Source organism: Ursus americanus, chromosome 11 (genome assembly GCF_024610735.1).
Source record: "Ursus americanus isolate L20-20 chromosome 11, mUrsAme1.1.p, whole genome shotgun sequence".
NCBI classification, from domain to species: Eukaryota; Metazoa; Chordata; class Mammalia; order Carnivora; family Ursidae; genus Ursus; species Ursus americanus.
The window spans coordinates 58,265,034-58,841,749 of NC_142137.1; the positions used below are offsets into that span (position 1 = coordinate 58,265,034).

General features: G+C 40.1%; 1 protein-coding gene and 1 pseudogene across 2 annotated transcripts; both read left to right on the forward strand.

Annotated features, from left to right (window-relative positions):
• The first annotated feature begins 64,996 nt into the window (after nucleotides 1-64,996).
• SAMD5 (sterile alpha motif domain containing 5) lies at nucleotides 64,997-469,340 on the forward strand. 2 transcript variants are annotated; one of them, XM_087865571.1, is made up of 2 exons: nucleotides 64,997-67,042; nucleotides 448,546-469,340. In XM_087865571.1, exons 1-2 carry the CDS (start codon nucleotides 66,587-66,589, stop codon nucleotides 448,723-448,725), a joined length of 636 nt encoding a protein of 211 aa, XP_087721697.1. In that variant the 5' UTR covers nucleotides 64,997-66,586; the 3' UTR covers nucleotides 448,726-469,340. The 2 variants fall into 2 exon arrangements, with proteins under 2 accessions (XP_087721697.1, XP_045661265.1); XM_045805309.2 differs by lacking the exon at nucleotides 448,546-469,340 and adding an exon at nucleotides 116,209-121,017 and having other exon boundaries at nucleotides 65,007-67,042.
• Nucleotides 469,341-506,592: 37,252 nt separating this feature from the next.
• LOC123797425 (pre-mRNA-splicing regulator WTAP pseudogene) lies at nucleotides 506,593-553,847 on the forward strand (annotated as a pseudogene).
• The last annotated feature ends 22,869 nt before the right edge of the window (nucleotides 553,848-576,716 follow it).

Genomic DNA, 576,716 nt, shown 5'->3' on the forward strand with positions numbered 1-576,716 from the left:
AATATACTTACCTATACATGTAATCTTTTAAAATCGATATAATGTTCTAATACACTAAAGATATGAAATGAATGCGGTTTATAATTTTTAAACTGGATTTCAATATGTAAATCCCAAGGTTACACACTAGAACAAAAACAACAAAACTTCCCACAAATGTACAAAACACTACCAATAGGATGATCCCCAGCACTCGCCTCCACCAGCTACCATGTGAGCTAGTGGTCCAGAGAGTAAGACCAGCAGTAGGACACATCCTTATTCATATCTGTTGACATCCAGAGGGGCTGTCAGAAAAATGTTCATCAAGGTTATGCCATGATGTATATAAGAAAGTATAGAAAAGAAGTCTTGACTTAAATGCTAGTTTGGATTTTTTGTATATTTGCATTAATCGCTCTTGTAAATTCATGTTCCCTTTCCCTTACTTAATCGATGCTTTTGAACTGGTCAGAGTGGATAGGAGAATAGGACTTCATAAATTTGTGCCTGAAATTCACAAATCTCAATATCTTAACTGGTGTGGTTCTCCTAACAAAAACTCCTCTTGATAAAATAGATTACGAATCCATACAGAAGATTCTATTACATAACCTTACTAATGGTTAGTCTATTGGAAACGTTACTCCTGATAACCAAAGCTCAACGAGCGATTATTGGTTAGTTGTTAGACAAGTAGAACTGCCTTGTATTTTATTCCAGGTTCATTAAAAGGGGGCATTATCTACAGCCCCTTTCAACTGCCAAGCCTGAAGGCCAGGACTCCACCCTTGAGTTTCCTAGGAGTCACTCAGCCTCTACTTGCCTGTTTCCGTGAGTGTAAAACTAGGGTCTGAATACTGGTCTTATCTACCTCACAGACTTGGAGGGATATAATACAATAACCTCTGAAACTCATAGAAAACAGAATTAGCCCACAGACACAAGGCTTTATGATCTAAAGAATAATAGTCTCTCAGAAGCTCTGTGAATCAGAAATATATTTGGGTAAGAAAAAACAAGTAGGAAATCTTGTATCAGGATCAGCATATCAGGGAGTATTAAAAGTGCTATAATGAGCATAAAACTCAGAGCTATATTTACTAAAGTAATTAATGGAGATCAATGAATTTAAAATGTGTTGGAATTTAATAAGCACCTTTAGTTTCAACCTAATTTCTTCTTCGTGGCATGTTACTTCATGATGATTTATTGCCAACAATCATCAAGATATAAGATCTTATTAAAATTAATATGCAGTTGCCTTTCAAATAGAACAACCAGAATCCCAGTGCCTGGCAATTTTTAAAAAAATAAATACAAATTTATAAATGTTCATTTCTTCTCTCTGGTATAGAAAATAAATATTTTTTTTTGGTGTTTAGTCATAGCATAGTTGATATTTCTCAAAGGTCAGTGATATACTATCTCTCTAAATAAATATAAAAGTTGTCTGAATTTAGGATGTCACTTTCCTGTTCTTTTACAGAGCACATTACCTTTGAAAGACTTTGTTTCTGTTTAGCCAGTAAAAGATAGACTGGATCAGGCCAAGGTCCAAGTCCTTTACTGCTGTGTACCAGCAGTATGAACCTAAGTTACTTAACCTTTTTAAAACACTTCTCTCAAATATTAAATAGAAATAAGAGCAGTACCAATTCTGTAAGACTGTTTAAAGGATGCTGTGAAACTCAGCAGAGGGACCTCCAGCCTGAGAGGCAACAGAGCACGGGCTCCGGGGGGAGATGCGAGCAGTCCCTGCTCCTTGCTGGGCGTGTTGATCAACTTCGGCAGGTTATTAAGCTTTCCTTGCTTCAGTCTCCTTGTCTGTCAAATGGCGGTGATCAAGTGAGTACATGTAAAATGCCCAGCGTCCTGTCTGATGCATGCAGCTCCTCTTAAACTCAGTCCGCCGATAGTAACATACCATTACTGGTGCCACTAACAAAAATGCGGATGACTGTAAGACATCCTGATTTTCAAGATGTAAACTACGTGAAAATGGGAATAAGAATTGTTGAAATAGAGAAGTAAACACTCAAATGTTTACCATTATTAGGAGAGCTAGGCAATATGACCCTCCTCCACCTACCTGTAATCACATGTAATTCCCAGATCAACCACCGTGGGGTGCAGGACAGAACTTCTAAAACTCCCCCTCTTCAGTATTTTCCCAGGCACTGGTCTTGTTCATGCGAAGCTCCTGAAGTTAGGACTCACGTGGCTCCATCAGAGGTAAGGTGGTGTTTCAGGAAGCGTAAAACAGCATAATACAATACAACATAGTACAATACAACGTAATACAATACAACATAATTCAATGCAACATAATACAATACAACGTAATACAACAATACAAGATGAAAAATAATTTTAGAAGAATCTCATTCTTTATTTGACTCTCTCAGAAGATGCTAAAAGAAACCCAATTCCTATCCCCAAAACACTTCTCATAGCTATTCACGCTTTTGAATTTTTAATCCCCTCATACTCTCTAAAGACTTTCAGATGCCAAAACCTTCAGTATGCTCTCTCCCTCTCTTCCCTTAGACTCTGATGCCCAGATATGCATGAAGAAGAGTGCCCAAAGTCCTCTCTCCCCATCCTGAGTCTCAGGTAAGATCTCTGGACACATGGGGAGCTCTCTCAGGCCCCCTGCCAAGCCATGGCATCTGGGCATCCCTGGTATCATGCCATCACAGGGTGGGCAAGTCCTCTGAATGATGAAGGGAGATGGAACCTCAGCCCTTCCAACTCTTAGACCCCCAAACTTTTCAGAGAGTTCTATTATTACTCTACCCTCCCTGAAGCAAATCCCTGGTGGGTGTCAGGCTCAGAGTCCTGTCTTCTCCACTCCAGCCTTGGACAGACAAGAGAAAGTCATTCTGCATGCTTCCTGTTTTGACCAGTCCTCAGCTCTTAGGTTTAAGCCCAAGCTGTCATTTAGTCAAATTCTTTTTTCTTTTTTTGCCTCAGCTATTATCTCTACCGTGAGCTCAAAAATTCCATTTTCAGGGGCGCCCAGGTGGTACAGTCGGTTAAGTGTCCGACTCTTTTTTTTTTTTAAAGATTTTATTTATTTATTTGACAGAGAAAGAGACAGCCAGCGAGAGAGGGAACACAAGCAGGGGGAGTGGGAGAGGAAGAAGCAGGCTCCCAGCGGAGGAGCTCGTTGCGGGGCTCGATCCCAGGACCCTGGGATCGCACCCTGAGCCGAAGGCAGACGCTTAACGACTGAGCCACCCAGGCGCCCCAAGTGTCGACTCTTGATTTCAGCTCAGGTCATGATCTCAGAGTTGTGAGATCAAGCCCCATGTCAGGTTCCATCCTCAGTGGGGAGTCTGCTTGAGATTCTCTCTCTCCCTCTCCCTCTGTCCACCCCCCTACTCTCTCTCTCTCTCTCAAATAAGTAAATAAACCTTTTAAAAATACTCCATCTTGAAATTCAAATAGAGACTTAAAAAAAGAACTCAACAGATATTTATTAGATACCAAGACGTGTCAGATTCTGTTTTCAAATACTGGAAATAGAAAAGCAAACAGCACCAAGACCCCACCCTGGGTTTACATCCAGTGGCAGTGACACTTTTGTTTCTCTCTCTTTCTTCAGTAGAAGTCCTAACTTGAGGACAAGGAGGGTGATGTGACTTTGCCACCTGAGCAAGGGAAAACAGGAATTTTATATGTGGGGTGAGCAAATATATCATTTAAAACATAGCAACATTATCCCACCAAAACATTTATTAAGCACCTAATCTTCTCCCTCCCTCAACACCCGCGTCTAATCAGTCACGCATGTGTCCTATTACCTCACAAATGATTCTCCAACATGGCCACTTGCTTTCCTCCCTGCTCTGTGGCAGCCTCAGCTTCCGCTTCCTGGTGTTGATTATCCTCCTCGCTCATCTCCCTTTTCAGGCTCCTCCCTCTCTAGTATGTTCTGTCCCAGCTCCAATTAAGCTATTCTCTTTTTAAACTTTTCTGAAGCTCCTCTGATGACCTATAGTGATTTGCAATGCTTTACTGTGGCGCTGTGGCTCTGTAACAGTCTACCTGCAACATGCCGTGATCCTGGTACCCTTTACGATTCCATCCCATTTCCTGCAATTACCTCCTGCCCTAACAACACGTGCTGTCAATTCTCTGTACTCTTGTTCATGCTTGGAATACCCTTCCTTTCTTTCTCGGCCTGGAAAAATCCTACTAATCCTTTATGGCCAAGCTGCAATGTCATTTTCTCTTGGAAGCCTTCCATGCCCCCAGGAATGATTAATTACTCTCTTCTCTCTGCTACAATAACCATTTCCTCATACCACTAGTTGGATCCTTATCACAATGGGGCCAAGTTACATGCATCCATCTCTTTAGATCATAAGCTCCTTGAGTAAAGAGATGGTCTTATCCAGATCCTGGAGATAAGTCTGGCATACTACCTGTTAAGTAGGAGATGATAATTAATGTTTGATCCTACCTTGACATAACCTAAGAGCTTATGTAAACATACATAAATAATATTTATACATATGCATAAGCTTTCATATAAACCCACATGCACATATATTTTTATGTATTTCATATTTTATCCAAATTTTAATATCTCTGTATTCTGCCACAAATGTTTAGTAGCTGCTATTTCCTTTGAAATTTCCCAATAAATATAAAATTGCCTTTATTTTAAATGCACTAGTATTCTATTTGAAGGCTTTTATGGTTTTGACAGTTCTGAAAACCTGACTGGTTTCTGAAAGCTTATTATTAATTCTATAATACTTTATATTCTGTACTGTGTATCTATATTTAATACTCTGTTTAACTTAAATAAGATTTCCTACATGGTTAATAAGACACAAGTCAAATGTACGAGTCAGAGGCAGGAATCTATGCGATGTCTAGTCAAGTGATATGATGGTTTGAAGTAAGCAATCAGACACTCATTGCATTTCATAATCACTATTTAGTTCTCAGAGAAGAACATTTAAATTTAGCTTTTTAGATGAAAAAATTAGAACAGTATAATCCACAGGAGAATCATTTTAGTCTTATTTCTCTTATTGTCTTTCTTTCTCATTAGTCTGTGAAATACTTTCATGTGGAAACAATCAAGATCCTCATTTGAAACTATAATCCGAAGAAAGGTAGAAATGTAACTAAGTAAACTAATAAAAATGGGTATGATGTGCTGGGTTAAAGATACCTCGTTTTTAAGAAACGACAACTTCCCAAGTGACTAAATTCACCTCTAATTGCTGGGTTGGGAGTGGGGGGTCATAATATAAGGTAACTTAGGCTGACTAGAGAAATTTTCATAATCCTGGATGTCTAAAATCTGGGTGGTAACACAGCTCCTTAAGAAATTCGTGTTTTGTCTCCATACGTAAAACTGACTTGTTACTATGATTAATATTAATACTATTTTTTAAGCTGTAACTTAGATGTCATTACGACTAATGCAAGAGGAACAAAATCACTCTGCAGCCATGTAAATGTAGGATCCCAAACCTCACACTTGGTAAAACCTTATGTCAAAAGAATTCAGAGTAATATGCCCAGAGCCACAGGGCTAGTTGGTGGCAAAGCTAAGATTAGAATTTCTCAGAACAAAATCCAAACTCCCCATGGCCTACAAGGCTCTCCAGACCAGCCTCTTCTTGCTCCAATACCCCTTGCGCTTCAACCACTAAGCTCATTTCCACTTCAGTGCTTCTGAGCCTGCTGTTCCTTCACCCAAAACATTCTTTTCCTGCCTTTTCACAGGGCTGGCCCTTTCTTATCTTTCAGGTCTCGGTTTAAATGTCACCTCTTCAAACAGGCCTTTCCTGAATTCTATGTCTGAACTTGAGATGCTAAAATAACCTCACCCTGCACCACCCTCCACCCCCTTATCAAGTCACCCTCTATCAGGGAACCTATTCAATTTCTTCAAACACTGACCACAGTCAAAATTACCTTGTTTGTTCATTTCTTAGCTTGTTTACCTGCTTCTTCTAATAGAACATAAGCCCCATGACAGCAGGAGTTTGGACCATATTACTCCTTGCTGTATTCCTAACCCCAGAATGGGGCCATCTTATTTATTGATGAACTCAGATCTCTTTGGTCCTGTTTAACTGGAAGAGGGAAAGAACACTGAGCTTAGAATTAGAAGAAGGAGTTTTGTGTTCTGGGCAAGTCACAAATGGTATCATCCTTGCTGTTCTCATTTTTGGAACAGGGACAACAATGGCCTCCTATTACAGGGCTGTTGAGAGCAAAAAGCAAATCATATATGTAAAAGTGCTTTAAATAGAAGTATATCTGTATACAGATAAGTCACTTCTCCCATGCTAGACTTACTCACAGTTCTTTAAATCTTCTGGACCCCAAGTGCTATGGTCCTCAGTGATCCTTTAAGATCACACACACTTACTTTCCCTGAGGCTTGTGTAAAGCAAGCAGGTGGATGGATCCAGTGAGATTCCAGCATCAACTCACATTTGCCTAGAAACTTCTATCCTCTTCAGTTGCAGAGGGTCAATGCTTCCTTTGTGTCTAAAGATGATTATTACCTCACTTCTCTTGTCATTGCTTGAGGAAAGAAAAAAAAAAAAAGGAAGCTTATTGATATCACTTACTTCTGGTCTATGTCTATATGGCTAGGGAAGCTTACCTCACTGTGAGAACTGTTCATTCTGAAAGTTGAGGTACAAAGATGGAATCAAGTCCCTCTCTCCCCCTCTCCATTTTTGCCCTTTCATTTCCCCATCCCCTAATTTTCTGGCCCTTAGGTTACAGAAGACCCTTGAACAATGCAGGGGTTAGGGACCCCAACTCCCATGCAGCTGAAAATCCACATGTAACCTTTGACTCCCCCCAAAACATAACCTACTAATAGCCCGCGGTTGACTGGAAGTCTTCTTGATAACATAAACAGTCCATGAACACATGTTCTGTATATTACATGTATTATGTACTATGTTCTTATAATAAATAGGCTATAGAAAAGAAATGTTCTTAAGAACATCATAAGAGAAAATACATTTACAGTACTGTAAAAAAATCTGCATCTAAGTGGACCCATGCTGTTCATACCTGTGCTGTTCAAAGGGTCAGCTGTAATTAATCCCCAGAATGACTGAAATGGGAGCATCTTTACCTTCAGGGAAAAACTCTACTATCATCGGGGTACACTCTAATCCCCATGGCTTCAATAATCCCCAATGTCCCCCATCTTTTTTTCAATTTATTGAGATCTGGGCCATAAAGTCTTATCCCCAGTGATATAATTACAAAAGTAAGAGTAAATTACTATAGAACTTAATACATCTTAGAAAACTTAATAGATCTTAGAAAACAAAAGAGAACAAATGAGGAGATGGTAATTAGCAATGATCATAAAAAAATGGGTATGTGCTTATTTATTCTTTACAGTATGCTAAGTAACTTAAAAGGTCTTTCCAAAATACATTTAAAATAACAATCGTGTTTTTTGAAGTGTAGAAATTCAAACAAGTGTCAGGTTTTAATATCATTTGGAAGGATGACATGCGCTATGAACAGCCCAAGGAGAAGATCGTCACAGTGAACAAGATTAAATTGTATGTAGAGAGACGAAAGGAAAGAAAGTAGACTTGTGTGGTCTATGCTGGGAGCTTGGCAAAGGCAGATTGCAAGATGCGCCCCTGGGCTGGGAGGTACTGCTCTGGCAAAGAGTTCAGGGCATTCAGATGCAAAAATGCCCTGGACTGTCTCCTACCACTCATGCCTGTCCTGCTTTTCTTTGTTCTCATTTTTACCTATTTCACTATTGTCTTGAATCTTTTTTCTCTTGCCATTTAGAGTACTGTGGATTGGGTTTGGGTTTTGCTCCATTTTTAGCTATTTCTACTTGCTTAAAGGCTCATAAATTTTCAGGCCAGAATCCAAAGGTATTGGAGGGAAAGACAGTACATAAATCTGGAGATAAAGCATAGAAAACGCCTAGGTGGTTGTAAAGCGTGCAGTAAGCAGAAGGAAGTGCGTTCACAAAAGACTGGAGTTTAAATTAAGTCCTCACCCTGGATAGTTTGTGGATATTGTGCAGCTTACATTCATTCAATTATTTATTCACTCGCCAATTCATTCTATAAGTACCGAAGCATGTAATATGTACCAAACAAACCACTCAACCATAAACACATAAAGATGGTTAATTAGAGCTCCTGAACACATGGAGATCACAGTCCAGGTGAACAAAGTACAATCAGTGTCCGAGGTGAATTGATAAGGATAAGAACAAATACAGAGGAGAGGCACCAACTTGGCCTTAAGATGTAAGGTAGTGGGAGCCAGTATGAAGAGAATCCAGGAGATGAATAGAACTGAACTAAGCAAAACCTGGAGTGTCATAATTTTTTCCAAACATTTAGGGTCAGTTTGGAAACTGCAAATAGTTTGGAGAGACTGGAATGCATGGAAGGAGGGAAATGGCAAACATTGAGTCTTTGGAAGATAGATCATGAATTTGGAATTAGCCTAAGAGGGATGGGAAGCCACTGAAGGTTTTAATTTGGAGAGAAAGGAGATGACATGATGGGTGAGAAAGATTGCCCAGTGAATTCAATACAGAAGAAAATAATATCTACTCTGGTATCAATATGAAACTCTAGCCTATATTATAAGCTGTGTATAAAATGTGCTGTGTGGCTTTCACTTAGGATGTAGAAAACTGGAAAGAGTATGTCTCCCACCCTAACAACAAGAAAAGACACATAATCTACAAACTCATAACTTCTCTTAAACCCACCAGAGAGCTAAGGTCACAGGGCAACCCTCTTGTCTGAAATCTGAGTAAACACAGTTACCTTCAAGGAGAGATGGGAATCACACACCAGCTTTCCTGGAGCAGAATGTGGATGAAAGACAGGGCTGATATACATGTAGGCAAGAAGACTTTAGCTAAAACTTTTAAGGAATTGCTAAAGGCCAAGTGTGACCTGCCCGCAGAGTATAGAAGCCCTGGAAGCAGAGAAACACAGGGAGTTCACACCCTCTTACAGCCTCTTCTCCACAGACCCCATCATCTGAGCACAAGAAAGGCTGGGGGTAGAGGAAAGAGACATGAAAAAGGGTTCCTCCTAGGACAGAGCTGGGGGTGGGGTGAGGAGAAGTCATCGCTATGAGAAAGCACAAAGCTTCACCTGGATCCTTATTTTCTATGGTACATAAGCCTTAAGCAAGTGTGGAAAGGTCATCCAATCCTAACCAGGAGATAGATGAAAACACTGCATCTGGGAGAAGGAAACAGAAAAAAACCTCTGTCTCTGGAAGAGGGGCAAGAAACCGTTTTGGGCCCCAGACATTTGATGTTCTCTACAGCTGCAGAAGGATCAGAAGCCCTAGGAAAGCTCTACCCCAGAGACTGAGAGACACAAAGTCTACCAAATTCTGCCGTCGAACCGGTACAGGAGAGAATAGAAACCACTCCCACAATACAACCATCAAGTAAAAAATAACCTCAGTCTACTACTGAGAGAGAAGCAAGAACATGGAGAGAAACACTCATCTGATAAAGACTTGAAAGCAGCTGTTACACAAATGCTTCAACAAACAATCGTGAACGCTTAAAATTAATAGAAAGTTTAAAAAGTTCAACAAAAAATTTACAGAGGAAAAAAGGACAGTTAAAGAACTAAAGAATTTAATAGCAAAAAACTCATTGAATGGAATGAATAGGAGAATTATAATAATAAAGCAAAGAATCAGTGAAGTTGAACGTAGATCAAGAGAAATAATCCAGGCCAGTTGGTAAGTACACTCGTGGTGAACATAGCATAATATGCAACCTTGTCAATCACTAAGGTGTACATCTGAAACTAAGATAACATTGTGTAGCAACTCTACTCAGATTTTTTTAAAAATAGTAATTTTTAAAGTAGAAATAATCCAATAAGGAATTCACAATAAGGAATATTCTGCACAATAAGGAATTCAGTCTAGATTTCAATATCTAGGAAAAATATCTTTCAGGACTGAAAGTGAAATAAAAAACATTCCAAAACCAAACAAAGACATTAAACGAAAACTATAGAAGAATATCTCTCATGAGCATAGACACAAAAGTTAGGACGGAATAAGGAACAATCCAGTTGTTGTTTCCAACGTTCCCTGAAGGACAAGGAACTCATCAAAGGACAGGTCATTTGTGTGGGCAATCTGCTGCTTCCACTTACAGAAGGGAAGAAACTGAACTAGACCCCCATACTTCCGTACGCACTATCTCCCTTCCTCTCACTTAATCAGAGGAATGTCCAAGAGGATCACAGAAGATTTCTGCTTAGCCCCAAACCCAGAAAAACCGGGCAGTGAAGACATATTTCTGAGAACTGCAGTCCTGTTCGATATGGATGTTTTAACTTGAGGAAATCACCAATCTGGGAAACATAAGTGAACCTGTCTGTAGCCCTGGTCATCTTCTCTGTGAGTGCATTCCATCTCTGGACAGCTTTAAGCAAGGCCAGTCGTGAAGGCTTTAGACTTATGCCATAACTGTTGGTATTTATTCAGTACTCGTTATGTGCCGAGCACTGTGCTAAGCATTTCAAATACACAATTTTACTTAGTTGTTCACAATAACCCTACTGGGTCGGTAATATTACTATTCCCATTTCAGGGACAAAGAAACTGAGGCTCAGAATATTTAAGGAGGAAGGGTGTTGACTCCAGATCTTCCAGTAGCTTAACTCTGAGAGCCACTAATGCTTTTCCTGTACCATCCCCCACAACTGAATTGTACCCTTTACAATTTTAATGAGATGAAATTCTGACGGTCCTTACAAATCTTAGTTAACAAAACACAATACTTCTCTCATTCTAAGACTGTCTATAGCTTTTGTCTGGATCAAGAGTAAAATTGAGCTTCTTTTCATAGCTTTATTTTTTTTTTTTACAAGTGTGGACATTTCTGTGCACTGGCAACAAACAAATCACTATGGACTTAGCTTAAGGACTGAAGTTGCATTCAATAAGAATTTTGATCGGTAAATAAACGTCTCAAGCATTGTGATGTCTTTGGCATGGACCACATAGCCCAGGGTTCCAAAAGAAAATATAGCTTAAAAACAAAACGGGACAAATTTTAAAAATAAACTCACTGAAACTTGCCTCTGAGCAGTGTTTTGGGACATCCAGGCCCCTATAAAATCGACTCTTCCTCTCCCCAGTTTTCCTTTGAACTGTCCAGTGGTATCTCAAAAGCAAGTTATGAGACCTCCTTCAAGCACCCGTCATTTTCTTTCCTTCCAGCTTGGGCCAATTTGATAACATGTGGAACCATCCCCAATGCTAGCGCCCCCTAGAGTCTGTGCAGAAGTCTGCTTTTCTTGCTGCCTTTTGGGCGCTAGATGCTGAAATGGGGGCCACATGTTGCCGGTTCCCCAAAGTCTTACAGAATTTGTGGTAGCAACAGCTCCTTTCTTTTCTATTTGCAGCCCTGGAGCGCAGGTTCAAACACAGTCCTGTGGGGATGAGCGAAGGTCATTCCTTGAATTTGACATCTCATTGGCCTCCCCACGTTCTCCTCTTGGCACACCCTTCCCTTCTTCCGTGGAAATCTAAATACTCTTCTTGCCTGTTAGCCACCTGCTCTAGAATTTCATGGTCAACTATTTGACGTGAACGTTGTGCTTCATTTTGAAGCTACCCTGCATAAGTGTGTAAGTCCGGATGCTTTCCTTGGGACCTGAGACCCAGAATGGAGAGGGAAATGTCCTCGCTGTGTGCCCAAGAAGGGAAGTACTGGTCTTTCAGATGGACTAGTTATCTTTTCCTTAAAGTCATCTTTCTCTTAAAGGCACATGATCACAGCACGTGTCTTCCCACGAAGGATCTCCTGGTGGGGTGCACCGTGGAGACCCTGGGTGTCTGCAGGACACTGAAGCCTGGTCTCTCAGTCAGTGACGTTGCTAGTTCCAGCAGGTATTTCTGGACAGCTGGGGGAAAACGCATCCGTGTGCATTCTCTAGGGTGTGGAGGGGGCAGGTCTTAATGTGTGCAGGCCTGCTCAGCTTCCGGCTTCGGGCCTGTGGGCTGAGAGTACCCCTCCCCCAGGCTGGCACTCTTTTTTCAACTCCCCAACTATGACAACAGCGGAACTATGCTACTGTTTTGACTGGGAAAAATCCAAGAGCAATAGTGATCAGCTTTACCTGTCAGCGTTATAGATAAACAAGAAATAATGTTCCAATCCTACAATTCAGATCAATTACTAATACATTTACCTAGACTTAGACATCATAAGTTCAATGCATCATAGCAGCTCCACTGGAACCACCTAAAGCCCCTTGTCTTTCTTTGGTCTGGCCTCAGCCATGCATCTTCAAACACATGGGGAGTCCGGCTCTCCTAATTCTCCACACCTTGCAGGGGTCACTCTGACTTTGAACATAAGCATGTATCCTGATCAGACCTCCCTTTCTCGCTTGGGTCACTCCAGCCTTAATGCCTTGTATGGGTCCTGCTTCAATTTCACTTTCCCAAATGCATTGCCGTGGTTTGAAATCTATGTGTGTGTTTAGCTTCCTCTGCACAATTACCTCTTCAGTGCCTCTTCCTTCATGCTTCCCTGGGCCTATTACTCATCCTCCCACCTCTGTGCTGCCAGCAGCCCTGAGAGCTCCACCTCCCCCCTTCTAAGCTCATTTCAGAATATTCCAACAGCTTCTCTTGAGAAAAGTTACTCCTTCTGTGCGACTTCTTTATTTCTTTCCTGCTTTTACAAATCTCTCTTCCAACGTCCACATTCAGAACAGAGAAGAAAAGCCAACTCGCCTTTATTATAGGCCAGGTGTTTGCCGAGGTCCTCATTTTATACTCTATTCTACCAGAAAGAAATTATTGAACAGATGAAGAGGCTTAGGTTTTACAAGAAGAGATTTAGTAGCTTGTCCGGAGTTGTATAGCTGGGCCCAGAAGATGGATATAAACACAGACTCTGTGATCCCAAAGCTCCTGTCACCTCGCCCTCCGATGACACTGCCTCCACAACATTCCTTTAGATTAACAAAGTTGAATTGTAGGTACGAGGATCCAAAGACATGGATGTGTTCAAATTCTACTGGTGGTCCTCTAGGAGACTCAGTGCAGTATTTCCAACTACACCTAGGTGATCTCTTGGCAAACAATTTCTTAAAATCTAGAATTCCAGAAGTGGAAAGCACCCAAGGGTATTCAAGCTCATTGTGTGTGAGGAACACAGAACCCCTGGGAGGCTGCATGACCCGTGCTGTGAGCAAAGCCAAGCTTTTAAAAGTATAGAGAGGAACACATATGTGCAACCCATATGACAAGAAAAAGGTGGTATTTCTTTTTTTTTTAAAGGTTATATTTATTGGGGCGCCTGGGTGGCTCAGTCCATTAAGTGTCTGTCTTCAGCTCAGGTCATGATTCCAGGTCCTGGGATCAAGCCCCACATTGGCTTTCTGCTCAGCGGGAGCCTCCCTCTCCCTCTCCCTGCCACTCCCCCTGCTTGTGCTCTCCGTCTGTCAAATAAATAAATAAAATTAAAAAAAAAATTTAAAGATTTTATTTATTTATTTGGGGTGGGGGAGGGGCAGGGGAGAAGGACAAACAGACTCCCCGGTGAGCAGGGAGCCCAACGCAGGACACTCAATCCCAGGACCCTGAGACCATGACCTGAGCCGACGGCAGACACTTAACCGACTGAACCACCCAATGCCCCCAAAACTGGTATTTCTAATATGTAAGAACCTCCTCCTAATTATTAAGGAAATGACAAACAACTCAAAACAAGCTAATATACGAACAGGCATCTCATAGAAGAGGGGGCGATTCGAGTAGCCCACAACCATACAAGATGTTCGTCTTTGCCTATATTCACAGAACTACAAACGAAACAGTGATTTGCCTGTTTTTAACTCTCAAAATTGACAAAACTTTTAAAGAACAAGATCCAGGCTGGGAAAGATTGGAGAACAGATACTCTGTCCACTGTCTATGAGATGTGTGGTCCCCTGCATCCGGGCTCGTCTTCCGTGACTTGCTTGACAAGCAGAAGATGAGAGAGTGACTGAAAGTTAGAGCAACTGCTCGGTAAAAGCCTGCAGGTTCCTCCTGAGCCCCAAGACTGCCCCTTTGGAGAGATCTTTAACTTGGAGATGGTATGGAGAGGAGTTGAGACTATCTGGAGAGAGAGGGAGAGAGAGATCCGGGGAGCCCCCAGCTGATTAGCTCTGCAAGCCATCCCAGCTGTGGGCCTGGACACTTGTGGAGCCAAAAACCAAATCATCCCCCACCCGATTCTGCTCAAATTAAAGCTTCACGAGGAAAGGAACTGGTGGTGTTTTTGGCCACTAGGACTGTAGGTGTCTTGCTGGGCAGCAACAGAAAACCAGAACAGGAGCGGATGGCTGCTACCATTATGTAATCTGGTAACGCTACTAGAATAAAAAATATAACACCCTTCAAACCAGATATACCACTCTTTGGAATCTATCCCAAAGCAATCAAAGCCCCAGCACCTAGGATATATGAACAGGAATAGTTATTGAAGCATTTTTGTTGCAGGATTTAAACAAACAAAAAAACTAGGAAATAGAGGCCCATCGCTAGAGAAATATCAAACATATTATAGGATGTTTAAAAGGATGAGAGTCTTACCATTTTCCTTTGAGGGATTTCTACCAGGTAAAAGAGAAGTATGCAGAACATGATCGTGTTTTTTATAAAGCAAACAATGAGGGGACAGGCTCTCAAATATTCAAACGCATACCGTATTTCATGAAAGCTAGGACTGTAAGTCGTCGCAGTTTCCGGAGATGTTAAAATGTGCAGAAAGCATTGCCTCTCAGACCCGACTTGGTACAGCGTGTGCACACCGTACGGGAACGGAGTGACAGCAGAAAGAGACACACTGGTTTGTTGACACAGCTCAGAGGCCTTGTGTTTGGAGTAAGGGATGAGGAAGGGGTAGGGAGACATGCAAAAAGAAAAACAAAGGCTTAAAAGAAAAAAGCACACATGATAATATCCCATTTAAATAAAATATGTGCGTTAACAGAAGAAACTAACTTGTGGGAATGCCCATGAAATATTGTCAAGCTGAAAGACCAAACTATGGAGTAATGAACATAGTATGTTTCTATTTTGGCAAAAAGAAAACACCCGCATATGCTCACGTCTCTACGGGCGTGGAGAAGCTTGTGGATATTTCAGATTGGGAATGATTGTTCTTTACATTGTTCCACTTATGACAAGCATTATTACTTTGTGGTTTTTTGAAAACTAAACAAAATTAAAAGGCACACAAATCAAGGGGGGAAAGCACATCGTGTGGCCATATAGCTAAAAATAAACCCGGTGCTTTCATGCACATTTCAAGGGTCCTTGTTAACAACCATCATCGTCATCTGTGATTCATCAGAAAGGAGCAGACCACCTGTCGATTACTCCGTGATCCATTCCGAAATTTAGCCAAGCCGTCACACGGTTTGAGCATCTTAGTCCATTGTCAACACTCTTGTCACCATAATTACTTGGTTCGAACATTTGAAAAACTAGCCTTGATCATGCAAAAATTAAAGGTTTATTCCTATCTTAACACTGGAAAAAATTAATGTCATGTTACCATTAAGAAGAGAGAAAGTAAAACTAAATCTGTCCCTGAGTACAACTTAATTTGTTGTTGTTGTTGTTGTTGTTGCACTCTTGAAAGGTGACTAAAAGACTACTCGAACTAGAGTCAAGAGGATGGTCTGCACCCTAGTTCTCTGTCTTTCTGGGCTAAACGTGCCCAGAAACAAGTCATTCCTCTCTTGGTTGTCAGTTTGCTTATTTATAAAGGGAGGAGGAAAATCCTCCCCACGCCAATTTCAAGGATTGTTATGAAGACTAAGTGAGAAAATGTGTGTGATCACATCCCGTTCGTGTCTGCCCCAGGAGAGTACGTGCCAGATTCCAAAGGTCTTATTAAAGATACAGTAGAAAGAGAAAAGGAGTTTCAGAATCAGAGACCAAGGGCTTTTTCTGTCACTGTCTAGCTGGGCCACTCTGGCCGTTCCAGGTCGCCACTCAGGGACCTAATTTTTATAAATGCATAAATTCGTATGTCTTTTTGGGAAAAGAGAAATTCCTAAATTCTCTGTCCCCATAAAGCTACATGTTATTTTACTTCAACGTCCCTCATGCACATGGAAGCACCAAAACTATTTCTTTAGCACGAATGATAATGAAAAGTATTGCCCTAAGTCCAGATAACAAATGAAGACGAATGTTTTCTAGAATCCTCTTTCCATAGAAGTACACAATCTTCATTTACCTTCAGGGATGACATCTGTTCCTTGAAAAATATTTCCTTTATGAGATGCATTTTCGTGCCTGAGCCTCTCCGCGATTCCTACAACTGCTGTGAACTGTCGAGCCCTCCCATCTCTCGCCGAGACGCTTCTGCTGACCTCCTACATTCCGCCCGCTGACTCACGGCCTTCTTCCTAACGGAGCTGCCGAAGAGCAAAATGCACAAACTGTACTTTGCCCCTGTTACGACGACGGTCCCACACAACGCTTGTCAAATACTGTATTTCACTTCCACTCATTGTCATGCATGATTAATTGTATTATTAATAGTTTTTTTTAATGAATATAAAGTATCATTGCATTCGAGTGAACGTTTGAGGGTTTTGTTCTTAACGAATTCAACATCTTTCTCGACACAGGATGCTAACACTCAGCTGCCCCAGATAGCCAGTGGCTCAGATCAGACGCCTCTTCGATGGTTCATTTTCTGTGTCAGCTTCATTGGACCATGGGCTGCCCAGATACTTGGTCAACTTTATTCTGGGTGTGTCTACAAGGGTGTTTCTGGATGAGATTATTATTTGAATCGGGAGACAGAGGAAAGCAGGTGGGCCTCCCCAGGGTGGATAGGCCTCAGATTAATTAAAAACCTGAGCTGAACCAACACTGAGACAGAGGGAATCTTGCCTGCCTGTTTGAGCCCAAACGACGGTCTCCTCCTGTCCTCAGACTGGAATTTAAACCATCAGCTCTCGTGGTTCTCATACTTTCGGGCTTGGACTAGAACTTATACCACTGATTCTCCTGGATTTCAGGTCTTCCGATGCAGACTGGAACCATCTCAGCAGCTCTCCTGGGGCTCGAGCTTGCCAACTTCAGATCTTAGGACTTCTCAGCCTCCAGAATCACGTGAGCCAATTCCTTACAATGAATCTCTTTATATATATTTATATAAAAATATATCCTATTGGTTGTGTTTCTCTGAGAGCCCTAATACAACCTCCACCTAGCTTTCAAAGTCTTCCTTAATTTGACCCCACCCTCACATGCAGGCTCATTACATTACTATAAGAACAGTTGAGACCACAGCACGCCAAGCACTGGCGAAGAGCTCTGTATGCATTACCTCAATTAATCTTTATAACAATGCCTTGAGGTAGGCCTATTTTTATTTCCATTTTGTAGATAAGGACGCTTAGATTTAGAGTAATTCTGGGATTCTTTTAGTTGACTTTTCTTAAATAAACTCTTCCAACATGAGCTCAAACTCAGGACCCCGAGATCAAGAGTCACACGCTCTGCCGAACGAAGCAGCCAGGTGGCCCTGATCCTGGGACTTAGGCCCATGCCCCTCTGACTCCTAAACCCGTACTCTTAGACTGGCTCTATGCTATCTCCACAACTGGCTAAATGAGCCTTTCTATAATGAGGTCAAATCTTTCCATTCATTTTGACCCCAGTGTCTTAGAAAGATAATCATTTCTAAACTTTGATGAATAACAGAATCACTGGGAAATTTTCTTAAAAGTCTGAATCGTTCAGCGCTAACCTTCAGAGCTATAAATTTTCTGTGGTGTGGTTCAGGAATCTGCCTTTTGTGGATTCTAGGGGAGTCTGGTAGGCCAGTATTTGGCAATAAGGGCCTTAGGTTAAGCCAGGGGCTCTCAATATCCTCTCAGAACCACTGGGAGGGCCTATTAGAACACAGACTGCTGGGCCCCATCCCCAGTGTTTCTAATTCAGTAGATTTGGAGTAGGGGCCAACCGTCTGCATTTCGAACAAGTTCCCAGGGGATGCTTCTGCCGCTGGCCCAGGGAGAACTACCGGGTTTGGCTATTCTTGCTTTGACTATTCTCGTTTGTCCCTTCCTCTGATCAAAATGTCTACCCATTCTCCAGAGCCACCTTCTTCAGGACACCTGCCTGCTCTCACCTTCCTTCTTCTGCTTCCCGGGTCAGCCAGGCTTGGCAGGTGCTGGCAGCTCCAGGGAACTCTGGGATAAGAAGAAAGCATTCTTTGTCTCTGTTCTTTCCTTCTTTTTAAAAAGCCCAACAGAGGTGTTTGGGGGTTGCCTGGGATCTCCCGCCTGTGCACGTGCTCTGAGCCACCGGCCACCCCCCCACCCTGACCTCTCCCCCGTTCGTCCGCCCCAGTTCCCTTTGCTGTGGTTACTGAGGAGGCTCCACGGAGAGGCCGCCCAGGGAAGGCTCTGGGAGCTGCTGTGAAGTTATCAGCCACCCGGAGACTGTCAGTCCTCGCAGCTGCCCCACCTGCTGGCCACACTTCGCTCTCAGCACCTCTCAGAAGTTTCCGTAAGATGGCCCTCAGCTGTCATCCCACCCGCTCATCCCCTTGCTTGGAACCAGGGCCCTCGCCCTGGGTCCCAGCTATGAATCCCGGGCAGGATCACTCCTGGGACAGAAAGTGGTGTCCTCTGACCCCCGGCCTCCGGTCTGTAGGCCGTGACTGATGCCTCCCTCGGGATGAGTTCATTCTTACCGGGCACCTCGGTGCCTCTGGGTAACGGAATCCCTACAGAGCTGCCTCGCCGGCCTCCCACACACGCCCAGACAGCACGTCTGAAGCAGGATTGAGCAGAGCCTGAGCTCCCAGGGGGATTCGAACCACACTTTCAATGCTTAACGGTGAGTGAGTATTTTATAAGAAGTCCTTGAAGTCAGGGATGATTCTTTCAAGTATAAACTTGTTGCTACTTACGTGTGACCCCCAATGCCTAGAGTAGGTATTAAGATGCACACAGTTACCTCTTAACACGTTCCCAACCCAACCTCTCCCAACACCTGCTGTGGCCGTCCCGCCCCTGCTCCCCCAACACACTTGACGCTTTTCACCCCTTCTCTTCCCAGACCCGCTCAAACGCTTTTCTTTTATGAACCTGTCCTTCTGCCCACCGCACCCACTCCAGAATTCCTTGCTTCTTGGTAGTAAGTTTCTCTTTCTTTTTCTTTTTTCCTTTTTCAAGTTTTTGCTTAAAATCCAGTCAGTTAACATGCAGAGTAATATTAGTTTCTGGAGCCGAACTTAGCGATTCATCACGTACACCCAGCACCCAGGGCTCATCACAGCAAGTGCCTCCCGTAATGCCCATCCCCCGGTGACCGGCCCCCCACCTTCCCTCCAGCAACCCTCAGTTTGCTCTCTGTAGTTAAGAGTCTGTTTTATGGTTTGCCTCTCTTTTTTCTTTTTTCCCCTAAGTTCATCTGGTTTGTTTCTTAAATTCCACACATGAGTGAGATCATATGGTATTTGTCTTTCTCTGACTGACTTATTTCACTTAGCATAATACACTCTAGTTCCATCCACACCATTGTAAATGGCAGGATTTCATTCTTTTTGATGGCTGAGGAATAGTCCATTGTGTTTATATACCACTTCCTTTTTACCCGTTCATCAGTCGATGGACACGTGGGCTCTTCTCATAAGTTGGCTATTGTTGATAAGGCCGCTGTAAGCGTCAGGGTGCACGTATCCCGTCGAAACAGTGCTCTTGTATCCTTTCGGTAAATACCTCATAGTGCAATTTCTGGGTCCTAGGGGAGCTCTATTTTTAACTTTTTGAGGAAACTCCATACTGTTCTTCAGAGTGGCTGCACCAGCTTGCATTCCCCCCAACAGTGGAAGAGGGCTCCCCTCTCTCCGCATCCTCGCCAACACCTGTTGTTTTTTGTATTGTTGATTTTAGCCACTCTAAAAGGCAACATTGGGAATGGGAGAAGTTTCTCTTTCTTTACATTTAGAATTGCCAGAGGGAAGTTTCAGGGCCTCTTCTAGCACCTGGAGTCCAGCCACCCCAATCCCCCATCTCCCCACCCCCACTTTCACCCCCTGAGGCTCCAGCTGGGAGCAGGCCAAACCTTCACAGTTGCTCCCCTGTTCCTGCCCCCGAGGGAGCCAGCTCCAGGCTGGTCAGCTCAGGGACAGCTCTGCCCCTCATCTCCAGCCTTCTGGACTGATCCTGGATCCCAGAGCCTCCGGAACATGGTGGGAGGATGCAAGTCCCGTTAGACTCCATTCTCTCACTTTACCATTCATTCCTTCAGACAGTCTCTCTGGCTCCGCTGACGCGTTAGCAGCCCCCAGAGGCCGCACTGTCACTCTGGGCCAGACAGATGTTTTGCCATCCATACATTCTTCAGACTCTTCTTTGGTCTCACAAATATTGGTACTTTAATTTCTCTTCCGTCAGGACCCCCAAGCCCTCACACCATGGGTCAGCTCTGCCAGCTCTGTGCTCCTCGCCACAGACTCCAAAAGCACTTTTACAACTTTAACTTCGTTTCATAATCAAAAATATTTAAAATAGTTTTGCCCTAATCTTACCAGACGCTCTGTGTGCCTACATATGACGTATACATAGGCGTAAATGTGTCTGTGTATCCAACGGCCAAGAGCTTAGTGCACTTGGTTATGCGTACTAGCAGTAGACAGAGATGTCATTCTTTTCTTCAAATAGAATTGGATTTGCTTGGGGCGCCTGGATGGCACAGTCATTAAGCGTCTGCCTTTGGCTCAGGGCTTGATCCCAGTGTTCTGGGATCGAGCCCCACATCAGGCTCCTCCGCTGGGAGCCTGCTTCTTCCTCTCCCACTCCCCCTGCTTGTGTTCCCTCTCTCGCTGGCTGTCTCTATCTCGGTCAAATAAATAAATAAAATCTTAAAAAAAAGAAAGAATTAGATTTGCTTAACTTGTGAACATCCTTCCTTTACATCATCCTTCTGGACACAAATGTTACCATTTTATTCCTGGCTAGTATTTGTATCCAATCATCAGACTTCAGTTGTATATTTTTCTGCTCGATTATCAAGCTTTGGTGTCTCTTTAGACTTTAGAATTCTATTTGTTCTGTAATTATGTTTAATTCAGTTTCATTATTTTCACTCATCATGTTCAGGACTCCTATACCCTAAAACTTACCAAAAAAGACTAAAAAGATATCCAAGGGTTACTTTGTTTTTCTTTACGTTCATTTCACTTGACTGCATCAGAGATGGGATGGAGAATGACAGCAGGTCTCCCTCATAAAACAGGCTAGAAATTCAGACTGAATTCTGGCTACGGTTTGCCATTCACATATTTATAACCCCAGGGAAATTATTTAAGCTTTTTCTCTGGTCCATGACACACTTGTCAAATCATGTAGGATCTATGATAAATGTCGTGTGTGATCTATGATCTATGCTGAAAACAAAACATGGGCTCATCTCTTCAGCCAGATACAATAATTAGCAAATCCATTTATTACAACAGTAGTGTCCAAACCCTAAAGATGAACAGAAGTGCCTTTCTGACTTTTAAAAAATATGCAAGTATCTGAAGTCCATCCAATCCTGCTGCATCTGATTTTTAAGCAGTTCCCTGATGCAGAAGTGACCTGGAAGTGCTCTAGAACTCCAGGCCAGACTTCTGAATGCTTGTGCAGTGGACACTCACCATGCATCTTTTGGAGAAATTTGTTCAAAATTTTGTCATCCTGCCTAATTTATCAGTAACTAATGAAACATGACCATGCTTGAATAATTGCGGACAGGCCAAATTTTGAACCCATGCTGTTCACGGTAAGATCTAGGCTGTCAGGATGTTCACACACGTTTTTGTGGAACCAGACACAGGATTGCACTTAAACCAACTAATGAGAGTCTTTATTTAAAATAAAACAATAAATAACTGGAGAGAGGAGGATGGAGTCAGTGTTTCCTACTGCATCAGCTTCTGTTGTAAATGTCAAGGCCTCGAAATCTTTGCAAGATTAGCAAATTATTACACCACTCAAAAGGAGAGTCCGTCAAGAAGAACCTCAGATGTGGAAATGTGCCTTTGGGTATTAGGATATAATGAGGCCCCTCAGCAATTTCACCACCTCTTGGATAACTTTGTGCAGAAAAAAACAAACAAAACAAAAATAACACCCCCCAAAGCAAAATATTTCCCCAAAAAGAAGTGTGAAATTTTGAGTTTGGAAAGTATGCCACCCTCCCCAGTCCTGCCCTTCCGTGTCTATTCTTTTTTCTGCTACTTCAAAATAATACTGTGAGCTACTGGTTTAAAAGTCACCAGGATTTTTATTTCTTCTAATACAATAGACTCGTGGGTTGTAAAGAATACTTAGAACAGACAAGTTGAGCTGAGTCAGCTCTCTTAGCTCCCCCAGTTCCAAGTCAAGGACTTGCAGGAACTGTGTTTCTCTTCTATCTGTATCAGTTAAAACTGGGACTTCAATGTGTCTCTTGGCCTATGGACAGAACAGTGTCTTAGGGTCCTAAGAATCTCGATTGCAGTGTTTCCTTGGGTTCTGGTTTGCAGGTTGTTTCCCAAGCCCCTTCATCTCTTTCCCCAAAGCACCACCTTTGCTTCAGACCCTCCGCCTGGCTTATTACAGCAGATCTCTATTATCTCACTGTTATCTCTAGTCCGTTCTGTCTGTAACCGCTAAAGTGTTCTACCATCGTCTGTACAAATCTAGCTGGGCTAGTCCTTCCTTAAAAATCATCTTAAATAAGGTCCCAGAACACCTAAGGAAATGCATGCGCCCTTGCTAATAAGGGGGACATTTTCAGTAACAAGAATCAGAACAATGTGCCCACCTTCCAACACACAGCAAGTAGGGTTTGAAAGCTACACCCATCTCAAGAATTTGGAACGTGACCCCTGTGATTCCATCCAGTACTCATTATCTTCTACTCTTCCCTGTCACCCCACCCCCTCACCAAGGGGTACAGACACATTCAGTGTTTACGGGGACGTCCCTGACAAAAGGCAGGCCCTTTCACACCTCTGCAGTTCTGGAAGGGCATTCTGTTCCCTGGAACAGCCTGTGGGGCTCCATGGTCAAGGGCATAGGGTACAATCTGCTTGCTGTCCCCAGGCAGGTGCTCATTGTCACAGCCGTCCTTCCCAGTCCTTCGTGGGATTTATTTAGCCACTGAGTGCTGACAGATTTCAGGCTCTAGGGACGAGGCTTGCCTCTATATGGGGCTTTGCAGGAACAGTGCCTTGGGTTTGCAGCTGGAAATCTTTCCTATAGAGACTTCTTTAAGGTCAACAGATGGAGTTGGAAGATTTATTTTGGGATCTGTTTAGGGTGTCAGTGAGCTGAGGGCTGCCAGGGAAAGAAGGACATATAGGTTTTATTTGGAAATTGTTCTTTTTATACCAACTTGCATTAAAATAAAGGATTTAAAAATAAGATAAAATACTAAAATGAAAAATGAAAGAAAAACAAATACAGCAAAAGGATAAAGAAGATAAAATAGTGTATGTATAAGTCTATACATGAGATCATGTCAAGCAATATCCTTGAGCTGATTTAAATAGCTTTAAGTTACCAACAAGTGGGGGTGCCTGGCTGGCTCAGTTGATACAGCATGCGACTCTTGATCTCAGGGTTGTAAATTCAGGCCACACATTGGTTGTAGAAATTACTTAAAAATAAAATCTTTAAAAACAAAAGTTACCACCAATTACTCTGAGGAAGAGAGGTTACTGAGTTGAGTGTATATTTTCAAGGGAGAGGTTGTGTAGTCTGGAAAGCGTGTGCTCCTTGTTCCTTTGGGTTTCATATTTGGTGTTGCCATTCGGCATCTGCATTCAAATGGCACAGGCAGTCGGACCTGGCTCCTTCTGTGTTGAGCTAAAACGCCTGAGGGCACTAGAATCATCCTGGCCTCTTCTTCTTTCCAGCTCACCTGGACACAACCTTTAGAAATGAGGACAGCATCCTTTGAAAGGAATGGAAGCAGGTTGGCAGCAGGCAGTGGAGAGCTCCTAACTTATTGAGTTAAATGAGAGTAATTGAATCCAAACATTAGCCTAAAACTATGAGCTATGGGGCACATTGAAAGTTGGTGTCAATCATCCCTATTCTTTGCATCTACAAGCTGAGATCTTTTTACTTGTATATTAAAATGAAAAGTACAGAACATAGGACCCTAAGTAGATATGTGCTATGATCTAACGGCTGCACGTCATATTACTGTCAAAATCCAGACAACAGACTCAAAATGGAGTCACTTGTCCCATGTCCCCAAAACAATTTATTACAAATTCAGCTCTCCCAAAAATGGAATCTTACACCAGTCGACCAGGAATCACCTGATCAGCAATAGTTAGGTAATGTGCCAGAGTCCTGCCGTTCCCTAAAGGAAGCTAATCTTGCAATAACCAGCCCGCTTTTTTGCCTCATTCAACTTCCTTGTTCCTGCCCTCTTCTGCCTATAAAGTCTTTCAGTTTGTACAGCTCTTCAGGGCTCCTTTCTATCTGCTAGACCGAATGCTGCCTGATTCATTAATTATTGAATGAAGCCAATAATATCTTTAGAATTTACTCAGTTGAATTTTGTTTTTTAACATTACGTATTCTCATTCAGTAATACTGCACTTAATGAAAGTATTTTGCATCAATACAACCACTCCTTGTTATCAGATTAGCATCTCACAAACAGAGAAAGAGGGCAAAGCATTTCAACACTGTAAACCTGAAGACTCTTCGGTTGCTAGATATATCGTAGTATTGCACTGTTTGTGGAGCTCATGACAATACACCCCAGTGACACACCTCCTGCCAGAACTAAATTTAACCTCTTAAGTCAAGAAGTGACCCTATCCATTGACATTTTCTTCCTTAAAATCTTAAAAATCCCAACTACATGTTAAAAATAAATTCTTTCCCCCAACACTGAAAACATTCTTCATTGAGACAGCAGAACCCAAAACAGGTGCATGAGATCCTGTGAAAGAGTCCCCTTTAGACAAGACCACTCCATTCCCGTTATATTTGACATACGAGTGTGGGTTGAGTTTTAGCAGAACTTTTCCAGAGGACTGGTGGTTGTTAAAGAAAAAAATTTCATGACACTTGTTAAAGTCAGAAAGAAAGACTTTATTCAAGAAAGGGCTACGACAATGGGGTTTTGGGCAGAGGTGAAATTAGGCAATAGGTAAGGCTCAACTCTGAATACAACAGAGTTGAGCCTGAGTTCTGACAGCAAGTAGGGATTAGCCAAGGGGCAGGGTGGGGTCAGTGGATGGAAAATTACTAACAGGAAACATCAAGAATAGGGGGATTCTTTTATTTTTCAAGATTTATTTATTATTTTGGAGAGAGAGAGAGTGAGAGAGCATGAGCAGGAGAGGCAGAGGGAGAGAGAATCTGAAGCAGACTCTGCACTGAGTGTGGAGCTCGATGTGGGGCTTGACCTCATGACCCTGAGATCATGATGCTGAGATCATGACCTGAACCGAAACCAAGAGTCGGGATCCTTAACTGCCTGCACCACCCCGGTATCCCGGGTAGGAGGATTCTTACTGGGAAGGCCAAGGTGATGAGAAGTGGAAGGTGGGAGATTTTCACTAAACCAGCCCAGCAGGGTTCTTGCTAAGACCAGACTGAGTGGCCCAAGGACAGAGCCTGAGGTCAGGGCTTAGTTGAGAAGAGGGCTCAGAGAAGCCTGACTCATGTTTGGTCAGGGAGAAAGTGTCTTGTTTACTAGTTACTTGCATATAACACAGCTCCTGGTGGGTTTGCTCTCAATGAGAACAGACACATGCCTGGGCTACTCTCCTAAAATGGAGGGCTCCATGGCGGTCCTCTCCCCCCCACCCAGGGGAGCCTGAGGGAGCAGGATGAGCCCCGGGCCACATTGTGGCTGCTTCTGGGAGCCCATGGGGAGAACGTGACCTAGACCTGACCCCCAGAGACTCAACTTCTCAGACCCCACAGGCTCCTGGCAGGACCCCTATGTCACCTCTGGCAGTGTGTGCCCTCTGGCCTGAGTGGTGAGAAATGAAGCCTCGGCTCCCATTCACTGCCCCCAGGCCCAAGGAGGATGGGAGGCAGCCTCCACAATCACTTCAGTTTTGCACATGCCTTGTGAGTCAACATTCTCATTGTAAAGGCCCATTGTTCATGATTTTAAAAAAGAAATCTGTGCTTAGTTCCACTTTTGGAAGGAGAAAGTTAATTTTAATCAGGCTAAAAATAAAGGTGCAGGTCTGTTAACTGTGGTCACGAGGAGGCCACATTTTCACATGGAATTGGATGAACTAGACCAAAGGCTAAAAAAAAAAATCAGAATCATCTGGAATCTGACACCATTCTCAAGGCCTTTTTTAGGCCTTATTTATATTTGTATGACTTTCTTGTAGTTCGTGTTTGCCGCCAGCTAATAGCTTTAGAATATCAATTTTATTTTGTCCTTTGTAATTTCCTGAAGCTTGTAGAGCCCAGTCCTTTGATATGTAAATGGAATCCTAAAGGCAGGAGGTGGGAAGTGAAGCCTGGCCTGGCAGCGCAGTGTGGGAGGACCAGAGTCTGCAAGAACAGACTCCATAAATACCTGGAGTTTTCCCTTTAGACCTTTCTGGTTAATATCACAAGGGGAGGAGCTGGGAGGAGGTGGGGGTGGGGAGTTTGGAGGGAACTGGAACATGTAACTTCTTTCTATGTAAATGTTCTGCTCTTCATCAAACTTCCCCCTGCCATTTTATTTTATTTTTAAGATTTTATGTATTTGAGAGAGAGAGAGAGAGTGTGTGTGTACAAGCAGGGGGAGGAGCAGAGGGAGAGGGAGAAGCAGACCCCTACTGAGCTGTAAGTCAGTCTGATGCGGGGCTCCATCCCAGGACCCTGGGATCATGACCTGAGCCAAAGTCAGACACTTAACTGACTGAGCCACCCAGGTGTCCCATGAGAGACTCTTAACTCTAGGAAACAAACTGAGGGTTGCTGGAGGGGAGGGGAGGGGGGAGGGGGTAACTGGGTGATGGGCATTAAGGAGGGCAAGTGATGTGATGAGCACTGGGTATTACATGCAACTGATAAATTATTGAACACTACATCTGAAACTAAAAGTAAATAAATAAATGCAATAAAAATAAAAAATAAAAAAACCTAAAAAAACACATACTTTCCCATAGGGTTGAGTGCTCAAAAACTCTTTTTTAATAAAGTTGAGTGATAACAAAGATTAGAGCTAAAGACTGGAAAGACATTCAAATTAATAAGATGTGCTTGCAATTTCAAAAACCTGACCACATTCAACTTACTTATACTTTCAGATTCCCACCCTTGGGGGGTTCCTGGGCTGTCTGTTGCACTCCGCATGAGCTCCCAGCACCACCCCCCCCCCCCAGATGCACCCAGTGCAGGGGAGATGTGGCCCTAAGGAACAGACGCGCTCTAAAGCACTGACACAGCCTCATGGTTTCAGGATCATTAAGAAATCATTAGCGAGGAGGGATTGCTGGTTTAAATTAGAATGACACTGATAGACCTATAATTAGCAGAAATGAAAATTGTTAATTAAAAGTGTATCTTATTTCCCCCTGGTGTGATCTCTATTTGCCACTTGGTTTTAATAAAAAATGAAACCATTTGGTAGATTTTGTGAACCCAAAACAAACATTAAAAAAATAGAAAAAAAGCCTAACTACCTTTCTAAGGCTTAAACCATGTCCACTCAGAGCTCATGTTTAAATTAGATTGTTGCATGTGGATTCTGAAAAAAATTTTAAAAACATTTTGTTGCCAATTGTTTTGGGCTAAGTTGTGTCCGTTCAAAATCCATAAGGGGCCAAAAACCAGGGGGTGAAAAAAACCCACAGTTGGGTTAGGGAAGGCTCAGCAAATGGCATTTATCATAGTAGCCAGAGGAAACTCACAATTCCAACTTGATCTATCACTAAAGTGACCCATAATTTACTGCAAAATTGCTTCTGATATGGAAAGGGGTTCAGTTACTAATCACTCCAGGAAAGAGGTGTGATTTGTGGATATTCTATCCATCACCACCCCTGGCCCCGAGCACACCTTGTCTATACCCTCACATGCACCCACCACTGTCCTTGAATCCCTTGATCTTTTCACTGGATCTGACCCTTTGCATCCTCAGACTTCAATATTGAAATCGGGCTCTGCAGCACCAGAATGCTTATGTGTATTTTTTTGTAGTTAATTCTATGCTGAATTGTCAAGAGTTGTCTGAATGAATCATAGACCAAAAGCTTTACTCTCAATAATAAAAATGCTGGTCAGACAATATATTCAGTGATAGCTATAAAAAACTTCATAAAATGAAGACATCCTGAGGTCAAATAGAAATTGTGTTCTTCAGAGTAAGCACTTAGAGATCTCTGCACTGAGATTAAGGCTTTCTGAGAAAGGGGACCGGGATGTAGGATCATCCATTAAACTCATTAAATTAAACCCAAGTCTCTTTGGCTCAGTGGGCTCTGAATGCGTGGCTTTGTTTGATTTTTTTTCAGAAACTCCTGGCACTCACTTAGTAATATAATAAGTGTGATTTTTTTTTGATGCCTTTCATATTGCTTCCAAGAGAAATTTTCAAATATTTTTCCCCAACAACAACAAAAGCCCATTTCTTGAGGGTTCCCATTTTATTTATTCTCTTGCTTGCCATCTACAACCTCAGGTTTATGTGGAACAAAACCATTCTCCTCCTAGGTTCCAGAACTTGTGATTTCAAAGTTTCATATAAGGAAATATAATCTGATTATTTCATCTGGAATAAACTGCAAATTACTTCATATAAATAATGATTTCCTAATTTTGATAAGCTTTCAATTTTACAATGGGTTTTAGTATGTGTTATCTCACTTAATTTTTCCAACAAACCCACAATATGAGTTACTTTTACTCCATTTTAGGGCTGAGAAAAACAAAGCTCAGACAGGTCGGGGGAATTTGCCCCCGACTACAGAGTGTGCAAATGGCCGAGGCAGACTCACACCCAGTGGATCTGTACCCACTCCACTTCCACGATCACCATTGCCTCCTGCCATTTCATCTCAAGACAGATTTCAACCCCTGAATTCAGAATGAGCCGATCCACTTCGACCTGCACAGTGGAAATCTCTCTAATTTCTGGATTAGGCTCAAATTAACCTACTATCTTCTCTCTAATTCCTCTGTCTCTTCTTCCTTTTGAATCATGTCATTTTTTTTCCTGGCCTTTTCATAACTATTCCTGATTTTCATCTCATCTCCACAACCACAGAGAAGTGTTACATCTGGATCTTATCAAACAGGGCGGTGGGCAGAGCCTAGGACGCACGTCTGCTGGTTTGGAGAAGCCCTGATCCAGGATTAAACGGGGGGGGGGGGCGCCTGGGGGGCGCGGTGGCTTGAGCATCGGGCTCTTGGTTTAGGCTCAGGTCCTAATCTCAGGGTTATGGGATCATTATGGGATCGTTAGGGGGGGATCGTTAGCTCAGGCTCTGCGCTCAGCCAGGCGTCTGCTTGAGATTTTCCCTCTCCTGCTCCTCCTGCTCCTGTTCTCTCTCTCTCTTTCAAATAAGTCAATAAACCTTAAAACACACACACACACACACACACACACACACACACACGTTAGGGAAAATCTATTTAGAGAGAACATCCTTTCTCTATCCAAACTCTTCCCCTGAAATTCCTTTTTAAAAAGAATTTAGACTTAAAATTCCTTGCATAGAACTTTGCAGAAACTGGGGATGTACTGTATGGTGACTAACATAATATAATAAAAAATCATTAAAAAAAAAAAAGAACTTTGCTTTGATTGTTTGTTTCTTTTTCTCCAAAGGACACAGAGACGTGGTGCGGTCGCTCGTCGGCAGGACATTAATACAGTCTGTGGTTTTATTAACCTTGATAGTTCAGCATATTTCAAACACATCAGCTGCATCAGAATGACCTAGAATGTTTGTTTAAGGTGCAATTCTTGGGCTCCATTCAAGACTTACAAAATCAAAATATCTGGCAGAGCATCTGTGGAATCTGCATTGTAAACATGGACCTGGGGGATCGGCCGGTGGAAAGTCTAAGAAGTGCTGTGGAAGGAACCCAGGCCCCCCATACATGCTGTAGCCACAGGCATTCTCCTCGAGCTGGGAAATCACGGCACTGAGATTCCCACCTTCTGAGAAAGGTGCCTGAGATGTTGGACCATCCCTTAAGCTCGTTACAGTAGGACAGACCTCAGTGGGATGATAGTTCAAACCCAGAAGGCAGATAAGGAAGCTGAAGCCCAGGGGAAGAAGTGATTAAGGAAAAATCCTTCTCAATATTATTCACAGTTCTAAACAAAACAACAAATCAAGTTTCTGTTGTGTTTACAGGTCTGTGGGCCCTAGGCTCTCTTCCAAGGGGGTCTCCCCCAATCCCCCCCCCCCCCGCCCAATCTCATCTGCTTCAAAATATGAAGTCTCCCTTTTTTAAAAACAATCACAAACATTTCATGGTATAGAAAAAAGGTCATTGGCCCCCAATACAATGGATTAAAGAGCTCTGGCCTTCAAGGTGACCTTGGAGACCAGTGGGTTAGGACAGTATACCTGGCTGTCAGTCCTTGTAGGCTGGTTCTCAAATTTTCATGCTTAGAAATGGCTTAATCTGTTCCCCTAAAAGTGTTCAGGTAAATGGTACTGACAAGAAATGGAGTGGTAAACTGGAAACATGATGGGATAATTTACAAAAAGCACAATAATCAAAAATTCCCAATGTTTATGTCATCACTGTAGCATAGAATCATCTCTGGGAAGAAAATATCTCAATGAAAATGAGTTGGGAAGTCAGTCTCCAGGTTCTTCCTATGCAGCTGAGTCTGAAGCCCTTCTTGGTTACCTGTCCTTACTAGAGAGCGTTTGGCTGTTTGATTGCATGTTTGTCATCTAGAACAGTGCTTTACAACAGTTCACTTGGCATTGCTGGGTTGTATAATAAGTGTTGAGTGTTTTAAAAAAAACTACCAACTTGTTTTCCAAAGTGGCTGTAAAATTTGGCGTTGTTCTCAGCAATGTAGAGAGAGTTCCAGGTGTTCCCCATCTTTGTCAGCACTTGGAGTTGTCAGTTATCTCAAATTATAGCCATTCTGGTACGTGTGTGATGCTGCCTCATTTTTATTTTAATTTGCATGTCCCTAATCACTAACGAGGTTGAATAGGTTCTTATGTGCGAACTTGCCATTTGTATCTCTTCTATGATGAAGTCCTATTTACCCAGTGTTTTGTGGTGGTCAGCAAGCTGATTCTGTGTCAGTTTTGCTAGATCTACAGCGGAAATTTTCTTTTTTTGCTTTTTGGAGCTATTGTAAATGGTCATTTGAAAAAGTTTTCAATATGATTCCGTTGTGTGTGTGTGTGTGTGTGTGTGTGTGTGTGCGTGTGTGTTGACCTTGTATGCTATCCTGTGACTTGCTGATCTCCCATATTAGTATTAGAAGTGTTGTACATTTATTGGGTTTTTTTTTATGTAGGTAATCATGCTTTCTGCAATTACAGATGGTTTTATTTCTTCATTTCCAATTGGTATTCTATGTATGTGTATATGCATCTATCCATCCATCCATCCATCCATCCATGTCTTGTCTCATTGCACTGGCAGACTTCTAGTACCATGGTCAATAGGAATGGCAAGAGTGGACATCCTTGCCTTGTTCTTGATCTCAGTTATTTTTTCAGTTTAAAAATGTCAGCTTGGTTCTTCTTTATATCTTCTGTTTATTTGCTGAGGCTTTCCATGTTTCTATTTGTTTCCAGAATGTTCATAATTCCTGACTGGAATATTTGCTTAGTAGCTGCTCAAGTCCTGGTCACATCCTTCCAACGTCTGTGTCATCCCAGTCTTGACATCTGTTGTTCCTCCTTTCCTGTGAAAGTTGAAATTGTCCTGGTTCTTCATATACTGAGCAATTTTGGGTTGTGTCCTGGACATTCTAATATTATCTTATGAGACTTTGGGTCTCATTTAAATCCTACGGAGAATGTGGACATTTTTGTTGCAGTAAGCAGTCGACCTGGTTAAGTTCAGGTGACAAGGTCCAATCTGCCTCCCGAGGGGTGGGTTCCGATGTCAGCTCTATCTTCAAAGCTCTTGCAGTTCTGTTCACATCAATCCCAGCTATATGCCACCTCGTTGTCAGTTTGGGATGTGAACCTGATTGAATGAAGTGAAGAAAAACAAATAAATATGGCTGCCCCCTGAGACAGAAGTAGAAGGTTTCTCCTGGAGTTCTCCACTGGAACCTCAGTTCCCGATTCTGGTTTTCATGCTGCATCGCATTCAGGCTGGAAGGTACCAGAGGAAAAAAAGTTATAAACTAACTGTCAGTTTGGTGACACCTTGATTCTGTGTTTTTCTCGTACCACCTGGCACTCTTTCCTTTTTGGAGTCCTCAAATAGAGTCTTCATGCATTTGTCCAATTATTTTAGTTCCGTTTAGTGCACGACAGAGAGCGGCATGTTCTTCCTTCATCTTGTCTGGAGTTAGATCTTCTTCGCCTTTCCACATCCATTGGATCTTTTAAACAACTTTATCGATAAATAAGTTGCATACTGTAAAACTCACCTAGTCAAAGTGTCCAGTCCAATAGATTTTTATATTTAGAGTTGGCAATCACCACCACCATTGATTTTAAAACATTTTTATCATCTCCCAAAGTAAACCCATACCCATTAGCAATTATTTGCTATTTCCTCTCATCTTTCCATCCCTGGCCCTAGGCAATAACTAATCTAGTTTCTGTATCTGTAAGTTTTCCTATTCTAAACATTTCATAGAAATAGAATCATACAATATGATCTTCTGTTATTGGCTTCCTTCAATTAGCATAATGTTTTTAAAAACTCATCCATGTCGTAACATGTATCAGTACATCATCCTCTTAGTGCTGTGTCATTTGCCAGTGTATGGATATAACCCATTTTATTTATTCATTCATTGCTGATGGACATATGGGTTTCCACTTATTGGTTCTTATGAATAATGCTGCTATGAACATTCTTATACAATTTTTGGTGTGAACATGTTTTCATTTCTCTTGGTTATATACCAATGAGTGGAATTGTTAGGTTGTATGATAAATGTATGTTAATATTTTAAGGAACTTCCAAACTCATTTCCAAAGCAAGGGCATTATTTTGCAATCTCATGAGCACTGTACAAGTATTTGGATTTCTCCACATTCTCACCAACACTTGTTGTTATCTACCTTTTTAAAAAATATGTAGCATCATATTGGGTATATAAAGTTGTATATCACTGTTTTGATTTCCATTCCCTTGATGCCTAATGTTTTTTATGGAGGATCTTTTCACGTGCTTATAGGCCGTCATACACCTTCTTTTGAGGAAACGCCTATTTAAATCTTTTGCCCATTGTCATATGTTTTTTTTATTATAGAGTTGTGAGTATTCTTTATATATTCTAGATACAAATCGCTTACCAGATAAGTGGTTAGCAAATATATTTTTCACATTTCTTAGGTTGTCTTTTCATTTTTGTGGTATCCTTTGAAGCACAAAAAATTAATTTTGATGAACATATCTATTTTTCCAACTTATCCAACTTATTTATTGTTTTCTTTGGTTAGTTATATTTTTAATGTCGTATGTAAGAAATCATTACCTAAATTAAGGTCATGAAGCATTTACACCTATGTTTCATTCTAAGACTTGTATGGTTTTAGCTTTCACGTTAAGGTCATTCAACAATTTTGAGTTAATTTTTGTATGTAGCATAAAGCAGGGGTCTAATTTTATCCCTTGGCATTGGGTATTTAGTTGTCCCAGCGCTATTGTTGAAAGGGCTATTCTTTCCCCCACTTTCTGAAAAGCCTTGGCATTCTTACTAAATGTAAATGCGTGGATTTATTTCTGGACTTCTAAGTCTAGTCTATTGATCTCTGTGTCCATCCTTATGTCAGTCCCACCATCTTTATTAATGTAGCTTTGTAATGAGTTTTGAAATCAGAAAATGAGATTTCTCCAATGTTCTTTTTCAATTTTTTTCCCCTATTCTAGGTTCCTTGAACATACCTACCAATTTTAGGATCATCTTGTTAATTCCTACAAAGAAGCCAGTCATAACTGTAGTTGTGTTGAGTCTGTAGCTCAGTTTGTAGATCTTGGCAGCATTGTCTTCTGAACCATGTACATGGGATGTCTTTCCATTTATTGAGGTCTTCTTTAGCTTCTTCAAGCAATCATCTATAGTTTTCAGAGTAAAGGTTTTACACTTCTTATATTAAATGTATTGCTATTTTTTCTTTTGCTATTGCAAATGCGACTTCTTAATTCCAATGTTGCATTGTTTCTTTGCAGCCGTTGAATTTTAACTTCAAGCACTATATTTTTAATGACTAGAAGTCCTGTTTGTGTCTTTTTTCATATTGGCCTAGCTATTCATGATTTAATATTTATAGCTTTTAATTTTTTTAACTTTAATTCCAGTTAGTTAACGTAGAGTGTTATATTACGTTCAGGTGTACAATATAGTGATCCAACACTTTCATACATCACCTGGTGCTCATCACAAGTGTGCTCCTTAATCCCCATCACCTTATTTCACACATCCCCCGCCCACCTTCCCTCTGGTAACTATCAGTTTTTCCTCTATAGGTAAGAGTCTGTTTCTTGATTTCTCTCTCTCTCCCCCTGCCTTTGCTCATTTGTTTTGTTTCTTAAATCCTACATATGAGTGAAATCATATAATATTTGTCTTTCTCTAACTTATCTCACTTAGCACTATACTCTTTAGCTCCATCCATGTTGCAAAAAAGCAAGATTTCATTATTTATTATGGCTGAGTAATATTCCATTGTATATAGATACCACTTCTTTCTCCATTCATCAATCAATGGACACTTGGGTTGCTTCCATATCTTAGGTATTGTAAATAATGCTGCAATAAACACACGGGTGCATGTATCCCTTTGAATTAGTGTTTTTGTATTCTTTGGGTAAATAACCAGTAGTGTGATTGTTGGATCCTAGGGCAGTTCTATTTTTAACTTTTTGAGGAGCCTCCATACTGTTTGCTGCAGTGGCTGCACCAGTTTGCATTCCCACCAACAATGCACAACTGTTCCTTTTTCTCCACATCCTCTCCAACACCTGTTGTTTCTTGTGTTGTTGTTTTTGCCATTCTGACAGGTGTGTAATATATTTTTAAACACAAAAAATGATCAGATCCAGAACCATCAGATCCAGAACTTACTCTGTGTCTGATTATTTCACTACCTGAAGTCTCCAGGTTATGTTTTCTCACCTTGTTCTCTTCCATGTCTCTCTCATGAAGATTTCTTTCTTCCTTTGCTTAGTTTTTTTTAATTTCACTTGCAGAAATGGTATAAGACTTAGACTGGAGCTGGTCAGAGAGCATGAGGGTTTGCTTCTGCCAGATCCCATGATGACTTGGAACTGAATTTTCAGATGGAGTTTTATCACACCGAAAGTATGGTTCCTGTTCCCACCTACCTGAATGTTAGGAATCTTCTGAGAGACAGCTCTGCTTTCTTTGTCACTCAGACAAATTTGAGATAAGCTTGCTAATTCTCTTCCTTCACATGAAGATAGCTTTCTATTTTACCCTATTACAGAGGTCATCATCTTTTGTAAGTTGCCACTTTATATGGGGTCAACCGTCCAAATCCCCACTCTGCTCAAGCTTTAGATTTTGTACGTGGATCTTTAAATCACAAGTTCTTAGCCCCCAGGAATGGCAAATACCATGGGCAAACAGCACTCCAGAATTGACATGCCACTTTAAAATGTGTACTTTCTTATCATTTTAACCCCTTGTTATTTGTACTTTTCTGCCAGCTCAACCATGCATTATAAAATATTTCAAACAAAATTATACAGCAATTTTCCTTTCTTCTGAGCATTTAATCAGCCATATTGCTTGCAATGGAACTTAATTAATGTCTTTTTAATTTCACTCCAACCAAAGTTAGAAGGTGTGGAATTTGATCCTTGTTCTAGCAGCATGACCTTTGGTAAGTCTTTCATTTTCTCTGTGCTTTAGTGACTCCATTTGTGAAAAATGAGGAGATTGGACTAAATTATTTTTATGGATCCTTTCAGCTGTAAATGCCCATGCCTCTCATGTGCAATAATTCCTAATTGTACAGAAACTTCGATAGTTATTAATCATATTCAGGGAGTTCTTTTATATCAGCAAGGATGAGATAGTTCTATTCAAAAGTATAATTTTTCTGTAACCTGAGTGGCTTATTCATTTTCTCTCAGATAGTGGGAGTTCTTCTAGTGGGGCCTGTATACTTGATTGATTACTACCATAATTCCACTTTAAAATAAGAGTTAGACAAAATGTACCAAAGTAAAATTTTGTTATTTTTCTTCACATGAATTTTAATAGTACCAAGAAAAGGTAAAATAACAGTGTTGTACCCTTGGAAGCAAGATATTTCAAAACTACTACTAGTTTTGTTGTTTTGCTTTTAAGATACAGTTTGGAATTTTTTAAAAATTCTTTACAATTTCTGATAAAATTCAGGGATAACTGTATTTTTAGCAGATTCAATATTTTCAAACCCTTTCAGGAAAACAAAGCATAAATCGGCAGCAGGCATTGAAAAGGAAAAATCCTCTGAAGCAAGCACTCTGTTTACCGCTGAGAACCCATGAATCACAGAGAGCAACATAACCCATGAGTGTGTTTTCCTTCTGCTATTTGAAGTTGTGGGAGCAAGTCTGTGGCCTTAAAGTAATGAAATGCACTGAGATAGTACAAAAATACATTATTCAGTTGCTTGCTACATAATGTGATTTAAATTGTTTTTCGTTCCATTATCCTCGGCTCTTGGACACTTAAGTTGAGGCAGATTTATGAGTATTTCATAATTAACAAGTGTTCCTCTCTGACAAAGAAAGTAATTTGGGGGAGGGTGGGAGTCCTTGTTCTCTGTCCCTGCTAAGCTTCTCCTTCAACACCTTTGTTTCCTACCAGTCTAAGACTCCATTAACTTTAAAAGCAAATTAGAAGCTAGCTTCTTTAACTGTTCTCACTTTACTCAAATCAAAAGGCATTTAATTAGTTTGCTTCTAGGATATATTAGTGCAATCACAGCATCTGATATAAAGAGTTTAACATGATGGCCTAATACTACTAAGTGTCAGTGAAAGACTTTGAAGCTGAATTATGGCCAACGCCCTAAGGACATCCTGGACAAAGTCCATGACTCTATCCTACATTTGTAAGACTGCCACCCATATATAAAGCCTTGAAAGACCCATTTCACCATGTTGGGATGGCAGCGAGCCCCTTGACAAAAGTAAAAGTTTGAAAGCTCTTTTTTCCAACGTGGTTTTGGCAGAGCCTGTCTATTCTCAACAAATATGAGGGCCTCTGGAAGGAAAGTGATTTATCTACTTTTCCTGCTCTCGCTCTAACACACCGACCACTACACCTTTGAGGACCCCTTGGGGTTGCTGGCGGGGCCATGCCTGGTTCACTGAGCTACTCAAGAGCTGGCACAACCTTCAAAATCTGAGGACGAGATATAGGAGGGCGTCTGTCGATGTACTGGTTCCTACACCCCGTGATCACTTGAGAGGAAGTGACACGGACATTTCTTAAATTGTATCCCTCTTTGCCCGGATTTGGAAAGCACAATGTACATTCTACTTTATACATTCTACTCTATATTTCCCGGATGATTTAGTGATACAGAAACCAAGAAAAGAAAGTACAATTGACCCTTGAACAACACAGGTTTGAACTACTACGGGTCCACTTATGTGCAGATATTTTTCAATAAATACAGAACACTACTGTACATGTATTTTCTCTTCTTTATGATTTTCTTAATCCTTTGGATTTGACAGTGAAAGTCACCGGTGACCATTCAAAAAAGTAGAGAGAAAAGATGTTTGACCGCAAGGAGCTGAGGAAAGATGAAGTGGAGACCATGCATAAAGATAACCGGTAAGTTTGCTGTAAAGAATAATAGGAAATAGGGAAGTACCTAGAGAGGGCCATAGGGTCAAGGAAGTGTTCTTAAGAAGGGAAATAGCAGGGGCGCCTGGGTGGCACAGCGGTTAAGCGTCTGCCTTCGGCTCAGGGCGTGATCCTAGCGTTGTGGGATCGAGCCCCACATCAGGCTCCTCCGCTGCGAGCCTGCTTCTTCCTCTCCCACTCCCCCTGCTTGTGTTCCCTCTCTCGCTGGCTGTCTCTATCTCTGTCAAGTAAATAAATAAAAAATCTTTAAAAAAAAAAAAAGAAGGGAAATAGCAGAGAGGTGTGTGTGCAGATGAGAATCCTGTGGCGGTGGGGAGACTGATACAGGAGGAAGAAGGGACACTTGCAGGATCAAAATCACAGAGAAAGTGGAGGACAGGGCTGCCATTGCTCCTGTGGAAAGGTGGGTGGAGTTCCAGGCATGACCGACAGGGGCAGCTAGGTAGTTGGGTACATTTTGTTACATGAGGAGGTTCTCAGCTAATTGTATCTATTTTCACAAGGAACTAATGGGAGCAAGGAAGACACCTACACTATTCTAAGCTTTAGTACGTGAGGCTTATAAGAGAAAAAGCAGCAACTACTTAAGAAGGAGGAATTAATTTATAGTATTATAGATTATATATTATTATAGGTTAATATATTATTATAGATTAATATTATATAATATTAAATAAGTAATTGGTTAATATAATTGACAAGAACTCCTTTTCTATATGTAAATATTAGGGGCAAATGAATGAATGAATTTGAGATAACATAGTGAGATGAATTAAACAGTGTTTGAGGGTTAATATTTTAGGGAGGTCAGTTTTGCTGACCACAGAGAAAAATGGCAAGATGGTAAGATCAATTCATTCCAGAAATTTTAGGGAGCCATATGGAAAAATATATTAAAATGTTACTGAAAATGACTAAAAGAAAAAGTGAGATAGACATTCTTTTCCTGAATTACAAGACTGATTTAAGGCAATCATATTCAGAAATCTTAGTTTTTAAAGGAATTTAACAAAATGATTATAAAATGCATTGGGAAGAATAGATAGGCTTGGTTAAAATTTTTATTCAAAAAAAGAGGCCAGATTCTAAACTTCTTGAAAAATTATGAAAATTAAGTTGGTGTTGTATTGGCATAGGAAGAGATAAACTGATAAATGGAACAGAAAAGTGTAGAAACAGACCCCCAGATTTGGAAGTGTTGGCATCACAAACTAGTGGAGAAGGAAGGATCATTCAATATGTGAACTAAGAAACTGGCTAGTTGTTTCTTTTGAAATTCATATTCCCACTTAATAGTATATTATAAATAAATTAAAAATGAATTATAAATAAATTAAAAAATCAACCCATATAAAAAGTAGAAGAGATTCTTTACCTGATTAGCTCATCTTTGATTAGTAAATTACTTCTTAATCTTAAAGCAAAGGAGAATGAAAGATTTGAGAACATAAAATGTCAAATTTTCTGTTTAAAAAAAATTACAAACAAAATTAAAAGAAAATGGAGAAACACTATTGTAAACAAAGTACTCATTAAAATCAGTAAGAAAATATTAAGTCCTAATAGGTTAATGAACCAAGTATATGAAAAGATAGTTTACCATGAAAAAACACAAATTATTATGAAATATCTGGAAAAATATAACTTTAGTAAAGAGATAAAAATGTAACATTGATATGCTAATTTCAGTTGTCAAAATAGGAAAAAATCTTTATAGTGAAGGGGGAGTTGGTAGAATCTTCATGGGAAGTAATTACAGCAGTACATATCGACCACTTTGGCAGTGGGTTGCCTCTTCTTGGAACGTGACCTAAGAAAAGGTGAACAAAGAGGAAGACATAAAAATGTTCATTGTATGCCTGTTTATACTAATGAAAAAATTTTATATGTACATATAAAAGTGGGAAGGAAATGTATCAAAGTGTTCACAGCTGTTGTTAGATTGTTGATGAGCTTATAAAAAGTACTATTTTCTTCTTCGTTATCTAATTTTCTAAATTTTCAATGTGCATGTATATTTCTCTTAAAATAAATTTAAGAAAAACCATTTTTTTAGATAGGTGAATGTGTCAAAAGCCCCATCAAACGTGTGTAGATATTATTTCTCATAATAATCATCTCCTAAATATAGCTTAAGGAAAACGATATTCTTTTTTTGTGGTTGAAAGCACAGTATAGCCAAATAGCCAAAAAAGATATCTGTCTATAAGATGTACTATTTTTTAGATTCATCATTTTAAGACAAGAATATTTATTCTCAGGGGCGCCTGGGTGGCACAGCGGTTAAGCGTCTGCCTTCGGCTCAGGGCGTGATCCTGGCGTTCTGGGATCGAGCCCCACATCAGGCTTCTCGCTATGAGCCTGCTTCTTCCTCTCCCACTCCCCCTGCTTGTGTTCCCTCTCTCGCTGGCTGTCTCTATCTCTGTCGAATAAATAAATAAAATCTTTAAAAAAAAAAAAAAAAAGAATATTTATTCTCAGACTTAGTGTATAATTTTAAAAATTTTTAAATAAAATTTACAGGCTATATTTATTATTTTTTTTAAAAAGGAACTTTTTACCTCTCTGCCAGACCTGCAAGCATTACATATGAATACACAATTCAATCAAGTGAATTTATGCACATTTACAAAAATTGCATTAGGTGTATGAATTATGATCAAATAAGATTCCTCGTAGTAAGTTAAGTGTGTAAGCCAAATGTTTAAGAATACCTCTTTTTATATCTTAAATGTAATAATTCTACCATATGCAGTTTGTCCAGCTTAAAATTCATAATTAGAATCTAGTCAAGCAGATGACAAAATAGATGCATAGAATACAAATGTCCAATTTATCCTTGTATATAATTAATTTATGATATTCTCTGCTTTGCAAATTTTGAAAGAAGCCTATATATATATATCTCAAAAACTTATTTGTATTATAAATGCTTTTACAAACAACACAACGATTTTATATTTAATTTAATTTTCATTATTATCTCCTAGAACAACTGTTTTTTCCCTGAAATATTGAAGAAAAAAGATGTTATATTGGGTATGTAACTTACTACAACGGCAAGATCTGCTACTTTATTTTTTGTAAGATATTTATTTTCTTTATTTTTAAAAATTCACATGACATCAATTCATGAATGAAATATTATCACATCTTCAAAGCACTGGCTTTATTTTTTAAAATCTGGTTATGTCCCAATTTATAACATGTCCATTGTTTTTCTGAGCCTTGGTTTCAAGCATGATAGCCAAAAAAGAAGCAAAAATTTTTCTAACGTTAAAAAGTACCTGAAATATGTCATAAGACTGCTGTAAAGAAATCGCACAATAGATTGCGACATTATTAAGACTGCTTCACATCCAACCACGTGAGGGTGTCCCTGAGCGGAAAGCTGTTTCTTACGCCCTTCGTAGTAACCACAGTCAGTTTTGAGCGGTCTGGAGGTCGTTCAGCCCAGCATCCCACCTGTTCCCAGTGGTTCCCCACTCACAGTGGCTCACAGCACATGGAGGGGCCATTTAGCCAGTGACTCCTTTTTTAATTTTATTTTGACATTTCCTTTTCCTTTTAAAGATTTATGTACTATATGGGAGAGAGAGAGAAGAAAGAGAGGCTGGTGGGGAGGGGCAGAAGGAGGGAAACTCCAACCAGGCTCTGCGCTGAGCACGGGGTTGATCTAAGGACCCTGTGATCAGAATCACTCGGAGCCAAAACCAAGAGTCCAACGCTTAACCAGCTGCCACTCAGGCGCCCCTTGACATTTCCTTTGAAGCATCCTGACCGCTGGCTTACCGCCTGCTGATTATGGGAGACTGACTCCGAGCAAGGTTGCATGCCATTTCTTTGATACAGGTGCCTCAGCGATGTTTTAAAAAAATCCATTTATTTCAGGCACTCTGATAATTTTTGATCAAGGACCAATTAATATGTTCACCTGATGTGGTGAAAAGACCATCTAATTTAGAGCTGTGAGATGTGGCGTTGGTAATCCTTTGTCTGTCACTTAATAGTTATGTGACTAAATGACCCACAGCCTCTCCAAGCCCTGGTTGCCATATCCTTAAAGCGATTTAAAAAAAAAAAAATCATTTCAAGGCTTGTCGTGAATGAGGTTCACAAAAGATAAAGTTCTCAACGCACTTTGTACATTTTAAGACTCTCATGTTTCTGACTTTGTCTTCCTTTTCCTCCTAGTGTCTCAGAGGCTTTCCACATCTATAATTGAATCTGCTATTTTCTCTTTGTTAATATTCTAAGTTTATGCAAAAACCTAAATGCCATCATGCTCTGGAGCCCACACATCAGTGCCCCATTCTTTCCCGGTTTATCTGTAGGTACAGGCACTGTTCTAGGCAAGGAGTGTGCAATGTACGCGCGAAACTTCCAACAATGGAAGGACCGAGATAAATTAGAAAAGTTTTAGGAAGAGCAAGTACGGATAAGACCAATTTTCATTTGATTGCAAAGTTCTTTGAGACTGCTATAATCATTGTGCTATAAATCTGTAAACACAGTAGACACTGGATATTTCAAAATAATCCAGAGGAACAGCCCAGGGGAAACAGATAACTTAAATAGAGGCCTTTAAAAATCCTAATAAGTGTCTTTGAATTTCACTGTGCATGTATTTCCAAATACCAGTAATGTATATAATTCCAGTTTTGCATGTAATGAAAAGATTTTCTTTACCAAAAATCAGCAGAAATGATGCAGACTCTTGAAGAAAAGCTTGCTAGGTCTAGAAGTGCCTTGTGGATTTTTCCACCAAGCATGTCTTTACTGATCTTTTTAAGAACATCTACCACTGTTTATCATTTCTTCATTCATTCCAAAAATACTCACCCAACACCCACCATGTGCCAAGCAGTCTAGGCAATGAGCAGCACACCAAACAGTCACCACCCAGCTCTGCTCTCATTGGATCGACACTAAATGTTACGTGTGACGGTAGTAAGTTCCAGGGAGAAAAATAAAAGCAGGGAAAGGAGCAAACTGTGTGTGGGAGGGAGGAGGCTTATCTTCTTGGTCAGCAATTAATTTTCAATAAAACTTGTTACAAATAATTGTTTAATGAATAAGAAAAAATAAACTATTTTAGTCTCTTTCTTTCTTTCTTTCTTTTTCTTTTTCTTTTTTTATTTGTGGCAACAATGTGCTTATCTTTATGTAGCGATCCAACACTTCCATACATCACCCGGGGCTCATCCCAGGAAGTGCCCTCCTTCATCCCCAACACCTATTTCACCCCCCACCCCCACCTCCCTTCTGGTCTGGTTGTCAGCAGTTTGTTGTCTATAGTTAAAAGTCTGTTTCTTGGTTTGACTCTCTCTTTCTCTTTTTTTCCCCTTTGCTCAATTTTTTTGTTTTTTCTTAAATTCCACATACGAGTAAAATCAAATCGTATTTATCTTTCTCTGTCTTATTTCACTAAGCATTATACTCTCTAGTTCCATCCGTGTCATTGCAAATGGCAAGATTTCATTCTTTTTTATGGCTGAATTATATATATATACACCACTTCTTTCTCCATTCATCAGTCAGGTGCTCGGGCAGCTTCCGTATCTTAGCTATTGTAAATAATGCGGCTGTAAACCCAGGGGTGCATGTATCCCTTTGGATTAGTGTTTTTATATTCTTTGGGTAAATACCCAGTACTGTGATTGCTGGATCATAGGGTAGCTCCATTTTTAACTCTTTGAGGTACCGCCACACTGTTTTCCCACCATGGTCCACCAACGGTGCACAAGTGTTCCTTTTTCTCCACATCCCTATCAACACCTGTTGTTTCTTGAGTTTTTTATTTTCGCCATTCTGACAGGTGTGAGCTGATAGCTCATTGTTGTTTGGATTTGCATCTCCCTGATGATCAGTGATGTTTAGCATCTTTTCATGTGTCTGCTGTCCATCTGTACGTCTTCTCTGGAGAAGTATCTGTTTGGGTCTTCTGCCCATTTTTCAACTGGATTATTTGTTTTTGGGTATTGAGTCCTATCAGTTCTTTTTATATTTTGGATATTGACCCTTTGTCAGATATGTCATTTTCAAATATCTTCTCCTTCTCTGTAGGTTACCTTTTAGTTTTGTTGACTGTTTCCTTCACTGTGCAAAAGATTTTTATTTTGATGTAGTCCCAATAGTTTATTTTTGCTTTTGTTTCCCTTGCCCTAGGAAAACCTATCTAGAAAAAACTTGCTGCAGCCAATGTCAGAAAAGCTACTGCCTATGTTTTCTTCTAGGATTTTGATGGTTTCGGGTCTCACGTTAAGGTCTTTAATCCATTTTGCATTCATTTCTATGTAGAGTGTAAGAAAGTGGTCCAGTTTCATTCTTCTACTCGTGGCTGTCCAGTTTTCCCAACACCATTTGTTAGAGACTGTCTTTTCCCCATTGGATATTCTTTCCTGCTTTGTTGAAGACTAGTTGACCATATAGTTGTGGGCTTATTTCTGGGTTTTCTATTCTGTTCCATTGATCTATATGCCTCTTTTGTGCCAGTATCATACTGTTTTGATTACGACAGCTTAGTAATACAACTTAAAATTCAGATGCGATACCTCCAGCTTTGCTTTAATTTTTCAAGATTATTTTGGCTATTTGGGGTCTTTTTGTGGTTCCACATAAATTTTAGGATTGTTTGTTGTAGTTCTGTGAAAAATGCCATTGGTGTTTTGATAGGGATTGTGTTAAATGTATAGATTGTTTTAGGAAGTATAGACATTTTAACAATATTTGTTCTTCCAATCCAGGAGCATGGAATGTCTTTCCATTTCTTCGTATCTTTGTCAATTTGTTTCATCAGTGTTTTACAGTTTTCAGAGTACAGGCCTTTCACCCCTTTGGTTAGGTTTATTTCTAGGTATCTTATCAATTTTGGTGCAGTTGTAAATGGGATTGTTTTCCTAATTTCTTTTTCTGCTGCTTCCTTACTAGTGTATAGAAATGCAACAGATTGCTGTACATTGATTTTGTATCCTGCAACTTGACCGAATTCATTGATCCGTTCCACAAGTTTTTTGGTGGAGTCTTTGACTTTTCCAAATGAAGCATCATATCATTTACAAATAGTGAAAGTTTTCATTTTTCCTTGCCAATTCTTATGCCTTCCCCCCCTTTTTGTTCTGTGATTGTTGTGGCTGGGCCTTCCAGTACCACGTTGAATAAAAGTGGTGGGGGTGGACATCCTTGTCCGTTGTTTCTGACCTGAGGGAAAAGCTCTCAGTTTTTCCCCATTGAGCATGATGTTTGCTGTGGGTTTTTTATATATGGCCTTTATTATGTTGAGATATTTTCTCTCTAAATCTACCTTGTTGACGGTTTATTTTTTTAATTTTTATTTAATTGAGAGAGAGAGAGAGTGTGTGCGCACAAGCAGGGGGAGCGACAGAAGGAGAGGGAGAAGCAGACTCCCTGCTGAGCAGGGAGCCCCATGTGGGCTCGATCCCAGTACTGTGGTATCATGACCTGAGGCAAATGCAGACACTTAACTGACTGAGCCGCCCAGGTGCCCCTTGAGGGTTTTTATCATGAATGAATTGTGTCCTTTGTCAAATGTTTTTCCTGAGTCTATTGAAATGACCACAGGGTTCTTATCCTTTCTCTTATTGTTGTAATGCATCAATGTTGATTGATTTGCAACATTGAACCACCCTTGCAGCCCAGGAATAAATTCCACTTGATTGTGGTGAATATTGGATTTGGTTTACTAGTGTTTTACTGAGGATTTTTGAGTCTATGTTCGTCAGGGATATTGGCTTGTAGTTCTCTCTCTCTTTCTTTCTCTCTTTTTTGTGATATCTATATCAGTTCTAGTATCAGGGTAATGTTGGCCTCATAGAATGAATTTGCACGTTTTCCTTCCTTTCCTATTTTTGGAATAGTTTGAGAAGAATAGGTATTAATTATTCTTTTAATGTGTGGTAGAATTAACCTGTGAAGCCATCTGGTCCTGGATTTTTGTTTGTTGGGAGTTTTTTTGGTTAGTATTTCAATTTCTTTATTGGTTATTGGTCTGTGCAAATTTTCTATTTCTTCCTGCTTCATTTTTGGTAGATTATGTGTTTCTAGGAATTTATCCATTTCTTCTAGGTTGTCCAATTTGTTGGCATATAGTTTTCATAGTCTTCTCGTATAATTGTTTGTATTTCTGTGGTATTGGGTGTTTTTTTTCCCTTCTCTTATTTGTGGTTTTATTTATTTGAATCTTTTATCTTTTTTTTCTTGATAAATCTGGCTAGAAGTTTATCAATTTTATTGATTTTTTTCAAAGACGCAGCTCCTGGTTTCATTGATCCATTCTTTTTTTTTTTTCTATATCATTTATTTCTGCTCTAACCTTTATTATTTCCTTTCTCTTACTAGTTTTAGGGGGTTTTTTGTTATTCTTTTTCTAGTCCTCTAGGTGTAAGGTTAGGTTGTTTTTGAGATTTCTCTTCCTTCTTGAGGTCGGCCTGTGTTGCTATAAGCTTTGCTCTTAGAATCACTTTTACTGCATCCCAAAGGTTTTGGACTGTTGTGTGTTCATTGTCATTTGTTTCCATGAACTTTTTAATTTCTTCTTTGATTTCCTAGTTGGCCCATTCGTTGTTCAGCAATATGTTATTTAACCTCCAGATATCTGTGGTCTTTTAAGATTTTTTCTTGCGGTTGTCTTCTAATTTCATAGCCTTATGGTCCAAAAAGATGCATAGTATGACTTCCCTCTTACTGAATTTTTTTTTAAGATTTTATTTATTTATTTGACAGAGAGAGAGACAGCCAGTGAGAGAGGGAACACAAGCAGGGGGAGTGGGAGAGGAAGAAGCAGGCTCATAGCGGAAGAGCCTGATGTGGGGCTCGATCCCAGGACCCTGGGATCAGGCCCTGAGCCAAAGGCAGATGCTTAACGACTGAGCCACCCAGGCGCCCCCTTCTTAATGAATTTTTGAGGCTTGTTTTGTGACCTAACATGTGATCGATTCTGTAGAATGTTCCAGGTGCACTTGAAAAGAATGTGTGTTCTGCCCTTTTAGGTTGGAATGTTCTGAATATTTCCGTCAAGTCCATCTGGTCCCCTGTGTCATTGGAAGCCATTGTTTCCTTGTTGATTTTCTGTTTAGATGATCTGGGCATTGATGTAAGTAGGGTGTTGTAGTCTCTTACTATTATCGTATTATTGATTAGTTCCCTTTTGTTTGTTACTAGCTGTTTTATGTGTTTGGTTAACGACTTACATTTCTTAACCCAGTCTAAGTTTCTGCTTTTAGGGCTGCCATAGTAGAAAGAAAAGATAGGATCCTTTATTGTGATAAGTGGTATCTTTTAGGCCAACGTTTGCTATTTTGCTTTATATATTGGAAGGGTTTTCTTTCTGTTTCAATTTTTAAACATAGCTTTATTCAGGTATAATTTATGTCCAGCGACATTCACTCACCAGAATTGTCTAGTTCTATGAATTTCATTATACATATACCATCCTTAAGCTTGCACCATGATTAAGGTATGGAACATTTCTCTCACCCCAAAACGTGCCTCCTTCTTCCTTCGTTGTCGAGCTCTGGTCCTATCCCAGCCCCAGCCCACCACTGCTGTGCCCTGTATCATGATTTTGCCTTTTGTACAATTTCATGTAAATGGCTTGAGAGAGCAAGGGAAAAAGGCTGGCTCTAGGTTTTTATTGTGGTTCTGGGATGGGGCTGTTTTGAGGATTCTTGCCGGCGGGCAGAGGTTTGTGTGGTTTAAATCTTGCGCTGGATCCAAAGGCAGGGGCACCTGCTCTTTCTTACCAGCTTGCCGGGATGCGGCACGCGAAGGAAGGAGGGGTGAGGCCTAAAAGCTGTGGGCAAACATCAGAACTGGAGCCTGACTATTATAGCTACAAATGCAGCTTTGGAGGAGTAGGGCGCTCTAAAGGCTTGGAAGCTTCCCTGGAAAGAGTAATACCAGAGATAACAGGATAATTAAGAAAGAAGAATTTCTTTATTCATTTATTATTTATTATTTGTGTTTGCTCATAAAGATATTGTAATTGTAAAAAATGGAAAAAATACAGGAAAGCATAAAACAGAAATTAAAGTTTGCTTATAACCTCATCATCCTAAAATAATCTTGGTTAATAGGTTAACGCTTTTGCTGTCCCTTCCTCTGTGGATCGTTTTGATAATTAGAAAAACCAAATTATCCAAAAAATTAAAACATGAATTTTTTTTTCTGGTGTACTTTTCAGTACATTTACCCTTTTCTCATCTAAGTCTTGGTATAATTGTTATTTTCAAACTTTTTTTATAGGAGAGTTAACATTTCTTTTTTTTAAGATGTATTTATTTTAGAGAGAGAGAGAGTACGCACGTGCATGCAAGGAGGGGGAGGGGCAGAGGGAGAGGGAAGGAAAAGGGGATCTAGAGAGGTAGTGAAGCAGACTCCCCGCTGAGCGTGGAGCCTGACACAAGGTTCCATCTCAGGACCCTGAGATCATGACCTGAGCTGACGTCAAGACTTGGCTGCTTAACTGTCTGAGCCACTCAGGTGCCTCAAAAAGTTAACATTTCTATTCAAGTTTGCTTACTGTCTCTGGTGATGCTTTTATCCTATTTTCCTATTTTTACAAACATGGAAGATCTGAACCTACCGTATTTTTTCGAAGTTTGCAAATCTATGTTTCTTCGTTAGAAAAGTGTTAATTTTACCATATCTATTTTCATTTTGCTGTCAAGAAACTGCTGGGATCCCAACTTGGCCCTTCCCATTCAGTGCCTCTGCTGGAGCTTAGACTCACCAAAGGACCCAAGAGTTCTGCACAGCGCCCCAAGGAAAACACTCTGCATTTGGATCTCCGCATTCTCTCACCACTTTCATCTTTCAGGTACGTAAAGACCTTGTCAGATTTGAAGGGAAAACCGCAAACTTTCATGTTTCAAAGATTTCAAACAGGCTAAGGGATGGTGCTTCTAATGGCTGACAGGGTAGGCTCTGTTTATCCCTATTAATTCTCCCCTTTTCACATTCTTTCCTGGTATACCTCAAGTTATTTTCACTGCCACCACTCAGCGGCAGATAGGAAAAAGAATCCTCTGTCCCATCTTGCCTGTCACTTATCCTTCCTTCATCGTATCTATTTTGCTGTAATCTATTTAGTGAATAACAAGCCACATAGTTCAACTGTAAAATGAATGAAGTCAGCTCTATCATAAGACAAAAGCAGGCATGGCCTTGGGTTTTGCAAAGAGAAACATGAAATGTGCAAGGACCCCAGTTCTCCAGGTGGTGCCCAGTAAATCCCCTTGCGGCTTGTCAGATGAAGGCCGACTGTGGTCATGGGGACTATGTGACATGTTGCCTCTTTGTATACATCAGAGATACCTGTTTAAGGTATATAGTATAAATGTATGCAGAATGACTTTTTTTTTTTAAAGGGGAAATCATGGACTCTGTGGAATCATGGAGCTGAGTATTTTGGGGTATTTATGTAGCACGCAAAGCCTAAAACATGTGCTATTGGCCTTTTACAGAAAAAGTTTGGTAACTCCTGCCCTCCTCATCCATGTTCACATAGAGAGAACTGTTGACGCCAGTATTTGTTAAAAATCGATGGTTAATGTGACATTATAAGTAAATTTTTGGTAGTTATGGACTCATAAAATAATAAGATTATACCCATTGCAAAAATGTCTAGGAATGGGGAATGTCATTCCAGGGCAGGACACTGAAATTACATGGTACAAAAAACAAAACAGGTGACTTTGGAAGAGGCATGGGGTCTTGATGTTTAACTTATTCTTAAGGCCTCCTGTACCTAAACTATATTGTGAGAAAAATAAGCATAAGTTCTATATACCATTGGGGAAATACACAAATAAGTTTAAATTCGTCAACGGATGTTAAGTGACCTTGGCTTTGTGCTACGTATACAAAGCTATATATAAAATAATATTCACCAACATTTATGGAACTCTCACTATGTGCCAAATGCTATCCTAAGCACTTTCTCTGATTTATCTAATTTAATTCTGTAGCAGCCCTGTGACACGGGTACTATAAGCATTATCTCATTTTAAGAAGGAAATCCCATGGCTTCAAGAGGTTCGATAACTTGCCCAGACCATGCAACCGTGGAGATTCAGGGTCAGGGTATGAAACCAGGCAGTGTAACTAAAAGCTCAGAGACTTAACCACTCTGTATACCACTTCCCCAGAGATTCCAGTCCTGTGGGATAAGTGCTCTGATCAGGGACCCAAAATAAAACACCGTGGGGAGGGTGGGCAAGGGCTTTCCAGAGAGCTGAGTCTGGAATGACAAGATTTGGTGGTAATGGGAAGACACATTCTCAAGTAATTCCTAGCTTCAGACCTAAAGGTTTTGGGGCCACAGATTTATCTCTACCTAACCTCTGAACAAGTCCTGTTCAAATTGGAGGGTATATTGGGAGCACAGTAGGCTCCTTCTCCCCACCCTTTCTGTCGTAAGCCCGTGTTAGAGATGCCTCATCCTCCCCCACTTCTCAAGTGTGCCTTCCATTCTGAAGAGGGCTGCATCCCTACTTCCTTGTTTTGTGTCTCCATTATATGCTGTTGCACCCACCATGTTTTACCTTTCCCCCCTCCCAATATGAATCACAGGTTGCTCCCAAGGCCCTATCATCACAAATCACATTGCAAGGAACATCCTTATAGACCGTTGTGAGAGTTTTTTGGGGATACACACAGTGGAGTAGAATTGCTGAATGTTTGACGCAATCTGTGCCCTGCCCCCAGCAAAGCATGAAGACTTCTATATACCAGTGAATAGCAATATGTAGTATAGGTCTCATACTTTTTATTTACTTGGCGAGGTAATACTTGGCATTTTCCAGCTGATTCTTCACTGTGTCATCAATGTATCCAAACCTGAAACCACAAGTCAGGTAGCTCGTCATTACCTAGGCTGCAGGCCCAGCTGCTCTGCTTGGAACTGGCTAGACACCTGCTTCTCTTCATTCATACAATCAGTTGAGCACTTACTTATTATGTTAACGTCAGCGTTTAGGCCTCTGTGCTCACCACTGTGCAGTGAATCTTTTTACTTCCCTAGGGCTTTTCACCACCCCTGACGTAGGGGTACTTAGTACAAGGTTGTTGACTCAGAGAACAGAGGACAAAGAACTAACTTGCGAAGAAAGATGATTCTATTTGTAAAGCAGTTGGAATTAAAGATCAATTAATTGCTAGTGAGACATTATTTACTCTTGTCCTTCGGGGGATCTAGAACTTTGGATTTAAAGCAAAAGAGATAGTTTGGGAACAGAGCCAAGGGTCAGTGAGTCGCGTGGGATAGAAGTATATTGAGTGGGCGATGGAGCACAGGTTTATTTCGCAATCAGGGGAGGATGGTGGCTGCCGAATTGGGGCCGGAGGGGAGGCTCAGTGAGACAGGGTTGCCAGTGGGAAGGGAATCAGTGCAGTGTTATCAAAGCCGCAGGACGTATGGATGAGAGGAGAGACCAGTGTCCCGTAAGGCAGGCAGTAGCCTTGGAATGAGATGAAGCACGGGCTGCTGGGTCTGAAAATTCATATTTCACTGGTATCTTTGATAAGGCCCATTAATTTGTACTAATATTAAGAAACGTATGACGTATTTTTCCTACTTATCTACAGAGAATATTTTGAACTTCCTTTTGTCTTAACTATTGTATGACACTTGAGAGAGCTATATAAAAGGGAAATTTGGAATGCAATATTATTACAGGGAAAATGGAATTTTACTAAAAGAAGTCATGTTAAAATATTGGGCTTAGCGATTACTCTGTACTTTGCGAGGCCCTTTTTTTTAAAAAAAAATTAACCATTTCCCTATTTCATAACAGCACATAAGAGTTCCTTTGAAAGTATAGGAGTTCTGTGTGTTTTAAAGAAAGGCATAGTGCTGTCTTTCTAGCACAGTGTAACACTGATACCACTTAACTTCAGAGAAATCTGCCCTTACCTGAAATTCTGTAGGAGCTAGAAGATACACAGACATAAGTTCCTGTAAGGTTGCATTATTTATTGTTGTATTCTTATTTATCATCTAGTATTCTCCTCATAGACTTTCCATTTTTTAATGGGCATGCTAAGATTTTTGTCAAAAAAATTGAAACACTGTCTCCATTAATCTCATAGAACTTGTTGGAGAACATAGTTTTTTCAAAGATCCTAAATTTCAGTGTCTTCGGAAAAAGCCCACTTTATAGCTTTTATGTTTTATAAATTTTTCATGGTATTTTTTGTTAAGTTATTCCCCTTCTACCTATCAAAAGCATGATCTTTCAGAATTTTCTGGAAAGAAAAAAAATTGCCTTAAGTCATTTTCACTATTTCTAGATATAGAATTAAATTAATGCAATAAAATTTAAAGAAGAAACTCTTCCTTTCATGTAGCTTTGGTGCTCATTTCTTTTATTTCCTTTGTACCTGAAATTTATGTTTCTCTGTGTTCACAGTGACTTGTAAATTGTCTTTACTCATCTACACCACTAATCTCAGGACATGGAAAAAGATGTTTGAGTCCTGTGATTTTCTTTCCTGCAGCACTTTTCAGGGTGGTAGGTTATTTTAAGGAATTTCAGTCAGAATGTAAGTTGGGTTATCTGGAGTTCTATCAAGTATACCGTCTTTTCCTTGCCTCTCTAACATCAAGACTAATACTTCTTTTACTAATACAGTAATGCTCATAGTTAGAACCCCACGGTACCACATTGCCCTCTGAATCAAGAAGGTTGTCAGTATGGTTGTAGTAGGTATTTTATTTATAATTATCCATTAAAAATTTCTAATCCTATATTACAGAGTTTTTTATTAGTCAGGTCATTTGATTAACTAGATTAATTCTTCTTTTGCTTTATACCAGGTAACAGAAAGACTGTCAAACTTCTAAGTTTGATTGTCTCAGTTTCTCATTTCTTATATGTAAACGCCGTCTTGCAGTTTACTCTGTGTGTTTCTCTAAGTCCAGGTTCGGTCAAAGCAAACCCTCCGCCAGCTCTGCGCCTGCGCTCGAGCATCTGGACGCAGCTGAAGGAGAACACACAATCCCGCTGACCGGTCTCCTTACGTTTATGACCATCAGCCTCAAATAGCGCCCCAGGAGAGCCGGCATCCCTGCGGTATTTCTCCCTGCGAAATGCTCTAGCATGACTGAGTCTACACCATTTCTTATCTCCCCTGCCTTCCTCCTCTTGCTCATTGGATGGCCCTGCCTTCCATCACCAATCAGAATAGAACTTCCACATCCCCTCATCACCAAATCTACTCGCCTCCCTGCGTCTGTCCCCACAGATGCTGCTTTCGCCCCTGTAACAACTAAAGTGAACCATCTGGGCTTCTTCCAAGGCCAGACTCTCCACTCATGACCTGGATTCCTTCCCTTCCCTCCCAGCCACCCAAGGGCTCTGTTCCTGCATCACCTGCTTTCCCTCTTGTTGGACCATTTTCTTTGTAGCCCCACATGTAGCAATTTCTCCCGTCACAGAGCAAGACCTTCCTTTACCAGCTATCCTTCTCTAGCGCTAGCCCCATTTGTCAGATCCCTTACAGGTACACTTCTGAAGCCCTTGTCTACTTTGCCACCTCCACTTTCTTCCCTCGGTCTCTCCGGAGCCCGCTCTGGCTGACACTCTTCCCAACAAGACCAGGAACTGGCTTCCCAATCTGCAGTCGGTTTCGGTTCCCACATCTCCGGATCCCTCGGCAGCAGTGGACACAGTTGCTCATTCCCCTCTCACGATGGCTTTAGTCACACTTCCCAGATTCCCACTTTCTGCTTCTCTCCTGTGGCTCCTCAGAGTCTGTTCCAGATTCTCCATGTTGTGCTGCCCTCAGTTTTCCTCTCCGGCTTTCCTTACTCCAGGCTCATTTCGTCTTACGACTTTAAATACCAACTACATGCTGAAATGGCCCGTTTGCATTGCTTCCCTACCATTCTCCCCCAGCTACAACCCCCCCTTGACAACTCCCCCTAGATGCGTTAGGCATCTGAAACTCCGTTGTGTCCAGATGAAGACTTGCTTCCTCTCCACCGCCACTCCCAAGCTCACTGCTCTCTTCCATCTTCTCCATTTCAGAACATGGCAACTCATTCGTTCTCTTAGTTGCTCATGTCAAAAATTTAGGAGTCAACCTTGGTTCCTCTCCTTTTCAGAGTCCACATCCACCAAGTACTACTGGTATATCACAAAATCTGAACACGTCTGACCATGTCTGCCGTGGTAGTGGCCTAGCCCAAGACCTTGCTGGACCCCCCGAAGTGGCTTCCTGCATGGCCTCACCTCCTCTGCTCTTGGCCCCTGTGGTCTCTACTCCACGGAGCAGCCAGAGTGGTCCTGTTAAATCACTGATCAGCTCCAGGTCCCCTGCTCAGAACCCTCCAATGGTCTCCATCACATTTGAAACAAGCTCCAATGTCCTTGTGGTATTTGGTCCTGTCTCCCTTTCTATTCCAATGGCCACCACTCTCCTCCACTTTCACTTTGCCCTAGTACACAGCCCTTCTTGCTTCTCGCCAAATCCAGCATGCTTGTCTGCCTCCGTTCCTTGGCATTGGTGGTGCCCTCTACCCTGAATGCTCCTTCCTCCAGGTATTTCAGGATATTTTTTCTTCCTTTCTATATTTTTCTTCATAGTATTTATCTTCATCTGAAATACAGAGCTACTGATATAATCTTCGTGAGGACAGATACTCTGTCTCTCTTGGGCCCTGCAGTTTCTCCAAGCTTAGACTGGTGCTTGATACATGACAGACACTTAAGAAATATTAAATGACAAGTGAAATAGTGTCATAAGGTATTTTTCTAATTTTTAAACTCTAGTTCCACCCTATGGGTACACTGAACAGGGACTGTATATAAGGCTCCTTTCAACAGCTCCTGCTCTGGCCCTCGACAAATCTGACCTCTACATAATACCTCTGATCTCTGTCAGTGTCATTGTCAATTGCACCCTCTGAGAGATGGTGAGTGTTGTGTTTCAATTGCAATAGGCCATCTCGGGTCTGTCTGCAGGGTTATAGGCCATCCCACAGGACAGTGTGGAGTCTGCACCCCCTAGGTATTTGTTTAACTTGTTACTATGGACATTTGAGAAAATGTAAAATAGAAAAGAAAGTAATACAATGAGCTAAACTTACTATCACCCAGTGTCAACAATGAACTCGTGGCTAGTCTTGTTTCATGTCTTATCACCTCTTACCTATCCAGATTATTTTGAAACAAATTCCAGGCTTAATATCATTTTATCTCTAAAATTTTCATCTCTATAGGATGTCTACATTTAAAAATAAAAGGAAAACACACATAACTATAGTACTGATATCACACCTAAAAATTATCAATAATTTCTTAATATCAACAGATTTTTAGTCAGTGTTCACATTTTTTTTTCCATTTCCATACAGCAGTATTTAACTGTGCTTCCTTGAATCAGGTTCCAGGAAAAAAAAAATGCCATATTTTAAAAGTGGTTGATCTGCTTCTGATTTCTCTTGTCAAATCCTCTCTCTCTTTCTCTGTCTTTCTCTCTCTCAATTCCTCTCCCTGCCCCAACCCTACCCCACCATTTTTGTTGAAGGGAACTGGTCATTTTTTTCTGCAGATTCTCCCTCAGCCTGAATTTTACTGATTGCATCTCCCACATTTTCATCTGGTGCATTTCTTATAAATCGGTAGATGTAGAGCTCTGATCAGAATCAGGCTCCACATCACTTTTGGCAAGACTATTTCATAGATAGTGTCTACTTCCAATAGGAAGTAATCCTAATGTCTGAATGTCACTCTTTTACTGATGCTGTCCGCCATTAACATCACAGAACTTCTATTTCTGTGGATTTTATCTACTGATATTTCACATTAGAAATTAAAGCTAAGAATACTTTAAAATATTTATTTGTTTAAAATAATAGTAATAAATACATGTTAGCACAAATAATATAATTTCAAGGAAAATAACTGTATTTTCCAAAATAAAAATTCATAAGAAGGAGAGCATTGTTTTACATTTTTACAAGTCTCTTTAATGTCTAGCTTAATAAAATAGAAGACAATATTCTTCTATCTGCCTCTGTAGTCAATCGGTTACAAGATGTTGTTTTAGTTGAAGTACATAAAAAAATCTAACATCACAAAGATGCGTTGATGGAAGCAGAAGGATTATTTTAATACCCTTTTCAGGTAATTGTAGATATTCTTCTTGAATACTATACCAAAACTTGACATGGGGCGTCTGGGTGGCACAGCAGTTAAGCGTCTGCCTTCGGCTCAGGGCGTGATCCCCGCGTTCTGGGATCGAGCCCCACATCAGGCTCCTCCACTATGAGCCTGCTTCTTCCTCTCCCACTCCCCCTGCTTGTGTTCCCTCTCTCGCTGGCTGTCTCTATCTCTGTCAAATAAATAAATAAAATCTTTAAAAAAAAAAAAACTTGACAAATGGCCGTTTTCCAAAGTTTAGTTACAGTGTGAAATCTGAAACCATGTCAATGAGCTTTTCATGTTCTGTTATTAAAATCCATTGGTTTATCTTGTTCTTTTCATAGATCACATACCATGCATGATTTTGTGACAGTATTTGGAAAATATGGAATCACTGATGTATGTAGGTCTTCTAAATGTGGACATATTTCATTATTCAATATAAAAAAATTCATTAATAACCATTGATGTTATATTTTTAGAAACCTGTAAGTATTGGGAAGCTGTCAAACTTGTAGCAAATTCAAGTTTCCCAAATTTAAATTTTTATTGGAAAACTGGAGGCTTACCACTGGCAACAGAGTCATTGTCTTGACAACCCCTTGTTATTCCTTAAAGTGAAAATTGTGTTCCACGAAGCAAGTGGCTAGTTCAGCTGGCAACTCAAACTATCACACAAGTGGTTTTCAAGGTGATGACCATCAGAGATGATATTGAGCCTAACTGCTTTATGTGTGTTTCCCATTTTATTACACGGAATAACTTTTTTAAATACTCGAAGTCAAGATTTAATACAATTAATAATTTCTACTGCTTCATTAGGAAATTCTTAAATGAAACTGGCTTATTTTCTTCTTGTAGTGTGTGGTAGCAGAGAATGAAATGACTATAAGTAGTAGAGCTGGTGCCACTTCCTTGATAGGTGGGTGCTGAGGCACCAATAGTTTTGCCTACTGTTACATTTGGTACCATTAATGTAAGTATTAAGACAGTGAAAAAGGCCAATAATGTCTTTATATTGCCATGAAAATAATATTGAATTTTTGGTGCCCCTTAAAGAGTCTCAGGGAATAATTGAGATTTACTGGTAAATACGTTACTTTATTAGTAGTTACATTAGTGATATTCTAAATTTTCATAGCTGGGATGCTCCAAGAAGAAATTTCCCCCATCAGTTATTTTGTTTCCTGAGGGACCGATCCCATAAGAAAAGCAGGAAACTAGATTCATTCCCTTTATGTACCAGTTTTTAAGATAATAAAGTGGTGCTCTGACATCCTCTAAAAGCTACCAACTAGGGTTTTATTAAAATATCATTGGAACTTATGAATTTAAACATATTTGATTAGTTTCAATTCATTACACTTACGGTCATGATTGGTAATGCTCAAATTATTCTGTCTTTGTCAGGTGTGAGCTTATTCAGTTGGTCCCTGGGTCCTTTTGGCATGTCTAGCAGTCTTTGATAGATACTTTGCCTTCTGATATGACAAAATTCTCCAGAATAATCTTGATCATTTCCTGTCCTAAATCTGGAGTCAGGCTTTTTTGTTGTTGCTGTTGTTGTTGTTGTTTTGTTTTGATTTTCAGGCATTTCTTTAAAGAACCATAATTCGTTTTAGTGAGAAACAGTATTAGAAAACATAGTTTGGGTTTTAGAGGTCTCATTACTATAGGGTCAGTTTTTTTTCTAAACTATTTTGTAGACAGAACTAAGAAAATATTTTGGTTTTTCTTTTTAAGATAAAATACATCATGAGTTCACATTGACATTGTAGATTAAAATTTAGGACTACAGAGTTCTTTTTTTTTTTTAATTTGTTGATCTTATAACTCTGTCTCCTTTCAGTTGTGCCAAAAATAGTGGATCTCAACACCAGAAATTACTCATTTGATTTATACCACATTATACACATAACAATCTCTGCATAATAATTCAAATACTACCCACAACAGTCTCATAACTGAAAACAGTTTACTATCTGTTGCTGTTCCTTTTTCCTCAGGGTAACCCCATCAGATGTGTATGGTCAAATTACTACTTGTAAAAGACTCCTGGATAGCTCCTGTCTATGTAGTTAGGCCACTACAAAACAATTTCATTTATTTTGTTTTATTTCTAATTTGGGGAGGTTACCTTTTAAAATTTTATTTTATGATTATGGTTCACAGTTTCACAGTCAAGTCTATGGAACAAAATTAAAGTCTAAGTCCTATCCCCATCCCTTCTACCATTTCCATCCATTTCTACTTGGGTAACCATTTCTGAAATTATAGGGCATATATTCATGCCTCCTCTTCCTTAAATAAAGAGTAGCATGCTATAAGTACTTTCCTCCATCTTGCTTTTGTTTTTCTTTTTTCCTTTTTCCAAATAGCTATATATCCTGACTATCACTCCGTGCTAGTGTATGGAGATAGCCTTCATTCCTCTTAAAAGTTGCCAACTACTTTTGTGTTAACTTACTCCATAGCTTATCCCATCAGCCATTTATTGATGACATCTGAGCTGGTTCCAATATTTAGCTAATAAAAACAGTGCTGGGATGAATAGTCTTATCCATACTTAATTAAAAACATTTTTTCGCTAGTATTATTTTTAGGACAGATTCATAAAAGTAGGATTGCTAAATTGAAGGGTAAATGAACATGAGATTTGCTGGATATTGCCAAATCCCCCTCCATCAGGGTTGTGCTGGTTATTTAGTTTTTTCATCTCTCCACCCACCATTTTATTCTCCACTTTGAGATGCTGGCGCTGGGACTCGGCACATCGCATATCTGCTGTACCAGCAGGCACCCTGTCCAGTCTTGGTAACAGTGTGGTAGAAATAGACTGCAAGGCAGGAAAAAGAGGGAGGGACTTGCAGGCTCTTCCTGTCATGGTCACCCTCACAATAGTTTTTCATCCAGTAAGAGTAAGACACAGTTTCTAACTTTCTATATTCCTAGAAACCTCTCTGAGGTTTCCGCCCCAGCCAGTCACTAACCCATCCTAGAAACCTCGGCGCTGTGGGGCCTCCTTTGAACTCCTGGGGTACCTGCACCAGCCAGACAGTGCCCTTCCCTCAAATGACTGATCCTAGCTCACGGGGTCCTTTCTCCTAACAAGTCAGGTAGCACATCTTTCTCTTAACCAATCAGGCAGCTCGCCTTTCTCCTAACCAATCAGGCAGCTCGCCTTTCTCCTAACCAATCAGGCAGCTCACCTTTCTCCTAACCAATCAGGCAGCACGCCTTTCTCAGGATTCTGGGTCCCAGTTCAGCAGCGCTTCGCCTCCGAGTTTCTGCATTCTAACAATCCGGAGCTCTTTCTTCGGTTTCCTCAGGGTTTAAGGATAATAGCTACTTCCTGGAGTTACTACATAATGATACTGCAGGGTTTAATTTTTGTCTTTTAGATTCAATACTTGGTTAACAGTTCTCTTTTAATTAGAGAATGTGAACTTTATTTTTCTGAGTCCGACTAACAGTCTTTATCATCTTGCATTTTTATTTTGAATCTGTGAGAATGTTTGTTTCTCTACAGTCTTGGCAACAGAGTTTGTTGCTGAACTTTTAGATTTTTGCTGATCTGCTAGGTAAGCCATGGTTTCTCAGTATAGCACAAATGTCCTTTTTTTTTTTTTTTTTTTGAGAAAGGTAGAGAATGGGCCAAATGAATATCCATTTGCATTATTACTCAGAATTGTCTGGCCCATTTTCTCATAGGTCTTCTACCTTTTTCCTTCTCTCTTTTTAGATGCTTTTTTCGATATTAACTATATCAGTCCTTGATTGTCATATATTTTCCCACAGGGTATCATTGTCTTTTTACTTTGCTAATGACAGTTGATTTTTAAAATTTTTATTTTGTTTGCTATGCAAGTTTTTTTATATTTATGCAAACTAAGGTATCAATTTTCCCCCCATTGCTTCTGGAAATTAAAGCAAAATTAAGAAAGTCTTCCTCATGCCTGAGTTATGGAGGAATATACTTATGTTTTCTTTTAATGAGTATATTGTTTCATTTTTAAGTTTCTGGTCCATTTGGAATTTATCCTGGCATACAATATAAAGAATGTATCGTTTATAGGGCAGTTCCCTGAAGACCCCCTTTCCTTGCCCATGATCCTAGCAAGCTCTCTGAGGTCAGAACACCCTAAGAGCATGCTGCCGAAACTGTGACCATCCAAGGGGGTCTGGGCTCACTCAGACAGGATAGGTGAAGAACCCAAAGGGAGAGTCTGAAATTTGACTTTGGTGAAACTGATAAACTGAAAAGTTTTAAATTTGTAGTCAGAACATCTACTACCCCCAGATTTGTCTACCATTCTTTTAGGAATGGGGCTTTGCTATTCTAAGGATCTGATACTCTAGTCAGGTTTTATGTTGACACATTCATAAATAAAAGTCTGAGATTTCTTACATGTGTCAAAAGTGATCTCAAAAGTCAGAATTTCAAAACTGCAGTGAACCCTATGTGCCTCCAAAGCTGGAAAAGTGACAAGAAGTCCTATTATGTGCCAATTTCTTATAAGTCAAGGATTTAAAAGTTTTAGAGTATATATTCCAATAGCAAAATTTTTAAAAAAATATTTTATTTTTGATAATCTCTACACTTGACATGAGGCTCAAACTCACAACCCCAAGATCAAGAGTCACATGCTCTAATGACTGAGCCAGCCAGGTGCCCCCAATAGCAAATTTAAATCAAATAAGAAGGAATAAAGATTTCGAAAAAACACACACGAAATTATTTTGCCTCAAAACAGATGACCTACAACCTCCCAGTCATCTGGAGCCAGGTAGATCTCAGGAAGTAATCTCCATCAACTTGTTTGTCCTAGCTCCTGAATGGAAGTCACCTGTTCGATGGGAACAACTACTATTTATTCAGTTTGTACAGCTGGTCATAAATTGAGTGATTTCACTGTTGTGATTACATGAATCACTTGCACTTGTCTGAAATAGCTTTTGTCAATATCATTTCACTTGTATGAGATTCTCCAACCTAACTTTAAGGTAATTTTGCTGACTTAGATTAAAAAAAAAAAAAAAAGGAAGAAGAAGAAGAAAGAAAGTCCTAAGAGCTGCCCATTGTTATTTAACAAAATACTACACCTATCATTTTTACCTTAGGAGACACTGAACTAATACTTTCCCCCACTTTGTGGGTGCATTAAAAAAAAAAAAGAGACTGGGGATTGCCAGAGATAAGAGGATAATAATTTTTAAAAGTGAATCTCATTTTATTGTCTATCACTATGAGCTTCTTGCTTGGCTTTCTTTCCGTGAGTGACCCTCCCGGTCCCTGACTTCTTGGACATTTTTTCTTTTTGCCCTTTGTTCCTTCCTTAAAGAAAGAAAGGCCTGTTATAATAGAAATGAGTAATCTGATGGTGTCCCGCTGCTGCTCCCTACTGCTCCCTGTCTCTCCTTCTTGCATATGCATGTTGTCACACACAAGCAGAATGTACACAGCTCAGACATTCTAACAGCCGCCTCCACCCAGCCTGCCCGTCATGTAGCTGCCAACCCAAGGCCTCGCTCCCAGCCACTGGAGAACAGATTGCCCGTTACGTCACTCAAGCGTATTGTTCTCATTTCTCCTTATGGCATATGGTCCTTCTAGATGCTTTTTAGCTCATAGTTGGGGAGAGGCGAAACATATTCTGCATTTTAAGATTAATATCATATATACTTGGCTTTTACAAGCCTAGACACCCTAGCGACTGACGTTTAATAGATGTTAATGGAATTTAATTTTGACACACCCTATGTGAGAGCATTTATCTTTGAAATAAAATGCTATGAAACCTTACATGGCACCAAGAATATTTTGAAGCACATTATTTTTCACTCTATATCCTTAAATCAAGTTACAGAGTCTGAGCAAAGTGGAAAAGCTGTTTCTTGATATTTAGAATTTAAAACCTGAATATAATTATCATTAACTTATTACACTGAGAGTATCAATACGCATTTTGCCAGAGTCATTACCAGCATAAAACAATTCTAAAATGGTGCCTAGAAAGAAACTTTTTTCACAACCTACTTTTCCACGATTTTCATTAGGCAAGAAGTTCTTTCTGCAATAAATAAATGATTAAATAAATAAATCTGGCCCCAAACATGCTAAATAATAAACAGCATGATAAACATTGCATAAATTCTTATGTAAGGAGAAAAGCTCTACTAAAGCAATACCACTCAGAAGTACTTGTAAAATTATAGGTCCTTGACAGTGCGTGTTAAGTAAATTAATTTGTTCTAAGTCTATGCCTAGGAGCATAATAGCCACTTGTTTTTATAAGTACATTTTTGTCTGGACGTGAAATATAGTTTAATTTTAGATTTTGGTTAATGTTATGATTCTTAGAATTTGGATAATTAGGGATATTAGAAAATATCACCTTTGTAATCTTCTTAATTCATGAACTAATATATAAAAAATTTATCTCTTTATTCTCTACATATTTAAAATGCTGAAATCTCTCCAGTACCAATTAATGAAGAAAACTCTTCTCTTTTTACTTCAGTGACTGGCACTGGGATGCCAACCTAATAAACATTTGATGAGTAAATGAATGATTTGACAGTGGTCAGGCACGTACAGAAAAAAAGAGGTAATACAGCAACCTTGCAAAGAGCCTATGAGGAAACAGATCTGGTTCTTATCCTGGTTCTGTCATGGGCTAGCTGTGTAATCTTAGAGCAGTAACTTGACCTTCTTGAGCCTTGACCTCCTTCGTGTAAATGTGGATGTCAGATAATCTCGAAGGGTCTCCAATCTCTCAAATCCTAGGTCCAAATCTTAAAATTAGCCAATCATTCTTGCCAGTTTGACTTTGGACTTTAGCCATAGGTAGAGACACATTAAGGCTAGAAAACTTCTGCATTTGAAATCGCATGTAGTAGTCTCTAGAACTAAATCTATTTAGGCTCACTACGATAAGGCAAGCAATAGAAAGACAACAGCCTGGGTGCCCGGGTGGCTCAGTAGGTTAAGTAAGGGTCTGCCCTTGGCTTTGATCATGATCTCAAGGTCCTAGAATCGAGTCCCACATCAGGCACTCTGTTCAGCAGGGAGTCTGCTTTTCACTCTCCCTCTATGCTCTCCCTCTCTCTAATTAACAAATAAAATCCTAAAAATAAATAAATAAATAAATAAATAAATAAATAAATAAAAGCAGCCTGAGGGTTCACACATAAAAGATGTGAGCAAGTGTAGGAGGTAAGAGAGGTAGAAGGATATCTAGAAAAGGCATCTCTAGTTCACAAGTCTCCAGATAGCTGGTTTTCTCTAGAGGTAACAGTAAGTTTTATTTATGACTGATTAACAACTGATTAATTTATAAAAGGCTTCCCTTCTGAAGAGAGCGCCAGAATGCTTTATTTCCTAATTGGATGGTGACTTTGCACATAAATAAAAGAGAGTCACTGCTGCATGCTGGGGAGACAGTTTGACATGGCAGGTTTGTTCTTGTCTGCGTCCTGATTTACTGTATGACCTTGGGCCAGTCATTTATCTTCCCCCAAACCAGTTTCACTAATTATAAAATGGAAATAAAAATACTTGCTGCCTTCACAGAGGATTAATGAGACAAGGCGAATGTCTAAGCTCCCAGGGGTAAAAGGCTGTATATTAGTAAGCGGAGAACTGCTAAGTAGAAGTGCAGGACTTTCCACACAACTTGGGAAAGAAAAACTCCACAACGATAAAACCCTGGAGCTTTAAGTTTCCTAGTCTTAAAAAAAAAGGGACTCCCCTCCTACAAACAGTCCAATTTTTCCTCCAGCATACGCTGGAGCCTGGGAAGGTCAGCAGCTAGGAGACGGGCACTGAATTTATTCCTCCAGAGTTCTAACCCTTGTTTCATCGTGAACAGTGACATCCTGGGGGGCAAATTAGTGTTCTGCTTCCTCAATTTCTTCTTCTGTAAGATCCTGGTTATAATGCTACTTCGTCATAGACATGGAGACGCAAGTATAGATACCTGATATACAGTGAGCTCCAAATAAATATCTAGGTCTTTAGCAGCATAATTCAAACTGCTGGAATAGTTTCCTCCTAAAAATCAAAGGTTCTTGTGAAAGAGCGTTGGAGGATAAAGGTAGACGTGATGTAACATTTGTGATTTAAAAGGGGCGCAGGGAACTAATATAAAGCTTTGATTCATCTGTTTTAATGCTGAATAAAAGGTATTTGGACAACGCCTTAAAATTCGCCAGCGCGACCGCAAGGGGGCACTGTGAGTCTGCTTTGGCTTGGGAGAGGCGGCAGCAGCGCGGGGAGGAAAGGGCTGGACGCTTCGAGCATCCCAGCGCCGGGGAGAAACGCATCCCTAACTCGGGCTCCGGAAGGAGTGGCCTTGATGACCCAGCGGGGGCGGGAGGGGGAGAGCTACAGGTGGCCCAATAACTCTACGCGCTCGTTGCCCCCCCTCCCCCCGCAACAGGTTCCTTTCCGGCAGGTTCTTTCTGGCGGTTAGCTGTTCTTAACGTGGGATCCGCTAGTGCCTGAGCTTGGGAACCCAGACACCCTTCCTCAGCCACCCCCAAAACTGTAGGGAACATTGGGTTGTGCCTGCGTCGGGTGTTTTGCTGGGCAAAAGGGTCAAAGCTGTCGTTTGGTTCTTTAAGGTGTCTGTGTCCCTAAAGGGGTTAAGCTCTTCTGATTTAGGAAAAGAGGACCTCCTTCCCCTACAACCAGAAAAAAAAAAAAAAAAAAAAAGCCAAATGCGCGTTTCTGGAAACGACTCTGAAATCACCAGTTGTCCGTCTCCAAGGTCCAGGCCAGCGGATGGCACTCCCCACCGGGACTACTTCAGGAACAGCGCCCAGTTTAGGTCCTGAAATACCTCAGGTGCGAATTTGAACCGCCCTTCTGAGAAAAGGGAGAAGACAGTGAACTTGCCCCACCGAGTACTCGGACCAAAATTCTCTTAGCCCCAAGAAGAGGTCAAACGATTAAGGAAATTTAGGCGATGTACTCGATCTGTTCCCCCTGCCGCTCGGGTCCCCTCCCCCAGGCATTGCGTAGGCAAGGGCAAGACAGGGAAACTCGATTGATGCTGTTCTCTAGAGAGAAAGTGCCGCGGGCGGAGAAGTCGGAGCGTCTCCTCTAAAGCGAGCTGGGTGGTGGCGTTTCAATGTCCCCGCGATCCCAGTCGGGGCGAGTGAGCTCTGCTTCCCCAGGCTCCAGGGCGGAGCGCCAGGAAGCGACCCTGGGAACAGCTGCCCGGGGAGCTCGGGACCGGAGTGCAAGCACAGTGCAGACTAGGGTGTAAGAACCCGGAAGAAAGTAGGGTGGGGGGCCGGGTGGAACGCGCCAGCCGGGGGGAAAGTACGACCCACCCCAAACTTTCGCAGACTCGGGGACCTAGGGAGGGAGAGCCAGGCAGAAGCACCAGCTTCGTCCACCGCCCCGCGCGCCCAGCTGCAGCGAGAAGGGGCTGCACACAGCGCCGGCTGGACGCAGGCGGCCCCGTGGTCGCGCCCACCCGCCGGGCTAAAGTGTCACCGCGCGGGGCTCTGGGCCGGCGTCCACAGAAGAAGCCAGACCGCCGGGCTCCGGACTGCGCGCCAGCTCCGAGGAAGGGGCAGTAACTCGGCTTGCGCCAGGAGGAGGGAAACTTGGCCTCACAGCCTCGCCCGACCAGGTCGGGCTGCGGGGACGTGCCCTTGGGCGGCGGGCGAGCCCGCCGGCTGAAGTCGCGGAGGCTCGGGGAGAAGTGAGCTCGGAGATATCCTCGAGCTGGAGAAATCGGATTAAAAATAAATGTACAAAACGATCCAAGGCAACCGCATGAGCCCGGCAGCTTAGAAGCCACCGCCTGCGCACCAGGAGGACGGCAGCGACTCGCACTCGCGAAGACGAGGCGCTCCTGGGCGGCCGCGGGTCTGCGCGGAGGAGCCGCCTGCCCAGCGTGGGGCGCGCATTCAGACGCCGGCGGCGGCCAGAAGCCGAGATGCGGCGCGCGGCTCCCGGCCGGTCCCGGCCCAGCAAACTCCGGGGCGGCACCGTGCGCCGCTGACCCCGCGCGTGTCCGAGGGCTGTGCCGGCCCCGCCCGCCTCCGCCCCCTCCCGCGCCCGCCGCGCGCCCCTCCCCACGGCAGCGGCGGCGGCGGCGGCGGCGGCGCATGCAGGGGCGGTGCGGAGCGGCTCGCCCAGCCGCCAGTGCCTGCGAGCTCCAGGTTGCTTGGGGAATTCACTTTGCCGCTTTTAAACGCTTTTCCCTCCTAGGGCTTCTCCTGGTGGCTCTCTGGCTCCGGCCCTCTCCTTTCCTTTACACGAAAAAACTTCGCTGTTATTTCTTTTTCCCCTTGGAGGAGAGGATTAAAAGTTCCGAGAACTGGTGCCGCCCGTGCCGCCCGGGCGCTGGGACGGTGCTTGACGGTGGGGTTCCGGTCCCACCATGTGCACCAACATAGTTTACGAGTGGCTGAAAGCGCTGCAGCTCCCGCAGTACGCGGAGTCCTTCGTGGATAACGGCTACGATGATCTGGAGGTGTGCAAGCAGATCGGGGACCCGGACCTGGATGCCATAGGGGTGCTGGCGCCCGCGCACCGCCGCCGCATCCTGGAGGCCGTGCGCCGGCTGCGGGAGCAGGACGCCGCCGCCGCTGGCCTCTACTTCACGCTAGAGCCGCAGCCGCCGCCCGTGCCGCCCTCGGTCGCGGTCCCCACCGGCCGCCGGGGGGAGCCGTGTGGTGGCCCGGCCCCGGGCACCCGCAGGGACCCCCGCGGCCAGACGACCGCCCCCCGCAGCAGGGAGCTGGTGAGCTACCCCAAACTGAAGCTGAAGATCATGATCAGGGATAAGCTCGTCCGCGATGGCATCCACCTGAGCAAGCCACCGTACTCCCGCAAGGTAAGGAGGCGCCTCCCGGACCGCGCGGAGCGCGCGGCGGGAGGGGACCCGGCCCAGCCGCTGCAGCCCATTCCAGGTGACGACAGGGAGGCAAGGATGCTCTGGGTATTTGGGGTTCTCTTCTCTGTTCTTTCTGTATTCGCTCTTTATTCCTCCTTTTCCTGGTGTCACCAGCGGTTGGTAAGACAAGATCCCGCACCCAGGCGTCAATTTTAAACTAGGACCAAATCTCCACTTAGTGGCTGATGCTCTCCTGCCTGTCGAGAACTGGATGAGAGGTACTTCTCCAGGAGCAAAGGGCAACCACTGATACCCTCCGTAGCAGTGCTTAGGTCTGAAGGGAATCATAATGGTTACTACCACATGGGTTCCCTATCGGAGAAACTTCCAAAGGGAAATTGGCTAACTCTTGAAAGAGTGGGAAGTCACGCGGTGTTGCTCTCAGTTCCATACAGTCGAATCCCTGCACTGCTGCAGCTTTGAGAAATGAACCACTGACATGGACATTCTGGAGGCAAAATGAAATGTCACTCCACTTGGGATGAGTTTCTTCAACTTAAGTATAGGGAGGGAATCTTGCTAAAGACGTTGGAGATAATGGGGCAAGTGAGGGTGTCCTGCCGAGCTCTTTGCTGGGCCATCAGTTTAGTTTACTGTTAATCCAGAGGAGACAAGGAGGTACAACCATGAGATCTAGAAAGTCTGAGTGAACTCCCGTTTGGGAGGAGAGAGCACAGCCCAAGGAAGTGAGATTTGTAGCAGCCAGTGAGGAATCCCTAGGGAGGAATCACGGGGCAGGAGCTGGGAGGTTGTGGAAACTACTGTGTGAGGAAGGCTGAAATTTGGACTTGGGCATGGACTAATTAAGTAACAGAAAGTCTTGTTTTCATACAAGATCTGTCCATCCAGCTGAATGTTCAGTTTAGGTTTCTGAAGCCATCCAAGTAGAGGGTCCTGCCTGGAAAGGAAGAAGTAGGAAGCACAGGTAATCCCCAAGCCTGCTTGGAGTTACACAGGAAAAGGAGCCCCTTAGCTGGAAATCATGTAGAGAAGGCCAGGGGGCAATGGTGGTGAAGAAGCTGCAGCTGGGGGTGGGGGGACAGCTGAGAACACAGCACCCCAACAGGGAAATAAGGATTATCTAAATGCTTTCTGCTCCTCTTAGTCACTTGAGTTACTTTATATTCTTAAGTAAAGGTCATAAGGTCTGGATTTAAGGAAGGGCAAGCGACAACTTTCTAATTCCTGGAGAGGGTAGATAGGAATAAAGGGTTTAATGCTGTTCACATGTTATCTTGCAAGAAAGATAGGCAATTCTGATAGCGTGCTTGGTAGTATAAATTTGTTTTATAAAAATAAATAAGGCGGGTCTGAAGGACAGTTGGCCTCAAGTTAAACACATATTTCGGTTACCCACTCTGTGTTACCGATGTGTACCCCCAAACAAGGGAGTAGAGAGGAAAGCACACTTTTCCCAAGCAAGTAGTGTTAGTTATGTCTGGCGTGGATAGACGGATTGGACCATTAGTCTAAAGGCTCATTCCCGGAGATAGAAGGTCAAAGGAGTTCAGGCTGGGTCAGACTCTTGTGATTTACATCCCAGGAAGTGATATGGGTGTGAGCCGAGATGTGAGCACGTGGGCTCGCGGTGAGGGCACAGGTCAAGGTCTGGCCAGAAAGGGATACAGAGAATAAGGTGTGTTCCTAGGGCTTGCTTTATCTTCAGGAACAGAGCTGTGTCCAGGCAAGAGGGCAGAGGAGAGGGTGGGCTGGAGGGGAGAGTGATGTGTAGGAAATACCACATTTTGGTTCTGATACTTAAAACCACAGGCATAGATATCAAACTTTAGAAGCTGAGAAAGATTCTTGTACGGACATGAAACGTGTGGGTGTAGGCTTCGGACTGTACCCTCCTGCCTAGATCAGTGTGTGATACGGTGGTGCGTTTGAACAAGTGTGATTTACAGAAGACAATTTCACCTTGTGTCGTAATACTGTTTACTTTCCATGTAAATGATTACTTCAGTCAACTTCTATATACATCCTATAACAATGTTTGATTATAAAGATACACCCCGTTCACTTTCCATACACATTTAATTCTGGTTCTTGAACTGATGAAAGAACAGAGTGGGGGCAGAAGGGTTTTTGTACCTCCATTGATACTCCGCCTACAGACCAAAAAAACAGATGACAAATTAAGTTGTAAAAAGAAAGTTCTATTCCTGTATTTTTAATATATTTGTTACAAGAAAAACCCAATTTGTTACAAGAAAAACACACAATAGGAACTGAAATATAATTAATGTATCCCAAACTGAGCATACAAGTGTATAGTCCCAGATCACGTTGGCCATGCTGAATTCGTTGCTTATGTGTGCATTGCCTCTAAAGTTTGGGGGTTTAAATTATTTGAGAATTGTCTTCTGACACAGCTTGCTTCTGTGCAAATAGCGCTAGGACTTTTCTTTAAAATGTGATCCACGTTATAATATCTCCAAGTTCCTTGGCTCTGTCGTGATCAGATCAGAATGCATAGGTGTTCATTATGTGCATTTGGGATTCTGCTTATTCGAGGGAGCCTTACTTTTCCCCAACCGTCATTTGCATCATTGATCCCTGTGATTTTTTTTTTTTTTTTTTTTTTTTTTTTTTTTTGGTGAGAATATTAGATGGCTTGAAAGTGGGTTGGTGGATGGTCAAGGCGGGAATAGCAAATCTTTTTGGAGGAAGGTAAATTGAGTTTTCCCAAGAATCAGCAGAAAGGACTCTAGGATTGTAGGATTTGCTTCAGGAACAGTTAATGTTTGGGGTCCAGTGCTGCTGGCCTCTCACCAACTGCTGCCACTTGCCCCTCTTAGGTGAGTTGCAGTGTAAGTCAAAGGTAAGTTTCTCTTTGTTTTCCAAAGACAGTAATTAAAATGTAAGTTCAAAGGTAAGTTTCTCTTTGTTTGCCAAAGCAAGTCTGCAGCTTTGGATAAACCAGGAGCCTGGAAAGAACACTGCTTGAAATTGGAAAGCACTGGATGGGTCCCTTTTGTGTCCTGCATGTAGCTTCTATGACTGCTGCGTTTTCTGCCTTAGTGGGATGGGGGCATGTTTTCATAGGGTAGGAATTAGAGATAGCTCTATACATAGGATCTCAGTGCTTCACCAGGTTCCCCACAAGCCTCTAGGCTCCAGGGTGCTGTGCTTGGCAGGATGCAGAAGCCCTGCCTCAAAGAACTTGGGGTGAAGCAGGGAAGACCTAAAATGGAATGAACAGTCACACTAAAGCGTGATGATTGCTCTGGTGGGTAGCACGCGATGCCATGGACACGTGCCTCCAACTTCATTCGCAGGGAGGTGGGTCGGGACAGGCTTTCCAGAACTGGCATTTGGTCAGAGAACTGAAGGTTGGGAGGGTTTGGCCTGAGCAAGAGTAGGGTCCTAAGGGGAAGAGTGTTCTAGACAGAACAGTATGTGCAAAGGCCCAGAAGGCAGAAAGTGGAGCATGCCCCAGGGCAACAGAAATTGAAGGGAATTCAGTCTGGCTGGAGCACAGAATGCTTGGAGGAAAGGGCAGGAGATGGAGAGACAGGCTGGTCCTGAGTGGCCTTGACCTCATCGTTAGCAATTTGGAGTGTATCTGGAGGGGGGCCTATTGATGGATCCTGAGCAGAGGCCGGGTGAACTATCAGGTTGTTGAAGAGTTGGGGGAGATTCCCTGGCGGCCGGGACTGGGGGATGAGAGCGGGGGAGGAGCAGTGGAGGTAATTGAGAGGTGGAATGGACAGAACTTGAGGACTGTTTGGATGCCAGGGGTGCGAGGGAAAAGGTCAGGGTGACATGCAGATTTCTGGGTTAGGATTACGATGCTATTCCCTGACGAGGCAGGGGACCCAAAAGAAGAGCACGTTTGGGGAGAAAGATGTTGCCTTCAGGTCTAAACATACAGAGTATTTTCACTCCCTTAAAAATCTTCTTGTGCTTCACCCCTTTATCCTCCCCCAGGACCCCTGGCAACCACTGATCTTTCTCCTGTTTCGATAGTTTTGTCTTTTCTAGAACATCCCACAGTTGGAAGCATTCAGTATGTGGTTCTTTCGGATTAGCTTCTTTGCCTTAGTTATGTGCATTTAAGCTTCCTGCTCGTTTCCCTCTGGCTTGGCAGCTCATTTCTCTCTAGCGCTGAATGGCATTCCATTGTCTGGATGTGCCGCTGACCACCTTCTAACGACGTCTGGCTGCGAAGACAGAACTAAGGCTACAGCTGGAGAAGAAGAGAGACTAAGTCAAGGGAAAGGTTTTGCGGGGTTATGTTTTTTTTTAAGGAGGAGAGGAGCTGGAACACGTCTAAGTGTTGGTGGTAGGGAGCCAGAGAAAGGGAGACGTCCCACAGGTCAAGGTCTTGGAGGAGGTGGGAGGGTATTGTGCCCAAAGCACTGGGAGGAGAAGCTGGATTTGCTTCTGGGGGAGAGGGCTGCCTCCTCCATGGTAGGAGAAAGCAGAGGAAGGATGGCTGAGGTGGGGGTGACGTTGAGGAGCCCTCACTTGTCTGTTTGACTCTCTGATACCGGTGAGGGGGGGAGTGGAAGGTTTAGAGGTTTATGGAGAAGGTTGTGTTCATATACTGGGTGCTGTGACCTGGTGCTTATTGTTGTGCCTAAACGTAAACATTACACAGTGGTGTTTATGGGATGTATGTAAGTACACATATGTAGACGACGCCCTGGTCGTTCGTGTGTATGGCATGCAGGGGGCTGGCAGTGCATGAGGCTGTATCGAGTCCCGCGCAGTTTGGCGGTGCTGGGAATGCGGTGTGGTAGGTGGGAACGCCATGGGGCTATAAAGGTGTCCTGTTTGCGAGCAGACTTGGAAAAGCAGAAAGCAGGCCTGAGGGTGGGTAGTGGATGGGGCAGGCTGCTCGACTTTTTCCCCTGAAACATATCTCCTTGCCAAAGATTACCAGTTAAAACCGTATTTAATAACTGCAGTAGCTGTAGGAGTGTTAGGCTTCATTCCCACCTCTGCGTGAATCTAATTCTGTAACAGGACTCCCGTGGTAATAGGTCTGTTAATGGGCGTTTGGGAGACGTGGCTGTGGATGAAGGAATATGGAGACGAGGAGACACGAGGGCTTCTGTATCTGCACCAGGGTGAGGATATAGAAGCATTTAGAAAGAAGTTGAGGAAGATAACCTTGGAGTTTTGCCTTGGGTCCTGCAGAGCTGAAATGACAATAAATAGTCCTCCCCCAGAATTCCTCTGCCTTCGTGGAGTTACCAGGGACAGACTGGAAGCTGGCAAAGTTCAGTTCTCCCAACTCAAATCAGTATCCTCACGTATCCTCAGCCCAGGCAAATGGAGATCGTTCTAGGCTTTCGTGTTCTCTTAGTCCCTGATTGGAGCATGGTGGAAAGAAAGGGCCCGGAAGGAGGCGACTTCCTCATGCTCTTTGTAGTTGACTTTCTGGAGAGTTTCCAACATGCGGGCTCTTAGTCCACCGTCCGTCTGCCCGTCCCCCTACTTCAGGGACACTGAGCACCACGTGCCCACGCTGGTCCACAGCCTCCAGAGTCCCCAGGTGAAATCGGAAACGGGCCCCTGTCCACCGAGGGCAGAGAGAGACCAGGGAGAGAGGTGGACCAGCCCAGGTTGGCAGGCGGCAGGTTGGATAAGAAGGGGAACTGACGTGGAAGGCTTGTCTCGGGCGGCTGTGCAGCGAGGAGCTCTCTGCACCTGCCTGCCAGAATCTTGAAGGTTTATAGAGAGGTTTTAACCGGGTGTAGTCCCGTATGTCATTCAGATGATCTCAGTAACACATTACGCTCTCAAGGCTGTGTTCTCGAAGTGCTTCCCAGTGTGGAAACAGTGGAAGTAATATTCCAAGGACGGGGAGGAGGTGAGGGGGCCTCCCATGTCTGGGGTCCCGCTCTTGGGTCAACTGGTGGTCATGTTCCCTCACTGACCTTCTTCAACAGCTAGGCTCTAAGGTTACCGCAGTGAACCAGACAGACGCGGTTCCTGCTTACGGTTATGGACGTGTATGCGGAGGGCCTAACCCAGTATCTGATGTTTGGGAGGAGTGCCGTATAAAAGGGGAATATAGGATGTGAAGGCGATCTGTCACCCCATTGATCACCAGGGTTGATTCGGCTGATCTGGCTGGCTAGGCGGGTGTCCTCCCCCCCACTGCTCCCTGTGTGTCCCTCTGGGTATGACCCTCCATGTGCGTCCCTCCCTGACTGTGCGCACTCAGTCTAAGAGGATGACCTTCCCTGATAGATAAGGAAGACCGTTCTTTGGTCAAAAGTATACAAAAAGCTGTGCTCCCCTGCTAGAACCTCCCAACAAGGTCCATTTGTCAGAGAAGGTGGGGTAGTCAAGCTTCCAAGACTCCAGACACACCCAAACGAGGCGCTGTGCATGGCAGTCTGCCCTTCGAAACAGCTGAACGTTGTTCCTTCAAAGGCCGAGGGTTGGTGAATTTTGCACCTGTGTATGTTTCATATGATAAAAAAAGATCAACTTCTGTCCAAACTGGGATGAAGATTATCAGTGATGAAATTTAAAATCACAGGATGTTTATTCATTAAGTATTATCGAAGAACTGGGAATGAAAATGCTAGTTGGGCAGGTCATTTACAAAGCAGACCTCTGGGAGCGCCTGGGTGACTCAGTTGGTTAAGCCTCTGCCTTCAGCTCAGGTCAGGATCCCAGGGTCTTGGGATCGAGCCGTGTATCAGGCTCCCTGATCAGCAGAGAGCCTGTTTCTCCCTCTCCCTCTGCTGCTCCCCCTGCTTGTGCTCTTTCTCTCTCTCCCTCCGCCTCTCTCTCTGTCAAATAAATAAATCAGTAAAATCTTTAAAAAAAAAAAAAAAAAAAGCAGACCTCTGAAGCAGGGCCAGGACTGGGGTGCAAAATTGAAGAAGGTGCTCATCATCGGGGGTGTGCAAGTCTGGGCCCTGCTCGTGGGCCGGCTGCCATTAGCGAAATAAATCCATCATCATGAAATATCAGGTACTCGTGGGCATTGCCGGAGGCCTCCAACCACACACCCGCAGTCCCTTGCTCTTCCCACGCTGCAAGCGGGTCCGCAGCAGCAGTGAGCGGTGGGTGGAGGTGTGCCAAGCCCCCCCGCGAGGCCGGCATGCTTTCTGCCCGTGATGGCAGCTCGTGGAGCTCCTCCGGGCGATAGCTCTGTGCATCCCGACGAGTCCTCTGTGCCGACACCGTGCTGTGGTGAAGAGCCCAGGCTCCGAACCAGACTGCGGAGTTCAGGTCCCAGCTCTGCACCATGTGAGGGCACCTCGGCCCCTTTGCAAAGAGTGGGCAACGCTAGTGACTGCTTTATAAGGTCCTTATGGAGATTAAATGAGCTAAGAACTTACTAGGCTATAATTTGTATGGGATCCCTAGGGCTGCTGACATCAGGTACCCCGAAGTAGGATTAGAAAACAACGGGAACGTATTCTCTCACAGTTCTGGAGCCTACAGGTTCACACTTAAGGTGTTAGTAGGGTCTTGCTCTAAAATCCCAAGGGTCTGCACTGCAATTTACCTAAACGGGCCACCCAAATCTCCAAAGGCCGTCTCTGTATCTGCACCTGGCACTTCAGGCACCCCGGGATCTGCTGGGGCGTATGGCCCACTTGGCAGCACAGCTGTTACAGAGCCTTCTCTGGTTCCGGGCCGCACTCAAAACTAGCAGCTTTTCTAGCGTCTCGGTGGGTGGGCTGGGGTAGCACATCCCGATGAGGGATACGTTGCCTCCAAAGTCCAAAGAGGCCCATTTAGGCGTTGTGCCTCTTTTTTGGTTTTAGGGGGGCCAGATTCAACAACTTATCCTCACTTAAGAAAGGATATTTCAATATGCCCCCCACTGCAGGACCCCTGAAAAGTTCATCGAGGTAGAAGGCCCCCCAGTTTGTGTCGTGTCTCACCTTCTGACACGGAAATTTCTTACCATTAAGTCTACTTCTTGTTCACTAGGTCCAAGCAGCCTAATGTTGTCAGTGTAACAGACCAGTGCAAGGGAAAGGTGATCAAGAACCCTGTGAACTAAATTATAACAGGCTGGAGAGTAGATATACCCCCTGGAGGTAGGACAATGAGGGTATAACTGCTTGCCTTGCTTGATGCATACTGAGACATTGAGAAAATAGCGTTGGCCAGATGCATAACCTGGCTCATGGTTAAGTGCTCAGCTATGTTAGCTCCTATTTATGCCTTACCTAACCTTGTTGGGATAATTCAGCCTCTGTCAGAGTGGTCTTACGTCAGCTTTGTGCAGAAAAGTCCACTGGCTCAGGTTTCATTCCTGATGAGAGGGGTGTTTGGTAATTAATCAGTGGCAGATTTTCACTACAAATGATGCCCAGTCATTTCTTGCCTGAGGATACAATAATGAAAATAATTTTTAAAAATAAAAAAAAGAAATAAATATATAAACACTTCAGAATTTAGATATTCAAAATTAGGTTGTAATCTTCAAAACAGTCACTTGGTAGATCACAGAAAACATTTCTGAAGGTCTAGTCCCTGCAGAACTCTCTAGAACATAGTCAGTGGGGGCAAGCCTTCATTCTTCTAAGATGGTTCTGGTTTGGGGTAAACACCTAAAGTGATTTGGAATCAAATCTGACAGTTATGAGTAATGACAGTCAATAAAATATGAAATGGAAGACAGAATCTGACAACACCATGAATATTTTTTTCTTGGTATGACTTCTAAGGTGGTTTTAAATTTTATGATATTTATAATTCTTTTCCTGCTTTTGAATCCTTAAACATATGCTCTTACTGCGTATCCCTGTTGTAAGTATGGAATGCCTCAACAAAGCTTTGCAAAACACGAAAGTCAATTCCCCGTTTTTGCGAAGGGCAAGGCTCTAGTCGTGGACTCTCCCAGTAGATGATTAGTGTAAAGATGCTTGTGGCCCTAAAGGGGAGGAGTTAAGTAAATTGTACATAGATATTAGTAAACTGCAGCACTCGATCGGTTAATCCGGATTTGGGTGGTCTCCTAGTGTTCTTATGGCTTTTCCTTTGCTTGTCCTGCTGTTCTAAGAAAGCTCAGCGGTATGCTGCCTTCTCAAGTCCCACAGAAGTCAAGAGTTCTCATTTCCCCTCTCACTCGTGAGTGCCAAAAAGATGCTAAAGGGAGAGACACGAGTGTTAAGAATGCCCTCGTGAGCCATGTATGCTCTTAGGTAGTTGTCTAAGGTGTACTGTGACAAATAAAGAAGAATTAAGTTTTGACAAAAATGCCGTTCTTTTTCGATAATATAATTGCTCAAATTTCAGTTCACTGGAAGTATGTTCCGAAATGAATTTTCTTAAAGTAAGGTGAGTCAGATGACATGGACTTGACCAGGGCCGGTCCTTGAAATAGTCAAGGATCTCCTAAGGTATTTGGAAGAACACTGCCCAGAGCGAGGGAAAACTCACCCAAACCACCATAGTCGGAGCCGCTCAAGGTTATAGCCTGTTTAGAGTGAGAAGCAACACGGAGTCCTTGGGTTTTTACTGTTACTGCCTGAGCTTGAGCGGATGATTTTTTAACAGTTATTTTCTAAGTTTTATGAAAAAAATGTTATTTCAGATCAACTGCTGATTCGGACTTGGGAGGCCTGGGAGGGATAGGAAGGAAATTCTTGTTTTCAGTCAATATAAAAACTATTAAGGGTAAATAATTGTGGATCATGCCAAAAGGCATTAAGGATACAATCTGTCTTACATAGAGACTAAGTGACATCTAATAGTTTAAAGAGATTTCATTACTGCTGCTAATTGAAATAAATGGTCTGATGGGCTCCAAAAACCTTACTGGTAAGTTTCCATAAAGTTATAAATACAAACAGAATAAGACTACTGTATTTGGAACATGTCCGAAAGATAAGGAAAACAATTGGTATGTATTTTTTGTTTACCCGAATCATAACAAACAGCAGTTCCAAGTTTTAAGATGTTTTCCCTAGAACTTATAACTCTATAATAAGACTAGAGGTCTACCTACTATATTTGACACCCAGAGTGTGTAATTTTTTTAATACCCCCCCTTCTGGTTGACAAAATTATCTTAAGTCACGATCATGGGATAAAATACAATAAATATTTTCTTGATTTCTTCTTTAATTTTAAGGCAATTCGCAATTAAGGAATACCTTTTAATTTTAAAGTATTCAAACCTAGTAACCGTATCTTATCTATTTATCTATGACATAAAATTTGCACTTCACCAAACTGAAGTCTTCTACTTTGCAGTTTGTGCTGTCTCACAGTTTTTGAATTTTCAACACAAAGTTCGAAGTGGTCGCAAAAGAATAATAGAATTGAAGTACTTAAAGTTTTGTTTCTTTGTTTTCGCGAATCATGGTTCTATCATTGTTTATTTCAAGCCTACTGTTTACTTTAGGAGTATATCATCGTACTAGAAGAAAGACGTGACAACTTTTACAAACTTATTCTAGGAAAGGAGTCTTGTAAACCCAGCCTGTGGGTTGGTGCCAATTGTATAACCAGGAGTTCTCTGAATTAACTCTCACGCAGAACACAGCGCTTATTGAAAGGACAGGTGATAACAAGATGCTAATTAGAAGTGAATACACATGCCATTAAACCTCAACAGTCAGTAAGGGCAGCTACTACAATTTAGACCAAAGTTTTTTTAGGGAGGAGTGTTTTACCACTCACATTGTTTAGAATTGTCTGTAGGGCATGTTTATAATTAAAAGGTTTATTTTGTTTTTAGGGACTTTTTATTGTCTACAACCAGGGTGAACCCTTTCCTCTGCCCTGCTCTGGAAGACATAAAGAAATGTGATCATTTTAGTTTAAGAGGAGCTATTTCTTCTGTAAAGTGGTGCTCGTTGTAGGTTGCAGAATGAATGAAATGGGATAATATTCGTCAAGTTGTTTTGTAAGTTCTACAACAACTTTATAGATTTAAGGTATTCTTCTTGATAATAGATAAGTCCTTATGTTTATCATAAAACTTTGAAAATATTTCTGACTGAAAAACAATCATACTGCATTGAGAAAATTTGGAGACCACTGAGGCAGATCTAGAAGAAATTGAAAATGGTCTGCATTACAATTTCTAATGCTACAATGTATTTCTTTCTTTTTTTTTTTTTTAAGATTTTATTTATTTATTTGACAGAGAGAGAGAGACAGCCAGTGAGAGAGGGAACACAAGCAGGGGGAGTGGGAGAGGAAGAAGCAGGCTCCCAGTGGAGGAGCCTGATGGGGGACTCGATCCCAGAACGCGGGGATCACGCCCTGAGCTGAAGGCAGACGCTTAACAACTGAGCCACCCAGGAGCCCCTACAATGTATTTCTTAAAAATAATTTATATGTAAGAATATTTGTTTTGTACATGTGCACAAAACTGGTAGTACACTGTTAGTGAATAAGGGGAAGGCTGTTCCACTGTCTCAGGTATGATTTGAAAAATGATTTTAATACTAAGGCATAGTTTATCTTAGTTTAGCACCATAATTTAATTTCTAATCATTTCTTACTGGGTTGAAAACTTACCCATATTATTATTGATTATTATAATTTTTTTTATCATTTGAAAATGCCATGTTTGAGAAATAGTATTTCATCATTCTTTGAATTAGATTTCTTAGATTACCAGGTTACATAATTTCATATTTGTGGCTTTTAATATTTATAATTATGTGTCACCTGTTCATGGTGCTTGCTTGTTTTTTCCTGTGGTCTCAGACTACTTCTAGTTGCTTTGCAAGAGCTTTTTATATGTTAAAGAAAATAATCATGATTGCATAGAGGTTGCACAGATTTTTCTGAGAATGTGGTTTACCTTAGAATTTTATGGCTTCTTTTTTTGCATGCACTGAATTTTAAAACTCTTATATATTCTACCTTACCAATAATTTTAGCCATTTCTTTCAGACTAGAGGAATAAAAATGTACAAACTCAGATAGAATTGAGTTTGAATTATTTTTTACCATTTACTTGGACAAGTTATTTAATCTTGTCTCATCTATAAAATTATTTATCTCATCTATAAAATGGATATAATATTACCTACTTCTTAACCTTATGATTATTATGTTCTTCTCAGGATGAAGACCTTATCTTAAATTGTTAGTTCACATCTTTACCATTCTGTTGTGGCTAAGTATTCTTTTTTAATTTAAAAAAAACTCTGGAAATCACTGCAATAGAGGTAATTTGTTTGCCTGCTATCACCATCAAGAATATTTTGCTCAATTTATCATTTGCTTTTTAGGTTTTCCTTTTTTTTTTTAAGTAAGAAATATAGTTAATCTCTATTTTTGTGATCACTTTTATCCTTATAAATCCCTTTCTTGAGTCCACAGTCAGTTCATATTTACCTATTCTCCCATTCTTCTTCTCTTGTTTGTTTCATTTCTGCATTTCGTTCTCTCATCCGCCTGAAATTTATTTTGGCACGTGGCATAAGGTAAAGCTCTAATGTTCTGCGTAATCATACAGACATGACAGTTGTATCATGTGCTTTACAGGAATTCTATCTTCTATGTCTCTGTTCTCGTCTTATTCCAGAATTTAACAGAAATGCTGCAAGTATTTTGCGGTTCCTCTGTCACTGGCTGTCAGTCTAAGATACTCCTCATGATGTTAAAAAAAACCATCTTCGTTTTTCTAATTTTGTGGGACTTTTTACTGGGAACGGATATCTGATTTTAGTAAATATCTTTTCAGCAACTTAAAAGTAACCGAGAGCGCTTTCCTTACTGGGCTTAATGTCGCGGTGCAGTATTCCATTTAGAGATTTCCTAACAGTGCACCGTCCTTACACCGCCGAGGTGAAGTAAATCATGAAGCGATGGCTTCTGAAGCAACCACAGTTTGAGAGGACAGATCATGTCATCTTACTCCCAGCTTATTAGGACATTCTTTTACATTCCATATTTTTTCTCTCATGAACAATGGTTGATATTTACCTTCAGTTTGGTAACCCCTCTGACGGTTATTGTCATGACATTATTACAGTTGACTTTGTGCCCGTAGCTTTGTGGGAGTTGTGGTCTCTGGCCACGTAAGCGCAGGAGACGGCCGCAGTGGGGAGACGTGGAACGAGCCACCGCAGCCTTGTGGCTCAGAAGGTCACAGCCACATAGTTCCACAACTTCATCTTCTGTTTGTGCAGACATTTTGTGTTTGAACCACTGGGTAGAGACCCTGAGGAGGGTGGGGGGTGGGGTTTAACTCGAATCCCTATTGATTTTACTGTTTTTGAAGAGTTCTCCCCCTTGTCTACTCACCAGCCCCCCCACCCCCCAAAAGGCATCTGCTCCCTTCCCTCCCACCCCTGCCCAACCAGGCCTTTTAGCGGAAAATACAAATGAAGGCTACTTGCCATATGCCATGTAAAATTGAAAACCCTTATAAAAGAAATTGATGTGACATTCATTTTAATTTGAGTCTTTGACTTTGCATAGAAACAACAGCCCCATGTGTAACAAAGATACAATGGGAAGATGCAATAAGAAATATTGTAACAAGTCCTTGATTTACATTTAAACATTCCTTGACTGGTCAAATAGAAGGATTTTTTTTTAAAAGGTCATTGAGGCAAGAATTAACAATGGGGTACAAGAATGTTATGCTTCTGGAGAAAATACCTCTATCAGGTGCTGAATTCAGCTGGGTTTGCAGAAATGGATGCACCCAGCGCTTCCCAAGCTAGCCATCAATCTTGCAATAAAGATATAGCCACTTTAAAGTAACCATGTATCAACACAGAGTGGAACACCGCTAGGTTATGAAACGCTCCTCTGGGAAATTCTTGATTGACAAAAGTAGTGCTGCATTAAGTAGTAGCAATATTTTCATGGCCAGAAAGTAATAAAGCTATAGATAATCTTTATGAAGAGAAGATATGTTACAGAAAGAACCACCACGCAATCTGAAGACTTGCTTCCTACGGTATCCTATTCAGGTGAAAAGTAGCTCTATCTGAATGTGAACGAAAAAACTGATCATTTGATAAGTTGTTAATTGCATCCAAGGTTGGTTCTCCAGTCAGTGTCATCCGTAAGGCATCTCAAGAAAAGGTGATATTAGGTGCTATCTGGGATCACACAGATCCCCTCTATCTCTGGCTTGATTGGGCTTATATAGTGGGAGAAAATTCAAGATATGCATATGGCATCCGTTATAGATTAGAGTTGTGCCAGAGGGTATGCAAGGTAATTGTCCTCTTTTGAGATCTTCTTCATTACGGAGAGGTGGTAGAGTTGGAGTTAGGTGAGTGGCATTAACTTTGAGTTTTATTGCTGTGTCATCTGAAAGCAGAGTTTTTGCTGCCACTTCTGGGCACAGCAGTTTGGGCCAGTGTATTTATCTCTGTTAATATGACCCCTTATATTGATAGACTTATCTCGAAAATGGAGGTGAACCGAATCCTCTGATCTTTTTCTGATCATTTATTGAAACATTGGGACAATAACATGCTTTGACTACTGAACCATGTTAGTCCTGCTCTCAGACAGGAAGTACAGCTTTCTGTGTCATCCCCAGTATTGCTCTTTGGAACGAACATGCTAAATGATATTAAAAATGATTTGCGAGGAAAGAGGGAGTGATGTTGTTCTTTGGAAGGCAGGAAAATGGAAAAAGCAAGAGTGCCTAGGGTAGTGAACTCAGTCCGTACTCCGAAAACCTTTTCATTGTGCTTTGATTTCATTAATTGGGAAAATTAGATTTATTCTTAATCCAACCATATGGTCGTTAGTTACGGGTATTTTGATTTTATTTTTCACATCTGGAGGGGACTTCTCTTCCTCCTCCTTCATTCTCACCGTGGAGTTTAGAAAACTAAAATATGATCTTCCATCCTACCTAGATTTACTTGTTCGGTCAGACTTCCCCGAGTTAGGATCAGCTTCTTGCTGTTGGTAACTTTTTCAGATAGAACATAAGGAAATAGCTTTGAAATATGCAGACTAATAATAATAACTGATCATGGTCGATAATTATTATTTGTTGAGTGCTTTACCATAACATTTCATTCAGTCCTCATTACAACCCTCTGTGGTCATGTTTTTGTCATCCCTGTTTTATAGATGAGGAAAATGGGGACTAAAGAGCTTATGTAGCTTGTCCAAAGTCACACAATTAGCAGATCCCATCTGGAAACCAGGTGTACTGACCCCAGAGCCCATGATCACCATTACTGTGCCATTCTGCCTCAAACCTTGCTTTGGGGATTTGGCAGCTGCCTTTCAGTTGGTGAAAAACAGCTGTGGGGGAGGGAGTGGGTATGTCTTGAGATTTTTATTGTTTTAAACTTAATAGCATACTAATTAGTGTAGATTTCAAAGACGTTATGCTAGAATAAATCCATGTTTTATATTTGATTTAAGTCAAAGAGAATTCCTTCATTCTTTCAGCACATATTACAAATCATCATCAACAGAAGGAGATTGGAAAGAAGGTCACATGTAGATTAAGTCACACCAATTTGGTGAAAAAAGTTCCTGTTAAACTTGAGCGTCCAGTGTCTTGTCCGTATTCTACGATAGGGTGACAGAGTGATGAGCGACCCTCTACTGTGTGTGATTGCTGCTCTGTTACAAAGTGCAAACCTGGCTTCTCTTTGGTTCAGCTCTTCAGGAGTTTTTACCATTTTAATGTCTTTGCTAAATCCATACCTTGCAATTTTAGTTTAAGATAACTTCTTAAGATCTAAGGCTTGCTTTCTTTTAGATCAAGGGGAGAACAATACGGGAACCAGGCATTTACCTGAGTGGTTCTTTTCTTACACAGAATACTTCTAGAAGCTAATTGGAGTTGTTTCCTTAGCCTCCAGCAGATTTTCAGGATCCGTAATGGCAGATTTGGTGTTTGAGGTAAGATTTGGAAACAGTTGAAAGCCGCTGTGGTCGATGAGATAGCTCGTGTGTAGTCCTGTTTTTAGTGCCACATCCCAAAGAATCGAATAAAAATAAAACAAATGTGATTACAAAGTGATAAGGCTGGTTTTCTTAGAAATAGGCATTTCCAGGGGGATATGGTTCATTAATATCTTGACTGTGTAGGTGGTTCCAGTGTTATAATTAAGTATAGACTCCCAACAAAAAGTACTTTTAAAGATACTTTTTTTGGCATATAAGTCTTGATTTGTTTGCTTAAAAAAACTACTTAACCTTTTGTAATATCCCCTTTGAATGGTCTCATTTCACTATTAAAATTAAGAATAAATATTTGAAATTCTGTGGCAGGCAAATATAAACCTGGGAAACACGTTCCCTTCTAGGCCTTAATTGTGAAGGGGAAGTAAGCCCGTTCTGAAGAATTAGTTGCCATACTGTACGGTTCCAATAAGGCTGAGGCTCCCGTTCCATCTCTGAACATCGTGTGGGTTTTAGTGGAACTCTGTCCGCTAGATCATCTGAGCGTGAACGAAAAAGTCACATGCTGAAGAGTGGCTTCATTGTGTTGGGAAGAAAGGAAAGGGGGTTTCAAAATAATGAGAAAGTATTTGGTTATACTGTAATGTTCTATAGAATCAATAATTCTTATAGGATCATTGTTTTAAATAATCTTGAATTCTATAATTCTCCTTTCACGAAGGGTGTAGAAAGCCATAACAGGCCATTGCTCCCACTTTAACCTTGAGAAAAGGACGGATAACCTACCATATCTTGCCTTTTTTCATCCCATCAAAGACCTGAGGTCTAAAAGGAGGCAGGTGATCCAAATTCCAAGGAGAGAAGGGACACATCATTGTTTTGTCTTTGGCAGAGCCCAGGTGAGGGAGGGTTAGCAACCATTAAAGCAAATATAAGGAAAACAGCTAAAATTTTTGTGAAGTTTTAAAGGCCAAGTATGGGCTGGCATGATCATTTCAGATTTTCAGGAACCCCAGACGTAAGGAGGGTCTGTATCCACGTGTCAGCTCCTGACTACAGTCCTCCATGAGATGCTCATGAGAAAGATTAGGAGTGGAGTAGGAAGCCAGACGGAGCCCCTCAGTGGCACAGACTGACTCATGATGACAGCTACCTTTGGGAGGTAGGCACAGAGTCCACTAGTGTCCCAGAACTTCTATCATAGGACACAGAGGCTGTCACAGGCAAGGGGCAGGCAAGAAACCTGCCCAAGCACCTGGATCCAGGCAAAGATTGGCAGCTGTTGGGACAGCAATAGAAAACTTGCTCTTGTATCTTGCATTGACACTAGATAAATCCCACCTTTACCAAGGGAGGGATGGGAAATCCCTTGTGCCTGGGATCTGAACTGATATACACAGTGATTTGCCAGAACTGGGGAGGAGTGGGCTTGAACCAACCCCCACCAACAATACTAGATAGAGACTGGCTGTCATTGATGTTCCAGTGAGGTAAGAATGCTGAGAAAGGCTTACTGTGGATGCTCAGGTCCACGAGGTCTATCAAAGACAGAAGCTGCAATAGAATAAAGAAAACCTCTCTGACCCAACCACGAGCCTTGCATGGAGTGACAATCTAAAGCTGAGGGAAGGACATGGGCACAGGGAGAGGCCCCCTCTGTGCTATATGCCCGGAGGAGGAACACTAGGAAAATCCCTCTGTCACTCCAGGCTTCACACGAAGCACAAGGTGGCTGATATCCACTGCTGGAGGAATTCCTGGCCTTCGCTGAACTGAAGGTTACTATAGCAACCATAAAATCCCAAAGCTACCCCAACTACTTTTTATTGTGACTCAACCACTCACAGAAATAGCCTGACAGCAGAAGGGATATGCTCATTCCAGAAGTAAATTCAGTTTACCTCAGTCTTGGCTGTTCACTGACGTTTCTGGTGTTTTGCATTTAATAAAAAAATTACAAGACATGCAAAAGAAAAAGGAAAAAAAAAAAATTGACCTACCAAGAGAAACAGCAGTTGATAGAACTAGACCCAGGAATGGCTAGGATGTGGAAACAGCCAGATAGAAAGTTAAAGAATGGGGGCGTCTGGGTGGCGCAGTCGTTAAGCATCTGCCTTCAGCTCAGGGCGTTATCCCAGCGTTCTGGGATCAAGCCCCACATCAGGCTTCTCCGCTAGGAGCCTGCTTCTTCCTCTCCCACTCCCCCTGCTTGTGTTCCCTCTCTCTCTGGCTGTCTCTCTCTGTCAAATAAATAAATAAAATCTTAAAAAAAAAAAAAAAGGAAAGTTAAAGAATGGCTATGAATTATAAAGAAGTATACCCTACTAATGTGAGATGTTGATAATAGGGGAAGATGGATGAGGGATTATAAAAGAATCCTCTGTACTATCTTTTCAGTTAAATCTAAAATTGCTTTGAAAAATAAAGTTTATTTCAAAATTGTATTGTTAAGGGATACATTTAAAATATATTGTTAAGGAAATAAAAGGTCAACCCAGAGACTAGGAGAACGAATTTGCTAAAGCATATATCTGATAAAGGACTGGTAACTAAACTATATAAAGAACTCTTACCATTTACTAAGAAGAAGAAAACCAGGTCCACAGGAAAATGGACAAACATTTGAACCTTCATCAAAGAAGATTCATGGATTTCAGTTGTGCACATGACACTCAACATCATTAGTCATTAGAGAAATGTAAATTAAAGGCACAATGAGATGTCGTTAGGGTCACTAGAAAAAAGCCTGTTAAAACCAAGTGCTGTGAAGAATAGGAAGCAAGTGGAACTCTCACATTTCTGGCGTAGTTACAGGATGATCCAACCACTTTGGCAAACAGTTTGGTACTTTCTTATAAAGGTGAACATAAACTTACCAGGCAATCAAGCTGTCCCACTCATAGCCGTCTACCCAAGAGACACTAAGATAGATGTCACCACAAAGACTTGATGTGTATATACATAGCAGTTTTACTTAAAACAGCCCCAAACTGCAAAGAGCTCCAACTTCCATCCACTTGTGAATGGAAAAACAGATCGTCATATAACCATACCATGAAATACTATTAAAAAAAGGGAACAAATCACTGATACTTACCTAATGTGGATAAACCTCAAAAGCATTATGCAAAATGAAAGAAGCTAGACACAAAAGAATACGTAAGGTATGAGTCCAGTTATATGATACTCCAGAAAAGACAAAATTAAAATAACAGAAAAGATCCGTGATTGCCATGGGCTAGGCTAGAGAGAGGGGACTGACTGCAGAAGGGCAGGTGGAAAATTTTTGTGATGCGAATGTCATATATCTTGATTGTGGTTATGGTTACATGAATATATACATTTGTCAAAACTCATTGAGCTGTATAGATAAAACCAGCAAATTATTATATGCAAATTATATCAATAAACCTGTCCAAACATGCTATGAAACTCTAGAAGAACATATAGTAGGTTTACAGAAATTGATTCAAAATGGAATTTTAAAAACTTTGGCAATCTCTGATAATGCTCTGCTGAGTGGCCTTGAATAAGTTCCTTGTGAGTAACTTCATTTTCCTAATTTATAAAATGAGATACCAGTCCTACAGATCTTGGTTGAAGTTTTTTGTGAGCATTAATGAAATAGTACACATAAAGGGCTTCAAAAAATTCTCAGCCTTTGGTAAGTACGCAAATGGTGCTCTCCGTGCTGATGTTGATGTTGCCTTAGCTTGTGTGTACGAGCGGTGCCAGAGCTCCGTGCGTTGCTGATGACCTGAACTAAAAACTTAGCTGAATGTTAGTATTTTACTTCAAAATCGATGTTTGCTTGTACCATCGCCTAGAATCGCTTTTGCATTCATTCGAAGTTATTTTTTATTATTTTTTTTAATTGAGTGCTCTCTGTATGTCAGACGGTGTGTTAAGTAGTGGAATTACCTTGAATAAAACTCCATCCGTGCCCTTAGGAACTTATTGTGAAACAGACCAATCAGTGGGGATTACAAGGCATTGACTGTGATAAGCAGCGTGAGTGGGCGTGGGAGCCTGTTCTGGGAGTCTCTGAAACGGGCATCTCATCTGGAGGGAAGAAAGATTTTACGGAGGAGGTGATGATGTGGCTGAACCCTGAAGAGTGTGTGTTGAAGGCAAGTTGGCTATCAGTTTGGCCTGTTGGGAATGGGAATACATTTTTTAAAGTCCATGGAACACTAAAATAAAAGGAAAAAAAAAAACCCTAAAGAAGCCCCCTGAATCTGTGTAAATAGTATTTGAGCTCTTAAAAAATAAATAAATAAATAAATAAAAATAAAAAAATAAAAAAAAATAGTATTTGAGTTCTTAATCAATTGCTCTACAAAGTACAGGTAGCTAGAGGTTCCAAGGGATAGCACTCTGACTTTTTCCCATTTGTGACTTCACATTGTTAGTCACAGTGGAAAGGTCAAACTTAAACCACAGCCATCAGCCTCCTAAAGAGAGCCGTTAAGATTTTAATTGAGGTGTGAACCATGGTGATTCCTTCCTATGGAGGCAAAATCAGCCAATGCCTGTGTCACAGTCTGATGAAGACAGAAACATCTGCCAGCCTACGTGAGAGAGAAGCGCTGGTGACTGTCAGTGTCCCTGAATGTGCTCCGCACATTCTGCTTCTTGGCAGGACCCGTCTGTTGATATGCTTATCTATAGGTGGAAAACAACACGATGGAGAAAGCCAGCATGCCTTCTGGAAAGCTAGATGGTTTTATGATGGCGATAAGACATCCATCTCTAAACCCATCTTAAGTTCCCAACAAGCAGATACAGGTCCAACCTTCCGGCCATTATCCTTGCATGTGCCAGAGACCGCACCTGGCTGTTTTTTGACATTTTATTGGTGTCACCTACACACCACACTCTTCAAATGGCCTGCTAGAAATGAATTCCTGGGGCAGAGTTCAAGCGTGATGCTACAGGCTTGTCATAATTCAGCTGAAAAGCATGAACAATTGCAGAGGGAATAGGGGACAGTGTTTTGCAGAGAAAACATTGTAAACTTAGAAATACTTAGTCTGGGGCATCTGGGTGGCTTAGTCGGTTAAGTGTCTGCCTTCGGCTCCCAGGGTCCTGGAATCGAGTCCTGCATCGGGCTCTCTGTTCAGCAGGGATCCTGCATATCCCTCTCCCTCTGCCTCTCCCCCTGCTCGTGCTCTCTCTCAAATAAATAAATAAAATCTTAAAAAAAAAAAAAAAAGAATTGTTTAGGCTTAGGGGCCCCTGGGTAGCTCAGTTGGTTAAGTGTTTACCTTCCACTCAGGTCATGATACCAGGGGATTCTGCTTCTCCCTCTCCCTCTGCCCCTACCTCCTGCTCAGTGGGGAGTCTGCTTCTCCCTCTCCCTCTGCCCTTACCTCCTGCTCGTGTTCTCTCTGTCTTTCAAAGAAATAAATAAAATCTTAAAATAAAAAAAAAAGAAATGTTTAGGTTTAGATTTGGTGAGTTTCATATTTTTGTTTAGTTCTGCACCTTAGCATTCACCTTAAATATTACTAATTACATTCAGCAAATACTGACCACAAAGGTTAGGTGTTATGTAGGGAATTCAAAGATAACAAAAGTATAATTGTGTCCTAATGGAATTTATAATCTGGACGGAGTTCTCTATCAGTTTCACTATCTGTCTCTAGCCACATGGGCTCACACATACAAAGACATTCACAGATCCATACATAATAAATATGTAATTAAGTAAGGATGCATAACATTTCAATATGATGTGAACACCAAAGTGAGATATAGACAGAATTCTATGGGAGCTCCAATGAGAAAACTGTTCATTTTGATTGGGGGTTTCGAGGAACTTTGGAGAACAGCTGGAATGGGAGGGATCAGTAGGATTTCACTAGGCAGAGCCACAGTGTGGCTAGGAACGGGAAGCTGAGGGAACTGGATTGAGTTCTACAAGGATCTTGTCTATTTTTTTTTTTTGATGTTGTCTATTTTTATAAACTTTTGTATATTCAGTACCTTGCTGCAAGTATTTGTTGATCGAATGAATGTAGGAGACATCATAAGCAGGTCTCAGAGTAGAGAAAGTACATGCTATGGATTGGTGAGTGGTCCATCGTGGGTGGTGGTAGGTTGGGGGCCAGTGATTATATGGTGTAGGGTGAAGCATAAGGTTGGGCTAAATTGTTGAGGAACATTCCTGTAGTGCTAGGGGTTTTAGAATTTACTCCACTCACTGGGACCTCTCAGATATATTTGACCTAGAGAATTACTTAAACCTACTTATTTTACCAAGCTCCTTCATACTTTTACTCTTCTTTGATTTTTTCCCGTTCTCAGGAGTTCCTAATCTCTTTTTCCACAGATACACCATTTATTGTGTCCCACCCAACCCACTATCTTCCAGCTTTGGCTTATAAAACTTTGGTACATGGCTCCAGTGGTCTTCAATTTTCCTGTTTTTATTGGTCAAGAGCATGTACTCAGGAACAGGGTATCCGGCAAAGGTTGAATGTGGATTTACTTGCTGACCATATTAGTTTGCTGGGGCAGCCATAACAAAATACCATAGTCTAGGTGGCATAAGCAACAGAAATTTATTGTCTCACAGTTCTGGAGGCTGGAAGTCTGAGGTATCAGCAGATTTGTTTCTTGTGGTCTCTCTGCTCTGTTATGAATGACCATTTTCTTGCTGTGTTCTCACATGGTTGCCCATCAGTCTGTGTGGTCTGTGTCCTAATCTCCTAATTTCTTCTTCTTATAAGGACACTAGACATATTGTATTAGGACCTACCCATATGACCTTATTTTACCATAAGTACCTTTTTAAAGGCCTTATCTCCAATACAGTCACAGTCTGAGGCACTGGGTCTTAAGATCTCAACCTATTAATTTTGGAGGGGACACAATTCAGCCCATCACAGTGACCTAAGGTGTTAATTTCATGCTGTATCACCTGGCAGGAAGTCATGATGTTGGGTTTTAAGCCAATGGGGGTTACATATGGTTGGAATCTGAGCTTGAATCGAAGACTTAAGGGGGTTGTTTGCTCAGAAGGTGATAAAACTAGATTGTTGCCTGGGGAAGGTGGTCCTTTCTGAAGACCCCAGTCTCTACCAAATCCATGAACAGTCTGTATTATACTAGTATGAAGTAAGTTTGGAAATGATGAACATAAATCCGTAGCATGGTTGTATGACGTCTGCTAGAGAATAACCCACTAGACAAGTATGGTTGATGGGATCTCAGGCTCTCCAGTCAGATGCCCCCGACTCCATCACTTTTGATCTGTGTGACCTCAGGCAGGTGGCTTAACCCTTCTCTGCCACTCTTTACTTACCTATAAATCGAAGATTTTCTACCTCATAGGATTGTTCTGAAGAGTAAATGAGAAAATCCACAGTGCATAATACATAGTAAGTACTCAGTAAGCTAACGAATCTACTATGTATTCAGTGTTGGCCATTCAAGACAAAATGGTAGCTCAGTTCACAGTCATGTTAGCTATAGAACTGTAGCAAAGGGTCAATCTTTGGCAGTTACGTGGATGCAAATTGAAGCAATACTTTTTCTCAAGTTGTCAATCATATATTCCAGGTGTTTTCAAAATATCGTAACTATTCTCGTAGCCTTATCAAACAAAGTATACTTTTTATTCCTGTGTATACCCCGGTAATATTCAAGAATACATTCCTTGGCCTTAATCCAACAACTTGATGAATACCAACTTAAATGTAATTTAGGTGGATTTGTCTTCTAGACTTGAACATTTTATTCTCTTAATGGTATAAACGTGAACCGTCTGATGAGGTATACACACAAAGAAGTGATTTCTTGGTGTCAAGACTTGAGTGTTTGGATGCCAGTATTGCTTCACTGTAATAACTCTCAGGAAGCCTGACGAGAATGTCCTCATAAAGAAGGGGTAGCGGTCCTAGAAAATGCTGAATAAATTCTTCAGTAATGATTTTCTTGGACCTTTGGTACTTTCTGCCTACTCCATCTCTACCTTGAGTAAAGCAATTCATTATTAATGCTTTCCGTAGCGCTTATTTTGCTAGTACTAACGCTCATTTTGGAATATTTTGAAGTATCTAATAAAACCGAATTGGGCACTTAGAAACACTTCGTGATATAAGACTGTTTGCATTTGTCGTAAACTAATTCCTTCAGGGTTTGCAGTCTATACAATGCACATGGTAGCTGAAATACGATTTGTCTCGACTCTTTAAAGGAATCAAGTTAGTAAAAAAAGGTTTATTAGTTAGAGTTGGGTGGTGAGAACATTTAAAAATATATACCGTTGGGATTTTTCAGCACTTTTCCTTATTGTAGACTTTCTCTTTTTCTTTAAAGTGGGTTAGTTTTTACATATATGGGGAAGATATTTTTCTGATATTTAGGTTCTCTTCAAAAAAAAACTATAGACGGACCTATCAAGCGTATTAAGAAGTTTTGCTGCAGGAAGGGAAATATTTATCGTTTGTATTTGAGAGTTCTCTCTTGTAATAATTAACCTTAGAATTTTAATTATACACAGCGGCGTCACGGACAGGAATCGCATTAATACTCGCGGGGGAACGCTTGTCAGCGATCCCGTCACTTCCCACCCTGCCGTGTGCACACGCGCACACACGCACACTTGACTTGTTGGCATTTATCTGGGAGCAGAGCCTGTGTGCAGTAGCAGGAGGCAGGTGTAGACAGCTTTTTCTAAGCGAGAGGGCACGTCAGCTCTCATTTCCTTTCCGTAGGGAAGTACAAAATGAAGCAGCCCGCGGTGCCCTCTGGGGCCGGCCAGCGCCTTCCTCTAGCTGGAATCTTCGACACATGCCATGGAGCCCCGGCCCCTGCCTTCTCAACCACAACTGGCTTGTGGCTTTGTTTTTGTTTTGTTTTGAAACCCTTGTGGTTATTATTGAGGATTGTGTAATGAATTAAGTAAGCAGAACCTCCGGTGAGATGCTAACCTTGCAGACGAGACCGGGCTGTAAATGCTGAGAATGACCAACGGGAGGGCAGAGAGTAGGCGAGCCAAGGGCGTGGGTGGAGGTGAGGTCTGCGTGAGGTGCGGGCCAGCCCAGTGGCTCCCAGACGCTGGGAGAAGCCTCAGGTTCTGGGTTCGGGGCCCTGGGCGTTTTTGCATAATCAGCCTTCTTTGCAGTTTCTGCTATGTGATGTCTTAATCTGTTATTCTGAGAACTACGAAGTCATGGTACACAGATCCAAGTTAATCCAAGTTAACCTCTGAACTTGGCCTACTTTCATCTAGAATGAGTCTTACTTAAAATTGTAAACTGTCTTGACTACAGCACATTAAATAGTGCTCTGATTATAAAGCATAGGCCCTTTTTCTTTTGCTGCCGTAGATCATTTCTGGCTTGAAAAGTCTATATAAGAAAACCAGAATGTGTATTTCAATTATCCCAGACATTTAAACTTTGAGGGATTTAAAATTCTTTCTTTCTTTCTCTTTCTTTCTCCCTTCCTTCCTTTTCTTTTCTTTCTCTTCTCTCTCCCCCTTCCTGTCTTTCTTTTCTTTTCTTTCAATTTTATTTTTTATTTTTATTTTTTTTTAAAGATTTTATTTATTTATTCGACACAGAGAGAGAGACAGCCAGCGAGAGAGGGAACACAAGCTGGGGGAGTGGGAGAGGAAGAAGCAGGCTCCCAGTGGAGGAGCCTTATGTGGGGCTCGATCCCAGAACTCTGGGATCACACCCTGAGCCGAAGGCAGACGCTTAACGACTGCGCCATCGAGGCGCCCCTTTCTTTCAGTTTTAGAGCTCAAAGAGGATCTTTAGGCTCTAAAATGCTCAATTCATTTTGTTCTAATGTCTTAGAAAAATACTTTAATACTTGTTTATGTGAATAAATTTCAGTCCACATGTGAAATCTACACTAAAGTCATAATAGTCAGTTATGATCATGTCAATTGTAAAAGTGAATTTGGCCAAACATTCATAATATTCTGCCTAAAATTGCCGGTAAGTGTAATCTTAGATTATTAGCAGGATAATTGCTGTTTTAAGTCTTCTTGGTTCCTTAGATGTGAAGGCAGGCCCATGTCTTCTTCATCTCTTCAGTCGCAAGGCCAGACACCATGCCTGATACTTGGCAGACACCCCGGGAGTGTCACACTGAGTGCAGTGTGTGCTAAGAGGACACTTGTGTCCATTTTCATCTTGCTCGTTAGTGTGAACAAACATATCAACCAACATTCATATCACAACTATTCTCATTATCATAGAGGTTGGCTTTAATACAAGAGTGCTGCCCAGATGAACAAAAGCACTCTGTGGGAATCAGTTGGAGATGTGGAATTCACAATAATGGGTATTCTATAGTTTATTATTTCTGTCAGTTGTGTGTTACACATGCTTTATATCAGTAAAATTTATGGTAACTATATGAACGTGTGTGCGTGCATACATCCCCCCTGCCCTGAGAATCAGTTTTCAAATATTTCACAGTGAGGAGGTCTTACTATTATAGTTACTTCTAGGATTTTGGGTAGTCAAAGTTAACTTTCATTCTTCTGAGTTGAAATTTGACGGAGTGGTCTTACTTTCTCCTTGCTGTATGTGTCTGCAGTAGAGCCTGGCCCCGGGAACGGTCAGGCCTTGGGCAGGGAAGGAGTCTCGCAGCACTGCCGGAGGCAAGTTGGTCACAGTCACGGCTCAGACGCCAGTGTAAGAGCCCACATCAAGCCACTGAGCTCAGCGGTGGAGCCAGGTTGTGCGGAGATGAAGCTTATAAAATTGAGGGAGCCGTGTTTAAGGAACAGAGTAGCAGTGAGGTGAAAGGCCTGGGAAAAGCCCAGGTAAGAGCCCTGAGGCTGCAACTTCATGGCAGACCTGCCTTTGATCAAGGAAACAGAGCATTTAAGAGATCAAACAAGCTTGTAGACGGAGATGGGAAGACAGACCAGCAGGATTCTCAGGAACGTCAGTGGTGGCAAAGGACTGTGAGGGAGTCACAGTGAATCCAGCAGGGGAAGAGCCCTGTGTTACAGAAACACAACCAGTGGGGGGGGGGGGGGGGGATGTGTGGAGAGAGAGAGAAAAGTAGAAAGAGATTGAATGATTGGTTTTAAGAAATAGGTTCACACAACTGTGGGGGCTGGCAAGTCTGAAATCTGCTGGACAGGCCAGCAGGCTGGAGGCCCAGGGAAGAGGTGATATTGAAGTTTTGATTCTGAAGGCTGTCCAGAGGTAGAATCCCTCCCTTCTTCCCTCTTCAGTCTTTGCGCCTCAGGCCTTCAACTGATTGGATAAGGCCCACCCAGATGATGCAGGATAATCTGCTTTATTGAAAATCTGATTTAAATGTTAATCACATGTAAAAAATATCTTCACAGCAACATCTCAACGATTTTTTGATCAAAAACCTGGGCACCATAGTCAAGCCAAGTTGATACGTAGAATTAACCATTACAAGCCCAAGGGCAAGTTCTTACCTAGACCGTGACAAAGGGCTGGGGGGAAGCTCAGATCCTGCCACACTGTGGAGATGGCCTGCTGCACCCAGAATGGAGGAGGAAGACTGTAGGCGGAATATGGCGGCCAGGTCTCTGCTCTGCCATTGGCTACTTTAATTTGGGACCTGAGGGAGATGAGCTCTTTTACTTCTCCAGCCTGTGTTTTCTGCTATGTAAAATGAGAGCATTTGCAGAGACATGCATGTCAGAGGTGAAAAGACTAAAGTTTTCAGGTTTTTTGTTTTTTTCCATAGATACGTTTTTTGAGGCAGATTCTCACGAGGAATCTCAAACTTGAAAATAGAGTTAGAAGGAGCTTGTCTGAGTGATTGGTGAGGACAGGCAGCAGGAACCACCCTCTCTCCCCCTTTACATCCCCCCCCCAGCAGGTGTGAGAACCAATGATTTTGATTCTAACCCTGCTTTCCCATCTGGGTTCTTTAAGCCAGTGAACCAGTGTCCCAAGATCATAGAAAGACAAAAGCAAGATCTTAAGTCACATTCCTTCTGGCTGCAAAATTCTTTTTCTCCATCGAGAGGTATATGGTTTGCCCTTGCTTGCACTGCTTTTCTTCAACACAGGCATGCATTTCAACATCTAGAAACATGTTTACAGTTCAAATGAGAGCTCATGGCAGACAAGACTGCTCTGGAGAAAGTTCTAATGGCACGAAATCTGAATTAAAGACATTAATTGAACCTATATAGAAACAATAACGTTTTACTTTTAAAAAAAGGTTACTCTCTGAATCTTTGTATTGGTGTTTGTGCATTTGATTTCTTTGGAGCCAAATTGGGTGTAATAGTTCGGTCTAAATAACTTGAGAAAGGACATTTAGTTCTGAAATTAAGCAAGTGTTAAATAGTCAGAATTATGGATCGTTTTTTTTTTTGAATACTTTGACACAGAGATATGGTCTCTGTTGATGAACTTATAATTGACAAGGAAAGACAGAAATTTGTGAAATATTAAATGCATAAGTTAAAAGAGAGCTTAAGGCAGCAAAGATGGGGGATCAGGATGGTTGTTAAAAGAACAAAGAGTTTAGAATAAGAATGGGGGGCATCTGACTGTCAGTTGGTAGAGCGTGTAACTCTTGATCTTGGAGTTGTGAGTTCAAGCCCCATGTTGGGTGTGGAGATAACTTAAACGATAAAATATTTAGAATAAGAAGAATGAATTCTTCAGGATGGGGCGATCTGGGCATTTATAACAGAAGGGATAGAACTCGAGTCAGGTGGAGATGTGAGTGGGGAGGAGCAGCGGGCAGTCTGCGGAGTGTAAAATATAAGCACACATGCAGAGTGGGATAGGAATGTTCAAAGGAGCGAAATCCTCTTTTTAAAGGTAGTAGAAAAGGCATCTTTAAAATTCAGATCCTTAAAGGAGATTAAGGCCCTTAAGATGCCAGCATACTGTGAATAGAAAATTATAAGATGCATAATTTACAAAAAGACTCCCTGTGGTAGCACAACCTTACTATAAGAAAATTGTTGGTTTTGCAGGGCTGTAACCTCTATTGTGGACATCAGGCAAATTAGTAAGAGTCAATATGTAGAAAATTTGATTTTAATCGGATGATTCCATTGCGAGCTCAGCCAGGTGATATAAATAGTAGATATCTACATACCTCTATTCACGTGAACTCGAGTACATAGGGAATATGTGAGAGGCAGTTACCACGTCATTAGCCATTAACCTTGGACAGTTACGTGCATAGTATTTTCACCCCTCAAAATGGCTTGTGGTCCAACTTGTCTTCATTTCTCTTATGCACACAAATAATGTTGCCATTATTACCCTTTCATGAATTTAGTGACATACCTTTGTCATTTTTAATAAGGAGATTAACGCTGATGGTGTGGGGTCTGTTATAATCTCCGTTGCCCCATTGGGGGAGAGTTTCATTGGCTGATGGTGGGTGTAGCAATGATTCAGGAAGGGATGTGCTAATTATTTCTTTGTGGGTGGTATATCCTATTTTCCTCTTTCTTTCTTTCTTTCTTTCTTCTTTCTTTCTTTCTTTCTTTCTTTCTTTCTTTCTTTCTTTCTTTCTTTCTTTCTTTCTTTCTTTCTTTCTTTCTTTCTTCTTTTCATGTTATGGTTTGCTCGAGAAATGTAAAATCCTGAATGACTAAGAACCCATCCACATAGTTTTGCTTCAGAACCGACTTCCCAGACTTGGCAGTATAAAATGTTCTTACTTATTGCTCTGGATAAAGCAAATGCTTTCAAAGTTAATTCTGAATAGCTGAAATTCTTTGGCAACAAAATAATTCTGAATACTAGTAGAGAATTTATGGATTTCAATTAGAGTTTGTAGGGTATCATAATTCCAGTTTTATATTCCATGCAGTTCAGTGTTTTGGATTTTTAATGGGGCCAGTGCAGTAATAATAAAAGTGATTCAAAATGCACCCAGTAATTACAGAGATTTGCTGTTGCCTTTGCATTAAAAATGATGATGATTTATGCTCAGTGAAATTGCGGTCTGTGGTTCTATTTAGGGTATCCTTGCTATTAAGCTGCTTATTAGTTATGGTCAGTGATTTAAGGCTCGAGAACTATATTAGAGGGCTGTAAAATTATTTATTCTTTAATAGATAATAGTAAATTTGAAACAGACGTTAGGTTAATTATAATCTTGTACATTAAAGAATATGTATGAGCTCTTTGTCACTTCCTAGGTCTTTTGAAATTCATTTCAAGTAAGTGGAGAAATGGGTGATTGGGTTGGACAGCCTGGTGTATTCACTTCTTCCTGGTTTATAGATAGTCAACACTTTTCTGAATGTTCAGAAAGATAATTTTTACTTCTCATTGTGTGTCCTCCCTGCTAAACAAATGCTTGTGTTCCTTTTAAACTCGTCCTTGTTCCTGGTTCACATTGCTGAAATTAGGCTGAAAAGACCAAAGAGGTAGGCTCATCTCCTGCCTCGGGGGTGGGAGCCATGGAAGACCAGGAGGTAGTTAAGGATGAGCTCACTTTCAGTTGGCATTGCAAGGAGTTCATCATTGTTTCTATTGTTATGCCATTATTCCTATCATTAATAATTACTATGTATGTGTAAATTTATGTATGTGTATACACATACGTCTATATACGCATATATATACACAAAGGATCAGGATTTATATGCTTCTCATTATAGTTTTATGTAAGACAGAAATCATCCAGTGTAAATATCAGATGTGTCAGAAAATGAATTTCTTGTTACAGTAATTAAATGTGATATTCACATTCCTGTGTTAACATTCTTGTGTAATGCTTGAGTGTTGTACCGAATCAAGAAAAAGTCTAAGATAAAGAGACTCTGTCTAGACCTGTTAAATCAAATCAAAAGAGAAAATAAAGGTTTTTATTCAGGATAAGTGAAGACAGTAGTCTTCCCCTCATCTGCGGCTTTGCTTCCTGCGGTTTCAGTCACCCGCGGTTAACCGCGGTCGGAAGGCAGACAGTCCTCCTTCTGACATAGCTTCAGGAGGTCAGTAGCAACTTAACGCTGTGTCGCAGTGCCTGCCTCATCACGCAGGCATTTTACCATCTCACTTCATCACAAGAAGGGTGAGCACAGTAGAATAAGGTACTAAGAGAGAGGGGAAGACCACATTCACATAATGGATAGAGGGACTGCTGGATTGTTAACCCATGCACTAATAAGAAAATACCCCTCCCCCCAATCTCAAACCCTGAATTTGACCAATACTTATTTCTGGCTCCTGCAAAGTCTGGTATGTTGGTGGAGACTTTCTTCCGTCCAGTGATTCCGAGATCCAGGCCGTCCAACTCCTGACCTCTCACCTCAACACGTGGCCTCTTCAGGGACGAGAGAACTGAATATTGACTCATGATAGTTTCTTAAAAGTGTGGCCTGGAGATGACTTCTGTTATCTCTACTTCCATCCCGTTGGCCAGAATGCCATCAAATGCCCCCCGCCTATTTGTAGGGGAGCCTGAACACCATAGCCTTCCTTTGTGCCAAGAAAAAGGAAAATAAGAGGATATTAGGTGAACACTCAGTGTTTCCCCTGCTGCGTTATGTAAATGCTTTTGGACTCTTTGCATGTAATCATGTGAATTTATAATGGGAAAAATGCCATCAAGGCATGACAAAGATGTCATGGTAAACAGTGTCAAGGTCTCCCCCCCCCCCCACCCCATGTGCTAAGTAAGAATTGGGAAGAAAATCAGTTGTATCCAAATCCGTAGCCCTCGTGGCTCGGTGCATTTTAGTTTATTCTAGTTGCTCTAACCCTTTCCTTCCTTGAGAGGGATCCGGGGTCGGCACAAGTGTAACAGCAACTGGGCAGGTAAATGATACAGTGTTTCCCATTGGTCTGTTTGCTTTGGGTCTTGGTTTTCCATCACTGACCCTCCTCCTCTTTTCTCCCCGAAAATTCCCTTCCCTTCAGTAGAATGAACTGCTCCCATCCTGAAGGCCAGACGACTCACGCAGCTGGTTATCAGTAGAACATGTCAGCTGATAAATCTGGAAATTAGTTTCCTATTGCTGCGTGACAAATTACCACAAACTTAAAGGCTAAAAATAACACTCCTTTATTATCCCAGAGTTTCGTAGGTCAACATTCTGGGCAGGCCGCAATGGGCTCTCTGCTCAGGATCTTAAAAGGCCAGTCAAGGTAGCAGCCAGCCTGGGCTCTTCTCTGGAAGATTTGGGGGAGAATCTGTTTCTTTTTGTTGTTGTTGTTGTTGTTGTTGTTAAGATTTTTATTTATTTATTGGACAGAGAGAGAGAGAGAGTGGGAAGGGAGAGGGAGAAGCCAAGGAGCCCGATGTGAGGCTCGATCCCAGGACCCTGGGATCATGACCTGAGCAGAAGGCAGATGCTTAACTGACTGAGCCACCCAGGTGCCCCAAGAATCTGTTTCTAAGCTTAATTAAGTTGTTGATAGAATTCAGTTCCTTATAGCAGTAGATCCAAAGTCCCCGTTTTTTCTTTCTTTTTTCTTTTTTTTTTTTTGCTGGCCGTTAAGTGTGGACCACTCTGCATCGAGAGGCTAACTGCATTTCTTCTCAGGTAGCCTCTCCCTCTTCAAGGCAGTGGTGGAGGCCCAGGGCCCTCTTGTGCTCTCAATCTCTCTGACTTCCTGTCTTCTGGCCAGAAAGATACTCTGCTTTGAAAACACTAAGATTAGATTAGGTCCACCCGAAGCATCTGCCTTTTGTCTTACAATGTAACCTCATCATGGGAGTGACCTCTCATGTATGCACCCGGTGCACCCACACTTGGAAGGGAGGGCATTGGACAAAGGCATGGGTCCTCGGAGTCATTCTTAGAATTCTGTGTCCTTTATGTGTTCTGCCCAGGAGAGGTTAGAAAGGACGTTTTTGTGTAGCGGAACCTGTGTTCTTACCCAACAACCGTTTTGAAAGGTAAGAAATCTTTCTACAACAAGAATTAAACACAGGTAGAGGCAGGGGGTAGCTGGGGTTTGTGACGAGAGCAGATGAATTTTCTTTCAAAGGCTTTGTGATATACAGAAAATACTTAAAATGCAACTTAATTTAGATAATGGGCATATAAAAAGCTCACTTGCTTGATTTTTAAATTAAGAACTATAATCATAAAATTGCATTTAATAAATACAACAAGAAAAAAATAGAGTAATGGCCAATTAAGTGAGAGCTTTGGTGGGGAATGGGAGGTGAAGAGAAAGCACAGAAGGTAAAATTCATTCAAGGATCTTAATAGAGTAACAATAGCCCTTATGGGCTAATGCTGCTAACTACTTCTGAAAACCATGTTGCGATTTTACGTAAATGATCTCATAATTTCCTTACATATTGCCTGCTCAGAGAGGACACCATTTAGTAGCTTGCCACCTCACCTCTCACTACCACGTCACTGCTTTACTGTATTTACGGGCCTGTCGCAATTTGTAATTATCTTGGTTCTTTGCACGTCGAATTGTCTCTCCTCTGCACTCCCTACCCCTCCTTAAAGGGCACCCTTCGGTAGGGGTGGGGGGGACGTTGGCTGCCTCGGGTTTCCCAGCCCAGGGGCTAGAACTGTGCCGTGCAGGGGGTGGGCACTCAGTGAGCGGGGACTGAATACACAGGAATGCTGTCGTTTGCCACCCTTTCCTCACTGGCCTGTGAGGCAGATCGAGTTAGATGAAGGCCTGGAGGGTTACATTTTTCTTTCCCGAATATGGACTCCCTTTATTTCAGTGAGGCCCTTCTAACCTTTTCCCTCTTGGTCATTTCGTCTGACACAGTTCTGATGCTTCTTAAGTGTCTGCCAAGAACTCGACATCTCTGGTCAGCAGGCTAAGCGCTCTGACTGTAAGACGTGTACTCGCAGTAATACTTACTCATAAAGTAAGCTGGGCTTTGTCTTGTCAGGGTAGTGCTAACGTAGCTATTTAAAATTGTTTCATTGTTTAGGCTAAGTTGTTCAATTTGGGAAAAAAAGATACTTTCTTTGAAATATATATACTTTTCAGGTAACTTGAATATAAAGTTATAACCATAACTTACCAACTTTGCCCTGAAATGGGAATATGGAGACTTAAAGCCTAGTCCCAGCTCTATCATTAACCTGCTCAGAAGTCACTTCATTTGTGATTTCTGAGAGCTGACCCATCTCAACATCTATGAAATGAAAAAAAATTATGGCATAAGAAGTTAAAGACTTCTAATGCTTCCCCCTGAGGAATCACCCATCCTCCCCCCCGCCCCATTGGTAGTAGATCTGCTTTCTTTGATTGGGACTTAGTATTTCTAAATCCTGGCTGGCTGTATGCTCAAAGAAAAGATGGTGCTGTAAGAGAATTTGCACAGGGCTCCCTGAAGTGATTTGTTCCTCCTACCCCTGGCTTTTCTCCCATGAAAATGAAAGCAGAGTATGAGAGATTGTATAACTCTACCCTAAATCTACCCTCCTGCATTGCCCCCTCCCAGGGGTATTTCAGATTCCAGCCTTCTGAACCGAGCACAGGCATATGGCCTGTTTGGGTCAGTGAAAGGTGAGTAGAAGGTGGCTCTCTTTCACACAAAAGCTTTGCAAAACTGCGTATGGTTCACAAATTTAATCTTTTCTCTCAAGTCACTGTGACTGGCAGTGTTCCTCATGGAGACTGTTTCAATTTTGGTCCTGGAGCAAAGAACATGGCACGGAACTGTAGCAGCCCCACACTGGATTTGTGGCACGACTGAAAAATAAACCTTTGTTGTTGTAAGCCATTGAAATTGTGGGGTCATTTGTTACCGTGGCATAACTGGCCCCACCTGACTGATACACATGCCTGATACTTGTGTATGCCAGTTCCTGTCATCTGGGCTGGAGTTCACAGTCCAGCCACTGCTATGCAAGGAGTTCTGCCCAAGCTTCTTCTAGCAGATGTGGGTGCAGCCTGACAGCTCGTTGGCCGAAGCCTGCGTGCCTTGCTTTATGTCCAGGGGCTCCTCTGGTTTTGTCGGGCACTGCTGTGGGAGCTAAGGACTCACGTGTGTATACAGGAATTGCAGGGACATTAACACCCACGAAGCAAACCTTGACAAATGGCCAAGAAACTCTGCGGGATGAATGTTTCCCTCTTTCTTTTCAACATGCATGGTTCTGAGATGCATTTCCATTGCAGGATTGAGCCTAAGTGGCCAGCTCCATGATGATTCCTCCTGTTGGCTTTCCTTCCTTTGTTTCCCTTTCCCTGGCCCTTCTACTCACCAGAACCACATTCCTAAATAAACTACCCGCTCACAAGCCTTTGTGTTGGGCTCTGTTTGGTGGGGGAACAGGACTCCTCACCCATCGGACCTTCATTTAATCGAACCAATCAGAACACTGTCCACCACCAGAGTGAATTATTTAAGTAATTCAGCAATGTAAAGGATTGTACTGCGCATTTATAGAAACTTACAAGGCATAAACACTTTGTTACTCAGCTGGAAGTTATTGTTAGATTTGCTGATCCAAAAATAAGACCTTCCCCTCCCCCCAGATTAACCTCTTGTTATTAGTTCTCAGTCCATCCCAGTGCTGCAATAGGTCTGGGTTGGGAGGAATCCGTGGGTTTTTTTGGGATTTGGTGATTTGTGGAATAGCATATCGTGAGGCATATGTTTAAGTGTGAAAGCAGAGTTAAGGTTTGGGTTTCTCTGTGGTTCTTTGGTGCCCTGTTTCCCTTCAGCCTGGGTTCAGTCCCCTGACGGTGCCCTGCGGGACATTTGTCTGGCATCATGGGAAATATCACCTTGTTTCGGAATCAGATGGGCCAGGTTCCCATAGCATGTTGGCTCTGTTTCCTCTTTGCCTCCTCATCAGTCTATTCCTTAGAAATCTTAAAATCGCAGCGTGATAGAAGCAGAGGCTATCTTAAAATCATCTAACCAAATGCCTATTTCATAGGTCAGAAAACAAGTCCAATAGAGGTTAAGGGAAATGAAGCATTTTGGGGAGGAGGGAGAAATTGAGGGGGATATAATCTTGCCTGTTAAGAAGATACCATTCTTTTTTTGACATAATTAAATTCTTGATTGTGATGCTCTTAAATGAACCATGAAAATCTAAGCACTTACAATGCAAGTGTGATTTTTAACTAAGGCTTTTTTTCCCCCCAATCTGAATGTTAAGGTGGCAGATGCATAACTAATCTTAGCCGAATCTATATTAAGAAATCAGCAAGGTGTCTTTATTTAACTTTCATGATCTGTGAATATAACGTAGTGTTAAATAGCATTATTTTGCACATTATGTCCTAAAATAAAAACAATTCCTCCTTTAAAGTGCAGCAATGTGAAAGGTTATTTTCCATTTGGTCTCAAAGAGAATGAGAAGCACACAAGAAAAGAAGTTGTTCGTAAACATGATTTCAGCAGATGTGTATGTTTATTTTAAATCCTGTTTTATCTGGGGGGCAAGATTCAGCTCTTGGACTTGCATTCCGGGTCATGTAGGGGAAACTCCTATCAGCAGAAGGGGAGGGGGAGTACTAAAATATAAAATCCCTTGTTATCCTGGTTTTGAATTTTCTGAAAAATATCCAACCCATTGAGCCTCTGTGTTTTTGCTTGGGGATGTTTCCATGGAACTGCATTAGTTCCAGGAAATTTGGGTCCTCTCTATTATCTCTGGAAACAGGCACGGTTCCTGCAGAAACTACATGGGATTATCTGTTTCTCTGTTGAACGTCTTTGCTGCAGTGGGTTGGATTCCTGAAGGAGTAAACAATGAAATATTGTAAGGCCCAACTGTGGAAGATTGTGTGGAGAGTAAAAGCAAGCTATTCTGATTTAAGACCTAAAAAATGCTGCCCTTTTCCCTTCTTGAAATATTGCTCTCTAGTCTTGCCTGGCATATGGTAACCAAGGCCAGAATGTGTCGGCCACCAGTGTTACACTGAAGTGGAGTTTCTGGGGTTTGACTTTCATTTGGTTAACCAATTTTCATTTTAATATATTTGAATGTTTTCAAGAATGTGATTTCAGTATCTGGGGATTCTAAGGGGCTCTTGATCCAAAGAACGCAGACCCTTGAGGAATTAATACAAGAGTCTTGGGACCTCTCCGGGTACCAAACATTCTCAGTGGATCTCTACATAAATCATATGTTTTGTTTAAATGCATTTGAAGGTGCTCTTAAATTCTTGGTCACTTTTAAAGCAATATTTTTTCTCAATCAAAGGGTAGTAGGAAAGTAAGAAAAATATAACAGTAAGATTACTCTTTTTTATTCAAATGCCCTGTGTGTGTGTGTTGGGGGGGGGTATGATGTTTTTAAAATAATTAAAGATGTCTTTATGCTTGAACAAGCCGAGAACTACTATGGTAGTTACGTTCTATAGGACATGCTTCACGAATCTAAATGAAATATTTAAAAGTTAATGGCTAGACAGTGCTTAAAGCATACACATTATTCATGATTCATTCAATAACATTTGTGGATGACTAACTTAATGCCTCCACACATCCCTTCTGGTTTTTTCCTGAAGATGTGCCTAAGGATCTGTTCCTCCTTAGGGGTGGGTTAATATGACTCAGTCATTAAACAGAGAAATAGAATTCCATGCCTTTGATGGGGTAGGTGTTAGAAAAAACACCCAGGCACTTAGATGGGCTTACATCATGCCAGATACTGCTCTGAAATCGTCTTAAAATATTAGCTTGTTTAATGCTCAGAACAACACTCTGAGATGACGTACTACTGTTGTTCCCATTTTATAGATGGGAACTGAAGCACAGAGCAGTTAGGTTCAGTGCCCAAGGCCACCCATCCAGGACGCGGTTCACCTGGGGTTTCATTTCAGGTTCTGAGCCTGGATCTCTGGTCCTGCACTACCTCGCACCCCTCCCATACCTGACCCCTCAGAGGGTGCAACTTCTTTCCTGGAAGAAAGGGGGAGATGGCTACTGAGGAATACCCTGAAAGGTAGACTGGTTTGGTGTGAGGTAGGATACCCTCACGTGTTCTCCATTCCCTGTCCCTAACCCTCAGCATCTCTCTCTCTCTCTCTCTCTCACACACACACACACACACACACACACACACACACAGTGCCACCCAGACTTACTCTGGACACAGTGACATTAGGCTACTTTGTACTATAACTGTGAGGTTTTTTGTTTTTTTTTTTTAAAGATTTTATTTATTTATTTGACAGAGAGAGAGAGACAGCCAGTGAGAGAGGGAACACAAGCAGGGGGAGTGAGAGAGGAAGAAGCAGGCTCCCATAAGAGCGTGGAGCCCGATATGGGGCTCGATCCCAGAACCCTGGAATCATGCCCTGAGCCGAAGGCAGACGCTTAACAACTGAGCCACCCAGGCGGCCCATGTGAGGTCTTTTGATCTGGGATTTGTTCCCAAACCTTCTGGAACTATCACTTCATATAACAAGTATGTTGTGGTAAAGACCTCCTGTGTATGATGAAATTCAGGCCTGTTGATCTATTTTGCTGTATCAGGTAACCCATTTATGCGTGTCTTCAGAGTTCATTTGGACAAGGCCCCTGTCTTGAGGGTTATTCCGATGACTTTACTAGTCCTGTTCCTTTAAAGCGATCAGCTGGTGGTCATGGAGACTCTGAATGATGGCATCAGAGCATGTGGCCTTTGTGAGACACTTGAGAGCATCCCTCTTTTCCCTTGCCAGAACCAGAGGAGAGCTAGAGCGAGAGCAAACAGCACAGATGCCCTGGACAGTCCTGCATTCTGGCTGCCACGAAACATGCAAATTCGCTTTGCAAGGAATTGCTACAGAGGATTATGACAGTTGCCTTGCTTCCCTGCCCATTCCAGTTTGGCAGGTGAGGTCAAGGCCCAGTGGAGGGCACGCTTCAGTGTTCGGGAAGCCGGGATGGGATGCCAGGAGACCGCAGTTATTTCGATGCGGCAGGCTGGCTATGTTCACAATTGCCGGAGTCACTTCAAAAGCTCTTGTGGTGAAAGCTGGCAGGCACAGTCCCTTAGAGACACCCCCGCCCCCTTGGACCAGCTATCTTTGCAATCTCTCTCACCAGACAGGAGAGGAAAGTCAACCTGCTTTCATGGCAGGAAGGCTCCATCCAGTCTTTCCAGTTTCATGGGGCTGAAGCAAGTGGGGAGCCAGGAGGGTAAATATGGAGCAATTACTAGGAAGGAGCTTTTATTTCAAAGGGCGGACTTCTATTCCGGACTGCTGAGCTGGCCAGCGATTTGCTGGTGCTGATTTTGTGATATCTACCTTGCCTCTTGCATCTGTAAGTGTTACAGAGCAGTGGTTCTCAAAGTATGGCCCACAGACCCCAGGGGCTCTCCGAGACCCTTTGAAGGGTCTGCGAGTTAATAATTATTTCCTAGCAACACTGTGACCATCTTTGCCCTTTTCACCTTGTACCAGTAGCACACAAGCAAGGGTGAGTAAAAATGCTGGCACATTAGTGCCCATCAAGGCAGGGGCACCAAACCGTATTATTAGGGTTTATTGTGTTCCTTGCTTGTACGTGCCCAAAAAAGCCCTTTTCCTTAAAATATCTTTGATGAAGCCATAGAAATTAGCAAGCTTATTAAATCACAATCTCTGAGTACATTTAAAAAAAATATTCTGGGTAACAAAAGGAGAACTGTTTGATGGCAGGGTGCCCCAAAATAGTACCATGTTGGTATATTGATTACTTTGAATTAAAGTTCCATAAGAAACAGCTGATACCAAGAAGGATGCTCTGAGTGTCCTTTGTCTCTCTGAAAGCAGAAACTCAATTTCCATGTGAATGGTCTCCTCTTTGTGCCAGAAGGAAAGGAGCCATCCTTATCACCAGAGATGCGGAGTTCAAGGCCAAGAGGCTCTATAAACAAACCTTGTTACTTCTTTACTAAGTTTCTACCCTAAGCCCAAACTTCTTTGCCAAACATTTATTGCTTATCTAAAAGGCATAAAAGCTGCCTGCTTTTGTCACTTCTTTGGGTCTCATATCTTTGGGGCCTTAATACACACAAAATTAAGTTAAATTAGTTTTTCTCTTGTTTGTCTCTCTTTTATTACAGGGGGTTTTCAGCCAGGAACCTGGAGGAGGAAATTTATTTTCTCTCCCCTACGTACCCATAAAGGCTTCCTCAGCAAATGAAAGTGTGCGTGGACCTTGTCCCTTTGCAAACTACGGCTGCTGTTGGAGCTGCTAGCCTAACTGGCTGGTTTATTTATAGAACATCATTTTCAGTTGAAAGAGTAACTAAGAAACAAACCATGGGTATCCGAACTTGGGTGTTTAGCAGACAGCTTCCGAAAGTGAATGAAGAATATTTGTTGTTAGTGATAAAATTTGAATATTCAAGTAAGAATTCCATTTAGGAAAACTTGTGTCTGTCGGAGTGAGATTGACAGTTTCCCAATACTTGAAGGCTTTTTTGATGAGATGGGCAATGACATTAACAAATTTACTTTTTTGATATTGAATAATGCTATGTGTTAATGTTTAGAAGACCTGCGTAACCCAGGAACCCGCCATTTTCCAAATGACCAGTGCATGGTGGGAAAATCATATATGGGAAGAGACCCATTAATAGGAAATGGACCAGGGGTTTTTTAATGTAGTAGACAGAGTATGAAAAATTCGTCGATGTGGTTTTAGATTTCACATTGCAGCTGACTTTTAAGAAGTTGCTTGACAATTATGTGTTGTCAGGTTTTGGCATGTCATCAAAAATAATACTACAATTATCTAAAACTATGAAAATAATCTTCCTTTTTCTGATGACACATCTGTGTGAGGCCAGATTTTGTTTAGATACTTCACGTAAAAAAACATTGCCGCAGATCAAATGTGGAAAATGTGAGAAACCAGTCGTCTGTCAAACCAGCCCTTAAAGAAATATCCCAAAATGCAAAAGAATGCCACGCTTCTTATTAACTTGGGGGGAGGGGAATGTATTTTTCATAAAAAATCTTAATGAGGTTAACATGTAATGCATTTACTGTTTTTATTTTTTAAATGAATCAAATATTTTAAACATTTCTCAGTTGTTATCTCAAATACAATAAACATCAATAATTAAAACCCACAAAAACAAAAGCTCTTTGGAATCCTCAAGTGGTTTTTAAAAATGCAAATGGATCTTGGAACCAAGTGTTTGAGGGCTGCGTAATATAGAATATTATAGGGTTTTCCAGCTGTCGGAGGAGTCAGAAGAGTCTTCTATGTTAGGAATAGTGATTGTTTCATTATATATCTTTAAACGTATCGATGAAAATTATTTAAATATTTTCCTCTTTAAAATGAAAACCTCACAGAGATTGAATATGCTTACCTTGCACATTAAATTCTCATTTGTCAATAACTGATATCAAAAACAGAAAAATATGGGCAATTATATTGAATTTGAACTTATTAGAAATACAAATATCCACATACATAGTGTGTTATTAGTAGAGAAATGGTTGCAAATAGCCACTGAAACCTTCTCTTGTCCTGTAATTTAGAGCAAATCATAAATATTCAAATAAATAATAAATAAGCTTTGGACATTAAGCAGAAGAAAAGCAACCACTTCAAATTCTGATTATTTTCTATTTTTGATGCTGGGGCAAATGATGGTTAAATCTCAGTCTTCTTTTTAATATACACAGAGTTCATGTATAAACCCAGTGTATAGTTTTTAATGTATTTTTTATAAGTCCTATTTTTCTTACATAATTAAAATACTTTGCATCATTTATTTAATATGAAGAAGCAAAACTTTCTTTATATATTATGAATGACGTTAAATATAATATCTAAGTAAGCATTCTGCACAGCGTGTAATATGCTGACTAAAAATACCTTTTGCCTAAAGTCATATTTGCATGTAATGCCAAAAACAATGAAGTGATTAAAAATATTCTGGAGAGCATTTGAGAAATTATCAATTTCTGCGAAAGGGTTCTCTATTGCTATGATAAAGTGCCACCAACAGAGTGGCTTAGGTCAACAGAAGTTTATCCTCTCATTGTTCTGAGTCCAGAAGTCTGACTTCGAGGTCTTGGTGGGGCCATGCTCCCTGCAAAGCCTCTAGGAGAGAATCTGTCCTCGCCCCTTCCGGTGACTTGGTTTATGGCTGCGTATCTCTGTTCCTCTGCCGTCCTATGAGCTTCTCCTTTGTGATATCTCTGTGTGTACTGTCCTCATCTTATATGGACACTGTGCCTGGATGTAGGGCCCACCCTGAATCCAGGATGATTTTGTCTTGAGAGCCTGAACTTTCTGCAAAGGCCGTATTTCTTAGTTCACTTTCCAAGTGATGTGAACTTTGGGGAACACTATTCATATGTTATATATTCCCAATCAAAAGTGATGGTGAGTTCAGACATATTTTGATAAGGTCGGCTTTGCTGTTGGACCGACCCCGTCTGCCACCAATAGCCCATTGGCCCTGCCAGGTTATCTACACTTTAAAGCCTCAGATTCCTCATCTATAAAACTGGGTCCGTGTTGGGCATCACACTGGCTTAAATGGGGAGAAGTAATGGAGATTGTGCATAATGTTCTCAGCACAATGTCTGGCATGGAGGAGGGTCACTTAATAAATATTGCTGGTTGCTCACTGTTGCCAGGACAGGAAGGTAATAATAATCATAGTATTTACTATAAATGTACTGCTAAGGGCAACTATGTTTGTGGTAATTGTCGTAAGGGTTAGTGTATTAGTGCTAATGGTGTATTCAGAGACCATCGGTACATAATCATGGATGATTTTACGGTGACATGGTAGATGAGAGAGAGGGAGAGACAGAGATGAGAACCCTTAGGTGAGCAGCCCATGAGCTTGGTTAGAGACAGACATTACTGTAGACTGAATGAGTTCTCCAGAATTCCTATGTTGAAACCTAATACCCAGTATGATGGTATTTGGAGGTGGGGCCTTTGGGAGGTGGTTGGGTGATGAGGGTAAAGCACCTATGATGGGACGGGTGCCTTTATAAAAGGTCCCCCAGAAATCTCCCTCACCCCTTCTGCCATGTGAGGCCAGGGTGAGAAGATGGTGTATATGAACCAAGAAGAGGGCCTTTACCAGACACCGAATCTGTGGGCACCTTGATCTTGAACTTTCTAGCCTCCAGAAGCGTGAGAAATTTCTTTTGTTGATGAACCACCCGGTCTCTGATACTCTGTTCTGTCAGCTTGCACGGACTGAGACAGTCATCAACGGGACTTTCATCAAGAGACCCACCAAATGGGCGCCTGGGTGGCTTAGGCGGTTAAGCGTCTGCATTCAGCCCAAGTCGTGATCTCAGAGTCCTGGGATCTGGCATTGGGCTCTCTGCTCAGCAGGGAGCCTGCTTCTCCCTCTCCGGTGCATGCAGCTCCTCCTGCTTGTGGTCTTCCTCTTTCTCTCCCTCTCTCTCTCTAATGAATAAAATCTTAAAAAAAAAAAAAAAAAAAAAACCCACCAAATGTGTTTGGATGAACTGCACGGGAGAACAGAACACTGATATTCAGCACATTCTAGCATTTATCCTTATTCCTGTTCTGGATCTGTATCACTCATTTCTAGGCCTGTGTCTTGATCACTATTTGGGGTGTTTTTGGAGACTTCCAAGCACAAACAGAAAAATTCTAAAAGCCCGTTTTACTCTAATTCTATATGTAGTCCAATTCAGCCGAGCCTGCCCTCCTGCAGCTCTCAGGCTGATCTCCTGTCACAGTCCCCCCTGGTGGCTGTCTCAGACTTCTCCCCTCTCCTTCAAGTCCTGCCCTTGCCCCTCTCACCCCTCGATCTGCAGATAGCCTTGGCTTGGTCCTTCCTGAGAACTAGTAGTCCGTCTCCACATGAGCTCCTTCCCTATCTGTCCTTCCCATCAGAATGTACTGGCATCTTTGCCCATCTGTTCTTTCCCTCTATTTCTGATGAGGAATGACCCCTCTCCCCTCTAAGACGAATCCCTCCCTGGGTATCTGCTCTTATCCCAAGTAATAATTTTGATCCGTAATTATCCTTTTGTTTTCTGGCATTTGGTCTCTCTCCATGGAATCCTTCCACTCAGTCTGTAAATATGCCTAAGCTCCCTCTTTGTTCTTAAAAACACTGTCCCCTCCAGCTACCATTTTTCCTTCTTTAACTGTGCTATTCAACTTCTTCAAAGTGCGGTGACCTAGCCCCAGCTTCATGTTGTGACAGCTGTTAATTATTATAAAATTATCGGAAGAACAATACAGAATTCCCAATAGTTAAATCTTGATCATTTCTTCCTGGCGGAGATAAGTTGTGGCTCTAACCCCAGGCAGTGAGGAGGTCCAGGGCCTCTGAACCTGGTCTCCCCGAGCTTGCTACCACTCACAGACCACAGCCCTGTGGGTTGCTCTCAGTGTGTGGGAATTTAGCACATTCAGAATATTCAGTGATGGGTCTCACAAAGTGCTTTTAAGAAATCGGGAATTTACATAGCTATTCTGTTGGGAAAATTACAAAATCAGTTAATGCCCTGAGGACAGTATAAACAAAGACGCTTTTGTGTTTTAACCTCTGAATTTGTTCCTGAGAGTTTGCTGAATAATAAGTGGGTAAGAAAATTTCCAGCCGCTCAGGTCTACTTTCCATTTGCTGAAAACCTGCAGATAAGTCCCGAGTGAAGTTTGCTTCGGCAGTTTATTATATTCCACTGAATTTTTTCCAGGGACTAGATTGTAAAGCAGTACCTCGCAAGGACACACCACAGATGAAGACAGGAGCACTGTACCAAAGAGTTTATATAGCATTTGGGTGTTTGTGTTTAAAGTCAAAAAGAGAAATACACGTAGATCATTCTGGAGTAGGTCAAACATTGTTTAGTCTTGGACAAAATCCCTGGGAAATCTGCCCTGTAACTCTCAGAAAAAGGACATGGATGCTAGCTAATTTTATAACATAAGAGGCATCCTCCAGCTTATTGGGGTCTGGGAGGCGGCTTCGGCCTTCCCCAGGGGACCCTTAGAAGCCTTTTGAGGAACTCAGAGGTGACCATTAAGGTACATACTGGTAAAGTGGGTATATATTGAAAATTTTTTCTCTGTTGTATAGGCAAAGGAAAATATACTCCCAGCTGACTTGCTCGACTAATATTTCCCAATAGGAACTTAGTTGACTGAGAAATTATACATAAAAATTATACTGTGGATGATTCAATCAATCATCAGTAGTAGTGTATGTCACTACACACACACACACACACACACACACACACACACACACACACAAGTATGAAATGTGGTTTCTGCCCCCAGAGAAGTTTACAGTTAAAACGAGACTATATTTAAGCCCCCTCTCTCTAAAGCAAATTCTAACCATCCTGGGTTCTGTAATGAGAGACACTGAATGTTGGTAAACTTGGCTTGAGAAAGTCATGACGTAAAAAAACCTTTTTATCTTGTCACTGGACCACCCAAAGATTCAGCTTCGTGCCCCTTGTGTCATCCAGAAGGAGAGAAGGTGGTATTTGTACCATGAATCTTAATTTTTCCCTATGAGATGGTTGTCACCATTGCCCCCCCCATTGTAAGGAATTATATTGGCTATTAATATACACTCACTAGTTTTGTGTGTTTGTGCCAGCCATCAAATGTAGAGATTTTCTGTCTCTTGATTCTACAACTGCAATGGGGCTATAGCCTTTAGAATAATAACACAACAGAGAAATAATTTTTACATCGGGTAGCCTCCGTATAACTCTGGTTGTCTTTAATTAGGGGGGAAAATCAGAAGCTAAAAAGAGTACCAGACTTGAAATCAGTAAAAATTCAGAATAATCAACTGAGAAAAAATGTAATCTCATAAATCTTCATTTTTAAGCACAGGACAATAGTCTCTTTATTCATTCAGTAACTTTTGTTGCCCCTCTCTGTTTCTCAGATTGGAACTCTAGCATGGATTAGAATTGCCAAATATCTGTGAAATGAAAGACTTTCCCCCCCCACCCCTCCCATTCCCCCTAATAGCCTAGAACAAATAAAACTGAGAAAGTCGCAATTCATTTCAAGAATTAGGTTCGTGTGGCCCTAATGTAAGAACTCTGAGAGTGGTCTTGATCAAAGGTGGGTAGGGGGAGAATTAGACCAACTGGGGTAAGAAACTTTTTTTTTTTTTTTTAATCAGTGTTGCCCTGGAAATGGGGAGCTATAATTTGGCACGTTACAAGCAAGCTACTAGCATTCATTTTTCACAGACTGTCCTTAAAAATAGCAAAACTCCAGGACCATTAATAGAACCAAAAATATAACCTGCTATTTATCGTACCTGAGGTTGGCTTTCATGATTTTCGAGGAAGGACTGAGAGTCGAGACAATTCCATGCGTGACTTTTTGTCAACCTAGTAATCCAAAGAAGCCAATAGATGCTTATAAACAGATTATTATTTTCCCTGGCGGAGTGAAGAAAGAGATTCTCTCTTGGTAGGCGTATGCCAGATAATTTAGGGGGAAAGGGAAATATGAAAAAAGCGTGGCAGGGGGAGAGCAGCTCTGTGAGATGAGGCTGGACTAGCGATGCCTGTCTGCTCCTAAGGCTTACTGACAGCCCTTTTCTCCCGAAAGCTGGCCAGAACTTGAAAAATCTGTTCATTTCTATTCCACCCCAAGAGCGGGATCTAGCAGGAGCGAGAGCAGGGGTGTCCCGGTGCATGTCGGCGGCCAGAGCAGGAAGCCGCGTTTGTAACGGGGAAATGAGCGATGTTTCCTTGCGATCTTGAAGCCACGTGTGCTGGGCTAATTACCGCTCTCTGCGACTGTTCTGGAGCCCTGCGACTCTTCCTGACCCAGCTGCGGAAATCCCGTTCCTCCGGCTCCTGCCTTCTCCCCCAAAGAACGGAAAACAGCAAAATGCAAGGCCGGGCTTGTTCAATGAATGCGATTTGGTTTTGTTGAAGCAGAGGTCCAGGAGGTTTCGAGGCTGTCAGCTTGATGCTGCCTTTGTCGATGATTCTGAGGTCCCCATCTTTAGAGGAGTTTAATACGGAGGGGGTCTGCACTTGCTGCTGATAGCCTGTCCAAAGGCATTTTCTTTACTTTCAGGGGTTCCTGGAATAAAAATGACCTTTAAAGGTAGGTGAGGACATCTCTCTGACTTCCAGGACTGTATCTAGCATGGGCAGGGATCTGAGAATCTTCTGTTTTAATAAGATTGTCCTCGGGATGAGGCTTCTTCCTTCCCTCTGTGACTCTTCCTTGATCCTAGCTGCATTCCTCCTGCTCGCTCAGAAACCCCTAATGCTGCAACCGGACGCGCTTTCTGCTTTTTCTGTTCGAAATGCATTTGGTTGCACTATATAGTCAATATAGTTTTGGGGGGGAAGGCCTTTTCATTCCTTCACCTATTACAGCGGTAGAAACCAAACTCTCTTGGGGCGCCTGAGTGGCTCAGTCAGTGAAGCCTCTGACTCTTGGTTTTGGCTCAGGTCATGATCTCAAGGCCGTGGATCGAGCCCCGCATCAGGCTCTGCACTCAGCTTAGGATTCTCTCTCTTTCACCGTCTTCCTCTGGCTCTCCCCCTGCTCATATGCCCTTTCTGTTTCTCTCAAATAAATAAATAAATCTTCAAACAAACAGTCTTGCCTCTTTTATATATGGGTGACTTCCCTCCTCTACTAACTTCCCCTCATTCACCGCCAAAAAAGTTAGTCTGTCAAGACAGATTGAACATTACTTTTCCACAATTTGTAACAGAAGGAGGTTTTAATAGAGACATTGGCTTAGATATGAGTTTATTTGAGTGACTATTTGAATTTAGTAATTAGTGGTATGATATTATTACTTAGTAATATAGGAAAAAAAAAAAAGGCTCAGAAAGAGCTTGAGTCCCTGGAGAAAGAAACTTCCTAAGCATGGATAGTAACACTTTTTCTCCATTTGGAGGTAATTGGTGGATGATATTACCCAAACTAATTAATAATGACATATTAGTTAACATATTGCCATCAGCAGGTGGCTGTTTGAGCAGGGGTGAGAATGGCATGTGCTAAAACAAATTGTTGTACCCTAGAGAAATGTGCAGAATTATTTTTTAAAAGAGTCTTTTAATGATGTGTGCAACATGATTTTTTTTTTTTTTCTTAACACAGCTTTACGAGATGAAACTGGGGGTAAGGCTGGAGAGGTAGAGAGTAGAAAAACAAAACAAAAGACCACAAAATCGATTCAACCTTTACCAAAACCTTTTCGAATTGGAAAACAAAACGAAACAAGTCAACAGTGGAATCCAAGTGGCACAGTCCTCCTGTCGGATCAGAAATCACACAGAAGACTCCGGGGTCCTCCTTCTTCCTCTGCGCTCTCTCTCTTTCTTCCTCCCCTCTGTCTATTCTAGATCTGTCAGGGGATTTGGGGCAGACGGTGACATATGGGCAGGAAACTGTAATCTGTGGCTGGCTTTCAGTGTTCTGAGGCATCACTGTGACAAGGAAGGGGTTAAAACTGTCAACACCTATCAGAGCTGGGCGATAATTAGTGTAAGAGCAGTCCCGGAGCATTGGCACAGATGACCACACCGCAACAGATGCGTCCTACCAGGGTCCTGCTTTGTAGGGAATCCTGCTTCATCGCTTCCGGCTTGTACACAACTATGCTTTTTAAATGCCTATGTGAAAAAGTTGCTGTTTATGCGTACAGATGATCCTGGTTAAAGATGATTGAGAATCTCTTTTATTTCAGAAAGTGCTTTTTGCATTAGCACTGGCAGATACAAGTTGCATAGATCCGTCTCCTCTGAGCACGAGATGGGTGGCCTTTAGAACAGCTCCAGGTGTGTCGACTGTGATTCTGTTATGAAGGATGCTCAGGTGGGGTAGGCTGTAATCCAGGGAGACAAACTGTTGCAAGATAATACTTTCATTAATTTTTTTTTTTTTTACTTTCTTGTTCTTACAAAAAACATAAAAGGAAATACCGAATATTTTTAAACAAGACAGGCTGGAGAAAAATAAAATACATTTTTTATTTAGTAGCTTCAAAGAGAAAATAGATAAAAAGCAGAGACTTAAAGCTATTTTTTCAGGGACCCCTGGGTGGCTCAGTCAGTTAAGCATCTGCCTTCAGCTCTGATCATGATCCCAGGGTCCTGGGATCGAGTCCTGCATTGGGCTTCTTCCTCAGCAGGGAGCCTGCTTCTCCCTCTGCCTGCCGCTCTCCGTGCTTTTCTCACTCTCTCTCTCTCTCTCTCTCTGACACATAAGTAAATAAAATCTTTAAAAAAAGAGCTATTTTTTCAGAAGTCCATGTGATAACCCAAAAGGGACAATTGTGACTTAAGACTAGGGGCAGCAGCTGGTAGAGCGTGTGACACTTGATCTCAGGGTCGTGAGTTCGAGCCCCACACTGGGCATCGAGTTTACTTAAAGAAAAATAGGAGCAGGAATCCATGATGGACTAGGGGAAGAATGCGTAAAGGAGAACCTCAATAACCCCGATATGTTCAAATCCACAGGTCCCAATGGCTGGCATCCTAGAGTACTTAATGAATTGGCCGAAGTCATCACAGAACCGCTAGATATCATTTTTGAGAACTCGTGGAGGACTCATGAGGTGCCTGAAGACTGGAAATGGGCATATTTAGAACCTTCTTTCAAAAAGGGAAATGGATGATGACCCTGGAAATACTCATCAGCTTAACTTTTTGCTTGGAAAAATTCTGGAATAATCAACTTAGTACGCTGGGTAACTAACTTATAATAGCTAGAAACGAGGCAGTGAAACATCATACATAACCAAGTACTGAGTTTGGTTCTGAGATCAGGTCTCGTGCCTGTTTTGGGGAGCCTCCCCTCCACTGTCTGAATTCTTGATGAAAACAAATGAGGTTGGCTGAGGCATTTGGGTGATAACTAATTTTAAGCGAAATATGAGACAAAAAGCAGGTTTCTGGCATTAGCCCATCATTACATCATTTCCGCATGAGCCTTTAACTTGAGAATTAGGAGCTTTAATTTTATATTTTAGCATACATCTTTTTTTCACTTCATATAGGACCATGTTTTTATGGGTTGAGGTATTTTATATAATTCTCTATAGAATAGTCTGGTGACGGAATTCTTATTTTAAGGTGGTTTTCATAGTTATTTCGTATATAGGTAGGATCATAAAGCTGATGAATTGAGGAACACCGGCAAGGGGAGACAGTTTTTTCTAACTCCTCATGTTTAATTTAACCTGGCTGAAGCGTAATGTTAGGACCTGGCCCGGCGTCTTGCTCTCACAGACCACTGAGCAAGATCAGCTGTGTAACTTGATCTCTAGTTCTCCTCACTCCCTGGGGACTGCCATGGCCATTGCTGGGCCTGACCCCACCTCACCCCCAGACTTCTGATGTCAGGCCCCATGGGGACAGGGAGGTTGGCGGTGGCACTGGCTATGAAAACCCTGCATAACCACAACCCTACAGGAGAGTAGAATAGAGTGGGGGAAGGAAATCATGACACATCTGGAGTCTTTCTCATTCTTGCTGTTCTTGCCTTTGGCTGTGGGTAGTTTTATTTCCTGCTTAGAAAATACAACCATGTTGATGCGACCAAAAACTTCATTGAAAGGAAATTATCAACAAAGGTCTAGGTATGCCCCAGGCTGCCAGGGCAGGCAGCTTCGGAGAGCCCATGAGCCATCAGTCCTGTTACAGAATCTTCCCTGCACGAATTGGGAGTACACACGATCTGTTAAAGTTTGCATCAGCATCGTGGGGCTCAAGAGTAGGAAACTCTCAAAGGAAAACCGGCTTACGTTCATTTTCTTCCTGGTGCATGCTGGCCCCTAGGTGAGCAGTTAAGGTCCCCAAGGGCAATTTTATCACAATACTGCTTTAAAAATCTAAGGTTTACATAGTTTATCTCCTTCTAGAGATTAATTTTGATGCTGTAAAATCAGTCTCATTCCTAAATGCAAATGCAAGGAAATTAAGCTTGCAGGCGTGTATAAATTGTCCTTTAAACTATATGTGGCTTGCAGATAAGTGAGGGTTAGACTCCAATCAACCTTTCATCATTTTTTTCCCCAAGTGAACCAGAGTCTTTCAAATTTCCAAGCTAGATTTTTCTTAAGGAGTGGGAGGTCTGGATAGCTTACAGATATAATTTATTGTGATAATAAATGGTTTCCTGTTCAAGACCTCATTTCCAGGTGCAGCATCTGTGGCAGATTTATTTCAGATGTGCATTTACATGCATTTGTTGAACTGTTGCTAGAAAGAACCCAGTATCTGAAAAATCTATTATTTTCACCATTGGCATTATGAAGCAATCTGCAACCAAGAAAAAAAGGGGGGGGGGACTCTGGTCATTTCAAGTTTTCTTTTGTAGTTGTGTGATGTCTAACTTCAGTTAGCTTGCTGAATTTAAATTTCTTGATGTCTGCTATTGGAATTTGAAAATAATGATCTCCTTACCTAAATTAAGAGTCACAATCGAGAATGGTGCGATAGCCAAGGGACTTGAAAGATGTCTTACCTAAGCCAGAGAGAGAAAGCTTTAAGCAGAGATAGTAAAGGAATCCCTTATTTCTTTTGCCTTGAATCAAGGTCAGGTTAGAGTTTAGAACACAAGAGAAAGGAGGTAGTCTTACCATGCATTGTATCTGAAGACAATTACTCTTAGGATGAGTCATTTTTTATAGCATTTTAAATTTTATCTAACATTCATGTGATATCCTTTGTAGCTAAAGGAAGTAGCCGAGGGACAAATACGTTGTCAGATCTGGAGGAATATCTTGATTTGTATTTCCTAGAACATCAAGTGACATTAATTAGAGACTTCATAACATAGAGGAATTTGGAGGAGTATAGCAAAATTTTGTTCAGTTCATCTTTTAACAAAATTTTGGGGGTGAGGAAAGAAAGATTTTATTTATAGAAACTATTTCTTGGTTCAGGCAATGTAAGGGCTCCTTCCCACCAAAGGAGTGGAAGCAAATTAGAATAGCTGTACTCAAGCAGTTTCTCAGTCCCGAGAGGTTTACAGCATCTTGATGGTGTGAAACCAACAACGAAAACAGTAAGCCTTGAGTTTTGACTTTGGAGCTCCTCGGATCTTAGTTCAAATTTTGGAATCACGTTGATTGCCTCTTGAGGAAGTGAATCTGTTTAGAACATATAGTGTAGCATGGGGAATGGTCTTGAACAGTTGTCAAACTCATCAAAAGCTTTTTATCCTTGTCCTTAAACAGGGAATATAAATACCTCTTCTAGTTCTGCATCAAACTATATCAAACAGCCACAGAGTTCTTGGCCTGGTGCTTGACACATAGTAGGTGCTGAGAGCCTTCCTCCCTTCCCTTCTTTACTGTGACCTTCCTTCTTTCCTTCTACGTGAAAGAGGCTAGAAAACTGAACCGTAAATTGATGTGTCCTTATTGCTGCCTTAAGCCCACTAAATAAAAGCCCCTTTGCTTTCTTTTAGAAAGGATAAAAAGGTTACAGTGGCCACTCACAGCAGGAGTTTGCGAAACATTTATTGATTGAATGAAAGGAATGTGATTTTTAAAAACAATGAGCAAAGACGTAAGGCCAGCACTTTTCAAGGCTGGGGAAATAATCACATGGATACCTATGAAGGTATTTCTTCCACTTTCTTCTTTTTGACAGCTTCAGATTGATAAATTTGGTGTACAAATTAGTGAGTAGAATATGTGTGCATTTTCATCCGATTTTATGACTGTGATTTACAAACTAGGAATGCAAGTCAGCATCCCCCATAGGTTCTTTTGGGATAAATCCAGCCAAGATACCAAGCAGATGATGATGGATCAGCAAACTTTTCTGTGTGAAGAGAAACCAGATATACTAGTGACTAGGAAGCACCTGCCAGAAAACTGAGATGAGCATATCTGGATTGTTCTCCGTGAAGAGTCTGAATACCGTAAACAGGTTCCTTGCATGGACATTGACGAATAACAAAAAGAGAGGTTAAAGAAAATTACATTTTTAGACAAAATATTGGATTGATAGAACTTTTTACATGTGATATTAAATTAGGTATCAAAACATCATGTTCAGGCAGGTAGATTTCTGAATTTCAAAGTAAATGAAGGATAAAGAGTAAAATAATATGTTCAGAGACCTAGACAAGACATGAGCAAGAACCTGACCTGAACTGGCCAGTTCTGTGTTCAGACCAAGGGCCAAGTACAGAGAAGGCTTAGAAGTCAGCCGACAACTTGTTTTCCAAATAAAGCTATAATAGATGCTGTATTAAACAAAATAAGTTGCGCAGAGTAGAGCATATCAGCTAGGTTTTCTCTTTTTGAATTTTCTAATTTTACTCTCAGTAGTCTCAGGGGTTATCAGTTAGGTATTCCTGCGGCAGGTGTTTTATACTATCAGATTCCATGTTTGCAAAATAACTCTGTAGCTTCATATTAATAATCTCTAAGGTATAAAAATCAAATTTCTACTCCATGATCACTGTTTTAGATATGTCCAGGAAAGGCAAAAAAAAATCCACAAAAAAAAACAAAAACCCCAAAAAAACAAAAAACACGGTAGTACAGAAAAATGAATACTATAACATTTTTTTTCTTACCAACATAGATATTTTCCTTTAAATTGTTTAAATGCCTGGCAATGAAGTTTTGTTTTTTATTGTTGCTGTTAAAAAATAACTTTTAGAGGAAAATGGGAGGTTAAATTCCACATTAAAATCTGGGTAAGATATATATATTTCAATTTTTTTTTTTTAGACAATTTGGCCAACATTTCTTCCACTGGAACAAAAGAAAGTCAGCTTTTCTATGTTAAGATGAGAAGTGTCTTTTATAGAAGCATTCTGTATCATGACCTTTGTCAGATGAATTTTCCTTTGTTACTCCAAAAATAAAATGCTGAATTGAATATCTTGAGGGCAAAGTGGTATAGTAATTGGGGCGAATGATAGAAATTCTATTGTGGCTGCTGCCCTGTTCTCTAAGCTTGACACTATTCTGAGATACTCTTTGGGTTCCTAAAGCCATTATTCATGGGAAAGTTCTGCCTTACAGAAATGTGTGCGTCGGTCCAAATAATCAACACGTGTACATCTAAGTAGCCGAGCACAGATTCATTCTAAATAAAAAGCTGCAGTTTGGTTTTTGTAAATGTAATTGCAACTGACACTTTTTTTTTAACCCTTTCATTAATTGTTTTTAAAAGGGGCTATATGAGAAGGCTCTATTAAAAGCTTCCTTGGAGCAGAATTACGAACCACAGATTGTATGCCCATGCAGTGCTGTGATTTGCAAACATATGTCTGCTCTTCAATAAATGTTATGGCTTTCACAGCGGTTCTGCCTTGGCCTCTTTTGTGATCGTTTTCCATTCCGATGCATGGCATAGAGTGTGTGTGTTGTTTAAATTGATGACGTATGAACATTTACAGTAATGGAGCATTATGGTTAGCATGGGAAATCCGAGTTCCAACTTGAAAGAAAGGAGAAAGCAAGGCTCCCCACACTCCGTGCAAAATGCAAATAAATCATTACGATGTGTGCTTGGATGCTTTTGTGTGATTGTTACATGTGTATACATTGTGGCTTTCTCCCGCCCCCCTCTCATCCCACTTCCGACTAAAAAGTTCTCCCGGGGGTGATAGGCTGTAATTTTGTGCCAGTAATTGCTGCTCCCCAGAGCAGAAGGTGGGGTGCTGGGATATGTTAGGTAATAGGCAGGGTCACATGCGGAGTTTCTGCAGTGGCTCCCGCAGCCTTGACTACCCATCACGTGAACGTGACTGTTGTGGCATCTCAGTGGTCACTAGACCTGGAGACTACTGGATTCAAATCCCAGCCTCACCGCTTTCTGGCTTCAGGACCTTGAGCATACGGACTAAATAAATAGAGACTCTAGCACAATAATTAGCCCAGGCTAAGCAGCCCTCAAACATTAATTCAAAAAAGTTTTGTAGTTGTGTTGTGGGTCCTGCATAAATAGCATCACGCGTGATCTGTTGGGTGATGACGAATGGCTGTCTTTATCCCCACTGAATTCCAGGTGAGCAGAACGTGAATTTAAAGCAAAAAGATGTAGAGTACGTATTAGGAAGAAATATGTAAAAATGAGGATTTTAGAAGTAAAAGGGTATCCTGGATAACATAGTCTGATTTGGAAAATGTGTAGTTAAGACACCGAGCAGCCAAGAGTTTGTGTCGTGCCTGCAATCACATGCTGGATTGTGACAGACCCTCTAAATCCCGGCTTTTTGTCTCATTCTAGAAAGTGTACCTAACGAGAACTTGATGCTTCAGGTCTTCCTTGACCTATCAACATGTTTAGAAAAGTCAGTGATATTGGCAGGCAGCACTAAAATGTATTTTTTGAAATGGGGAGTTGCATGCATGAAGTGGAAATCCCAAGAAAGGAGTGTTTGATAAGGAACGGGATGGTTTATATCATTAATAATATCACTTCACATAAGGCAGCTTTTAAAGTCTTTCATCTGAATCTGGAAAATGAATACCTTCTAGTCTCATTCCAGGCCATATGCTGCTCCACCGAGGATTTTTTAATTTAAAAGAGGACTCTTGAACAATTTTAAATGAAAAGCTTCACTTTCCCCCCTCCTAGAGTTACCCTGAGGACAGAGTGTATTCGTGTAATTACGGACACTTTTTGGCCAACCTCCTCCACTTTAAAACAGATCCATGTACCATTAACGGGATGTCTGCACAATGTCATCTGGTTCTCGGTTGAATAATGGGCGCCGATTGCGAACTGTATATAAGCAGCGTGCGTTCTTTCACATCCGTTGAGCTCAATCCATTTAACTTCAACTTCATTTTGGAAATTAATCAATCTACATAACCACATTTACAAAAATAGCCATTTTGAGTGAAGAATATACACTTGATTTTTTCTAAATTCTAAACTATAAATCAGAAGCCCTCAAGGCAGGCTTGGTTTTCCTGGTGAGTCTTATCCAGTCATATACTTTTATACTTTGTCGCTCTCCCGTCTGTGAAAGTGTCCAGTGCACAGCATTGCCTAGACACACCCGCGAAGGGCAACCGTAGCTGAGTAACATCACCTTCTCCAGAAGAAAGTCACAGAGTGCTAAGGTCTGGTTTTTACTGTGACTTGCATGAGGCCATGAGCCCATGTGGCTTGCCCCCTCTCATGTGGTTCCACACTTAGTCCTTCCCTTGTTCCTGGTGCATTTTCTGGCACATTGCAGATGCTCTGTGGTATTATCGAATGAGTGAAGGACTGAATGAACTTTCTCGCATGCCTGAGGAAACCGAACCCTGAAGTTGTGTGAGTGGGATCGTGGTTTCAGAGAACCGGGAGGCACACTGTGTGTGGCCTTTGTGTTTGGGGGCGAGCATGCCTCTCACCCCAAAACCCTGCCAGCCAAGTTTCTCTTGATCAGAAGTTCACCTTGGGACGCGGTTGTGTTGTTATTCAGGTCCTCTACTTTCCTGTTGTGTTTTGTATAAAACTATAAAGGGCAATAATTTATAAAATAAAATTTTACACACTCATGCAGGTTTTCTTTTACAGCAATGTATTAAATGTTGTAATTTGTGAAGGCACATGAAAATACTAAAATGACACACTTATTTGAATTACAGTTTCCTTTTGGCCATACTTTCTTCATCTGAATTGTGAGAGGGATATCATCTATTCCTGCAATTAAAGCTAATAAAATAGCAATCAATTCCTGCAATTAAAACTAATCAAATGATGATTAATGTATTTATGGCATACATGCTAGCGCATGGTAATGCTGCCAGACAAAATATAAACATATTTGGATGCCCTCCCTACCCAAACATTAACTTCTCTCTTAGATTCCATTTTAGACACCCTCTCTTTTAGATATTTTTAATGTAAATATATGAACCCATGATTTGGTCCCTGGAAATACTTATTTCTTCTTAAAGAAATAATTCCACTTGCTAACCAATGCAATGGCAAAAAAAGAGTGGAGGAATTAAGAAGTGTCCCTCCGAGGTGTTCAGACCCGGGTCGGAATTCCACAGGGCTGCCGGTGTTGCCATGAGGCCTTGTCTTTCTTTAATTCTGCCGATATGCATGCCTTGTGTGCAAGGGAGGGAAGAACGTGAATGGTTTGGACTCCCAAAATCCAGAATGCAAATCCCAACCTCCAGCACCTGGCTGAGTGACCTTAGACAGGTTACTAAAGCCTTTCCACTCTGTTTCACCACCAGAAACGTGAGGTTGATAACGCCCCCTTGAAGAAGTCTTGTGGAAGTTGAACACGCTGCCAAGTAGGGTAACCCATAGAGGGTCTTGTGTTGGGGCAACAGGAGTTCTTCCCACGTATCAGCTAGGCAGTGTGGGCAGGTTGGAAGAGGAGGGAAGGGGCAGAGGGGACAGGTTTGGGACTCATGAGCTCGAATGGTTTTCAAGGTACTTAGAAAAAAAAGTTTACATTCCTGAATGGGTTACAAAACAACAACATTAAGAAGTAGAGTTGCCAACACTTAAAAAGACATTTAATGTGTATCCAGGGCAGTTCAAGGCACTTTACATGTATTTTTCTCATTTAATCTTCAAAGCAGCCCTTTGAGGAAGAGGCCATCATTCTTTCCATTCTACAGTTGAGGAAGCTGAGGTAAAGATAGGTTTTGTTGATTGACCCAAGGCCATGCAGCCATTAATCAGGGAAGCTAGAATTTGAATCTCAACAGTGTAACTTTAAGCCTGTCCTCTTTCTTTTTTTGAGATTTTGTTTATTTATTTGTGAGAGAGAGGGACAGAGAGAGTGAGAGCGAGCAGAAGGGGGGAGGGGCAGATCGAGAGGGAGAAGCAGACTCTCCACTGAGCAGGGAGCCCATGTGGGGCTCCATCCCCAGACCCTGAGGTCACGACCTGAACAGAAGGCAGATGCTTAATCTATGGAGCCACCAAGGTGCCCCAAGCCTGTTCTCTTAACTTGTATTTCTGTTTTATGGGGCCAAATTCAATAAGGGGCCAAACATAAGGATCACAAATTAAGAAGTAGGAGAGGGCAGACTGACAAGAATACGGTTTGTCTTAAAAGAGGGTTTGAGAGGTCAGCAGACCAGGTGAAGAAGGTATGAAATATATTGCATTCCATCAAGTTTAAGAGACACTAGAGGGCAAGACAACCAGTGAACATGAGGAATGCTTCCAGTTCAACTCTTATACAACGTGGTTTTCAATTAGGATTCTTGTTTTCAACTTCTTGAAAGAACTTAGACATATTTGTACACAGGTGTTTATGATTTATCACTCAGACGTACATAAAAATAAAAGAACACTAAGTAAACGTGAGGTAATCCTATGACTTTTTTTAGGCAGAGTCTTCTGAATCACTTTTGACTCTGGTCCCTCCCATCCCTGCTCCCATGGTCCCCAAGGTGTCACCATCTGGCCAGCAGGAGCACTGCTAACGCAGCGGTCCCAGAGGGCCTCGTCATCTCTGCATCTCATCCAAACCATTCTATGAGTTTGGATGCTGGTGTTTTCTGGGTCTTACCTAAAGTTGTCTGCAGGTTTTCAGGCAGGAATTCATTCTTTCTTCAAATGGTCATGACGTGGTTTGTTGACTGAAATGTTGTGGGCTCGCAGCTTGGACATCCCGCCACCAGAAATGGCAGCCATGTTAGCACACGTGCCTGCACCGCAACGACATCGCGAGCTCTCAGTCAAAGTCAACTATAGTTCTCCACCTATTGTTCTCCACCCCTTTCACATGTGTTTAAATGTAAAAATGTGTGCATTCAAATCCATGAAATATGCTTGCCTGTCAAGTTACAAGGGAATTGTGGCCACCCATCTCATTTTACCTTCTGTCCTTCTATTTTGTTGATAATTATGTAGTAGTAATTTTGTCTCTAACCACCTTGGACTCAGAATAAGAATTTCTTTTGTTTCTTTTTGTGGGTGAGTCTGTGCTAGCATTATTCTCCAGTGGGTCTCTGATATGATTTATCCCTTAGACACATATTACATATCAGTAATACTTGGCTCACTGTGTTCTGTATTTCATGAAGATCCCTGGCTGGTGGAAAGTCTTTAAACCATGATTAAATTATTATTTTATAGAATTTAGCACTTTGCCCCAGGAAATGGTAATAATTTATTTTGGTATTTTAATTTAAAAAAATTATATTTGAGTATAGTGGACACGTGGTGTTACATGAGTTTCAGGTGATTCCACATAGTGATTCAGTTTCTCTATATGTACGCAGTGCTCACCACCGTGTAGCTGCCACCTGTCACCAAACAGAGGTATCATAATATCACTGACTGTATTCCTTATTCCGTGCCTTTATTCCTGTGCCTTACTCATTCTGTTACTGGAAGCCTGTATCTCTCACTCTCCTCTAGCCGTTTTGCCCATTCCCCCACTCCCTTCCCTTTGGCAATCATCTGTTTGTTCTTTATCTATAGGCCTGATTCTGCTTTTTATTTATTTATTTGTTTTGTTTTTTAGATTCTACATATGAGTGAAATCATATGGTATTTGTCTTTCTCAGTATGACTTATTTCATTTAGCATGATACCCTCTAAGTCTAGCCATATTGTAAATGTCAAGATCTCGTTTTTACGGCTGTGTAATATTCCAGCGTGTGCACACACGTGCATGCGTTAGGTGTTTTAATTTTTAATAATGATGCCTGATTACAGGGCACCAGTATACCTGCCCACTGTTGGAAGCAGGAGTTAATTGTCATTAGCGCTTTAGGGTAAGAGAAACTCTATATTGTAATTAGAATTCCAAGTGACAGCTAAAAATTTATTATTGGGCCTTTAAATGTTGGAATCCTTGTTAAGGGGTTTGAAGTTTCTCAATGTCTTCAGGAGTTGAGGCTCCCATTCCTTGTGCTCAGAGTGTGTGTGGTATAGTGGGGGGTGGGGGGGTGGCAGGGAAGGGGGGAGCCTTGAGACCAGGAAGAAAGAAATGCTAAACTCCTTACTACTGGGTGACCTTGGTAAAAAAAAAAAAATAAATAAATAAATAAATAATAATAATTAATTAAAAATTAAAAAAAAATACCAAGTACATTCACAAGTCAGAGCAAGTTCTATACAAATTTCATTTGAGCCTCATAATAACCCAGTGAAATAATTACTGTTACTGCTCCATTTTACAGATAAGGAACTAAGGCTTAAAGTATAAATACCGAATAAGTTCACTTCCCCTCTGTTACCCTGGGCATCTTTATAACTGCAGGAGCTGGACTTGCCATGGGTATCAGCGATACTATAGATAAAGCATATGGCACAGATCGGGTGCTTGATACGGAAACTGATTTTTATCACACAGATTTTAAATGGCTTTCTCTTCTTCCATTCTCTAAAGAGTATTAAATTGCTATTTGAAATTGCCTTATAGATTCCAAGAGGAAAGTTAGCATTTTGGAATTTTTGACACCCCCCCAACCACCAATCAGTATGTTACACAAATTGATTCTCCCTGTTTTGTCTTAAGCGAATGATAATGTTTAAAAGATTTTTGTTTTTGTTTTTTTTTGTTTTGTTTTTAGTTAGAAAAACCAGTAGGCAGCTTTATACCAATGCCTAATACATCCTACTGTCTGGAAGTATTCTCCATGATGACTAAACTGAAGGAATTTAGTGGCCAAATATTTTTTAGTGGACCTCTGGGTGAGACAATCTAATATCTTCTGTACTTTTAAGAATCATAACCACCCAGTTGGAAAAAATAACAAACCATAACTTCTAATGGTCTGATCTGAATAAAATCCCGGTGTCTGCATTAGAAATGTTCCCTTTGGAAGATTATTACATTGCCTTCACCAAATACAAAACAGGGTAATACTTATATATGTGTTTAGACAAAGAAGTTTATTCAATAATTTGATGGATATAATTGATTAAGGTATAGTTTTGAGAAACATTAAAATTGCTGCCTCAAATTATGGAGCCCTTCCTCCCTCCCTCCCTCCTTTCCTTCCTTCCTTCCTTCCTTCCTTCCTCCCTCCCTCCCTCCCTCCCTCCCTCCCTCCCTCCCTCTCTCCCTCTCTCCCTTCCTCCCTCTGTCCCTCTCTTCCTTCCTTTCCTTCCTTCCTTCCTTCCTTCCTTCCTTCCTTCCTTCCTTCCTTCCTTCCTTCCTTTCTTGGATCTGACAACAAAATGAATTGACTATATCTCTTTTAGCCCATAAGTCCTATTTATCTGCTTTTATTTTTCCATGCTTTAATCTCCTTCCAAGTACATTCCAAGAATAAGTAAATATATTTTCTGAAAAACTTGGCAATTTCTTGGATTTGGGAGGTGTGAGGAAAGGGTTGGCACAAAAGTGATTTTTGAATAAAAAATTAAATTTGTACTTACATTTAAAATCCCCAGAGACATCATTGATATAAATCAAAGTAGCCATTTTCAGTAAAGAAAATAACCAGGTTGTATGTAATTTTGTTGAATGAGTTAGAAAACAAGCATGTAACAACCGAATATATATATATATATCTAGTGGTTTGTGTTTTTGTATCATAAACCATAGTCTAATCTCAACTAATAATTAGAAAAAAATAAACCACTGAGGGCTATATTCTAACATCAAGTACATTATTACGGAAGTCCAGTCTACCAGAATCATAGAGCCATTAAATGCTGTGTTAGGAATAAGGCAAAGCCTTTGTGTCGTACAATTGGGAGAAGTTGAAACACTTGTACAAAGCCTGCTCCATGGAGTAAATTTATATACAAACGAGAGAATAAGAAAGGACAAGAAAGAGCCATGCCTGTCAGACGTTTATTACCCCACTGCTTCATAGGATATTATTTTTAAGTAATCTTTACACCCAGTGTGGGGCTCGAACTTACAGCTCTGAGGTCAAGAGTCTTATGCTCTACTGACTGAGCCAGCCAGATGCTCCAAGTTTTTAAAATCTTTCCTTTGGATCTTTTGAAGATTTTATTTATTTATTTGACAGAGAGTGAAAGAGAGAGAGAGAGCGAGCATGAGCAGGGGGAGGGGCAGACTCCTCCACTGAGCAGGAAGCTTGACGTGGGGTTCAATCCCTGGACCCTGGGACCTTTGGATCTTTTGACTTTAAATAGCTGCTTAAGGTTTAATTTTTTTTTTTTTTTTTTTTTAAGAGAGAGACAGTGAGTGGGGTGGGAGAGGGGCAGGAGGAGACAGAGAATCCCAAGCAGCTTCCACACCCGCGTGGAATCGGACGAGGAGCTTGGTCTCACCACCCTGAGATCATTACCTGAGTGGAAATCAAGAGGCAGACGCTTAACCAACGGAGCCACTCAGGCACCCCACGGTTTAATTATTTTGATACTGTGCTGCTCAGTTGTGTTGTTAGCATAATGTTTTGGGTCTATTTATACATAATTTATGTGGCTTCATAAATAGTAAATAATACTGAGCCACAAATATACTGGGCACATTTCCGTTCCCAGTTTCCCAAAGAAGGCTTTTAAGTTCGGAGGGTAACTTACTCTGGGCAATGTTCCTCTTTGCCCACCTTGGAGATGCTGAGGGAGCTTTTAAAGCATATCGGTTATAAAAAATTATATGAGAATAAATGTATAATAAAGGATGAGTTTATTCTTTGCATGATTCGAAAATAATTCTGAGGCATTATCGAGTTATAGAAAAAAATCTAGTCTAATCTTTCCCTTGACGGTAAAGCTGGTTGTAGTACACACGGCAAATGATGAAGTACTAATAGGTTGTAGCCCACATTTTGCAGTAAAAATGCTTCCAAAAATTTGGGAGTTAATAATCATAGGAAAACATATGGCAGAGATTGAAAGTTATTTGTGGGTAATAATCATTCATATCTTATACATAGCCTCAAGGAGAATGTTTGCAAAATGAAAACAAACCAGTCCATACTTACTACAGACGACAGCACAGTGCATCAGTAGAAAGGAAGGAGTTAGATATGGGTTCGAATTGCTTCCTGCCACCTGAATCATGTGGCCTTGAGCAAGTTACCTCCCCTATCTGAGGCTTATATGAACTATTCGTGTAGTGCTTTGCATACAGTAAATGCCCAATAATTGGTTGTATTTGTCATCGTAATTCATTTTCATGTTTCATACTATTTAGACTGTGTGATGGACTGAGGCCCAACAAATTTGTAAATGATCCAGTTTGAGAGGAAATTATTGGGCAGTGTGCCCTGCAGGTACTGTACTGGGCTCCAAGGGCACTCAAGGAGGAATGAACGAAAGATTTACCACATGTAGGAGGGGATGGATGTGCAGAGAACTCGAGCTCTGTCAGGACGCAATGATGCGAGCGCCAGCCAAATCCCTGGTACTCATAGAATGTTGGTGAACAGTCACCAAAGATGGGTGGATGGTGATTATGGGGGGCTGGGAATGGACTGAAAGAGGGAGGGAGTCCCAGATGGGGGAGCCACATGAGCAAAGGCCTCAAGGGATAGGATTGCATGGTGTTTTGTGGCAGAAGGACATTGGCCAGTGACTCTGGAGTTTAGGATGAGTAGGTGAGTAAGAGGGAAGATACATCTCTCACTTTGGAAACAGGCCTCCGATTCTTTAATTATACTCAGAGGACATACTTAATTTTGTAGGCTGGGCATTATTAAACGTTTTTTTTTCTTGTGGTATATGACTGATGGCGTTCTCGTGCCCAAAGTATTTTCCTGTGACGGATATGTATGGAATCCTTACCTGCGCCAGACGCTGTCTGAGTGCCCGGAGAAGCTGGACCTCAATCCTGCCGTCGTGGAGTTTGCATGTCTAATGAAATCCAGATGTGGGCCATTTAGTGCTGGCTACTACTTTCTCTTTCATTCAAGAAGACACCTCAGGATGCAAATCCATGATCGTCTGGTTGAAATAGAAGAGCTGAATGCATAGTATTGCCCATCACACACACACACACACACACACACACACACACACACACACACACACACTGCCTCCTTAGGTATACTTGTCAGCAGATTATCCGCACCCTCAAAATCACTACACATGTGACTGCTGAGCATTTGGAATGTGGCTACTGCAACCGAAGAATGCAATTTTAAATTACATTTAATTAAATGACTTTTATTTTATTTTATTATTATTTTTATATAATATAAATATTATTTATTTTTTTATAATAATATTTTTTATTATATTATGTTAGTCACCATGCAGTACATCCCTGGTTTCTGATGTAAAGTTTGATGATTCATTAGTTGTGTATAACACCCAGTGCACCATGCAATACGTGCCCTCCTTACTACCCATCACCAGCCTATCCCATTCCCCCACCCCTCTCCCCTCTGAAGCCCTCAGTTTGTTTCTCAGAGTCCATAGTCTCTCATGCTTCATTGCCCCTTCTGATTACCCCCCTTTCTTTATCCCTTCCTTCCCCTACCGATCTTCCTAGTTCTTATGTTCCATTGATGAGAGAAATCATCTGATAATTGTCTTTCTCTGCTTGACTTATTTCACTTAGCATTATCTCCTCCAGTGCCGTCCATGTTGCAGCAAATGTTGAAAAATGGTTCTTTTTGATAGCTGAGTAATATTCCATTGTGTATGTGGACCACATCTAATTAAATGAATTTTAATTTAGATAGATTCGTTTTTAAAGATTTTATTTATTTATTTATTTGCAAGAAAGCGTCAGAGATAGTGGCAGCATGAGTGGGGAGGAGAGAGAGAAGCAGACTCCCTGCTGATCCCAGGACCCCAGGATCATGACCTGAGCTGAAGGCAGATGCTTAACCAACCGAGCCACCCAGCCATCCCAATTTAAATAGATTTTTGTAGCTAGTGGTAATATATTAGCACAGATCAAGATGTTCATAAAAAATATCCAATTTTGTATCCTTTTTTCCTTTGCAATCATATATCTGGCAAATTCTTACATTCAATTTTTTCTACTTTTTATAGTACCTGGCATTTTTTTTTTCAGAAAAATCTATGATTTTTTTTTTATTCTCACCTACATCTAGGAGCAAGAAAGTGGCAAACTGATCCCCCTTGGCCTCCATATGGCTTTCTAGTCATAGCAGCGGCAGGAAAGAGATGGCATCTTGGGGGTAAAGCTCCACTGTGGCTTTTTATTTAATCTATCTCTTGACATTCTCCAGTCAAGGAAAACAACACTTTCTTTTGCCTTTCTCTCCAGACAGGCTGCCCTTGGATAAGAACTGCAAGAGAGAAGAGGTAGCTCTGTTTAGACAGAAGTGTACCCTGAGAAGTAATATGGCTCCCTGTCACTGACTCCAGGTTGTTAATGGATGTGGGGTGAAGGAGAGGGAGGGATCATGTGTGACCAGGCAGTCAGCTCCATGATTGGTGCGTTCATTCATGAGTGGTGCGTAAGAGAAGGAATCTGTTTGCTGGGAAAGGGAGGTGATGAGCTCCATTTTGGCCACACTGAGTGTGAGGTCTTCATGGTGAGATGTGTGGTTAGAGCTGGGCTATATGTCTGCACCTTTGGAGAATGATCTGTTCCAGAGATAAATATTTGGGGGTGATTGGCATGTGCAAATTAAAGCCACAGGAATGGACAAGATGGTTCAGGGACAGTGTGCAGAGAGACAAGAAGAAAGGATGAGTGACAACACATAGCCATTGCATCAATGTTTATGTGATGGGTGAGGAATACGAACTTCGAACAAGGTAGGAAAAATCCAAGAGAAGGCATTCATCAAAGATAGAAGAAAAGACAATTCTATGAAAAAGAATATTTGACAGTGTCACGTGCTATAGAAAGGTGAAGGGAAGGGAAAAAATGAAGAATGTTCAGGAGATTAAGCCCTGTTACATGGAAACACAGAGTCTGGGCAGAAGAGGTGACATGGCTTTGGGGGCCGGGCGGGTGGTGAGGAGAAGAGACAATGAGTAGCGTTGACCTCTCAGAGGTTGTTGGCTGTGGAGGGGAGGGAGCCAGAGTGGCCACAGCTGGAGAAGGTGAGAGATGGGTAGGGAGGGTTGTGGATTTTGTTTTGAAGGTAGCTTAGATTTGGATCAAGTTGAGGAGTCCACAGAGAGGGGCGGAAGATCCAATACAAGAAAGAGGGTGAGGAGATAGTCCAGAGATGGGGCTCCTGAGAAGGGTGGTTGGGGTCCAAGACAGGTGGAGGGGAGACATTGACCTTGGGCAGAGGGAGGGACACCTTTCAGTTTAAGGTGTGTCCGCAGGGAAGGACTCGTGTGCGCTCCTCCGTAAGTTGATGGGCTCAGCAGATGGTGGCCGAGACACTTCCTCATTGCTGGCTTTGCCAAACCTAATTTCACCTTGAAAATCCTATATTTTTCTAAAGTGACCTTTATGTGGGGACAAAGCTAATATAAATGCGCTCACACAAAGAGTGACAGTGCAAATCAGCTGTGCTTCCGAAGCGGTACCGGGCTTTGGGAGAGTTGCCCCGTCCCCTGTCCCCTGCAGGCCTTCCAGCAGCAGAGCAGTTTGGAAGCTCTAGAACAAAGAGGAGTTTAGGTGTCCCTCTTGACTAAATTAAAAGCAGGAAGCAAGCACAGTGACTGTTTTGGCTTTTCCTCTCTGCAGTTTGCATGGCAAGTGGGTGGTTTTAATTTTTAAAAATCTATGGAAGCACCTCCTTGCATTTCTAGGGTGCAGAAGCCGTACCCTGGGAGGGGGGCTGCAGGTTGGATCAGCTTTGCGTCCAGAGGCGCCGTGATAGCCGCACCTGTTTGGTGAAAAGGGTCCATAGTGCTGCCTGCTTGCCTGCCCTCGTATGACTGAAACACAATCTTTGCAGGTGCTAGAAAACACTCGCTTCAGGCCGTTGGGGTGTGTTGAGATCTGGGTGGCATCAGCCTCTGAGAAAATCTTGTTATGCAAAAGGAACATATGACTAAACAATAAAATACTTAATGATTTCTTAAAGTAACATAGCCATTCGTTAAATAGGAACAGGATGTATAAAATCCGTATCTGGTTTGAAACATGAACATTTCATTACATGACTATTCCTCCAATATGAAACTGAGCAGCTGTTTCTCCAGATGTCACATCAGGGCTCTGAGGGAATGGTTGCTACATCCAATACCGTAGTTAGCTGAATATTGGAAGAAATACTACGAGATGTCTCTGGTCTAATCAGCAAGGCTCAGTGAACTAAAATTTAAGCACATGGCGTGGAATTAATGTATGAGTTTGGATTATAATCTCAACGAGGGAAATGTAATTGTTATGCTTTTGAGCTTACCATGTTCTAATTTTTATTATTTAAAACCTATTAAGGATCCATGACAAGAGACTCTCTTTGTTTTTCCCACAATCAGTTGTCAGCATGACAGCCAATTGTTTTGAGAGAGAAAGGACAACATTATTATTTATGAGAAAGAGCTGACACATGCTCTCCATATATTTAGATGACTCTAATATGCCTGGGCCAGCATATTAAATCATATGTATAACTACTTGAAAGATAGATCCAGAAGGTTATAGGTAATTTTTATGCAGGAGCCATCAGCCCTATACTGAAATGGAAAAGTGCTCATAAACTTGTCTATAACCTATTGCCATTCTGCACCATAGAGTGGTAAAACGAAGAGCAGGAGAAATTTGTGGAAGGTTCTCTTGCTCTAGAATGAATTACCTGATAATTGTGTAGAAAAGTGGAATTAAACACACATACAAACACACACTCAAATAGCCATTTACCTGGAAGCAATATATTAGGGGGAAAAAACCCTATTGATGCTTTTGACAAATCAAAAATAAGTCTCTTGAATACTCTTCCGAAAGTCTTTAAAATACTCTAAAATACTTCCAAGAGTATATAATTTTAGTAAAACTGTATATGTAGTCTGTACATGTGGGAACATACCGGAAGGTCAAATGGTAGTATGTTAAGGTTTCTAATCCCTGATTGGTATGTGGGCATTTTTATTATTTTTCTTTTATTGATGACTACCAGCACTGAGGGTGTATTGCTTCCACAATCACTGAAACACAACCCACCAAAATAAAAAAAAAACCCTAAGTAGTTTCACACCCATTTATGGAGTGTTCATAACCATCATTCAGACATTCTTAACGAAGGATTTCCTTTTGTTTCTCAAAGAACTGTCCTTTGTCTTTACATTATATTGATAAAGGAATTCTTTAATCTCTCTAATTTGATCTACTATTTCTTTAGTTCTCTGCCATTCATGTTCCCCGTCTTAGGATGCCAAGCCCTAGCGCTCTTCCTGGCCAGTGCTCACTTAGACTGAACCTGCCCTGAGCCCGTGTCCCCTGCCTGCTTTTCCAGCCCAGCCAAGGCTGCTCCCGCCTCACAGCCGAATGTTCTGGCCCATTCCTGGCTTACATCCTTTCTCCTTATTTTTGGATAATGAGGCACAGGGATCAGCCTGGCAGTGTGGGAACATAGCTTTGGGTGGCATTCGTCCCCCTGATCCTACATAATATCTTATCACTGATGACTTAAGATATACATTGCAGTTATATACATATTTTGTTAGTAACATATGCCCTCTTGGAACAAGTGAATGGGGACACATAATTTGCTTTAGAGTGTTTCAGGCCGCTAATTAGATTAGCTCTGCGAGTGCCTAGCAAAATGTAACTTGTGTGTTTTCCTTGACAGACTTGATATCAGCTATAAAACCTTAATTAGAAGATGTGACCGAGGGGCTCCTGGGTGGCTCAGTCGGTTAAGTGACTGACTCTGGGTTTCAGCTCAGGTCATAATCTCAGGGTCGTGGGATCAGGCCGCGACGGGCTCCATGTCAGCAGAGAGTCGGAGATTCTCTCTCTTCCTCTCCCTCTGCCCCTCCCACTCCCTCATGCTCTCTCTTTCTCTCTCTCTTCCTCGCTCTCTAAAATAAATACATCTTTTAAAAAAGGAAAGAGAGAAAACGTGACAGAAAGAAGGAGCTTGAGACAAAATCATTGTTGATTTCACAAAGTGGCTGTTGGTAAAAGTAGATACAACCAATCAGTGGTTTTTTAATATATCAAGGTTACATAAATGTATAGTTCTGTTACAAATATTTGGGGGATTTAGGAGCTTCTCAAAATTGCTCCCATCCGTGTTCACTGTCTATGCTTTGTCCCCAACCTCTGATGCCCCAGCCACTTGAACGAGCCACGCTTATTTATGGCACGTGTACTGGTGCAGACAAAAGGTTGAGGACCATTGATGGTGATATAAGAATCTGGACAACGTCATGGCAACTAGATGGAGGACCTATTAATGGAGAGGGATGGAGGCCAATAGAGGATTTTTAAACGTTGATGGTTTCAAATGAAAAGCTATAGAGATAACTCCAAACGCCGCTGTAAATATTATCAGAGGGAACAGAGACGGGAGGGATCACGTTGATGGAGTTACAGCATGAACCTTTTCCCAGTGATCGTTAAGTCAGAAAACATGCCCCCAAAGTCAATAATTAATCTCACCAAAGAGAATAAGGTTTTGCTCTTAAGGGCTGTGGTGGGCTCTCTACTGCCTCTTAGAAACTTTCTGTGCCAGGCAAGAACTACTAATGAGGAGGCAACGAGGTACTCCCGTTTAGTGGGTGCATTAAGTCTCTCAGGCCACTAGGAATTCATTTAATAAATTACTACTCTAGCATAAGAAATCGCTCTCTAATGGCCTGAAAAAAATGTTCCCAAAGAGCAGCAATTTACTCCCGTCTTTGCAGGGAGAACCGGCCCCATATACAGTCTTAAGAATGTGCCATTTCTTTGTCATTTAAAGGATTCTTATTTTGGGGCTTTACAAATTTCTAAAGAACTTCGATTTTCTTAAATCCTAATGCCATCTCAGGTTGAGAGAGAAAATATATACATATGTTCGCACCACGGATGCTAAAAACAGCTAGTGAAAAAATAAAAATTCAGTGTTGACATAAATCCCGTTGGAAAGACTGCAAAGAGATAAGGGTTGTAATTTAAATCAAATTTGCTTGGTGTCTCAGTTCAGAACGACGTGATCAGGACAAAAAGAAATGGGTCACATCAAAGAATAGGGTGGCAAGTGAATATTAGCTCAGAGCCGAAATAGCGGTCGTCCTTAAGGATGGCCGTCACCTGGCACCATGATTAATTAAGGTATCTGCCAGTCATACGGGCTTGAATCATTGCTTCCGAAAGGGCAGAAAGCCTCTATATTTACACAGGGATCATCCGCTCATATCCAGAGCGCTGTTACTGCCTCTCTTGGCAGCCTCTGACTTGTTGGCAAAATGTCTTCAATTATGGGCAAACTGCCTAGTCTCATATCATCACAAACCAATTTGTCAGGATGTGTATATTTGGAAAGCTTTGGAAACAAATATTTTACTTATTTTTAAAAGGTGGGGGGGGAAACCCTGTGTACATACATTCAAAAACACCGAATTTTATGAAATTCCACTCTTAGATATTTAATAAAAATGCTTATGCCTCCACAAGGCAAACAAACTAGAGAAGAAATATCTGTGTTAATGGTGATGTTAAATAGCTCTGTGGGTGTTTACAGAGGGATCGTGAAATGGAGAGACGAAAATATTTCTGCCCGAACCCCACATTGAAACTCATCAACATTACCATGGTCTTTCTTTAAAACACATCCTCATTGCCTCGGTGTCTTTTTTAAAAACCATTGTTTCCTCCCTACTTTGTGATAATAGTGGGGATTAAAGTATTAGCTGTGGTAATTTCTATTACAATAATATAAAGATATAAATGATGTAAAGATAAATATAACCGTGCCGGGAGTGTGGAAAAGAACCTACGGCAGCAAAAATAAAACACAGGCCAATTAATGAAATAAAAGCTGAAGTGAAGAAATACGTTAACATCCTTCCGTTTTTCTTGCTCCTCGCCTTTCTCTTTCCCTGATATGCTGTAAGAAAAATTCTGGAATTATGGGAACCAGTAAACAATTATTAGTATATAAATTACGTTGACGTTAATTCCATTGCTCCTCATCTATGGTTTTATATGTTATTTTAAGCTTTGAAGAAAAACAGCTGCTTTCCTGTAAAGTTGATTGTAAAGTGAATGCCAATAAAACAAATGTGATTTTCCTATTAGATTTGGTTACAGAGTTTTAGAGTATTTGTTTATTTGTGTGTTTACTTGTTTAATCCTTGTCTTCCCTGCTAAATTGTGAGCTTCAAAGCTTATGACCTTTTCACTGGTATATTCCCAGCACTTGCAACACAGTAAAATTCTTTTTTTTTTTTTTTTTAAGATTTATTTATTTGAGAGAGAGAGAGAACGAGCAGGGGGAGGGGCAGGCAGAGAGAATCTCAAGCAGACTCCGTGCTGAGTGTGGAGCCCGATGCAGGGCTCGATCCCATGATCCCAAGACCATGACCTGAGCTGAAACCAAGAGTCAGCCGCTTACCCAACTGAGCCACCCAGGTGCGCCAGCAACTGTAAAATTCTTAAATTATTCTAAAGATATTTTTTTCAATGACTCTTTAAGACATATTGTTCGGAAAAAGTATCATCCAGTGTAATACATCTAACACTTTGTAGAATAATAATTTATTTAAGAGATCTATACTCACGTCATAATGAATATATTAGTATATGAACAGGGATACACCTGCAGGCCACTGAATTTGCCATAAAGTTATACTTTTCCTTTTGCAGCGTTTCAGGAGTTGGTAGGACCTCTGTAGTCCTGGGCTGTCCCTTCCATGGTCTGACAGAGTTTGCCCTTCCCAGTCTGCCAGAGCAATTACTTTTTGTGTTCTTCAAGCTGCTAGAATGTATCCCCCCTCCTCTGTTTCATCTCGAAGGTTTTGATAACAGATAGAGCTGGACTGTGAGGACTCATTTCCTCGAAGGGTGTTCTACAAGCTGGACACTTTCCATGTTTGGAGCTTTGCGTTTTTCAAAGTGATCGTGGATCTGCTGTTTCTACTCTTTGAATTTAAACCTCCTAAACTGACTTCCTACAACGAGAGATACTTATTCTTACACGGGCTTACAAAATGGAAGCAAAGAAATTAAGGGGAAATAAGCAATAATGTGGCACTTGGGGCAGAAGGATGAGGAGCAAAGACCAGGATAGAGTTGCTTTAAATTTCCTTCATTTTTATTCTTAAGACAAATCACTGTATACTAAATAATGAATGTTGGTAGGAGCCTGAAACATAGATATGTCACTAATTTGTTTCAAGCATTTTAGATAAATATACAATATGAATAATATTGTCTGGTTCCACACAATCATTTCAGTTCCCTGAATATAATGTTTCTTGCTCCGTGATGTGAATTTGAATAGATTTTGGATGATTCCTAAAACCTAGTTTTTTCAAGGTAATATTATTAGTATTTCAAGGTAATATACTTTCGTTACTTGTAAGGATCATTTAACTTGAAGAAAATGGTGTACATTTTTCCCCCATGTGTCTTTTTATTCATTTCAACTATTAAGTCAATCCACGGAAATATAGGCATGATTTTACCAGAGCCCTATTGCATGACCATACCTCCCATTCTGTGCCCGTTGTCCTGGCATTAACGGTGCCCATTTCACTTTGAAAAGTTTGGACGGTAACTTACATGATCAGTTGATCTAGAAGGACTATCAGAGCACCCGCCTACTACTTGGAACATTTCCCACTTTTCTCCACCTCTGCTTCTCAAACACCAAGTTTTCCTTTCTCATATATGCCACGGACTCCAATATAGCATGGCCATTATATCGTGAGACATAAAGGATTGGGAGCTGGAGCCAGATGTCCTGGGTCCAAATCCACTTCGGCCGCTTGCTGTCTCTGTGAGCCTCTCCACTGACTATCTCAGGGTCCCCCTCTGTACATGGCTATCAATAACCCTCCTTAAAAAGGCAGTAAAGTGTAGCAGTTATAAGTCTGGTCTTCGATGCCCAGCTGCCTGGGTGTGAGTCCCAGCTCTGCCACAAAAGGTCTTAAAATCAAAGCCTGGCACGTGGAGAATTGGAAGGGATACGAGGGGAATTTTTGAGGTGATAATAATGTATATCTTTCTTAAAATGTTTATTATTGAAGTGTAGTTAACATACAATGTTCTATTAGTTTCAGGTGCACAACATAGTGATTCAACAATTCCATATATATTAAATAAATAAAATCCTGGCACATGGCCATTGCTCTGTAAGTGTTAGTAACTGTTATTAGCGCTCTGAGAATTAAACATGATATCAATGCAAGTGTCTTACCTAACACATAACTGGCGCTCAAGAGAAATGAGAATCTCATAATATTATTTGATACTGGCCTGGCATGTCTCTGGTTTCTATCAGTGCCTAATGCCAGCACTAATATATGCACCATAGATATTCTAAATATGTGCATACATATGTATGTGTCTATGGGCCCAGAATTAGACACTCTGAGCAGATATTGCTTTATATCTGCAAATAGATGGTTCAGAGCTGCCAAACTGCAGTTAAAACATCTAGCAAAAGGCCAGCACATTTCGAATAAGATGCAAATATGAAATTCACTTGCTCTTAGGGGTGTATAAAAGCTTTGCTAAATTAGCAATGCAGAGAAGGGAGGGTTTATTTATCCCGTTTATTTGAAGTCAGAGCCAGAATCGTGATGGTTTAATGATGCTAAATATTTCGCTGGGTTTTTCCAGGAGAGAGCGATTGCATTTATCTCTTAAACGGCCCAGAGCTGTTTCCACATATGAATTGGGAGAAAAGTTATTTCTTTAACATTCCTTGAAGATGGTGTAACTCCAGTGGAAAATAAGGTCCTTCGGGGAGTGAAGTACCAGACTGGCCTCCCCCACCCCCCCGGCCCTGCACCTGTCAGCACTAGGAAGTGTTGGCTGAATTGAAGGGGGTCACACCCCAAAGAAGCGGGTCAGTCCCTGCTGGATTTCAGTTTCCTTTCTTTCTTTGCACTTCTTGTTTACTAGGGACAAAGTTTAGTAATAAGTTTCCTGGAGGCGCCTGGGTGGCCCAGGTGGTTGAGCAGCCAACTTGTGATTTCGGCTCAGGTCATGATCTCAGGGTCCTGGGATCCAGCCTGACATGGGTCAGGCTCTGCGCTCAGTGGGGAGTCTACTTGAGGAGTCTCTCTCCTCTCCCTCTGCCCTCCACCTCAAATAAATAAATAAATCTTTAAAAAAAAGCTTGAAAAAGCTTACATTTTATGGCTTGCAACGTAAGGATCAACATTCTAGCACACATTAACTTCAGTCCTATGCCATGTGCTGCTCAGTTTTCCTTTGAAATGGGGATTTTTTACTAACTTAGAAATAGGAGACTGGGGCGCCTGGGTGGCACAGCGGTTAAGCGTCTGCCTTCGGCTCAGGGCGTGATCCCAGCGTTATGGGATCGAGCCCCGCGTCAGGCTCCTCCGCTATGAGCCTGCTTCTTCCTCTCCCACTCCCCCTGCTTGTGTTCCCTCTCTCGCTGGCTGTCTCTATCTGTGTTAAATAAATAAATAAAATCTTAAAAAAAAAAAAAAAAGAAATAGGAGACTGCCACTAATTTGGCTTACTGTACTTAGAATAAGGATATAAAGATTACTGTGACATTTTTGGAAAATGACAAGCTGTGACAAGCATTAGCACCCACATTTATAGGTCCCCTCTTCTTCCTGGGGCAGCACATGCTCCGGACCTCTGAGAGGGGTCTTCCGTCTAAAAGGTCTCTTCGATTTCTTCCTGCCCATGGAGGTCAGCCATAGGGCCATTGGGAAAAGCAGGTCCAAAGTAGGACTGAAAAGTAGTAGAACCTCCCTTTCTCTTTAGATCTTGAAGAGCCTTACCTGTTATATTCAAGGAGATGTCCAAGATGTCCAGATATTTCCAAAACAAATGATGAACTTGAGTGAGCTGCGAGGCACTGGGCAAAATGCTTCTCTGCACATCAGAGTGTTCGTTTGGAAAGCAGAGATAATAATATCCATGTTGAAAGTTTCCTTGAGGCACAAGAGAGAGAACTTATAGCAAGTTCCCACCTGGTATCTGGCATCGAGTGGGCATTCAGGAGTGGCTGTGATAGCTGTGAGCATGATTTATCTTCCCCCCTGTATTCAGGACCTGTGACACCGAGCTGGTGTTGAGATCTTGAAGCTCTGTCAGGCAGAGGGAGAATCGAAGCCTCCTGAAGTCAGATGAGACCTTCAATATCTTGTGGTCTGCACAGTTGATTTTTAAAAACAATTCTGTAGTCGAGTCCTGGGATCCTATCTAAATGGTGAGTAAGGGTTTGAGGGGTTTTGTGTTGGTGTCCATGTGCCAGGGAAAATAAGGGGTGGTCAACAGGAGCGATTTTGCTAGGTACTTCAGACATTAGGGGCCAGGACTGAATTTAGCACCCATGCATTTGTCATTCATTCATTCATTCATCATTCATTCATTTTATTGAATATTGATAGCCTACTCGGTATCATGCCAAAAAATATCCAGATTTATAGCAGCAAACAGAACAGACCTGGCTCCCCTGCCCTAACAACAGCTTACAGTCTTGTGGAGAGGCAGATGACATATGAATAAATATTTCTTTTTTTTTTTTTAAGATTTTGTTTATTTATTTGACAGAGAGAAAGAGAGAGAGAGAACAAACAGGGGGAGTGGCAGAGGGGGAGGGAGAATCAGACTCCCCACTGAGCAGGGAGCGGGATGTGGGGCTCAATCCCAGCACTCTGGGATCATGACCTGAGCTGAAGACAGACACTGAACCGACTGAGCCACCCAGGCACCCCACGAATAAATATTTAAATAAATGCATGATCACTGCACTGAAGCAAAAGGACAGGGAGACTAAGGAGAAAGGGGGGAGAACCTCCTTTCGATTGCAGGACCAAAAAGGCCTTGTATACAAAAAATTAATGATTTAATGCCACCTATATTAGTACTGTAAGATGCTTGGTCAATTCGTGTGGCATATTCTTCATAGTTAATGTGTTTGACATTAGCTAATAGCTAATGCCCAGCTTTGCACAGGGGTGTTGGGCACCAGGCATTTGCAGTGGGCTAAATGCATCACTTTTCAGGCTACTTTTTTCTGAAGGTTTGAACATGGATTTCAAAATAACTGCAAAATCATGCACTGGACCTCACTGTGCTCTCTTCTCCGTAAGCATCTCTTGCATTTACTTTCCTTCTCCAAGACTGAAGTCTGAGAGAACGTATCCATGGTAGGAGTTCTACTTAGTTTTTATTCAAACTGGTTCCCAGGAAAGGAAAGTAAAAAGCAACAGGAGCACAAGGGTAAAGTGCAAACATGAGTGCTTCCATTTCCTGTCCTTAATTAGTCCGTTTGTGCGTTGTCTCAGCACTTCTATCTTTTCTTCTTCCCTCTCGTGCTCATTTTTGCTCATTTCTTTGCTTGTTCAGACTCCTTTGGAGGTTAGCTAAGAGCAGAAAGAGGAGAACGCAATAGTCTCTTTTCCTTTTTATTAACAGCTCCTATAAAAGGTTTGGTGGCAGAGAAGATTGAAGGTAAAATGAGATTATAATAACGTTTACGGATAACGCCATCGACTTTAATTATGCCAAGTTCTGAGCAGCAGAGATCACTGAGGCTGAGTTTGACGAGTTCGCATCTAATCTAATATGGTACAAGAGCAGTATCGATGAGTAGCTGTTTCCACTTTAAGGTATATAATTAAATCGATTTTGTAGCATGATTATGACGATCAGTTCTTTTTTAATGGCGAAAGCAGAAAGATGCTAGGTGGGAGCATGGGGCAGGGGGGAGTTCAGAGCCCATCCAAACTACACCCTTATCTCTGGACACACAACCGTAAACACTCTCCACTCACAACTGGTGAATCAGAAGTGGTCACCACCCAATGCGTCTCCCAAATGTTGGCCAATTGGGGTTCAGTCCACTGATGTTCAGGTAATTCCCGAGCTGGAAACACCTTCTGAAGCCTCAGAGGAAAATGGAAGTAACTTTAGGGTCCCTTGGTTCAGTGTCCGGCTACGCTCTCCTTAGGAGCTGGTGATGTGTGCGCCTGAAGGCTGACAGTTCCGTCGACCGGAGTATCTACCCAACCGGTCCGTCCGTTCTGCACGCGCAGCGGGGAAGCGGGACTTACTCTGCCCGCCGAAAGCGCCCGAAGGAAAGCTTGGGGAAGCTATACATTTTGTGCGATAGAATAATTTTCGTTAACTGCCTCAGAACTTGCTCCACCTGTGAAGACCATCGCGTAATGTCATCTTGAGAGCTGACCTAGCTCTGAGACTCACTCCGTCTCGAGCAGCCCCTTAAAATGTTCCCAATATTTGGAATCCTGACACACATTGAGAAACCTGCTTTTTATAATATGACAATAATAAGCATTACTCTTATTAGCACAGTGTGAAAAGCTTTATATGCAGAAATAACAATGCTCACATGAGGCAGGTGAGCATTTAACCCTTTGCAGCTTAGAATAACTTCCCCTCGAGTCGGCCAGTGGGGTCCAGACTCTAAAGCAAGTCTCCGGTGTAGCCTTTATCCCCTTGCTGTTCTGCCTCCCTCAGAATAAATGTGCTCTGGGTTAGGGACCCCCACTTCCCATCTATCTTTATGCATGGGGGGCTTCACGACTAAATCTTAATTTGTGGGCAATTCATTCATACTCTCCATGCTCCTGATTTCTTATCCAGAAAGTGACAACTGCCCTTTATATAGCTCCGTATTATTCTTATTATTTTATCATCATGACACAGATGAATGTGATAGAGACTTTTGCTGGCCAGGGATGTTGAAGGCAAATATATTTGGACTATATCCTGTTTACATTGTGTGTGCAGCTGGGAGCCTTTCTGTGTTTGCCAGATCCCCAGTTAGGGTAAGATACTCAAGGCCATGGAAAAATAACTAAAGTTATTGAAAGAACCAGATTATCTTAGGATTTCTTGTATCTTCATTAACCTTTTCCTTCTTGCTAGGATTATGTATTTGTTTTTTTCCTCTGTATTTTTTTTTATGTTATGTTAGTCACCATGCAGTACTTCATTAGTTTTCGATGTAGTGTTCCATGATTTATTGTTTGCATATAACACCCAGTGCTCCATGCAACACATGCCCTCCTTAATACCCTCTACGGGGCTAACCCATCCCCCTCTGAAACCCTCAGTTTGTTTCCCAGAGTCCATAGTCTCTCATGGTTTGTCTCCCTCTCTGATTTCCAACCCCCCTTCATTTTTCCCTCCCTTCTCCTAATGTCCTCCATGCTATTCCTTATGTTCCACATATAAATGAAACCATAGGATAATTGTCTTTCTCTGCTTGACTTACTTCACTTAACATAATCCCCTCCAGTTCCACTTATGTCGATGCAAATGGTGGGTATTCATCCTTTCTGATGGCTGAGTAATATTCCATTGTATACACGGGCCACATCTTCTTTATCCATTCATCTGTTAAAGGGCATCTCGGCTCCTTCCACAGTTTGGCTATTGCGAACATTGCTGCTATGAACACTGGGGTGCATGTACCCCTTCTTCTCACTACATCTGTATCTTTGGGGTAAATACCCAGTAGTGCAATTGCTGGGTCACAGGGTGGCTCTATTTTTAACTTTTTGAGGAGCCACTGTTGTTCAACATAGTACTAGAAGTCCTAGCATCAGCAATTAGACAACAAAAAGAAATAAAACGTATTCAAATTGGCAAAGAAGAAGTCAAACTCTCTCTTTGCAGATGACATGATACTTAAAGACTCCACCCCCAAATAACTAGAACTCATACAGCAATTCAGTAATGTGGCAGGATACAAAATCAATGCACAGAAATCAGTTGCTTTTCTCTACACTAACAATGTAACTGTAGAAAGAGAAATTAGGGAATCGATTGCATTTATGGTAGCACCAAAAACCATAAGATACCTTAGCATAAACCTAACCAAAGAGGTAAAGAATCTATACTCTAGAAACTACAGAACACTTATGAAAGAAATTGAAGAAGACATGAAAAAATGGAAAACCATTCCATGCTCATGGATGGGAAGAATGAACATTGTTAAAATGTCTATGCTGCCCAGAGCAATCTACACTTTGAACACCATCCCGATCTGCATGGTTTTTTTAAAGTGGCTCCTCTGCTTTGTCTGACAAGATGTCATCACGTAGTTGGATTTTATTGGTTCATGACTGTGTCTTTATCTCAGTGTGTTTAGTACTATAAACTTGCTTCTAAAATATTTTCAAGATTTTAAACCTAATATGCTTTGAAAACATTGATTAAAAGGCATATTTTCTGGTTGCATATATATTTTTTTAAACTACTGGTATTTAATTGTGGCAATAATTGCTACACTGGCAAAATTTTGGGTTGTGTGTGTATGCAAATGGTAATTGGAGACTAATGTCCATTTTCTAAACATAAATTTTCCAGAGAAATGGAATGATTGCTGCTAAGAGTGTCACCTAAAAATTCTAGTTGAATAATGAGTTATCAGACAGTCCAGTGTTTTTCCCCCAATTATTAATGAGCTGCTACCCAAAACTCCTGAAAGTTACAAGAATGATTCATAAACATCATTTAGATTTACTATGGTTACTTACATTTCATAAAATAATATTTCTTTACAAGTATAATTTTTTTATTTACTTGCTAAACGTGCCATTTACTAATATTGGTACATTTCTGCTTTATCTGTTAGGTCCTATGGCAGGCAGGTCTGTCTGCCTTTATTTCATTTTGAAGAATGACATGCGGACCAGTCATACCAACTGGTGGTGTTCTTTCTTTAAGTTTATTCAGAGCCTTATTTCTGGGAAATAACTTGCTTTTTGGTGCCACGTGCTTCAAGTTTCAAATAAATACCATCTGAAGACTCCCCCCTTTGTGCCTTAAGGGCTGGTGGGGCTGGGTTGTGATGGTGGTGGTGAGGGAGTGGAGGTGACGGGATGAGAGGGGTGACCCAACCAAAAAATCACCTGGATTCCTGATGTCACACAGCATCCTGGATGCCACTGTCTAGTTAGCCAGTAAGTATTGGAGAAGGATATTTATCATACAGATGGGTCTTTACAAAATCAGCATTCTCTCAACTGTAAGATTGTTGATTTTTAGGATTAATTAGTAGGGTTATTAATCCAAACAATTAAATTCTCTCCTAAGAGTACAGCTGTCTGATTAATTAATCTATTAATTAATCAGTGGCTTCTCCAGATGTCTGTTGAGATACTGTCCCTTGAGCACTGCTGAGATGTGTTTTCAGACCATGAATTAATCCCTTTCACTTACTCAACTTTACAGTAAAAGGAGACTATTTATTAAGAGAGGTTGTTGTGGGTTTGCTGTGAGCAAAAATCTATTTGTAATTATTTCAGGTTATCCTTCTCACTCACGTATGTGACACACTTCTGTGTCATGAATTGATAACATTTGATAAAATCTTAATAGCTTTTCAGATGTATTTCCTCTCACCATTCTGGAAAGTGTACTTACAAAATTAAACATTTCAGCTCAAAAGAGAAGAATCATCACATTCTAAAATATGATTTATTTATTTCAATAAAGCAAGAAAATTATACCAATATTTCTAGTCATATAAATTTCATGACCTGTTCGAGAGCCACTGTTTTCAAAAGGCAAAACTTTGTGTGGCAAACTCTTTCTTCCTGCATCTTGCTTCAAACACATGTGGGACTCCAGGTCCCCTGAACATGTCCTTCTGTGTTGATATTTGGGAATCCCCAGGAAGTCATTTTCTAGTAGGTTAAGAAGTGATTTCCTCCTCCGGGCATAGCTGAACTGCCCTGTCATCTGGTCATCTAAATACCGCCATGATAGAACCACATTCTCTCTCCCCTGCAGGCCATCCAGCACCTCAGTCCTACTTAGCCAGTCCTTCTTCTTGTAGCTGTCTCCTTCCTGGAGCCATATTACTTTGGCTGGATTATTCCAAGCTCTTCAGCGCAGCCTCACCACTCCGCTGCTACAGTAGAGTCCTTGAGGTGACGAAGCTGCAAGGTATTCTTTTAAAAAGTGAGAAGAATGATTCTCTCTCCCCACTGTTTTGTGTGTGTGTGGGGGGGCTAATATAATATAGCAGAACACAACATCAATTTCACAATCAGAAAGACCTGAATTTGAATCATTCATCAATCCAGTGTCTACACAGATTAAACAAGAGGATGATGATGACGATTCTGACTTCACAGAGTGGTTCTGAGATACTACATTTGAAAGACTGAATGTAATCCAGGCTCCTCCTTCAGGAACCCAGCCCTTGGATCTCCCAGCAGAGTTAAGAACACTTCTGTACATCTGATATATACATTCATTCATTCATTCACTCATCAGTTGTACTTACCTATGCATTTATTATGTGTCCAACACTGTGTTGATTTATTTCTTGAAGGTGGGTTCCAAGCACATAGGATGGAGAAGACGATGGTGGAGAAGAAAAAGCTCTGGGCAGTAGTTGAGGCCATGAACCCATTTGAACTCACTAACATGATTGTGTGCAAATTAAAAAGACAAGAGCTGAGAATGGACCTCTTGTTAAAGGGAGGCAGAAGGACAGTTGTCAGGACCGAACATGGAGGAGGTGTGGTCAGTGGAGTGGGAGGAGATCCAGGAGAGGGAGAAGAGCCACAGTGGGTGGTGTCATGGAAGACAATGGAGGAGTTCCAAGGAGCAAGTGGACAATGTGATAAATGGGTCTACGTATCTCTTAGCTTGGGCAAGGCTAAGACATTGGTGACCTTGATGGAGTCATGGCAAAGAATGCCAAATTGCCATTGGTGGAGAGTGAAGAGGAAGGAGAAAATATAGACTTCTTGAAAGAAGCATGGGTTTGAAGGGAAGAAGGCAGTTAAGGAGGCAGGAAGGGTTAAGACAGGTTCATTTTTTAAGATGGAAGAGCCTGAACATGTTGTGATATGTTCCAGAGAGTTTTACTTGCCAAAACAATTTAAAATTTGCAATGAAATGAGGTTTCAAAAACTATAAAAATGGAAGTTAATCTGTCACTTCAATTTTAATTATTAAAGTAAGGCATAAATTCTAGTCTAATATAGCTCTAGTGTTTGTCAGAATTGGGGGAGACACACATTATTTTAATTTTTTTTAAATTCTCTTTTTCCAGATTAAACCTGATATTTTGACTAGTGAAATACTTTGGGGGAAAAAGAACCAATCCAAACACTTTCTCATGAACATCTTTGAGGCCTCAACATTCAGTTCAGTTGTTTCCTTCCTAAGCATTTGAAGCAATGAGAACCAGACCCATTGTCAGATCTCATTTCAGTCAGTTTCTCTCGTCACAGGAAATTTGTAAAAATGAGCACATCTTTGCCTGACTGCTTGGTAAAACTAAAAATCCTACCACATACATCAAGCTGAGCCTGGGCTGTTTCTTTCAGTCATTTGTTTAAAGGCCTTATTTCCATGTATTTTACTGGAACGGCCTGACCTGTGAGGCAACAACAGATGCTGAACCCAGGGGGCCACCCGATCCTTCCCCCCTGCTTTGGTTTTTTTTGAAGTCTTCTATTTTTTTTGGAGGGAGAGCCACTCCTATTAGCAGAGAGTGGGAGTAAAGTGACAAGGGGTTATGGACTTTTCTTCTTCACAGTGTGGCCAGGGTCACCTCTGGGTCCTTGAGAAGCTCCCCGATGGTGGGGCGAGCCCGGGGGAATGGCCCCTCTTGGACGCTCCATCTAGCAGTGGACTGTAATGAGTTTTGCAGTGATGCTCCGTGATCCGTCCTTTCTAGCTCTCTCTGCTTTCACTCCAACCCTGCTTTGCAGAGTTCATCTACAAGTCAGTGTGTTCCTGCATGGGAACGAACCAAGAGTCTATAGTTGGAGATGCCAAACTTTTCTTTCTTTCTTTCTCTTTTTTTCTTGGATTCAGACAAATTCTCTATTCCTTGATAGATAAAGGAAGTAACTAAACAGAACTGAGAGATGATTAGTCCCCCCATTTCCTTCTTTTTGCAGAGTTTCATTTGGAATTCCTTCATCCTACCCCTTCCTCCCTCCACACTCCCCATCTAGCTGAAAGCACTCCCTGCCCTCAGGTTTGTCTCTCTTTCTCTTTAATTTCAACATTAGATGCATAAACATATCTATTCTCGGAGTACATTACTTTCCCCCACTTTCCCTCTCCTCATTTAGAATCCTCTGTTTTGACATGATTTATCATGGGTTGTCACCCCTGATGATTAGAAAAGGCACTAATGAGATGGAGCTTGTCAAGACTTGATCACAGGGTCTCTATGTTCTGTGGGATGGTAATAGGACACCTTCGAGAGACTTGGAGAAAGCAGAAAGTGTGAGAACAAATTATGGATTCTTGCGGATGAGGGCAGAGGTGAGGTGAGGCTCCTCCAAATCGGAATTCCTAAGGAAATCAAATACTTTCATAGCAGCTCTGCTCTTGCCTGTGTAAACAGTGCACCGAGTGATAAAGGTGAAATGCTAAACCTTAGAACAAGCTAGTCAGAAGACCAGAATTTTCAGAAATAGATGTGGGTGCTTCTTGCTGTGAAGATTGTTTTATTTGTGTGACAAACATAACATGAAAAACCAACAGATCGATTAGCTTTCCATAGGTTTCATGGGGAATGCATGAGCCGACCCCCAAGACAGATGAGACTGAATTTACGGGCTCCTCCGACAGAATTTCTTATTTGAGTTCCAGCTGTCATTCTGGATCCTTGTGCTGTAGCTAGCAAGTTGGCAGTAGTTCTTTAGGAAATGAGTATCCAAAAGTAAACACATCGGGAAATCCATCAGGTTTCTGCCATATGAGTTTACACATTATAGATTTACAATATTGTACTTTCACAGAACGCCATAAATTGGAAATCTCCTGTTGGTCTGCATGCAACTATTTCGTTCAGATGTTTAGATAATCAGGTTCTTTTTTTTTTTTAATCTAGAATAACTTCTCTAACTCAGGTAAGAACTTACTTTAGTGTAAGGTTTGTATTCAACCATAACTTGTAATTTATTATTTAAAAAAAATACCATTGGACACGTGTCTGTTTAATACTGTTTTTTAGAGGGTTGGAACTTCAGTACATCCAAGGACACACTCCAGACCTTCACAATGGAACACGTGTCCACATTTTATGAACATAAACATACCTTAGATTGTAATCTTCAATCATTGTCATGAATCAGAAACCTCATTGGGAAGGTATACAATTTAAAAAAAAAATAATGAAGCTAAAGCCTTATTTTTCTCTTACTTTACTGTTAGCCTGGTCTCATAGAGTACTAAAGGATTAATCATGGTCTGTTGCTGGTCGGGCAGTAGATTTGACACAGCTAACTCCACCGTGAATGCGATTATGCATTTCAGAATTTTCATGAAGCAGCAGCTGCCAGGAGGAACATGTGCTAGGGAGTGTTCATATTTTATGAAAACTATCTTGGTCCATTGCCTCCTTCCCTTGAATTAGCACTCAATTATCCTAAAGGAAGAGGCAGAGGGCTCAGCAGCGCTAGAAGATAACCTCCGATCTCGTTAGCCCAGCAGCAGCTGCCCGAATTTTCTCGCACCAAATTGCAGCACCTCATTTCATTTCATTTGTGCTGTCTTACTTTGTAAAAGACACAAATGTATTTTACATTTTTAAAATGTCTTAGCACAGACTGAGCGCGACGTAACAGCCCGAAAACTGGTAAAAATCTCTCACTTAGGAAATATCTTTCATCCCCATTTGAGATTGGACAGGCTAAAGGCTGCATTCTCTCTCTCTCTCTCTTTTTCCCTTAACTTCTGGACTGGAAAGGATGACAGAACCAAGTCAGTACCATTAATTCTGTAGTGGGTTTTTTTTTTAATTATACTAACCTATTTTTTTATAGAAAAATATTTATGGAGATAGTCAATTAGGTCATTTTTGGGAAGTGTGTCTTTACTATGTTGGAAGGGATTCTTGTGGAAACAAGCATAATCACAAAAAATTGTCACCCAGAATAAGAGTAGTTCCAGAATAAGGTAAATTATTAGGTAATTTACAATAGAGAAAGAGAAGAGAAAGATGGGGCCATGGATACTGAAACAAAATGGTGTGGCTGGGGCTGTGGGGGGCTCTGAAATCATGTCGTTCGGCAGAACTACTGGAAAAGAGGTTACATTATTGGAAGCTGATAAGCACCCACCAGAATGCATGTAATGGAGATACATTTTCTAAGTATGAAACAAGTTACAGTGCTATAATTTTAAAGTCACATAAAGGCAAAGATGAAATTGAAAGATAAGACTGCTTAAGTTCAAGATTCACATTCTTTAAAAAAGAAACTGATCTTATGTTTCTTCCTGGGGAATTACATCAGATATGTTAACTGAGTGATTTCTAGGTGATTACAACAGAAATTAAATTGAGTTTTAGGGAGGAAAAGATCACAGGTTATTAATAAAACAGAGTCTCCTGTCAGCATAATTTTAGGCCCACTGATACATGACCCAGGCAAGTGTAATATTTTTAGCGCTCTAGACAATCATTCTTTTGTGTGTGGAGGTCTATATATAGATGCTAATAGAAGTTTGTATTGACAAACAGAGAGATATTGTTCATTAGATTTCTGGTTTTAGCCTGTCTTTTTTGTTAGAGTCAGGAATTCCCCAAAGGCAATCCTGACTTTAAAACTACAGGAATCCAGAGACGCCTGGGTGGCCCAGTCGGTTCAACGTATGCCTTTGGCTCAGGTCATGATCCCGGGGTCCTGAGATCGAGCCCCGCTTTCGGCTCCCTGAGGGTGCTCTCTCCCTCTGCCTCTGCCTCTCCCCTTGCTTGTGTTTTTTCTCTCTCTCTCAAATAAATAAAATCTTTTAAAAAAATTAAAAAAAATAAAACTACAGGAATCCAAATCAAGATCTCAAAGATTTACACTCCTATGTTCATTGCCACATTATTCACAATAACCAAGGTATGGAAACAACTTAAGTGTCCGTCAGCAGAGGAATGGATAAACCAAATGTGGTAGATATATCTAACGGAATATTATCCAGCCTTTAAAAGGGGGGAAATCCTACAAATAGGGAAATCCCACACATAGGGAAATCCTACATGACAAAACGATGAAACTGGAGGACATCATGCTAGGTGAACAGAGTTGATCCCAAAAGGTCAAACACTGCGCAGTTCCACTCGTGTGGCATCTAAGATAGTCTCATACTCATGGAAGCAGGGACTAGAGTGGTGGTTGATGGAGCTGGACAGAGGGGGAAGCGGCAGCAGCTAATCCATCGGTAGAAATTTCAGTCGTGCAAAATGAAGAAGTTCTAGAGATCTATTGTTCAACATCATAATCACGGTTAAGAAATAGTGTCTTGTAATCTTAAACTTTGTTAAAAGGATAGGACTCAGGTTAAATGTTCTTACTACAATTAAAAAAAAAAAAAAACCCTGCAGGAATCAGTGTTTCAAATTTGCTTGAGTTAGAAACTGACAATAATATGTAGATTGAGGTGCAGGAGTAATGAACGCTCTCATACCCCCATGGCTGGGTGCCCCTGTCGCCGTCTGCTCTTCAGAGCTTTGGGGCCCAGCAGGAGTGTGTGACTTGCCGTGTCACAAAACTAGTTACGTGGAAAGTGTCACAAAACTAGTTATGTGGAAAGTCAGGTCTGGGATATAATTTTCCCAATTCCCTGGCCAGTATCTTTCCACTAAGCTGTTGAACAAAGATTTCAGGTAAATTGACACATAGCGTATTTATGAATGGAGCAAACCCATTTGATATGATAAACTCCCTTGTTGGGACGTAGAGGTTTAGATTTTCCAGTGTTTATGAAGGAATTAAAAGCTGGACAGTAGCTTATGAGGTTGTCTATATACCGTTAGGCCTTCGTTTTCCACGGTGGCTGGATTAGAATGCACAGGTTTACATTTAATAATTTGGTTCTTAATCTGGGGGGTATACTTAATATTGGAAAATAATGTTTTGTTTCTAACATGAAGATGGACAACCAGAGAAATTTTGGTGGCTTAATGAAACCACTAAAGTGAGTTACGCCAGACTGACAGCATTGCTTTTTACATAATGTGGACCCATTGGTTTTTCACTACATGATGCTTAAATCTCTGCATCTCAACTTATGGCTTGTGTTAGTGCTTAGATCATTTTTAATATTGCCCTTAATTTTTCCCACTATAAAGACCTGGCAGTTCCTGATGGGTATAGTTTAAAAAGATAACAGAAGTGTTCAGCAGTTGATATGGGATTGTGAGGAAATTATGCCCTTTTCCCCCTACCATGTAAATCTGAGCCAGGAGATAGCTTCCCTGTTAGGTTAAGTGCTATGTAATTACAAAATTATTTTCAAGAGGGGGAAGAGAGAGTTGGCAGATTCGGGGAGTTTTGAAACACGAGAGACTGTGCCACCAGTATTAGATGGCGATCCAATTTCAATTCTGGTTTTCAAGAAGGGAACTAGTTTTGACTCATCTCGCCCTGAAGTGCCAAGGGTCCTTTACTCAGCTTGGTTGGAAGAATTCTTTTGATCCTTTGACACATTGACTTAATTAAGCTTCAGCATCATGGAATTTGTGAACCAAGGTTGGCAAATTAAACAGATGAATTCACCTAGTACACAGTTGCCTAAAGGGTAGCTTCCCATGTAGGTTTAAAATAACTTTGTCTACACGTGCTGATGTTAGGAAAACACCAGGCTATCCCTTACTGGGAGACTGGAGCATGGAGAGTAGGATAATTATTTAAACAAGCAAACAAACAAATAGACAAATAATGGGGAACTTCAAATGTTTTGCCAGAAGAACTCCTGAAGCTCTAAACTGTGGTCAATGATTTATTTCTTGTGTGGGATAAAATCAGAGCCTTGACTGCTAAAATACAGTCTGGTTGCATTTCTACATCTAAGATTTCTCTGACACTATCTTGCTGTCGCTCTCTGTGTTAGGTCAATGCCCTGCTCTTGTTGCTGTTTTTAGCAGCATTTTTAATTTTATAAACTGTATTGTTAGGAATGGATGGTGAAGAATCTGTAAATAATCTTTGTGCTTTTAATCCTACTCTGGAAACCAAAGACTCATGTAAGCTCCTTGAAATAGAAATATTTGTCAGATTTTTTTTCTTAATAAAGCAACTTACAGAAAGCAGGATAGACATGAGGGATGTTTCAAAAAATATTAACTCATTTTAAAAAAATCTGTTAAAATTAACCATTTACCCCTTTATGTTTTCTTAAGTTCAACAGAATTTATAATAATTAGGTTGTACATTTTGCAAGTTTATCAAGCAATAATTTTAGATGGAACGATGAGTTGAACCCCAAAAATAAAAAAAGTTAATCATTAAGATTGTATCTGGTTCTGGGCAAACATACTTCAAAAGGAGAAAAAAAAAATCTTTCTTTTGAACAGAGAAGCCAAAATGGTAAAGGGAAGAAAATTTTTTTCCCATGAGGGATGTTTGAGGCACAAGAATGTTTATTATAGAGAAGACTCAAGTTGGTCTAAGGCTCTGTCTCCCACATTGTACACACACAGGTAATACTTGAATGTCTGAATGAATCACAGGCTTCAAATACTAGGGGTATTGTCCTGTGAAAGAGGAATTAGATGCTGTTTGGTCTCATAGATGGAATTATGACCCACTTTGCCGAATACAAGGAAGAACTTTCTACTTCCCAGCTATTTAAAGGAGGATGGACATCCTCTAGGATGGGTTTGCTGCTGGGCATGGACTGGGTGAGTCTTTGGTGTGGGTGTTTTGGAGAGGACTCAGGAAATGTACGGAAGCTTGGGTCAGGTGACTTTGGTGGGTCCTTTTGATCTGACATGCTGTAAAGTGATCTTTTTTGATTGTTTGTTTTTCTTGGATTCCTACTCCATATCCTCATTCTGTTATGACAAAACTTGAGGATTTAATAATGCCCCTGGACTTATTAAATCAAGACCAAAAACCATGAGTGAGAGAAGGCAGGCTTGATGGCCCAAGGTGGGTCCTCCGTCACCAAACTCTGTGCATCTGTGGTGTGAGGGACATATGTTGACACAGCATTTTAGTTTTTAGAATTAATCTTATTAACTCTGATGGAATTTTGAAATTCCTTTTGAAAATAGAAAACAATTACTTTTTAAAGGAAGCTTGTTTTCCTATTCAAATGGGTGAGAGCTACCTTTAACAGCTATTATTTTTTAAACCTCTCATTATGGGTTTCACAATGTTCCCCCAAAATTCATATGCTGAAATCCTAATCCCCAGTACCTCTGAATGTCACCTTATTTGCAAATAGCGGTTTACAGAGGTAATCAAATCAAAATGAGGGGTCCTTTGGGTAGGTCCAATCCAATGTGACTGGTATCCTTATAAAAAGGGGAAATTTGGAGACAGACACAGATATAGGGAGAATGTTGCATGAACATGAAGATGGCCATCAACAAGCCAAGGAGAGAGGCCAGAAACAGAAGCCTGCAGAAGGAAGCAACCCTGTCAACACCTTGATCTTGGCCTTCTAGCCTCCAGAATTGTGAGACAATAAATCTCAGTTAGGCCACTCAGTTTGTGCACTTGGCAGCCCTAGCAAACTAATACACTCTTTAAAAGACTTTCTGTATCTCTCGGGTTGCTAAAAGGACAACATAGTCAGTAGATCAGAGGAAACAGTTACCTCATATAAAGCATTTATTTTCTCTGGTGCACCTGGGCTTAATTTTCGTAACAGTCCAGTTCAAGTCAACACAACCTGTGGCTTTTGTTGCTTTCATTAAACAGTCCGGAGATGAGCCATCGACAAAGCATGAAGATCCCACATTACATTGTATGCTGTGCTCTGTAAACGGTGAACATGATTTTCTCACTTACGAGATACTTTCCATGCTGGGCACATACCTCTTATTACACACTTTACATTGCGCGTGTTCCGGATTTACATTTCCATTTATATGTGAAAAATATTTGGGCTGGCTGATAAACACACAGGGAGAGGAAGGAAATGGATAATTTACCTGAAGCATTGAGCCCGTCTCAACTTTTATTATTCTGAGCTACCCCATTGGAGTAAAAAGAGGAGAAAAATGTCCCCTATAAACAGAGACTTTATTCAAGAAATGACTGGTTTTGGCGCAATGACTACACTCCTGGGAGTGGTTGTCATGCCGGGCGATGTTGTGTGTAAGCAGACCTCCAGGGATATGATTCCGAGCTGTCTCTCTCCCCCCGCCACCATCTGTTGTGCAGTATAACTCCTGCAAAATCATATTCAAGCGTGGAATTGAAATTTGTATCATTACCAGTAGTTTACTACGAGTAAGACACTGGCTGGACATGTCAAAGAACATCAGAATAGCTTTGGAATTCAAATCACCCGCCAGTCCTTTGGATCAGACCTTTACATACTCTCTTAGAGCGTTGGGATCAGCCTCTGTCTGAAAAGATCGACCCATGTTCTTAAATCAGTGATCCCCGTGAGGGTTTGGCCTTCATTTCCCTCATTGTTGCAGAAGGATGACCAGGATTTGGGGTTGGGCCCAGAAGGATGGCCTGGGATGTGTGACCTACTGGAGAGAGACTGAGTCAGGAAGAACCAGTGGGGGCCAATAAAAGCCAGAGTTCTTTATAAGAAGGTAAGCCTAGCTCTGGGAATGGCCAGATGCACTCTCCTGGGTGGGAAGTGGGAGAAGAGACAGAGAACGGATTAAAGTGGAAGCCGGTCAGAAATAACCAGGGAGAGGGAGGGCAACTGCTGTGACCTCCAGTGGGGTTTTCTGGAATGCAAAACGGGAAGGGTGCTTTGGACTCCGCTGAAGATTTGGAACTGAGCCAGATAAGCCTCAATTTTTTTGTTGGTTGAAATCTTTAGTAAGAAGAACAGACTCCCTGAAGTCACCTGAAGTAGTACAGTCCGGTTATAGGGACCCACGGCAGGAATCCTCCCCAGGACACCTAGTGCCCTGGGAACAGTCAGACAGATAACGTTCGCCTCTCTCTCTGATTCTGTTTTCCTATGTCTACCTGTTGGTTTTTACCCCCACCACCAATTGCTTACCTATCACTGTTTGTCTCAAGCTCACACTCCCACAAAGCAAGGGTAGTATTGGTTTAGTTGGTTGGACTATCGCCGAAGTGCTGTTCGGCACCAGGTGGACTAATCCTGGGTCAAGTGCCCAGCTCTGGCCGCTGTGGGGAAGTCACGTGGTAACTGTGTGGTGACTTATGGCATGGGATGTGGGTTTTTTTCCCATCCTGAGACCTGATGAGTCCAAAGATGACAGCCCAGGAAACCACAATGTGCACCATTGCCAAATAAACCTATGGCCTCAAATAGTGTTTACACCTTATAATTTCTTGGATTAAAAAAACCAAACAAACCTTAATTTCATTATTGTCTCTCAAGGATCAAGCTTACACTTCATTACTTGGCATGGAAATCCTTAGTAATCCAGCCTCACGCTACTTTCCTAACCTTCTCCCCCAATAGTGTTTTATTCTAACTTCTACTATCTTGAGTTGCTCTCTCTGAGTTTCTTTCCCTGTCAAATCCTGCTCCCGACCCTCTTTTTTTTTTGTGATAGGAACAGCACTAGCCTTGGTCTCAATAAAAATGCTGGAGAAGAGAGGAACTGGCTGTGTGATATTGGATAAGTCACTGCTTCTCTCTAAGCCGTCATCTCATTTACAAAATATGCTAAGTTACACCATGTTATCTAATTTTTTCTTCCTCTTAACATCCTTTAGTCCAGTGACAGGACTCAGTGCTCTTCCTCTTTTCCGAAGTTATTGCATTTAAAGTCTCAGCTTTTCTTGAAAGTTCATTATGTCCTGTAATCTGCTCCCTACCTCCCTGCAAGCCCAGAGGTGGCCAGGAAGTGCACAGGAGGGTGTCTAGTTAATGGGTCCTGTCTTGTGAATCGACAGCTTTCCTTCCTTACTGAGCTCCCAATCCTCCTATAGGCCTTCTTATAAGGCGTATGTGGGGAGAACAGTCTGACCCCTGGTCCCAGCTGTGAACCCCTCCCGGCTAGCCATTTCCCACCAGGAGTTATTCTTGACCCCTAACAGTCCTCTTGGACTGACATACTTGAGTCACTGACTTTCTCCTCCTGATACCCTATTCAAGTCCACCATCATCCGTTGTCTTGGCAGAAGGTTAATGAAATTTATGGGAACTCTGTAGCCTGATATTCCATTAAATGTGTTTCACGTGGATTAACTATTTACATAAGAAAAACTGAACATACAAGGTAAAGAAAATGAGAAGGAGATTAAAGAGAAGCAGGGGGAAGGAAGGAAAAAGGAAGCAAGGAGGAAGAAGAGCTAGAGGAGGAGGGGGAGGGATGGAGAGAGCGGAGGAAAAAGAGGTGACGGAAGAGGAAGGAGGGAAGGAACATCATGAGAACAAGTCTTTGCTAAATGAAACATTTTTTCACTCCGTCGTCCCCGGCTGCACCTTTTACACTCCTCCACTGAGTGCCATCTGTCTTGTCTCCTTTCCTTCTCCCGGCAATCGCTCTGTGGCATGGAGAAGCAGACTGGAACATGCTCGAAAGGAGCCCGAACAGGAAAGGGACTGCTAATTTCGCCTGGGAAGATCAAGAAACGGGGCTGGAGGAGATGGCATTGACCGAGCTCCGCAAGATGGGAGGGTTGGTGAAGCGTCTGAGACCAACGAGACAGCCGGTAAAATGATGTGCAGGTCAAAGTAGGAGCTACTGGTTGAGGCAAGGACGCGGAAGAATGGCAGCAACACTGGGCTGAGTCCAGGAAGCCAGACACAAGGAGCAGGAGACACGCTCAGAACCCCGTTTCTATGAAGACGAAGAGGAGGCAAAAAGAATCTATGGTTTTAGGAGCTGAAAAGTGATCACCTAGGCTTAGAGGGTAGGATCGTGTGGGAAGGGGCATGAGAGAATTTTCTGGGATGTTCTAAGTTTCTTCTGTGCCAGTTTGGAGAGTGAGTAAATGAAAGCGTACACGTGTAGGGACTCCTCAAGGTGCACACTCCCGATTTTCGCATTTTACCATAAAAAATACACTGCAGTTGAAAAGAAAAAAACAGGGGTGCCTGGGTGGCTTGGTCAGGTAAGCCCCCGACTCTTGATTTCTGCTCAGGTCATGATCTCAGGGTCCTGGATTCGAGTCCCCTGTCGGGCTCTGTGCTCAGCAGGGAGTCTGCTGGAGGATTTCTCTCTCTCTCTCTCTCTCTCTCCCCCCCGCCCCTCCCCCCACTCATGCTCTCTCCGTTCTCTCCCTCAAATAATTAAATAAAACCTATTTAAAAAAAGAAAAGCAAAAAAGCAAAAGCTAAGCGGAAGAAAGTATACATGCAGAACAGTATAATTAAAATACCAACACAGGCAAACAAAGCCTACTAGACACTAGCCCTGATTTTACAATTTATATTTCTGTTTTTAAAAAGCTTTTTGAAATTTAAAATTAGGCTCTATTAACACCATGTGAATACATTATAGGTCTTATTTTAAGATGAGATTGAATACATGTGTACCTTTAAATATTTATTAACTTAAATATAGATCACAGGTAATGTTTGTCTCATGCCTTTTTGGCATCTATTTTCTATGACTTGGGAAAAAAGCATTGATTTTTATTTATATCAAAAATTAATAAAATAAAGAAAAACTGAAATTTTATTTATTTGAGGAGAAAAGTACCCACTATTTTATTCATGACTGTGAATTGTTTCTAAAAGCCCTCCAGAAATAGCTGAAGAATTTGCTGTGCATACTCCACTGGCAAAATAAATGTTTAGTTCTTTGAAATATGCCTGAAATGAGTATTAGTATAAACATACCTTCCTTAACTGAGTGATATGAAAATATTGGCTGGAATGATTCATATTTTTTGTGAGCCAAAATGTATGCATGAGTATTGTTTGAATGAGTAAATTCTGTTAACCACAGTTTGAGATATACCAAAGACATCAACGTTTTCTTTAGGGTAACTTTGCTATTCTGGACCAGAGGTCATGACTTTCATCTTGGCTTTTATGTTGTTAAGAGAAAATGCTGCAGGGGGCCCAGGAAGTTGGTCACAAGGTGGAGTTGAATTCAGAGGACACAACCTGGGAGGCTATATGGCCTTGGGCTTTTGCCAGAACCTTTCTGAGGCCCAGTATCTTCATCTGTAAAAGCCTGTCTAGTCATACCTGCCTCCATGTGTAGCCGTGTGAGGAGTGAATGATAGGACACTGAAAGCCCAAGGTCTGGTGTATAATAGTTGCTCAGTAAATGCCTCCCTCCTCCTCCCTCCTTTCCTGGGGGTTCTGTGGTCACTGCGATCCTTCTGTTAGACGGTAGCACCTTTCATAGCTCTGTTCACTTGCTAGATGGTAATTTCACAATAAGTAAGAAGAGAGGGAGTGATCTTTGGTTCAGATCATTTTTCCCCTTGTTCTCGGTCTTAAGAAAAACATTCTAGTTGGACACAGCAGGTTGAAATTAGGGGCTGAAAGTGTCTTGCCTGTGAATTTGAACTATTGGGATCTGCCTGGGTGAGCCTCTCTACGTGTGGATGTCTCTGATCTAGGAGGGGTTTGCCGATAATCTTTCTCTAGGTGAATCTCACACCTGCTACAAAAGATGCTGTCCTCTGGATGGGAGATTTGCACAGGCTTACAGAAACCTGAAGGGATATCAAGAAAAATTAATAGTGTGTCTTAAAGAGCATGTGGGAAATACTCAAGAGCTTCAGGAAGAGTAGGATCTCTTGGGAAGGTTGTGTGCCCCGCCCTGGTCGCCACGCCGCCGGGCCCCGAAGGACTGCAGAGATGCCCCAGGAAAAGCAACTTTTCTGATTCATTGGACTTCGCAATTGGTTTGTGACTTATAGACTCAACTTAGAACATAATTATGTCATTTTCCCCTTCGCAAATGTGGCATACTCTCGAATCTGAGCTGCCGGGATAGCTTTATGAAATGAAATTGCTCCATAGTGCTTTAAATGGAAATTGCTGCATCAGCTACATGACAGTGGCTCTTCTGGAAGCTAATTGAAATTGTTCTGGCAGATGCCGGAAACAAATGCTGGGTTACATTAGCTTATGGGGGTCACTTTCTCCACTGTGTCACATGGAAAACTTGTCACACTGGTCTGGATTCTAAGAAAGAGCGCAGGGCTGGGAGAAAGGGGATTTGGCCCCTGCCTTCCATACAGTCCACACTTCGGGGGCGTTCCAGTTCTGTCCGTGACAGGCACGTGCCTTGTACATAACAATACCGTACCTGTGTCCCCCAACCACCACCCAGGGTTATTGACATAAATTCAACATGAGAGGGTTTAAAAGACAAAACTTACTGGGCAAGTGAGTCATTTAACTTGGAATATTGATTTTGTCATTATATCCATATTTATTTAGTCTTTTATTCAACAAACATTTATTGAGGGCCTAATAATGGTTAAATTTTATTAAATGCTTAGAATATGCCAGAACACTCTTTTTATGCTTTAACTGATTTAATTCTCACAATAGCCCTATAATCTCCTTTTTATGGGTAAGAGGACGGATATAACAGAGGCCTCGGAGTGCTCTGACTATGCTGGGCACTGCTGGATGTTAGGGGCACACAGATCGATAAGATACAGCCGAAGTGCAGCGACATCAAAGTCTAGTTGAAGGGGAAATGAGAACAGAGAAATTGGCCTTTGTTTAAGCCTGAAGGTGGAAAAATGGCTGAGTGCTGGGGGAGCCCTGTGGAGGGACACCTGGTAGCCCATCAGACTGCATGCTGCGAGGTGGGACAGATTCCAAGGTGATGGGAGAGAGGTGAGATGAAATGGAGCCCGGGGCATAGACTGGGCATCCAGCTTGGAAGCCAGCTGGACCTATGGGAGTTTTGTAATCAGTGGTTAAGATATCAGAAGTCAATGTAAAGCAAGTCATCAGGAGCTGAACACACAGAGCAAGGGGAGGTCAGAGACTCAGGGAGACGGTCCACCCCGAACAGCCACATGTGAGGAGAGAAAGACCACTGTTAACACTCCGTCCTTAATAGAAGCCCATGATGTAGTCCGCTTTGGTTTCTGCTGAAGCTTGGAACCAATTACCCACTTGGTCAAAGTAGGGCATCTCCTGAGCACAGAAAAGATATTTAAAGAAACCGTCCAACCTTGTTCTCAGGAGCATTGCGTTTCTCACTAGGTCTTTTGAACAAGACACGTCTCCTGTGGGATTCATCTTTTCGTAGGATTGTGTTCCTTTGGCACATTCGGATGGCTCACTGAGGTTTTTTTAAGTTACTTCATCTTTTGAGGAGGATAGTCTCTACCTAGGAAGTTGAAACTCTTAGCAAAAAAAAAAAAAAAAAAAAAGAAAGAAAGAAATAGTAAAATGAGAGCTAGGCTTTCAAACAGTTCAGAAATAACACCTTCTCCATCCTTATTCAAAAGAAATAGGAAATAGGAAATCTAAAGCGAAAAAAATAATAGAAAAGCACCATGTCCTTGAAATGAAGTACTTCAGTGAACACTGAGTTTATATCTGACTTCCCAGTAGCCAAGCTAAAAGGGGAAATGCACGTCTTAGTTCTGATTATTTAGTTCATTATTTGGTTCTGACATCCTGACCGAAAAGAAGCACACGCTTTGATCTGGAGAGAAACTTCCCTGACCTCTCTACACGACAGATGTGTTACTCCTAAGGAAATAGTCAAGGTGCTCCTTGCCACTCCTCAAGTCCCAAACTCATACAAGAAGAGATCCTTGATTTCTGTCTCTAAATAAATGAATTGGAGGGGAATTTGTACCATTTATGCTGAAGTGTGATTTCTAAGAGTGAGAAGAATTGCCCCGTCCGCGGTTCTTGAGAAACTCAGCCAAGAGTCGGGAGAAACCCGTTGGCAGCGTCAGGAGGTAGAGGCGGCTCCGGAGGGTTTGGACCACAGTCACTGCGATCCAGTGTCTAGAGAGCCCTACCTCCCACTGCCGAGCTAGGCTGCCTGACAAAGGAAGATGCCATCTAGTGGTGATTACCCCTAAATGACTGACACCCACGTCCTTAGGAGTCCATAAGCCCCTGCAGGTGTGCCCATAGATTATTACGGAAGGTCTCGTGGAGTCCTAGTAGACCGAGGGGAGCTTCAGCTGCGTTCTTTTGCTGGTTAATGGCCTAGTGATACGTTAGTACCATGTGAGTTGTCATGGATTCTATATGAAGTGTAACGTATTTAACCAAAATCAGTGGAATGTTGGTCTTACGTCCTTGGAACCATGTATAACCCTTACCGCACAGAGCGAGGACCCCGCTTGTCCTCGTCCTCTTCTCCAGGCAGCCCCGGGGGATCGCATTCCTTCCTTCTTCCTCTTCAGCCGCTGGGAGCACTACACTGCACGGTTCACTTGTTCCTTCCCTTCTCCGTGCCTTTCACGGCCCTTCTCCGGCCGTGTAATGCCCGCAAATTCCAGCCTGAGCCTTATCCCTAGAGGACACCTTCACCACCAACTCTGACCACTTCTCTACTTAGCTCCTCTCTCAGAACGAAGATCACGGTTCACAGCATTTACTGTGCACCAATTATGGGCGGAGCCTGGGCGGGAATTCCACCCGCAAGGAATCACGGTATGGGGGAAACGAGACACAGGCGTAATTAATTTAGCTTCAAGGCAGAAGTATTAAATGTCGTAGGAGGGGAGCTCCTTCCAGCAGGTTCCAGAGACTCCATGAAGGAGACTGTGTTCCTGCAGTGGTGCTCCCTTGCGGGTGCGCTGGGGGTAGGACGCTGCTGAACTAAGCCGCCGTCCCCGTAGCAATCAGCTGGCTGAAGGACGCCACCAGCCAGAGGTCACCAGTGGCTCTGCTCACCTCACGGGCCACGCAAATAGCGTCGTTTCCCGCCTGTGTCCTGACGTGAAGACGGTGAGTACACTTTCTGAAAGACGGGTTAGATCTGGACGTTGGGAGCGTGTGTGTTGGGGGGAATTCAAGGGGAGACCAGGTCGGAAGAAGGAACCATGTATATTTCTGTGTTTGTGGGTGTGTGTGTGTTGGGGGAGCCCCATTGGCAATAAGGCTGAAAAGACGGATCAAGAGTCATCACACAGGTCTTATATGGAAGGCTACTGAGCCTGCATTTTGTTCTGGAATCTGGGTGAAGGTTTATGTGTAGCAGAGTAATACAATGAGGATTCTTATGGACTTATATGTACTTCTTGGGTTAAAAGGGTCTCTCCCCTGGAGATAAGGAGTCCTAGGGAAAGACCTAAGAAATAAGGAAGGGTGAATTATTAAAGGCACCAGGAATGTTTTTTTGTCTCTCCTGGTGTAGACTGGCTTTCTTCACTTCATAGGCCATATAGCAGGAAGGTGACTCAGCAACACGTCTTGTTTGGGAGACCAACCCGAAACAAATACAGTCACGTGGTCACGACCTCACATTCTTGGGTGCACGGTCTGCCCTGGTTTAATTAGCTGCCCAGGATTGTGAGATTATGGTTTACAAGCAGGGCAGCTGTGCGAGCGTGGATGCGGGGAGAAGGGGCAGGGGGCAATCGAGAGGGGTCCTTATGAGCTGCGTAGACTCCTCCGAACACACCTGCTACTCTTACTGCTTATTTAGCTGTTATTGCCAGTAAGTCCTCACACACAATAGGATTAATGACTAGTTAGCCACATAGGACAAGTGTTAGAAATCATTCGAATACTGAGGGACTTGGACACAAAAATCATATGTCCGTATTTGAGGACTGCTGCTATGCTACTGAACTGCAGCAAATATTAAATTAGCCTTGTAAGAGGTGGAATAGAGTAGATGGAGTAATCTGATATTATCTTTGCCATTTCCATGATATATTTTCCCGTTAGAACATTTTCATTGAAGAAAATAATATAACTCAGCAGCTACTTGCAACAGTTCTTCCTCAAAACCAAGTATATTGTGACAAAATAAGCTTTTGCTCATCATAACTCTAACCGCGTTATGGCTAGTGTATCTGAAAACTTAAGATCTCAAAGGGCCATTAAATTTAAGTAAGATTGAACGCATTAGAGAAATGAAGAATTGGCAAATGGTAGATACCAGTTAAGATGTTTCAATTAGACTGAAATTTAACCAAGGGCATATACGTTTGTTTTTTATTGTATTTATTTCCTGGGTACATTTATTTTACATTCCAAATTTCTATAATTCTAAAAGGGAGAACATCTCACCCCCTCCAGTTAGGCTCATAAGGAACCTGAAAGTGGAGCTTGGCCAGAAGGCCTAGCAGTGGGTCCTGGCTGGGCCACGACGCCTCCCCCCACCCAGGACGTGCAGGGTGTCTCTGGGAACACAGGCCACGGGAACCACGGCTCATCTTTCTGGAGCATCAGTTTTGCTTCATGTGAAGTAATTAAAAACATTATTTTCATGTTAAAGCAAATAGGAAATTATGGAAAGAATTCAAGAAGACCTTGATTTCTTTAAATTAGTTTTTTTTGGTTTTTGTTTTTTTAATTAAAAACTGCCTATTTAGGGCAGCTGTCCTCTGGCTGGGCATCTAGTCATTGTGGGGAAGGGGGTGGAGTGTTGTTGGAGGACAGTTAGAGTGAAGATCAAGTCCAGAGACCAAGAGAAGTGGGTAACTTCTTTCCAGACCAGTCATTCCACTGGCAAGGGTTTTAGGTGGGGGCTGGAGGGTCCATGTGACTGCTGGTGACTATTCCTGGCCTGGCAACGGCTCGAGGTCTCCTGGCACTAGAGGCTCAATCTGCTAATATTCTGTGGTTAACAGGGATGCAGTGTGCCATTGTTTAGGCTTTTAGTCATTGTGAGAAATGCTGTTGTTTTCCTGTTTTATGCTTTCCTGATGTTCGAATCACTCAGTATTAGAGCTGGAAGGGGCTTGTGGCTGACCAGGTCAACCTTTCTTTCACTCTGTAGAACTCAGCCTGGCTGAAAGAACTGAATTTAGTAGGGGAATTACTGAAATACCATGCCTCAGTTATTAATTCACACATTTATTTATTAAATTATTTCTTAGTCTAGGAATCTCTTTTTCCAAACTCCCATTCTTAATTCTTTTGAGAAAATAAAACTGTAGATAGAGGGAAATGTTAAGGCTCAGAGCAGCCTTAGCTACTTAGAGTTTCTTCATATCTAGAGCCTTATCCCAAACCTTTAACAAACTACAGCCCTGCTCACAGCTGATTTTTAGATAGCTCAGGAGCTAAGAAATGTTTAAGCATCGTTAAAACAAAAACAAAGATGAATAGGTAGCAAAGATTATATGTGGCCTTCGAAGTCTGAAATGTTTACTCTTTGGTGTTTTACTGAAAAAGTTTGCAGACCCCTAAGGCATAGTGGCCAACCAAAGGAATTCCAAATCCAGTCCCAACTTGCTCATGGAACCCCACTTCAGCTCCAGGCAGCAGGGTGCTCTGCTCCAGATGGTCACAAATGGTCAAACCAGTCACCACAATCCTGTTTGTATTTCCTAGCCTCTTTTGCATTTAAAAGTAGCCATGTGACTTAGTTCTGACCTATGAGACCTGGAAGTCTTCTGAATGGGAAAAAGGTAGTGATTTTGGGAAAGCTTTTACTTTTCTGACATATTCGACAGCACCTATTTCACTTCTTTGGCTGTGATGTGATGGCTGGAGTTGCAGCAGCTCTCTTGTTACCACAAGGAGATGGCCAAGAGTACTGCAGTGTTGTTGGCCTAAGCATTGAACCAATACCAACAACCATCTCAAGATGTCTTGCTGCATTTAAGAAAATTAAGCCCATGTTTACTGAAGCCACTCCAGTTGTTTTGTTACTTGCAGTCAAATATCTTCCTATTGATAGAGGTACTATTCATCCTCAAATATGTTCCAGTTTTTATTTTAAGAAACGTTTTCTAGTCAACCAAGAGTTACTGGAGGTCTTCTGATCTATATTTTCATTTGTAATTGTCCCACCTCCTTATTACTTACTCAGCTATAGATTCAGCTTTTGTAATTAGTGTTGCTTTTATGCATTTGGGATAAGCTATATAACCTTGGAAAATTGCCCTTTCAGGGTTCCAGGTTTTTAGAATGGGAATAATAATAGTACCTACCTTGTAAGGTGCTTTTATGGAATAAAAAAATAATGAATGTGAAGCACTTAGCAGAGGGCTTGGTACATAATTTGCACAAATAAGTGTGAGTTGTTGTTACTGTTGTTTCGCTGCTGTAATTCTGCTTGTCTTTCTCTTTCTCTTTGGGTTTCTGGTAAAGCTTATATATGGAACTCCATCCCTTTACTAATGGCACAAAGGCAATGGCCTTGGAACTATCACAAAATATTTACCTAAGAGGAGAGACTTTAACTTGAAATTCAGTTTTGGAAATAACCTGAAGATTTCTCATTCCTGGGTGTAATTTTAATTTGAATATCAATATTGGACCAATTTGGAGTACAAAAGATGGTAGAAGCATTTTCTTTCAGCTTTCCAAAATTACCTGGATAACCATATTTAGGAACGCACCTCATGTCCGACCAAAGGCTCTTGCTTTCGTTTAACACAGTTGGATAATTTGAAAGGATCTGTGTAGTATGTCACCGAGTGATATACATTTTATGTAGGAATTTTTTATCATACCAATTTATATTTCTCATAAAGAATCCTTGGGGTTTTGACAGGGAAGAGAATCTATTTAGTAAAATTAGGGACAGGGAAAAAAAAGTGCCTCTTTTTTAAATGATGCTTCAAAAGGAGGAATATTTCTATTGCAATAAATTATTTTTTGATTGCCTCCATACCTCTTCCTGCTCCATATCCCCATTCTGAATGGCATCATTAAACAGTGCCCGATGTGAATATTAATGTGAGTCTGGAGAAGGCTGCCAGCCACACACAATGCATTCAAATGTTGGCTTTACATAATTATCCTTCCTTTTTCCTGTGTTCTTTATGATGCCCGGTCTAGATTTTGCAGTGCTATCTAGTAAATCTGCGTGAAAATTTCTTTGTATTTGGATGACGGCATAAAGTATTGCCAGCCTTGTACCTAAATGGAATTTGGCTCAAATGAAAGCAAGCTACTGGCAAGAATGAAATTTTACTGGAATTCTAAAGACACTATTCACATTCATCTGTTTTACTTCTTTTCTGTACGTATGTCCCCTGGTACTAGGTCATTGTTCTACATCTTTGATAAGTGCAGAAGGGTTAATAAGCATGGCCACCCTATCCTAATGCCTAGGATTTGTTCAAAATAGTTACTGAATACCAAACGAGAAGCCTAGAAAAAATATCTTTAGTCTGGGAAAACATACAGTTCTTCATGAAGGAAAATATTATTATTGAGGACCAGTAGATATTGTCGATAGATTTGCTTGTTGTTTGTTTCCTGAATGTTGGTGAAGTTTCTTGAATCTACTCACAAGCTTTGGGTAAGGGAGAATAAAGTCCCAAATAGAAGTTTAGAAGAGAGCTTTTGGCTTCTTTAAATGGCTCTAACCTTTTGGTATGAGTTACACTCTAACCTAGAGAACAAATGTAAATCCTATTTATAGACCCATTATTGATCATTTCTAAGGATTTGTGGGGAAAAAGATGATTTCTAAAGTTCTGTCATTTGGCAAGTGTGACCCTAATTTTCAAAAATAATAAACTTAGTGTTCATTCCAGCCCAGTATAATTTCTTAAAAAAACATTTTGAGAATTAAAAAAATTAAAAGGAAAAGCAGTGGATGAGTAGGAGGCAACATGGATTCGCTAAGATTATTTTTTTTATGGTAGGATTACAGGACTGCTAGTGAGGGAAGGTCAGTACAATCTCACTGAATTTCAAAAGATGTTTGTCAAAGGATCTCATGATGTACTCATAGGAAATAGAGAAATTTGGTCTAAATCACTAGTTTTCAAAGGTTCATTTGAACACAGAGGATTTTTTTTTTTTTCAAACAGAAGATCATGAGAAAAGCAATATGCAAGAAAAAAGAAGAAAGAAAAAGAGTTGGCTTTGGGAGAGGGGAGAGCACCCTCTCTTTGCTCTTTGACCCCCTGCAGCCCGTAGAACTCACAACTCTCTTTGGAGAATAGGTGGAAAGCTAATGACTAATTTGATAACATCTTTGTTTGGGTTCGTTAATTGATTGAATGACCGTACTCAACAGCGCTCCTTATTCTATTGATGACATCTAGAATGCATTCTCCTGTGGAATGTCACAGAGCTTCCTCCTCCGTTTCTCATGTGTTTCATTTTCTAAATTTCTTGGGTGAAGATAAAGATATTGGTGATGATCATATTCTTGAATATGAAACTAGGGAAATATTAATGTGATGGAAGGCAGAATCAGACTCTAATTGGGTCTCCAAGGGGTAGAATGACAAGGAAGTCCAATAGGATGAAATGGGAATAGATGAAATGGGAATAGATGAAATGGGAATAGATGAAAAGCCTTGCATTTAGGTTATTAAAAGCAGTCATATATGTACAGGACAGAGGGTATGATTTAGCAGCAAGTAGGAGAAAGGTTTGAGGGTGCCAGTTGATTTTAAAGTGAATAGTAGGAAAGAGTAGTAAAAGGATATCTAGGACAGGGCAACATACGATCTCATATTTTTGGATGGTCAGAGCCAACGTGAACTATAGCATTCATTATGGGAATAACAGTTGTTAAGCACTTGCTCTGTGTCATGGTGTTACCTACTTTTACTTTGTATGTGGACTGTTATCCCCGTTCCTGACTACATGGTTTCTTCTTGTGGGGGTACATCAAGAATTTCCTCCCTGTGTCAGCTCTCCTCTATTTTAACCATTAGCAGTCATGTGCTCTGAAATATCTGAGCCCAACTCCTATACACTGAAGAGTTTTTAATGAGTCATGTTCCTTGGGTTTTCTTAAGACAAAACTGCCCGGTTTTCCACCCATTCACTACAAAAGAGGAATCCAAGGGTCAGGAGGATTCAGACCACAGGCCTGGTGAGTGTCCTGTGACAACAGACTGCCTCGGGCTATATGTTCACTTTTTTTTTTTTTTGATTTTATTTATTTATTCGACAGAGATAGAGACAGCCAGCGAGAGGGGGAACACAAGCAGGGGGAGTGGGAGAGGAAGAAGCAGGCTCATAGTGGAGGAGCCTGATGTGGGGCTCGATCCCATAACGCAGGATCACGCCCTGAGCCGAAGGCAGACACTTAACCGCTGTGCCACCCAGGCGCCCCTATATGTTCACTTCTAACCTAGTACTGAGTAATAAAATTCACAAGTGTGTGTAAATGGCTCATGCGCTTTTAAAAATAATAGACCTCGAACTAATATTCTTTGCAAATTGATGCTGTGACAGATATTAGATTAGTTACCCTATTTGAGCATCATGACTTTAAATTTTAACAGCATCTTTAATACTAATTAAAATGTCCTAGAGTTAATATAAGTTCTTCCTTTCTCCCTCCTTTCCACATTCTTTCTTTTCCACCATCTTAACCTCCCTCCTCCTTCCTTCTTTCAATACATACTAAGTACTTTCTACGCCCCACAGTGTTCATATGTAACCCTTGGGTAAAGGGGGAAGTTGAGTGAAGTGACAGAAGGACTGGTATTCCTGGTTTGGGGATACTCTTTTAAAAGAGACCATCTTGGGGTGCCCGGGTGGCTCAGTCAGTAAACGTTGGACTCTCGGTTTCAGCTGGGGTCATGAGCTCAGGGTGGTGGGCAAACCCCAAGTCGGGCTCCATGCTCAGTGTGGAGTCTGCTTGAGATGCTCTCCCTCTGCCTACTCGTGCTTTTTCACTCTCCCTCAATAAACAAATAATCTTAAAAAAAAAAAAAATCTTAACACCTAAAGCTTCATGAGGTTTCTTTCAAAATGTACCAAATACAGCATTTTTGAGGCAAAATGACCGATTTCTTACTATAAAACTGTAGTCATTCTTATAGATAAACTTTCACCAGGGTTATATGCCACTTGGTTTGAAAAGATGAGAAATTCCAGCTGGCACCTTCCGCTGTCACTTCTCTGTAAGGTTTCCTGACCCGAGGCCTACAGTTTCTTACTCCTCTGTCACCGGGGGGGCAAAATAACCAGCAACATTATTAGCTTTGCTGGTTGCTGAATGGAGAGGGAGTGACTGGGGCCGTCTTCCGCTCACACAGTGCAATCCGGCATTTTGTGGAGATAGCCTTAGGGAAGAAGCCCATACCCCCAAAGGCTGACAGCTGCTCTTTTTCCAAGTGAAGGAAAGTAACTTCTATCGATGTGGAAATGATTTCTTCTGGAGGCCAACACACACTGCTCTATGCCAAGCACTGAACCTGGTCTGGCAATTTATATATAATTTTTAAATTTTGGATAATGGGTTTTTATAGCATTACAACAAAAGCTGCTTTTTCTTCTAATTCCTCCTTTCCTTTCTTTCATGAATTTTCTCGTGTGTGTGTGTGCAAAAAACTGTATTCTTTTTCCTCTCTAAGAAAATAGTTTGAGTTATACTCCGTACCATACAAATCACACAAAGTATACAGTTCAATGATTTTTAATATATCCAGAATTGTGTAACCACCACCACAATCTATTTTAGCACATTTTTATCCCCCTCATAAATAAACCCTGGATCCATTAGTAGTCACCCCCGTTTCTCCCCAGCTCCTATCCCTGGCAGCACTCGGCAACTAGTAATTTACTTTCTCTCACTGTAAGATTTGCTTATTCTGGACCTTTACTGTAAAGGGAATCATACATATGGTCTTTTGGATCAGTATATGGTCTTTTATGATGGCTTTCTTTTACTTGGTATAATGTTTTCAAGGTCTACCCATGTTGGAGCTTGAATTCATATTTCATTTCTTCATATAGCTGAGTACTATTCCATTGTGTGGGTATACTGCATTTGATTCTTTCATTTTCTGGAGGCATTGAAGTTTTATCTCCTCTATTGGATTATAAGTATTTTTTATTTTTTTGAGAGAGAGAGAGGAGGGGAGAGGGAAAGAATTCAACCTGAGTCAAAATCAAGAGTCGGAGGATTGAACCATTGAGCCACCCCGGTGTCCCTTGGATTAGATGTATTTTAAGGAGATGGATTTCTTCGCTTACTAGACTTAGGTCTTCTCCAACATAATACAAGTATGATGGTGTTGAATTGAGGCTAAATAGAAGGAAACGTAGAAAAAATTAAGTTTGGCATCTTTTTATCTTTGCCAGAGGGGAGGTTGTGTAGGGAAGATATGAAAGGGAAAGTGAGAGAAGTGGTTTGGCATAATAAATTCCAGAAGTTTGAAATATAAAAGGATAAAATAAAGAAAAGGAGCTAAGCCCCACAATGGGAGGCAGAGGATCTTCGAAAGAAGAAGGCTCGGAGATAGAGTGGGAGTAGCCAAATGGAGATGCACAGGGATACTCAGGACCATTTTAGGAGCCAGAATTTTAAGGTACTCACCACATACTACATGGAGAATTTTGTCAGGGACAACTGTGTACATAGTTATGTTTGGTTGGTTTGTATAAATACCCTGAAATTGTTGAAATTTAAATTTAAAACTAGTTCATTGATGAACAACTGAAATTTTTTTAACTTGTCACCATCCTCCTCCTCATCACCCCTACTATCACCACCATCACCACCATCATCATCATCTGGCCATTTATCAAATGCATGTTAAAATGTACCAAAAATGGGTATTTTTTGGTTTTTCGGGACACTATGCGAAAACATTTTACATGGATTATTTTATTAGTCTTCCTAACCATTTTATGAGGTAGGACCTATTCATATCATCAGTGTTACATATGAGAAAAATGAGAGATGAGATAAATTTGAACTAGGATTGACCTATTCTGATATCCTTATATTCTTTTAAAGTCATTTCTAATTGCAGATCCCAAACATTTAGCCTTAATTCTGCTTTAGTCCATTTTGAGTTTAAGATGATTTTATAGTGGTGGTGGTTCAGATTATTAGCAAATAAACCCACCTGACCCTCCCACCCCCCACCCCCCGCCCCAGCTGCTCTCCCTGTGGGTGGCATGTGCTTCTCACCCCATTAGTTTGGGCTGGTGTGACTGGCTTTAGCCAGCAGAATATTAGCAGAGGCCTTAAATGTGCTCGCACTCTTTGACTTGCCTTTCATGTACCTACGATCCGCCACAAAAAGAGGATGCCCACACAGCCGTTGCCCCTTCAGTCTGGGACCTAGAATGAATACATATGGAGCAGACTAGAGCCAACCTGCCCGGGGCCAAGCCCAGCTGACCTGCAACCTTGAAGCCCACTCAGATCTGCTCAACTATGCAAATCTATGAGCACGAGGATAAACGTTTGACCTTGCAAGCCCCTGGGTTGGGTCCTTTGTTATACAGACTTATTTTTGGCCATAGTATTACAGAAGAATCTATGTGTGCTTTCACTCGGTAATTAATTCAACCAAGACTAATCTGATTGTCTACCACATACCGGCCACTGTTGCAGGTGCTGGGCATACAGAGATGCGTAGAGGGAAGTCTTTGTTGTCTTAAGTTTGGTGTTTAGTCAGGAAAAATGATACGTCCATACATTATTAGAAGACAGGATGAAATCTGGCAAGGGGCCCAGCAGGTGGCTGCATCTGTGTTCTGGGAATTCCGGGAAGAGGATAGCATGAATGACTGGTGCATCTGGAAGGGCCGAAGAGCTACGAGAAAGCAAGGAAATGTGCGTAACATATAGCAGGACTTAACTCCTCTGCACCCCAAGAAATGTCCCTTTTTAGGAGATTTTCAGTCATGTTTTAAGCAAATAGAGATAACACCCTTACAAGAGTTGAGAAATTAGACATCCACCACCAAAAATTGAGAAATTAGAATATCTCCCAAGTAGGGGCGCCTGGGTGGCACAGCGGTTAAGCGTCTGCCTTTGGCTCAGGGCGTGATCCCGGCGTTATGGGATCGAGCCCCACATCAGGCTCTTCTGCTGTGAGCCTGCTTCTTCCTCTCCCACTCCCCCTGCTTGTGTTCCCTCTCTCGCTGGCTGTCTCTATCTCTGTCAAATAAATAAATAAAATCTTTAAAAAAAAAAAATATCTCCCAAGTAATTCATTGCCACGAGCATGTGCTCAAGATACTTGCATGAAACTATAGGAATGAAATTGCAAAATCCCCTCATTTTCATTTTTTGTCGGCTGGCCTGGATTATAAAAAAATACCTTGTCATGATATTCCTGTGTTTGTCACTTTTTATCAGTTTTATTTACTTCTGTGGCCAAGTTGGCTGAGGGTGGTGCTGCCCAGTGATTAAGTTTTTGGGCTCTGGGGTCAGGTAGACCTGGGTGAAGATCTAGCCTCTCAAGCTATTTAACTTGTCTATACCTAATAATTCTCCAAAAGGGTCAGCAATGTGGCAGACCACTACCAAATGTTAAATCTTATTGTTCACAGTATGAGCTAAACTCTTGATGAACAACCCCTGGGACCCACGGTCTCCTGCTGCTACCTAATGTTATGAGATGGCCAGATTAATTTCAAATATACCTTTAATTCAGACCAAACAATGGACTTAGTGAAGAACACACACACACACACACACACACACACACACACACACACACACCAATAGCCACAACAACAACACTGTCTTGGGTGAATAGAGGAATACATCTTAGAATTACTCACCCCAGCCATGAGAGGACAGCAAAGAGAGAAGTGGTTGAACAGCAGGTTGGAATCTGGGTGATGGAAACCCATGGAGAATTGTTCAGCCAGCACAGAGCAGCCCAGCCCTGGACAGCCACCATTTTCTGGGGCCAGCAAGATACTCCAGGCAACAGGGCTCTATCTGCCAGGCCCTCCTCATCTTAAACAGAAGGGAAATCCCGCATAGTTATGTTTGGTTGATTTGTATAAATATCCTGAAATTGTTGAAATTTAAATTTAGAACAGTTCATTGATGAATAACTGAAATTTTTTGTAACTTGTCACCATCCTCTTCCTCATCACCTCTATTATCACCACCATCACCACCACCATCATCATCTGGACAACAGAGTGAGTCCAGGAAGGGTGAGGGGTACCCCCCTGTGTTCAGCTCAGTGCCAGAGTCTGGGACATAAAGGGCTCCCTGTAAACCTTACATGAAACAGAGTAAACTCATTTCAGCTCCAGAGCCCTGTTGAACCTGTGTCAACACAGCAGGTTATGACTTTATGTCTCTGAACCACAGCTTTCCTATCTATACACTGGCTAATACCTACCCATCTCCCTTGGGGTCATTTCAGGGATAGAATGAAACGCTGTTCAGGCATCTGGGTGGCTCAGTTGGTTAAGTGTCTGCCTTTGGCTCAGGTCATGACCCCAGGGTCCTGGGATCGAGTCCCGCATCAGGCTCCCTGCTCTGTGGGGACCCTGCTTCTCCCTCTCCCTGCTGCTCCCCCTGCTTGTGCACTTGCTCTTGCCCTCTCTCTCTGTCAAATAAAATCTTAAGAAAGAAAGAAAGAAAAAGAAAGAAAGAAAGAAGGAAAGAAAGACTTCCTGTAAGCCTAGTTAAATCCTAATGTGCTTGTTAGATACAAGGGATGAAGGACTAGAAGGTGGCTGCCATCTTGAAACTCCCCAAAGTGCCCAAGTATTAACATCTTACCAGACTGGTTTTTTCATTGTCTTCTCCAACAGAAATGCCGTTCAACTGAAGACTACTCAGCTTTGTACACCTTTTCATTTTGAAAAAACAAAGAGAACCCTTAATCTCATCCACATTTTTAGCTCCCTGTATCTACCCTTGTGCAACAACAAAAAGGGGGGGGGGGTGTTCACCATGATGGGGACATGAGGCTTTCTTGGTTTGTTATCACTCTTCGGCAGACCAGCTGTTTCAGAAAAATGAATGGTGGCCCGTCATCTGAAGGCTTTCCTGTAGATGATTTAAGTGTCTTCCTTTTCATAGACGAGTTCTGCGTTTTTTTTTAAAGCCAGTTTAATACTTTTGTTCAGTACCAGCCATTATTAATTTCTCTCATGCACATATTTTAAATTCCTCACATGACAGTTTTGAGAAACTAATGAAAATTAGAGTGTGTTAGCATATCACATTCCTACAGAGACCTGCTAATACATTCAATTACATTTAGTAATGGTAATGGGGACTACAGAGAAAAGCATTACCATTTATAGCTGCTTGCTCATGTGCTGTCTCTCTCTCTTTCCACCAAATATTTGGAGAAAAAAAAATAGAGTGTAAAGCAAAGAAAAAAAATCACTTTTGATGCTATTTTAAAAAATGACTTTCTGAAAATGCTTTGCTTCTTGATAAGAAATAGGATGGTTATGGCACATGTAACTTATTATATGTCAGTTAGGAACATTAGTCCATTTATCTACACTACTGAAATTTTTCCATTTGTTCACCAAAGGCTTCAAAGGAATTACATAAAGATATTTTCTGCCTAGACCTATACTTTGGCAATTTGATTTTGTTTTAAAGTAGCATAATTACATTTTCTTCATCCATTCTATGAATCACAGCCAAAGGGAATTGCTTTGAAAAACTTGATTAGGAAAGTGTGACATGAGTGTCTGGTATGTGCTAATGTTGATGTTCACCTGTCTCTCAAGCTTGCTTTAAAATTCAGCTCTGCCCAGCAGGTCTTGCCTTAAGCTCTGTGGCATTATTTTGTGACATGTGGGCCCAAGTGACTGTGTGTGCCGTGACCAGCAGGTTGGCCAAGTCATCCTTGGGTAAATAAATACAGGGTGCTTCAGTCCTTGATGCCAGACATTTTTATAGCCTATTACAGAGTCAATTACATGCACGTTTATTCTTCATAAGTCTGTCAACTTTAGTATGTTCTGTCATCGATGGTGACCTTCTGGAACTCAGGGATAGTGCTGTTAAATTTATTTTGTTTTACTTGTATATGCATTTTGATAGAGAGCAAATATATTAGTAGATTTTTTATCTGGTGAATTGATAGGCCAATGTGTTGAAATATGTTTATTAATTTGTTTGTGTCAGCCAAATGCTGGCTGATTTTCCCCAGTAGGATAGCGTAGTTAGCACAAATATGTAAACGTCAGTTGACCTGGACAAGTTCTGTGCAGGTAGGGTGCCTATGTATTCGAGTTGTAAAGATAGACGAGACAAAGTTAATTATTTAAGCTGTAAATTGCAAGTACTTGGCAAATGAAAGTTATTCAGTTTCTAACCTTCTTTGAATTTTTATGGCCTTGGAACCCATGCCAGGAAGCCAGAATTTCTAACTAGAAGGTGGTTATGATTCTAAGTATCATACTGTAGTTATATGAATTATTAACAGAATACAAAAGTGCAATTAATGAAGATTCTAGTTTTAAAAATGCTGAACATTATCCAGTATTTGGGTCTATGAAGATGCATGTATTTTCAAAATAAGGATATTAAAGTTTTATTCCAGATAGCCGATGTATATGTTTATGAGTGTGAGTGGTGTTTTCAGTAAGACATGTCTCTCCCTAAGCTGCTTGTACAGCTCAGAGCTATGCCCACACTGGTCAGGAGGAATGGAGCTTCTGTTCTGGGGGCCCCGGAGGGGTTATCCATGAGTCATCTTCATCTTAGTGGGCTCCTTGAGCAACGTGGGGGTGCTACATCCTCTTCCAAATTCTGTTAGCCAGAGGCCTACAGGAATAGGATTAGAGGCTGGCATAAGGCTTCCATTCCCTCACAGCTGCCTCCTTTTTGATTAAGAAGGATTGAAAATGTGTTCGTAAATGTTTTCTTTGCATCTTTCTTTGGATGGATTTATAAATGTTCACTCTCGGAACATTATGAGATAACAGTCATTCATGTTTATCAATTTGAACGTCCATTCTATTTGGGTCGGCAGCCCATATCCTAAAAACTCAAGGATAGGTCTTTTTTTTTTTTTCTTCCTAACTATAAAAGGTAGACTTTGAGACAAAGATATTTGAATTATAGTTTTGTTATGTCATAATTGCAAAGGAATTATTAATTTTCTGTGAGTCTGTAAGAAAGTGTCTGTATTTTTCATCAAGGTGTGCTGGAGTATACAGGGATAAAAAATACAATGTCAGGAGTTTGTTTTAAGATACTTCAGGAGGGAAGAAATAGGTGAAGCAAGTATGTTAACATCTACAAAGTTGCTGATTCTGAATGATGAGTATATAGAACTCATTATACTATTCTGTGTATATTTGAATATCTTTACAATAAGAAATGTTTAAAGAGGCATATGAATATCTCCATCCCCTTTTCACAAATGGAAGAAAGTGAAATGTCTTGCCCATAACCAAAAAGCTGGACAATGGTAGGGCCAGAATTAAATCTCAACCTCCTCTCTCTCCTTCCACATATCCTATGTTTTCAGAACTGAATGTGCTTATTTGTTTATACATTTATTTTCCAATCCTGGGTGCCCATGATTGCTTTTTTTTTTTTTCCTTTGGCCTATGATTGCTTCTTGACACACTCTCATTGTTCCATTCATTGCTCTTTCTTGTTTTATTATGGTATTAAGTAATCTTTAATAACCATTTAGAAAAAGGGACAACTTCTCATTGAGATAGTTATTGATTTATTTTTATTAGGAGAGGTAGCTGCGGATGGTAAAGGCCAGGACTACTGCAGGTTCTTCTGTAAGGGTAGAGATGGGGCAAAGAGCAGCTTGCGATCTGGATTGTTCAGTGGAGACCACACGTATTACAGCTGGAAAGGCTTAATGGTAAGAGATGATAAACATAAAATGAAGTGGAGCTCTGCAAAATCTAGCCAATTTCATGCAGGAGCCCTAAAATGTGTTTAAAATGCTAACGTCTTCCTCACAAATTAAAGAAACACACATTTTAACTTAAACAGTTACCCAAAGAAACCAGTACTATTGGGTTCTTCCCACTTAAAACAGGTTCAATGGGAAGTATCCTTATTAAAAGAAATAAACTTTTAGGATGTCACTTCCTTAATACTGAAATGAAAGGACACCTAGAAAAGCTGCCAAGCCAAATGGCCACTGGTTTTGCAAGATGTCGTACCAAAGCCGTGACCTCCAAAGTTAGACCTGGGAACTTTGTCTTTAGGAAGATCACTCAGATGCTTATCTTGTTGCTTAGCAATTAAGTATTTTTTAATTTAATGTTAGCTTCTTTTGTTCTGCCTCCTCAACTCCTCCAATAGTCTTTTGAAGATTCACTGAACTCTTGTTAAACTTAAAAATTGCGTAAGAGTAAGTTTGGGCTCCTTAATCCTCTGTAAGCCTGCTTTCACATCCGGTAGACATTAATAATAGCTGGACAACGACAGATGCGGATTTCTGGATACAGCATCCAGAAGTCCAGATTTTTCACCTGAACCCTGCAGTTTTCTGCATAGAACAGCCTGTCAGTGTTCAGCTCTTACAGCCAAGGTATTTGGTTCAAAGCTGGAGGTCCAACCTTGGGAGATTCCCCCAAGAACTTCCTTTTCCCCATTTCTCCATGAGACTGGGCATCAGCAGCACCCGATACCATCCCCTGTCCAGTTGCTGGGCAGCTCGATTTAGGAGCTCACTCATTGGCTGCAATGTATGGGATCAACGAGTGTGATCAAGCAAGTCACCCCCATTTGGGAGGCGGACCTTCTAGATGTGGTAAAGTGCAGCGTTCGGGTGGGAGGCCCGAATTGGAGCATGTTTTAGGACTTCTGCATATCAGGCTGCTTCTCCAACTTGGTTATTGCCTGAATACAGACTCTCCGACACTCTTCCTCCCCCTGCCTTTTGAAATGTTTTTGCTCAAAAATTTAACGGTTGGATGATTAGACTCTCTCTCATCATAAAATTTCAAAATGTCTATAGAGAGTGCGTTTTAAAATGATGATTCAGATCCTAAATTTTTAAGAGTTTGTACATGATTAACATCCAGCTGTCTCAAAGCCCTGCTGTGAGCTTTCTCTGGTCTTCTGCCCTGCACGCTGTGGCCAGACTTCTGCGCTGCATTTATAGCGTTTGATGGGGGGCGTGCAAGACAGAATCTGTTCACCTTACCTATTAACTTTGAATAAGTTTTAGACTTTGGCAGTAAAAATCTTGTTTGTTTCACTGGAATCTGAATTCATGATGTGTTTACTAAAATGATTTTTCACTTAATTCAGTTATAAGTTGCTTAGAAGAAAATCCCATTCTTAGGGTACTTGTTTTTTGTTATAATAATGACAGTCTAACATGAAGATGTAGGATTTATTTTCCTAGGTTATTCTGTTTTAATTCATACAGATTCGGAAATAATGAATTATGCCTTTTGTTAAAACTTTGCTTTTTGTTTTCTGTAAAGTGAACAATGAGGTTATTATACACACATCGCACAATGTTTTTTGCCTTTTTCTTTGTAGGAAAATAATGAGCTAGACTGCAGCCCGCTGTAAGAATGCGTGTGGCACTTGTAATTATTTCTTAGTTAAAAAGAAATCCATTTGTTTTTAAACCTTCTCACTTTAAAAAGCTGATAAAAAGATTTTAGTTTCCAGGTTTTCTCGTGCTCCTCATTGTCCTCCTTAGTGCGTTTAATTCTGTATGTGAGCTGCGAGAAAGGCCCTGAATAAGGGCCCCATTAGCAGAAATGTCACCTCTCTGGGCCTCAGATTCCTCAGCTGCGAAATGGGAGGCTTACCCTAGATGATTCCAGAAGTCTTTGAAAGTCCAAGTTCGGTGACACTGTGATCATGGCAATGCTCAATGTTAATAAGTCATTTATTCAGTGGCTGAATGACTCTCCTCAGGCCCTGCGTTTTTAAGATGTGACCTTTACATTCAAGCTGCAAGGTCCTCATTTGCATGTTCCGTGAAAGACCTTCTTTCTGAGAGAAGTCTCCCAGCACTGAGGGCCTCGGTCCCGCAGCCCCACCCTTTCATTTTACAGATCAGGAAAACAAAGCGGGTTTTATTGAAACATCAATGTGAGAGCAGATAAACTGACTTTTTGTTTTCTTTCTAATAGTGACACAACCCCAGCCTTACTATAAGTAATCCCAAACCGAGGCTTTAAAACTTCGAAGCTAATTCTGTAAAACATTCCTATGGAAGGTCGAAACCTACCCATTTCCTCCAGGGCCATGTGCACCTTTGTCACCCCGGAATAGAGTCACTGACGAGAAACAGAAAGCACAGACCATTTAGGTGTGCCTAACTCTGCGAAGGTATGGATTACTTCCCCAGATACAAGCAAGTTAGCAAGTAAATGCATCATGACGTAGTAACAAATGTATTCGTTATTCCATGAGGAACGCTTAGCTGTCTCCTGTCTATTTCACGCTCTCTGCTTTGACATTCTATCTGATATTGCAAATCCTCGTGGCGATGGACACGGGAATAATTATTTACTCACCTTTTTGAAGAGACCGAGCTATTTAGTGCTGGCATTTTGCACCTGCAAGGGATTGATATTTTGCACACAGGGCTCTGTGCTTCGTCCCGGGATAAGCTCAAGAATACATTGGAAGGAAAGAATTGCTTGGCAGAGAGAGAGAACTGAAGTCGTGATGGGGAAAGTCTGGCCAGAGATCAGAGTGCAGGGAAGGGCTCAGAGTTCTGTCACTCATCTTTCTTGCCGAGACCTTCACTTTACACCAACGAGTGCAACTCTTCCGACTCAGGACATGGATGGTGGAAGCAGGTTTTCACCGTCAGTACTAGTTTTGCCCGTGGGTTTTGCCTGTGGAGTTATCTTTCCTTTCAGGACCTAGATCAGCAGGGAGGACCCTGAAGTGAGTAGGGCCAGAGGCGGACCTTTCCTCCTTAACCCAGAACTCAATCCTGACAAGTTTTATTCAGATTCTAGAGATATTCCCAGTCTCCTGGATCCCTACAGCTGGGATGGGAAAAATAAAATCTTCCCACCATCATCGCATTCCATTTTCCTACAATGTCCGATACATCCTACCATCTTATTTGATGGGCTTTACCCAGAGCCTTTGCTGATGAAGTACAATGTTGCTGTCAGACATGCAACAACCTGAAATTGCTTAAATGGGCTCTTGCAATGGGACCTGTGTGCGATTTCAGGATGACATTGAACAGCACAGCACCTATTATAACAAGGCTCACCCTGAACTGAAGGCTCAATTTTGTTATGTGCCCAGGGAGAGAGGTCTGCTCAGACTCATACCCTTGAGAAAAGGGTTTTCGTAGGTTCTCAAATACCTGTTGTTTTTTAAAAAAGCTGTTAAAAGAGAGAACAATGTCACTGGACTAAAGAAAAGGTCTTAGGTTTCATGAGGGGACAAATGAAAGCACGCTGTCGCCTATATATAATTAGCTGTCCCAGATTGGCAGTTAACTGAGAAGTAGCTTGAGGGTGTGGGTCCGCAAACTTTGCCACTGTTGGTGCCACAGGATCCACAGCCAGTCTGTGGGCTGTTTACACAGACGCAGGACCAATGGAAAATTCTACCCATTAACTAGAGCCGGAGAATGGGGAAAGAGAAGAATGTAATAATTCGCGCAATGTTCATGAGTGAATGGTATGGATTCAGTAAAAATATCCATATGCTTCCGCAGCAGATCACAGTTTTCTGTTTTGATGGGACCAGGACATAAAAAGATAAAGCCAGGTGATTTAAATAGGGCAGCAGGGGCTGGCGGGAGGAGCCATAATCAGATTACCAGAAAACACCTCTGTAAAAAGTAGGGAGTAGAGGCATCTTAAGTGAAAGGTGCTCGGTGAAAGGTATTCAGCAAAATGACTGAATCAAGTGACATAGTTCTACTTGAGTATAGACAATGAAGCCTGAGTAATAGTTTAAGTTGTAATACAGGGAGAGCTCCTGAAAGTTATTGGTAAGTTGAAAAGACTGTTTCATTGCTTGTTAGTTAACCCTGCTTTTTGAAAATTAAGAATGTATTTTTTGTTTATAGTTAACTCAGATATATCCTCTATATTTGATATTTTAAAATATGTTCTACACTTTATATATCCACTATATTTTTCTCTATATTTGATATATTTTTTCTAAATATATTTTTATGGGCCTCAACATTCCATCAGTTTTTTAAAAGGAATTAAATACTTGCTTAGTAATTAGATGAGTCTTTTACAGTCCTTTTAATTTTGTAGATAGATTTTTGTTTCTTAATTGTCTAAGGTAATGGAGACGAGATCAACTAAAAAGCACAGTAAAGAAGTTAATTTTATCCAACTACGTAGTAGTTGTTCCAATCCTTCATTTGACTTTGACATAGTTTTTAAAAGACCACTTGTCTGATCCGAATTTTACTTCTCTTACCCTGGGGAAACATTTAGGGGGAAGAGAATAAAATCTCCAACTGGAAAATCATCCCAAATTCATTAGACTTGTAACTTATCTACCACTAAGAAGCAATTTTAAGTTGTGTTTTCTGCTTGGGTAAAGTATATACTCTGAAACATTTTGTCACGCAGAATTTGGTATACTTTTTCGGCAGGCTTTGCTAAAAGGAAAAGAGAAAAAGATTATGAGTTCCTGACTTATTAGGAAGGGTTTGTTGGGGATCTTAACTTGCCTGAGGTTAACTAGTGTCGTAGGTCTAAAGTAGCTCCGTTTAAATGTCACATATAATGACAAGTAGGAAAATCGGGACGTTATTTGCATGTGAATAGGGATAAAGGTGACTGGATGTTGATTCATTGCGTGATGAATGTTTGCCCTTGGTGAAATGTTTTACCTTCCGTGAAATTATAAACAATATTTCTTATTGACTGTAAAATGTAGACACCAAGCCCAGAAGTCTTTGCTCCTGAAATGCTGCTCCTATTAGAAAACTGTTTTTTTAAACCCAGAGGAGACGAGACTTGGAATTCTGCCCTTTTGAGATTAAGACTTCTCTCTCTTTTTTTTTTTTTTAAGACTTTATTTATTTATTTGACAGACAGCCAGCGAGAGAGGGAACACAAGCAGGGGGAGTGGGAGAGGAAGAAGCAGGCTCATAGCAGAGGAGCCTAATGTGGGGCTCGATCCCATAATGCCGGGATCACGCCCTGAGCCGAAGGCAGATGCTTAACTGCTCTGCCACCCAGGCGCCCTAAGATTAAGACTTCTCTTAATGTGTCTTTGTTTGGAAGCCATGAGAGGGGAATTGGGTACTATACTCCAAGAATCATTAGAGATTAGTGGACAAAGACATTTTACTTGCTTTTCTGAGGCAATATTTTTGAAATCTTTAGAATAAATTCATTCTTATTTTGTCATTAACGTTTCTTTATTGATCTAATGTACTTTATTTATAAAGTTAATACTTTTGTGGAAATACGACCTCTACTATGAGACTGAAGGAGCAAATGTTTTCTAGACAGCATCAGTATCTCTTCAAGACTTAGGGAGTCTTAAAGAACTTAGAACAATAAATACATTTCCTAATTTTTTTGCGGAGATATTATCAAATATGTCCATTGGTTTTTTTTCAAGACCACTATGCTTCCAGTCCTTACATTCAACTAGGTTGTCATTAAAGCATGATTTTATAATGTGTGTACTTCTAAGCCCTCTCCTGTACATATATATTTGTATGTATGTGAATCACATATTTTAACTCAGGAATTGTCCAAAACATCCAAGAGAAATGGGATTCCTAAAAGCCCCTTGATGAGCCCTTGGTCAAATCATAAACCAGGATCAGAGTCAGAATTAGCGTTGACCAGCAACCCTGAATTTTGAGCTTGTTACTGAAGCATGCTGGGTGTAGTTTGATCTGCAGAGAAGCTGAGGTCAGGCTGCTCACACAGGTTTCTGTATTCTGTGAAGAGACACAACAAAACCAAACATCAGAGACCACATGGGAAGCCCCCTTCATATGGTATGGAACACCAGCGTCCCAGGACTCCACAATCAGAGGCTCTGTGGGCTGCAAGGCTGGGGCACCCCTCACCCCCCACCTCGCACAACAGGATGCCTGGATGATTTGAAGAAATGCCACTAGCAGCTGAGGGCAAGTGCAAGGAGGAACACTGATCTCCCCCTTGGGGCTCACTGGGCCTGACATCTTTCTTTTAAGAAATTGAGCAAAGGCCAGCTCCCTGGGCTGTGCAAGGTCAGCATGCCAGTCAGCACCACCCGTGGACGCTGGTTTGGAAATTGTTTTCAAAGAAGCACTCCCCAGGTTCATTTCTCGAAGTTCATACAGTCTGCTTCTAAAACAAAAGGAACGTTGTCCTTTCCTCTGCTTGAGGTGATAATGCTGACCCCCGGGTTAGAATCGTTGAATTTTTCGATAGCTGAAAATATTAATAAATTTCCCTGCAGCTTAAACATGTAGACCATCTGGAGAAAGAGAGCCAGTTACACCGAGTTCCAGTGTAGGCGGTGTAATCTTGTACACGTGTGCTAATATTTTTCATCTCCAAGTGTCTTCCATAATTTTGTACAGCAAAGGTCTTACGCACAGATGGTCTAAAGCTGAGAAGCAGGTCAGGGATAAGATCATAAGGATTAGTGAGGCCTGTGGCAAACAGAACCCTGTGTTTTGTTCAGGAAGGGTTGATGTTATTGGCTCTGGCTGAATGTCTCATGAGAAATCAAGGGCTATCAGCTCCTAGCCTTGTTTCATAATAAAGTAAAACCTCAAGTTTTTATACGAAACCATTCAAAGTTAAATAACAGTCTGAGTTTAACAAAATAACATCTAACAGGTGAGTGACCCTTGGGTCATCAGTTCGTAGAACAACAGGATCATTATCAATGTCAAGCTCTGTGCCAAGAGTGCTGTATATGTGAGCTCTTTAACCTTCAGCATAACCTTGTGAGATAGGCAATATTATCCTGTTTTGCTAAAAGGATACTGGAGTTCAGTGTAGTTAGGTAACTTGCATAGGATTTAGTAGCCATTGTATAAGAGGAAAAGGCTCTGAAGCTCAGACTTTGAGTTAGCGAACATTTATTGAATACGTAACGTTTCCAGGGACTTGGTAGGCCCTACGAAGCCGATAGGGAGTGAGACAAATGTGGAAGTCATATACTCTATGTAAATTAAAATACAAGAGATGAGGGTAGGGATAAGATGCTTTTGGAGTACATACAAGGAGGAAGCTTCCAGGGAGTAACATGATCTGGGGCTTGAGGGATGAGTAGGAGTTGACCAAGTGAAGAGGGTAGTGATGGGACATATAGCCCAGATGTGAGGGAGGACAAGAAACCTATGAAGTCATAGATCTTTTGTGTAACTGATGATAGAACTCAAGATAGAGGTGGGGAAGGGCAAAAGGAGATAAAACTAGACAGATAAGGCCAGAGGCAGAGTTCATTTTTTTTCCAGCTTTATTGAGGTTTGACAAATAAAAATTGTATATATTTAGGGAAAAAGAGAGGGAAGCAAACCATGGGACTCTTCATAGAGAACAAACTGAGAGTTGTTAGAGGGAGATGGGTGGGGGATGGGCTAGATGGGTGTTGGGTATCAAGGAGGGCACTTGTTATGACGAGCACTGGGTGTTATATGTAAGTGATGAATCACTAAATTCTCCTAAAACCAATATTACACTTATGTTAACTAACTAGAATTTAAATAAGAATTTGAAGAAAAAGGGAAAAAATTACATTTATTTAGGCAGTACAATGTGATTCTTTAAAGCTGTAGAACATGATTTAATATATGTGTAAATTATAAAATGATTACCAAAATCAAGTTAATTAACACATCTATCACCTCGCATAGTTACCTTTTTTGTATGTATGTGATGAGAACTTAAGATCTACTCTCTCAGATGAAATTTCAAATATACAGTATAGTATTATGCACTTCAATTACTATCCTACACATTAGATCCAAGATTTAATCATCTTGTAACTAGAAGTCTGTACCCTTTGGACAACATCTCCCTATCTGCACACACCCCCACCCAGGCTCTGGCAAGCACTGTTGTTTTCTTTGGTTCTATGAGTTTGACTTTTTTAGATTCCACACCTAAGTGAGCTCAGTATTTGTCTCTCCGTGTTTAGTTCATTTCACTTAACGTCATGTCCTCCAGGTTTATCCATGTTATTGCAAATAGCAAGAGTTCCTTCTTTTCTATGAGTGAGTAATATTCCAGCGTGAGTGCGTGCGCCATGCTTTCATTATCCCGTCATCCATTACAGACATTTGGGTTGTTTTCTTACCTTGGCTGTTGCGAGCAGTGCTTCAGTGAGCATGGGAGTGTGGGTACCCCTTCAAGATACGGATTCATTTCCTTTGGCTGTATACCTGGAAGTGGGATTGCTGGATCATAGGGTGGTTCTATTTTTAAGTTTTTGAGAACCTCCATACTGTTTTTGGTAGTGGCTGTACCAATTTACATTCCCACCAACCATACACTAGGGTTCCCTTTTCTCCATCTCCTTGTTGACATTTGTTATCTCTGTCTTTTTGGTAATAGCCATTCTAGAAGATGTGAGGTGATATCTCACTGTGGTTTTGATTTGTGTTTCCTTGATGATTAGCGATGTTGAGCACTTTTTCATGTACTTGTGGAGACATGTATATGTCTTCTTTGGAAAAACGTCTATTCCAGTTCTTTGCTCATTTTTAAAATTGGGTAATTTGGAGTTTTTTGGGCGTTTTTTGTTTTGTTTTTTTTTTTTTAGTTGTAGGAGGTCCTTATATACTTTGAATATCAACCCCCTTTTCAGATATTTGTTTTGCAAATATTTTCTACCACTCGGTTGCTTTTTTTCATTTTATTGATTATTTCCTTTGCCATGTAGAAGCTTTTTAGTTTGATGGAGTCCCACTTGGTTATTTTTGCTTTTGTTGCCTGAGTTTCTGATACCATATCCAAAAAAATCAATGCTGAGACCAATGTCAAGGAGATTTTTCCCTATGTTTTTTTCTAGGAGTTGTTGTTTCAGGTCTTACATTTAAGCCTCTAGTCAATTTTGAGTACATTTTGCACAAAAAGTTTTAAACTGGGGAATGACTTGATAATTTGAGTGTTAGTGCGTTCAGTCTGGCCACAATATGGAGAGGTCAGATTGAGGAGGTCACTGGTTATGGGGGTGGTAACAGAGGCAGGGAGACCTTTAGGAAGCTAATTGGAGTAATCCAGGAGAGGAGATAGTGACTGAAAACAGGGAAGTGATATGGAATTGACATTAGATGATGCAAGAAACATTTAGAAGGTAGAATAAACCAAAAATGGTGACTAAGTAGATGCAAGGAGTGAGAGAGAGAAAGAGAATAATCGAAGATAAGGTAAAGATTTCTGGCTTTGCTAATTGTGCACATGGTAAAACCATTCACAAAGATTCAGAGTTTGAAAAAACTGGCTTTGAGGTGGGGGTTGCAGATTAAGCCATCCGATTTAGATGGGTTGAGTCTGAGTATGAAGTTCCAGTGGGATATTCAAGTGGAAATTCCCAGAAGTCAGTTGGTGATATCGATTTGACGCTCCGGGCGGACTCTCTGCTGGACAAAAAGATTGTTAAGTGTGAAGAATGGGATAGAAAGTATGGAAGAGGGCAGGTATTGAGAAGAAGCATAATCTGTCTCAGATATTAGTTCCAGACATTGTGATTCACTGAAGACAGCTCTCATCGAGTCTTCTGGGGCCCCGGCATGATGTCACTCTGAGCTAGTGGAATATCATTGCCATCAAGCAAAATTCATCTGCCAAGAGGAAATTAGGTGAAAATGTATCGTTTGAGCTTATCTCAGATATAATGCTCTATAATTTAGGTGACAGACTGTTGATTTCACCCAAACCCAATGTTCTGTAGGAACTCTTCAAGAGATTTAAGTAAATTGATGAAGGTGATATGACAGAATTTAAACACATATTTCTGGAACTTCACATTACCATTATCATCAACTAGTTAGCTTGATTCTAGTTAGTGGGGGAGACTTCTATCTCTGAGGCCGGCTTTCTTTCTGTTTTAGAGAAATAGATTGTGGAGAGCATTGCTATGTTTCTCAGTCCGCTGCCAAAAAAGGTCAAAGCCTCCAACAGACCAAGATGTACTCTACCATCATCCCCCTTCCAGTTGATGTACAAGACCTACTAACCATTCCTCTTCTAGAAATTGTCAATTCTGGAAGAGATGTAAACAACAGTTTCAACCTCAGGTCTACAAAGCTGGAGACGATTTCGTAAATATCTCTGTTTAGGCAGAACAAATGGGCTTGTATTGTTCTCTTTTTGAGGAATCTGCAAGTCAGCTAGAAAATAGAAGATAATTAAAAGCAATTGGTCTGAAACTTTATTTGGAATTGTAACCTGATAAAAAATTTATTATTAGCACCTATTTAAGTACCAGTTAAAAGTTCTTGACCAATGATGCTTCGCCATATATGTTTAATGACTATAACAACTTGATAGGAAACGATTACTTTTCTCCCATACTAACATTCCATTAAGCTTTAGCTGTTTGAACTGATAAAAGCCATTGCCCTGCAAAATAGAATTGATTGTGGAAGCATATTCACACAAGAGGATGTTTTTTAGATTACCTCTGTTGGATTCTGATTAGCAATGTTTATGTTCCATTTAATGTTTTCCATATGCTGTTACTATTTGAAAGTTTGGTCTGTGCATTTATTCTCATCACCAGCTGTGGAAGCCGACCCTGGGCAGCAGCTTCCAACCAAATGTCTGACCACCAGGACTGTTTATTTTATTTTCATTTCATTTCATTTTTCTTGGAATGAGGGTTTGGATGACATATTTGTGAATATAATCACAAACTTCAGATGTCCTTTATGATGGGACCACTTTGTCATATGCTTAGCTGACTTAAAATTCGAAAAATCTTGGCATTTTCCATAGCTGTAAAGATAAAGCTGAATATTCTTTAAAAATTCACATGAAATAAATTAGACGGTGGGCTTGCAAAGCTGGTTTATTTTTGTAACAGCGAGGCATATGCAAGGAATGAAAGGAAAGTCAATTAATAAAAACAAAAAGGAGGAAAAAAGTCACCTGAAAGGTTAGCACCTGGGCAAGAACATAGTTCAGTGGTCATCCTTCCCAGATTTCTCCCTATGTATGTGTTGACAAGTCCTTTAAAAGATACTGGTAATTAATAAGGCTAGACTTGTACCTTGTATTTTGACTGACAGACAGTGACCATAAAATTTATTGTCCCCCATGGATACTTTTGTGAGTGACTAATTAGGCTGGGACAGCGAGGCTGTAACTGAACTGTCCCAGGTACCTTGGACCGGGATTACCCACCTCATAGACCCATTGCCATGTACAAATTTGTTCAGTACATTTATTGAACATTTATTCTATGCCAGGCATTAATTGATAATGTAAATAAAACACAGACTCTGCTCTTCTGACCTCACAGTCCAATAGCAGTTAAATGCCATAGGCAGTGGGGACTGTGGTAGAAGGATGCCTAGCATATTCCAGGAAGATAAATGGTCAGTCCATGAAGGCTGAGGCTGGGCAGTAGAAAGGCTGAGGTGAGTTTCAAAGGATTAATCGGGTTTGCCTGGCAGAGAAGGGAACAAAGGACATTCTCACTAGAAAAGGATGATATATGCAAAGAGTGTAAAAAGGGAACAGAGCATATGGGATATTAGGAACTTGCCAAAGGCTCAGGAGGATGAGAACTTTCGGTGGGAAAGTCATCAGACTTGCACTTGAGAATGCTGGATTAAGGTGCAACGCGTGGGGAAGATTAAATTGTTTTGGATGCATTAGGAGCCTGAGTCAACAGTGTTTGGGGCAATGGAGAGGGTGTCATGGAGCCAAACTCAGGCACCAGGCTGGATTGCAGGAACACTCACGGAAACACAGAACACTGAAGGAGGATCTGGTTTGGGAGGGAGGGAAGCAGGTGATGGATAGACCGTGCAGTTTGAGGGTCCAGTAGGGCATCCAGGTGGAGAGGTCTGTCTGTGTGATTTTGGTTGTAACTCTGTAGAGAGAGCTAGGCTGGGGAGAGAAATTGAGGAATTGGTAGTTTATAGTCGTATTTGAAGCCATGGGAACTTGAGGCCAGTTTGATTTTTATTACATATCATGAATTTCTATTAACTCTGGTTCAAGGTTATTGAATTTGTAATAGAGTAGAATAAATGGTAGCTTAAATGATGACATTTTGAAATTCATTCATCCCCACCCATTTTCATGAAAGAAACATTTGTCTGGGAGATATAAAACAGCACTATTCAGAATTTATTGTCCAAAGGAATTGGCAAAGAGACTTTCAGCCAAAAATCAAATTTAGAAAAGTCAATCTTCTTTCTGTTTTAAAGAAGGTAATTACAGCTCTCTGGTTAAACACTGCAAATAATTACAGTCCAAGGTGTGTCCTGGGGACAGGGAGACTCTGGATCCTTGAAATTGACACACAATCCTGACATACTGTAGCCACTACAACTTTCTCTCTTGCTAATCGTTAATGTCTTTCCTCTGAGAGTCTCTTGTCTTTTGAGAATTCAACATTTGTATGAAGAACAAAAATAGAGGGAGAGAGTAATGGAAGAATAAGGGAGCTATGAGAAACTTTAGAGATTCTTGATTCAACTGTGTCAGTTTTTTAGAGGAGAAAGCTGAGGACAAAAGCTTTTCGTGCTCCAGGTTGCCGGTGGGTGAGTGGGGGTCAAAGCGCTGCAGCTGTCTTTCCCATCCCAGCCTAGTACCCCCTGGTAACGAATGAGCAATCCTTTCATTATTCAAAAAATACAAATTTGATTTTACCTTTTGCCATTTAGTAGCCATTGCTGTCTCAACATACTGATAAATAAAAGTGTGTACTAACTACATCTTAATTGGCCGACACGTAGGAGCAGAAAGAGAAAGGAGACAAAAGAGCATTTCTTACTTAGTTGCTTTGTATTTTTCTCCTTAATTGCAAATATACAAAGTGTGTTCTCTCTCTGGTTACATGTCCTTTATTTAATTGCAATGAAAGCCATTTGGTTTCATCATAAGATCCAAATGTTACCTCTGATTTAATAAGCATTATTATTACCATATTATGAATATACCACTTTACACGTGTTTTATAGCCGTTGCCGGTCTCCTCTCAATCTAGCAGAAACATACACGTAAGAAAGGGCAACGAAGTAGAGAGTCTGATGTCTTCTATTTTCTCCCATTAATTTTCTGTAGTACTACTGAAGAAAATCTCACTGGGTGAGAGGGAGCTAGGCATTGGAGACACTGTGGCTCAGTGGAAATGGTGAAGAAGGTAGGCGCTCTTCAGCCTGCAGCCTTCAGTGGCCTCTCATGGCTCTGATCCTGATTCACTCTGTAGTATGGGTGTATAGGGCCAGACTGTTTCTATGGCTCTTTGCAACTCTAACAGTCTATTATCCAACAGTCAAGGCATAAACTTTCATTTTCCTACAATCTTTGACACTTCACACTTTTTCTTATCCTATCTAATATGTTGCTGAATCCTGTCACTTTATCGGGTCCACGTTAATTTACTATTTATTATTTATGTCCTTGGTGCCAGCCAGTGTCTTAGATGCCTTTTTTTTTTTTTAAACCTGTCATCTCTTGCAGTCATTAGACCTGCCTCCCCTGAGAACTGAGAACACTCAATATCTGTGACTTTCATTTGATTTGCCTCCCAGAGATTAAGCGTACCTTCCTAGTTCACAAATGAAATGCCCACATTTCAATACACACTCTACCATATTCCTCCTTGAAAAGTATAAACACACCTTCTAAGTAGTCCAAGGCATTAATGTTTTATTGTCTTAATTTAGCATTAGAAAATGAGAAGCAAGTTGAACAAATTATGGCTCCTATTTAAAATCTACGTATTTCCCAGAAACACCAAATTTTGGTCTAAATAGGAAATAACAGTGGTCAGCAACAAATACTCCCAGATGTAGTTTAAGTTGATTTTATGCACAGAAATTTAAATATTATCTAACGCATGCTTGCAGTGCTTTTTTAAAATTCCATTTTATTTGATTGTTTCATTTACAAAATGGCAGCCAGAGACATTTAGGACAGTGGAAATGTATGTCTCCCCTGCACATATCACAAAAAGAAAGTGTGTACATGTGAAGACTTCACACATCCATATGCATGTTATCTATTGCTCCGTCCAGCAGTCCTCTTAATTATGCTTTATATATGCTTTGTGCAGCCAGGCATTGATCTTTCAAGTACCGTTGTCTGGTTCAAAGACTTGTAATTAGGCAGAAAGATCTGGCAAAACGGATTGTATGGAATTATTCAAATGTTCTGTGTGTATGAAATTGTTCATCTAGAATTATTTATCTGGAAAAAGGCACTTTTAAATATGCACCAAGCCTATTTCAAAATTTCTATTCCTCTCCATTATTTACTGATATCTCATGCATTTCTTGGACAGTTGCAAATTGCAGGGCTTTTCTGTTTTGATATGAAACTGCTTTGTGCTTTCCTGCGGGCTTGTTAATTGGTGAGCTCTTTATCCATGAGATCAAGAATCGGGGGCTTCTTTATTAACCCATTGTGAGCTCTAAGATATTCCCATGGGTGCGGAGAAGAGGAGCCGCCTTTGAGACTTCACGCTTCTCCTATTCTTTTACAACGCTGGGCACAGCCTGGAAGAGGCAGTCGAGAATGACAAGAAGAATCTAATAAACAGCTTAGAATAGACCCTCCTGATACTGAGGATTCTGTAATGAGCCTTTTTGGTTTTTTTTTTGTTTTTTTTTCCTTTTTTCGTTTTTCATTTGCAATCCCTTTTACTTATGGGGACTTTCTCCTGCAGGATGAAACAATCCTGATAGGGATTTTAAAAATAAATCATTGAATTTTGCATCGCAGTCTGAAAATCTATGAAAGGTGCAGTGTTTATTTTTCCAGAAGGCATTGTCCTGGTCCGTAGGTGGTGATGTGAACATTCTTTGAATTTTCTCCCTTGAAAATAGATTCCTCCCTCAGTAGATTCCTTGTTCCTCCTTCACACATAAACACACCATCATCACATGTCTTCCTATAAACGTACAAATTTACCTTCAAAGTAGTCTGAGAAATTCTCTCTGCACAAAGAGCTCCCTGGAGATTTACAGGGTTTGGAACTGGGGGAGAGAGTGAAAGAAACTGGGCGCGGTTTCAGTGACTCTTGGGGACTTACATTCTGTATTGCCCCAGGACACCCCTTTCTAGGACACGGCTCTTGCTCCCTCTGAGCATTTTTAGGGTCTGGTTTTTCTTCCTTCAGATGAGCCTCTGCTTTTTGCTCCTGCTGCTATTTTGCTGGAAGTGCCTGCGAGTAAGCAGGCGAGATGGTTTTTTTTTTCTTCATGACTTAACAGCTTTTACCTCAGAATGATTTTCAGTCTGGCTCATTTGACTAGTTTTTCTTCACACACACACACACACACACACACACACACGTGTTGGTTAGCCCTCCATCCTCCTGCCTGAGCCAGCAAGAGCTTCTCGGTCAGCCTGGAAATCGGTGGCGATCACATCGGGGTCCTTCAGATTGACTAGAATGACGAGCCCCAGGGCTGAGGGCCGCGAGTGCCCACGCACGCATCACCCGCCTGCGTAGGCATCATAATGGCGCCCAGGGACTATTTGCAGGCACTGAAATCCACTTTCACCTGTTCCCTGTTCCTTCTGTCTTCTTCTTGCCCTTCCCATGTTATTTTTTTTTCCCCTAAAGAAGAGGTGGGTACTCTTTGAATATTTCACTTCTCCTATAAATGGCCCATGAAAAAAGGATAAAAATAAAGCACGTTGTGTGTCCTATAGGCTTGTTTGGGCACACAAATTTTTCGTTTGGCAAGGTATGTCTAAAGTGAAGACAGCCCTCTGAGGTGCACAGAAGTGAATACGTAAGCCTGAAAAGAGGGCTCGACTAGTGAAGCCGCCTGCGGGGTGGGAGGGCTTTGGAGCTAACTAGCTGTGTGACTAGGCAAGTCCTTTCACCTTGCTGGGCCTCACTTTTGTCACAGGTAGTCTCTTCCAAACTGAAAAATTCAATTATTTTTTATTTCTATACATGTTCCCTTATGAAACAATAATGACGCCTACTTTGTCCTAGTTTTCTTGTAAGATCTTTAAACTTCACAAAACTCAAATGGCTAAATGAAGAGAAAACCGAATTTCTAGACAAAGACATTCAAAGGGACTATGTTAATTAGAATTTGTATAACAAAGTCAACTCTCGCCATATGTTATTATAACCACCACAAACAATGCCACAGCACACTTCGGTAACTTATTAATGGCAATATCTCCTTGCTTCTCTGGGGTTACCATGCCGTGTACCCAGAAGACGTTGGAAACTCTCCACATCACCCATCCAATTAATCACTTGTCATTGTACTTTTCTAGTACGAAGCTGTGCTGCTGATCAAAAAATGTGTTGATCATACAGTACAATGAATGTGACATTTAAAATCACATAAGTGCAAAACTCTTATAGGTTTTCAAACCAAAAAGCATTAAATAAGACAGAAAACTCTTTATAACCTGAGAAGCACAAGGATTATAACAATGATGAATATCTGTGCACCAAAAAACACAGCATCTGTCTCCATAAAACAGAAGCCACTGGAACAGAATATAACTCCATGATAACCTAATAACATATAGAAATCCAATATAAAATAAAAGTAGTATCTTAAATCATGGACATGAATAGGTCTTCGTATAAAAATTGGTGTTGAGACAACTGAATAGCCATTTTGAAAAGGTAAAATTCGATCTATTCTTCACACCATGTACAAAAAAAGAATACTCCAAATGCTTCAGAGCTCTAAAAGTTAAAAAATAAAAATAAACAAAGTATATGTATACTGGAAGAAACATGACTGAATTCCTCTAAAACCCGGGTATAAGGAAAGTCTTTCAATGATTATTAAAAATTCTGTTTTTTTAATTTAAATTCAGTTAACATATAATGTGTTATTGGTTTCAGAGATAGAGGTCGGTGATTCATCTGTCTTATATAATGCCCACTCCCCATTACATCATGTGCCCTCCTTAATGGCTGTCACCAAGTTATCCCATCCCATCACCTTCTCCCCTCCAGCAACCTTCAGTTTGTTTCCTATGATTAAGGGTCTCTTATGGTTTGTCTCCGTCTCTGATTTTGTCTTGTTTTATTTTTTCCTCTCTTCCTCTATGATCCTTTGTTTTGTTTCTTAAATTCCACATATGAGTGAGATCATATGATAATTGTCTTTCTCTGGTTGACTCATTTCACTTAGAATAATACCCTCTAGTTCCAACCACGTCATTGCAAACGGCAAGATGTCATTTTTTTGATGGCTGAGTAGTATTCCATTGTGTATATATACCACATCTTCTTTATCCATCCATCTGTCGATGGACATCTAGACTCTTTCCGTAGTTTGGCTATTGTGGACATTGCTGCTATAACCATTAGGGTACAGGTGCCCCTTTGGATCACTACATTTGTATCTTTGGGGTAAATATCCAGTAGTGCAATTGCAATCATAGGGTAGCTCTATTTCCAATTTTTTCAGGAACCGCCATACTGTTTTCCAGAGTGGCTGCACCAGCTTTCATTCCCACCAACAGTGTAAGAGGGTTCCCCTTTCTCTGCATTCTTGCCAACATCTGTCATTTCCTGACTTGTTAATTTTAGCCATTCTGACCAGTGCGAGGTGGTATCTCATTGCAGTTTTGATTTGTATTTCCCTGATACTGTGTGATGTTGAGCATTTTTTCATGTGTCTGTTGGCCATTTGTATGTCTTCTTTGGAGAAAAATTCTAATATAACAAAACAAAAGATAAAACTGCATAAAAAATAAAAGCTTTGAGTGTCAAAAAGCAAACGAAACACTCAAAAGGGAAAAAACCATAAATGAAGAAGTTAAAAGACAGGTGGCCCCTGGGAGAAAATATTTTCAGCATTTATCACAAGTAAAGGGCTAATATTCTTAACTAGGACTCAACTTTTAAAAATTAAGGGGGAATGAACAAAAATCCTATAGAAAAAAATGGCAAATGACACAAACAAATAATTCACAAAAGAACATATGAAAAGACATTCGAGTTTACTCACAATCAGATATGCAAATGGAAACAACACAGGTAGTATTTCTTATCCACCAGAATGGCAAATTTAAAAGCTTGAGAATATATTCTTTTGGTAAGGCTGTGTGGAAACAGGCGCTCTTATATGTTGCTGATGGAAATAGAAAATGGTACAAATCTTCATAGAGGAGGATTTGGTAATATGTGCATTTGCTTTTTGACCTGCAATCCCACTTCTAAGAATTTACCCTGAAGATAAACCTCCAACAATACAAAATATATATGCGTAAGGTTGTTCATTGAAGCATTTGTTGTAATTGCAAAATACTGGGAACTAAAGTGTCCAAGCATAGAGATTGGTTGTATAAACTATAGTATCTTCACACACTGTACCATTACACAGCTGTAAAAACTTATGAGTGGATCTCTAGAATGGAGTAATTTCTAGGATATATACTTAAATGAGAAACGCTATGTGCAAAAGACTATGTTAGTGTGCCTTTTATGTATGAAAGAAGGGAAAATTAGAAAGCATACTTTTTTCTGCTTATCTTTACTAAGAGATACACAGGAAGAATAAATCAGAAAACAATGAAGTTGTTTATCAATAAGAGGTGAGTAGAGAATAGGATGGAAGGGATACAGAAGGGAAGAACTCTTCTTTGAGTATATCTTTTTATGTTTTAACTTTTGAAAGCATGTTAATGCATACAAATTCAGAAAATAAAATAAGAATTGGAAGCAAGCTGCAACAAATGAAACAGTATTTCATAATGAATATTTAAACCCCACCGAAGGGAAAAGGAAGGAAGGGAGGATCCGTGTATCTTAGAAACACAGATTTGATTATATATCCTCTGTCTTGGGAAAGGTGGAGTGGCAGTTGCAAACAAATCCTCACCTCTCTTAGTATGTTTGTTTTAGGATTAAGCAAAGCAATTTTCAAGCTATCTTAGATATATTATCAGAACAAGCAAATAAATAAGTGTGTTGTTGTTGGGATCTCACTTTGGAATAGACACACACACATGGAATGGGAGAAGACAAGGAAGCGCCCCCATGGGGATGTGCAAGAACTGGCAGTATCTGGGTGAATTCATGATTTATAAAATATATGGGTTTTTGTACATATGCATGTATAATTGTATTTGTATATAATTGTATCTGTATGTATATATCTACATGTATTTCTGAGCTCTGTTTGCTGAACATGTCAAGCAAAAAACCTCAGTAGCGATGACCCTCCCTAGTTTCATCTCTGTTCCCCACTCTAAGGAATTGGAGATCGATGAAGAAATGGCTGATTGCCAGAGAAAGACAGCACATGGTGTCACCCATATGTACAGTATAAGAAATAGTGAAGAGGATCATAGCAGAAGGGAGGGAAAACTGAATGGGAAGAAATCAAAGGGAGATAAACCATGAGAGACTCTTAACTCTAGGAAACAAACTGAGGTTTGCTGGAGGGGAGGTAGGTGGGGAGATGGGGTAACTGGGCGATAGGCTTTAGGGAGGGCATGTGATGTGATGAGCAGTGGGTGTTACATGCAAATGATGAATTACTTAACTCTACATCTGAAACTAATGATGTGCTATATGTTGGTTAATTGAATTTAAATACTTTTTTTTTTTTTTTTTGAAAAAGAAAGGAATGGCTGATTACAAGACAGGGGTAGGGTGGGTAAAAGAAATGGGATATTCTTATCCTACCACAAAGGAAGGGGGTACTAAAAAAAGATGGGGGGCTGCTGCAAGGACATAGAAACCAGCAGTCTAAGAAACTGCCATATCTTAGACAGTGTGAGCATCAACATAATTAAGGGCAGTAGTGAATTTAAACCATTAAAAATAATAGGGATCCATCAGTCCTGCCAGTAACCAAAAGGTAAACAAAAATGAGGGAAAAGGAACGTCTTGCTTGTGGTAGAAAGCTGAGGGCTGAGTGATGAATGGGGAAGGCCGGAGGGTGTGCAGGAGCTGGAAGAGTTATGGTAAAGATGGCGTCAGGCAAGAATCATCAATCTATACTAAATCTAAGAAGGCAATTTTTTAAAAAGATTCTATTCTAGAGAGAGCTAAAGAGAGAGTGCATGGGGAGAGGCAGAGGAAGAGGGAGAGCAGACTCCCCGCTGATCATGGACCCCAACATGGTGCTCGATCCCATGACTCTGAGATCATGACCCCAGGCAAAACCAAGAGGTGGAGGCTTAACCAACTGAGCCACCCAAGCATCCCTAGGGAGAAAATTTGATGATGAGGAAGAGGATATTTGTATGGTCTTGGTGTCTTCCCACATACTGCTTATTAGTGGTGAGGGAGAAAATCTATAGCAGTGTTACAGTTCAGAAATTGGGCAATGCCTTGACCAGATGGTCAAAATTGACATCATCAATGAGACATTGTACACCATAAGCTGTGATACTGGGAAGGACACATCACCTAAGCTGTATTCTGGCCTAGAATGATACCTGAGTCTAATCGTGAGAAAGAGTAGACACCCTTAGAGTGAGGAATGTTCTATTAAAATAAATAATAAATGGAGCTGTAGGGAACTATATTCTTCAAAAATGTCAATTCTGTAGAAGACATTGAAAGTTATGATAAAAGACTGCTTAATGTTCCAGATTAAAGGCCGTCGAGGCATGAGAGGTCAAGAAAATAATCTGACTGTAGGCCAAATCCTGTACTGGAGGGCGTAAAAATGGGATAAAAGACATGTATGAGGCAACCGATAAAACTTGGAATACTAATTGTAGGTTGGAGAGCAGTATTTATGTAAAACTTACTGAAGTTGGTGGCTTTACTGTTGCCAAGTAAGAGAATACCCCTATTCTTGCATGATAAAGGACTTGATATATGTAACTATTTGGGGGATAAAGAGGTATGTAACCTACCCTTAAATAGCTCAATAGTTGGGGGGTGAGGGGAATGAGGGAAAGGTAGAACAAATGATAAATAAAGTAAAATGTTAAAAAGGTGAATCTGGTCAAAGGGTAGATGGAGATTCTTTGTTCTATATTTATTTTTGCATTTTTAGAATTACTTAAAATTCCTTCTAAATGAAAGGTCTTTAAAAATGGGGGAAAATCTTTTTCACATGTATCCAGAGGGGGCTTCCACAGCACTTAGGAGAGAGCCCTCGTCACTTTGTTCAAACACGTCATATAAACGTTTCAGCCCAGTCCGGTGGCCCCTGAGATCAGGCCAAGACTCTCTCCAGAAGCCCCTCCAGGGGCCCACCTACCAAGCAGCCCAATGTCCCAGCTCAGCCCAGTGATGCTGGGCACGTTGAATGTGCTTCACTACAATTGTGTTTCTGAGGATGCTAGGAAGATAGCTGGAGGATCCGTTTTATTTCGTAGCTTCCTGTGAACTGCAGAGGGTGTGGGCTGTGTTTAAGCCACCAAAACGAGTAGTGCCCAAGATGAAAGACCAAGTTTAAATGTGGAATTGTCTCTACTGAATCTTCCCCACAAAATGATGGTTGGTGTGGCAACTGGGATAATTGATGCTATTGATCACGCAATGTAGCAAGCCTCAGTGAGAAAGTGAAGAGTGGCCATTAAAAACCTTCGCAGTTTTCTGCCCACCTCTGCACTTAGAAATGATTCGCTAATTGAGATGGGAGGATTAGAGAAATTCAAGAGCCAGACTGTTGTCTCCTGCTGAGATAACATGGTTTTTTCCACTTCTAAGTCAGAATGTGGGTGATAGAGACCATTCATTGAGCACAAGGGGTGAAGGTAAGAATGCGGTCAAAGGTGAGTGAGGATCACGTTTATTTTGTGGGGCTTGATCTCAATCTTCCTCGGATATGTAATGATGCTAGTAATAGCCAACATTTATTGAGTGTTCTGGGAGAGACATGCTGAACCCTCTTGGGGACCAGCTAATTCGATCACTGTGTTCCTTTTAGAGATGAGGAAACAGGCACAGAGATGTAATTTACTCAGTTAATGAGCGGGAATTACTCCAGAGCTCGCAGGACCAAAGTAGGGAGTAGACCCTGAGACTGAGGGCATTTAATACAGAATAAAAGAATGAGCATAGAAGATGCCTTCTCGAAGGCCACTGTGCACATAGAAAACATCAGAGATTATGACTGTAACAGAATGGGCTGAAACTTGTACACCAGTGTGTTCCTAACAGCTTTAAAAATTAATCTTTATGTCTTAAGCTTTAAAACTGGCAAGTGATAGTTGACGTGCTGTGAATTGTTAATGGGTTAATAGGTACTCTTTGGGGAAATGAGTTTCCTAATCAAATACAGTTAGGAAGCAGGACATGTTATCAGAACATTGACAAAAATAATAACTTCCATATTATTGGTCCTGGGGACATGTCTGAGATATGGTGGGTTTTTTCCCCCTCCCCTGGTTCTGTGAATTTGTTTAGTATGGATTGTTTTGCTGTCAGGGAAGCTTTATCAGTGATGACCCAGAAGATTCCCCTAAAAGATCATGTAATTGAGAGAAGAGAATGAATACAAAAGGATTTGTATTTTTGCTTTTTGGTTTTTTTTACATCAACTTCAGCCTTCTCTACTAGCTTAACTTCCCTCCGCATCAGGTGGGATAGTTTGAATGGTGGAGAGGTGGTTCGTTAGAAAGATAAAGGAATTTCAAAGGTGATCAAGAAATGAAGTAAACATATTTTTTTCCTATGGTTCCTCTGGAGTATACAAGAATGAGTGTACTCCGTTTAGGAAGTTTTGTTAAATTGCTTTTGTTAAAAATAAGAAAAATGACATCTAGAGTATAAATAATCTCTATTGAATAAATCTTTGGAGATGCCCAGCAATAGGGCACATCCACATTTATAGCATGAGGGTGTATTTCCCGTTCCTCCCTGCAGTGTCCGATTTTCGTAACTCATGGTGGCCGAACATGGAACGAGGGAAAGCTATATAGTACCCCTCCTGTAGGTCACTGCTCTGTTGTGTCTGCAGAAAGAAAGCAGCTCTGTGGGGAGGGAGGGGAGATGGCCACGAAGTCCTAATAGGCCATTTCTGTCTTCTCCCTATGATTGTTCTCAATCACTTGGCAATCACGATGCTATTAGGAGCGCCCTGACCGAAGACACTCACACGCTTAGATTTGCCATTAACAACATTGACAGGAAGCTTTGAGGTTGCTGCGGAGCTGACAGGTCTTGAGGGCCTTGAATTAGAAATGTGCCTGTCCTTCTGACATGCTGACGTGGCCCAGCTCGTCCTGTGGAAGGACACGTAGGCAAGAATGGGAACTGTACATGTGTGAACATCTCAATGATTTCATATCCTGTATCTCTTTTCATATTTGACACATATGACATGTAAGCGCAGGAAGTCATGACTGTTGTCTGATATGGTGGTGGTGGTTTTGCTAAAACGGAAGTTCAGCCTGCCCTGGAGAACAGGATTGATAGAGTGACTGCCAGAATTCCTCCCTTCCCTAGACCTTCGTCCTCTGGCCACCCTGTCTCTCCACCATGTTGAACCAGTGCCAGCTGAAAGAGACACTGCCAAGGTCTACTACCCGCCCCCCCCGGCCCTTTAGGTTTCATGATCTGTAGGAATTAGGAAATCAGGTCAAGTTTTCCTTGGGATGCATTTCAAGACTGATCTCCCAAGTTTCATTTAGGTCACCCTTCCTGTGTGTCAGGGTGCTCAGTGAGGTTAGACACAGAATGGTCCCTAATATTATGGATTCAGGAGGATATAAATTTCTACATTGACCACCAGCGCTCCTGTTCAGGATGGCAATAGGCAGTTTATATGTATATTCCCTTTAGGAAAAAAATTTACCAATCTTTCCCCCTACCCACCAGGCAAGAACAACCATGAAAAAAAAAAAAAAAAAGGAATCTTGAGATTGCAAGTAAGTGTCACCATTAAAATGCATTTGCATTTGTGACTTTACCCTCAGATTTTTAACTGAAGAATTTTAAAATCTAAAGTGTGATTTTTACTTGGAAGTAGTGATTACATAAAATGTTCTGGAAAGCACACCTTATATTGTGATGGAAGACATTATCTTTTAAATTTTTGAAGGCAAGTGTTTCTCTTAAAGTTCTCAAATGTCTGAGAAGTGTGGGAATATCGTATGATCTTCAAAGCAGTTGTTAGTCGTCAAATTATTAATCACTCTCAAGATAAAACCCATCTTGCAGAAAACGGACTTGCTGGATGGAAGAGTGTTGAGATTACCCAGGGTGTCCTCATTCGCTAACAGGAACTTACCCTGCTTTTATAATTAAGAGAGCTTGGGACACGTTTAAGTTCATGGTCTCCCCATTTTCCCTTCATTTGTGTAGATTGATGAATGAGCTTCCTCCACTCATTTCCTCCCCTTCGTCATGTCTCATATCCTCACAAGAGTAGGAAGAAACAGTAGCAAAGGGCAGGTGACCCATATAATAGCCAAAGGAAGGAGGATAAGAGTAACCGCTTAGCTATACTTGCTGGTAAGCGGTGTTTCCTTCGTGTAATGATCCGAATTGAGTGAACGATGAAAGAACTATAGTATTTTATAGACTTACCTTTCTCAATTAAACAGCTCAAATTCATCCCATTTGTAATTTATCAAACTTTGGGAACAGAAAACAAATGAGGTTATAACTATCCCTTTCAGAGATGGGTACTCTAGGCAAGCTTTTGGGACACTCCAGTTCGCTTGGCAATTAAGGGCCTCATTCTAAACTCGTAAGCTGGCTCTCCAGTTTACTCTTAAAATGTAAACCAACGAGGATGCAGAGATCTTAGAAACAGATGGAAATGGCTAATTTCCATTTTGTTATGTAAGAAAACTCTTTGAATTCATGAAGGATTTAGAAGCTCAATATGAAACTGAGCCCCCTCATCACTGAATTGTGCGGCAAATTGTGTAGTAAATGAAGTCCCTCTCCGAGTATTGATCTCCTTCCCCTATTGATGACTGCACATCTGTGTGTCAGTAGTCTTCACTCCAGGCTCCCTACTGTGGGTGGGAAATGTCCAGGGTCCAAAGGCTTAGGTTGAATATCACTGATGGAACAGTTCTACTCTGGGGCTTGCTCAATTGTCTTTGATTGTCCCAGAACAAGAATTCCAAAGAATTCTTCCCTATTGCTGCATCACTCTTGCCTGCATTTAATCATTTTAGTCTGCTGTCAGGTCCCCTCCAAAAGGTGTGCATAATTGGGTGCATCGCCTACAACAAAAAGACCCACTTTGACACCTGCCATTTCAGAAAAACAAGTGCAAGGGGAGAAACAAAGATATTGTAATAGACAGATGTATTTATTTTGACAAGTGTGATTTGTTTTTAATTATTAATATTTCACAGTATACTAGTAACTGTCTTGTAGGATATTTTGTAAAAGCAACATCTGATAATATGTCATTACCACATTAGCATACCTCACCGCAATTAAGGATCTAGTCAGAATAGGGGTTGACTTTCATTTTTAGTGCGAATTACCATGAAGCTGGAGAAACATGAATATGAGAATGAATAGTATTGCCTTTATGTTAAGCTTTTCATCAGCGATTTGAAAACATGTCACTGTTTCTCCCACAATGGAATCCTGAAACCTTAATACAGAAACCTCCAATGATAAAGAATTCTATAATTGTTTCATTCATCCATGTCTCTGAGTTTTTTACATGTGGAATCCATTTTTTTTTTAATGAAATTTGCACCCTTTGTCTTTTGGGAATTTGTCACAGAATACATTTTGAGTTCTCACAGATGAAGCTGTGAGAAGAAACTTCAGCTGAGAAGGATTGGAGTTCATGTCTTTTGTTTTTGTAATGGGTGGAGAAAGCTGGAGAAACCTGGGTAATTGTCTCATACCACTTTACTGCACAATGAGAACTTTCCCATTCAGTGTGCATCCACTCTGTTTAAATTTTCTAGTGTGAGTCTCCTTGACAAACTCAAAACGGTGAGAAGAGAGATAGGGAAGGAAAGATTCTGCCCCTCCCCCACTTCCGCCACCCTTTCAGAGACTAAAAAATCTGATTTCCCTTTAATTTGTACTCAGCAGTGTCAGCTCTGCCAGAGGAAAGGGCATCCCTGCTGACAGTAATCATTATAACTCCAGGAGACCAGCAGAGATAAATATACTATAAGCCATCTTCTGAGCGGGTCAAACTTGTCCTGATACTTTTGAGGTCCACGTACTTTGCAGACAGATTTCCTCCATCATACTTGTTTCTGATGGATACCCCAGAGATGGGCTTGTTTGTGATCTTTTCATAGAAAAATACTCAAATAACTCACTTCGAAATATGCCAATTGTGTTTATTGAAGGACTCTTTTTAAGTGAACGTTTATGCTAATAGTCAGCAAATAGGATCTCCATAAATTAAAAATAAATAAAAACACAAATCCAGAAACATTTACCATCACGTGTAAATTTAATTGGCATTTCATTCTAATCTCTCATGACTGAACTGAGTATTTGCAGAATTAATTGAAAATCGAATATATATTTGATACATGTATCAAATTCAAAAGCATGAAGTGTCTAGATTTTTGGTGTTTTGGGTTTTTTGTTTTGTTTGTCTTTTGTTTTTGTTTGTTTGTTTTTTGCCATTAGAAATTCCTAAATCCTACAAAAGGTAAAACAAATAGCACAAAGCAAGCATCTGCTGGTGAAATTAAGTTGTGTTGCCTTCCAATGCTGCTTTGAATATTATTGGTTTTTTGTCTCCTTTGTTCTCTGAGCTTGGCCTACTGTAACCTTTATAAAATGTACTTAGGTAGCAATTTCTTTATCGTGTCCCAAGATTGTAGAGAAGCAAGTGGGGAATCACTCAACCTTGTTTAACTAGAATGGGCATTTGCACTGTTACTGTGGAACATGGTTCTGGTAATGAATATCTTCCCCTAAAAGAATGTTTTTATTGTATTTTCTACTGTATTGCCTTTATTGCATTTGGAGATAAAATTTAAGCAACTGAATCTACAAACATAGTTTAATGTAGTCTATATGATTATTCCAGGGTGCTGCTTTTTTTCATTTCACATGGATAGGTCTCTTTTTTATATATACCAGTCGGTCGGATACACCCTGTGATGAATCTTATAAATTAATGTTTTGAAAGTATTGGAATAACGTAGGGGAAGAGAGAGAAACGTCAAAGCGAGAAGTTGTTATGTTTGCATGGTATGATTATGGGTGAGTTTTCTTTCCCTTTCTGAATGTTTTTGTACCTTATAAAAATTTACCCTTGACGCTGAAGTATTTTTATAATCAGAAGAGAAAAAGAACCCTGTTTTAGAAAGAATGGACACCAGATAAGTGAAGATCAGCCGGCCAACCAGTGCTTGCAGAATTCCTACTGTGTACCTTTCACCAGTCAACTCCACGGTCAGGATTCAGGCCGGATATAATTAGAGGATGACTTCCCACCGCCTTTGGAGTCGGCCCCTTCAACCAGCCACAGAAACCATTTCCGCAGCTGCGGTCCCTGAAATGTCAACTGACATAATTTTTCCGAGACAGTCCTTGATGTGATATCATCTTTCGATGAAGGAGATATCTCTAGTGTGAAAATATTCTTTTTGAGAATCCAGTAAGATAGTTCATAGGTCTTTCTTTTCTGGGGAAGTCTTAGAAATTAACAGTTAAATGATTTTTAACCTTCCATGGTGCTTTTGCCTTCCTAGGCTGCTTAAGCAAAGACTATGAAAGGATTGTCATTTTCCCCTGTTTAAGATCTTATTACTTTCTGTGAGTGTTTTTAATTTTTACTTTTATGACATAGGATTCAATAAACTTGCCTTACTCAGCCTTAAAACAAGGAGTTGCATGGGATAGCTTTGTACTAGCTTAATGGGATGTGTATGCATACTTTGGGAATAGGACTTTGAATAAAAATGCTTTCCAGAGAGTCCCCGGATGACTTTATCTGTAATCTGCCCATAAGAACAGGATATATCCCCATTTCTGATTTCCCATTGGCTGTTGAAAGCTCTGGGCCCTTCCTCCTCAGCGCCCATCAGGGAGCTGGCTTCCCCTCTCCTGTGCCCCAAGCTGCTTTAGAGAGCTAAGGAGGACTGAAATACCATCTCCCCTAGTGGCCCCAACCCGATACACTCTCCCTCTGGGTCTGAAGCGGGAATCACCTTTCTTTTTGTGATCAGTTTACAAATGAAGTGATTTGGGAATAGCAAATCTTTTTTTTAAATTTGATTCAAAATGCCCAATTTAGCAAATACAGTGAAATACAGTGTAGTCTTCATATTACATAGCTCCCATAGATAAAAAATAAATTCCAAGCCAAGAAAAAAAAAACAAAGAGAATCCTCAAATAAGAGGAGACATTTACTGGGATGCTATTGAGAACTTGTGCTCCAGCTTTCTTTTTTAGGAAGGATTCCCAGTTCTGTCTGCCTCCTTTTGCTTTTGCCTTTCCCTCCACATCAAGCTTCACCACCACGTTCTGGCAGGGCTCACCCTTAAGCCTTTTGTCACATGGATCCTTCCTGGAATATCCTTCTTCCCCATTTTTTCAAGGCCTAGCTGATAAGTCATTTTCCACATGAAGCCTTCTGGAGCCCATCTGGTTAGAAATCCCCCTCCTCCCTGTGAGCTGCCCTGTTATTAAAGCCTTTATGGGATTCAGCCTGATAGTAAAGTGGTTGTTGACATAGCTGTCCTCTCTGGGACGTCATGAGGGCTTTTAGAGAGTGAGGCCTGTGTCTTACTCAGCTTGTGTTTTTCCACAGTTTATCGTGCCGTTTTGCACATACGAGGTACTAGGTAAGGGACGGTGGCTGTTGTTTAATTTAAATTCCTGACATTTATTTATTTTTATAGCAAGGGGTTGATTAGAGAAAGGAAGAAAAGCATTAAAAAGTAATTTGCAGAAACTGGTAATAATCGCATCTAACAGTTTGTATGGCGATTTGCAGTTTTACAGAAAGCGTTGGCATGTAATAGGGAAGACATAGTGGCAACGCCTGGTCTGGAACCTCTTTATGGCAAAATCTAAAAGGAGCTAAGAGAAAGCTGAGTGGGCAGTTTGGTCTTGCCTGCGTCTTGTGTGTGTGTGTGTCTGTGTGTGTCTCTGTGTGTGTGTATGCATGTGCGTGTGCACGTGTGTCTGTGCGCTTGTGCGCACGCGCATGCGCAAGGAGGGCTGCAGGTGCTTTCCAAGCTTTGGGAACTACACCAACTCCAATTCCCGGCGGTCTGTATTATGACAGCCCAAAGGCTGCTTTCAAGGCCATTGTTTTCCTCCACTCTAGCCGCTTTATGCAGTAAGAACACAATTGGGCTTTTTGCACATCTTGTGGAATTACTCAAATTTTCCTTATTTCCTTCTTCCCTCTCCCTATTCTTTTCCACACAAACTTTAAATATCATAGTGGGGGAAAAAGAGAAAGTAAAAGGTAGTGATCATACTGAAAATTAAACATTTAATTTTCAATTCTGTACTACTTGCAATTTTTCTTTCTTACAAAAAGTTTCAGCTTAAACACAAGATGATGAACATATGCTTGGCGTAGACTTTTCTTCTTTGGTAGATTGGTTTACAATACTTTTAATATTAAAAGTGGATGCAAACATTTCTGCCCTAAGGAAAAAAAAAAATTCAGTCTTATACTAGAATGTGAATTTCTGCCTTTGTCCTACCCCAGTCTTACTCTCCTTTTGCAGAACACAATTTTGTTAAACATTTTATGTATGTTTTTGCAACTCTTTTCCTCTGTACATATGTACATACATCGACAGATTATAGATGACTCGTATCTTGCTATACATAATGTTCTGCAGGTGGCTTTTCCCACTTTCAGTATCAAGTATACCCTGGGATATCTGCCCATATGATGCCTAAGGCTCTACCACATTGTTTTTATGGCTACAGAGTTCATAATCTTTAACATAACAATGGACATTTAGGTAATTGCCAGGATTTTTTGTCAGATACTACTGTACACGTATCTTTTTGCACATATATGAATATAACTCCAGGATAGAGTTCTAGAAATAGAATTTCTGGGTCAAGGTTTAAGCATAGTATGTAGATTTCCTGCCAAATTGTCCCCAGAACGGCTGCAACAAGTTGCTCACAACAATAGCATATGGGGACGTAGTTTCCCCATGTGTCCTCCAGAATTGGGTGGTATTGATTTTTTTCTTAATATTTCCAACAAATTGGGCAACAAGTAGCTCATTGCTTAATTGTTATTTCTCCTATGATCAGAGAAATTTAACATCTTTTCATGTGCCCGTCAGACTGTAAGTGTGAATTGCTTGTTTAGCTTTTCCCCATTTCCATTCATCTTGTTCATTCCTGCCCTGATGCCAGATTTTTAAAAATTGCTGGAAATTTATAGTATGTTTGATATCTAGCAAAGCGTCCCTTTTTGTTTTTCTTTTTCAGAATTTTCTTAGCTAATTTTGCACATTTACTCTTCCAGATGGATTTTAGAATCAGCTGGACAAGTTCCATAGAAAATCTATTGGGGTTTTTGTTGCAGTCTGCATTGAATCTATAAATTAATTTCAGAGTTTATGGGTTTACAATATTGAATTTTCCAACCGGGAACATGGTTAACCTCTCCACTTACATGTTTTCATTTGTAGCTTTCTATAAAATGTTATAGCTTATGTACATTTGTTATCTGTCTTCTTGCTAGTATTTTATATTTTTGTCACCGTTGTGAATGGGACATTTTCACATTGCATGTTCTAATGATTATTGAAGGCACATAGGAAAGCTACTGTCTTTGTTTTCCTTGTTCTAGACACTTTCACTAATTTCAGCAGCTGTTTGGTGGATTTTCTTGGATTAAGTTCTTGTTTTTTTTAATTACAAAATAATACATGTTGTAAAAATTTCAGCCTAAATGTATAAAGTAAATAGAGAAAATGCTTCTCCATCCCTTTTAAAAAGTCAGCAACATGAATGTTTCTTCACTTACCATATGTTAGATTATTTTTCATGTTAGTACATAGGCACGTACCCTATTCTTTTGAGCAACTGTGTACTATTTCATTGTATGGATAATCATGATTTTTTTTTACCCAAGATATATATGTGCATAGTTAAATAAATCCATAGCAAATAACACTCAAGAGCTGATAATGAAAAAGAGTAAATCTCTTTATCATAGCCCTTTCACCTCATCTCCCCTCCCTAGAAGCTACTACTTTAAGCAATTTTTGATAATTTTTTTTCTGGTATTTTTCTTTGTATTTCTAAGTATCCTGATTATACTGATCTTTCTTGATATATAAACTTCTATAGATTTTCTGGATGAGAATTTGCTTTTTTAGCTCCTCTCCTTTATTCTCTCATTTCCTCCCAAAATAACATACATTGCCATTTGTTTTTTTTTAAGCCAGTAGCCACTATTTACGTTATCAAAACTATTTAACATTTTTATTGCTGGATCAAATAGTGTACCATGATTCGATTTTTGTCTCCAATTTTTTAAAGTGAGTAATATCTTTGCTGCTTCTCTTCCTATAATTATGCCACTCATTATTATTATTTTGTATTATCTCATTGGGTAGAACTTCTAGAATAATGTTAAATAGTAGCCATAATCCTGGTTTTTCTTATCTTGTCCAGACTCTTACAGAAATATCTTGAATGTTGATTATTTAGAAGTCTACAGGAAGGGGCGCCTGGGTGGCACAGCGGTTAAGCGTCTGCCTTCGGCTCAGAGCGTGATCTCGGCGTTCTGGGATCGAGCCCCACATCAGGCTCCTCCGCTGTGAGCCTGCTTCTTCCTCTCCCACTCCCCCTGCTTGTGTTCCCTCTCTCGCTGGCTGTCTCTATCTCTGTCGAATAAATAAATAAAATCTTAAAAAAAAAAAAAGTCTACAGGAAGAACAGTAGTGAAAGAAAAAAAAGTCTTAAACATCAATTTCTCAATGGTGGGATTGCAAGTGAAGCTCACCTAAACCTAGGACACTCAGCAAGAGTAACACGAGTGAAAGATGGAAAGGAAAGGAGACTTTAATTTAATCTGTGCTGGAACAGGATTTTAAAAGAAAATGGAGGTCAATTTGCCGGGGGGGTGGGGGGGAAGCGTAATGGGGTCTTCAAGTATCTGGACAATGAATAAAAATGGTTATATTGTACAAGATCACTTTAAGCTCTGTAATTATTAAGAAAGGTTAACAGTAGTTTAAATGTGTGTTTAATCACAATTATTCAATGCGTGCACTAATGATAGAAAGTTGTGCTGTAAATACAAACTGAGAACTACTCTTTTATGTCCTCGTTGGGTAGGAGGGAAAAGGGGGATAGTGACTGTGATAGTCATTACTTAAGTACTACATAGCCCCAGAGGTCCTTGAACAGACTGTGGTGGGAAATGCAAGATCATGTAAGCTTTTCCTGGATAATGGAGATGGAGCAAATCAGGGGCTGGAGGATTGCAGCTGATACCCAGGCTGCCCGTTCTAGCAGAATATGACCCTGGGAGCCGTCTATGCAGAGCCACGATCCACCTGCAGCTATCAGTTCTCTCTTAGGCTTCAAGCTCACCTCTTTTCACCCACCTTTCACACTTTCAAACACCATCCTGAATGCGAAGATTAATAGCACAAATACTCTACATATAACACACACTCAAACCCAGGGTTTCCTCATGAAACATCTGACGGATGATCTCTACATCCAGTTCCTCAAGTTCTGCTAACCTGGGTTTTGGGATAGCGCAGAGCAGCTCCGCGTCCCATGAACATGACCCTCTAACATTGTCGAGCTCTGTTACCAAGCCCTGCGTAAAATCTCTTCCTGCGTGAAATATTTAGAATAGATTCTGCTTTCTTGATGGAACCTCAACAGATAACAGTGTCATTCTCTCATTGTTTTGTGTCCTGAGAGGTAGGTAGCTAGTTTGTACTCCGTTAGGGAATTACCTGCCTTATGAAAACAAACAAGCAAAAACATAAATGCAACATTTTAGCAAAAAGAGAAGCTGTTAGTGAGGGGGGACAGCTGGACAAAACATTTGCCTACTCTGTTCCTGCCAGTTCATCCTTCTTTTCAGGTCTCACGCTAGATTTTCTCCTCCATCACCATGTGCGCTTCATGCAATAATGTATTATCATCCTTTGAAACCAAGAATAGCATATGTTATAACATTAACCCTTGCCCAAGGCAAACATTAATAATTGATCACAGCAGTCTTGCCTGCTGATCGCAGATTTGGTGTACATTCTTCTCAGTACAGTGATCTGGCCAGCCACTACTAATTGATTGACTTCTAGAAAGACCCTTATGTATTGCCCACTGCTTTGACAAAAAAAAAAAAAAAAAAAAACCCTCAAAGATATAAAAACCATGATGTTTATACAAAAACAATTCTATTCAGAGAGTAATATGGGTATCCTACATCAAACATTCTTTTTCTCTAAGGTGTTGTGGGTAATCTGTCATTGCAACAAGGAGACTAAAAGCTTTAATTATAATGAAAACATGGTTCCAGTCTATGTTCATGGGCTTCCTTAGAATCCTAACCACAAGCTCTGAAAAGCGAAAGACCCGTCCTGCATGTGTGTTCCGTCTGCCTCCCCGTTGAGGTCATCTTGCTGAGTGAGCGCCCAACACACATCACACTCTAAAATGTGACTCTTCCCCAACAACGTAATCGGCGCAGATATCCTAGAGATAGTTTTACTCTTCAGTGATGTCATCTCAGTAGGGATAAACCTTTCTTTGTGCTTTCCCGTGAGTCACTTTAACTCACTCCATGAAGGTTTCGTTTGTGGAATGGTTGTCAGACGGTCACTAGCTCCTGATGTATTTTGGTTGACTCACATGTGACCTATGTCAGTAAGGTCTCACGCTTTAATTTGCTGCATTCAGTGGGTATTGTAGCCATTTATTGACTTAGTCCTATCATTTAAACATAGAATTTAGGCTATTTTTATGAAAGGGGAACCCCGTTACGTTCCCAGAATCCATTCAAACTGCACCGACGGTGGTTTTCCATTAAAGTAGTGTTGTACTGCCTCCCTCTAGTTCAAGGATAATGCAGGGCATGAAACTTTTGGTCTTTGACATTAATGAAATGCCATGCCAAAGAAATCAATTTCCTTTGCATTTTACTAGACACTTGTAAATATGTTGGTGAAGGCCAAGAGTTTAGCTTTAAGGTTCAACATATCAAAGGAAGGATAGTTACCTTTGTACTGTTTATTTTACAACGAGTGCTGAAAGCATGGGGTGTGTTGCTTTCATGGTAATTAAAGTTTGTCATCTTTTGCTCAGTTGCCTATTTGTAACGTTACCTCTGAGGAAAGTCACCTGAGAATGTGAAATGTACACAGACAGGGAGAAGCGGAGCATGCTGTAGGTATTCGTTTCAATTCCAACATCATTCTTCATCCCCTACAAGATGGCCAGGAAGCATTCTGGAAACCGGAGGCACAAACATCCATCAGAAATGGTCTCTTTCCTCACAGAATTCACAGTCCAACTGTGCACATCAAGATATTAGTGGTGAACCCTGATCTCGCTGTCCTTCAGCTGCGGACTCAGTTCTCAGATCCTTTGGTGTTTTGGCTAAAGGTCACCCCCTCAGTGGGGCCATCTCAGACCACCCTGTTTCCATACTAACTCTCAGCACTCATTCTTCAAGCCTGGTCGGTAGCACACATTAACAGAATCTGTTATTAGTAAATAACGTACTGCATCTGTTTTATTATCAGTTTCGTCTCAGTGGAAGGTAAATTCCGGGAGGGCAGGGATTTTCATCTGTTTATTGATGAACCTCTGGATCTTAGAATGTGCTTGACATGTAACAAGCACTCAATACATGGATTATTAGGAGTGAAGAATCCTAAGGGATCTGGAAAAGATTCAAAGAGAAAGTAACATTTAAATTTGATGAAAGCAAAGAGAAATTTGAAAAGGAGATCGAGCCTTCTGGTAGAGAGATGGCCATGAACACAGGCACAACATGCCTACGAAGAAAAGCCAACTAGGGGTGTCTGGAGGGGCAGGGCAAGGGGGTAGGAAGGGATGTGGGAATGAGGGAGAAGGCGTGGGAGTAGGAAATGAAGGAAGTTGGAGCCAGATGGTGAAGGGCCTGATAAAAATTCAAATTAGCATATAGATGGACTTGCTTTGTTAAATCAGAAAGGAGGATTTTCTTTCTTAAAGACAGTGGCTGTTTTCCTGATTTTTATAACTTTTAGCTTATAAACCAGATCTTCAAAGCTGCTCACAATGTCAACTTTTCAGTCCAGGTGACTAGATATCTTCATCTTCATTTTGCTGAGAGTGATCATAGATCGTATTAACCACACGGAATCTGTGCTCAGGTTTAACAGCAGGAAGTGACAGCAAAGTGAAGGGACAGTGGACAGTCAGCTGTGATTAGCTGTGGCTATTTCAGAATCTGAGCAGGGCAATCTCAAAGTGCATGTGACTGAAATGAGGTGAACCTGGCCTTTCCTGTGTTAGACCAGGCTAGGCAACCTGGGGAAGACGCAGGGGTTTGGGGGAGTTATTCTCCCAGATGGTGAGGCAGGTTCTGAGAATGACGGCGGAGAAATGAGATTTGTGGCTAAGGTGGAGGAAAGGGAGAGAATGGTGTCACCAGTGCCCTGAACGTCCATGGAGGAGCAGTGGGTGAACTGGGAACAGTGGTTGGAAGCAGCAGTGAGGCACAAGACAGCAGGAGAGCAAGACCTCCCCCCCCCGGGGGCCCCAGACCCTGGCGTTGGAGAAAGACGGCACCAGGAAGATTTTGAGGATGAGGTTTTGCGCTTGAGAACAACCAAGTCACATGGAATGTGGGAAAACACTAGAAAAATTTGGTTCAGTGGTTAGTATGTAGCACAAAGATTGAGATTGAAAGACCCCGAGTGGGTGAGGAGCTCAGAGTGGGAGAGATGGGATGGGATGAGTGGCAGATGTGTTCTGGGTCAGGATGACGTCATGGAGGAGGCAGGGAGGTTGTCTGGTGATGGTAGATTGCTGGAGGAGAAGGAGGGACCTGGGGGTGAGGCTGCAGGGACATCGGTCCTCCAGAGGGCAGGGGGGCTATGGTGGGTCAGTCATAGCTAGTAAGGAGTGTTATAAATGGTCACCTTATAGATGCAACCAAAAAGTGAGTAAGCCACTTCCAGGCGAGGCTACTTGCCGATAATTGAAACACTCTAGGCATGTCCCAAGTGTCATCTTACATTACCCCTGAAAATAGCTGCTCCATTTACGGTTGCATTTAACAGAGCTTATGCAGAAAAGATAAAGAATGGTACAATCTGTTCTCATCCTACATCTTTGGTTAAGGGCATAACACTGATGGGTAGAGGTGGGGGCAGGGTAATGTGTAATTTATCGTCAATTATCATAGATATTTATAGATACATTTTATCCATAAGATTGTCTTCTCTCATTACTTTACATGCCTGACTTACACTTCTGAAAGAAGGCAATTCTTATCTTTTCATAGGCACATTAAAGCTCACATATTCATTTATATTAAAGTAACATTGAGAGCAATTTGTGTCATTACTATTAAAAATAAAACAGTAGATTTTACAAAGAATAACAAAATTTGTTATTGCAAAGTATCACAGTCCCTCATTGTTACACTGTTACAGCATCTTCATATTTTAAGGAATTTGCAATCATGTAAAATGTATTGAATTTGATAGACTCCCACCATAAAACAGCCGAATGCTTCATAACAACCAACAAAGGGATTGCATTTTTTCTGCTTGGCAGATTAACTGCTGGTTTTGTTTCTTGCCAGATTGCTCGCTGTAACATGAGTAATAAATCAGGATGATTTTCTTCCTTTTTAAGGTTTTTATTTTTGTTTTTTTGAAACCCATCAAAGCTCCCTTTTCTACCGGACAGAGAGACCCAGGACCCGATCTGTACCCATTCCTTGCCCTCATCAACAATTTTATTCAAATTCAGACACTTAAAGATAAAATCTACATAAGGACATTCTGACAGGGAGAAAGAAGCCATGAAAGAGCAGTTTGAGAAATGTGAGTTTGTGGAAGGGGGAGACTCTTCACAGGGGTGTCTGAGCCTTTTAAGACCCTTAAAGAAGTAGACTTGACATAACAATAAACTGCCCATATTTGAAGTATACAATTGTTTAAATTATTTTTGTTTATTCACTGTAGTTTATTTGCATTTATTTATTTTTACTTTAAGTTTTCATTTTAGTTCTGGTTAGTTGGTATACCGCGTTATCTTAGTTTCGGGTGTATGATCTAGTAATTAACACTTGCCTGCATCACCCCGTGCTCATCACAAGTGTGCTCCTTAATCCTCATCACCTGTTTGACTCACCTCCTCACCTCCGGGAACCATCAAATGGTTCTCTATAGTTAAGAATCTAGGGGAGACTGCGTGGCTCAGTCTGTTAAGCATCCGACTCTTGATTCTGGCTCACATCATGATCTCAGGGTCTGGAGACTGAGCCCCGCGTCAAGCTCTGCGCTCAGTACAGAGCCTGCTTGTCCCTCTCCCTCTGCTCCTCCTCCCCCTTCTCAAATAAATATATAAAAATCTTTTTAAAAAAGATCTTCTTTAAAAGTTATTTAAAAAAAAAAGGATGTTTCTTGCTTTGACTGTTTTTTTTCCAGTTGTTTTGACATACTTATACCCCCATGAAACTCTCGCCGCATCCAGATAATGAACATGCCATCACTACTAAAAATTTGTTAATCCATGTATCAGTAGTTCATTGCTTTTCTTTGGTGAATATTATTCAGCGATACTATTGTATGGTTGTATCTATACCACAATTGTACGGCCATATAAACAAAATTTGCTTATCTGTTCACCTGTTGATGGGCGTTGGGTGGTTTGGTTATTGCAAATAAGGCTGCTGTGAACGTTTATGTACACATATTTGTAAGATCAGATGCTCTAGGGGTAGAAAACTGGATCAAATAGTAAAGGTATGGACAGCTGCTTAAAAAACTGCTGGATTAGGGCACCTGTGTGGCTCAGTAGGTTAAGTGTCTTACTCTTGGTTTTGGCTCAGGTCATGATCTCAGGGCCTTGAGATCAAGTCCTGTGTAGGACTCCATGCTTAGCATGGAGTCGCTTGTAGGGATAAGGGGACTCCTTCCCCCTCTGTCCCACCCTTCTCAAATATATAAATAAAATTTTAAAAAGAAAAAAAAAAGAATAAAAAAAACTACTGGACTATTTTCCCAAGCGATTGTGTCATTTTATATTCCCACTGGCAGTGGGTAAGAGTTCCGGTTGCTTCATATCCTAGCCAACACTTGATATGGTCAGCCTTTTTTAATTTAGAGACTCAAATAAGTTTGTAGTGGAATCTCGTTATACTTTTAATTTGTATTTCCTTAATGAGTAATGATGTTGAACATCTCTTCATGTACATATCTGCATTGGTGTCTATTTGGTGAAATGTCTGTTGAAATATTTTGTCCATTTTTAATTTAGATCGTTCTCCTGTCATTGGGTTTTGAGTTCTTTACGTATCGTGAATTAAAGTCCTTTAGCAGACAGAAGATTTGCACAATTCCCCCCACAGTCTGTAGCTTTTCAATCTCATAATGAGTTTCTAGGAGCAAGGTTCTTTTTTTTCCTCCTAATAACCTATAGGCAATATGAGTGCAGGGACTTAGTTTTATTCGTATCTGTATTTCCAAAACATAGCATTTGGCACAAATTTGGCAGTGAATAAGCCTTTGCTAAATAAGTGAATTAATTTTCTAGTGAAACTTTTTCATTTTACAGATGAGGTAATAGTTTAATGAGAATTCTCAAGTAATCTGGATTCTAGTTTCTCTAATCAGTTGGTTAAAATGAAGGTTTCAACTAATGTTGGAAATCTTTTTGAAATGTTCTGGTCTAATTTCTTGCCTTATTAAGGACACTGCATCCAATAATATTTGTTCTTCCTTTGACAGTCAGGGTCCTTCTTGGGGGAGGTTGGGGGGGCATATTATCTGAAGATGAATTAGAACAAAAAATGTCAAGGTTCACTTATCTGGGAACTTTATAGTGCCCATATTTCCCATTCCCAGCCTCCAATCACCCATACCAGTAAGGTAGAGGCTCGTAAGGAAGACTAAGTTAATTATGTGAAATGAAGAAGCTACATTTTCTTTATACAATTGAATAGAAGTCTGTTTATTGATTTATTTCTGTTTATTGTCAGTTAATATCCTCAGCTTATTTTTCTATTAGATCCATTACTTTTTTATCCATTTAAACTTTTTTATATATTCAAGATACTAATCCTTTGTTTCATATCTTATAAATATATGCTTCCAATGTGTCACTTTAACTTGTTTAGTTTTACAGACCTTTATAATTTTCATGCAGTAAAATTTCGTAGTCTTTCATAGTTCTTACTTTTTGTGTCAGTTTAAGAAATCTTTCCCAAGGGGCGCCTGGGTAGTGCAGTAGTTAAAGCGTCCGCCTTCGGCTCAGGGCGTGATCCCGGCATTCCGGGATCGAGTCCCACATCGGGCTCCTCTGCTGGGAGCCTGCTTCTTCCTCTCTCACTTGCCTGCTGTGTTCCCTCTCTCGCTGGCTGTCTCTCTGTCACATAAATAAATAAAATCTTTAAAAAAAAAAAAAAGAGGGGCGCCTGGGTGGCACAGCGGTTAAGCGTCTGCCTTCGGTTCAGGGCGTGATCCTGGCGTTATGGGATCGAGCCCCGCATCAGGCTCCTCCACTATGAGCCTGCTTCTTCCTCTCCCACTCCCCCTGCTTGTGTTCCCTCTCTCGCTGGCTGTCTATCTCTGTTGAATAAATAAATAAAATCTTAAAAAAAAATAAATAAAAATAAAATAAAAAAAAAGAAAGAAATCTTTTCCAAGAAAGAGAGATATTTCTTACACTCTCCTGATAGTTTTGAAGATTTGATTTTAATGATTTATTTAACCTAATATACCCCAAGAACTATCATTTCAACAATCAGTATACAAAATTATTATTATTTTATTTTATATTTTTCTACCTTTTGACCCCTTTCATCTGTTTCTAATATACTTCATTCCCCTCTCCTGGCAACCACCAACCTGTTTTCTCTATGTTCCCCCACTCCCCCCCACCAACCTATGAAAGAAATAATATGGTATTTTTTTCCTCTGACTTATTTTACTTAGCATAATATCCTTGAGATCCATTCATAATGCTACAAATGGCAAGATTTCATTCTTTTTACAACTGAATAATAGAACTCTCTCTATACACATCTGTGTATATCTAGATGTATAGATGTATATATATCTCACCATTTTTTATCTATTTATCCATCGATGGATACTTAGATCGTGTCCATATCTTGACTATTGTAAATAATGTAACAATGAACATGGAGATACGTATCGTTTTTTGTTAGTGTTTTAATTGTCTTTGGATAAATACTCAGAAGTGGAATTGCTAAAACATATGGTAGTTCCATTTTTAATTTTTTGAGGAACATCTCTATTGGTTTCCATAATGGCTGGACCAACTTACATTCCCACCAAGAGTGCACAAGAGCTCCCTTTTCTCCACATTGTCACCAAGACTTATAATTTCTTGTCCTTTTGATAGTAGTCATTCTAACAGGTGTGAGGTAATATAACATTGTGGTTTTGATTAGCATTTCCCAGTGATGTTGAGCATATTTTCATAGATCTTTTGGCTATCTGTATGTCTTTTTTGGAAAAATAACTATTTAGACCTTCTGTCCATTTTTAAATCTTAGTGGTTTTGTTGTTTTTATTTTTATTTTTATTGAGTTGTATGAGTTCTTTATATATTTTGGTTATTAATCCCATATCAGATATAGGATTTGCAATACCATTTGCCCATTCAGTAGGTTGCCTTTTTATTTTGTTGATGGTTTCTTTTGCTGTGCAGAAGCTTTCTAATTTGATGTAGTCCCACTTGTTAATTTTTTTTCTTTTGTTGCTTTTACTTTTGGTGTCAGTTTAAAAACAATCATCATCAAGACCTAAGTCAAGAGCTTACTGCCTATGTTTTCTTCTAGGAATTTTATAGGTCTTATGTTCAAGTGTTCAATCTGTTTTGAGTTAATTTTGGTTTATGGTATAAGGTAGTGGACCAGTTTCTTTTAATTTTTGCATGTGGCTGTCCAGTTTTCCCAATAACATTTATTGAAGAGACTGCTCTTTCCCCATTGTATATTCTTGGCTTCTTGTCATAAGTTAATGATCATATATGTGTGGGGTTTATTTCTGAGCTCTGTTCTGTTCCGTTGATCTATGTGTCTGTTTTTATGTTAGTATCGTACTATAGTATTTAACACTATACTACAGCTTTATAATATAGTTTGAAATCAAGACGTGTGATATCTCCAGCTTTTTCTTTCTCCAGACTGCTTTGGCTATTTAGGGTTTTTTTGTGGTTCCATACAAATTTTAGGTTTGTTTGTTCTGGTTCTGTGAAAAATGCCATTGGAATTTTGATAGGGATTGTATTGAACCTGCAGATTGCTTTGGGCAGTATGGACATTTTAACAATATTAATTCTTCAAATCCATGAGCATGGAGTATTTTTCCATTTATTTGAATCTTCTTCAATTTCTTTCCTTAATGTACTTTTCAGTATACTTCCTTGGTTAAATTGACTTCTAGGTATTTTATTCTTTTCGATGCAATTATAGGTGAGATTGTGTTCTTAATTTCTCTTTCTGATAGTTCAGTATTAGTGTATGGAAACACAACAGATTTTTGTGTATTGATTTTGTATCCTGCAGCATTACCAAATTCATTTATTAGTTCTAAAAGCTTTTTGGTACTCTAGGGTTTTCTGTAGTATTATGTCATCTGCAAATAGTGAACAGTTTTATTTCTTCCTTTCCAATTTGGGTGACTTTTATTTCTTTTTCTTTCCTAACTGCTCTTGCTAGGACTTGCAATACTGTGTTGCATAAAAAATGGTGAAAGTGGACATCCCAGTCTTATGCCTGATCTTAGAAGAAAAGCTTTCAACTTTTCACCATTGCTATGATGTTAGCTGTAAACTTGTCATATTGCCTTTAAGAGTTCTTAGTTTTGATGAAGTACGATTTATTTTGCTCATTGTTGATCATCCTTTTGGTATCATACCTGAGAAATCTTTGCTGAACCCAAATAGATATTTTCCTATGTTTTCTCCATGAAATTTTATTTTAAATTAATAATTGAATATCTTGTAAAATAGGTGAAACTTTTTTTTTTTTGCATATGGATACATAATTGTTTCTGCACTGTTTTTTTTTGAAAAGACTATGATTTCTCTATGGAATTGCTTTTGAATCTTTTTCCAAAGTCAATTGACCATGTACTCTGGGTCCTTTTCTAGGCTCTCTATTCTGTTCCATTGTTTTATTTGTCTATCTTGATGATAATACCATACTACCTTGACTACTGTAGATTTATAATAAAAGTCTTAAAATCGGGTAGTATAATTTTTTTCAAGGTGCTTTGCATTTTCATATAAATTTTAATTAATATTGCAAAGAATCCACAGATCAACTTGGGAAGAATTTATATCCAGCAATATTGTTAAGCCTTCCAATCCATAACCATCTCTCTGTTTCTTCACTTCTTCTTCATTGATTAGGTCTTGCCCATTTTTTGTAAGATTCATTTCTTAGAATTTCGTCTTTTTTAAATTATTTTTTTAAGTTTTAATTTAAATTCCAGTTAGTTAACATAGAGTGTAATATTAATTTTGGGTGTATGATATAGTGATTCAACACTTCCGTACGACATCCGATGCTCATCACAAGTCCATTCCTTAATCCCCATCACCCATTTAACTCATCCCACCCACCCACCTCAATTCTGGTAACCATCAGTTCTCTATAGTTAAGAGTTGGTTTCTCATATGTGGAATGTAAGAAATAAAACAACAAAAAACCAAACCTAGAATTTCATATTTTTGATGTTATCATAAATGGCATTTTTAGTTTCAATTTTCAGTTGTTCAATCATTGCTGATCTATGGAATATAGTTGATTTTTATATATTGATCTTGTACTTTGCGAACTTGCCAAACTCACAGATTAGTTTTAGTAGACTTGTTATTATCCTGTAAACTTTTACACACAGAGAAACATGTGGTCTGCAAATAATGATAGTCATATTTTTTCTTTTCAATCTGGCTGCCTTTTTTTCTTTTGTGTATTGCATTAGCTAGAACCTCCATTATAATGTTGAATAGACATGGTGACAGCAGACATTGTTTCCTTGTTCTTAATCTTAGGTGGAAAGCATCCAGTCTTTCATCAGTAAGATGTTAGCTGTAGGTTTTTGTAGGCGCCCTTTATCAGGTTGAGGAGGTTTCCTTCTATTCCTCATTTGTGTAGAATCTTTATCAAAAATAGTAACTGAATTTTGTCAAATGCTTTTTTCTGAATCTATTCTGATGATCTTACGGTTTTTCTTCTCTACTCTGTCAATATGGTGAATTACATTGAATGACATTTGAATGTTAAAATAATCTTGCATTCCTGAGATAAACCTTACTTGGTCATGCTGTATTATTATTTTTATATATTACTGCATTTTGTTACCTAAACTTTAGTTAAGGATTTTTCATCTGTGTTCTTGAAGGGTATGATTTTGTAGTTTTCTTTTCCTGTAGTTATTTTTTATGGTTTTGGCATCAGGGTAATCTAGCCTTATGAAATGAATTTGGAAGTATTCCCAACTCTTCAATTATCTGGAAGACTGGATATAAAATAGGTATCACTTTTTTCTTTAAATGTTTGGTAGAACCCACCAGTGAAGCCATTTGGGGATTGATTGATTGATTGATTGATTGTAGGAAGATGTTCAACTACAAATTCATTTTTAAGTTGGGTTGCTTAAGGTTACCACACAGCTGACTGATGCACTTTTATCTTCTTTTTAAATCTGTTTTATCTCTCTGTTTCATTTAGTGTAGTTCCTATTGCTGTGTCTTTGAGTTCACTCTTCTTTTGTAGTAACTAATCTGTTAATTGTATCCAGTGTGTTTTTCATCTCAGGCACTATGTTTTTCATCATGAAATGTTTGTTTTGTTTTTGTTTGTTTGTTTATATCTTCCGTGTCTCTATTTGATCTCAGTCACTCCCCTGCCTTATTGATAATATCAAATATAGTTATACTGTTTTTTAATGTCTTTGTCTATTCTATCATCTGTATTATTTCAGTGTTGATTTTGATTAATTTTATTCCTCATTAATGGGTTCTATTTTCTGGCATCTTTGCATACCTAGTAATTTTTTATTGTGTGCCAGACATTTTGTATTTTACCTTATATGCTGCATATTTTTTTACTTTGTAAGTATCCTGAGTTTTGGTCTGATATGCAATTAAGCTACCTGGAAACAGCTTAATACTTTCGGTTCTTGCTTTTAAGATTTGTTACTATGATCCTCATTAATGTGTATTCTAGAGGTAATTTTACCCCAGCACTTAGGCAAAACGTTTCTGAGCACTGGATACAATGCCCCATGGATTATGAGGTGTACCACTCTGGCTGGTGCGAACAGCATCTATTCCCAGTTCTATGTGAGTCTTGAGGAAGGCTCCATCTACTCCTTTTGCGGGTTTATTTTTTTGGCTTTGGGTAGTTTTATCACATGCATGCACTGATTAGTACTCAGCTAAAGAGCACACGGGGACCCTCTGCAACTCTCCCAAGTTTTTATTTTTTCCTGTGCAGTCTTTACACCCTGGTGCTCTTATGCAAACTCCAGGTGCCTTTGCCTCAGTGGACTCTCATCTCTTTATCCTCAATTTCGGGTAGTCGTCAACCTCTGTGTGGGTGTCTCCTTGAGTCATGGCCTGGAAACTCTCACTGGAGAGGAAGCTGCAAAAATTGTAGGGCTCATCTGGTTTGCTGTTCATCTCACAGGGATCGGTGTCCTTCATTGTTTAATGTCCAGTGTTAGAAAATTGTTTCATGTATTTTTCCAGTTTTTTAGTAGTATTTCAAGTGGGAGAATAAATATGATACTTGTTAATCATTCTTAGCCAGAATTGAAAGGCTGTCCGGGCTTTGGTTGGTCCAGAATTGGTCCAGAGACCTTCTTGCTTACCCCTAAGCTCCAGTCACTTCCACATGCACCTCACAGAATCCAGGAACCTCACACTTACATCTTACGCTTGCACTGGAAATAGCTCTATGTATGGTAATGAGGACTTTGCTCTCATTTCCAGAATAATACTTGAGGAATCCCATGCTATGTAGCTATTTTTAATGAGTGCCTATATTTTTAAAAATCAGAACCAGAGCCTGGATTAATATTAAGTTTACAAAATTCTAACCTCAAAATTAATAGGTTTTGAATTAGATGCTAAGAATGGCAGATAATTATCCCCATTGTTCTTTAAGTTTTTAAATCTTTTTTATGTACTGTTTTTCTTACCAGTTCTTAGAATTGATCTAACACTTAGTATGCCCATGTTGCTCATATATTTTGAAACACTGAGTAAATTCTTATTAAATCATTCTTTCATATAAATGTGCCTCATTTTATGCAATAATCTTTATTCTAAAACTATGTGTAGAAATTAAATGAAAAATATATTGGGGCAGTAGGGGTGTGGAAGGGTTTAGTTCTTCAATGAAGTTTGTGGTGACCAAAGATATTTATTTTTAATGACAAGTAACAACTTCCTCTTATCTCTGCTCTCAAGCCATATTTTTATTCATTGAAGAAGCTGAAAGAGGGTACCCTGACCCCCCTGTACCCTTGTCTGACTTGTATTGTGAAATTCTGATCATGGGTCAGAAATTAGGCTGAACTTTATCGTTGAGTGTCCTTTACGAAGTCTGCCAAAGTAAATAGAACCTACAAACACAATTGATTGAATAATGAATATTTTAACTACTTCAGAATATTTAAACACTTAAAAAGGGGCTCATTGACATGTAAGTGAGATAGTTGCAAAGTCATCAGAGACCTTATATATTTCCTGAGTGGTTCTCAAATGTTTTTGGTCTCAGGACCCCTTTTTCCTGATAAAAAATGTTATTACTGAGGATTCTAAAGACCTTTTTTCCTGACACTCATATCTATTGGTATTTGCTGAATTAGCAATTAAAACAAAGAAATACTTTAAACATGTGTTTATATATTCATTTGAAAACCATAAATGTATTACACACTGGTTTATTACCTTATTAAGAACATTCTTAAGTGAAGCTGGCTCCCCTCCTCTTTCTCCTCTGCCTCCTCCTCCCCCTCTCTTTTTTCTCCCCTCCCTCCCCTTCCTCCCCTCCCCCTTCCCTTTCACCCCTTCTCCACCCCCTCCTCTTTGGCCCCACCCCCTCCCCTCCCCCTCTTTCTCATGCTTACTCTTCACCATAAGTGAGCCATATCATGACACCTCAAACAATTTGTTGGTGCCACTTGATTCGTGCTAAGGTGCCTACAAGTCTCTAGGAACCCTTTTATTTGATTAGTGTAAGTGAGAACAGAGGAATAGGCACATAATGTCTTAGTATTATTTTTAAAAGTTTTGATTTCATGGGCTCCCTGAGAGCATTTCAAAGACCACAGGGTCTCCCAGGCTACAACTATCCCTGGACTACTCCTACTAATAGTTTTTACATTCACACAGTGTTAGTGGGTGCTGCTAAGGTTTCCTCATGTTTTGAACCAGTTTTCCCTCTCATCAATAATGCCTGAGAATTCAAATTTCCTTGCATCCTGGCTAACGTTTAGCATCACTGCCCTTTTTTGGTTTAAGCATTCTGGTCCACGTGTGGTGGTGTCTTTTCATTTTCCAGAGGACCCACAAAATGAAGCATCTTGTTCCTATACAGAGCAGTTCTTGCTTTGCACAATATTGCAGGACTGTAAACGTAATCATGTAAGATGAAATTGTGCAGAGCTCAGTTACTAATCAATGGAGAAAATAACCGTTGTTCTGTGACTTCAACTTTTTGCCAACATATTAAAAAATAACCTCTCCTACTGTGGGTTATAGATGCATTGGGGAATGAAAAAAATAGAACTAAAATTTATTTCATTCACTATAATTAAAATATAAGAAGCATTGAGAATTCAGATATTTTATTTCTAAAGAGCTGCGAGGAGAGAGATTTTCTATACCTTGGCAACCGATCACATGCCTTTCTAAGTTTGGATCGGTTTCCAGTAATTTACCCGCCATGTTTCCAATGTTGTGAACTATCCCTTTGATAGTTCCTTTAATGTCCCTGAGAGGTCCTTTAATATGAAGTAATTTGCTGCACACACTTCCTCTGGAAGATCTTAATCTTTTGCATCACAACCACTTTCTTCATTTACGTGGATAAATCTGCCTTCACAAAGGTCCTCTGGCTTCATATCTAGAGTCTCTCAGATGGTGGTTTATCCACATTCTCAGGATCAGTTATGTCTTCTTCGACTCCATTTACATGAAATATTAGTTGTATTTTCAGTATTATTGTTCTTCCGTTTTTCCTTTAGCTTTTTTTCTTCTGCATTTCTAGTTGACCAATTCCCTCTGTTGATTATTCATTTTTTTGTGAAGCACCATGTAAGTTTGTAACTGGGCTACAAGGAAGCAACACAACTACATGCTTTGCTGTCTGTGTGTGACAGAGATGATGCATTCATAGTGACCAGTCACTGACAGACTTTGAAAGAAGTGATGTGATTGGTCATCGGTCATGATTCACGACTATTCACAGCAATGGCTAAAGAGCTACCAGCAAAGTTTGCATTTCATGCAAGTAGAGTAAGTAAGCTGCAGTAACGGAAATGTGTTGTTGGGTGTCTGGTAAAATTATGGAGATTAGAACCATGGAAAATGAGGATTGTATTTACGGGTCACAGGAATATGCTCTTTTGTAAAGTGTTTACTCATCTCTTTTGCCCTTTTTAAATGGCAAATTGTCTTTCTTATTGAAAATATAGCAATTCTTTATATATTATGGGAATTATTATTTCTTTGGTTATATCTTTCAGATACCTTCTGTGACTTTGTGATTTGCTCTTCAGTACTTTATGGCATTTTTCAATATAACTTAGTCTGGTTCATCAAATGTTTCCTTTACAGTTAGTGTTTTTTATTCTTTAAGAAATCTGCCAATTCCAAGGTCATAAAGGTTTCTCTTATATGTCTTCTTAAGGCTGTATTGTTATGATACCTTTCATACTTAGAGTTATAATCATATGGGCTTATTTTTTTATGAGATAAGGTAGAGGGCAGGATGCACTTCCTCCTATATGGAGAGCCAGTTGACCCAGCCTTTTGGAGGTCATCCTATCTCCACTGATGTGTTATACCACCTTTGTTATAAATCACATTCCCATAAAGTACAAATCTCTTTCTGGTCTACTATGTCCATAAGTGTATTTGTCCATGTTTGCAACAATTCCACACACTTTTAATTACACTGTCTTTTTAAGAAGTCTTGGTATCCAATACAATAACTCTTTATTCACAGTATTTTTGGCTATTTTGGGCCCCTTTTAATTCTGTGTAAATTTTAGAATCAATATATTGATTTAAGAAAAATAATCATACTGGAGTTTTAATTGAATTCGCCTTGAATTTGTAGACAAATTCTGGGAAAAAGGACATCTTTATGTATGCATGCTATGTACATATACATGCACAGTTTTAAACCCCATTCCCTGGTTTTTGTTCATTCAGTCTTAACTCCGAATGTTTTTGATAATATTTATTGCCAAATGTAATTCAGTAAAATATAGAGATAACTTGAAATTCTCCATGATAGTTCTCTTTATCCAAAGAGAATGCACTTTTATTTCAGGCAGCAGTCAAGATAGGTGAGGATGACTTTAAGCTAAAATAGGATTGAGTTGATCTGGAGTTGGCTTTAGTCCTGCAAGTGCTGGCCTGTTGCTCATTCATCTGTTCTTAGGTAGAACCTTTGTTTCAGGGAGGAGTTCTCAACTGAAATCTGGTGGACTTCAGAATCCAATTTCCTCCTTCCTGCTCTTTCATACTGGCAGAAGCTTTCTGTGGCTTCTCAGTCCCTGATCAAATGCCTCGAGGAGAGATCCTTGCTTCCCTAGACTCTGGGATTTTACTCAAGTCTTTGCTGTTTTGATAATTCCCCAATACTTAAAACTTATGTGTGTGTAGGGGCGCCTGGGTGGCACAGCGGTTAAGCGTCTGCCTTTGGCTCAGGGCGTGATCCCGGTGTTCTGGGATCGAGCCCCACATCAGGCTCCTCCACTATGAGCCTGTTTCTTCCTCTCCCACTCCCCCTGCTTGTGTTCCCTCTCTCGCTGGCTGTCTCTATCTCTGTCAAATAAATAAATAAAATCTTTAAAAAAAAAATTGTGTGTGTGTGTGTGTCTCTGTGTATGTGTTCAGCTTTCCACCATGTTTCGAGTGGGACAGTTTGTCTGTAACAAGTTAATCTGTCACCCAGGTAGGAATTGTGGCTTCATTCATTAAAGAGAAACCTAGTCAAAAGCCTACTAGATACAGTTTGTGAGGCACCAGAATGCTCTGCTTGCTCAAGGTGTCATCCTGGCCAACTTGAGATTCTTTCTGCTCTGGTTCATGTGTTAAATAGTGGAGGTGCACATTTCTCTTGAAGTCTCTGGAGTAGGCTCTTTCTTTGTAATGCTCTCCTTGTTTGGTGCCTTAGGTTAGCCTTTGAATTGAAGGCGGTGGCATTGGTCAACAATCCTAGTAAGAATTAGTAAAATGAGGATCAGCAGGAAAGGTGAGCAGAACAGAATCCATCTCTGGACCAAGAAGGCCTACCATGAAGGCAGTAAGTGAGAGTGCAAGCCTAGAAGCAAGTTCTCAAAGGTAAGGTGTTTGGCTTGGAAACTGTTGAAAGCTAAAGAAAAACTCTATTTACCATACTGTTATTCTAAATTAGTTTGTACTAAAATGGAGTCAGCCCAGAATGGGCTTCAGGCATAGCTCCAAAACATACCAGTTCCTTACCTTGGAAAGCTCGAATTAAGCTCTCTGAGCAGCAATATCTTTACATGTAAAATGGTGATAGCACATTACTTGCAGGTAGGGGGATTCAATGGGACAATGTATATAAAGCATAGGAGCTATCAGATGCTTATATGGGTTCTTTATCCTTTCCTCTATCAAATTCAGTGGAACCGAAAAGGAAGCAAACAGAGGGGTATTATTTTTCGAGAGAGTCCTTGTCTTTGCAAGCGTTTCTATATGGTAACACATTAAAAGTGGCAGTAATGCAATTTTGTAAAGAGAGAAGCTATTTTGGGGCTTTAGGAGAGCAATGATTTATTGTCAAAAATAATTCCATTTCCTGATGCTACAAGACTTTCTAGGAAATAGATATGGTGAATGATTTCATTTTCTCCTGAGATACAGCTGTCTGTGGGGTGAGATGTGGCAAATTCATCGTGCATTGCTTGTGAGATTAAATCTAGGATCTTTACATTTCTTTCCCCTCTTAAAAAGTTACTCTGTTTGGAAAATCAAGTGCTATCTGGAGTGTTGGGGATTTGAAAGAGAATCCAGTTTCCTTGATAGTTATATTTTGTCTGAGATCTGCAACTTGGGGCTTAAAATATCTTTTTAGAGAAATTTTTGAAAAAACATTGTTGAAAAAATTTCTCCTCCCATAACAACACATGCATGATGTACTTTTCAATTAAAATGTTGTTGGAGACATATTAAAATATAAACAAATATATATTCACACATAACAATAATTTGTTAGAAAAATTAGGGTTACTTATCTTTTGAAATGTAAATTATAACTCTCCAAGTATATGAACTCTTATCTGCATGAAACTCAACTTTGTGACATTTATCTTGGTACATTTGTGACTCTTTTTTAAATGCAAACCTTTGTTTACTTAGCTATTTATAAATTAATGCAGACTTATACTTCAGCTACAGAAATTAAAAAGGGAAAATGAATTGTCACATTTATAAATAGTTGTGATGGGAGGGAATATTTGTTTATATATATATATTTTTTTCTTATGTCCAGTTAGCCAGCATATAGTACATCATAAGTTTTTGATGTAGTGTTCAACGATTCATTAGTTGCATATAACACCCAGTGCTTATATTTTTTTCATAGCAAGTTTTATTGTATGAACAATTTGAAACTAATTTTTGACCGTTGATGACTAAGAGTATTTTTTTCCTGTCTAACCCAAATGACAATAATAAATTTATAAAATTACAAAGAATTCATAAGTGGCTAAGCGGACTTTTTAGCACATTCTCTCCCATGTAGGAAGTAGTCCACAGGAAGTCCTATTACTCCTGAAGCAATGGCTGGGTAGTAAAAAGGAGAATAAGAAAAAACAGGGTCTAGGTATCTCTTGATGTCCAGAGATCTCCTCTAGGAATAGCCATACCAAAGGGCTAATATGTCGTTGGTTTCTTGGTGAAGACTCATACTGCTATTAGATTTCCAAAGGCAGTGTTAAAAGGGATATTTATAAAAGTTTTCTTAAGAAAATTTGGCTTCTTTAAATCCCCTTTCTAGAACAACAAAGTGTAGTGGAAATGTGGAAATAAGGTTTGATCCAGTTTTCATTCTTTTTTCAGTTTATGTGGTTAGACAAAGCAGTTAATTTCTCTGAACTTTGTCTCTTCTTTGAAAATGAGAGAATTGGTTCACAACTCCAGATGGTCTCCAAGACTCCTTGTAGCTCTCAGGTTTCTGTGACAAAAGACGTAGTTCAGTCTTCCCTAGCAGAACTCAGCCACTCTTTTTCTAATTTCTTGCTTTTATGCAATCACTAATTACTATTGTCTTTCTTCTTCTCCAACCTATAAATACATAAACATTTATTAATTTGTTTCAGCTGTTCAGATTTATGGAGAGACTCTAGGTTTGTCACTTATAAGAATGAGGCTTCTTTATAAAGTAATAAAAATGTGTATTTCACAACCCCCAGTGTCTACATGGTCAAATCAGTGTCATGGCCAAATGCTGTCAGCCGGAAGCTACCTGCTGACTCTGCTGAAGCTGTTACTCCTCAGTTTTGCAAGTCCTCTTCTAGAGTTGGCTTTAGGGAGGAAGTTACCCAAGCAACTAGCTCCTCATCTGATACAGTAGATCTCAATCTTGACCTCAAATGCTATATTTTGGATTGCTAGTTTGAGACTCTTTTATTACTCTCACTCCTCAATGACAGCACTGCTCCGAAATCAAGGCCATTGTCACAGGAAGTTTTTCTAGTCTATCTGAGATTGTTCTTTGCAGATATTAAGTACTACATAAATCTTATTAAAGAGAATGTGTTGAAGGCTCGGAAAATCAGAGGGAATTCAAAACAATTGCAAGTTGAACAATTGCAGCTTTATTCGAGTAAATATATTGTTGTCAAATAGAATAGGAGATATATATATTTCACACAAACGCACACACACTCCTCCTACCATATGCCAGGAATTAAACCTCATGATTTACCCACATCATGTCACTTGATTCTTGCAATAACTATTTGAAGGGGATGATAACGAACTGAAATATGGAGATTTTAGCGTACTTTTATAAGAAGGAACTTTTCATACTTTAAAGCCATACCTAATATGTTTGTTCATTCATTGTTCATGAAATTCTCTAGATTGAAAGTAGCTATGGCTTTCCTTAGTATATTTCAAGTCTGCATGCACAGTTACAATAAATAACTCCTTTTGTTGTATAGCTTGAAGCCAATTATGATGCATTTCAATAGAAATTGTCTTCTTATTGTGGATGCGGTACAAGGAACAGTTCACTGCCACCCATAGGATACCTTATGGTGTGAGTTTTCTCTTGTTTCAGGGCCTTTTTTTGTCTGTTATTGGAGTCGACATTTATTTAGCAATTTTTTTTAAATAGTGAGGGGTCTGTCCAATGTGGAGTTTTAGATAAAGTTAGATAAACAGCAACGAGGTCTTATATCTACCTGGCTGTGAGATGTTCCTGGTTATTAAACGGCATCACAACACAAGTGATCTGTATACTCATTTGGATAAGTGTGGGTCCCACATCCATTCCCTGAATTGCAACTACTTGTAGCAAACACCTTTTAAGATGCAATCAGCCAGTGACACCGTGTTGGTCCTGTGGTCCTCCAGCGGGATCAGTGAGGTTTTAGAGAGGCTCTGCTCCAGGCACCAGGTAGAATTCTGAGCCCTTTCGTGTTTCTGACTCACTAATAAATGTGTGCTGCTGATAAATAATTGGGGTAACAGTTTAGGTTCGCAAAAGGGCAGTTCAAGGAATAATTCTTTTTAAATCTACATGCAGCGATGGGCCGAGAATAACTGATGTATTCTTTAGCATAGAATCTCCAAAAGTTCAGAAAATCACCATGTTGGGGAGAAAGAGGGGGAAGACAACAGAAAAACCTGTCACCACTTACAAAAGCTTCATCTGGTTTTCAATCAATTGAAGGACTTTGCAGAAGATGGTACTTGTGAAATTGATCTCAATTAAAATCAGCCTGAGTGTGTGCGCTCCCCGCCAGTAGCTCCAAGGGCCCGGAGAGGAGCTCGCTCTTCCAACGCAACAGCACCAGCACCTGTCTGGACTCTGCTGCCACTTTTCTTTTTTTAATTTTCACCTCAGCCTTTTCTTCCAAGCAGTCTTTGACCTCCGTGGCATCCCTAATGAACTCCTCTCATTGTGCGCGCGCCTCTTCTCCTGCACATGGTAATGGAAATGCGGGGAGGAACGGGGGTGCCCGGGCTGTCTTTCACCTCCATGCGGCTCCCAGCTGTCAGGAGCTGACACGCTGCTGCGGCGGGATAATTGGATACTTGAGGAAGATTCATAAGGCAATAGGTTGCCAAGGCCTGTGTCCTGCCCTGGGGCCACAAAGGGCAGCCAGGGAGGAAAGCAAAAGGAGGCTCCAACAGGAGCTAGAAATCTGGTCTCGATAACTAGTAATCTGTTCATAACAGGACACGATGAAGACTTTTGTCCCTGGCAAGGCCACAATTCATGCATTCAGGGAAGGATTTTTTAAAGAGTTTAAGATCGACCTCCACGCAAGGTGCATCCAAGCTGGGTTAGTGAGGGAGGAAGATTCAGAACATCCCATCCAAGAGGAAGGAGTGAGTCTCACATGGAACAGGGCCTTTCGTACCAGGAAGTTTGTTGTTTTAATCAAAGCCAGCCATCTGACAGCTCATTATTAAGAGACAACAAGGAGTGACTTTATTAATACAGTGGAGTTGGTTCCTCTGCAAATTAAAGTTCTTTGTTCGCTTGTGACAGTTTGCTTAGGTGGCATCTGTGAACGGGTGCCAGGTGGGATAACATTTTAAAAGTGTAATGTGATAACAATTAACCTATAATTCCTTTTTCTAATATTCTCCCCCTTTCAATTTTATTAGATAAATTTATCATGAAAGGTGATAAGACAAAATCTTTCATGTGATTTCCTTGTGAAGCAGTCCCTCGTGACTGGCATAATCTGTCACAAACTTATTGGCGTTTATGTCCCAAATATTTATGATTTTGCTTATGGAATGTGACAGGTTGGTGGTTTGTGTGTCTGCCTGGATTGCGAAAGGCCAAGATTCTTCATCGAACATAAGATTTTAGTGGTAAAAATAGTAAGGGGGTTGATTGATTCGATCGGCACCTATTATGTTACCAAATCTGAGATGGAAAATTCAGGTGATATTCTGTAATACCAGAGCTGGGGAACAAGATGTTTTCTTCTCTAATGACCTCCTGGGAACTCTGACATCGTCTACCAATAAATAATCAATAAAAAGTATTTTGATTATAAGAGATTTACTTTTGATAATATGGAAAATGACTTTCAAAGGCAGAAGTAGGCAAATGTGAATAACGGCCCGTAACAGAAGAGCCTCAAACCAACATCAGAGCTCTGTCATGTCTGAATTTTGAAGGCCATGTGTCCTGTCTTCCACCCCGGGTGCTTTCCTTCTTACATTTCCACTGGAAATCACAGCTAATCTGACCCCCATGAAACAAATATGAGTCCTTGAGGCATTTAAATAAGGAAACCTGTTACATTTGTCCTCCTTAGACAATGGACAGAAACTTGTGTGGCTTGTTGAATTGGCATTTTCTGGTTGGTTAGTTAAATATTGCCAGAGAGAAATTTTTCTTTGGTAATTATTATTTATTATTTTTTTAATGAAAGAGATCAGTTTTAAGTTTCTAGGTGTTTTCACCATAAAACCTCAAAAAGTCAAAGTGCCTGAGTTATTCTTAGGCCAAGAGTGTATATATGTTCCAGTTGTTCCTTATTTTGGGTAATAATTGAGATGCTACCATAGTTTGTCTTCCTGATAGCTAGAGAAGACAGAGCAAATGTAATCAGTGGATCAGAACATCAAATAAGTAAATGATATCATATTGCCATTTAAAGTTCTTATCAATAAAAATGAAGACTATAACTCATTTCTTTCCATTTGCATTCTCTTAAAAAAAAGCGATAGGTGTTCTTTCAGTCACTAACTCATCCAGCATTTACTTAGAATCTTCTATGTCCCAGGTTTTGTGCTGGCTACCTGTCTACAAAGATGAATAAGACTGAGTCCTTGCCCAGAGGATTTAATGCCAGTAAACACCCAAAACTATAATAAGGACCAGGTGAGAAGTTTGCAGAGGGCACAACAAGGACATTAAGAGGAGTGGTACAGGGGCGCCTGGGTGGCTTGGTCAGTTAAGTGTCCAATTCTTGGTTTCAGCTCAGGTCATGATGTCAGGGTTGTGAGATCGAGCCCCGTGTCAGGCTCTGTGCTCAGCAGGGAGTCTGCTGGAGATTCTCTCTCTCTCTCTCTCCCTTGGTTCCTCCTGCTTGTGCTTTCTCTCTCTAATATAAATAAATCTTTAAAAAGGTGTGGTATAGTGTGTATATATATGTGTATGTGTATTCAGACTTCTTATAATAATTCTCTTCTATATTCTATAAACAATCCAAAAGGGTTAGAAGAATAGAGAACATTTCTGCTTCCCATAATTCATCCCTTCCTCATTTTCCAGATCTTCTGGGAATTACCAAATTAGTTGAGAGAGATGAGAAGGAGTTTTCCTCATGACCTGGCTACCTACCAGTCTGGTTTCAGACAGGGGCGACTCCCTGGCTGCCTGGGGAGAGGCAGGCTGGGCTGGCTCTAACCGTCTGTGCTGTTCACTAGGGGGACTAGTTCTTCCTGAGCTCTGTACCCTCACCCCTTCACTCTGCTCTGGGCTCCCCGGTTCCTCACTTGTCTATCTGCTCCTTCTGCCCCCTAAATGCTTCATCTTTGCTTCTTCCCTTCAGTCTTCCTTGTGGGCTTGCGCTCCATTCTCTCTGGTGCTGCTTCTACTTGTTAACCCAATTCAGCAAGTTGACTTAGGTGAAATGCTCAATGCCTGCTGCTGGCTCAGCCAGGCTGTCCCAATAATCATCACAAGAGAGCAAACACAGGAAATGACGCCACGCGTTCAGGCATCCTGGAGTAAACAGGCCCTAGGGGCCTGAGCTAGTCATCCTGGGCTCCCCATGGGCTGGAGCGTGAGGGGACCAATGAGTCAGGCACCCCGGTTCTCCCTGGCGCCGCGGCTGAGCCCAGCATCTAGGCCAGGAGTTGTGATGTTCCTCCTCCCTCCCTGTGACATTCTGCTATTTTATTAAGAACTTTTCAATGCCCAAATACAAAACGAGGGGTGTAGAGCTCCATAGTTCCGACCTGTGGAGTCGGACTAGCTTATACTGGAAGTCTGGCTCTGTTAGCTGAGTGACTTTGGGCAGTATATTTCATTTTTGTGTCTCGTGGGGTTGTAAGGTGGATTCGATTTAATGTACATAAATCAATCCGTGTGGAATTTCCTGCAGCGTGTTCCATGAAGCAGCCCCGCCGTTGTTTGTGGGTTGTAACAAGGCCACTGCCGCGAGATGAAGAGAAGGATAGTTAACATACGTCCCTCATCGCAAAGCAAAGAGCGTATGTCCTTTCATACTTGTACGCATAAATGACTAAATGGGTAAAAGCACTGCTCTCCTTCTCCTTTGTTCTCCTCCTAACGCCTCCGTGTCTTTTCAACTTCGCTCTGATGTGCTATTCCCAGGAGAAGGTCCCGGCTCCTACTCCGTTTCAATTCTAGCGGAGAGAGGCAGGCAATAAGCAGCGACGCAAGTCAAGCGGATCGTTGAGAATCGCGACGGGAGGGGCCTCCAGAGCATGCTGCACGGAGCTGCTGGGGGGTCATTTTGGGGGCCGAGACCTGCAGGAGGCTGGCGCCTGGCAGCGGTGTTCAGCCGAGGGCTCCTTCAGCGCAGAAGCTGAGCGGCGGGATCAGTTCTGTGTGTTTCACAGATGGAAAGGGGGCGGGCATGGCTGGAACCCGAAGAGTCAGGAGAACATGGTACAGAGGAGGCAGAGACTCAGGCCGGTTCCTGCAAGGGATCTCCTCGTCCTCCCAAGGCCCCCGGATGCTGGAGAGCCTGGGCACCGCACGCGTGGGAACCGGATTGCTAACAACTCCGGGTAGAATCCCACAATCTCGTTTACCCAAGCGAGAGGTCAAGGAACCTTCCAGCCCCATCCATCCGTCTGATACTCGTTCCTTTTGACTGGATGTCCTTCATCAGGCAGCACAACGCCTGGCTCAAAAAATATTACCAGAATATTCGGATGAATGGGTTGAATACTGGATACGCGTGGGAAAATGAACTATTGTGTTAAGAAGACCCTGGGCTTCTTCATGCTGACGGGATACCTTGTCTAGGGAGAGCCCTGCGGGCTCCCTTGCCCCACCCACTTGCTCTGTGCTGCTTCTGAGAATTCTTGAATGCCATTTAGCATTGAATGGAATGCCTTTTTTTCTCCCTCTCTCACTAATTATAATCATACAAGCAATGTACTGAACAGTTGGGGGTGAAAGAAATTCTGATGATGTTAAAAATGCAAATAGTTTTCACACCAGATTAATTCATTTAACTAACAGTCCTGATCTTTAAACATTAAATGTTTGAGTGTGAAACGTTTTACTCACTGGGGAGACAGTCCACGTGTGTCTGGGCTGAAGCCCATTCCTCTGTCAGGAGTGATTTTAAGATAAACAGGAGGCACATTGTTAGCTAGTTACTAACTAACAAGTTGTAAATTCTTTAAAACATTTCAGGATGTGATTTACATGATTCGAGATCAGCAGGCCCGCGGTACGCCGGGGCTGTTTGAGGTCAGGAGAAGCCAAGTCATACAAGGATCAGAGCAGATGTTTGTGTTATCTGTGTGTTTGACTAATATTTGAGTTAAATGTTTTATATTTAATCAAAGCAAGATTGAAATTCATTATTACTCCTGATGTGCCCAACTAATTACAGGAAGGAGCCAGCCCTTCCATGTTCAGTGCCAAATGCTGATGGCGGGGCAATCTATTCTCTGTGGGGGGAAGGGGGATTTTAGGTCTTAGATCTGGAAGAATAGTTCATTCACTCGTTTTTGGCTATTTTAAACCCAGACTCTCTTTTGATTAAAAATAAACAATAACAAAGCACCTTTGTCTTGACTTTCTTTAGTCTTCAGTTTCTTTAATTTGCATAATTAAAACAATAAGATTATTTTTCCAAAGATGAGATTATATTATAATGATGGAATTTGTCAACTACCTATGAGGTAAAGTAGGTGCGTGGTTGAGATTCTTTCCTTGTGGGTCTTATATAAATGCCAGAGGCATCTAGAAATCCAGATTGAGGTTTTTCAGGTATTTGGTGAATTTCTGCTGTCCCTGTGATGTAAACCACTGTGTTGGGTACGCCCTCCCCCCCGTGAGCTGACATCAACTCCGCATTTTCCTCTGCATCTCAAGCCCGGTGCACATGGAGTTTACGTATGTAGCAGCAAACATCTGGACCAAAGTGTTCACTCCGCTAGACGTAATGGTCTCTGGCAATAATAGACAGTATGAATTAGAAGTGTGTACCCTATTCTTTTATAAAAAGGACTTGGTTTTAATCCTATGATTTCACAGAGTAGAGAAGAACTGGCAGATATTTTAAAACAATATTATGAGGGAGGGTAATGGCAAATGGGATCTGCTGGTGGGAAATTGAAATCACAGATTAAATTACATTCCTGGCTAATAAATTCACTAGAAGAACAGACCAGAGCAAGTGCTAGCAGAACACAGCCTTAAGACATTAAATAAAGGTTATCTGATTGAAGAAGGTGGATGGAAGCAGAGTCTCGTTAATGGGCCTGGTTATAATTATGTCTGCCTGGTGAAAAAGGATCCTTGAATCTTACATGTTCAGCTAAACCCAATGAGCTGGTTCCTTCCTGTAAAGCCCACTGAGACTGGTTTCCAGGGCCTCTGCCTGGGATGGTAGAAGTAGGATAACAATAACATTTACTATTATAATAAACATTAAACCACTATTAAAGGAGTCTCAGACACTGATCTCAACATCCTCATTAAAGGGCAAGATAAAAATAATTAGACATTTATATGGGCTGTACATATTTGTAAGTGCTGATACAAGCATAATATATGAGAGATTCAAAATTACATACTAGCATGTATATATACATGAGATAAAACATATAATTACATAGAAGATACAAAATAAAAACTGAGTTATGTGATAAAATAGAAGGGTTCCTTTTACTTTGATTATGATCACCTGCTACAATCATATTTTTAGATAATCAAATTAAGGTAAAACTGGAATTGCTCACTGAAACCCAACTGCTATTTCCACTCCACTCCGGCTTAGAATAAAATAGAACCTGAGGGATAGAAAATAGAAGCTTCTTTATAGGATGAATAGGGAAAAAATACGTATGGGAATAAATGGGAGAAATCCATTGAAAAGTCTGTTAATTTTAAAATTATGGCTAGACTTGGGAAATCTGAGTAAAGCATGGGTGAAGGGAAGGGATCCCCTGGTAGGATTCACTTATGCAAAATTTTGTAACTGTAGATGGGAAGCAGGGAGCATTTGGGGAGGTTGTTAAGCTTTGAGCGTGATCAGGGTAATAGATAAGGAGTGACATATGTTTGAACTAATTTATGGAAGAGAGGCAGTAGATGCATTTGGTGATAAAAGATTTTCTACAGAATTAGGGATGAAGCACACTAATGAAAATTATGGCATGTGAAGGTCATTGCTGGGAGATATTGAGGTTAAAAAAAAAAAGAATTGACAAGTTAGAGAATTTAGGCATTTGTGTACCAATAACAAGGAAAAATTCAGCATTTTGTGGCCAGATGCTTAGTATTTCATATCACAAGTTCAGTTGGATACAAACTCTTGTTGATTGTGCCGAGTGCTCTTCATTTTATTTCATCGAATGGCCTCATTGATGATGGACCGGTAGACCAGCTAGCCTCTGATGTTTTAAGGGTTAGAAGCATTTCATACTCTAGGTGTGTCTGTGTGCACGCACGCATACGTGTGTGTTTCCCAGAACATCTTCATCTATATACAGATCTCTCTCTTTCCCGTCTTGAATTCTGTTTGATTACTAGGTCCCAGGGAGCCAGATCCCTTGGACTGAGTAGCCAGAAATTGAAGATAGGGAACTCAGAAGGGACTTTAAGAGAACTTTGGCCCTCTGAGTTTTAGATTTCTACTCAGAATGTGTTATAGTTGCTTGTCTGTTGATTCCCTTGTACTTTGAATATTTAATCTTAGACTTGGTTTCGAGAGACTGCACTTCAGTTCTTTAAATTGTCTGTAGAGGTAAAAACAGTGCCCTGCTATTACAGATACCAGAACACATTTCCACACACAAGCACACTTTTATCAAGCAAAACCGCTGAGCACGGAAAACCTTAGTTTACATATCGCCTGTTATTCTGATTTCGTTTTATTTGTTTTATTTGGGAGATGGGAGTAGGCAAGAGATTTGAGCTACCCAGGCCAAGTCACGGTCTCCTTTTTTCTCAGAGACCACAAAACATGGCCCAGCAAATGGTTTAAGTGGCACAATTCAGAGATGCTATCGAAGAATAAAAGGTGGCTCTTTTTTAGTAGCTAAGAGGAGATGAAAAGAAAATGTGTTCACGTCAAAGACAGGAATGTAAGCACGTTCCAAGTGAACGTGCCCGTCCTCGTCATGATGAGGCTGAGGTAGAAAGCATAATGTGGGCAGTGCTGGGGTGAAAAGATGTAAATCCCCTCTGAAAACCCAAAACCTGAGGACATACCTATATGTATATGGAAAGTCTACTTTATATTTAACTCATCAGCAACAGCTCAGTTTTAATATTTTGCAAGAGGAATCATGAGATAGCAGAGGCTCTTGCCTTCAAAAAGAAGCACACAGAAACTGAACATTTAATTTTCTGGGAAAAAATATCCCTATTAGTAATTATTGTCCAAACCCTTCTCATTTTATTAGGCATGACTCCATTAAATTATGTTCTTCATTCATCATCTCTTTAATGAAAAAATTACATTTAAATACTCATGTCAAATAGAAACTGAAGCAAAATAGATTGGACTACTCTAGTAATCCCGGAAGAGAAATTTAAATTCCATAGTTAATTTGTAGGCAATTACAAATTATATTTCCAATGCAAATCAGAATATGGGCTGTGATGAGTTATGGGGATGTGGGGTGAGGAAGGTTGGAAGAATATATTGTTTTCCTGTGTGATGGTGGCCTTGGAAAGAAGTTAACCAGATCCCCTCAAGCTTGACCATAATGAGGTATCAAAAGACGTGAGGCCTATAATTTCAAATGGCAGCCAACAGAGAAGGAAGCCTTGTCTGTTCAAAATAAATAAATTTAATTAATTAATTAATGAAATAGAAATTTCCCAGGAGTACTTAAAGAAGGTCGTAGTCTATGTTACCATAGGTCAGTGCAATTATCCTTGGACAAGAAGCCATAGGTAATTGGTTGAAGCTGTCCTGTTCCTCCTTGGGGATCAACTGATAGCACTCAGGTCACTTCCCTGAATCACGTCACCGCTCTTGTTGAGATAGCACATAAGTTAAATGAAATTGTCATCCCCACAAGGCAACCAGCATGAAACACCACATTTTGTCAACCGTAAGTGTGACTGTCGGCACTGAGAAAGTGAGATGGGGATTGCGAGCGGTGATTTAAGAGAGGAAGATTGGAACACTTGTGTATAAAAGATGTTAGAATTCTCCCCACTAGACCAATTGAAGTGAACCTTGTAAGACAGAAGAAGAAAGCTGGAGTAGGAACCAGATTCCTCTGCTGCCCAATGAACCATGTTTTAACGTTTGGAATGTCCTTCTCATTTTTCTTCTCCATTCCCTTTGAAGGTTAACAAACATACGATATGCACTGTCTCAGTACAGAATACGTAAACGTCCTCCGTGAATGCATAGAGAACTAATGCAGCAATCCTAAAGTTAACTGTATACTTTCTAGTGTCACATTTATGCATCTCCAAGAATTATCATCAACTTCTTGCTTCGATATTATAAAAGAAATAATGTGCTAGAAATTTCTTGATGCATCTATCCACTTAAATAGTCATTTTACTTTAGGCTAGCATGTTGTTTTTAGATTATGGAAGTGAAGTCTTTTTAAAGGTATAAAACTTAAAATTTCTGCTGTGTTTCTGAAAGCTTAAAGAAAAATCCATTAAGGAATAGTGTGAGAATTCAACTGAGTCTTCTCATGTGTTACTAGCATTTTGCATTCCAAATAGAAAATATGCCAAGGTGCATTGTGTATTAATCAATCAAAATGCAAAAGTAACAGCAAAATTCACCATAACAACCAAGAATATTTCTCACGGGAGCTTTCATTGAATTGCCTGGGTTTTGACATAGAGTAACCTGGCTGTCCAGCTATTGATTTGGGCGTAATTATCTGCTGCTTAGTAATTATTTACATATGCATTGGAATTGTGTCACTGTGCTTTTCAGTGGGATGGGGAGAAATGGTGAAAATATATTACTGTTTGAGGGCAACACTATGGTTTCCAAAGATAAGAACCCATTTTTAGGCCGTTTAGTGGGCTGAATTTTTTACTGAATATAATCTCACCCAGAAAAGCAGGGAAGATGGCTTCTGGATATTTGTTTCTGGATTTTATTTTTTCCATAGCCGTGTATCACATTCCTTGATACACCTGAATTTGAAGCCATTTCCTAGGCTTGAATGCATTAAAATGTGTGTGCCTGTATACCCATACTTCCTTGACAAGTTTTACATTAGAAGAAATTTTTATTATATGATAATGGGTGTGGCTTGGACCAATGATGCTTACCTTTTGACAAATCTTTATGGAAAAAAGGAGGGGAGAAACAGCATCAAGTTCATGTTCCTAAACATAAGGCTAAAATTAGGGTTTTCAATGTGAGTAACTCATGGGACAATGCTAAAGGATGGCCTTCTGTGACTTTCCATACTCCTGGGGATGACCCCACGAGTGGGACTGATCCAGGTACACTATTCATTGATGTTAAAGTTGGTGATCAATTAGCTTTTAACTTTGTCCAAATCAACTTCTGATATAATATGGAAACATTTGATTATGTCCAAATCTCATTTAAAAACCAGGTTCGGGGGTGCCTGGGTGGCTCAGTCAGGGAAGCTTCTGCCTTTGGCTCAGGTCATGATCCTGGGATCCTGGGATCAGATCAAGCCCTGCATCTGGGCTCCCTGCTCAGCAGGGAGTCTATTTCTCCCACTGCCCCTCCCCCCTGCTCATGCTCTCACTCTCTCACGCTTGCTTGCTCTCTCAAATAAATAAATAGAATCTTTAAAAAAAATTTTTTTAAATCAAAAATAAATAAAGCCAGCTTCAGCCAGGAAGCTGTGGCTGATGTTGCATCACTTGAGAAATTCAAGTTTGCTCATTAAAGGGGTGTTATTCACATACCTGTGATGCTCACAGTCATTTTCCAGTGTTTATATATTGGTAAGGATATTGCAGATTTCTTCTGATTTGCTTTTAAATGACTGAAACACTCAGCAAGATGTCACTTCAGCTAATTTTGATGTTTTAGTATAGATCAAACTTTCATAAGTGTTGGTGTTAGATTTCATTTTTATGACTTAGGTAATTAAAGTTTTCTGTGAACATGCCATTTCGGCTATGACCATGTTTACAAAATTTGTAATAGTAACACACCACTGAAGGTGAACGTGAACAAGATATGTAAGATCTATCATGGGCTGAAAAAAATGAATTGAGAAAAAAACTAGGATGTTTTTGGAGGCTCCTGAAACCCTTCCCACAGTTGTTCCTGAATAACAGGAAGAGAGATGAAGATCTCCTTCAGACCAGCCTAATCTAAATATGAAACTCCCCCAACTTCCTTTTGGCCTTACTTATCTCCTTGCTCTTGTTTGATGGAAATCCTTTCATTATCTAGTTAATATAGACATTTATTCAGCTTTTATCATTCATCTTTTCAACTTGTTTCCATTGGTGTTGGTCGCCATTAATTGAAAGCTCCTAGATCGCGAGGTGAAGTTCCCATATGTTCTAAGATGTTTATTATCATCCCATGTTAAGTAGATAATGAGTAAAAGCATTTAAGGGGCCTTTGTTTATATTTCTCCTTACTTCCGGCAGAAACATGTTTTCTGTATTGCTTTATCGGGTGATGTAGTTTCATACGGTGGTGAGGCTAGGGATGGGCTAGGGGGATGGGATGTGACATAGGGTGGGGTCAGGGCTGGAGAACAGTTTCCCGTGATGAATGAGAGCTTACTGTCTGGAATCAGACCCCATTGAATTTTCACCTCTTGATTTACTCCCTTTTTGACCTCAGACTTTCCAAGCCCAAACTTCTTCAGCTGTAAAATGGGAATAGAGTCCCTATGTTAATGGCTGAATTGTGTCCCCCACAAAATTTATATGTTGTAGTCCTAAGCCTTGTGTATCAGAACATGACTGTATTTGGAGACAGGGTCTTTTAGAGGATCTTGAGTTAAAAAGAGGCATTAGGATGGGCCCTCATCCAATAGGAATGGTGACCTTAGAAGAAGAGGAAATTTAGACTCAGACATGGACAAAGGGAAGACACAGGGAGAAGATGGCCTGCTGTAAGCCAAGGAGAAAGACCTGAAACAGATCCTATCCTCCTAGCCCTGGGAAGGAATCAGGCCCTGATCTGGGACTTGCACCTTCCGGAACTGTGAGACAATTCATGATGGGCAGCCTCAATGCAAACAAATTGAGAAGATAAATGATAAAATAATTTGTGTTGTTTTAAGCTGTCCAGTCTGTCATATCGTTGGAGCAGTCCCAGCAGCGACCTGTTTCACAGTATCGTTGCAATTAGATGCGATCCTATTTATAAAGCACTTGTCACAGGGAATGACGTGTAATAGCTAATCAGCAAATGGTAGTCGAATAAATGATCAGAGGCAAGAAAAGAGCACAAAAGTGGAAATATTTTTATAAGTATATTTGCATTCTTAAGGCCTGCGAAGGCATGGAGGTGGAGTCGGAAGAAAATACAGAGAAGTTTCTTTTTGTTTAAATTAGGCCCCAGTGCAAACATGTGAGTATTATGGATCGACTGTATTCAATTGTGCTTTCCTTTGTGGATGCCCTTTGGGATGATAAATGAGCCCAAATATTAACAAATGAGCCTCACAGGAGGATTTATGATCTTGAACCATAGAGTTCAGATGGTGTCTGCATGTTGAATGCTTGGTAAAAATATGTAAGTGGTGGTGTCCCAATCTATCTGTTTTCACTGGATTGGTTTCACACTTCATTGCTTTCTGGCAAAGAAATATCGTGAGCCCAAATAATTTTTAAAATTGCCAGTGTTAAAATGATGCCCACTGCTATTCACTTATGCTCCTCTGAATAACAGTGGTTATTGTACTTCTGTAGGTCTAAGAGCAAGCACATTTTTAAACCTCAGTTCTACACGCCAAGCACCCCCTTTCCCCATGAACTTGAAAAAAAGTTTATTTGCAAGCTATTTTTCAGATTAATTATAAGATTCTTTTTTTTTAAATCTCTGAAGAGCAAGTCCTTCTAATTTGAAGTTTAGTAAAATTATGATTTAGAGTCATTGCTTCTAAAATGACTGAGTTTCTTATAAGAATGTCAGGGTTGGCACATTTCTTAAGACATTAGAATTCTTCAAGCACTTTGCCCTTCAACTGCATTGACGTGGCATGTTTTATGAAACACTAATAGGTCTTCCCAAGTCCTAGCAGGAGTAGCTAAGGAAGGTCATTTAAGTGGGGGGGGGGGTTATATTGGGTGAAACTTTCTTCCCCTGCACACACACTCACAGTGCAGTCTTACCCATAAACAGATTCCTGAGAAGGCCAGTCAAGTGTTTGGTTTCGTGTGCTTTGTTTGGTGTGAAGGTAGTTTTGTCAGGAAGGCTCTCTTGGCACAGAAACAAGCCGTTGGTCCCCACTGAGGAAAGTGGCTGATTTCACAGCAGCCAGCGACTGGACCGTGACACGAGCTTCCATACCGCGAGTCACAGAAGAAACACATCTGTGATACTAGCAACGACTCATGCTTATAAACTCTTAACACCAGCAAGGTGGAAAAAGTGGTAAGCCTATTTGGCTAGAAACTTCACAGAAGTTCCCAAAGGCTGTTCTTTGCTTCAAGAAGGGATAATCAAAATTCCAACTACTCCGGGGCCTGCTGCCGTCGTCTTTTCCTGGGAATGCCAAGAAGGCCTCCTGCCTGGCCTCAGTATCTTGACTAATTCCTATACCTTGCCCACCGTCTTACTAAGGCACAAATCGTATCCTGTGTCTTCTCCACCTAAAACCCTGCAGTCACCCCTAATTGCCCTCTGGATAAGTGTGAATTCCTCAGTGGGGTCTAAAAGTACTTCAAGATCTGGCTTCTGCCCACTTCCATGGTCATTGCCTGCCACATTTTTGTGCCCTGCCTCTAGCCGGACAGAATTACCTGTAGTTCCAGGCTTTCTCTGGCCTCTGGGCCTTGGCACATGACGTTCTCATTGTGTACAAGCTCTGTCATCCATGCGTGATCACCGACGGCTCACCCCCAGCTCACCGTAAGCTTTGCCTGCTCTGGGACTGATTAAATGTGCCTTCGAATTGCTTGCCCCCACTCCCTACCCCCCAGCCACCCGCCCATGTACTTATCCTTATAGTAAAGGTACTAATTACTTGTCCTACCTACTGGTCCTAAGTATTTGAGGGCAGGAGCAGAGGGTGGAAGGAAAGGGATGAGGGAAGGAAGGGATGCAGACAGCAAGGGAAATTACTGGAAGCAGTAGGGGTAATGGGGAGAAGGGGCCTGGCATTAATAGAGAGCTTACTATTTATCCTACAGGTTTCTTTCCTTAAATCTTCATGACAACTCTTTGAAGCAGGAATTACCATCTGTAATCACAGACAAGGAAGGTCTCCCAGCTGGTGGGTGGTCGGGTGGGGATTTGAATGCAGAGCTGCCTGGTCTGCTAACCTGAATTCTTTCTCTGGCCTTGAGCTCCCTTTTGCATTTCCCAGCCATGGTCTGGAACACACAAAGCAAGATGCCATCCGATCACCTTGTGTAGTCGCTGCAGTCTCGATCAAGGCAGGCAAGTCTAATTCTCGGCAGCTGCTCATTACCCAAGACTTCCTGTGCTTTAGGCCGAAGTAGAAATAAGCTCAAAACAAACCTACTGGCCTATTTTTGTTAATCACTCTAAACTATTGGCTGTAGCAGAGCCGATTCATTTAATTAAGGTTGTAGGAAATACTGCAGAAAGGAAAGGAAAGGCTAGGAATACTAAATTCAACTTCTCGGAAAAATGGCAGTTTGCGTTCTTCAAAGGGGTCCTTGCCAGATTCATGATCAGACTGCGATGAATTTCAGCCAAATTATGAAGTCGGTGGTATCCAGAAACCAGGAAATATGTTTGCGCTTTGAGTCCCTTGCATCATGGAGTATCATGTGCATAATTACACTTAATTAGCTACTCTGATGACATCAGTTACAGTGTCATATGTCATGAATGGCTAATTGCTTGAGAATCAAGAGCCCTATTTAAATAAACACCAGGGGCTCACTCTGAGGTCTGCACCAACCGTCTTTTAAGCTGACAAGACATATCTTCAGTACCTTGGGGCAAAGATACAAGCATTTTCATACGAAAATTCATGACACATTGCTGGAACAAGGCAGACATTTTTGGAAAGCTCTCATCTAATCAGTTATAAACTTTGAGAATTTATAAAATACTAGTTATTAAAGTGCACAGTACTATTTCATGGCCATCTTATCTAACTAAAGCATAATTCTATCTTCTCTATCTTCTATCTCCTAAGTGTACTTTGATTCCTACTGCAAGGTTTCTGCCACGCAACTTAATTATATTTTGAAAGCAGTTCTGGGATGTTAGCTTTACAAAGCTAACCTCCCACTTCTGTTCCAACACCCACACATGCTACCATCAAAGAGATATAGGAAAACAACTGACTCATTCTATTTGGGGATAATACTTGTGTCTTAGACTTTTAAACGAGGGACATCAGAGGGATTCACATCCAGCTTTCCTCATCTTACACGTGAGAAACAGCTTGGAGACAATTAATTCACCTAAGAGACCCTATCTCAATTTTATTTCTATTCTACCCTACTCACAGGAATAGGGTTGGAGCAATGTGCTGATTCCTATAGATGATTATAACTCACTTGTGTAAACTGTCATTCAGACCCTCAGGTATGCTAGGCATCTTTTTCAAAGTTAAGCCACAACTTGATATAAATGAAACCTGGGGCACCTGGGTGGCTCCGTCGGTTAGGTGTCTGACTTGATCTCAGCTCAGGTCATGATCTCAGGGTTGTGGGATTGAGCCCCACGTTGGGCTCTGCACTAAGCAGGGAGCTGCTGGAGGTTCTCTCTCTCCCTCTCCCTCAGCCCCCTACCTCGTATATGTGCACACACTCTCTCTAAAAAACAAACAAAACCCACCAACGTTCAGACCACCTGATGCATGATCTAGAGCTTGTAATCCCCTGGATGTTGCCTTTTTATGGAAAACATGTCTGTGTTTGATAGTCTGTTAATTTTTTTCATAATACCTGTTCATTGCGTTTTGCAGACTCTCTGCTGTCCTTGGTCTTTTGGACAAGTTGCAGGCTCCCTTGATGTGAGAAAACCTTACTGTTTAAAAATTATTCTGTTATATTCAAAGAAAAATAAGGGGATAGCCTTTTGTCAGTGAGGACTCCTGTACAAGCCCGCAGAAACAGGAAGAAGTTAAACAGTGGAAGAAATAACAGACCATCTGTCCTCCAAGACTGTTCGGGCAAAACCGAGGCCCAATGGTATTTGGGTGTTAGGTGACTCGCTGCAGGTTACCCAGAATATTGGGTAGTGGCTGAACAGGAGTATCACCCAAATTCAATGCTTCTTCCACGTCTTCCTTAGTGAAGGAAGTGTTTATGACAGAGCAAAGGGCAATAAGGGTCAGCCAGAGTCGGTCTTTCTCCCCCCCCCCCTTCCTTCCTCACTCCTTCCACCTTCTGAATTATTAAGAAGTATTTATTGAGATGTCTTGAGAATCCCTTTCTTTTTAATCAGGAACTTTTCTTTGAGATCTAAGAAATGATCTTTCATCACTACAGAGTGAGTAACAGTTTTGTTTTTCAAAACAAAGGCCTGTATTTTTACTTTTGTACATTGGTAGAACTTACTCCAATTACTAAAAGAAGACAACACTAAAATAACACTTGCATTAAGTGGCTGTGAGAAGGATGAGTCTCCGTGACACCTGAGATGGTGTTGGAGTTCAGTGAAAGCAAAACATAGCTCCCCTCCTACTTGGTTAGGAGTCAGTTGACAGACGCAGAAGTCAGAGGTAGATTTAAATGTCTGCTGAAAGGTAAAGTGAAGGATGTGACCTAGCTTTCCAGTAATATTGGACTTCCGGGTAGACTTTCTGACTTAGCCGTGGGCCATATCTAGTACGCCTGTGGCATGGAAAGAATTGGAAGAAAACCACACTGCAGGAGGGCATCCCAAAGAAAGTGCCAGGTGGGACTGGGGGGAACATATTCAGCTGCTTCTCCCCTGAGTTGCAAATCAGCTAAGTTCCTCTTTCTTCCATTGGAGAAATGAGTGAGGAACAGAGAAAGGCCAGGAATGTTGACTAATTGAGGTCTTTCTGCATGGAAGAGAGGAGGAGGACAATTACTTTTCTGCTTCTGAACATATTCTGGTGGCTATAAACAATTAGAAAAAACCTTTTCTTATTAAAAAGGAAATTAAAGATTTTTTTTAGTTATCCCTATCTATTTTAAAGATGTGTATAATTGCTTACGGTTTAAGACAACAGTTGCGTACTTTGAGTCAATGGTTCTCGAATGAAGTGTGTACGGGGGTGACCTGGGAAGTCAGGTACGATACACATTCCTGGGCTCCATTCTTGGAGACTCGGTGGGATGGACAACAAGCAGGAATAACTCAGGGTCTTAGAGCCACACTTTGAGTAATATTACTCCGATATTACTTTTTCCATACCCACCTATTACTGAATTCTATTTGTATCGGGGATCATTATTTACCTATTTCAAGTTTACTTATTAAGGCTGACGATCGTTTACCAAGTCACCATTATTCAATTTATATTTTTCTTTTTTTATGTTCATAAAACCAAAATCCTGGACACATGAAACTGTAAACAGTTGTTATCTGTCCAGCATGAGATTACAGCAGAGAGGAAGAGTTTTACATTCTTTTTCCTACACTTGTGTATTTTGGCAGTTTTTAATGATAGGCTTACATGTCGCTTATACTCAGCAAAAACACTTACTGATTCTCCCATTTCAAAAAAAAGGGAAAGAAAGGAAGGGAAAAAGGAAGAAAAAAAGTCAAATGTTGAAGTTTTCAAGGAAAAAGGAAAAATTATCTTTTTTTTTTTTATTTTTATTAAACTTAACTTGAATCTTGGCCCCACCTGTTCCTTGGACACATCTTCCTATTTCTGAACTGAAGGACTTGTGACAAGCTCTTACCAGTTCTGCCTCCCTGCTACATCTCTCCATTGTATTGTATTGTATTGTATTGTATTTTTAAGATTTTATTTATTTGAGAAAGTGAGCGAGTGAGAGAACATGAGTGGGAGAGGAGGAGAGGGAGAAGCAGACTCCCCTCTGGGCAGGGAGCCCCACTCTGGACTTGATCCTAGGACCCCGGGATCATGACCTGAGCTGAAGGCAGACACTCTTAACTGAGCCACCTAGGGGCCCCTCTCCATTGTATTTTAAAATGCAAACCATATTATATCATTTCTTTATATCATTTCCATTGTACTAGGACTGAAATCCAAATTTTTCATCTTGGCCTGTAAGGTCTTTTTAAGATGTAGCCCAGCCCCGTGGTTTTATCTCATACATCTCTATATCTTCCTAGCCTACAATAGTACTTGGCCCAAAGGAAATGCTCTACAAATATTGTTGAATTAAACAATGAATGAATGAATATCCCTCCTGGAGAAACTGAAATGAATATTTGATTGGATTTCCTTCCAAAACCTACAACTGATCTTTCCCGAGGATGCTTATGACACTCCAGGGGACAGAGTCATTTCCCGGGTTTTATGCCCTTCTTGTTGGACAGTTCTGATCTCTTCTGGATCCTAAAATCCAGCTAAGTTCTCCTCTGACATTGAGGTGAAGTGACTGAGTTCACATAAGACAAAGCAGCGATGAAAACATTCTGGTCAGGACTCCAATTATCGGCCTTTCTAGCTGATTCAGTGGTTTTCCAATGTTTTTTTTTTTTTTTTTTTTTTTTTTATCACCCATCTGACAGAATGTCCCTTGTCCTTCAGCTCCCACCCATTCTGGTTTGCACCTCCAAAATATCACTCTTGAACAGTGATTAAAAAGGTGAGCAAAAGTCTTTTCATATGCCACCTGTAAGAAATTGACATTGTTTTCTTCCATTAACTATGAGAAAATATGCTGTAATAATGACTGTCATTTTTGAAATAATATCTGAAGTAAACAAAAAAATGGTTCCTGCTTCAAGAATCCATTTGTGGTGTAGTTCACAAGAGAAATTTCCCCTTTTTTGCAAAGTATTGGCTTTGATCCTATAACAAAATTACTCTCAAGAAGTAGATTGCTTACTCTATGAGGTGAATTAATTTTTACAGTGATGGAAATCAACTCTTACAGGGCACCAGGGTACCATTTAGGACATTGGAAGAGGTAATTTTCTGAAGACTGCTTTATGTATTGTCTACTATGCTGAGCATTGAAGGGAAGGGGCCGTGACTGGCGCACTCCCCCACCGAGTGTGAGGGGAGAAACTGCCAGAATCAGGCATTGCCTACGAAGCCTGGGGGTGTCTCTTAAGGCTGCTTTACAGTAAAATAAATTTTTTCCACGGTTTTCTTGCCTGCTGAGCTAAATGCAAAAAAAAAAAGTTAGGGGAAGGAACAGGAAGGCCACCAAAGCATGTCTTTCGCAGGCACCTCTGAATGAATGCTTGTCTCTCTCTACCACCTCATGAATTTTTATTCCAAGTTAAGCAATTCTCACAATGTACTGAAGTAGAAAGATAATAGAGCTCTGTTAGTTTGAGCAAAGGCAAAGTAGGCCCAGAGATATATAGAAACTTCAAGGAATTGATGGTTTAACCAGGTTTAGTAGCGGTGTTGTTGCCAGAAGGTATAACCTTGATGCAAGGTTTTTAGAAGTGTCATTTTCTCTTCTTTCAATTGCAAAAAGGACAGATGGCTAGTTTACCTGCGCCACAGAGAACACTGGAGAGGCAGGCTCATCTACAGATGAAATCTGGGAGTGAGCGTGGCAGCTCTTTGATTCGGACCTCTGTGCCTTCTCCGTCTTCTGCACTTTCCAATGGTAGCATAGCTCAGAGGGCAGTCAGCCCTTACCAAATAGCAGCTTCAGTGAGAAGAGCGGGAAGAGTGCTAAGAAGGTAGAGGGAGGCCATTTCTAGAGGCAGAACAGTCTCTCCCAATATTGTAAGTCCTCTTGTAGAAATAACACGCTGGAGTCCATGACTCGGATCATCTCCACAGATGTTCAGGTGGGTCACACACTGCCGAGAGTCGGAGTCACGTGCCAGTTGTAGGGAGGGGCCGTTGCTGTCAAAAGGTGCTCGGAAAGCTATGCCAGAGAGTCAGAAAGTTGACTTCCTGGGCGAAAAGCCATATCACAACCTAGAATGGGAAAACAGGTGTCAGAATATCTGGGCCTCGAGGCAGCTCAGACAAATTTTATAGATTTTTTTTTCTATTGGGGCTGTTTTTATTGGACTGTGGCTCCCCCCCGACCCGTCCTGGAATGCTCATCTTAAAGGTGGTGGTACCAAGCCTAAAACATTGAGAAAGAGATATCTGATCCATTCTGTTGAAGGCCTGTGGTTCTTGGACTCAGAAGAAACCATAGGCTGAGCAGAAATTCAAGTCTCATCACTTCCTTTGTTGGGCAGTTCATGCTTCCGTAATGCATTTGTTAACACTTGTGATCTCTTGAAGAATTTTATCATAGAACTACCTCCTATTAGCTACAACCATACGTCCAGATTTCTGTACTTCCTGTATTAACTCCCCTCAGCAGCAACCAGAGTTTCTTACAGTATCTGCTATGGTCTCTCTCATGGGAGAAGAGCATGAACAGAGGAACCTGGTGGTATCCTGGGGCAAAGGTGAAGACCATTTGTTTTATCATAAAGATATTCTAATTCTAATTTGCATTATAACTCATGATATAACTATATTTATGTACAAAAAAAAATGTTTTCTCCAAAAATATTTGGGGGAAATGAATGATCCAAGAAGACGCTCCATGCTTCTCCTAGTGCCCAAACTCTCAGCCAACTTTGCACACCCGGGAATGTATCTGCGTGTCTGGGAAGCAGGGATGTGCATGTAGTCTGTGTTGCCCTGGCCATGTTGCATTTCCATCTCATCTGGCACCGGTTTAAATAGAGGAAGGCAGGGGGCACCTGGGTGGCTCAGTTGGTTAAACGTCTGCCTTCAGCTCAGGTCATGATCCCAGGGTCCTGGGATCGAGCTCCACGTTGGGCTCCATGGTCAGCCAGGAGTCTGTTTCTCTTCCTGCCTCTGCCCCTCCCCCACTCCCTGCTCGTGCTCTCTCTCTCAAATAAATAAATCTTAAAAAGAAAACAGGAGTGCAAGATTGCAATGAACATCTGAGGAAACCAGCATTCAGTCCAGATTCTGGAGTGCCTGATCCCTCCCCAGCTAGATGGAAAGAGGGCAAGATCAGTGATACCAATGGAGATATAAATATTTCACAGCACCCCTGCCCCTGTGGAACCCACACATTCTATCCGAACCTGTGTAGAGGCTATACCTACACCAAGGGAGTCAATTTTCTCATAGAAAAATGGGGAGGAGCGTGAAGATTAATTACACAGCACTCGTGCAGCTTCCTGAGCTGTTCGGTGGCAGCCTATAAATAAACTGCACTAACCGTGTATGAGAGTTTACATTTCATACCGAAAAATCAATTTAAGCCAATTGTATTGAAAGTTTTGTGCAATTGCGCCATTTCCGCAACATACTTTATAGTCAAACGCTCTCACAGTTTAGCTTTGGGTGATTTCCAAAAGGTTATAATTTTTATATCTCTCTAAAACACACATGTGAATGTTTATGTTGTTCAAATACAGAAACAATTACCATTAATGAGAAGTGTTACAAGCCATACAGTTGTCTTCATTCAACTTTTCAATAAGAAAGAGAAGGGAGAAAAACTGTTCGGTATATTTCCTGTGAATAGAGAAATGTAAGAAATTCATTCAAATTTATGCTAATATGCTTTTTTGTGGGGAAGGGGGGCATTCTGTCTTTGGGATGTTCAGTGGGCTTCATTGATTACAGGTGTTTTCATTTAAGAGTATCTTTTTCAATTAAATATTAGCAATCACCAGTGGCAAGAAAACCCAACCTTTCCACTACCAGCTTGTGAATGAGCCAAAGGGTATTCAAGAATCAGTCTTCCAGGGGCCACTGTGGTAAGGACTCACTTCACCCCCAGCATATAGTCAATTTGTTTTCCTGTTTGCAGAGAACAATTAGCATTGTATACTAACGTACATTCACAGACACCAGAAGAAAAGCGACAAACAATGTGAGAACTGTTTTCCCCTAAGGCTCTATTGGCCTAACTGTGAAATTGCCAATATTTCATGTCCTCTTCATTCATCCGTGCCTTCACACAACAATTTCTCTACTGAAAACCTCATTCTTTCTGTCCTCATGACAAACTCTCACTGAATGTCTCTTATTTGCTTTCCCTGGCACCTCCCCCTAGGCAGAAATAATTACTCATTTCCCTATATGTGTTCCACTTCTAATACACTTGGAGATATTTCGAATATAGTACTTTGTTATAATCCATTTTAGCTATTGGCTAATAATCTCCCGTAAATGGCAATTTAATAAAGACCAAGACTTGTTTAGTCATCTTTTTTTCTTGCTTTCCTATGTGCCTCGTTATTTTTGATTGAATGTCAGACATTGTGTTAGAAGACCAGAAGAGACTGAGTAGTGTAAGGTCCAGAAATGGACACACCTCTTGCTCTGTCCAGTTATTGTGGGTGGTTGTGTTGAGAAGCTGGAGCTGGCGTGTTAGATCAAGAATATGCAGATTATGACCGGCCAGATGGGGAGGCACAAGTCACCCACATGAGGTCAGCAAGTAGTTCCCTCAGCATCCAAGCTCCCACTTTGGGGAGGTGAAAACCCTGGGCTCATTTTGATTGAAGTCACAGTTTCAATACACCCACAAAGGGAATAAAGTCACAAGATTTGTTACTTACAGATTCCAGAAATGGGGGACAAGTGTGCAGTGAGCCAGGAGAAGGTTGGTGCTCTGTCCCAGGCTGTGGGTGAGCAGGAAGTAGAGAGCAGCATAGAAGCACCTATTACTTAAAATGGTAGTTGGGGTGGAGGTCACTAACTTTTTGTAGGCTTAACATTAAACAGCCATCTTAAAAGCTGCCCCAGAAAAACTAAAGTGGGAACTTCAGGCAGATATCCTAGTTCTTATCAAAATGTCCAGCCTCTGGGTGTGAGCAGGGTTATCATACCATAAAATGCCTAGGCAGCAACTCAGAAATATGAAAGTTCTTTTCCTCATCACTGTGGTTGAGTCAGTCTAGCCTACAGTTGGGTTGGTTTGGGTTTTGTTGCTGTAGTTGACCTTGGGTGCACCATGGACTTCAAATTCCTCCAACAGTGGGCTGCTCTTATTTTGTGCTTAGAGTAGATCCTGCAGCACCGAAGGATTTTTCTTAATGTTCCTGCTCCATCCTCAGATTGCAGCAGCTCCTGCATATCTGGGCCATTCCGGTCCTTCCTCCAGCAGTAGACTGTAATTGCTTGTTACTAAGGCCTAGGCTTATGGTGGGGCCAGTGGAGTTGGGGATGGGGTGGGAGTTGGATGTGTGGTAGGAGGGGCCCTCCGTTCTTATGGCCTATCCCCATTCTTAGCAAGCTTCTGTGAACCTGAGCCTTGGGAGTAGGGCTTTCTCAGCAACCCTGTTCCTCCCAACCTCTGACCCCCATCCCCTTATCAAGACAGTGAATAGGAGAGAGCTTTCTGCTCCTTTTCTACCAGTTACAGATGGCTGCTTGGTGTCAGTGCAAGGTTTAGGGCCCAAGCAAGTTCCCTGCTTCCCCTCCTCTGGGAACAGAAGACCTTTGCTTTTATCTCCCCAAAGCATTAGAATCTTGACTCTGCTATGGGGCAAGAGGATTTCCTGACCCCCTTGGTCCTCCTAGCTTCAAGTTTTTGCTTCATATAAGAGAATGGTCTGAGGAAGTAGATGGAGCTTTGTGTGGTCCCAAGTGGCACTTAGTGACTTCTTGACCCTTGTGCCACTGCTCTCGTTCTTTGGTCCTGCCCTCGATCTTGTTCATGGTCATGCAGCGGAGACTTGCAAGAGGGTGTGGGTCCTTCTCATGTCTGGGGTTCCCAATTATTCTAAACTACCATGTTAAGGCATATGTGGTCCTTAAAAATGTATGAAATCAGACTACTTTTGTCTTACCAGGTTTTCCCATACCTGGCCAATGGCAGAACAATTTGTATGTCCCATCTTTCTTTGGAGGAATTTGTTCTTCTTTGGGATTCAGTTCACTTGGTTGCCTTGAGACTTCAGGTCTCTGTAGGGCACCAGAAAAGTCACAATTCTGCAGATTATTTGTCCTTTTTTTCACCGTTAAGGAGAGAGTAATTCTTGTGTGTGCGGCTTTTTATTTCTCAAGTAGAAGTGGAACATCCCTGGTATAATCATGTAAGTGCCCAACATCAGCAGAAGGTTGGGGACAGAGGAGTCATTCCTTAAACTATATTGAGCCACATTTCTTCTCATTCAAAAACTCCATGTATCATATTGTCGGAGATAACCCAACATTTCCCTTTCCCATATCTCCTCAGTTCTTCCAACGAGAGTGAAATGGTTTAGAAAAAATGGTTTTTATTCTTGTATTTTGATTTTCCTGTTTTTCTTTTTTTTTCTTTTTTTGGGGGAGAGCTCATCAATTAAATAGCAGATTTCAAACTTGACCCAATGACTATCAATCCTTCAGTCCTCATAGAGAAATGAGCTTGTCACAAATAAACACTATGTTATTTTTAAGACAGATCTGAGCCAATTCTTTTTCCTTGTTGCTTGAAATAAAAATTCAGGTAAAATAACTATGGCAGCTTTTAACAAAAGTACTATTTAACTGTCTTTAAAAAAATTATTTAAAAGTGTGCAACATTGGAAAAGTCACCTTACCCTGGGGTCCTGGATAGCTCATGCTGAGGGGGTTAACCATGAGGTGGCCTGGGGCCAGTTGGTTGGGGTTTTGCCTGTGTCTCTGGCAGTTCATAGTAGTGGGGGAGGGGAACGGCCTATTTGCAGTGTTGTGAAAAATCAATTTTCATCTTCAAAAGATGAAACTACCAAGCAGGATATTGACTTAGAAATAAAGTGTTTCTTAAAGACTTCCCATATCCTATAAATGTCAGACCCAAACCTAAGAGTTTGAGTGATTTAAAGTTTATTGCTAATTTCAGACAAACATGCCTCAAGAAAAGAACTAGTTATATATAATTTTCTTGCAGAACATTTTGCAACATACATAGAACTCATGTCAGAACCCTCAACACTAGTCATTTTTTTTTTATTGATTGGGTATAATTTGATGACTTTTCATTTATTTTCCATTTTAAGATTTTATTCTTTTTTGTTCTGAAGATAAATTATTTCCAAATTTGTGTGATAAATTCTATATAACTGGATTTGACAGACCTTTAAAGATGCTTCTGGAATGTGTAACATCGATAGTTGTCTAAACTTTATTTATTTATTTATTTTAAAGATTTTATTTATTTATTTGACAGACAGCCAGTGAGAGAAGGAACACAAGCAGGGGGAGTGGGAGAGGAAGAAGCAGGCTCCCAGAGGAGGAGACTGATTTGGGGCTAGATCCCAGGACTCTGGGATCACGCCCTGGGCCGAAGGCAGACGCTTCACGACTGCGCCACCCAGGCGCCCCAAAACTTTAATAAGGAATGCGTTATTAACTAGTTGGGGGAGATCTTTAGTTCTCTTCTGGCCTTGAAGCCTAACCAGTATCCCAGCATGGATGTTGGGTGGATGGACAAAGAAGGACCGCGTCCTCAGACCCTGGGTAGGAGTGGGGGGGAAGGAACAGCAGCTTTGCAGGACGTGAGCAGACCTATCTTTAGAAGGAGTGCTTTGGAGAATACTGAAGAGTCTGTTGTCTTGTTGCTTGCTTCCTGGCAACTTCCGTTGAGCGGGCTTATCCTGACTTGAAGCTTACACCTGCATGCTATTTTAGGGAGAGAAGCAAGCGAGGGAGGAGGCACCAGGAAACAATGAGAAAGACAGAGATTATTCTTTTTATAAAAGAGACCCAGCATTACCTGAAAGGATTAAACTATTGGATTCAACTAAGCTTTATACTGGAGAGCAATATTGAATGCTTTTCACCATTAACCTGTGGAGGGCAGCTCGTGAGGGAAACAGGTCAGCTATAGATAAAATAAAGGAATTCTCTTCCTCTGTGTATTCACATTGAATTATGAATAAAATTTTTAACCCTACTACACATGCTTGAGAACCTAGTATTTGCCTGAAACGGCCAGAAATGAAACAAATATAATCTAGTTCCTGCCTTGAAAATGCTTTTCACGAATAGAAAATATCCTGAAATTACCATCCTCTGTCCCCTAAGTACTGCCCACCCCTGCCTGCTTCTTACATCTCTGCCCTTTTCTCCTGCCTCGGTGAATAGCGCCTGCATGGAGAAAGCCAGGAATGTTTTTGAATCATCACAGTAATGAGAACCACAGCTCACATGTGTGCTTTCTTTGTGTGAGATATGGGGCATGTCGATTACATACGTTATTTTATTCCTTGTGACGGTCCTGCAAAAATCCATTTTCAGAATTTTTAAGATTCTGGAGTTTAAACTGAGGCTGGGGAAGATCAGGTCCCGCTGTTTGGGATGAGGCTCAGAGCCAGCCTGCACACTTGGCTTGTTTGCCTCGCACTGTGGTTCTCGACTCCGCGGGCTCAGACCTCCCACTTTTGCGTGGTGCAGTGGGTAAGAGCAAGGGCCTGGAAGTCTGACGCCCAGGGTTTGAAGCCTGACTCGGGCAGGCAGAGCTTTGTTAGCTTGGACACCTCTCTCACCCGCTCTCGCCTCAGAGCCTTCACCTGTAAAATGGGATAATAGCGGTATGAACGGCCTGGAGCCATCTGGGGGTTTGAGAGATGCGTGGAGTGCTCAGCACAACACCTAGCTTATCTCAGTCACCAGGTGAGAATTCCGTGGTATTCGTATTGTTATTTCCTGTTTAGGACTAAAGTGAACACTGCCTTACTTCTCCTGTCATCTCATATCACTTAGATTTTTGGTCTCATTAACGCCAGCCTCACTGCTCACCAAACTTTTTTTTTTTTTCTTTTTTGAAGATTGTGTTTATTTGTCGGGGGTGGGGGAGTGGCAGGCAGAGGGAGAGGGAGAAGCAGACTCCTGACTGAGCAAGGAGCCAGATGCGGGGCTCGATCCCAGGGGCTTCTACCTGAGCAGAAGGCAGACGCTTAACCGACTAAGCCACCCAGGTGCCCCTCTCCACACTTCACTTGACATAATGGCCAAGTGGCATTTCTAAAATTCGGAATGGTTCATATCACTCAAAAACGTCATTCCCAGTAACCTGTTCCGTGCCTGCTGGTCTCACTTCATTTCTCTCTACTTGCCCCCACAGGTCTTCTGTTCTAACAAGAGGGAACTCTTTCCATTTCCTAAACAGGTCGTGCCTTTGCACAGGCTGTTCCCTTTGTCTGGAAGGCCTTTCCTTGACTAATTTGTTTGGCAAGCCCCCAAGCATCCCTCAAAGCCAGCGTAAACTTTGCGCCGTCCTGGAAGTCACTCCTGCACTGCCTCCGCCCCTATCAAATTTATTTCTAGATAAAGCTCTTCTTGGTTGCTCTTACAGGGTTCTGAGTGTGTCTCCCTCACACTGCATCGTCCTGAAGCTCATTGTTTGGTCTTGCTTTCCCACTAAGAACAGCTATGCTGTCTTATTCTTCCCTTATTCCTTGGACTCCTCATAAGGCAGGTACTTAGCAAGTGACTAATACAGGAGCGTGGAGAAACAGCCTGGTTCACTCCATTGGCAGGTAAAAGAACCAAAAAGAAGGTGGGGGGGTGTCACTAAGAGAGGAGAGACCAGAGAACAGCAGGCATGTGGTGAGCTGGAAGCTGGGGAAGCAAGAGTTTTAAGGGGGGTGGTGATCCCAGTGGCAAGTATGCCGTCGCATGAACAAGGTGACGACTTTGACTTGTCCACAGGCACGAGCAATGCGCACGCCATTGGTGGCTTTCTCAGGGCCGTTTTAAGGGAGGTGATGGGGAAGCCTGAGTGGAGTGAGTTCGAGAGAATATGTGGGGAGCAAAAGTGGGGCAGTGAAAACAATGTTTTCAAGGAATTTCACCCAAAAGGAAAAGGAGAAAAATCAGGAGGTTTTTATTTATATATGCTATTTTATGTTTTCAGATTGGTTTTTAGTAAATGTGTGCTGCCTTTCTAGAATATTAGTAACGGTAATAATAATAATAGGTCAATATTGTGCCTCTACTCTGTGGCAGGTATGGCTCTTCTAAATATTCAGGTAGTGCTTTCAATCCTTATAACCACTGTATGAGGTAGAGGTTGTTTTTATTCCCATTTTATAGATGAAGAGACTGAGGCACAGAAAGGAAGTAACTTGCCTTACACCACATGGCTGGCAAGTGGTGAACCAGGTTGGAGCCCAGACATTTGACCCTAGTACGCAAACTCTATACCATCTCCCTATTTGAAGTCTATGTTTAAAATAATGTTTTTATGATGACAGCCATATATAGACTGGACACTCTTGGTCAAAAGGACACAGAACACAGGAATTCTCAGGTTAATATTTGTAAAAATGGTACTGTACCCGTTATAATCTATTAACCCAGTGAGGCAGGTTCATGTGCAGCTGTGATGGAAAAAAAAAAAGACTGCATTATATTTTTAGTAGCTTAGGAAAACAAGGCTGCCGAATAGACATTGGCAGTGATAAACTTTAAAAATCTGTTTTCTTTATTCTCTCTTCTCCATACTCTATACTTTCTCCATCTCCCAAAACATACTGTCCTCATTCTCCAGCTGTCCCATGAATCATCCACATTTATTTATTTATTTTTTTAAGATTTTATTTATTTATTTATTTTAGAGAGAGAGCATATGAGCTGAGCGGGGGGCGGGGAGCGTATGGAGAGGACAAGCTGACTCCGTGCTCAGCACAGAGCCCAACTCAGGGCTGGATCTCACAACCCTGTGATCATGACCTGAGCCAAAATCAAGAGTTGGATGCTTAACTGACTGAGCCACCCAGGCGCCCCATGAATCATCCATTTAGAACAAGTGTTTAATACCTGACTCTCTTTCACTTCTCCCATTACTACAAAAACATATCCTGAATGCATGATCACTCTTTCATTCTTTCCTTCATTATTTTTGGCTCTAATAATATAGCAACTGGTACAATTTGGAGTGGCTTCTTGTCATTCATTCACCGTTGGTGTTTGTGGAGCAAAGAACTGTCAGAGATAATTATGTCAGTAGCATATTAAGAAGCAAGACCTATGTATGTTCATACTCGCGAGTAGACATGTGGCTGCAAGGGAAACAGATTGACCGCAGTATTTCTGAAATGTGGAAATTCTGAGGTCTGAAACTGGAAAATAAGATTTTTGATGCTGGGAGAACTCATACAAACCCAATGCTCGTGGACTAGTGTGATTGTTCAATGAAAATGCAAAATTATAAAATGTTACTACTAAATAGAGTACTGATGAAAGCAATTATTGGAATGCAGTGTACTTTAAAAGTGGATTGGATTTCAGAGAAAGGACCATCAGCCAGCATCCCTCATTTTGCGTTGTAATTGCAATTTCTAGGCCATCTGAACAATTGTGTGACCCTTGAGAAAAGAATTAGTGATTGCAATCATAGACTCCTAATCAGGCATCTTGAAAGGAGCAATACTTGAAAAATCTTCCTCATATACAGGCCATGCCAACCAGCTTTGCTGTTTCTCTCATATATTACTGCTATGAGTTAGTGTTTCAGGTTTGCTGGTAATTGTTTAATCGAATTAAATCAAAACGGAAGTTGAAATTGGGGAGACCGATAATATCTACAGAAAATGAGAATTGCTGGTCTAATTGCTGTCACTTTATGAAGCTTGGATTCTTGCAGGAAGTTCATAGTAAATACTGAAATTGTGTCAGGGTGAAAGCTTGGTCTCCTCAAATAGTTAAAAATGATGAGGCAGGGATGTTGCATGTAATTCACTATGAAAAATGAATATAATATTATTCAACTGAGTTCCAGATTTGTTTTTGATGGAATGGGAATGGGTCTTATTTTCTCTGCTATAATATTTCAGGCCTGGGTATTTGTTTTTGGAATCTTGTTAGAGGATATCTGGGTCTGACACGAACACCGTGACATCTTTCTGTTCTCCTCTGCTTATAATCAGGCATTCTCCAACAGAATCAGGAAAGTAATTTATATGGATAAGCACCTGTTGTTAGAAACAGTGTTTTAAATCAGATATAGAGAAAGAATTTAAGGTACAAATGAATTATTCACTATAAACGAACCCCAGAGCTGAGAGCTGGTTGTAATTTGTAATTTAACAGGGTATTTTTCTTGAAACATGCATGCTATGTCTATTAACTCCTTCATTTAAGAAAGGCCTTCAGCGTTACTGGAAGGTTTTGTTATTTCTTTGGAAATCAGTTAATTCCATTTCATTCATAGTTAGGTCTAGCAGGCTGCCGACACCTTGATAGTTCTAGATTTTATTTCTTCTATAACTGAAATGCAATCTATGGAAATTGAAAATATTTTCTGGTTAAATAGTTGAATGAATTTACCATTTTCCTAGATTAGCATTTAGCAGGTCATAACAAAAGCATTAATGACAATACACAGTTTGAAAGGATGTCAATGATTAAATAGCCCAAGGCTTTTGTTGTTGTTGTAGTTTATGTATCTGTGTTTTGTAACAAGATTTTACTTGGGCACCTGATTTGTGTGATTCACTGTTCAGGAATATTAGCTTGCGTTTTTCCCCCTTTTCTTGTTTCTAGAAGCATGAGTTTTGTGTATACCTTCTCAGAGACTATTCATTTGCTTTTGTGATTTGGAAATACAGCACTGAATCAACTGGACTGAGACCATTCCAATTTCACTTTGGGCCTTTCTCACATCAGTGGTCAGAATGACCTTTTAGTCACTCCAGTCAAGACTTGACTCCAACTAGTCTCAGGGGTGAAAAGTCAAGGGGTTATCCATTTAACCACCCAATTTTCCAGGTAAAACTTTGATAGCCATGACAATTATTTTATTCTCTCCTCCCTCGTCCATGGATTGCTATAGTTAATGTTACGTCAGAATTTCCATTATGATTCATGTTTTTCTGGGATCTAAAATGGAAATTCTTCAGGCAGAAAATGGGCACCTATGGTTATCACAGAAAAGCTGTTTTAAAACCAATGGTAGAGTGAGCTGCTGAGATTTTGCAGTTAAAACACTTGGCCTTTCCCCACACCTGGAAAAGGACCATTTGTTCTCTTAGACGATATTAATGATCAGCAACTTGAGTTAGTTTTTAGTTCCTTGAAATTTGAATTTATCTTTGTGAATACATATTGAACTGATCCCTTGTGATGAAACCAGAAATTAAGCAAAAATAGGTATTTCTGTCTTAACTCTCATTTACAAGGAAATTATTTAATTTTTTCCCTCTGATTATATTTTTCCTTATGACAGAAAACAATTCATATTGGGATAACTGGAGAACTCTGACAAGCATAGTGGCAGCTGACTTGTGCCAGAGAGGGTTTGGCCATAAATCCATGTTTTAAGTGGCTTTAGTCCTTACACGTTGCATTCTCTTGAAAAACTATTACGAAAGTTTTGGAAATATGTTAAGGACTGTGTTTCAAGATACTGTTCCAGAAGCATCTCTTTTTCCTTTAGATTGAAAACTGACTTTACATTGGCTGAGGAGTCATAAGACAAAGCATATAAAGGATTTTGTCTCTTCCTGTAAAGATCACTGCTCTCCGTATGTTTGCATTGAATATTAAGACTTAGAATATAAAAGCATATATCTGAGTAATTAAATCCATCTCAAAAAAGCACGTAGTTGGCACTCAGGAAAGGTTACTTTTTTTTTTTTTTAATGGATGAAAAGCACATTTAACTAACAGCATTTTGAAGTACCAACACATAGGACAAACTGATTTTATGACTTGTGCGAGGTATTGACTCTCTTCATTCCATCAAGACTTGATATCGGCTGCCAAAATGATATATGTGCCTAATATGTTCTCACTAAACCACATAATTTTTGTTTTAAAAACCAGCACAATCAAGAAAGAGACAATTATATGAAAAGCACTTACTGATGAAGAGAGTAATGTACAATAAAAGAGCTGGCTAAGCGCTTCTGAAATGAAAGCCTATTGTTTACTAAAAGATTCTACTCTCTTTTACTGGTTTTAATTATTTCCAAGTTGACAAATTGTGATCAATACTCTGTTATTGGTCTGATAATTAACAGATGATGGCCTGTCTCTATGAATAGTAAATGCTGGGTACTAATTAACATTTGTTTTGATTACTTGGTATTTAGTTGTCAAAGACAGCTATTATAATGGCATAGAATGTTAGAAGAGGGTTTTTTTGTTGTTATAGTCTTTGATTGTTATCAGAAATAACTATTTTGTGTGTGTATGTGAAGGGATGCCTGATTTCCGTTACTGCTTGCTGTAATGTAACCACAGTAGTCTGAGAGCTCGTCAAAAAGCCTTAAGGATTTCTAATGAATTTTATGTGTGACCTCGTAGCTTCAAGGGAGAGAGAAGGGATCAGCAATTAAAGTGGAAATGGTGAGATTCCTGAACAAGGACTAAAAGTGCCAAATGTGGTTGATTGATCTATCACTGATTTAAGTTTTAATATAATGTATGAACGGATAGTAGGAAGTCTTTAGAGTTTCAGAGGTTATATAATTTATCATTTTGTTAAAGTCTACTTACGGTTTATAATCTTTTTAAAAAGTCTACTTATTCTTTTCCATTCAAGGGGGAGTTTCACTGGGGTTTCAAGATGTGCAGTTCTCTATAGAGATGTCTAATGGGTCACCATGGTGGAAATGGTGGGGAGATGGAAAGATCAGAGAGCTGGTGTTTCCCCTTAGCCTGAAACTTTCTCATCTCTTTTCACATGTTCAGAAAGGTACTACAATTATGGGGAAAGTGTATGGACTCTAGATTTAGAATAGGCTTCAAATCTTAGCTTCAAAGCTCACTGGCAATGCAACCTTGGGCATCATTTTGGGATCTATGAAAATGTGACTGATATTCTTTCTCTAGTTGGGTAGATATGAGCATTAAGTGAGATTATATATATTAAGGTCTGTATCAGTCTGGGTTTACAGAGAAACAGGACCAATATGTGATAGATAGATAGATAGATAGATAGATAGATAGATAGATAGATAAAGAAATTTGTTATAAAGAATCGGCTCATGTTGTTACAGAGGCTGAGAAGTCCCAAGATGTACAGTTGGCAAGCTGGAGACCCAGTAGAGTCGATGATATATATAGTTCCAGTCTAAGTTGAAAAGCCTGGGAACCAGGAGAACCAATGGTGTAAGTTCTGGTCTAAGTCCAAGTCCAAAGGCAGGAGAAGCCTGGTATCCCAGCTCAAAGACAGAGCGAATTCTCTCTTATTCAGCCTTTTGGTTCTTTCCAGACCTTCAACAGATTGGATTAGGCCCACCCACACTGGGGAGGGTGATCTACTTTACTCAGTCTTTCAATTCAAATGTTAATCTCATCTAAAAAGTCCCCCCACATGCTCACCCAGAACAATGTTCAATGAAATACCTGGGTGCCCCATGGCTCAGTTAAGCTGGTACAGAAAATTAACCATTACATGATCCTATCATGATACTTGGCACACAGTTAAGAGAATCTGGAGGAGAACTGCTTCCTTTCAAATGCCAGTGCAGCCACCTTTTAGTAAAGTGACATCAGGCAAATTTTTGTAACATGTGAGCGTCTCAGTGCCCTCATCAGTAAAATGAAAATATTATCAATCTCATGCAACACTGTTGTTGTACAGACTACGTAAGTTGATAAATATATATATATAGCCTGGTGCTAGTCAGTAGTATTAGTACTAGTCATGTATTTCCCATTGTGAGTATAACAATTATAATACATGCTAAATAAATCATAGCCATTTTATTTCTTTAAAGATTTTTTATTATTTACTTGAGAGAGACTGAAAGTGAGAGAGATCACAGAGGGAGAGGGAGAAGCAGACTCCATCAGGCGGGGAGCCTGATGCAGGGCTCGATCCCAGGACCCTGGGATCATGACCTGAGCCAAAGGTAGACGCTTAACCAACTGAGCCACCCAGGCGCCCCCACAGCCATTTTACACCTTCAGTTCGCTCATTTAAGATATTAACTGAAAATTTTACTGCAAATTACTCCTTAACTTAATCTGAAATGTTTGAAATACCATAAATGAGAGAGAAAGTCTTGTTTTCTCTAATGACAGAGAATTGATGCAATTTACATTGAACAGCTACCCCATCCAGTGAACTCAGGATGGTAAATACATGGGGTTCATGGTCACAGGGAAGCAGAGGATTAGCATGTATGTATCAATACTGGCACAACAGTTTTTGAAGGGTTTGAGCGTCGAAGATGATAGCTCACAGGCTGTTTTAGACAGAGAATACATTTTTCATATTTTGACCAAGGGAGCCCTAAAAATATATTCAAAAACTAACCTTTAAGCATGTGTCTTCGTATTTAGTCTAAAATTGGATTTCTCTTTGTCTCATTTTTCTTCCTTAACATGTTCCAATCGAAGGTACAAATTTTCACTTGGTGCCTGTTCTTAAACTCATTGACTTTTTCATGCTGATTGATTAAACACCAGGTGTGTTTAAAGGTATTTATGTTTATTCGTGTTAACTAAAGAAGACATACCGGTTCTATTTGACGTTTGAACTCTTCTCTATGAAAATAGTAGTGTTGTTAAAACCTAAAAAGACAAATCAGTATTTTAGTGGTGATACGAAGTGAATATTGATTGCTGGTTGGCTAGATGAACATCTGAATACATACGAGTGTTATATAGCATAGAATGTTATTATACATGTATTATAATATGTTATAGGTAATAAATATACACTTTTTTTGGGCCAGGGTCTTTTATATGTGACAGCATGTCCCTTGCCTCCTTGGGTAAGTTGGACTTGTGTTCTCCGCCTCCACTGAGCTTTTCCAGAAGGATTTCACTGGGCGACACTTAATTAAACTTCATTTCCTTTTTTTACGCTTCAGGTACTATTATGCTGCTCCCTTCAAGAAGTAATTTGTGTGTTGTTTATTGGAGCTCTGAATTTAATCATTTTCATCCCACGCTAGTGCACGACGACTGTAATAAGATGTATCGACATCTCTTTGGAGCATGTTTTTGTCTCCATTGTGTGTTGTTTTGCCAGAATACTGAAGGCAGCGTTTGTCTTCTAACACATTTCCATAAGCGCAGCTCCGCTTTTTAGGACAGTGGTGAATTTGGGTTACTTGTCCCAGTAAATGTCTGAAGTTTTAAAATAAGAGTCATCCTGGAAAAGCGGTTTAAAGTACACAAGGTATAGGCTTGGAAAGGAAACACAGATGGACTGGTGCTAGAGCTGAGTATTTTTTTGCCCCTCAGCTAAAATAGAGTGGGAGAATAAACAACCCAAATCCTCCCAAGCAAACTCTCTCCTATTCTGCGTGTGTGTGTGTGTGTGTGTGTTTCACATTTCACCTGTATTACATGTGTACATGTAAACATATGTGTTTATGTTTAACGCACAAGCCAGGACACCAGTTATTTCCTAATCTTAGAAAAAAATATATAAAAAGGGATGGTACAAGCTAAGGAGGATGGAGAAAGAGAGAAAATGATATGATAATAATAATGACTGATACCTTTTGATTTTATTATGTGATTGTTATTCTCAACAATTTACATAGATTAAGAGGTATTGTACTTCTGAGCATACCTTTGCAGAGGCATGATAAATGTCCGAAGGTCCTGAAGAATACACTCAGACCTCCATCTGCAGGTGTTACACACTCAGTGTCCCCGAGGGCTTGCACCTCATGGAAGCAGTCCTGGGATGAAGCGCTCTCACCTGAGCACAGGTGCCTATCTGAACACCCCCGAAGGCCGCAATTGGTACAACTCCCAATTTTTAAAGAGAAGCTCTTGGGATATTTTTATGTTAAATCTCTTTATTTTAAATTTCTGAGAAATAATTCAAAATCTGTGACTTGACATACTGTAAAAGGTGTACCCCAACCCACCCACCCTTGGGCAGGACTCAGTTTGTGGGCCACTGGCTGTTTAAGCCTCCAGAGAATTACTGCTTAGCATTCAGCCTGTGAGAAAACACTGCAGGGCAAACCGGGGTCCTCAGTGGTATCTGTTGTTTTTTTTTTTAAAGATTTATTTATTTGAGAGCGAGAGAGAGCACGAGTGGGGGGAGAGTCAGAGGGAGAGAGAATCTCAAGCAGAGCCCTATGCAGGACTTGATTCCAGGACCGTGAGATCATGACCTGAGCTGAAACCAAGAGTTGGACGCTTAACCGACTGATCTACCCAGGTGCCCCCCTCACTGGTTTCTTTGGGAGATCATGTGACTATTTAAAAACTCCACCTGCTTATGATAGAGTGGGGAGAAAACATCACTGTAGTCAAAACAGACTTCCCTTTGTCCACAGCAGGACAGTTTCTGGCTCTTTTCTTTATGCCTAGTTAAACCTGCATGAATCCAAAACTTCAGTGATGCCATTCTACTCAAACCCTAGGTCCTAGTTTTATTTTCTGCCAAAGAATATTTGAACAGCAACTGACTTAATGTACCATAAATAGTATATCAGTTCGTTAGATCAATGGACAGAAATTTTTAGGACTGTTATTCTCTTTCCTGGAAGGAGGAAGAAATAGGTGATTTTCTAAGCAAACAGATGGGGAATCATTTTGAATAAACAATTATTTACATTAGTTTGTTCTTTACATTCATTTAGAGACATCATTTTAAATTATTTTAAATTATTTGTATTATCGATCATTTATATTACATAGTTAAAACTGTTTATTACATATTATTTGCTTTATGTTAGCGATCTGCTCCTTTGTCATGTGCATTGCTACCTCTTCAAAACAAGTAGGTTCTAGATCAGAAGGGTCTCTCCAGAGATGTGAATCAGAAAAGCTGGGTGATTGCCCCTTCCCCACAAGTAGGGGTGAGACCTACAAATGAGTACTTGGGGAAAAGGTCTCCGTATGATATTAACGTGCCTTTCTGAAAGTAACACTAGAGCAAATGATCTTTAGATTATATTTGATGGATTTCCCACTACATTTCATTATTCATCTTAGATCTGAATTCCACTGGAGTTTACCCACCCATACGATTCAAATGTAAGGAGATAGTTTATGTAAAAGAGAACTTCTTTGTGTTGAGATGTGTGCCTCTACTTCCCTGTTGTACAGGAGTCAGCTCGTGTTTTCGGTTCCAAAGTTGCAGATTCACCCAAGCTTAACCTTGGCATGCTCCTACTTTGCTTTTCTGGAACTTAGACCTTGCTTCAGAATGTTTTATCAATTGTACACATGAAAGCAGGAGGAACCTGGCAATTCTTAAAATGCTCACTTTTTCTAAACACTTAGTTGATTTTTTTTTTTACAAGAGAAGAAATTTACAAGATAAAAATAATTGCCTGATGTAGCTGTGACCTGTCTGCATAAGGATTTTAGCCTCGATTGCTTTGTTTTGCAAGACACATTCACAGTTTCGTTACCATCAAGCCCATCCTCTCTGGATGTTTCCTGGTTACCTGTCAGAGCCGTTGGGATTACTGTGAAAAGCTTGACATTACGTTAGAAAAGTATATGGCCTGGGTTTTAAAATGGACTGTGTTAAGGGTGACATTTAGTTTGAAAAATGGGGGGTCTGTTTCTTCAGGTATACATTCAAACATTCACCATAGAAAGCCATCGGTGGGATTCTCACTTAGATTTTTCTTGAAGAAAACAGGGAAATCGTGAGTTCAGTCAGAGTCCTGATTTTAGAGTAAGACGTGGATATTAGATCGCCTAGAGGCAAAGAGTTGGAATCCTACTTTTCATACCAGAAGTTGGAGAAACCCATGGGTGGACCCTGCAGGGGAAACACGTTCCTGGGCTGGGGGTCCGTGGAATTTGCAAAGCCCCCGGGTTGATTTGCTTGCCTCCTTCCTAAAGCTGGTGAGGCAGGAGGCCCCTTTGGACCAGCCACCCTCTGCCAGGATGTTCGTATTCTCTGCTGCCCCAAGGGCCTTTGATAAAGAAGCTTCAAAGCCCTTGACTAGATAATTTTTTAAGATTCTCCGGAGTTTCACATTTGTTTGCAGGGGTCTAAGAGTTGGACCGAATCGAGCAATGACTTCAATGTGTAACATGTTGATTTTATTAGTGCTAATGTACTCTGAATTGTTGAAACGTATCTATTTTCAAAATACAGTGGATGAGCATTAACACAGGCAAACAGAAACGGTACTTTTCCTTGGATGGTGGTTTTAAATGACTTAGGTTTTTGCTGTAAGCAATAAAGCTCATGTGTGTTACTGACATGGAGCCTGTGGGCCATTCCCAGGGGTCTGGGTGGTACACGGCATCTGATTACAAGCGTGCAGATGGGGAAATGGTTGAGTAAAAACCTTGAACGTGTGGAAAAATGGATACTTAGTATGGTCCCAACCTGCGGGCAGCACTTTACCTTAAAACACACCTCTTTGCTGTGTGTATATGCGCGTGTTTCTAAAGCTTCTTCGCTCCTCTATTCTTGTACCTTTGCAAAGCTCATCATGTTGGTGCTTCTTTGAAGAGGTCTCAGGGTTTTCATACTGGGTTCCTTAAAACTCGATCTTACATCTATTTCCGGTGTGTGTAGGTGTTTAGATAAGAAACACGTAAAGGACTTCCTCACTGAAGTTTGCCAGTTACACTAAAAATGCAGTCTGATGACGTAGTTTGAAATATGTAAAACTCAAGAGAAGATTCTGGTCAGTGACTGTGGCCTTTTGGTTTAATAGATGTCCTTTAATAAAGAAAGGTGAGTGTTATGTAGGCAAAAATACAGTAACAACAGAAACTGGAGTAGAAGTATGAAGCAACTACAGGTTGGTTTTCTGACCCAAGTGGAATTCTGCCCTGTTCATTCCTGAGCATGTTCATTCGTGTGTGTGTGTGTGTGTGTGTGTGTGTGTGTGTGTGTGTGTTTCCTTTCACCTCAGTCAATAGAAGTTGTCTGCTTTAGTCCTCTGGATCCCTTTAGGGGTTTACTTTTAATTGTTGACGTTGCTCTTAGTCACATCCAACCAATAATAACTTTCGCATGACCTGTGTGTTGTAAGGAGACGGTCTCGGAGCTATTCCTGTGTGATATGCCCACAATGCATTTTTATGGTATGTAAAATTATTATCAGATGAAAGCAAAGATCATACCAGGAAAACAGTTCATTCCTTGTTTTAGTGTTAGAATGGGCTTTGGCTTTTCCTCGTTCTTATTACTTGAGAAGGCATTTAGATGGACTCTAAAGAAGGCTTTTTGCTTCTCATGCTTAAGCGGGGGAAGGGAGAATGCTCTTTCCAGTAGGAGTTAATGAAGTTGGACAGTTGGTCACTGGAATCTAATAAAGGCCTTCCAAAAGATCACGGTAATGAGGTTTCTTCCTGAACGCCTCTGCAGGTTTTTTTTAAAGGACAGACGAGCGACTAAAGAATATTTTCCCTCTTCAAGAAGGAATTAACATTCTTATTTATGATTTGCCTAAAAAGATAAAAATGGAAGTAGAAAAAATCAAATGAGCTTGACCAATCTGACTTGTTTTAAGCAGAGGATATCACTCTGTCAGTGCTCTCTTCTCTGTGAAAGTACATTTGAAATAAACCTAAAAATGCAGAGAGACAAGAAAACCATTATTCTCTAAATTGCAATATTACTGTTAAACCACATTTAAAGGGAATCTTGAACAGTGCCATATATCCCATTCTTTTGACAGTCCATCAATTTATGAAAGTAATCTGAGCGCACACTTCAATTTATTAGAGGTAATTGTTCTGGGAATGCTAACACCCAAGCTCAGTAAGATCAATAATAAGCTTATACCTGAATTTGGGGGTACGGTTGAACTTGAATCCAGTCTATTTCACTTACTCCTCAACTATTCACATCCTATACATTGTTTTTATTATGTATATTCAATAGAATATTTATTTTCTAAAGTTAAATCTTATTTGAAGCGAATGCATGTAATTATAATTGATATTGATTGTGGGTTTTTTCATCTTTTGACTATTTCACCACATTTTAAGTATTTTTATCAGATGACAACTGATATCCCTTTAATTAACCCACCCTGCAATTTGTTCATGCTGGGCATTTTAGTTGGAACTCAAAGTCCCAGCTTAATAAGTATTTGTGGATTCATAAATAATATTCATGCCTGGTTACTGGAGAAAAATTGCCTGAAGACTCGAGACTTAACAGAGGCTGTGTACTGCATTCTCAACTGGTGTGGCTTCTTGTAAAGTGATATTTTATAAAAAGACATTTCACAGTTAACTCTTAAAGCGGCTGTCTGGTTGAGATTCATGTTTGGTGTTTATGAAACGCTCAGTGTGTATTAGGAAATCAGAGAGGACAAGGAGCCTGTTCAAAGACACACAACTTGGATGTGGAGTAGTCAGAACCAAAACCCAGGTCAAGTGCCTTTTCAGCTATGCAATACCGACTATGAAAAATGACTAGAGTAAGTGGACATTTACTATTTCTCCAACCTTAGTTTCTAAATAAATCTGTCTTCCTAGCCTCGTGACTTTAGGCAAGTTCCTTAGACATCTCGTGTCTGAGCCGTAGACATGTCATCTGGAATGATGGGATAATAACATTATTATGGTATTAAATGAACTAATATTTGTGAAGAAATTAGAACAGTTATGCATAGTGCTAAATAAATGTTGGTTTAAGTAAAATCAATTTATTTCTCAGGCCTATTTTTTGTACAGTTGACAAAAGTCATTGTCATAAATTATAAGGAGTGAAAAATTATCCTTGAGATGGAGAGAGGAAAGTCAGATTGTGTATATTGAGAGAGAATACACAGAATTCCGTGTATCAACTGAAACAAATGTTCTAATTTCTTTAACAAAAAATACAAGGATAAAAAGGAAAGGGGAAAGCTCTGATTAAGTGAGTCTAAGAGACCTAACAGTCACAAGGTATGGACTATATTTGGTTCTGAACCTAACTAAACCGTAAAAAAAAAATTGTAGGGGTGCCTGGGTGGCTCGGTCCGTTAGGTGACCAACTCTTGTTTTCAGCTCAGGTCATGATCTCAGGGTCGTGAGATGGAGCCCCATATCCTGCTCTGTGCTCAGTGCAGTCTGTCTGTCCCTCTCCCTCTGCTCCTCCTACCCTGCTCTGTCCCTCAAATAAATAAAATCTTTTTAAAAACTTGTAAGAGAGGAGTGAAATATAAACACCAATTGTATATTCAATAATACTAAAGAATCACTTCTAAAATTTGAAGTGTGATAATGGTATTGTGGTTGTGTTTTTTAAAGGAGTCCTTATATTTACAGGCAAGTTTTTTTTTTTGTTTTGTTTTTTTACAGACAAAATTTATAGGTGTCTGGAATTCAATTTGAAGTACCTGTATATGTAGAAATATAGATGAAATAAGATTGTTCAAGAGTTTATAAATATTGAAGCTGGGGGGCACCTGGGTGGCGTAGTCGTTAAGCATCTGCCTTCAGCTCAGGGCGTGATCCCAGCATTCTGGGATCGAGCCCCACATCAGGCTCCTCTGCTGGGAGCCTGCTTCTTCCTCTCCCACTCCCCCTGCTTGTGTTCCCTCTCTCGCTGGCTGTCTCTGTCAAATAAATAAATAAATAAATTGATCTTTAAAAAAAAAAAATATTGAAGCTGGGAGATAGGTACATGAAGTTTCATTGAACTATTCTTTATACTTTTATATATGTTTGAAATTTTCCAGGATAAAAAATATTTTAAAACTGAACAAAGAAAGGAAAAAGTATTTAGTGGAAAAATTATCCTCCGAGTTATTACTGTTACAATCATATCTGACATTCACGGAGTGCTTTAGATAAATTATCTGTTATTATTTAAGACAGCTCCATGAGGTAGGTCCAGTTATAATACCCATTTAACAGATAATAATGTAGCCTTAGTCTGTGCTTTTAACCAATCTGTCTTCCTGAGGGCATAGATGCCTAAATCAAACAGTTCCATCCTGAAAATTGTCGGCCAGAGTGAATGAGCCAGGTCAGCACACCCTCACGAATGATGTCCTAACAAAGTGCTCACCATCTAGGTGTACTACTGGTGCGTGAGTGTCACTAGTGACTGGGAAGAGTAGGGGACATAGGGAAGAGCTCATATATCAGCTCTGTGCCTTTGGACAAGTTCCTTTTTTTCTCTGAGCTTCAATGTCCATACTTGTAAAGCTTTTTCTGTACCTGTTTCAATACGTGATTGTAATGATGTGTGATTTGAAAACAGACCCTCGAAGAGATCAGGTGAAGCAGCACGCTTACCTTTGTATCCTCAGTGCTCGGCACAGAATGAGGGCTTAGAAATGTGTCCTTCCTGGCTGCCTTCTTGACTTCTGCCTCCCTCCCACCCTACTTTCCAATTAGAAGTGGTCTCCTGGGCCACCAAGACACTCTCAGATGTCAGCTTTCTCTATTCAGAGGATGACTATGGTGAATGAGTAAAACGCCAGTAAAATCACTTAAGATGTCTTTGCTCTATTGTGCTGATTACACACACACTAGATTCTAAAGCCTTCAGTGGTTCAAGTTCTGAGGTTGTGTGGTATTCACTTTCCATTTTGCTTTCATTACTTTGCCAAGTGCAGTAATCTTTAGTCTGAAAATACTAAAACAATCATGGTTAAAGTAGAAGGCCAAGATAAGAATGCAGTATGAGAGAAGACAAAAATTTAGTCAAATGAGGGTGAAAAATACCAAGGAGCTAGTTAGACATCTTTATGAAGGTGTGATGGAAAGTTTTAGAAGGTTTCTGGTGAACCAAATGTGGGCAAAGGTGGATTTCAGAGACTAGGAATAGGTATTTCATATTCACAGTGGTAACCTGGACTCAAGACCTAGGACATTTTATTAGACATCTGAAACATAAAGCAGGAATCATTAGAGGCAGGGACAGCATGGATTCACCAAGAATAAGGAATGCCAGATTAGGCTGATTTCCTTTATGATGGTTTACCAAACTAGGTCATGGGGCTGTGATGCATGTGACTCTAGTAGGATTTCAGTGGTTCATGTAACATGGTCTCTCAGTTGACTCATATGGACAATATGTGGTAACATTCACAGCCTCTTGAATATCATGCCAAAAGGAAGGTGTGCTCTGCTCTGGGTACCAATGCTTCAGAGGGATGCTGACACTGAAGATGATATGAAAACTAGAAATTATAATCCATGAAGTAGTTGAATGGATCAAGGATGTTTTAGCTTAAAGAATTATGGTGGGATAGATGAGCACTGTTGAACATTTGAATACAGGGAGAAGGAGAGGAGAGACACTTCCTTTTGTATAATTTTGGGGAATTGCTATCACACAGATCTCATGGTAGAAGTGAAGAACATGACTGGAGTTCTGGAGACTGAAGTCCCCGGTAGTCCAGGCCACAAGTGGTTAGGGCCTGTCCTGAGGGACCCACCATGCACAGGGAGGGGCGGGATGATGTGCGGGGGGGGGGGGGGATAAAGGCAGCGGTATTGCTGATCAATTCAATATGGAAGACAGGGTGGGGACAAATTCTTTTTTTTTTTTTAATTTCACCCAATTGAATATGAATATGATCTATTCTAAATCTACCACTCTTGTGGTATTTTTGCCTTATCATCTTTATTTATAAGCCATTTGAAGATAGGAACTCTGCTTTATTTATCCTTGTATTTCTATAGCTACTGGATTGATTGTTAGTTTTGATTTAGATGAGTCCTTTGTAAAACATTAATATAGCTTAATGCATTACATAAAAATGTTAACCCTGGCAGCAGTAGTTTTTATTACTTTTGTCTTAGAGATTGTTGTCCTTCTGCATGTTCCTTTTAGTACCATTTTCAATTGTTTTCAAATAGCCATTAGGTTTTCAAAAGTATAGGGTTTTGTTGTTGTTTGCAGTAGGGGTTTGAGAAGACAAAAAGGAGAACTGGGTGAATTTCGGAAAATATTTATCTCCTTGGGGACAATTGTGGCCTCTTCTGACCTAATCACAACAGGTGATTTGTTTATATCTGGAGGGCAAAAGCCCTTTGTTATTTATTTAGTTAGTTAGTTAAGAGACAGAAAAGGGGAGAGGAGAAGGAGAGAGAGAATCCCCAGGAGGCTCTACTCCCAGCACAGAGGCTGACATGGGGCTCCATCTCACAACCCTAAGATCATGACCTGAGCCAAAATCAAGAGTCAGATGCTTAACCAACTGAGCCACCCAGACGCCCCAAGCCTTTTATCCTTTTATTGCCCCCTTCATCAGGTTGAAGATTCTCTCCAACTTAGTTGTATTTAACAAGTAATTACTGAGTATTCTATTTTCACAGTAAGTGTTCAAAAAAGTGCACATTTATCCCAGTTATCAAGTCGGGTTTTGAGGAGCCTTTGAAATGAGGTCCACCATGGGATGGGGAAAAGGTATTCATTACTCAAGACCCATCTCCTTGCAAAGGCGTGGTTGAGGAGGTGGGATGGAGTACATCCATTGTTCAAGAGCACAGACAGTTTGAAAAAGAACCAGATTCTACCGCTGATAGCTGTATGACCTTGGGCAAATTATCTACACTCTGAGTCTCAGTTTCCTCATCTGTACAATGGAAATAGTAATAGAACCTACCCCTATGGTTATGATGCTTAAGTGACTTATTACATATGATACACACTTAGAGTGGTGCCCGGGTGGTAAGTTCTATTTCAATGCTTATTACTATTATTTGCAAGTCCTAGCAGAGAAAGTTTCCTTGGGAAAATAATAGGGAATGGCTAATTACCCTCCTTCACCTCTTTGTTCCCTCTCCTGGTTTCACAGTGGAGTCATAGCTTGTTTGACTTGCAAAGAAGAGAGGCTAGATGAAAAGGGGAGGAAGAAATGAAGGAAGGAAGGAAAGAGATGACAGATGATATTCAGCTGCTTTTCATCTCTACCAGGAGATGAAGTCCATGGAGCATTGATAGACAATAATTCCCTGGAAAAACAAATTTCAGAGTTTGTACAAACAGCTATTGATTGGTTATTATAAATTTCACATGTGAAGAGTTCGGCCAAGTATAGCACTAACTGGATGGCCCAGATAATCGGTAGTTTGATCTGGCAGTACGATTAAGTCAATGGATGGCTACTAAGCTACTCTCCATGTATTGACTCTTGTTGATTTAAAGGCTAAGGGTCTTCTATCTGTCTCAGCTGCATTTTAGTTAATGACATTTAATGATATTTTCAGGCTAATAACCTCAACTTGCTGACATCCTGAGTTGCATCTCTTTGGCTTCTATATTATAACTTTTTGGTTACCAAGTTTTTGATAGTAAACTGTGTTAGTGAATAATTTGTATTAATAGAAACAATGCTATAAATATGCAGAAGAATCTTGCTGGGAATGAAGAATCTTTATAACATGTTTTTAGTAATAGAGGTTGAACGAATAAATGAGTTTGTTTCAGAATATATTTCAGTTTATTTCAAACTTCTTAATTTAATAGGACAGGCATAGAATGTAGGATAGCCACTAATGACAAAGAAGCCGGAGGCACCTTGAATTGTATTCAAAGAAATATATTGACCTTGAAAATAAAAGGTGGAAAAAATTTACAAAAGCATCTTGACATGATGCTCATAACCATTTGCCATAGTTAATGTAAGGGAAATTATAATCTCCAAATGTGGAAGAATGATTTTGCTATTATGTTACCAAATCTGTGTGTGGGGGGGGTTGTTTCTGGATATACATACATAAAAAGCAATTAAATCAGAGTTTTCTTAACATAAAACCTTATTGCCATCACTGTACCAATTGTTGTCATTCAGGCTTCTGATAAATTTATTTTCTTTCCTATTTCTTATTCCTGATCTGCTCATTGCACTTCATATTTCTCACTAGACAGAAGCTGTTTCATTATATGGTAGAAAATAAAATACATCAAGATTACTGGCACATAAGGATACTTTCCCATAGGAGGAGACTTACGCTTTTGTGTTTGTCTTAGTCACTTTGAACTGCTGTAACAAAATACCACAGCCTGTGTGGCTTATAAACAGCAGAAATTTATTTCTCATGGTTCTGGAGGCTGGGAAGTCCAAGATGAAGGTGCTGGCAGATTCAGTATCTGGTGAGAAACAGCTTCCTTGTTCACAGACACCATCTTTTCCTGTGTCCACATGTGGAGGGAAGGGGCAAGGGATCTTTCTGGGTCTCATTTATAAGAGCACTCATCTCATTCATGAGGGCTCCACCCTCATGACCTAATCACCTCCCAAAGTCCCCACCTCCTAATACCATTACCTTGGGGGTTAGGGTTTCAACATACAAATCTAGGGGGGACAGAAACAGTCCATAACAGTATTCAATAGAATTAATAGAAAACTTAATCTCTACCTATTTAGACTTTGCATTTGAACACGTAGAAGAGTAGGTTTTATCTTAAGTAAAATGGTTGCTTTATTTTTATTTGTTTTTGTTTTTATTCTTAATTTTTTCCCCAAATGTTTATTTAAATTCTAGGTAGTTAACATGTAGTGTAATATTGGTTTCAGGAGTAGAATTTAGTGACTCATCACTTACATTCAACACCCAGTGCTCGTCATAACAAGTGACCTCCTTAGTACCCATCACCCATTTTGCCCATCCCCCACCCACCTCCCTCCAGCAACTGTGTGTGTTCTCTATTGTTAAGATTCTCTTATGGTTTGCTTCCCTTTCTCTTTCCCTTCCCATATGTTCATCTGTTTTGTTTCCTAAATTCCACATATGAGTGAAACCACATGGTATTTGTCCTTCTCTGACTTATTTCACTTAGCCTAATATACCCTACCTCCATCCACATTGTTGCAAAGGGCAAGATTTCCTTCTTTTTGTTGGCTGAGTAATATTCCATTGTATATATTATACCACATCTTCTTTATCCGTTCATCAGTTGGTGGACACTTGGGTTATTTCATAGTTTGGCTATTGTTGATAATGCTGCTATAAACATTGGGGTGAATGTACCCCTTTGAATCTGTATTTTTTTATCCTTTGGGTTTATAAATACATAGCAGTGCAGTTGCTGGGTTGTAGGGTAGCTCTATTTTTAACTTTTTGAGGAACTGCCATACTGTTTTCCAGAGTGGCTGCAACAGTCACGCAAAATGATTGCTTTAGAACTCAAAGTGTAGATCTGAGGCAATGGTAGGTCTTCCGTGCACTTGTATAGATTGCAAAGGTAATCTGATTTACGTTACAGTAATTGAAAATGTGCATCTTCATAGATAAATGTATGTGAGACCAAATTTCTTGAAAACAATTTATTTCATGTATTGCTTCTGTATTCCTAGTCTGGGTTGTAATATTATCAATTTATCTTAGTAACTTCATTTTTTATTTCCTTATTTGTTTATGTATGTATGTTCCAGTGATATTTGTCTCTTGACTTCCTTTCTCCCTCAGAGTAAAATTTCGAAGACCCATTACTCCTCCGACTTCATCTGCTAATACCTTTTCTCTTGCTCACTTTATTTCAGACCAGGTACTTATACTTTGATGGGGTCATGGTAACAGAGAAGAGGAGAGAGTTGTTAATACACGGATGGCTAAACCCCATTTCACCTGCAGGCCCAGTTATGACAAAGAAAGTCTGAGAAGTTGCATTTCTGACAAAGTTTCAGGTGCTGCTACTGGGCAGGGGACTGTATTATTCTTCCAATTCACTGACCTCCTTTCTATTCTTAGAACACAGCAGGCCTGTTCCCACCTCAGGGCCTTTGCACTTGCTGTTTCCTCTGCTTGGAAACTATCTTAAGTATTTTCCTTCAGGTATTTTCTTAAATGTTATTTTCTAAAGAGAGCTTTCTTGGATTTTAAATCATAACTCCCTCTTTACCCATAGAACTTTCTGATTTTTTCCATTAATTCTTTCACCCATTCAACATGTTATACACCTTGCTTTCTTATAGTAGGTCTTTTTTCCCCCTCTCTGTCTCCTTACTAGAATGTAAGTGCCAAAAGTGTAGGGATTGCTTATATTTAGTTGGTACATTTCCTTTTGTACCCTCAGGACCTGCAGCGGTTTCTGGCATGAGTAGCCTCAACAGATACTTGCAAAATGAATGACTGATCAAGATTGAGAGTTTATAACAGGGTTCCAAAAGAATTATTGAAACCACCACAGAATGGTGTGGTCAGTGATGGCTATGATTAATGCAATGCTGAAGGCTCACAACCCCCAAGGAGTGTGAAGAAAATCTTTGATTTTCAGGAGCTTATATCCAGAAAGAGATGAGATTATAAACCCCCTAAAGAAACTGATCAAACCAGATGCCACTAAATACAGGACTGAGGCCTGGCCCTGTACTGGGTGCAAAATAATTAAGGTCCCTGCTGGGTGAAGCTAACTCTCTCCTTGCCAAGAACTTCCTTTTTTTAAATTAATTTATTTTTTTAATTTGGATTATGAATAGTCATTTTTTCCAGAAAAGATCCAAGCTGACTTACAGTAAATATAAATACATATGATAAATAGAAGAGGATGGGGAAATAATTTTACAAAAATCTGGTAATACAATTGATAGCAATTCATATTAATAGAAACCATTATTTCTTATTAAACATCATTGATTTTTTGCTGTAGCCTTATATCATAACTTTACATCCTTCCTTCCGTAGTCTCAGTTTTTGATGTAACAGAATAAAATATATTCGTACAAGAATTTTTTTTGTATTCCTTGTATTTCTGTGGATAAAAGCACCTTGTTCTTGAAGTCTAGATTTCAAATTTTGTCTGTGATGCTCTCCTTCTAGTAAGTGCATAATCCAGCTCATTACTTCTGACTTCTAAATTCAACTGGTGCCTTAATAAAAAACAAGAGTGCGGTACCAAGCCTCAAATAATGTGGTCATGTTTCATTGTGATATTAGTTCAGAATCTTTTTAGGTGTTTTTTGTTTGTTTGTTTGTTTGTTTGTTTGTTTTTAGCTCCTGAAGTTTAAACCTAATAATATGAATTTTTATCCATGAATTATATACTTATGAAATTTTCAATATATTGCCATGATGGAAAATTTTTGGAAAGCAGAAAGAAATGTTAATTATTCCATCATCATTTGTAGTAATCTCTCTCAAACCCTGCTCTGGAATTGATAGAGATATTTTTCAAGCCTTGCAAGTAATAATTATAGTATTGAAAAAATGACAGCTCGTGTGTGTAACTGTGAGCTGTGTACTTTTATTGGAAACATGCAAATTAGGGCTTATAGAGGGCTGCATAGTAATAGCCTCTAATTATGTCATATTTCCCTGAAATCATATCATATTTACATATACTGGTTCTGAGGATGACACCATGGAGTGTCCTCTGGTGACACACTGGTGGGGTCTGACCCCATGACAGGCTCAGTGAAGGCGGGAATGAACACAGGAAGTGATACCAGCAAAGAGACCTCCGCACTTAGGCACTTCACAAAAGAAATACGTGAAGAGGCAATTTGAAGCATGCTGGAATTTGTTTGGAATCCAGATTTCTGCTTTTAGAGCTGCTTACTGTGTACTTAAGGAGTGCTCAGACAATTGGAAGCAATTTGTGGGTTACTGCATATTTTTGTCTTTGCCTTATTGCCCTATAGCAGTAAACTGTCAGAATATAACAGAATTGGAATGTGATGCTTGTTTCATTTCATTTTACAGCGAGTATGACCGGTTTCACTTTGAAAAAGAAACCTAGCAGTCAGTGCATTTGCTCACAGATTAACACTGTTATCAGTGTTGATTCTGACATTCAGAAAGTCACTGTTGCTTTCCTTTGCTGCAGCATGATTTAAACATGCAAAGACAGAGAAGTGCAGTGTTCAAGGAAGGCGGGCGGGGCTCTGGAATGGAGGAAATGTACCTAGACCTAGCACAGTGCTTATCACATCCTAAGTATACACTGAATGGGAGATCAACACACACACACACACACACACACACACACACACACACACACACGCATACACACCCGTGCACACCCACCTATCTATAGCTGCTTTACTCTCATGAGTACAACACTCTCAATATTCTCAAGTCTCAATTAGATTCTGGTTTAGAAGTGCAAAAGCAATCTTTGGCATAAAAGCACACATATGTGGCACCCATTGTCACTGGTCCTCTAAATGGGATGCCTTAATTTTCTTAGTAAGTGGGAAAAGGCAGAAAATTGCTTCTCCAAGATGGAATGAATTTTCTGTTAAACACCAAAAAGTCAAACCATGTCTTCTAAGTGCTGTTCAGCACTCTCACCCCCTCCATCACGTGGGAGGCCTGTGTGGGTCAGTGGCATTTCGGCATGTGCTTTCCACCCCAACACCAATTCCATACAGTTCCAGACTTTGGGGAGAGAACCTCTCCGAGAGGAGTTTAAATCATGGTGTCAGCAACCTTTACTGAATGTGGTATATATGCAACACCCCATTTTCCCAGGGACTGTAGGGAGCTATAAAAAGAAATGTAGTGTTTCAGAGTTCATAATTAAACTGTAGAAATGGGGCTAATATAAATATATTTAAAATATAAAATAATAGAAGTTCTAAAACCAACATTTTTTTTTGCCTTCCCCAACAAATGTTTCCCATTTCAAAGTAGTCTCCTTAAGCAGATAATACACATTTGTCTAATAATGGGCCCATTTCTCAAGACAGCTTTGAAACCTGTGTCACATTTTTGAACCTTCACAAATGAGGATAATGAATGTCATTTACCGGAATTTTGGGAATAACCAAAAGTCCTTTGGAGCCTAATCTGCTGAATAAGATTTATAATCAGAGAGGTTAATATCAAGTTTGAAGAAGATAAAAACCATTTTTTGAGCCAAAGAGTTACTGTACTAAAGAAGGTAATCACTGGTCTTCACCATGTATTTGTGTCATATAGATTCCTTAAGTGTTGGGATAAGTTTTTCATATTTTGACATGTGAAAGCTGATTTGGGCCATGTGCTACACTATACGGTATAGGCAGATATCAGGATTTGCTATTACAACGAAGCCTTGAAATCTTGGTGTCCATTATAATTTTAATATATGAGCTTTATGGATCCTGAGGATTTTGGAGTTTCCAATAAATACATTGAACATTTTATATCTAGGTTATATTTTTTTAAATATTTAAAAAAATTTAAAGTGGGTTTTAACCTACTCTTTCTGAAGATGAGAGGAAATGACCCATCTTAATTTTTTGTTGTCATCCAAATGACACAGCATAATCTTTCCAGAAACTTTTCTCATGACGTAGTTCCTTTCAGAGCAAGTCACATTAGTTTTAATTCTACCATTTAGGCGTCATCTGATTTGGGTCTTAGTTTTCTTATCTGTAAAAGGAGAGGGCTGCCCTAAATGAACATTAATATCCTTTCCAGCCCTAATATTTTATCATTATCTCTTCTTTGCTTCAGTATGGCCCCCTAGTTACCATTTATGTCCTAATTAAGTTATGGAATCTTGGACATTTTTAACATGTTTATGAATGAATCACAGAGACTGACCGAATAATCATTTCATGTGGCAACATAAACATCTTCCACGGGCCTTTTAAAAAAGTTTGTTGGCGCTGACATTGGGACTCTGAATCTTCTTTCGTTCTCAAAAGCTTACTTTGGCACGTCAAGTGGGTATGTTGAAGATTTATCACATGGAACTCAATGTGAGTTTTTTTGCTTTAAGTGATCACCCATTTTTGTTCTGACATAAAGCAATATTCGCTGCAGCTGTTAGCATATGACAGTTGACTGGCTGAACTTGGAAATACGGCTGCCGCTCGTTGAAACATGTTGCCATATATTTTTGCGGCGGTGTGATTGCTCCTTGCTTTCATAAGCTTTTCAAGAAGAAAATTAGTCTCATTTCTTTATGGAGACACTTTGCATAAACATGCAGTCATCATTTATCTACAAATCATATAAAGTGAAATGTAATCAATTATAGTTGTATGTAAGTATTCAGGGTGCTAGTATAGGGGTGTTCTTGCTGCCAATGGCTGAGAGGGGTGGATAGCATTATATCAGGGACCCTCATTCATTTGCAGCTGGGATTCCTTGATGTAAGAATATACTGACATGTTTTTATGGGTATAAATACTCACAGATGTCCCCATTTTCTCTGAGTGGTTTGGATGCCATTTTGAGACTGGTTAAAAGCCCTCCCCACCACGAGTTGGTTAAGGGACAGAATTATGTTACATATAAACCAACACTAATGCAATCCAAAAATCATTGATCCGTTTGGCATCAGTCCTGGCACTTGGGTTTTCTGCCGTTGTTCGTATCCTAGCAGGAGATTTTGTTTAAGAGTCATCGATGTCTGTGGCTGTGTCTTTTGGGAAGTGGTATTTGAATACATTGAGCAGAATTGCCTCCACTTAGAAGAAATTAACTGTCAGAATTGGACACTTTTTAGTCCTTAGGAATTTTGAAGAATTTTATTTCCTACTTACTGATAGAGGAATCTGCGAAACTCTTTTTTTTTTTTTTTTTGTAAAATAAAGTAGGTAAATGGTCTCCCCCCTTGAAGCCCCAGTATTTTTCTACTCAGAGAATGACTTCTTTAACTTGGTGAATGCTAACCTTAAAAAAAAAAAAATTCCCAAACCAAGCAGCATTGCGAGACCAATGGGTTTTTCATTTGACTAAATGAAATCCTAACTAAATTATTGGTGTAGACAGTGTTTTGCTCTATGATTTCTTGCTTAGTTGAGAAATCGTAGGCACCACTTCACGGTAGCAGGCTGGATGTACGTACTTTAAGCAGCTTTGCTGGGTGACAGAATGGGGTAAGAGAGCTATAATTTATAGTCACTAATATGAAGATGTTATATCAATTACCTAAGAAAAATACCCTACTGGATTTATATCCTTTAGTTATTAAAAAGTGGCAGCTAACTTAGTTATAGAAAATAAAGAATTTAGCGACAGAAATTAATCACTGTCATGATCCTTACGCAGACGCTGAGTTGCAGTGTTCTGCAAAACATTTGTTTGGGAAAAGGAAAATTGCTATTATGGTCACCTTAATAGAAACAGACAATCAAACAAATCTTAATTTAAAAGATTTCATGCTGTCATAAATCATAATGGCAGTGAGATTTAAGGCACAGAAAGCAACTTCATAAAGAAGCGAGGCATGCCACCAGGAGCCAGGAACCAAGCCTGTTGCCCTCCTATCCCTCCATCCTATTAGCTATGTTGCAGTTGTTTTGGTGTTTGAGCCCCAAAGCAGATTGTTCATTTTGCAGTAAAATGCAGCCATCCTCTACTCTGGTTTCCTTCCTTTGCCTTTCCCAATCTCCTCCCATCCGTTCTCCACCCAGCAAGAAGGATAGCCTTAAAAGGTAAATGGAGTCATGATAGCCTTCTCCATCAAAACCCAGCAGTGCTTTCCAGTTGTAACTGGATTATATCCAACCCTTTAAATGACCTGGCCTCACCTCCTGCAGTCTTCCTCCAGCATGCTGGCCCACCTTTCGGTTCCTCAAGTATTCCTTCCTTCCTCCTAGAGTACTCGGAGAGAGAAGGCCATAGTAATGTCTGATCTGCATTTGGTTTAACTGGTTATTTCTAATACCATTAATTCCACTTAACCTAAGTCAGAGAGCCAGAACAAGACAAAACAGTTAGCAACAACAAAAACCTTCAGGGAAGAAAGAGGTAGGGGCCAAGGCTGTGAAATCGGAATCACTTATTTAATAATTGCTGTATAAAAGTTGTATTGCTAATCGTCATACCAGCTGAATGTTGTGTTCTGTTTACAGCTGGTGAGATTTGTGACTACCGTAACTGGTATTTTGCGGTCGAGCACAAATGTTTGCATGCCCGTGAGTGATAGATGTCCCATTATGGACTGCTATTTGGATGTTGCAACATCCCCTTGGAAGGCAAAATAAGCATCAGTATAAGCGAGATTTTCTTCATTATTGTATTGCTTTACCATCTGTCCACCTAGCTTTCTCAGGCTTCTATAAATAGGCTTCAGACTGGCCAGTGTCACCAAGCATCCAACTCTTACAGATGGAGCCTAGCATGGCCAACTGAATTGCAGCTGTGTCTCCGGGCAGGCCAGGACATACTCTTTTTGGCCAGTAACTCTTGTTTGGTTTTGACAATAGTCTGATGGCATTAATATATCAAAAGAAGAAGCCGTTGTCTTTGTTGGCAGACTGTGTGTGTACGTCTGTCTGGTTTTTAAATTTTTACCAAAGATGTAAACTGCCAGCTCTCAGAATAAACAACTCTTTCTCGAAGTCTAGTTCCCAAGGCAGGAGTAATGGGGGAATTATCTATACGGGATGACGGGAAGTCAGCATTTGGCAGTATATTTTCAAAGTGGAGTAATCAGTGTATTCTATATGGATTATTTCCAAGAATGATCTTTCTTTAGGACCAAAGCACAAATGGAGTTTGGAAAAACAAACTTAAATGCAATTTCATTTTTATTTTTCAATATCTTACAGAATATGCAGGTTCTCAAAGCATCACTCTTCTTGAATGGAGTACGAACTCACGGAAAATCCATTTCTGTTCTCTTTCCTATGAATGTGTCAGATCAAATGTAGTTCAGAATTGGAGAAAAATAAATGAGCCTGTATCTAATCTTTCTGCATGGCTCAATTACAAATGACATAGTCCAGCTTTTCAGGTAAATATACAGAATTAGAAAATGGAACTAGATGTGTGGTAAATAGATTAATGGATCGTTTTTCACATCCTAGGCCAGAAAGTAATGACTCAGATGTAGCTAGGGTTTGCTTGGTAACTAATGAGCATATTGATAAAAATGGTGACTCATTTAAATGACAGGTCTCCCTTCCATCACCATCTGGCTAGTGGTGGTGGACAGTTAAGATATAAGTTTGTGTGTCTCTTGATAATAGCTTTATATGAAAGCACACCATGGCTCATATGGCCATAACAATCCGAAAGCCTATAGAATTTTTTTTTTGTTGTTTTTTTACTGTTTTGGAAAAAGGCATCATATTTGGTAATGTAGTAACTTAAAAAAAAGAAAAAAGAAAAAAACAACCCACCATGGCATGAAAGGGATTAACAAATTCAGTAAGCCTACGTGAGACCCAGCCATCGGTTTTGGCTCTCTGGAGCAGGGAACTAACTAGATGCCATTTTAAGGTCCTTAAAGTTACTTAGTACAAGTGTCCCTTTTAAGATATCGCACTGAACTGTAGATAGGAGCACACACAAAGCAGGGAGTTCACTTTTACAATACTGAAAAGTGATGTTGAATTTAAGTGATTGTTTCTCACTATTTACAAAATCACGTCAATGTCGGTAAATGAGGTAATAGGTGTATCAATATCTAGAATGATTTGTGAATGTTCGTCATTGCCTGAAGTCCCGTGTTTGCTCTGCTGAACTTCTACGTGGATCTGTATCCTGCAGAACTTCTATAGCCTTCTGGCCACTGTTAAATCAGAATGAATGGGAAATTTTTTCTTTAAATAGGCAGAGACACATTTACCTTTCTGTTTGGGGAAGGAAGGGGATGATTTGAAAAATTACTTTCGATTCAAATAAAGTACAAAAATAATATTTACTTTGCCTGCAGGAAAAATGTAAAAATACTTTAGACTTTAGCAGTTTACATTAAACAAGTCTAGTTATAAATAATTTCTTAATCATGTAAATACAATCCTTTAGAACTTTTACTTTGTACCTTAGTGGGAAGTAAATGTCATTAAAAATAATTTTGACTCACGTTTTTTACTAAATTTCAACCTTAGTATCTCCTATTTTCACAAAATACTCAAGTGATGATACATACCTTAGAAAGTCTAAAGCATACTGTTGCATGTTAACTGTTTAATTAACTTTTTAAAATGTAATGAACTTGCTTCTTAGAAATGGGTGGTAAGAGAGAGATTATCCTCTATTATGTTGTGAAATCTAGAAATGAGCATTTCATGGCCCAATTATAGCATTACTAGAAAAACTTAAATAAGAAACCTGAGTGGGTTTTTTTTTTTGTTGTTGTTGTTTTTGCGAAACCTGAGTGTTTAACACAAGATATGTTTTTCGATCAGATGAAGAAGCACAATTCTTGTAACATTTTATAATGCAACATGGAATTCCCTCTAAAAAATTGTCTATATTTAATTGTAATGTAGTTATTGTATAATAGTGGTTATATTACAAAACTTACATGGTAGTTTTAGGACTTCAAGTACTTTCTCCATAGTATAATTGTTACAAATGTGTTAGATTCTGTAAGGCTATTTATATCAGATTAGTCACAGCTTTAAATGGCTTTTGTGGATTGCTTAGTAACAAAATAACTTTTTTTTTTTTTTACATTTTTAATAGGAAATTCCATTTACAGGATGAGTTTGGGATGCCACATGTGTACTGTCCATTTTAACTGCTGGAGTTGATGTTCTGATCTCTTAAGATCTCTGATTTGTAGCCACAATCCAATATTCGCCTTTTTGCCCACTAAGAACTCATGGATTCTGTGATAATTTCTACCCTTTAATCCCATTTTTTGATGCTATCAAATGAATAATAGTGGGAAAAACCAATTCTTTCATTCTTTTGTGTTATAATAATTATGTTTAGTATGGTTTCTTAATTAAATGTTCCTAACCGAAAAACAATTTAAAAATCACAAATCCATAAACTCTTAGTGTAGCGGGGCTTTGGAGGTAATGCATTTTAACCAAGTGAACAGCTGGGATCCTTGAGTCCTGGTGAGATTAAAGGTTTTGCCCCAGATAGTGGCAGAACCAGAACTAGAACTAGAACTCATGACTCTATTTCTGGCTTACTGATTTAACCCCTCTCTCATGTCAAAGTATTTATTTAGTAGTTTATGTAAAATATTGAACTTCTAGGTAGTAGTATGGGTACAGTAAAATAGAAATTATTTCCTTTGTTCAGGGGAAGTTTGGCCTATAATTTTTAAGTTTACAAACTAGGCAAATAATAGTATTAATTGGTAGGATTTAATGACTTTCACGTCATACAGACATTAGTCATCTGACTGCTTTTGTCTACTTTTGAACACACAACAAAAAAAGATACACAAACACACATTAGCGCCATTGCCAAGCTATGTTGGAGTTTGACACAAAAATGGAAATGAGTGGTACAGATCGTCTCTATTTAAAATTTTGACGTTTTGTTCACTGTGGACTTTTTTTTTATTAGCTAAATCCATACTTTATTCACATTTCTTTAGTTCTTACCTAATGTTTTTTTCCTGTTCCAGGGACCTGTCTAGGATTCATTACCTTTAGTTGTTGTACCACATAAATTTTTTGGCGTTATTATTGATTTTTAAAATACTTCACTAAAATATTACTTAATCCTGATTACTGAGATTTTGGGTATCCATTTAGATTTTCACCTGAAAAGAGTGCTTTACTTCCCTCCCTTTGCCTTGGCGCGTGCGCGTGCGCGCACACACACACACACAGTACTTTACTTTGTTTTTGAGTACTTTAGTTTACAAACATTTGGGTGATGTTTGACTACTTTTGTCTAAAAGAAAGACCCATAAGTCCCAATTGGGCAGACTGCTTAAGTGTGAGAAAATGTGATTCTTGCATACAATGCAAACTAGGAGCATACGTCATAAATAACTCAGGTATGTTTCCTGGTATTTATGGATGAAGCTGCAAATTTCTGATTGTAAATATCCCAAGTTCCATAGTATACATATTATCTGAGCTCTCGGATCAGGCTTCATACCGGGGTAATAAAATGAAGACATAAACCTGACAAGCCGGAAGCCAGAGATGAGTCTGCCCTTAATCATAGCACATGTAGTAACATTCCACTCTTACTTTTAAGATTATTCTTGAATTCTTATAATAAATAAATATGAAGTTTGCATTTAATCTTCTCCAAAATATCTCATCAGTTTGCAACTTAAACGCAGGATAATTATTTTCACCAGATGTTATTTACTGAAATAATTTCTGGACCAAACGATAACATTTAGCACTCTGTGTAATGTTTTGATGTTCTCTCATGCCCCAATGCATTTGGACTTATTACCAAATCATTACTACAAGGCTGGAAGTTTCAATAATTTATAGAAGTCATTACGCCTGGCAGAGCAGTAACTCTACCAGAAATGACTTAAATGTCCCACACACATCCCATATTCTTCGGCCTCTTCATCTAAATTTCTCTCTCACCCATTTTTCTTATATAAAAATCACAGAGCAAATATTCTGAGCAGAATTTTAAAAGAAAGGCTCTATTTTATCACATGGCTTAATTTCTTGTTTTCTGTTTACACATCTTGTACATGATACAATTTAATCATGTAACCATGTCCATTCAATTATTTGCTGATTGCCTTTGATGTTGAGATTGGACTATTGCCTTCTCTTTGGATGCATAATGGTTTGAAATCATCATTCTGATTGCTGCGCCCAAGGTTGCACAGAATGATAACATTTCTGGTTTAGAATCTATATCTCTATAGATTTGCATGATAGAAATAATATATGTCAACATTCCTTGTCTAAGCTCATGTGCAATGTATGTTTTTGCCTATATATTTTACTTTACTATATGGCTTTGTAAAGAAAGGTATTTAAGAACACATTTTTAAAAAACGATGTTGAGTTTTACAAAAAAAATGTCTGGCTCTATTCCTTTGAAAACTTGTTTTTGTTTCCCTTTTATTTGTCTCAAGTGCAAACCCCTTTGTTGACTTTGCATCTTGAGTGAACCATTTTCTTAAAGTTTATTGAAAGAAGACTCTTATAAAGAGGATACATTTTTTTTGTTGAAACTACTCTTTACCATAAGCCATGTGAAATGATAAGTGCATATTTGGAAATAAGACATTACAGGGCTTCTGCTTAAAAATGACAGTGCGCCCACACATGCTGCTTTTCCTCTCCCCAAACCCAGCTAAAGTGCACCAAGAGAACCCCCAAAATATTAATTCGCAAGGACAAAGAGTACCAGAGAGAAGGCAACAGTAGACAAATATCTTAACACTGTTGTAAAAAAAAAAAAAAAAAAAAAAAAAAAAAGCAGATGGTAATTGACTTATCAGAGCAGAAGAAAGTTGTACCTAGCCTGCACAGGACAGTATCACCAAGAAATTAGTCATCGTGCTACTTGGTACGCCATCTTGGGATACCAGGTATGTGCACAGTACTGCAAAGAGTGAGGTGAGGGCCTGAAAAGAGCAGCTTTGGTAGAAAGGTGCATGCTCAGCAGGAGTCATCAGATCCTCTCCCCCACTTATACTCTTCGGAGAATACTGAAGCTCTTTTCTCTGGAGAAGCTCAGGGACATAAGTTGAAGGCTGAAGTAAGCCCCAAGGGTGGATAAAAAGGCCTCAATTGTAAATATTTTTTCAAAAAATCAAGGATCACCAATATTCTGGAAAACCGTGAAATTGAGAGAAAGATAAATAAAAACTTGGAGGAAGCAGAATTTTGCGAGAAGAAAATGTAAGGAAAAAACTCTTCCATGGATATTTTAAGACTATATCCATAAAACAGGAATGGGAAGCTCTGACAAACATAAAGTATTTGAAAATTAAAGCTATAGTAAACCAAAGAAAAAAGAGTAAAAGGATTGGAACATAAAGTAATGAACGAACTCTTCCAGAAAGTAGGAAAAAGGATCAGAAATTGAAAATAAAATGGTAAGATCAAAGAAATCCACTATCCCCACTGTGAGGGATTCCTGAGAGGTGGAAGGAAACAAGAAAAAATATTGTCAAAGAAATAATAAAGAGAAATTTTCTAAAAAGATAACCCAGATTAAGCAGGCCCACCAAGGACCCAGCCGACTGGATTTAAAAAAGGCTAACCCAAAACTCATCAACACAACATTTCAGGACACCAGGAATAAAAAATTATTTTCTTAAGCTTTGAGAGAAAATTGGTCATTCATTGCTCAAGGAGAGAGGATAAAAATGGCTTTGGACTTTTCGCTAACAACCCTGGATAAGGGAAAACCTGAAAATTCAGAGAAAACATGATTTTCAACAAAAAAATTTTATGCCTAACCAAACTATCAATCATGTGTGAGTGAAGAATAACGGATGTGAATTTAGTCCCAAAATATACTTCCCATGACATGGATGCTTTTGTAGAGAATAGACTTCAGCAAAACAAAAAATAAACCCTGACAGTTCACTATGTGGGATTTACAAAATAGAAGGTCTGACACAGAAGAATATTAAAAAGGATTTGTCAGGCTGGCATCTTTCTAAAGCAATAAGTATATATTGGGGTAGGAAGGTGGAGGGCTGCAGGAAAGAAGTATTTGAGAACCAAACAGAGCTGCTAGAATATTTAGCAGAGGGACAAACAATGGTTTTATTAATTCCAAGACAAAACATGATTTCTGTAAGAAAAGAATGGTAATCCTAGGATGCTATTTGGCTCAGCGGTGAACCGTATTTCATTGTCACGGTGAGGTAAACAGTGACAATTGATTGGACCAAAAGTTGTGATGTAACTATGTTAATAGATTAGAGGAAGAGAGTGTGGGCACGTGCTAGATTCACTACTGTGACCAAGTCTACATACAATGTCATACGTTCCCTGGGAAACACACACCATACAGGAAGTTTATTGAGGTGTCTCCTTGGGATCGACATTTGTGGAGGACAGAGGAAGCAGGATTGAATGGTGGTGGTGATTCAGTGACAAAGATGATCTCACTCTGGAGCGGAGTTGTCCCCTAACAGTGGCACTCCCTTAATTCCAGAGAGCCAGGCCATTGTACCCTCACAATCCACCCACCATTGGAGGTGGGCAGCTGCAAGGGAGTACTAGGAACTGAATGTTTGTGTCCCCTCACAATGGGTATGTTACAGCCCTAATCCCCAACGAGATGGTATTTGGAGGTAGGACCTTTGGGAGATAATTAGGTTTAGATGAGAAAATGAAGATAGGGCCCTCATGATGGAATTAATGCTCTTAGAGGAAGAGACATGATCTCTCGCTTTCTCCTCTCTCTTCCCTCTTTCTTGTGGTACAGTGAGAAGGTGGACATCTTCAAGCCAGGAAGGGAGTTCTCAACAGGAACTGAATCTGCAGACACCTTGATCTTGGACTGTGAGAAATGTCTGTCATTTAAGCCACAAAGTCCATGGTATTTGGGATAGCAGCCCAAGCTAAGACAGGAGGGGTCATGACCTTGGACAACTGAAGGCTAGACTCGGCTGAGAGTTATCAGTCACTGACATTCCCAGCAGCTGGAGGACATAAAGCCTCAGCCCTAAAGGGGAGCCGGGGGGCACACGGAGCATTCACTCTCTAAAACTGATACACTAAAAATACAAGTATAAGTACATTGTTTAGTAAAGCAGAGGTAAATGGCACAGGAAACAGCTAAAACATTTGGAACTGGCAGAGGGAGGTGGGCATAGTGGGGAAGAATCAGGTTCTTTTGTTCTAAGACATTTAACATGACTGATTTTAGACTGTGTGCACATGTAACATTGATACAATTAATTTAAAATTAAATTTTACTCTCTTATGGAAGCAAAGTATTAAACAATGCCATTTTTGATGGTATATATCAGCTAAGTATCAATACCTTCAGTTTGTTCAACATTGATGGATGTTCAAAGGACAGTGATAATAACAACAATAAATCTTACTGTGTGGCAAGCGCTGTGCTAAATGGTTTTATTATATTATCTCAGTTCTTCGCCACATTAGCCCTGTGAAGTGGGTTTTGTTATCCCCATTTTACCAAATTAGAAACTGGGACTCAGAGAAATTAATTCTGTTGTTCACAGTCAAACCTAGTGTGTAGTCACGGTCAAAGCTAGTGTTTGATTGCAGCTCTGATGACAGAGCTTAGGTTCTCCTCCACTTTGCTTTTGCAATGTGTTCCCATCGCCAGATATTCACTGGCTTAAAACAAAATGCCAGTTATTATCCATGCCAGTTATTTGATGACCCACATGGCCATTCCCCAGATCAGTCACTTTGTACTTGGTGCCAAACATCAGTGAGAAGCGGTCGTCTTCTCCTCTGCTTGTCTTCCTTCACGGGTCTCTGCTCTTGTGCTAGAGATTAATTGTGGTAAAAAGATCCTGTATCACACATGCGCAGGAATGCCCCGTTTTGTCTCAAATCAGCTGACAAGGTGCCACCAGTGGAAGTGCACACAGACTGTGTTCTAATCCTGGTTCCACAGCGCTCTAGCTGGGTCGTCCTGGGCAAGTCGTGCTGTGCATCCCAGCTCACCTTTGTTGAGTGGGTTCGGTAGTACTGCCTGCCTCACTGAGCCCTTGGGAGGGTGACATGAGTTCAGACACAGGAGGCACAGAGACTGTGTCTGGCCCTTTGTAAATGCTGACGAGGGTTAGCTGTTCTTAAATATTAGTCCGAATAAAAGTCGGGGTTGCAGTGCATCAAGTGCTCCCAGGCTGCTTCTAGAGAATGAAGCTTCGTTGTTTCATTTAAACATCATTAATTTCCTACATTTCAATTCCTCATCTTCTTTTTGTCTTCCTCTTCCTTCTTGAATATAGACACATACAATTTAAACTCTCTGGGCTGCCTGGATGGCTCAGTGGGCTAAGGTTTGCCTTCCGCTCAGGTCATGATCCCGTGGTCCTGGGAGGGAGCTCTTTGGGGAGCCTGCTTCTCCCTCTGCCTGCTGCTCTCCCTGCTTGTACACTCGCGCGCTCTCTCGCTCTCTCTCTCTTTCTTTGACAAATAAATAAATAAAATATTTTTTAAAAAATTTAAACTTTTAGGAAGCATTTTATTCAATTATTTGTTTTCCCTCTGCTTAGTTTCTCCTACCTGTCTTTTCCAACACACACATGAAATAACTTTATTATTCGGTGATAATGGAATCAGGCATAATGTCACTGTCCTCTGTTGTCTTACTTTTATTAACAAGATTAACAAAGTATTATAACTTATAAATGTTTATTTCCTTTGTTAGAAGAAAGTGTCATCCTAACCCTTTAAGGTTTATGTGAGTAATGTGTTTCCAGTTCTAAACGATAATGTTTACCCAGTCTGGTAGATTACTAGGCTTGCACTTACCACTGCAAAATTACTACTTGCCATGCTTAGCCCTGTATCTTCTAAGGAGGCCGTGGAGTTAGAATGTGTCACATTTGGGCAGAAATTAGGATCTAATTTTGCCATTAGCCAATAATGTCTAATTTCTGTTTCCCTGGTCTCTCTCATTATTTGGAAATGGAAATTATACTTTCCCTGCCTTCAGTCTATTTAAAATATCACAGAAGGATAAATTGTCCTGAGAGTTTGAAATGGCATAGAGTGTGGGCGAATCCTGTGGCGCATGAGGAGTGGACGCCCTTATAGTAACTAACACTTGGTGTCATTGATCAGCATCCTTTGTTTTCACTGTAGAATGATACACTCTTTGGGAATAGACGAAATGCTTACTGGCTTCATTTTACCTTCTTAGTTGGAACCAAGGGATGATTTTAAGTTTGAAAAAAGAAATGCTTGGGTATGTAGCTGGGGATTGTGATCAGACCAGCTCCCAGTTTATCCATTTTAAATCTCTATTTAGCCAAAGCTAAACGCATTTTGGATTAGCTGCCTTTTGAGGTTATCTTGGTCCCTGCTGCCTTCCATTAGTATTGACTGTACTTTCTTTCTTTCTCTCTCTTTTTTTTTTTTTTTTTAAAGATCCAGTCTGGGTTTAGATTGAAGTCTATGCAGGAAAGGAGGATCTCCTTTCCCATATAGGGAAAGAGATTAAGGATCCGAGTCATAAAGCGACTCAAAGGGACAATTTCTGCCCAGAGCCCATGCTGACTTACGAGCGTCACTATGATTTAAGTGATGAGAGTGCAAAATCAGGATATCTGAGTCTTTTGCCACTAACTGACTAATTAGGTTAACCATAAAACAGATGATTTTATGCACTGTTTTTTGGGCTGTGTTAATCCAAAATCTGATAATGAAATGGGGCTGCTGTGATTTTTTTTTTTTTTTGCCATGAATGTTTAAAAATCAACTTATTGGGGCACCTGGGTGGCACAGCGGTTAAGTGTCTGCCTTCGGCTCAGGGCGTGATCCCGGCGTTCTGGGATCGAGCCCCACATCAGGCTCCTCTGCTGGGAGCCTGCTTCTTCCTCTCCCACTCCCCCTGCTTGTGTTCCCTCTCTCGCTGGCTGTCTCTATCTCTGTCAAATAAATAAAATCCTTAAAAAAAAAAAAATTTCAACTTATTGGGTGCTTTGAGGGTTTGGGGGTTTGTTCATTGTTTTTATGAAGTAGCTTCAAGTGAAGTAGGCTGTAAGAGACTTTTCATGTTGGTTCTCAGATGATTTTTTAAATTTTTTAAATCACAATTATTATAGGCCTTTGAAAGTTTATGTTGCAATAGGTCTTAAAAAATGAACATCTTTTAAAAAATAGATTTCCGACCTCGGACAACTTAGTGGGCTGGCAGGGGGTGCTCCTGCTTTAGGAGCTAGTGTGCCCCCAACAGAAGCAATGCCAACAATTCCTTAGGGCTTGCCAGCGAAACCAAGGTCATTCAACAGAAATGATAAAAACGTGGCTCACAAATCCTTAGACATTTGAGAGTCGTCACAGACTTGTAGAATGGGGAGAGTAGCCTTTCTAAAATTTGAAAATTACTTAAAAATAGCAGCTCTTTCTTAGGGGGAAATGTTACTGTTTGTTTCCAAGACCTAAATGGCTTGAGGATAAATCAGGGCTTCTGAATGGTGCCTACAGCTTATCCCTTAAAGGGGATGAAAAACGGTAAGTTGAGGCTTACAGGCTGCTGTTCGTGGCAATTCAGTGAAAAGCATTTCCCTAAATTTGTCACTGGTGGCTCTCAGGTTGCTGTTGGTGCTCTAAATGATCTCTTTACAGTTTTCTGACTTCAGGATACACAGGGGATATGACACATCTTACTGTTCACTACAACTTCCTGTGGTTGTAATTGTGGTTCCTACTCTCCTTTTCCTCACTCCCATCCCTTTTCCCAATGTGCCAGTGCTCTAAACCTGGTTGTAAAAAGAGATGAAGGTTCTGGTAATCATAGCTTGTAAATCACATTATTTTCTTGTGTTGTCTTCCTTTTTCCCTATTCCAATTGAATGGAATTTGTCCCTATCAAATAAGTGGATTTGTGCAGCGGGAATATGGCTCAGAATCTAAGTGTCTAAGTAGTAAAGTCAGTGTTAGCCCTCATTGTATCTCCAGGGTAACATGGGCCGGGCCTTCATGGCGCATTCTGATTTGATTTGTTTGGACAGGGTTGAGTCAAGGTGTGAAGTTTCTCATCACCAAATATTAAGTGGAAAACGAAGTCTGACACGAACCCTGAGCAGCACTGCCGTCCACACGCTGGTCCCATACCCCCCTCCACCTCACCTCTGCATCGCTGGTGCTCTCCTCCTCACCCACACATTCATCAGAGAGGAAAGATGTGATGAAGTCTCTACCACAAACATTACTTGATTTAAAAAAACACATGCACACAATATTTTATTTCTAATTAAAATGACTTCAAGGTCGACTCACATTTTCCTAATCCCAGCGCCCAGCGTCACAACAGCTACATTAAAATACTATATACCTGCCCCTACCACATAGTAAATGGTTGATAAACTCTTCTTAAAAGGAACTAAATTTGATTTAGATGCTTCACAGTTTTGTTCCAAAAAGGTGAATCTACACACTCTGCTATTAAGAACAACAAAAGAAATATATGGAGTCGAGTCCAATCTTATAACGAGTCTCAAGCATCATAGGTCTCCTTCCTTCTTTGCAAGACAGTAATTGAGTTCCAGATGTGGGATCGGCCACTAAATATTCACTTGCAATTTGCATTGAAATGTCAAATACATTTTACAAATATTCTTTGAGAATACTCTGGATAACTTAGGAAGGGATTTAATTTAAAATCTTCCTGAGGGGAAAAGTGAGTCTACATCAAATGAAACAGGAGGCACCCCTAGAAGTTTTGGAAGTCAGATGGATAAATGGGATGCTCAGAACTTCAAAAAAGGATGGGAAAGGATCTCCATCCTCGATGGTGACATATCAAAGTATCTTAAAATATTGCACATTTAAATATTGAAGCTCTGGATCAATATTAAATGTTTAAGCTCTGGATCGAACTTTAGGACTATTAAATTTGGCGTCTATATTAGTTTGCTGGTGTTCCCATAATAAAATATCCAGACTGGGTGACTTAAACAACAGGAATTTATTTTCTCATAATTCTGAATGCTGGGAAACCCAAGGTCAAGGTGTCATCAAGTTTGGTTTCTCCTGAGGCCTCTCTCTTTGGCTTGCAAATGGTTACCTTCTTGCTGTGTCCTTATATGTCCTCTCTTCTGTGTGTGCACATCGCCAGTTTGTCTCTGTGTGTCTGAATATCCTACTTTTATGAAGACACTGGTCAGATTGGATTAGAGCCCACTATGAGGGCCTCACTGTAACTTACCTCTTTAAAGATCCTGTCTCCAAATAGAGTTACATTTTGAGCTATAGGGGGCTTCAATATATGAATCTGGGAGGGACACAATTCAGCCTATGATGGCATCTAAGCTAAAAGTTGTCTTGGAAACATGGGACTCAGTAAGAAATATTGAGTGTTCACTATTCAGTGTTCGAACTCCTGGGTATGGAAGGACTCTCTCATATGGTGTAACTCTCACAAGGAGAGCCACCAAGTGACGTGGCAGTTGTCTTGAGGTGAAGTGGATTGGGATAGTCACAAACCAAGGACTCTCCCTGCTGCCCATCCTCCACCATCACCACAAGCCTTCTCTGCTCACATGGCTTTCAGGATTCCTCAGTTGCTGTGTTGCAGGTTCAAAAATGCGTCTCGCCTAGTGGATGCTGTATGTGGAAATATTGAGGCACACACTATATAAATGTTGCTAAATTGTATTTATGATTCATTTCTCAGGTCTCACAGAACCGTTTAGATTTAACTTCATGTTATGCCCTCGTATCTGAATTTCCAAAAAGAAGAGCTAGGTTTGAGAACCAGCTCCATCCGATCTAGATGGTGCCAATTTGGGCAAGTCCCTTTATGTCTCTGAATCATAGTTCTGTCATCTGTAAAGAGGAAAAAGTAGAACGACTGAGTAGAATTAGGAGAACTAAATGAGATTATATGAATGAAATGCCAAGCATACACAATAAGGACTTAATACTAGTACATTTTTTATGATGCTTCTTGCAATTTTATCAACCCCCCCACTCCCTTACACACAATTTAAAATAACATTATCACATGCGTAGAAACAACCACATGATTCCTTTCATTTCCCTGAAGCCTTGACTGAGATGGGGAGAGCCCAAAATGGAGTCCCTAGACAAAGCCAAGGAGGAACAGCTCCTGGCATATTTCAGAAATACATTTGGAGGTGAGGGGTCTTGGGAAGAACATTTGACTATATTAGGCTTGCGAGTGTCAGCCAATGGTTCTCAGTCCCATAGGCTCACTGGGCAGACCTGAGCCTTGACTGGGTCCCTAGAAGGCCAAGGGTACAGTGGTAGGGATTACAGACTCTAGAGTCAGATGACCTGCTTTCACATCCTGCCCCTGCCCCTTTCTGGCTGTGAGACATGGGCAAGTTAATTAACCTTTCTAGGCTTCAGTATTCTCATCTTTGAGATGAGAATACAAGTATCATCTACCCCAAAAAGTTGTCATGAAAATTACCTGCAATAATCTACATGAGTATAAACTTTGTACAGTGCCAGGCTAAGCTTATTAAAGTAAGGTCTTAATAAATCAGTGTTAACTATTAGTATCATAGCTGGAATTTGAACAGTAGTTGTCAGTAGTCCTTTTCTCAGTTTCTCTTTTCCTGGCTCCTCTCCTGTCTCCTCATCTTAGCTTACCTCTACCCAACAACTGTATCAAGTTAATGTACATGAATTTAGTGGCAATTGATTCAATATATTGAAGTAGTCTAGAAATGCTTCTGTACTCTTTTCTTCCCTTTGTGTAGTGGTGATGAGATATCTAACGAGTATAAGGAGTGAGTTGGGAAATGGAAGAAGGAAGATGGGATTATGATAGATGGGCCACAGGTTTGGGACTTTGGGAAAGAGAGACCGCGGTATATCCTGATGAGGATACCCACTCTGGAGCCAAACTAAGGATAAATCTCGGTTCCATGAAGGTCCCCAGCTGTGTGAGCTAGGTCGCTAGCCTACCCTCTCTCTGCTTCCTTTCCCTGATCTGTAAATTGAGGCTGGTGATAAAAATGTTCAGTGGGGTTGTCATGAGGATTCAATGAGTTAATATTTAGAAGACATTTAGAACACATAGTAAGCATAATATAAGTGTTACTTTTTAATTTTCTAATTTTTTTAAGATTTTTAAGATTTTATTTTTAAGTAATCTCTACATTCAACATTGAACTTACAACCCTGAGATCAAAGGTTGCACGCTGTACCAACTGAGCCAGCCAGGTACCCCATGTTGATTTTTTTTTTTTTTGAATGCTACAATGGATGTTACAAATAGAGTGTTGACAAGATAATTTCCTCCCTGTCTCCATTAGCATAGTGATTAAAGGCACAAGCTGTGGGGCCCAATGGCCTAGGTTTCAGACATTGATTCTTCCGTTTTCCAGTTAGGTTACATTGGGGAAGTTGTTTAACGTCTCTGTGCCTCAGTATTCTTCATCTGGGAAATGGGGATAATAATAGTAATACCCAGATCATAGTATGACAGTGAAGATTAAACAAGTCATATGTGTTCTTAAGATACTTGGGACATAGAAGTGTGTGGGCACCCGTGTGTGTGCCCATGTGTATGTGTACATATGATTATTCTTAATATTATATGGTATCTGCAAAGCTAGGGTAAAAGTAACTATAGAGACGGAGAAGACTTGTGTTCTCTTTGTCCTTAATCAAGTGATGTCACCTCTCCTGACCTCGGGGATGGCAGGTTCTGCCCAGCTTTTACATTCTCTGGCCCTTGTCTTGGTAATGATCAGAATTATGCCTGCATCAGTAAATATGGGCTATTTGTTGCTTTGAAAAGTATAATGGGAAAGCAGAATTTCAGTTTTATAAGTATAATGCATAGAACTATTTCAGCCTTTGAGGCAATCTTCTGGCTGCTTACAGATTAAGCCTCATAATTGGGCCAGTATTTTAATCACATTAATTTTTTCTGTTAACATTTTCTTCATTTTTTTCCTTTGTGCTGTTACTAAGAGAAAGTACTAGACTTGTGAGCCCCTTCATACTTGGAGCTCTGCTTTGGAGATACTTGGGAGTTTTCAAACCCTGAAAATACTTAAATTAAAACATAGTTTCAAAACTAGGACCACTGGAAAATCTGAAGTACATTTTGACTCCATTTTTCTCTTCGGTAAGTTGCTCTCTACCGTAGGAGAAACTCAGAAAGACCTTCAGGAGGTGGTCTTTGTAGCTTTTCTTCCCCTATTATCTTAAACTATTATTTTCTAAAGTGTAGCCCTGTTAGCATAGTTCCATGACCTCACACTAAAGGAATGTCTAATATATTGTTTTTAAATGTGGTGACAAGGGATAGAGAACAAATAGTTGTTCAAAGGGATTTTCCTGGAAAACCGAACTGGCTGGGGTTCATGTCCAGGGGTAATGGACTCTCCCAGAGGGTCATTAATCCCCAGGAATTGGCCTGTGCTTCAATTGCTATTGCTTAAGTAAACAATAAATAACATCACACAGATATGTAATGAACTATAAAACGACCACTTCTCAACCTGCATTGTATATATGCCGGCAGCACACACGAGACTGCCCTCTATTAATCACCTCCCAACTTGATTGATTAGTTTCATTCAGCACCCTCTCCCCTATTTTCTTTTAAGATAGATTAATTTCATACTTTTGAGGTCAGGGAATGAAAGCATTAACATTAGGCCCAGTAAAAACAGTGTCTGTGCTTCAGTATTTTCGACTCTGTCTGTCTGATCTCTCTTGCATTTTCTGCAGCCATTAGTTGTAACTCACACTATGCCCTAATAATGCCAAGATTGGTGCTGATACCGTTAGTGGAAATTGAATGAAACTTCCAAGGACAATGACTACTTTAATTAGGCTAATATCACAGACTTTCATGCCCAGTCCATCCACTTCTACCATCGTGTCTCAGCCACCCTGCTCAACCTCCCATAGCTTCTAACCCTTCAGATCATTTCTGTCTTTGTGAAACTCTTCCTCTGCTTGGCCTCCACCTTCTTGGTTCTCTTCCTACCTCCATAGCCATTCCTCAGTTTCTTTTATTGTTCTTTCTTTTTAATTTTTTTTATTGTGGTAAAATACATGTAACATCAAGTTTACCAAGTTAGCCCTTTTCAAGTGTCCAGTTCAGCAGCATGGCATATGTTCACACTGCTGTGTAACCGTCACCACTATATGCTTCCAATCATTGTTATCACCCAAAATAGAAACTCTGTCACCATTAAGCCATAAACCTCCATTTTCCCCTCCTCTATTCTACTTTCCATCTCTATGAATTTGCTTATTCTAGATACCGCATATAAGTGGACTCATACCATATTGGTCCTTATGATTCTGGGTTATTTCAGTTAGCACAGTGTTGTTAAGATTCATCCATGTTGTAGCATGTGTCAGAACTTAATTCCTTTTTATAACTCAATAACATTCCATTGTTTGCAGATAGTACATTTTGTTCATTCATCGGTTGGTGGACACTGGCTTATTTCCACCTTTCCATGATGGTGAATAATGCTGCTGAAAACGTGGGTGTACAAATATCTGTTTGGTTCTGTGTTATTGATTCTTTTGGGGTATATACCCCAAAGCAGAATTGCGGGGTCATATAGAGTAATGCTATATTAACTTTTCGACACCAAAACTTTCCACACTGGCTGCCGCACCATTTTACATTCCCACCAGCACGAACGGCCTTGATTTCTCCATATTCTCACTTGTTATTTTCCTTTTTGAAAAATTAATAACCAACTTATTGGGTGTGAAGTGGGATCTAGTTATTGGTTCTGTGTTGTCTTCTGAATTTGCTTGTCATCCCTGGAGGACCTGAGGACTTGATCTTTGGGCCTCTTCTCTTTCCCATTTGCTTCCACCTCTTGGGTGATTTCCTCCAACCTTCTGCCTCAATATGATGGACATGCTGATGTCTATTGCCAGCCCCCATGTCCCACTAAACGCTGGGTTCATATATGCCATTGCACAGGAAGTATTTTTACTTGGATGTTCCGTAGGCATCTCAACAATAAAATACTCAAAATCGAAGTCCTGTTCCACGCTCCCATCGCCTGCTAACCATGAACCTGCCCCTCCAGCAGACTTCCCATTTCTGTCAGTGGTGTCTCCATTCCACCAGTTTCAAGTCTTGAATTCATCCTTTTCTGTTTTCCTTGCTCCCCACCTCCACCATCCACCAGCAAATTCTGTTGGCTCTACTTTCAAAATACACCAGAAGTTTGTTCTGATCTCCATTCAAATGCTATCTGCACAGAGAGGACTTCTCCATATAAGATAGCCCTTGCCCCAACAATGTCAATCTCGTTATCCTGCTCTGTTTTTCATATCGTATATATGAAATATATGTATATATATTTCACATCATATCTATTTGTGTAAGTAGTATCCCCTGCACCACAGCGTGAGGGCAAAGACTTGTCTGGTTTGCTTACGAATGATCGTTCAGTGCCTAGAATAGTACTTATTCAGCAAATGCTTATTGAATGGACGATTGGAGAATAAGTGGAAGATACGGTATCTGCCTGTGAGGAAGCAATAACATGAAGATTCCGTATATGAAATAACTAAAAATAGTAAACCTTCTGGATTTTTTTTTTCAGGGGAAATGGATTTTTCAAATAAATCCTACCCTATCGTGTGACCAAAATATGTCAATTTGAGCTGAAAGTGGCTTTGCCTTGCTAGACACTTTCCTTCTAAAGGAGAAGGTATTGGACAGCCTGATCAGTTAGTGTTGCCAGAACAAATACACAATATTTGGCTGCAGTTACTTTTAGTTTTCTAGAACTCCCCTTTGTTGAAGACAAAGCCCTCCTCACATGCTGTCATTTTTCTTTTAAACCGTTTTAAGTTCATTAAGAAGTTTTTCTTGAGTAGGAGAGAGGAAAATGCCTCTATTATAATCTGAAATTCATTAAGATGATTTTTAAAACATTGATGGCATATGAATAATAAATAATTATACTATCGCAGAATTTTTAAAACCTTCTTAGAGATTCTGGTAAATGTTAAGCTCCTTGAAGGTGGAGCAATGCCTTGAGCTCTGCATTCTCCTCCATGCCTGAAGTCATGCTGCTTATTTAATAGTTACCCATTCAATAACTGCTGAATGGAGGTATCAGATATTTTCTGCCGAGGAGCATTATACTTTTCTCGGTGCCTTCTGGAGAGAGAGCACGAGCACTATATGGAGGACAAGAGACTTGGGGGTCTAGGGTCTGGCAACTACCTGCTTGGTAGGAAATGATTCCATTGGGGAGACACTCTGAAGTGCTTCCCTGTTAGCAGCAAAAGGGACATAGGGACCTCTGCTCCACCTGTCTCCTTGGAGGATTCCTATAATAATATGTAAGTAAATTGTAATACAGGTATTGGTTGTTATTATTAGTCTTTATTCTTGCAGGGTTTTATTTTCGTAGAATAAAAGAATAATAGAAAAGGCAAATACATGGGGCACTTGGGCGGCAGAGTCCGTTGAGCCCCCAACTCTTGGTCTCAGCTGAGGTCGTGATCTTTGGGTTAGGAGACTGAGCCCCACATCGGGCCCCATGACCAGTGCAGAGTCTGCTTGGAATTCTCTCTCCCTCTTCCTCTCCCCCACTCATGCTCATGCGCACTTTGAGCTCCTGCTAACCCAGCCAACTGAACTAGATGTGGTGCCAGGCTCTTTCACATGATTTGTCTCATTCAAGTTTATTTTTGTTATATCACACATACTTCCATGTATACATTCTCTCAGAGTTTCCATCAATTTATAACTTTTAATTCTTGAATTATGTTTTTAAAGTTTAAAACCCTTAAATATTCTGAGGCGAATAATCAGTTTCTCAAAAAGAAAACATTGGGAATCCATAATTTTTGAGGAATTATTGAGTTCGGTAAATTAAAGAAATGGAAAATCTTTTATCTGGGTGGATTTTAATTTCTTCTTCCCTAGAATGAAATATTTTCTGCTAAAATTTTAAAAATAAGTAACTTTTTCATATAATAACTTCCTTTAAAAGAGTAGAAAGCTATTCAGGGACAAATGTAAATTTGTTTTTGAACTTTTCAAAACTTGATGACCTGTTTTATTAAAACTTGAGACCTTCGTCTGATATTCTAACCCTTTGACTTACTCAAATAGCCTTTGGATACTTCATTATTTTTCATGAAATATTTTCAACTTTTATTAAATATAACACAACAAGTCATATTATTCAAATTCAGTAAAAAGAAAAATAGGTAACTTAAATGTTTCTGGGCAGTCAATGGGAAAGGGGGCACACACAATGTAAAAACTGTTTAAAAAAATTTTTAATTGTCCTAATTTTAGACAACGAAAATTAATTTTTTCATGTGCCTTAAATTTGGTGTTGCTTCTGACATCTTAAGGGCAAACTTCCTTCTTTTATTTAAATCTGTGCACATCATAATTGAAATCCATCTGAAAGCTTCTAACGACATATTTAGATTAATCTAAATAACCTTAAATAAGGTCAATAATAGGACTGTCGCAGAATTGTTAGAATTAAATTATTTACATATTTATACTATATTTATATAAAAATTGATATAATTTATTATAGTATATCTACTTTTCATGTATATTATATTATAATTTGCATGTAACATATATCACTTGTCTATATACATTATATATAACTTGTGGGTGCACACACACCCTCTCACACACACATACACAGCTTGGGACCAGAGCCTGCCAATTAATGTGTGTTCTATAAGTATTGGCTATAATGTTGCTGGTGGTTGTGATGGTGATGATAATGATGATAATATTTAACCTCCCATGATATCAGAAAGGACCCCCAAAAAACTTTTGTCATTATTTTTTAATCTTTCCTAATGGATAAAGGGATCATATAAAATGGAAGACAATATGCAGTAGAAGTGGGTTTTAATTTTATTGCTCAAGTATGTGTGTGTGTGTGTGTGTGTGTATACATGTGTATATATAAATATACACACACACACATATATATATATATATATATATATATATAATTTAAATAGCTCCAAGAGCTGTTGATGCAGTGCATTGAAGTCTAATGATTCTATTTTATAAAATCCTACCGAGCTCTTTCAGATAGGGGGAAAAAATCAACTAACAGGAATAAATGGCCAGAAGTCACACACTGAGGGAGGTCAAAGAAAATAAATATGTTCAGCACTGGGCCTAAAGGTTGAAAGAGATTAATTTAAATGGCTCCACTTAGAGAATAGGACAGAGTTCCAACAGTTTATGTCAGGCACAGTATTTCATGCTTGAAAGTTGTGTTCAGATACACTCTCTTCATTCTCCTACAGCCCGTATAAATGGGTGCCAGTCATCTGCACACAACTGCAGCCTGAGAAGAAGGATATGAGTAGATGAACACGCCATCCAAGTTAATGATGCCATGGATTATAATGCAATAAAATAATAATCCATCTCTGCTCCTAGGGCAGTGCTTTTTAATTCAGCCATGACATCCTATATGGAGATGTTTATCCTGCACTTTTCCCTGGCTGTGGAAATTATTCCCCTGCAATCGACAGGGGACTATCTGATGTTTCACCAATAGGGTATATCAGCCCTGGCGATTAAAAGGATTACTTATTTGCTTACTCAGAAAGGATTAATGACAGAGAGCAAAGGCTTTGTTTAAAAATCATGTGCCATGACTTCCTGGAGCTTAGGAAGGAGAGTCTAAAAGGTATCAGACCATTTTATGAAGAGCTTTTTATTCAAAAATGAAAATCTTGAATCCAGCAAAGGGTCCCTTCGTGACAAATTCTGAACTTGCATTAAGTAAACAATCATTTTCAAGTGATGTGCTGCCATTGTATTTGGCACTCCTTTAACCCAGAATGTGCTAGAACTCTTACTCCAGCTGACTATTAGGGAAGGTGGTTTTTTGTATGTAAATGAAGACTAAAATATGGAGTGTTTTACACCTAATTGTGTACTAAAACAACATTAGAAATAAATAATCTTAAAAAATAAAACAGCAATATTAAAGAGCACTTAGTTCTTGCAATACTGTAGCTTTTCCTTTTACAGTGTATCTATGATATTCCAGTTTATACATAATACAGATTTTCATATTATTTTTTGTTTTCTTTGGGCCAATAAATGTAATAGCAATGACAATGTTCTGTTTGACCCAAACATTCCTTGACAGCAGTTATTAAATCTTATACTCTATATGTGAACTTCCAAAATTGGAAAATTCTCAGGATCTGGCTGTGATATCTGCTACTGATATTAAAAGTATCAACATTAATAATATAAAAGAACATCAACAAAAGCAGCAATGAACCTCAAAATACATTAGGCGTTATTTATAAAATCTACTCCCTTGTGAAATTTTCCATTTTAAAAATAATTACAGTTGTTCTTCATTTCACTTTCTGGTTAGCTTGTAATGAGATTTAATTATGGGGCATTTGTTTTTACTGAGGTATATGTTTTCTTCATGTTCTCCCTAGGGGGGAAAAAAAAACCAGGGAAGTGCCAAATTTCCTCTATCGAACCACTAAATAAATGTGAAGAAATTGAATCTGAAATAAAATTTGGATTCGTATCTACCTCCACTGGGCCTGTCTTTGGAGTGACCAGAGCAGGGAACGGTCCATCATAGCAGTTCCCAGTTTCAGGAAAAGGACATTGTATGGGCCCAATGGCATGGATGAGAGTGACACTCATTTCTAACCTGATGCCCTCCTATTTCTCTCCTTGACCTTCCCTGAGTACTAGAAGAGCAAAACTATTTTGAAGGTAGTTCCTGTGAAGCAGAATTAACTTCCGTAAACTGGGAGGAAATACTTTGAAACTAAAAAAAAAAAAAATGTTTAATTTCTTTTCTTGCCCACGGGAGGCACAGATGACTGGTATCTTCTTATGTAATAACAAAGTGTGTTAGTTATATGATATAAGAACAATTCGACCTTCTGTAAATATTCTCTCTCTGCTTTCATGATCATTTCATAAAACACATGTGAAAGGTGGTTCTGACCCACGTGGGGCTTTGCTGGGTTATCAGCCCAAACAACACAATCTTACGATTTGTTTTGGTTCCCGTATAAACTGAAAATTTTCTTGTTAACCCAGTGACATCTGAATAGATGTTTGTTTACTGCCAGACTCTACTAACTTTATGGATATATTTTACATTAAGCTGCCTGGTAAATTTGCAAATGCAGCAATTATTGCAGTGAATTGAATTTCAGAGGTAATGCCCTAGATTTTTCCTTCAAGACAATACAAATGATGCTGTCTAATGCCAGTGATAACTAGCCACGAGCCAAGTTCTTTCCAATAAATACGATGCTTGTAATGACGTGGTGGCTTTCCTTTTATAAAGCAAGGAAACTGGTAATGAAAATCAAGATTTTTTCCCCTGAACTTTATTAAATCAAATGAATCACAGTCTGATATTTAAAGTCAACAGCTCTAGCTAAAACAAACTGTATTATGTGTGATTACATACCTCTTCTAAAATTAAAGTAATAAAGATAGTGAAAGTTTCCTTTTTAACTAGTTGATTTCATTGAAAAGATTCCAAGTTTTAAGTCAGCATTGTTTTTGCCATATTCAATGAGTTGCTAAAGTGGATTTTCATTATTTCCCCAAATTACTTGAAAATTAAAGACCCTGTGTTGTCATCCATAGGCTATGGTAATTTCTACCTATTTCTTAAAAAGAAATGTGAACACATTGACTGTCATTCCTCCCACCAAAATATCCCCAAATATGAAAGCTCTCCACCATGCCTCTTACTTTCTAGTTCTAGAATCATGCTGGCTTCTGGTTAGATAATTGAAGGCACCTGTTGGGCTCCCCTGTGCCAGAGTACCTGCCTTTACCTGCGTCACTTCCTCCCAGAACTGGAATCCTATCTTAGAACTCCTTCTCACTGTGACAAGTTCCATTTCCCAGACGCTGTGCTTCCTCCCCCTCTGGGATGCACTCCCCTCCTCCAACCAGGTCTCCCGGGCCTAGATCACCTTTGGTAGGGCCCACCTCTTACTAGTTTGTTGATATTAACCTGATTTCCTGGCTAGACCCTCCCAAGCCTATCAAATCTCCAGGTCCTGGCCAACCCAGCCAAATCTCTCGGCCCTGATTTTGACATTGCCCAGCTGTGAACCTTCTTGGTCAATACTGAGGCCCATGCTTCCTTTTGATATTGAGAATTTAATGGGACATATGATTTTAGAATGGGTACAGTTTTACAACTAGGTGCATACTCATATAAAGTTGTAGAAATAGCGTGGTGACATCTGAGTGAATGCTTACTGAGTAGATGAATAAAAAGTAAAAATGTTAGTGTTTAAAATACTTCTTGGGATACTAAGGCAAAATGATGGGGGGAAAAAAGCACTCGATATTAAGTGTTATTTTAGGAAGATCTCAAGAGATTGTTATTTCTATTCCTGCCAGATAATGACTTTTGATAAATTCCTAATCTCTAAGTTAAGAATTAAATCTAAAAATTGCTTCTTGAATTAGCCGTGCAGTTGTGGTCTACACTATGCTGAATTCTCCTGGCGGTTCTGGATGTGAACACGCGTATTCTGGCTGCTCTTCACCTCTGGTTCATCTTCCTCCCGCTGACTACATTGCCTCTCTCATTTCAGAGGGAAAGTATGCTCACCTTGTCACATTTTCTGTTTCCTTTACAGTTTCCACTCTAGCAAACTAAAACATTTGGGTCTTGCAAAATGTCTCCTGAACTTATTCATCTCTCACTTCCTAACATATTACCTAAGTGTCTGCCTATCGTTTTAGCAGATTGAGATAGCTTTATAACATTTGTATCAACTGAAGTTCGAAACACCTGGTTTTCATTTACTATTATTGCCTGTACTTTTATTTAATTGTAAACATTCCATAATAACCTATTATCCTTGAAAACCACTGAACTTTTTTTTTTAATTGGAAGCTCGTATTATAGTTATTTCCATATGGATGAATGTAGTGATCTGCAGTCTAATTTATTCATCTGGAAGTCAGAACTTCATTTCGAGGTGAATGTAAGCTCATAGACTCCCTCGTGGTGAATTTAGATGAATATTCTCATGGCTTCAGAATATATCATGCATACCTAGTTAAGAGATCTTGCAGCAAAATTGGCATTTCTGAAATTCATCAGGCAAAGTATATGTATTTGCCTTGGCTTTAAACTTGCTGAAGGAGAGACACTGATGTGGAAAATTTCCTCAGGTGCAGAGACTGGCAGAATATTCACATATGGTTGACATGGTTTCCTTTGCTTCTCCTAAATTACACGAACTGGACTCATTTTGATGCTATCCATATTGTTGCCAATGTTTTTCTAATTTATTTTGAAGCCATTCATTCTTTTTTAAGCTATTCTAAAGCAGGAGGTAGGGATGAGGGAGTCTTGCCTTTGGCGTCACCTGGACTGAAATATTCTGGTATGTTTGATTTGATAGGTGAAGTAGGACAATTGACAAGCCACATTTTAGAGACGTACTTTGTTATTGTTGTTGTTGTTGTTTTTAACTTTTGAGTTCCCAACATTTAAAACATATGCAAGGATATTTGCCTTTAGTCTTGGTTAAATACCGTGTATATAGAATTAAGTGATTTCATTAAAGTGCATTGGAGGAGAAAAATAATTTACGACAGGTAGTCTACAAGTATTAAGAATTTAGCCAGAAATTGTGATGTAATGTTAAGCAAATAACCTTCAAAAATTATGCTGATAGGTTTATTTATACTTCCACAGAAAGTACCTATAATTTGTGGTGTGGGCTCCAATCGTAGAGTTTTGTTACAAAGCTCTCAATGAAGTGGTTAATTTATTCTTACCAATTGCCCTTGGAAACTGTATTAAGTCTCGTTAACTTCAAATAGAATAGATGTCCTCCATGATGGAGAGGACGGGGCCTCTGAAATAGATACCGAGACTTCCAAGTGTATTACTTACCTGCGATAGTCAAAGGGATTTCTAAGAATTATTTTATAAATCTTACTTTTTGATGATTTCTGAAATTGAACTCAGTTGAGCTAAAGCCTTTATTGCATTGAATTTTCATGCATGTCAAGGACCAGTAGACATGAATAAGAATTAAAGAGATCCACAAATAGAGCCCTAAAAAAAGTCCACTTATACTGCACTTGAAGACCACAGTTGGACTGAGTCCTGAATCGTCAGTGACAGGTTTCTCAATCTTGTCAGCAATGATGGCATCCCATAGTGCCAGCAAACAAAGATCAATTTTCTGCCATAGCTGTTGTGACAAGTTTGTATTAAGATGAAACGTTGCCATGAGATAAATATATGAAAGCCTCATACTTGCTTCTGTCTAATGGGATACATTTTTTTCCCTCTGCTTCAAACATGGAGTACCTCCGCCAGAAAGAGATTTGGAGAAGATACATTGACAGTTTGGATGCAGGGTTCATTGTGTCCTTATTGGACACAAAATTTTTATTGTAAAGGCAAGATGAGTTAAGTGCATGATCACCAGTAACATGGTATTAAGCCTCATTTGACCGTTTACAGATATATTTTGTGCTTTATCAGTTATCAAAGAGGAACAAAATGGGTTTATATCAAAGGTTACAGAAAGATTGGATGTATGCTTAATAAGGTTTTTCTCATAATATGGGATGGTGATTTGAAAAGTTTGCTTGGATGTCAACCCAAACAGCTAAGCTTATCATTTGATTAAGGAATCATAGTTGCGTGGGAGGGTTTATTGGAAATGGCAGGCACTAAACTAGCATGTGTCTTCCCTGAAGGTTTATAATTCTTATCTTTTTGTTTCCAAAATATTTAGGGTGACATGTTTACACTGAATATGAATCGTTAAGTATATTGCCCTCACAATTAAGACTACTTAAAGTATTTTGAAAACTGGAGATAGATGCCAAACCAATGAAAGGCTAAAAGAGAACTTAATGAAGAGTGGGCATATTACTTTCTGGAGTAAAACATCATATACATGTACCTTGAATGGTATATTAAGAGACAAATGGAAGTTGGCTGTACAATTAATAAACTGTTTGGAATTTTTATTCCTTGAAGACTCCAGATGTTTTAAAATGGGCTTTAAATACTGAGCCTTTTTTTGAAATATGGAAACACACCAGTGCTTAAACCTAGGGGAGTCTAGCCTTTTTGGAATAAGAGTCTATGTGTATACTTTCAAAAGAAGATTTTCCCATTCAGTGTGGTCACTTGCAAGAGATGGCATACGTAGGGGCATCTGGGTGGCTCAGTTGGCTAAGCATCCAACTCTTGATTTGAGCTCAGGTCATGATGTCAGGGTTATGAGATCGAGCCCCATGCTAGCCTCCATGCTGGGCATGGATCCTGCTGAAGATTCTCTCTCTCCCTCTCCTTCTGCCCCTCCCACCTCTCTCTCCGCCTCTCTTAAAAAAAGGGGGAGGTGAGAGAGAGAGATGGTGTATGTAGCATAGGGATTAAGAATATGTGTGAAGTTTTTAGAACGGTTCTAGCAGATATTAAGCACTACAGGAATACTAGTCCTTAACCAATGGAGGTGTAATAATGCCATTGAGTTACAATTTCTTTGATAAATTTTGACTCAGGAACAACTAAAAACCACCACCATGGACACAGACGAGTGTTTTAACTTTATAACCACACTTCTTAATTCATGCTTTTCTTCCAGATATTGTATTTTTTTATTTTTGAGAATTGATTTTTATGGATATAATTTTTAAAATAAATGTTTTGTTTTAGAATATCTTTAGATTTACTAATAGTAGAAATGTTCCATCTGTCCCCCACCCATTTCCTTTCTTATTAACATCTTAGATGTTTTGTTACATTTATTACAATTAATGAACAAATGTTGATACTTATTATTAACATTAAAAGCCCATACTTTATTTAGTTTAGTTTGTTTTTGTTTTTGTTTTTTTTAATTTTGACTGAATGTCCTATTTCCATTCCAGGGTTCCGTTCAGGATACCACATTATATTTAGCCATCATATCTCCTTATACTCCTCTTGGCTATGATATTCTCAGACTCGCCTTGTTTTTGATGAGCTTAAGTTTTGAGGAGTACTGGTCAGGTATTTTGTAAAATATCTTTCAGCTGGGATTTGTTTAGTATCTTTCTCATGAGTCAACTGGGGTTATGGGTTTTGGAACCAAGACCACAGAGGTGTTCATTCTCATATTCTGTCAAAGTACATTTTATCAACAGGACTCATCATTGTTGACGTTGACCTTGATCACCTGCTGAGGTAGTCTGATCGGGTTTCTCCATTGCAAAGTTATTCTTTTCCCCCTTCCCATACTGCAGTCTTTAGATGGAAGTCACTATGCACAGCCCACCCTTCAGCAGAGGGAAATATGCTCTTCCTCTTTGAGGGCAGATTTTCTACATAAGTTATTTGAAATTCTTTGCTTAAGAGATTTGTCCATTGTCCCCCCATTTATTTATTTAATCATTTGTTTCTATCAGTATGGACCCATAGATATTGTTTTAAGCTTTAAGTTATAACCCAGTACTACTTCCTTTTCTTACTCAAACTATTCCAGCTTTGGCCATTGGGAATGCTTTTAGTTGACTCCTGTGTCCCTTTGATGTGCCGGCATGATTGTTGTTGTTTTCCAGTACTTTCTTGCTTCCTGACAAAATAAGATGCTGTAGGCTTATCTTGTATATTTTCTGCCCTAGTCCTAGAATCATCCATTTCTCTAGGGAACCCTGTTCCTTTGATTAAAGAATGGCATTAGAAAACAAGATCTTGGCACTAGGTATGTTTGTTGCTATTGGGTGTTGTTTCTAGGCCTTCAGCTAACACTAACAAAGCAAAAAAATAGTATACATGTGTATAGGAATCTGTATTTATACATATGAGTATAAAAATTTCTATATAGGTATTCATATGTATATGAAGCTGACATGGGTTCGTATGTGACCTCTGCTACTCTAACCTATTGCCATATGGATCTTTCTAGACTTCTTTTCTTGCTTATTTGTATACTTCTAACGCATTACATTTACATTGGAATCCTGGAATAGAAAATGGACATGAGGTCAAAATTAAGGAAATCTGAATAAAGTATGGAATCAGTTAAAATGAATGTATATACACAGATATGGATATACATGTATACCCAATCTCTACACCGATGTTTATAGATCTCTTTTTTAAGATCTGGATTTTAAGGATGAAAAACAGTGAGACATGTAAAGAAACAAATATTTAGGTATTACTATTTGGGTTGTTTCCATTTTATTTTTTTACTCTTTTTAACAATGTTGAATACTTACATTTTATACCCTCCTCCCCCCCAAAAAACCCCAAAACATCGACAGTATTTATGTAGGTCTCTGAGCTCTCCATTCTATATCATTGTCTATTCTTTTGTCAATACCACATTGTCTTGGTCGCTGTGGCTTTACAGGAAATCCTGAAAGTGGATAGTGGGAGTTCTGCAACATGGTTCTTCTTCAGTATTGTGTTGGTTATTCTAGTTCATTTGCCTTTCTGTGTAAATTTTAGAGTCAGTTCATTGATATCTACAGAATAGCTTACTGATCATGATCCCTTTCCTCAATTATTATACTTGGCCCTCAATAATTGTTTACCATTTCAAAAATTCAAATTCATTCTTAAAAATTTGCCTCTTCTGTGAAGATATTTGCCCTCAGAATATTTGAACAATTACAACACTATTGGAAAAAATGTATTTGTGCTCCCCAGGTGTTTTGTTTAATGGATAACACTTATTTGAATGCATAAATTTGAATATTTAAATATTTTAATGCTCTTATTTTTCTTTGATAAACATCTCACTATACAATGGTTATAATATCTACCCCCAGGATTGCTGGGAGAGTTAAATTAGAGGGCTAGAAAGAATTAAATATGCTTAGAGCTTGAAAAGTATTCAATAAATGCTACTCATTCTTATAGCTAACTGATTTTCTCATTTGGGGAAAAATAAAAAACCTTGTGCACACTTTAACCTCACATAATAGTCTGGTGCAAGATTTATTGTTTAAGTATTGTTTAACATTATACACTTTTAAAGCATAATACTGCATTATATAAAAAGCCCTACTGCCATATAAATGCATTTAATTTCACCCTAGGATACATTAAACATTTGTGATGTTAAAGTTAATGGATTTTGAGAAAGTATTAAATTTTCATTACAAGCACAACTTTGTGACTATATAAATGCATACTTTTAAATATCATAAAGTTATGAAATTCATTTTGAGAACTTTCATAGATTTTTCTATTGAATGTTCGACAATCGAATTTGTGTGATATGTTTATGCAGAATAAGACATAAGCATAAAAATCGTATGTCCACAAGCCACAGAAAAACCTATAAAGAGCACATGTGCAAGATCTCTTCCAGGATCCTTAGATATTATAGCCAAAGTCATTCTTGGGCTTACTTGGTACTTGGCTCTCATGCTGACACTAACAGTAAAAACAGCCAGATCAGTAAAGTCAGGAGGATGTTCTGCTACGTTCCTTTCTGGAAAGTTAGGACTCTACACTGAGTGGTACCACTGGATAATTAATATAGTCTGTATAATAAGTGTTTACACCAGTAAACTATTGTAACATGGCTCATTATAAAATGAATTAATACATACTATGTATCACATTCTTTTATTTTTAAGAGATTTAAAAAGATTTTTGTCAGATTGACTATTTGAAATAACACTGTTATTGGTTTAATGTTTAGTTTTAAAAGCCTAGTGAGATGTTAGTGTATTAAAAATAGCATTAATAGGGGTGCCTGGGTGGCACAGTCGTTAAGCGTCTGCCTTCGGCTCAGGGCATGATCCCGGCGTTCTGGGATCGAGCCCCACATCAGGCTCCTCTGCTATGAGCCCGCTTCTTCCTCTCCCACTCCCTCTGCTTGTGTTCCCTCTCTCGCTGGCTGTGTCTATCTCTGTTGAATAAATAAATAAAACCTAAAAAAAATAGAATTAATAACAATAGTCCTTATGATTCGTCAAATGCATAAATAATGTTTACAACCTAGTAATGGGGGATTATAAGTAAAGTAATGTTTTTTGCAATAACTACCTTTATTTTTATAAAATGAAAAAGCTATTCTTTTATCCAAGTTTTTATCTGATTGAATTAAAATTTATCAATAGGGAAAGGTAAAATGCTTATAAGTAAACTTATTTAATAATTTGATTTTAATATTGCATTTCTTTGGCATACAGCAGCATGTGTTATTTATATATATATATGTTATTTATATATATATAAACTGAGATTAAAGAATGACACTATTCTTAACATAATTTTTAGAAAGAAACTTGTTTCCCCACATATGATGCTCCTTTAAATTACATTAAAATTGAATCTGGTTGCCATTCAAGTGTTAATATTGTTCATGTATCCTACCATGATTAAAAATTCTGACAAAACAGAGTGCATGGCAAAGAAATGTCTTTACTTTTATGGAACCCTAATTTTTCACTATTAAATCATTTCAGTGACTTTGCGCATTTAAGAGCTACGTTTTGAGTGCCTTCTAGAACCTGGGCCCTGCAGGCTGACAGGTACTAGGCACACACGGGACACATACTTCAAGGAGTTCATATTCAGTGGTAGAAACAAAAATGAAAACAGAGGTTGAATGTATTAGGGTAAGAATACCAGCTCTTAGAACCAGCTCACGAACTCCTGAAACGGAGCCACAGCCCCTGATGGGGTGTGTCTTAGGCAGTGCTGGTGTGGATGGAGGGGAAAAAGAAGCTTCCCAAAAGTGGTAGGGCTGATCTTTGGGGGGAAGAGCCTTGTTCCAGCATGGTCAGTGCCAGGAATCCCCTAGGAAGCAACTGTTTTCAGACATTGGACAATGGGTAGCACAGGGTCCTGATTCTTGAGGGAAGGAAAACTCCACATTCACCCTGATTTCCTACCTAAACTTTTCAAACTGCATAACAGGGAAATGGGGCCCAAAGCGAGAAGAGCCTGTGGCAAATGGCTTTGAAATGGATCAACAAATCAATAGAACAGAATGGAGAATCCCGAAGTAGACCCATACAATATGGTCAGTTTTTAGCAAAGTAAAAAAATTTAGTGAAGAAATGAAATTCTTCTTAATCAGTGGTAAGGGCATAACTAAATATCCATACGGAAAAAAATGAACCTTGACTCCTAACTCATATGATATGTAAAAATTAATTTGAGCTGAATTATAAGCCTAAACATAAAAGCTGTAACTATAAAGCTTCCAGAAGAAAACAAAGGAAAATATGTTCATGACCTTGGGAAATGCAGATTTCCTAGCACATAGAATTATTAATCATCACAGAAAAAAATTGATAAATTGGATTTCATCAAAATCAAACACTTCTATTTATTAGAAGACACAAATAAGAAATGAATAGGCAAGCCACACAGAGAAAATGTCTCACACACAGGAGAATGTGTTTATAATACACATAATTGCCAAAAGGTTTGCATTTGTACAAAGGAAAAACGCCTGATTTTTTAAAAATTAAAATGAACAAAATACTGAAACAGAAACTTAACAAAAAGAAAATATACAAATGGCCAGTAGTCACACTGAAAAGTGCTCAATTGTATTCATCATCAAAGAAATGCAAAATAGGGGTGCCTGGATGGCTCAGTCAGTTAAGCTTCCACCCTCAGCTCAGGTCATAATCCCTGGACCTCAAGTCAAGGTCCCTGCTCAGGGGGGAGCCTGCTTCTCCCTCTCCCTCTCCTCACCCCTACTCGTGTCTCTCTCCCTAAACTCTCTCTCTCAAATAAATCAATAAAATCTTGGGGAAAAAAATGCAAAATAAACCTAAAACCCATAGCATGGTATAAATACTAGAATGACTAAAATTCAAACAACTAATAGCTCCAAATGTTAGCAAGGACGTGGAGCAACTGAAACTCTCATAAATTACCCACAGTAACGTAAACTGGTACAGCCAATTTGTAAAGTGGTCTGGCAGTTTCTTATAAAATTAAAGATGCATTTGTTTAATCTATGACTCACCAAGTCCACATCCCCAAAAAAAAAAAAAAGAACATATGTCCGCAACAGATACTTAATCAAGTGAATAGTATAAATACATTGGAATTTTTAGAAAGATAAGGTTTTAGTAGAAAGGAGGGTAGATGAAAGAATTGACAGAGGCAGGGACATTGGGTAGGAGACCAATGTCATGTCCAGGTGAGAGGTGATGATGGTTAAATGTAGAAAGTATAGCGTGAAGGAAACAACTGGGGACATGTTTTGACAGGTGGAATGATTAGGACCTTCTAAATCATTGATTTTGGTAGAAAAAGTCAAAGATGTGTGAGCACCACGATCTACGTAGCAATTCGCGCTGTAGCTTACATAGATGTGTATGTATATCACATGCAGAAAGGAGAATCAAATACTAGATCACATAGACAAAAGAAGTATTCAGAATACGTTCATGTGTTAACATTTACTGATTTATTTATTGAAGTATAATTTACATATGGTGAATTGCACAAATCTTTTTATATAGTTTGATAAGTTTTAACAAGTGCTCACCTCTGATTTGATTAAAAATCATCAGTCCCCACTGTCCATCCATATGCCCATTCCTCAAGGCATATAACATTTAAAAGAAGATAATCCTAAAGTGTGCTAGACTGCATGTTTTATGTTTATAATCCCATGCAATCTTTGTCACAACCCCGTGGAGTGAGTGCATTACTCACCTCCACTCTGTGGATGAGATAGCTGACAGATTTGTGAAGCAGTGTGCCCAAAGACACATGGCCAGCAAGTAACGAAGTCAAGGAATGAATCTATGTTGTCTGATTCTGGAGCCCAACTACAGGTCCACATTACACACTGCCCCTCTTTACCGTCTGCCTCTAGCCTTTGTTACCCAAGCTAGTCTTCAACCTCAGCCCAGGGCACCCACCCTCCTCCCACACCCAGCTTCCTGCGTCCTTCTACACCTCCATCCTTTCATTCCTATGGCTTCCGAAGCTCTCACTCCTTCTGATTTGCAGACTTTTTCCTTCAAGTTCCCACTCAAGCATCACTTCCCTAGGCGAGCATTTCCCGAGTCCTAGGTGGAGCGGCACCCATGGCTCCATTCAGTCGCAGCACATTGATCACGGGTCCATTCTCATATTCGCCATTTTTTATTTTGAAGACATTTATGTTTTTCTGTCTCCTCATTGGAACTCCTCCAGAACAGACTGGCTTCCTCGTCTTTGTTTTTTTTCCCCAGACCTTAACTATACGAAGAAGAAGGTTCATAACAATTGTTTGTTGACTAAACAAGTGTTTTACTATCAGACAATCTAGTATCAAAGTTACATTTGCGTAATCCTGATCTCCCACTGCCAGTGATCTGTCAGACCGTAATAAAATAGTTTGAAGCTCCACCGAAAAACTCAAAAATCAAAAAAGAGAGAACAAAGTGGTGGGGGGAGGGTGTCTTGTTTCCTGGGCTGAGTAGATTATGATATTACTCTTTAACAGCATGGTAGAAGGTGGAATTTTTTTAGAGCTTAAAATGATTGGCTGAGATATTAAGCTGCTTTGCCAGCTGTTGAAAACCTGGACTGCTCCCAGCATATAAATAACTACTGTTATGTCTCTATAAAATTCTAGACCTTGAATGGCATATTTGATTAGAGCAAAATGAAAAAGAAAGAATTGTTGTAAACAAGAAGCTGAAATTAAAAATCTGTATTCCGTAACTACCTATGGTGAGTTCAAATAATCTTTCCAAGAATACACATAGAAAATTAAATAAAATGCTTGCAGTCTTAAAGGAACTAAAACCTAGACCTCAGTGGAGTTTAATCCTACTCTTCAGTCTTTCCCTTTTATCTCTTCAGGTGAATCTTATTGCAAAGAAGAGTCAATCGCTTGTCATTTTAGCGATTTCTATGCCAATTATATCAATGTAATTAATATCTTTAGTATCTACTTGTGTGATATTGGTTAAAAGAAATGTTCATTTATATGTGTGCTTCCGGTGATTTTTTTTTTTGGAAGCAAGTGAAAATTAGATTTATTAGCGAACTATTGTAGTAGTAATAGTGAGTCAGAAATATTTGGATTTGAATTTAATACTGCTACTTTTCAGCCACATCACACTGGGCCACTTATTCAGACTTTCCTAGTACAGTTTCCATATCTAAAGGGAGAAAAGTTGTTCCACTCCTTTCAAAGTCTTCATGTGAAGATTAAATGAGATCAGGAATATAAAGTACATATCCTGAGACTGGATACCTAACACAAGTCCTCAAATACAGTAGCTACTTTTTACTATTGGCAAAAAGCTATGGGTTTTGAATACCTTAATTTCCTAAATGCACCTGATTTCTTCTCACTCAAGATATCATTCAACAACACTTTTTTAAGTGTTTATTTTCTGTATCTAGCCATATAAGAGAGAAAATTGAAGTAAAGGTGTTTGTTCTCACTGCAATCTACTTTATAAGTCAGCTGTGGTTTCTGTTGAGATTTAATGCTTCATATTTATTTTTATTTTTTTCATTTAAGTATAATTAACACACGGTTCTGTTAGTTTCAGGTGTACAATATAGTGATTCTGCAGCTTTATACATGACTCAGCGCTCATGAGGCTAAGTGTACGCTTAACCCTCTTTATCTACTTCATTCGTCTCCCCTTGCATCTTCCCTCTGGCAACTACAATTCTGTGAATTTAAGAGTCTGTTTTTTTGTTTGCCTTTTTTTTTCTTTATTTATCCATCGGTTTTCTTTCTTAAATTCCCCATGAGTGAAATCATATGGTACTTGTTTTTGTCTGACTTATTTTGCTTAGCACCGGACTGTCTAGGTCCATCCATGTTACTGCAAATGGCAAGATTTCATCCGTCTTTATGGCTGCATAATATTCTCCGATGTGCATATGCGTGCGTGTGTGCGTGTGTGTATACGTGTGTGTGGTGTGTGTGTGTGTATCACTCCTTCTTTATCCATTCATCTATGGGTGGACACTCAGTTTGTTTCCGTATCTTGGCTATTGTAAATAATGCTGCAATAAACATAGGGGTGCATGTATCTTTTCAAATTACTGTTTTCATTTTCGTTTTCTTTGGGCAAATACCCAGTAGTAGAATTACTGGATCATATGGTAATTCTATTTTTTAATGTTTTGAGGAACCGCCATACTGCTTTCCACAGTGACTGTACCAGTTTGCATTCCTACCAACAGTGCATGACTGTTCCTTTTTCACCACATCCTTGACAATACCTGTCGTGTTTCTGATTTTAACCATTCTTACAGGTGTGAAGTGATATCTCATTGTGATTTTGATCTGCATTTCCCTAATGATAGTGAGGTTGAGCCTCTTTTCATGTGTCTGTTGGCCATCTATATATCTTCTTTGGAAAAATGTCTATTCAGGTCCTCTGACCATTTTTTAGTTGGATTATTTGGGGCTTTTTGTTGTTGAATTGTACAAGTTCTTAATCTGTTTTGGATATTAACCCCCATCAGATATATCATTTGCAAATATCTTCTCTAATTCAGTTGGTTGCCGTTGATGGTTTCCTTCACTGTGCTGAAACTTTTTATGTTGGCATAGTCCCCATAGTTTAATTTTGCTTTTGTTTCCACTGCCTGAGGAGTAATTTTCATTTGTATTTGTACTTCTGGTAATATTCATGACTGGCCGGACACATGAAGTATGAACAGTAACCATTTGTAAGTACCCATGTGCAGGCATAAGATCTTCCATTTCCGTTATGAGTATCAACAGCGGATGTCTTTTTCAATGTCAACTACTGCCCTGCCTGCTCTTAACTATTCTTACATATAACTCATGTTGCTAAGTTTCATTTATTAAGGTACAAGAATGAAAGTTAAACTTCCTTTATTTGAAATGATAATAATGAACTTGAACAGACCCAGTATAGGGAAACTGGATAATGATAATGCATACGGTGAGGAGAAAAAAAAAAAAAAAGAGGAAAAAAATCTCAATCAATGTATTATTTCAAGCCAGCAAGCATCTACTGAACACTGAACTTGCGTGCCCAGCTCTGTGTTAGATCCTGAGGACACACACAGATGCACAGATGAAATGTGGGAGCCTCCTGGCACAGTTAAAACAGGGAGGCAGCAGAAGCTAAGGAAGGGTATTGCCTGGGACCTAAAAGTTTCTAGGAATTTCTTGCCGGGAATAGTGCAAATAGGTCAAAATTAAAGAAAAATACCAGAGGAGTTCTCCCAGTTCTCTGGCCTCAGGTGAAGGAGCACCATCAAGGGGAGGAGATGAAAGATAAAAGGTAACAAATCCGTGTAAAGTTCTGGAATTCACGAGGGAAGCGTGGCCTGCAGTACTGTTGGGTAGCATACTGCACAGCCTTCGGCTCTTCCTTATGCTCGGCTGTATCAGGGCAGGCTCAGGGTTCATCTGGGGACCACAGCAAGCAGGGGCATGATAGCAGTTAAGAAGACAAACCAGGAAGAGCCATGATTGTGCCTGGTATGGAGCCCCATCTGCAAGGAAGACCAACACACTGGTCCTTCCAGATCGCTCAGTCTGCTGGTGGGTGTATCAGTAGCAAGACCTCCATGGGCAAAATTATAATGCAGCTCTGTTGACAGTTAGGGACACCAAGAGGAAGCCACTCCAGTGTAGGCGTAGACACCGGGGCTGGGCAGACTGTTTCTTATTCATTAATGAGAAAACATATAAAATGAGCCTCTCTCCCTCACCCCACCACCACATTCACGGTGAGTAATTTGCTACCACTTCCAGTCACAGAGAACGCCCATCACTGGTGCCTGTCAGAGTGAAAGTAAAATTGGAGATAGGAGTTTCCTGGGTTGCGACCTGGGGGTGGTACTTCCGTGTGCCTGTTTGACTCATTGCCCCAACCCTGGGAACTACTCCCACCTGTCTGCTGGGATTCGGCTGCCCTCTTGTTCTCTGACCTCTAGACATGCCTGCTTCATCGTTCTAAACTTCTGCCTGACTTGCACCTCTTTTTTTTTTTTTTTTTTTTATTCGACAGAGATAGAGACAGCCAGCGAGAGAGGGAACAAAAGCAGGGGGAGTGGGAGAGGAAGAAGCAGGCTCATAGCAGAGGAGCCTGATGTGGGGCTCGATCCCAGAACTCCAGGATCACACCCTGAGCCGAAGGCAGACACTTAACCGCTATGCCATCCAGGGGCCCCCTGACTTGCCCCTCTTAATGAGATCCTTCTAGATGTTGGCTTCTGGCCCAAATTTCCTTTTCCCTGTTGCTTTACTCATTGGGTTTTTTTGCACCTCCCTCCACCTTGCCCAGTTTTTGAGATCCATCCCAGCCAAGCACTGTGTGATCTTTTTAGCAACTTTGAAAACGCTATATGCTGAGCTCTGTCCCCTCCCTGTAAATTCTGATGTGGCAGCCCTAACCCCTGCCTGATGCTGTGGGATTTGGAGCTGGAGCCTTTGGGAGGTACTCAGGTTTCAGTGAGGTCCTGGGGACGGGGCCCTCTACCCTCAGGGCACAGAGAGAAGGTGCCCTCTACAAGGCAGGAGGAGAGCCTTCAGCAGGAACGTAATGCATTGACACCTCAGCTTGGGATCTCCCAGCCTCCAGAACTATGAGAAATCCATTTCTGTTTAAGCCACCCAGTCTGTACTATTTTATTACAGGAACCCTAGCTGCTTAATGTAGAGAGGAACTTAAAGATGAAGAAAACAAGACTCCGAGAACATAAGTACTTTGTTTCAGAATTTAGTTTGGTTGTATTGTCTATGACCAAAAAACAAAAAAATCCTTACTCTTTTCACCACCCACTACTGCACAAAAATTTGGACAATTTGCCCCATCCTCATATTGCCATTACTGCAATGGAGATAAGGTTTAAATTATCCACCTTCCTTGTGGTTAAGGTGTTGAGGACTGGAACCTTAGACATCCTGTATTTACGTGTGCTTTTGTATTTTACTTGCACCTCTGTCTAGGCCTTGTCCTTCCTTTCCATTATACATGCGTAAAGGTATGTACATCCGAGCTCCTCCTAAATCATTAGACTGTAGGACTTAGCCTACTGACTTTCCGTTCCCTAGCACTTAGCTACCAGACCAGACACAAGTGGTATGTATCACTTAGATAATATTTCATTGTGAGAATTTTATGTCCTATTTTGGTCATATTTTGGTGAAATAGAATTGGCAAGCAGGAAAATAGAAAGATTTGATTCTCAATTTTCCCTCAGCAACCTTGAATATTTTCTGAAATAAGAGGCTTTTTTCTTGAGAGACCAAAATGAGAAGCCAGTCAAGCAGTTAGCATCATTCCTTGGGGAACCATGGTGGAGACTGGGCCCAGCTCCAGGAGAGGCAGAAGGCCTCCATCTATTGGGTGGAGAGCCATGCAGCAACTGTGGTCATTCATACAGTCCTATATTTTGTACGGCCTCTGGTGACTGAGTCTCAGCTTGTCATGTCACTAAAAGGGTATTCTAGTTCTAAGGAATTTTCAGAATTAACTTCTGATCTCTAGGGTTGTGCCTGTTAGGAAAATGGCTTGTTTAAACTTTGGTTTTAAGCAAAACTTCAAATAATTTATTTTCCCAGTTTAAAAAACTTAAGGGCATTGGGTAATAAAATAGTTAATGTTATTCAATCAGCTATGTATAAATCCCAAGTCCTCTCTTGGTTCGACGCGGCTTTGCTTAAGTCAGCAGTTTGAAAACAGCTACAGATTTCCAGGCCTACCCACGGCAGTGGTGACAAAATGATCCTGTCCCTTTTAAAAGGCACGTGGCAGAAACCAAAGCCCAGCTGACTCATGTTGAGCAGTCCTTTTGGAAGAAGATGAGGATTCCATCAAATAATTTTGTTATTTATTTATAAATGGCAGAAACAAAGTTTATGATGTTAGGACTTAACTGGACCTTGGATTGCATGTAGAGTGAGTTATGGCAAGAAATCGAATCTTATAGTAAAACAGACATTTATCACCAATATTACTCAGCTGTCCTGGAGACCTGTGCTTATCATTTTTTTTTTTTTTGTCTTTTGTCCAAATGGGGGTTCTCTTTTTATTTCTTCTGTCTACAGTATTTTTTTCATGGTTATTGCTCTGCAAGTAGATGGTGTTTGCAGAATCTAAAAATTCTCAGCTCCTTTCTTTCACGCGGAAATATAGGTCTCATCCAGAAAGTCAGGTCTGGGACGCATTACAGAGATCCAGCCGCTCTAGGCTGAGTGTGGAGACCCCCTCCTCCCCCCGCTGAGTGGACGAAGCACCTCACCAGAGGAACCACTCTTGGAGAGAATGTGCCACATTCTCTGCCCTGGAGTCATGGGTGATCAGATCAGTAAGACAGGGTTTCTAAAGCTGACGTCACCTGGGGGTAAGGGAAACTCAGACAATACTGAGTTTCAGATTATTTTCTTTTAAAGAACAAATACAATTAGTGCAAATATAGAGGTAATAGATTTAGAGAACTGATCAATTATTGGATGAAAAAACAAGGGCGCCTGGGTGGCTCAGCCGTGAAGTATCTGCCTTCGCTCAGGTCATGATCCCGGGGACCTGGGATCGAGTCCCACATCAGCCTCCCTGCTCAGTGGGGAGCCTGCTTCTGCCTCTCCCGCTCCTCCTGCTCGTGTTCTTTCTCTCTGTGAAATTAATAAATAAAATCTTTAAAAAAAAAAAAAAAACAAAATTTAAATAGGGAACAATGTCGCTCATTTCATGTATTGCATATGGCTGTGTAGATGATTTCACTTCCATCTTGGATTCAGATTATCAGGCATATGTTTTTAACTCCAGGTCTGTGTCAGGATTTCTCAACCTTGCATCATCAACATTTGGGGCTAGCTCATTCTTTGATGTGGGGGGTTGTCCTGTGCTTTTAGGATGTTTCACAGCATCTCTGGCCTTCACTAAACTAGATGCCAATAGCAACAGCCCCCTGCCCCCACCCAGCCATGACAGCTAGAAATGTTTCCAGACATTGGCGAATGTCCTCTAAGGTTGAAAACCTCCCCCCATTGAGAAACACTGGTTCTATTTTTTGAGTATACAGACTTTTAATTATTCATCTGTGTATTCCAGGTCCCTAGCAGTGGCTACCTCTAGCATTTACTTGGCAAATGTCCATTGAATGATTAAATGGAAAGTTGAAACTAATATATTTGTATATGTAACGATTTTTTGTGCCCGAAAATATTAATGTATTTTTTCAAAAAGAGAAATCTTATGATACCTATTTTTTCTAGAAAGTTATGACCAGGATAGTAATTTTAATGTAATTAATTTCTATTTATTACTTACACTTACATAATTACATAATAAAGTTTTTTGTATTGATAGATTCCTATGAATTTCGCAGACACTCATGTCAACATATTTACCATTCCTTCTGAGGATAACATGCATCTGGTCCTATTAAAGGGACAGAAAGCCTGGTGAAAGTCTACTTGTCCTACCTGGCCCGCCCTCAGGGGTCTGTGACCTGGAAGCATCTGGGGTGTGGGGCTGGCTTGCCCCCTCCACGGGGACAGCATGACAGTGAGATGGAGGTGGTTCTGACTACCTCCTGGGGAATATGATGATTCTGAGTCACCTGCAGAAGAAATTGAGGCAGGAGGGGTGCCTGGGTGGCACAGTCGTTAGGCATCTGCCTTCGGCTCAGGGCGTGATCCCGGCGTTCTGGGATGGAGCCCCGCATCCGGCTTCTCCGCTGGGAGCCTGCTTCTTCCTCTCCCACTCCCCCTGCTTGTGTTTCCTCTCTTGCTGGCTGTCTCTCTCTGTCAAATAAATAAATTAAATATTTTAAATAAATACATAAATTCATCTCTTCTTTAAAAAAAAGAAATTGAGGCAGGAAATAAAGATGGGAGAAAAGCTTTTAGGGTTAGTGGCTTCATCACAGTCATTGAGGAGACACAAACAGGCGACCATCAGCATATCAGCTTTAATATAATCAGCATGTGGGGAGGTACTGATACTATGGTACTGATACTATGTATCAGGCACCGTTCTAGGAACTCTACTTGATTTACTCATTTAGTCTTCACAAGAAAGGTGCAAGGTAGGTACTGGTATTATCCCCATTTGACAGAAAAGAAACCGTAGCATAGAGAAGTTAGTTAATATCATTCATTAATTCAGTAGATATTATTAGCCGTATATACCACCTGCCAGGTGTTGTGGATATAATACAATGTATTCATATCAAATACTTTAATTGACCTCTGAACTTGTATCTATCTGGTAGAGGAGATTTTTATCTTTATTTTCATTTTTATTATTCATTTATTTATTTAGTGTGTGAGTGGGGGGGCGCAGGGGTATAGAGCTGAGGGGGAGGGAAAGAGAGAGAATCTTAAGCAGGCTCCATGCTGCACGGGGCTCAGTCTCACAACCCTGAGATCATGACCTGAGCCAAAATCAAGAGTCAGCCACTTAACCAACCGAGACACCCAGGCGCCTCCTGGTAGAGGAGATAATTGAACATACAAAGTACCAAGTCAAACATGTTAAATGCTATAAAAGAGAAAGTAATAAAGTGTTGCTTGCTGTACAACACTGGGCAAGTTATGTAACTTCTCTAAACCTGTTTTGTCATCTCTAATACTGGGACAATAATATTACCTTATGGGGTTATTAGATGTCCAATATATAGTAAGGACATATATAGTAAGGCATATATAGTAAGGACTTAATAAATGTTATATAGTAGTAGAGTAATAATAGAAGGAGAGATTATTTGTATTTGGGTGTACCAGTGCTTTCTGGAAGATACTATTTTAACTGAAGCTCGGAAGATTGGCCGCAGGTAACCATCTGCTAACAGAGAGGAAAATCCATTCTTAATAAAGGACATAATACAAATAATAGTGCAGGAAAGCTCAGAAAATAGGAAAAGCCTAAGGTTTGGTTTCCCTGTGGCATGAAAGAATATAGGAAAAGAGGAGGCAAAAGATAGATTGAGGCCATAGCATTACCTTAACCTCGGGCTAAGGAATTTGGAGCTTTTCATTGGGCAGTGTGGAGCAGAACAGAAGAGGAAGAGTGCTTTAAGGAGGATTGGTCTGCTGTTGACATGCAGGAGAGAACTGAGTGGACGGGAGCGGCGTCTGGGGCACAGTCAGAAGCCACTGCACTGGAGTACCCAGAAGGGGCTGGTGAGGCTTCGTTTCTGCTAATGGCCCGGAGAGTGGCAGGGGTGGAGACAGGGGCATTCGGAGGCTAGAACTGACTGGATCTGCTGGAGTTGGAGGAAGGAGTTGTCACAAGACAAAAAGATCAACAGAGAGCTTTAGGTACTGAGAAATGAGTAACTGGAAGGATGGTATATTGATAATGAAGATCCAGAAAACTCTGATATAAGGTGTAGGGGTTGGGTTGCTAATGAGATTACCTTTTGACATCTTGAATTCCAGGTACCACCTGTTTGGGGACATGCAACAAAGAGATAACCTTTCCAGAATAGAAATCGTAGCTGGAGATAGAGATCCAGAAGTTGTTTAGGCTGATGTAGTGATTGGAATTGCAGAAAGGATACAGGATGTCATTCAGTGGAGGGTGTGGAGTCGAGCAACCAACAGGGGTGCCTGAAGAGAACACAGGGGTCAGAAGGGAGGTGAGAAGAGACCCAAGGAAGAGGAGGCCGAGAAGCCCAGGGTGGAGAGTGAGTCCAGAAAGTGGGGTTGGAAATGGACACAGATAATCTCAGAGAGGCTGAGGAGGAGGAGAAGGACCAATTGGGCTGAACCTGGAACTGAGCAGCTAGGATTAAATTTATGTTGAGAGCCAATTCTTCTGTTCCGTGACGGAGGCAGAAATGCTGTGGCAAGTAAGGAAGGGGTGATGCGGGAGAAGGCTACAGTGGTTCTGCGGGATAGGGTGGAGATTCAAATGTGCACCTGGGAAACTTCCAGTCTGGGAGGGTCAGTCTTTGTAAAGAGCGTGCGCAGGACTATGTCAGCGTGTGTGAAGAGTACGGTGCATGGACGCACCCTCGGCTCTTTCAGCCGTTGTCACTTGTTGCCATGCGGGAACAGGAGTCCAGTGTTAACAGCGGTTTGGATTAAAAAAAATAAGAAAAGATGATCTAGGTTTTTTCCTTCTTTTTTTGACAGGAAATTTGCACATTTTAAAATGTTGGCTCAAATTTTTAAAAACCCTGTCTAAACCAAATCAAACGTGTGTGCGGGTGGGATAGGGCTCTTACAGCTGCTGTTTTCTCTGGTAGAGGTCATGGGCTCCTGAAAGTTCACTGTGAAGAAGAAAAGAGAGAATGGCTTATCACAAGCACTGGATAAATATTTGCTGGATTAGAAACAAGGTTGTGCGTTGATGATTTTTAAATAGGAGGAGATGGAGAGCTCTGGTTGCATGTAGCTGTGATAGTCTGTGTCTTAGATGTGTATGACAGCTGAAAGAATGCTGGTAAATTAAACTGAGTCATTTCTAGTCAAAAATATATGTCGCTGTCAATATTGACTTCTCATTACCTATGAATATGATTGTCTTCACACCACTGGTAATTGGCGGTGACAGTAGAACGTAGATAAGACTGCATTATCACTGGATTAGCACCATTGAAGGTTAGTAGTTATTAGAACTTCGAGAACCAGAGCACTCAATCAGTAGGTAGGCACACCTCATCTGTTCTTTGTAATATTTTTGGAAACAGTCAGATTTTTCTGAGTTGAGGTGTTAAAGCATGGACTTTATATGAGGTACAGGTAGTTGGGAAGGTCAAGGTCATGAACACAAACAGATGCATAGAAAGTGTTTCTGTTCAGCGTATTTTCTTTAGCTTTAGGCAAACCGTTCACTTATCAGTCTTCGTCTTCTCCTAAGTACATTATTCACTCAAACTCAAGTAGAATTGAAATCATAAATGGCGTAGAGTCCAGACGTACAGACTGGTCAATTACTGAAAGTATTTTGTGACTACAATTCAGGAAATTGTGGTAGTCCCTGTCTGTGGACTTGCCTGTGTGTTTTTCCCCCGAAGATGCAAGATCTAGATCAGAACATATGTCTTCCGGGTAACTATTGTTGCCCTTTGACAGGGGAGAAATCTGAGGCTCAGAAAGGTCAGGTCACCTGCTTAGGGTTGCACCGGAAGTTACGGAGCTGGGATGTAACACAGGCTGACTTCAAGGCCTGTGTCGTGAGACAGCTTTAGCCAAATTAACCTCTGAGTGACTTGCTCCGTTGAGTTTCTCAAATAAAACTCATTTTCTTCTTAGAAAAGAAAAAAACAACAATAGTTCTTCTGCTTTAGTCTTTGGGAATGGGTCCACTTTTCCGTTTTCCTAAAAGAAATTGCAGAAGTAACTCTTTGAACTCTGTACCAGTGATTTCCAAGGGCAAGCTGTTGGTTGTACAGCCAGGCCTAAGTTTTCATTGTAAAGGCTATGGGACTTTTAATTTATGATCTTTTTTTTTTCCTAAAGCATTTTGTTAAATTACCATTTTGTTGCTTGGCTTGGACATGTATGAAATCCTAGAAGGAGAAGTGTCTTCACCCCATCATTTTTCTCTGTCTGTATTCTTTGCCCCGTTACTTCTCTCCTTACCATCAAAGTTCTTACACAGATCCTATCTTTCAGGATATATGCAGCTGGGAAGGGGATTTTTAAGACCATAAATAATTAACCTATTCTTCTATGAAACCTTCAAAAAAATACCTACAATTGTATCAGGCAGGGGGCCCAATGGAATGCATGAGCATGCTTTATTTTTTTTCTCCAGAAGCTCAAATGTGTCTCTGCTCTTTGTCGTGGATGAAAAGAAGCATCTAGGGTTTTGTTCTTCAGCTAAATGTATGTGTGTGTCTGAATGCAAAGATATAAATATTTAAATATGTAATATGTAAGTGTATACACATATATCCATTGCAACCTATGTATCCCTTTAGACAGACGTTAATGAGATGATAAATATTAATACATTTTATAGGTATATAACTTCATAGGACTCGACTTTTTTTAGGCAAAAATATGTTTCTCTGAAACCACACCACACAGACTAAACATCTGTTTTAAAGTGTGTTAAAATCCAGCAACTCAATGTCAATTGGATCTGGCTTTACGGTATTGCTTGCTTGATTATGGCTCTCACTGGGGGAGGAGAGCTTTCTGATACCATCCAAACCTCCGGAGTACCATTCAAAGCAGCTGGTATTCTATATATTACATAATTATGAAGCACACAGTGTAGTTTAGAATACTTAAGAGGCACTAGGGGCCCACTTCTCAAAATATTTACAGCCTTTTATTCTTCTAAAAACAATAATTTGCATGCCTAAAATGATATGTGTACCTTTGCCATGCAAATTTTATTTGGCTTCTTTTTTCTGGTGAAACTTGCTCTGAAAATATCAATGTTTAGCAGTGAATAGGCCAGAGGGAGATGTCATTGGTGACGAAGGAGGTCTTTAACATTTTCCCCAAATTGTGAGCCTTCAGGGGAGGGAAATGAGGAAGTCTGAGTGAAGGACCCTCTTTGAGAAGAGGTATGACCTCGGAGGAGAGGCTCTGAAAACAGGGGTCAGCCTTTGCATGAAAGGGGTGACTGGGGGCTAAGTGCCTATCCAGTAGGCTAGCTCTGGCCATTCCACAGATCAGGTGAATATTAAGAAAATTGCTTTTGTGTAAATCCCACAGTGAGGTATTAAGTCCAGTCCTAATGCCAAGGGCTGTTTAAGTGACCGTTGTTGGGGCTCAGCGAATCTGGACATGCAGTGGGCTCCCCATGTCCGCTTCTGCCTTTCCAACTCTCTTCCACCTTTTAGGACCTCGTGCAGTCAGCTACTCACTCAACAGACTTGAATTGCACCTGCTATGTGCCGGGGGCTGTGCTGGACAATGGGAATATAAAAATAAACGTGATAATGTCATCCTTGTAAGACATGAGCGTTGAAGAGTGGGAGGAAGACCTAAATCGGTGTGTCCGGGTGTCCATGCCATGGCAGTAAAAAGCACATATAGGAATAGTAAGAGCACCGAGGAGGGAGTGTTCACCTCTAAGGTAGTTATAGTGAGGAGGAAGGGCTTTGTGATGCCTGAGGGAGGCACAGCAGGGAAACTGTTCTAGAAAGAGGTGGAGGCATGGAAACCATGGGAGAGTTTGGGGGCAGAAGGGAATGACATGCTCTAACATTTTTTTTTAATAACACTGTCTTTTAACGAAGCACTTTGGAGCTCTTCTAAGCTACCTTATTTCTTCTGAGGGGTCTCGGTCTGTTAGGGATCAGGGGCTTGGTCTTTACTGAGAATGTCCCAGATGCTAGTAACTACCATCTTGGTGGAATAGGGCCTCTCCCAAAAGTCGGATGGGGCTGAATATCTTGGGTCAGTAATGCACCATTTATCCCCAAAATAAAACTGGTAATAGTATATTTAATCTGGCCTTGATCCTATTCTGAAAGAGATGATTAAAAATAGGCAAACTTCAACAGTGGATTAAAAGTACCCAGGCTCCTTTTGGAACTCAAGCTTAGTCTGGCCCTCTTGTTTATGGAACTGTGCTAATTAAAATACATTATAAAGAGAAATAAGTAACTGGCTTATAGTATTGATTATACATAAATACATATACGTGGTCTTAAAATATTAAATGCGTACATGATATATACTGAATATAAAATATTAAATATATACATAGTACTTATGGAATGTTATCACATACAAAAGGCAAGAAGTGGGTCAGAATCTTAATGACAGTTGTCTTTGAGCAGAGTATTACAAAAACATTTATTTTCTGTAATTTTCTATGTCTTGGTGAAATTGTATACGATGAAACTACATCCATTTCATAAACAGAAAAATATTTTTTTCCTATAGGGAGTAAATTGTGAAAGTAGTAAATTAAAGTTTGCCTTCAGGAAGGGAGAGTAGGGATGCTAGTCACCCTTCCTAGAAGGCAATCTTCTGTGACCAGCCTGGCCTGAAAGTCATGCCCCAAAGATGATATCATTTCTACTCTATCCTGTTGACTCACTCAGCAAGAGCGCCTACTGTGTGCTGACACCAAGATCTTAAAGATAAGTTGAGCCCCTCTCATCTAGTTCAGGAAAGAGACATGGAAACAAAAACATGCAAAGACACCTAACAGGCCTAATAAAGAATGTCTGATCAAGTGACAAAGAGAAAGTGTTTAATTAAAATGGAAACCTTGCCAAGTTCATCCCTAATTTCTTGGATCTAAAAGGCTTTGCTCCAGACTTCCTGCCAGACTTCACTTCTTTCATCATCATCATAGTTAAATGTTCTCTTGAGTGCCATATACATTCCTGCCATGATGGAAACTCCCCGAGAGCCACATTATGTCCTATTCATATTTATATGCCCCACAATGCCTTGTACACTGTAGAAATTCAATACATATTTATGGAACGAGCAAATGGTCCAGTACTGTGTGAGGCTAACACATACAGCAGTAATAGAAAATATTTCACTTCAGGCTCAAGCAAACTGTTTATTTTATGAATCTGACAACTGCAGTATTGAAAGAAAGTGGCTATTTCTGATCTTGGCAAGGATTGATTGATTGATTGATTGGTGTTTCTTCTCTTGCCGTGTGGCAAGGGAAGAGGTTTCTTCATAAAGTTAGTGGCCTCTGACATGCACCACGATGGCTTCTTTCTCAATAAATTGTCTTTTCTACTAGCTAAGGTCATATGACCTGTTGTGCAGGGGAAAAAAAAGTCACTCCTAGAAATATGGCAAGACAGAAACTTCTCTTTACTAAACCATAGTTACAGGGTTTATAGAAAGATGCTGCCCAGAAAACAACTGTTCCTGAAGGGCTTGAGGGAATCATTATAGCCTCTGTGGGAGGCTGGTTTTCTGTGTGGTGCCCAGGAACTGCTACGAGCTCACAGAGCCCAACATCCCTGTCATGAGTGTTAGCATTCAATTTTCGCCCAGCAAGAGTGACAGGAGCTAATTGTTTGGCCCCTGTTTGGGTTCTTCCAATCCCATGAAGTTGACTATTTTGCATCATAATCTGACTGGCCGGTTGACACTCCAATGATCCAGTTCCTAAGCCTGTAACTAGGAAGTGCCAGAAAGGTTGGTTCCATATGGTGAAAAGACAAGACATTTCAGGAAGAAGAAATCTTTCCAAAAATTTCTGTAATAAAAAATGTAGCTTATTTTTTGGAAGAAACTCTACTTCTAGTGCTTGTCACATGAAGGTAGTGATATTGGGAGGGTGTGTGCATATGCACATGAATACACACACGTGCACACGCACACTCGTGCATGCCCATCTCTTCAGGGAAATAAGCCAAATCACTTTGAGCGTTGAATAGATAAGAACCTGGGTTCTAGGGACTTCCAGTGAAAGGTGATGTTATATGGAATTGAACCCATGCTCTGGTCCATTTTGGAGAATGAAATAGATGGTTTTTTTCATTAATGCTTGAAATTTTAGTGTGCTGGACAAAAGGGCATGAAGAAACTTTTGGGGTTGATGCATATGTTCACTGTCTTGATTGGGGTGATGGTTTCACAGTCTCATATATATGTCAAAACATAGCAAATTGTGCATTTTAAATATGTGCAGTTATTGTATGTTAATTATCCTTCAATAATAAAAACACAGTTTTAGTGTGCTGGGCTGGAAAGCTCGTCTACACACCTCTCACGAAGTGTTGCATAAGGCAACCAATGCAAATGCCAACGAGCTTAATCTGGTAATTGCCTACATAGATCATTCCTCCAAGCGGCCGTCATTCCTTCCAGAATCTGGGAAAATGAAAAATAGTGGGTGAATTTTGTGATAAACACGTGTGCCCATTCAGCATCCAGGACAGATCACCAGTTGCCTGGACAGAGGGAGCAGGGCGTCCCTTCACTGACAGAGTTAGGAACATGGTTATAATCCAGAATCTGGATTGAGGACTGCGACACCAGCCAGTTACCGTTATCCCTTGTGACCCTTCCAACCTAATCATCAATTTGATGCCTTAATGTATTTGAATGTCAGATACCCCTGCTCTCATCTGGCTTCTCAATACATTCTTTTCTTGCTACTCACTACAAGCGATTCAGGCAAAACTGTAGGAATAGGGCAAAAGAAATTTTACAAATTTCAAGTGAATTTAAAAAAAATTAATTTAAATTCAATTAGCCCACATATAGTACATCATTAGTTTTTGGTGTAGCGTTCAATGATTTATTAGTTGTATCAAGTGAGTTTTAACAAAGGATAGCCACTTGTGTGTTAAGGAGCCTCTTAATAGTAGGGCCCGGGTGGCTCAGTTGGTTAAGCATCTGCCTTTGGCTCAGGTCATGATCTCAGGGTCCTGAGACTGAGCCCTGCATCTTCTGTCATTCTTCCTGCTCAGCAGGGAGTCTACTTCTCCCTTTTTTTCTGCTCCTCACCCCGCTTATGCTCACTCTCTCTCTCTTTCAAATAAATAAATAAATAAATAAATAAATAAATAAATAATTTTTTTTTTTAAAGAAGCCTCCTAATAGTAAAGAGAGACGATTTATATTTGTGAATCCCAGGCCCCCCCTTCCCAGCCTGAGGAGCTGAAACACATCGCCAGCTGGTACCTGGACCTTGGAGGGGGCTTCCTGGATCTGTACTTGTTGGGCTCAAGCCTGAGGGCTGAGGCAGGGATTGGAGTTTAAGAAGATTGGGATATAAATGGCTGGAGTTGGGGGCGCTGTGGGTGAGGGGAAGGCCTGAGCCACAGAGGGAGCTAAAAAGAGGTAGGATGTCAGGTGGTGTGTCCCTAATCATGATTCCCATGGTCATGTGGAGACTTCCTCTTCCCCGTTTACTGCCATATATTCCGAAACTGGTGCACACTGACGCGGGGGTGAGGGGAAGGAGGAGGAGCGGGAAAGCTGAGGGAACCAGGGCCATGGGGTTTGTATGGGGAAGATAGAAGAGGCCTGGGGAATCAGCAGCACCTCCATATCTATGGGAAGTGGAATGTGGAACATTAGGGTGGCCTCTGGACCCACCGAGGGTGGCTAAGTATTTCTTCAGTGCTTTCAGTTGGAGAAATTAAGTACACATACAGTGTTTCTAGATCCCTTCCTTTATTATTTCTTATTCTCTTACCTGAAAAGTTGTTTCATTTCAAATTAGAATCAAGTTCAGGCTTACCTTTTTTTAGAAATGAATGTTCGACAACCTAGAATCCCAGCACTTAAATGTTAGAAAGAACTTTAAAATTGAACAAGGATCGTATCTCCTTTTTTTAATATCTAGAAAACAAAGCACAGTTATTCCTTATAACTGGAATATCCTATTACAATGAACGTTGATCCATACTAAATGGGCTTTAAGAAAACAGGTTTTCCTCGTCTCTGTTCAATTTCATTTTTCAGCTTTAATGATTGGAGGTGGCCCCTGCTCATCTCTGTTAGCCGTGCACAAATGTAAATGGTAATGAGCCTTTTGTGTATGCGTGTGAAATTCAAAATCCATCCCTCGTCTATTAACTCTGTAAAGAAACTTACACTGTAGGAGGCCATAGTAGTCTGAACAAAAAGGCTTCTATTGTACAAAACCAATTTCCATGTAATCAAGTTGGGCAATAGAGTGTTTTCCCTTGAATGATATTTGTGCTGCGTTGGAGAGGTCTGACCTGTGCACTGTGTAGAGGAGTTCTATCACTTAGCAGGTGCAAAGGTCAGAGGAAAGAAACGTTTCTTGAATGACTCGGCTGAAATTGCAATGCTTCATAATAGCACTGTTTCGTGGCCACCTCCGTCGATTACTATTTTTGTCAGACTACAATCTGGTGAAGCGGTACATCTCTGAATTAATTTATTTAGGAAACAGCTAGAGATTATTGTTAAATAAAAATGTACCAGATTTTGGTTTTAAGATACTCCTTTTCCTTAATGTACTAAGTTTTTTTTTTTTTTTTAAGTTTATCAGCTAACGCCATGTCGTGTGGCTAACTATAGCACCTGGCATGTAGTAGGAACTCAATAAATATGTATTAAGGGATGAACGAACCCAATTTCTCTTAAGCAGTGGATGCAAAACAGTATGACTTAATCAAACTATACCACTCTGGAAGGCCTTTTTCATTGTGATCTAAAATGTTAATTTCCTGTAAGTTTTGTTGTAATGCAAAAATTAACACGCGATCTTATAAAATCTTTTCATTTCAGTCAATGTCTACAAGGTTAGGAATAGCATTTTGTAACCTAAGCAGTCTTTAGATGATTTTTATACCCCTGACTGCATTTTAGCTCAGTCAAGAATCCCAGCGTCCTACAAGTGCCCCACCCAACACACCCAGATGCTTCGGCAGAAACCTCCTTAGGGTCCACACAGAGACCTGACTGTCATCAAGGCAACACACTAGCGTTCGCACAGGATTGTCCCGGGGATGAAATAAAAAAGGCCTAGTGCCACATTTTAGGAAGCGGCATCACACCGACATGCTGCAGGGCTCTGCCTTATAAATCGATGCTGATACAATTCGACAAGTCTGTAATCAGTTTGAGATCATGCTCCAGCATGTTCTACAGCAGACAGATTGCAATTTTCACTTTCGTTTTCTAGTAAAACAGATGATAATTGGGGAAGTTACCCTGCAGTATACTTGTTCATAAGCTAAAAAAAAAAAAAAAGGGAATGCATTTTGTTCATTTAGTTGCCCCCAAATTACTAGAGTTTAGTCCCTCGCATTTCCAGATGCCCACTTTTTCCACACACATCGTATTTTACGTGGATGTGTTTAGAGATATAACAGACTTCCCTCCTCCACCTCCAGACATTCCTGTGGAGGAGGCCCTCTCCAGATGTTTCGCATCTCCCTATCCCTGGGGCCTGAAGCAACATCTAGAAATTTTTCAGAATGAAGTAATAGAGATGCACTTTTTAAAGTTAAAGAAAAGAACTGAGTCTTCGGTGTTGACTCAAAACCACATTTTCTTATACCTATTTGTACTTGCATCCACAAACCTAAAGTAAGTGTAGACTCCTGTATATTAAGCTCCTACACAGAAAACCAAATGTGCACAGTAGAGGCCGATCCAACTGGTACCAACATTAATTGAACGTGACAGGTGTGATACTGTTTTGCTGACTGGTTTTATGCTTAAGAAGTTTTAAAAACCTATTTGTTGGTTTTTTTCACGTGCCAGTTTGAGTGTTACAATTTTGAGTATGATGGACCATTGTTTGAATTGGCGTTATTGTCTTGGTGGTCTTTCTTTGCATGGTGAACGTGAATTTAAATCACCATTTATTTTAAAAAGCTGATGAGTGTCATAGAGCACCTCCAAGCACAACATTCATTTAAAAAAACACCATACGTGGAAAATACTGCAGGTTACGTTTACTTCTATACCTACTGTAAATGCGCTATGTAAGGATGGTACGAGCAGGTCACAGCATGAATATGGTACTCGGGTCCACAGAAAGGTTCCAGTGGTTATGCCACCTCACGAGGTTTCAATTCTCCCACTAGTTGAATGTTGGACAATTTTACCTTTGTATTGTCTCTTGGTTGTAAGACATCCAGGTGAAGCAGAATTGTAAATTTCTTGTAGGGTTTGCCAAAGCATCCTCCCGGCCCCAAGGCTGAAGACACACTGCAGTGAATGTACTTTACGTGGGTGAATAAATGAAAACCCGTTAATGTGGCCTGATTTAGCGGATTCTTTAAATAATTATTTGCATATTTCCTTTTGTGCTTGATTTATTTATATTTTTCCTATTTTTTTTCTGATGTGAAAATTATAAAGTTACTGGATTTTCTAAAACAAGTTTATGTTTCTTTGGTGGACTCCTGAAAAATGCTGGAAGTATTTGCCTGTAATAAATTTGGGGAGACTTGAAAGCTTGGTAACTGTGTCTTTCAAAAGTATCATATTGTCCCCAACCCAAATTTTCCTGGGGCTTAAGAGATTCCTAAAATGGAGAACTATTGGAATTGCCTTAACCCTTTGATACAACTAAAGTTTAATTCCACTGGCATTAAAAAATAAAGTTAGAAAATAAAAAATAAAAAACCAACCTCCTCAAAATAGAATTGTAATAACTCTTGAGGGTTTCAGTGCCAGTGAGCAAACTTGCAGTCTCATGCCTCGATCCCTTCCTTTGAGACAAGAATTGGCACTAGCAGAGCCGAACTTGATGCTAGAGAGAAATGGATGTAGGCTGACTGCTAAATGCTATTTCTTAAAAAAAGTCCTAAGCAGTGTGAATATTTCTTAGCTTATTTACTATTTAGGGGCATTGACTAAAATAATAGTAACAACATATATTTAGAGGTTAAAAAAAATAGCATCCCCTGATGTGCCTAACATACATCAGGTCATTTGACATTCACAGACCCCTTCTACAACTGAGAGTTGCTTTGTTTCCATTTTAAATTAGAACTGTTTGGGCTTAACGAGGGCTGTGACTTACCCAAGGCCTCTCAGTTGAGCAGGGCCTCTCAGACATGGCTGCAGCCCATGGTCACAGCCGATAGTTTTCCACATTGCTCCAAGCCTGGCCATGTTTGATACGTAGGCACCTTGAAGTTCTGGGAGGTCTCAGAGAGGTCTTCTAGTTTTTAAATTCTGTGTCTTTACACTTTAGCTGATCTCCTGCTTTGAAAAATTATGATACACTGATCTCTCTTAAGAATGTATTTCTAATACATGAAATTTTGGAAATGAGTTTGCTAACTGTGGCTGCATTCTAAGACTAAATTCTCAGCATCTTTAGGGAAATTCTATGAAATTTGGTTTGAAAATTTGTTGAGAAGACCAGAGTTTACTATACAAGTGTTAACAGATGTGTCACTCCAAACAACAAGACCTAATATAGGAAAAAAGAACTTACAAAACAGGGAAAATAGGAATTGGTTCATTGCATTTTAAAGAATGAATGCCTTATTTTATAAAAAGATCCCCATGTTTCCTTTATGTGCTTTGCTGTCCTGGGGCATGTATATGTTTGATTGTAGATCACCAACCACTAGATAGAATGATGGGGGGGGAAGAGGTGGAAACATTGGTAAAGGTTTGGGAGCCAATACTAATTACAAAACAATCCAAAAGGATGATAATGCATTTCTAAATTTAAAATGTGAACTAATGGAAAAATTTCATTTGAATCCCCTGATTTTTATTTATAGGATTTTTGTGAAAGACTCCCTTGACAACCTAAGATGCTTTGTTACCTGAGTTCAGAATGTGTTTCCTTCATTCATTCAACACGTAGCTCTTGGATATGTAAAATGTTCCAGGCACTGGGCAGAGCGATGATGAGCAAAACCAAACATAGTTTCTGATCTCCTAGAGTGCGTGATGCGATGCTTATCAACTTGATTTTGAAGTTTTACGGAGCGAGAAAATGTGAAATGATGATGAAGAATTCTTCTTTTAAACACTTACTCAAGCATTTCCATGTGATCATTTCTTTGCCTTTCGTAGGCTATCTTCTTTATATATTTTCTGAAATATATTATAATGAATGATTATTACTTTCTGGATTATTTGTAAAAGATAAAGGAAAAAGCTTTTCTTAATTTGGGTCTTGGCATATTTATATGAATGTTTTGAGACTCTAGAAATGGTAATTATCATAAATATCCCAACTGGCACGTTTTATTAGCATGAGCTCACATACTATAGATGAATCAACCTGACGTTTTTTTCCTTGAGCTGTTTGGCCACCATAATAATTGGTTCTATTACAGGTGGATAGTATGGTCTTAATTTCCTTTGGTAAGCTTGAGTGATTTAATCTCATAAGTGAATTGTGAGTCGCAGATGTATTTCAGATTTTTAAATCCCATCACTTTTGTGAAGATTTCCCTGCCTTACGGATTTAATGAAAGGAAAGTTACCTATTAATACTTCACGTACATTTACTTATTCGTGTGGAAATAGTGTTACAACTCCAAGCTGTTTACGTAAGCTGTCTATAGGAGCTGGTTCTAATTCATTTATTTTTACCATGATTACAACTTTTAGTTGAGCAAATATTGAACTTTATTAATCCCACCTGTGTATCCTGCTGGGTAATAAAATGTATTGGCACATGTATTTAAGATTCTTCAGGCTTTGAACAAAAATGTTGCCATGGGAACCTGATTTCATAGCCCATAGTCCTTTGCACAACTACACCTGCCTTAGGGTAGAGGTTTCCATGGCAACATTTTTGTTCAGGGAACATAGAACTTGCACAGAATATGCCACGAGTCTCTTTTCAATGTGTGCGCTGATAGTCGTGGTATTACTAGAGTTAATGTGCATATGAGAAATACCAGTGGCTCCATGGCGGGCAGCAGTGTTGTTCTTGCTTCCACTGAATAGATTCCTATCGCGTTTCGTAGTCACAAGGCATCGGATTAGGAAATTAGAGCAATTTCTAGTCTCTTTTCACTGTCTCTCCACCCTCCACTCCTTCGACCCTCCCGCCTAGAGTATGGCGAAGTAATCCTCCATGGCTAGCATGACCAGAATGATCATTTGTGATAGTGCAGAGCTGTAAGGAAAAGATGTGTAACTAATGTCTGGCCAAGCTCAGCAGGCTTTTGTAAAGGGCAGCATCAATCTTGGGAGCCTCTACTGCTACAGAATATTCTCCTCATGGTTCTTCAACTTCCTCACACATACTTTACTCCAGAGAAGGTCATGAGCTCCAATAACAAAGTATCACGAGGATGGGGTAAGGATTAGTTTTCCTATTTTTGATCTAATGTCTTCTCTCTTTCTCTCTTATATTTACTTTCAGCATAAAAAAAAGTTGACAACTCCTAAATGAAAGCAGCCCAAGTTCATTCTTTGCTCGCCATTCATTTGTCGGTTACTAAGGCCATGTGGGAAGAGGGCACTCTGGGACTCACAACGGATAATCGGAGGTCATCGCTGTTGTGTTGTTATGGTTCTCTCAGCTCTTATGGGCACACTCATCCATCAGGACCAGGTTCTCGTTGCTGCCAGGTCTGCTAGCATGTTGCTGTTTCTTGGCAGGTCTCAAAACATGCAGCAGTGGATTTTGAAGCAGCCTGAGCTGCTTGTCGCGTGATACAAAGGAGTGGAATGGGGGATATTATTAATGCCAATCATCCTCTACCCACAAGGGTATCAAAGGGACTTTTAGAGACCACAGGGCTGCTTTCAGCAGAAACCCTAATCAGATCATCTTCCTTGATCAGGGGAAGGAATGTAGGAAAATGAAGTGGGTTAAAGGAATTAGAACAAGTAAATGCATTCTGAATACATTCCGGACAAATTAGCCCGGAGTGCAAATAGACATTGATTTGTCTGATTGAGTGGAAGCATAACTTAGAAGCCCGAGGTCAGGCTTCTGCCAACTTAAGGCCTTGGGAAGTTAAACAAATACAGGGGAGTGTGAAAAACACATTTATTTATAAAGCTGGAGAGGAGGAAGGAACAAATACAGGAGGAGAGGGAGGGGTGGGGAGGAGAGGGGCAGGGACAGGGAATGCGGCATAGTGAAATGACAGACCCAGGGAGTTGGTCTAGAGGAATGCTATCACAAGGCAGGGGCAGAAAAATTGTAGGTGAGTTTCATCTAGAGGACAATACAAGAAATGTAGGGGAATGGGTAATAAATCAGGAGTCAGACAATCTCGGTCTTCCAACTTACCTATAATTGTGGATTTGTCCCCTCACTTGTATTCCTGGAAAATAAACAATGAGGCCTAAAGGATGAGGCCTGAGCTAAGGTTTTTAAACTCTGTGTTCTGTGACTGTGTGTGTGCGTGTGTGTGTGTGTGTGTAAATACGGTGGAGAAGGCTCATGGGAAATATTTTTGTCTCCCGAACAACTACTTCAACTAGACCAACTTCCATGTGCTGAGCACTGTAATGAAATTTCACTTGAAGAAAATGCTGCCTGAACTCTAAAAAGTTTTAAAACTATTGGGACTGCTGATTTCCTAAATCCTGCCCAGCACTAATATTCCATTCCATGCCCCAATCTCTACTAAGCTAATAAAATGATGGATTTTAACCACTGTTTAATATAGTTATGAGAGCTTCGAGCTCATGGCCATTGCACAATCAATATTTCTTGAGTTGAGCTGAATTAAATTTCATCCGTTCTGGAAATGGACCGTACAGATCCTTTTCCTAAAATGCCAAAGAAATTATTTTAATCAACAAAAGGCCCATAACACAAAACAAACAACAGGCCTATCCTTGCAAAAAAAAAAAAAAAAAAAAAGAACAACCACCACCAACAAAAAACAGGGTTTGGCCAGACCTGCGAGATTTTGTTCCTTGGTCACTAGACTTTAAAGTCAAGGGAAGCTGAAGAAAGAAAACTATCCTAATCACAGCAAGAATGCACAAAAGACTAGGGGCCTGCCAGGTATACCAGAAGAACAGAGATGAAACCATGGAGCCTTTAACCCTTTTTTTTTTTTTTTAAAGATTTTATTTATTTACTTGACAGACAGCCAGTGAGAGAGGCAACACAAGCAAGGGGAGTGGGAGAGGAAGAAGCAGCCTCCCAGCATAGAAGCCTGATGTGGGGCTCGATCCTAGAATGCCGGGATCGCGCCCTAAGCGGAGGGCAGACGCTTAACTACTGAGCCACCCAGGCGCCCCCAGTCTTCAGCCCTTTTAAACATGAAGATGGAGGGAGCTGCGGTCAAGGTCTGAAATCTGTGCAGCATATGAGTATCACAAACACACATGTGTTGATCCAATCCTGTACAGTTATTACAACCTTAGAGCGACGACTTTAGGCCAAAAGGAAATACTGCTTTATATTGGAAGTGGTTTCCTAATGGGATTCATTACCTTCAGAGTTCAAATAAACTGGGCGTGTAAAACTTAACCCCAATGGGAGGAACATAGTAGGTTGATTATCTGGACCCCTGCCTGCAGCAGTTTCCTGGGTGTGGTCTGGCCAGCGTGCCTGGGAAGGGGAGGAGAAATGTGTAGCTCTCAGGTTCTACCCTCTGGACAGAGTGTTATGCTACTAAGATAGACCATTGGTGGTCACCTCCTTCTTAAGCAATGGACTTAATGCATGGCATAGTCTTAGTTTCTTTACCTGACCTCCCAATTGTACATAAGAAGGAAAGAAGCAAAATCTCCCATAACATTTTTTTTTCTGAAATTTTTGCTTATTTTTGGTAAAATCCAGTATATAATAATTTGCCTCCAAAGTATAACAGTGCCCACCTACCCATATATACGTGAATGTGTATGTTCATGTAACGTGTGTGTGTGTGTGTGTACGTAAAAACCATTAGGGCAACATTTTCTGGTGGTCCACTCAGAGTTTTGTGATTTTCAAATGTTTCCAGGTAGATGGGGGTAGAGACGAGAACACTTCAGGTAAAGGCAACCGTATGTATTAATGTTCAGAGGCACGAGACTGCCTTGGAGGTTCTGATTCTAAGTAGCAGCAGATGGTTCTTTCTGGAGCAGGCTAGAGCTTTGAGTGAGATGAAGTGTACCGGAAAAGAGAGACGAAGCAAAATAAGGTTCGTGATTTACACGATGCCAGATAACGGGGAGCCTTGGCTGCTCTGATATAATTGGGTTCGTCATTTCACAGGTCATAGGACACCACTGAAGAGGTCCGAACGTGACATAAATGAAATTTGCATCTGAGAAGGTTGCTTCTGGAAGGAGGATGGAGAGTGGGTGGCTTGCAAGAATGAAATCAAAGAGATCTTGGTTTAGAGGTGATTTATTCATACAGGGGAGGAAAAAAAAAAAAAACCCACACCACACCCACCACCACCCCAGGGCCTGAATTTACAAGGCCAGTGAGGGGGGTGGAGATAAAGGACACAAGAGAGTGTGTGTAGAGTTTCTTTGTATTCTACTCAGCCCGGTAAGGGCTTTCCATTTGCACTTATGTCTCCTTAGGTAGAGGAGGATGTTATGAAAGACAAAAGATGGGGGGGGGTGCAGCTTGGTGTGTTTTGTTGACTTATTCACCCCCACTTTTCATTTATTCCCCTTTTACTACTTGTTACATTTCATTGGAGTCTTATAGATAAGTGAAAAGAAAGAAAGGAACAACATTCTAGTTCCTTAAAAGCAAAGGAACTAATAGGTTATGAATGAGCTGAGTTTATTATTTTTTCAGTAAGCCAGGATTTTCTGTAATGAGTTTTGTCAGGGAGATCTAATTAAACCATCGTTGCAGTCTCTGAGAATAGCAAGAGGAAGCATGTTCAATAGGTTTTCGCTGGGCAGGATTTTTTCCCCCTATTCTTACCTCTCCTAACCTTTATAAGGCACTTTTCTCAAAGGAGTCTACAGTCTACCCGCCGGAGACTTACTCTGTTGCAAAGTTATACACATCTTACCAGTGCCAAAGCTTACCCCTCGGGTGCATGCAAGAATAGAGGTTCCAGTAGAAATGTAGTAAATTCCCTTTTTTGTTCTGGTGGGAGGATAAAGCTAAGATATCTAGGGCCAACTAAACTTCATCATCTTTGAATAAACAACCGTAAGTCGCAAAAGAAGTTGGAGTTGAACACAAACTCTTTTGATCTTAAAATAAGATTTTAATGTGGAATAAATACATCCAAAGCTCCCAATCTGAGGGCAAGGTAGGTCAAGCCATCAAGCTGTAAATCCTCTCCTAAATCCTGGTGCGTGAACTACCACACGTATTAATTTCAGAGTTTTAGTGGTAAATTTGGGTACACGTGAACAGTGAGGAGCAAGAAAAGAGACTTTTCACCCCAAACCTGCTCAGGCTATTAGCATTCCCTTTGCTCTTGTTCTCCTCTTTTCCTTCCGACATAACATCTTACAGCTTAAGATGAAAAGATTTATTGGATTCTCTGTTGTCAATTGGACGAGCCCTCTCTGGGGTCCTTTCTGTCAAGATGCTCAGATTCCATTTGAATTTAAAACAGACCTGTAGGCTTAGGAAACGTGGCAGCCGTGTGTTCAGGGAAACTGAGAAGAGAGTTATTTTTAAAATATTTTCTAAGGTCTTCATTCCCAAAGCTGGTTGAGGGGAAACTTGGCGGATGGTTCAGAGTGTTTGTAAGCAGCTGACTGCGTATGAGTGATCTGGGTAGGAATGATAATCGCTTCTGACAGCAGTTGTTGAATGCACACACTGAAAGTTTTCAGCCAATTTTTTTTTTTTTAATTTAATGGTCCAAGACATTTAAGGAATCAGTGATTTTTGGGCTGTTGGAGCAAGATTCCTTTCTTTTGGTAGAACACTTGGTAGAAACTTCCTTTATATCAAAGAGCCATGATTTTAATCTCTTATTTTACTAAAATCTAAATTACCTGATGTGACATTTTTTTCAAGAAGTCATATCCTCTCTTTTTTTCTTTTTTTAGTGGAATCTTAATTGTCTAATTAGTGTCCTAATACCAGAATATTTTAAGTTGAATTGTGTGATATGATAGAAAACTCAAAGAGAAAAGAGTCATGTCAAGAAGAGAAGAATGTAATAACATAGAATAGAAGCTATAGTTGCTGATAAATGCCTGTGGAACTTGTAAAAATAATTTAAATAGAAAAGTAAATTTAATTTTATCATAACATTTTCTCCCCTTCTTAAGAACATTACATTTTTTAAATGTAATGCTTACCAAATTGTCTTTTAAGATATTAGGGATAGGAGTGAGTGTTCATATTTAATTTTACTCATATTATTATCTAAGCGGACATTTGTCTCCTTCATTGACAGACCCATAAAAAAGATGGGAATTTCCTTGTCTTTTTATGTGTACTTAACTCCGATTGATTTTTACTGACAAGAGTGCGTTTAGGAGAATTCCCCCAATATTCCACAACATAAAACTCTCCCTGCAATTTGTCTCCTCTCCAGATCGCCAGTCCCATTCATCTCTCTCTTTTCCATTCTGCCATCAGCTGTGAGCCTCCATTGGGCTTCAAGTGTCTCTTCCCTCCAGGTCTGGAGCTAAGTCACAGCCCATCCCAGACCAAAATCACTCCATTCCTTGGTCCCTTGAATTACCATTCTTTTGTGTTTAATCAGCTGCATAATGAATACTTTTCACTACCTACTGGCTTTATCACATCAATAACTGTTGCTTCCTTCTCTGGGCCATACGCTCCTGCGGCCAGGAAAACTGTCTTGTATCCCTTCTGTGTTGCAGTGTGCGCTGAGCCCTTAGAATTAACCAAATCTTCCAAACCCTAGTCTGTGAAGGACTTTTCCCCAAAAGGAAAAACGGTAGTAATGTAGTGAGTCTCTAACGTCAATTTATTTGATACTTTTTTTCTCAGATAATGTTCTCTCGAATTTTTGTGTGAATATCCTTTTTAGCGGGGCGCCTGGGTGGCACAGCGGTTAAGCGTCTGCCTTCGGCTCAGGGCGTGATCCTGGCGTTATGGGATCGAGCCCCACATCAGGCTCCTCTGCTATGAGCCTGCTTCTTCCTCTCCCACTCCCCCTGCTTGTGTTCCCTCTCTCGCTGGCTGTCTCTATCTCTGTCGAATAAATAAGTAAAATCTTAAAAAAAAAAGAAAGAAATAAAGTATTAATGGGAATTGATTTAAGTAATACTTAAGAATTAGAACAATGCATGAGAATCATCTGGGCTATTTGTTTAAAATGCAGACTTGGTGGGGAGGTGCTATCCCCCATGATTCTAATTGGACACGTAATCAGCAGAGCCTAGAAATCTGTTTTCTTTTCTTTTTTTTTTTTTTTTAAAGATTTTATTTATTTATTCAACAGAGATAGAGACAGCCAGCGAGAGAGGGAACACAAGCAGGGGGAGTGGGAGAGGAAGAAGCAGGCTCATAGCAGAAGAGCCTGATATGGGGCTCGATCCCAGATTGCCGGGATCACGCCCTGAGCCGAAGGCAGACGCTTAACCACTGTGCCACCCAGGCGCCCCTCCTGAAACTAATATTATACTGTATGTTAACTAATTAGAATTTAAATAAAAACTTGAAAAATTAAAAGAAAAAAAAGAAAGAAAAAAAAAGAAGTGAAGTCCTAATGCCTGGGAACCACTGGTTGGCAATCCTTCTCTAGCAGGCTTGGCACTTGTTCCCTCGTAGGAGCTCCTTTAACTTCAGTTGTATGGCCATCAGCCCCTCAGCCTAGGCTGTCCTGCTCTTTACCCTTTCATGTATTTTCCTGTATCTGCAGCCGATTTAAAGAAAGCCCCATTAATGCTTGTCTCTTCATCTTCATGGCATCTTGTTATGACTCTAATATTCTCTGAAAATCTCAAGAACATACTTGTTAGGTCTTTGAGTATTCAGAATTATTAAAAAATTTGGAGAGCTAAAAGAAGTCACGGATTTGGTGGATTGATTTTTATTAAGCGGATTAAGATTACGCATTTCAGATGGTAAAATAGCAAAGATCATGATAAACTCACTAATGTGTACATTAGACTGTGATTCATGGAAAATTATTGAAAACCACTTTGACTTCACAAGTCCTGCATAGCATTCTACTAAATGCTTAAGGAAAGAAAGAGAAGTAGTTTAGTAGGACTGCATTGCTAGCTAGTGAATTCAGTGACTATAAGCTTTATTGTGGTTCCAATCAATGCAGGGTTCTTTTTTTCTTCCACATTGGGCATATAAAATAGTGCCTTTTTGTGTGTGTATGTATACACCACTTATACACACACATATATACATACATACACACATAGTTTCAATAGTCTCTTATTTTTTAAATTTTTTAATAGTCTTTGAAAATCAAGAAATACCTTTCTTTTTTCCTCAAGTTGTATCTAGCTATCAGTTTCATTCTTACAAATACTCTGAGTCTATGGAACATATTTTCTGCTGAGTGCTGTGAAATTTAATTCAGAAGTACTGCTTTATTGATGCTTCGTTTTTGTGACCTTTCCAGTCCTGTGTTGGTGACATATTGGTCCTCTGTCTCCAGTGCTTTGAGAATCTAATAGATAGGATGGAATGGGTCAGATAATGAAAGTCCCTGGTACATTAACTTTCAATTTCATGAATGTCTGAATATTGCAGAGAAGATGAATAGCAGGACTTCCTTTGCTTTTACATTTTAACATTTAGAAGCTGGTTAAATTTCCCCTGTATTATCAGCAGCAAAGTCCTAGTCTACGATATTAACACATACATTTATATTTTGGAACAGCAGTGTAAGAGTTTAAAATAATTTATAAACCACAGAGCAGGGAACTTACAAATGCATGCTCCTAAAAGAGATGAATAAATAGGGGTTTCATTTCAGATGAGTTATAGCATGTGAAATACACGCCGAAAGGGCTCCTTCTTTATTTCTCTTTGTTTTACTGACATGAGCAGGGAGTTGGGGTGTGTAGTCAGTCATATGACTGATCTATTATTAGGTGGTTACAATCATCCCCAAAAGCAGTGTTATTGTTTTCAAGTACCATTAATCTTCTCTGAAGATGTTATAGCAAGCATAGTCCTTTGAAAGAATCTGTTGAAACAGACGGATCTTTGGGACGAGGCTCAAGTCACCAGAGTGATAAGAGATAAAGACGGGTCCTGAGTGATTAAGCAAGGACAGGATGAGAAGGCACACAGCTGGTGGGTTGTTGGGGTTTGAACACTGATATGTGAACTCATTTGTATTCCCTTGGGTTATCTTATAGACATTGCGTCATCTGCTGTTGCCCTGCTCCGTTCCCACCACTGTATTTATGGTATCCATTTTTATGAAATATGGCGAGAATTAGACAATACAATTTGGCCTTTTGGACTGTGCCTGATATTCCAGCTGTGTGGAAAAGCTTATGCTCTCTTGCCCTACTAGAAAAGCTGTACTGGGGATCTGAGATTATGCTGTAAAAGGGAAACGTAGCCATTTGGTTTGATCCAATGGGAAACTCTGATGTGGAAATTTTACCTCACCTGCCTCCTTAAATATGTGGTTCGATGTATACAGTAGATGCTTTTATGGTTTTATACAGAAATGAAGTCAGTCTACATGAAGGTAGGGAGAATAGGGAAGTGTGTGAGGACTGTGATGTTTGGACCACTGTTTCATGATCCGGTTTCTCTGAGAAGACATCAGGCTTCCGGCTCCGCTCCCACGCTCCCCCACGGTGATCTCTGTTCTCTCAGAGGGGTCGTCTGCTTTCTCAGTTGCTGTTTCATTTAAATAATTACTGAAGAACCCCCCCCCTTTTTTTCCAGTTCATCTCCCCTTTAACCCAATCCACGCAAGCAGCATCCAAGCATGATGATCCACCTTGGCCCTCACCCTTCCCCCTTTTCGACCCACTAGGGGGCCTCATCTCTTTTGGCAGAGACTCAGCGGTGCTCCTTGCATTTTCCTACTGTGCCATTCCTGAGCCTGTTTACTTGGAGGTCCATTCCGAGAGTTCCCAATGTTTCCCCCCCGCTCTGTTCCATAGCACAAGCGGGGGATCCTGCAGCAGGCTATCAGCTGGGCGCTGGCAGGGCGGGGCCACTGGGAGGAGGAGCCCTGGAGTGAGACTGGGAAAGGAAAGGAAGAAGCTGGGCTGTTTCCTCCGTGCCCCGTGGCTCAGGTAGGATCTCCAGCAGGAGTGCATCACCTCTTTGGATTTAGTTCCTTCTGAATAGGTCCTCTAAGGTTCCAGATTTTGCTGGGGGACACAGGCCCGTCTTCTCTGTTACCCCACGTTTCCTCCGGCCGTCTCTGCTAAAGGTAGCAGCAGCCTCCTGCTGTGTTTATCTGCAGGCTGCATCACCGCCTGTGTTTGGCTTCTCAGCTCTTTCATTACCTGTGTAAACAAGTCTTGGCACCAACTTTACTCTCTTTAACAACAAAGAATGGTTTCTGTTTTCCTAGTTGGAGCCTGACTAATATACTCACTCACTTTAACTCCTTTACATACATTCTCCGCTACACATTACCCTCAAGGCTAAATTCAAAATTTCTCATCCAGCTGATCTTCTCAGCCACATTAAACTAAATGTTTCACTTCCTGATGGGTGTTTTAATTGGTTCGCGTGCAGATTCAAAGACTGCTGTCCCAAATTCTTCTTGCCTAGTGCACATGGCTAGAAATGATCTGTCCACCTCTGGACTTTGAGGGTTCTTGGTACTTACGTTAAACGTGTACCAGAACCACTTTAAATTCATTATTTTAAAGCAAATCTTCTCCATCCTACTAGATTATGAAACCTTTAAACTCAGTCACCGTATCTTTTCTATGTATACCTCACGGCCCAAGCACAATATCATGTACACATAAGGTGCTCAAAATATTCGTCACATGAGTGAATGACAGTTGCTTTCAAACCAAAAAGGAGGTTTATACAAAAAGACTCCTTTGCTAACAATTTTATTGATTACCAATTGCTAAGAAGAATCCAAAAGAGAAACAGAATTTATCCTTCTAGAATACCAGAGAAAATTGTACTATGTATATAAAAGGCATATACCACAACAGTATACTGATAGACATCTTGAGAGTGTTAATATGCTTTTCTCAGAAAGATACTCACCCTTCAGTTTCACCAAGAGCATTGATCTAATAAGTATTTTCTTATATTCTGGTAGTTACTTTGTTTCCTTTTATGTAAGTGGACACTATTGGTTGGTGGTGATCTACTCAGTGTTCACTCTCGTCTTACTCCTTCCTGTGTATGTCCACATCAAGCTCATGGCTTCTGGGAAGAGCTGGCACTATCTTCAGCTAAGGGGAAGGCACATGTTAGTCTAAACCAGTGAGGACAATCTGATTCTCCTTACCATGGTGACTTAAGCCAACAAGCTCATGGAATTCCTCTGGCCAGTCTGGACAGAGATTGGTTTAAGGAAGTAAGCCAACAGTGAATCACGGAACACTACGTCAAAAACTAATGATATACTGGATGGTGACTAACATAACTAATAAAAAATGTTTTAATTAAAAAAAAAAAAGGAAATCAGATCCAGTTTATGTCAGGGAGACACAGAGGAGAAATCTGAGGACTTCTGAGGAAGTTGCTGGAAGAAATGTTCTGACCCCCTCTGGACTGTAGAGATGATTCTTAGAACTGCTACAACATCTTTACTTCCATGATGGAAGCCAGTGTGAGGACAAAGCCCTATGGAAAACAGAGTGGAGAGATGGAAATAAACTGGGTCCTTGGTGACATGATTGAGTGGTTGACTCAGCATTACGTCTACCTCTGTACTTTTCTGTTTTATGAACCTGATCCTTTGAGTTGGTTTGCTTTTGAGTGCATTAGAAAATATCTCCACTATTAGACCATGCTGAGAACTAAAGTGCTCAGGTACTGAGTCAGTGAAGTCTCTAACCACAGGGGTAAAATTAGATTCTCAGAGGATGAACCAAAGGGACAGAAGCATACCTCCTCAGTGATCTCGGCTTTCCTTCCTTCTCAATTTACTTTCTCTTTGTCATTGTCTTTAAGATGCTCACAGTAGAGTGGTCCACTTTCAATGTGGGTCATTAATTATCAAAATATATGTGGTATGAAGCGGGCATGTATAGGGAGTGCTTCCTTCACTCGATAGACTAAATTTAGGATTCTCAAGTACAGAGGATCTTGGAGGAGCAACTTGAGTGTTAAGAAGCCTCAAATCAATAAATTTTGACAGGTGTAGAACAGGAAAGCCTCCAAACTACAGAGAACTTATCAGGAAAACATGAATTGGCCATTGAAAGATTATGATGAATACAAGAAAATAAAAATATGAAATGAAGGGTTGGAGGTTGGGTAAGAACCTGGGGTCAGAATAAAGCATGGATAAGACCTAAGCACATGGCTCTCAGAATCAGACTGACTTTTATGTTCACTTCCTGGCCCTGCCTCTGGACCAAGTTTTCTCATCTATAAAATGGGGGTAGTCGCCTTGTCTCATGGCATTATAGGAATTTAAGGGTAAGTATGTATGTAAATGTCCATAGGATATTGTCTAAGACATGGACACTAGGAAGAACCCCTCCTCCTCCTCCTGTTTTTACTCTTTCTAGTACTATCATTAAGCAGTAGAAGTCAGCTCTCAACTTCTTATGCCTTGTTGCTGCTCTCCTAAGTCACTTTAGTCAGCCTGACTCTGCAGGAGTTGGACCTCCCCAACCTTGGATTCGCGCTAGTAGCTCTGAGTTGACATATCCCAGAGATCCATGGTGGGTAGATGGGATTTAGCTGGGATGAGGGTTGAGGAGTAGACCTTATTAAACCAGGACTCATAAGCCATATTCACTTGGTATGAGTACAGAAAGCAAGTAGCCACCCCTCCCTGATAAGTGTCAAAGTAGACTCACAGTACAGGCAAATGGAGCTACGGAAAGAGGCTGAAATCACACACAAGAAGTCAGGGCAGCCCCTGAGCTTTTTAAAGTCAAAGGCAAGGCCATCCAGGAGCCTGGAATAAACCACATTGTTTGATATTCACCTCTAACATTTTTAAAGGTAGAAAAAGTCTACTTTCCAGAGTGACTCAAATGTTACAGCCTCTGAGATACCATTTGCAATTCTTCCAATTCTCGTGGCTTCCACCAATGAACCCTTGCCCACACTGCCCATACTTTTCTATGACCACTCATCGCCTTGGTTGTATCTGAGTGCTCACGTGTGTGCCCTCTGCCCCTCCAAACTACACCTCTGATCAAAGGGACCCCACCTTATTCTTTTTCCATCATCTTGAAAGCCATGCTTAGCATCTAGATGAAAGAATATCTGTCAAAATATTCCAATTGAACAGGGTCCCAATCCTGCTCAGACGAGAGTTTAAAAGTCATCCATGTCCCAAAACAAATCTTTAACATTTTAAGGTTCCAAGTCTCTAATATACTTATAGAGAATTTAATACCTATAACAATTCAGTGATTTGTCAGTTCTTTAAATTGACCCTTATGACTTGGGAGAAAGAGGATAGAAGTGACTTACATAAGGTGCATCTTAACATGTCAAAGGCACCATGCACACATTATCTTATTTGATCCCCACCACAACCATGTGGGGAAGATGGGATGAAGCCTCTGTTCAAATGAGGAAACCAAAGCTCAGAAGTATTTAGTAACTTGTCTTAGGTAAACCTGAGTCTGGAAGCCAGGGTTTTGATCCAAAGCCCATGCTTTTTCTCTGTATTTGTTCTGGTATTTAATTTTTCTAAATAGGTGTTCCTTTACATTATGAGATTTAGCATTCATCAGAGGAAATGTCTGTATATGTAAATTCCCCACGCTGATAGACCAGGTGATTATTTATAGCCTGTTGACATTTGCAGAGTTTTCCGCTCACATTTACATTAGCCTGACACCCCCTAGAGAAGGCTTGGAAATGTTTTGATGGCATGTCAGAGATTTCTAATATGTACTCACTGACTCGTTCTATGAACGCTTAGTGAGTGCTTACTATGTGCAAGGGTAAAACATAAGAAATCTTGCAGGCACAGTTGCACAGAACATCTATTACAAGGGTGATCATTCCTCAAAAATTACTCTGGGCAGGAGTTCCAACATGCATGTTCATGGGTTGCATGGGAATTTATCTATGAGAACCAGGTGTATTCCCGGCGACCCAGAGACAATCAGCCTTGGGAAGGAGGGCACAGGACATTGGCAGAAGAAAGACAAAAACAGCAGGAAGGATAAAAGAGTTGAAGAAACCTGAAAAACATTAAAAGCAAAGAGCCCTTAACCTGTAGTAGTGGAAGGAAGAAGGATACAGAGCAGAAAACACAAATTCAAGTAGTATCTCTGCTGTTTAAGAAGCGTGTGATCTTATGTGGTCGTGTGCTGTTATTCCTTGAAACTCAGTCTCCTTGCTGAAAAAATATAGATGATACCCCTCTCAAATGAGGCAATAACTTTTTAGTAAAATGCAGAGTGGTGTTTAAATGGCAAAATGAGATCATTTTTCATATTTATTTTTCTCTGATGCTCTGGAAATCTTCCAGGTAAACAGAAGCAAAGGCCAAGTGCAATGGGGAGAGCACCTGGTTTGCAATTGAGCAGGGATTGGGGCATCGAGCGATGAAGAAAGAGACTTTTGCTTGTCCATATGTATCAACAGAGGCAAAACAACAGGTGGAAAATTGGAAAGGAGTCTAGACTTTGAACTAGAAAAGCCAAAAGTGTTTATTCAAAATACATACCACCATGAAAGAGGAATAGCAAGAGCTGTTTACCTAGTATATGCTTATAGCCAGTCCTCATCAAAAAAGAGACAATTAAATGAGATGGAAATTTGTAGGATCTTTGGTTTATACATTCTGCTTCATTTTCTGCCTTTTGTTGTTACCCAGAGGAGCACTTCCTGGCATGAGACAGAAACTAATCTCAGTTTATTTAAGGTTAGATTATCTTGATTCAACACCCTGCCATTCAAAGTTACCTGACTCACCTTTAATAACTCAGAACATCAAAGAAGATTTTCTATCTGGGCTAGCCAACCCCAAAATAAATAAATAAAACCATGGAAGTTGTTTTGTTTTGGTTTAAAGATCAAGTTCAGAGTGGTCTTTGGTAATATTAAATCAGGACAGATTTCGAGTTTGTATTTAATAGAATGAGAACTCATGTCTCTTTCTCCTATTCACATTAGTTTGGACCCAGAGGATATTTATTAAACAAAGAACAGCCGAACAAACTAATGTTAAGGGAGGAACTTGGTTTTCCTGCAGTCCAACCTATTTTTAAATTAGCAGAAGCAAGTGCTAATATGAAACCCTGTGACCAGTAATCACATTTTCCTTTCGCTTTGTTGGAAAATCACAGCAATCCGTATTAGCATTTCACACTAGTTAAGAGAGTGCGGTAAAACAGTCCAAGGAGACCCTTCAGGGTGAGAGCCCGTGAGGGAGAGGTGATTTGGGCAGTGAGGTTTCCCGGGAAAAGCAGCTCCGTAGGCAATTTCCTGCGGAAGCTAAAGCCATTTTTGGACAACAGTTCAGAAATCAAGTACAAAAGACAACGAACATGGCTCCAGACCGAGGCTGGGTTATAGTTTACTCAGGTGCTGACACAAAATCAATATTGCCACCACCTATTGATGATTTATTTCAGTAATTACTCTTGAACCCATAACTAAAATGCTGTCAAAATAGAACAACTCGTCCTACTAAATGCTTGTGCTTTTTTTCTTTCAGTAGGTTAATTTACATGTAATAATCAAAACGGCACAATTCCCTGCGACTGGCCAGTCGGCAATCTATGGAATGCTTTAGAAAACAGGAGAAATTAACAACCACTCGCAAACACCTTTGGCTGGGTGACTCAGCCTTAGACCCCTCAGGCGGTTATTTTCCCCGTAGTCGGATTGAGATGATGGCTCTCTAGAACTAAGTCTGGAAGTCTAGGGAGGTAGCACTCTTTCTCTCCTGGCTCATGGAAAGTTCTTAGCCATTGTCCATTACAATCCTTTCCACTGTGTTCCTGTTCCGAGCTGTTGGAAATTTTTCCCAAAAGGACATGTATTTCTTCACCGGGCAATGGAGGAGCGTTTACAGACCACTAATTGAGAGCTCCTTTATGATTTAAACTGAAAAAAATATCTTCCTGTAGTGTCTACTCGTTGATTAACTCAAAGTAGATGGCAGACTTAAGGGTAAAACCTGAAACTGTAAAACACTTGGAAAAAGAAAAAAATCGGTAGGACCCCAGGGCTAGGTGAAGAGTTTAGGCTTACCACCAAAGGCATTATCTCGAGAAGGAAAAATTGGTAAATTGGATCTTAGCAAAATTTTTAAAATTTTGCTCTGTGGAAATCCTGTGAAGATAATGAAAGACAACCAAAGACTACAGATACTATGTGTAAATTCCATGTCTGACAAAGGACTTGTGTCTTAGAGTATGTAAAGTATTCTGAAAACAAGTGATTTAATTAAAAATGGGCAAAATATAGGACAAGAAATTTCATCAAAGACTATATACAGATGGCAAATAAGCACCAGAAAATATGTCCAATATTATCAAGCATCAGGGAACGCAAATTAAAACCCCAATGAGATATCACTACATACCTATCAGAATGACTAACAAAATAGTGGTTACCACGTGCTGGCAGAGATGAGGAGAACCTGGATTAGTCATATGCTGCTGGTGACACTCTGGAAAGTAAGTAGTTCACCAGTCTCAGAAAACTAACCATGCACTAACCATACTTAGCAATTTTACTTTGAGGCATTTATCTTGGATGAAAACCTATGCTTATACGAAGACCTATGTTCATACAAAAACCTGGGCACAGATGTTCATAGCCGCTCTCTTTGCAATAGTCAAACCTGAAAACCACCCAGATGTCCTTCAAGGAAAGTATGGTTAAACCAACTGTGGTACGTCCATACCATAGAATATTCCTTGGCAATAAAAAGGGAAGAAACTATTGGTACATGCGAAAACATGGATGGACTTCAAGGGATTTATGCTGAATGGAAAAAGACATTTTTTAAAGGTCACATAATGTGTAATATTTATACAACATTTTGAAATAACTATAGAAATGAAGAACAGATGAGTGGTTTCCAAGTACTAGGAGTGGTTAAGCGTATGTGTAGCTAAAGGGGGGTAGCAGGAGGGAGCCTGGAGATCATTCAACAGTTGTGTATCTTGATTGTGAGAGTGGTTATACAAGGCCACATATTTGATAAATTGCATTGAATTGTGCATGCGTGTGCACACACACACACACACACACACAGCATAGATGAGTGCATGTCTAACTGGTGAAATCTGAATAAGCTCTGTGGATTGGACCCATGTCACTACCCTGATTTTCGTCATACTGTAGATGTGACATTGGAGGCAGCTGGGTAAAGCGTGCACAGACTCCCTTGTGCGGATCTGCAACACCCGGTCTTCCTGTGAATGTAGAATTATTTCAAAGTAAGCAGGGTTTTTGTTTGTTTGTTTGTTTTTACAAAAGTCAAAAACAAAAGCATTGCTCTTAGAACGGACATTGCCAGGCTACTGAAATGGTCTGTGGCATAAAAAATAAAGGTCAAGAACTTTCGTTGTAAATCCCGATTATAAATGAACTCCTATTATAAGTCATGGTGGGAATCCAAGTGTCCTCTTGCTAGCCACCTACAGACAAGCACACACAAGCTCATTCTTGAGTCCTGGATTGCCCAATGGGCTTGAGCCTGAGACTGAAGCTGCTGGCCAGCCTGCCTTCTCCCTCCTCTCCTTCCGTCTGCCTTCCTTCCCTTCTTCTCTTCCTAAGGAAAAATACCCGTTTATTAAACAGATTTATGCGTAATTTCTAGGTAAGACTAGCTCCACAGCTAGTGCCCTTCAAGTGCCCTTCTTTCAGAAGAACAGGTTAACTCTAAGTGGGAAATGCTTCTGTGTGAAATGCAGCGCTCACATTATTGCTCAGCACAAAACAGGTTTTTTCCTATGACAAGATTTTAGCAGCATTGAGAAGCATTTCCTACCAAGAAAAAAAAAAAAAGAAGAAAAAAACTTTTAAAAACAAGCTCAGTAGGACTGTCTTAGTAAAATTACTGACATCAAGGTTCACCATTTGGTGGCTAAAACACACACTTAAATACAAGGGATCATTCTTGAGATGCTCCTTTTTGCAAGAAAAATAAGAGCTCAGAAAGACTATTATTGGATAATGAGATGATAGCCTTCAGTCTCTTGACCACGGGAGGGATGCAGCACTGTCAGTTTTTCCAGAATCTCCATGATGCCGTGGAAAGCAGGCAGATCTTTGCTCGCTTCCTTTAATACCCACTATGCCCCTTTTCTCCATAAAATTACCGTATTTTCCAGATGACAAGTTTTGATGTCTAAAAATTCATTTCCAGGGTGCCTGGGTTGCTCAGTCGGTTAAGCGTCTGCCTTAATGGATCATGGCTCGGGTCATGATCCCAGGGTCCTGAGATCGCGTCCCACATTGGGCTCCCTCCTCAGGGGAATCTGCTTCTCCCTCTACCCTTCTCCCCTGCTCGCGATCTCTCTCGTGCTCACACACACACTCTCTCTCTCAAATAAATAAATAAAATCTTTTTAAAAACTAAAAAAAATTAAAAATAAAAATTCATTTCCAGAATAGAAAATATCCTTGACGACATCCCACCACAGATGGACCTAGAGGGAAATAAGAAAATCCAGCAAGGGGTATCTTCTATAGCAAGAACATTTACACTATAAAACCTACAGCCTTTGTTTTCGCATCTAGAAAATGAAGGGGATAGACAAATTCTAAAGTTATTTCTGTTAGGTAATTTTTCAGAATTCTGACATCTTCAGAGCCCTCCATCTTGAAGTCCTGTATCTTGGCTCTCGTAAAGCTTTGCACTAAGGCAGCGATAGCTAACGTTTCCTGTGCGTGTGTCACGTGCCAGGCACTATTTTAAGCACTTCACATGCCTTAATTTATTTGAATCCTTGAAGCCACCCAGTGAGGGAAGGTCCTGTGATTCTCAACATCCTCGTTTTACATATGAGGAAACTAAGGGTCTTCAGGTCAGCAAACTTACCTAATATGTATGGTTAGTAGGTGGTGGAGAGATAACTTGAGCTGACTAGCCTAGAACTCAGGTTCCTAACCATGAAACCCTTCTTGCCCATCGAGTTAGTTCCGATTTTGCTCAGTAGCATCAGGCAAGATGGACTGAACTGTCTAGATCAGTTGCTATAGGCACCGTGTTCCAAACACAGATTCCCACACATCATGAGGACACAGTGCAGACATCAGCCCAACAGTCTAGTCCACAATTAGATCAGCTACAACACTGTAACACGGACAGACCATATTTCCTGTGTTTCTGTCGTCGCATTTCTGTACAGCACGCGTCGGTGCCCCTAGGTTCGGTTCGAATTGTCTTCTCATACAAAGTCAGAAATCTTGCCCAATCTTGGCAAATTTTTTTTCTGTAGAAGGCCTGATGATAAATATTTAGGCTTTGCAGGCCAGAGAGTCTCTGTCACAACTACTCCACTCTGCTGTCGTAGCTCAAAAAGAGGCCACAGTTTTCCAACCCCTCCTTTAGATGAGATGATGGAAAGTTCTGTGATGGTTGCTTTGGATAAATCAAAGGTATCATAATCGAAGATAAGTCTCCTTGTGCTATCTGTATTTATTTATTTATTTATTTATTTATTTATTTATTTATTTTTACAGTTCTGGGTTTTAGTGATCTACCACAAGCTGATGACCCTTAATTAGACACACACAAAAAAACCCACAAAAAACAAAACCAGGGGCGCCTGGGTGGCGCAGTTCGTTGGGTGACCAACTCTTGGTTTCAGCTCAGGACTGATCCCAGGATCATGAGATCGAGCCCTGAGTCCTGCTCTGTGCTTAGTGTGGCATCTGCTTGAATCTCTCTCTCCCTCTTCCTCTGCCCCTCCCCCCTGCTTGCACTTGCGCATGGGCACACACACACTCTTTCTCTCTTGAATAAATCTTAAAAAAAAAAAACCACAAAACTTTTCCATTTATATCAAAAAATAGTTTATAAAATTCTGAGACAAAAACTCACAGGTGCAGTTTATGTGGCAAATGTAATCAGAAAGAGGCAAAGTGCTTTCTAATTTTGAGGGCATTGTTTTAAAAATGATGTCTTTTCCTAGAAGTGCGAGAACGAGCTGACTTGCCAGCAGTGGTGGGGGATGGGGTGGGTTAAGTGGGTGAAGGGGAGTGGGAGGTAGAGGCTTCCAGGTATGGAATGAAGAAGTTATGGGACTGAAAGGCACAGCATAGGGAATACGGTCAGCAGTATTGTAATAGTGATATATGGGGACAGATGGTGGCTGCACTTGTGAGCACAGCGTAACATATAGAGAAGTTGAATCACTGTGTTGTACACCTGAAACTCCTGTAACGTTGTGCATCAACTGTACTCAAAAAGAAATTAAAAAATAGGAGGTCTTTTATTTCCTCTGAATATTTCAGAATATTCATGAATACTCGAAATTTGTCAAGGAGGCTTATTTCGTTCACTGCTTGTGCTGTGCCTGCTTTTCTTCTGCTTCTAAAAGAAGTATACACTTTTTTTCTACGAAGGATGGCTCAGACACAAGGGTTTTGATTTACGCGGAAGTAATGCTCAAGGCCATATTTTAGTACTCCTCGTATTGTGTTATGTGGGTACTAAAGCGCTCAATGGATGTTCAGTGTTATGTTTTGTATCCTGATTTAGTACTAATGTTGGATTATTGCTGATCTGTGCAGTTCAGTCTACATTAGTTCAAGGCAAGCCTCAGTGAGTAAAAGAAACATTCAAAACTCTGTTTGTTACTATAGTCTTAAAAGCATGTGCCCAATCACCATCTCGTAGAGTCCTATAAAAGGACTGTCACCAAGGCTTTTGTCCAGGCCGGGGCAGGACTTAGGCTGGAGGTGCGGGGTTAATCTAGAAAAAGAGTTAAATATTTGGTATGCTGTATAGCATTAGAAGACAATGTCTGAAAAAAAAGACAATGTCTGCACGCAGCTGTATTCCGTTTTCACTTGGGTTCTGGAACACAGCGACAAAGGCATTTGTTTGAAGATAAGAGTGACATACTTTTGGAAAGCTAAAATGTGTTGTGCTGAAAATGAGAGAAAGCAAATAGTGTTACTCAAGAACGGTCTGATATGTTTGGCTTCTTTACCATGTATGCTTTAATAAGTTTGTTTAAACTTGACTTTGCATTCCTTATTTTGATATAAAAACTCAAAATGGCTAACAGTGTCATAAATGCTATTTAAATGATTCTGGAATCTCGAGAAAACATATGTATACAAAGCCAGCAGGCTTTATGGTTTTCTGGCTTTGAAAGGACAACGTGATACAGAGTGTACTTATTATGAGTTAATTAAATGATAACATACCAAGGCAATTTATTATGGACATCAAATAAAGCCTAGTTTAAAAAAATTGTGTGATAAATTTAGAAAATCTAGGACTTGCTAGAGATGAAAATTAACTGGTTTTTAAATTAACCAGCGGAGGCCTATATCTAAAATTAAATTTCTATTATTTTTACTAGAGGAAATAAAATTCCATGTGAGAGCTTTTTTAAAAGGACTCTTTAATTATAGGAGGTTAATATTTCAATGATGGTGTCAAAAATACTGCAGTAACAGAGTCTCAGTAAGTGGGCACTTACACCATAAGAAAACTAAAAAGCGCACGTCAGATACCCAGTACTAAGTTGTGCATTGTATTGGTTTTAATTATTATAAGGTTGTGCTGTGTTCCGAATCTTATACTATTAGACTGAATCATCTCTCTGAAAGATAAGAATTATTTAGAAAGTAAAACACCAAAGTGAAACCTTGTGGATGGGATCATATAGTCAATCTCAGAGAATTAGGCATGATGGTCTGCATCCCTAACTCAGTTCCTATCACCTCTTCATTTTTTCATAACCAAGCTCTGGGTAATTACTTCCCATCTGCTCTTGGTTCAACATTGCTAGGTATTGTTCCAAATATTTCCAGTCACAATCAAGGAATTTATATCAGAAGATAATATCTAAAATTTTGAGAAAGAAATTCACAGGTGCAATTTATGTGCCGGATGTAATCGGAAAGATGCAAAGTGCTATCTAATTTTGAGGGCATTGTTTTTTAAAATGTATTTTATTTTCTCTATTTCAAAATATTAATAACTATTCCAAATTTATCAGGGAGGATCATTTTATTCACCGCTCTGACATGACTTCTTTTCTTCTGCTTCTAAAGGAAATATATACTTTTTTTCTTCCAAGGATGGCTCAGACACAAGGGTTTTGATTTACTTAGCAGTAATGCTCAAGGCCATATTTTAGTTCTAGTCACATTGTGTTGGTACTAAAGCACTTAATGGACATTCATACTTATATTTTTTGATTTTTGAGAATACATTCACATTCGAGAGAGTACCGATAGATAATGAAATAAAATCAACTATCTTCTAGCCTGCCTTAAATCTGGGAGTAGATGGTGCGGGTATCAGAATAAAATGTTAATGAAAAAGAAAATTTAGGTTATGGTGTCCGAAAAATTTCATTTTAACTATATTAGTAAATAAAATGTTGCATGCCCATATTAGGTATTTTTCTGAATCATGGTGTGGCTTTACTCAAATACAATTTACTCTTCAGGACAAAAACCAACAATTACTTACAGTTCAAAATACAACTACTAGTTAAAATATAGTTTTCTAGTATTGTAAATCTCCTAAAATAGATCTACAAGTACTTTTTATGTTTATTAGCATTTGTTTTATAAGACCTAATATTTATAGAAAAATTTAATAGTTCCTAAATATTCTCAACATTACTTGACCTATAAATATTCATATGATATATAGAATGTTCTGTCATATGTATATGACATCATATATATATGGTGTATACAGCCCATCCATATACCCTATGTGTATACTGTAACAGTTACAGTTAAGGTAACACATGGGGTGTATGGATCTTTATATTTAAAGTCATTACAATAAATAATAGGATCAATAAATACCAGTAATCTTTTAAAGCGTGGCCAGTTAAAAGACAGGTTGAAAATATTTGAGGACCTGAGATTACCATGTGATTATTTTTTGAGTTTCAATGTATTATATTATGAACATAAACTTGATTTCTTCAATAAATTCTTGGTACCCGTATTTCCAATAATATGATTTTATATATATATAAAGAGAAGATGATTAAATCTGGGAGTGTTAGCGCTGACTGAATTGGTTATATGCAAATTGATGCATAATGCAAGTATCAGTTTTTAAAATAATAGTTAGGGCCTGTATTTTAATTGAAACGATACCCACAAAGAGCTGCTTCATAGTCTATGTTCATTCTCCTGGTGATTTTATCAGTATGATAAATAACAGAAGAGCAGTACTCACTGTGAGCAATGAAGATAACCAATTTCTTAAATTAAAAATGCTGTTAAGGAGATAGTCAAAGAACTACCACCGTCCTCTCCCGAACCAACACACTGCTCTTTTCTGTAGACTCTTACATCCTTCCCATCCCCTCATCCATTCATTTGCATTAAATTACATCTAAACTCTTAAGTAACTTGTTAGAAACACTTAAAAACACAGGACACAATATTCACGGATATTTCTGATGGGCCCTTAATACATCCCACCATCTTTCTCATCTCCTTCTGCATTAGAAGAAGTAACTCATTTCTGGTTCACAGGTCTAGAATCAGGAAGAAAGAAAACAGCCTACAGTTAAACCTGAAGTCTAATTCAAGCTTTCTTAGATTGTGCTAATTCTGATGTCTCCTTCAGTTTCCTTTTTTTTTTTTAATTTAAATTTTAGGTAGTTAACATACAGTGCAATAGTGGTTTCTGGACTAGAGTTCAGTGATTCATCATTTACATACAACACCCAGTGCTCATCATAACAGATGCCCTCCTTAATGCCCATCCCCCATCTAGCCCATCCCTCACCTACCTCCCTCCAGCAACCCTGTTTGTTTGTTCTCTATTAAGAGTCTCTTATGGCCTGTTTCCCTCTCTCCTTCTTTTCCTTTTTCCCATTCCAATATGTTCATCCATTTTCATTCTTAAATTCCACATATGAGTGAAATTATATTTTTCTCTGACTTATTTCACTTAGTGTAATACAGTCTAGCTCCACCCACATTGTTGCAGATGGCAAAATTTCATTCTTTTTGATGGCTGAGTAATATTCCAATGCATGGGTATGGGTGTGTGTGTGTGTGTGTGTGTGTGTCTGTCTGTCTGTCTGTGTGTGTGTGTCTGTGTGTGTCTGTGTGTGCGCGTGTGTGTATATATAATCTTCTTTATCCATTCATCAGTCAGTGGACATTGGGGCTTTCTCCATAGTTTGGCTACTATTGATAATGCTGCTGTAAGCATTGGGGTGCATGAATCCCCTTGAATCTGTGTTTTTGTATCCTTTGGGTGAATACCTAGTAGTGCAATTGCTAGGGTTCTATTTTTAACATGTTGAGGAATCTCCATACTGTTTTCCAGAGTGGCTGCACCAGTTTGCATTCCCACCAACAGCGCAAGAGAGTTTTCCTTTCTCCCCGTCCTCGCCAACACCTGTTGTTTCTTGTGTTGTTAATTTTAGCCATCCCGACCCTAGTGAGATGGTACCTTATTGTGGTTTTGATTTGTATTTCCTTGATGCCGAGTGATGTTGAACATCTTTTCATGTGTCTGTTAGCTATCTGGATGTCTTTTTGGAAAAATGCCTATTCATGTCTTCTCCCCATTTCTTAACTGGGTTATTTGTTTTTTGGGTGTTGAGTTTGATAAGTTCTTTGTAGATTTTGGATACTATCCTTTAGTTTCCTTCCAAAGAGTGGACAAATTTAAAGCAATGCTCTATGGCAATTCAGATCTCTTGAAGCCAACCGGATATATCAGTGGCCTGGTGCAGCAAATTTCTCTCATGACCTCTTGAAGTTCTGGTAATAGGACTGTCACTTGGGTCCCTGCCACAGAAACTCTAAGAAAAAAAAAAAAAAAACTGCTCCACAAGGAAGCCAAGGCCAAGCACTGTGAATGATGTAGAGTGATAACACATCCCTTGTCAGTCACTTCTGCCTCCTTTGAAAGTGAAATCTCAGAATAAAAGCCAGCAAGCCACACCAAAAGACTAGATAAATATCAAGCTGAGGGACCTTTGGCATCATTTTCATACACCACCAAATCAGTAAACCCTTTAAGTATATCCCTCATCTTAAGTGATAATGTTTCTAATATTGAAAATCTCCTAAAATAGATCTACAAATACTTTTTATATTTACTAGCATTTGTTTTACACATGCCTCAAATTTATAGAAAAATTTAATACCAGCTTTATAGTTCCCAAATATTCTCAACGTTGCTTGATCTACAAATATTTGTTTTCATGGCACATAGAATGTTCCTGTAAACACAGCAGTAGTTAATACCACATTTTCAAAGGATTGTTAAAGTAATAGAAAGCAAAGATCTAAAATGTGTCAATTTTATTTTCATAATACTTTTCTTCTCTTTAGGTAAATTACCTTTTGAAGAGCATGAGAAAAAAATTTTTTTTTGCATATCAATTAACATCTCCTTCCAAAAGCCTCATTCATTAATTTTCTGCAAAGGAAAATTTTGCTTTCTAAGCTATCTATCCCAATGACTCTGATCTTTTAGTTAATGCTACATGTGGATAAAGTGCTTTATCATAGTTAATGAATTTTTCCATGTAATAATGCCTTTAAGTTGAATAAATAACATTATCTTATTACCATTAACAGCGCTTACTGTCAAAAATGAACAGTATGAGTATATTATCAAAACTATTCTAAATGTTCTTAAGATACATTCCATTATTGCCGTTTGTTTGTCCTCATTTTACTGAATAGTTTTGTTGCTCGAAAATATTCACTAAGGACCTACTATGCCCCAGGAATTACCATGCTGTAACTGATCTAGACACTGGAATTAAAAAAAAAAAAAAAAAAAGAAAGAAAGAAAAGAAATCTCGCCAGGTGATTCTAATATGTAGCCTTAGTTGAAAGTCACTTTTCAAGAAGCCTTGAGTCTGGGGAAAGCTAGGAGGGTTTCACAGAAAAGGTGACATTTCAGATAGACCTAAAGGATAGAATAGGAGTTTCTTAGGGGTGGAGGAATGGAGGGAACTATATAAGAAGAAGTAAGGAGGTCTGATAGGCAAGCAGCCTTCGTGGGACCAGATCATCTGCTTTGGGGAGATGGGAAAGAAAGTGACCAGAGAAGACCAGAAGATGTGGTTAGTACTACACAGAAAAGAGCCTTCACAGCTATATTGAGTGGTTGTATTTTATTCAACTGGAACCACTAAAGTGTACCGTATATGAAAAACCACTGAATCTTAATATTTTTAAATAGTAAATATGGTACAAGCTGACCTGTGTTTAAGAAGGCAAAATCTGCAGCATTGAAGATGGAAGAGAGTGTGGGAACTTTGAAATAGGCAGGGGTTTACATCATTCAGGTAAGAGGTAATGATGGCTTGATTGCCCCAAACTGACCTCCATTATAATTTGGATTGTTACAACTTCTTATACACATTGTTATTAAGATGTTATCAATGTTATAAATGTTATCGATGATGACTACAAATATGTTAATTCTGTACTCAGAAGATGAAAATAATATCCTTGATTCATAAGAAAATTGTAACAAATGCTTTATTGGTATGCAAGAAGTAGAGAAGAATTAAAACAGAACAAAGACAGCATTTAGTACCAAGTGTCCCTTAAAAAAAAAAAAAAGAGTATTACTGAATCAATTAACTAATCACTAAATGCACCTGCTGTCAAAACCATGGAAGAAATATTTTGCCTAGAGACAAGATTTAGGACAAGAACAAGAATGCTGTTCAACAGTTGCTTTTTTTTTTTTTTTAAGATTTTATTTATTTATTTGACAGAGACAGCCAGCGAGAGAGGGAACATAAGCAGGGGGAGTGGGAGAGGAAGAAGCAGGCTCATGGCGGAGGAGCCTGATGTGGGGCTCGATCCCATAACGCTGGGATCACGCCCTGAGCTGAAGGCAGACGCTTAATGACTGAGCCACCCAGGCGCCCCTGTTTTTTAAATAATAACTAATTCTCAGGGACTGACAAAGATGCATATTTTGGTGGGGGGAAGTGGGGGAGAAATCATCTCACCAACTGCAGTGCATTTGTGTTTTTTTAACCCTTAAGGAATTCTGCCTTTCAGGGTACCTGAGGCTGACTTGCAAATTGAAGTTTCAAAGTAACCTTTCTTTCCATTGTAAATATTTCTGTAATACTACCAATCGGAAATTAGAACAGTAGAGTACTTTTCTGAATCCAATTCTATTTTTATTTTACACAGTATTTCTCAGCTGCAATCTTTAAAGCAAAAACCAATGGCAGGGGAAAAAGTTTGCACCAGTTTCATGAAGTATGTCTTTCGGTTTTTGTAAGTAATTTCTAACTCAAATAAAATACTATTTTCAATACAATAGAAAAAAGGAAAAAAGTTCTTCAGACTGAGAATACCAGGAATAAGAAATGCAATTATAATGATAAAGGGATCACTTCATCCAGAGGGTATAAAATTGTAATATTTATGCACCAAATAACAAAGCTTCAAAATACACAAAGCAAAGTCTGATTAATTCACAATTATAGTCACATTTCAATATTCCTCTTTCAGTAATTGGTAGAATATTGACAGAAAATCAGTAATGATGTTGAAGAATTGAACAATGCTATTAAACAACTTGATGTAATTGAATATACAGAACACTCTGCCCTACAAAAGCAGAATACCCATTCTCTTCAAGTGTACATGGAATTTTCTGCATGATATACCATATTCTGGGACATAAAACAAGTCTCATTAAATTTAAAAGGATTGAAATGATACAAGGTGTGCTCTCTGATGACAAAGGAATTAAATTAGAAATCGATAACAGATTTTTAGAAAAAGTCAAAATAAAATAGAGTCAAAAAAATAAATCAAGTCAAAGAATTAAAGGGAAATTAAATAGAAATTAAATAGAAAACATTTGAACTGAATGAAAATTTTAAAAATACATCAAAATGCATTGTCTGCTGTTAAAGCAGTTATATAAGGAAATTTTCTTACGTCAAATGCCAATATTAGAAAACAAGTTAATGACCTTAGCTTATGCTTAAAAAAGTAGAAAAATGAGAGTAGTGAAACTAAAAGTACATAGAAAATAGGAAATAAATCAGTGTGGAAATCAGTGAAATCGAAAATGGTGAAACAGTAGAGAAAACAAATGAAGGCGAAAACTATTTCTTTGAAGAGATCAATACAATTGATAAACTTCCAGCCAAAGAATAGATCAGGAAGAAAAAAGAAGACACAAATTACCAATATCAGGAATGAGAGAATTGGCATCACTTTGGACACCAAAGATATTAAAAAGATAATGAAGGAATATTATTAACAACTTTATGCTAGTAAGTTCAGTAACAGATCAAAGTTAGTCAGCCTCAACCATGGTGAGTGACATTTTGGGCCAGATAATTCTTCCTTCTGAGTGCTGTCTTGTGGATTGTAGAATATTTTGCAGTATCTCTGGCTTCTATCCACTAGATGTCAATACGACGTCCCGCTTCCCAGTTTTAACAACCAAAAATGTTTCTAGACATTGCCAAATGCCCCATAGGTGAGAAGGAATAATGCTGCCCTGTGTTGAGAACTATTGACTTAAATGGATAGATTTTTTGAAAGGCACAAACTACTAAAACTCAAGAAGATATAAAGAACTTTAATAGCCCTGTATCTATTAAAGAAATGAAATTTGTGGTTAAAAACATTCCCACAAAGAAAATTCCAGCCTCCATTAACTTCACCAGTGAATTCTACCATTTAAGGAAGAAATGATACGGATTCTACATGAACTCCCTCAGAAAGTTGATAATTGAGGATTACTTCCCAGCTCACCCTATGAAGCCAGAATGACCCTATATCAAAACCAAAGCCAATACAAGAAAACTGTAGACCAGGGGCGCCTGGGTGGCAGAGCTGTTAGGCGTCTGCCTTCGGCTCAGGGTATGATCCTGGCGTTCTGGGATTGAGCCCCACATCAGGCTCCTCTGCTGTGAGCCTGCTTCTTCCTCTCCCACTCCCCCTGCTTGTGTTCCCTCTCTCGCTGACTGTCTCTATCTCTGTCAAATAAGTAAATAAAATCTTACAAAAAAAAAAAAAAGAAAAAAGAAAACTGTAGTCCAATATTCTTCAGGAACATAGATGCAAAAATCCTAAGCAAAAATTTAACAAATGGATCCCAATAATATTGTGAAATGATAATGCATAATCAATCAAGTGGTATTTACCTCTGGAATGCAAGATTGGTTTAATGTTCACCAATGAGCCTAAATCACCACATCAGCACACTAGAACGGAAAAACTAATCATCTCAATAGATGCAGAAAAAGCCTTTGATGAAATATATATAACCTCAATTCCTGATTTAAATAACTCTGGGCAAACTAGAATTCTAAGAGAACATCCTTAACTTGATAAAAGTTATCTACAGAATCCCTACAGTTAACGCTATGCCTAATGTTAAAAACTAAACTTATTCTATTTGAACTTTTAGTGAAGGTTCTAGCCAGTGCAATAGAACCAGCAATATATACATGCATACGGAAAAATAGCATCCTGACTTAGAAGGAAGAAGTAAAATTTCATTCACAAATAGCATGATCATCTACACAGAAAATTTGATGGAATCTGAAAAAACTACTGGAACTATTAAGTGAGTGCACACGGTTGCAGGTTTCAAGATCAATATAAGATACTCTTGTGTGACTATGCACCATCAATGAAAATTGAAAATTGACCTACAGGGCAAACCATGTAAAATTGCATAATATGGTGGGGGACATGTGTACAGCCCTCCACCTGCCTCTGATGGCAGAAGTTTACCATACCGTCTCCTCCATGAGCTTGATCAATGTTGCTTGGCCAAATGGCCGTTGACCAGTAAGCAGCATTTTATCACTGGGCCTGATTAGAACTGGCCAATTCAATCCCTTAGTGCTAGCATAGCTCTTGGGCCTTCTTCAAACATTTATTTCTATTACTATGCATCTTTCTGGGTTGCTGTGTCTGAATCTTTCAGTAAGAATTATTTAATTTGATCTTTATAATCCTGTCCTTTTTGAGCCATTTATTGTTAGTTTAGGGGTGCTGGCAGTGCCTAATTCTCTTCTGGTTGATCTATGAAGCCCTTAGATATGGTACAGTGTAAATGCTTCAAAAGTAATTGTACAAACTGGCTTTGGCAGTCGAAGGTAATTCTCAAAAATCATAAGGTGCTTGGAGTGTACCGCTGCTTGATTGGCTAGCCGAGGGACGCAATCCCCCCTCAGGCCTTAGAAATATATAAGCTAAGTGAGAACTCTACACATTCAGTCTTATAAATTGGCCAGAACCTGCGGTTGGTTAAATCCACTAAGGGTTTCTCACGCCCTAACAATAAAGCAAGCACAGGTCTTTCCCTCAATAGCTGGTTTATTCAACGAGGATCTATTGAGTGCCCACCAAGTGCCAGGGAGTATTCTTTGAGGATACCGCCATGTTCCCATGGAGTAAAAGGCCCTCTTGGAATTTACATCCTAGTGGGAGAAAGACAATAAACAACATAAACAAGTAAAGTATTCAGTACATAGATGTATGTAAAGAAGGGGAAGAGGCAGAGAAAGGGGATTGAAACCTCAAGCAGGGACTTTATATTTTCTCCTCAGGACCACAGAGAACCGCACTGTGAGGGTGACTTTGTGTGTGGTGGGCATTGTCCAGTAGTATGGCGTTTCAGCACCTGCAGAGATGGGCATTCTACCCGCAGTGCTGCCGAGTCCCCTCGTGGGACCTCCGTGGCGCTCTGCTTGGCTGCCTGAGCTGCAGGCACGGGCGGGAGTCACTGGCAGGGGTCACGGATGGGAGGGTCCTGTCGCACACGGTGCTCCCTCAGTCCAGCTACCCATTACTGTTTCTCCAGGGCTACTCTTTCTGCCAGTGGCTCAGTGAGTTAAGTATCCAACTCTTGAGCTCAGGCCAGGTCTTCATCTCACAGTGGTGAGTTCAAGCCCCATGTTGGGCTCCATGCTGGGCATGGAGCCTACTTAAAAATAAATAAATAAAGGCAGTGGGTATTACTTACATCAGTCACTTAATAGGAAGATAAGTTCCCTACAATGCAAATTAACTATCATGTTGATTTTTAAATATTTTAAATGTGTATATTAGTTTCGTAGAGCTTCCATAACAAGTTCCACAAACTGGGTGGCTTAAAACAACAGAAGATTATTGTGTCCCAGTTCTGGAGGCTGGAAGTCCTGAAATCGAGGTGTCAGCAGGGCCATGCTCTTTCTAAAGTCCCTAGAGGAGGATCCTTCCTTGCATTCTCCTAATTTCTGGCGGTTGCCACAAATTCTTTGGCTTGTAGACACATCGCTCTAGTGTCTGCCTCTGCGGTCATGGATTTCTTCCTGTGTGTTCTCTTGGTCTTCTCTTTTTCTAAGACACCAGTTATATTGGATTAGGACCCACCCTAATCTAGCGTCACCTCCTCTTAACATGATTACATGTACAGAGACCCTATTCCAAATAAAGTCACATTTTTAGGTACGGGGTTAAGACTTCAGCGTATCTTTTTGGAGAACACAGGTGTTCTTAATGAATGACCCTATGTAACACCAGACTATTGCAGATTTTTTAAAGAGGTCAAATATATTAAGATACCCGTTCATAGACATTCATAAAGATTATTCTTTGCTTTGAAATCCTGGGACTTTAGATGAAATCCATGTATCTGAATAGTAAAGATTTCACTCGTTGCCAGCGATAGATTTAGGATCCATAATTCCTCAGGCAGGTCCTAACCCTATACATACTTGGAACCAACTGGAAAAGAAGTTGGCTGTCTAGATATGGGGAACTCAGACCGGTGTCTGCTTCTAATAGAAATACTAAGGATAGGAGGACTGCCAGATTGCTTTCTTCAATAAAACATATCCTGTGTTTTATTAGCTTGTTTTATCAAAACCTTAAATATGAATCTTTTTGATATGAATAGTTTCCATATGAATATGTAATTTTGAAACAGAAAATGAATTATTGCAATAAATTGATTCATATTTTTCCTTCTCAACGTGCCATAACAATTACGAGATACCAGTAATATATGGATAACAGTCGAACTGTAGAAAACATCTGTATGGTTATCTGAAAGTTAGGATTTCTCTTTCTATTGTAAAGTCAACAGTTACACAAGTAAGGCAGAAATTCGGTCACTGGCCTTTTCAGCTGACAGTATTAATCACATCTCTAGGCTTTCTGTCATTTCAGCTTCCATGGTAGGTAGCTGGTGCTGGACATAGAAAGCCCTCTCTCCATTTCTGTGGCTGACTATGATTATTTCCAAAATTTGCCTGTCTGCTCCGAATCTCAGCCCTCCCACACATCATAGCCTGGGACATCTGCTCACACTTACAGACGAGGTTTCTGTCTAGAAAGGCGAATTATTTACATCAGCTCTCATCTTGAATCCGACGCTCGGGGCTCATGAATACTCTTTATATTGCCAGGATTTCTTAAAAATGATCAGTGGGAAATGTGGATTTTTTAGGACTGAGAGAATTTCTGCAGAAGTTATCTGGGCTTCTGCCTGAATTTCCAGCCTGACCTCCCTCTCTCCAGCCCACATCCATACCCGAACTCTCCTTTCTAGAACCTACTCTTGAAGCCCGAGGGAAAATATGCCAAAATAAACCTCAGGATGTGTAATCTCTGAAGGCATGCCCCTTGTGTGAACTTGGGGCAGATATTCCTCTCTGGCTCTGTGACAGCAGCTGTTACTCAGTGACACTGAGCTGAGAGCAGCCCAACTGAGGACATAGCCTTGCACATAAATAGATGCGTTTCCACGCCTCACGATAGACATGACAGCTCAGAAAGGGAGAGGTCCGGTTTCGGGCCAGAAAGCATCCTCGCTAAGAATTCTCTGAGGGTGTCCTTCACCCTCCCAAGTTTTTACCTTCCTTTGTACCTACCAAAATTATGCAGAAAAGTTCATTCAAAGCCACCATACGTGACTGACACATCAGTTAACATGTGAAATTTCTTGTTTGTTGTTTACTTTTTCTTTTAAAAAAAATATTGTTTTTTAGCTGTCCAAATACTCTGGAGAATCAGGCTGAGTGTTAGTCTTTTGTTCCCCCTGCTCCCTTGAAAATATGTTTCTAATGCCTGTCAGATGTGTGGTTAAAATCACAGCTCATCAGGCCACCTCACTTCTAAATCTTTCGGCTTCAGGATTGCCTGGGAATCTTATTCTTTGACAACTTTTAGCTTTCTAGAATTTATCAGTTCTCTTGACTGAGACTGTTTCTCTTTCTTACATGTTATTTCTTCAGATTTCCAAATGTGTGCTTTCCACCAAGATGAAAGGAACCATCCTGGTGTAAGAGGCTTCCCCTCCCATCTCTGGGGGGAATTCTGGAACCCTCCAGAAGTTTCACTAACACCTTGAGACCTAGGATGGAGTTCGAAAAGTTAGATTTTGCTCATTACTCAGGATATATCTCTGGTAGCAAATAATATTTTAAAAAATTACCCTAAAATAAATGCATTTTATGTTATCAAATAGAGCTCACATACTTATGTTAGTATCGAACAGAATTTTATGGTAACCAAAATTCATAACTCTCCTTTATTGACACTTCTAGAAATAGCCTCTTTGAGATCTCCAATGTTGAAATTGCATTTGGTGAAATTGTCAGATTTTGTGTTTTTACATAAAAGTGGTATGTATTCCCTAGAATGGAGCTTTCTTGGGGGGAGGGGCTGGTTTTTGGTCTGATTTAAAATAAAACTACTGAAATAGCAATTGTCCATTGCACGAAATGTGTTTTGACTATGTCTTAGCTTGTAGGGGTATTTCTTTTTTTTTTATTATTATATTATGTTAGTCACCATACAGTACATCCCTGGTTTCTGATGTAAAGTTCAATGATTCATTAGTTGCGTATAACACCCAGTGCACCATGCAATATGTGCCCTCCTTACTACCCATCACCCGTCTATCCCATTCCCCCACCCCTCTCCCCTCTGAAGCCCTCAGATACAGACGTAGTGAAGAGAAGGGCCATATGCACCCCAGTGTTCATAGCAGCATTGTCCACAATAGCTAAATCATGGAAGGAGCTGAGATGCCCCTCAACAGATGACTGGATTAAGAAGTTGTGGTCCATATATACAATGGAATATTACTCAACTATCAGAAAGAACGAGTTCTCAACATTTGCTGCAACATGGACGGCACTGGAGGCGATAATTCTAAGTGAAATAAGTCAAGCAGAGAAAGACAATTATCATACGATTTCTCTCATCTATGGAACATAAGAACTAGGAAGATCGGTAGGGGAAGAAAGGGATAAAGAAAGGGGGTAATCAGAAGGGGGAATGAAGCATGAGAGACTATGGACTCTGTAGGGGTATTTCTGAAAGCACAGTGTCAGCTTAGAGATCACAGTGAAGCGTACGGTTAAGGGAAGAGGAGGTCACTGCAGGATCCAACATATTTTTAAATTATTTCCCTTTACAAAGTGATCTTATTTACAAGGACTCGGAGGAAGAAATCATTCACTTAGTAGAATCAGTGTCAGGGGCAAAGAGTTACCATTTTATTTTTTTATTTTTATTTATTTTTTTAAAAGATTTAATTAATTTATTTGACAGAGAGAGACAGCCAGCGAGAGAGGGAACACAAGCAGGGGGAGTGGGAGAGGAAGAAGCAGGCTCCCAGCGGAGGAGCCTGATGTGGGGCTCGATCCCAGAACGCCGGGATCACGCCCTGAGCCGAAGGCAGACGCTTAATGACTGAGCCGCCCAGGCGCCCCGAGAGTTATCATTTTAGAAGCAATATTTGTTGAACTATCAGGCAGTAAATTCAGGGTGAGGATCTTCATCATTTTACTACATTCTCCAAGCCCATGTTGGGATTCGAAGGCCCTCAGGAGTATCAGTTCAGAATGGATTCACAGGGTAAAGAAGGACTGGTGGGGGACAGGGCTATCCTAAACGGACCCGCCTTTAATATAACTGTGCTTTAATGTCGGACTAATCACTCTTCACCACCAAGACTCATAACAAAAGTTGTGAAACACCTGAATATCCATTTAAAGAGCCCATTATAGTGCCTCGGGTTATGATGCAAAGCTAAAAGATTTTGATACCTACCGTAAAAGCCACTGAAGCAAAAACTTAAGCAGAAGACTGTTTATCAGACAGTTGTAAAAGGGAGTTAAGGACTGAGCTGGGCAACATCTTTCCCCTCCCATTATCCCTCTTTTGTCTCCTTTTTTATGGCATTGTTTTCCCCATGCAACGTTTATAGGTAACATATATGACATTGTTCCTAATAGAACTCAAGGTCTTACCTTTTACTACTAACCTGTCCCTGTGTTGTCCGGGCTGCCAGCTGCCAACTGCAAACCCGCCCCCCCACCTGCCGCCAGCTATTTAGTCTCCTCTGTCACTGAGCATCCTTGTGTTTGCAGGGTGGAAGTGTAGCTGCTTCCTTGTAACTTTTCAGTGTTGCAGTTTCATTTCTTTCCCCCTTTAAAGGCTATCACACAGAGACCTGCCACCCAAGAGCATAAACATCATCTTCGCCTACGTGTCTTGAGTAACTTGAATTTCACCTCTTAGGAATGTCCTGCTTGTCTTTCATGCAAAGGGAGTTGGTTAAAAATGTCAATTTCACTGTTTGAGAAATCTTAAGAGAAAGCATTGGTCCCTGAGTGTACTTGAAGTGGAGGTAATTAGCGTTAACAGCGTGTTCATATTTTCCTTTAAGAGGATTCTGAAAATAAACGATTTGGTCGATGAATACACATAGTTGGTGAACCTACCATCTCCAAATGGTGCTCTATACGGAACCCCCCAGAAAGGTATTAGAAATGAGATGTCTTTTTCATGTAGTGGTTTCACCCTCATAGATCCCAGCAATAAAAGGAGCAACACCAGACCTTCGTGAAGCCTGTTAAATCGGAGAGCTATGAAAAAATCTTGCTACAACAAAGGCAGGCCCACAGTCCACCTTCATTTATTTGTTTTGGTGAATTATTTGTTCGGTGAATACGAGGCTTTATAGTGCAGTTTTTCGGTTTATATAATTTTTATAAAATAAGATCAAAGGGTCTGGGAAAGAAAGATGGACGTTTTATGAACCTTAGTGCATCCTACATGTGTTTAGTCATAATATTGGAAATGTTCTAATCATAGGGCGCGAGGGCTCTATATCATTGTCTGTTCCCCATGGTTGGTAAGATATAGTAAACAAAACAAATATTTTCAGGTTAAAAGATTCTGAGGCAAACAGCTTTAAAATAGGTTTCTTTATTACAGGAATTGTTTGGGAGTCTTTACTATGCTAATACGCATTATAAATCTCCACTAGGGGAATAAAACTTATTTCACCAGGGAACCCTTCTTTGCTGGGCATCTTTTGAGGCCATGTTCCATACATCATGCTTTCTTCTTATTTTAGAGTGAACTGAAGATGAGATTCAATGGTGTGTATGTGGGGACTTATTTATATAAGAATATTGAGTGTCACAGTACCGTATAGACACAGATCTTGGGTGTGTGTGTGTGTGTGTGTGTGTGTGTGTGTGTGTAAAAGAGACAGCAAAGAAGGGGAAAAGATGGAAGATTGGTTGGCCCAGAATCAGGCCACTTGATTGCTTGCACCTAGGACGCCTGTAACATTTCTTCTGCACGGCCATATCCATTTGTGTATTTTTGCCTTCCTATTATTACAACATGAAGTTTGGCTGTTTCACAGTTCTGGGGCCTGACGTTTCATAATTGTTGGATGAAGTAGTAAATGCGTGAACAAATGCCTCGAAGATTCTCTTTTATGTGTATGTTTTCCTGATATTTTCTGAAATGTTTTCAAGTGAGGGTTTGTCTTAGGGCCTCATGGTTGCCACCTGAGGACAATTATTATGAATATTTGCAAGACTGAGCCTTCATTGTCTCAGGATGTATTCCAAGGCAAAAGAATAAGAAAACTCTCTTTCATTGTGTCTTGCCAAAACCTACTAAGTTTTGAATGCAAAACCAGTTTTAAGCAGATGAGTAAATATCTGATTGTCCCTTCTGAGCAGTAAATACACTTACATCTATTACTAATCTATTAGTCTAATAATAAACATTTTCCAAAGCATGTATGAACTGTAGGCATGACACGATAATACATTTTAAAGCTTCTTCTTTCAATTGGGTTATACTTCTGATTTTTCATTACAATACCTAATAAAACTTTGGTGCCTTTAATACTCGGTAAAACTTCACGATTTTTCAAGTGAAAAGTAGGGTTTTATTTATACAGTTATATGATTTTTAGCATTTATTTTTTAAACTATCATTGCATCTTAATGAGCTGGGGTTTTTTCCTTAATAAACTACTTGCAAGAATGCAGGCATCCAAGAGTACGTGTATACGTGCAACCAGACATACACACAGGCACACTTGGCTTCTGATCAATTTACAACTTGTCTGCTGCTCAGCAGAAATCTTAGCGAGTAGATTAGAGCTAGTGTCTCGAATTGCCATTTCTGAGGAGTCTGAAACTTAATTACATGGGAAGGACACATTTCCTCTGCTTTATAGGAACAACACATCTAGTTATAGTGAGAAACAATCATTTTCTAGACAGGTATGAAGCTCCGATCACTGGCAAATGCTTACAGCATAATGAAACACAGAAGAGCAAGATACAAAACGCTGTGAAGAAAGATTCCATTATATAATGGATGCACAGACAAAAATGAAAGTCTCCCGACATGCTAATAAGATCATCAACCATTGATGCGTCCATGAACAATTTTTAGTATTATTTTTCTTTATACTTTTCTCATATTCCAAATTTCCAAAATGAGCCATTGTTACTCAGAAACAGAGGATATGAAAAAAATACTCCACTCTCTCCTTCCCTCTCCCACCTCCCCACTTGATTTCACTACAACCTGGCAAAAAAAGTCAGTAAGCCTATTATATGTAACTAGGGGCACTTTTGCACCGCTGCATGGGGTGGACTCTGCTAAAATCATTTTAAAAGAATACCAAATATTCTGTAGATGCCAAAGAAGAAAGAGGGAGCTGTAAAGTAGCCTTCCATCAATTTGACCCTATTGAGCTTATTTCCCATAAAAGTATATATGACTTCGTTTTTGCTAAAATATGTAATTCATACAGGACTGCAAAGAAGGAGTTGAATTTTTTTTCTGAGTGAGAAAGTCTGTATGGAAAAGAAAATTATATGGAAGGAATGCTAAGTGACAATGATTTTCTGAATGCTAAGATCCAAGCTAGGGGAAGAAAAATTTTCTGAATATCTAGTTCCCTGTCCAGATAAGAGTGAACTATAACTGAATAATGGCTGTTGGACTTACGACAGTCCAGTAGTTTACCAAACATTTCTTATGTACGTATTCAAATATAAATGTACATATGAATATATATATGTACTTCCTGTTCCACGCTAATGTCATGGATCTTATCAGCTCTTGTTTACTTTCTCACAGTTGTGGCCAATTAACCATACTTTAACATACTTAGTTTATAAAATTATTTTATTTAACTATGATGATTTTATGTTTTATGTTCTAAGGGCAGCCAGTGAGTATACATATATATACATAGAGACATCTTCAGATTTATTGAAAAATCTCCCATGAAACCTAGGGGGGAAGATTTTTTGTAAAGCCTTAGAAATAATATGTAAAATGCCTTTTAAAGAAGTTCATGATAAGGGCAGTGCACTTGTGATGGGAGGGAATGATTTCTATTTTTTTTAAAAGAAAAGACATTAAGCTTTCCCCTTGCTGACTCTGCCTCTTCCTTCTCCCAAATCGTAATATCATGCCATGCATGCAGCACAGGCTAAGGGGACTCTTGCCATTGCCCATCAGATACGTGGCATGCCATCAATTCTTTTTAGATGGTGTCATGGAGATTCCAGCTGTAATAGGCACATTAGATCCCTGATGCCAGAGCAGGATTGGCCCATCTGGTTTGCTTTTAAGTTTAGGTTTAAATGACCTCAGTATTGTACTTCCATAGAATCCCCTAAGATCCAGCTTTGGCAGTTGAATGAATATTTGGTGTCTCTCCTGTTGCTGAAAGATAATCAGGGTGATCTCATCCTAAAAACACAAGCTTAGAATAAGAATAAAAGGATTCTCCACTGTTGCCAACGTACTCAGTATCACAAATCTTTGTTGGCATCGTAAATCCTTATGTCAGGTGCAGCCGGGGGGGTTCGGGGCTTGTGAATTACATATTTTTAACAAGATGTTGACTAAAGCTGGAAATGCTATTACAAAACTTATTTTGGAGCAGATTGATTTTCATTTACAACTTTTCAAAGATGAAAGAATATTGGTCAGGTGAATGTAAGCATGCAGGGAAAATTCCTTTCTACCCAAGCCTGCTTGCGGGTTCTTTCAGATGGCTTCTTGGGTTATATAAATTTAGTTTGAGGTCATTATATGGATAATTTGTTACTAAGTAAAGTAGTTTGTCAGGTTACGAGACATTAATCTTCCAATCGGTCTTTAATTAGGACAGATGCACTAAATAATTCATAGCAAGACTTGGCCTGGAAACATTCATAATACTCAATTATACCATTTTACAGGCAATGGCAAATTGTTTTTGTGTAGTCTGGAAATTGTGGGACTTAATTAATTACCTTCAATGTTTTAGACATCTGCTCTGCACTCTTTAAATGCATTAAATTGGCAACTCATGAAATGGCTAAAAATAGTGTTCAAATTCTCCAGATGGTAAAGGGTGAAGATCGACCATGACGGGAAAAAAAAGCCAGTCTGTGATGTGCAGGAATATGAAACCAAATTATACATCCAACAACATTTGACTTAGAAGACTCTCAAGTGTATGACAATTATTTTTGAAAGAATGAGAAATTTACATGAGTTTTCAAAGCTTTCAACTTGCATTTCTTCCTGGTTTCCTAAGATGGGCCGTAGTAAACAAATGAAGCAACCAGGCAATTGCAATGGTAGAAAACACGTATCCATCTGTGCCACGTGAACACCTCTGAGGGGAATTTATTTCTGCACAAGTAACTTTGTCCCTGTAAGTTGTATCAAAGGCGTGACCCAAAAAAAAAAAAAAGGACTTTGGAAGTATTTGCAGAGGCGTTTTCATGTCATAGATCTTAAAATGATGGAAAGGGGAATTAAGAGCTTATTCCATCTGTAATTAGATCACAGACAACAGATGGTGATGGCTTTGCACTGAGTAGGAGGATGTGACCATTTAAGTAAACAAAAGGGAAAGGAATGTTCATTTCATTTTTCATCCTAGAAATTTCTCCAAGAAAAACGTCGTACTTGATCGTCTGCTTAAGAATAATACGTAAGTCAGTTACACAGGAAATAAGCACATTCTGAATGCTCTAAGTGGGGATGAATTTGCAGATACAGGGTCCCTCTTAGGCTGGGAGTGAGACCCCGCACAGAGCATCCTCTGTCTCTTGGAGCCCAGATTCCTGCAGCTTTGTAACAGGGCATTTCTCCTAAGACCGTGCGGTTTCTCCAGAGTTGTTGGGAGATGTTTGGTTCCTGTGGACACACCCCCAAGTCCTGCTCCCAGCAGCAGAGGTTAGGTTGGAGGCAGATGTGTTCCCCATTTGAGTAACTCCTGAATAGACGAGGAGAGTGGGGTTGACCAGCAACATGGTCAGTGAGTGGACAGAGCTTGGTCACTCAGAGAGAATCTAGACAAGCACTATCCAGAAGAAATACAGTGCAAGCCACATACGTGATTTAAAATTTTCTAGGAGCCACATTTTAAAAGTTAAAAAAAAATTAATAAGATATATATATTTGATGCAGTATAGCTAAATTATTATAACTTCTACTTGTAATCAGTGTAAGAATTATGTGATATTTAACATTTTTACAAAATGTATTCTAAGTCTTAGAATTCAGTGTACATTTTACAACACATCTCAACTCAGATGAGCCACCTTTCAAGTGCTCAGTGGCCCATCGTGGCTAGTGACCACCATATTGGACCATGCCACTCTACATGGTGAGCAAGGATAGAAAGCTACATCCCCAGCCACGGCGGGAATAGCAAGGTAACATGTACAAAGACCCTAGGGCATGTGTTGATCCCAGAGCCTGGAAGAAACAAACTAGGTGCCCCTTATAAATGCTAGAAGAAGCCTACTCACCTGGCAAGCACCAGCGAGTATTCTAAGAGGGCCTTCCCTTATTTTCATCCACCCCAATACAGAAAGTTGAACCATTTTACTTTCCCTGCTTCCCTTTGGTATTTATAATTTCTTTTTGCTATGACTGTGATGCTATTATTATTATTATTTATTATTATTTACAATTTTCCCTATTGCAAATTCTAAGGTTCTTGAAGACAGGGTCAGCGCCTTATTCATGGTGATTTCCTGACACCAGAGGTGTGTTCTGTAAATACTTGTCAACCTAAATGGAAGGATGCAATCTGCAATTCAGATGAGGACCAGTGACCGGAGCGCACATATTAAGGCAGGTGGAAGTGAGAAGCGAGAAGAGAATAGAAGAGACCGATGAAATGGAGAGTGGGGGGGAAGAGGAGGGAAGCAGAGAGGGGGAGACAGACCAGGGATGGAGAGGCAGAAAGAGTGGGAGAAATAAAGGCAGCTTTGAAGGAAGAAGCTCATCCAGACTTACCAGTTTTGCCCACCTTCTCGCCAGTGGATCGTTCTGCTTTGCAGGACGAAGGCCACTTTTATAAGCCAGAGCCAGAAACAGTATGGTTTGGGAGTGGAGCCGCCGTGGAAATATTTACATGTATGATTGCGTGGCACACAGTGTGTGGTTTATAAAGGGAATGCGTGACTCCATTGTTCTGCTATAATTACTTGCTTTATTGGGAAAAACAACAACAACTATGTGATGCGATACACACGAGGGTGTGTTTTCCCTAGACCAAGTTACCATTGATACAAACCTAATCTAAACATTTTTGGCTGTGTTCAATTAAGATAATTAGAAGTCTGTTTTTTGGCAGAATCCATAGGTTTGTGTTTTTGTTTTTTGTTTTTCTATTTTCACAGGGAAAAGTCATCTAAAAATAAGTATTTTGGAGCTATGTATGACTTTAAAAGTAGTACTTTTTAGAATTAGTGATATCACAAGGAATACATTTAAGCCTCTGGGCTTAAGAATACCACTGTAAAGAAATGGTATAAATTTGCCACCACAGCTGTCTAGGCTTGTCATTATTATACTGCTCTTTGAGGCTAATTTCCCCACTAAAAATAAAAAACTAGACAGGACCAGTATCTAGAATGCAGCTGGCTTTTTTTGTTTATTTATTTATTTACTTATTTATTTATTTTAACGATTAGCCAATAGGAACTCAAAAGAAATGGAGGAAGGAGAGAAGAAAAAGGTGAGAGAAGTTAGGAATTTTATTTCTCTTTCCATTCAGTTTAGCAGAGCAACAAGGCTAACAGTGATAGCAGTTTATTCCTTGGTCACCAAGAAAGGCTTACTGCTTGTCTGTAGCGCCGGTACCCTGACCACCTCACCTTTCCTGTAGAGACAGTGGAGGCTTGTTTTTCATCAATTAAATGACTCTAAAGGGAAATTTCTATTCCTTGCATCTTCTGGGCTTTTCCATTAAGATGGTTTTTGCTGAAGAGTGCCCCCACCTCTGCGGCCCCACCTTTTGTCCTGTTGGGTAGATCCAGGGAGCAACATTATCAAGAAGATGAACTTGATCCCATCATTCTTTGTTGTAGTTTCCCTTAGACTTTGCTCTCCCACTGTAATCCTTTCAAGCTCCCAATCTTATTTTCACGAAGCCAATCAGTTGTCTCTAATACAGTGAATTAGATCTGTAACTGTTTTTCTTTAAAGTAGTTAGAAAAAAAGTAATTAGAGAAAGGGAAATTTAGCCCTCAGAAAAATAAAAATATATATAAGTAAAATTATTTTAACTTGTTTTTAAAAAAATTTAAGTTTTATGTATTTAAGTGATCTCTACACCCAACATGGGGCTTGAACTCACAACCTGAGTTCAAGAGTTGCATGCTCTTCCATCTGAGCCAGCCAGGCACCCCAGTAAAGTTATTGTAACTCTAACAGAGATCAAATGCCCCTAATTAAGAAAGGAAGGAAAGAATAGCTTTACCTACTAGGAACAATTATGAGCTGCTTTGCAATATGTACTTTACTTCTGGTGAATGGTAATAACCAATGCTTATTGGGAATGCGCTGTGTGCCAGGCATTGTCATAAGTGTTTTACCTGAATTAACTACAGTTGACCCTTGAACAATGTAGGGGTTAGGGACACCCCCCCCCACAGTCAAAAATCCCCATATAATATTTGACCCCCAAAAAACTTAACTAATAACCTACGGTTGACCAGAAGCTTCCAGATAACATGAATAGTTAATTAACACATACTTGGTATATGTATTATATACTGTGTTCTTACAATACAGGAAGCTAGAGAAAAGAAAATGTTATTGAGGAAGCAATGAGGAAGAGAAAATATATAAACAGTATTATATTTATGGATACTACAAGTTTTGTTATCTGCTTATATGATGAATCGTTTGTTCGTCAGTACCTACCTCAATATTGTCTTGATACAAAACACACCCGATGTTATATATATTTTTAACATTAGACATCAAAAATGAAAAGATGTCGGGAAAGAGAAATTCATATTTATTTACAGGTATAATGATTTATGCATTGATAATGAAGAAGTAGCAATATGATTGCTTTATGGCAGACTGGTGTGATTGATATGAGAGCTTCACAGTAACTTAGCTTACACACTAATCAAGGAATTGTTATAAAACTTCAATGGCATACAGTATTACAGTAACTCATTATACAGCATTGAAAATATTAACATTTAATATTTCTAAGCTACATGGTTCACCTGTGAGGTTTTTTCAAATTAATAGATCTCAAAAAATTTTTCCAATGTATTTATTGAGAAATAGTCACATGTAAGTGGACCCACCAGTTCAGACCCATGTTGTTCAAGGGTTAACTCTGTTTTGATCCTCAGCATCCCAATAAGGGAGTGCTATTATCCTCATTTAACAAATGAGGAAATCATCAGAGGGTTAGATCACTTGCCCAAGGTCACATTGGGGGGGGGGGTAGGCAGAAACTGGCTTTGAACCCTTGCCAGTACCCCTCCTCTACACTGTTTCTCCCTGATGTGGTATGGAATGAGGATTTGTGGGGACTGGCTTGGTAGAGTTGCTTCCTTCATGGTCCCTGATGGACCAGGCATGAAAAAAATGCCTCTCCTGTGGCATATACTCAGCTTGGGGGCACAGTGTTCAGGCCACCATCATGAGGGCTAAATGGTGACAATAAGTGGATGGGTCAATGCAACCTGATGCCGTATTGAAAAAAACTAATTCAAAATGGAATTCTGCTTCCTAAACAAGTCCCATAGCTCCTTAAGACTGAAAGTATGTCTATTTTTTTCTTTTCTTTTATGTTTTTCTTTAATAAACTTGAGGGCCAGATGCAGTGCCTTGCACACAAGTGAGTAATTGACAGGTGTTTGGCAGAATGAACTGACCTATGCCTTAGTAACATTGTTTTTAATAGTTGTACCCTTAAATATCATTAAAATTGGCTATACATTGAAAGCGTAGATGAATGAATAAATACATATGTGGTATCTATTTTCATTTACTATGTCGTCAGTTGATTTTTCAATAGTCTAGGATTATAGATAGAGATATAAATATTAATTGTAATATGACTTTCAAACAAAGAGAATAAAGAATAACCCAAGACATTGAAATAAAATTTTTTAAAAATATCCATATGAGGTAGGAAGGTTTTCCGTGTATATATTATGCTAATACTGATGGCACTTATTAGTTATGTTATGGATTATTCATTAAAAGTATAAATTTTTCTTTTAAATTGTTTTAATTTTAAAACTAGAGAAATTTTAAAGTACATGAGTTAAAATAATGACTCGCTACTTAATTTGGCTTGCTTTCTCTGTAATTACAAAGTCAATACTTTCTTATATCAGATTTATCTTTACTTCTTCATTAATTGAACTAGCTAATCGTTTCCACACAGAGTCTTTTCATGTCTATATACCGTGGGGAAAGTTAGGAAGTATTTTATGATGTGTCACCGATGTTATTTCAAAAACCCAAAATTTGTATTAGGCTTATATGCAGGAAAAGAGAAAAGCCAGCCAGGGAATTATTTTCTATTGGATGCCTCGAGAACACGTCATCCAAAGTTACTGCATTTTAAAACAATGAGCCACATATATAGTGGAAATCTATCTCCGTTCCTGTCTGCTATTAGTGAACACGATATTATGCTTATTTAACTGCTCAAAAACTTCGGACAAGGCTAAGCAAGAGTAGAAGCTTTTTTCCTAGGGTGGGAAGAATTGCCTTCTGATTTGCTCTACTTATCCTAATCATGGCTTCCTACTTTAGTCATTACCCAAATATTACGTATCTGGCTCTTAAGGTCTTTACCCATTTCATATTAGATCTTAGATTTCTTCATCCCATTATTGATCTAAAATGTCTCTAGCTCTCTCGGGTGAAGAAAGAACATGCCCATGTGTTGCATCAGATAATTCCTATTATTGAAAAGCTGTGTTCAATCTAAAATGACCTTTTCTTGTATTTATTTTCAGGCTAGCTTTACAGCCCACATTAAATTGAAGCTTTTGTGCGAGGCCTGAAAAGTATGTTGTTGTGTGGGGAATGGCGCTCTCGGGGTGTTTGCTCAGGAAAGCCTGCTATCCAGACAGCCGGCAGCGTGATCTGGGCATTTGGCCGGGTGTTCGGTGCTGCTTGTTGCTAAGTCAGCAGCAAAGGGAAGGCATTATGTCTTAATTTGGACCATAAAGAGCGACACACAAGTGATCAGGCTAAAAAAAAAAAGTTCATTTGCGAAGGGGGGGCTCTTTGCATTCATAATCGGAACTCACAACATTAGCATTTTTGAAGATGTTGGACAAGAATTTGGGGGGGGTGGGAAGTGTCAGCATGAACATTTGGACCTTTCCCAAAAATAAATTTGATAATATTCAGCATTTGGTTTTACTTTAACTTCGGTGATCCTTTATGATTGTACGTGTCTGTAATGACAGATTCATACTGTCTGTGGGATTTGAGCAAGACTTAGAAAAAGGGCGGATTAGTATGTAAAGCTGTGTTGAGAGTTTTCTGGGAGGGCCCATGCCACTTCACCCTGAGAAAATGCCCAAATGGTAAGAGATTAGCTTTCTTAATTGTGTCCTATTTCCCCCACTGTTACTCTTTTCTTAACCATCTATTGTTCATTCACTTACTTTTTCAAAGATGTATTTGCATTTGGAAGTTAAATTTTAAAACCTCTTTATTTAAAGTAATAATAGTAAATAATTTTTAAATTCCCCTATGGTTAGAAAATGAATTTCTCAAATTTTGCCACTAATTTCATGCTTGTCAGATTTATTCTGGTTTAGGTTACATGTGCTATTTTTCCCCCCAAAACGAAACAACATCATTTGAGAAGTATGAGTTATGTGATGGGAATGCCAGGTTTTACTAAGCCCAGCAGAACTCCAGTTACTGAAAATAGCACCGATCAGAGCAGTGGCCTAATAGTGGACCCACTTAACTTACTGGCTGTGAGTGAAGACCTTCTTCACACTCGCAAACATCTGTTCTCCACGTTCAAGTTCAGCCTTCCCAGAAGCGTGAAGCAGCTATATTGATTTTTTTTTTTCCTTTCAACTTTCTCATCTTTCCCCTCTTTCATTCCCTTGTCATCTAGGTCTCCGAAATCTTAGAACACTACAAGGGGGAAACAGGGCCACATTCCTGGATGTTCATCCTGTATGATCGCCCCGGGCCTCACATTCAGAAGGGCCCCACACTTGCTTGAATGATCAGTGGTTGCTGTCTTGAATTCCTAGGTAACTTTTGAACAAGAAGCCCCACAAATTCTGTAGTGGTCCTGGGCGGAGAGAATACGAGGAGCTGAGAAGGTCCTAAGCCCCTCACTCCAGCATTGTGAGTTTCAGTTTCGAGAAGCTAGTCACTAGCCTCTAGGACACTGGTTCCAGAAATATGCCGGTGAATATTTATGTGTGAAGCGCTTTAAATCGCAGGTTCCTTGACTCAGACAACTGATTGGAATCGCTGGGGATGGGGCCCAGGAATCTGTATTTTCATAGACTTCCCGAGAGTCTCAGCTCACTAGGGGCTCCCAATCTCTGATGAAGCATATCTCTGATGCTACACGCATCTTTCCGTTACTCCATATTGACTGATTCAATATGAAAGGAAAGGGAACAAAAGAAAATAAATTCTATTACCTTCGGTGCACTTTATGATACATTGTCAGGGCACAAAAATACTGGTTTGTACTGAAGAAAGAGCTCTGTTTGATTTGGTGGAGGATAGTGATGTCTTCATTTGGGGCCAGGCTACTTTAAACCACTTTTTTTTGAGAGTTTTTATTGTCATTGATTTCTGCTACTACTGTTAGAAGATGGAATGTTTGCGGTAAGCAATTATGAGTGATCAAGCAGCTGTTTCAAGCAAACCCTGCCCATGTCAGTGATTTTGCAAAGATCAATTACAATGATAAGGATCATTGTATTAAAGTCAGCTGACCTAGCCATCAGTCACTGTTTGGAGCCTTGGCAGACACTGGAGTTCAGTGGTTAAGAGTCTGCATTTTGCAGGCAGACGGTCTCTGGTTGAATCCAGACCCATCTCTTAATGGACCCTGGGCAATTCTTTTATAATTTTTTCTCCAAGTGTTTTTTGTTTTGTTTTTGTTTGCTTTTATTCATTAATAAGGATAGTAATAGAGGGTGCCTGGGTGCCTCAGTCGGTTAAGCATCAGCTCTGGCGATGATCCCAGGGTCCTGGGATTGAGCCCCTGTTTCTCCTTCTCCTGCTCCCCCCTGCTTGTGTGCTCTCTCCCTTTCTCTCTCTCTCTCTCTGTCAAATAAGTAAATAAATTTTTTTAAAAAATAAGGAGAATAGTAGACTCTACGTTATAGAGTCATTATGAGGATTAAGTAAGATAGTCCAAGTAAAAGTCCCAGCACACAGTGCCTGGCACAAAGTCTGAGCTTAATGGTATCATTATTTTTGAACTATCAAGAAAGACTTAAAAATTAAGATTCATGAAAACATAAGAACTAAAATCAAAATGAAATCCTGTAATCAAATTTCAAGTGTAATAGACGGTCCTTTTATATTTTGCTTAACTACGTACCAGATGAACTCATTAATGCAGCTTTACAACATAGAGACCAACTTCAACGTAGCAGGCACATGAGCCTGAAGTTACAGGTGGTTATATTTAGGAAACACAGATATACAGTGTTAAAATAGGCTTGGCATATTTGTTTTAATAAGTGTAATGATTCATTTTATGTACCAACTTGTCTTGGCTATGGTGCCCAGTTGTTTGGTTAAATACCAGTCTAGGGGCACCTGGGTGGCACAGCGGTTAAGCATCTGCCTTCGGCTCAGGGCGTGATCCTGGCGTTATGGGATCGAGCCCCACATCAGGCTCCTCCGCTGGGAGCCTGCTTCTTCCTCTCCCACTCCCCCTGCTTGTGTTCCCTCTCTCGCTGGCTGTCTCTATCTCTGTTGAATAAATAAATAAAATCTTTAATAAATAAATAAATAAATAAATAAATAAATAAATAAATAAATACCAGTCTAGATGTTGCGATGAAGGTATTTTTTAAATGTGAGTAACATTCAAATCAATAGACTTTGAGAAAAGCCGATTATCCTGCATCATATGAGTGGGCCTCATCTGATCAGTTAAAGGACTTAAGAAAAACTCCAGACTGCCTCCGGACTCTAGACTACAAAATTAACTCTGTAGTCTCCTGCCTGCCAGCCTGCTCCACAGACTTCAGAGTTGCCACCTCCTATGAGGTGGCATGAGTCAATTACTTAAAATAAATCCCTATTTATGTATCTATCTCTAATACAAAGTGTAGTTAATTCTTTTTTATTATCACATAGTATTGGTGAAACACAAACTCAGCATTTAGCTCACAAAACTAAATATTTTGGAATGGGATTATTTTAAGGAAGGGCTTGGGTATTGAATCTTTACTGTGACATCAGATGAAGGCATTTTCCTGCAGTGGTTTAAAGAGTCGCAGATCAACAAAGAATATGTACGGCTATTACCTCTGTTTAAAGTCAGGACTCAGCAACCACTGTTTAGTGCTTTCCCCATATGCATCGCCCTGCTCTGTGCTTTGCTGAAGAAGCTGTGAAATTCACAACCACTTCTAGGCAAACAATGGTGGTGCAGAATTTTGCCTTCCTAGGAAATGGCTCGGCTAGGGTAATTATTTATCTGAACAGGCTGATGCCTCGAGCTTAGTGCCTTTGGATTCCTGGGAGACCAGAGATGGGCATGATTGACAGATAGCTGAAACTCCGTCACCTGGGTAAAACCGTGCTGGTAATGAAGCATTCATACTCAGACCTCACCTTTCTGGACCTGCCAGGCTGCATTTGCTGGCAGCAACTCTGGAAGCTTTCCATGGGAAAATGATGTTTCAAAGGTGCCAATTACAGCACATATGTATTTCACCTTGAGAATTTCAATTGGCAAAGATAATATCATGGGTTGCCCTTAGAGTTTTGATGGGAGGTTCATTTGTACTAAGAGATCTGATCGAAATGCAGTCATTAGCAGAGGCTTTGGAACACAGTGCATAAAAGCAATAGGGAATTGTTTCTTTAAAAGTGTGTCCTGAAAGACCATTTACCAGCTAGCTCTCAGCTAATGTTTAAAGAACAATGGTGTGCGTATCCACCAGCACAGGGGAGAGTCATAGTGCCTGAGAAGTGACAGGGGTGAGGATCAAAGAACGGGGTCCGAGGGCTGGCTGAGGGCAGTGTCCCTGTTGAGAAGCGACTCTGCCAGTCTTTGCTGGCCCACTGGTGTGAGTTTATTTTTGTACAGTGGGTGAGGGTGGGGGGCGCTGCACCCTTCTAGCCCCTTCAGGGGCCTTGACCTTGCTGGTTTCGGTAGGATTCCTGTCACCCTCGTCCCAGAGTTGTGTCCCCAATAAACATACGTCTCGAGGCACCAAAATAAATAATGATGTACAAATAAGCATGTTCTCCTAGACACCAACTGGGTTTTGACTTCCCAGTGGAACATTGTATTTAAGTATAAATTAGCCTGTTCTAACCCATGATGGTGGCCCCTGGAAGTAGTTTCTTTCATTCTGCACAACGCAGGAATTGATGGGAAGGAAAACTGAACCGTCTCTCACCCCAGGTTTATCGAGCCACTCCTTCCCACCATCTTGTTAAGCATGGATTGAGGAAGGAGCATTTTTTTTCTATCTTCTCTGTAAGGAACTGAGATTCTGAGACATGGAGTAACCAGTCCTAGGTCATGGAATGAGGTAAATCTCCAACACCTTTGCCTTTTTCCATGTATATACATACACTATTTCCCCTCCTGCAAGTCCAAGTTCCTTTCTCTGTGTGTGCGTGCGTGCGTGTGTGTGTGTGTGTGTGTGTGTCTTTGTCTCTACATCTCTCTCTGTCTCCCTCTCTGTCGGTCAGTCTTCTGCATGCACACACACCCCACCCCCCTCTGTACTGTTGTACTGGGTGAAAACATCTGATAAACTCATTCACACTCAATTGGTGGAGGCTTAATACACTGGGCCTTCCCTGAGCATTTTAATATAAAAGGTCAGAAAGAGGATGAAGCTTAGTCGAAAGAATTGCTTTGTAAATGGATTTTCGAAATCTGTAGAGAATGTGGCTTTGGGCTGGAGGCTTTCTCTGAACGCCTCAGATAATCCCACTTAGAAGCCCAGCTACGTCGGCCAGGCTCCCGCGTGTTCACCTGTGGCTCCTCCCCTAGCTGCTGCCCGTTGCCTCTCTCCTTAGCGTCTCTTCACTGCCTCTCAGACTTGACATCTTACTTCGTAGTTTCCATTAAACCACTAGTGAAACAGGTTCTTTTTCGAAGGCAGTTCTAACACAGGAATCGAAATGTTGGCCAGATCCTTTGCATAATTGTCTTAGATTTCTAAACAAACATTTCTGATTTTAAAATAACCCTTAACTTCACATCCTTCTTATTGTTGAAGGTTTTTTCTTTTGGCAAGAGTGTTAATCTGGAGGCCTGAATACCCCAGGCATTAGGCTGGATTTATGTTCTCCTTTGGCAAGGTTTTAGATGAACCGAGACAGACATCTACCTGCCATAGCAAATTGGATGATAAGCACCCTTTTCCATGTGGATGACCCAATTCTATGATCACAACCCAGGAGTGGCCGTAACAAGTAACAGAACCCGCTGGTTAGTTCTTTTCAGAAATGACAGCTCAGTAGCAATTACAGGAAAACCAAGATCTTTGTTTTTGGGAGAGACTCTGGGCATTCAAAGGGAAAGGGATAAGAAGCAAGCCAACAGGGCAAGACTTTTCATTATCTGGGGGTAACATTGGCAACTAAGTCATCCCGATAGGTTCATGTCGATGCCACCCCACTCAAAATTAAGCTTTCTCCTGGACCCACAGGGTTCCCTGTGACAGAGGTAGGTAAGTGGTACCTCAGATCCACACGCTGTTCAGTGGCCTTGTCACATCCTGCCTGGGGGACAGGATACGGCATCCTAGACCATCAGAGTCTAGAGTCATGCCTTACCTGTCATCTCACCGTGCGCCTCCACACAGCGGCCCCAGCACTCCGTTTTCATAGCAAAATGTCAGCCTGACTCCCACTTGTCAGAGACCTAAACCACCTGAGTTCTTCCCCTACAAGATGCAGTAGCTGCTGGCTGTGTTCTGCATCTCAATTCCGCAACGTCTGCTCCCATCAAATGCTGGCAGAGACAGCAGCCCCAGGGAACTGCCAAAATATCAGCTCCCCGGGATTTCTCGGTTTCATTGAGTTTGACCACTGGAAATGTACATACTCGGAATGTGCAACTCCAGCTTCCCGCAGCGATGTCTTCACAGAGCTATGAATTTAACACGATCCCTTGGCTTTAGTCCGGGGTCAGTATGAGAATCGAGCTCATGAAGAATACGCCACTCCATTTCACAGAGTCGGGGCGGGGCGGGGGAGGGGGCAGGTGTCCATTCAGTACCCTGGTCAGTGCCCCACTAGGGACACCTGGGAGAGTCCTCTTAGTTGGGTGCTCAGCTGAGAGGGTGTTTCTTCTGATGAAAAGATGTGCTTCTTTTTATAAGTCATGGGGGCTCTTTAGTGCATCATATTTCCCTTTCTGCCACAAGCCCAGAGCTAAATTGTCTTCTTAGTTGCAGTGGTTTTCTTTTATTTAACCTTGGGGTAAAATTATTGCCATTCTTTATCACTCGCATTAGTCAGAACTTTCCTGGACATGGAGCTACACGTTGTAGTGTTTATTCTCACAACCATACCTGAAGGAAGAGGGAGATGAAGGGATTTGCCCCCGTCAATGGACAGAATCCCATTGGGAACTTTGATAGTTGCAACAACAAACAAGGGAATGGAAAAATAGTAGTGAGTAGTCATAGTACGTGCTCTGAGTCTCAGTACAATCTTCCTGGGGTGATGGTAATCGTGTGACACTGCCAAAGCCACGTATTGTGTTGATATGGTGCTTATTCAGCAAATTGAACCCTCTAATGTGTGCTAAGCCATCATTGTGGACCTGCCAGTGTGAGGGCCAAGAAAAATGTTTAAAATAAAAACTTGCCATAGAATTCAAACATCCACATTAAAATATACAGATCTTGTACATATATACGTTTTGCCCTATTATTAGGAAACAAAATTTAAAAGATAAGTATTTATAATTCAAGTAATTTGTGTAATACAGTACCTAAATTTACTGTCGGATAAACATTTCCTGAAAAGATCAAAATATATGGTTATTTTACATTTTCCCATTTGGATCTCTTTCAATTTCTGCAGTTTATTAGCTTGGTTCAGTGTCTTTGAGCATTAGTCAACATTTAAAATGTAGGTTTTTATGATTCTGGGGGAAGCAATTGCTTCCAAGGGAGAAAACATTCTGTAAATTACATGTAAATGTTTTTACTTGGATGAGTTCTTTTGCATCTGTGCAGAGGATCATTTTAATTTGCACAAGAATGAAGGTTTTCCGTGATTGAATGTAGTATGCATGCTTGTGTATCTAATTTCCACTTCATTTATACAGGAATCTAGCAGACACAAGGGGCATTTTGTTATAATGTAAGTGCTACTTAAAAATAAAATAAAATTATAATAAAAAGCTAAGGATTAGTGTGCCATTTCTAGTTTTATTTCAGAGCTGCCCCTCAGAGTAGATTGGAGCAGATCTGAGTCATGCAATTTGGCGTTATGATGGTCTAAAGATACAGGTCATAAAGACTTCATCCCAGGAACAAAACAGATGAGAAGCCCAAAAACGTGATTGACTAAAAACATCTAACTACCTCCTCTTCCCTCACAGCTTTCCATGTCAGAGGAGAGGGAGTTCTCCCTGTGCAGAAAGTGTTCTATAAATCATTCCTCTTTCTTTTTCCCTTAATATCTGAGATCCTATAGCCATTTTAAAAACTGGGTACTTGAACAGCCAATTATAAAGGTATCAATTTCGCTTCTTCCCTTTGCTCCATTAAAATCTTCCAGAGAAATAACTGGCTTCTAGTCTCTGTTAACTGGCAGCAAAAAGGACATAGCATTTTGACATTAATCAGTTTTTAGGGTGAAAACAAAGGTACAGGTTTTGCTCCATCACTGAAACTGTAATAATCAAGGCCCCACAATGTGGATGTGGGTACGGAGAGTTGTCTCTTCCCAGTTCAGAGTCACAAGACTTCTCTCCTGTTTATCTTATTAAATCTGCATTATCAAATGCCCTAAATTAATTAAAGGTCATTGCTTAAGAGTTCAAACACATTTCACCAGCCAATTCTGTTTTCAGTCTCCGGGCTGCCCCTTTCCCTTTATGGCTCCTCTTTTGGGCACAATTACATATTTAGCATTTTATTTCTACAGGCACTTTCCCCCCTCACTCATTGCTTCCCATTGGCCATCTTGGGAAATAAACAGGTGGCATTTCCCCTGACTTACAGCGGAGAGTATCGAGGTTCTGGAGGAGTATGGACATCTTGCCCAAGATTAGTATTGGCAAAGAGAGCTGATAGCTCACCGTTCTCCAGGGAGGGCCAGCACATTGAAACAGGTGTGGCTCTAGCAGCGTGGACACCAGTGAATATGTCATGTTTCTTTCACATCCAGCGAGATGTCTCCTAACTGTGAACAGGTAGAGCAAAGGGCAGACTCAAGTGGATTTCCCATATACCTGCAGTTCCAGTGTCTTTGGAAAGAGCTTGCGATGGAAGGTTTGGAACCTCAGGTGCCTTAATCTCTGACATTTCAGTTAGTTACTTGCCTACAGAGTCATAACACCTCCCATAATTAATAAAATCCAATTATCACAAACAACTTTAAACTAATCTCAAACTCCCTGAAGCTCAGGTAATTGCCGAAGATTACTGAACATAGGATGTGGGCTATGAAGTCATTCACTTAGAGACAGAACGAAAGCATAGCAGATAAATAAAACTTGCCACCTCGCGTTTACTTCCTTCGTAATATGGTTGGGTTTTGGTTGGTGAATCTTACCTCAGTTAAATCGTTTTATAGTAGAGGTGCTAATTATACAAACACGAATGATCGGATTCAACTTAATTCTGTAATATTCGGGGTTATCTGCCAAATATTGAATTGAACGACAACACCTAAATATGACTGCAGGATTCACCTGTCACAATATTTGCATTATTGGGGAGTTGCCATTTTGGGAAAGAATAGAAACCTTAAGTTTATTCACAATAGCTTTATTCAATAATGGGCTGGGAACTCTTTCTATCTTACACAAGGCTGCTACTTGTCTCTCATATCAGGATCCAATCCCTACAGCTTAGAAAACTTTGAATGACCTTTTTAAAAAGCTTTAAAACTCATAGTCTGTTCCAATTAATTCCATAGGTCTAAATAGCAATACATTTCTTCCTAAAAGTCCTCTGCACTGCCAAAATTGCTTTTGTCTCTTAGAATCGGCAGCCAATCTAGCGTCATAGAAGCCTGGGAAATCTGAAGCAAGTTCAGATACACATTTAAAGTTCTACAGCCTTCCCTTCATAGCAAATTTCATCATCTAAGTTTGACCCAACCCTTCTTTCCTAAAAATAAAATAAAATAAGGCTGGATCAAGATGGCAGTTGTAACAAAATACTTTGTTTTTTCTTTTACCTCAAGTTCCTTGAAATAAAAAAATAAAATTTGTTGGAATTAAGCCTTCTGGTTAACAAGAAAGTGTGCCATGAGGGAACCAGAAATTTGGAGGAACTACAAAAAATTTAAAAAGCAAACAAGATCCGCTCCACAGAGAAAGGAGATTGTGAAAAAGCACAACAAAACAAAACAACACAATCCCAGATCACAGGCAGGAGAGGACTACCACTGAGGGAGGGACAGTGAATTTTGCCTGGGTTTTATGGGGACGCTCCAAGCTCAAGAACAAGGAACACAAGTAGTGAGAAAGCTTCTTAGAGCAATGATCATAGTGATTGTACAGCCTCTATATTGAGGTCTGCCTGGCCAGTGAGCCCTTTTTCATCCTTGGCTTTTGTTGCACTGTGGGCAGCAAAAAATCCTAGATGGTTTCATGGGAAAATTCTGCTATATGTTTAAGGAATATATGCTTCTTATATTACATAAATGGTTCCAAAGAAGAGAAAAATGTTAGAAAGCTTTCCAACTCATTCTTTAAGGCTAGCATAACAGAATAAAGTACCATAAAGCAAAAAGAAGGCAAGAGTCCGCGCTGATTTCTGAATTTCGGTGCAAAAAAATCCTAAATAAAATACTTGCAAATCAAATCCAGCAATGTATTAAAAAGGCTATTTCCCAGGCATACAGTGATGAATCATCATTGATTATTCACTACATTATAATGGATTGGAAATAATATCACCACCTTAACAGATTTTAAAAATGAAATCCATATGCTCGTCTCCATAGATGCCAAAATTGCATTTGATGTAATTCAATACCAAATTCTGAACAAAGCAATGAATGAAAAAGAGTCCACACAAACCCAAAAGAAAACAAAATATACTTCAAAGCACACTCGGAAAAAGAGAGAAAACTTGATAAATGACATCTATCAAACACAAGAACTAAATTTTTAAAGAATTTTTCATTAAAGTCGCTAAGAAGAGAGGAATGTCTGTGTGGCTCTCAGCCTCCAAGATGGCCTCCCCTCCTGGTGTTCATTCTGTGATATGTGTGATATGTGTAATCCCCTCCCTTAGGCTGTGGGTAAGGCCTGTGACTTGCTTCTAACCATGAGAAGATGGCAAAAGTGATAGGATATCACTCCGCGATTATGTTATGTTTTACCATAAAGGGGATAGGATGTCACGCTTGGATTACGTTATGTTATGTGACCCTGGCTTGCTAGCAGATTCATTCTTTCTCCTTCTTCTACTGGCCTTTAAGAAGCAAGCTGCCACATTGTAAACCGCCTATGAAGAGGGTCACATGACAGAACAGCGGGAGCAGAGGGAAGCCTCCGGCCAACAGTCAGCAAAAACCTCTAAAGCTCTGAGCCCTATAGCTGCAACGAAATGAATTCTGCCAGCAACTTGGGTGAGCTTGGAAGACAGTTCTTCTCCAGCTGAGCTTCCAGATGAGGATGTGGCCGTGCTGACACCTTGATTACAGCTAGTGAGATCTACATGCAGAGAACCCAGCGAAGCCATTCTCAGTTTCAGGGTTGTTGTTTTTTTTAAATGATTTAGAACACATTTATTGACGATACAATGAACTGCATGTGTAATGCGTGCAATTTCAAAAATTCTGCCATTCTATATAAATACTAGTGAAACCACCACAGTAATCAATAATCAAGATGAAAAACCACAGTAATACCACCACAGTAATCGAGATTTAAAAAAAAAAAAAAAACATTACTGTCATCCCCAAAATTCTGCCTGGGCCCCTTGGTCAGCCCTCTCTTTTTCCCCACCTCTCCCTCCTCCTGAAGACCACTGATGGGCTTTCTGTCACAACAGATCAGTTGCATCTTCAAGGATTCTAGAACAGACTCTTTTTCCCTGTCTTATTTGGTATAATTATTTTGAGATTCGTTCATGAGAGTATATATTAATAATGTATTCCCTTTTTCTTGCTGAGTAGTATTTTTTTATATTGATATACAGCACTTTGTTTCTCTTTCACCTGTTGATGGACATCTGGGTTGGTTACAGTTTGGGGCCATAGCTAACAGAGTTACTTGAACGCTCATGTCCAAGTCTTCGCATCAACATATGCTTTCATTTCCCCTGGGCGAATACCTAGGAGCAGAGTTAAGTGGATCATATAGTGTATATATGTTTAAATCTTAAGATGCCAAAGTCTTTTCCTAAAAGGTCGCACTATTTTACATTCCCACCGGAAGCATGTGAGTTTCACACCCACCCTCCACAGCTTCACCAGCACTTGCTATGGTCAGTCATTCTGGTGTGCAAGTAGCAATAGCTCATTGTGAGTTGAATTTGCACAACCTGATAGCTAATGATGTGAGGCATCTTTTCAGGTGCTTACTTTTCATCCATGTATTTCCTTTTCAAATTCTTTGGCCCATCTTCTGTTGGGTTGTTTGTTTTATTAATGCCAAGTTTTGAGAACTTTTGTATATTCTGGATGAAGGCCTTTATCCAATATGTGCTTTGCAAATGTCTTATCTGCAGGTTGTCTTTTTATTCTCAGGGGGTTCTTTCAAAGTGCAGAAGTTCTTGATTTTGGTAAAGTTCAATTTATCATTTTTTTTCTTTTACGGATAATGCTTTTGGATTGTATTTAGAAAATCTTTGCCTGACCCAAGGTCACAAAGATTTTCTCTAGTAATCTTCATTTATTTGTAGAGGTCAAGGTTTCATTCTGTTGTTGTTGTTGTGTTTTCCTTCTCTTCAAGGGCTTTCTTTAACAATTTTTGCAGCGCCTCTGTTGGTGATGAGTTATGCTAGCTTTTGTATATCTAAAAACATTTTCTTTGAGCCTTAATTTCTAAGCTGTTCTTGCTGAATAAAGAACTCTGGGTTGATGGTATTATTCTTTCAGTACCTCTTAGGTTGTTGCTACACTAGCTTTTAACTTAAATTGTTTCCGTCGAAAAGTCCACTGCCATTGTGATCTTTGTTCCTCAGACATAATGTCTTTTTTCTCTGGCTGCTTTTAAGATGTTCCTCTTATCACAGTTTTTAAGCAATTTGATGATAGCGTGTCTTAGCGTAGCTGTCTTCATATTTCTTGTGCTTATCGTTTGTTGACATTCTCGGATCTGTGGTCTATACAGCTATAAACGTTTTCATCAAACTTCGAAAGGTTTTAGCCTATTTTTCTTCAAATATTTTACTGGTTCCCTCACCTTCTCTCTCCTTTATGGACTCTAACTACCTGTGCTCGATCACTGGGAGTATCCCTAGTTAACTGACACCGTATTCTTTTTTTCTAGTCATTTTCACGATATGTTTAATTGTGAACTGTTTCCAGTGCTGTGCTTTCGTGTCCACTGTTTTTTTTTCTTTGGCAATGTCTAACCTGGCATTAATCCCATTCAGGGTGTTTTAACCTCACACATTAAGTTTCATCTTTGGAAGTTTTATTTGAGTCTTTTAAATATCCTTCTTGCCGCTACTTAACATGTTCAATCTTTTAGCTTCTCAAATATACGGAGCACAGTTGTAATAACTGCTTCACTATCCTGGTCTACTAATTCTTAAATCTGTGTTGTTTCTGGATCAGTTTTGGTGAATTGATTTTCTCCTCATTAAGGGTTATATTTTCCTGCTGCTTTGCATGCTGTGTAATTTATTAGATGCCGGCTATTTTGCGTTTTACCTGATTGGTTGCTGCATTTTTTAATTCCTATAAATATTCTGGAGCTTTGTTCTACCACATAGTTAAGTTCCTTGGAAACACTTTGATCCCTCTGGATCAAAGGAATTTTCCCCATTACTGAGGCAAGACCTTCCTTCATATCCTAATCAATGCTCCTGAATGATGAGGTTTTCTAATCTGGGTAGAGGACACACAGCCTCCTGGACTGTGTGGACTTGTTCACTCTAATCCTTTGGCTTGATTCTTTCCTTAGCCTCAGGGAACTTCCTCATACCCATGTGTCATCCGTACTCAATGGAATTCTCCAGGTGAACCCCCTGCAGATCCCTGGAGTTCTCTGTGTTGCTTTTCTCTCTGAAATGCTGCCCTCAAGTTTCTCTGTGTTGGCCTCCCAAGTGTGTCCCCTCAACTCAGGAAACTGCCACTTTCTGCCTGGGTTTCCCTCTCTGCAACATGCCCAGAAACTCTCTCCAGCCAGGGAGCTGGGGCAGGCAGAGTACCTTTGATAATATAATTTTTAAAAAATTTTCTGAATCAGAAAAAAAAAAAAAAGCAACAACCCACCATAAGCAAGTATAAGGGGCACTAGGGAAAAATATATGTAACGTGTTGGCAGGAAAAAAGATTAATGTTGAAAATATACAAAATACAAATCAATGGGGGAAAAAATAACCCAAGATAATAATGGTCATATTCACAGAAGAAGAAATATATATGGCTAAAGTAAATATAAACTTATACTCGATCTTCTTAATCACCAAGATAATATAAATGAGGTATGTTTTTTTCAATGAGCTGATAGTAAACAGATCTCAAAGAAGATCAGTAAACGTCCATGTTGGGCAGATACATGGACATAGAGACTCAGAGACTGTGGAGAGTCGTGTGTATTTGGAGGCCCTTTTTGGAGGGAAGTTAAGTGGGTTCTGTTAAAAGATTAAGCGCACGTGCTCTTTGACTTCACAGTTCTAGTTCTAGCTGTCATCTTGTATTTATACCTACTTGCATATGTGCATAAACGTGTTCAAAGAAGGAGTCACTAAAATAAAATTGGAAGTAACCTAAGTAACCATGCACTGAGAACAGCACAACGCATCTTGGTGTGTCCATCTTATAAAAAACTATAGAGCTACTAGAAAGAATGTGGTAGCACTGTGTGATTTGACGCATGACTGTCTCGAAAAATATTGTTAAGTGGAAAAAGCTACAGGGTAATACACACAGTAAGGTCCGGTTTGTGTTTTTAAAAATAACCTTACATATTTTTACGGAGATGTAAAAAGACTGGAAGGCTGTGAATTTCGTGGTCAAACATGATCACCTGTGGAAATGGGGGCAGCTGCTTGAGGAGAGAATTTCATGCCCGTATAACTTCTGTATTGCTTGAATTCTTCAATGATCTATGTACTGTGGGTGCAATTATAAAATTAAAACTGGGGAAGACTGAATGCCAGAATAAAGGAAAGACACAGAAAATAAGAGAATGAAAAGAAGGGGGAAAATGCGGTTTGGAGATTTAAAAGTGGCAGAGGTCATGTGGTTGAGACATTTGTGGTCTGTTTTGGCTCACCCTAAGACACAAATGTACCAGAATTTTAAGGGTTTTGTAAGTAGTCATTATTCATTTGCGGAATGTGGATTTGGGACTGAATGATGGGTTTAAATGTGTCAGAAGTAATTCCATTTGAGGGTAAGGGAAAGCAGAGGCTTTCAGGTCTTCAGCTGATTGTTAAGGACAGACAGGTAATATTGTAAAATCTAATGTAAGAAAATTTCGTTTAAAAAATGAGAAATCCATTTCCGAACTCATTTAAGCTTTCTCCCCAGATCTAAGATGAAAGTTCATCAGTTGCAAGTACTCAGTGCTTTCCACGGTGATGGAGTTTAAATTAAAACAACAACAAGGGGTGCCTGGGTGTCTCAGTCAGTTAAGCGTCCGACTCTTGATTTTGGCTCAGGTCATGATCTTGCGGTGGTGGGATCGAGCCCCACATCAGGCTCCCTGCTCAGTGGCGGGTCTGTTTGAGACTCTCTCTTTCCCTCTGCCTCTCCCATCCCCACCAAATAAAAAAAAATAAATCTTTAAAAAATAACGATAAAAAAATAACAAAAATCTAGAGTTTCATAGGAAAGCAGAAGGCCATTATATGAGCCTTATGGCCAGAGATGCCAGAAAAGAAAGGACGGAGGCTAAGTTTCTGTGATGTTCCATTTCTCCTGGCTCCAGCCCTCTTTCTAATTCTGGGCGTCTATGGAATGTTTGCTTAAATAAGAATTTGCCAGTGGGGCAAAATCCTATTGAGTTATCAGGATTCCCTGAGCACCGGCCAGCAAGCCTGGTCCTGTTGTTTGGCTAGCCTTAGGGTAACAGTGACACAGGAGTCAGGCTCTCCTTTGCTGATGACACTAGCTCCTGAAACTATCTTTCCTCCCTCCCTCCGCTCTCCTGCTGTCCCTCCTCCTTCCTTTTCTCCTTCCTTTTCTCCTTCCTACCTTTGTTCTTCCATTCTTTTATTCACCTCAACAACAACTTACTGAGAAGTTACTGCATCGGGCATTGTCTTAGTGGCAACACTGGACAGGAAGCAGCAAACACAACAGAGGGAAAACCTTCATGGCAACACCTCCTTCATTTTCAGAAGCCAAACTTCTGACTATAAAAATCGCCTTTCCCAGGGAGAGTATTTCCTGACCAACTGGTAGTGAATTTTTAGTTATATTTTCTGGTGGTACTTGTATTATGCATTGCCAGTGAATTAATATTTTGGCTGATAAATCAAGCCCTCATGGGTTTAACTTAGTATGAATTAAACTCCCCGTGTGGAATTCTGTATGAGTTGACAAAATACAGATTAGGACCCTCTGAACTAAGTATCACATCCGAAATTTCACCGCCCTCACAGTGCTGTCTTGGTTCTCTCCTCTAATGGCATCTTTTCTTCATCTCACAAAAGCTTCAGTAATACTCCTTCCTCAGCGGATGGCTCCCTTTGGCAATTAATAAAAAGGAAAAGATCCGAGAATTTGGAACAAGGGACAGCACAGGAAAGATGGCGCCCTACCACACAGAGATGGATCGGGAGTGGACGCCCTTAGAGGCGTATACCATTTGCTCACCCATTCTTAAATTCCTTCAGATTGAATGTATGTTCTTCCAAGAGCTCCTTTTAATCTGTTGCCACAATCAGAATCTTCCTCTCTCAACTTCCAAAACAAAAAACAAAACAAAAAAACTCTAGGTCACTTCAATGACTACTACTAATAGGAACTGACATTTAAAAAATACTCCGTGTGTGTGAAGAATTGTAATTAGTATTTTACATCCTCACACCTACCGTTGGAGGTACGTGGTGTTATTATCCCATTTTACAAAGGAGGAAACTGAGCCTGAGAGGAGTTGTGTCATTTGTCCGAAGTCATTTAGTTAGTAAGTTATTGATCCAGAATTTGAAACCAGACTACATGCCCTTAACCACTGGACTCAGATGCCTTATTATTTAAATGAATACAAAAATCAACGTAAAACATGGAATGGAACCCATAAGATAATCATGAGGATTAAACGGCGCACTAAGGAGAAAACCTTTAGGAGGAATCCGGCTGCTGCTCCGTCTCTGAACAACCGCCATTAAAAAAAAATGTGGTTGCTTCTACCAGAGACGTTCTGAGCAGCCCAGAATATATTGATACTATTACTTGATGTCTTCTCTATTTATACTCCTGTTCTACAGATTATGAGCACATTAAATTTTTTAGCATCCATGTTAAACTGCTGTTCATATTAAATTTATAGTCCTCTAAAATTGATTTTTTTAAAGATGAACTGTTCTTAAGCAGGTCATCTTCATTTCTGTACTTATATAGATGTAATTTTAGTGTCTTTCTGTCCTAGTTCAAGTTGCTGTAGCAAAGTACCATAGACGGGGTGACTTGTAAATGACAGAAATGTATTGCTCACCGTTCTAGAGGCTCAAAGTCCAAGACGAAGGTGCCAGCACGGTCAAGTTCTGAGGAAGTCCCTCTTCGGGATTGCAGACTGCTGATCTCTTCAGATCCTCACGTGGTGAAGAGCAGAGAGGGGAAACAAGCTCTCTGTGACTCTAAGGGTTCTAATCCCATGTATGGAGGCTCCACCTTCATGACCTCAAATCCCGATCACCTCCCAAAGACCCCACCTCCCGGTACCATCACATCGGGGAAGGGAAGGCTTTCAACATATGAACTCTTAGGAAGGAGGGGGACACATTCAGTCCCTAACAACTACTTCCTATCTTTATTCTAGACATAAATTTACATATCCATATCTATATAAAAACACATGCATACCTTTTTGGTTAAGAATCTTACTTTCCTTAGTGCAGATGCCATGAATATTTTTCTATATTTCTAATAGAATAATATTCTATTATTCTATGTAGAATACCTTCTATTTCTAAAATATTCTATGAATGTTTTTCATTTTCAAAGGCTGTGTAGTATTCCATCACACGGCTCTCCTTTATATAAATAATTCACCACGTGGTACTCCCTTACCCACTTTTGAAGGTTTCGAACACCCCATTTTTAATATTGTTCACCCAGATAAATAACTTCCAAATCTTCCCCGTTCCTAATGAAGCAATCTTGTCCTAATCTTATTGTTCAAAGATGCCAGTCGTATGTCTTCAAGATCTATTGAGGGGAGATGTTTTACAAAGCAGGATTTATACTTCCTCAAATGCAATTCTTTAGCAGATTTAAAGACCAAATTAAAGACCGCAGAAACAGATCTCACTTACCTCTGAGGACATTCATAGGCATGTGAGTTTTTGCACATGGTTTTATGTTTACATTCATATCTGCTCTGTGTTTTGCTGTGTAGTATGCGTGATCTCACGGGATCCTCAAGAGAAACCCATTTTACAAATGGAGTAACTGAGACCGGTTTCCAACCCAGGTGGCCAGTAAGTGGCAGAGAAGTGACTCCCATCTGTGTCTCATGATTCCGAACTCTGTGCTCGCTTCTGTCTAGATGATGATTATATTTTGATTCATTAGCATTTCAGCAATAGGAGATATTAGCATATCACAGGCTGCTTAAGGCAAAGTGCAGTTTTCTCATCTCACCTCTCATTAATAAAAATTATTTTGCGGGAGGAATCACTGCAGAACTTGATTAGTTAAAAACCAATAGCCTACCTCCAGCATCAAGATACATAGTAATTGATTTTGTTTGGTGAAAAGTGCGGCTGCTGGGAGGAGCTGAGGCCAGCCCTCAGCAACTTGCTGTACCTTCCCTTGCAGATGCTGAAATGCTCTCCATAATGTATCGTCATCAGAGGTGGCAAAGTCCTTAACAGCTGTGAACATTACAAGTGCAACAATAAAACATGATTCTTCTCCCCCGGAAAATGCCCTTGTTACAGTGCTCAAAAATGAGTTAGAGATGATTTCTTTGTTGCCCCCATGGACCTTTAACGGGAATATATTCGAGGCTTTCTGTAGCTTGCATCCTTATAAATTTATTCTTGTCAGGTCTAGCCACGTAGCAGGCTCCCGGAGTGAAATATGAGAATGAAAATGAAAGCAGAATCAGGTGCTGACACATTTGCCAGAGGAAGTCAGTGTGAGGGAGACGTTCCAAGGCAAAGTGGCAAGCCCAAGACAGAGCAGGGCAGGTGGCGTCCCCTGCTCCCTTCTCGGTCCTGCCATTATTCAGATACTGGGAAGCCGAGCAAATGAGAGTGATGACAAGTTTGATTCCATTACCCTGCCTTGGCTTTGCTGCCACTCATACACCCCCAAATCATCATAAAAGCAGATGGTGCCTCAAGATAGGAGATGGAAGATCGAAGGCCCATGCCGACTGATTTGACCTTGGCCACACAGGACTGCCTGTAAAGACCCCACAGCAGTCATATTTTAGCTGGAAGAAGGCCGTTCCGAGTGGGCAGGCACCACACCAAATCAGCCACGCTAGTCCCGGGAAACCTGAACTTGAAATACTGACTTCAAAGGGCATCTTGGAGAACAGGACTCTGAAGTCTGGGGGATTTAAAGAGACAGCTGGTGTCTTGCACTACTATTTGCTCAGTAAAGGCTAGAAGGGAGTGTGTTACATGTGGCATCCTAAAATGTTTTATTCAAGTTTTGTGTGACCTATCTGCAATTCAGGTGTTTCCCAGGTAGACTGCGCATCTCCTTTGGGCACTGTGTTATTTTCCTGTTACTTTGTGAAACTTCCAAACAGGTCACATTTGTGTTGTTGTCCTCGCATTTGATTTGATCTGTAGCACTTCTCCTGAGTGATGCGTGTGGCCGATGGGGTGGATGGGGAAGAGGATGGCTGAGGTCTGGTCCCTGGCCTCCCTCAGAGCAATACCTGGGATGCACAGCGATAGGGGCTGGACTCTGATTGGTGCTGGCAGGAGCTCGGGGGCAGGACAGTTCATTCCACTTGTGGACTTGAAGGGAGGTGCTGAAAATGGGGGCTCCCTCGGAGCTCTGCAGGCAGGGGAGGCTCACACCCAAGAAAGTGCAAGGTTAGCAGGAGCCTCTGCAGGACAGCGAGCTGCATGAGCTGGCACGTGGCAGAGAACGATGGATGTAGGGAAGAGACGTGCAAAAATGAACCCAGTGGGGCACCTGGGTGGCACAGTCGGCTGAGCCTCTGGCTCTTGATTTCAGTTCGGGTCGTGATCTCAGAGTCACGAGATAGAGCCCAGGGCCCCGCGCTCAGCATGGAGTCTGCTTGAGATTCCCTCTCCTTCTCTCTCTGCTCCTCCTGCTTGTGCACTTGCTCTCTCTCTCTCTCTCTCTCAAAATAAATAAACCTTAAAAAAAAAAAAAAAAAAGAACCCAGAGGTGCCTGGTTGGCTCGGTTGAATAAGCATCTGACTCTTGGTTCCGGCTCAGGTCGTGATCTCAGGGTCGTGAGATTGAGCCCCAGTTCCGGCTCCGTGCTCAGAACAGAGTCTGCTTGGGAGTCTCTCTCCCTCTGGCCCTCCCGCTCACGCTCTCTCTCTCTCTCAAATAAATAAATCTTTTTAAAAAATAAAAATAAACATAAGTCACTGGAATACTAATAATAAAGAAAAGTATGCCACCAGCCATTTGCACTTCAGGGTTTGGCCACACCGGTTACTCTCCGAGGCTTCGTCATACCAGTCATGAAGTACTGAGCCGCACTCAAACACAGATGGAGCTCAGGAACGTGGTGCTCAGCAAAGAGGCCAGTCGCAAGGGACCGCACGGGTATGACTCCGGTTGTCTGGAATATCCAGAATAGACAAATCTCGAAGAGGCACAAAGTGGATTAGCAGTTGTCGAGACCAGGTTGCAGCAGGGAATGACTGCTGTTAGGCAGGAGTTTTCTTTTTGAGGTAGGAAACTAGTTCTAAAAGGAGATGATGATATTAGATTAAATTGCACTGTATAATCATACTAAAGATGACTGAATCGTGCATTTTAAATGGATGAATTTTATGGTATATGAATTATATCTCAATGACACTGCTCGTGAAAGTCTTTATCGCCCCAGCTTCATAGGCTTGGTGAGGCAAGTTTCACTTGGAGGTTTGGACACACACTAGGGAAGGAGAAAGATAACCTGCTCGGCTTGTGCCTCACTAGGCGTCGAAATGGGTCCTCAGTGCAGCGGGTAATGCTGGTCAAACCATATTGCTAGCCTTAGGTCCCCACGTCGTTTCTGGGCCCGCGTGGATCGGCCCACAGCTGTGGTAGTGGGAGGAAAGGTGGCCCGAGGAGAGAGATTGGCTCACGACCCAGACAAACCACCTAATCTCCTGGACGCTAGATTCTTCTCTAGCAAATGGGAATTTGGATTATGAAGTGGCAAGGTGAGAAGTGTGCAGGATGGCAGGCAGTGGATGGTCAAGAGCCTTCAGAAGATGACATTGACTTTGACGAGTGTATTATGACAGCCGGGGGCCTGGTCCTTGGTTTGTCAGGCTCTGAATCATGATTTTGGCCAGTACTCTGAGAGCTGGCCCCTCGCTCAGAGACTTTGACTTACATGCCTGGTTGGCAATTTATAAATTTATACCAAGAAATGTGACAGACACCCAAGAGGCCCAAATACCCACTTCTTCCAGCGCATCCACTCTTTTTTGTGTCTGTGTGATTTTTTTTTTATTTTAATTCCAGTACAGTTAACATACAATATATTAATTTTATGTGTATAATATAGTGACTCAACAATTCTATGCATTATCTGTCTATATTACTATTCTGTGCAGTACTTATCATGATAAGTGTAACTCTTAATCCCCTTCATCTATTTACCCAACCCACCCCCACCCTCCATCACCATCAGTTTGTTCTCTGTAGTTAATAATCTGAGTTTCAGCTTGTCTCTTTTTGTCATTGTTAGTTTGTTTCTTAAATTCCACATATGAGTGAAATCATATGGTATTTGTCTTCTCTGACTGACTTATTTCATTTAGCATAATACCCTCTAGAGCCCTCCATGTTATTACAAATGGCAAGATTTCCTTCTTTTTAATGGCTGGGTAATACACCATTTTATTTATATTTATATATATCTCCCACATCTTCTTTATCCCTTCATCCATTGATGGACACTTGGGCTGCTTGTATAATTTGGCTATCGTACACGATGCTGCCGTAAACATAGTGGATGCGCGTATCTTTCCAAATTAGTGTTTCTTTGGATCAACACCTGGTAGTGAAATTCCTGGATCATATGGAAATTCTACTTTTAATTTTTGAAGAACCTCCATACTGTTTTCCAGGGAGGCCTGCACTAGTTTGCATGCCCACCCGCAGTGTGTGAGGGTTCTGTTTTCTCCGCATCCTCGTCAATATTTGTCGTTTCTTGTGTTTTTGATTTAGCCATTCTGACAGGTGTGAGGTTAATATCTCATTGTGGTTGTGATTCGCATTTCCATGATGATGAGTGATTTTGAATATCTTTTCATGTGTCTTCTGTCTCTCTTCTTTGGAGAAATGTCTGTTCGCATCTTCTGCCCATGTTTTAATTGGATTATTTGGGCTTGGGGTGTTTATTGAGTGCATCCACTCTCTTTTTAAAAATCTAGATACAAACTGAGGGCCTCAGAGGGGAGGGGGTGGGGGAATGGGATAGACTGGTGATGGGTAGTAAGGAGGGCACGTATTGCATGGTGCACTGGGTGTTATACACAACTAATGAATCATCAAGCCTTACATCGGAAACTGGGGATGTACTGTATGGTGACTAACATAATATAATAAAAAATCATTAAAAAAATAAATAAAAATCTAGATAAATGCCGGGGCGCCTGGGTGGCTAAGTTGTTAAGCGTCTGCCTTCGGCTCAGGGTGTGATCCCAGCAGTCTGGAATCGAGCCCCACATCAGGCTCCTCCACTGGAGGCCTGCTTCTTTCTCTCCCACTCCCCCTGCCTGTGTTCCCTCTCTCGCTGGCTGTCTCTATTTCTGTCAAATGAATAAATAAAAAAATAAAAAAATAAACTCTAGATAAATGCCAAATTATCAGAAAGCTACTCAGTGACCACTGAATCATTGCAAAAGGATACTCTGAGCTCTGGTAAACCAGTGGGTTCTTTTTCTAATAATAATTTATTTTTCTACCCATAGGACAGGACCAGCTGGGTTATGTGTTTGAGCCAGAGTGTCCTCTCCCCTAGAAAGAATGGATACTTCCTCTCTGTCATAGACTTTTCCATCAAACTCACCAATAACCCCACTACCAAGAGATCAGAATCTTAGTAAAGTTTTTTTATGCTATTAGGTTATAACCAACTTTTTGCTCCTTTAATTTCTAACCCAGGAAATGGTTTATCTCCAAGTTCCCTTTTTGCATGATCTGGTCTTGTTTGTTGTATGTAAATCACATAGTTTACCTTAAGAATTTGTAGAGAACTTTGCTGTCATCACATCATCTCATAGCAGACAATCATACAATATCATGTATATGTGTAATGTGATATACACGTAGAGACATATTTAATCATAGTCAAGCAGATAATAATATATTGCCATATAACAAATGAGATTATACAGATTGATGATTTTGAAAATCAAATATCATTTGTGTTAACAGTGCCTTGAAAACTATAAAGGATTCTCCTCGTGAAAGATGTTAATTCCCAGCTCTTGGACTAGGTCAGATTTGGGGCTACCACCAGACATAATTTAAATATGCAGGCATTACGGGATTTGGAGCTAAAGACCAGATGTCCAAGGTAGATGTCTCAAGCTGCATGTCCTTGGGATAGCTCTGGCCCACAGTGTATTTTTGTTAGGCCTGCAGAGGGTTTTTAGATTTTTAATTGATTGGCAACATGTAACAATTAGAAAAAGTCACATAAAAGGACATATTGTCCACTTCTATTGAAACAAGAATGTCTAACAAGGCTAGGATTGTATTCTTCTATGACAAGGGCAATGTGTTTGGAAAAATTGTGAGTTCTCCAAATTGCCCCAGGCCTCACTACTCCCTCTTGTCCTATCCCAACCTGCTCTACTCATTTACATATCAGACTGGCATCTGCAGGCATTTGAGTTGTGACCCCTGAGAACATTGCCTGTTTCAAAAACCTTTTCTATGTACTCCCTGATAGCTGATATTAACTTATAAAGACTAAAGGCTTGTATCCCACCGTTAGGTAGAAGAGCTTATACACTATGTAGAAAGTAAATCATTCACATTAAGTTGTAAAACTGTTCATTTGGGCCCCTTCCTGGGTGGAAGGTTTTGATGCATTGGGAGTCTGTTGTGCCCAGCTTCTGGGAGGCAGGCCAGGAAAGGGATCCAGAGGGAGAAGCAAGAGAGTAGACTGGTGATATCAAAAGCAAACCTGCATCTATTTGATAATTTCATTGGACTTCATCTCTTTTGGGGCAAACTGAGTCCCCATAAGGTTTCGAAGACTGAGTCCTAATCCACAGTCTGCAGGAGCTCTACCAACAAGAATGTGTTGTCGGTTTTGAGCCAACACAGTTGTGTACTAGGGAAGGATGATAACAGCCACAGTGAGAGCCCAGAGAGAGGGTGGACACCACCTGTCAAGCCCCAACCGGGTGGATCAAAAGAGAAGGAGGGCTGGTGGCACATTGCTTATATATGCCAAAATGGCTCACGCAAAGCCCTGATTATGTTTATTTCCCTGATGTTAACTTGATAAAGGTTTATCAGCCATGATATGTTCTCTGAAACATGCAAGGAATTTGCAAGCGCTCACTGGGAAATGAGCCAGTTCTGCTATTTTGTCTTTTGTCATTTTGCTGGAGATGCAAAAGTGTACACACAGGTCATTCATAATGAGCAGTGCTGTGGTAGTAAAACAGGTCGTCGTAATGAATGGCATTGCCCTGGACCATGATGTTGAAGCAGGTGAGATATGAGAAAGGAAGCTAACGGGTGCTTGGCCAGCGGGTCATCTGCCAAAGGGAAATGAAGAATTGCGGTAGTTGCCTCCATAATTCTGCAAAAACAGAAACCCTCTCAATTTTCTCACTAATTGTGCCAGTTATCTATGCCATTTTGAATGTAGGCAGCTCGCCTACTCAAACACTACTGACGGACCTATTGCTAGCAGATGTAAGGAAGGAAGGAGGCCAGATGACTCCCCAGATTCGATGTAAATGCCATATGTCATGTTTTCATTATTTTCAAAAGAAAAAAAATTATTTGTCTGTCCCTTGGGAAGTTATTATGAATGTTTTGCCTAACCTAGTTATCTCTAGTACAAAAGATAAAACAGGATTTTCTCCTAAACGTAACTACATTTATTTAAACACCTGGGTAGCATCTAAATGCTCAGAATCTAATTTCTCTGAAGGAATCATATTCCTAGACGTACAGATGAAATAGCTTTTATAGTTTAAGAATGTAGGTTCTGGAGGCATATGGTTGGAGTTGGAATCATAGCTTCACCAGCTACTAACCACATCGCTCTGAGCAAGTCGCTTACTGTCTGCGTGCCTCAGTTTCTACATCTGTAAAATGGGACGATAGTTCCAGCATTAAAGGGATGTCATGAAGATTAAACAGGTTTATGTGCCTCGCCAATAATACTTAGTAAATGTCAGCCTGTTTATGGTTTATACATTTTTAGACACCTTTGTGTTCATATAGACGTATGATAGTTATTTGGAACAGTAAATTATTCAAAGTACATTTCTCTTAATTATGAGTAAGTGGGAATTTTTGTAGAAATAAGAGAGTTCACCAGGTGTCATCCTTGAAGAATACAAAAATGACTACTCGATGTGGCTACATAATAACTTATGTCGTCTTCTCCCTAGCTTATGTTCATTCTGCTTTTGTTCTCTTTAATTTATTAAAGGACTATATGTTCTTTCTGAAGTAGTTTTTCATGCTAGATTCAATAAATTCCATGTAGATCATTTTTTTACATCCTGATGTGACAGTTTCTATTATGCTCTGGGCAGGGAGGGATCTGGCAAGTGCCTGGGTCTTACAGGATGAAGAGTGGCATCTGCGTCAGGAAGAGTAGGAAAGAGTCAGAAACTCAACCACAGTAAGGGAAGCTTTGCTATGGTTGTTCGTTTATTTAGTATTTGTTTTATAGGCAGCATTAGGAGGCATTGCTAAGACTTTGTGCTGTGCCTTTGATAGGTAGAATATTAATAAATAGTCTTCATATTTATTTACTCATGTTGATTTCCTTATCCACCATCAGGAAGCCCCTACTGTTATCCCTGACCATTTCCTCAGCTCCCATCAGGCAGATCCACTTCTGAGTTGGCAAAGACTCTACGTCTCCTGGCCCCTACATGGTATTTGATATTTTTCTTATTTCCAAAATGTCCCTGTCTCTTTCTTCATGGGCTCAGGATATTGTTCCTAGTACAGAAATCAATCGACTCCTCTTGTGACATAAGGCCTGAATATTTTCTGGTATTACATGGGCTTTCATAGTGGTGACTCTCCAATTTTAGCCTTGGATAGTGTACCATTCAGAGAAGAATCCATCGTTCTTGGTCAGAATGACCTCAAGTATCTCTGAGAGATGGCCCCAACTAGTTAGAGCTATATTCCTGTGACGTTTGTTGCATTTAAAAATACGCAAATATCAAAGCAACATTACAAATTGAGCTAAGGTTTAAACTGTCCCTATACGGTGACTAATATAACATAATAAAAAATTATTATAAAAAATAAAAAATAAACTGTCCCTAAGGTGTGATGTGAATGAATGTACACCGAGGAAGTTTGTGCCTTGACTTCCATTTGGAAAATTCTTTGTTCTACATCCTCCTCTTAGAGCGTCACAGAGCTCATTTGCATATCCTTGTGCTCTGAGTAGCACACGGTAATGAAACAGGTTTAACCTCAGTTAACCTAATATTTCTCTAGCTTATTTTTTGACCACGGGAGCCTTGTTTTTCTCAGAACCCGCATTAACCTGTCACCAAACAAATGATCTGCAAACACTTAAGGAAAACCGATCTAAAGAGCTGGCTGTTTCTTTGTAGCAGTCACCTATGGTTAGTGCTAATAAAGATTTAATTTTCCTCTTAATATAATTCTAATTGCGAGAACTATCCTGTGATCTTGCATTTCTTATTCACCATCCCTATCTCATCCACTGAATTTCTAACCATTCTTCAAAGGGCAGCTTAAATACTATCTTTTTCTTGAAATTTCTGATCCTCTCCCTGTATGCGCTTAAAAGAAATTTTCTGCAACCCTCCTATCACATCCTGATTTTTTATCATAATTATGTGCATACCTGTATGTTTTGAGAAGTTGGAAACAGTACAAATTCCTTTTTAGACTCTCCATAAACCTAGTTTTAATAGAAGTAACCTAATAGACATTTTTGGCTAAATTATGAGGCATGAGTTTTTATAAGCCTTCTAAAGATTCATTTGCCAAAAATGATTTTTTTAAAGCCAGACCTTATTTGCCATCCACAATATCAAAAGACAAGAAGCAGTGTTAATTATGTCCTCCATGAGGTCACGCCTTCAAGACGGGTAGCAAATCTTGGCGCATACAATTATAGTGGAGTCGCTGTTCCATAACTAATTACTTATTAGCCATTTCATTGCTAATTTGATTAATAACATTAATATAAACCTTTATGTTGATTTTGTAAAATGCATTACAAGAGAGGTCAATATCCTGGCCCTCGTTATATGGGTGGGGAAAGAAGACATAAAAAGTTGATCTGACTGATTCCTTCAAGGTTATTCTTTATGGTTGCGATAGAACAAAATAAAAATGCATCCTAGTCAATTGCTAACACAGTAAATAGATCTGGCTATAACATTGAGGACTAAGGGAATACGTGTCTTTGCTAAATATGCACTATACCCAGGACAGATTCAGAAAGTGCGCAGCCAACAGCATTTCCTAGCAATAGTCTTTTCAAGATGGCGGGCTGACCCACGAATAAAATTTGATTGACTGCCATATATGTGTGGAAAATGCTGGAAAGCTTAAGAAGATACTTCTGTAAATATCTATTTGTTTTTTATAAAAGTTCTAAGATCATTTTATGTACTAATAGACATTATGAATTTTCAAGATGGTGCTATAGTATGGAGTCTTTCCAGATTTCTATGTCTATGAAGCACATTGTATGAAATACTGCCATACACTCTCCACACTGAGTGTTATCATGGTGCTCCCAGGAGAAGCCTCTTAACCAACTTCTAGCTGTCTCATTCTTGTGGTTCATTCTTTTTGTGACAGTAACTGCTATTCACCAACATCGGGCCCTCCCTTCTCCAATAGTAGCTGGTTATATGGCTGCCCTACTACAGTTGTGACCATAGGGCTAGTTTCCCCATTGTCATTGGGTATGGAAATGATGTCCATAACTTACAAGTCTGGCCCAGAAAACCTCCTGGAGGTGCCCCTCCATGTTCTTCCTACTTCCTGTGGCTGAAACAGCAGTTAGCAGTGATGTGTTGGAAACTACGTGTTGAAGCAGAGCTAATGCCCTGCCTGGATCTCAGAAACTGAGGGGAGCAGAGCCTGTGTCATCCTGAGACACTTTCATTGGACTATTAGGAGGAAAGAAAAATATTCTGTTGTATTTGAGCTATCGCTCTTTGGGTCTATTTGTTATAGCAGTTTGCCTACCCTAACTAATGCATTCACATTCCTGATTTTTCTTCCCCAAGTCAGATTCCTTTACCACAAAAGTCTATGACTCACCTCATACCTGGTTGCCTGGCTTGATTTTCCTTTCTCACCATCACCTTGCAAGTCCTCTATGCTGTGGAGCTCAGGACTCAGTGGCTTTTCTTGCTTCTGAGTACCACCTTTTTCTCCCACCAGATACTCTGAGTTTGGAAGAAGTTCTTTTCTTTTGGCCAATCTCTCTCTCTCTCTCTCTCTCTCTCTCTCTCTCTCACACACACACACACACACACACACACACACATTCTCCATTAGCACATAACTCAAAACTAACACAATGGCTTTAATATAGAGTTTATTACATTTTGAATGAAACATGTTCATTTTAGAAAGTTTAGAAAATATAGGTAAACAAAAATGAGAAAACAGAATTGCCCCTACAGTCACCATCCAGTGATAATCATTGTCTGTGTTTTAGTATAAAACTTACTGGTTATAGAGGCGCCTGGGTGGCTCATTCAGTTAAGCAAGCATCTGACTCTTGATTTCAGCTCAGATCATGATCTCAGGGTCTTGAAATTAAGCCCTGCATCAGGCTCTGTGCTGGACATGGGGCCTGCTTGGGATTCTCTCTCTCCCTCTCCCACTGCCCCTCCCCCCACTCATGGTCTCTCTTGCTCTCTCTCTCAAATAAATAAATAAAGAATCTTAAAAAAAAAACAACTTACTGATTATATATAAAATTGTGAAGTCGAAAATGAAAGCATATGCTTATTTAAAACCACAGGTCTTCAACCGTAAGAGACTCTTAACTCTAGGAAACAAACTCAGGATTGCTGCATAGGAGGTGGGGTGAGGGGGAAAGGATAACTGGGTGATGGGCATTAAGGAGGGCACTTGATGTAATTAGCACTGGGTATTATATGCAACTGATGAATCGCTAAACTCTACCCCTGAAACGAATAATACACTATATGTTAATTGAATTTAAATAAAATTTTTTAAAAGTACATAAACATAAGGAAAAAAAAAACACAGGTCTTCTAATTTTCATATGAATGAAATATACCAGAGCATACTAGGAAATTAACTGATTTTAAAGAAGGGTAAATATCAACTTATAGATGAATTGCAAAAATACATGGGCCTGCAAGATAATTCTCTTGTAAGTTTCCACCAGGGCTGACCACACAGTGAGCCTTCCATCCTCTCATTAAGCCAAAGGGATGCATAGTTACTCGAGTTCTCTTGCAAAGACCCATTCTATGAAACCCAGAAGACGAGCAAGTCCAGGCCAATGTACGGCTTTTTCTCATTTTACGTTCCAGAGCCTGGCACCCATTGAGATCACAGGAAATGTTTTTTGAATGTGTGAAAATAAATTTAAATTAGTTTGGCCATAGACAGTTTATAAATTCTGTCCTCAAGTAGTTCTTGAGCAAATACTAATACAGCACCCTATATAAATTGCCTGAGATTTGAGAATGCTTTTATTGAAGAAGAAAGGAAAAATAATTTCTAGCAAATTTCCACCATGGTTATTAAACTTGCTTCTCTGCTGGTACTTTTTCAGCATTTTTGATTGTCTTTAACTTCTTTTCTGCCTTTTGGCACCATTGGAAGAGCCTAGAGCTTATCCATAGACAGAAAGATTTAAAATGGATTTTTACTTGCTCTTGTGAAGATATACCTACTTTCTTACCTGCCTCTGGGCCTTACATTCTTCACTGGTGAAATGAGAGGGTTTGACTCAGTAGCCTCTGGTGTGCCTCTCTTCCTTCTGGCTTTTACACTCCAGGATTCTGCAGATGCTTGCTCAGGCCAACAGAACATTTCTTAAAGATACTCAGAGAAGAAGAGGGCTGGGGCAGAACAACAAATTCATCTGGTGACTGCCATTGACAAGTGCCCGGAGCAGTGAATCATTCTTACGGAGCATCCTGTCCCTGCTGATGACTACGGGGGACTGGTACAGGGGTTGCTGCTGGAAAAGGCCTTTGTAGACTAATTTGTAAGTCAGTTTGGGTAGGATATTGGAAGCAGGGCTCTCAGTCAGGTGGAAGATAATCTTACATTCTTACATCGAGTCTTTGAACTGCCTTAGGAATAGATCGAACAAGATACAACCAGAAAAATCTTGCTGTGGGTAGCATTTTCAGTCTTTCTCCTATCATCAATTCAACAGATTTCTTTTGACCTTCCAGAGGAGAATAGCCTTAACTTCAGCTGAAATAACTGTAAAATGCTTATACTTTAGGCTGTCAGCTGAAATTTGAGGATTTAGGTGGCTTTGTCCTAATAGTTTTTTCAAAGTTCTCTCCTTGTCATAGCCAGCATAGGGGCTGCATCTGTCTGCCTGAAATTTTTGACACTTGAGGTTTGCCTATGTCTGATTAATCTTCCTTTTACCTCAAACATGGCCATTGACTTCACAGAAATGCAGAGGATAACTGAATAGGGCCTCCCACTCTGCCTACCTCCAGACTGTCCCTTCAGACCACACTATACATTCAGCATGGGCCTGACGCTTCAGGTGTCCTGAAATCACTTTCAATCTGAAAGTCCGGGTCAGTCACCACTCTTGCAATTGGACTGGTTTCCTATTTCAGATCCAGGGTCCAACCAAAGTTTTTGTCTACTCTTGAGCAAATGAAATTCTGAAGCATCTTGAAATCAATCTGCCTAACATCTCTGGGCCTGTGGCTTTTCTGCAAGCCGAGCCTTTTAAAGTTTTCCATTGAAAAGTGTCTTTAGATGTTGCTGGAATTTGTAGGGTGTAGGTAGAAAATGGGAGAGGATGCTTTACAATTATGAGGTTGGAAGAGTTCTGCTTGGATCCCTCCAGGAGTTTTTCCATCTTTTAGGGGGGAGGGGGGTGCGGACTCACACATCTGCTGAGGATAGGGAGCAAATGGACAATGAGAAGCAGGCTTATAGTCCCTCATGTGTGTGACCAGGTAGAAAATTGAAGGTGAAAGAAACAGATCCAACTAAAGAGAACTGGCTGGAAATGAGGCTCAGAATCTCCGTGATGCCCACCCGCAACACCTTCCCTCAGTCCTTGGCTCATTCTGCACCCAAACTTTGCACACAGCGGCTGTGTCAGAGAAGTGGGTGAGCCTACCCACAGCACCTGTAGGGCTGGATCACCTCCCAGCCCCTACCCACCTTGCCACTGCTCTCCTTTTACCTTTACTTTTTCCCCACGTCTCTGTTTTCTTCTTGCTCTATCTGGATGCCATCACCCCTCCCCCTGTCTTGCAACCAAAGGGGAAATGTAATCATGGTGTAGCTGTTTGGCCAGTCGGTCAGTCAATTGGGACCTACTGCGGGAACTTACTTAGCCACGTGTTCACGTGCCAACTAGCGGGGCTACAAAGGATTGACACAGAGTCCAGGAAGAGCGAGCTGGAGGCTTCTCTGGAATCTGACGCAAATGGCCAGGAAAGAGCAGATGCTTGTATTATGAAGCTGCCTTTCATAATTTTGTCACTGTTATTTTATCCTCCACTGTTATTTTATCCTCCCACAAACCTTCAATTCATGCTGTTACGTAGAGAGATAGAGAAGTCAAATCCTGGTGTCTAGCAGCTAGAGTGGCAGTCCAATCTGATGATAACCTACCCATTGCTAAACCTCATGGCCCCAGTTTGCAGAGAGTGGAGGTGAGATATCCTGATAGAGCAAAATAAATATGACCTCGAGAATGAGACCTGGATGCTGTTTACCAGCATCACCCCTTGCCCACTGTGGGTTCATGGGCAAGTTGCTTCCTGGTTTCCTTCTCTATAAAATGGACATCATGATACCCATCTTACAACGCCATTGTGAGGAATAAAGTCTCATAATAAGGGCTCAGTAAATATTATCTCCTCCCTTCTTTGCTTTATCCAGGTTAGGCAATGGCTCTCTAGGGTAAAGGGATGCCCTGCCCATAGGTGACAGAGTATGAAAGAAAAGTGCTCATTCTCAGCTACCCCGAGATTCTCTCTGTGTTCACCCAGGCACTGTACTGGGCTTCAATTCATCTTTGGGGTGGGTAATATGGGGAGAAGCGATCCTACAAATGTCAGATGTCCACTGACTGATTGGAAGCTGACGGAGGACATTGGCCAGAACCCAGCAGGGGTGAGATACAATGGGAAGAATCTTCTCCACTACCTGTGATACCTTGGATTATACTATTAGAGAGTTATTCCTTTCACTGAAGGCCTTTGTTGCCATAAAAATTCAGATATTCCCAAGAGAGCAGCACATGAAACCTTACCACCCATTTGCACAGTTCGTTTTTCAGTTGTGCTATTATTCTCCGTAATGGTGTTTTTTACCTGTATGAAATGTCACATGCTCAGATGCATTCATTTTATAGAGCTTTAAAGCTGATAACCTGAACCAAAATGCACATTTTTGGTGTTTTATTTTTCTTTTTCACGGTAATTTCAAAGGTGTAACTGAGCTTAGCTGTAAATTACTGGTTTTAGCTCCTCATGGCAGGTAGCATTTGATCATTGACAACTCTGTTTTCTTCATTGTTTCCTGACTAAAATCTCCACAGCCTCTATAAATATGTAAATTACCCAAATCACTAGTTTTCCATTATTTCTGCCCCTAAGCTGCTTAAAATATTTCTGTATTCCTACATTTACAGTGCAAAACAGAGCAGCAGGTGACAGCCGAGTTAGACTCTATTATCGAACCTCTATTTAGCAGCTACTTGTTTCAAAGTTTCTGATAATAAATTTTTCCCCGGGGTGGGCTCCCGGTCCTGGGCTGTTGCTGGCAAAGGCCAGGCTCCAGCAGTTACGGGACAGGAGCGCAACAGTGCGTGTGTGTTTGTGCAGAGACTGTGGAAATCACATGCTACACGCATTGCTGGTTGAGAACTGTGATTTTATGACAGAGGAAGCAAATGGGATTCTTTTTATTGCTTTTCCTTCAATTGGCAGGACTCAGGTAATGAAGCTGACATGGTGTCCGTGTATGACTGTGTTATCCTCTCCTGATTCATTGCCCCATAAGTTAATCTGTCATGAACTGGTTCATTGGGTCTCCGTGTGGGCTTTTACCATGTTGAGGCAAGGAAGGAGAAAAACTGTCACATACGTATTCATAGAGATTTATATAGATACACATATGTGCATATATCTTGAGAGAAATCAACATAGACTCTGGAAAAAAGGAGAAAATCGTAGGAAATGGGTCATTGACGGGAAAGTCCACAGAAGGGATCCTGGGATTTGTTTACCTAATTCAAACCCTCGTGCCCAGCATGAGAAATATATTTCTGCTATGACTGCGTAACACGTCTGACGCAGCCCCGAGAATGACCGTGTACAATTTCGATACCAAGTGCAGGCTTGGCCTGCCAGAGTCATCCATCTAAAATAAGCCTCGGTGGGGATGGAAGGATGGGGCAGGAACCGTCAGTTCATAGATGTGTTTATTCGAAACTTGGAGGCTGCTTTTGCATGCCAAAGTCTGAGAAGAATCTGTGCGAGATCCAAGTTGTTGATCTCGCTGATACTGAAAGCCCGTTACATTGATATGGTACTCATGCCTTTGAAAATGTTTCCATGGTCTCTGTGGAAACCTGCGGGATAGAAAATTTTGTAATGTCCCCACTTGACATATGAGGAGACAGATTCAAAGAAATTAAATAACACATAATTACTTAGTGGGGAATGAGCTAGAACAGGCATTAGCAAAATATGGCTGTCTATCTCTTCCTGTTTTTCTCTTTTCTTTTGTTCCATCTGTCCTTGTAAATAAAGTTTTATTGGAAACTTTAGGGTGACACCGTCACCTTCATTCATTTGTATCTCATCTATGGCTGCTTTCAAATGACAATGGCAAAGCTGAGTCGTTGTGACGGAGACGTTATGGTCGTAAAAAGGCCTAAAATATTTACTATCTTGCTCTTTACATAGAAAAGTTCACCAACGCTGAGCAGGAATGAACTCAGAGTAAGATGATGAAGCCAGTTCATGTTACACAGAGGAACTTTATCAGGTGTCCTTGTGCACCCAGGGCACAGTGCTAATGACATGAATTATCCCCATCCAAATGTATTTGTTGTGTGATGACAATTTGGTGGAAAAGCAAAGAATGTTTTGGAGAATTTTTTTTAATTTTTTTTGATTCATAGAACTTCAGGAAAATATCATCCAACCGCTTGAGAACTATCTCCCAGTCTGGTAAAGAAGAGCATGGTCAAAGTTGCTTTAAGTTCTCAATTACCACACTTGGCCCATTTAAGTAACAGAAATCCCCTCAAATAAAAGGAATCGCTTTCTCACCAAAATGAATGGCACCCAGGTGGCACTCTGTTCTCACACAGTGTTGGGGGCTCCTCCCGAGGCCACCTTCCCCCCAGAGAGCCAGCGGTTAGGATGTCTGACAAGTGGCATTCCTGAGAGGAGATGCCTCCTGAGGTCGTACTCAGCTCGTTCTCCAAAACAGCTTCCTGTAAGAAGTGGGACTGGGAGGGACGTGGAAAGGTGGAGAATGTACAGGAGAGAGAGGAGCTAGGAATGTTCTCTGCCAGAGCCATGTCCACTCCTGGCACTCAGGCCAAGCATGCCCATACCCTCTGGACTTTCCCAGCCTTTCCTCTGTGACGCTGGCTGTTCCCCAGTAGAAAATATTAGTGAACCCGGATTTTTTTGTGCCTCTTGGCAGACACCAGACTCACTAGTGAAACTAGTCCCATTTTCAAAATCAGAATAAATCTCTTTGTGACGTTTTCTCTGGAATTTAATGTTCTGTCAAATACTGCGTGAGCCTCTTCAAGTTAGGTGAACATTATCCATCCTTGACTTAAGCCTGTTGTTACCTCTGGCAAAATTATTCTTTAAAGGCCTGCATGTAACTGAACAGAAATGCTTACAAAGGGATAGAATTGTGAGATGTTTTACTGTGACCTGTTATCCTCAAAATACCTGTAGAACGTGAGTGGGAAGCTCCCCGTGGACTTTACCTTACCTGGTTGACTATAAAGACACAGCAACATGGTTTTTTTGTTTTGTTTTGTTTTGTTTTGTTTTTTTAGCAGAGATGTTTATTGCTTGGAGAACTTTCCCTGCCTGACTCCTTCTCTTCCTGCTATCCATCTCCTTCAAAAGTCAGGATTCATTGGTCAGCTCATCAGAACCTCAGACTTTGACCAGATAAAATTAACTCATCAGTTCATAAGTCAGAGTGGAGAGGGATTTTGAGGATTCAGTCCATGTCCCCATTTCATAAATGAGAACATAGCAGTTAAGCACTATGTTACTAGCAAATCACTGCTGAGTGCAAAGCTAAAACTGAGACCTAAATTCTGGACCCCCTACTCCATACTCCTGTGACCAATGGGGCAAGTATCTAAGCAATCTCTGGCCAGTCCCTCCCATCTAATCCAACAGCAGCTTTCTTAGAAACACTTTTTTTTTTTTTTTAACCAAGATCACCCTTTTTATCTAGGATATCTAGACAGAGCTGTTTCTAAGAGGATGTCATGACTTGCTTATACCAGTTATCTATTACCGTTAACTAACCACTCAGACACTCAGCGGCCTCAAATGATGATCACTCATTGGTGTTCATGAGTCTGTGGGTCAGGCGAGTAGCTGATCGGGGTCAGGTTCAGCTGACCTCAGGGGCTAGCTATGCATCAGCTGGCAGCTACAGGGTTGGTTGGGGCCTGGCTGAGGGAAAAGGGCCTCACTCATTTGTCTTGTGACTGGTTAGCTAAGGGTGATGGATGTGACTGGGCCACATGTGTCTAGTCCTTCATCAGGCTAGGCCAGGCTTTTTCACCTGACAGTGGTAGGTTTTCAAAAGGGTGAGTGTAAGCATGCAGGGACACTGGAGGCCTAGACTAGGAACTGGAACCCTATTGCTTCCCTCACATTCTATTAGCCAAAGCCAGTCAAAAGGTGAACCTAACTACAAGGGTGGAGAAAGACATGCCACTTCTTGATAGGACAGATGGCAAAGTTATAATGCAAAGGGTGTGGGAATCATACACACACACACACACACACACACACACACACACACACACACACATATATATCTCACACATACATATATATCTTATGTATATCCTTATATACAGATATAAGTATAAAAGGATGTAAATAATTCTAGGTCCATTTCTAGATATCTAGGCATTTATCCTTCAACTCAGCAATCCTACATTTGGGAATTTACCCTGAAGATACACCTCAAACTATAAGAAAATACATATGCATAAGGTTATTCATTGCAGCAGTATTTGTAATTGCCAATGCCATAAACTACCTAAATACCCAAGCATAGAGAGTGATTGAATACATTGTGGAATATATACACATTGGATTACTATGCAGCTAGAAAAAATATGAGAAAGACATCTAGGAACTGACATACAGTGACTTCCAGGAGAGATTGTTAAGTGAAAACAATTAAGTATGAAAGAGCAAATGCTATGTTTTTATGTAAGAAATAAGGGAAAGTTGGTTAGCCTCAAAAGATGGGAGAAAACTAGGCAGGACAGATATGATTCAGTGAAGTATAACCTGCTCTGAGTACACCTTGTTGTATCGTCTTAACATTTGGAAGCATGCTACTGTTCTGTACATTCAGAAAACAAAATTAAATCAGTAAGGATGAGAAGGGTTAAAAAAAACTAAAAATGAAAGCAGTTGAAACAAGTGAACCTGATTATATTTCAGATGAATTTCTCAATCACACTGAAAAGGAAAAAAAGGAAGAAGGAATCCAAGCCATAACTTATGAACACAGTATTTGACTGTGTATCCTCATTATTGAGCAGATGGCCATAGGGGCAGAATTTATAAGAAAATCTTTAACTTTTTCATAGGTTTGGTGTTCATATTTTTGTAGTGGTATGGGGGAAGCAATTTTGAATCCATTTTAAATATGTTATGAGATTGCTAACATGACTAAATAAGAAAGAGGGGTCATGTAAATATGCAATGGGGAAGATAACAAAGAACCCTGTAGGAATGGATGGAAATTAGATAGATTTATGTGAACTCATAATTTATTTTAAAATATTTTAATTTATATATGATATATATATATATAATGACACACATGCACACATGTATATGCATGGGTGTGTGCATTTATGTACATACGTATGAGCGTGGGTGTTTATATGTATGCACACATCCCTAGCTCAGTCACCACCAGGAGACACCTCGTGAACAGTGAGCACAGGTAGCTCCCAGATCTTCATCTTCAATACCATTCGCCACTCGAAGGAACCAGGGCCCCTTGGAGGAATGAGTGATTGCAGGGTAGGGCAGGGGAGAATGAGACCGGAATATCTTGTCATGCTGGAAAGTAACAAGGTACTGAAAGAGAAGAAAACACAAAAGATGGCCGCAAGGGCATGGAAGCCAGCAATTAAGGGAATTTTTGCGGGTGGATCTGGGACAATTTGAGTACCAAAATAATTAAATACTATAATTATACATATTATATATCATTAAAAAAAGGAATTCATGCCTGCATTCCAGTAATGATTTGATAAATCAATGGCAAAAAAAGAAGGTTTCTTGCATACGCTGAATGCTGAGTGGAAGGAGTGCTGAGTTGGAAAGTCAACCTTTTATAACCATCACAGTAAAGATTGAATCAGGCAAAATCATCAAGCGTTGCTAAATTTAGGGGGACATTTTGATGAGGAACATGACCTTATCATGTTTCCCCATTGTTTTTTAACTGTAAAGGGAAAAGTTATATAGTATATATGTATGTATATATACGCAATTATATAGTGGAATAATCAGACCACACCTTGACTGGCGGATTACAATTAATGCCGACACTGAGTTGTGTACCTTCAGATGTGATACCCTAAGAACATAGCATCACCTGTGTAGCATTCCCGATGAGGATGTTCAACATGGGGAGATGTCAGACAAACACAAAATGATGGGGTAAATTTTTATGTTAAAAAAATGAAAGTGAGGGGGTCTATATTTTTCAAATATTTCCATATCACAAAAGGCAAAGAAATGCTGAGGACCTGTTCTAGATCAAGAGACATGACAGCTAAATCTAATACCTGACCCGAGACTAGTCCTGTACTGGAGGGAAAGAAACGTCATAAAGGATGTTATTGGGTCAATTGACAAAATTGGAATATAGAGTAAGAACATGGCAGCAATATTAAATATAACGAAGTTGGAAACTCTTCTGTGGTTACGTAAGAAAATATCCCTATTTTCATAACATAACTGAAGTATTTAGGAGAAAGAGCCATGATGTAAGTCATACCCTCAAATGTTTCTAAGAATGTAATGATATTTAATTTCTGTATTTATAGAAAGAAAGACTCTACAAATGATAAAGTAAATGAAGCAAATTCTAGGTGAATCTTATTTTTGCATTTTTTTCTATAAATTTGAAATTATTTCCAATTTAAAAGTTTTAAAAAGATTACTAAAAAAAAAAAAAAGACAACTTCGTTTCAATACTGGTCCACCCTCAACTAGTTATGTAACCTAGGACTCATTACTTAACGTCTCGATCTTCGGTTCCCTCATTAGTGAAACAAGAATACTACCTTTTTTGTGTCCTCTTGAGATTAACATAGTACAAAAGGGTTATTAAACATTCTCCAGGGGCACCTGGGTGGCGCAGTTGTTAGCGTCTGCCTTCGGCTCAGGGCGTGATCCTGGCGTTCCGCGATGGAGCCCCACGTCAGGCTCCTCCGCTGGAAGCCTGCTTCTTCCTCTCCCACTCCTCCTGCTTGTGTTCCCTCTCTCGCTGGCTGTCTGTCTCTGTCAAATAAATAAATAAAATCTTTAATAAATAAATAAATAAACAAACAAACAAACATTCTCCAGGTGACTAGAAAAGCTCCTGGCCCCATGTAGCAGTCATTCCACAATTGGCAGCTCTTCCGTTCACATTTAATCATACTTAGGTTGTCTTTTCCTTAGCTGCTTTCCTGGTGAATACCATCTATTTGAAAGTAATTTGAAAACTTACTTTTCAAAGTAAGAGGGAAGAACATATTTTATAACTTCAAAGAGTGAGCACGCAGTGGGCCAAGAATGGAGCTGAAATAGTTCAATGCGGACCAGGGGTGGGCAAAGACTTAGTTTAGTGCCATGACTGTCTCTTGGGAGAATGGCACGCGCTGCTCATTTGTCACTACATTGCCCCATTGGTGGAGGGAGAAGCCCTCAAATGACACAGTACTTCAAGAAGCTACTAGATACTGATTAGTATTGACTGAGCTGTCTCTTTCCCACCAAAAATCCAGAGGCCTCATAGGGGAGGGAAGGCTAGGAGCCACGTTCATCACATGGATCTTTTTGTCACAGCGAGGTCCATTTGTTCTTTTAGGACATGAGTTACAACTTTGGAGCCATGATGTTGCTTAAAATTTGAAGTGAGTAACCATGCATCAGCACGGAAATTCTCCCAGTCCTAGCAGAAAAGACCAGAAGACCGGGAGCATCAACATGCCCCACTGATTTATGGTAGGGTAGGAGGGTGAGATTTATAACCCTGGTACATGGCAAATATTCCTTGGCATTAGCATTCAGAATATTCATGTGTTCCTGCTCTTTTACATTACACATCTGCTTTTAGTTCTTTGGGAGAGAAAATAACAAGTTTTCCTTTGGAAAGACCTGACCTTAACGACTGATTGTCTGAATGCTTGCGGAATACCAATTCCCATTTTGAAATTAGTTTTAGGTCTTGACTTTTAAAATGGCACTGCTGCGTACGTTCCATTGTCCCTTCTTCCTCCTCTTTATAAATACATTTCAAGGAATATAACATCATAAAAATGCACAGATGATTTAATGAATTATTTCATCAATCATCCCCTGAGGCCTGGAAAGCTCACATGCCTTCGTGAACACACATGATTCGTTAGCATCATAAACACACCACGAATCCAGGGACCTGCACCTGTCCAGTGCTATGTTAATCCCATGGTTTTTACTAAATCCTTTTTTATAACAATGATTTAGTTGCTTGTGATTTAATTTTCTTTTTTTTTTAAAGAATTTATTTATTTGACATAGAGAGAGACAGCCAGAGAGAAAGGAAACACAAGCAGGGGGAGTGGGGGGAGGAAGAAGCAGGCTCCCAGCAGAGGAGCCTGATGTGGGGCTCGATCCCAGGACCCTGGGTTTATGCCCTGAGCCGAAGGCAGATGCCTAATGACTGAGCCACTCAGGTGCCCCGCTTGTGATTTAATTTTCAACATCTCTTTGGCTAAACTTAAAAATCAGTTTAGGCAAACTATTTAACACCACATGATTGAAAAGACTGTCAACCTCAACTTTTTTCTCCAAATTTTCATTATACTGCCCCAGAGCCAATGGTTCTAAGAGCGAATGCTGGTACTAACAAGGAAGATAGGCAAAGAGTACTTGAATCAGAAGTGTATTTCATTTTATAACATCCAGAAGGAGAACATGTCTATGTGCAGTGGCATTCAGTCCGAGTCTCTGAAGAGAATTCCTTCTCAGGAATAATACAGAAGTGCCGTAGGTGGTCAGGAAGTTGTCAGATAATGACATAAAAGGATACAAAATTGTTCAGAACTAAAATGCATCTTAGATTTTCCCAAACTATAATCTCTACTATGTTATTGTCTCTGATATATATATATACCAATTTTTTTTTTTTACAAATACAGGGAAAGACAAAGCATTCTTAGGCATCTCTAACCTGAGTTGCTTCAATTCAGACCTTTAGACGCACCCATATTTCTTCAACTCATTCGCATATTTATCATTAACCACATAATTATTGAGTGGCTCTTCTGAGCTAGGCAGTGGTCCAAAAATAGAAGCCGTGGAACAGCCAGTGCTCTCGTAGAACTTAGAGATGAGAAGCCAAAACAGGCTAGCAAGAAATTACAGTCAAGTGAGAAAGTCTCCTCTCCTGGGTCTTTATAAATCTGGTTCAATTACTATATCAGAGAACACTTTTTTAAAAAAATAAAAGGGAGGGATAAACACACACACACACACACACACACACACACCCAAAGAAGCAAACAAAATCAAAACCAGAACAAGAAGTAGGTAAGTCTCCCTAAAGGAAAGTCATGGAAATGTGTCAGTATTAGAATACTGCCATTTTGTAGGAATCCATGACAGCTTGGTATCACCACAGGACCCTCATGGTAAGCTCAGCTGTTTTTGCTTCTTAAAGGGGTTAAATGTTCTCAGGTCTAAACTAGTGTCAGAATCATGGAGTTGAGGTTTAACCTTGGAAGATACCATAGAGACCTAGTCTAGCTCATCATTCCTGTGCAGTGACCTCAGGGTGATAACGTGGCTGCTTCTAGACCACACAACTGTATTCAAAGTACAGACATAAGTTTCATTTTATCCCAAACCTCTGTGCATGGGGAGGTGGTGTTGGATAGAAGTGATTCTGTAAAAGGACAACTGCCCCACCGACGTTTCTTAGGCCAGAGGCCTGTGTCCTCCAGGCCCTTTGCCCATAGTCTTGTCACATTTTGACCCACAGTGAACTAAGACCTCAGATTTACTTCTCTCCAAATACATCGTGATACTTCTTTTAACTCTTAAAAAGGAGAAAGCATTTTGAAAAATATTTCATTACAGAAAAACAATGCAAAGCAAAGTAACCCAGCATAAGATTGAAATATTTTGCATAATGGTCAGATATGATCCTGAAATGATGATGGATCTCACAACAGAAAACACATTTAAAAACCTAGTTGCATTTGCTCTGACAAGAACCATAATAACTCAGTTCTTTTTTCCTTTAAATACGGACTCACCTCCTCTTCGATCCCTTCCCCATACCTATTCTCCTGACTGGACTGAGCTCCTCGTCCTGTGTCTCTAGTCCTCCCTGCACATCCTTGCTTTCTCCCATCTTACTGCCTTCCTAGGAAGACTGAACCCTCTCCAGACTTGGATGGTAATTTCCCTTTTGTGTCAGCAAGGCTAACAGGGCCTGGCACATCTAGTACCCACTAGAACTTTTAAGGAAACTAAAATAATTCAAAGCAGTTACAAGCATTTTCATGTTTTTTGATTAATTATTGCTACATCTTGTCATGTGGGAAAAATGCATCTTAAGTATATGTGGATTGATAGGAAGAATTTCTCTTGTTCTAAAGCTTAAGGTGAATCTGCCTCTCTTCCCCCAAAAAACAGAAAGCATGTACTCTTACGTGTATCTCTAGGTTAGAGTTCTTATTTAAAAATGACGGGCATGAGTTAGGGATAGAATGAAGAAAGATATTTCTTGGATAGTCAAATGGAATTCCCCAGTTAGTTCTGCTGTAATTAATAAAGAATTTAAAGCTAAAAATCTAGACATTCCATGATGTGTTCAATAACTCGTGCTGGGATCTATTTTTTCAGTAATGCTTATCTTTCCAAGGGGCATAGTTAATTTCTTCAGTACTCTGTAAATTATTACAGAAATTACAAATCTACTAGAAAATCAATACAACTAATTGTAAATTAATAGATTTCTAAGTGTGAAGGAGCGTGTAATAATGTAGATGAGTTCTTTAAAGAACATGCCAGTTTCAGCATCAAGGGCTCAGGGCTCCAGCTGTTTCATGTGACATCTTCAAGTGTAAACACATTTCTTTCCCCCCAACTCTCCCCCTTCACCCCCTTATTTCCCACTGATTTAGTCTGCCACTGCAGCAAATAACATTTCCATTAGCCACCTACTGTTAAATCGCAGAGTAACTGTGATAAAAAAAAAAAAAAATCCAACGTGCAAACAAACCAATAGAGAAGCAACTGGGGTTACCGTCTGTCTCAAATATTTTTTACGGGGCCCACCAGCGTTCAAAGTAAAAGCAAACAACACGTGAAGCTAAATAAATTGGCTCTAATAGGGAGCTCCAGAATGTGCATTTACAATGAGTGCTAATCTGAATAAAGGGAATTTATAATTCTGTAGTTGATATCCTGAGCAAATCATCTTTACTATTACACTTGTGTGTCCATGAATTTTAGCATGGGACTAGTTATTTTTATGTCAATACCACATCACTGCCTATCAATGTTAGGCAATGCTGGGCTTGTCAATAAAAAGACCAGTAATTGTTATATTAAGGTGATCAATGAGAATGTGCATGGCCTTGTTCTGCCATATGCACTTGGACGAATGGAGAAGAGATCATGTAACTTTACATTAATTTAGCACTTCAAAATGTATCAGGTGCTTTTGGTTTAGAGTTTGGTTTTATAGGAATAAATTGGGAAAGATATAAATACCATTCTACCGAAGAGAAAGCTTCAGAGAGGTTAAGACGCCTCTTTTGGTTCTATGGCTAGTTACTAGAAGGAATGCTTTCACAGAACTAACAATCTCATGTCCGGGGATAGTTGCACAGCATAGGTAGTACCCTGTACCAGTATGTAATGTGGGTACATAATTGTATTTGGAAGTTAGAGAGCTCAAAGTCAAGCTCTAGGTTTACATAATAATGCACGTGCCACCTGGAGTACTGGCAGGAGGGGCTGGAGAACATGCAGGGAGGCTAGTCCCAGGCAGTCACAGCAAACAGCAGCAGAGGGAACTTCTTTTTAGCTGAAGTTTTGGCCTGAGAGAATCTCAGTATAATCAGAGTATGGCTACTGCATTTTTATTTCATCAGCAATGAGCAGCTTTAACAGGGTGCACTGATACTAAAATTCAAATGTAATTTAACTAAGTCATAAAGATACTGCATATTATGATTATTTGACATTTATGGTCTGTAATCCTGTATGTGCCATGTGCTTTTCAAAACATAAATCTGATCTGAAAATTTAAAATCTAAGTTGGCTTAGTCAAGTAAATCCTTTGCTAACTTGAGCCCCAGATTCTGTTCCAGCATTCGGTCTTCATGAGAAATGGGCAAATTCAATATGTATAAACAGACCAAACCAAACTAAAAACAAATCCATAAAACCCAAGGTGAGGTTAAGGTTTTTTGTTTGTTTATTTTGTTTTGTTTTTTAAGTTAAACTTCTAGTTTAAACTAAACTAAACGCCTGAGCGGCTCAGTCAGTTAAGCATCCAACTCTTGATTTGGGCTGAGGTCTTGATCTCAGGGTTGTAAGATCGAGCCCCACTTCAGGGTCTGCGTTCAGTGAGGAGTCTGCTTAAGACTCTTTCTCCCTCTTCCTCTGCCCCTCCTCCTGCTCACACACACACACACACTCTCTCTCTCAAATAAATAAAATCTTTAAATTTAACTTTTAAAACTGGAGCTGTGGTAAATTCAAATTCAACCCTATCTCCTATTCCTTTCAAATGTCTAATTCTGGATGGTCTGTAGTATTTAAAATTGTGACCTTGAGGCATTGGGATTGACTAACCATCAAGAGAGGTTATGTTTAATTTCTTGTATTTACGCAGGCAAGTAACACTTTTAAACAAAAAAGTTGCGAAGTAGGGGCGGCTGGGTAGCGCAGTCCTTGAGCATCTGCCTTCGGCTCAGGGCGTGATCCCGGCGTTCCGGGATCGAGCCCCACATCGGGCTCCTCCGCTGGGAGCCTGCTTCTTCCACTCCCGCTCCCCTGCTGTGTTCCCTCTCTCGCTGGCTGTCTCTCTGTCACATAAATAAATAAAATCTTTCAAAAAAAAAAAGTTGTGAAGTAAAACTTTTTAGTCATGTACCACTTAACAGGGAACAAAGTCAGTGTTATGGATGGAATGTATCTCTGCAAAATTCATACGTTGAAATCCTAATGCTCAGTGGGATGGCATTAGGAGATGGTGTCATTGGGAGGTAATTAAGTCATGAGGATGAGCCTTCATCAATGAGATTAGTACCTCATAAGAAAAGACACAAGAGGGGCGCCTGGTTGGTTCGTTAGGCATCTGCCTTCGGCTCAGGACGTGATCCCGGGTCCTGGGATTGAGCCCCGCGTTGGGCTCCCTGCACCACTGGGGAGCCTGCTTCTTCCTCTCCCACTCCCCCTGCTTGCGTTCCCTCTCTTGCTGGCTGTATCTCTTTCTCTGTAATAAATAAATAAAATCTTTTTTTTTTTAAGATTGTATTTATTTATTTGACAGAGATAGAGACAGCCAGCGAGAGAGGGAACACAAGCAGGGGGAGTGGGAGAGGAAGAAGCAGGCTCCCAGCGGAGGAGCCTGACATGGGGCTCGATCCCAGAACGCCGGGATCACGCCCTGAGCCGAAGGCAGACGCTTAACCGCTGTGCCACCCAGGCGCCCCAATAAATAAAATCTTTAAAAAGAAAAAAGAAAAGACACGAGAAACCTAAGAAGAGACAAGATGCGTCAGTCGCGTCCAGTCTGTGGTATTTTGTTACAGCAGCTCAGTCAGCTTCCCCTAAATAAGAAATAAATATTAGTTACAGAAGCTGTGTAAAATTGAGAAAATAATACTTTTTTTTTTTTTTGATTCAGGAGTTCTGGTACCCAAAGATATTGTCTTCTCTGTTTCTACAGGCATATTTTTCCTACCGAATTCAAAATTCTGACTCCTGATTTTTAACATACTAGTTATTTCCCATGTTTTCAAGATTCTCTTCTAAGATTTCAATGTCTGCATAACTGTAATAGATGCACAAAGACTATACATGTTCGACGATTCCTCCACAGAATCCTGCTTAAGGGTTGTCACACTCTCCAGTTAACCATGGTTTTCCTTCTCTAGAGCAGTTTACGCAGTTGCATTCAACATATTACATTAGTTCCAAAATACCTACTTTACCCAGTTAGCTCAACTGCTTTCAGTTTTTAAAGGATTTAAATATTCTTAAACCTAAACTAGTGTCAAAGTCAGGGAGTTGATATTTAAAACTGGAAGAGATCTAATGCAGCCCATCATTTCCCATTCGGTTGACTCAGGTGATAATGTGACTTCTCCAAGACCACACAACAGTTGGCCAAGATGGCGGGGGATCACGTTTGCCGATGTGCTCTCTCTTTTATACCAATGGGTATCGATACTGTTACACATGACACTCCTCTTTAATGTAAATATTTTCTAATTTTCTCTTTCCTATCCTGAAATATAAGTCACAGACGATATAATTTACACATATATATTTTTAGAACCAGCCTAAAAAAATTTTAACATAATGAGGAAATAAAGGAAAAAATTATAGTAAAATGATATGGCTTTTCTGCAGACATATGATGCCATATGCTCACAATTGTGTACGGAGTCAACATAAATGCGACAGCTTCAAGTAGGTAGACTCATCATACATGTAACCGCTACAATGCAGACAGATACGCTTCAGTATATGGGCAATTCACATGCCACTAGTGGAGTTAGTCCTGTTGATGTGATTTCCTGAATAGGTGAACAAATATTCGTAAAAAAAAAAAAAAATAGAAAAAAAAGTACAATCCTCCTTTGTATACATAGTACTTGGATTCCTAGAAAAATTAGTGTAGCTGAATGGTTTTAACTATGCCAAAAATAGTTTATGTTTGTGTTCGAGACAGGGTTGAAGTCTGGCCTCAGGTAATTATAAGCTGGCTTTACCTCCATAAATGTCCAGTAGAACATTCAAGAGGTGTGTGAGAAACAACTATTGTGTAGAACTCTCCAGCACACTGCCTCCTTGACATCTGCCTACTGACTCAAAAACTGCCTATCATTTTGACAAGCAAACACAGTGCCCCCACAATTTCCAAAAACTCCCTTAGGGGGTGACGTCAGCTCTCTTTAAGAATCTCTGATCTAGGGTCTCGCTGCCTCCCATTGCTACGAGAACAGAAAAACATTCTAAATAGAGAATTTTGGAGAAAAGTTGTGACCTTCCTGGCGGGGAGGAGTTTCCTTTGTAAGATAGTGTGTTCCTATGTTTTCTCTTCCTTCTTATTCTTTCAAAATGTGATGTGTGGTGTTAGTGATGATGCAGATACTGACCTGGAACTGTGTTGGGGTGACATATACAGCATCTGATAATTCTCTTATTTCTCAGCAAATATAACAGCCCCTCCTCCATCAGCGCTCACACCGCAAACACACGTCTGCACGCTTACCTTGTCCTATACTTGTGTTGCCCTCATGTTTCAGTTCTTTACATCTTTGTCTTCTCTTTGCACAGAGAAGCTCGGGCTCTGCCTGACAATCCTGTCCCTACGAGTAATTTTCTAGTTACATTCTAAACCACATAGTTAGGTTTCAAAAGGAACATTCTGGGGATTAACATTTGGGCTGTTTGAATCATATTGACAAATGCATTTCCCTCTTTGACACCACATATTTCTGAACAAGAAATAACAAAAATCAATAAATTCATATTTAACTTGCAGAATGTCGTAAAAATATTTGTTGTGCTGTGGAGCAAGGAAGCATGCTGCCTATCTGTTCTTTGCTCCACAGCACAACAAATATTTTTACATTCTTCCCTGAATTGCATTTACTATGTATTTATCTTTATTATACAAAAGCCCATGGCAATCAATGAGAAGAATGTCTGCATCTTTGGTTTTATAGAAATTTACATATCAAAAATCTGCCATGATGTAGTGATATATCCCATAGAAATACACAGTTCAATAAACATAGCACTTTTCTTAGCCTTTTTGAGTAAAAAGGAACCTTAAAGCAATACTTTGTCCTGAGTTCTAAATGTTTTCCAAAGAAATCCTCCACCCCTACCTTTCATTTCTGTTTTACACGAAGAAGGAGAGAAATGTCATGATGTAATATTTTCTTGTGTAATCGCATGAAGGGAGCCTCTTTGTTTCGGAATGCTAAAAGCACCTTTCCGCCTCCTCATTTTATCATTATATACAGTAAATTTATGGAACAGGACGAGGCAAGCATTATTCCTATTTTACAAGTAAGCAAACTGAAGTACAGAGGCAGTCATAGACCAGAGCAAGGGCCTGACCGCACCACTCCTTGGAAGAGGGAACTTTCCAGGGAGCTAGGTTGTAAAGTCGCTGGAGAGGAAAAGTTAAGGAGTCCCTGCTGATTCGCCTGAACTCACTACAAGGAGACCCATCCGTGGCTTGGAGGGCCCAGGGGACTCAGCTTGACTTCAGTATACTCAAACACCTCTCAGAATGGCATGCAGGCACGTCATTAAAAGTCATTTAAGGATAATTTACTTTTTCTTGGCCAACAATTTCAAGGATAATGCTTTAATTCAGGCAAATAGTAAAATTATTGTCTTCCCCCCCTGCTCCCCTCTTTTTCTTCCCTCTTGAAATAAAAACAGAGCTGGATCAGACCTTTGGGAATAAAGCATGTGCCTGCATGTGCATGTTGGGTAGAGGAATGGAATTGAGGTATTGCTAAATCTTAGAGGAAGGGAAGCTTGCCACACCCACGCCAGCAAACTTACTAACCAACTGCAGAGGGAGAGTGAGTGTTCCTCCTCACTTCAGAGTTCACTGTAGCTCCCCAGGCAGTCGCTGGTGGAAGGAGAGGGAGTGGTTTGCCAATTGAGTGTTATCTGAATACCTATTCGGTAACTGATGTGCTTCTCTTAACTGCAATAAATCTGTTTCTGTAGCAAAATCATTGTGATTATGTAAAAATCAATATTTTAAACTACATATTAAAATAACAACGAAGTCCATTTTTTTAAACATTTCCAGTGAGGGGGAAAGCAAGCAAAAAACCAGCCAGTGTGATGCTATTTAGCCTTTTAGTTTAACTTAGTCTCTTTGACCAAAAAGAGCCGCTTATGGTTTGGACATTTGCTTCAGATAACTTCCTCCCTTCCAGCAGGGTGGATAAAAACCCATCACAAGACTGAAGACTGAGAAGCATCAATGATCACCACAGATAGGAGATTTGACAAGCTGTGGTCATGGTCTAACACACCAAAACAATGAGTAGAGATTGCGAGTATCAAGTCACACAATTGGATTAGAAAACCATGTAGGGCATGTGGCATCTGCATGGACATCAAAGCAAGGGTTTGAGGATCCATTGGGAAAGCAACAAAGTAAGGAGAAGATATGAGATCACTGGCTTATAGAAGATAGATGCCTATGAGGGAATTTCACAGGCATTTAAACCCAGGGCCCTGCTGATGCACTCTGCTGAATGCTCGCCGGCATACCTGTGACCCCGGGGCAGGGTGGAGATTGCAGCGGGCAGGGGGATAGGGAGCCAAGGTCTACCCCTTCCTTAGTATGTAACCTTGGGCAGGTGTCTGCTGCTTCCCAGCTCCGTGTCCTCCTTTGTAAAAGGACTGAAGTAGACTGAGGTGTTACAGAGGTCCCTTTTAATTCTCAACAATCTAAAATTCTGTGGCATCTCAAAATAACACGGGAGGGATGCAAATTCGACTTTTTAATAGCCAGCATTAAAGACAACAAGAATAGCAAGGCCTGCCTCCAGGCGTCAGTATTACCACGAGCCCACATTGAGCATATCCATCACCAAGCAAAGGAAATGCATCTGGTCTGTTCCAGAGAAATCAGATTATTCTAAGGAAAAGATATGTGTCAAAACGTACCAGATTATGTGCTGAAATTGGAAATATTGTTCTGGTTGCGGGTGACCTTTCATAGCGAGATCATTCACTTGCTGGTTATACTGTCAAGTAACTTACTACTGCCCTTTAAAGGTCATTGCCTTGGGTGTGCCCCTGGGTGCTTCCTAATATATGCCTCTAATTACTTCTCCCCCATAAAATACATCTTATAATGAGGCATGACACCCCCCCCCACCCCGCTTTGGAGTCTGGTGGGAAACACATTTCCCCTTGTATTGTAAGCATATTGCATTTAAAGATACGGGTGGAAGAGGGGGAGGGAAGGAAGAGTACTTCATTGCAAAACCTTTGTAGCCTCTACTGATCCGGGGAAGTCAAAGCAGACCCTGCTGGTGCTGCAGGAAGAATTTCTCCTCTCTTCTGTAAAAGCACATTCAGGATTTGTTTGCCAGGGACTAGTAGGGCACATTCAACTGGAGGTAGGCACCCTCTTCAAGTTTTTCTGGTTCAAGGTGCTAGTCCTAAAGGGGCCAAGTTATTTATACTGGATTCTGATTCTCTAATAGAATGGGCTAGGGCTCCGTGACTGGAAACACCGAGGTGAGTGGTGCTTAGGGCGAGCCCAACAGCAGGCTGGGGAAAAAAAGGGGGCGGGGATGGCTAGAATAGAGTCCCCAGTAGACTGGCCAAACACCAAACTACTAGATTAGAGCTCCTAAAGAGCCCCATAGGATGGGAGTCCTGTGGCCCTACGTGGGTTGGGTCCCAATTCTGGAGAGAGGGGAACTGGGGTAGTCAGCTCATTATGAAGACATAAAAATATTCTTTTACTAAATACTTGTTGAAAGATCAAGGAAAGAGCTTCCCTCAAGAGTAGTGAGAGGCAAAGAAAGAAAAAGTGAGCAGAGCTAAAAATCAGTAGAAGCAGAGACATCAAACGGTGCGTGAGTGTGTTAGTTACTCGGGGTAAATTATCACAAACTCGGTGCTCAAAACAACAGAAATTTGTTCTCTCATAGTTCAGGAGGCTAGATGTCCAAAAGCAAGGTGTCATCATGGTTGGTTCCTTAGGGAGGCTCTGAGGGAGAAGGTGCTCCATGCCTTTTTGCTAGGTTCTGGTGGCTCCAGCTGTCCTTGGCTTGTAGATGCGACACTTCAATCTCAACCTCTGTCTTCCCATGATTTTCCTTCTGTGTCATTGTGTCTATGAAACTCAAATATCCCTATTCTTTCTCTTACAAAGTCAGCAATGAGTTAGTGCCCACCCTGCATTCAGGATGATCTCATCTCAAGATCTTAGCTATATCTACAAAGTCTGCATATTTCAAAATAAGGTCACATTCAGAGGTACCAGAGGTTAAGACTTGGACATGTCTTTTTAGGGGCCACTATTCAAACTTCTACACTGAGATTAGTGTTTAATAAGACAATAATCAATTATGTCTAATAAGAGTATGGGCCAAAGGCAGACTCTTCTTTATCCTCCATCCGTGTGAAGGAGTAACCTAAGGTCCAGTTCTTTGCAAATAGGTTGAGAATGCAAGCCATACACACCCACATGCTAAGCAACTGTGTCTAAATGGATCTATTCTTTCATTAAATAAACATAGAATATATGCCAGATTACCCCTTTAGGGAGCTTGGTACTGCATGGCAACTTTACCTTTGACACTATGGCTATTACTAGTAAAGTGAAGTAGAAGTGGAAAAGGAAAAAGTAAACTAAGATATTTCAAAGTTAAGGTTATATCTTACAGAATGTAATTCACACTTAACATTATATGAATTGGTCTCTCGAAGCAGAATTTTTAAATATTTTCATTCTCATAAATGATGAGGTACAGGTGAATATAAGTGAGGTTCAGTGGGGTGGGGTCCAGAGCCGACGACCAAGAAAGAATTCTTGAGGCATCTTTGGTGCAAAATGGTGGTTTATTAAAGCACGGGGACAGGATGACAGGACCCATGGGCAGAAAGAGCTGCTGCCCCAGGGTTGTGAGGAATGGCCCATTATATACCCTCAAGTTGGGAGGGGGTTAGGGATAGCATAAGTCTCTAAGGAATTTTGGAAGCAAGGTTTCCAGGACCTTGAGGAGGCTGTCTGTTGTTGGGAAAAGGTCATTTATTACTGTCTAATAAAACCTGAGTCACGAGACCCTTCAGATGTATATAGGTGGGCCATATGCTTGGGGGATGATTGCCAATACGTATCTTGGGGAGTTAGAGATAAAGGAAGTTTCCAAAGGAATTTTTATATGTTAAAGTAGACTTACAGGATCTTGGTGGAGGGGAGGGGGTCAGGCTAGGACTGCCTTTTGCCCCCAGCAAAGTATTAACATCAAGGCAGCTGAATTCCTAGAGGAATGTCACTGTGCCTGTTTCAAGGACTCCTCAATTGGCTGTAGGTAGTAAGGACTCTGTCCTTTAGGGCAGCCAGGAGTGCCTGAGGAATGTCACATACATCCCATGGTGGGGGGGGGGGTTGCAGGGTGTCAGCTTCTGCTTTGTCTTCAGCTTGCCTTCCGTTCCCTCATCAATAAGTATTTTAAGAAAAAGATTTAATGCATATAAAGCTATTCTCTTGTGAAATTGTGTTTTAAAAAGGGAAGGAATAAATATTGGATTAGGAACCACAAGATATGGTTTTGGAATGGGCTGCAGTGCCAACTGGGTGACTTTGGCAAATTATTCCTGGATCTTGTGCTTTTGGTTGTCCTTTGTAAACTATGGGAAAGCAAACCGCCCAGATGTCTACCTAGTTCTATGCCAGAGTCATACCCTAAATAACTACTTCTTAGAGTCTGGCCACATTAGAAATTCCAGGGACCAAATTCAGGTCTTCCCACAGAGTTGACGAATTTAGAAGGGATGGGGAGTGAGAGCCAATAAGAATGTTCCACCTTTTTTTTTTTTTTTTTTGAAGATTTTCCCAGAACGCTGGGATCACGCCCTGAGCCGAAGGCAGACGCTTAACGACTGCGCCACCCAGGCGCCCCTGTTCCACCTTTCTTTCTCTATACTGCTCTATAAACCTGCTTGGTGTTGTAATTGCCTTGCTAACCAACAGTCCTTGTCAAATCAGGCACGAGGAGGGTCAGTCCTACCAGTTCTGGGAGAAATACAGACTGAACACAGTCACAGTTACTAGTCAGTCTATACAGTAGAAGAGAAACCTTTCCTCAAGATACCCAAGACAAGGTTTGAATGGCCCTCGGGCCATCATGTTACCCTGCTTAGGCCATTAGCTTCGTTGGTCTGACTGTGACCATCAAAGCAAAGGTTAAATGAGAGGAATGAGATGATTTTCCAGAAGAATCAACATAAGCCAAGACAGGAAAGCTCCAACCACCAGGGTAGAAAAGCAATCCATTGCCCTCTGATTTATCCCTCTATCTTCCATTCAGCACTACCTGGTAACATGCCAAAGTAAGTTTGGAAGGAATTTTTCATTTAAGTTAATATATTCCTGGGGCCTTAGGAAAGTACTTTGCCTTTATTAAACTTACCATGAGTCCTGACATTTGAGTCTTCAGAGCAGATGATGTGGGCATTGCCAGAGACTGTACATGTATATGTATGTGTGTTGATGGGGGAGGAGAGGTAGAGAAAGGAGAAGAGATATATGGAGTTAACAAAAACTGGACCCCACAGGAGTCCTGAATAAAAACAGAAGATAGGATTACTAGTCATATGATCCTGGGACCTCAACAACAGACCCTCAGCAACCCTCAAAGATAATACCATCCACCCACCTTTGTCTCTGCCATTTACCCCTATCAGACAAAGAATAAAGAATCAAGAGTTATTGTAGGCAATAATATTTAAAGCCTTAAAATAAACCTCCAGATGTCTTTTTTTTTTTTGAAGCTCAATCAGCCACATTCTAAGTGAAGAATCTTATTCACTGAGAAATCATCTAGAAAAAAAAAAATTCAGATCCTGTAGCAAGACAGGCTTACCTTGTCTGTAGCAGTGTAAGTCTAACCAGCCAATTTTAAAAAGAGCTATCTGAAGGTTTCTGGTCCAGGCTCACTGGGATAAGCAGAGCAGTAAGTCACCAGAAAAGGATTTTTAGGCACTTTACCTAGGTAGAATTGTCTTGAACTGAGGATGTTCTAAGAGTCTTCTTCAACTGTCAAGAAAATATTTAGGGAGATGTTATTTCCTTAAACTTAGGAGGGAAATACTGATCATTATTTTGTAATAAAGAGGCAGGACTCAGTAGGAAAGAAACCAGCACCTCAGGTTGTAGTTCAAACCAAGGTCTGCATGGCCTTAGGAAGTTCCCCCAGGCAAGTACCAGGTGATACCATTAATCACCAGAGAGCTAAACTATCCTAATTGCAGGATTAGGTGAGTCAACTGTTTATAGAAGAATATGAACTCACATCATGGATTTAGGAAGATTTTAAACCAAGATTTAAAATGTGCACATGCATACCCTAACATACACAGCCCTCCTAGGAACTACTACTTCAAGTTCTCGGAAACACTTTAACAGTTGGGAATTTTTCAGTGGAAAAATTCATGGCTGGTTAAGTTGAGTCATTTGTGAATAATAGTAGAGCTTCAAGTGAAGTAAAAATTCTTCATAATTCAAGAGGTGATTGAGTCTTCAATGAACCTATACCTTGTGTTCAACTTCTAGGTAATACTGGCTTAAAGAAGATTAGTCTGTTAAGGAAGGAATGTGTGATGGGGGAGGAGTGAATCAGTTACATTCATCACCAGTCTGGGCTAAGCAAAGCTTCATTCTCTCGTTCTCTAGCAAGTTGTTTCAGAGACTATGGAAGATAATCATTTTTTCATTAATATTTTCATTACTAAACCAAATAACTTTTATTACTGACAACAGTATTAATAAAAAGAAAAAGATACCATCCCTTTCATTTATTCAGCTAGTCATTTTGAACACCTCCTTTGTATTAATTACTCTGTCAGATAATAGACACTCAATGGAAATTTAGGTATAGACTGTATGCTCATGGAGCTTGTAGACTGGTAGAAGAGACTGACTAATAAACAGACAATTGAAATCCAGTGTGATAACCAATAACCTATATTTCCTTGTCTAACAGCCCCTTGCCCACAAAGGAGGCCTCAACAACCTCATTATGTAACATAATATTGCATGTAAAAATATAATACAGGACTCTGTTCCCTAGCTATAGTGATTATCCCAGGGGAGGATATTAAATTCCAACTGGTCAATCAGAATCTTTTTCTTGTCTGTTAGGATTGGGGTTGAGAAATGCTAATATAACTGAGTGGATTGCTTGACCTGGGAAAATAGGAGCTAGGACCAGAAGAGAGAGGTAGTTGACCTAGCATGGAGATGCTCAACAGAGAAATCTGGCTTTCAAGAGAGATGTAAGAAGAGAAATAGTCACAAGAGACTGCAAGACTCTGAAGAGAGGAAAAGAGGGAGACTGGGCAATCAACAGCTTGAGTTCCTAATGACTTCCAGTCATCCAATTGGTTCCTACCTTTCCTGAGCATAGTTGTTCAACTTCGTTTCAGGTTCTATGAGATACCCCAGCACACTTCCTTCAATAACTTTTTAGCTTGCCTTGTTTAAAATGGGGTTCTATTAGTTATTACCAAAGGTAATACCAAAGGTGTCTGAATGAAGACATAGTCCTATAGGGGTAAGAATATGATGTTAGTGGGATCACCTAGGAAAGAACTAAGTCAGTCTTTCAGGAACCAGGAAGGATTTACAAGTGAGGTGCTATCTGAGCTGAATCCTAAAGGATGAGTAGCAATCAGCCAGGTAGAGAGGAGGTGGGGAACAGGCAAAGGGAAAAGCACATGCAGAGCTCAGAGGCTAGATAGCATGGCACATTTTAGGAGCTTCAGAAAGTTCTCTGTAGGTGATGCACAGATAGGGCAATATGTATGTTCATGGGAAGAGAGGATTAGTGTCAAGTGATAAGGCTTGAGAGGTAAACAGGGACCATGTCACAGGATGCCCTGTTAAGTCATGCACCTGTACATGTTGGAATTTGAACAGAGAAAGCTTCTTTCAGAAAGCTAATTCTGTTTGGCTTGGATAGAAGCAGCACCATGCCAAGTCATATTGGAGCCTGGGTCATAAGAAAAAATCAGTAATATTCATTCTGTTTTTATTTAAAATATTGGTATTTTGTTCATCATGATTTTTTTAAAGATTTATTTATTTATTAGAGAGAGGGAGTGGGAAAACATGAGCAGGGGTAAAGGCAGAGGGAGAGAGAGAGAAATCCTAAGTCCACTCCCCACTGAGCATGGAGCCAGACACAGGACTCGATCCTAGGACCCTGACATCATGACCTGAGCGAAATCAAGAGCCGGACACTTAACCAGCTGAGCCACCCAGGTGCCCCCATCCTGGATTTTTTGCATTACCTTCAGTGTTTTAAAGTATTGCATTAAAATCTAATTTATCTTGATTACTGCTGTCTTGGTGCTCCCTTAAATTTTACACTTGAAGTGAATGCCTCACTCCCCTCATCCCATTCCTGGCCCTGGACATAAGAGAATAAACATTGAAAACTCTTGCCATGGATGGATTCAGATTTGCTACAAGCAATATAGCATCAGCTTGAGAACAGTGTATAACAATTGCCTAATGATTTTCAAAATCACTTTCTCAGCCATGATCATTGTGTTCATTTGGGTTTCCTGAAAACAAATTCTTAGACCAGGGTTGAGCATAGAAGGTTTCCTTGGGAATTACTCTCAGAAGGAAAGCAGGATTGGACAGAGAGAGAGGCTGACCTACAGAGCAGCTCCTTCAGCCCACCTTATAGGGAGTTCTGGAGGTGGGAAGGCTCTTCTGAGTAGTCTCAGTCGAGGCAAGTGGCCCAGGGCTTTGTATCCTGATAAAGGGCCAGCCATTGGGGGTGGGCACTGGAAGAACGGTAAGGTAGGTCCCTGATGTCAAGGGCAATTTCTAGTAAGGAACACAATAGTCAGTAACTGATATTTAGAATTTTCCTGTAAACAATCTCATTTCAAAGCTTTGGGAAGTTTAACCTGTTTTTACATGTATTTACATGTAGTGTGTGGGCCAGAAAGAGTGCATCATTTTATTAGATGGGATTCTGTTAGTAGTTGCATTGTGAATAAAAATAATTGCTAGTTTAAAGAAAACTATGATTATACCATAATATTAACTACCTGATTCAATATTTATTTCTACTGCATGATATATTGAGAACTTAAAAGATAAAATGGACAACAAGCTTTCTTTGGCCTTAAAAATTTCTCTCAGTGATCATTGCAATTAGTATGTCCTGACTAAAGGATGCAACAGGGCTGTCAGAGAGCCCAGTCTGGATTTTGAAGGGCTGTCAGAGAACCCAGTCTGGATGTCTGAATGGAGCCCGAAGGATGGCAAAGAGTTATTCAGATGCAAGAGGTGAAGTACGGAGCTAAGGAAGAGAAGGGCATGGGCCTGCCATTGTGAGTAGTTAAGTAAGGCCAGAGAATGGTGAGGTGTGGTAAGAGAGATGTGGGCTGAAGCCTGGGCTCCAAAGGGAATCACATCAAATGGCATGTAAGTGAACTTGCCCTTTCCTTAAACATTGAGGTGTTTAAATATAGGTGGTATTTTGAGACTTAACTTTAGAAAGTTCTCTCTTGCCGTGGATTGGATTATGTTCCCAATATGGTTTGTTTAAGCAACCGTGTTAGTTATTTACTGCTGCATAATCAAATTTCCACAAACTTAAAGGCTTAAAACAATATACCTTTACTATCCCATAAGGCTGCAGTTAACGTTTCCGGCAGGGCTAAGTTCTCATCAGGGGTTTGACTGGGGAAGGATCCACTTCCAAGCTCTCTCAGGTCACTAGGGGAATTCATTTTGTTGCAGCTGTAGGATTAGCAGCTTCTTCTTACTTCTTCAAAGCCAGCAAGAGAGAGCGAAAGAGAGAGAGACTCTGTTGGCAAGACAGAGTCTTAGATAAGGTAATCAAGGAATGGCATCACCTCTGCCATATTCTGTTGGTTAGAAGCAAATCACAGACCCCACCCACACTCCAGAGGAGGCTGTTATACAAGGACGTGAACATAGGGGTAAGCAACCTTAACGTCTGTTCAGCACGCCCACCCTGCTCGATGTTCCTACTTAGTCCAGTTGTGAATGAAAAGGTGGGCTGCAAAGCATCTTCTCATGTGCAGTCCACTGTTCTATTTTGGAGGAACTTCGATCTTGGTAAAATTCTAGAGACCAAAGTCTACTTAGTCAATATTTATGCAGTATCAGCAAATATTATGGATTCTGCTTTACCACAGAGATTGTATCTGCTGCATTATCTTGTGGTCAAAGGCAACGTCATGATTCAGAAAGAGTTTGATAATTAAATTATGTCATAACATGTTTAGAGGACTTCTGAAAACAAATGCTCAACTTATGTGATGCATTTCTTACATGTTTACTGATTGAGACATCTTGAGGTCTTTTTTTCTCTAACTTGCTCTTGTGTATGTTATTTTCCTCTTTGTTATACTTTGTAGAGTTTCTACCGAATACAAGTATGAGGGGCAATACCTACCTGTGGTTTAGTGTGTTTTGTATGATGTGTTACACGCCATCAGGGAGGTTAGGTCTCTAATCCATGCCATCTGGTGATTCAGTGATATGTATGTGAATAAACAGTGACTGCTGTTTAACTACTTAGTATGTGCATTTAATTAAGTCCACAAATTCCTACAGGCATGTGGTTAAAGGGGCTTTGGCAGATTTCCCCTCTGGAGGGCTTGGCACTGTGTAGCTGGAACTCTCACTGGCACTGGCATTCCAGCCATGCCTGCATTTGTAACAATGAGTGGTAGTTAATGTTGAAGCCTTGGTCAGCTCACATTTCAGTTCACAGCCCAAGCAATTTAATAACTCATTCCAAAATAAAGTCTAGTTATTTGAGATGTACGATCTATTTGCTTCGTACAAAATTATTTATGAACAAGAAAAAGGATGAACATAATAATAAAGCATCAAAACCACCTGCCTATGAAGCTTTATCCTTTCTGTACCTGTTCTTCAGTTATTTTACTCTGTATTACCAAGCAACTCAATGAGCATAATAGTTAAACATAAAAACTTATGAAAATAAAAAAAAACATTTTTTCTAAAATGCAGTGACCAAAACATGGTACTTCAGAGTCCAACTTTAGACTAAAATTAATTAATCGATGGTGTGTGTGTGTGTGTGTGTGTGTGTGTGTGTGTGTGTGTGGGTTTTTTTGGGCATATTTACCGGTAGATAGTATTGAATTCCATTTTTGGTAGCGCAGGCCAAGAAAATGAGAACGAGGAAGAAACCGCCTCCAGCTTTGGCATTTACAAGCTCTCTGATTTAGGGAAATTGAACGTTTCCTGGTCTCAGCTTAGCTCTGACCATCAGATTCGCGAAAAAGTGCCAAATAAAAGCACATTTAAATAAGACAAAAAAGAATGTCCTATCTGACTTGATCTTTAGACGTCTTGACATCTGTGTGACTAAATGTTTTGCTCAACTTCTCAGCAACCTGTTTGCCATCAGCAAGGTTAGAGAAGAGGGTTAGAAGTGCAGGACATCACCTCACGGTGTGAGCATCTGAGTAGGTGATGTGGTAGCTGCAGGGACACTGTGTCTTCTCTCTGGGTCCGTATTGTTCTCTCAGTTGTTGACAGAAAAGCTCCCTTTGAAAGGCTACAGCCACAGCTGTGAGCTCACAACCACGGCATGTTAAAGGATTTGCTGAGAGTCTGATCCCCAATTAGACTGAAGAAGGAAGAGACAGTGAATTTCTTTCTGAGGACAATCATTTGGAGATAAAAATCCCCTTGTCTGGTGAAAGAGAGAGGCATTGTCATTGTAAACAGGGTTGCTTTAAAAATACATATGGTGCTGGTATTGTTCCTGGTGCTTCTTTCTATTGCTTCCTTTTGCTTGAGAATATGAATCCCAAAACGGACACTAGGATGCTTTGCAGACAATTCAGGAGGTGAGCAGCACTGTATTTGCGAGAACATCATTTTACCTGGTAGTAAGTTTTCAGATGTCCTCCCTGAATGCCAAATATTGTTCCTCAGAGTATACATTGTTTTTTCCTCTTTAACTCCTGTCCTTTTCCTGCTCTTTGCTAGGAAAGTAGTAAGTATAGTGTCTGTACTTGCTGGTTCATGCCCTGACCTCACACAACTCAGATTTCTACTTCACTCCCCTTCTCGAGTATTCTCTAATCACCAAAGCCCACTGCTTTGCTCCTAGTCACCTCCCCTCCACCACTCTGCAGGTCCAACTGCGACGGTTCCTGCACCTTCTCGGACACCTCCTTCCTAGACCCCGAACAAGACTGCCCCAGCCTGGCTGGCCTCCTGCCTCTCACACTCTCCTCCAAAAACTTCATTAGTTTGGGTGCCTTCTCCCTATTTGTCATGTTGATGACTTTCCCAAGAGTCTCTCCCTTTCTCTGGCTGCACCCCAGCCCCGCACTATCTCATCCACACTCCCAGAACCACAGCCAGTCTTCAGGGGACTCTGAAATCTCAATTCCAGCTTCTGACCAGCACCTAGGGCCCCCCCCCTTTCCATCCCTGGATACACACTTGGTCCCTAACCCTCTACATACATTAGAAACTGAACTCAGCGTGCATCACCCTCCCACTCCCACTGGCTCACACCCTAGTTGTTTTGTCTCTTTTCCCTGGTTTTCTGACTGCCTGGAAGCCATGAGAACGTACCTACTGGACCTCCTGATTGTCAGACAGCACCAAGGTTACCCTTCGAGATCATCGCTCGGGCCTGGCTTCTGCTCCTCTCCAGTGACCCAGTGCAGGGCATTTAAGCCCACCCCTGTCCTGGTTCTGAGTGAGAGGAAGTAGGCAAATGTATGCCAAATCTATCACATCCCAATGAATAAATGCAATTCCGTTTCTAGAGTGCCCACCCTGCTGCTAGGCACCAAGGGTAAGCAGACAAAGACAAAAAAAAAAAAAAAATTAAGACGTGGTCAAAACTGCCTCACTTGCTAGCGTAGACTGTGGAATGTGTTTGGGTCTCTTGGCCGGCTTGCAATCAGAAAGCCGGCGCAGGAAGATGTCAGGCTGACCTTCAAGGACCACAATCCATGGTCCTCTTCCCACTGCTCCTTCAGCTGTCTCTCCCAGTACTTTCTTTTTTATTTCTTTATTTGAGAGAGAGAGAGAATGAGTGGGGGGAGCAGCAGAGGGAGAGGCATAAGCAGACTCTACGCTGAGCGTGGAGCTCTATGTAGGGCTTAATCGCATGACCTTGAGATCATGACCTGAGCTGAAATCAAGAGTCAGACAATCAACAGAGCCACTCAGACTATTTTGAGAGACTCTTGAATTGAGATTGGCTGCCGATTGGACCCCAAATACATTCTGTTGGATCTCACTTTGCCTAACTCATATCAAATATGACCTGGGAGTGACTTCACACATCTCTTTCCAGCATCTTCACTCACCCTTGAATATGCTCCAGCTTTTCTCCATGAAACCTCTCTGGCCACTCTAACCCAAGTCAGCACCTCCTCTTGATGGCATTATATGTGTACCTCTCTGTAACCACTTTCCCCCTCTACCATCCTGATATGTGTGGACACATCCTTTTTCTCCTAGACTGAGAGCTCCTCAGAACATCAATGGCACTTTTTGTAAATATCTAATTTCCATATATTGCCTGGAATATTCTTTTATACACAGTAGACATTTAATAAATGTCTTTTGAATAAGTAAATGAACGGAGTGACTAAGGACATTTTTGTTTCATCTTTGTTTCTTAGTTACTTTCTACTATATTTCATGTCCCATTATTTCTCTATAGATTATCACCCTTCACAAGACTCAAGAATTCAAAAGAAATGACCATTTTGCATTTCAAAAATAAGACCGCCAAAATTGAAAGTAATTATTTATGTCCTGGAGACTGTAGCTGCAAAGAATTTTAAATACAGTTTAATTTCTAATACACAGCGTCTGCGGATGTTCTCCCATCTTGTGGTACATAGCCCAGGAAACAGAGCCAAAGTTTTTCACTTTATAAAAGGTCCACGCGAATTATAAGCATTCTGTACTTTGAAAAACTTGGCAATTAAAAATATTTGGGGTCAGAATTAACCTAAATTCATAAGTACTTGTGTTTCATGATCACTGATCTGAGGTTTGAGGGTGACCAATAAGCTATGGCTAGTGCTTCTTCCTAGAAAGCTTTGACCATTACTCCATAAAACACAGGCTAAATCTGGGGTTGGGAAAGCCCTGATTTAGGGCATATCCTTCCTTCCTTACCCTGATGCAGATTTTGTGCAAAGCATTCTCGAAGCTTGATTCTCTGGCAATATTTTGTTCTTCTTAGAAACAACAACAGAAGAGTGCATTTTTATTCCTTTGGGTTCCTGTTACCTTTTTCCTCTCTTGCCAGCCTGTGGTTATCCATGATAGTGAGTTAGGGCAAAATTAGCTCAGAGGGGGTTTTGCAACACGGCCCTGTCTTATTGCCGTCTTGCTTATCCCTCACACAACTCCCTTCACACCATGAATAAATTAAAACTTGGTTTTCTTCTAAAAACTTAATGGCATTCATTGAGAAAACACTGGCAGTAGAGGGGCTGGGATAATCTAAGAGCTGCTTTAATTGTTTTTACATGATAGCATCTTAATCTCTGTATTTCTTTCTTTTTCTAGGTAAGTGCTGTTTTCTCCTCTTTGCTCCAGGGAGTGTTGATTTACCTGGTAAGTGTTCATTTTTTTTTTTTTTTTTTTTTTTTTTTTTTTTTTTTTTTTTTTTTTTTTGCGGTATGCGGTGTTGCTGCAAAATTGCCTAAAAGAACCAAATGGCAAGCTGGAAAGTACACGTGGGTTTGAGACATGCTTTATATTGAAAATGCTGGTGTGTGTGAAATCTTTTTTATATTAAATTTTTTTTTCCTTGTCTAAGATCTTACTTTGGAGTTCTGTCATAACGTACTTTGTTCTCAAGTTTGGAAAGGGGCCCAAGAGTTGATGAAGTGTTGATGAAAACTTGCCTTTCATAAATTCTTTTTATGTGGGTCTTTTCTTTCTTTTTCCTTTCTTTTTGGTCACTTCTTCCTGCCTTTATTGGAGCTTTTTTTTTTTTTTTTAATGCCCTCCATTCAAATTTTGATAGACCGTAAAATTCCACATAGAGGCATTTTGCTTATGTTTTTGCTACTTGTGTTGTTCCAGCCTTTTGGTACATTGTTGCCAGGAACCTCATTAATCTACTGAGTCCGCCGAATGACGCTGACTTCGTCTGTATAGTATTAGATGGTCCATTGGTCCATTGCACAAGGTGGTGATGAAGTCCTACTTCTCAATAACATTTTTATTAATTTCCTAAAGCTAATATGTCTCTACCTTTTCTAGTGATACTGATACAGGCACATTATGTTACAGATTTCCTTCTGTAGATGAGTGACTGAGAGTAGTTGTTTCTCTAGGTATGTTGTTGTTGCCAAGATTTCTCCTTTAAAAAAATGGTGAAGTAATCCAGAAGGTAAATGAATCACTGGGGAGAAAAACAAGAGTCCTTTGATTTGTGAATCAAGTTTCATAGTACAATATACACAATGTCTGATGATTTTATTTTCTTAGGAGAGTCGATTTCCATTTTGAGTTGATACAGAAAATGATAGACCGCATTGTCTTTTGCATGGAATATAGAAATTCAGTCTCCCTATGTCTAACATGTACTTGATTATCTTATTGGTTATTGGTCCAGGTTATTGGTTTTGTTAGAAGTATGTGTTCTTTAGAAATACTGGGTCTGGTTCAGCTATATTCTGTTATCTCCTCCTTCACGTTTCCTATTCAGAAATTCACTTTCATGTTCATTAATTTATCTGAGATATATGTAGTTTGTTGCTTGAAGGGCCTTTTATTTAAACACTTAGATTTATCTAGGTTTTGGCTTTTGATAATCTGACCTTAAAATATGTTGTACTTGTGTTTATGTCTCTTTAATGGAACATGTTTGAAGAAGAGTCCCTGGAGGTCAATTAAATTGCTCTTGAAACACTCAAAAGACCATAGATGTTGCTTAAAATAACCTGTATGGGATTTTGACCCCATGCTGTTTTCAGTCCTGCAAAAAAAAAAATTTCTATTAAAGATTCTGGATTAAAAAGATCAGAAAACAGGAGACAGAAAGACGAGAGGGCGAAGAAGGTTAGATTTCAAACTTGCATAGGCTGTTCCCCAGACTTTGAAGCCTATCAGAGACCCACAGACATGTGAACCAAGATGTTGTTTGAACAGGTTGCCTAACAATGGGCTGAATAGGGAACCGCATTTTAAATTGACAAAGTTAGCCCGTGCTGGGAGTTTTTTATTCTTTGCCTTTTGACCTTTTTGGATGCCATAAATGAAATATGGTGGTGTAGGTTTGAAAAGGCCAGGAGCTACTTATTTATACCATTCATATGATGGAGAGAAAAAGCAAGAGTGAACAAATGAAGTGTGTTTAACTCTATCCCTTAACTCGGGCAGCAGTAAATAGAAAGACCCTTTGGTTCTTATCTGTAACCCCATTTTGGTATGAGGGCTTCTTTGTTATTTTTAAATTCTGTTCACTTGATCAGGCAAGCCATCCAGAAAGGTCAAATCTGGAGAAGTGGCTGAGCTTTATTTTCACTATAAGAGAACTTGAAAATACCTTATTTGAGATAGTCTTGTTTTTAACTTAGGTTTTCATGATTTATATTATGCTACTTCTATTGTAAACATCTTCCACTTGAAAAGGGATGTGCTAGAGTTTCTACCCATGAAAGTATCTAAAATTCATTATTTTTCTTATTAAAGAATGCCAGTCTAGCCATCCATAGCCTGTAATGACCATACTGAACTTCTGCTGGGTAAAAGGAACCATATGTTTATGTGAGTGATCATTGCACAGCATTCATTTATATGTTGTTTGAAACAAAATTTTGCGTGCTGTTAGCGAAGAAATACTATGTTTGTTCGACTTTACACATTTAGTTATACTAGGTAAATTTCGTGATATAGTATTTATTATATAATCCAAATATGATCAAATATATTATAGAATTGGACTGAATTATGAAAGGCATTGAGATTTATCTCTTTGCCTTAGTGATTTATGTTAGTACTGTGCTGATAATGAGAAATATAATGTATCCTTGTCTTCGTGAAGCTGTGCTATCCGGGTGGGGCAGGTGGAGGGATATAAGACATACCAGCACAAAAAGAAAAAAAGAAAAAAAAAAGATAACTGTGCAAGATGGAATAGGAAGCATAGTATAGAAAACAAGTGTCTTAGAAGAATGGGGAACATTGACCATTTGAATGCAGAGAGCTGTGCAGAGAAAATGTAGTTTATTTTTCTGGGACTGATCAGATCCTTCTGAGCTCTTGTCATACAGCGGAGGGGAAAATTTGGACTTGCTAATTAACATATCTCAATCTCTTCTGATTTAAACAGTTGCAATTAAGTAGGTGAAGTTCAACTCCCTGCAGGTTCTGGCTCAGATCATCTCTGTTCTTTCTACCCCTGCTGCCACCATCATGGCTGGATGCGTGTTGGGGGCTTGGGGCATTGCCTCTTGGTATTGTGCTGTTCACATATGTGGACTGGCTGGGGCCCACTGAGTTGTGTCAAGGTCTGTGCGTGGCATACAGGCACTTCTGTTTCTTGCTTCCTTTCTTTCATTCCTACTAACACAGATGTACTGCTTTTTATATAGTAGGCAGGTCGATGCCTTGGGCTCACTAGAGAGCAAACTGTATACACAGAAATGCAAAAGAGGAAAGCCCTTTAGAATGTGTCTACCATACTGTGGCCCTTTCTAGGAGATCGATGCTTGTTCAGGGGGATTGTGTGTTCGATCAACATAGGAGACACTAAATAATGTTTATTATATTTGATGGCTTGTGTTGAGGGCATCTAGAAGGACTGGGACCAGAATGAAGGAGAATTTGGGTGATTGGCCAAGGGGTTCAGTCATATAGTACTACATTCCCAAAGCGATTTTGGCAAAGCTGCAGTCCAATAAACTAAACTGTTCCGAGAGATACAGAACAAAGGCCTATTTGGGGTTTTGACATACCATATGTTCCCCTTGGAGATTCATAATGTATATTAGCATATTAATATTTCAGACGCTTCCTGACATGTAGAAACATATGTAACACCATTTAACCCATGTGGGCCATATCCACGTAGTACCTCTTAACAATCTAGACAGATCACTTTGAGAACTGCTGCTAGGTTTTGGTGATAAAGCTGGGAAGAGTTTTTGGTGGGAACTAATATAAGGAAAGTAGAGCTTTAGGAAATTCATTCAATTTTTATTGAGGTCTTAATAATATAAAGCACACTATGATGAATCAGTCCAAAATATGAGTGCCAAATCAATCCTTGAGGACTTCGAATTTCTGGAAATTACTGCCTTTCTGTTTAAGAAGTGTAAGGGATTAGCTACTTACAGTCAGTTTGCTATATTGTGCAAGTAAAACAATCAGCTTTTGTTTAAAATATCAAGATAATCCCAGAAGACATTACCAACCCTTCTTCAAAATAATTGTTTGTAGTAAATGGTCACTGTCCTTTGGTGAGTAGACGTGATATATTAACAGTGATAAATATCAATTATAATTGACATTTTAAACATAACATCAAGATACTCTAAAATATTCTCTCTTGGTAATGTTGTTTAAGCCTTTTTGGTGATCTCTGAAAGGACCTATATGAAATAATACTTGGAGGGGCCCTACATTTCATTTTATAATGAATTATCTCCCATTTTAATTGAAAATGTTACAACTTTTTATGTTAATCATGATAGAATGCCTCAGAGGACTTTTTTAATTATATTTTTATGGCTTGACCAATTTTATGTTTAATTTTTAATTTCTTTCTTCTTTCTTCATGTAGTATTCTTCTTTTTAATACGCTTTTATCTTCACTGAGCACGCTAGCATTATTCGGTGCATCCTACAGCTGATGTCAGTAGTACTTGGACTCAAGATCTCAAACTCGTTCAAGGACATTTTATTTGTCAATAATCACTTTATTTCCTTTTTAAAAATACAGTACATTTTTTAAAATAATTACATATTTTTGAGTCTTTGTAGAAGAAAGGAGGCCACTGTAAATCCTTTGCTTTATCAAAGGTTATTTATTCAACTACAGCTTCTTTAGCTTTTTCCTCCCTCTCGCCCTCCCTTCCTTCCTCCCTTCCCCCCTCCTTCCTTTGGCTATTTCAGTCATTCAACAGTCAGAGATCCTGTTAGGAAAAATAAATGGATATGAAATCTGAAGATAAAGGTTTACAGGGACAAATTAAAAGGATTGTGAAATGTCAGGGCTGAAGAGGCCCTTCGAGAACACCCAGCCTGGTGTTCGGGTTACAGATAAGCACAATGAGAACCAAGTGTTAGGAAAGCCAAAGGACTTGTCCAAGTTCACCCTGTCTTTTGGCTCCAGTGTTCTCTTCCTATAGTAAGAAGCGGACTTTTAAAGAAATTTGAAACTATGCATTTGAGTAAACTATGGGGATCATCTATGATAAATTTCCAATTCTGCTTTTTTTCAATAGTGTTAAAATCAGCTCAAACGTATAGCATAAGTATATCTACTTATGCCCAATATCAGAACCTTCCTTCAGTTAGCTAACATAATTATATGTCATAGGTAACCATGCTATTTGAAATGGAAATATTTATATGTATAATGTCTAAAATTCCCCAAATATGGATCATAATATATGCCATGGTTTATTTACCTGTGACACAAGTATGTCTTTGATTTTAAGTGCCATACATTTTGTTAGTTGACATGCCAAGGAATGGACTATAGTCATGATGAAATTTGAACTTCCTATTGCAATGAATTCTTTTCATTTGCTAGAAAAAGTTGGAATTATCTAAATTTTTATCATAGAAAAGCCTAAAAGAATACCTAATTTTATTTTTATAGATAAATCATTTTGGACATTTCACAGAAACAAACAGCTTCACATCAGCTAGTGACAGGGTTAAGCCGTTAGGGTTAAGCCAAAGAGACATCTCAGGATGGGTCATGACATACCTTTATACCAACATAACTTACACTATACTTTGAAAGTATGCATGTGGTCAATTCTTGCGTCCTTTTATATTCACTTAAGTATTTTTTCAATACATAAAGTCATAGTCGTATCACCTTAATGCTTTCCGTTTGAATTATATTGAATTGCATTTGGCAAGCGAAATATTTTGTACCTTTGCAATTAAATTTAGAAAGGGAAGTTTGAAAGTGATCAAAGTCCATTTGCAGATATCAGATTGGAAACAACTTAATGAGACATTTGATACCATCTTCATTTCAGATATAGTCACAATTCGAGGGGTTAGCCATGAGTTTTTCCATTTATGGAGAAAATTTTATGAAATCCCAGAATTATTTAATAGAACTCTTAATAGCAAATTCTATAACTCTATATAACACCGACGAAACTGATAGGGACTGAAAAATATTGCAAATAGAATGTTATAACTCCAGAATGCCTAATTTTAGTAATGACATTTAATTCCCCTTGTTTGAAATTAACAAAGAGTAAGTTAGAGGTGACTTTATCTTGTTAAATTATAGGTCTTAAATTTAATTGCAATTCACCCGAGAGCACTTAGCTGAAGTATTTACCTGCATTAATTTACACTATTCTCACCTCAGCTATAATGGATTAAAAGTCCACATTTTTTATATAAAAACAATTAAGTCATCTCTAAACATTTTATTACTTGCAGATAATATTTCAAGGCAATTGTGTATCTCATTTCGTTGCCTCAATAAACTCAAAAGCCTAATGCTTTTGTTTAATATAAAAATTAAGGTTTCAGAATCACCAGAGTCATTGTTTCCTATGGAAGAATGTATTACTTCATAGATTTTAAATTGCTCAAGGGTACAAAGAAATATTAAAAAATAATTTCGAAGATCATAACAAAGCCAATGTTTTATATTGTTTTTTGCAAAATTCAAAATTAATTTGAGTAGCTAAGTCTATTAACATCAAAGAGTAAATCTATTTAAGTGAAAAATTATTTTCATATGTAAGCTTCTTTATGAAACAATTTTATGTAGAATATTAATGGAAATTTTTTTCTTACATATTGAATCATTGACCTTATTTGATGTGTTTTCTTGGAAACCAAATATATTTTCCTTATTATGTCCCTCCTAGGAGATATTAAAAAGTCATGTATAATATTTTTGTTTTACAATCAGTGATCTAACATTTGTACAGTTGTTTCTCAAAATTTCACTCTGGGTGCCTCTGTACCAGTGAAAAGATTCTCCTTGTCCTTTTGAGGATAAGATACTCCTTAAATAAGCTGACAGTACAAGTAACAAAGCACCATTCCACTTCTACAGTTGAACGTATTTAATTTTGCAACCAACTGCAACTCCTCCAATTCTTATAATCCAGTGTCATCCCTACCCAACTGTGTTGTCGGTGGACAAGGAATTTGTCTTTACCCACCTATAGCCTCCTCTCCTTTTTTAACCATATTACAAGCAGAGTCAACCACCTTTGATGTTCAAAATGCAAAGTTGGGGCGCCTGGGTGGCACAGCGGTTGAGCGCCTGCCTTCGGCTCAGGGTGTGATCCCAGCGTTCTGGGATCGAGCCCCACATCAGGCTCCTCCGCTATGAGCCTGCTTCTTCCTCTCCCACTCCCCCTGCTTGTGTTCCCTCTCTCGCTGGCTGTCTCTATCTCTGTCGAATAAAATAAAATAAAATCTTTAAAAAAAAACAAAAAACAAAATGCAAAGTTATCAAGTTATCTGCCATTGTTTCTGGCACCTAATCAATTATTGAGTGCCACCATCGAGCAGTTTACAGATAATATTGTCTGGCTATGCATGTTTTAATCAACAAGGAAAATATGTGCTTTTCCCCATCATCAAGAGGGAAGGAAAACTTCAACTGAAAATCCGTGTAGACACACCTCACTTGAAATGGAAGGAACCACAGGTGGTGGTTGTCATATTTGAGATTTTACTGGGTTAAGAAATTCTTTCACAATGTAAAATTCAGAAGTAATACTCCTTTCTGTTCAGAACTTTAGAGAAGAGCTGAAGCCCTCCTGAGCGCTAGGAGAGGACATGTGGCTCACCCTCCCACCTCTTCCCTCTCCTTCCATCTGCCACTCAGTAGACTGGAACACTCTATGGCTGTCCTGAAATGGGAAAATGCCTCAGTCTCTTCCACGAACTCTCTAGCACAGCTTCTCTTTTTCTGGGACCCATAAGTGACTAGGGATGTCTGAGGCACTTCGCTTGTTCCAGTTTGAAGGGACATGTGACAATCCTTAAACTCCGCACTGGTAGCTTTGTGAGTTTCCAATGAAGACAAAGCAGACTTTTTCCCTGGAGCTTAAATTGGAAAGGTTTCTCCTGTCTGTGCCCTTCAGTGCACATTTTGTGTCTTTGTGGAAGTGCTGAGGGAAGAAGGCCAAGTTTTTCTTTAGTTCTTTCTGCTACAATACAAGCTCGTTCACAAAGCACGCCCTACTCTTTCTTAGTTTCCAAGGGCAAAGCATGGGGACTTGTTCCAAATCAGGGGCCACATGATTGTGCTTTCAGGCATCACTGCTCCTCTGCTACTGTCCCAGGGAACAGCAGATCTAATCTAATTGAATTCCGCTGCAGTGATTTATTTACATTTTGCTCCAGGAATATTCCCATTGCTTAAGTTTAGCGTTTGAAATGAACTATGAGTAGTGGTGTGTATGATGAATACTGAGAAGGACACGAGTTCTTAGAACATGTAAGCAGTGAGTGTTCAATAATTGTTTCATAGATTTAGGTATATTAAAGATACTTAATATGAAGTGTATAAAGTATATATTAAAAATACGTAAAATATACTAAAGTATATAAAATAAAGTATATATTAAATATACATAAAATATACTAAAGATAAAACAGATTTTATACTGTTTGATGACTATAGTAAATCCAACAAGTCCTGCTGCCAGGACTTCACCCTGACGGGGAGCTGCCTGAGCACCGACAGAAATCTCAGAAACAACCCAGGTGACGTTCAAATCCGTGAACCTTCTCTAGCCCCAGGACAAAAACCATAGCATAATCACTAATGGGCAGTCATGCCAAAACTATGCAGCATCCACATGAACTTACTTATTGAAGAGTTCAGTGCTAAGCCATGTCCTTTAGGGGAAAAGTCTGTAATACACTAGATAAATAAACCATTTAATTAGGAATTAAATTAGAGTGGCTGCAGTTATGACTTTCAAAGTTATAAAATCTATATGAAATGTAAAATAGTTCATCCAAATCCAACTAGGGTGTTGAATCATATGAAGATGCCAATATTCAACTGTATTTTTGATCTGCAAAAACAGAGGTTTCCTATGGTTAATCTAATAATCAAAACATGTACTGTCTAGTTGAATTTTCATTTAATGTGGTAACTACTGTTTAAATCCTAAAGAGTAATGACTGTCCAACTATGATTTAATTAATAGTGATTATGCATGTTCTTTATATTTTTTCTTCTTGGGGGAAAATATGGTATCAGAACATTGTTGTCAATGTCAGGCTTCCTTCTAATTATGCCCTAGTCTCAAATCCCCACATCTTAAGTGCTAGTCTGTTATTACCAGAAGACAAAAACAGGGTGATAATTTGTAGTTCTCTGCAGTGTTTGTAAGATAAAGTTCCGATGGATGGATGGATGGATGGATGGATGGATGGATGGATGGATGGATGGTTGAATAAATAAAGTGCTAGTCTAGCATTTTGGAATAATCTAAGAGGAAATGAAAGGCCTTCTGGATTTTACATATTTTACAAATATCTCTTTGAATAAACCGCAACATAAAAATGTGACCACAATATTTGAAACTGAAATAATTGCCTTTGTTGAAGGATAAGAATGAAGTGTCCCTAATTATTACCTCTCAGATTCCTTCTCAGCGCCTCAGGCAGAAGCAGCTCTGGTTTTGAGCAGGGAAAACTCCCGTTTCACTGTCGGGAGAATTGTGGTTACGGTGCAAAGCATTTACCTGCAACTCTGTCATTCAGGCTGTGGTACTTGAAAGCAAAAACAGTTTCAAAATACCCGTTTCTGTGATAAGGTATGCATGACAAAATAATAGCAGGGTCATGCAGCCACTTGGGATAAAGAAATACGCTCATACAGAGAAACTATGGGAATGATTTTTTAAATAGTTGAAGAAATTGCCATTTTCTGGAAATAGTAGATATGTGTACAAATCAAATCACCTGACCATCTAATGCTTCATTATGGCTCCAGCTGAATTTCTTGATAGAATTATACCTACATTACCACCAGCTGCCTCTTCTCGGTCTTAAGTATAATTCCATTTAGGGACTCTGTTATTATATCAAAACAGAATAAAAATCTAGTTCTATAGTTCAAGAGTTTTCACAATTGGGGGCTCTTTGATTGTGCATTGTGCGAACCACTCATCTGACTAATCCTTGATTCATCTTTATCACCTAGTCTTATTTTGGTATCCTTGAAGAGCATCTGCTGGAAGTGCCTGGAACACCAGTTCCGGCTGCAGGAGCAGTGTGTTACTAGGACTGTAAGCAGAGAATGACATAACTGGGAAGTCTTTTACAGTGCAGACAACTCCAGCTCAGAGGGTCGTAGACAGTCGCATGGCCACTTTCTGACCTGATGAGAGCTCTTTCTACTTTACCTTCATTCCCTGTCTCACCTGCATGTAACATTTAGGTGCACGCCTCAGGTATGAACCCTATAGGGATACCTATCCCAACACCGTATTTCTATTCCTATACCAACACTACAGGAATTCAGTAGGTACAGTAAATAAAAAGCAAATGAATCAAACGAATTAATGTATTCAGACTCCCCATTAGATAAGTTTCCCAAAAACAGGCAATATATATTAAACTTCTTTATTATCTTTTTATAGCAAAACATAAAGAAAGAGGAACGTATTCCTGAATTTAAGGCACTCAAAATAGCTGCTTTTTGTTTGTGTATTTGTTCGTTTTTGTTTTGTTTTGTTTTTTAGATTCCACCTCTATGTGAGGGGCGGGGTGGGAGATACAGGCTTCTGGTTATGGAATGAATAAGTCACAGGTATAAAAGGTACAGCATAGAGGGGCGCCTGGGTGGCACAGCGGTTAGGCATCTGCCTTCGGCTCAGGGCGTGATCCCGGCGTTCTGGGATCGAGCCCCACATCAGGCTCCTCCGCTATGAGCCTGCTTCTTCCTCTCCTACTCCCCCTGCTTGTGTTCCCTCTCTCGCTGGCTATCTCTATCTCTGTCAAATAAATAAATAAAATCTTTTAAAAAAAAAAGGTACAGCATAGAGAATATAGTCAGTAGTAGTGTAATAGTGTTATATGGTGACAGCTAGCTACACTTGGGGTGAGCATAACATAACCTTCAGAGCTGTTGAATCACTATCTTGTACACCTGAAACTAATGTAACTATCATTAGTTTCACGTGTCAACTATACGTGTCAACTATACTCAAAAAAAAAAAAAACATTGAGAAAGAAAGCATGGCAATTGGACCACTTACCTCTCAGTGCTAGCTGAATTTATGAACTCATTGCATCCATCCATATGAACCAGCCAACTCCCTAACATTTGCACAACTCCTCTACTCTGCACAATCTGTCTAGTAGTTGATAAATACCTAAGTGGACCTATTCAGCAGATCAAGGGCTAGTAAAAGAAGAATTCTGGCCAGTTTCAGTTCATAGGAGGCCACCAAAGGGAAATAGACTGATTCTCATTTTAATTTATCTATAACAAGATAAAATTAAGATTTTCAAGCTAAAAAAAAAATCTTAGCTGTCTTTATTTTTCAGGAAAAGTCCTTGCCAGTGGATTTTTCTGCTCCACCTCTGCTTAGTTAAAATACCCAGAAATTAATAACTTGGTTGTAGTTCTTCAAAGGGGTTAATAATTCCACTCTAAGAAAACACCACCAAAACTGGTTCAGAATGAGTAAAATGCCTTAAAACCTTTGGAGGGCTATTTACTTGTAATTTGTTATTTTGGGGAAAGTCAAGGCAGCTCTTGTGAATGGGAAATAATTGTTATTTACAGCCTTATTTGCCTTTGGTGGAAGCTTATGTGTTGCCAAGGGTTTGAAAAAGAAGATTCACTCCCCCCCCCCACTTTTTTTTAGATCAGTGGTTTGTTGAACTTAAATAAAGCAAAAAAGATTTTCTTTGTTATATTAATAAAAAGAAAAGAATGGAAAAGGGAAATGTAGACTGCTCATGTCAAGTGGAATGAAGCACCGATTACACCGTCATTAAGTTAATTTGTATAACACAGGCGGCCAATGTGAACAAAATGCTAGAAGGAGAACTTTTGACCTGAATTATTTGGTATCTCTATTGACAGTCTTTGTTCTGGACTAAATCTCAGATTAAAAAAAATAATAATAAGGGAAAAGTAGGTATTCCACAAAGATTTTGAACAGAACTTTGAGAAAATCATTTCTATTCCTATGGGTGGTCCTACTATGCCCAATTCACAAGTGAGACCTGTCTCTCAACTCTTCCCAACTCCCGACTTCCTCCTGCCATTGAACTTGCCATTGAACTTGGCTTCTTCCTCGCACAGTTTGAGCATCTATACGTCCAAGGATAGCTTTACTGGCATGTGCAGCTCCCCTGCTTCCGCTACACAGCAGTGAACTGTTAGCACACAGCAAGTTGCCTCTCTGCCATATAGAAATTCAACTTCAAACTCCAGATAAAACCTTAATTAAAAGGCTATGGAAATAAGCGCATTGTGCATCAGGCCTTCCGACTTGCCAAACTCACTCTGCTGAACCACCAGAGAGAGTGAATTCTGTAGGCAATGGGCTTTTTCTACGGGAAATACCTGGCTGCTAGCAACACACATTCGTGGCCATGGCGGGAAACTTGGGAGGGAATGCACATTTCCCTACTCACAGTTGCTGAAATGCAGCTGCCTCAGGGATCGGGACTCTCTTGGAGAATTTCACGTGAAATATGCTCCCAGTGCGAAGGCCATGAGACAGAGGTGAGGTTGTACATCCCTGGTTTGGGGTCTCATTTTGAGAAGTCAAGCTGGGCAATGTGCTTGGTTCACTGCCATGTCTAAAGTGTATCCAGATTTCTGATCTTTCTTTCTCTTCCCTTTAGCCTTGCACAAGTCTAACCAACTAACATACAGGAGTCTACATGTCACACTGTCATCTGGAAGTTTGAAGAAAAAGTAGCTTTCCAACAACCATTTGCTCCTGCCTCTGTGGAGAGGTCATTTGTTGATTCACTGTCCTTGGCTAGGCACCTAGTTTATCAGTAAATACAGTTGAACGAAAAAATACACACTCATGATGTGGGTGCTACTGTTCCTCATAACTAATGAGGAAATCGCAGCTGAAAGATGTTAAGTAACATAACCAAGGTCACGCAGCTCCTAAGTGACAGAGATCAGATGTCCCACCCAGGCAATAGGACTCCAGAGCCCGTCTTCCTGAGCAGTACAGGAGATCCTCCTTATAAAAGCCCTTGATTTTCTTTGAGTTAAATCAACTGAGTTCTTTTTACTCAGGGGTGAATCTAGGTTCTGTAGGGCCTGAAGCTTATACAATTTGGGAGATCCTCTTACAGGGAAAAAAAAGAAAAAAATTAGCACTAGAAAATGAACAGCGGGGCCTTGGAAGAGGACCATGCAAGTAATGGGCCCCCCCCAACTTACAAAAATTATAGCAAATTTCCTCTAATTTCTATGTGGCAAGGATGGTTGTAAGAGAGATTTTTCTCCAAGAACTCAGAAAAATTCCTGTTCTGGGGCATTTGGACAACAAAGATGATTCTTAGCTTCAAGTGTCTTACAGTCTTTGAGGGCAAAAAGACATGCTAACAGATAAAATCCAGTGTGACAAATGCTGTAAAAAGAAAGTATATAAAACACTAAAGTCCCTCCTGAGTTTAGAGATTGGACTCTAAATCTGTCACCTCCACAAAGCCTTCCCATACTTTTCCATCCCTCACTGATCTCTGAAGTGATGAGACCCTTTAGGCATATAGCAAAGGGTCATAAACCTGCCAAGTTGTGTGGTTAGGCCTGGTCTTCCTAACTAGACTGCCAGCTCCTTGAAGGTATGTGGTCTGGCTTTCACCACAGTTCTCAGGGCTGGGTACTGACTGTGTGGCTGAGTGGTTGATGGACGGATGGGCGTAGCAATCTTCCTGGCAGCAGAACCCTTTACTGAGCATGAAAGCTGAGGTCAACTTTTTGTGTATTTATTTGTTTATGTGTTTGCTTATTGTGCTCTTGAGAGTTAAGGACATTTGATGTTTTAGCCCCAAAGGGGATTCACAGAATTAATTTATTCTATATATGAATTTTTTTAGTAAGGTGAAATTCACACAACATAAAATTAACCATTTTAAGTGAACGATTTTAAAATTTATAACATTGACAATGTTCTATAAGCATCACCTCTATCTAAATAGAAACGTCTTCCACCCATTTTTATCCAAGAAACACACTATGCAGAGCCCTTACATCAAGCAAACAAATGAGCAAAAACCAAACAGCTTAACAACAAACAGAAGCAGAGCTGCTCGTGGTTATGTCAGAGCTGGAGGCTTAGAGTCCTCCTGATGCTACTGAGTAGCCTTCAGTGTCCTCCCCCCACACCATCCCCAGAGGCACTTCTGTGGACCCTCCTCAGATGCTGGAGAAACACGATGTGGAAACCCCTGATCTCATTTATTGCCCTCTCTCCCCCAGCTGCTGCTTGAACACTAAGCGACAAGGATCCCACTCCCTCACAGGCATTCTTTTGTATTCGTGAACATATCGGAGTATTAGAAAGGAATTCTGTACATCGGTGCAAACTTTGTCCCTGTGAATTCAATTCATTGGCTATTGTCTCCATCGTGGGAACTCTAAATCTCTCTTCCACATCATAGCACTTCAGTTTTGTAAAGATAGGTATAATGTCTTCTTTTTCTCGGTCTAAGTATCCCTACTTACTTCCACCTCTCCAGAAATGACATGGTCTTCGTTGCTTATATCTGGAATTGCTCCAGATCATTCTGGATGTACCTTCCAGTTATGGACTGGCCAGGGGTGAATATAGAGGCCCTTCCTTCTCCAGTGCTCTCAAGGCTTGACTTCCACTAATGAAACCTAAGACTGCACTTTTTTGGCAGTGCAAGTTCACTGTTGGCACAAAGCTTGCAGTCAACAGAAACCAGATCTTCTCTATACGAACTCAGGATTTTCTAGTTAGCTCAAACCTCTAACAGTCTATGTGCTGAAATGAATTTATAGAATATTTGGAGAATTGCTACCTACATACACCATATTGCTTTTAGCCTGTACGTATTTTTCCAGTTATCTATACTGAGGATTATCCACAATTTGCAAACCTGGAGGACTAAAAGAAATTGATGAGTAACATATTTTTAAATACAGTAAAGATAAGAAAACTGAGGCCCAGAGGCATTGAATGATGAGCAAATGTTTGCCCAGCCAATTATGGCAGTGTGACCGTATGTCCCAATTTGCCTGGAACAGTCGCAATTTATGCCAGCTGTCCTACTGACATAGTTAATGAAACTTTTTCCCCAGAAAGAAATAAATGTCTAGGTTTGGAAAATTATTTATTTTTTAAAGATTTATTTATTTGAGAGAGAGAGAGAGAGAGAGAAAGAGGGGAGGGGCAGAGAGGGAGATAAGCAGACTCCCCACTGCGTGGGGAGCCTCATGTGAGGCTCGATCCCACAACCCTGAGATCATGACCTGAGCTGAAATCAAGAGTCAGACGCTCAGCCCACTGAGCCACCCAGGTGCCCCTAGGTTTGGAAAATAATTTAAATGATTGCCTTAAGCAAGGACTCTTTCTGCTGATTTACACTGACTGTTTCTTATGCTTACTCTCTCCCCCTTTGGATCTGCATGTGATAGTGATATAGGACATTCAAAGAACTGGGATTACACAGATTTTCTTCATAGATTCTGGCATAAAAAGCAATCCCAATACAGATAAATGAGTCTTGGATGGCTTTCACTTCTGACAAGTCTGAACAAAAACATCCGTCTATGTAGAAATCTGAGTAGACAAAACACGTCTAACCAATCAGATTATAAAAGGAGGGTCTAACAATATTTTTTATGGTCCTAGAAGATATTTACCGTCATGGTAAAGTCAAAGTTTAAGAAGCCTAGACGTAGATAACTCTAGTTCTCCCCTTATGTGAAAATGTACAAGTCTAGTGCTCTGCAAACGATGGGAAATTAGTTTAAAAGTAGGAAAATAGAGTTCTGCCATCTGCTCTCCATTCTCTTCTATAAGCAAAAAAATCTATAGGGTATTTTAGGAAGTATATTGAAGGATATATTTAGGATTCATAAAAGATTATCATGCACATGTATGGAAATGAGATGAAGTTTGATTCTTTGGTCTTTCATAAGTGCTTATTTAGTGACACACACTTTGGTAACCACTAGAATCTGGTTACTAGAAGCTGTTAAAATATGCAGCAGTCCATAAAACACTTCAAAGGTTATTTTGTGTGTTTTGTGAAAAGGACTTTTGTGTTGTGGTTGCTTCTCTGAGATGGCCATAGTGGTTTGAGCAAGAAATAATATGTTGGTACATAAATGCAATAGCGGTCTAATCAAGAAGTTTGAAAAGATAGTGACAATAATAAATGTAAACTATTAATGTTATTGTTTGGGGCATCTGTCAAGTTGTATTAGACCTCAGATTTCCTTCAGGAGAACATTTGAGTACTCATCAATCACGTATCATTCCCAAAGGCAACCAATCATCATGGCTGTTTCTCCTTCAGGACAATGCCAAGCTTAAAGATTTTAAGTCCTGCGAGTGGCAGTAAAACTAAGTGCTCTCAGAGGAAAAATATAGAGGGCCTTTTTTTCTTTTTTTCTTTTTTTCTTTTTTTCTTTTTCCTTTTTGGTAGGAGCACTAAAAATAGTCACCAAACAATTGACTTTGATTTGACAGTTTCCTAAGTGTCATTAAAAAGATTTTCTCTAATCTCTTTTTATATTCCTCATGATAAAAAGAATTTACCTGTGACTTATGTGTGGATTTTATACGGAGTTCTCCCTGAGACTTTCAAAAAATAATTTTACATATGTATGTGAGTATGTCTGTGTCTATGTGCATCTCCTTTGTTCCTGGTGGTAAAATTGCACATTATTCAGAAAACTAGAAGACATCTCATCAAGGCAATGTAACTAACTCCTTGACCCCATGCAGACATTTTCAAGACATTTGAAGCCTGCATCTTATACAGATACATAGAAGCCTAAACCTTAGAGACGTGCATTGTCTCATACCTTCTAGACACAAATAGTTCTACATTATAGACAGAAAAAGACATATATCATAAACACAGAGCCCCTTACCTAAGAGACACACGTAGGCCTACCCTTTGTAGACACATACGGGCTTACATTTCTTCAGACTCTTAGAAGCCTATACTATATAGATACATATATGCCTAAAGCCATATGGACTGATAGAGGCCTATAAGGCCTATAAGACTTTAGAGACATGTATAGGACTTTATCTCATATGAACATATAGGCCTATATAATCTATAGACACCCATAGGCCTATAGCTTATAGACACACAGAGGCCTATATCTCATAGAAAGTGACCAGAAATTCCATAATGAACATTTTAAAGACACAGTTGAGATGTCCTTATAATCACAGAATTTTCAAACTTTGGGGTTTATCATCCTGGGCTCTCTCTTCCTTATGAACATCTGATGAACAAGGATACTGAGACTCTAGATAATTTGTGCTAAACTCACAGATTTGATGCACATAGACGAGACTCAAAGTATTCTGATTCAAGGCCATTATATATTCTCTTAGTGCTTAACCATAGCTATATATTACATATTAAGAGAGGTTTTCAACCCAAATCCTCTTTAGATGTATACTCTGTGTTCAGAGAACATGGATTCAGGTTAATCGATCCTATTTACTTCAGCAATTCAGGCTCCAAATTTAGTGCATAATTTTTGTGCAATCTTTTGTTTAACCTCCCTCGTGGTATGTTTCTTTACATGCAAATATCTAAAACCCCACTACAGTTAAAAAAAAAAAAAGAAGAAGTCTCTTAAGATATCGTAAAGACTTCTGATATTTTTGCAGTTAATACGTTTCATTTAAAATATCACCAAGCAGGTTATTGTCAACTTGTAATTTATTTAAATTGCTGTTGGTTTCATTTCCATTTTTGTAGTCCTTAGCTTAGCATTCCAGAGGCAGAAAGTGAATCCGAGTTCAGAAAACGCAATATATTTTTTTTGAAACTGTGTGTTAAATCTTGTTAGGCCTGTAAGTAACAACGGATTTCAAAAACTAAAAATAAATACAGCTACCTCATGTTAAGCTGGGTACCTTCTCTTCAAAATGAGAAGATGAACATTTTTAGAAAGGCTGTCACAGATATTGGAAACTGCCAAGCAAGCTAGTGCAGGCTGGGTCTAGTATGGAGTATTGATTCAGATGTCATAATTAAATGAGCCTGAGACTGAGCTCAGATAGAAACTGTTTGGAAAGATGGATAAAGAGTCAGGAAGAGCTATGAGTTAGAGTCTCTTCTCCTAATAGTACTTGTCAGAATTTCAAGGGTGAGAGGTTCTATGAATTGGAACAAGAACGGTATGGGTGTGATGGAGTTTGGCACCTTATCAATTCTCTCCTTTCTAAGAGAGCATGTGTCTGACATCTGTGATTTATTTCCGATCTACCAGTCTGGTGAGCATGAGTCTTGAGTTTGCTGCCAAATTACTGTACTCGTCTACATGCTAAAAGGCTGCTGTCACATTTAAGACTGTCAGAAATTCACATCCTTCCCATGGGCGATCCCAGAGAACACATGTAATAGAGACTTGCTTTTGCTTATGGAGAGCCATGTGTGGGAGTTGTGTTGTTGCAAATCGATTAATATTATACCAAATTAGCTTTCCCCTCTCAACTTCTGCCTATATGGTTAAAACAGTATTATAGCCATATAAAAGGAAATATAACATATACAAACCAATTCCCCTATAATCTCACCACCTTAATACAAACACTACCTCCGCAGTCTCTGTCTATATGCATTCTATAATATTGACACTTACTCTTAGAAAGAATTCTCTGGGGGCACCTGGGTGGGTCAGTCGGTTAAGCGTCCAACTCTTGATTTTGGCTCAGGTCATGGTCTCAGGATTGTGAGATCAAGCACTGCATCAGTCTCTGGGCTGGGCATGGAGCCTGCTTAAGATTCTGTCTCCCTCTCCTGCCACTTGCTCTTGAAAGAAAAGAAAAAGAAAGAAAAGAGAGAAGAAAAAAGGGAAGAGAAGAGGAGAGAAGGGAAGACAAGAGAAGAGAGAAATTTTTGATTATCAGCAATTTATTCCTGTAAGGTGATATTGCCCCCCCCAAAGTGGGAGGAGGGTATAATCTTGGTTGAATGTGAAAAAAGAGGAGCATTCTAAAACCGATGACATAATAGTGGGATGGAAATGAATTAAATTGCAATTACCCCTGAAAAAGACACGTTTCCTTTATCCGTGGTGTAACTATTGGGAGGCGTTCTCATTGACCGGCCAACTCTGTGCCTCTTCGGCTCTCTCATCGTCATATCCTCATGCTGGAGAGAGAGAAGCAGGTGATATAAGTACAGAGGGCATCAGGGATAGCCGATATTTTTCTCTAAATGCCACCTCCTCCTAGGCCAGTGGCAAGGAGAGATATCATTTAAAGTTGACACAGCAGTTCCTCTGGCCATTTGAATCATGACCTTCCAACCCAGGAGCTGGCCCAGATCTATAGGATTTATCAAAAAGACCTTAATATTGCAGAATGGCAGTGCTCACCAATCATTCCTTCACCATCTCCCTCCTCCTCTTTATCCTCATTATTAGAACCATCATCATTTTAAGCCACTCCATTGCCTCGGAAGCTGTAAGGTGCCCCTAGTGATAATTCTCTATGGCACATATATACACATAACCTTTCTCTGTTCATTTGGCCTAACCACCCCCCCCAAAGGAAATTTCCAAATGTCGCTTATTCTTCAGGGCTTCTGCACTAAAAGCCTTTTGCAATCCATTTTCTTACCTAAGAGGTGTAAGTAAATAAAACAAAAAGTTACATTTATTGAAAAGTTGACTTCCTGCCCACTTACAGATGTAGGGGGACAAAAGTTTGTGAATAATCGCAAGTATTATAGGAATTGTTTTACAGGTGTTGGAAAGTGCTTACCTTCTCTTTAGAACTCGAAAACCAGAAAGACCCTGAGTTATTCCACTGTCCAACACCCTAGTCCCACAAATAAAGAAGAGGAAGTTCAGAAAGCTTAACTAAGCTTGTTGGCCCAAAACCTGAGAAGCCTACAGTCTAACAGAATCTTTGCTAGATCATGGATTTACCTCTCACTTACTCCTTGGGAATCCTTGAGCAGTTTACCCAGGTCCTCCCCATACTTTGGTTTTCTCAGCTCTGTGTTCAGAGAGAAAATACCGAAGTCTCCAGTTGTAAGGATTAAGTGCGATCATATTGGCAACATGCTTAGCAGCGTTCCTAGCACATTTTAGTTACTGGGTGCTGCTCTTGCGTGAACAGGAATGATCCTTCAGGTTGGAATTGAAGGTGGTAATAGTAACAGAATTATCATCCTTCTTACACCACAAAGAGAGCGTCAATCTCTAAGACCCCGTTTCTTTTCTTGCTACACATCCCATGATCTGAGGGAAAAGGGAATCTGCTTTTAAAGAGCACCACCATCGCCAAGGAATTGTTGAAAAGGAAAAACAAAGCTGGGGGCATCACAATGCCGGATTTCAAGCTATACTACAAAGCTGTGATCACAAAGACAGCATGGTACTGGCACAAAAACAGACACATAGACCAGTGGAACAGAATAGAGAACCCAGAAATGGACCCTCGGCTCTTTGGGCAACTAATCTTGACAAAGCAGGAAAAAACATCCAGTGGAAAAAGGACAGTCTCTTCAATAAATGGTGCTGGGAAAATTGGACAGCTACATGCAAAAGAATGAAACTTGACCACTCTCTCACATCAAACACAAAGATAAACTCTAAATGGATAAAAGACCTCGATGTGAGACAGGAATCCATCAAAATCCTAGAGGAGAACATAGGCTGCAACCTCTTTGACATCGGCCACAGCAACTTTTTTCATGACACATCTCCAAAGGCAAGAGAAACAAAAGAAAAAATGAACTTGTGGGACTTCGTCAAGATAAAAAGCTTCTGCACAGCCAAGGAACCAGTCAAAAAAACTAAGAGGCAGCCCACAGAATGGGAGAAGATATTTGCAAATAACACTACAGATAAAAGACTAGTATCCAAGATCTACAAGGAACTTCTCAAACTCAGTACACGTGAAACAAATAAATCAAAAAATGGGCAGAAGATATGAACAGACACTTTTCCAATGAAGACATACAAATGGCTAACAGACACATGAAAAAATGTTCAAAATCATTAGCCATCAGGGAAATTCAAATCAAAACTACATTGAGATACCACCTTATGCCAGTTAGAATGGCAAAAATTGACAAGGCAAGAAACAACGATTGTTGGAGAGGATGTGGAGAAAGGGGATCCCTTTTACACTGTTGGGAATGCAAGTTGGTACAGACACTTTGGAAAACAGTGTGGAGGTCCCTTAAAAAGTTAAAAATTGAGCTACCCTATGATCCAGCAATTGCACTACTGGGTATTTACCCCAAAGATACAAACGTAGTGAAGAGAAGGGCCATATGCACCCCAGTGTTCATAGCAGCATTGTCCACAATAGCTAAATTGTGGAAGGAGACGAGATGCCCTTCAACAGACGACTGGATTAAGAAGATGTGGTCCATATATACAATGGAATATTACTCAGCCATCAGAAAGAACGATGACACAACATTTGCAGCAACATGGATGGGACTGGAGGAGATTATGCTAAGTGAAATAAGTCAAGCAGAGAAAGACAATTATATGGTTTCACTCATTTATGGAACATAAGAAATAGGAAGATCGGTAGGAGAAGGAAGGGAAGAATGAAGAGGGGTAAACAGAAGGGGGAATGAACCATGAGAGACTGTGGACTCTGGGAAACAAACTGAGGGCTTCGGTCGGGGGGAATGGGATAGGCCGGTGATGGGTATTAAGGAGGGCACGTATTGCATGGTGCACTGGGTGTTATACGCAAATAATGAATCATGGAACATTGCATCAAAAACTGGGGATGTACTGTATGGTAACTAACATAACAAAATAAAAATTATTATAAAAAAATTAAAATAAAGAGCACCACCTTGAAGAAAGGCTTTTTCCTCTAGCAGCTGGACTTTCATTCCCAGGTCTAGAGATGAGGAGAGTGTGTTGAGCATTTAGACAATCCCTGCTGGAAAGTGTTGCCAGAAATAAACAAGCTGTCAGGAGCAAATGATTCATTTCTCATCTACTCAGATGACATCTGGTTTAAGTGTGATGAATACATGCTTGTTTAAATCATATGGTGACGGTGATGCTATCTGACAGAAATGTTTGCAAATATTTTGGGAATCCCCTCAGTGCTTGCTACCAAAAGAGAGAGCTTATTTAAAAGGAGAAAAGGCATAAACTTCAGTCTATCAAATCAGCGCTTGCTTCAGCCTCCTAAGGCTGTGAGAGTTGCAGCTACACCTGCCACACTGTTTGAAAATTAAGAAGTGGCTATTTTGACATGAAATGTGGATGCCACTAGCAGCATGCTAATGGACATTTAGGAAACAGCCCGTGAATAAAAGAAATGTCAAGCGTACCTCCGTGTTTGAACGGAGTTCGGTACCTTTCATGGTTTGGTTATTGTTTTCATTTACCTTTGCAGCTATTCATTTAATAACATTTAGTGGGTTGTATTACGCCAAACACAGAAGAGCCTAAAAGGAAATGAAGATATGCGCCTGCCAGGGGACTTCACGTGCCACTAGGGAAATAATCAGTCTTAGCATAATGCTTGATTATTCAGATCCGTAATGGAAAGACATGGCATGGCCTGCGAAGTCGCTATGTGCTAGGCATTATCAGTCATTCTGGATTGTTCTTGCCAAGCCAATTGCTTGCCATCTTAAATAACCTTAGAATTAACAGTATTTAACTGAAATATATTGATAATCATCTATATGGAGAGGATTTAAATTATATACAGAAATTCTAAATTATCTGAATATCAAAAATGAAGGCTTATGCATAATGCATTACAATTGCTCAGTGAGTTAGGAATAAACATTTACATGGAGAAAATCATGTGAAACATGTGTCAAAGCCTGAAGAACGTGTGCTTGATATATAGACCCTTTAATAATATTTTTATGCAAAGAACAGAGAACAAATGTCTCTTTTTATGCATGACATCAATAGCTACTGTTCGTATAGCACATTGCAGTTCTTAAAGTACTTTTCATGAGTTATATCATGTGAGATAATAATCTTATTTTAATCCAAGTAATTCCTTATATTTTTCAGTCATATAATTGACATTTCAAATATACGATTGTGTTCCTGAAACATCAATAAACAAAACTAATTTTACGAACTATTTATATAAAGTCAGCCTCAAATATTTCAAAATAATTGATTTTTACATATTAAGTCCATCATCTCCATCATTATATTTTCAAGTTCTTTGTTTCTAATTTACATTCAGAAAGATAAAGAGGTCTATCAACAGCATTACAGTAGGCATTTTATGGTGTGACCAAAAAATATCGTTTTGTATTTATCATAAATTACAAATTTTTGAAGCATATCCTGAAGAATTAATGGCAGTAGAGTAAACGCACAGTGAGGAGAAGTCATCTCTGCCCCCTGAGAATGAGCTTCAGTTATTGGGAAGAGGTCTGGTGATCTGAGATTTGAATAGAGTCTTCGAATACCTTCACCAGACTAGACTTTATGAAAATACAAAACCCAAAAAAGTACATATAAATAAATCTGTGTGTATACGTATATGTGTGTGAAAATATGTTTACATTCATATATATGTATATGAGTTTACAAAATAGAAGAGGTACGTTAAGCTAATGAATACTGATCTTGAGAACAGCGTAAATGAGGTGGGGTGGATGAAAAGGATCTTTTTTTACTCCTTATACTACTGTGTTATTTCAGTCGTTTGCAATGATAATGTCTTCATTGATTACTTATGTGAAAATAGCAAGATAGGTAGGTAGGTAGGTAGATAGATAGATAGATAGATAGATAGCAAGAAAGACTAAATGCACAATGATACCAAGAATAAAAAGTGGGGATGCCTGGGTGGCTCAGTCATTTAAGTGTCTGCCTTCGGCTCAGGTCGTGATCCCAGGGTCCTGGAATCGAGTCCCACATCGGACTCCTTGCTCAGTGGGGAGCCTGCTTCTCCCTCTGCCTGCAGCTCGTTCTACTTGTGTGCTCTCTCGCTCTCTCTCTGAAATAATAAATAAAATCTTAAGGAAAAAAAATGTGGACTGACCTGGTCATCTCTTTTTTGATTGTTGTATTTTAAAGGAACTTACTGGTTTTTCCCCTCTAGCAGGTGTGGTACTGGGTGTCTCAGGCTGAAGGATGGCTCTCTCTGGCTTTATCTCATTTGATATATTTTTGTCCACGTTGTGTTGTTAACTGCTGAACATCTGGCTTTTGAGGTCAGAGAGAGGCTCTAATTTGTAGTATTTACTGATTTCCACTGTGCAAATACTCTCAAGGTGGCCCATTTTAAACTACCAATTTGACATCTGTGTCTACACAGTCCCTGAAAATTATTAACTGCCTTTGTGTCCCAGTGGTTCAAATTGTGGCATCCGAAACCTTTATTCTTTTCCATAGCGATGCTCCCTTGGATTGGGTATTAGATTTTTCGGGAAACCATTTGCTCTGGGGGACAGGGGGTGGCTAGTGACAGGAGGGTGAGGGAGACTTGCTGAAGCAAACAAGCTGAGTGCAACCGAAGGCCTCCGACTGAGTCCTGCTGAGCCCGCCACCAGGTGGAAACAGTAGCTACGGGTCTTCTCACGGGGGCAAGGGGCCTATGTCCAACCCAGCACTGCTGACCCAGAAGCACGTTTGGTTGGCCTCTTCAAGCCCTTCATTTATGAAATGGAAATAACTCATAGGATGCCTGAGACCTACATACCATTTAGAAAAGAAAGTGCTATTTCAATATATGCACCCAATGTTTTCTTTTTCAAATCCATGCTTCTCAAGGCTGTCCAACTTCATCCAAATAGCAGGCTGTTTGTATGACTCCTATAGCTTCGTGCAGTGTTTCTGCTCAGCACTGAAATAATAAGTCAATTTTAGAGACACGAGGGCAGTCCTCTGTACCTCTAAGAGGCTTCCTTTGAACACGCGGTTTACAGTAAAGACCTAGGTAGCCTAACCAGATGCTTGGCGCTGGCCCGGTCAAGGACAACTACATTGATGAGGGGGTTTTGACTTAATTAAGTCGAGGCCTCTTTCAAGCAATTGCCTGCCAATCAACAGAGAGGAGCCTGCGGCTAGTTCTAACCTTCCCGCTTCAACCGCGCAGAAGCTGTTGGAGACAGAACGGTGTTTGAGGCTGTAGGCAAAGCTGGTTTCAGATGATGAGACCATTTTGCCCTGTCCCAGCCGAAGACCTTCTTCAGCCATAGATGAGAAGGGGGTGCTTGCTCCTTTGTGAGGCAGAGCCACGGTAAATGGGAATCACGTGTACCAGTTTCACCTACGATCAGGGAAGCAGCTGCTCGATTTTAGGGATTAGATGCGTTGATCTTGGCAGGGGGTCATTGAGGGGATGCAGACCGGGAAAGTACGTTGGCACAGTCTGCTCGCAATGGTTTAGAGCCTCTGTGAGGCCGGCTTCACCCAGTATCCCACAGTAACCTTGGAAGGAGTCCTGGGGCTCCGTCCGCTGTCTTTACAGCTACCTGGGGAGGCAAACACGAGAAAGAAGTGTTTGATTTGTGGATTACAGACCTACGAGTGTCTATAAGAAAGGTAGCCTGAGAATGTCTTCATCTCGGTTTGCTTTTGTTGCTTGCTGAGCATGTTTGCTCCACGGGAAAGATTAGACGTTTCTTGTTTGTTTGGAGGAAGCATTCAGAAAACCCAAAGCCCTCAGCCTCCTACAGCTGCTGGCCTGGCTACAGGGAAGCCCGGGCCCTGCCCTGAACTAAAGGTCTTCATTAAAATTTCCTTTTTTCTCCCCTTCTAATCGACCCTGAACTAAGCTGATGGTTGGTTTATTATGTAGCTGTATTTCTTTTAGTCTTTGATTTGTGAATTTCTTTGGGTGGAAGGGGCGGTCTACGCTCTCTACTTTTTTAAGCGGTGATTTATAGGAAGCGTGCTGACCGGGCCCAAATACCACCCCAGGTAGTGCTCAGAAGGGATCACTGAACTGGAGCAGCTGTTAGATCAAAGCATAAACCAAAACAGAGAGACTGGCTGGGGGTGAAATGCTGGCCCTTCTGTGTGCAGGTTCCAATCACACATGGATTGTCCTTCCTGCCTGGGAGAATCATTTCCAAAGTCAAGTGCCTTTCACTGAAGAAATGTCAGCATTGTGATCAAAAGCTCCTGGCGCCTTCCTAAGAATATTCCTGCAAGGGTACAGGTTGCCTGGGTATGGCCTAAATAAGGCAAGTAGCACTATGCTTGCAGTGAATTTTGTGGTCGCTTATTTTTTTAAATATATTTTTTTATTATATTATGTTAGTCACCATACAGTACATCCCTGGTTTCTGATGTAAAGTTCGATGATTCATTAGTTGTGTATAACACCAGTGCACCATGCAATACGTGCCCTCCTTACTACCCAACACCAGCCTATCCCATTCCCCCACCCCCCTCCCCTCTGAAGCCCTCAGTTTGTTTCTCAGAGTCCATAGTCTCTCATGCTTCATTCCCTCTTCTGATTACCCCCCCTTCCTTTATCCCTTTCTCCTCCTACCAATCTTCCTAGTTCTTATGTTCCATAGATGAAAGAAACCATATAATTGTCTTTCTCTGCTTGACTTATTTCACTTAGCATTATCTCCTCCAGTGCCGTCCATGTTGCCGCAAATGTTGAGAAATCATTCTTTTTGATAGCTGAGTAATATTCCATTGTATATATGGACCACAACTTCTTAATCCAGTCATCTGTTGAAGGGCATCTCAGCTTCTTCCACGATTTAGCTATTGTGGACAATGCTGCTATGAACATTGTGGTCACTTATTTTTATGTTGTTTGAACTTTGAAGATGGCGTGGCTTTCCAATTCTTCTATTAGCACCTCTGCTGAGTACATTTCTTCCTGTGCCTCTAATTCTCATTTCTGCGTAACACCTTGCAGGATGCAAGAGGTATAGCTGATGTATGTCCTACCTCTATGAAGTCGTGGGGAGGGATGTTTCGAAATCCTTACTTGGTGTGTAATTAAGAACTCCAGTGAACTGAGGCTGTCGGACGCCACCTCGTGCATCAGCCTATATACAATCTATAAGCTCTGTGAACTCCTGAAGAAACAGTACTTTCCACCATGTGAAACATTGGCAGGATTGTGGGTTAGTTACGGCTACGATCACAGAGTTTCTACTGTATGGGGTAATGCGATAGATGTTTTATACATTCATTTTTGAGCCTCCCAAAGTAGCTTAAAAGCTAGGTAGTATTTCTATATTTTACTAGGTGTGAATGAAGGTAAAGTCATTTGTCGAGGATCAAACACCTACCAAGTAGCAAAGCTGCGATTTGAACCTGGATCTTCCTGCCACCAAGAACTCCCTCTCCCTCCATGACTCAGTGAGGCCTTAGGGAAACCGAGCCAGTGCTGGAGGGTGGCGTACGGTAAGCATGTGGAAACACCACTCTGGAGAGGCGATTTCTAATAGCACACCCAGTCTACCTAGACAACTGCTGGCTTATTCAGAGTTAAATAAATCCTTTTAATGGAAAAAGATGCTCAAGGGAGATAAGATTAACATATAAGATGCTTATCCTTCATTTCCTACATTTCAAACAGAAGCGAGAGATGTTTTGATAAGTGAATTGAACAACAGAGTCATTTCACCATAGCTTCTAAGAATGTCTTAGAAAAATAGTGAGAGAAAGTTTGGTGTTATAAAACTTCCCCATCAAGGATTGAAAGTCACTATTTCTTTCATAGGTCCCTTTGACTGTTCAATTCTTTTTCTTTGGGGGGTGGCTGATTGGGATCGTTTCCCCTAAATATAGGAAATATTTACACCTATAGCAGTTTTTTCAAGGATGGGGGCAAGAATCGCCATGCAGGGTGCCTGGGTGGCTCATTCGGTTCAGTGTCTGCTTGTGGCTCAGGTCATGATCTCAGGGTCCTTGGTTTGAGCCCCGCATCAGGCTCCCTGCTCAGCGGGGAGTCTGCTTCTCCCTCTGCCCCTCCCCGCCTCCTATGCCCTCTCTCTGTCTTTATCAAATGAATAAATAAAATCTTTAAGAAAAAAAAAAAAGAACATGCATTCAGCATCAGCAATCAGGTCTACTGACAAAGGAGGATCCAAGTTAAAGACAAAACGATTCTTTAGTGCCATCAGAATATGGTATTCTAACCTCTTTTCTAGTTGTTTCTTTATTTGTTAAATTTGGTAAGGATTTCATGCTTTAAGTGGATTGACTACCAGAAATAGTCCAATAAAATGTCCTTTAGGAAATTTTTAAAAATAAGGAGTGCGGTGGAGCTACAAACAAGACATTCTGGGGGCCCAGCACACACAGAGGCTTGCACACATGTATCCCACAATACTCATACCCAGCACACAAATGCATATACGCAGACGGACAGGTGCACACGCACGCACACACACGCACATACACTCATACACACCAACATAGGCACACAGACAAGCCGGTTAAAGTGAATGTGCAGCGAACATAACCAGAACTGACATTTATTGAGTGGCTAAGGTGTGCCTTCTCCTGTGCTAAGCACTTAGCCCCTCTGAGGCATTCTTTCTCATGAGGAAGGTGCTGTGATTACCATCATTTTGCAGATGAGGAATGGAGCTCAGAAAAGTACAGTGGAAAGGAAAGAAGGAATGCATGCTTCTCTGAACTGCACTGAAAACCAAGTAATGTAATCTAAAAACTCATGAGCATTTCAGCTAAAATCTCTTACTTTGGCAATTTTTTTCTTTCTACCATATAGCTATGCAGAACACCACTCAGCAAATTGTGATGCAAATTCTTCTGCTTAGAATAAGCTTTCAGGACCCTGTTCCCTGACTTAATTCAGGCCTCAGCTCTGACTCCCCAGATGATGCCTTTGTCTCCTGAAAAGCTGACCCACCTCTGTGTGTCTGCATCCCTCTGCCATTCACCACACTGGTTACTAGATGATTGCAAAATTTGATTAGATAAAAACTGAAATTTTCTGCATGAAAGAAACACGAAAAACAAAGTCAAAAGATAAACCCCAAGTCGAAGAAAACATTCCACAATTTAAAACCCAGCAAAAAGCCAATCCCCTTAATATATAAATAGTTTCAACAAATCAAAAGGATGTAGAAATCCAACAGAAAATCGGCAAAATACACTATTAGATGGTTCACATAAAAAGAATCATAAATGGCTCCAAAATACACGAAAATACACTCAAACTCATTCATAATAACAGAAATGCAAAATAAAGCTGTAATTATATCTCATTGTAGTTCCTTGTCACTTTGGCAAAGAGGAAATTATTTAACAACATTCTCTGCCTGCAAAAGTCTAGAGAAACAAATTATGTTGGTGGAAATGTAAATTGATACAACCTCCCCGAAGGACAGCTTCAATGTCAGCACCCCGTTATGGTCTCACTTCTCTCCAGCACATGCCTTGCAGCTGCAGGAGTAGTCTGACAGTAGGTGCACTTTTAACTCAAGATTGTTTTCAGGCTCCCTGCACCTGGCCAGGTAGTTCTTTCAAAACACCTTGTATTTGTTCTTGCTATTTCCCTCTTAAAATCTTCTTTTTAAACTGTGTTCATCTCTGAACAAAGCTATTCATGAGGCAGTGTTTCATGGGAGTTCAGGACATGGGCCGAGGGCCAAGGGCTTGTGCTCTGGGTCCCGCCACACATGACTCTGTGATAGGCACAAGTTGCTTGTGACAACTTCTCTAGCTGTCAGGGTGATAGGGAATCTTGCCCCAGTCGTGCAGAGGAAGAGACAGCGCTTGCCTGGTTCACCCAGATCATTAATGAAGGCCTCAGAGAGCTCAGTGCCAGCCCAACTATGTCCTCTTCAGTTGCTATTAAAATATTAATCATATTCTCCTTTTTTAAAGATTTATTTATTTATTTGAGAGTGAAAAAGCGAGCAAGCATGGGGGAGTAGATGGGGCAAAGGGAGTGGGAGAATCTCAAGGAGACTCCCCACTGAGCATGGAGCCCAACACGGGGCTCAGTCTCACAACCCTGAGATCATGACCTGAGCCAAAATTGAGAGTCAGACACTCAACCGACCGAGCCACCCAGACGCCCCTAAAATATTAATCATAATTCTTGAATGGTATTCTCCCATAAACTGTGCATCTTAACTACAAATGTATCCACACAGTTTTTAATCTATGTACACAAGAAGAGGAAAATGGCTTCTTCAGTCCTTTTGGGAAACAGATATGTCATAAATTACAAAGAAATTTTGGAGAATGAAAATACTTGCTGATGTTATGATAATATACCTTATCCTCCTCTCACAACTCTAAAATATAAAAATATTTAAAAATTACTTGTTAGTCAAGCCAGACTTGAAAATCAGGACTAGTGAGTGTACAGACTGATATGAGCTCTCAGAGTTTGGCCAAATAACAAGTCGGCCGGCTTTCCTAAATTGATTTAACCCACTTTTCACACATATGATTAGAAAACTGCTTAGGATGTGATTTATTTTAAATAAAAAAACGAGCACCAAGCATTTGGAGGTGCCCAAATATTGATTCTCCTTCCTCTGCAAATCATTTATAAAGTTAACTAGAAGCTGCAAATTTAGATGCCTCCAAATTTATACTCCTGCACAGCTGGTTATCAGGGAAGGTCTCCAGCCAGCCTGCCTGGAGAAGAGGCTGCGCTGTCCCCTGGGTTGTGCTCGTCTCCTGCGGAACAGAAATTCACATTCTCGCTGTGGCTTTCAAGCCCCTTGGATCCTGTTTGGCATTTCTCTCTCTATTGATAGGTGAACAGAAGGAGGGAGGGAGGAAAAAAGGAAAAGAGAGGGACAGAGGGAGGGAGAGTGAGAGGGAGTCAGGCCCGTTACTATGTTTGTCCCTTTTAATTCTGTCCTTGAAGATTACTTTTAATACTTTTAATAGAGCCACCAGAATTGAAAATGAATATCCTTACCTAAAGGTCATCAGTACTGTTTCCAAATAGGTCACATTTTTTGTAATGCCACAAGGAACAGCTGTGTTGTCTACACTTCTGCCACAAAACATAGCTTCTAACCGTGTTTGTGATTATGGGTCATGGAATTAACTGGATGATCACGAGAAAAACAGACTATGAGAAAAGGGCCAAAATACTGGCATAGTTACATGTTGCACCATTTTGTTGATATTCACATGATACCTTGGCATTTTAAACGCTTATACCATGTTAATGTCTACGTACTCAGCTTCGTATTTAAGGAGTAGAGGCTTTTGAGGAGCGATTCCTAGGTCACTATTCCAGCTTTACTTTCTGATAAACCTATGGACAAGAAGAGGTAACTATGTCAGAACTGCCAATGGCCACTTCTTACCTTACTAGAGATGAGAGAGGGGGCAGGTATTTCCAGGCATTGTCTTTCACATCCTCTTTCCTAGACTCCAGAATTCTGTTTTTTAAAATTTTTATCAAGACATGAAACTGGATCTGAGCAGCTCAGTCAGTTGAGTGGCTGGCTCTTGATTTCGGCTCAGGTCATAATCTCAGGGCTGTGAGATGGAGCCCTGTGTCGAGCTCCATTCTGGGTGTAGGGCCTACTTAAGATTCTCCCTCTCCCTCTCCCTCTGCCACTCCCACCACCCCACCTCCCCCACTCTCTCTCAAATAAATAAATAAATCCTAAAAAAGATTCAGCTAATATACATCTTCTTATAAAAAGAAAAGAAAGAAGAAAAGGAGAAATTTTTTTGTGATGAGAACTCCTAGGATTTACTCTCTTAACAACTTAGCTGTATGTCATAACAGCAGTGTTAGCTGTAGTCATTGTTTGGTACATGACATCCCTAGTGCTTCCTTCTCTTATAACTGGAAATTTATACCTTTCGATCACTTTCCTCCAGTCCCCATCCCCGACCGTTGACTCTGGTAATCGTAAGTCTGATCCCGTTTGCTGTGAGTTTGGTTTTTTGCTTTTCTTTTTTAGATTCTACGTACAAGTGAAATCATATCATATTTGTCTTTCTCCACCTGACTTATTTCACTTAGCACAGTGCCTTCAAGGTCCATCCATGTTGTCACAAATGGTAGGATTTCTTCATTTTTAATATCAATATAATATTCCTGTGTGTGTGTGTGTGTGTGTGTGTGTGTATCTCACATCTTCTTTAACCATTCATCCATTGATAAACACTTAGGTTGTTTCCATATCTTGGCTATTCTAAGTCATGCTGCTATGAACATGGGAGTGCAGATATCTTTTTGAGTTAGCATTTTCATGACTTCTGTATATATTCTCAGAAGTGAAATTTCTGGATAATATGGTAGTTCTATTTTTAATTTTTTGAGGATCCTCCATACTCTTTTCCATAGTGGCTCTACCAATTTATAATCCCACCAACAATGCAGGAGGGTTTCCTTTTCTCCACATCCTTGCCAGCATTTGTTATCTAATGGTGGTTTTAAGTTGCATCCATGAACACAGGGTACATTTCCATTTATTTGTGTCTTCTTCAGTCTATTTCATCGATGTCTTGTAGTTTTCAACATAGAGATCTTTCACTTCCTTAGTTAAATTTATTTCTAAGTATTTTATTGTTTTTAATGTTATTATAAATGGGATAATATCTTTATTTCTTTTTTGGAATTTGGTTGGTTAGTATATAGAAATGCTGCTGATTTTTGTATGTTAACTTAACTGAATTTGTTGATCAGACCGAACAGTTTTCTGGTTGAGTCTAGGATTTTCTATATATAAAAATCACCTTGTCTACAAATAGAGATAATTTCACTTCTTCCTTTCAAATTCTGATACCTTTTATTTCTTTTTCTTGCCTGATTGCTCTTGCAAGGATTTCCAGTATTTTGTTGAAAAGGAGTGTTGAGAGTGGTCACCCTTGTCTTGTTTCTGATTTTAAAGGAAAAGCCTTTATCCTTTACTATTGACTGTGATGTTAGCTGAGAGCTTGTCATATGTGGCCTCTACTATGTTGAGATAGTTCTTCCATGCCTAACTTAAGACTTTAGTCATGATTAGATGTTTGAATTTTGTCAAATGCTTTCTCTGCATCTATTGCGATGATCAGATTATTCTTTTTTTTTTATTCTATTAATGTGATGTATCACATTGATTGATTTGTGTATGTTAAATCATACTTGCATCCTAGGGATAAATCCCACTTGATCATGGTGGCCTAATCCTTTTAATGCACTGCTGAATTCAGTTTGCTCATATTTACTGAGAATTTTTGCACCTATATTCGTCAGGAATATTGGCCTATAGTTGTTGTTTCTGTTTTCTGTTTGGTTTGGTTTGGGTTGGTTTTTTTTTTGTTTTGTTTTGTTTTGTTTTTTCCTGGTAGTGTCTCTTTCTGGTTTTTGAATCAGGATAATGCTGACCTCATAAGATGAGTTTAGGAGTATTCCCTCCTCTTCAATTTTTTGGAAGAGCTTGAGAAGGATTGGTTTTTTATTTTTCTTTAAATGTTTGGTAAAAACCATCCAGTCCTGAGCTTATTTTCACTGGGAGACTTCTGATTATTGATTTAATCTCCTTACTTTTAATTGATTTGTTGAAATTTTCTGTTTTTTTCCTGATTCAATCTTGGTAAATTACATGTTTCTAAGAATTCTTCCTTTCTTTTAGGCCATCCAGTTTGTTGGCATATAGTTGTTAATAGCAGCCCCTTTGATCCTTTATATTTCTGTGGTATATGTTGTAATGTCTTCTTTTTCATATATAATTTTGTTGATTTGGTTCATTTCTCTGTTTTCCTTGAATGGTCTATCTAAACATTAGTCAATTTTCTTCATCTTTTCAAAGAACAAAACCTTAGTTTGGTTAATTTTTTCTCTTTTTTCCCTGTACTCTATTTCACTTTTTTTCTGCTCTAATCTTTGTTATTTTCTTTCTTCTGTTAACTTTGGGCTCAGTTTCTTCTTCTTTTTCTAGTTACTTAAGGCATACAGTTAAGTTGTTTATTTGGGATCTTTCTTGCTTCTTAATATAGGTATTTATTGCTATAAACTTCCCTCTTAGAACTGCTTTTACTGTACTCCATAAGTTCTGGTATTTTGTGTTCCCATTTTTGTTTATCTTAAGAAACTTTTTTAATCTCCTCATTAATTTTTTCTTTGCCCCATTGGTTGTTTGAGAAAACCAGTGTTTAATTTCCATGTGTTCTTGAATTTTTGCAACTTTCCTCTTATTATGGATTTCTAGTTTTATGCCATTGTGATGAGAGAGGATATTTGGTCTGATTTCAGTCTTTTTGAATTTGCTAAGACCTATTTTGTGGCCTAGTATGGTCTGTCCTAGAAAATGTTCCACGTGCACCTGAAATGAATGTGTATTTCACTATTGTTGGATAGAACGTTCTGTATATGTCCGTCAGGTCCATTTGGTCTGTCATTTTTTTTAAATCTGCTGTTTCTTTGCTGATTTTTTCTCTGGGTGATCTGTTTGTGGTAAAGAGCGTGGTATTAAAGTCCCCAACTATTACTCATTACTGCTTATTTCTCCTTTTAGCTCTGTTAGCTTTTGCTTTATATATTTAGGTGCTCTAATGTTGAGCACATAAATACGTATCATTGTTGTATCTTCTTGAGAAATTGACCCCTTTACCATTACATAATGATCTTCCTTGTCTCTTGTTACCATTTTTAAAGTCTTTTCTCTGCTACAAATGCAGTTACCCCTGCCTTTTTGTTGTTGTTACCATTTATTTGAAATGTCTTTTTCTATCTCTTCACTCTTAGTCTGTGTATGTCTTTAAGACTAAAGTGAATCTCTTGTAGGCAGCATATTGTTGGATCTTGTTTGTTTCCATTTAGCCATTCTGTCTTTTGACTGGAGAATTTAATCCATTTATATTTAAAGTGATTATTGATAGGTAAGGACTTACTATTGCCATTTTGTTAGTTTTTAGGTTGTTTTTTAGATCCATTGTTCCTTCTTTCTCATCCCGCTGTCCTTGTGTTTTGTGTTTTTTGTTTTTTAAGATTATATTTATTTATTTGACAGAGATAGAGACAGCCAGCAAGAGAAAGAACACAAGCAGGGGGAGTGGGAGAGGTAGAACCAGGCTCCCAGTGGAGCAGGGAGCCCAACGTGGGGCTCAATCCCAATCATGCCCTGAGCCAAAGGCAGACGCTTAACCACTGAGCCACCCGGGCTCTGTCCTTGTGTTTTGATGCCTTTCAATATCAGTATGCTTTGACTACCTTTCCAAATTTTTTTGTATAATTACTACAAGATTTTCCCTTATGGTTACCATGGGATTTACATAAAATATCTTGAACTTATTAACACTTTTAAATTAATAGCAACTTCAATAGAAGTCATATGCTTTACCCTTTCACTTCTTTTCCCCCTCACATTTTAAGTAATTGTTATAACTTACATGTGTTTTGCACCAGTTAATTTATATTTATGGTTATTTTTGCTATATTCATTTTTTTCACTTTTCAACTAGAACTGTGAGTTATGCATCACTATTACCATACTGCAGAATCTAAGAGTATATATTTACCATTACCAGTGAGATTTATGCTACCTTTTTGTGTTTTTATGATTTTAATTAATGTTCTTTTACTTCCACTCAAAGAACTCCTTTTTGCATTTTCTGTAAGGCAGGTCTGGTGGGCACAACCTCCCTCAGTTCATGTTTGTAAAGGAAAGTTTTTATCCCTCCTATGTTCCTGAAGGACCTCTTCATCAGATGTAGTGTCCTTAGTTGACAGTTATTTTCTTTTAATATTTTGAATATATCATCTCATTCTCTCCTATTCTGAAAAGTTTCTGTTGAGAAATCCACTGATAGTTTTATGGGCTTCTCTTGTATGTAACTTCTCTCTTTTCTCTTGCTACTCTTTTAAAAAAAAAAAAAAAAAAGATTTTATTTATTCATTTCACAGAGAGACAGCCAGCCAGCAAGAGAGGGAACACAAGCAGGGGGAGTGGGAGAGGAAGAAGCAGGCTCCCAGCCAAGCAGGGAGCCCAATGTGGGGCTAGATCCCAGAACCCTGGGATCACACCTGAGCCGAAGGCAGATGCTTAATGACTGAGCCACCCAGGTGCCACTCTCTTGCTACTCTTAAATTTTATTTAAATTAAGTAATGGGGTTCCTCTTTCAGACTTTATAAGAGTGCTTTGGCAGAGACATTGCTTCCCTAGTCAGCTAGTTTTGGTTTCTGCGTGTATCTACCAGTAATTGGGCAGATGGGTCCTGCTATTGTGGTCTTTTTGGGGGGCAAGGCAACCGTTCAGCTCTGAGGACAGGGATGTGGGGTGGTTTGCCACTGTTTGAGAACAGTTGGGTAGGACTGCTGGCTTGGTTCCCTACCCAAATGTGGCTGTAGAATGGGCTCCATGGCTGCCAGAATTCTCTAGTTAGGCTTACTAAATCATTAGGACTAGATACTATATTCAATAATAGGCAGGGCTATGAATTTGCTTCCCTGCCCTGGCAGGGGAGCAAGCTAGAGCTCAGGGCCTTAACAGCTCATTGTTTGGGGGCCCAAATCAGGCCTGAGTGTACACTGAATTTTCTGGTCAGGTAAGGCCACTAGTTTTGTGCTGCAGATGAGGTAAGCCACAGGCTGCTCTCTGTTCAGGTGCCTTTTTACATAGGGCTGTTGAATGGGCTATGCAGTTTCCCATGTGCTCTGGTTAGGTTCCCTGGTCAGACAGGCTCAGGGTTGTATTCAGCAGTGGATGGGACAATGAATTAAATTCCCTGTCTGGGTGCAGTGAGAGAAGCAGCTCTAAAACCAGTAAAGCTTTTCATTTGTTGTCTTACCTCAAGCTGACCTGCACCTCAAATTCCCTGGCCAAATAGGGCCACTAGCTTTGCTCTTCAAACTATTAGCTCTGTCTGTCCTTCTCTTGGCTTGAGTACCCCTAAGCTGCAGAGCGTTCAGGTGTTTTCACCAGCCCTTCTGGTCAAATGGGGCTGGAAGACACCCTCCACAGTGGATGAGGCTAGGTCTCAGCCTCCTTGGCTGGGCAGGAGGGGCTGCTGCAGGCTATTCTTAATTTCCTAGACTCTCTGGTTGGGGTGGGCTGAGATCTGTACTAAGCCTCAGTTATGAATTAATCCCCGTCTGCGTCTAGCACAGGAAGACTCTTTGCCTGGTAATGGCTTTGCTCTGGGAACTATTTGCTCTATCTAACCACCTGTGGGCTCCAGGGCTGCTGGGCCACATAGCTTCCAGGAGTTACCGGCAGCCTTTCTCATCTGATGGGGCTGGAAGGCACTCTTTACAGAGGGTGGGGCGGTGACTCAGCATCTTGCCTGGGTGGGAGCAAACTGGCTGTAGGACCAGCAAAACCCCTTGTTAGAGGATCCTAGTCAGGCAAATCTGCACTCCGCTGAGTTCCCTGGTCAGAGTGCACCCCCAATGTCGTTCTACAGATGAGCAACGCCAACACTGGAGCTACTACTTGGGCACTACGGGCATGAAATCAGTCCACCAAGATCCCTGTACTGGGTGTTGCAAGTCCCTCTCCTCTCCTCCATCACAGATTCCCGGTGTCTGGGCCCTGCAGATTTCCCTGCAATCCGTATGGGGCACAGCCAGAATAGGGGCTCCCACAGAGTAACCCACAGTGCTGGAGGAGGCTGCTTGCCCCCTGCATTCTCTTTTTTCCACTGGAGGAACTGGAGACTCAGGGGAAGACTTCACGCATGGTGCATGGTGCCGCACTAGCCTAGGGGAGGGGCAATGTAGTCCCTGCTCCTATCCTTCTAATGCAGTTTATCCTGGTCTTGAAGTGCAGAAGGTGCTTCAGCCTCACTCCTGTCCCTGTGCTCTATGATTGTCCTAGTGATGTCTTGTTTTTGAATAGATGCTAGCTGATCTTGTGAGAGGGAACAAAGTCAGGAATGACTTATGTCACCATCTTGGCGACATTACTCCTCAATTTAATTCTTAATTCTCTGTTATTGGTGGGATTGTTAAGAAGGAGACAGAAGCAGAATTGTAATCTTGCTGGGTGTGCATTTAATCTTTTGTGTTTCTCTGCAAATATTTGTTCTACCTTTGCCAGATCTATTTGCCTTTTCCTTGGAGTCATTAAGAAACAAAGCATGTTGCTGTGCTGTTTGAGGCTTAACAAGATTTTGAGGTTTACAGATCCCAAAATCCTGCAGACACAAGGGTCTTGCTGGTAGCGTTTGGACAGAAGAAGATTGAAAATCATTAATGAATCAACAGTCGTATTTCTCTGTCAGAAGCAACAAAAACCCAGGTGTTACCTTTAAGGGAAAGAATAGCACATAATCTGAGTTTGAAACATGATTTATGCCAGGGAAATCATAAACTGTGCATGGGTGTAAGTTTTTTGTTTTTGTTTTGTTTTTTTGTTTTGTTTTGTTTGCAACCCTCGAGACAAGATGGAAGCACAAAGCCTCAGTCCTGAGCAAGGTTTCTAAAAAAAGAAAGAGTAGAATCTATTCCTGTACTTCCAGCTGTAAGTTCCAAGTGAAATGATTGAAAAATCTAAACAAAACCAATGTGAAATTCATTGCAAAGCCAAGGCTTTCTATCACCATGTCTGGTTCAGAAGTGAGTTGTTATAGCAACAGGAGAAAAGTAAATGAGCATTTCACATTGTAAAATTATGCCTGCCTCTGTTCTCAACAGTACCGTCCATGCAGTCAAATGAGCCCAAGTCATTTAAAGGAGAAGAATTCCATTTTAATTGTTAAGGCTTGCACCAAACCTACCTTTAAAACCCAAAGTTCATTTCAATTAACCTTATTCCCCAAATCGATATAATAAATTCTCTGGCAGGATGAGACCGAGCAACATCCTGTCTGATGGAGATGACCTCGGGAAAATATGGTGCTATGGATTTCGGCGCTGAAGAATAGCCAAAGTGCTGAGTGGCACTGAGCTCATAGCACGGTACACAGAGCCTTTCACCTCTAAATCATTGTTTTTAATCCAGTATAGATTGGAAGCAGGCGAGTGACCTTGCTTTTTAACACTTGTTCGCTGACCTGTATTAAATTGGATGTTGATCTGGGTCCAGCTTCAAATACGTGTCTACACAGCGGACATTTTCTGAGCCCCACACTGGCTTCCAAGAAACTAGGCTGAACGAAATTAGAGAGGATTTTTTGGTCTGTGTTTGTTCTTTCCCCTTGTGTAGATAGCCCCTCCATGACTGTGATGGAGTATTTATAGGGAGATTTTTTGGATCAGCGATTATGTCTTAGTCATCTCATAAGGAGCCTATCTCAAGACTAACACATTTCTATTTGGTTAAGCATTTATAATTATCAATGTTGAGATTATCACTTTTAAATTAATTTGTAAATATGTAAAACAACAAGGGAGAGAGAACCAACCCTTAGTCCCTAAGAGCGACCCTCCCACAAAGCCTCAGGCAAATTTTAATTATTAGCTATAACTGATCTGTATAATTAGCCTGGGCTAATATCCCCTAATGTCTTTCTATTTAAAGACACAGACACACTATTTATATACCCAGACAAGTTTGCCATTCTGAGAAATCATCTCCATTTCAGCCATGAGGAGCACCAAGCTGGTAAACAGACTAGCAATTTGGGACTGTAAGGGCAACCTAGATTCATAAACCCCTCATCAGAGAAGTCTAACTGTGTGAACAAGAGATAAAGGAAGAGTGTCAGCCTGAATGCATTGGTCTCAACATAGCTGATGAGCTGAGCCATCTAGGAGGAAAGAGGATCTCTGACCCCTACCATGTGATTTTGATTAAGCAAGCCTGGGAGAGGGTTCAGGAACCTGAACTATTAACGAGCTCCCCAAGCTATTATGATGATCATCAAGATTTGGATATCATCTCTGAATCACTTAATCTTGGGGGGAGTAGAGGGCCAGGAAGAGGGAGTTCCATCCCTTCATCTGTGAAGTCAGCCCCAGACACTGGCAGGAACTCCTGCAAAAGACCCTAAAAGCACCCCATCCAATCCCATATGTTTCCTTTCATAGGCAGACCTTCCTGGATGTCTAATATTGATTTTCATAAATCTGAAGCAAATTGATATAATCATAATAACTTCTAAAGAGAAGACAGAGTAAAACTAAACCTCCATATCCTGGACCACCGGACCCTTCCTGAGCTCCCCTGTCTGAAATCTCTTGTATTCTGTTCTACCCCTCGTTCTGCTTTAGCCAAATTCTTGACTGCACAAAGTACTTGCATTGTTGTTTTGTTCTAATCTTTCCCCAGATCTTTGCTTGGCTGCCAACGTCTCTTTCATCAGATCCCAACTCATAGATCACTTCCTTGAGTGATCTCAGGACACTCCATCAGGGGTAGCCTCCTTTGCAACCCCCCTACCTCCCCCATGTTGGATTTTCCATTTTAAGACCCCTGTTTCCTTACTTCCCAGTTCTTATCATATTCTTTAAATATCCTATGTGTTATTTGTTGTCTGTTGATTGTTCCTCTTTACCATCTAAAAACTGTGAAGTCCATAAGGTCAGGAGCTAATGGTTGCTGTAGCCGCTGATGAATTGTTGAGTTGTTGCCACCACCATATTATACAGCCAGTTAGGCCATTGGACCCAGGCTAGCCGACTCTGGGACTCTCTCCCACACCACAACAGAGATGTGACACAATCTTTCAGTTTCACTTACATGCTGGCACAACAGATGTAATCATCATGAGTGTCTAAGTTCTGAATGATAAATGAAGAGAACTGTAAATTGAGAATTCCAAGTTTTATTAGAGTTCACAGAGTATTTAGTCTTTTCTTGTAATAAGAAGAAATTCTTTTGGGGTCATTTCCCATCTTTTAGTCCAGGGACATTTTTTGTCTACATTATAGCTTTTTGTTTTGTTTTGTTTTGTTTTGTTTTTTTTAAAGATTTTATTTATTCGACAGAGACAGAGACAGCCAGCCAGAGAGAGAACACAAGCAGGGGGAGTGGGAGAGGAAGAAGCAGGCTCATAGCAGAAGAGCCTGATGTGGGGCTCGATCCCACAACGCCGGAATCACGCCCTGAGCCGAAGGCAGACGCTTAACCACTGTGCCACCCAGGCGCCCCTATATTATAGTTTTTATACTGGCCGACGCTATTGACAAGAGCATTAACAAAAATAACCCTAGAGGCGCATACAGTTAAAACAGGGAAAAGAACATTAAAATGACAGGGCATATAAATATAAGAGAAACCAGAATAGAAGAGGAACTGGAACACACTGGCTACCCATTATTGGAATGTATTTGTTAAATAACAGGTGCTTCCCAACTCTAAGACCCCAAGGAGCCCTTATTATACAATTGGACATTAATGTTCAAGTTATTTTAAATTCAGATTTTCTTTAAACATTTCTAGTAATCTTCCCTTGTTTGCTTTTCCAAAGCCTTGTTCCTCTTCCCAACCCCCCTCCAAATCAAGACACATTTTTTTTCTTTTTCTTTTTTCTTTTTTTTTTTTTTTGCAGTAGAACTGCAAAAGAGTTGACACTTGGCATGTGGTGATTCAAAAAATACACTGTCCCTTCTCACCACCCCTGATGTCTTTATCTGACAAAATCCATATGCTGTGTGATCACCATGGCAACTAAGTAGGATTGTAATTGCAACCCTGGAAAGCTAATTTTTTCACTCAAATTGTGGCATACGTTTAACCTGTCTGAAGTTTCAACAAACCATCTTTTAATGACAAGTGTTTTGAAAGGTCTAATTTAGTCTGTTTGTTTGAAGGCACATTTCTTCCTTTTTTTTAACTTAATAAATTAGCTCTAAAAGGGGAGCACAAGAGGCTGCGATATTTTCTGACCTTACCTTATAAAATTATACCTGATCATTTTATAGCAATAGAATCTAAATGTGTGACTCTTTCTGAAGGCTACACAGACATTAGAATCCTCACACTCTGTAGTGAGAACGAGATAAGTCTCTATGGAGATACAACCACACAGACAAACAGTTCTTAAGGTCCAAGTTCCAAACTATTTTCTTCCACCTGCCATTAAGGAAATGCTGCCTCTCCTGTGACCAATGACACAGGTATTCAGGCCGAGTAGCTATTAAAGTTTCTCATGTAGGCAAGCCATGAGAGACTCTTAACTCTAGGAAACAAACCAAAGGTGGCTGGAGGGGAGGTGGGTGAGGGGATGGGGTATCTGGGGTGATGGGCATTAAGGAGGGCACTTGATGTAATGCACATTGGGTATTATATGCAACTGATGAATCACTAAATTCTATCACTGAAACTGATAATACACTAATGTTAACTAAATTGAATTTAAATAATTTTTTTTTTTAATTTCTCATGTAATGAACTTCAGCTTAGGTGAAATTTTCCTTCTGTGCTTCTGGTTCACAGTAATTTCTAAAGTGGCTACGTTTTATTTTTTGGGATACATAGATGAAGCATTACTTTTGGAAAGCTATATGGGTTCAATCATTAAATTCACTTAGGGTATGCATGAGAAATGAAGCCTGGTGAAGAAATTTTAAGAACCTAGTTCTGGCCCAGCCAAGAATTATAGCTATTGCCCTCAAGAAGCCTACAGTCTAGCTACCTGGAACTTCATGGTGCTTAAAAAGAAAAAAGAAAAAAAAAAAAAGTTCAGGCATGGAATTCAAAAGAATTGGAATCTAGTTCGAGTTCAGATGGTTTCTGGCTGTGTGATTATAAACTCATAATGTGCAAATGGACGGCTCCATGGTATGATGGGTGCGTATCCTTGAGTCCAAGCCCAGGTCTGCCTGAAGGGTGAGGGAGAATCTGACATGAAGCTATCTGCTTGAAGGAAAAGGAACTTTTCAGTGGATACCTGAACCTACAAAAAGGGCAAATGAGCCCAGCGTGGCCCAAGGAACCAAAGGTCGGAGGGCAGAGAGATCTTGAGCACGCGACAGTGTATGGGTTAGAACAGGCCCCGGCCCCTGACAGATCCATCCAGTGCACTCTAGGACCCCTGTCACGGCACACCAGAGAACAGGGACTGTGGCCAAAACAGCAAAACAAAGCAAAGATCCTTTGTGCTAGAGTGACCACACCGCTGCTTTGCCTGGGGTGACCTCAGCTTGACATGCCTGCTGTCCCGGCGTAATGAGCAGTTGCTCCCGCTTTCACTCTCAGAAGTGCGTCAGGCAGGGGCATCTGGGCGGCTCAGACAGCTAAGCGGCTGCCTTGGGCTCAGGTCATGATCTCCGGGTCCTGGGATCGAGCCCATGGGCTCCTGCGTTGGGCTCCCTGCTCAGCGGGGGTCTGCTTCTCCCTCTCCCGCTCCAGGCTCCTGCTGTCTCTCACCATCTCTCTCTTTCTCAAATAAATAAAATCTTAGGAAAAGAAGAAGTGGCTCAGTCTGAATATAGAAGTATGTGGTCACCTGCTCCGTGCTGGTATTTCTGGAGATTGAAGACAGCCTGGAGGTGTTGCTACTTTGCGAGTATGTCACCATAGCTCCTGAGTGTGAACTGAGGAACATCCCCCCTTCCGCAGCCCTCTTCCCCCAAGATGCCTGCAGAGGCCTGGAACAGGTGCAGCGGGGACTGGAGCAGTTGGGACTGGGAGCGCGGGGCAGCCCGGGAGCAGCAGCACCAGGAGCAGTGCCATGCTGGGCAGATGGGAAGCCAAGGAGAAGGGTCACAGCGGGGGGTGACTGAAAGGTGCTTGGGAGAACAAGGAAAGCACACCCTACCATCGCTCCCACCCCCCGGAGTAGGGGAAGTCAGAGAATGCTCCCAGTGTCAACCCTTCCCTGATCCAACCACTAAACTCATTCCAGGCAGGGGGTCCTTTCTTAGGCTACCAGTTCCTGAGAACCCTTCTGGTGATCCCTCTCGTCCTCCTTCCCAGTCTCCTGCCCACAAACGCAGGGATAACTCAGGTTCAAAAGACACACTCCCCTTTCCCCCTGCTTTCTCCTCACTTGGACATCCTTTCCAAGCCCAGAAGCCCCTTTTTCCTTCAGTCTTCTATTTCTGTAAACAAAGGCTGGAAAAATGTGCTGACAAATTCTGGACATATTCCATACCTCATGGCTTCCCAAAACTAGAACACAGAGCTAGTTTCCTGTTTGAACAGAGAAAAGAGAGATGGGAAATTATGAGAAAAGCGATAGCTTATTTTATTGGTTTTCTATCACTTCTGGAACAAATTACCACAAACTAAACGTCTTTAAACAGCCCAAACTTAGTATCTCACAGATCTATAGGTCAGAAGTCCTGGTGGGTTCAGCTGGTTCTTCTGCTCTGAGCCTCACAAGGCCAGAATGAAGATGTTGGCCATCCTGGGCTCTTATGTGGAAGTCCTGGGGGTGGGATAGACGGTCATCTGCTTCTAGGCTCATTTACACTTTTGGCACAAATCAGTTCCATGTGGCTCTAAGTCCCCCTTTCCCTCCCGGCTGTCAGCCTGATGTTATTCCCAGCTTCTAGACGTGGCTCACGTGCCTTCGCTTATGGCCCTGTTCATCTCCAAATCCAGCAGCCTTGGGCCTAGTCCCTCCCACATCGTGAATCTCTTTTACTTCCTCTTCTGATATATCTTCTGCTCGTGAATGGAGAAGGTCCTTTGCTATAAGATTGGGTGCATCCAATAATCCATGTTAATCTCCCTATTTTAAGGCCCATAACTTTAATTACATGTGCAGTCCTTTTTGTCATGTAATAGAACAGAACCGTAGTGTGTCACCAAAGGGTGGAGGACTCGGGAGTCAAAATTCTGACTACCCACAAATTTAATATCTCAAAATGTGGCCAGTCACATTGCTATTCCTGTAGCTCCAGTTTCAACCCCAGCTAAGGGGGAAAGCCTGAAGATAGAAGCAAAGAGATGGTAGATGAAAAACACCTGAAGCACATGCCAAGGTGGGGATCTAATGAGGACTGCAAAAGTTTTCAACGGAGAAAGTACTATAACTTCTCAGGCAAAACAGGTGACCTAGATTCGTTTCCCTCCAGCCCTTGTCCAAAGATGATATCATCTGTTTTCCGAAAAGGCCACAGCAGGGCCAAGGCAGTGGCAGGGACTCCTGAGAGCAAAACCCCCAAGCATGAGCTGTGCGTCAGGCACGTGAAGAGTCAGCCCAAGGATGCCAAGCTCTGCTCATTGCTGATGCCAGCCCAGGAATGGAAAGACAGCACCACAGGAATGGACGTCCGAAAGGCACCGGAGGGAAGGGCAGACAGAAGGGGAATACAGTTTATAAAGATTTCTTTAAAAAAAAAAATTCATCTGAGTACATTTGAAGATCTAATTAACTTTATTAAGTGATTTATAAAACAGGCAGCATTCCATCTAGCAATAGAAGGGACCTCTGAGATGTTATATAAAGTGGAAGGTTTTATAGGAAGGAGGGTAGGGCAAGAAAGTCATTAGCAGAAGAAAAGGATTGTTCCAGGCCAGGTCACCTTCTCTGAGGTGGAAGGGCAGAGAGTCTTTAGGTGGATTCCTCCTCTTCCTTTGGGGGATAGAGAGGGTCCACGTGACGGATTACTGCATTGGTGCTCATCAGAAAACTCCTGATTGAGGCTAAGAGTTACACTTTTGGGGGAGGTTGAAACTGCAGGTGTGTCAGGTATTAAGACCCTGGTGACCTGGCCAAAGTGACACTATTTTGGGCTTGTGGTTTTCTTTCCAAGGAGTCTTTGACATATTTTTTTTAGCAATGTTCATGTCTTAATGCACAGGATTAGAGTGAATAGAAGCAGATGTATCATCCCAATAAACTTTGGAGACTTTCTAGTACAGAAAGACCACTTTAACCTTTATGCCAGCTGATGATCTTGACCTGTATCTTCAGAGCTCACTAACCTGCAAGACAGGCTCCCCTCATTTGCATGATGGCATTGAGCCAAGTTAGTCTGAGGACACTGAGGCTGAAGAGGAGAGGGGCCATGGAAGGGAACGGTGCAGTATCCACTTTCTTTCACTTGAATTGAGTACATAAATTAGAAACTTGAAAGTAGAGGCCAATGTGTTCTCAGGACAGTTATTAAAATTGCTTTTTCAGTGTTTGCCTACCCAGTATTACAAAGTTGTTTTTGTAGGAAAGAAAGTAATTCATGTTTCAGATCTGCTGTCATTATAAAAGAAGTCACAGCTACAAGTCTAGACATTTATGACTATTTCACAAGGACTTGTCCTTATGAAATAATCATTGTTTTATGCCAGCTGTGGTTTATTGATCTGATATGTGCCTGAAATTATTTAGATAGGGCAATGGGACTCTCTTCTCTTTCCAGCATACAGAGAAAAAAATGTCCTAGACTCCTGAAAATATAATAAGCATCTGATATTGGAAACACATTAGGGTTGTATTTTTCATTTATTAAAATCAGTTTAAAATATGCTCCAAATTTAGTTTTTACTCCTCTCTCTCCTCTTTATAAAGAAAATAACTTTTCCTCAATTCTCTTCAGTTGCCAGTAATTTCTGTTTTTAAAAATAAGGGAGAAGGAGGAGGAAGAAGGGAAGGAGGGGAAGAAAGAGGGAGGATGGGAGGAGAAGGGAAGGGAGAAAAGGAGAAGACATTCTTTACAGTTAACTGGATTTTATAGATCTTCTATGAGCACGCAGCTCATAGGAGGGAACACAAGGGTTAAAATATTTATGGTAATGACCGTAGGGCCACTAACTAGGGAGGACTGGCCTAGAGGAAAAATTCTTATGTTCTGTAGCCTCAGCTTTCAGTGGTACTTCTATGATTCATTGTCTTATAACCAAATAATTTTGGAGTAGTTCATGGCAGAGGTCTCTAGCTATGTATCATTTTTATATACTCTAGGAATTACTTCTTTCTGTTTTACAGATGAAAATGTTAAGTGTAGCTTTCAGGTGCTAATGTACTGTATCTGTTAATATTGACAGGAAAGTATGTCCTTTGTGACTCAATATTAACCTTCAACATTTCTTTTATTCCTTATGCAAGATATTTCAATGAATTACACATTTCCTGTTGATGTGTGTTGATGATGTTTTTCATTGCTTGGCTTACTAAAACTAGCTGGCTGTTGTCAGACAGTGTAGTCAGTCCACTGCGGTATGAGGATAAGGAGGAATCCTGAATGAGAAGTCTGTATTGGCTGGTTAATCTCTGATCCTTTCCCCAAACACTGAAATTTGCCAGAATTAGATTTTGGACATCATTTTGCCCCATGTGAGGTGTCTTTTTTCTTTGGTTACTTGCAGAAGCTGAGCCCTAAAATGTTACCCTTTCAATGTCTCCCAATGTGTCTTCAGAGGTTTATTATGTATTAGATAAAAAGTGGTTCCCCAACCCAGTTCATAAAATAGTTCCTACATCATCTTCCAAAAGTTCTGTAATTTTGGGTTCCATTTTAAGTTTTTAATCCACCTGAAATTGATGTGTATTTATGGTGTGAGGTTAGGATCTAATTCAATTTTTTTAGATGACTAATGACTTTTGTCTAAAAGTTGTGTTCTGGGCACATGGGTGGCTCAGTTGGTTAACTGTCTGACTCTTGGTTTCAGCTCAGGTCATGACCTCATGGGTCCTGAGATCAAGCCCCTCCTTGGGCTCCACGCTTAGTGGAGAGTCTGCTCGAAGATTCTCTCCCTCTGCCCCTTGCCCACACTCTCTCTCTCAAATAAATAAGTAAATCTTAAAGAAAATTTAAATTAAATAGGTCGTGTTCTGCCCACTAATCAATACCAGCTGTGAAATAAGTCAGGTCTCCTGGCTGTATGCTCCTAAACCAATCTCAGTATATTTTATAACAATCCCTGAATTCTCATAAACTTGAGTTCCCCACACTTTGTTTTCTCTTTTTAAGAACTATATTGACTATTCTTGACCCTTTGTTCCTCCATATACCTTTTAAAGTCAGTTTGCTTCATTCTTTTCTTCCACTCACACAAAAAAAAATCCCGCTCAGGTTTGGTTGGGATTTTTGATTGGAATTGAATCAATAGGTCAATTTTTTAAGAATTAGCCTCATAATGATTTTGAGTCATGCTGTCCCTGAACAGGTTTTATCTTTTGGTGTGGGTGGGAAGGGAGGTCTTTACTAGGAAAATTTTAGGAAGTCTTTCAGAAATTTTTATTTGAAAATTTTCTACGTAAGCTAGAAAAGTAGCTAGATTTATTCTTGGGAAATTTATATTTTTGATATTATTATAAATGGTATCTTTTAAAAAAAGATTTATTTGTTTATTTTTGAGAGACAGAGAGAGAGTACGCACAAGCATGGGGAGGAGCAGAGGGAGAGGGAGAGGGAGAGGGAAACTTCAGCCGACTCTGCCACTGAGCATGGAGACGTCACAGGGCTTGATCTCAAGACCCTGAAATTGTGACCTGAGCTGAAACCAAGAGTAGGTCACTCAACTGACTTCACCACCCAGGCGCCCTAAAAATGGTATCTTTTAAAATTATTCTCTGATGGGGGCGCCTGTCTGGCTCAGTTGGTAGAACAGGCAACTCTTAATCTCGGGGTTGTGAGTTTGAGCCCCACATTTGGTGTGGAGATTACTTAAAAATAAGGGTAAAAAATTATTCCCTGATGTATAGAAGAAATGTAATTGCTATATTTATCTAGAAAACTCCAAGGATTCTAAATTATCCAGAAAATTCACTAAACTTTCTTAGTAGCTATAATATTTTATTTGTAGTTCCTTGGGATTTTTGATATAGACAATTTTATCATCAGCCTATAATGACAATTTTATGTCTTGCTTTCTAATTATTTTATTTCTTTTCTTACCTTACTATGCTGCTTCCACTTCCAGTACCATCTTTAACAGGAGTTAATGTTAAGGACACTTCATGATATTCTTAAATTAAAGGGAATCCTTTGAATGAATCACATTGAGCTTAGTATTTACTTATTTGTAGCTATACTTTTCCTTCTCTATCCTTATTGTATTAAGCATTTGAATGTTATCCAACATTTTTTAATGAAATAATTGAGATCCTCGTGCTATTTTTCTTCTTTGATAAGTTAATGTGATAAAATATATTAACAGGTTGTTTTATGTTAAACCACCTGGGATAAACACAATTTGGTCATTTTTAATATTCTTTGCTGGATTCAGTTTACCTATGTATTTATGATGCTTATATCTATTTTGTATTAATTTATTTAGAAACTAAGCTGCTATAACAAAGAGACTCATCATACAGCATTGTACGTAAGATAGACATTTACTTTTCTTTCTGGTAATAGTCTGGAGTAGTTGAGTGTGTTCACGGCCGGCAGGACAGCTTTATGTGTTCTGTTCTTGGCTTCAAAGTCGTAGCACTTCTCAGATACTTGAAAAAGGGACAGAGCCCTGAACAGGTCTCTTAGAAAGATGGCCAAGAAATTGCCCTTCTCAGACCCATTCACATCTCATTCACCCAGAGTTAATCCCATGGCTACAATAGCTGTGAGAGAAACAGAAACATATTCCTCTTCTCATTTCCTTCTTCCTTCTGTTTTGCTTATTTTTATTCTGATGTTTTTGTACTGACTTCTTAAGATGAATGCTTAATTCGTTTACTAAGTATTCCTTTAGCTGCATCCATATATTTTGATATTTGGTGTCATCATTGTAATTTTGCTGTAAATACTTCTAATTTATATCATGATCTGTTCCTTAACTCTTGAGGTTTTTAGAAGCAAGATGCCTCCGTAGAACCAAAATTCAAAGCAGGATAATATATAACGGGGCACCTATGTGGCTCAGTCAGTTGAGCACCCCACTCTTGGTTTCATCTCTGGTCGTGATCTCATGGGTCCTGGGAGCCCTGTCATAGCTCTGCGCAGCGAGTCTGCTCTAGATTCTCTCTCTTTGTCCCTCCCACCACATGCACTCTCTCTGTCTCTCAAAGAAATAAATAAATCTAAAAAAAAGAAACAAAACCCAGGATATATGGTATGGTAACTCTTGTGTAAGAAAAGGAAATAAGAATATATTCATATATCCATTATTCATTGCAAAAAGTAACACAGGAAGGATAAATTGAATCTTTTTATTTCAAGAAAGTTTTTTACCTACAAATGATGGTGAGAGTCAAGGGGAAGAAATGTGGGAAAGAGTGACTTTTCTCTGAATTTACCTTTTTTGTATAGTTTCACTTTTGGAAGCATATTAATGTTCTATATATTCAAAAAAATAAAATTAAATCAACAAAGTTGGGAAGAGAGGAAAAACTGATACTGCAAGTAGACTGAAACAAATGAACTCAATTGTATTTTAAATGAATTTCATAAGCACCCCGAAAGGAAAAAAAAAAACACGAATTGATGTAATTTATGAGCACAGTATTTGACTGTATGTTCTCTGTCTTGGGCAAGATTATGGGGCAAGTACTACAAACAATTCTGGGAGTCGTTTTAGTAGATTTTGGCTTTTGTCGTGGTATAGGTAAAACAGTTCTGAAACGATTTAGATCTGATAGGATCCAACAAGTTAGTAAATGTGTTGCTGGGAGCCAGATTTATCACTATGACACACATGTATGGAGTGAGGGCAAGAAAGAATCATGTGGGAATGGAGTGGAGTTGGGACTATCAGTGTAAATGCACTTTTTCTATAACACACGTCTATGTGTGTGATGCATGTAATATGTGCATGTGCATACATGCATGTGTACACATAGGTATATGTTTACCTATGTGGGTATGCAGATATTCTCTCCTATATTCACTGAAAAGGCCAAGAAGCAAAGACACCCTGGTAACCATGATCTTAGATTCTAACTCCGTGCCTCACTAGCTGACTCCAGGTTTTCTTTATCTGAAAATTCCTTTGCCTTTGTTTTTGAAAGATATTGTCACTAAGACTACAAATTTAGTTTTACATTTCTCTTTCTCTCCGCACATTGAAGATATTGCACTGCCGTTACTTCTCTGTTGTTAATTTAGGGAAGTAAACTCTCAATCAAATTGTTAAATTTGGTAGGTGATTTGATCCATCCCTATGGTTTTAGATCTTACCTTTGTCTTTGGTGTTGTGCAATTTACTTCCATGTGTTAGCTTTATTTATTTATATTATTCAGTACAAAAAGTATGAAACAGTAAGTATACTCGAAGTAGTATAAAACTAAGAAAATTCATTGCCATTAATTCTCCATTTGTTGCCTCGGCCCCTTTTTTCTTCTCCCTCTGGATTTCCGAGAAGATACACATTTGACCTTCTCTATTATCTGTATTATGAGACTTATCCTTCATATTTCTCATCTCTTTGTCTCTCTGTGTTTTGTTCTCGATAATTTCCACCAATCTAGTTTCAAATTTCCTAATTCTCCCTCAACTATGTAAAAACTGGTGGCAACCAAGTGTTTAACTCTGAAGACACTTTACATAATTTCTGGAAGTTCTATGTAGCTCTTTTAAAAATATTTGGGCTTTTAAGTCACTTGCCCATTTTACTCAAGTTTACATACTTGCTAGGTTTCTAAATACATACTGAATGTGATTATTTTATATGCTGTGCTTGACAATTATAATATCCAAAAACCTTGCAGGTCTAGTCATACTGTCTTCTTTCTGAGCACTTGTGCTCTTGGCGCTCTCCATTTTATGATTTTTTTCCTCTTGGTCTCACAGAGAAGGGGATAGGGAGCATGGATTTCCGGTTCTCCCTTACACTTAGCATTCATATACCTCCTTTTGTAAGACCTCATTTTAGAGACCTTGAGTTGACTCTGGCCTTGTCTGTCTTCCCCTCTGTGTGCTTCATAATGCCGTGAAAGCCAACGTTCAAGTTCACTCTTCCGGCAAAACCTCAAAGCCAAGTGCCTTCAGCATGTATCTTACCTCTTCAGATTCTTACTTTCCCTGGATTTTGGCCTTCCAGCCATAAACAAACTACTTTTAGTATTTCATTTAGAAATTTTTACTTGTTTTCAGCAAAAGGGTCAGTCAAGGTATTTGATCCTCCATACTGCTGGAGCCTTCTGGAAGTCCCCTGCATATATTTTAATGAACTTTATAAATTTGCATGTATTGTCTAAATGTGTGTATTATTTTATTATAAAGAAAATTTAAAAATGAAAGACTAAAAAATCACTGACCTTAAATAATATGCCCTTTGTCTGTCATAAGGAAGAAATATAAAGAAATATTGGTAGCAATGCCAGAGCCATTGCTCACTTCTGACCCCTTTCTGACCCCTAGTGCTTTCTGTGAGTGGGGTGCTGGGAGTGGGAAGGGGGTGAGAGGAGGACTTGATTTATCCACGGGCTGGGATTTAATGCCCTGGAATAACAGAGTCTGTACATACCCCTTCCTGGACATGTGAAAATGCCACGTGTCCCTGTAGAGTCTTTTGTCCCTGAAACACTCAAACGCAACCTTCATTCTAGGTGCATTCTTAAGATATACCCTTGGTCTGAGAAATTCACCAAAACTCAGTAATGCACACACATTTGGATCCCAGCAATTATAATATTTGTTTAGACTTCTTTTCTGTTAAATAATATACCCAAAGCATTAAATAATATAAATAATAATTAAATAATATATCTTGAGGATTTCCATGCTGAATTGTCTTTACAAATGTGCATTGAGTGGTTTGACCAGTGTTTCATTTTTAGCACATTTGTGTGGCTTCTCACGCTTGGCTCTTACAAACTGAGCCATTCTGAATGACCCTGTAATTCCTCTTTACTTTATATCTATCGTTATTTGCTTAGACTAAATTCCCAGGGCTTAAACTGTGAGGTCACATAGCAGACATATTTTCAAAGCTCAGTACATGTTGTCCCAATGCCATCCAGAGGAGCTGGGCCAATATACCTTCCACAAGTGGCCCGCGGAAGTGCAGCAACAGAGGTTAGCTTGGTAAAGGTGACACATTCAGAGCTAATCCTCTAATAAAAAAATAATCTCATCAGATTTTTTATCTGGCTCCGTCCCTAGTCTAAAATTGATGAAAGGTACACTGTAGCATACTCGATATTATGCTTACTTAAAGATCTTACAAAATATCCAGACTTCCCTCCCCTTTCACTTCTTTGTAAAAATTTAATACCAGAATTATTGCAGTTTCTGAAATTACTGACGTATCTTTGCTTTGACAAAACCCCAGCTGTCACATGCTGACTAGTAGCCTGTGGTATTTTCATAATTAATTAGAACCAAATAGCAGGGCCACAATAAATGAACAGACGATTTTCCTATTGTTATCTCCTTGAATGACTCTGTCCACAGACTCGCTAATGGTAACTCACAGTGAGTTCCCTGTAACCGATGTGAATTAGCAAGAGATACAGCTTTTTGACACTAATTCTGCTTGGATTTGGTCATGTGAGAGTCTTGTGTTATGATTTCTAGCAGATAATGTTGGAAGATTGATCTTATAAAGTAAACAGGCAGCTGGCTACCTGGCACGGCTTTAAATCTGTTTCACTTAATAGGAGGCAGGATTGCTGTTCATTAGATCTCTTGCCGTCCCTGGTTAAATCCTCCTGTCTTACTGTTCCTGCTTTTGAGATTACGCTGTGCAAAAGGGCATTTCTACACAAAGAGTTTGTGGCCGGGGTCACGAGTACTTTTGAAATGGCTGTCTTTCTCACCATGGATGGAAAGGTAGTTCAGGCATGCGTAACTCGTTCACAAGCAAACATCTGTCCGTTGTGCTGTGTACAACTTCATCAGCTGGGAATGAAAAACCCATTCATAATACTTCTGTTTGCAAACTTCTGTCCTCAAGGCTGTTCAGGTTGTAAGTTCTATTGCAGAGAGAAGCCAGGGCCTGAATGCTTAGAGAGAGGCTCAAATTTAAGGTAACATTAGAAAATTATAAGGTGTTGGCAATTGCGCAGAAGCCCCTTTTTTGAGTCAAGGTTGGGAAATTTGGATGTGAGGCAGGTGTGAATTCTCTACTAACTTTATCAAAGCTTGACTTCCCTTAGTCACTGATGGATTTTTCTGGTTGTTTGCATCATTCCTTTGGTTACAGAGAATGCCCTTCGCAAAGGTTTTATGTTGATTTTCCTTGAGGATTTCAGTCTAACAATATGAAGAATATTGAATATATGCAGGGCCAGTCCCATAAAAACTGAGTCAGAGAAAGGAGGCCCATGATTACTCTTAATTTGCTATGAAATTGCACATAGACTCATAAATACCAATGTGACCTGTGAAAATGAAGCAAAGAGAGGATTTACACACTAGGAAAAAGGTTTTAGACAGTATGCCTCTTGCCTTTTTTTTTTTTTTAGCACATCTTACCATATTATTTGTTTAATGATATGTTTTTATTGCAGCATTACAGTCTGTACATTTGTTGTTCTCGTTCTTTGAAAGCAATTAAATTGTTGTGATTTTTAGGGCACGGTTATAGAATTGATTTAAGTAATACTTAAGAATTAGAACAATGCATGAGAATCATCTGGGCTATTTGTTTAAAATGCAGACTTGGTGGGGAGGTGCTATCCCCCATAATTCTAATTGGACACGTAATCAGCAGAGCCTAGAAATCTGTTTTCTTTTTTTTTTTTTTTTTAAAGATTTTATTTATTTATTCGACAGAGATAGAGACAGCCAGCGAGAGAGGGAACACAAGTAGGGGGAGTGGGAGAGGAAGAAGCAGGCTCATAGCGGAGGAGCCTGATGTGGGGCTCGATCCCATAATGCTGGGATCACGCCCTGAGCCGAAGGCAGATGCTTAACCGCTGTGCCACCCAGGCGCCCCTAGAAATCTGTTTTCTTGCAAGCATAAGAGATTCTGATTTGGGTAGTCCTCAGAAAAACACTATTAAAAGCTACAATTTTTAAAAAGATAACAATTAAATAAAAATCAGCTTTATAGAAAATATAAATGAAGACTCTTGTTTTCCTGTATAATTTATTCTTATAATAAAGAGGGGCGACCAGAGTCCTGATTCCTTAAGAACCAAGGCAGATACGCTGTGGAAAGTGCAGGCGCTGGGACTCTTGGGAGGCCGACCCTGCTTGGGGCTCAGAAGTGACTTTACTAGGTCACTGTCTTGCCTGTGTCTCTTTTTCTTCCCCTCCAAATTGGGGGGAGTGGAGGTGGGAGGGTAGAATACCTTTGTACCACCTGCACAGGTTGAATATGGGGCTGCTTTGTAAGTCCAAACTGGTGTCATTATATTCAACACTTGGACAGTGCTGCGTGCTTTCCAAATGTTGAGTTGAAAACACGATAATCACAAGTGCACAGGCTTTAATGTCAGACCCTAAACTGCATAATCGTAGCCTCTCTCAGGCTTTGAAGGGTAATGCAAGGTCACAGTCACACTGCATGTAAACCAACCCTGAAAGATACAATCTTCAAGGCTGCTAGAAAAAAGAAAATTTCACAGCTTCCCTTAGCAGTAGTGTGTTTCAGGCCTTAAAATATTTCAAGAGAAATCTTTCTGAGTTCTTAATCCAAGCTGTCTGTGATGCCTCCTGGCCTGTCCTTGGGGGTGAGGGAAAAACTGCCTGCCCTAACTCATGTTACTCTTTCACAGACTGCAAAGTGTCACACTCTCTCTTGTTTTGTGTTGTTGTTGTTGTCGTTGTTGTTTTAATACAGATCATAAAGCCAGTCTCTTTGGCCTTTCCACAGAAAGCCGCAGGAAAATATTTGTATTTTGCCCATTGATTCTTTTCATTCTAGGCACTCACAGGTAATGTGATGATGACCATGACTATTGCATGTGACATTTTTTCTTAAACTTTCTGTTGTTTAGTGAATGATCTGGGAGACCATTAAAAAAAAATCTAAGTTTATCAGGGAATTTTCATCATTAGTCTTAGTGGGACCTCAGCAAGCCAATTTCACCCCCCTAGTTCTCTGTGTCCGCCAAATGAGAGGCTGGGACTAGACACTCGTCTGTTTGTTCCTTTGCAAACTCCTGAAGTTGCTTCCAGTAGAAAGAGGATGGACTTAACCCAGAGCGCTTTGGGGTCAACAAAGGATTCCTGTTTCATCAAGTGCATTGTTGGTTCCTGGCCATCTCGTTTTTTCGGACACATCACTTCTGGTGATGAGGATAGTCTCCTCTGACAGGAGAGAAGGGAAGGAGGGCGGGGCAAAGAGAACAGGAAGAAGAGCAGAAGGGAAAGGGATTGAAGGAGAAACAGAAGGACGAGTGGAAAGAAGGGAGGGAAGTAGTAGCCAGCAGCAATCACAGGGAGCGTAGGTGTCACCGGTACTCAAGGAAAAATCCCTTGTGTTTGGTGCCTGCATGTACCGTCTGCCTGAGGACAGAGTGAGTTCCTGGGACGGCTTCCTAGAATTCTATGTATTTATTTGGAGGGGAAAAGATTATATGTATTTATAATTGGGTCGAAATAAAACATAGGGCCTTGAATCAGTGGTTACCAGGCTTTTCATGGATTGTCGTCCCTAACTTCCTCCCTCCCTGCTCATAAGATATTTGATGGATGTGTGTGATTTCTTCTGATGTTCCTTTATTTACTGTCCATTTTTATTTATAAATTTAAATTTCACAAATGGCACAAAAAACCTGCTAAGATTTTTCTTCATGGGGAAACCCCAGGGCTTTACTGGAGGCCGCCTGTGTGCAGAGATCTCAGTGTGGACCTTGAAGACTGCATCTTGGCTTCAACCTTTTTGATGTTTTGCTAGAGGTTTAAAAAGACACTAAGTTTGCATCATGCCCTGTCACAAAATGTAAAGAAGTAGCTTCTAATCTGTATGCTTTTCGTGGCATGCCCTTTTCAGAAATGGTTAGGAGAGGGGCGCCTGGGTGGCACAGCGGTTAAGCGTCTGCCTTTGGCTCAGGGCGTGATCCCAGCGTTATGGGATCGAGCCCCACATCAGGCTCCTCCACTGTGAGCCTGCTTCTTCCTCTCCCACTCCCCCTGCTTGTGTTCCCTCTCTCGCTGGCTGTCTCTGTCTCTGTCGAATAAATAAATAAAATTAAAAAAAAAAAAAAAAAGAAATGGTTAGGAGAACGAAAGATGGTGTGCATGGGAATGTCTGCCAATCGGAACAAATATATTTCTTACCACTCATGCTGCAGAGGGTAACCCCAGTGCTTTGCTTTCTGATGCCCAGATACTGAAAACTATTTCTGAAAGAAAGTTCACTCTTTGGTATCAAATCAATTGGAATCGATTCCTCAGTCTGACAGTTTGCATCCCTGGCCATCATAGGATCTTGATTATTGAGAATTGTTTACTATGTATTTCAAGAATCAAAGTGCTGATGAACCAGCATGGGACCCCCTGCTTCTTACCAGAGAGGGGGCCCTTCCTAGCCTCACTGGACCACTGCAGGCCTACCCAAGCATCTTCTAGACACTTGGGCATTGGTTATTTGACCTACCTCCCCAAGGACTCATTAGAGCTATAAGATAAAGGGAAACAATATTAGACATGACACAGACTCAGGTAGCTTCCTGTTATCTTTCTACAGCCAGCATTAAAAGCCAGAAAGAGCCTCCCAGAAATGCATGCCCTTATGGGTTAAAAAGTTTCTTTTCTTTTCTTACTAGCCTAATCCTCCTTTAACTGCTGCTATGATTTACAGTTGAAAGTTTATATCCAAGTCTGCCTGCTCAATACTGATTTGAGGCTTGGGGTTGTACACAGACCTTTAATCAGTCTTATAATTGTTATTATTTAGTCCAGGTGTGGATTTTTTCCCTTGGTAATCTATATACTGGAAAATTCTCTGTGGGACATGCTAGAAAAAAAGAAAGGATAGCACTCTTATTAAAACTTTATGAAAGAAAGACCTTTAAATCACCTACAAATATAGAGCCAGTTTCCAACGTGTCATGTCAAGGCATTGCCTCTAAATTTCCATTGTTGTTTCAGGACTTAGACCACTTTTACTCACTTTAATGAGTGTAACTGCCCATTCACCAATATAGAAAATTCAAGGTTCAACAGTGTGAAATTCTGCATTAATTATGCAAAACCTCAGTCAAGGCCATGATTTTTTCCTACACATTTTATGACACTATTTTGTCTAGACGTTATGTCCTTGTTGCCCTGAATTATAGCATTTATTGCCAAATTGCTTTAGTGTCCCAAAGAGTTTAGAAGGAAGCAAAGTACAGTCATGATATGAAGAAAGTAAACTGTGTTCAATTATGCATCATGTGTCTTGATTAAAATACTTATGGGGAGCCCTGTTACATTTCCAACCACCACCTCTGAGCCCAGTCATGAAAACTTAGCCAATTATATCCCACAGAGAATGTTTACCTAGAGAACCTCAAATATTATGGAGGTGAACTCAGGCCCTATGTTTTATTTAGACCCACTTGCATTCTCCATAGTCAAACAAAAGTGAAACAGCTAACTATATTTTCGAGCTCTCATACACAAAGATTTTGAGGGTGTCAATAATTAGCCTTAAGACTATTAATAATCTTCCTTTTCAAAAATTATGTCTTGGCAAGGAAAGGGGAGTGCTGGGGCTGCGGTGGGGAGTGGAATGGGGAGCCAGCGGTAGTGTGGGCTGGTGGCCTTGACCTATGTGACTGGGCGGTGCCAACGCAGCCTCTATCTGGAGGATAGATGACCATGGAGGAACCTGTTTCCAAAAAGGTTCGACTGAGTGAAACAGACTTCACGGTTATGCCACGAGATGAGTTAACTGTAAGAAGGAGGCAATAGGAAACATATGTCCAAGCTTTGGAGGGCAAGGACACAGATCTTAATTCCAGTGATGTAACTGAGTGAGGGGGGTCTGGGGAAACACTAAAGCAGCAATGAGGCAAACATCCTTGAACTGCAACTAGCAACCAAGGAGCAAGGGGAGCAGGAGTGGCCTACTCAAATCCAGCACCTCAAGCAAGTCCAGTAGCCTAGCATTGCCTGAGGTCAACAACGGCAGACCCAGTGATCAGCTTGTTTCTTCCTAAACATGAAAGGTGAGTTGGAACAGACTAAAGACAAACAGGAACGAGCCCAAAATGAACTGAGTGCCTGGCAGGTTACGAGATACTCCCCAGTCAAGACTTCCCTGACAGTCCCACTCTGAGAGAGGTGTGGTGGGGGACATGCAAGTACTCAGTTTCCACACCAAGACTCGGACATTTGGAGCTAAAAAAGGCCTCATTCTTATACTATCCAGCTTGTAATGGTTAAGATAAAACTTACCGGATGAACCCTGTCTTTCAGCCTTATACTCTTCCCCCCTCCCCTTGTTTCAAAGGACTGATGGTTTTGAACTATTCCAAAGAAGGGGCCACCTCCGAAAAATTCCCCTTCCAGAACATGTAGACACTTGGAACATTTTTCTGTAAAGAAAATAGAGGGGAAAACGAAAGTCTTAAGTCTGTGGCACACTGTGTCTTCAGACAGTTTGGAGGAATGAGAACGTAGAGATTTGAAATCATGGATTGAACATGTAAAATTCCAGTAAAATGTAAAAATAGAATATGTTCTTAACCTTGAGCATCGTGAGTTAGAGACACTGTGTATCAGTTTTGCCAATAAGACCGTGGACTTCGTGATTGTTGTTGAACTTCAGGGTCAAAACTCCAGTGAGGTGAATTTTGCCCTTAAAGAGGTTTTTGTTTTTGTTTTTTGCTAAGAACCAATTTAATTGTCACGAGAGAATCAAATAATAGATGTCAGTACAAGTAGTTCATATATTCAACCATTTAGTTTGAGGCTCTATATTATTTGATTGAGCCTTAAATCAATGTGGCTTTAATCAATGGTTTGTTCCTTGAATGGTTCTAATGCTGTAGACAATCTTAGTAAGACTGTACAAGTATAAAGGCATGCTATCAAACTTCAGGTTGAAACTATTGGAAGCATTATAAACATTCGTTTCACTGCTAGAGTGTAGTAGGATATTGGCTGTGATGAGACTCACTGTGTTATTCTTTTCAGTAGTGAAATTAAATCCCCATTGCCTGCAACAGGCACATGTTGAAAAGAGCATTGTCATTGATGTTAATGTGGGAATGTGTTTCTTTCATTGTATTTAGGCATTTTCTATTGCACTTTGTGTGTGTGTGTGTGTGTGTGTGTGTGTGTGTGTGTGTGTGTGTGTGTGGTGGGCAGCAAAGCAATATTTATTGAGCAATAGCGAAGTGATAGTACGAAGCTCCAGAGGAGGGAGGGGACCTGAGGGTTGCCCTTGCACTCTTGATATTAAATTAAATGTGCCTTGAAAAAAAATTATGTCTTGACTATAACTTCAAATAAATTCTCTAACGTAAAAAATATTTTAAGAATTCCTCCCCCTCTTTAAATTAAACGTGGTGATTGCTACCAAGATTAGATCCTTCATACTTTTGTGAATGGAGTGGTTACCACTATGGAAAACATGATGGGTCTAATTCTGGCTACAATTTAACAAGAAGTCCTCAGCCAAGATTACCAATCTGATGCCTTTTATACATCACAGTTATCAAAATAGTCTTCACTATTTTAGCTGTATATAAGCTTTATATATTATATAGCTATACTTATATGGCTTTATTTAGGCTCTATTACTGTGCTATATTAATGACCACATTTCTGATTCACTAAGCATATGGCGTAGGTGGCTTCTTTGTTCTCACTTTTTAAATGAAGTACTTGGGTTAGACGTTTTCTGAGGCCCATGTCAGCACTAAAATTTTATGATTTTGTGTTCCGTGAAATAAATTGGCCATCTTGTCTTTTATATGATGCCACCTGCTAACTCAGATGTAACCTCTCCCTCATTCCCAACAGGAAAAATTGGGAATATTTTATACATAGATCAGCTTTTATAAATAAAACAAAATGAAGACAAGAAGAAGGAATCAACTCAAATTTCAGCAGAAGAGAATGACATTTAAAAGACATTCCTGCCTTGAAGAAATTTGAGTCATTCTCAGATAACCCATTTGAAGTTATTTGTTGTGGACACTCCTAGAATAGGGCCAGCTAATTTTAAAAGGTTTCAAGATGAAGTTTCATCTCGTTTGGTCTGGAACATAAGAATCTATATCATTTTATAGAACTAGGTCTGACCCAGGCAGTGTTGTGGAATGTAATGATTCCAATGAAATGAGGTCATAAAATATTTAGGAAACTGTTCTTTAACACTTACACTGGTACGAATGCTATGCTGGCTCGTCCATTTGGCCATTCTAAGAGATAGTCACCATCAGCATCTGTAAATGGATAAAATCAGGTTCTAACAATGAGGAGGATTGCTAACCTGTATATATGCCAGGCACTATTCTGAAGTCCTGACAGTGGTTCAAATCTGGGTACTATTATTCTTCCCATGAAAAGGAAGGGAACCAGTGAAGAAGTGTATGTGATGAAGGGAAAAACCACACTGCCCTCCACCATTACTGCAGGGAAGTCTTTCTTTAGACAGATTTTTACTTAGTTCATTTATTCTTTTCTTTCCTTTTCTTCCTTCCTTCCTTCCTTCCTTCCTTCCTTCCTTCCTTCCTTCCTTCCTTCCTTCCTTCCTTCCTTCCCTCTTTCCCTCTTCCTTTCTTCCTTTCAGCGCTGACTGGTAGAACTGCCCTCTGATTCCTCACTGGTCTCTCCCTAGAATCACTCCCCATTCTGGTACCTGATCCTCCCAGGAAAATCGGGCTGCACAAACCCAAAGTCTGGGGCTATTGCTACAAGTCACCTTTCCCTCAGCCTAGACGGTCTGTGGCATCCTCAGGTGCATTTTGCATAATTACCCTTTGCAGTTTCCTTGCCAAAGATCTCATATGAAGTTAAAAGAAGAAACTCATTTTCTCCTTGGATTTCTGTGCTCCTGGGATACTTCATCTTGAACCATTTTTTAATTAGACAGCCCTATTCCAGGAGTTCCCAAAATCCCACTTCTTGGTGTGGCTGACTTTATTGAGGACACACAGAGCTTAACACACAGGCATCTGCAAAGATCGCTGCTGATTCTGTTGACCCATTTAAGCCCTGGTGATTTCTCTGCCACCAGGTCCCTTCCTAAGTGGACAGCCAGCCATCCTAAAGGGGAGGTTGATGTGAAGGGCAAGTGTCCACCAGGGATGAGTACAAGGCTGTCAATTCACCATTTTCCTGCCACCTAAGATGAACCTGAAGTCTAGACCCAAAGAGAAACCTTTTTCCCAATTCTTTAAATTATTTATAACATCCTTCCTCTCTACCACCCCCAACTTGTTATCCTTTATTTCTGGAACTGAATTAAATAATGGATGCTCTGTCATCGGCATTTCCATAAGGTTAAGATGAAGTAACCTGTTTAACAAGTATTTCATTACGGAGAATGAAAAAGGTAGACTGAGAGATTCCAGTAAAAGTTTGTTATATAATTTTAAATGCTTTAAAATAACGTCACAATATCCTTCTTTAAAAAAGATCGGTCTTTTGTGGAAGATGTTATTAGTGGAGTCCTTGAAGCAAGTGGTGGAAAATGGCTTTTTCATTACTTCAAAGGCAATATTAAAGGACCATGAAATTCAAAGCCCCTGGTTTTATCACAGACATTTTTATGTCAGGATTTAAACATTTTCCTCCTCGACATTCGTCTAACAACTCTAGTTTTATAGGAAAGAATTGTTATAATTGGCCTGAATCATAGTATGATTATTAAATGATAGGCATCAATTAAGCTGATATTTAAATTGAAGATATTCATATCAGATAAGAGGAAAGTATGATTATAATTAAATGTGTAAAATGTATAATCTGCTTTGGGAGTACACTTTAAACCATGTGATTATTTGTTGGAATACAAACTGTCACAAAAATTCTTCTGCCTATTTCCTCTTTGCTTACTGTCACTAAGCATAAATAAAATGTTTCATACCTATTTTCCTTAATCTTAATATGATTATGGGGGTGCTTTATGTAGATTATCGTGTTGAAGCTGTATCGTTTAGGAATAAAAAGAAGCAGAGAGAGGGGAAAGCGTTGAAAATGATAACGGTTGGGGGGGATCGCTTTTGTGAATGCAGGGTTGTCAACAAACTTGCATTCCTCATCCCCAGAGTTAACCTTTTGGTTCCCAGGATTTTGCCACGTGTTATGATTATAGCATTAGCACTAATACAGCAATGCAGTGATACGGTAATAACGTGCTTACTAAGGACCTAGGGATTTAGCAGTTGTGTGAATTCACTACTTTTATGGATATTTTTTAAAAGTATAAAAATACAGTTAAATAGCAACATTTGTAAGTTTAAAGTATTATGTGTTTACTTACTGGAGATCAGAAAAGCTCCAAAAATCAGATTCATAGATTTTGACACTAATGCTTTCCAAGACAAACAAAAGTACTCACTAAGACCACAAAGGGATTATTTTATGACCTTGATACATTTTTTTTTTCACTTGGAAGCTCTTGAAAATAGGAGTTCTTCATTTATGTTGTGTGTTTTTTCATCTACATCCAAAATATGAGTAAATGCCATTTTTTTTTTCTCTTTCTGAATGTATTCTTTGCTGGCCGCCTCTTCAGGCATTGACAAGCAGCCAAGCAATGTCCATTGGGTTCACTCCCCTCCAGTTACTGGGTGGGAAGCCATTGGCCTGGGTCTATCAAAGCAGCCCCATCCTACCTACCATAGTTACTACCCAGAGGTGGTGATGTGATCTAACTTTATCCAGTGAGAGTGAAACTCTGGGTTTTGTTTAACGATAAGGAAATATTTCTGCCCACTGCCTTTGAAGCTCACCACCTGTGATCTGGAGAGAGATTGAGTATTAGCTGCAGCCACCTTATGGCCACAAGGGAAGACAGTCTGAGGGTGAGGCTGATCCATAAAGATGAAGGGATAAGAAGAACAGCAGGAAATGGAGCTAGACCTCGAACTGTACTGCCTCCCATCTCCCACCTCTTCACTGTCAGTGACATGGGCCAATCAATTCCCTTCATGATTTAAGCCAGATTGTAGTGATGTTTTGGTGTTTGATTATTTGTAACCAAAAGCATCCTACCAGGTACAGAATTTAGTGCTAAGGGTGGTGTCTTACACATCATAGATCCTAAAATATTGTACTGTCTGCATCTAGGTAAGCAGAGCAATGAGGAAAAATCTTTTTCTATGACTGGAAGTTGGTAAATTTTATTTTATATACATATAATATGTACATTGTGTTATATACACAATATATATAATTATATCTAGCTGGTTTAATGATTATATAACTGGTTAAATGATTGCCTGTTGTACCTTACAATAGAGTTCAAGCACTAGCCAAAATTGCAATATTCAGTGATTTAATAGGAAAATGTTCAGCTTTCATTAAAATCCTTCAGGAGAGAGACAAGTATGGACTAAAACTAACCAATCTGAAAAAGAAATTTAAAGCAATATAGCTTTTCTGAAAGAAGCACTCTCTGCAACTGGTAAAAGTCCAGATGAGACTGACCAGATCTTTAAAAAAATAAAATAAAACTCTGTGCCTAGGGCTAGGTCAATTGGAGCAAAAGCAGGATGGAGTAGCCATCACGGAGACAAAGCTGATATCTGAAGGAAATCTAATCCTTAATCCTCTCCCAGTAACTAGAATTTCCAAAGAAACCCCAAGCAAAGGGTTAGGCTCTTATTCATCCCTAGGACAATCTCCAGATAGGCCCCAAGGTGATACAGGCCCGAAAAGAGAATTCTCCCCAATGTCCATCTTTGGTATAACCCTACCAGACAAAGAATAGGTAAGTTAGTCCCGGAGAGTAGAACTAGGGTCTACAAGATTGGCCAACTAAACCATTCACTCCTCATGCAAGGCAAGAATCACTCAGTGTTCCTGTCCAGCAGGCTATGGAATGTGCTATGAACCAATAACCACTCCATGTTGCTTCCTATTGTCCCTTTTACAAGTGAAATCTGTATTGTAACTTACCATCTTCTCTCCATCAGTTGTGTGCTGGGAAGTGCGGGGAATGGGTAACTTGAGTCTGTTGACTTATTACTGATCCTTAGGAGTTATGTCAGAATTTGATTTAAAAAAAAAAAGGCTTCACCTAGAAATCCTGCATCGGAGGTGCTAGTAACTGGAAGAGACTTGATTGTCTCCCTTTAGACTAGGGGTTCTCAACTTTGGTTGCTGTTCAGAACCACTAGGAACTTCTTATGGCCAGGTCACACCTAAATTAACGAAATCAGAGTCTCTAAAGGAGAGACCAGGCATCAAGTGGTCCAACATGTAGCTTAGTTGAGAACCATTGCTTCCACTCTGAGGAGTAGATTTGGGTAACCTGGATATGGGGAGGAAGATATATGGATTTTGGTTTAGCACATATGGCAATGGATCTTATTTCTTGTTCCTTGAGTCAATTCACTTCTTTTGTAGTAACAGCCATGTTCTTGATTGACACCATCTTGGCTTTAGTCAGTCATGGGAACATACAGACATTGATTCAGGAGAGGACATTTGACCTAATATATTCCAGTTGGAGTAAAGCTCTAAACTATTGTTTTACTGTTGGGAAAGAGAAAATATGAAGGAAAAGTAGTGATACTGATTGTCCCTGGACAAATTAACTTCCAGATGATACAAAACCCTGGAAAATTGCAAGAAAAGGGTGCTGGAGCCCAGAATATGCCATACCTGAAACCTACGCTATTTCCAAATAAAGCCAATAAATTCCTTGTATTGATTAGGACAGTTGGAATTGGGCTTTCTCTTGCGAGTAACTGAAAGCATCCTAACTGATAGGCTCTGTAGTGGATATAGGGAGTGCTCTGCCAAGATCCCTGGGATTCCTTTTCCATAGTCCCCCCCATTGCTTGTTCTCCATTTGTTTGCAGTGGCCTGTCCCTATGATGCTGCTCAAAGACCACCCTCAGGCTCCTGGAGCTGCTTTGCTATTTTGTTCAGAGGGCCATAATTGTCTTGTATTTACATCCTCTCCAGGGCAGGCCTTACCCCATCACCTTTCAGTACATGAGCATGAAGCCCAGTCTCCTTGCCTGGAGTTGGACACACCCTGAGGCATATTTTACACTTCATAGCCTGGCTCAGGATCTGCACCTTTGCTGGGCTTCTTCCATTCCTTATCCAACACGTCCACCTCACTTCCCAGTTTCTGCTTGGGAGTACTTCCTTCACAGATGACTTAACTACAAATCCTTGCTTGGAGTCTTCTTCTGGGGAACCCAAACTAAGGCACATGCTGATCCCCATCAGTGTTGAATTCTGTGAGAAGCACGTAGTTTGGGATTGATAAATGTGACTGGCTGGCTCAGCAGCCGATTGCTTTCTCTAAAAATATTGTCCCTTATTTTACATGTTAAACAAAATAGCAAAACATATTTAACAATGAGACACATGGCAGAATCAAATTTTAGAGAGAAGTCCAGAGAGGTCATCAGGCTAACCTGTTATGGTACATATAAAGAAATTAAATTCTAGTGAGGATACATGACTTATTCCAAGCCTCTTGGCTGCTTAATGACAAGGTCAGTGCCTCTTTTGTGCCATTGGCAGTTTGTTTATTGAAAGGTCTAACTGTGGATTCCAAGCATCTTATTTAAATCACATTTTCTCCATATAGAAACAGATTCTTTATTCTTGTTGCATACAGAAGAGTGTCACAATAGCTGAGTTATTACAGCTGAATACTGTCTGTATGAATGATAAGTATAAATTAATATTCTTAAATAAATGAACCATGGAGTTAGTTAATTCCTGAGAATTAACAAAATAGACTAGAACTAGAAGAAATGTGACTCGGAAGATAGAGCTCATAGACTGTGTTCTGGATTTATTCTGGGCACATAGTAGGTACTCAATAAATGTTTGTTGAATAAAGTATAGTGAGTTCCACAAGGACATAAAGAAGAGAGGTTCTAGTGTCAATAGTGGAGAAGAGGTAGACACACCTGAATTATTGAACAGAGAAAATGGGCTTTCTGTGGAAGAGATGGAGTTTGTTACTCTCTCAGTCTTCTTGGATATGGAACTCAGGAAGTAGGGAGCCTTAAATTTGTTCCTGGGTGGTATATCCAATATCAGGAGATAAATATTTCAGATACTTACCCTGTTTTGTGTGTTTGCATATGTGTGTGTGTTTAGTGTATAGCCTTTTGTTATTCTAGAACTAACGAAGTCCAGAACTGAGCCACAGGGCATGAAGGAAGGTACTACTGTGCTACTGGCCTCTCCTGGGCTAGAATTTTAAATGAGGTGCAGAGTCCCATTCCCTGGAAGTCAGCAGACAGATTGCAAGAGGGATGAAAAAGAGATGGTCAAGGCACTGGTGGATTTTGGAGATAACAATTGGAAACATGGTCTACACTGCCCTTGGTTTTCACAATGTGAAGACTATCTCTCCACTGTCATCTTAGAGGCCTTGGATTGTGTTTTGTTAATAAATTTACTGATTTTCCTTACAGAGACCCGGAAGGATTTTTATTTAAAATAACTGTAGATAATGCCTTAGATACCTCAGGAGCTTAGGATATAAATTTAGAGAGTACTTTGTAGTAATCTCAGAGGCTTTGTTAATCAAGTTTATATAGGCTTGGATATGGTTTCTATCCTGTCTCCTAGATTATCAGGAAAGATCATCTAAAGCATATCTTTTAATGCAGGATAAGCTGAGGAAAACTCTGTTCTAAAAAGACAGAAAGAAATATTTACACACATATATGGATTGTTAGAGATTGAATAGATAGGGACTTCAAATCAGATTCCAGAAATGTCAGCAATTTTTTTGTTGTTTTAATGCTCTAAAGCTCAGACACAAGAAGGTAAAATGCACAGTTGACAGCATTCTAAAATTCTCCCTGTAGTCCTGCTCACATACAAAAGCAAAAAGGAAAAAGCAAAAAAAAAAAAAAAAAAAAAAAAAAAAAGTCAGGAGGAGTTGGAAAATGTGTGCCATGAAATTCAGCTTTGTTAAATCACTTCTTGTACTCAAGGTGCCCTTTTACCTGATTCAAGCTTATCTCATGTAATCTTCAAAATTACCTCCTAGATAGTATTTTATATATGAAGAAAGCAATTATACAGTAAGGTAAAATAACTTCTACAAGGTAGTAACAGTGAGTTTAAACCCATGTCAATCAAGTCCAAAGTTATAGGAGAAATGAATAAACAATGCTTATGAATTGGAAAATCCAATAATGAAAGATCTTTTTAAAAAACTTTAATAAATTTAATCATTATTTGGAAGAAAATGAAATTAAACTTTTGCATTTTGTTATATCCTTAAAGGTGAAAGTGGTATCTTAAAAACTAAGCAATATATACTCATTGGAGGAGAAGGGGTTGATGGTTTGCCATAGAATCACCACCAAGGGGCGCCTGGGTGGCACAGCGGTTGAGCGTCTGCCTTTGGCTCAGGGCGTGATCCCGGCGTTCTGGGATCGAGCCCCACATCAGGCTCTTCCGCTATGAGCCTGCTTCTTCCTCTCCCACTCCTCCTGCTTGTGTTCCCTCTCTCGCTGGCTGTCTCTATCTCTGTTGAATAAATAAATAAAATCTTTAAAAAAAAAAAAAAAAGAAGAATCACCACCAAGTGTGTTAGGTGTTTCTAGGCCAATGGATATACATATGGATGCAAGACGATTAGGAACCTGGGCCAAGTCCTGGTATCCATGGAGTAAGTTCTGTGAGTTTTAAAAACGTACACCTGACAGTTGACTAAAGTAAAATTCTGTCGACAAACTCCATTTTTCATTGACTTATTGAAAACAATAGTTGTTCATCAACAAATATTTATTGAATGTTTATTCAAAAGACAGTTTGCATTAGGTTTTACAAGGTAGAGACTAGGGAAAAACAACAATGATGGGACTAACAAATGGAAGAAAAATCCGGCCGTGTTTAAAGTGACAGAGAAGTCATTTTCACCTCTTTGACCACCATTTCTAGTTCTTTCTAATACTACACAAACTTAAGCTTAGCTCATCATCTCCCTTCTGATTCTCTACCTCAAGTCATTTGGATTTACCACTAAGCAGAGCCTGTTCACTGCCAGAGGCAAGGTATGAGAAAATCAAGATGTCAGGACTCATTGTAAACATTTATTTAGCACTTACTATGTGCCAGGAAATGACCTAAAGTTTTAAGAGGCAGTAACTGATTAAATCCTAATAAACAACCCCATGAGCGGCTACTTTCATTACGCCTTATCTATCTGTGAAGATATTGAGATACTACAGTGTTATTATGTTCACACTCTCTGAAGGAATAGGGATATTCTCGATGAGATAAGAGGCAATGAAGACAGGTACAATAAAGATATAGGTAAATTTTTGGATGAAATAGAGAGCAATTGAAAAGATAATCTTTATCTTTCCTACAAAATAAGAGGCAATAGAGGGAGATGGTGGTATAAGGGAATAAAATAGAACTAAGGTTATTATGGCTTGGCACTCTAATGTTAGGTAGTTTACATAACACTTTTACCTAGTGCTTACTCCAGCCCTTCCAAGAAGGTAATGATACTCCCAGTTTACAAAAACATCTGGAGATTTGAGAAGTTAAGTTGCTTACCAAAGGCCACACAGTCTGCAAACTCAACATTGTTTGCCACCAAATCTTGGTTCTTTCCCCTGTGGCCTTTTTACTTATCAATTCTCAAGTTGGTGGGAATGAGCTTGGGAAATTAAGAACAGGACAGGTTTGGAATAATCATGGTGGGAAGTGAAACTCATAGCCAGACAGAAATAAGCAAAAATTGTTGAGCAAGTCTCAGAACCAGATCTGAGGACTTGAGGTCCCAAAGTGTGATATTAAAGTAGAGTCTATCTGGAGGATTATTTGATTCACCCATAGCAAAGCGTTATCCATGACAGGAAGTTTGGAACTGTTAGAGTTATAGAAGTAAACAAAGTGATCCAAATTGCACTTACGACACTGGTGTACACAAATACTTAAAATACAAAGCAAAGCAACTTCTGTATGATACCTGCCACGAGAGAGGCACAGAGAATGCCATACTTCATTTACTCTCATTCCAAAAGTTCACATTTTAACATCTTAAAATTGGGGTGTATCTTAAAATGAGTGACATCCTTTTTCAGCAATAACCAGGTGGTTGTCATGACTTGGTTGTGATTGTCTGCACAACCTTGAACTTGGCCATGGGGGTTCAAATTGTCTTCACTTCAGCTGGGTTGTGTTCACTGAGGATACTACAGATATTGATATATATTGATATATGTATTTATATATTGATATAGATTGATATAGATATAGATAGATAGATATCAACCATACAGCTAGAGGCATGGATATAGTGCTTGAAGGCATATATGTTAGTGAAGCAAATATTTATGTTAATTAAGTAAATATGACCACAAGTTCATATTTTTTTGTGAGGCAGCCACTCAAATGCTTTACATAAATTATACCCACAAGTAGATGCAGCTACTTATGTTTTGTTACTGAGATACCTGAAAAAGAAATGCAGAGTACAAATCAAGCAATTCAACTAAAGGTAGGAGAAATTGCCAGATTCCTAGGAATAGATGTATTCTAGTTATCTCTTGCTATGTAACAAATCAGCCCCCAAATCAAGTGGCTTAAAGCAACACTGATCATTTTCTTGTCTCTCGGAGTCTCATTGGGACAGGAATTCAGGAAGGGTTTGCCTGGGTGGTTCTGGCTCGTGGTCTGTCATGCAGTCACAGTCACAAGGAAAGTAGAGCTGCAGGGAGCTGCAGCACCTGGGGGCGGGCCGGGCATCTGTCTCACTTCATGTAGTCCCAGAGCCTCTCCCTGTGGCCCCTCTACATGGGTTTCTTTGGGCTCTGAAATGCTTTGACGGCCCTGAGGCAGTTGGACTGTTTACATGGCAGCTGAAGGCTTTCAGAGGGAGTGGTCCAGTGAGCAAGATGGAAGTTCAGTCACCTTCATAACCTCGCTTCACAGGTTGTGAGGCATCACTTCTGAGGTGTTCTGTTGGCCACAAGCAAGTCAGAAGACTGCCCAGATTCAATGGGAAGGAAGTTAACTTTACCTTTTGATTGGGGAGCAAAATCCTAGAAGGCTATATAGGCTAGGAGCTACGGTCACAGCTGTATTTGAAAAATACAATCTGCACAAGATGAAAGAAATGTCAAAGCGATAAGAGGCTGGCATTACTGATTCGTTCATTGTGTAGGATTTAGCATTAAAGCATTGGACTTCCATTGAACTTCCTGCTGACTTTGAGCAGAAGCCATCTAACTTCCTGCAACATGTGATTCAATCAGGGGGTAAGGATGAGACTACAGTGTTATGCAAATTAAACTGTGGTGTTCTTGAATAAGTTGTCAGTGCTAAAGGTATTAAAGAGGTCAAGATCATGATCACCAGTCACATGTCTTCTATGTGTAAATGACCCTAGAAGAGCACATTCCAGTAGGTTAAAATAAGAATTCTAAGTGACAAGAGCGCATCACGCCATACTTAATTGGCAACATTTTTTTTTAGTGCTGCATAAAATAATGGTGTCTCTTACAATTTATGGCATTTTTTGCTTTGATGAAGCACATAGTGCCACGAAAGCATGAAATCAGCATAAATTTCCTCTTCTTGGTATAGTCAGAAGGCTCAGAGAAGTGCTACAGGGAATTTTTAGACTTTGGTAAGTAGAAATAATACTTAAAGATGAAGCAGGTAGTCAAGGAGTATGTTTGAAAAACACTTTACTACCAAACCCCATTCCATGCGCCCAGGCTTTGCCCCATTGCTCCATATGTAATTCCTCCTGTAATCAGTCTTGCCATTTCCCTTGTGAGTTCCCCAGGTTCCTGCCAATCCTTCATGACCCCTGTCAGGTCCAGCCAACTCCATGTTGAGATTCTTCATTGGTTGCAACTGGAGGTCAGGAGGGGTGGGTTGGCAGGGCAGAGATTGGTTTATCTGTTTTACCTATTGGGGTTTCTTATAAGGTTTCTATTGATGAATGGGGTTCACAGCTTAAAAACAAAAGCAAAAATGTAAGTCACTGTAATATACCATACACTTTCATGCTCAATCTTAGAGCGTACCATCAATTAGTCATCATCCATTCAACTAATGCCTGCTTACGAGCATCTTCCAGGTATTAAGTACTGTGCAAGGCATTGGCTATTTATGGTACACCTTGCTTCATGAACTTTGAACTGAGTTGGAATGAACATATGTTTTGTTTTAGGGGTCAGATATCTAGGCGTGGAATTGCTGGATCATCAGTAATTGTATGTTTAACTTTTGTTAAAGTAGCTGTACCATTTTACATTCCCACTAGCACTGATGAGAGTTCTAGTCGTTCCACATCCTCACCAATACTTGGCATGATAAGTCTTTTTTTTAAAAGTCTAGCTGTTCTAAGGATGTATATTACTATGTCATGGTGGTTTTCATTTGTACTCTCTTGATAACAAATGATATTGAGTGTCTTTTCATGAGCTTATTGGCCATTCCTGAATCTTCTATTGTAAAATGTGTGTTCATACCTTTTGTCATTTTAGCTGGAGTTTTTTTTCTTATTATTGAGCTGTAAGAGTTGTGTTTTTTTTTTTTTAATAACTTCTGTTGATGCATCCTTTGTCAGATATATGTATGGAGGATTTTTTCTCCCATGGTTTGCTTTTTCATTTTTTTAATGGTGTCTTTCAAAGAGCAAAGTTCTAAATTTTGATTAAGTCTTACTTATCAAAGCTTTCTTTTATGGTTCATGCTTTTGTGTCACATCTAAAAAATAGTTCCTTACACCAAGGGTGCAAAGACTTTGTCTTATATTTTCTTCTAAAGATTTTATAGTTTTAGCTTTCATGTATAGATATGATCTCTTTCTAGTTAATTTTTTTAATATGACGTGAGATAACATTTGGGTTTATTTTTGAATTTTCCTTTACTTTTCAGCTGTCACTGTTTCCTTCTATTACTGATCCCCTGTTTTTTATACCCTCTAACCCCTTCTGACTTGTTGTCTCTAGTATTCTGGGAAGTTAGACTATCAAACTCATTACAAGACATTGTGAGCCAGAACCTAAGAGACAAATATTTTAAAATGGAAGGGGATTGAAGGCATTTATTTTGGCAATGCAGCAGCCAGATTTTGCTGGCTTTAGGAGTCTCATATATTTTGGATGGCCACATAATAGGATCTCTGGAGAAGTGACATGCTAGTTCCTATACTGTATTATTTCACTTGAGTTCATTTTATGGTGTATAGTTTGTTAAACCCTAGGCCATCTATTTTACTATTAGTAATTCCACACACTATGCCTAGCATAATGCCTGTCTCATAAAAAGTATTTGGTAAGTTAAATATGTTCTGGTAATTGGCAGCAAATAGGAATGACAGTGTTTCAGACTTACTATTTTCTAGAGCAGTAGCCTTGCTTTTTTACTGCTGTGTAGTTTTAATCATGCACTCGCGAATTTATGCATATTTGTTTATTTACGTAGTATATGCATATATTATTGCAATACTATTTTTATTTATAACATTAAAAATAGAAATTGAAAAGAATGAAATAAAATAAATTTAAATAAAATGTAATATTTTCATTTGGCACTGGAATCATATTATGATTTTGTACTTGGAGACATGGGGATTCCTGTTTTAAATTGGATTCTGAAATTAAGCACTAAGCGTGTGGATGTTATAATAATGAAATTTCACACTTTGGATTGCTGAATAATCAATAGAGGAACCGTGTTTACTAATAATTAGACTATTATATTTAGAACCCATGTCAATTAATAAAATTTTTAAGAGGACACTGACAGTAAAATTGTCCTTTAAAATTATAAAATGCCATATAATCAGTTTTAACCAACCTTTATCTGTTGCTTAAAAAATAAGCATTTCTGAATTGCTTTAGTCTAAAACACCACAGAGTCATGAAGAGGATTGCTGTGCATTTGCTATGACGACATTTGGATACCCCCCCATACATCTGTACAATTCTTGTATTTCTAATCATTCATATTCAGCATGTGCCTTCTAAATATGCCAGTGAAAAATAAAATGATTACTTTTCCTCCAATGTTCAGCAGGCACTCTAAATTAGCCAGCTGGTCTCTTGTCATGGCTGAAAACATATAGTCTTTTTATAAAAAGTGACAGTAAATATGTACATGGCACCAGACACTTTATATGCAAGTGGAAATTCCATTGGTGCAATGACTTCTGATTGGAGAAGAGCAAAAAGTGTGTAAAGAAAGAATTGGTGTGAACAGTGCTCCACAGGCCTTTCATTGGCTCACAGAGAGAATAATTCATTTTAAGGAAGTGAAATCACCTTGTTTTATGGCAAGGCAGTAATCTCAAAGTCTGCATGTCAAGTTTTTTTTATTATTATTAAAGGTTCAGAAGTCATTTAAAAACATGACCTGTTAGAACAATTCAATGCACCAAGTCTATTTGCAAATTCATGTTGTAAATCACAATTCATTATGTGATTCTGATCAGCATACACTGTTAGAAATCCATCTCTCTTGATGATGTCGTCCTTTCTATGTGGTTCCTTTTATGCAATGGAATAGTCCCCACTTCCACTTTTATTCTCTTTTTTTCTTTGCTCTGTTTTGATCCTCTGTTTTACTTTTGGCTCTATTTTAAACTACCTTAAGCTTTTTTATTTTGACCTATCTTTTGTGATTTAACTTCTGTCACCATAGTCTATGATATATGATAGGTGTGAAATACCATAATGAAACCATCTCTATTTTCCCTGGGACTCTGGCCTTAGAGTCTCTCACAGACCATGAAATAAAAGGCAAATGAATGCCTGAATGATGGAGTTGAAGGGTGCTTTAGAGATCTTCTATCTTAGTCTCCTTGTTTAAGATGAGAAATTGATACCCAGAAAGGCCAAGCGACCTGCTCAATAACAGAGTGACAGCCTAGACTTGCCTTATCCCCAGTCTAGTACTTCCTCCCTCTGTTGAAGCTTCCTTTGTGATTAAAACCAATTGAATTGTACAATCAGCAGTCATCATTCTGATGGTTCAACTATTTGTGACAGTTGTCTTTTTCCTTGATAATTCATTCAACCATTATTCTATGATGTTGATTGAACACCTACTATGCACAAGGCCTGTTGAGGATACAGAAGTAAACAAAGAAAACAGAACCCTGCCTTTGTAGGGTCAGCGTTCTAGTGGAGTAAGAATGATGATATACACCTAAATGAGTGAAACATATAGCACGCAAAATAATGATAAGCATTATGAAGAAAAAGTAGACAGGGAAAGGAACTTGGGAATAAGTTTCTATTTTTGTATTGAGGGGGAAAGGGTGGGTAAAATCTTAAGCAGTGTAACCAGAAAAGGTATCAACAGAAAAGATGAGCATTGGGTGTTATACGCAACTGATCAATATTGAACAGTACCTTTCAAACTAACAAAGTACTATATGTTGACTAATTGGATTTAAATTAAAGAAAAAAAAAGAAAAGAAAAGATGAGATTAAAGACCTAAGGCGGTAGAGAGCCATGTGATCCACTTCCTGCACGACTGTGGAAAGCCTTGACCTTGTCCATAGGGAAGAAAGCCAAGATTTTCTATAAGCTCTCCTTCATCTTCTGTAAGTAGTCAGTTCAACCAGATGAACATCCTGAAGTCAGAGTTCTTTCTTTTACCCCGAACATTTGCAGCCATCAGAAGGGTTTCTTTTATGTTGCACATCTAGATGTGAGTGATTTTAGCAACTAGAGCTCTGCCCATGAGGAATTTAAATGAACTTAGCTGGCGTTGGAGAGCTAGGAAGGAAAAACTGGATTTGTGTCGGCTGGGCCAGGGCCTGCTTTTCTACTTAGTCTCTGCCCGTCAATTAGGCTTAATCCACAGAGCTCAGATGAAGCCCAGCTTGAGATCCGCACTGCTTGGAAACACTTTATCCTGAGACCTGGAAAGCAGAAGGAGAAAAGTGATATTTTACTTGGAAAAAAAAAAAAAAAAAAAAAAAAAAACTTCTGACAATGACCAGACCCTTGAACATCTTTTGAAATAAAATAATTCTCAGTGAGCTCAGGAAGTTTAACCACTAACTAACTTGTATTGTAGATAGCTGAGAGCTAGCTTTGTGATTGTTAATTTCTCATGCTTTGGATGATGCTGAAAGAAGAAAAGATACCTTGATTTAAAAAATTTAAAAAATGTCTGTGTATCTACCATAGAAAGAATAAATATGAGACTTTATAGCCAAAAACACTTTATATGTGGATGCATAAGCAAGATCTCTGTATACAAGTATAAATTCCCCTTAGATGCTTTCAGATTTTCTATATACATCTTAGTTACAAAAATTTCATTATTTCAGAGGAAAAAATACCTGTATTAAATTCCCAATACCATCTTCATTCAATCATTCATTCATTCATTCATTCAGTGTATATTGTATGCCTGGTACTGTACAAGGTGCAGTCTATATGATCAGTAACGGAACGATCTTTTCTATAGTTTATGTATTTCCTTATTTCTTAAAGATCAAAATCAGCTGTAATTAGATATTCATTGGACAAATGCCTTTCCAAATTTGTTTGTGTATTAACATATTATAAAATAGAAGGAAATATGAACTACATATAGTATTATCAACTTCTGGTGGGAGGGTCAAGCTAAATTAACTTATGTGTTAACTTAAAATGTAGAGAATTAGTATACAATACAAGTTACCTTACTTAAGAGATAGGCTACTAAATTAGCCAATTAGGAGGATAGTGATATTATCAAGTAGTCAAATAAATTTTAAAACTTTCAACTTTCTAAATAGGTTCATCATAATAATATTATGGTACCAGAAGAGATGTCTAATCTGTTTTCAACCAGGTCATGGATATTTAGGACCTTAAAAAATTTTAATAACAGGAGGACTTCTACTTATGGAAAGATGGAATAGACATACTTTTCCATTTTCCTTCTGCTAAATACAGCAAGAACTCCAGACACATATCTTAAACAAACACAAGAAGACTGAAATGTGGAGAACACGACAGATTAGCTATGGATTTTGGGACCCAAGGAACAACGCAGCAATGAGTTTGCTGAATTTTTTCCTCTCATATGCCCAAGATTTATTATTGAAAAAGCCAGCAATTTAGAAACATCAACGGGTGCAGATATAAACAGCCCCCAAAAAAGCCTACTCTCTGTTGCCGAAGAGCTAAGAAAGGGACAAAAGTCTTTTAGACAATAATTGCTCTGTTCTACTCTTGGATGTATCAGACAACAGCAGCTTCCTCTACTCACCTAAAGCTCAAGGAGAAGGGGAGCTAAGAAATACTTGTGAGAGTCACAGCCCAGGGACACAAGCCCACTAAAAGACTGAGATTTAATCATAAGATTATAGAAGACTTCCTCTTCCCCCACCTTAACACCATACCAGCAGGGCTCCAGCATAACAACAGCGGCTTCCAGCTGAAAGATCTGCAAGATGCAAAATATGTGGAGATATAACTGACAAAATTGAAAGAAGAAACCAACAAATCTGTGGTTATAGTTGGAGACTTTACCACCACTCTCCCAACAAATGATAGAACAACTAGAGAGAAAATTAGCAAGGATATAAAAGAACTCAACAACACATCAACCAACAGAATCTAATTGATATTTATAGGACATTCCACCCAACAAGAGCAGATTGACCATTCTTCTCAAGTGTCCACAGAACCTACATCAAGATAGAGCATAACATGGACCATAAAAGAAACCTCAACAAACTGGAAAGAATTAAAATTATACAGTATTTTCTCTGACAAAATGGAGTAAAACTAGAAGTAAATAACATACAGAAAACAGGAAAATCCCCTAACACTTGGAAACTAAACACTTCTAAATCCATGAGTCACAGAGGGAAATTTTAAAAAGTACATCGAACTGAATGAAAATGAAAACACAATATGTCAAAATTTGTGGAAAGCTGGTAAAGCAGTGCTGAAAGGCAAACTTGTACTACATGCACACATTACAAAGGAAGAAAAGTTTTAAATCTGTATTCTAGAATCCCTCCTCAAGAATTTAGGGGGGAGAGAGCAAAATAAACTCAAAGCAAGCAGAAGGAAGGATATAATAAAGCCAAAAGCCAATGAAATTGAAAGCAGAAAGCTAGTATGGAAAATCCATAAAATAGCTATTCTTTGCAAACATAAATTGATAAAAATTAACAAAGAAAAAAAAGACACAAATGGTTGGTATCAAGAAGGAAAATGTGGATATCAGTAAAGACCCTGTGTATTAGTTTGCTAGGGCTGCTTTAACAAAGACTTAGGGGCTTGAGCAATAGAGATTTATTGCCTCACAGTGCTGATGGCTGTAAGTCCAAAATCAAGGTGTTGGCACGTTTGGTTCCTTCTGAAGGCTTTGAAGGAAAGATCTGTTCTAGGTTTCTTTTCTTGCTTGTAGATGGCTGTCTTCCCTCTATGCATATCTCTGCATCCAAACCTCCTTTTTATATGGATACCAGTCACATTGGATTAAGGTTAACCTAAGAACTTCACTTTATTACCTCTTTAAAGACCCTGTCTCCAAATAAGATCACATTCTGAGGTACTGAAGATTAGGACTTCAACATATGAATTCTGTGGGACAGTGCAACCCAGAATACCCTGCAAGCAAAAAAAAAAAAAAAAAAGACAACAAGGAAATGCTTCAAAAGACTCTATACACATAAAATTGACAATTTAGACAAAATAGGCCAACTCTCTGAAAAACAGTCTACCACAACTCACCCAATCTGAAATCCATAGGCAACAAAAGTGAACCTATTTGAAAGTCTAAAGCTATTAAGAAATTTAAATCCATTATTTAAAAAAAATTAAATACATTATGAAAGAAAGAAAGAAAGAAAGAAAGAAAGAAAGAAAGAAAGAAAGAAAGAAAGAAAGAAAGGAGGGAGGAAGGGAAGAAGGGAGGGAGGAAGGGAGCCTGTTCAGGTCCAGGTAGTTAAGTGGGGAATTATACCAGACATTAATTTCTCACAATCTCTTCCAGAAAATATAAGAGGAGGAACATTATTCAATTCATCTTGTGAACCTAGCATTATCCTGATATCAAAAACAGATGAAAATAATTCAAAAAAGAAATTGCAGGGGCGCCTGGGTGGCTCAGTCGTTAAGCGTCTGCCTTCGGCTCAGGGTGTGATCCTGGAGTCCTGGGATCGAGCCCCACATCAGGCTCCTCCGCTGGGAGCCTGCTTCTTCCTCTCCTACTCCCCCTGCCTGTGTTCCCTCTCTCGCTGGCTGTCTCTCTCTGTGTCAAATAAATTTTAAAAAATCTTTAAAAAAAAAAAAGAAAAAAGAAATTGCAGACCAATATTTCTCATGAATAGAGATGTAAAAAACCATAGCAAAATATTAACAAATAGAAATCAGCAATATAAAAATAACTATACTCCTCGGTCAATTAGGATTTATTCCAGAGATATAAGACTAGTTTAATATAATCCACATTAGCATATTAAAGAAGAAAAATTACCTGGAAAGAAAAACAACAATTAATGCAGAAAAAGCATTTCACAAAATTCAACACCTATTCTTGATTACAAAAAAAAAAAATCAGGAAAATAGGAATAGAAGAAAATTTCCACAATTTCCCCAACTTGATTAAAAGTACCTACAAAAAAAAAAAAAACTTACTGCTAAAATTTTGCTTAATAGTGAAAAACTGAACATTTTTCTCCTAAGATCAGGAATAAGGCAAGGATGTCTATTCACAGACACACAGATCAATGGATCAGAACTGAGAATCCAGAAATAGGACTCACACAAATATGGCCCACTGACTTTGACAAGATGAAAAAGAAATTCAACACAGTTATGATACCCCTTTCAAGAAATGGTACTGTGCAAGTAGACATCCACGGGGAACAAAAGTGAACCTAGATTGAAGACTCACCTTATATAAGTTAACTGAAAATGGACCACAAACATATATAAAAATGACTAAATTTTTAAGGAAAAAAATGGGAATTAATCTTTGGCAACTAAATCTAGACAAAAAATTCTTAGATTTGACACCAAAAGTACAATCTATCGAAGGAAAGTAGGGGAGAGTGATATCATCAGCAAGATGACAGTATAAAAACTTCTAGTATGTGTCTCCTTCAAGAAATATCAATTTGAACAATATCCATGCACAAAATGCCTTCACAAAAGGTAGGAATTATAGTACCTGAGTGGAGCACAGAAATAAGAAAAGATACATTACCCCATCACCTCCCCAAGCCCAGGCAGCTCAGCATGGAAAGAAACACCCTTCCATGGCAGAAAGAGAGTGAAGTGAGCATCTGAATTCATTATAGACCGTACACCAGGCCTACACCAGTGCCACACCAACTCCACGAACCCAAGCCCCCGGCCCTCCCCAGTGCCAGGCCAGTATCTATGGACCTAGCCTCTAGATCAGTCTCAGCCTGCCCGGTCTCCTACAGTTCCAGGCTCTTGGAAGGATCCTGTAGCCTAAGGCTTCTGGTCTCTTAATGCTGGGCTGGTCTGGGTGGTCTCAGCCTCCAGGCTGGCTCCCACAGACTCAGTCTTCAGGCAGTCCCCCCAAAGCCCCAGGCTCCAGGCTGACTCTTGGGAGCTAAGGCTCCCAGCCTGCCCCAGCATTGGGTGAGCCCCCATGGACCCAGGATCCAGGCCCAAACACATGGACCCAGGTCCAGGCCTACCACCACGTATGCAAATGTCAGGTCTATCCCAGTGAACTTAGGCTGCAGACCCACCCTCCTTGATCCAGACACCAGACCTGTCCATCTGAGGGTCTATATGTTGTTGAATTTGTTGGTGATAATTGTTCATAGTCGCCTCATGATCTTTTGTATTTCTACGGTATCAGTTGTAATGTCTCCTCTTTCATTTCTGATTTTATTTATTTGAGTCCTCCCTCTTTTTTTCTTGATAGATCTAGCTAAAGGTTTGTCTATTTTGCTTACCTTTTCAAAAGCCAACTCTTAGTTTCATTGGTCTTTTTAGACTCTGTTTCATTTATTTCTATTCTGATAATTGCTATTTCTTTCTTTCTACTAACAGTGGGCTTAGTTTGTTCTTTTTCTAGTTCCTTGAGGAACAGAGAGAAGCCCAGTGCTTTTTACTGGTGAATTCTACCAAACAGTTAAAGAAGAATTAGCACTAATACTTCTCAAATTCTGCAAAAAAAAAATTCAAGAAAATGGAACACCCCCAAACTTGCTTTATGAGGCCAGCATTACCTTTATATCAAAACCAAAAAAGGATACCACAAGAAAATAATACTATAGACCAATATCCCTGATGAATGTAAATGCAAAAGTTCTCAGCAAAATACTAGCAAATCAAATCCAGCAGCACATTAGAAGAATAATACACTATGATCAAATAGGATTTTTCTCTAGAATGCAAGGATAATTCAACATAGATCAATAAATGCAATACACTACAGTAATAGAATAAAAGATAAAAATTATATGATCATTTAAACAGATGTCGAAAAAGCATTTGACAAAATTCAGCATCCTTTTGATTACAAAAATTCTAAACAAACTGCATATAGAAGGGGTGTACCTTAACATAAAAAGACCACATCTGACAAGCCCACAGCTAATATCATACTTAACAGTGAAAGGTTGAAAGCTTTCCCTATGAGGTCAGGAATAAGATGAGGATGCCCACTCTCACTATTCCTATTCAGCAGAGTGCTGAACATCCTAACCAAAGCAATTAGGCAAGAAAAAAAATAATAAAGGGTATCAAAATTGAGAAGGAAGAAGTTTTCAGATGATGACCTTATATATAGAAAATCCTAAGGATTCCACCAAAAGTCTGTTAGAACTAATAAATTCAGAAATGTTGCAGGATACAAAACAACATACAAAAATCAGTTGCGTTTTCATACGCTAACAAACTATCTGAAAGAGAAATAAATAATCCCATTTTTAATAGCATCAAAACAATAAAATACTTAGGAATAAATTTAACCAAGGAGGTGAAAGATCTGTACACTGAAAATTATAGGATTAAATTATAGGATTAAAGAAGATACAAATATATGGAAATGTAACCCATTTTCATGGATAAGAAGAATTACTATTATCAAAATGTTCATACTACACAAAGTGATCTGTAACATCAGTGCAATCCCTGTCAAAATCCCAATGTCGCTTTTTAAAGATGTAGAACAAACAGTCCTAAAATGCATATGGAACCACAAAAGACCCTGAATAGCCAAAGCAACCCTGAGAAAGAAGAACTAAGCTGGGGGCATCATACTTACTGATTTCAACCCTTATTATAATGCTATAGTAATTAAAACAATATGATACTGGCAGAAAATCAAACACATAGATCTATGGAACAGAATTGAGAGCCCAGAAATAAACCTACACATATGCAGTCAACTAATATTTGACAAGGTACCCAAGAATATTCAATGGGGAAAGGACAGTCTTTTTTTTTCCTTAAAAAAGTTATCTTTAAATTTATTTTTTATTATGTTCAATTAGCCAACATATAGTATATTCTCTTTAATAAGTAGTCCTGAAAGAACCAAATAATCACATGCAAAAGAATGAATTGAACCCCTATTACATCACACACACAAATTAACTCAAAATAGATTTAAACGTAAGACTTTAAACCATAAAACTCCTAAGAGAATACATGAGGTAAAAGCTCCTTGACATTGGACTTGGCAGCAATTTTCTGGTTGTGACACCAAAAGCACAAGCAACAAAAGCAAAAATTAATAAGTGAGACCACATCAAACTAAAAAGCTTCTGCACAGCAAAAGGAACAATCAACAAAATTAAAAGACAACTTACAGAATGGGAGAAAATATTTATAAACCATATATAAGATAAAAAAGTTAATATCATAGATTTGTAAGGAATTTATATAATTCAATAGCAAAAACCAATAATTTGATTTAAAAAATAGGCAGAGGACTGTAATAGACATTTTGCCAAAGAAGACATACAGATGGCCAACAGGTACATGAAAAGGTGTGCAGCTAATTATCAGGGAAATGCAAATCAAAACCACAATGAGATATCAGCTCACACCTGTTAGAATGGCAATATCAAAAAGACAAGAGATAACAAGTGTTGAAAAGAGAACATTTGTACGCTTTTGGTGGGAATGTACATTGATGTGGCCACTAGGGTCAACAACATGGACATTTGTCAAAAAATTAAAATAGAACTAACATCCAGCAATTCCACTTTTTGGTATATATCCAAAGGAAATGAAATCAGTATCTCAAAGAAATATCTGCACCCCCATGTTCATTGCAGCATTATTCACAATAGTCAAGACATGAAAACAATCTAAGTCCAATGGTACACACACACACACACACACACACACAGGAATATTATTCAAGTATAAGAAAGAAATTCTGCTTTTTCATAATATGATGGTTGGACCTTGAGGGCTAAGTGAAATAAGTCAGATAGAGAAAGACAAATACTGTATGATATCACTTAAATGTGGAATCTAAAAAAGCCAAATTCATAGAAATAGAGAGTGGAATGGTGGTTGTCATGCCTCTGGGGTAGGGAAAATGAAGAGATGTTGATCAAAGGGTACAAACTTACAGTTATAAGATGGCTAAGTTTTGGGTACATAACGTACAGTTTGGTGATGACTATAGTTACCAATACTGTATTATACACTTGAAAGTTGCTAAGTGAGTAGATCTTAGATATTCTCACCATAGAAAAAGGAATGGTAATTATGTGGGGTGTTGAAAGTGTTAAATTGCCTAATTTTGGTAATCATTCACAATATAAATGTGTTTCAAATCATCCTGTTGTATACTTTAAACTTAACACAATAGTATATGTCAATATTATCTCACTTAATAAAGCTAAGGGGAAAGAAGATATTGAATCTTTTAAAAAATGCATATTATCAGGGAGAAATGTTTTTATCTGTCCTTCATTTCCTTGGGTGGAAAAATGGACAGAGTTCAGCAAATTATACCTTAAAACAGGTTCAGGAAACCTGATATTGTGTCTGTGTCATCAGCCCCAGAGAACAGAAAGATAAAACTGTCACATTGAAAACTCTGATAGCAGAAAGAATATTTAAAAGGTAAAAATTGGTAAATTGGACCTCATCAACATTAACAACTTATGTTCTGTGAGAGACCCTGTTAATGAGATGAAAAAGTAAGCTACAGAGTGGGAGAAAATATTTACAAATCATATATCCGACAAAGGATGACTACTTAAATATACAAAGAATTCGTTTTTTTGAGACAGAGAAGGAGGGAGAGAGAGAGAGAGCACAGAAGAGGGTGGGGTGGGCAGGAGTGGCAGAGGGGTAAGAGAGAGAGTCTCAAGCAGACTCCTCACTGAGTGCAGAGCCAGCACAGGGCTCCATCTCACAACCCCTAGACCATGACCTGAGTGGAAATCAATAGTCAGACGCTCAACCAGTTGAGCCACCCAGGCACCCCTATAAAGAATTCTGAAAAAAATCAACATGAAAAACAAAGGACTTGGGGCGCCTGGGTGGCACAGCGGTTAAGCATCTGCCTTTGGCTCAGGGCGTGATCCCGGCATTCTGGGATCGAGCCCCACATCAGGCTCCTCCGCTATGAGCCTGCTTCCTTCTCTCCCACTCCCCCTGCTTGTGTTCCCTCTCTCGCTGGCTGTCTCTATCTCTGTCGAATAAATAAATAAAATCTTTAAAAAACAAAAAAACAAAAAAAAAGGGACTTATCTAGCAAATGGACAAAGACATGAAGACGTTTCCATCAAAGATGATACCCAGATGGCAGATATGCACATGAAATGATGTTCAGCACCATTAGGGAAATTAAAACCACATTGAGCTATCTATACACATTTAACAGAATGGCTAAGAAAAAAAAATTGTGAAAACCCCAAAAGCTGGCAAGGATGCAGAGAAACTGGATCCCTCATAAACTGCTGGAGAGAATGTATATTACAGTCACTCTAGAAATAGTTTTGCAAGTGACTTTAAAAAGCTAAACATACAACAACAATTCCACCCAGTAATTGCCCTCCTGGGCATTTATTCCAGAGAAATAAAAACTTACATTCACACAAAAACCTGTAGGTGAGTAATTAAAACAGCTTGATTCATGATAACCAAAAGCTGGAGGCAGTCAAGATGTCCATCACCAGGTGAACGGTTAAACAAACTGCAGTACATCCATATCATGGCAAGTTCCCTAAGAATAACAAGGAGCAAGCTATTGGTAAAAACAATAATGTGGGTGAATCTACGAAGACTGATGCTGAAAAGATTACATGCTGCATTACTCTATATGTAACACTATTGAAATGACAAAACTACAGAAATGGAGAGAGCATGTTAAGGTGGGCTGGAAGTGGGAGGGAGGAGGGTGTGGCTACAAAAGGTGGGTGTGTCAACCTCGGGATCCTTGTGGTACAGACATCTTCTCTATCTTGCCTCTATCAGTGTCAATATCTAGGTTGTGATATTGTACTACACGTGGTTTTGCAAATTGTTACCATTAAGGAAAAATTGGGTAAAGGATAGCCAGGGTTTCTCTGTATTATTTCTCACAACTGCATCTGAATCTACTATTATCTAAAAATAAAATAGTAACTTAAAAAAATTCTACTAACTAGCCCTCAGAATGCAGTCACCTCTACTTGCATGGACCATTTAGATTTTCAATATAGTAGGGGGAAATTCTGCGGAAGACTGAATGGGTTTTAAATTCTGTAATTGCCTTCCTTAAAGAAGAAATTGGTAAGTTCACCAAAGAGACTCACTAATGACTGCAGGGATTTATTCATATTATTGATTGGCTTATTAGTAAGACACAGAAATAACAGAAAATCAAAACAAACAGGGTCTCAATTTGTTTTCTTCTTTTCCAGAGTTGTAGTGTTCCTTAATCAAATCAAATAGAAATTACAATTTATCCTGTGGTTGTGGCTATTATAGGGAATGATCTATTTCTCCATATGAGGATTGCCAGTTAAAACATATGTATTTTTTATAAAACTCAAGTTGAATGTATTTAACCAAATTTGTTATTCCTTTACCCATTCCTCCACTAAACATAGATTTATTGAGTACCTACCATGTGCCAGGCACCGCTTTAGATACAGAATTTCCAGAAGGTGAAGCAAGCAGAGACCATGCTCTTCTGGCACACCACATGATCTTTAATAAGGACTATGCAATAATTCTCTGCTTGAGTACAGCCCAAGAACGAGCTGCTTTCCTAAATTATCCTGGTTGGCTGGCTGGATGGCTGGCTGGCTGGTTGGTTTGGTTTGGTTAGTAGAAAACAAACCCAAAAGGACATTGCACTGCTGTGAGGATATTCTAGCAATGATAGCTATTTGACAATCTCAACACGAACATCTGGAAGCATCTTCTTCAGTTCCCTTCTAGCGGATTCCCCACTGCCATGTCTCACTTTGCATTGTGTCTCGGTATATACACTGCCTCCAGTTCATCTAGAAGAAGGGAACATGTGGGGAGAGTGAGTTCTTCACTTTTGTGGCCTTTGTCTGCTCATACAATGCCTCCCTAGTTATCCCGCAAGTCCCTGTGCACGCAGCAGCCTGGGAATGGAAGCAAAGCAATGATGAAAGATCTCTTACTCTATGGTACCTCCTTGTTCCTTAAGAAAATAACTCACTACTCTGTCCTCTTCCTTCATAGTTCTAAATCTAAATTAGATTTAAATTTTAGATTCATTCTTGTTCTGCTAGAAACTATGGGAAAAGATTGCTCAAGATATCGCAGACTTCATTTCTACTTATGACATCCTAGGGGAAATCCGATTTCAGTAGATCCACTATGGGAGCCTAAACACAACAGAAAAAGAGTGGAGGAAAAAACCAGCGGGGCCCCATTTTCTTAGCTATGATTTTATAGACTTGCATTATGGATGAAAATGTGAGGTTAGCTGTCTCTTTTTAGGAATATTTTACTTTCCATTTTTACTAAACATAAATCCCAACGATGCTGTATTCATTAAGACTGCTTAAGTGATTTTTGTGACTAGAATTGGATAAGATGTCTGATTATGAATAAGAATTTGCTGCAGAGTGTTGGAAAAAAGGGTAATGAGTTGCAGGTGGGTCACTGAAATCCACTGACAGGGCTAAGAACGGTTGATAGATACATCTGTGTGTGACAAAGAATTTGAAGCGCTTTCCTAGACTCATGGCACAGCTTTGACAAAATGTTTCCCTTCATTTGTAATAAAAGTACATGAGTTGTTCTAAGCTGCCAATATCTACCTCACAACACAGAATCAAGAGCAGAGGGTGGCCACTGCTCCACATCTATCCGTTCCGGCTACACCCGATTCGCCTGAGAGCAGCTCATACGTGTTGTATTCATCCTCTAGCCAGGATCCCCTTTGACTGCACAAAGGCACTAAACAAAATCCTCTCTTCATAGAAGGTGGAGGGGCAGGGAGAAGCAGTCCCTCCTCTCTGGATTTTCCCCTCCAGCCAGGCATCCCTCAATAGGATCCTTCCTTAACCCCAGTACTAATTCTCTAGGTCTTTATCTGAACTACTTTTAAATTAAATTTAAGCAACTATTTGCTCCATTAATCCATGCAGCCCGTTAGCACACTGTGTGCATTTACTGTACAATATTTCAAATGAAGTGAAACTTCAAAGCCGTTTGATAGGTATGGGAAAAGGGGGGCCTGATATAGCCCGAAGGAAGTAATAATCTCCCAAGGATTTCAGCAGGAGAGCTAAACTTAGCGGCAGACTTCACTTTCCATTTAACTTTAAATGTATAGCTACTTGGAGCAACTTGGGACCCCGCCTTGGGTTACAGATAAAGCCTTAAGAATGAGGAGAATGGATATATTCTGGCCAGAATGAATATTTCCAAACATCTCAAATATCCCTTTCCTGCCCAAGTTACCAAGGAAACAGGGTTCTAGTGTTTTGCTTGCGAATGTATGTTCTTTACCTTGAAGTGGGAGTCCTCTCTGTGAGGAAGGGTTGGTGTTGCAGGGAGATCCAGAGGGCTCGGAGGAAAGGGGTAGGGGCAAAGGACAACATGCCATCCCAGGATCTGGCTTCAGGGTATCACCAAGGGGTCAGAGGGCATAAGACCATTTGTTCCCTCCCCTTGTGGGAATTGGGATACATAAAAGATGGGTGCATTTATTTCCTTTGACTTCCACTCCTGGTTAAGCAACGGACTGGACCGACCAAGGTCTTTCCAGGCAAGTTGGAAGTAGAGCAACAAGGATCAAAGTTTTGCAGGCTGCCTCTGGTTACAAGTCACATAACCACCCCCCCCCACACACACACACACTGTATGCAATCATATAGTCCATTCTTCCCCATTTACAACTCATTATCTGATACAAGGGTATCCCAAAATGGGAAAACCCAGAGTTCCTACAATATGGTACAGAGGGCGCATGGTTAAAATATCCAAGTCTGTGTGAAAGGGGAAAAAAATTTTATTCTGAACTTCCTATCTGCAGGTGGTTAGTCTCTTTTCTAGAAATTAGAATCTTTTGATTCTAGTCAATACCTTCACTTCCTTCCCATCTTTGGTACAATATTAATTCAACAAGACTTTGCCATACCAGGACCTCCCTGGAAAGTACTTTGGGGAAAAGACTGAATGCATCTCAGAAACAATTAGACTTGAAAACATAGAAAACTCTCCTAGACAGTGAAAAGTAAAATGCTAAAGGAAAACATTCAGATGGAAAAAAAAAAGTTTCAGGTAGTGTGTTGTGGGGGCTGGAATTCAGGGGTGTGATAAGGAAGATATAATCAGGGGGGCACAGGTGCTCCCCTGTAACCTCTAAAACGATGCACCTGTCTTAGAGACCAAACCCGGGTCATTTTCCCTGTGGCCTCATTTCCCCCTGCGTGAGCCACTTGGTTGCATGTTCCATTTTTAAATCTGAAAGTCCTGTTGCTCCCCGGTCACGGCTGTGCTGGCAAGGACAGTCACAAGCAGAATACTTAAGGGCAAAGCAAATACACTCTCACCAGTGAATGTCCACCAATATGCTGAGCAAGAAGTTGCTCGTGGTGACTTGTTCACTTGGCCATACTCTCGATGTGGACGTGTGTTGTGTTAGAATTGCGCGGGGGAACAGCCTTTCTATTTTCAGATTTTTGTGTAGCTTTCCATTGCTGATGTTGTAATGGCACAGGTTTTCTTTTCATATAAACCGTGAGTTAGAAGTGGGAAAAAAAAAAGTATTTGATTGCCCTCCATCAGGCTCTAGCTTTCTGTTGTCATTAAATCAGAGGCTTATTTGAAATCCGTTTATTGACAGTAACCCATTCTTGGCCTGCTTCTGTGACTCTCAAGTTCATGTGTAATTTCATGTTTTATTTGTTCTTCGTGCACTGCTTCCGTGATGTGCTCATTGTTATGCACCATTTCTGGGGAGTCTCACCTTGGAGCGTGCTTAGAGAGCTGGCGGAAAACAGAACTCAGTCTGTGGATTAGTCATGTGGAAATGACAGTGTAAAACTCAAATTGAATTTATAAGCCCACTTCTTCATTCCTTGCTTAAGATAGTAACCGCAATTTAAAACGGCATCATTTTTACGTGTCTTAGTTTCTCTATATCAGAAGTATATAACGCTCAGAGTCGCTGAATTATGAAACCTTTTCTAATTTCCATCAAAATTCTCTCTGGACTAAAAAAATGTGACAACCTCAGGGTGAATGTGAACCGAAATCTACTTGTAAAACTAGCTTGGAGGTGTGGGTGTTCTACTTCTCTGTTAGTGGGTGGTGGTTCTGTTGGGAGCATGTCTTATAAATACGTATGTGTATATTTGTGCCCACAAATGCATATGTGCTTTCCCGCTGATGTATTTCTCCACACCTTGTCCTCTGTGCCAATTAAATCTCTCTCAAGGAGTAATAGTCATGTCATGCATTCTTGTAAGTAAACAAATGTGTACGTTAAGACCATTTCTTACCCATTCGTCACCTCTAACCTTTGTGTAAAATGTCTTCTGCATTAGCATAAATATTAAGAAGATGCCATTTCTGCTATATATAGGGCTGCCTTCAGCTAATCAGTTTTTCATGCATTTAAATAGGAATATTAGAATGATGGTAATTAGTTTAGTTTTCCATGAATGATCCATCAAGACATTGCCTTGCACTGGATGGTACTGCTCTGGGTAAGTAGGACAGAGTTAAATTGTTAGCGGGGTTGGAATATCTTTAGTGTTTTGTTGGTGACTTTTAAAAAAAAAGACTCATCTGAAGCCTATTATCTTTTCTAAGAGTAAATGCACAAGCTGCTTGAGAAAGACTAATGTGAATCATGGAGACGAAGTGAAATCGTAATGAATTGTAAAATAAGACTTGTTTATTACATGCAAGAGAGACAAGGCTTTCAGGCAGATGACAAAACCTCACACGCCCAGATGAATATGGGAACATTCATAAGTACTTTGAGAAGAAGGGCCTTTTAACAAAATGAGATTGCTCTCTCTTCCTTTGCACAAACATACCTGTATGGTTCCACAAATTACTTTCACATGTAAACTCAAACGTCGTAAGGTTGAATTGAAAATAACTTGCACTTTTATGCAGTATACACGTATATCCTTAAACTACCTTCACGCTGCTGGAGCTAGATGCCACCGACAAATATTTTAAACTGCCTGGTGGCTGGGAGTTCTGCTTCAGCCGTGCTTTCCTCTTTGTCTGAACAGCAGTGTTTGTTTGCACCAAGATATGGAAATAATTGCATGTTTTGCTTCATTGTTTTCTAAAAATTAGTAGGAAATTGGGGAAAATTATTGGTTTGATGCTGCAAAAAGCATAGTCTTTTAAACCTATAATCCAGATAAGGGCAGAAATCTCAACACATGCTGAAAATAGCAAATCTTTAGCTCAAAAAAGAAAATAATAGCAACTCTTAAAGAAGACAAATATGCATTCAATGAGAGGCAAAAGAACAAATATGGAAACAGGATATCTTCCACGAAAGTGTATACTTGTACATGTTTATATAAACATATATAGAAATACACCTGCATTCTTGTCAATACATAGCATGGAACATACCAGACTGACAATAGTAGTTATCTTTGGGGGTTTGGAGTGGGATTTCTGAAAGAAAAAAAAAAAAGGTAAAGAGAGGCTTCCGCTTTTTATTTCAGTATCCTCAGTATTTTTGCAATATATATTTGTATATTATCTGGGAAATTTAAAAGACAGTGATAAGTAAATGACTAAAAGAACATGCATGAAAAGATTGAAATACATTGCCAAAATTTCTGTGTACCAGGTAATGTGTAGAAATTTTAGAATACTTTTTATAGTTCAGAAAATAGAAGTTCCTCCCGATGCTCTAGTCTATCTTTGGGATGTTAGTCCCACTTACATTTTCTCAGGAAACCTTATGCACAAAAACACAGGGCTACCTACCTGTTGTCAAGTTCGATCTTCCTCACAACCCAATGGTGTTCACTGGGCACGTGTAATGATTTCCATGTTATCAGTCAGGTGATGATACTGGGACTCAGGAAGGTTTATAAGAAATTTGCCCAAATTCATATGGACAGCCATAGATGGTAGAATGAACACAAACCCATGAGCACATCTCTGGGTATAGGTCCAAGGTGTGGCACTGGTTACTATGGGTTGAATGTGTTCCCCAAAATTCGTATGTTGAAGTCCTACCCCCACACGTACACCCATGTGACTGTTTTGGAGACAAAGTCTTTAAGGAGGCGATTAAGGTTAAATAAGATCATAAGCGTGGAACCCTGATCCAATTGACCTGGTGTCCTTACAAAAAGAGGAAGAGACATCAGAGATCAATCAACCCAACCCTCTCTCCCCCCCATATGAGGACACAGTGGGCATCCATAAGCTAGGAGGAGACCTCCCACCAGGAACCAAGTCAGCTGACACCTTGATCTCAGACTCCCCAGCCTCCAGAACGGTATTTTGTGATGGCAGCCGAGCAGATGGTAGGGGAAAGACAGCGTTCCTGAAGGCCAATGACATTCCAGCATCCTTCTGCCCCCCAAATCTTTTCATTTTCCCGAGGAACAACCTACATAATCTGTCCTTTTATCATTGTCAGCCACCAATATGTAGTATCATGGCACAGTGGTCTAAGGCATGTGAGTGTACAGAGAAAATAGTGCTGGAGTGAAAAGGGAAGAACAGCACAGGCCTGTTAGCCGATCTAAGGAAAAGACTGCTAACAAATCCCAAATGACTTTGAAAAGGTAACCATTGAAGCTTTCTGTTTCGAGCAACCTGGAAAGACCATGATCTTTGGGTTTAGACAGACATGGACTTAAATTCCAGCTCTGCTACTTAAAACTGTACAACTAGTTCCTTAGCCTAAACCTCAGTTCTGTAGGAATTTGAGTTGTGTTTGAGTTTTGGCTTGAACCTACTAGAACTATGGGAGTGAAATATAACGAGACACATCATATAATCCCCTCAGCTCCTGGCCCGTGCTAGGTACCCGATACAGTGTTGTCACTGTCACTTTTGCTTCATTTCTTCTCAAATCTTGCTTCTATTCCTGCTCTTTGACCAAAAAAAAAAATTTTGTCTTTATTTTGCCAGTGTGTTGGACAAAGCTTAAAATCCATAGGCAAACTCTGTTATACTTCACATTTCTCCAATAGTTTGTGTTTCAACAAAGTGCTTCCACATACACTAATCTTATTTGGTCTTCTAAAAACCGTTATTAACTATCAGTCCTCATTATTAACTTTCCCCTTGATCAGCAGGTTGCTCCTATGTCACTGGAATCTAGAATATTAACTCTTAGAGGATACAAATATAGTGTCAACATAAAGCTCAAGAGACTGTGTTTTATGTGCCCGCATGTTTCATGCCATCAGCATATTATAACAACACTTCGAAAAAAGTTTAAGTAGATATTGGCTTTTGTTGCCGATATCAAGATTTATTGGTTTAAGAGTTATTGATCATGGGCAAATCTTGGCCATTATTATGCCTTGAGGACAAATAAATCTTTATCAGGTGAACATGAATCAATATAATTATGCTTCACTTACGCACATCTTTTTCCTAACCATATTGGGTTTTCAACCAAATCATGAAATATGAGAGAAACTACTTAGGGAGGCAGTTGTGAGGAATTATGCCAAGAAAATTTGTGTTTTGCAGCAGTGCCAATACTCAATAAAGCCAAGTCTTACCAGCTCTTGGCAGAATGGAGGTAATCTCAGAAAAACATAGAAGTTAATTTTTGAAGATACTGACTCAGATATGCAAAAATATCATAGGATAGAATAAAAGACTTTAGAAGCAGAAGAATATCACAATCACATCACATGCCAGAAGAGGTAGCTGCAAGAAGTCTAGAAAAAGAAGGCAGACAAGTTGCCGAAAGCCCAGGGAACCTGAATTTATTTAAAACCTTCCTCAGTGATTCTAATATGCAGCCTTTGAGGAAGGATGGACTCTGTTATTAGATGCAAAAAGTATCTTTCAACATTTCCTTCTATGAACACAGACTGATTTTATGTCTTTGTATTCAGTACCACCATATCACCTCTGGTGAAGCTGAAGCCTTCAGGTCTTCATTAGACGATCTTCGGTTCTTACCTATGACTTACTGTAAATCTACTCTAAATGCCAGATTTTTTCCTGTTCAGTTTGATTCTGTCATGCTTGTTCATTATCCTGCCCATCTTTGTTTCATTTGTACATTTGATCACCTCCCTTCTCTGTCTCAATCCCAGATACTGAGAAGTTGGAGCAGAGACAGAGTCGTGGTGCACCCCCCAAATCCATACTGTTTTATGTAGCTGTTAATACCTGCTGAGGCTTCTTTGCAGCCCGTCTCTACACATCAAACATGTGCTCTTATGTCAGGCTGATATTTTAAAAAAGAATCTTGAATAGGATTTAAGGTGGTTTCTAATTTGTATCAAGCTGTCTGTCAAAACACAAGCACAACATTAATTATGTGGGAGTGTGATTAATATCTGGCATATGACTCTGAACTCTTAGATGCAGGAAATGTCTTATTTTCCTTTCTACTGACCCCCTCGTCAAATGCAAACTGACTCTGTTGTTCGTGCCTTTTGATTTCTGGTTGACCTCACAGATAACTTGAAAACTCACCTAAGCTTGCTGTGACAGTCTTGCCAATGGAGATGGGAAGAGCTGCATGGTATAGAAGTCCACCCTTTATCATTTTGTTGCCCATGATTGAAATAGACGTATCTAAGCAAATGGAAGCCGATCATGGTTGGCATGATAATTTCGTGGGGGGTGATGTCCAGTTCTAGGAATTCGAAAAAGGAAACAAAGAGCCAGGTGAGGGAAAGAAAGAATTATGTGCTTCCTTGAAAATTTTTTTAATGAACATATTTTTTCAGTTATATTTAGAAATCAAAGCATAGCACCTCAGATGTCAATGGGAGCTATCCCATGAACACAGCTCTTACCAGTGGCTTACTGTGGCATTACCCAAAGTGTACAAAATACTCGGTAATGCTCTAGGGAGGCACAAACCTTACTTCACCATTTCCCACATGCCACATCTGGCATTTGCCACATGGCTTCATGAATTGGTGCATCAAGTCAAAGAACAGCCATGGGGTGGGGATGGGGGCAGAAGAGAGTTTGTCTGTAAAGTGTCCAAGGCAGTTTAGAAGGGTGGTTTTACTACTTGGACAGTTGGTATCGTCAGGACAAAATCCACAGCCAAGTTTTACAGCCGTATGTGACAAACTGTCCTTCACACTGCCTTACCTTGTGTATTGCTTTACGATCTACAAAAGACTTTCACACTCAACCTAATTTACTCCTTTAAACCACTTTGTGGTATAAGTCACTATCCCATGTTTACAGAGAATGCCAAGGCTCAGAGAGGACTAGAGACTCTCCCCAGGACTTCAACTTCTCATGACAGTATGGGAGCTGACCCCACATTGACTTCGGTTTCCAGCTCTCTTCCCTAAAATGCAGCTCCCTACTTTTATGTGTAAGATTTTTCTCTATTCTCCAAACATTTATGTACACATCAGAGCCATTAAGACATTCTGCATTCCTCTGTCTACCTTTATGATGATGGTGGCTGGAATCTGATATTCTCTTAGACACATGTCCTGTCTTTCCACCTCACTTCAAGCCCTTCTGGGAAAGAACTCTTATCAGGAGTATTTTCCACACACACTGGAGATTTTAAATCTGTTTCTTCATGATGTGAAATCCTTCTGGGATCTATTATTTATAAATATTTTCCTAAACTGTCTCTTTAGTTACTTAGTGGTATGTTTATCCATTGGCCAAGTTTAATGAATCTGTAATAGACCATTGCTATGCTTGGAAATTGATGTTTATTTTGTGATATGGTAAAAAGAATCTCCTAAACTGGAGATCAGATTTGCAGTGAACGGCTAGATCAACTCTCAATTTGTGTGATTTTTGTGTGCCCTCCCAGGTGTGATAGAGGGAGGATAACCAGAGAGACGTCAGGGAGTTCCTGAGATGTCAAGGAGCATGACTGGTCTAGAGAGAGCACTGATTTATGAGTCAGAAGACCTGGGTTCTGGATGTGGCTTTCCTAACACTGTGTTATGGGACTTTGATAAGGTCGTTCATTTGGTCTCTAAATTTCCATTCTTTAATCTGAAAAAGAAAGAGTAATATTACTGATTGTGTGAAAGCAGCCCATGAAGTGCTATAGAAATTTAAGATGAAAATTGCCACAGTATCCAACTTTTATGAAAACCATAATAATGTATTTCCCCTGCAAATGTCAAGTCAGTCCATTAAAATATACCCCATGTAAACATCTTTTAACCTAGACTCATATCATTCTCTGATTACTATTATAAATCTCAAACAGGAGAAATAGAGATACACAGTACATAACATTCACAGATCTTAAGTAGCTATAATGCTAAGGGCTGAATTTTCTTTTATTGACTCCTTTTCTCAGTAACTTAATTGTCGGCCTGTGTGTCATAGGTAAGCACAGCTCATGGAAGAATTTAGTTTCAGCATAGAATCATCAAGTACCCACTATGCAGTCCCTCCAAAGTTTGTTCAGTGGTCCAGAGTTCCCTTTGCCTTTATGCATTTTCAAACAGTTGAATTCACATTTCCTCCTCAAAATTCAGAGTTGGTTGAGTAAAGGTGAACACTTAAATAGATTTTTGAGGCAGAAAGTTGGAATGTGTCTCTCTTCTAAAAGCAAGCAAGTACTGTCAAACCACTTTACCATAAGACAGGAGTCATTGCTATGAAAAAATTGCACACATCACAGGAAAGCATTACGTGGATGGGGGACAGAAGCAACCCAATAATGATGGACCATGATAAGATCATGTCGCCACCGCTTTATAAACAAAAGCTCTTCAACAAAACCAATGTCAGCAAAAAGTTCACTTATTCTTGCTTTACTGAGCATGAAATGGGATTGAAAGATGGTATTAAATGGATTATTAAACTGAAGAAATGATGTCTTGTGATCTTTCACACCAAAGCCTCCACTTGAGACATGCATTGTCTCAGTGAAAAACTCTCCAAAGGCTCAGGTCCTTTATACAAAACCTGAGCCTTTTAAATGTTAGACTGAAAGTTTTATTTCTCATTTCCTTGCTGGACCTGTGATCCCTTAAGAGATGACTGTTGTTCTTCAGTTATTTTATTTTTATGCCAACATGTGGAAAAGGAATGTTTGTGAGAACTTATAAATTTCAAGCACAGTAAACTCTTGATGTTTTTATGTACCAAGAAAGGAAAAAGAATTTATTTTAAAAATATATAAGCCATTCTTTAAATATCTAGCATTTTCTCCACTAGTTTTCAAGTTTCTACAGGTTCCAGATTAGACATAAGCAATGTCTTTAAAATCTTGCTTTGTTTAGGCTTTTGAAAACAAGTTAAATAATGAAGCCTATTTATTAAAAATTCAAAGAACTAAAAGGATCAAATAATCATTATTTCCCATTCTTATACAAAAGAAAATTGACATTCTTATGTAATTAAGACCCAAGCCACAGAGTGACATTAGCAGCAAATATATGCTTTGCTGTTTCTGAAACTTGTAATTATTTTAATATGTCAACTCAGCTAAACAAAAAACATCAAGCCTAGATAGGGTTTTCCCAGTCTTCAAAAGGACTCCAAGTTTTGTTTTTGGCAATATCATAGATGATCATAGACTATAAACTCTGCATAGACACTGCCTCTAAGAAGAACTGAAAATAATGGAATTTTTAAAAAGCTTTAAATGCTTATATGAGAGACAAGAAATGTTAAAAATTCACAGACATCAAAAACTACTCAAAGAAAGAACAGGAGATGTGAGCTGATTACTGAAGCCAGCATTTACCCTGAGTATGTTTGCTCAAGTTGATCTTGACCTTTGTGATCTCAGGGTGAACAGGAGTTACAGACTAAGAGAATCTCTCCCAGGATGGTGAATTTAATAGGAATATCTCCTAGCATAAAGTGTAAAGGCAAACTAGAAAAAAACTAGCCCTTCAACATTCATCTATATCCTAGGAGAAACAACGAAAACTGCCTATCTGGGTAGAACAGGAAAATTGGCACTGGGAGGAAAACATTTTCCCTCAATATCTCTAACAACAGCAGACATTAGATGAGTTTACCAACCAAATTCATGCTCACCAGTCATTCACAAACTTCAAGTTGGGAATGCACTTTACAGCTGTTCTGGGTTGAAGATTCCATCAGTAACTTTACAGAGACAGATACAAATTCTGTATGGAAACCCACCTGCAACCTAGCCTTCAAAGAAATGTCATGGACAGTTTGTAATGAGCTTACAGTGGAAAACCTAAACACATGAGCAAACAAGACTCCATAAGCAAGACTTTAGATTCTATGATTATCAGAAACAAAATATAAAATGAGTATGCTTAATATGTTTAAAGAAATAAAATATAGAAGTGAAAGTGTGTGCCAGAAGCAAAAGACTTTAAAAACTAACCAAGGATAGGGTGCCTGGGTGGATCAGTTGGTTAAGCATCCAACTCTTGATCTCAGCTCTGGTCTTGATCTTATGGTTGTGAGTTCAAGCCCCACACCAGGCATGGAGCCTTCTTAAATAAATAAATAAATAAATAAATAAATAAATAAATAACCAAGCATGTTTGAAAGAGAACTAAATAGAACTTCTAGAAATAAAACAATAAATAAATAATGAATGGAACTAAAATCAACAGAGGGTTAGACACAGCTGAAGAGAGAACTAGAAAATTGAAGAATAGATTAAAAGGAAAATTTCAGATTACAGCACAGAAAGGCAAGAAGATGGAAAATATAAAGGACAAATTGGGAAATGTGGAGAATTTAAGAAGGAATAACGCAAATATAATTAGAGTGTTGGGAGGACAGTATATAAAGAATGGAGAAAATACTAATCCTCAGAATCAGGAAGCCACAAAATCCAAAACAGAATAAATAAACACAAAGAAATCCACACTTAAAAAGATCATAATGAAGATGCAAAACATCAAAAACAAAGAGGTTAAAAGTCTCCAAGAAAGAAAATTCTAGTCCACATTGTTTGAAGGGGGAAAGTCTACCAAACATTTAAGAAATACATAATTTGAATCATATACAGATGTGTACTCCTGAGCCATTTTATGGTGCTATGATAACCTTGTTACCAAAATAGTTACAAAAGATGGTTATTAGAAGGAAATAATTATTGACTAATCTCTCTCATGCAAATAGAGGCAAAAATCCTAAGTAAATATTAACAGTTTTAATCTAACAGTACATAAAAATGATAATACTGTATGATAAGAATGTTTTTTTTACAAGGCAGACAATGTTTAATGTTAACATCTGTTAATGTTAGCATTTATTAATGAAATTTACCACACTAATGATTTTTTTAACTTATATAATCAGTTTAATAGGAGCAGAAAATATATATACACTATCTAGAAGTCTAAGCAAAATATGAAAATTTCTTTAAGATGAAAAGGACAGAAAAGATCTTAATGATTTGACTATGAATAATAAATTCCAAATTTGTCCAAGTATTGCCTATTTAATTTTTATACCCTTCTCATACTTAAGAGATGTGAGCATCTTAGATGAAAAACCAACAGATTCACTGGAACTATTAAAACCGAGATAACAGGCTCTGTATCCTCCAGGTAGACCCAGTTTCAGGTACTTTTTGTGACCACTAGGGATGTTATGCATTCCTTTGTTTGTAGAAGGGAATTGGGAATTTAAGGAAATGGAAATATGCTTTTCCAGTATTGAAACCACCATCTTTCCCCAATATTTACCTTGAAAATAGTTATAAAGTTTTATTTAAAAGTCACTTATTTTAATATCAACAAAATTCATCAATATGTGTTTTATCATTTTTTTCCATTAAATTCTAGAGAATCACACTTTTCAGCAGCAATGTCTATCACAATGACAGGCTGGGACCAGAAAGCAGTTTGCAGTGCTATAAAGGAAAGTATTTGATTTAAACAAGTAAATCCTATTCTATGTTGGGAAACCCATGAAGCACATCAATAGGGGAAGGAGAATCTTTGAGTAGGTAATTAGTTTGTTTCAGGATTAAGGAAGGGGTCCACAGTTACACTTCAGTCATTTTTTTGTACACAAATGGGGAGTTTAGATTAGAATCAGGTATTAAACTTCCTAAGAGAAGAAAGGAATGCAAGTCAAACTACAACTGGAAATCAATCTCTCTAAAAAAGCAAAAGCAAACACACACACACACACAGAGACAATGAAAAAAAAATACATATACATGACATATAAGTGCTTTTTCTCAAATCTCAAATTCACATTTCGTGCTTGAAAACAGAGATGATGTTAAGTGGAAGACATTATCATCAGTTTGCATTTATACATTTTGAGTAACTATGACTGGCCCATTAAGTATGTCCAAAGCAGAACAGCACTTTGCCTGAGAGAAAACTAGGAATGGTAAGTGGTGACATCTTCTTCTAAAAAGAAATTGATGAACCACATTTCTTGAAGGACTGATTTTTAGAGTATCAACTACGGGATCTTTCAGATTCATCAGTAGGAGTAAAATCTCAGTTGCCTAAAGTTTCTGAATTTTTATGAACTACTTCTTAAACTGCAATCACAGAAGTAACTAGTAAAAGACTTCTCAGGGAGAATTTTGTCTTTAAAGAAGAATAACTTTTCCCCCTTTAAAATAACTTTTACCCTTCACATATAAAATGAGTTTTGTATCATGACAAAAAGGAGTTGTGTTCCCTAATGCCAAATTTCCAAGAAATATTGAGCTGTGAAGCTGAATAAAGTCACCGGGGGTTGGATGAGGAAAGAACAGAAAAGAAGTATAAAGGCATGGATTTGAAGTCAGCCCAGTAAACATGGGCTGTGTTTTCTATATCCTCATGCAGGTGTGGAATAGGTGGAGAGGTGAATTTAAGAAGGTTTAACATTTGTTCTGCTGGTGTATCAAAATGAGAGGATGAGGGTGTTAAAAGATGTAAGTAAAGGAGTCACTCTACTGATTGTCCGTGACATTTCAGCTGAATAAGGAATTAAGGACATGGAGATGAGTGAGGTCATCAGGAAAGGGTGAGGAACAGTGAAAAATGAGTATTGAACTATCAGAGCTGACAGGAATGAAGGATTGGAATGGGCAAGTGGGAATTTACAGCCAAGTTGCAGGAATGGGCATGAAATATATGAGGTCGTGGTATGGAATAGAATGGGATGTTGAAGGTAAAATTATCTCACGGGTATTGAAAATGGCAAGGCTTAGGTATGATGATGATGGGAGTCACATGACTGAGGTAAGTGGGGAGCAAGATAATTGGAAGAGAGGAGACCAAGAAACTGAGAGGCCAAGGTTTTGGAAGACTTTCCTACATGGATATAAAACACATCATGAGTTATAATAGGAGTAGTTTTCTAAAGAGTGAGCCAGGAGCTCAAATCTTCAAGAAGTAAGAGAGATTGCCCTGGGAGTTGGTAGATAACTACAAGGTAATACCATGAAGACATAAGATTCAACAGTATTTATTTTTAAGGAAAAACAAGAAGAATCTAGAAGGAGCAAGAAGGACTTGTACCTCACTTCTGGATCTAATGAGAAGAGGGCTGTAGGAGAAAAATGGCTACCAACTGAGAGTGGCTCGGGAAACAGCCTGCTTGGTGGTACCAAGATTCAGACAGGCAAAAATGAAGAGAATATTCAGAAAAGAGGTCAAGGGTATGGGTATTTTGCCAGCGACAGATTGTGTTTTCCAGAAGGTGCAGAAGAAGGCTTCCCACAGCCTGATGGGAGTTAGCATGCAGGAGATGAGGGGAGAGCCCGGCTTCAAATGGTGGCAAGCAGGATTAGGGGCAGCAGCCATGGCGACATCGGTCTTGAAGCCTCTGGGCAGAAAGTAGTGAGAATACCATAAGTATTGTGGGGCAACTCAGAGGTGGCCTTGCAAGGAGCATGTACAATTCTGGGGATCCCTTTTGAGCCCTGATATTGAAGGCAGTGTCATGCTAGAAGTCTCTGAATCTGTACTAAATACTGCTGAATTATGTCTTAATTGTGTGTGCCTTGACTTTCCAGAAAGACTGCAAGGCCTCCTGTTATTGTGTTTTTTGCACTGCACTTTCTTTCTTTACTTGACCATCATACTTGCTATGGGTGAAATTGTGCCTCCCTTCCCCCAAAATTCATATGTTGAAGTTCTAATCCCCAGGACCTCAGAAGATAGCCTTTTTTGGATATTGGGTCTTTACAAGGTAATCAAGCTAAAGTGAGGTCCTTAGGGTGGGACCCTAATTCAATGTGACTGGTTTTTCCTTATAGAAAGGGGAAATTTGAACACAGAGACACACACATAGGGGGAATGCCATGTGAATGGGAAGACGGCCATCTACAAACCAAGAAGGAAGTCCTGGAATAGACCTTCCCTCACAGCCCTCAGAAGGAACCAACTCCACCAGCACCCTTTAAAGAAAATAATATATTCAGTGACAAGTAGTGAAGACGGTAAGGATTCAGGACCATCACAATAGGCATGGAGACCAGTGTGGTGGGATTTTACAGTGGAGAGAGTTTGGGCTCAACTCCAAACACAGCATGAGCAAGGGGGAATTTACAGCCAAGTTACAGGATGGGGATCAGTGGATGGAAAATTACCAAAAGGAACATTAGGGGTAAGGGTGAGGTTCTGGCTAAATAAACTTAATGGGGTTTTTTTGCTGAAGATAGGCCAGGGTTAGATATCTATCACCAGGGGATGGTGGAGCATGAGGAACCTGATCAGATATCAAGGCTGGATTCTTGCTAAAAACACGGCCTAGCAGGATTCTTGCTAAAAACACGTTTTACAAGGAAGTGCACAGATGGGCTAGGAGAACTTTGAGAAGATTGGCTAAAGTTTGGTCAAGCAAAGCTTTTTTGTTGCACTTTGATCTCGGACTTCTGGCCCCCAGAACTGTGAGACAGTACATTTCTGATGTTTAAGCCAAGTCATTACAGCAACTCTAGCAAATTAATATAATACATCTATATCTTGAGCTTCAGAACAGGAACTGAATTTCATCTGTAACCCCAAGGGCTAGCAGCTCAGCATATGCCTTGTTCAGATTTAACTACCACTGAGCTCTTGTGTGGTTGTATTTTCTTTTTATTTGAGTGTTATTTTTTTAACTGTAGAGCAATTAGACAGGGAGCCAGTGGAAATGGCTGAGGACTTAGTCTGCAGGGTTAAATTATCATTGGAATCTTGAAAATTCTTTCCAGGAGTCAGGTTATGGCTGCACCGTATGCCGTAAGCAATCTGGACCCAGCACTATCAACTAACGCTCAATTAACTGGCCTCAGCTTGATGCCAGCATCAGCCCATTCTCATTGCTATTTCTCTTTCACTTGCCCTACCATTTGGGTGATTGAACCCAATTTAGAGAGAGAGAAGTCTTTCCCCTGAATCCAATTCATAGGACTTGTATTGACCGTATATATGATTTTGCCTGTGTCTTCATACCATAGAAGTAGAGGTACTTTTTTTAACCTGCTCCATTGAGAGACAGTAAGAACCTGGGTCAAGTACACCTTTGATATATTACTACTTATATTCTGATAATTTATTGAAAGGGAGAATAATTTGGGGGGCTTTGGCAACCTACATGAATAGAATTGATGATGGGGGGAAAACCGTATTATGAATAGCCTTGGAAGTGGAATGTATTTGAAAGGGATTAAAGATATTTATCAGCAGTAAGGGTGACAGTTCACGGTGTGATTTGCTTGGCTGTTCAGCTACCTGAATATGATGAGATCTCTCTAACTCAACTTCCACTGCTAATCTCAGAATTCATAGTTTAAATGCCCACAAGCAGTAAGATTATCATTAAAAACCAATTTCAGCAAAAAATAAGAAACAAGAATGTCAGCAGAAATGCAAAGTTCTAAATTAAATTTGAGAAATTATGATGCAGTATTTGGAACTGTCTGAGGCATGCTTTCAGATTCATTCTCTCTCTCTCTCTCTCTCTCTCTATATATATATATATGTATGTACATACATACGTATGTATGTGTGTATATATGTATATACATATATATAAAACCCAAGAGTATAGCAAACCTTTCTAAAGGTTTTATATATCATATCACTGGCTTCTTCTCACGTAATATATGTATGTTACATATACCAAAAGCATAAAAGATGTTAAATCTATAAAAGTGAACACAGTATAGGAAGTGAGTGAACTTGTTGTTCCAGTTACTTATTGCTGTATGACACATCATCCCAAAACTAAGTGGCTAAAACAGTATTATCTCTTATGGTCCTGGGGTTGATTGGGTTCAGCTATGGGTCTCACTTGGGGTCTCTCATGCAGTTGCAGTCAGTGGCTAGAACTGGAGTCACCTCAAAGGACTCCTGTGCCTGGCAATTGATAGTGATTATTTGTTGAGCTCTTAGCTGGGGCTTTCGGCCAGATCACTTGCAGGTGGCCTCTGCTTCCTCATAGCACAGCAGCTGAGTTCCCAGAGCTAGTATCCCAAGAGAGACCATGTTGAAGCTCTATCTTCTTTTATGAACTTGCCTCAGAAATTACATCACTTCCTTTCTAGTCCCAGGCCTGCTCAAATTCAAAGGGAACATTAACTCCACTTCTTGATGAGAGGCATATAGATATCAAGAGAAGATACTCAAAGAAGAGTATGTAGGATGAAAGACCTTGATGTGGCCATCTTGGAAAATATGACCTACTACATCCTCTCCCTGGCCACAGTAATTCACAACGCTCCCACATGTACACATCCTCAACCCCTCCCATCAAGAACCCAAGAACCTGATGCAAGTCCCTGAAATCAAAATGTTGATCATAATATCACAATCAGTATGTGATCTAAGTGTTTATAATTTTCAAGTATTAAAATTTATTTGAACACTAGTCTAAAAGAACCAGATACAAGAGAGAAAATCCCTGTTGTTGCCACCTGCTCTCTGAGTTATCAGACACTCACATATATCTAGAGGCCCACGAGTCTAATGGGCACCAGGCCAGGGGAGCCTTGAACTCTTTAGTTCAGTCCTTACTGAACTACTGGCAGCATTATTAAAATAACTTCTCTTACTTCCCAGCAAGCAAAGCTCAGTATTTAGAAAAGTTTTCATTCATTCAAAGCCTTGCTGGGGGCACATGTGCTGATGAAAACTTGTTGGAATCTCACTCTTATGGCCTGAACCTGAGAAAGTAGTTTAGGTTGGGCAAACAAGGGAATATTCAGAGTTCTCTCTATTAATTCTACCATCGATAAAGACTACAGTCATTGCTCTTTTTCAGATTGAGCTGGTTCTTTCATATTCGGGATCATTTTATTTTTACCAATACCTTTTAAAGGAGAGTACTCCCTTGAGATAATTTCCAGTGCTAAATCTTTATTAAATTCCACCAACATATCTTAAGTCTTGATTCTCCTCTAGACACTTAAGTCTCCATCTCTATCTCCCACCCCTACCCAAACTGCAGGGACACAAAATGACAGATAGTCCTTGCCCTCAGAGAATTTAGAGTCTAGAGAGGGATGAACATGTAAGGAGGAAAGAGAAGATGTAAGACGTATACATAACTGTTAATTAAGACAGCACTGACATGGAGTCAAAAGATCCTTCTTTCAGCCAAAGCATGCTATTAACTAGGATGTAATTTTTGGCAAGTCACCAAATCCCCCTTTTTTAAAATTTCTTCATAATTAATAAATTAATTGATAATTTCCTTCCTCACAATGATAGTAGTGTCTTCCTGATAGATTGTGTTTGCTTGCTTAAAATACACAAGCTGGTTCTTGTAAAATGTTTACCATTGCTCCTGGTACATAGTAAGCTCTCAATAAATGTTCATTTCATCATGATTTAGTAGCAGTGGTAGCAGAGCATATGGGAATGCTTTGTAAACTGTAGTTTTATATCAGCATAAGGTATTTCCATTCATAAAAGACGGAATATGTAACATCCTATTGAATCCTGTAATTATCTGCCCACCTACTGGCATCCCAAACATTACATTTTGCTGTTTCTGGAGATTCTGGGGCTTCCCTGCTCCACCCCATGCCTACTTTTTTCATTATACAGAGCCCAGTTCAATGACGATCTCAGCTTTAAATCAGCCCAACCCCATGCGGCCAAACATGTAATCCCAGCCCATGTTCCCTTCACACTTCACCCATACCATGATTCTAGTGCTTATGTCTTACTTGTGTATGTGTCCCCAGGACCCAGAATAGTACCTGGTGCCCGATGGGTGCTGATGTATATCCAGTGCTGATGCAGTAGGAGTGTTCACGGGAATCAAAGGAAAGAGACGTGTGACCCGCGTTATGGGCAGAACCCTGACCTTGGGCCAGATTTCATGTGTAGCTCTGGCTTTTTCAGACTTGCTCTTTACCTTTTTTTTTTTTTAAGTCTTTATTTGAGAGAGAGTGCACATGTAGAAGGAGAAAGAGAATCTCTAGCAGATTCCCCATTGAGTGAGGAGCCTGACAGGAGGCTTGATTCCACAACCCTGAGATCATGACCTTGGCTGAAATCAAGAGTCAGATGCTTAACCGACAGAGCCACCCAGGCCCCCCTGGACTTGCTGTTTGCCTTTAATCCGTGCTGCTGACCTGTGATTTTCTCAACTGCAAAATAGGTCATTAGAACCAAAAATAACTGCAGTATACCACAAAGTCGTCATAAGTGTATGAGGAAGATTACCAGTAAGCCCACTTCGCAAGTGAGACAATAAGCACTCAGGAGAACTTGAGCTTGCTTCAGAATCCCACCTCTTTATGTGCTACAGCCAGCTCTGTCACCTGACGAGTCCGAGCTCAGAGCTGCTAGACTGACTCCACAGCAGCTTATTCCAACAGCTAAGATCTTGGTTCTGTCTGACTCTGTATTCCAGAACATCGTGACACAATTCCTCTCTGGTCCTTCCCGTTCTCTGCTTGTCACAGGAAAGACATTCTAAATCTATCCCATTCTATCAGTTAGTGTTATTCAGGCCTGGACTATTAACCCAGTGGAAGTCAAGGCCATTATTCCACCTCTTCATTTTCTCCCCAGAATGCAGTGGCTGGGGTTAACGGGGGGGGGGGGTGCTTAGCAGTGTTTTGCTGTAGCTGAAACAGCTTTCAAGCAGATGACAGTGAGGCCATTAGAGTCTGATAAGACCCAGGCAAAAAACACAAGGATCATGCTTTACATTTTTGTTTTTCTCTTGGATTCTTGTCCCGAGGCAATCTATTAAGCATTTGAGCAGCTTTTTGGTGAACAATTCTAAACAAATTCTAGGAAATTCTGTCATGAAATAAACTAGAGCAAGCTTTCTCGAAATTGGCACTATTGATGTTTTGCGCTGGATAATCCTCTGTGGCGTCGGCTGCTTTGTGCATCGTAGGATGTTTGACACCATCCCTGGGACCTACCCACCAGATAAAAGTTGTACCACCACTCTCAGTCATGACAATCCAGGCTGGCTCCAGACATTACCAAATGTCCCCTGGGGGTAAAACCCCCCACCCCTCAGCCTCTCCATCCCCATTTGAGAAACTGAACTATGCCAAACTGTCTAGATGGGCCCAATTGCATTCATTACATTACACAGTCCAGTTTTGAATCAAAGACATTTTTACCTAATGAAGTGAGAAAGGGAGACCTCCATTGGTCTTCTCCCTGAGTGAGCACTTGGTCCCTCAAGTTCACGCCTCACTGGTAGGCCACCATCCAGGGCTTTGCCAGGACTGTCATCCATGGACAGCAAAACAATGTTAGGGTTTTGTTACACCAAAGTGTCCCTGAAATTCAAAGCTACTTGTTTATCAAGATGTATTCCCCTGTTACTATGACAACTTGTGTTGCCTTGGACTGCAAAGAAAAGACAAGGAATGATTGAGTGGGTTTTTTTTTTCTGTTCATGTATTGTACCTTAGTTCTATCTTAGTCTGCTTCCCAAATAGAATAATCAATGCCATTATCTCTTCCTCCCTCATCTAAATCACATCAGGCCTCTACAGTAGATCAATAGTTACAACAAAGAAGGCCGAAGCTTTCATTCCAGGGGGACTCATTACTCCGCAACCCAGGTTCTGAGTATGGATTCCACGTAAGGTTATCTACTCTTCCGTAGGAGTTAACAGTAGCTGTCAGTTATTAATACCACGCCACGACCCCACCGTAACCGGCTGCATGTGCACAGGAAACATGTCCAAAACCACACACGCCTGCTTCCTTCTTTCCCTGTTCCTTTGACTTCCTCTTCCTGTTCATGTTATTTAAAACGGTCTTCTCCAGCCATGGACAATGTTGCGACTTCATTGAGATTCTCAGCCAGTACAGGTTGCATATAAGCAGACTCACATCTGCTGCAGTATTACAAAGACTAATTAAAATAAATTCAGATCTTAAATTAGTCCTTTCAGTAACATTTATTGCATAAGCCACTGGGCAGTAAAATATACAATCCAGTTAAGCTGAAGGGAAAAACGTGATTTTTAGATCGTATTTCTTGACTGGCCCCGAAAAGGAGGGTAAAATAAGAGAATGATTATGCCCCTGCTTACCAGTTTTCCAACAGCAGTTGTTTCCCCTGTGGTTCTTCATAGCCTGGGAGCCATCCTATTTCATTGCCATTAGGGATTAGCCTGTGTGTGACTAAAACACCATCATGGACAAACCCTAAGACAAACTTTTCATAGCGGAAAGGCTGGTCACTACTGTCCCCCACCCCCCGTCCCCTCCCCACCCTAAGAGATTTATTGATGGCCCTTGTTTAAACCTGAGACCCCAAAGATGGACCATTTGTTAAGAAAGCTCCTTAAGTCAGGGAAGATCAAAATTATGCTTACTTGTCAGCAAGTCCTCAAATCCCTTCTATGGATTTTTTTACTGCCTGCCCATATGATATTTTAGTAGTTCAGCCGTCCAGCAGGAATTCAAGACGGCTCCACCTCATTCTATGTATGTCTTTATGTTAAAATGAGTTTCCCAGAGACTTCAGTGACCTAAAGTTCATTTTTTCAGAGAAGAGATTCAGTTTTTTAGTTCAAAACAGACCTTATTTGAAGGCTGCTATGCAGAGTGCCCAAAGTCTGACCTAAGTCTACTTACTGTTCTTCTGGACTTATTTTAAAGAAAAATATCGCAAAGAACAGAAGTGCTATGACATTTTTACACCTTTATACAGTTCTCCAGATAATTCCCTCTTCATACTGACCAGCCAAATTTCTTTAGCGTGCTCTGAAGTAGCCCGGTAACTGCCTCCAGTGAGGAGATGCGTTCAATCTGTCGCAAGTTGTGTTGTGTTGCTAGTTATCGCTGGGCTCTGAGCCTCTCAGGACCTTTCTGCTTCGGACACACAGCAGCGAGGCTGGAGTCAGGTGCAGCTTCCAAATGCACAGAAGTCAGAGCGGTTTGTCCATCTTTCGCCACCATCATGCCTCGGACACAGAACTGGGAAGCTCTAAATCTCTGAATCCTCAGATCATTTAAGACCCTCGAATAGACACCTGTATTTCCAGGCCATCCGGTTGATGATTGGGTTAGTGACAAACTGTGTTAAGTGGAATTCAGGCCGTTAAGAAAGCATTTCAAGTAGTGGTATTTCCTCTTAAAACTTTGCCTCGTAAAAACTATATTTACAAGAAAGACACCTTCCCTCTTACAGTATTGAGCCCATGTGGATTAGACTTTATATGATATTTTTATTGAAAAGAACTGACATTGTATTTATTTATTTTGTTTGCCATTTGGCCTTAATTATGCCATAGCAACTTTATGGGTTTTCTTATGGCTGTTTCCTGTTCTGTTGGTATATATCTTATGCCTGTTTAAAGTTTGAAGATAACAGCTATGTGCTACGTTTTGTGTGCGTGTGATTCAACCACAGCCTCCTTCCCATCCCCTTAGATAGAAAGGAAGTAACAATAATAAGCTTCCCAACTGTTTCCTGGGATGCCGGTCTGAGTTACATCATTGGCTTCTCCCCACCCTCTTCACCAGCAGCCCAGCTCCGTTGTTCAAGGCATGAGGCACCCTCACCTTTATATCTTTGCAGATAGAAAGTATTTCCATGAGGTATTATTCCGTGGATTTCTTGGAGGCCTTTTCTAATTAATCACCTGGCACCTGCCCTGAGTTTAAAAGATGCTACCTGCCTTTCTGTGGGGAGACAGTAGATTAATGACTAAAGGCTTGTTTCCTGGTTATTCGTTTGATTCCTGTGTTAGCATTTTATTTCAGGAATGATTTATATCCACTTCTAATTTCTCCTATAGTTTTCTACTTGGGACTTACTCTTCTTAAGTTACCATTAGGAAATTGTGTGTGTGTATAAATACTATGAGTACATACATGTTAGACGGCATTTAGGAGCGCTTTGGAGTAAGAATAGATGGTTCTTTGCCTCACTGCTCTCCTTTGCTTTAGTGTCACAACCACTAGGGGAACTGTCGGGTCCCTATCGTGGCCCTTTTTTTAGAAGTTTTAATTAGAGTTAATTTTTAAAAATTAAAAGCTGTCAATATTACTTACATAGAAAATGCCCAAGAACTGGAAGACTGAGAAAAAAAAATAGGATGTCATAAAAACAACAGTATTACACTGGCCAAAAAAGATGCCCCCTCCCAGGAGTTTGAAGGTTTCTGAGGTTTCTGGAGTGGAGCCTTTCTCTCTCTCTCTCTCTCTCTCTCTCTCTCTCTCTCTCTCCCTCTCTCCCTCTCTCCCTCTCTCTCTCTCTCTTTGTTACAGAATTCTAGTTTGAACTATTGATTGAGCTCTGCCTGTACATTTGCACCAGGCCAATCCTAATTAGAGGCTGTTTAATAAATTGGGACTGTGCTGCCTGCAGCTCTGTGACCTTTGTTCCCTGATTGTCTCCCATTAATCCCCTTGCCCTCTAGTGTTGGAAACCTCTCAACTTTGGGAATGCGCTGATTCCGGTTCAATGTGTGGACCTCGTGAGCTTGCTGGAGCCCTTTAGGAGGTTTCCTTGTGCTAATAACCATCTGTCACTGCCTGTGCTTTACTGCTGCAGCTCTGACTGCCGGGGACCAACGCAGGGCCCTAAGCAAACTGCGCGTATCTTTAAATCAAACAGTGATCGTTAAGTAACATACCCTCAACATCTTTGCAATATAAAACTCTGAAGTTACCTTAGGTGTAGGGCTTTAACCTTTGCCATGTTGAAGAGGTAATGATATCAGAACTTGGCTTCTATCCCTCAAGGGCCCATAAATACGCGGTGTGGATACCAAGTGATATTTCACAGGCTCACAGTATGTACTCCTGGTTTCGTACGTCTCTTACTTTACAAATAAGGCAACTGGTAAATTAGATTACATCGCGGACGATCTGCTTCTACGCCTTAGCTCTTCATGTTCCTCTGACAGCGTTTGCTATTCCCAGGAAAGATGACTGGCCACACTCTCTTTGGCACTACTCTCAGAAGGTTTGCTTGCCACGATGGCCTGAGAACTGGGGGTACCGAAGGGTTGTCAGGAGGCACTGGGTACCAAAGTCAACTGCTTCACCATGTCGGCGTTCCCTTTTTCAAGGTTTTGAAGAGCAAAAGCAAAAAACCAAACATCTGAAAGAAAGTCCTATTGCATACAATGTTTTTAGGAAAATTTAAATAATTCAAGCCTTTTTAATTGGAGAGGTTGGAGCAGAGGGATTCGGGAGCACAAAAGCTACTGAAAGGTCACATGTTCAATATCGCTCTAAATCGTAATAGCCTCAGGGCAAACATCTCATGGAATTTTAGAGACATAAGCAAAAAACCCTATTATCGTAAACATCACTGCATGCTGTTCCTCTCCCTTTTTTCCCTCCTTCTCTGCTTCTTCCGTTCTTTCCCTCCCTTCCCTCTTTCTTCATAGGGCCCTGTCCTTAAAATGTTCTCCCTTTTGATGTTATGCAGTTTCTCTCCACTTTTCAAAGATTCATTTCGGGAAAGAAGATACTTCTATACTTGCTACTTCCCTTTCCTCACCTCCTGTTCACTCTTGAATCCACAGGGATCTGGTTTCTATCTCCAACAGCCCGCTAAACTTTCTTTTACAAAAATCACAAATGATATTGCTCCCGTTGAGAAAGCCAGTGGACAGTTCTGATTTCTCTTTGAATTCACCTTCTCTGCGTTGTCTGGATTTATGGATTATTTCCTCCATTGCAAGCCTCCCTATTTTGTCACAGTTCAGGACTTCAAGCTCTCCTCCAGCTCACTAACCACTCTTCCTCTGCTTCCTTCACGGGCTCTGCTCATCCCGTCAGTGTTCAAGAGGTGCTTCCATGGTAATGCGAAGGAGTTCATTCAGTCGTGTGCTCTGCAGGAAATGCACTCATACAAAGTGAAACAACAGTGAAAGGGACAAGTTCAAGAGGATCTGATATGAATATGGTTCAGAGACGGGTTGGAGTAGTTCTGGAAATATCATGGCCACATGGAGTATGTGTGGCGTTTGGGGTGTTCTGATTGCATTTGGATCCCGACACTGATAGTCACAGGACCTTGGGCAAGTTATTGGAGCACCATGAGTATATGGGGTAGTAATACTTGCTGGGGTAGTAATACTTACCTCATAGGATTGTAAGGAGAATTAAAACCATTTGTCGTTAGTTTTGTTGGTATATAGTATGTGCTTGCTTCATGAATACTAGTTCATTTTTCTTGATTCATAGAGAAGGAGAATCTTGAGAAGGCCTACAAAACAGTGAAGTCTATTTGGATAGGCAGAGAGAAAGAAGAAAGACATTTTAGGGGAGAAAAGGGCTAGTGTAGAGGATTACTTCTAATGTGCTCAGTGTGTAGCACCCTGGAGAGGAAAATGTGGGTGGTAAGTAGAAGAAAAAGACATTTGAACAGGTAGATTGTGGCCATAAAATTATTCTGTGTCAAAGGTAAATGGTTCAGCTTGCTTATGCCATGTTTATAAATGGCCCAATTTTGCTTATTTCATTGCAAATCTGGTTCAAATATAATATCTTACTTCACTTCCCATCAATAGGGTGTTGTGAGTTTTTGCTTTAAACTGCATCATCCTCTCCAACACATAGGACTGAAAGATAAGAAGAAAAATTGATAAGTACACAATATGGTATTTAAAAAGAGGGTCCTGGAGAGGACCTTCTGAGGAGGTGACATCAGACAAAGACTTGCACTGGAAAGGAATTAATTGTGTGGATATCTGTGGGAAGGGTATTCCAGGAAGAGGGACTAGCCATTGCAAAGTCATGGAAACAGGAGGGTCCCTGGCATGTTTGAGGAAGAGTGGGAGGCCAACAGGGCTAGAGCAGAGTGAACCAGAGGGGAGGGAGGCTGGTGGAAGAGGAGGTCAGAGGTGATTGGGACCAGATCATCATGGCCCGGTAGGCCACGGCGAGGATGGTGAAGTTCACGTTAAGCATGATGGGAAGCCACTGAGGATCCTGAACAGCAGAGAGGTTGATGTGTTTGAACTAAACTTTCATCAGGGTCACTCTGCTGCTATGTGAGGGAGGAGACTCTTGGGGCCCTTTCTCTCCTCTCTCCCCCATCCAAGCCAGAAGAAGCAGAGGGAACTTGAGAAAAAGAGTAGAAGGGCTTTGGGGAAACTGAACCCCTTCAATGCACCTCCTTCCTGCTGCATTCTGCTAAGCCGCCGTCGGCCTGAAGTGGGAGGGAAAGTACTAGATAACTAGGTGAGACCTCTGACTGATGTCAGAAAGGTGCCCTACAGGGAGCTGGTGTATTAGTTAGGGTTCTGCAGAGGGACAGTGCCAGTAGGATAGAGATAGATGTGACATACATGTAATATGCACACACACACACAGAGATAAAGAAAAAATTTACTCTAAGAATTGGCTTATGCACTAATGGAGACCAAGAAGTCCCATGACCTACCATCTGCAACTAGAAAACCAGGAAAGCCAGTGGTGTAGTTAAGTCCAAGTTTAAAGGCCTGAGAACCTAGGGGCTGCTGGTGTGAGTCATAGAGTCCAAAGGCTTGGGAACCAGAAGCTCTGATGTCTAGGGATGGGAAATGATGGACACCCCAGCTCAAGAAGAGAAAGAGATTTGCCTACTTCCACCTGTTCATTCCATTCAGGCCCCCAGTGGATTAGATAATGCCCACCCGCATTGGTGAGGGCACATCTTTTTTCCTCAATGTACTGAATTAAATGCTAGTCTTTTCCAGAAACACCCTCACAGACACACCCAGAAATAATGTTTTACCAGCTACCTGGCCAACCCTTAGCCCGGTCACACTGGCACATAAAATTAACCAGCACACCTGGTTCAGCTTCCACCTGCCTGCAAAGAATAATTCAAAGAGCTTGCTGGAAGCCAGTGGTGTGAAAAAATGTCCAGTTCTTGTTTAATTTCATCTACATCAAGTCCACCTCATTCAATAGCTGAGTTATATATACTTATAAGTCATTATAGACATGGAGTGCTCTCAAATTGTACATTAAATGTAAGTTTTAAGTTCTCTCCAGTTCTAGATAAAAGAAAATCAATAGAGGCACCCAGTGGATCACCCCGCACCTCTCCAGTTGGGAGAACACTGTCAGGCAGGATGTTCAGTTGGCACTGCAGTGGCCCTGGAGTGCCCATAGTCAGTGAGCAGCAGAGACAGAGGAGCGGGAGAGGTGGCATCCAGGCGGTGGCGGTGGTGCTTGACATTTCTATAGTAGAAAATGTGGGAGGAAAAGGCAAAGGGACAAGAACTGAGGTTCTGGAGATTCATCCCACAAGGGAGGAGGAGTGGGAGGAAGGTAAGGGCATTCTGAGAACAATCAGTTAGAAAAGATTGAGCAGGGAAGAGGATGACAGGGGCGCCCAAGGGGAGAAGGGGAAGCAAGCCATCATGTTACAGGCCAAAGAGGAGTGAGTGGTCAGGCGTAAGGAAGATGGCATGGTTGAGTGCCCAGGAGGCTTATGAAAAGGGAATTTTACTTATAGATCAGGCAATAATGCTGTAAAATTGAAAAGAACAGGGGTGCCTCAGTGTCTCAGTTGGTTAAGTGTCTGCCTTCAGCTCAGGGCATGATCCCAGGGTCCTGGGATCAAGCCCCGCATCTGGCTCCCTGCTTCTCCCTCTCTCCCTGCCTGTCCCCCCAACTTGTGCGCACGTGCTCTCTATCTCTCTCCCTCAAATAAATAAATAAATAAAAACTGAAAAGAACAAAAGATAAACTAAGACAATTGACAGACTGCAGAACAGGTGTAGGAGGCCCGGGTATAGTCATACATTGTAAAAAGAACTGCTAAAAAAAAAATCAGCCATCTCAGTAAGGCAAAATTGGGTGGGAATTTAAGGTTATTCTAGTCCTGGATTGGCAGATGATGGGCAGCATAATTGTCCAGAGCTTCTCCTGCTCAGTTCCCAGGATGCAGAGATTCTGGGTTGGAATGCTTTGCAACACAGCAAGATGATAATTTGAAGGCACTTGGATTTCTAAAAAATATCTGTTCATAATAATGTTCTTCCATTTCAGAAAGAATTTAAATTGGGACCTAATGCTCTTAGCATCTCCGAATACATACTGAATGCAAGGGGGAAAAAAAACCACCCTGCAGTGGGAATTCTGGTCTTTCTCATTGTTGACATTCAGCTTGTACGTAAGTGTCCTCCTAACTTGAGTCAGGGGATGCCACATACCCCTCCCCTTCCCTTAGTGGCCGAGATGTGAGTTGGGTCTCAGGAAGATTAAGAAAAGAAAGCTCTCCTTGCTGAAGATGAACAGTAGGATATATTAGAACACTGAGCTCTCTGTGGGCAGCTTCTGACCCCAGGGCTGTCACACCAGCTGTGGACTTAGGAAAAGTCACATAATGGTTCAAGCTTGGGGTCCCCATTAATCATTGTGAGGTGTGTTGTTATTTGATGGTTCAGGATAGTTCCAGGGAAGACCCATTTTCATTACACTCTGATGATGCTGTTTGGAAAAACGGAGCTGGCATACCTGTTTAGATAGGCAATTTAGGAAGGACAGACTAGAGAAACCCTGGAAAATATACTATGCAACCAGCCAAGATTTATGTAAATAGGGATGCTAACATAATAATAAAAAGTAGTAAATTTCCTCTATAAGATCAAGTAAAGAAATTAAACTACTACGTGCTCTTAAGAAAATATGTTACGTCTGCATGATTTGATTGTGGTGGCTCCTGCCACATCCTTAATATTTGCATGATACCAGCTAGTTTTGTAAAATATTGTAAAATTTATAAATTACTTTCATCCAGACTCTCATCGGATTCTTTAGGTGACACTATCTAATTGGGAATATTTGTTTTATTAGCCATACTTTACAGGTGAAATTCAGAGAGTCTAATTTGATCTAAGTCATGCAACTAAAAATGACCGGTGGGAATTTGGAACCCAGGTCTCTCTGACACTGGAGTCCATGATCTTTGCATGACAGCATACTTCCTAAAAATTAAATGGACTTGTCTCGCAGCTATTCTTCTAACTGGGGCATGCCTGAGTCCCAGGTAAATAGGCAGGTGACCCTAGGGAGGGATGTCTGGAAGCACATGTCTAAGTCCCAGCAGGTTGGCAATACTCTGTCCCAAAGTGTGGTAGCTAGCGGAGGGAATTCAGCCGTGGGGGTTGGGCTGTAAAAGGGGGGCCTAGATGGGCAGCGAGAGCGTCGCTGTGTCCTGTGGCTTCTGATGGCTCCTCTAGATCTCTCTGTGCTCCCGGAAGCCAACCTACAGGGACATGATCAAAGGAAACCCTTGCTCTCTGGCTTGCTATTGCCTCTTGCCAATGGAAATCGTCAGCAGGAGATCAGAGAGTGGAAGGAGGGTGAAGTGGGAGTGTTGTCTCCCCCAAACCCTTCCCTGTAAGGCTGCCTTGAGCTGGCTGTAGCTCTCAGCTTCCATAGGATAGCCTTTCCCACTGATTGCTATTACCACTCCTTTTTAGCCCCTCTGACCTAGCCCCAGGTGCTTCACTATCTCTTACATTTTCTGTACATCTTCCCTTCACCTCTGTAAATGTTCCTGGGTCCAGCTCCTCACATTACCCTGTTTTAGTGTGCTTTCTGTTTCCTGATGGACCCTTGACTGGTCAGACCCAACCCCAGAGGAACTAGGCACTGGGCAGGAACTGATTCTGGATTTAGGCAAATGAACAATACAGGGACCCTGCTACTGGAACTGAAATCAGAACGAGGACCTAGAACCGGGAAGATGGAGCCAAGCATGCATTAGCGGAATTAGAGACAAGAATGGAATAGACTGGGAAGAAATCTGACCCAGGGCCGACTGGCCAGGATTCTGCTGGATAGGCTGTCTGCTCTTCCAGGGGCCAAGATTCTTCAGAGATGTAGACTGTACGTTGGAAGTGTAAGAAAAGCAGCAGATACTCGAGAGGTGGCGGAGCCTAGAGAGAGCTGTAGAAATGGACCAGGCAGACATTTCGAGGGGCTGGATGTTTGAGCCCTGGCTTCTTATGGCAGAGACTGACTGGCTGTTCACTGAACCCATTTTTACTTCCTCTTGGGCACATGGAGCGTGATCCCACGTGCTGAGTTCCGGTGAATGGAATGTGGGCAGAAGGGATGTACCAGCCCCGAAAACCTCCCTCACTACACTCCACCTTCTGCTAGCTGTAATTAAGAGTGCTGTGTGTCATAATGACATCCATCATTCATTCTTTTATTTATTCCATTTATTTCCTGAGACAAGACCTGGGAGTAGAGCCTCTCGCGGAGCTCACTCACGTGCCCTTTCGTCAAGCTGCTTTAGGACTAGGGACGTGGTGAACCATTGCAACACCTGGTGTCTGTAAAATTACACAGCGTTCTCATGGTACCTCAGTTATACCTCCTACAATGGCTGCAGCAAAGCACTGTCATCAGACCCCATTTTCTATCCTTTTCCTTTCAAAAATGACGATCCTCTTTCTTGAGTACACGTGCTCCTGCCGGTGCTTCTGAAACCTTATGCAGTGATGAGTATGAAAATGGAGGCTTCTAACTAAGTTAAGGCAGTAAGTAATTTAAGCCTCATTCAGCAGTTGGGCAGCCTGAATCTTCTTATTAATATACAGGGAGTGGTTGCTGATAATAGACATATTATCAAGCCCAGAGGCGTCTTGGCAGTACATGCCGAGGAATGGCGGAAATATGAGAAACTTGCAAGGAATTCTCCTGATATTTTTGCAGTCATATGCATATAGGTTTTTTTCCACTGTTTTTATCCTAAAAAGATCCTTAAAAGCAGACAGAGGCAGGCTCTGGGTAGGTACATCCGGGAGATATTTCCCAGAATCTGTTTCTCCGCCATCCTTTTATCTACATTTTATCTCTCAGCATGAATCAGTTGCCCGACAACTCCTGTGATTATTTTCAAATCGCTTTAACTAGTTTTTGAAGTCCCAAGATAATTTATGAAGGAGAAGGGGAAAAAAGATTATAACTCAAGAGTATCAATATTCATAGATACTAATTACAAAATGCAATTTTTTTGAATTACACCTTTTTTTTTTTTTTTTAATTGAGGTTGCACAGAGCAAAGTGTTTTGCTGGTAGCCTTCTTGAGGGTTTAAACAATTTTGCCCTGGCAGAAGAATCCATCCCTGGGGCTGGAGTCCTAATCTTGGGCGAAGGGGGGGGAGGGGGGCACTGTAAAATTCTGCTTCCAGGGACCCGATTGCAGCCAGCCCCCATTCCTGGGAGAGTTGGGTGGGGGTGGGATGGTAAGGGTCCAGACAGGCAGAGGCTAAAGCTGCAGTGTCCTGATTCCCTTGTACTAGAAATTTCATTACAGATACTTTTGCCCATCAAATGCATTGTTGGATCGAAGTGTCACATGTTCCTTCACAGATGTTATTTCAGATTAAGCCACAGGCAGCAGGGAGTGGACGTGGCACGCATTTTCCTCCTCACTTGGTAGCATCCCATCTCCCCGCCGTCATTTGCAGAGCAGCATTACTTGCATAACAATTGAGCCAATCTGATATTTTAGGTTATGATGTCAAGATATATTATCCTGCAGCCTACTGACTTAAACAGCAGCCAAAGAAGGAATGATTAGGGCCAAGTTGGGATTGAAAAGGGCCTAAGGGAATGTCATCTGTTATGAGAATCTTAAAAGCTTCTAATGACCTGTTATTCCCAAGAGGCTCTTGCTACTGTGCCTATTGGATTTATTTTTTGCTAAACAAGCTTTGCATTTAGCGATATCTTTCTTTATAGTCTAAGATCCACATGAATTGATTGTACTTTTTTTTCTGAATGAAATACTTGGTCAACAATTCATCATGCAGACATCATCTATGCTCCATCACTATATTTAGTATTCTCTATTAAATGTATTTATGACTTTTTCTGTTAAGATTCTTATCCATTTAAGAATCTTTGACAGGCCATCTTGTAGAGGCCTCATGTCATCTTTGCTTTTCTAAATATATTTTATGTTCTTAAGCCCAAGATGTTGTCCCTGGACATGTTCTGGCAAAGAATGTACTGAGCAAAGAGGAGAATTAAGGTAAACCCTTAAAAAATAACAGCAGTGATTATCGTTAAATCCCAGTGGTTTTAGGGTCACACATTCCCCCCTGCATGAGCTCTGTGACAGCAGAGGCCTTGTCTGTTCATCTGTGGCTGTATCTTCAGGTACATAACAGGTACTCAGTAAATATTTGTTGGCTGGATGGCTGACGGCTGATGGCTGGGTGGATGGATGGCTGATGGCTGATGGCTGGGTGGATGGATGGGTGGATGGATGGGTGGATGGCTGACGGCTGATGGCTGGGTGGATGGATGGGTGGATGGCTGGATGGCTGATGGCTGACGGCTGATGGCTGGGTGGATGGGTAGACAGATGTAAGGATATGATTTGGAGTCAGGGTTTGTGCTTTTTCTGTGAGCCTAGGCTGAAGTTGGGCCGTTTGGAATTACTGACCTTTACAAACATTTCCTGGAAGTCCGTGTCCTCCGTTCAGGTGAAGAAGTCAACAAGCAGAGGGCTAATCCACTCAAGGACGGGGACACTGCTTTCCGTGAAAACTAGCCAGGGTATTTTGGGCTTAGAAAATTAAAATTTGACATTGCCTTCTCCACAGTGGTGCAATTTTTCAAACTAAAGGGCCATCCTAGAAATTGGAGAATGCAGAAAACTGTGGAAACGTTTCTGAATCTGATTTCCTGATGGAAGAGTCCCCTTCAGGGTGGGCACACTCACAAGGATGGAAATGGGCACGAGGCAGGAGTAGCAACCACTTTGAAATGTTTTTGGGTGGGAGTTTCTGAGAGGACAAATCACTTCCACACAGCCTTCAAAAGACCTTGGTTGGCTCAATCCCAAGGAAGGCTAAAAACAGGGCTGGGGAGCAGAAGTAATGTATTGTGCTTTCTTAATATTGGGGACAGAAAAGGAGGGCTTCTTTTTTGAGAGCTAGGTATCATTTTAACATGCATATTATAGATGGTGGCTTTTTTTTTTTTTTAACAGACGTAAATGTAGCTATCCCCTAACGGGAACAGTGTCCCTTCATATTTCTTGCAGCTCTTGTCCCATGAGGCAACAGACGAGTATGTGATAGTGATGATTCCAGGGCTGAGATGCCATCTGATCCACTGGGAGAGCTGGTGCATTCAAATCAATGTCAGCTCATGCCTTCTGGGCAGCGGTCTTTCTGCGCAGCATTTGCTCTATGGATCAGAAAAACAGCTGGCGACTCGCAATATGTTATACAAAAGACCTTTTAAACGTTTTGTTGTTTCCAGCTATGATGGAGCGTGAGTCACTTCAAATATTTTTTTATTTGTGCTCCTGCTTGATAGAGCAGAATCCTGTTAAGCGACTGGTAAAAACACAATACCAATTTAAATTTATGTCTGCAGAATCCTGAGGCTTATAAGTGGCTAGAAATAAGCCTCTGCCTTAATATACATTTTTTTTAAATATAAAAGTTTTGTCCAGGGAAAGCATTTGTTGGAAATCCAATCCTGAAATTGCCTCTAAAACATAAGCATGTGCTAAAACAAATAATCCTTGTGGGCTATTCAGAATTCTCAGGAAACAAGAATTAAACATTTATTCTGCTAAGTTGCAGGGTAGAGTTATTTCTTTTTAGAACATGCTGTTTCCATATGACAGAATTTGGAGTGTCTTCTCTCTTTTGGGTCAGGTTTTTTTTACCCAGTTACCCATGTATAATTCCTATGAAGGTAAAAAACACATTTCTGTTTTTGGAAAATACTCAATGCCTTAACCCCAGAAACTAAACTTATTTCTCTCAGTTGTTTTTGCTTTCTTATCTCCCCCCCCCCCCCGCCATGTTTTGGGGTTGTTTGGATTTTTGTTTGTCGTTTTTTTGTTTTTGTTTTGTTTTCCCAGGATTTTTTTGCATGACATTTTCTTTCTCACTTTCTTTTTTAATATCTTACTTCCTGCTTCTGTAATTCAAGTTTCTGGTCACAATTAGGGTCACTAATGAAGAAATATTATGTGTATCTAGCTAAAAAGGCAAAGAGGAAGCTAGGAAGATTTTTGGAAGTTCTAAACTAAGTAAAGGAGAAAGGATTTGAGTTTTCTAAGTATTTGATAAATTTTAGTCTAGTTAATGGCATTTAGTATCAAATCTGTATCCCAAATCCAACGTGATTACCCAAATTTTCATACCAGACATTCAGAGTCAGAATGAGGGTCTCTGATGCATCAATTCAGTGACTACTTATGGTTTCCAAATTGTTTTCCATAGCTCTCAGTTGAATTCTTTGATGAGAACACTGAATGGATGTCAGACATTCCATGTGTCTCTGGATGAAGAACTGTGTAAAGCACTCTCATAGTCAATATTTGTAGGGTGTGAGTGTTGAGACTGTGGTCTGATCAAGGAGTGTCTCACTACATTTGATTGCAAACATAATTAGTCATTGGTGTTCAGTATGTGAAGAATTTTCGCTGATTGATTGATTGGGCTGTGTTTTAGGCCTTGTCAACACAGATAAAATATATCACTGTGTTCATCCATCTTGGATAGCTATTTTAATATGTATTTAATATTCCATCAATACCAATGTCCACCATACACAATGACCTCTGAATAAGTAAAGAAACAATTCCCTAAGGACATGAGATTGAAGGAGAGAAAAGAGTCACAGACTGAAAGAGCATTTCCTGAAGTGTGTCCACAAACACTAATTCTTGGAAAAATGAACAGGATTTGGGCTAAAAAAAAAAAAAAAAAGAAGAATGCAATGAAATAAGTTTGAGAAACACTGAGATAATCCAGTAGTATATTTTCCTTACTTTAGGACTCACCAGAACTTTTAATATGCTGTGAACATTGTAAATCTCAACGAGAGGAATCTGCAATGCAGTGCTTCCCCACCTTGTTTAATGGAATATTTCCCCTGCATCCAACTCCCCAATTTTTCCCCAAAGAGTATTTTGAAAAACAACTTTCTGTGTTGCTTGCTTGGTAGTTGGAGACTTAACTATGCTGAAGTAATAAATAAATATTATTTGTTTATAAATAAAATTAAATACCAGCTAGAAAACTGGACATCCATAGGCAAAAAAAAAAAAAAAGATCCAGTACAGATCTTATTTCCTTTACAGAAGTTAACTCAAAATGGATAACAAACATAAATGCAAAATGCAAAACTATAAAACTCCAACAAGACAACGAAGATGGTGACCTTGGTTTGACAATGACTTTTAGATACAACACTGCAGGCATGCTCATGAAAGAATAACTGATAAACCCGACTTCATTAAAATTAAAAATTTCTGTTCTGCAAAAGTTACTGTCGAATGAATGAAAAGACAAGCCACCGAGAGAACATATTTACAAAAAACATATCTGATAGAAGACTATTATCCAAAATATAAAAAGAACTCTTAAAATTCAACAGTAAGTAAACAAAGAACTTGATTTTAAAATAGGCCTCTGAATAAGACCTTAGACATCTCACCAAAGAAGATATACAGATGGCAAATAAGCATATGAGAAGATGCTTCACCATGTAGGTCATCCAGGAAAGGCAAATTGAAACAACGAAATACTACCACACCTATAAGAATGGCCGAAATCCAGAACACTGACACCACCAAGTGCTGACAAGGATGGGGAACAACAGGGATTCTCATTTGTTGCTGGTGGAAACGCAAAATAGCACAGCCACTTTGGAAGACAGTTTGGCAGTTTCTTACACAACTAAACATACTCTTGCCACATGATTCAATAATCGTGTTCCTTGGTGTTTACCCAAAGAAGTTGAAAACTTACGTCCACACAAAAATCTGCACACAGATGTTCATAGCAGCTCTATTCATAACTGCCAAAACTTGGAAACAACCAAGATGTTTTTCAGTAGGTGAACGAATAAATAAACTGTGTTATATCCAGGCAATGGAATATTACTCAGCACTAAAATGAGCTGTCAAGGGGCACCTGAGTGGCTCAGTCATTAAGCGTCTGCCTTTGGCTCAGGGCGTGATCCCAGAGTTCTGGGATCGAGCCCCACATCAGGTTCCTCTGTTGGAGGCCTGCTTCTTCCTCTCCCACTCCCCCTGCTTGTGTTCCCTCTCTCGCTGGCTGTCTCTATCTCTGTCAAATAAATAAATAAAATCTTTAAAAAAAAAAAAAATAAAATGAACTGTCAAGCCATGAAAAGGCATGGAGGAAAGTTAAATGCATACTACTAAGTGAAAGAAGCCAGTATGGCTCATACAGACTGTATGATTCTAACAATATGATATTCTGGAAAAGGCGAAACTATGGAGAAAGTAAAAAGATCAGTGATTGCCCGGGTTGAGACAAGGAACAGATTACCAGAGCTCAGGATTTTAATGAAACTATCTTATGATACTATAATATTGGACACATGTCATTTTACCTTTGTCCAATACCACAGAACTACAACACCAAGAGTGAATGCTGACACGTAAGCTATGAACTTTGATTGAGAATGGATGTGTGAATGTAGGTTCATCAATTGTAACAATTGTGCCACTGGTGGGAGATGTTGATAATGGGGAGGCAGTGCCTGTGTGGGGTGAGAGGGTATATGGGATATCTCTGTACCTTCTGTTCAGTTTTCCTTAGAACCTAAAACTCCTCTGAAAATTGAAATTATTAAAAACAAAAACAAAAAATAAATACATAGAGGGGCACATGGGTGGCTCAGTCAGGTGAGCATCTGACTCTTGATTTCAGCTTAGGTCATGATCTCAGGGTGCTGGAATCGAGCCATGAGTCCAGCTCCATGCCCTCTGCTTGAGATTCTCTCTCTCTCTCCTTTCCCCCTGCCTCTACCCACCCCTCATGTGTATGCACTCTCACTCTCTCTCTCAAAAAAATAAATACATATATAGAGTCAAATTTAAACATTAAATGTTATTAGGGATAATTTAATCCAATGGTTTTGGGTTCAGGATTTTTTTTTACTTATCGTTTACTTAAGGCCCACTATGTGCCAGAGACTGAGCTAAGTATTTTTATATATATTAAAAACAATAATGGCCCTATGAAGCAGGTGTTATTTTGTCCACTTAATGGATAAGGAAGTAAAGCTTAGAGAGGCTTAGTAACTTTCCCAAGATTACAGAACCAGTTAGTGGTAAAGGTGGAATTCAAACTTGGGCCGGAACCCAAGTTAACCTGTTAACCATCATCTTGCAACAAAGAGACTAAATAACGTGCAAAAAAAAAAAAAAAAAAGTCTGCCTTTGTGTGTGTGATAGACCAGTTTTCATCTGATTCTCAAAAGAATCTCTGACCTAAAAAATTTCAAGAATCACTGAATCCAGATCTAAACATTTAGAGACCCAGAACAATGATGTCATTATCTCAGTGACACCCAACTATGGTAAAACTAGGACCATGCTTTCCTGACTTCTCTTTGACATTAAAATGTTATATCATCATTGATGGCTTTAAATTAGTTGATTCAGTAAATGAAATAAGACAATACTGTTAAGAATTCAGAGCCATTTTGCTAATAGATTATGGGATTATTTGCTATTAAACTCATTGCTTTATGATAAAACACTAAAAATGTTTCAAATACAAAAACCAGACTATAAATACAAAAGATATTTAAAGTATTTAAAATTCTCTCAGTGTCAAGGTGAGTAAGAAAATATAATGTCCAGGAAAATGAGATCAAGCTATGTCATTGGAATAACAAATGACTCAACTAAAGTAAAACTTAGATTTCCATTTTTGAAGATCAACGCATAAAGCCAACTTCATAAACAGGGGTTATAGTCACCTCTGTAGTGTGCTTTGAGATGAGACAGTATCATCTTGCTTCACTGTCTAAATTTCTACCCTTCCACGTTGTATTTGATTAAGGCACTGTGTTTTAGTGGCCATTTTTTTTATGAAAATAAGTCTAGAAGAGAAATACATAGAGCAGATTCAAAAATACTAAACTCAATATGATCTTGGACTTGGCATATCCCTTTTTATTGGTGTCAGCAAATAAAAAATAAATTCTGGGGGGGAGGAGGTTCGTGGAAATGTTCAGAAAATAAAAGGATGCTTGAGGCACACAGGCCGTGTAAAAGCAGCAGTGATGAACAACAGTGTGTAGGGGATGGGGGGAGGGGGAGGGTACGTGAGGTCACCCGGAGGAAAATGACCCTAGGAGGAGATGTCGGAAAGTGCTATATAGTCAGTATTTTGCTTTTCAATGATGTAATCCAATCTTAGGAATTATTTACCATAGGGCAACATATATTTCCAAGCTCTTCCACTTTTATAAATTTTATAAATTGGTACACACCAAAAAAATGTGCGGAAATATAACTCTAGCCCTGTCCTTGACCAGCGCTCGTCAGGTGTAGCAGCTGCTATGTACGTAAGAGAAGTGGTGGATGGCTGGAAAATGAAATCAGCGGTTCCAGTGTGATCTCCTGAAATAGATAGAAGACTTGCAATTTCACACCAAGATCCACAGCCTGGCCTTGTTTTCTGGTTGCAAATCTGAAAGAGCAGTAATCCATCTGTCAGCCTGACATCTTTTTATGCTCCCTCTCAATCACTCCCAGGAAAAAAAAATTCTTTTTAGATGGATTCTGATTTGGCAGCTTCCTTATTGCTCTATCACTTTAAAGACATGAAAAGATAGCAGCAAATTTCATTTTCTCTGATCCTGCAGGTTTTAAAACTTGGCGTGTTCCCCCCATTCTATTTGGGTCCCAAGAGCAGTCATATGGGGATTGTGGAACAACTCTTCTGTTCCCCTTTACTTAAATTTTAAAGGATGGTAGAGTAAGTTTATTTATTCATTAAACAAACATACACTGAGCACATAATAGAAAATTGAGAAGAAATATTCCTAAAACGACGTCACCCAGGGTTGAACAAGGCTGTGCGGGAGAAGCAAGAGCGAGCGTCTGATTGAGGATGAACCTGGTGATGACACCCCACGTGGGTACAACTGCCAGGAAGACAGGCTGCTCGTGCCAGAGAGATCCAACCAGAAGCAGGTGGTGGGTGACTTAGGGGAATCAGCTAAATGGGAAGGGCCAGGAGATGAATTGACATCAAAGCATGTGGAGACGAAGTCTGGGAGATGTGCCATCTGCAACCATATAAAGAAGCAGGGTTCAAGGCCTCGGACCCTGCAGAAGAAGCTCTTTGCTTTCCATTTCCGTTCGTCGTGCCTATGCATTGAGATGGCCCTGGGTGGTGCCTTACACATCAAAAAGCTCAGTAATTGACTCAGGATTCTATGTTTTGGGGCAGATCTATTCATGAAATGCCGAAGTGTATATCAGAATATACAACGGAGAGTGGGCAGCGGCATCATGGACCGACAAACTCTTCAAAGTTCCTCTGTGCGCAATGCTACGGAGCTAAACCCGCTTCTTATTTCCGTGTCTTAGAGGGTAGCTTCCTCCGAGTGAACGTGAGTTGTGCAGGGATCCCTCTGACATGTGAGAGGATCGAGCCTTAAGAGGTACCATATCCATGTCCTTACCTCGAAATAAGGACTGTTGTTTTGTCTTGATTTGGTTTGGTTTGGGTTGGTTTGTTTGTGTCTATAAAAGAGTTTCATTTTGCGATTTAGAAATATTCTCTCTTGCAAACTTTGGTTTTATTTTTTAGTGTCCTCGCATTCCTTTGGTTCCTTTTATTAGAATTTCAGTTTTACAGTCTAATTCCGTTAACACCTATAGATTCTGCATGAATATAAAATTAGCTAATAGGCTTCTTTATGGGCAGGGGCCAATTCTAAATCCTATACTTTGCCCTTTAATTGAAATTTGGTCCATGGTACCTTGAAGAACTTTGAAATCAACTGACAATATGACAAGTGTATGAAGATTTGTTTGGATTAGGAAGACTGTCCCATTTCTCCTAATTAAAATTAATTATACTCCCGGGGCGCCTGGGTGGCACAGCGGTTAAGCGCCTGCCTTTGGCTCAGGGCGTGATCCCGGCGTTGTGGGATCGAGCCCCACATCAGGCTCATCCGCTATGAGCCTGCTTCTTCCTCTCCCACTTCCCCTGCTTGTGTTCCCTCTCTCGCTGGCTGTCTCTATCTCTGTCGAATAAATAAATAAAATCTTTAAAAAAAAATAAAAAATAAATAAAAAAAAAATAAAATTAATTATACTCCCATCCTGCACTTGTTGCATTGTTTCCTGTTGTCATGTAACTACCTGCATGCGTGCACACATACATATCACATCACTTCACTTAGACTGAAAGCTCTCCAAGACTGAAATTGGGTCATTTATCTTGGGATCTTCAGTAGTAAGCACAGAGCCCGGTATATAATAAACGTCCAGTGTTTCTAATGAATCAAGGAGGGTCAAATGTCATCACCATAATAACAAGCAAGACAAGCTTTTAGAAAGACAAGATTTTAAAATGTAGAAAGTGGATGTTGCCTTGAAAAGAAGAGTGGTGGGGGGAGAGAAGGAGGAGAGGAAGGAGAGAAGAGGAAGAAGGGGGAGGAGGAGGAAGTTATGAGTGCCTAGGAATTCTTTGGTTGGAAGAAAACAGATGATCTGTCACAGAACGTGAAGATAATATAGAGGAAGAGCAGCTTGCAGTTTTTGAGTGGGATAAGTAAGAAATCAGTGGAATGTACAGTTTCCATCCTTATAAGTTATAGGTCTTTAAATATAAACAGGGAAAAGTTAAGTGATTTTTACATATCTGATTTTGTCTTTTTTATAATAGCCATCCTATCGTGTGAGTTGATATCTCATTGGGGTTTTCATTTGAATTTTCCTGATGATTACTGATGGTGAACATCTTTTCATGTAGCTGTTAGCTCTTTGTATGTCTTCTTTAAAGAAATGTCTATTCCAAGGCGTACCTGGGTGGCTCAGTCAGTTAAGCAACTGACTCTTGATTTCAGCTCATGGGTATGAGATCGAGCCCCACGTTAGGCTCTGCTAGTCATGGAGCCTGCTTAAGATTCTCTGTCTCCCTCTCCCTCTCCCCCTCAATCCCGCATTCATTCTCTCTCTTTCTCTCAAAAAATAAAATATGGTAAAATAAAATAAAATAAATAAAAAAGAAAGGTCTATTCCAGTCCTCTGCCCATTTTTTAATCACGTTTTTGCTTTATTGCTATTGAGTTGTATGAGTTTCTTATATATTTTAATTGGCTTTTTTTATTGAATTATAATTGGCATGCATTATATTCCAGGGGTTCTTTATATATTTTGAATATATAATTAGGAATTGATTTGTGACAATTTTCTCCCATTCTGTAGGTTGCCATATCACTCTGTTGATTGTTTCCTTTGCTATGCAAAAGCTTTTTAGTTTGATGCAATCCCACTTGTCTATTTCTGCTTTTACTGCTGGTGATTTTGGTGTCATATCCAAAAAATCATTGCCAAGACCAATACCGGGAAGCTTTTTCCCCTATGTTTTCTTCTAGTAGTTTCACAGTTTCAGATCTTACATTTAAGTCTTTAATTCATTTTGAGTTGATTTTTTTGTGTATAGTTTAAGATAAGAGCCCAATTTCATTCTTCTACAGATGGATATCCAATTTTCCCAATACTATTTATTGAAAAACTATCCTTTCCTCATAGTGTGTTCTTGGTACCCTTGTCAAAAATCAGTTGACCATAATTGCATGAATTTATTTTTGGATTCTCTATTCTATTCCTTTGGTCTATATATCTGTTTTTTTTATTATAGCTTTGTAACATATTTTGTTTTTTGGTATTTTTTTATTTAAATAATTTTTTTATTATATTGTTAGTCACCATACAGTACATCCCTAGTTTTTGATGTAAACTTCCATGGTTCATTGCTTGTGTATAACATATTTTGAAATCAGTAAATGTGATGCCTCCAGCTGTG

What these genes read in the sequence shown, in the direction of transcription:
- SAMD5 (XM_087865571.1), top strand. Translation starts at nt 66,587, where the DNA reads ATGTGCACCAACATAGTTTACGAGTGGCTGAAAGCGCTGCAGCTCCCG. An exon ending in AGCCACCGTACTCCCGCAAG is followed by an intron (nt 67,043 to 448,545) that starts GTAAGGAGGCGC and finishes TTCTTTTTCTAG; the next exon opens with GTAAGTGCTGTTTTCTCCTC.